This window comes from Ranitomeya variabilis, chromosome 8 (assembly GCF_051348905.1).
Source record: "Ranitomeya variabilis isolate aRanVar5 chromosome 8, aRanVar5.hap1, whole genome shotgun sequence".
In the NCBI taxonomy this organism is placed as follows: domain Eukaryota; kingdom Metazoa; phylum Chordata; class Amphibia; order Anura; family Dendrobatidae; genus Ranitomeya; species Ranitomeya variabilis.
This window is the reverse complement of record NC_135239.1, coordinates 205,298,033-205,748,247: the sequence shown is the minus strand read 5'-3', so window position 1 is coordinate 205,748,247 and position 450,215 is coordinate 205,298,033. Positions and strand designations below refer to the sequence as shown.

General features: G+C 43.6%; 11 protein-coding genes, 2 long non-coding RNA genes and 1 other non-coding gene across 30 annotated transcripts in view; 8 read left to right on the top strand and 6 right to left on the bottom strand.

Annotated features, from left to right (window-relative positions):
• Nucleotides 1–35,550: 35,550 nt before the first annotated feature.
• Nucleotides 35,551–35,623, bottom strand: TRNAF-GAA (transfer RNA phenylalanine (anticodon GAA)). The gene has a single exon. It is a non-coding gene; the product is annotated as a tRNA-Phe (tRNA).
• Nucleotides 35,624–40,404: 4,781 nt separating this feature from the next.
• On the top strand, nt 40,405–76,892 carry NCKIPSD (NCK interacting protein with SH3 domain). The gene is made up of 13 exons (XM_077276481.1): nt 40,405–40,859; nt 57,131–57,243; nt 59,558–59,759; nt 59,835–59,922; nt 60,496–61,070; nt 66,711–66,881; nt 67,329–67,415; nt 67,849–67,987; nt 71,577–71,657; nt 72,049–72,177; nt 73,181–73,273; nt 73,355–73,527; nt 74,219–76,892. Exons 1-13 carry the CDS (start codon nt 40,689–40,691, stop codon nt 74,420–74,422), a joined length of 2,226 nt encoding a protein of 741 aa, XP_077132596.1. The 5' UTR covers nt 40,405–40,688; the 3' UTR covers nt 74,423–76,892.
• Nucleotides 55,385–209,063, bottom strand: LOC143787595 (uncharacterized). Its single transcript, XR_013218409.1, has 7 exons — nt 208,846–209,063; nt 208,572–208,752; nt 205,538–205,709; nt 183,154–183,256; nt 58,101–58,203; nt 56,661–56,774; nt 55,385–55,429 (listed from the first exon to the last, which is right to left on the bottom strand). It is a non-coding gene; the product is annotated as an uncharacterized LOC143787595 (long non-coding RNA).
• Nucleotides 82,391–183,397, top strand: CELSR3 (cadherin EGF LAG seven-pass G-type receptor 3). 3 transcript variants are annotated; one of them, XM_077276479.1, is made up of 36 exons: nt 82,391–86,864; nt 113,096–113,734; nt 132,453–132,675; nt 143,291–143,406; nt 150,425–150,513; nt 150,869–151,026; nt 151,261–151,424; nt 151,938–152,063; nt 152,346–152,515; nt 152,648–152,833; nt 153,276–153,386; nt 153,557–153,725; nt 154,669–154,810; nt 154,892–155,012; nt 155,825–156,008; nt 156,986–157,087; nt 158,060–158,074; nt 158,276–158,370; nt 158,701–158,910; nt 159,223–159,406; nt 160,927–161,076; nt 161,748–161,928; nt 162,214–162,381; nt 162,497–162,623; nt 171,036–171,242; nt 171,679–171,853; nt 171,940–172,052; nt 172,604–172,683; nt 174,437–174,563; nt 175,584–175,703; nt 175,792–175,928; nt 176,602–176,702; nt 177,306–177,479; nt 177,662–177,856; nt 179,830–180,943; nt 182,139–183,397. In XM_077276479.1, the coding sequence occupies exons 1-36, from the start codon at nt 82,565–82,567 to the stop codon at nt 182,164–182,166; spliced, it is 10,701 nt and encodes a 3,566-aa protein (XP_077132594.1). In that variant the 5' UTR covers nt 82,391–82,564; the 3' UTR covers nt 182,167–183,397. The 3 variants fall into 3 exon arrangements, 2 of the variants coding, with proteins under 2 accessions (XP_077132594.1, XP_077132595.1); XM_077276480.1 differs by lacking the exon at nt 158,060–158,074; XR_013218408.1 differs by lacking the exons at nt 174,437–174,563; nt 176,602–176,702; nt 177,306–177,479; ... (1 more) ...; nt 179,830–180,943; nt 182,139–183,397.
• LOC143787594 (solute carrier family 26 member 6-like) lies at nt 203,566–232,797 on the top strand. 2 transcript variants are annotated; one of them, XM_077276485.1, is made up of 18 exons: nt 203,566–203,958; nt 204,766–204,905; nt 205,584–205,694; nt 206,090–206,256; nt 208,530–208,694; nt 212,500–212,652; nt 220,049–220,131; nt 222,165–222,312; nt 222,551–222,664; nt 223,485–223,562; nt 225,995–226,090; nt 226,405–226,511; nt 227,484–227,553; nt 227,862–227,954; nt 228,033–228,149; nt 229,411–229,602; nt 229,713–229,767; nt 231,111–232,797. In XM_077276485.1, the coding sequence occupies exons 1-18, from the start codon at nt 203,816–203,818 to the stop codon at nt 231,260–231,262; spliced, it is 2,184 nt and encodes a 727-aa protein (XP_077132600.1). In that variant the 5' UTR covers nt 203,566–203,815; the 3' UTR covers nt 231,263–232,797. The 2 variants fall into 2 exon arrangements, with proteins under 2 accessions (XP_077132600.1, XP_077132601.1); XM_077276486.1 differs by lacking the exons at nt 203,566–203,958; nt 204,766–204,905 and adding an exon at nt 205,408–205,493.
• A 3,279-nt stretch (nt 232,798–236,076) lies between these two features.
• Nucleotides 236,077–267,400, top strand: LOC143787593 (solute carrier family 26 member 6-like). 2 transcript variants are annotated; one of them, XM_077276482.1, is made up of 20 exons: nt 236,077–236,351; nt 241,238–241,387; nt 242,478–242,617; nt 246,366–246,476; nt 246,914–247,083; nt 248,303–248,467; nt 248,757–248,909; nt 249,060–249,142; nt 249,898–250,045; nt 250,805–250,918; nt 260,408–260,485; nt 262,099–262,194; nt 262,435–262,541; nt 262,760–262,829; nt 263,439–263,531; nt 263,611–263,748; nt 265,755–265,940; nt 266,361–266,415; nt 266,680–266,816; nt 267,172–267,400. In XM_077276482.1, the coding sequence occupies exons 2-20, from the start codon at nt 241,257–241,259 to the stop codon at nt 267,190–267,192; spliced, it is 2,196 nt and encodes a 731-aa protein (XP_077132597.1). In that variant the 5' UTR covers nt 236,077–236,351; nt 241,238–241,256; the 3' UTR covers nt 267,193–267,400. The 2 variants fall into 2 exon arrangements, with proteins under 2 accessions (XP_077132597.1, XP_077132598.1); XM_077276483.1 differs by lacking the exon at nt 236,077–236,351 and adding an exon at nt 239,630–239,803.
• A 2,448-nt stretch (nt 267,401–269,848) lies between these two features.
• Nucleotides 269,849–287,537, top strand: LOC143787587 (solute carrier family 26 member 6-like). The gene is made up of 21 exons (XM_077276475.1): nt 269,849–270,771; nt 271,673–271,864; nt 272,338–272,477; nt 272,574–272,684; nt 272,828–272,994; nt 275,049–275,213; nt 275,348–275,500; nt 276,898–276,980; nt 277,316–277,463; nt 278,205–278,318; nt 278,555–278,632; nt 278,932–279,027; nt 280,931–281,037; nt 282,432–282,501; nt 283,031–283,123; nt 284,907–285,023; nt 285,249–285,317; nt 285,467–285,652; nt 286,324–286,378; nt 286,575–286,711; nt 287,304–287,537. The coding sequence occupies exons 2-21, from the start codon at nt 271,719–271,721 to the stop codon at nt 287,325–287,327; spliced, it is 2,259 nt and encodes a 752-aa protein (XP_077132590.1). The 5' UTR covers nt 269,849–270,771; nt 271,673–271,718; the 3' UTR covers nt 287,328–287,537.
• On the bottom strand, nt 275,415–289,911 carry LOC143787588 (uncharacterized). Of its 3 annotated transcripts, none has more exons than XR_013218406.1 (4): nt 289,829–289,911; nt 285,219–285,296; nt 283,442–283,561; nt 275,415–275,549 (listed from the first exon to the last, which is right to left on the bottom strand). It is a non-coding gene; the product is annotated as an uncharacterized LOC143787588 (long non-coding RNA). The 3 variants fall into 3 exon arrangements; XR_013218405.1 differs by having other exon boundaries at nt 289,782–289,853; XR_013218407.1 differs by lacking the exon at nt 289,829–289,911 and adding an exon at nt 289,652–289,777.
• Nucleotides 289,888–316,597, top strand: WDR6 (WD repeat domain 6). Of its 2 annotated transcripts, none has more exons than XM_077276473.1 (7): nt 289,888–289,991; nt 290,572–290,695; nt 294,049–296,377; nt 296,684–296,779; nt 297,620–297,736; nt 298,956–299,071; nt 315,935–316,595. In XM_077276473.1, the coding sequence occupies exons 2-7, from the start codon at nt 290,605–290,607 to the stop codon at nt 316,366–316,368; spliced, it is 3,183 nt and encodes a 1,060-aa protein (XP_077132588.1). In that variant the 5' UTR covers nt 289,888–289,991; nt 290,572–290,604; the 3' UTR covers nt 316,369–316,595. The 2 variants fall into 2 exon arrangements, with proteins under 2 accessions (XP_077132588.1, XP_077132589.1); XM_077276474.1 differs by lacking the exon at nt 289,888–289,991 and adding an exon at nt 290,004–290,210 and having other exon boundaries at nt 315,935–316,597.
• A 6,183-nt stretch (nt 316,598–322,780) lies between these two features.
• Nucleotides 322,781–327,267, top strand: LOC143788605 (uncharacterized). Its single transcript, XM_077278395.1, has 3 exons — nt 322,781–323,567; nt 324,201–324,309; nt 326,693–327,267. Exons 1-3 carry the CDS (start codon nt 323,349–323,351, stop codon nt 327,202–327,204), a joined length of 840 nt encoding a protein of 279 aa, XP_077134510.1. The 5' UTR covers nt 322,781–323,348; the 3' UTR covers nt 327,205–327,267.
• Nucleotides 327,268–328,933: 1,666 nt separating this feature from the next.
• On the bottom strand, nt 328,934–341,435 carry DALRD3 (DALR anticodon binding domain containing 3). Of its 4 annotated transcripts, none has more exons than XM_077276464.1 (13): nt 341,183–341,435; nt 339,862–340,154; nt 339,493–339,758; nt 339,004–339,062; nt 338,805–338,918; nt 337,823–337,893; nt 336,626–336,684; nt 334,549–334,631; nt 331,329–331,452; nt 331,193–331,251; nt 330,911–331,024; nt 329,566–329,634; nt 328,934–329,474 (listed from the first exon to the last, which is right to left on the bottom strand). In XM_077276464.1, the coding sequence occupies exons 1-13, from the start codon at nt 341,369–341,371 to the stop codon at nt 329,355–329,357; spliced, it is 1,620 nt and encodes a 539-aa protein (XP_077132579.1). In that variant the 5' UTR covers nt 341,372–341,435; the 3' UTR covers nt 328,934–329,354. The 4 variants fall into 4 exon arrangements, with proteins under 4 accessions (XP_077132579.1, XP_077132582.1, XP_077132581.1 ...); XM_077276467.1 differs by having other exon boundaries at nt 337,823–337,890; nt 341,183–341,404; XM_077276466.1 differs by having other exon boundaries at nt 338,805–338,915; nt 341,183–341,404.
• Nucleotides 341,255–408,359, top strand: NDUFAF3 (NADH:ubiquinone oxidoreductase complex assembly factor 3). 2 transcript variants are annotated; one of them, XM_077276471.1, is made up of 6 exons: nt 341,255–341,379; nt 392,456–392,567; nt 392,726–392,918; nt 394,262–394,328; nt 394,757–394,857; nt 405,847–408,359. In XM_077276471.1, the coding sequence occupies exons 1-6, from the start codon at nt 341,370–341,372 to the stop codon at nt 405,925–405,927; spliced, it is 564 nt and encodes a 187-aa protein (XP_077132586.1). In that variant the 5' UTR covers nt 341,255–341,369; the 3' UTR covers nt 405,928–408,359. The 2 variants fall into 2 exon arrangements, with proteins under 2 accessions (XP_077132586.1, XP_077132587.1); XM_077276472.1 differs by lacking the exon at nt 341,255–341,379 and adding an exon at nt 391,762–391,946.
• Nucleotides 406,073–432,741, bottom strand: IMPDH2 (inosine monophosphate dehydrogenase 2). 2 transcript variants are annotated; one of them, XM_077276469.1, is made up of 15 exons: nt 432,586–432,741; nt 428,933–428,981; nt 427,648–427,749; nt 427,479–427,553; nt 427,193–427,399; nt 427,032–427,119; nt 426,605–426,804; nt 426,319–426,409; nt 425,435–425,530; nt 421,490–421,561; nt 411,903–412,046; nt 411,187–411,331; nt 410,973–411,116; nt 409,735–409,818; nt 406,073–406,286 (listed from the first exon to the last, which is right to left on the bottom strand). In XM_077276469.1, exons 1-15 carry the CDS (start codon nt 432,681–432,683, stop codon nt 406,265–406,267), a joined length of 1,617 nt encoding a protein of 538 aa, XP_077132584.1. In that variant the 5' UTR covers nt 432,684–432,741; the 3' UTR covers nt 406,073–406,264. The 2 variants fall into 2 exon arrangements, with proteins under 2 accessions (XP_077132584.1, XP_077132585.1); XM_077276470.1 differs by lacking the exon at nt 421,490–421,561.
• A 6,616-nt stretch (nt 432,742–439,357) lies between these two features.
• QRICH1 (glutamine rich 1) overlaps nt 439,358–450,215 on the bottom strand; it is a 35,109-nt gene continuing 24,251 nt past the window's right edge. For all 5 annotated transcript variants that reach the window (XM_077276460.1, XM_077276457.1, XM_077276458.1 and 2 more), the window contains 7 exons: nt 444,566–444,737; nt 443,959–444,113; nt 443,716–443,830; nt 442,490–442,598; nt 441,497–441,651; nt 441,317–441,416; nt 439,358–440,044 (listed from right to left, as the gene is read on the bottom strand). In XM_077276460.1, the coding sequence (XP_077132575.1) occupies nt 439,852–440,044; nt 441,317–441,416; nt 441,497–441,651; nt 442,490–442,598; nt 443,716–443,830; nt 443,959–444,113; nt 444,566–444,737 (999 nt within the window). In that variant the 3' untranslated portion in view covers nt 439,358–439,851. The remainder of the gene's footprint in view (nt 440,045–441,316; nt 441,417–441,496; nt 441,652–442,489; nt 442,599–443,715; nt 443,831–443,958; nt 444,114–444,565; nt 444,738–450,215) is intronic.

The window sequence follows — 450,215 nt, the reverse complement described above, 5'->3', positions numbered from 1 at the left end:
ACCGATGAGATGCAGTCAGTATGTACACTAAACATTTACATCCAGGGACCTTATAAGAGACATTTTCTCTGAGTCTTTTCTTTCTTTTTGTCTCCATCTTGTCCATACGCCATGATGACTTTTCACATCCACAAGTCTTCTCTCTAGATTCCCTGTTCTCCAGGCTTCTGCAGCACACCCTCAGACAATGCCCTTTAAAAATAACAGTTATTAAAATTTATTTATTTTACTCGTTTATATAGCGCCATTAATGCCACAGCGCTTTACAAACATCCGCACTGTCCCCATTGGGGCTCACAATCCAGAATCCCTATCAGTATGTCTTTGGACTGTGGGAGGAAACCCACACAAACACTGGGAGAACATACAAACTCCTTGCAGATGTTGTCCTTGGTGGGATTTGAACCCAGGACCCCAGCACTGCAATGCTAACCACTGAGCCACCGTGCTGCCCTAAAATGTTCCTGAATAAAAAATGTCTGTCCATATTATGACCCAAAATAAGCCTCCTAGAGTATATGGCTTCCATACTGTCTGCCTTAATGAGCTACACCCACTACACTGCAATCATCAACTATATGAACCATGGCCTATACCATGGGGGATCTGCTGATGACACTGTTATAGGGGTAATGTTCACCAATTCTGTACTAATGTCCCCCATCTGGGGTCCCTTACATGTATATATGGCCCCCTCATCATGGCTGGTATAGGTACCCCACCATTCTAGCTGGTACAGATATCCCCACCCTGACTGGTATAGATGCCCCCCATCCTTGCTGCTATAGATGCCCCCCCATCCTGGCTGGTATAGATGTCCCCCATCCTGACTGGTATAGATGCCCCCGTCCTGGCTGGTATAGATGCCCCCCATCCTGGTTGGTATAGATGCCCCCCATCCTGGCTGGTATAGATGCCCCCCATCCTGGCTGGTATAGATGCCCCCCGTCCTGGCTGGTATAGATGCCCCCCGTCCTGGCTGGTGTAGATGCCCCCCCATCCTTGCTGGAATAGATGCCCCCCCCCGTCCTGGCTGGTATAGATGCCCCCCATCCTGGCTGGTATAGATGCCCCCCGTCCTGGCTGGTATAGATGTCCCCCATCCTGACTGGTATAGATGCCCCCCATCCTGGCTGGTATAGATGCCCCCCATCCTGGCTGGTATAGATGCCCCCCGTCCTGGCTGGTATAGATGCCCCCCGTCCTGGCTGGTGTAGATGCCCCCCCATCCTTGCTGGAATAGATGCCCCTCCCCGTCCTGGCTGGTATAGATGCCCCCATCCTGGCTGGTATAGATTCCCCCCATCCTGGCTGGTATACATGCCCCCCATCCTGGCTGGTATACATGCCCCCCATGCTGGCTGGTATACATGTACCCCATCCTGGCTGGTAAAAGATGCCCCCCATCCTGGCTGGTATAGATGCCCCCCCATCTTGGCTGGTATAGATGCCCCCCATCCTGGCTGGTATAGATGCCCCCCATCCTGGCTGGTATAGATGCCCTCCATCCTGGCTGGTATAGATGCCCCCCATGCTGGCTGATATAGATGCCCCCCATCTTGGCTGGTATAGATGCCCCCCCATCTTGGCTGGTATAGATGCCCCCCCATCTTGGCTGGTATAGATGCCCCCCATGCTGGCTGGTATACATGTACCCCATCCTGGCTGGTAAAAGATGCCCCCCCATCCTGGCTGGTATAGATGCCCCCCCATCTTGGCTGGTATAGATGCCCCCCATCCTGGCTGGTATAGATGCCCCCCATCCTGGCTGGTATAGATGCCCTCCATCCTGGCTGGTATAGATGCCCCCCATGCTGGCTGGTATAGATGCCCCCCATCTTGGCTGGTATAGATGCCCCCCCATCTTGGCTGGTATAGATGCCCCCCCATCTTGGCTGGTATAGATGCCCCCCATCCTGGCTGGTATAGATGCCTCCCATGCTGGCTGGTATACATGTCCCCCCATCCTGGCCGGTAAAAGATGCCCCCCCATCCTGGCTGGTATAGATGCCCCCATCTTGGCTGCTATAGATTCCCCCCATCCTGGCTGGTATAGATGCCCCCCGTCCTGACTGGTATAGATACCCGAAGAAACAGATCAGAGGTTTTCGCACTCCTAGTAATTATAGTTGGTGCTCAAAAGTAATTATACCAGTCCTTGTAAGTCGGTAATGTTTGGCACTCAAGACATAACAATTCATATTGATGAATACAATCAAATTTTAATTCTTGAAATTCACAGCCGATATACACTCACTGGCCACTTTATTAGGTCCACCTGTCCAACTTCTTGTTAACACTTAATTTCTAATCAGCCAATCACATGGCGGCAACTCAGTGCATTTAGGCATGTAGACATGGTCAAGACAATCTCCTGCAGTTCAAACCGAGCATCAGTATGGGGAAGAAAGGTGATTTGAGTGCCTTTGAACGTGGCATGGTTGTTGGTGCCAGAAGGGCTGGTCTGAGTATTTCAGAAACTGCTGATCTACTGGGATTTTCACGCACAACCATCTCTAGGGTTTACAGAGAATGGTCCGAAAAAGAAAAAAAATCCAGTGAGCGGCAGTTCTGTGGGCGGAAATGCCTTGTTGATGCCAGAGGTCAGAGGAGAATGGGCAGACTGGTTCGAGCTGATAGAAAGGCAACAGTGACTCAAATCGCCACCCGTTACAACCAAGGTAGGCCTAAGAGCATCTCTGAACGCACAGTGCGTCGAACTTTGAGGCAGATGGGCTACAGCAGCAGAAAACCACACCGGGTACCACTCCTTTCAGCTAAGAACAGGAAACTGAGGCTACAATTTGTACAAGCTCATCGAAATTGGACAGTAGAAGATTGGAAAAACGTTGCTTGGTCTGATGAGTCTCGATTTCTGCTGCGACATTCGGATGGTAGGGTCAGAATTTGGCGTAAACAACATGAAAGCATGGATCCATCCTGCCTTGTATGGAGCATCTTTGGGATGTGCAGCCGACAAATCTGCGGCAACTGTGTGATGCCATCATGTCAATATGGACCAAAATCTCTGAGGAATGCTTCCAGCACCTTGTTGAATCTATGCCACGAAGAATTGAGGCAGTTCTGAAGGCAAAAGGGGGTCCAACCCGTTACTAGCATGGTGTACCTAATAAAGTGGCCAGTGAGTGTATGACCAGAAGGAAATGTCCAACGTTTCAGCCTTTATTGCCTTTTTCATGGATTTCTATGTATCAAAAAAAAAAAAGCAGAAACATAAAATATACTATTATACATCAACAAAAATTTGTCAAATATTCATTACGGCGATGTGCAAAAAACTACAAAGACCATAATCCATGTTATCCAGTATATTTTGGAGTCAATAATGGCGGCTAAGGCTACTTTCACACTAGCGTCGGGCTCGGCCCGTCGCCGTGCGTCGGGCCGAGGTCCCCGACGCTAGCGTTGTCCCCGCCGCACAACGGGGGCAGCGGATGCATTTTTCCCACGCATCCGCTGCCCCATTGTGAGGTGCGGGGAAGTGCGGGGAGGTGGGGGCGGAGTTCCGGCCGCGCATGCGCGGTCGGAAAAAGCGGACCGTCGGGAGCAAAAAACGTTACATGTAGCGTTTTTTTCTCCCGACGGTCCGCTACCATACGCCCAAGCGTCGCAAAACGGATTCACCATTTGGCAATGCGTCGCAAATGCGTCGCAAATGCGTCGCTAATGTTACTCTATGACGAAAAAACGTATCCAGCAAAAACTTTTGCTGGATGCGGCGTTTCGCAAAAACGACGCATTTGCGACGTATTGCAGTTAACGCTAGTGTGAAAGTAGCCTAATGTGAAATCACCTGGAAGAAAACTAAAAACAAAAAAAAAAAGGAAAGAACGAACACAGGAAATAGGGAAATAATGCCAGAAAATGTTCAAGGAGAAGGTGTTTTCTCCAGCAAAGGCTCCGAGATTAATAATAATGTTAATCTTTATAGTATAAGTGCTTTAATGCGGAAGAACTTGCATAACCCAAGAGAGGAGAGAGGTGAAAGGTATTCATACGGTATATATCAATCCTAGATCAGCGCGGTATATCAGTGATTGACGTCATGGTGAATGTACAGAGAGGTAAGAAACAACAGTCACAAGTCACATCTAAGAATATAAGCGATAAGAAAGGTACAAAATAGAGCTGATCTCATTTTATCTGTAGGAGGGTGAATCGGCGGAGCGCACAAGATCCAGGGCGGTAATGTGTGCGCCGAATGCGGTAGAGGACCTTGTCAGATACCAGGTTCATTATGTGACCTAAAAGGGAATGAAAATAATTTCTGATCATATGAAACCAAGATTTGATTCAGACTAGAAACATAGAAAAATATGGACATCACTGGTGGCTACTTCGTATTCGCTATTCATACCCCTAGGTTCCAGTGTTTGTAACACACAAATGTTGGGGTCCAATTTCTCCTGTTACCCTTGTGAAAATACAAAACTTGGGGCTAAAAAACATTTTTGTGGGGAAAATGTCATTTTATTTTTTTTTATTTTTATTTTTTTCATTTTTATGGCTAAAAGTTATAAACTTCTGTGAAGCACCTAGGGTTTCAATGTGCTCAATACACATCTAGATAAGTTCCCTGAGGAGTCTAGTTTCCAAAATTGGGTCACTTGTGGGGGGTTCACACTGCTTAGGCACATCAGGGGCTCTCCAAATGCGACATGTCATCCGCTAATTATTACAGAAAATTTTACTTTAAAAAAGTCAAATGGCGCTCCTTCCCCTCCAAGCCCTGCTGTGCGCCCAAACAGTAGTTTTCCCCCACATATAGATTATCGGCATGCTCAGGAGAAATTGCACAACAAATTGTATATTGCAATTTCTCCAGTTACCTTTATAAAAAAAAATAATTAATTGGGTCTAAAGGAATTTTTTTGTGAAAATTCTTGGTTAATAAACCTTTTGAATGTGGCTTTGAGCACCTTGAGGGGTGCAGTTTTTAGAATGGTGTCACTTTTGGGTATTTTCTGTCATATCGACCCCTCAAAGTCACTTCAAATGTAATGTGGTCCCTAAAAAATGGTTTTGTAAATTTTGTTTGCAAAAATGAGAAATCGCTGGTCAACTTTTAACCCTTATAACTTCCCAATGGAAAAAAAATGTGTCAAAAATTGTGCTGATGTAAGGCTGGTTTCACACTTGCGTTTTTGTCCGCTGTGTTTTAGCGCTAAAAAACGCATGCGTTTTTTTTTCTATACTTAACATTAAAAACGCATGCGTTTTTATAGAAAAACACAAGAAAACACAAGAAAAAAACAAGAAAACCCTAACCCTAAGAAAAAACAAGAAAACCCTACCCCTAACCCTACCCCTAACCCTAACCCTAACCCTGACAAGCCACCCCCCACCATCAAGGTGATAAAGGGATCCAAACCCTAACCCTAACCCTGACAAGCCACCCCCCACCATCAAGGTGATAAAGGAATACAAACCCTAACCCTACCCCTAACCCTAACCCTGACAAGCCACCCCCCACCATCAAGGTGATAAAGGGATCCAAACCCTAACCCTAACCCTGACAAGCCACCCCCCACCATCAAGGTGATAAAGGGATACAAACCCTAACCCTACCCCTAACCCTAACCCTGACAAGCCACCCCCCACCATCAAGGTGATAAAGGGATCCAAACCCTAACCCTACCCCTAACCCTAACCCTATATGACAGTCAATACTCTACGAGTTTATGTTTTTAGTACTCTATAGCAATACCGTATATCTTGGGGTGTCCACATTGAACAAAGCTTTTTATTAGAAGAATGTCCTGGTCACCAGGTCAACATAATAGCCAATTCCTATGGATCCCTAGGATCCCTAGGGTTAGGGGTAGGGTTAGGGTTAGGGGTAGGGTTAGGGTTAGGATCCCTTTATCACCTTCATGGTGGGGGGTGGTGTTGTGAATTTGCTTTTTGCTCCCTCTAGTGGTTACTAGTTTTTTGACTCTGGTTTTTCTGTCATTCCTTTTATCCGCACCTGGGTCGTTAGTTAGGGGTGTTGCTATATAAGCTCCCTGGACCTTCAGTTCAATGCCTGGCAACGTAGTTATCAGAGCTAGTCTGCTGTGCTCTTGTCTACTGATCCTGGTTCCAGTTATATCAGCTAAGTCTGCCTTTTGCTTTTTGCTATTTGTTTTGGTTTTGTATTTTTGTCCAGCTTGTTCCAAATCTATATCCTGACCTTTGCTGGAAGCTCTAGGGGGCTGGTGTTCTCCCCCCGGACTGTTAGACGGTTCGGGGGTTCTTGAATTTCCAGTGTGGATTTTGATAGGGTTTTTGTTGACCATATAAGTTACCTTTCTTTATTCTGCTATCAGTAAGCGGGCCTCTCTGTGCTAAACCTGATTCATTTCTGTGTTTGTCATTTCCTCTTACCTCACCGTCATTATTTGTGGGGGGCTTCTATCCAGCTTTGGGGTCCCCTTCTCTGGAGGCAAGAAAGGTCTTTGTTTTCCTCTACTAGGGGTAGCTAGATTCTCCGGCTGGCGCGTGTCATCTAGAATCAACGTAGGAATGATCCCCGGCTACTTCTAGTGTTGGCGTTAGGAGTAGATATATGGTCAACCCAGTTACCACTGCCCTATGAGCTGGATTTTTGTATTCTGCAGACTTCCACGTTCCTCTGAGACCCTCGCCATTGGGGTCATAACAGTTTGCCAGGCCAGTATTAAATGTTTAATGCATTGCAGAAGAGGGATTATAAGAAAGAAGATTCTGAGTTTTTTTTTTTCTCCTTCCCCTTTACCTCAGAGTGGCTATGCTTGCTGCAGACATGAATGTCCAGACCTTGATTACAAGTGTGGACCAGCTGGCTACTCGTGTGCAGGGCATACAAGACTATGTTATCAGAAATCCTAGGTCAGAACCTAAAATACCGATTCCTGAACTGTTTTCCGGAGACAGGTTTAAGTTTAGGAATTTCGTGAATAATTGTAAATTGTTTTTGTCCCTGAGACCCTGTTCATCTGGAGATTCTGCTCAGCAAGTAAAAATTGTTATTTCGTTCTTACGGGGCGACCCTCAGGATTGGGCTTTTTCGCTGGCGCCAGGAGATCCGGCATTGGCTGATCTTGATGCGTTTTTTCTGGCGCTCGGTTTACTTTATGAGGAACCCAATCTTGAGATTCAGGCAGAAAAGGCCTTGCTGGCTATGTCTCAGGGGCAGGACGAGGCTGAAGTGTATTGCCAAAAATTTCGGAAATGGTCCGTGCTGACACATTGGAACGAGTGTGCACTGGCCGCTAATTTTAGAAATGGCCTTTCTGAAGCCATTAAGAATGTTATGGTGGGTTTTCCCATTCCCACAGGTCTGAATGATACTATGGCACTGGCTATTCAAATTGACCGGCGGTTGCGGGAGCGCAAAACCGCAAATTCCCTCATGGTGTTGTCTGAACAGACACCTAATTCGGTGCAATGTGATAGAAAAACCGCAAATTCCCTCATGGTGTTGTCTGAACAGACACCTGATTTGATGCAATGTGATAGAATCCTGACTAGAAATGAGCGGAAAATTCATAGACGCCGGAATGGCTTGTGCTACTACTGTGGTGATTCTACACATGTTATCTCAGCATGCTCTAAACGTATAGCTAAGGTTGTTAGTCCTGTCACCGTTGGTAATTTGCAACCTAAATTTATTCTGTCTGTAACTTTGATTTGCTCACTGTCATCTTATCCTGTCATGGCGTTTGTAGATTCAGGTGCTGCCCTGAGTCTCATGGATCTCTCATTTGCTAAGCGCTGTGGTTTTACTCTTGAACCATTAGAAAATCCTATTCCTCTTAGGGGTATTGATGCTACACCATTGGCAGCAAATAAACCGCAGTATTGGACACAGGTTACCATGTGCATGACTCCTGAACACCGCGAGGTGATACGTTTCCTGGTTTTACATAAAATGCATGATTTGGTTGTTTTAGGGCTGCCATGGTTACAGACCCATAATCCAGTCCTGGACTGGAAGGCTATGTCAGTCTCAAGTTGGGGCTGTCGTGGTATTCATGGGGATTCCCTGCCTGTGTCTATTGCTTCTTCTACGCCTTCGGAAGTTCCGGAGTATTTGTCTGATTATCAGGATGTCTTCAGTGAGTCTGAGTCCAGTGCACTGCCTCCTCATAGGGACTGTGACTGTGCTATAGATTTGATCCCAGGCAGTAAGTTTCCTAAGGGAAGACTGTTTAATCTGTCGGTACCTGAACATACCGCTATGCGTTCATATATCAAGGAGTCTCTGGAGAAAGGACATATTCGTCCGTCTTCTTCCCCTCTTGGTGCGGGATTCTTTTTTGTGGCAAAAAAGGACGGATCTTTGAGACCTTGTATTGATTATCGGCTTTTAAATAAGATCACTGTCAAATTTCAGTATCCTTTACCGCTGTTGTCTGACTTGTTTGCCCGGATTAAGGGTGCCAAGTGGTTCACCAAGATAGACCTTCGTGGTGCGTACAACCTTGTGCGCATTAAGCAAGGTGATGAATGGAAAACCGCATTCAATACGCCCGAAGGTCATTTTGAGTACTTGGTGATGCCTTTTGGGCTCTCCAATGCGCCTTCAGTTTTTCAGTCCTTTATGCATGACATTTTCCGGAAGTATCTGGATAAATTTTTGATTGTTTATCTGGATGATATTTTGGTTTTTTCTGATAATTGGGATTCGCATGTGGAGCAGGTCAGGTTGGTCTTTAAAATTTTGCGTGAAAATTCTTTGTTTGTCAAGGGCTCAAAGTGTCTCTTTGGTGTACAGAAGGTTCCCTTTTTGGGGTTCATTTTTTCCCCTTCTGCTGTGGAGATGGACCCAGTCAAGGTCCGAGCTATTCTTGATTGGACTCAGCCCTCGTCAGTTAAGAGTCTTCAGAAGTTCTTGGGCTTCGCTAACTTCTACCGTCGTTTTATCGCTAATTTTTCTAGCATTGTGAAACCTTTGACGGATATGACCAAGAAGGGCTCCGATGTAGCTAACTGGGCTCCTGCTGCCGTGGAGGCTTTCCAGGAGTTGAAACGCCGGTTTACTTCGGCGCCTGTTTTGTGCCAGCCTGACGTCTCACTTCCCTTTCAGGTTGAGGTGGATGCTTCGGAGATTGGGGCAGGGGCCGTTTTGTCGCAGAGAGGCCCTGGTTGCTCTGTTATGAAACCTTGTGCCTTTTTCTCTAGGAAGTTTTCGCCTGCCGAGCGAAATTATGATGTGGGCAATCGGGAGTTGTTGGCCATGAAATGGGCATTTGAGGAGTGGCGTCATTGGCTCGAGGGTGCTAAGCATCGTGTGGTGGTCTTGACTGATCACAAAAATCTGATGTATCTCGAGTCTGCTAAACGCCTTAATCCGAGACAGGCCCGCTGGTCATTGTTTTTCTCCCGCTTTGATTTTGTTGTCTCGTATTTACCAGGTTCAAAGAATGTGAAGGCCGATGCTCTTTCTAGGAGCTTTGTGCCTGATGCTCCTGGAGTCGCTGATCCTGTTGGTATTCTTAAAGATGGAGTTATCTTGTCAGCTATTTCTCCGGATCTGCGACGTGTGTTGCAGAGATTTCAGGCTGATAGGCCTGAGTCTTGTCCACCTGACAGACTGTTTGTCCCGGATAAGTGGACCAGCAGAGTCATTTCCGAGGTTCATTCCTCGGTGTTGGCAGGTCACCCAGGAATTTTTGGCACCAGAGATCTGGTGGCCAGGTCCTTTTGGTGGCCTTCCTTGTCAAGGGATGTGCGGTCATTTGTGCAGTCCTGTGGGACTTGTGCTCGAGCTAAGCCTTGCTGTTCTCGTGCCAGCGGTTTGCTCTTGCCCTTGCCTGTCCCGAAGAGACCTTGGACACATATCTCCATGGATTTCATTTCTGATCTTCCGCTATCTCAGGGCATGTCCGTTATCTGGGTGATATGTGATCGCTTCTCCAAGATGGTCCATTTGGTTCCTTTGCCTAAGCTGCCTTCCTCTTCCGATCTGGTTCCTGTGTTTTTCCAGAACGTGGTTCGTTTGCACGGCATCCCTGAGAATATTGTGTCAGACAGAGGATCCCAGTTCGTTTCCAGGTTCTGGCGATCCTTTTGTAGTAGGATGGGCATTGATTTGTCGTTTTCGTCTGCTTTCCATCCTCAGACTAATGGACAGACGGAGCGAACCAATCAGACTTTGGAGGCTTATTTGAGGTGTTTTGTCTCTGCTGATCAGGACGATTGGGTGACATTCTTGCCGTTGGCTGAGTTTGCCCTTAATAATCGGGCTAGTTCCGCCACCTTGGTTTCGCCTTTTTTCTGCAACTCTGGTTTCCATCCTCGCTTTTCTTCGGGTCATGTGGAGCCTTCTGACTGTCCTGGGGTGGATTCTGTGGTGGATAGGTTGCAGCAGATCTGGAATCATGTGGTGGACAACTTGAAGTTGTCACAGGAGAAGGCTCAGCGCTTTGCCAACCGCCGCCGCGGTGTGGGTCCCCGACTACGCGTTGGGGATTTGGTATGGCTTTCTTCCCGCTTTGTTCCTATGAAGGTCTCCTCTCCCAAATTTAAACCTCGTTTTATTGGGCCTTACAAGATATTGGAAATCCTTAATCCTGTATCTTTTCGTCTGGATCTTCCTGTGTCGTTTGCTATTCACAATGTATTTCATAGGTCCTTGTTGCGGCGGTACATTGTGCCTGTAGTTCCTTCTGCTGAGCCTCCTGCTCCGGTGTTGGTTGAGGGCGAGTTGGAGTACGTGGTGGAGAAGATCTTGGATTCTCGCCTCTCCAGGCGGAGGCTTCAGTACCTGGTCAAGTGGAAGGGCTATGGTCAGGAGGATAATTCCTGGGTGGTGGCCTCTGATGTTCATGCGGCCGATTTAGTTCGTGCCTTTCATGCCGCTCATCCTGATCGCCCTGGTGGTCGTGGTGAGGGTTCGGTGACCCCTCACTAAGGGGGGGGTACTGTTGTGAATTTGCTTTTTGCTCCCTCTAGTGGTTACTAGTTTTTTGACTCTGGTTTTTCTGTCATTCCTTTTATCCGCACCTGGGTCGTTAGTTAGGGGTGTTGCTATATAAGCTCCCTGGACCTTCAGTTCAATGCCTGGCAACGTAGTTATCAGAGCTAGTCTGCTGTGCTCTTGTCTACTGATCCTGGTTCCAGTTATATCAGCTAAGTCTGCCTTTTGCTTTTTGCTATTTGTTTTGGTTTTGTATTTTTGTCCAGCTTGTTCCAAATCTATATCCTGACCTTTGCTGGAAGCTCTAGGGGGCTGGTGTTCTCCCCCCGGACTGTTAGACGGTTCGGGGGTTCTTGAATTTCCAGTGTGGATTTTGATAGGGTTTTTGTTGACCATATAAGTTACCTTTCTTTATTCTGCTATCAGTAAGCGGGCCTCTCTGTGCTAAACCTGATTCATTTCTGTGTTTGTCATTTCCTCTTACCTCACCGTCATTATTTGTGGGGGGCTTCTATCCAGCTTTGGGGTCCCCTTCTCTGGAGGCAAGAAAGGTCTTTGTTTTCCTCTACTAGGGGTAGCTAGATTCTCCGGCTGGCGCGTGTCATCTAGAATCAACGTAGGAATGATCCCCGGCTACTTCTAGTGTTGGCGTTAGGAGTAGATATATGGTCAACCCAGTTACCACTGCCCTATGAGCTGGATTTTTGTATTCTGCAGACTTCCACGTTCCTCTGAGACCCTCGCCATTGGGGTCATAACAGGGTGGCTTGTCAGGGTTAGGGTTAGGGGTAGGGTTAGGGTTAGGGTTTGGATGCCTTTATCACCTTGATGGTGGGGGGTAGCTTGTCAGGGTTAGGGTTAGGGGTAGGGTTAGGGTTTGGATGCCTTTATCACCTTGATGGTGGGGGGTGGCTTGTCAGGGTTAGGGTTAGGGTTTGGATCCCTTTATCACCTTGATGGTGGGGGTGGCTTGTCAGGGTTAGGGGTAGGGTTAGGGTTTGGATGCCTTTATCACCTTGATAGTGGGGGGTGGCTTGTCAGGGTTAGGGGTAGGGTTAGGGTTTGGATCCCTTTATCACCTTGATGGTGGGGGGTGGCTTGTCAGGGGTAGGGTTAGGGTTAGGGTTTGGATGCCTTTATCACCTTGATGGTGGGGGGTGGCTTGTCAGGGTTAGGGGTAGGGGTAGGGTTTGGATCCCTTTATCACCTTGATGGTGGGGGTTGGCTTGTCAGGGTTAGGGTTAGGGTTAGTATCCCTTTATCACCTTGATGGTGGGGGGTGGCTTATCAGTGACCTGGTGACCAGGACATTCATCTAATAAAAAGCTACCCCTAACCCTAACCCTAGGGATCCTAACCCTAACCCTAGCTATTTCTATTTATAGTGGGTTTTCTAGTTGATTTTGATGATTGGCAGCTGTCACACACTTCTCAGCATGCGTTTCAAAAACGCAAACGCATGAAAAAACGCATGTAAATGTGTCAAAACGCCGCGTTTTTTTTTTCAATGCAAAAACGCATGCGTTTAAAAAACGCATCGTTTAAACGCGTTTACATGCGTTTTTTTCACCACCTGCGTTTTTTAAAAAAACGCTGCAGATCAAAACGCAAGTGTGAAACCAGCCTAAAGCAGACATGTGGGAAATATTATTTAATAACTATTTTGTGTGGCATGACTCTGATTTAAGGGCATAAAAATTAAAAGTTTGAAAATGGCAAAAATTTCAAAATTTTCTCAATTTCCATTTTTTTCCACATGTAAACGCAAGTCATATCAAAGTAATTTAAGAAAGTACAATATGCCACAAAAAAAATCTCAGAATCACCGGGATCCGTTGAAATGTTCCACGAGTTACGACCTCATAAAGTGACAGTGGTCAGAATTGAAAATATTGGCTCTGTCAGGAAGGTGAAGCTAGGCTTCGAGGAGAAGGGGGTGAATGAATATTCACTGCTCTCCACTCCCATAGTCCCTCGCCCACCTGTTAGTGCTTCAGTGCATAGAGGGGGCAGGATTATGGGCGTGGAGACCGAGAATATTGATTTACCGTTAGCTGGAGCCCTGCCTCCTCTGACCCTGCTCCTCCTCCTCCTTCAAACCCCATCCCACAGCCACGCAAAATAGGGTGTTGTTTTTTGGCCCCCAAAGTATGCCTCCCTCAGGAAGGAATAAGGTAGTGCCATAGGCGGGTGCCTACCCTGCTTACACCTCCTCCTGGCCCTGCTGCTATAACCTGGGTATGTTCTGTTATATAAATATATGTACAGCTGCTTTACCCTGGGCATCTCCTGTATATAATTATATACGTACAGCTGGTATAACCTGGGCATCTCCTGTATATAATTATATATGTACAGCTGGTATAACCTGGGCATCTCCTGTATATAATTATATATGTACAGCTGGTATAACCTGGATATCTCCTGTATATAATTATATATGCACAGCCGGTATAACCTGGGCATCTCCTGTATATAATTATATACGTACAGCTGGTATAACCTGGGCATCTCCTGTATATAATTATATATGTACAGCTGATATAACCTGGGCATCTCCTGTATATAATTATATACGTACAGCTGGTATAACCTGGGCATCTCCTGTATATAATTATATACGTACAGCTGGTATAACCTGGGCATCTCCTGTATATAATTATATATGTACAGCTGATATAACCTGGGCATCTCCTGTATATAATTATATACGTACAGCTGGTATAACCTGGGCATCTCCTGTATATAATTATATACGTACAGCTGGTATAACCTGGGCATCTCCTGTATATAATTATATATGCACAGCCGGTATAACCTGGACATCTCCTGTATATAATGTTATATGTACAGCCGGTATAACCTGGGCATCTCCTGTATATAATTATATACGTACAGCTGGTATAACCTGGGCATCTCCTGTATATAATTATATATGTACAGCTGGTATAACCTGGGTATCTCCTGTATATAATTATATACGTACAGCTGGTATAACCTGGGCATCTTCTGAATATCATTATATATGTACAGCTGGTATAACCTGGGCATCTCCTGTTTATAATTATATACGTACAGCTGGTATAACCTGGGCTGGGCATCTTCTGTATATAATTATATACCTACAGCTGGTATAGCCTGGGCATCTTCTGTATATCATTATATATGTACAGCTGGTATAACCTGGGCATCGCCTGTATATAATTATATACGTACAGCTGGTATAACCTGGGCATCTCCTGTATATAATTATATATGTACAGCTGATATAACCTGGGCATCTCCTGTATATAATTATATACGTACAGCTGCTATAACCTGGGCATCTCCTGTATATAATTATATATGTACAGCTTGTATAACCTGGGCATCTCCTGTATATAATTATATACGTACAGCTGGTATAACCTGGGCATCTTCTGTATATCATTATATATATATATATATATACAGCTTGTATAACCTGGGCATCTCCTGTATATAATTATATACGTACAGCTGGTATAACCTGGGCATCTCCTGTATATAATTATATACGTACAACTGGTATAACCTGGGCATCATCTGTATATCATTATATATGTACAGCTGGTACAACCTGGGCATCTCCTGTATATAATCATCTATGTACAGCTGCTATAATCTGGGTATGTGTATATATATATATATATATATATATATATATATATATGTATATATATATATATATATATATATATATATATATATATGTATAGCTTACATACTATAAGTGATTCATCTTCTGTTTGTAGTGATATGGGCAATGCTGGTATAACCTGGGCATCATCTTTATATGATTGAAGAAACTCCATTAACATTTATATTATGTTGTATCACTGTTCTGTGTATTTTGCAGAATTACATTTTCAGCTGAACACTCGGGTCCTCATATCACAGAACATGGCCATAAAATACAGTACAAAGTCTCCTAAGTGACTGTACTGTGTACTGACTGTGTGTCAGTGTAATCTGTGTGTGCACAGTGCTAGTGTTGCCAATTAAAGGCTTTCAGATAATATACATTTATAAAAAGTCATTGTTTGATTAAGCTTTTTTTTGTACATAAGCCGATGTTTTCATTTCCCATCACTCAACCCTTGTGAAAACATTCCTAAGAAGCTTTTAATTTGAAAGGTTATTTCCATCTCTAAGATCCTATCTCAATATCTAGTAGGTGTAATAATAATAATATTAGCAAATACCTCCAATTAGAGATGTAGTAAAGTTCTCCTGATAAGCTTTGTAGCTTACCCCATGTGCGGGCATTGCAGTAGCCTAGGTATCCATGGTTATGACCACTAGCAACTAACTGTCACTATATGAGTGGTAGTAACTATGGATACTACTGCAATGGCCTGCACATGACAAAAGAGACATAGTTATCAGAAGAACTATACTACATTTCTAATTGGAGATATTTGCTAATATTCTTACTATTATTACACCTACTACACAGTGGGATAGGATCTTGGAGATACGAATATTTCTTTAAAGTCTTAAATTCTAGGTTGGGTGGTATTCTAACTCTAAGGCACATATGTCAAACTCTGGCTCGAGGGACAAATTTGGCCTCCAGGGTGAGTATATTTAGCCCGTGATGCTGGGCGAGTCCCCTGAGTATATTTACCCACGACACCAGGTGGGTCCCCTGAGTATATTTGCCGGCGACGTCGGGTGGGTCTCCCGCCCAGCATCATACTTTTAACTATATCGGCATCCTAGATACCTTTTTAAATGAAAGCAATGATGGAGGAAGGAGTGTCAGATGACGCTGCCTCTTCCATCATTCCCCATCTGCGTCTAATGTCTCAGCCTAGTGGATGCGATGATGTCATTACCACACACCCGCTGTACCGAGGGTGTGCAGAGGATCTGAAGATACCATGAAGAGACCGGAGCAGCGGGGGATCAGGCAGAGGTGAGTATTATTATTATTTTCTTTTTTTTACATGTGGCCTATTATACAGTATGGAGCTCTAAGTGAGGCAAATTTTAGTCCATGGAGCACTATGTGGGGCCATTATACTGTATAGAGCACTATGTGGGGCCATTATATTGTATGGAGGACTATGTTGGGCTATTATACTGTATGGAGCACTATGTGGGGCCATTATACTGTATGGAGGACTATGTTGGGCTATTATACTGTATGGAGCACTATGTGGGGCCATTATACTGTATGGAGGACTATGTTGGGCTATTATACTGTATGGAGCACTATGTGGGGCCATTATACTGTATGGAGGACTATGTGGGGCTATTATACTGTATGGAGGACTATATGGGACCATTATACTATATGGAGCACTATGTGGGGCCATTATACTGTATGGAGGACTATGTTGAGCCATTATACTGTATGGAGCGCTATGTGGGGCCATTATACTGTATGGAGCACTATGTGGGACCATTATACTGTATGGAGGACTATGTGGGGCCATTATACTGTATGGAGGACTAGATGGGACCATTATACTATATGGAGCACTATGTGGGGCCATTATACTGTATGGAGCGCTATGTGGGTCCATTATTCTGTATGGAGCACTATGTTGGGCCATTATACTGAATGGAGGATTATGTGGGCCATTATACTGTATGGAGGACTATATGGGGCCATTATACTGTATGGAGCACTATGTGGGGCCATTATACTGTATGGAGGACTATGTGGGGCCATTATACTGTATGGAGCGCTATGTGGGGCCATTATACTGTATGGAGGACTATGTTGGGCCATTATACTGTATGGAGCGCTATGTGGGGCCATTATACTGTATGGAGCACTATGTGGGGCCATTATACTGTATGGAGGACTATGTGGGGCCATTATACTGTATGGAGGACTATATGGGACCATTGTACTATATGGAGCACTTTGTGGGGCCATTATACTGTATGGAGGACTATCTGGGTCCATTATTCTGTATGGAGCACTATGTTGGGCCATTATACTGTATGGAGCGCTATGTGGGGCCATTATACTGTATGGAGGACTATGTGGGCCATTATACTGAATGGAGGATTATGTGGGGCTATTATACTGTATAGAGCACTATGTGGGCCATTATACTGTATGGAGCACTTTTGGGGTCCTTTATACTGTATGGAGCACTATGTGGGCTATTATACTGTATGGAAGGCAATGCAGGGCTCCGTTTTACTGTATGGAGTACTATGTGCGGCCTTTTACTGTATGGATCACTTTTTGTGGCCATTATACTGTATGGAGGGCTTTGCAAGGATTACAGTTGGAGAATCCTACTGTTATTTGGTCACCATTCTTTGTTGGGGGTTGAGGGAGCGGGTGTACAGTACGGTCACCATTCCGTGAGTGTGGCTATGGAGGTATTCACTGTGTTTTCCATCATTTGTTATTACATATTTAAATTAGGCCATTGGGCTATATGCCTTTTACTGCTCTTACATAACATATATTATTATAATATTGTATTCTGACATTTGTTAATTAAAAGGTACTTTATTTTGGGGATGACCTTTAAGTTTGTTTCCATATGAAAAAGTTCATCGTTATAGTTCATGATACGGAAAAACTTCCTCAATTGTAGACTTTTAAAAAAAATAAATATCAAGGTTGGTCTGTGACTTTGTCCAAGCTTTTAGTTTTGGCCTGTGTGCTCTAACGGCACGGCGCCAAAACTAAATGTTCTAATTCCATTGGCCCGGAACTCTTCACATGTTTAGTTGTCATCCGTTTGTTCCAGAATTAAAAAAACAAACTAAAAAATAATCGATATGTTACAAGTGGAGCAAAAACAGTTGTACAATTTAGTTTCAGTGTTGCATCTGTTGTGATCCATTCTTAGAGTTATAGAAATGTACAAAACTTAAATGAATCCGTTAACAGATGACCTGAGGGATTAACATAACAACCATACGTTCTAATCCAATTCCGATAAGCTTCAATGTTATAAAACAAAAAAAAAGAAAAAAAAACAGATCCTGCTGCTGCATAGTTTTTGCCCGGACCAAAAAAATTGTGCAGATTGTTTAGTTATCCAGAAAAAAAAGTTTACAGTTTAAAAAAAAAAAGACATTTTAGGACATTCCCATCTCTATTCAAATGAATGGGTCCCAAACATGATGATTTTATTTCTATGATATATATATATATATATATATATATATATATATATATATATATATATATATATATATATATAATGAAAAACAAAAAAACAAAAACACAGCCTAACTTGTGTCTAGGTGCTTGCCTTGGACCTGGAGCAAAAATGTAGCAATTTCATAAAAAATCTATCCATTAAGTCAAAAAGGGTGAAAAGCAAAGTAAAAAAAATTGTAATATAAAGGTTTGTTCATTTCCCTTTTTTTACAATATTGCGCCCTAATGGAGCTGTTATAGGGGTCACATTTGCTGCAATGTCCCGCTACCTATAGCAAAACCCCTAAAGGTTACAGGAATTATTTTGCTCGGCTGCTTCTAAAATGAGTTACAAAACTCTGGTAAATCACCTCTGTACAGAATGAACCGATCTCGGTCCTCGTACTAAGGGTCAGTCCAAAATGAGATGGAATTTGGAAAGGACATTACTGACCAGCAGGTGAACGGCCCCAGATTCTGGTCCTCTGTTAGCACCTCACAAGGACTCCGCATTCTGCTGATCTCTGCTTTGTATTTTTGCTGAGACCTTTTCATTCTTTCAGGCAAAGGTCAAAAGCAAGAATATATTAGTCCAGGATGGAATGTGGAGTTTGACCATTTGGCCTTAAATTCACCCTTCTGGTGGATCCAAGGAGAAGGAGATTGTGTTGTCTGAAGGTCCCAGCTGAATATTGCTGGTTTTAATGGTTGATTCACTTTGGCTTGCAGCTCAGTAAATTAGAATACTTTATAACACCAGTTTGAAAAATGATTTTATAATCTGAAATGTTGTCCTACTGAAATGTATGGTCAGTAAATGCACTCAATACTAGGTCGGGGCTCCTTTTGCATCAATTACTGCATCAATGCGGCGTGGCATGGAGGCGATCAGCTGTGGCGCTGCTGAGGGGTTATGGAAGCCCAGGTTGCTTTGATATCGGCCTTCAGCTCGTCTGCATTGTTGGGTCTGGTGTCTCATCTTCCTCTTGACAATATTCCTTAGATTCTCTATGGGGTTAAGGTCAGGCGAGTTTGCTGCCAATCAAGCCCAGTAATACTGTTGTTTTTACACCAGGTATTGGTACTTTTTGTCAGTGTGGACAGGGGCCAAGTCCTGCTGGAGAATTACATTTACATCTCCAAAAAGCTTGTCGGCAGAGGGAAGCATGACGTGTTCTAAAATGTCCTGGTAGACGGCTGCGCTGATTTTGGTCTTGATAAAACACAGTGGACCTACACCAGCAGATGACATGGCTCCCCAAACCATCACTGATTGTGGAGACTTCACACTAGACCTCCAGCAGCTTGGATTGTGGCCTCTGCACTCTTCCTCCAGACTCTGGGACCTTGATTTCCAAATGAAATGCTAAATTTACTTTAATCTGAACACAACACCTTGGACCACTGTCAACAGTCCAGTTCTTTCCTCCTTGGCCCAGGTAAGACGCTTCTGGCGTTGTCTATTGGTCATGAGCGGCTGACACAAGGAATGTGACACTTGTAGTCCATGTCCTGGATACGTCTGTGTGTGGTGAAGCAATGACTGCAGCAGCAGTCCGCTCCTTGTGAATCTCCCCCAGATTTCTGAATGGCCTTTTCTTAACAATCCTTTCCAGGCTGCAGTTATCCCGGTTGCTTGTGCACCTTTTTCTACCACACTTTTTCCTTCCACTCTCCATTAATCTGCTTGGATCCAGCACTGTGTGAACAGCCGGCTCCTTTACCAATGACATTTTGTGGCTTCCCCTCCTTGTGGAGTGTGTCAGTGAAGCCTTCTGGACATCTGTCAGATCAGCAGTCTTCCCCATGATTGTGGAGCTACTGAAACAGACTAAGGGACCTTTATAAACGCTCAGGAGCCTTTACAGGTGTTTTTTTGTTAATTATTCTAATTTACTGAGATAATGACTTTTGGGTTTTCATTGGCTGTAAGCCATAATCATCAACATTAACAGAAATAAACACGTGATATAGATCACTCTGTGGGTAATGACTCTATAGAATATAAGAGTTTCACTTTTTTGTATTGAAGGACTGAAATAAATTAACTTTGTGATAAAATTCTAATTTTGTGAGAAGCACCTATATATTTTCCTGGAATATTTTTCTAATTAGTAATTGAAGTGAGATTTTCTGTAAATGATTGAAATCTGGATTTATTTTACTGTATATACTGCCATCTAGTGGTGAATTGGTTCATGATCTGATCGCTTACATTTTTGTAATAAATGGGATCGGTTTTTGGTTAATTTTAAGGAAAATGTTTAAAAATATTTACAATATATTTTTGAAATGCCTAAATAAATAGATATTTCTATGGAAATATTATGTCTCAGTGAACGTACGTGTGATTCTCACAAGACTATCCTAAGGACAAGTTCTCAATTTCTTAGTCCTAGACATTAAATTTAAGGCTCGCTACTCCATATCGCCATAAAAATGGAGAAGATGTAGAAAACTAATTGCTTTGCTAAAGTGGTTTTCTCCTGCACATGGTATACCGTCAATGCCCGATGGATCTGGGTCCTAAATCGTTTTGTTGGTCTCCAATCACCAATTTTTGACATTGAGGGTGTCCATAGACTTAATTGGAAAGGTGTCTGCTCCATAGGAGTCTATGTAGTTACAGAAAGAGCAGAGCAGGAAACACAAGTAACCTTAGAGATAGATGGGTAATAAAATCTACACAAGCGATGATGGCCGTGATATTCGTTGTTCCCATGTTCCTGTGATAGAGGGAAAATTTAGAACCCACAGAAGGTTTTATTCCATTTTTTTTAAGGGAAATATATCTTACTGTGTTTCGATCATTTGGAAATTGATCAGATTTAATTATATAAAAGAAAAACACATTTAATGTAATATATTGTTCATTTTGAAGCGTTGATTAAATTACAGATCGCCCACGGGTATTGATCAAGTTGAAGTCAAACAAGGGTCTTCTCAGTAATTTGATGTGATGACACACTGATTAGGGAGGCACAATGTATAATTTGCTGATAGTAGTTGGTAATAGTGAGTCTGTCAATATATAACTGCCAGACATACAGAAATCTCATAACCATTCAGTTATATAATAATATAAGAATAACCAACCAAAAAGACTGACTCTATGTACAAGAATATAACTACTATAATACTGCCCCTATGTACAAGAATATAACTACTATAATACTGCCCCCTATGTACAAGAATATGACTACTATAATACTCCTCCTATGTACAAGAATATAACTACTATAATACTGCCCCTATGTACAAGAATATAACTACTATAATACTGCTCCTATGTACAAGAATATAACTACTATAATACTGCTCCTATGTACAAGAATATAACTACTATAATACTGCTCCTATGTACAAGAATATAACTACTATAATACTGCCCCCTATGTACAAGAATATAACTACTATAATACTGCCCCTATGTACAAGAATATAACTACTATAATACTGCCCCTATGTACAAGAATATAACTACTATAATACTGCCTCTATGTACAAGAATATAACTACTATAATACTGCCCCTATGTACAAGAATATAACTACTATAATACTGCTCCTATGTACAAGAATATAACTACTATAATACTGCCCCCTATGTACAAGAATATGACTACTATAATACTGCTCCTATGTACAAGAATATAACTACTATAATACTGCCCCCTATGTACAAGAATATGACTACTATAATACTGCCCCTATGTACAAGAATATAACTACTATAATACTCCTCCTATGTACAAGAATATAACTACTATAATACTGCCCCTATGTACAAGAATATGACTACTATAATACTGCTCCTATGTACAAGAATATAACTACTATAATACTGCCCCCTATGTACAAGAATATGACTACTATAATACTCCTCCTATGTACAAGAATATAACTACTATAATACTGCCCCTATGTACAAGAATATAACTACTATAATACTGCTCCTATGTACAAGAATATAACTACTATAATACTGCTCCTATGTACAAGAATATAACTACTATAATACTGCCCCTATGTACAAGAATATAACTACTATAATACTGCTCCTATGTACAAGAATATAACTACTATAATACTGCTCCTATGTACAAGAATATAACTACTATAATACTGCCCCTATGTACAAGAATATAACTACTATAATACTGCTCCTATGTACAAGAATATAACTACTATAATACTGCTCCTATGTACAAGAATATAACTACTATAATACTGCCCCTATGTACAAGAATATAACTACTATAATACTGCTCCTATGTACAAGAATATAACTACTATAATACTGCCCCTATGTACAAGAATATAACTACTATAATACTGTCCCCTATGTACAAGAATATAACTACTATAATACTGCCCCATGTACAAGAATATAACTACTACTAGATTGTGGCCCGATTCCAACGCATCGGGTATTCTAGAATATGCATGTCCCCGTAGTATATGGACAATGATGATTCCAGAATTTGCGGCAGACTGTGCCCGTCGCTGATTGGTCGAAGCAACCTTTATGACATCATCGTCGCCATGGCAACCATTATGACATCTACGTCAATACTGTGCCCGTCGCTGATTGGTCGAGGCAACCTTTATGACATCATCGTCGCCATGGCAACCATTATGACATCTACGTCGATACTGTGCCCGTCGCTGATTGGTCGAGGCCTGGCGGCCTCGACCAATCAGAGACGCGGGATTTCCATTATGACATCATCGTCGCCATGCTGTGCCCGTCGCTGATTGGTCAAGGCCTGGCGGCCTCGACTAATCAGAGACGCGGGATTTCCAGGACAGACAGACAGACAGACAGAAAAACCCTTAGACAATTATATATATAGATAATACTGTTCCCTATAAACAAGAATGTAACTACTATAATACTGATCCCTATGTACAAGAATATAACTACTATAATACTGCCCCTATGTACAAGAATATAACTACTATAATACTGTCCCCTATGTACAAGAATATAACTACTATAATACTGTCCCCTATGTACAAGAATATAACTACTATAATACTGCCCCTATGTACAAGAATATAACTACTATAATACTGCCCCTATGTACAAGAATATAACTATTATAATACTGCCCCTATGTATAAGAATATAACTACTATAATACTGCCCCTATGTACAAGAATATAACTACTATAATACTGCTCCTATGTACAAGAATATAACTACTATAATACTGCTCCTATGTACAAGAATATAACTACTATAATACTGCCCCTATGTACAAGAATATAACTACTATAATACTGCTCCTATGTACAAGAATATAACTACTATAATACTGCCCCTATGTACAAGAATGTAACTACTATAATACTGCTCCTATGTACAAGAATATAACTACTATAATACTGCACCTATGTAAAAGAATATAACTACTATAATACTGCTCCTATGTACAAGAATATAACTACTATAATACTGCTACTATGTACAAGAATATAACTACTATAATACTGCCCCCTATGTACAAGAATATAACTACTATAATACGGCCCCTATGTACAAGAATATAACTACTATAATACTGCTCCTATGTAGAAGAATATAACTACTATAATACTGCTCCTATGTACAAGAATATAACTACTATAATACTGCCCCCTATGTACAAAAATATAACTACTATAATACTGCTCCTATGTACAAGAATATAACTACTATAATACTGCCCCTATGTACAAGAATATAACTACTATAATACTGCCCCTATGTACAAGAATATAACTACTATAATACTGCCCCTATGTACAAGAATATAACTACTATAGTACTGCTCCTATGTACAAGAATATAACTACTATAATACTGTCCCCTATGTACAAGAATATAACTACTATAATACTGCCCCTATGTACAAGAATATAACTACTATAATACTGCCCCCATGTACAAGAATATAACTACTATAATACTGCCCCTATGTACAAGAATATAACTACTATAATACTGCTCCTATGTACAAGAATATAACTACTATAATACTGCCCCATGTACAAGAATATAACTACTACTAGATTGTGGCCCGATTCTAACGCATCGGGTATTCTACAATATGCATGTCCCCGTAGTATATGGACAATGATGATTCCAGAATTTGCGGCAGACTGTGCCCTTCGCTGATTGGTCGAAGCAACCTTTATGACATCATCGTTGCCATGGCAACCATTATGACATCTACGTCAATACTGTGCCCGTCGCTGATTGGTCGAGGCAACCTTTATGACATCATCGTCGCCATGGCAGCCATTATGACATCTACGTCGATACTGTGCCCGTCGCTGATTGGTCGAGGCCTGGCGGCCTCGACCAATCAGAGACGCGGGATTTCCATTATGACATCATCGTCGCCATGCTGTGCCCGTCGCTGATTGGTCAAGGCCTGGCGGCCTCGACCAATCAGAGACGCGGGATTTCCAGGACAGACAGACAGACAGACAGACAGAAAAACCCTTAGACAATTATATATATAGATAATACTGTTCCCTATAAACAAGAATGTAACTACTATAATACTGCTCCCTATGTACAAGAATATAACTACTATAATACTGCCCCTATGTACAAGAATATAACTACTATAATACTGTCCCCTATGTACAAGAATATAACTACTATAATACTGTCCCCTATGTACAAGAGTATAACTACTATAATACTGCCCCTATGTACAAGAATATAACTATTATAATACTGTCCCCTATGTACAAGAATATAACTACTATAATACTGCCCCTATGTACAAGAATATAACTACTATAATACTGCCCCTATGTACAATATCTACTATAATACTGCTCCTATGTACAAGAATATAACTACTATAATACTGCCCCTATGTACAAGAATATAACTACTATAATACTGCCCCCTATGTACAAGAATATAACTACTATAATACTGTCCCCTATGTACAAGAATATAACTACTATAATACTGTCCCCTATGTACAAGAGTATAACTACTATAATACTGTCCCCTATGTACAAGAGTATAACTACTATAATACTGCCCCTATGTACAAGAATATAACTACTATAATACTGCTCCTATGTACAAGAATATAACTACTATAATACTGCCCCTATGTACAAGAATATAACTACTATAATACTGTCCCCTATGTACAAGAATATAACTACTATAATACTGTCTCCTATGTACAAGAATATAACTACTATAATACTGTCCCCTATGTACAAGAGTATAACTACTATAATACTGCCCCTATGCACAAGAATATAACTATTATAATACTGTCCCCTATGTACAAGAATATAACTACTATAATACTGCCCCTATGTACAAGAATATAACTACTATAATACTGCTCCTATGTACAAGAATATAACTACTATAATACTGCTCCTATGTACAAGAATATAGCTACTATAATACTGCCCCCTATGTACAAGAGTATAACTACTATAATACTGCCCCTATGTACAAGAATATAACTATTATAATACTGTCCCCTATGTACAAGAATATAACTACTATAATACTGCCCCTATGTACAAGAATATAACTACTATAATACTGCCCCTATGTACAAGAATATAACTACTATAATACTGCTCCTATGTACAAGAATATAGCTACTATAATACTGCCCCCTATGTACAAGAATATAACTACTATAATACTGCCCCTATGTACAATATCTACTATAATACTGCTCCTAGGTACATGAATATAACTACTATAATACTGTTCCCTATGAACAAGAATGTAACTACTATAATACTGCTCCTATGTACAAGAATATAACTACTATAATACTGCCCCTATGTACAAGAATATAACTACTATAATACTGCCCCTATGTACAAGAATATAACTACTATAATACTGCCCCTATGTACAAGAATATAACTACTATAATACTGCCCCTATGTACAAGAATATAACTACTATAATACTGCCCCTATGTACAAGAATATAACTACTATAATACTGCCCCTATGTACAAGAATATAACTACTATAATACTGCCCCTATGTACAAGAATATAACTACTATAATACTGCTCCTATGTACAAGTATATAACTACTATAATACTGCCCCCTATGTACAAGAATATAACTACTATAATACTGCCCCTATGTACAAGAATATAACTACTATAATACTGCTCCTATGTACAAGAATATAACTACTATAATACTGCTTCCATCTACAAGAATATAACTACTATAATACTGCTTCCATCTACAAGAATATAACTACTATAATACTGCTCCTATGTACAAGTATATAACTACTATAATACTGCCCCCTATGTACAAGAATATAACTACTATAATACTGCCCCTATGTACAAGAATATAACTACTATAATACTGCTCCTATGTACAAGAATATAACTACTATAATACTGCCCCTATGTACAAGAATATAACTACTATAATACTGCCCCTATGTACAAGTATATAACTACTATAATACTGCTCCTATGTACAAGTATATAACTACTATAATACTGCTCCATGTACAAGAATATAACTACTATAATACTGCTCCTATGTACAAGAGTATAACTACTATAATACTGCCCCCTATGTACAAGAATATAACTACTATAATACTGCCCCTATGTACAAGAATATAACTACTATAATACTGCCCCTATGTACAAGTATATAACTACTATAATACTGCTCCTATGTACAAGAATATAACTACTATAATACTGCTCCTATGTACAAGAATATAACTACTATAATACTGCCCCCTATGTACAAGAATATAACTACTATAATACTGCCCCTATGTACAAGAATATAACTACTATAATACTGCTCCTATGTACAAGTATATAACTACTATAATACTGCCCCCTATGTACAAGTATATAACTACTATAATACTGCTCCTATGTACAAGAATATAACTACTATAATACTGCTCCTATGTACAAAAATATAACTACTATAATACTGCCCCTATGTACAAGTATATAACTACTATAATACTGCTCCTATGTACAAGAATATAACTACTATAATACTGCTCCTATGTACAAGAATATAACTACTATAATACTGCCCCCTATGTACAAGAATATAACTACTATAATACTGCCCCTATGTACAAGAATATAACTACTATAATACTGCTCCATGTACAAGAATATAACTACTATAATACTGCTCCATGTACAAGAATATAACTACTATAATACTGCTCCTATGTACAAGAATATAACTACTATAATACTGCCCCTATGTACAAGTATATAACTACTATAATACTGCTCCTATGTACAAGAATATAACTACTATAATACTGCTCCTATGTACAAGAATATAACTACTATAATACTGCCCCTATGTACAAGAATATAACTACTATAATACTGCTCCTATGTACAAGTATATAACTACTATAATACTGCCCCCTATGTACAAGTATATAACTACTATAATACTGCTCCATGTACAAGAATATAACTACTATAATACTGCTCCATGTACAAGAATATAACTACTATAATACTGCCCCTATGTACAAGAATATAACTACTATAATACTGCCCCTATGTACAAGTATATAACTACTATAATACTGCTCCTATGTACAAGTATATAACTACTATAATACTGCTCCTATGTACAAGAATATAACTACTTTAATACTGCCCCTATGTATAAGAATATAACTACTATAATACTGCCCCTATGTACAAGAATATAACTACTATAATACTGCTCCTATGTACAAGAATATAACTACTATAATACTGCCCCTATATACAAGAATAGAACGACTATAATACCGCTCCTATGTACAAGAATATAACTACTATAATACTGCCCCTATATACAAGAATAGAACTACTATAATACTGCTCCTATATACAAGAATATAACTACTATAATACTGCCCCTATGTACAAGAATATAACTACTATAATACTGCCCCGATATACAAGAATATAACTACTATAATACTGCTCCGTGTACAAGAATATAGCTACTATAATACTGCCCCATGTACAAGAATATAACTACTATAATACTGCCCCTATATACAAGAATATAACTACTATAATACTGCTCCGTGTACAAGAATATAACTACTATAATACTGCCCCCTATGTACAAGAATATAACTACTATAATACTGCCCCTATGTACAAGTATATAACTACTATAATACTGCTCCTATGTACAAGTATATAACTACTATAATACTGCTCCATGTACAAGAATATAACTACTATAATACTGCTCCTATGTACAAGAATATAACTACTATAATACTGCCCCCTATGTACAAGAATATAACTACTATAATACTGCCCCTATGTACAAGAATATAACTACTATAATACTGCTCCTATGTACAAGTATATAACTACTATAATACTGCCCCCTATGTACAAGTATATAACTATATAATACTGCTCCATGTACAAGAATTTAACTACTATAATACTGCTCCATGTACAAGAATATAACTACTATAATACTGCTCCTATGTACAAAAATATAACTACTATAATACTGCCCCTATGTACAAGTATATAACTACTATAATACTTCTCCTATGTACAAGAATATAACTACTATAATACTGCTCCTATGTACAAGAATATAACTACTATAATACTGCCCCCTATGTACAAGAATATAACTACTATAATACTGCCCCTATGTACAAGAATATAACTACTATAATACTGCTCCTATGTACAAGAATATAACTACTATAATACTGCCCCCTATGTACAAGTATATAACTACTATAATACTGTCCCCTATGTACAAGAGTATAACTACTATAATACTGCTCCATGTACAAGAATATAACTACTATAATACTGCTCCATGTACAAGAATATAACTACTATAATACTGCTCCTATGTACAAGAATATAACTACTATAATACTGCCCCTATGTACAAGTATATAACTACTATAATACTGCTCCTATGTACAAGAATATAACTACTATAATACTGCTCCTATGTACAAGAATATAACTACTATAATACTGCCCCTATGTACAAGAATATAACTACTATAATACTGCTCCTATGTACAAGTATATAACTACTATAATACTGCCCCCTATGTACAAGTATATAACTACTATAATACTGCTCCATGTACAAGAATATAACTACTATAATACTGCTCCATGTACAAGAATATAACTACTATAATACTGCCCCTATGTACAAGAATATAACTACTATAATACTGCCCCTATGTACAAGTATATAACTACTATAATACTGCTCCTATGTACAAGTATATAACTACTATAATACTGCTCCTATGTACAAGAATATAACTACTTTAATACTGCCCCTATGTACAAGAATATAACTACTATAATACTGCCCCTATATACAAGAATATAACTACTATAATACTGCTCCGTGTACAAGAATATAACTACTATAATACTGCCCCCTATGTACAAGAATATAACTACTATAATACTGCCCCTATGTACAAGTATATAACTACTATAATACTGCTCCTATGTACAAGTATATAACTACTATAATACTGCTCCATGTACAAGAATATAACTACTATAATACTGCTCCTATGTACAAGAATATAACTACTATAATACTGCCCCCTATGTACAAGAATATAACTACTATAATACTGCCCCTATGTACAAGAATATAACTACTATAATACTGCTCCTATGTACAAGTATATAACTACTATAATACTGCCCCCTATGTACAAGTATATAACTACTATAATACTGCTCCATGTACAAGAATTTAACTACTATAATACTGCTCCATGTACAAGAATATAACTACTATAATACTGCTCCTATGTACAAAAATATAACTACTATAATACTGCCCCTATGTACAAGTATATAACTACTATAATACTGCTCCTATGTACAAGAATATAACTACTATAATACTGCTCCTATGTACAAGAATATAACTACTATAATACTGCCCCCTATGTACAAGAATATAACTACTATAATACTGCCCCTATGTACAAGAATATAACTACTATAATACTGCTCCTATGTACAAGAATATAACTACTATAATACTGCCCCCTATGTACAAGTATATAACTACTATAATACTGTCCCCTATGTACAAGAGTATAACTACTATAATACTGCTCCATGTACAAGAATATAACTACTATAATACTGCTCCATGTACAAGAATATAACTACTATAATACTGCTCCTATGTACAAGAATATAACTACTATAATACTGCCCCTATGTACAAGTATATAACTACTATAATACTGCTCCTATGTACAAGAATATAACTACTATAATACTGCTCCTATGTACAAGAATATAACTACTATAATACTGCCCCTATGTACAAGAATATAACTACTATAATACTGCTCCTATGTACAAGTATATAACTACTATAATACTGCCCCCTATGTACAAGTATATAACTACTATAATACTGCTCCATGTACAAGAATATAACTACTATAATACTGCTCCATGTACAAGAATATAACTACTATAATACTGCTCCATGTACAAGAATATAACTACTATAATACTGCCCCTATGTACAAGAATATAACTACTATAATACTGCCCCTATGTACAAGTATATAACTACTATAATACTGCTCCTATGTACAAGTATATAACTACTATAATACTGCTCTTATGTACAAGAATATAACTACTTTAATACTGCCCCTATGTACAAGAATATAACTACTATAATACTGCTCCTATGTACAAGAATATAACTACTATAATACTGCTCCTATGTACAAGAATATAACTACTATAATACTGCTCCATGTACAAGAATATAACTACTATAATACTGCCCCTATATACAAGAATAGAACTACTATAATACCGCTCCTATGTACAAGAATATAACTACTATAATACTGCCCCTATATACAAGAATAGAACTACTATAATACTGCTCCTATATACAAGAATATAACTACTATAATACTGTCCCTATGTACAAGAATATAACTACTATAATACTGCCCCGATATACAAGAATATAACTACTATAATACTGCTCCGTGTACAAGAATATAGCTACTATAATACTGCCCCATGTACAAGAATATAACTACTATAATACTGCCCCTATATACAAGAATATAACTACTATAATACTGCTCCGTGTACAAGAATATAACTACTATAATACTGCTCCTATGTACAAGAATATAACTACTATAATACTGTCCCCTATGTACAAGAATATAACTACTATAATACTGCCCCCTATGTACAAGAATATAACTACTATAATACTGCCCCCTATGTACAAGAATATAACTACTATAATACTGCCCCTATGTACAAGAATATAACTACTATAATACTGCCCCTATATGCAAGAATATAACTACTATAATACTGCCCCCTATGTACAAGAATATAACTACTATAATACTGCCCCTATATACAAGAATAGAACTACTATAATACTGACCCTATGTACAAGAATATAACTACTATAATACTGCCCCTATATACAAGAATGTAACTACTATAATACTGCCCCTATGTACAAGAATATAACTACTATAATACTGCTCCTATGTACAAGAATATAACTACTATAATACTGCTCCTATGTACAAGAATATAACTACTATAATACTGCTCCTATGTACAAGAATATAACTACTATAATACTGCCCCTATATACAAGAATAGAACTACTATAATACTGCTCCTATATACAAGAATATAACTACTATAATACTGTCCCTATGTACAAGAATATAACTACTATAATACTGCCCCGATATACAAGAATATAACTACTATAATACTGCTCCGTGTACAAGAATATAGCTACTATAATACTGCCCCATGTACAAGAATATAACTACTATAATACTGCCCCTATATACAAGAATATAACTACTATAATACTGCTCCGTGTACAAGAATATAACTACTATAATACTGCTCCTATGTACAAGAATATAACTACTATAATACTGTCCCCTATGTACAAGAATATAACTACTATAATACTGCCCCCTATGTACAAGAATATAACTACTATAATACTGCCCCTATGTACAAGAATATAACTACTATAATACTGCCCCTATGTACAAGAATATAACTACTATAATACTGCTCCTATGTACAAGAATATAACTACTATAATACTGCTCCTATGTACAAGAATATAACTACTATAATACTGCCCCTATATACAAGAATAGAACTACTATAATACTGACCCTATGTACAAGAATATAACTACTATAATACTGCCCCTATGTACAAGAATATAACTACTATAATACTGCCCCCTATGTACAAGAATATAACTACTATAATACTGCCCTCTATGTACAAGAATATAACTACTATAATACTGCTCCTATGTACAAGAATATAACTACTATAATACTGCCCCTATATACAAGAATATAACTACTATAATACTGCTCCTATGTACAAGAATATAACTACTATAATACTGCCCCTATGTATAAGAATATAACTACTATAATACTGCCCCTATGTACAAGAATATAACTACTATAATACTGCCCCCTATGTACAAGAATATAACTACTATAATACTGCTCCTATGTACAAGAATATAACTACTATAATACTGCTCCTATGTACAAGAATATAACTTCTATAATACTGCCCCTATGTACAAGAATATAACTACTATAATACTGCCCCTATGTACAAGAATATAACTACTATAATACTGCTCCTATGTACAAGAATATAACTACTATAATACTGCCCCTATGTACAAGAATATAACTACTATAATACTGCTCCTATGTACAAGAATATAACTACTATAATACTGCTCCTATATACAAGAATATAACTACTATAATACTGCCCCTATGTACAATAATATACAGTAACTGCTATAATTCTGTCTAAATGTAAAAAAAAAATAATAATTCGGAAATCATTTTCTTGGTTGTTACATTTACTTGGTTATTGGTTGTACATGAGGGGAATATTTTCCTTCCATTCGCTATGTTTTCCCTGGGGACACTTTTATGACAACTTTTATTTCAGTGTTATGGAAAAATGTCGGAGACCAGTACAGTCCTGGTTACAAATGCCGCTAATATCAAGAGAAGAAAGCAGAGACTTGGAAGACGCTGTTGACCAGATGAGGTGATACACAGTAGCAATCAATTACAGCTTTGTTCCTTGCAAGGACCATTGTTCCAATCCTTTCCCAAGTTCCTGTCAAGGACATGGAATCGCCAATGTGAGTCCTTTGCCCGCAGTCCTTTTCCAGTGCCAAGCAGAGATGGAACCGGTGCCAAGGATCAGTCACTTGTGTCCAACTCTCTGGACAACTGTTAATCAGAGAGCGCAGATGGAGATTGTAAATAAGATGAGAGATGATATAAAGCTGGACCATTTATGTGTGTGTAACGCGTAAAGAATTCCTCCGGCTGCCAGTATGTCTGCTCCTGGCACGTAGCGCGGTCTGTAATGCCGTCAAGCAAGAATCTACAGAGGTCACTCACTAGACGCCAGACCTTCCTACATGTCTCAAAGGGGAAATTTCGCCTCCAAGGAAAACCTGCTTAATATATCTCAACACATAACAACATGATAGTGCCACACTCTGTGCCCCAGGACCATGATAGTCACACTCTGTGCCCCATGAACATGATAGTGCCACACTCTGTGCCCCAGGACCATGATAGTGCCACACTCTGTGCCCCATGACCATGATAGAGTCACACTCTGTGCCCCATGAACATGATAGTCACACTCTGTGCCCCATGAACATGATAGTGCCACGCTCTGTGCCCCAGGACCATGATAGTGCCACGCTCTGTGCCCCATGAACATGATAGTGCCACGCTCTGTGCCCCATGAACATGATAGTGCCATGCTCTGTGCCCCATGAACATGATAGTGCCACGCTCTGTGCCCCAGGACCATGATAGTGCCACGCTCTGTGCCCCATGAACATGATAGTGCCACGCTCTGTGCCCCATGAACATGATAGTGCCACGCTCTGTGCCCCAGGACCATGATAGTGCCACGCTCTGTGCCCCAGGACCATGATAGTGCCATGCTCTGTGCCCCATGAACATGATAGTGCCACGCTCTGTGCCCCATGAACATGATAGTGCCACGCTCTGTGCCCCATGAACATGATAGTGCCACGCTCTGTGCCCCAGGACCATGATAGTGCCACGCTCTGTGCCCCAGGACCATGATAGTGCCACGCTCTGTGCCCCATGAACATGATAGTGCCACGCTCTGTGCCCCATGAAAATGATAGTGCCATGCTCTGTGCCCCAGGACCATGATAGTGCCACGCTCTGTGCCCCAGGACCATGATAGTGCCACACTCTGTGCCCCATGAACATGATAGTGCCACGCTCTGTGCCCCATGAACATGATAGTGCCACGCTCTGTGCCCCAGGACCATGATAGTGCCACGCTCTGTGCCCCATGAACATGATAGTGCCACGCTCTGTGCCCCATGAACATGATAGTGCCACGCTCTGTGCCCCATGAACATGATAGTGCCACGCTCTGTGCCCCAGGACCATGATAGTGCCACGCTCTGTGCCCCATGAACATGATAGTGCCACGCTCTGTGCCCCATGAACATGATAGTGCCACGCTCTGTGCCCCAGGACCATGATAGTGCCACTCTGTGCCCCAGGACCATATAGTGCCACGCTCTGTGTCCCATGAACATGATAGTGCCACGCTCTGTGTCCCATGAACATGATAGTGCCACGCTCTGTGCCCCATGAACATGATAGTGCCACGCTCTGTGCCCCATGAACATGATAGAACTGCCATACATTGTGCCCACTGAACATAACATTGTCACACAGGGTACCCTAAAAACAACAGTGATGGCACACAGTGCCCCCTGAAAATGATAGGGCCATATGTTGTACCCTCAGAAGATAATAGTGCCACAAAGTGCCCTTGAAAAAAAAATAGTGCCATATAATATGCTCTACAACTACAATAAAGCCACGTGGCGCCCCTTAAAATAATAGTGTGATATATAATGCCCCCTGAATATGACAGTGCCTCACAGTGCCCCTAAAGATAGAACTGCCATACATTGTGCCCACTGAGCATAACATTGCTACCCAGTGCACCCTAAAAACAACAGCGCCATACATAACGCCCACTTAATATAACTGCCACACAGTGCCCCCTGAAAATGATACTGTAGTGCCATACATTGTACCCTCAGATAATAGTGCCATAGAGTGACCTTGAAAAAAAATAAGGCAACATAAGGTATTCTCCGAGTACAATAACGCCACATGGTGCCCCTGAAAAGAATATTGCCATGCTTAGTGCCCTCTGAATATGTACCAAACATTGTGTTCCTTGAAAACAATTTCTTCAGCTTTTGTAATACAGCTCAAAATAACAATTGTATCAGAGAACTATATGCATTCTTTGTAATTATCTAAATAAAAATATTAATCCATCTCCAATGCCGAAACCCGGGATCGAACCAGGGACCTTTAGATCTTCAGTCTAACGCTCTCCCAACTGAGCTATTTCGGCTGGTGATACAGAGAGGCTGCAACTACCATAGCTGACACTAGGGGCAATGGGACTGGTGGAAGGTTCTGTGTGCTATTGTATCTCATAGGTAAGTATGAATGTATAAAGAATATATAAATATATATTTACCCATCTGATACAGCCGAAAACAGGATCCTCCCCCGGGGTGTCTATAGATAGATATGGTGGTTTTATGTATTCCCTGTATATCAGACGGTCACTACAAGACACTGTCCATATGAGCATTGCTGATACTAATATTACACTATGGAGAGTGTTATTAGTCATAGTGTCTTTCGTTTCCATGGAAACAAGAATTACCAGTTCTAACATTCGGAAACAAATTATAAAACTCATTCTCAGCTCCTCTCCTCGTGAGTCTCTGTGGCGCAATCGGTTAGCGCGTTCGGCTGTTAACCGAAAGGTTGGTGGTTCGAGCCCACCCAGGGACGGTAACTGTTTTCTTTGTAATTTTGAATACTATTTTTTTCATTGGTACTTTGCATTTCTTACAATTATCTAAAGTGTATTCATCCAATAATAAGTTGCTTAATCATATCGAGATGGTGAACATAAAAATGTGAGGTTTATTAGTTTGCTCTGAATATACTTCTGTACACATTTATCCTAATAAGATGTCCATAAATAATTCATCATTGTGATTTATAGAATGTATATAGACTATTATCGTATAATAAGGCTACATTGATCCACGGTTCAATGTAAATGTTGACTGTAATTTTCAAAATAGCCACACGGTGGCGCTGTGACCGCACAAATAATAGATCTGCTGCTGTACAGGAATGTGAGTGTTAGAACAGATGACACATGAAGGAAGGACACGGCTTTCACATTAATTTATTTTCTTTGTACACAAGCAAAATATGTAATATGGTAGGTAATAAAACAATGAAAACTTATAAGTGAATATTTTCTTATATTCTAAGATGAGCCTGCCAATCAACCATGCAGACAGAAGACATATATCAGAAAATAAAATGGATTTCTGCATGTTGGCACTGGCAGTGCCTATGGCACCTGCAGGCCTCAGATCAATTTTGGAACAATGCGGCAGAATACCCCATAGTTTTTACCCCATGTTCTTTTGGTCTAACAGTTTCCTACATGCATGCGATTCTTTGCGAATCACTTTATTAAGAAATCTGTCTAAATTCCTGTACAAGCATTGCTGTAAGTGGCTACAGGCAAGACGTACGAAGTCCAACCTTGTCGCGATAATTTAAACTTGCTTGTTGCAGTTGTAGTACCCTGGGGGGTCGCAATGTGACCCCATTCACTTGTATTGCGCTGCAGTAATGGAGCGGCACTGAGCGAACCTTAGTCGCATGACAGGTGGTGCAGCCAAAGTCGCCACGTAGCCCCAGCCTAAGGGCTCATTTCCACTTGCGAGGAAAACGGACGAGTGCAATCCGATAAAAAATCGGATTGCACTCGGACCAATGTTATTCAATAGGTGTCTTTTCATTTGCGATTTTTTTCTCAGCCGAAATCGGACTGAGAAGAAAATCGCAGCATGCTGCGATTTGGGGCTTGTTTCCATTTGCGAGAAACACGTCCGTGTCTCGCATGTGGAAACCAAGCTCTGGTGCCGGCACTTGGGAGCGGAGCTGTGCAGCCGCATAGCAACACATGGAGCCGCACGCTCCGCTCTGGAGTGCCGGCGCCAGAGCTTGGTTTCCACATGCGAGACACGGACGTGTTTCTCGCAAATGGAAACAAGCCCTTGCTGCGAGTCTCGGACGAGACTCGCCAATGCAAGTCAATGGGTGCGAGAAAAAAAAACGGACGGAATACGGACCATCCGTATTCCGTCCGTTTTTTACGGATACATCACCATTCTGTGGCCTAGAACACTGTCCATGGTCCTGTAAATGACTGTAGAAAAATAGTTGCAGAGAAATAAAACGGATTGCATACAGATGTCATACGGATGTAAAACGGATGGTGCGATTAAAAATCGCATTGCACTCGCATTACACTCGCATGACAATCGCATACGCTACATCCCTTTTTTCGGTCCAGATTACGGACCGATTTGTCTCTCGCCAGTGGAAATGAGCCCTAATAAGCAGAACGCTCAGGAGGAAACAGGAGCTGAGACATCACTGCCATCATCTGTACTCCATGTGTTCTGATATCAATGCAGCTGAAGGCAGAGAAATTGGGGAAAGCCGGGGTATGGAAGCCAGCTACATGCATGAAAATCTCCTAATAAGTGATATGCAGCGTTTCATAAATTTAAAATAAATGAGAATATTTAGTTTCACTTTTCAACTGGCATTTCGTATATCAATGTTAATCTGGGAACACTGGATTAAAATGCATCAGACTGCAAAGGCTCAGCCATATCAATAGATCTGAATCACCTCTGGAAGCCTATGTGTTAGGGAACTTAGAGTCAGACGGACATATGCATTAGGCTGCCGTCACACGATCAGTATTTGGTCAGGATTTTACACCAGTATTTGTAAGCCAAAACCAGGAGTGGAACAATTAGAGGAAAAGTATAATAGAAACATCTGCACCACTTCTGCATTTATCACCCACTCCTGGTTTTGGCTTACAAATACTGATGTAAAATACTGACCACATACTGCTAGTGTGACGGCAGCCTAAATCCGTGGTAATTCCGCAGGAAATCAGCAGTGCAGTTTACCTGCGGATTTACCAAAATCAGTCCGGAAAAATCTGCAGAGTAATCCGCAGTGTGCGCACGTGGCCTAACCCTCATTACCACAGGTCCCATGGAAATGTGGGATACCAATAAAGTGTCAAACTCCGTAATAAAGGGAAAAACCCTAATTCTCACTCTTTTTTATTCCAATACAGCATTGAGATTAAGAATAAAATATAACTTTTAATTATATCATTAAAAACTACCTTTGATACAGAAAAGTGATTAAGTGCATGTGCAAAAATATAAAATACCACTCAGCCACTCTATGTCCAATTGGACCAAGAAATAGGTATCAGTATGCTCCTTATAAAGAACACCCTATTTAAACAAAAGGAGTCAATTCCAATTCTGGTTAACTTCTCAATTGGATACCAGCTCACATAATCACATACCGTGCTATACCAATGCAAGGGTCAACTTTATCAAGCCCTACAACATTTTTCACGGTTGCCATGTGGACATCGGATGCATATATCAAATTCCAACAAATTCAGCAAAGAAAGGAACAATCTCACCCATCAGTAGCTCAGGAGCTGTCCTTTTTCGCCTCAGCAACCGATTTCCATAGGAGTAGGGGATTCAACCTGTTATGCCCTGTAGAGGCTATTATGGCCCTGTCCCCAATTACTCCCGCCCTGACAAGGGCAGTCAATGTTGTAGGGCTTGATAAAGTTGACCCTTGCATTGGTATAGCACGGTATGTGATTATGTGAGCTGGTATCCAATTGAGAAGTTAACCAGAATTGGAATTGACTCCTTTTGTTTAAATAGGGTGTTCTTTATAAGGAGCATACTGATACCTATTTCTTGGTCCAATTGGACATAGAGTGGCTGAGTGGTATTTTATATTTTTGCACATGCACTTAATCACTTTTCTGTATCAAAGGTAGTTTTTAATGATATAATTAAAAGTTATATTTTATTCTTAATCTCAATGCTGTATTGGGATACCAATAAAGTGGCATAAAGAAGGTCATTGTGTCGGCCGTCATGGGAGATCAGTCATTTTACAACACATAGCAATTTTTGAGTGTATTATACAAGTCCTCTATTGGCACTAATGTACAATGTAAAAAACAATAAAAACATTTTTAAAAGACAGAATCGCTATTTTATTTGGTCACTTTGCCTCCTAAAAAGAACAGTACAGAAAGTAGTACGGACTCCAAAATGGTAATACTAAAAACTACCGCTTGTCCTGCATAAAACAAGCCTTGATACAATCTATAGATCGAAACATAAAAAATAAAAAGTTATAGCTTTTGGAAGGAGAAAAGCAAAAATTGAAAGCAAAGAGGGGCGAGAAAGACGTAGAGCCGGATCTGACGAGCAGGGCTGCATCTCCCCAAGAATTTACTCCCATTTCCGGTGTAAGTTATCGTGCGCCTGCCTCATTTGTTTTTAGAAAAATGGTATTAGAAGTAAAAATGGGGTTGGGGTAGTAGCATATTTCTGTACAAGTGGAAGACCCTTGGTAAACGTCGTCCGATGAGTCCGCCTTCAGTCTGGGGGTTCCGGCACTCGGACCCCCACTCATCGCAATGTCTGCGAGTCACAGCCAGGCACCAAGGCTACAGGCCACAGATCGCTACGTGTCACATTGTGGCACAATACAAGCGAGCGCTGCGAAGGCACGCCACAAGTTGACTTTGTTGGCCCTTCCTGTTAGTTTGGGCCCAGTCAGACGTCACATTCTCTGGAATGAGCGCTAGATGTGTTTTCCAGGGATCTGTGATCGTCTGGGACCATTCATGTCTGTGATATTTCACACATCGCGGAAAATGCCAGAGACGCGTCTGATTTTGGTCTGAGGGTCGGATGAAAACCAGCGATGCAAGTCAGCGGGTCTGTGGCGTGTGAATGAAGCCCAACACGGAGGGTGAACATTCGTTTCTCCATTGCTTCTAAAATGAAAACCAAAACGACGTCGCCAATCTTTGTATTGTTTCTACACTTCCTATGCGTCTCCATGGGAACAGACTACAAACAAACCATACGTAGTCTGATACTTCTTCTTTGTCCTCTGCGTTTATTCAACAGGTTAATTTAAAGTTAGAAATGGCAGAAACCCCTGGAGAAGAACGATGTTTTTTACTCCAGGACGAGGCTGAATGTGCCAGTATGGTTTCTAACAAACAATAAAATGACTTTGTCATTAGGACATTGTTATGTTTAAATAAAGTTTCCTTTATAAAAAAAAAAAAATGGAACTGGAAAAATAAACACACAGCTGCAGGCGCGTGCGCAGTGCGGCGTGGCGCGCGCGCTCCGTGCGTCGGCGGGTCACATGACTGACGGGGACTTTCTGCCTTGTCGGGGGCGCGCTCAGTCAGTCAGGGTCCGGCCCGGGGTGAGGACGGTTCCGCCATGTACCGAGCTCTGTACGCGTTTCGCTCTCCGGAGTCCAATTCTCTGCAGTTCGGGGCCGGGGAGAACTTCCTGATACTGGAGCGGTGTAACCAGCACTGGTGGCTGGCCAGCCGCTGCAGCAGCGGGGACACGGGCTACGTGCCGGCCTCCTACCTGGAGAGGATCAAGGTGAGCGGCTCCGGGGGAAGGGTCCTGATAGGTTCTCCTCTGTGTGACGTCATCTGCTCCTGCACCTGTGACGTCATGCCTGCATTCAGAGCGTATGACGTCAGCACGCACTGCAGTGATGTCATGTCCTAGGACTTTTATGGCACTTTCCATTGGAGTTTGTGGAGTTTGATCGATGGGCGGCAAATAAAATAATGTTCTGACGTCCGCCCCGGTGTGTGCTGGTGGCCGGGTGTAAATCCTGCGCACTGCGTGTAACAACCACTGCCGCAGGCGACTGACAGCGCTCACTATCGACATACGAGAGAGACCTGTCAGTCATCGCCGCAGCGCTGGGAAGAGGCGGCGCTGGGAAGAGGCGGCGCTGGGAAGAGGCGGCTGCTCTGGTCTCCTGCTTGGATTTTTACGTTTTTTTTTCTCTGAAGCGAAACATACCTGCTGCAATTGTTCATCCAGGCTGTGATTCCCCTTCCTGCATGTTTCCTCTGCCCCCTGGCGTGAAGCTCCCGGGGGGCTACGCTCTCCTGGCGATGGCTGTGCCCTGGTTCCATTGCTGGTAGCAGAGGTCAGGCGCAGCGGAGCCTGCCGGGTCCAGAGATCCAGGCGCCTGCAGTCGGTGCAGGAAAGAGTTTGTAAGCGCAGGCTCCCTCCTGAGAAACCAGCCACCACTAGTAGACTGCAGAGGTGGCCTGTAACCGAGACAACGGCCAGTAAACCTGTACAAAGTAAACAAGGTTTTGAATATGAAGTAAATTGCAGAGTTGCCCGTTTACCACATTGAAACAAACCCCTTAAATCAACTTTGCAATAAATCTACTGTCTTGTGTATAGACAGACGTTGGGGGAAGCGCTGGATACAGAAAACGGTAAGAGACGTCCTAAACGTTGGGGAAACTCGTCTAGTGATTACATGACATAAGAGTCATTGTGACATCACGTGAAAGTATTGTGGAGATCTACTAAAACGTCGTGGCAGCCAATCAAATTGTGTTTCTCATTTCCGAAAAAGAGATTTAGCCTCCACTTTTGCATCAGTGTTTTATCATACTCCCTTATTGTACCTCAGTTGTGCCAGCGTTGATGCCCTCGGGGGAATTCATCCTTTATTGCTAAAACTCTTTGTTACTGCTCTCTGCTCTGATAAAGTGATGGTATTTCCTTCGGGCTTATGATCAGCGGAGGTTTCATCTGTGGGACCCCCTCTGATCCAGAGATTGAAGAGGCACAGAGGTAGTATTGCTGCACATTAGTTCTTCTGGCCACTCCTGTGCACATGCTCTGTCTGTTCATTTCAAAGGACCGTGCTAATTCCTGGCCCAGTAGGCCTACTGTTTAAAGAAATATTCCCAGCATTGAATTTTATCCCCTCTTTATCGGACAGCCTGGCCCGCCAGCAAATTAGATAATGAAGCAGAGGTTGCACATCCTCAACTTTCACACCATTTATTTTGTACAGAACTGCAGGAAACTGAGCGCTGCGCTCCAGTATTTCTGGCAGTCCCATAGACAATGATTGGGGTGGAGGTTGAGCACGTGCAGCCTCTGCTCTATTCTCAGGATCCAGTGGACCCTCAAAGTTATCCACTATCTCATAGTTGGGGGTTAACTTTCAATTGCGGGAATGCCCCTTAAGTAATGGCATAGCCTAAGGATGATCCATCATATTATAAGAATGGAATGCCCCTTTAAGTAATGGCATACCCTAAGGATAAACCATCATATTATAAAAATGGAATGCCCCTTTAAGTAATGGCATAGCCTAAGGATAAACCATCATATTATAAAAATGGAATGCCCCTTTAAGTAATGGCATAGCCTAAGGATAAACCATCATATTATAAGAATGGAATGCCCCTTTAAGAAATGGCATATCCTAAGGATGAACCATTGCATTATAAGAAGTCACAGCCAGGGCGCAGCAGGCTCCTATTCTGCATGCTGCACTTGTGGCCGGTCCGGGAGGGATACAGTTGATGTCCAGGATGTGCATCAAGGCCGGCAAATAGTCAAATCCAATGTAAAATATGTAATTTAACGCTACAAGAAGTCATTTCCATCCATTATACGCCGTGTATTAATAATCTGATAGCCGCCTTCTGTAAATTAATATAAAATCCTCCGTTATGGAGCGAATGTGACTGGGGAAAATTGAAGCGGAGAACGAACATTACATTATAGCCGAGAATTATGTCCTGCTGAAATGAACCTATTATACTTTGACAACACAGGATTGTTAAATACGATTTTATAGCTCTGATTCGTCACTAATATATTTTAGCAATTCTATATCGCATCCGGTACCGTGCCCCCATCGGCCGTTATATGGCTATTACAGGTCACAGGAGCCATATAACAGCAGAGTGCTGCGGGTTGTGGAGATCTGTGCAGGTCCTGGAGCTCCCGAATGATTTCCAGCATCCTTAAAAATTAATTGCAGATTCTTCTTATATACCCCTCCTGCTTCAGAACCTCTTTAAGAAGTTGTCCAGGGCTTGGATATCGATGATCTAGTCTTAGGTAGGTTATCAGTTTGAAATGGCTGGTGGTCTGACACAAAGCACCCTCGATCAGCCTGGAAGTAAACATGTATGAAGCCAGAACAGCACAGCTCCATGAATCCTGCGCAGCTCGGCTCCCATTCACTTCAATGACAAGGATGGACAAAAGCCTTCTGCCTCTTTCTGCAGTACGTAAGGCAGTTCACCATTAGATATGTGCAGTACGCACTCTCAGCCCAAATTTTGTTCTTTAGAAGGGCAGAGATCTGCAGCCGTTCTGCAGGAGGCCCACCAGGCAAGTGAAAGGCATCTGTTCCAGGTATTGGCTAGCAGCCCGCAGAAGCCGGCCATCCATTTTAGGGGCTCGATGTTTACCTTGCTTGGTGGGGCCACATTTTCTCCCATCTTTGCTATCATGAAATGTGGGCACGCTGGAAAGCTGGCCATGTACATAAGAGAGCCCATTCCTCCTGACCTCCTTGTAAGCGTGCACACATCTCTGGTCCCAAGCGAGCAGCTGTTAGGACACCACTGGCAGCGACTTATCTCCCTGCACAGTAAAGGATCAAGCATAGCGAAACCCAGCATATCTGATCCTCTCCTCCATAACATCTGCCGTTGGGGGGCTAGATCCCACCAATATTAATCCAGTGTGTATAAGTAGCTTAGGAAGAGAAAAATAAAATGCACCATGCTGAATGATAGATGGGATTTAGCACAATTACATGTAATGGATATGAACGGTTTCCGTGTTATTCAAGTCCTCGCACAGCAGATTTATGCTCCGACAGCGTATGTTGTATGTGAAATGCTCCAGTGCCGGCCAGGGACAGGTATAACTGCAGGCTGGACAGGTGGACCGCCGCTGACGTGTGCGCTGATGGGAACAATCCCATTACTGCAAATATCGATCAAAGTTTGCATGGACTCAATACACTGACCCGGAGATGGGACATGCAAGGTTTGGTCCTGCACAGACTCGTGTAGCATGCAAGTCACATCCGCTGTAGACTGGGACCGGAAATATCATCTGTGCCAGAAACCGGACATCAACACCAGCACAATGTGCAGAACAAAGAGAGACTAGCATCCTGTGTAATCTGGTATCTATCCATCCAATGTGTATTTAGAATTGGAGATTTAATATGCAAAATGCACAAAATTCTGTCTCCGTTTTCGCCCATACACTGGTGCACCTGGGTCACAGCTGTCAGGTTTACTAATGGCATACACGACTATTTTGGTGCAAATTATTACTGTGGTGAGTAAGGAAAGCAAATTTATTACATAGCCTCGCACAGTTTCTGCCCTCCTCCCTTCCTCAATGTCTTTTCTTTGAGAGGTTCTGCAGCAGGTGGAGTATATTACAGTCCATATACTGTTTGCTGCTGCAGAGCTTCTTCTCGTAGTGGACGTTCATGCCAATCTGATTGACATAAGCAGCCCTGCAGTCGGCTGACCTAAAAAAGAACCTTGGAAGGGGAATGAGAGGCGAGGAGGGACGCGGAGGGCCGTGTATGTCTGTCATTTCCTGGCCTCCCAGTCACATATTGCATCTCTCCATAGACCCTAATGTCCGATCCTGCCTCTGATTCTGGCTGCCGATCCTGTTCTCCTTAAATAACTTTTACCCATTTCAGATTTGACTCTCATTAAAGCGGCGGGTGCAGATCAGCCCTCCGAAAGGGAATGTTTACTTTTAATTTACGCTGCCATGTTGCATGCATAATTTACAGTGTTATGGTGTTGATATCATGCGGGTCGGGCCCCAGGGGGCCACAGACATGCATTATTAAAATCCAGGAGCCGAGCTCCTCTGCTGCTTTTCTCTGAGGGCTCATTAAGGTTGCTGTGGCATATAGGTGATAGATGCGTGCTCCTTCCCGGCTGTCTTGTGTAAAGCCATTTGCCTATCACAATTTAGGCCAAATTCCACTTTCTGGTTCCTACTTTCTAGTCAATCAGATTCCTGTAGATAACCCCCCACGATAGCCTTATTGGTAAGCACCCAACTTCTCCAGAGTCCTGAATGGCAAATCTTCCTTGTCCTGCCACATTGCTGCAAAAGTAGGCAAATTTACCATTCAAGGGTCAGGGAAAGCTGGAAGTTTGCAGCAAGTTTCGAGGCATGCTGTCTTACTTATGCCCTCTGTACTGGTAAGATGTTACTGCATGGTGACTTTCGTCGCATTGCAACATCGCAAGTAAGAATTACTTACACGATCAGTCGCGGAAAAAATTAAATCCTGGTTGATTTTTTGGTTGCAAATGACTTAACCATACTTAATATATTTGCCCCCTTTTCACATGTAAAGCGCCATGGAATAAATAGCGCTATAAAAAAATGTGTAATAATAATAATAGCCAGCATGGGGATTGTTTTAGGTTCCGCAAAACTCACTTGCTAGGAGTCTGTATGACTTTCTGTGTGCAGTTTGTTTGTTTTTGTAGGGTAACATTCAGCTGCAAATTTGGGGTTTGCAACATCTGATGCAAAGAAAAACATGGACTTTCCATAAGTATATTGTGGTGTGATTTGTAACCCTGTATGTAACCCCTTTCTCATGTACAGCACCATGGAATTAATGGTGCTCTATAAATAAATAATAATAATAATAATTTGCATTAACGTTTATGCTGAAAAAGTAACTTGCAGTTTGCAGCCAAGAATCGATCAGATTTGGATGTTTCCTGGCAGGTACCAGTCCATGAGATCGGTACCTCTCGCCTCCCGATGTGTAGCAACCATTTAATTGAGCCTAACTTGCAGACAAATCGCACCCTAAAATAGTCACGCAACTTAAATGCCGTCGCAGGGACATCGCTTATACTTTTTTGTTAATGTATTTTGCGGCCTGCAGATAAGATTTAGTGGTGGATCCCCTGGGGTAAATTCCCAATAATTGTAGGGTTAATCAGTGCGATCACTGTGGGTGACTTGCGCACCACCTGTCCCGCTGTGCCGCCCGCTGCGCTCCCCAGTTGCCGCTCCCTTTCCCTCTGACCTTTGCGGCGCGGGAGGTTTTCCTACTTTGGAGCACTTGTTCCTTGTGAGTTTTTCTCGCTCAGATTAGTATTCTCTTCTCGTCTAACGCCAGGATAATTGAATCAACCTTCTGAGAATAAAATTAATAGTACAAATTAGATTAAACTACTTTGAGCGCTAATATTAATGGCATTTATTATGTGATTTCCTACGGTTCTGTCTTGGCAGCCGTAATATCGCTGTTTGATTGTTCTCAGTTTTTCACCTTTTTTTTTTTTTTTTTTTAGGAATATTTTTAGCACAGATTGTGGCAGTGCATCACGGCCGGCCTCGTTTGGGGAATTAATGGTGTCTCATTGCTGTCAGGGATGATGTGTGTTATGGTTTTTGTGCAGCTAAAAAGTAGATCCCAACCAGACTGTTCACTTTTTAATTTACCGTGATTTTTTTTTTCTTATAAAGTTGCGCTGCAAAATTGAACAAAGTGTAAATAAACTTTTAGACTGCGTACAGAAGTTGTTTTTTTTGACTATTTACTGAAATTTTAGCAAAAAATTTGCAGCTCGTAATCATTGCCTTAAAGGCAAACCTGTTTGTATGCAAGTTGTAGGATTTAGGCCTATGCGTTGGATTTGTTGTAAAGGGTTTGTTCATTTCGGAGGAGCGCAGTTTGGAGTGATTCACCCCCAAAAGAATCCTGATTACACGATAAACCGTTTAAAAATAAGCTGTGACCTGCACTAAATGTGTACATTTTTCTGTGTAGCGCCACCACAGGGAAAATGGAACATTACATGTTGGGTCCTATAGAGAGAGGTTCGCTTGATGGCTTCTCGACATCCCAAAATATAAAGATTAGTGATGAGTGAATGTGCTGGGATAAGGTGTTATCTGAGCATGCTCGTGTGCTCACCGAGTGTCTTCTGAGAGCTCGGAAAATGTCAAGTCCCTGCAGCTGCATGTGTCACTGCTGTTCGACACTCACAACATATGCAGGGATTGCCTAAGAAAGACAATCCATCACTAATAAATATCCCTTTATCCTATAAATCACATTGCACTTTATTTAGCCCATTATTGACCATAGTAATGCATTGAATGAGGCTAATACCTCGCCGCTCCACCTGCTGGTGGATTGTAATATTACACGCTCATTTGGAAGTAACCTTACAGTGATTTACACTAGGCACCATGTTTTTAATTGCTTGTTGATACCGGCCCAGCTCTGCTCTCTGCGTCTTTAATCCTAAGAATTGATTCGACTTGTCAAAATGTGAAGTGCAGAACGCTTTTCACGCTTCATTCTGCAAATGAAGCTAATTTACAGTGGTGCAAAGTAACGGTGAAAATGGAATGAATTTACAGCGGCAAATGCATTTCTCTGGGATAGTGCGGTTTGTGCTTTCAGCGCTCTCGGAGGGGCTGTCAGTGCGGTTACTGAACACGTGTCGCCCGCGCACTCGCTGCGTGTCTTGATGTTTTTCTGATGTTCTCATAATGGACGGCAGATGTTTGGATTCTGGATGCATTTCTCATGTGCTGCACGGATTATAGAAAGTCATCTGCTGAAATGAAATGGCGCCGTGCTCTGTAGATGCTGGAGAAAAACTTTCTGCATAGAGCCTTAATTATAGGGATTCCTTGAGCTTATCAGACGACGGCACCACCCTCCGTCACTACAGATCATGTGCCTGTATGTGATACTTCGCCTCTAACGTCCCACCATAGTGGTAGGCCACAGTGATTGAGTGCAAATTGGATTGTGGTTTGTTCAATTTTTGGGGTCTATTATTGGTCCACTGGAGGAAATAGATGCTTTACTTGTGTATAAGGACATCGTAGGAAAGGGTCCGTCCAAAAATGGGGCTCGCCCTCTCCAGCACTGAACGTAGTTACAGCAGAGGATAGTTTAGGCTGGGCTCAAATGTCGCATATTTGGTGCGGATTCTGCATGATGCATCACAAATCCACGCATACTTTCCACATCTGTTCTTGCAGAAAAGCACCAATAATTTAAAAAATAAATCTGGGGTTGGTCATACTATTTTGCTGATTTATGGTCGCTGTGTAAATGAGTGGGTTTTCTGCACTGAAAAGGTGCATTTCTGACACAATTTGATGTGCGGAATTTTAAAAGTAGATTTCCGCACCAAAAAAAAAAAAACACAGCATGTGGATGAGATTAAACTAAAACACCTCCAGATTGCAGATCCTGTAAAGGGATTTGTATTTTACGTCCATAAAATCCGCACTAAATACATAATGTGAACTTGGCCTTATCCGGCTGCACAGGAATCAGAGCCTGAGTTTGTGGCGATTGGTCGATCCCTGGGAAGCTTTCTTATGACAGTTCCCCTTTTTTGAAGGGTTTGTCCCAAAAGTGGCATCTTATGGTATCAGGTCGCTGGGGGTCCCATTCATCATGGGTTCCTGGATCTGCGGAGTGAGTGGATGGATCTATGGTGATGGCGGTGCACGGTGCCGTGATTGACATCCTTTCGTATCTTTGCTGTGTTCTTTCTCTTCTAAAAAAAAGAAAAGTAAAAAAAAAAAATCAATAAAGTGATGATGAGCATGGCAGCAGGAACCCGCACTCTCATATAGCGAGATGCCACGCGATTGAATTAAAGAGATTTTCCTGCCCTTTACCTTGGAATTGCATTGAACTAACCTGTCAGGCGGATGGCACCGTCTGTTTTGATGCGACGTGACGGGGGAATAGCTGCCACTATTTTTAGTTCCCGTATACGGTGTAATGTGACATTTTTTCTCTTCTTTTCCCCCCTCTCGCCGTGCACCAGAGGACGATTGCTATTGTAGTCAATTATTGTAACCCTGAAGTGAATGTTGAATTTGCTGTGATATAATGATGTTCAGCTCCTTGACAGGCGGCACGTAACCCGAGCGAAACCCCCAGATGATACGGTGCCGCTAAACAAAGCTAATCATTTAGAGGGAAAGTGCATCCCGGAGCCTCGTGTAATAAATCTGTTGTAGGCCACAGGAAGAAAAATGAAATGTCACATCCTACCTGGTAGTACAAGGGAATTAGGTGACATGGGGGACTCCCAGACAGGAGATGGGGGGTAGCACCAGATGATTGGGGTTACTAGGTTATGGTCCTGCAATAACTGATGCCCCACAGAGAGGAGAGAGATCTGACAAAATCGACCTGTGGAAAAGGCTTAACATCCCAGAAATCTGTAGGTTTCTTTATGTCTAATCCCTATTGCACATATAGGCTAATCCTATAAAGCCGCTCATCAACATTACACGGCCGATATTCACCCAAAAGCATCGGGTGTTTGCAACGGTCAATGCCCCGACACTGTGAGGGCGCACTGACTCCACCATGTTTTACAGGCCGAGTTATGGGGGCAGTGCCCAGCTGGACCGCAGGTGTCCTGACCTGAACCAACAGCCTCCTCTATACCTGTAGGGTTATTAGTTCAGATCAGGAGACCTGCGGTCCAGCTGGGCATTACCCCCATAACACGGACCGCGAAATACGATCATGTCGTAAGAGGTGTCCGACGCAAATACTCCTGCAGATTTCACCTCGAATCTGCGCAATGCACTATAATTTATAGCCATTAATTTAAAGGGATTAACCCTTAAACAACATTTATTACCTACCATAGAAGGGCCCTGCTGGGAGACCCCCCCCCATTCCCCATCTTATCCTATTCTGGTATGCATGCCTCCTCATCCCCATCCTGGTATGCATGGCTCCGTATCCCCATCCTGGTATGCATGGCTCTGTATCCCCATCTTGGTATGCATGGCTCTGTATCCCCATCCTGGTATGCATGGCTCTGTATCCCCATCCTGGTATGCATGGCTCTGTATCCCCATCCTGGTATGCATTGGCTCTGTATCCCCATCCTGGTATGCATGGCTCTGTATCCCCATCCTGGTATGCATGGCTCCGTATCCCCATCCTGGTATGCATGGCTCTTCATCCCCATCCTGGTATGCATGGCTCCGTATCCCCATCCTGGTATGCATGGCTCTTCATCCCCATCCTGGTATGCATGGCTCCGTATCCACATCCTTGTCTGCATGGCTCCTCATCCCCATCCTGGTATGCATGGCTCCGTGTCCCCATCCTGGTATGCATGGCTCCGTATCCACATCCTTGTCTGCATGGCTCCTCATCCCCATCCTTGTCTGCATGGCTCCTCATCCCCATCCTTGTCTGCATGGCTCCTCATCCCCATCCTTGTCTGCATGGCTCCTCATCCCCATCCTTGTCTGCATGGCCCCCATCAGAAAAGCATAAAAAAAAAAACTCTTACTTACCTTCCCTTTGTGCCTTCGCATCATCTTGTTCCTGTGCCAGCAGTCGAGCGATCACGTGTCCCCGCTCATTACGGTAATGAATATTCACCTCTCTCCACACCTATGGGAGTGGAGAGAGGTGAATATTCATCACCTTAATAAGCGGGCACCTGTGATAGTCCGGCGGCTGCGGCTCACACAGGTGCGCTATAAGAGAAATGAATAGTCACTGCCAGTGCAGCGAAAATTCATTTCTCTTTAGCAGCGGGCACCGGCTTTAGCCGCAGCCGCCGGCTCCTGCCTCCTGTGTCCCGCTGCTCCTCCACCGTCTTCTGGGACAATAACGCGTGTATAAGCCGAGGGGGGAGGCGTTTTCAGCACCAAAAAAGTGCTGAAAAACACGAGTATATACGGTAACTACTCACTTCTGCCCGTTCCAACACTGATCTAGTCTCTTCATATATCACAATCCTACCAATGGGCACTAGGGCCGCCACTCTCCTCAGACTGATGGGAGGATGCGTGACCTGATGGGACGGCGCGTGCAGAGGAGAATGGCCATAGTACTAGTGATGAGGGGGCTGAGAGGTGGCGGCACTAATCCTGAGGAGATGGCGCACATGGTCACCGGGAGGGCTCTGCATTCCTCTGGCACGCGTGCCATAGGGTCGCCGCCACCGTTCTATTAGAGTAAAAAAGGATTGGGAAAAAAAAAAAAGGATCCATCGATTGCCGCATTATGGGGGTATTCTTCTGTTATGGTACTGACCACCATACTAATAATTGCCAGTGGCCCCATAATACAGGGCCGCAGGAGCTTCTGTGCCTCCGTAGTGTTTTCTAAACGTGTTTTGAGACGTTGACAGCCCCATTACCATCAGCAGCGCTCCCGTGTGACGCCTATGACCGGCTCATGTCTTATGTAGAAGTGCGAGCAATTTATCATAGCGGCAGATGACTCTCAGCGATGTTTATGGGCTCGGCCATTATTCTTGCAGATGCCAAAAATACAGCCGGTCCGTAAAAAGATGACAGCTGTTCCCATTCAGCTCGCCGTCTCGTCTTGCACGCAAGGTTCTCGTTTAGAGACACTTCCAGTTTGAGTCGATGAGGAACCGTGTGACCAAAGAACTGGCAACACTTCATCTGCTGTGGAACTACAACTCCCACCATGACCTGACTAATAAATTAATTACATTTCGTTCATGGCTTCAGTCAAGATGGGGTGCGGAGTGTACATTAATGAGGAAAAATGAACTTTTTTGAATTTACCAAATGGCTGCTATGAAACAGAGTGAAAAATGTAAAGGGGTCTGAATACTTTCCGTACCCGCTGTATCTGCTCCTGGCTGGCACAGGGCACACATGCAGAATGTATTCTGCCACACGTATAATGAGACCCTTAAAGGGGCTGTCCATTGCAGATCAATACAGTTTAGGATGCAAATACAGTTAAAAAGGGGACATTTCGGTGACCTCCCTGTCGCGGCAGTGACAATCGCGCCCCTAATAATCTCCTGAGATCCTGCCATCCTGCCGCCACATCGGAAGCTCCCTGCACTAATGGTAATTATGAAATCTGTATCTCTGCGGTTTCTCGGGGCAGCGGACACCTCATCTCATTTCAGAGTAGTTGCAGAAATGCATGTAACGGTCCGATGAAGTGAGATGCTAATTAATGTCAGAGATTAATCGCAGAGTTCTGCTCCGCCATGCTTCAGCAGGTTGTTTGCTTCATGTTGGATGGCGCTGTGGGTCAGGGGTAGAGCGTCGGGCGGAGGGAGAGCTTTCCTCGTTTTAGATGCTAATTAGATTACGTGCTTTTTATTAACGGCATCCTCAGCCGCCATCGATCATCTGTGATCGCTTTGATCTTCGTTTGGTTTTTGCTTTTTGCAGCTACTTTACATTTATAGCTTTATATACATACATGAAGGGGGGCTAAAGTGTTTTTCATCAGAATAACCTGTCTCCCGAGATGTTAGTTATGTCATAGGAAATACACATAGTTTTATTAATTATCAGGAGGGAGGTGACAAAAAGAGCAGAAAGGATGGGGGCAGAGAAGAGCACTCGAGGGATAGGGGAGGAGAAGAGAAGAGCAGTCGAGGGATGGAGGAGAAGAGAAGAGCACTCGAGGGATGGAGGAGGAGAAGAGAAGAGCACTCGAGGGATGGAGGAGGAGAAGAGAAGAGCACTCGAGGGATGGGGGAGGAGAAGAGTAGAGCACTCGAGGGATGGAGGAGGAAGATGAGCATTCGAGGGATGGGGAGAAGAGAAGAGCACTTGAGGGATGGAGGAGGAGAAGAGAAGAGCACTTGAGGGATGGAGGAGGAGAAGAGAAGAGCACTCGAGGGATGGAGGAGGAGAGAAGAGCACTCGAGGGATGGAGGAGGAGAAGAGAAGAGCACTCGAGGGATGGGGGAGGAGAAGAGAAGAGCACTCGAGGGATGGAGGAGGAGAAGAGAAGAGCACTCGAGGGATGGAGGAAGAGAAGAGCACTCGAGGGATGGGGAGGAGAAGAGATGAGCACTCGTGGGATGAGGGGGAGAAGGAGAGAAGAGCACTCGAGGAATGGGGAGAAGAGCACTCGAAGGATGGGGAAAAGAAGAGCTGTCGCGGGATGAGGGGGAGAAAGAGAGAAGATCACTCGAGGAATGGGGAGAAGAGCACTTGAGGGATGAGGCGGAGAAGGAGAGAAGAGCACTCAAAGGGGGATAAGTGCAGAGAAAGGCACTCGAGGGACGGAGGAGAAGATTTGAGTGCAGGAAGGATGTAGGAGAAGAGGAGCGCTCGGGGGATGGGGCAGAGCAAAATGCTCCATGATATGCGAAAGAAGAACACTCAAATGATAAAGGCAGAGAGGAGCATTCGAAGGATGGAGATGGAAGATTTGAGCACTGCAGCGATGTCGGGGAAGAGAGGAGCGCTGGGGGAGCGATGTCTGGGAAGAGAGGAGTGCTGGTCGGTGGAGCAATGGGGAAGAGAGGAGAGCTGGTGGAGGAGCAATGTCGGGGAACGGAGGAGTGCTGGTGGGGGAGCGATGTCTGGGAACAGAGGAGCGCTGGTGGTAGGGGAGCGATGTCGGGGAACAGAGGAGCGCTGGTGGTAGGGGAGCGATGTCGGGGAACAGAGGAGCGCTGGTGGGGGAGCGATGTCAGGGAACAGAGGAGCGCTAGTGGGGGAGCAATGGGGAACAGAGGAGCGCTGGTGGGGGAGCAGTGTCGGGGAACAGAGGAGCGATGTCCAGGAAGAGAGGGAGCGCTGGTGGGGGGGGCAATGGGGACAGAGGAGCGCTAGTGGGGGAACAATGGGGAAGAGAGGAGCGCTGGTAGGGGAGCGCTGGTGGGGGAGCGATGGGGAACAGAGGAGTGCTGGTGGGGGAGCGATGTTGGGCAAGAGAGGAGCGCTGGTGGGGGAGCGATGTTGGGCAAGAGAGGAGCGCTGGTGGGGGAGCGATGTCGGGGAAGAGAGGAGCCCTGGTGGGGGAGCGATGTCGGGGAAGAGAGGAGCCCTGGTGGGGTGAGGGGGGAGCGATGTCAGGGAAGTAGACAGTACGTCTGCTTCACTGGGAAAACTAAATCGGCACTGCATATCCTTTATTCTCTGGATCGCTGGGGGTCCCAGAGGTAAAACTCCCACTAATCATAAAGTTATGGCTAACCCTAGCGATTGTAATATCCCTTGAACACAAGCTTTGAATGTACATGAAATGTTAGGAAGGTCCATCTGTGCAGACAATATTAGGATTTGTCTCCTGGGACATCCTCAGGAGATGTGTAATCTTATCTGCCTTTCTGGGGTGGGGGGTGTTGCATTTATTTAGTGGTACTTTTTTGTGCCACAATTAGACACAAGTTCCTCCTGTCTGACTAATCTCTTTATTTATATAGCGCCAACATATTCCTCAGCGTTTTACAGTTTTTGCACACATTATCATCGACAGGGAATTTAGATTGTGAGCCCCTATCAGTATGTCTTTGGAGTGTGGAAGGAAACCGGAGAACCTGGAGGAAACCCACGCAAACACTGAGACAACATGCAAACTCCTTGCAGATGTTGTCCTTGCTTGGATTTGTACCCAGGACTCCGGCGCTGCAAGGCCGCAGTGCTAACCACTGAGCCACCATACAGTGCTAACCACTGCGCCACCCTGCTGCCACGCTTTGGCCCTCAGTGTTTGCTAAACAGCAGCGCGGATATGCAAACACCTGACTCCTGCATTCACCTCTGCTCCCAGATGAGTTATACTTGCAGAGATCGTATAACTGTAGCTGGATGGTGTGCTGCACTTTAAATTAGAGTATTTGTCTCCATAATCGATTTCCTCCCTCTATGATCCCCATTCTGTTTTCAGTTGGCCACTAGTTCCCTTATGTTGATGGCCAGCTTCATTTAAAGCTGCGCTCCTGGCGTCTGTCTTACATGTACAGTGCCTTGCGAAAGTATTCGGCTCCCTGGAACATATCATGCTTCAAACATAAAGATACCAAATGTAAATTTTGTATGTATTGAAATTTCCTTTTTTTGTGCAGAAATCTGTGAACATTTTTGCAATTTTTCATTATTATTTTTTTTTTTTCTTTATTGGCCGTCCCTCCTTTCTCTCCCACACAGATGATGATGTCTGTGTTAGCTCAGTATTAATCTGTCATAGCGAGCACATCTGCGGCTTTTCCTTCATTTCCCCTGTTGCTCCTTTTCCTGTTTTCTCCCCCTGTAAGTGCTGACGGCGAACCTTCCACGGCTGCAGAGAGACTGTGAGACCTGCGTCCTCCTGGTTCTTATCGATCTGTCAGCAGGACCTGCTCGGGGGAAGATGGAGAAGGAATGTGGGAAAAAAAATTATATATATATATATATATATATATATATATATATATATATATATATATATATATATATATATATATATTTATTTATTTATTTTTTCCCATAAGAAAGTGTGCGGCTCTTTTGTTATAGTGAAGGTTCGCTCTCTCAGATTGTGTGCCAGTTTAATAGCAGAAAAGGATGCAAGGATGGGGTCCGTGCCCCTGAGCTGCCGGTAACATTCCGAGGGGATCAGAACAATGGGAACAATCCATTTTACAGGCTGGATCAGAATGCGGAGTCCCTATGTTTCCATTAGGAATCATGCTGTGACTTTTGGGTATAAGACGGCGACTTGTGGCCATGCGACGCATTATTGCATTGTCCCGCTGCCACAGTCGCAAGTTGTGATAGTAAATGGGGCCACACTGATAAGTCAGGGATGGATCTTTGTTGGGTTGAGGTGGCGGATGCTTGCTGGTCGTTGCTTACGATGTGACCGCACGACATTGTGTCATATGGATAGAAGTCTGGGTATTAATCAGCATCTCTGCCTAAAAGTTCTTTAAAAATATATATATATATGTGTATATGTATGTGTGTATATATGTGTGTGTGTATAAGTGTATATATGTGTGTGTATATATGTGTGTATATATATATATATATATATATATATATATATATATATATATAATATATATATAATATATATATATATATATATATATATATATATATATATTTATTATATTATTACTTTTTTTATTCAAGGATGAGCTAAAACAGTCCTACACAATTGGTCTTTTTTGGCAGCACCTTCCCTTTAAAATGTGAGACCCCTGGATACATTTACATCCGTACATGAGACTGATATCCTCTTATATCACCACAGGGCTGTTATAACCTGCAGACGTCCGCACAGCCAGGTGAAATGCCGCTAAATAGGGCATGAGGCTCCGACCGTCCGATTCTCCTGTGTTCTCTGCCTTTGTATATGTTGAACCTTATTTCTCTCCCCATTTATCGCCTATCACCTCTCTGTTGGACCCTGGGACTGAGCGGCCCTGATATTTTTAGCAAGATGGGTTGTTGTGTTTTTTTTTTTTTTTTTGGCATAGCGTCTAAATATATTCACATTTCAGCGACGTCTGCTATCCCCAAAATGTCTGAGCGTATTACTGAGACGGGGACAATGTCGCCGGCTCCCAGCTGCTACATCACCTTAAAGTGGAAGGTAATGAAGTGGCATGATTGCATGTCGTCAGGGTGGAGGGACGTGGGCAGCGCTTACCCGGCCCAGATAACACCGAGGACGAGAAAGACTTAATGAATGACCTGGAAAAAAAAAAAAGGAGCAAAAATAAAATAATTTAGGACCATTTCAACATGAGAAATACTTTATAAGCAACTTGTTACCATGGTTACAGAGGACTTCTGCCCCTTATACTAAGGTTTCCTATGCGGAAGCCAAATCTACATCACCTTTACTATCATAGATGAAGATGAGCCGTACTGCACCAATAATAAATAGTGACCCGTCCTCCGCTGCTCGGCGTGTGTCAGTCTGCACTGTGGATCTGGCATTGTATTCATGCCATCCTGTCTATTCGCCAGGGTATAGCTTATTTAATTATACGTCTGTTATTTATGACTTTATGTAATGTTTTATGTCCGTTTATTGTCTCTTCCAGGTCCAAGAACAAGATGTTGTTCTCCAGTCGATCGATCGAGCCATTGAAGCCATTCACAACGCCGCCATGAAGAATGGGGGTAAATACAACCTGGAGCAGAGAGACGTGCTGCAGTAAGTACTGACACTGCTCGGCCGGTGAGGGGAAGCATCACTGTCACATGTATACAGTGCCGGTCCAATGTCCGGACACACCTGAGCATGCCATGGTTTTCCTTCTTATTGAAATGTGCATGTTGTAAATTCAGACTGAAGGCAGCAAAGCCACGAAGGAAGGAAGGAACAGATAAGGAAGCGAAGAGTAAAGAAACACATGTGAAACAGAGCAGAAGGTGTTACACACTGCCCCTCCATTCTTCACCGGGGGCACCACAGATGTAGGAGATATCCGCTCACGGTTTCTGCGTCTCGCAGACAAAAAGTGGTTGATGCCAAAAATCTCACGTTCTGACTCCTCAGACCACAGTATAGATTCCATTGATCTAATGTCCTTGTGTTGCTCGGTACATACAAGTCTCTTCTTGTTTGCACTCCTTGGTAGCACCTCCTTTGCAGTAATTCGATCATAAAGTCACGCTTCCCGTTGTCTCCTCTGGAAGTTGTGTCTGCTACTTCATGTCCTCATTCACGAAGGCTGTTATCGGAGGAGCTGTCAATTTTCAGTTTCTAAGGCTGGTAACTCTGATGAACTTATCCTCTGCAGCAGAGGTAATTATTGCTCTTCCTTTCCTGGGATGGTCCTCATGTTAGTCAGTTTTACCATAGCAATTGATGGTTTTCATGACTGCACGTGAGGATACCTTCAAGGTTTTAGCAATTTTTCGTATTGACTGACCTGTACAGTAATGATGAGCTGTTGTTTCTATTTACTTAGTGGAGTGTTCCTTGCCATATTCTTACTTACAGCAGTTGTGGAATAAGACTGAATACTATATGGAGCTGTGCACCAACACTGCCCCTGCAATACACACCAGACAATCGCCAACACAAATGAGCTCTTGATTAGCTGTTTTATCTGTATTTCTTTGCTCCTTGTTTCCATACGTAGTCCCTTGTTGTTTTGCTGCCTTCAATCTGAAACCACAAGAATAAGAACAAGAAAACCATTGCATAGTGTGCAAACTTTCAACTTGTAATTTGTGTGTATATAGGTGGCCGTGTGTGTATAATGTATGCATGTGTTACACACATTACCAGTTAACAATTTCAGCTGAGATGATCTGTGTGAGACCGTACATGTTAGCTTAGTGTTGGCTAGACTGGCTTTGCGCTCTTTTTCTACTTGCCGTTCGTGCATTCTCTTTACCCCATTTCTTATGTGCTTTTTTTTTTCTCCCCGGTTGATCAAGACACTATTGTGTTTGTACCTCATTCCTTGAAAGCGCTGCCCCCCATTCTGCACATGTTTTCTTATGTGCCACATAACCCTGCATGCTCTTTATTCCCCCCTATTCCTTCCACGCACTGTTCTTTCCTGCCCATCTCTTCTGCGCGATCTTTCACACCCATCCCTTGAGCACTTTTTTTCCCTCCCCACACATCTGTTTGCTCTCTTCTCTCCTAGCCATCCCCTGCACCCTCTCTTCTCTCCTCGCCAACCCTTGCGCCCTCTGTTCTCTCCTTGCCATCCCTTGCGCCCTCTCTTCTCTCCTCACCATGCCATGCGCCCTCTCTTCTCTCCTCGCCATCCCTTGCGTCCTCTCTTCTCTCCTCACCAAACCTTGCTCCCTCTTCTGTCCTCGCCATCCCTTGTGCCCTCTCTTCCCTCCTCGCCATCCCTTGCGCCCTCTCTTCTCTCCTTGCCATCCCTTGCGCCCTCTCTTCTCTCCTTGCCATCTCTTGCGCCCTCTCTTCTCTCCTCGACATCCCTTGTGCCCTCTCTCCTTGCCATCCCTTGTGCCCTCTCTTCTCTCCTCGACATCCCTTGTGCCCTCTCTCCCCTCCTCTCCATCCCTTGCGCCCTCTCTCCCCTCCTCGCCATCCCTTGCTCGCTCTCTTCCCTCCTCGCCATCCCTTGCTCGCTCTCTTCCCTCCTCACCATCCCTTGCTCGCTCTCTTCCCTCCTCGCCATCCCTTGCGCCCTCTCTTCTTGCCTTACCATCCCTTGCGCCCTCTCTTCTTGCCTTACCATCCCTTGCGCCCTCTCTTCTTGCCTTACCATCCCTTGCGCCCTCTCTTCTTGCCTTACCATCCCTTGCGCCCTCTCAACTTCATCACTTTCTGGATATCATAGGATTACTGTCCTTCAGGTGCACACGTAACCACTTATCGCTGACCAAAAGTTGTGTCAGGTATTACTAAAGTTTTCCACCCTGGACCGGAAAGATGCTAAATGAATTGTGGATGAGCTTTCATATCTTTGCAGTGCTGTGTCTTTTCCTTTCTGTAAGTTATTTGAGTATTTTCTAACTCCCTTTTCTTTATACAGAAAACTTATCCATCATAGGAAAGAAACACAATCCAGGAAAACCCACTCTCCGACCAGGCACTCGAACACCATGTCCACCTGTTCCAGTGACCACCACTTAGACCCAGGGAGGCAACCCAACGGCATGTGCAGGACCGGATTGGATCGGCACATGAGCTTACCCAGCTCCGAGATTCAACCTGAGGACGACGGACAGTATCAGGTACGAGCGATGACACGTGCTTTATACAAGTACCGGCAGATCAGGTGTGTCACTGTCATTTCTGCTGTGTTTTAGATTCCACCCCAGCCTCGACGTGCTGCCCCTCTTACACCGCCCCCTCCTGAAAAACGAAAAAACGCCCAGCTGTCACAGACCGCGAAAAGTGAGTGATCTGATGATTTTCTCTAGTCACCGACTGGTGGCAAAACATGATTGTGATGTGCACAAAACTCTGCAGCGTGCTAACATAGTATCACCGTAACAGAGGCTTACACTAAATGGGTCACCTCTAAAAGGATTAGAAAAACATGGTTTCCGTCTTCTAAAATAGCGCCACCAATTAGCATCAGTCGCAGTATCGCACACAGCGCCTCACCTATGCACAGGTTGTGAATAGTATTGCAGCTCAACCATGTTAAGTCCAGTGGCTCCAAGCTGCAGTACCAGGCACAGCCCATGACGACCATCTTGTATTCCTTGTGCAAACTGAGCGGTAATGCACATACATAACCGATTTTGCTTATAGGAGTGCACAATACCACTTCCATAGATGTAAATTAATTCCCATACTGCTCCGTCACCCCTGGTTTTGCCATCTGCGTGGTCAAACCTTCACTGACCATGCATATATTGCCTGTTCTTTGCATAGGTGTTAAATATTGTTTGCGTGTTAACTCATCTGTTCCTGTACAGTATGTTTTCTGACCATTAATTCCATGTTTTTTGTTTTTTTAAGACGGTGTGGATAAAACCTCAAGATCCATATTAAACATGCCCACCACCAGTATGTCCTCTCTCGAGACCTTGTGCACGACTTCTACAGACTCCTGTCATCTCACCGCAGCCTCCAGTCCCAGTCACACTCCTCCACCGGTCCCCAGCAGAAGTGCACACACCACAGTGTCCCAAAGTCTAGACACCTACGCCTCAGTCCCGGGAGCTCTGGACTCCCACAGTAAACGAACAGCTCCATCACCTCCTGACAAGGGGGGCACTGCTGATATCGAGAGGAACCCCTCAACCAAGAGAACTGCCCCTGCCCCTCCGTGCATGGAGGCCTTCAACACGGTCAACCAGGAGAGCAAAGCAAAATCACCGTCAAAATCCTGGGCGCCGGAAATCGAGAATTCAACTGTAACTGTTCCCAAATCTATTGGTGCTGAGTTAATTGAATTGGTCAGAAAGAACACAAATCTCAGCTACGAACTGTCCCGGGTGGCTATAGGTGTCGTCGTCGGCCACATTCAGACGTCTGTCACATCTACAGGTCCCGTGATGGAGCAGATTCTCATCTCTCTAGTGGAAGGCAAGGTAACGTGTTACCCTGTAAGGCTGTGTGCACACGTTGAGTAAATGGAGGCAGAAATTTCTGCACCCTTTCTGCATCTCTTGGCAGGAAAATGCACATTTTTTTTAATGCGTTTTTTTGCCCTGCATTTTTTGACTGATTAAAGTGTGGTCAATGGTGAAAAACGCACAAAGACTTGACATGCAGCAGATTATTTTCTGCACCAAATCTGCAAATCAAAAATGCCCAACATGTGCATAACATTTCAGGTTTCTCATTCACTTTGCTGGCATCAGGATTGCTTCAGGTTTTGATAGCAAGTCTGCATGGCAAAAATGCACCAAATTTGCAACGTGTGCACAAACCCCTAAGGTGTCGTCTTGTTAACTTTTTGCAAACTCTTTAGAACTTTTCATGCCGAGGTTTAATATTTGTTATTGGGATACTATAAGATTATACTTATTCCAGACCAAACCACTATAAATAATTAAATTCAGACTCCAGTACAGACCCCTAAAGTTAATTTGGATCCCTATTATTACTCAAACCCAAATCTGACCTCTAAAATAAATCCAACGCAGAGCAGACCTGTAAAATAATTCAGATTCCTAAAATTCAGACCACAGAACAGACCCTGAAAAGTAATCAGGTGCCCGAAAATGGTGCACGATCGCTATGTTGTCACCATTGTAGTCTATGGCCCCAGCGGCGCTTCCGTCCGAATCTCGTTTTGTGGGGAGGTTCGGATGCAAACACCGACGGAACCCACAAATGGGCACAAAAGCGCAATGTGAAAGCCTAACGTTTTCTGACACATCATATTTGAGTCCAAAATTAAACCGTTTTGGAAATGTCCAAAAACCCCTACAGTTCTGTTACAATGCGGGTGGTGTCATACTGAAAAAGGATCAGTGGGACAGCAGAGCGGACTTGGTGCCGGACTCCTCTGGACTCTCGTCCAATGTGTATGGTCACCTAAAGGATCACAGGCGTTGTCACCGCTGCACACGATCACCAGGGACAGCAATGGTGGATTCTATCAGTTTCCCTTTTTTTGTTTTCTTTTTAAAATTCTTTTATTAAGTTGTCTGTAACTTTTTGGTTTACAAGCCAATATATTTCACTGTCGATCACCTTCACCAATCATGAACACCCCCTGGGCTGATAATTTGTTCTGCATAATTTATTGACATTGTATTGGAAGCCGTGCATTAATATTGATGATGATTTATTGTAAGCGTTCCATAAATATTGATGCTGACCTGGTTTCCAGTTTGATTGAAGACGAAGGGAAAATGGAAATCCTTAACCATCTAAGCCCTGCACATTGGAAAGCACTACTATATATCCATTGTATGTGGACTTTACTCATCTCCCATAATGGCAACACACACACGCGCACTCTTAAAGTGTACCTGACCACATGCTTAACCCAATCCTCATGCACCATGACTTGTCATCTTATTATTTCAGTGGACAGTTCCTCTTTATGGACATTTTGCCAGCACTATAGGTGTTGGAACTGCCTTCCTCCATTGAGCTGTCCATTGGTCAATGGCCTGCCCCACCCTCACCTCATGCAGAGAGCTATTTTAGTACAAATTTGCATTTACCGTGAAATAATAATTCTGGACTGACTTGTTGTTTTCTGGGGCTTTGGTTTTCTGTTACAGAGCTACACGTCTGTTGTATCCTGTAGTTTCCACTAGAGGGAGCCTGCTGCGTGCAGATTATCCATTGACCTCAATAGCCCTTACAGTAAGCTCCTGAGCTCCCCCTAGTGGTGGCTGCTGGCTGAGTTTTATCATGTTAATCTCTGTACAGAGGATGTGGAGTTTAGCATCGTAGACAACACTTTACAACTGCTATAAAAATGTATTACAAAATAAATTGTTTCGCCTAAAAACGCCACACACATTCTGTAATGCTAAATCCAAGAGGCCGGGAATTTCCACAAGAAGTTAAAAAAATCATCAGAGAGAATCCCTGTGTTCCCTCCTGATCCCTTCAGGCCCCTTTTGTCATTATTACCATATGCACAGGCCCAAAATATTTAGCAACAAGTTCTATTCACCGCAGTTATATTGATGGTGCATGAGATTAGCGGCTGTAAAGTTTTCAGTTTCTCGTCCTATTCAGGAGCAGCCTTATAATTGTCTGGATTCCTCCTCCCGGTCCCTGTAGCATTAGCAGGGAGACATCTATTTTCGGGTATCGGTTGATATTCCCCTTGCCTTCAGCCCACGTGTCACCAGTAACCGGACCCTTAGCGAGCCCCCTTTTCCTCTATGTATGGTATGTGGATGCCACAGTGAGCTCCCCCCTCCTTCCACGTGGCGGCTAATTACCGGTATTATGTAATTGCTCTGCAGGATGCTGTTGTCGCAATAATTACATTTTAATGTTCCCGTAGATTACACGGCCTGTTGGGTCTGTGCCTGACACGATTGATTTTTGTAGGATTTTTGACAGCTCTGGATATTTCCGGCCGCCTCTTATGTAAGAAAACAATCCGAGATCATCCGTCTGATAATTCGTCATCATCACAAGACTAATTAGACAACGACGGGGAGAATACTTGAGACCTCTCAGCTTGTCCTTATTGATAGGAGACGTTCTCCGTTTTCTCATCTACTTGTAGTTTGTGTTTATTGTTGAGGTGTGTAAGCGCGAGCGTCTCCATTTATAGAGGATTTCCCAGGAAAAGAACCTCGTCCCTTTCTGATTCCTGGTTGTATCTGCTTCTAGGAAAGTCCGGAGATGTAAGTCCCATACGACTGCTACTTTTTGTTATTGTTTTTTTTTTTTTGCATTTCTAAAATAGTTGTCCAATCCTCATAGATTGTAATGTGTCACCGCAGGAAATAGGTAAATGCGATGGCGCAATGTAACAATCCCTGTATCAACTTCATGCAGGTGTCCACATTGATGACCGCAAAGTTGCAAAAAGGGCGAAACAAAGTTCTAACTTCCAAATATGTCTCCACTTGCATTGGACTTTATGCAGCTGCTGCCGCTCATTTGCATCGGCAAAAAAGGATGAGACCCTCCACCTATCGATCGGGCCCTCTGCCTATCAGGCCCTCCGTGTATTGGACCCTCCGCGTATTGGACCCTCCGCATATCGATCGGGCCCTCCGCCTATCGAGCCCTTTGCGTATCGGACCCTCCGCCTATAGATCGGGCCCTCCGCCTATCGGGCCCTCCGCCTATTGGGCCCTCCGCCTATCGTCCCCTGATACACACCTTGTGCGTGGCCACCGTTAGCCTCAGTGTAGCCTTCCTGTAGTCCAGGACTTCACTGCAGTCCCGTCTCTGACTTTCCCCACATGGTCATGGACTTCGCAGGAAATAGAAATCTAACGACGCTTATAATTTCATCAAAGCGCCATCGCGCATTTGATTTGTTCCAGAAGCCGCGGGGATGCGGTAAATACATTTCCACTTCCTGTATATTTGATAAAAGCCCAGTAATTGGTAATCCTACCAGCCTGTGTAATCCCACGATTTTATGACATGACTAGCCTACATTTATATCATGCCTATCGAGGCAGGGGTGGGGGTGCACTAATATACGAGGCAGCGATCTCCAGAGATTGCAATTCAATAAATTAGATGAAAGTTTCCTCTGTAATGCGGCCTCCTGCTGATCTCCTGGGGACGTCTTTACATGTTGTACTGCTAGTAACCTGCCTAATTATAGGGATACCGTCTCGGTGAGATCATGAAGGTCGGCACCTGTCAGGTCTAATCCACGACACTGGCACATGGGGACGCTTCCATATCCGTGGGATTTGCCATAATTAATTATGACCATGACATTTTTAGGTCCATATTTCTGTGATGATTCAGAATAAACTGATACAGAGATCCAAATCCTCTACATGAACACGGATGCTAGCGACCTGCAGCCGCCACTAGAGGGAGCTCCCTGTATACTGCTCTCACATTGCAGTTTATAATAACACTCTATGCCATAAGCTTCTTGGCGCCCCCTAGTGGTTTCGCAAGTATCGGTCTAATTTTTAAAGCGTACCTGCCCTGCCGAAAAATCTGAAGAAAAGCATGACTTCTGCCCCCCAAAAAAGGTAAAACTGCTTGCTTTTGTCCAAGAACTGTCCTAATTCTCATACTTTGTAAATTGCCATCCACTAATTTTGAGTGGGTGGTTCCTTTTCATCAACATTAAGCCAGCATTGTAGGTGCTGGAACTTCCTTTTTCTCATTGTTTGTCCTGGACTGAAAGCTCATTTTTCTGTTAAGGGTGTATGTAGTTTGACTGAGAGTAGAGCAAGATCAGAGGGGCAAAGACCCTTCCTCCAATTCCCGTAGAGGGGGTCAAAGACCTTCCCTCATCTTCCCATAGAAGGGGGCAGAGACCGGCCCTCCACTTCCAGTAGAAAATCTTAAAATGCGCTAGTTTGAAGGGGCTCGTGCAGGTCTGATAAATCTGCCTAACTCTGAGGCTATCCAGTCTTAAGTTTGCATCACCGATTACATGGCATAGATTATCACAAGTCGTGAAGTGTCAAAATCTCATGGTAAATATGGTGCAAGTCATCAAAGACAGGTTTTTTGGGGAGTTGCTTGGCGCTAATTAACTTGGTGTGCCCCAATGTCTTTTTTTTTTTTTGAACGATACTGAAAGCCTCATAGCAGCAGCTGTTGTCCTCCTTATTGATGTTTCCATTGAACTTTACCATAGAAAAAAAAAGATAAAACCTTCTATTATTGAAGGATGTAACGGCCAGCGGAGACTCGGGTCAGTCTGACACATCCCTAATGGATACACTAACATTTGGTCAACGATCCCAGGTCAAGTTCCACACAAGGCTGCGGGCAGAGAGTCGAGCGCAGGGTAAGGTTTCCTCCAGAAACTAACTGCCAAATAACCCTGAGAGGGTGAGGAGGGGACATTAAGATCTGCAAGATGCCCATCAAGAGTTAAATGATTGCTTTCCTCCAAATACAGCACCTCCAGTGTCCATGTGTTGTCTCTGATTTTGCAGCTCCGCGCCTTTTAGATCCATGATGGAAATAACTAATGCGTTAATAAATGCAATAACTTGTGGTCTGTTTTAACTCATTTAGAGTTACACAGATTTTTAGAGAAAAATTTCATGGGACACTTACAAAGTAAGAGAAGACTTTCACTAAAAGGGATTTTTATTTGGTGGCCCTTTTCTGGGATAGGCTCTCAATATCAGATTTATTGGGGTACAAAAGTCATTGCCCCCGGCTATCTGCTAAATGGGATGATATGGACACCTTTTGGGTGCATTTTCTTTATTTTAAATGCATGTTTTTTTGGCCCAAAAATATTTGTGCACAGGTTGACTTTTACAGGTTTTTTTTTCCCCTACGCATTGCTCAAGAATGAGACTCAGTCAGTGAGCTTGTTATAATTTATGTCCATGTGAAAATTGTTCATGATTTTTCACGAAAAGTAAATGGTGAACTTGCAGATTCGCAGTTTGGACGGTTTACAAACATGCGACAACTGCTTTAGTAAAACCCAACTGCAAAACTTCTTGGCCAAAAGTGCCAGCATTTCTACATGCATAATGCAATGGATCTCTAATCTGGACGTCGTGATTTTCCCCCACAAATATCAGCTGTAGATTGTTTCCTGTTGTAACATGTGTCTCTTGTCTGATTTGCAGGACTCCAGCACTGGATTACCTTCCGGACAGATCTGTCACGACGAGCAGCGCCTGGAGGTCATCTTTGCAGACTTGGCCAGGCACAAGGATGACGCTCAGCAGCGCAGCTGGGCCCTGTATGAAGACGAAAATGTCATCCTCTGCTACCTGGAGGAACTGCTCCTCATCCTGGTGCGTCCCTGAATACGGGCTTACCTAAACCTTCCATATGTGCAGTCACTGGGTTTTACAAAAGAGGCTATAGCTAATTCTGTGTGTTAATGACCCCAGGGGGCTCAAGTCTTTAGATTGGAGTCTATCCTCATAGTTTTGCATTTTGCTGGATTTGCTGCATTATTTGTTGTTCTAAACGGCATCATGCTATTAATGTCCGTGCTCCCAGAAATGACCTGCAGGTCTTTTGTTGGGGTCTTTGTTTTCCGCTTTGATCATGCAGATCACCATGACTGACAGGTGTCTTCCTATGCACTATATCACTACTTCTCTAGTCACTCTACCTATTCATGTGTTTTTCTTGGGCTCAAATTCATGTAAATTAATTATAACATGTGCAGCGTCTAAAAATATTCCACAGTAATATCCCCAAAGTCGACGTAACGTGCCCCGGTTTTCATCCAGACAGATGCAGATCCCGAGGTGTGCAAGAAGATGTGCAAGAGGAACCAGTTTGAGGCCGTATTGTCCCTGGTGGCTTATTATCAAATGGTAAGTAGTATATTCCCATAATAACTGGCAGCGCTTTCCACAAACTTATTGGTGTGTAAAAGAAAAGCATCTGGCAGCAACCAAAAAAAGAGCAAGATTTTCTGTAAAACCTCCATCTGTTGGATGTGTTATATTAGTTATTTTGTTTTTAGAGTCAGAAATGGTAAATCTACACATTGTCTGATAAAAGGAGGAGGACTTCATGGAGTGTTCCTCTGATCGGCACATCATTCTGTGCAGTCTTATTCTCCTATACTACTGGCCATACATGATGTGACACCGGCAGAGTGGTGGCCACATTTATGTACAGTACTGAAGTCTATCGGAAATGGCCAAGTGTGACCACCATGTAGTCTCCTGACAGATCGGGGGTCCTACATCAGCATGACTGTCATTATTGTTTCTTACCTTTGCATGTGTTTTTTCCCCACAGGAGCATAGAGTGTCGCTGCGCTTGTTACTTCTGAAGTGTTTCGGAGCCATGTGCAATCTGGATGCCTCCATTATTTCTTGTCTTGTTAACTCTCTCCTTCCCATGGAGCTGGCCCGTGACATGCAGACACACACTCAAGGCGAGTTACTTGGAAAAAGTTGTACTGAAGAACTGAAATGAAATTTTTAGCCCCCAAACACCAGCAGCGTCTTATGCCAAGATCATTAATGACCACCGATCAGCGGCAATCATTTATAGACCTGTTTACGCTCAATGTGCGGAGAGCAATCTTTACATTTGACCAGTGCCCATAGATTCATGTTATCATCAACACGTCCTATTTACAAGGGGCAATGTGCTACTGATGGCGATAATTTTTAGACTGGCTTAAAAATAAGCCCCCTGTTTAGATGAGTCTGGAAAGAGTGCACCTAGAAACTCTGGTTCCCTGATTTATTTTCTCTGCTAAGTTAGCTATTAGCTTATGTATTTTTGGATTGTTTCATACACAAGAGTAGGGAGCTGCATATACTGAGAATATTGGGTAGGTCGATGGGTAAGAACAGCTGCTCTCACTGATGTTTTGGAGATTGGACCTCTTTCTCTGCATCAGTTCCCCTTTAATACAGTGAAGTTTTGAGCAGAAGCCGCCATTAATCGTCCTTGCATTAGCACACACTATTATATGACCCCCGTTATACAATGCACTGCCAATACTTTACTGGAAAGTCATTTCTTGGCAATGATAATTCTTCCATTCTGTATTTTATTGCTGCCTATTGATCACACGGTTTCAGAGGGTTTTAATTCCAGCATCGCCCAGAAATCATCTGTATGATTATGCCAGCTCCTGGACTCCTCGCTTGGCAGCGGGACACATAGGAAGAGACTATGAATCAGTATTGACCTTGACTTAATTTCTGCTCAAGACGCTGGCATCATACTTGGTGATAAGAACGGTTGTCGCATCTTGTATACCGAACAAAAATATCAACGCAAAACTTTTTTTGCTCCTATTTTTCATGAGCTGAACTCATAAGATCTAAGACTTTTTCTATGGACACAAAAGGCCTTGTTGTCTCAAATATTGTTCACAAATTTGTCTAAATCTGACAGGGTGGGAGCCGCAGCGCTCTGACCAGTGGTATTAATCTTACCGCCGATGTTTCTCGCTCTATCATGCAGATGATCACGTGAGAAACACCCGGTGTTCGGGGTGCCGAACCTGAACAGTAACACGGACTTTCTGGTGAAGTTCGAGGTCCATGCCTGAACAGTAGGTGTTCGCTTCTGACCCTGAACTTTACTTTTCGGGTTCACCCACCTCTAATTACTGCCAATGTATAACTGCATGTCAGATGTTATATGAGCTATATCTATATCTTCCACTACTGCAGCCATGACGTGACTGCTCTGTGGGACGGAGCTTGAGGTTAAAGATCAGATGGGTTCCTTAGGCTCCGCACCTTGGTGCACTATGCACATATTTTAGATTTGCTGTATATTTGCAAAACCGTATGGTTTCCCATGTGTTTTAGATTTGTTGCACACCCCATTATAAGCCATCCTGTCACGGCGGCATATTTTATATACAGGATCTTTGGATGCATAAAAGTAAAGTGTGATTATCTAATCCCGCTGTGATGGAGGAGCCGCACAATGGCTCTTCCTCCTGGGGGGCCTTTCCCTCTCTGTTTTTTTCACATTCGGTCTTTGTCGTTTTTTCGCGCTCTGTGATCTTTCTCCTTCTGGTTTTATGTTTTTATTATTCTCTAAATGAATGTCACTTTATGTTAAAAGCTTGCAAGTCGCACAAGAAAGGCGAAGAGACAGAAGCGCTCGGTGTGCTCCACGTCGGCGTTCGGATATTTCAGCGCAGTGCACTCCCGGGGCGGAAACTAAGGAGCAGAACCATTTATAAATCATGGCCAGACATTAAAGAACATGGACGGTGTATAAATAAAGGATTGTAAATCCGCCGCTCCTAGTTACAGGCTGCAATCATGAAATGTGAAGGTGTAGAGCAGAAGAGAAAAAAAAACATTCATCCTGTAGTAACGCGGCGTGCAGGTCGTGTATGATAACGGCCTCCATAAATGTAAGACAATTGTATGTATTGTAGGAAAAAGGCTTTACCCTACCGATCCGAAGCTGGATGCACAAAAAAACCCTTATAGATTGATAAATATGTTACTGGTTCAAAAGGAGTTCAGACCCCTAAAAATTGGCATCCCCCACTGTTTCCTGGTGTCAGCACCTTGTCGTTTAACCATGGCAGTCATGGGCTTATCCTCCGTAGGATATGGGGATAGCAACTCTATAGAGCTATGGAAGTCACAAAGCAAGTTTACTACGTACCTGTGGCCATAAAATGAAGACCTCATGAAATCTGATGCTTTTGTTCTGGGGTCAACTGTTTGTTCTACAGACGCCTCCGGAATATTTTTTAATCATTTTGTTGGAGTTGATGCCTGACGTTGCTACCCCCAACCCTCCCACTAAGTCACTATAAGTCTGTGAAGTCACTTCTAAGCTGTGACATCCGCGTGTGAAAGGTCCTGGAGGGTCTGTAGTGAGGCTTCTCCTGTTACAGAAAATGGATTAATCTTGGGTCTTGCAGTTGAGAAAAATCACGTTGTAAACTAACATTTTTCTAAACCTCATTCACTGTGTGAAATATCCTAGAAGGGCAGCAGTGAAGCTTCTCTTAAATGAATAGTTCTCTGATCTTGTAGTGAAGAAAAATCACATTATTAACAAACATGTCTTTATAAACCCTATTGATGACTTGTTGTAGTAAATATATACAGTACTAGATGGTGTCAGAATATGAATGGATCTTGGGTGTTTCAGGGAAGAAAAATCACCTTGAAGCCAATCACGTTTGTTATAAACCCTATAAACAATTTGTTATAGCGGGAAAAAAAGCATTAATAGATGACGTCTTGTTCAGATTCGAAAATGACCTTGAATTTCAGGCACCGTAAGCTCTTTTGGGGCTTAGGAGTTTTGGGCGGACGTCTGCTGCATTGTTGGTTCTAATCCCTTTTACTCCTGGTGAAGCCGCCCGTGCCCGTCCTCGCGACGGGAATATTTGGGCTTCCTGGGATCCGATGTGACTGAAGCCAACTGGTTAAATGTTTAAGATCTTTGAAGTGTGAGCTTTCCACCTTGGGGACGGATTGTCCTGCAGGCTGGCCGCTCGTCATCCACCCCGTCCTGAGACGATAAAGACGGTGTCGGCAGAGCACATGAAAGCGAGCGAAGCCGTAACGGCACCGTCTTCATTGTCTCTGATCCTAACTCCATTCCAGTGTGAATATTCTGACGCTAATCCCTACAATCGACTCCCTATAGTCCGTGCTTTCTGGATCGGGGCCACAATTATGATTCGCAAACACCAGATTCCCAATGAATGTTTTCTTGTTCTGGGTAGAGGAGACCGAGGACGATACAAAGTCATCTGTATGCCATCCGCGCAGCATCGGCCCTCAGCTCCTTTATTCTTGGGGTCAGAGTTGGACCCCCGCTTAGATGAGATGGGGATGCCAGTTTTTAATCTTCAATTAAAGGGGTTTTCCTTCACAACCACTTTACGTTTAGAAATCCCGGAGAGTTGGTCCAATGCTGAAAACTCACAAAGTATTAATCTGTCAACATCATAGATTATCGGGCTCCTCTATAAATACAGAGACATGACTCTAAACCGATGTCTTCATGTCTTACAGAACACCAGAAACTCTGCTACTCCGCATTAGTTCTGTCCATGATCTTCTCCATGGGAGAGCCACTTCCCTACCATCATTACGGTAAGTAGCGTCCATGTGACATCTGTCCGTGTGGATCTTGCCGCTATAATGTGGCGGTTAAATTGTGACCACGCCATAGGGAAGGACACCTCAACGCCTTATATTTACTGGCTGATTTTTTTTTAGTTTGTGGGGGTGGAGGGGGCGATGACTTCATCAGTGGAGTTTGGCTTCTGGCAAGGATTGAGTGGCATGGCTTCGCAGGCAGGATTCCTTCAGGCACATTTACGATCTGGCGGGTTCTCATTTGTTTTCCCTCTAAACACATTCACACATGGACATATGTTCATAGTAGCTGTGCTCACAATCAATGATCCGGGACGGGAATCTCGCCGTACAATGTGCAGCAGCTGGGAAAATAAAAACATTCATATCACTCTCCTTACTGCAGAGCATCTCAACTCCCAGTTTGTCCAGTTCCTGCTAGAAGTGATTGAGGACGGTCTGCCTTCAGACACAACCGAGCAGCTGCCCGACCTGTTCGTCAATGTGCTGCTGGCATTTAACTTACACATAGCAGGTATGTGTGATAATCCAGAATGAGCTCCACTCAAGACGTAAACATTCAGGAGTGACTGCAATTAACCCCAATATTTCACTCCAGACATGTCCTACTCACAGCATGCTAATACTGTAATACTATCCCTATGTACAGGAATAAAACTACTATAATCCTGCTCCTATGTACAAGAATATAACTGCTATAATACTGCCCCTATGTACAAGAATATAACTACTATAATCCTGCTCCTATGTACAAGAATATAACTGCTATAATACTGCTCCTATGTACTAGAATATAACTACTATAATCCTGCTCCTGTGTACAAGAATATAACTGCTATAATACTGCTCCTATGTACAAGAATATAACTGCTATAATACTGCTCCTATGTACAAGAATATAACTGCTATAATACTGCTCCTATGTACAAGAATATAACTGCTATAATACTGCTCCTATGTACAAGAATATAACTGCTATAATACTGCTCCTATGTACAAGAATATAACTGCTATAATACTGCTCCTATGTACAAGAATATAACTACTATAATACTGCCCCTATGTACAAGAATATAACTACTATAATACTGCTCCTATGTACAAGAATGTAACTACTATAATACTACTCTATGTACAACAATATAACTACTATAATACTGCCCCCTATATACAATATAACTACTATAATACTGCCACTATGTACAAGAATATAACTACTATAATACTGCCCCCTCTGTACAAGAATATAACTACTATAATACTGCTCCTATGTACAAGAATATAACTACTATAATACTGCCCCCTCTGTACAAGAATATAACTGCTATAATACTGCTCCTATGTACAAGAATATAACTACTATAATACTGCTCCTATGTACAAGAATATAACTGCTATAATACTGCTCCTATGTACAAGAATATAACTACTATAATACTGCTCTTATGTACAAGAATATAACTACTATAATGCTGCCCCCATCGGATACATAACGTCTTTATTGCCCGTTTTTGTAGTTCCAGCAAGTAATGTGATTATGAAAACTCTGTGTAAACGTCCCAATGTGAAGATCTTTACAGAGAAGCTTCTTCTGCTTCTGAACAGAGGAGGTAGGTGTGTGACTGTCCTCCCTTGTTCCCGGACTTGTAATGAAGGGGTGACTTACTTGTCCTGTCCTCTCTTGTTACCAGATGATCCTGTTTGTCTCTTTAAGCACCAGCCTCAGCCCCCGCACTCTGTGCTGAAGATCCTGCAGGATGTATTCGCCGGCTCAGACACGGCTAACATCTTCTACCACACAGACATGATGGTTATGATCGATATCGTTGTGCGTCAGATCGCGGATCTTTCTCCCGGAGATAAGGTGAGTCTCGTCGACACAAGGAACGCCACCGTTCGTCGTCTTGCAATGAAACCCTTCTGACCACGTGTCTCATAGCTTCTCAAGACTCCTCAATATGGACTTATAGGGGTTGTCCTGCACTGAAATACATATTTTTCTAGGTATGGATGGTTGTAAAACGGTAAACGGAGACCCACTCGCCTTGTAACACCCCTATTGATCCAGCGCAGGCCTCTTTGCTTCTGGAGCTGCCACAGATCTCTGATGTCTGCTCTGTTTTAAAACCAATGGAAAAACCTTCCGTGCCTAGAAAAAAAAATGATTTCCGTGTCGGGTGACCCTATAAAATCCGGCAACAGCTGCTCTTCCTGCTGTAATGCAGACCGGAAGTGGTAGCAGCTGATCGTGGGTGTGGGGGGGTTGGTGTCGGACCCCCACAGATCTGATATGTAGGACTTATCCTAAACATTGGCCATCAGTATCAGTCCTGGTTGCTTTCTGAAGCTCCTTAGTAGGTCAGGCATTGGCTTACTAAGTCGATAGAGAAGAAGCTGTATTCTTCCTTCTAGAGGAGGACTACCTTGATGACTTGCTTGTAAGACCCTCTATGCTAGCTGCATGTCCACACTGAGACCCTCTTGAGAGCGGAGTGGTAAGGCATCCGTAATCTCCCGCCATGTGGTGTAATTACCGATTCCTCCCATCCCTGCAGCTGCGGATGGAGTACCTCTCCCTGATGCACGCCATCATCCGCTCCACTGACTACCTGCAGCACCTGCACCGCCGGCAAGACCTGCACAGCATAATGCAGCGCATTCTCGACGAAGAAGAGGAAGGACCTCACAGTCAGATGGACAAAATGATCATCCAGGAAATCTACAAGGAATTTCCTCAGATCTCCCCCGAGAGCGGGTGAACGATTCCTGGCCGGGAGAAACACGTTTACAAAGCTGCAGAAACTTCAGCTTGACGGTGACTTGTTCACAGCATTGCCGCTGCTCTCCTTACATCCTAGGGGGCGCAGCGTCTGTTGCTGCAGTTGCAAGATGTTTTTGCTACTGAAAGTATGGAAATTAATTTTGCATTAGAGGAAGGTTTTGTTTTCTCGTAAAGCTTTTGAGGTCTAAATCTAATCTCTTCCTTATATAACGACCTGGGGGAACTGTTAACTGGAAGTTTAATGTCTCCTGTCCTTTCTGATCCTGCTGAGTTTATTAAGATTTTTCTATCAAAAGTAACTGGTGACCAGAAATGGTGAATGAGGCAACTGCTTGTTATTATGGGGCGATTCTCCTGGGGTGCCTGGTACCTTCTGCCCCGGATAACAGTGGTTGAAATGATGCAGAAAAGGCAGGAACATCACAGGAGAGAGATGCACTGAGTTATTGGAGGCCTTTATCCCCTCCTTACTGACACTTGGCTATAAAGGAAAACATTTAGTCTGCATAAATGGGAAGTCCACACTAAATGATCATTACTCTGTTGTAGATCCATGTAAGAAGGTCTTTTTATCTCGGACCCCACTGATCTCCAAATTAAAAAGGCTCTGGAGGGAGTTAAAACCCCTTTGTTACAGCTCAGCGGTTTCTGTTATTCGATGCATGGGTCTTATAGTAACAGCAACGTCTCGGCAGTACCAAAGGGGTGTGAAATCTCTATACAGTCTGTTCTTGCTAGAAATGGATGCTTGTCTGAAATGAGTCACTAGTGTTCTTGTGTCTATAGAAGATCACATACTTACCAACTTTTCCAATGCAAAATTCTGGCCCCAACCCTAGGATCGCCCCAAAATGCCCACTTTTGGGTGTGGTTTAGCCAAGCCATGCCCCTTTTGTAGGACTAGCAAGTCTGGGTTGGAACTAAATTCTGGAGGGACCGGATCTCCCTATACTTAATCCCATATAAGCCCATATAGGACGGCCATCTTCCCCGAGACCTGCTGAAACGTCTGCACTTCCACAGGTGACCTTGCAGATCTCCGTAGGAGCAAGGACAATTATGGTAGTCACCTGCTGATGGCAGCACTTGTTGCTAGGTAACAGCCCAGGCCATGCTGGGAGTTGTACTTCCACCACAGATTGCTGGGAGCATCAGAATAGCCGTTCTCTAAAATATAAATGAGCTGGTAAGTCCCTATTGTCCGAAATATTAATATGCAAGTTCTTGGCGTATGTGGTTAGGGCAGTCGTCTCCCGGAGTGGCATATAACTGTGCAGAGATCATTAACCCTATATAACCAGAATTAGTAAAAAAAATATATATATTTTACTAGCATGTGAAATAATGACCGTTGGTGAGCTCGTCGTGCGTCTGTTGCACCTTTCTACTGGATATTGCTAATCTGCAGATTTCTCTATTTTGTTAACCAGATGCTTTACTGACCAGGATGCATGGGTCTGACGGATGATATTTTTCTAATTGAAGCTGCCGCAGATTATTTTATCACGTGCGTTTCGATTGCTATTTTAAACTGGCATGTTTTATAGTCAAAAAATAAATAAATTGCGCCAATGGAAAAACCAAGACCCTTGGTGGCAGCAGCAGGTGGTATCCGCCGTCTCCAGTGTGCGCTGTGCTGTCCTGCCGTCTTTGTCACGTATTTTGTCCTCCTTTATTAGGTCGGATTGATGAGCTGATGTTATTAAGTAATTGCATTGTAAGCAAGTAGTGTTCATTTTGGAGGAATAGCCATCTACAAAAACGAACGGGTCATTAATAACCCGCAGGTATGCTGGAAATACATCGTTCTCGACTACAGCCCTCCCGATGCAAAATCCTTCACAGAATCCAGGCCGACCATATGTAAGGTATCTGCAAATCTACTTAAAGGGTTTGTCCACTACTTTACAATATATTCTGTAGTCATTCACCAGCCGCATCATCGCCGCTCCTCCAATCTCCACACCGTGTTCCCCGCCGGTCTCCTCGCTGCTCCTTCGGTGTTGGGGGGCAGCCTTACATTAAGCAGGAAGAGAGACTGGAACATGATCCAACTTTCCCAAACATTTGGATCGCTCAGTGCACCCCTCCGATCACACAATGGAGACCGGTATGGCCGCTCTGCTGCACCTTGTCTGGTCATTATGCACAAGTCTTGTGTTACGCCGTTGCTGCATTAATATGGAACACACACTGACATTTTTTTTGTTACTTCTTGCTTTGCTACATTTGTTTTCTTGTCTTTGTATCCATTTGTGAGATGCTGTCGTTGTGTGAACATTGTAACTTTCTAATCTGCATTGTACGACTCCGCCAATGTAACCCGCCATTCATATGTACACGGGCACCTGCCCTGCTGCGCCCCACGTACATTGTATTTCTCAGTCTTTCCGTACTTGGAATAACACTTGTGGAATAAATGGAATCAAATAAAATGTATCTCCTCATCTATTGTCTTTTTACTGCTTTGTTAGGTGATCTTACATTCTCTTAAAGGGGCAGCACAGGGAGTGATCTGTTCTTGTCTGAATTAATTGCATCCTGTTTGAGAAGTTTCAGATCCCCTGGTCGTGATTGCAGATCTCCAAGATGGACAAAAGCTTAAAGAAGTTGAGCCACCACTGGGGACAAATTTTTATTTTTTTTTGCTTAAATGCATGGATTTAGGGTTTTAAAATAATTTTTGTAGTTTGTTTTCATAAATTTTTTTGCACCATTTGGGTTTTACTAGCTTTCCTTTACTGAAAATTCGGCTTTGATGTGGTCTGTGGTCGTAAATCTGCTGAGAAGCTGAAAAAAGGACAGAAGAGGGTGACAAGCTTTCCAGTTAGACACTTTAGAAATGAGCTCACTGTTCGATTCTCGGTTAAACCGTTCTTCAGTCAGCAATAGACCGTGCAACAGATTTGTAAAGAAACCCAAGTGCAAAAAATATTTTGGCCAAAAATGCATGCATTTAAGAAGAACAACACATTTTATAAAAGGTGGACCGCCCCTTTTAGTGACTGCACCAGTAGAGTAGTGAGTACAGCTCTGGAGTAAAATGACTCAGTATGGAATAGACAAGGCAACTGTTAGGTGGATTCATAACTGGCTTAGTGATCAGACCCAAAGAGTGGTCGTAAATGGCTGCACATCCAGTTGGAAGAATGTCTCAAGTGGGATACCACAGGGTTCTGTCCTGGGCCCTGTATTGTGCAAAACCTTTATCAATGATTTTGATGAAGGGATTGAGGGTAAGCTGATTAAATTTGCTGATGACACAAAGCTAGGAGGGATAGCTAATACTAGAGAAGAGAGGATTCAAAAAGATATAAATAAACTGGAGCAGTGGGCAACAACTAACAATGTTTTTTAACGGAAAAATGCAAAGTACTACATCTGGGCAATAAAAATTAAAAAAGCATTACAGAATGGGAGGAATAGGGCTAAGCAACAGCACATGTGAAAAAGACTTGGATATACTAATAGATCACAGACTGAACATGAGTCAACAGTGTGATGCAGCAGAAAAAAAGACAAATGCAATTCTGGGATGTATTAACAGAAGCATACAGTCTAGATCACGTGAAGACATTATTGCCCTCTACTCCTCTTTGGTCAGACCTCATCTAGAATACTGTGTCCAGTTTTGGGCTCCACATTTTAAAAAAGACATCAACAAACTGGAGCAAGTTCAGAGCAGAGCGACCAGAAAGGTGACTGGTCTTCAAACCATGTCCTATGAGGATCGGTTACAGGATTTGGGAATGTTTAGCTGCAAAAAAGAAAACTGAGAGGAGACTTAATAGCTGTCTACAAATATCTCAAGGGCTGTCACATTGTAGAAGGATCATCATTATTCTCATTTGCACAAGGAAAGACTAGAAGCAATGGGATGAAACTGAATGGGAGGAGACACAGATTAGATACTAGAAAAAACTTTTTGACAGGGTGATCAAATAGTGGAACAGGCGGCCATGAGAGGTGGTGAGTTCTCCTTCAATGGAAGTCTTCAAACAGAGGCTGGACATACACCTGTCTGGGATAACTTAGGGAATCCTGCTTTGAGCAGGGGGTTGGACCAGATGACCCAGGAGGTCCCTTCCAACTCTTAACATTCTATGATTCTATCAGAATGTAACTCAGGATCAGTAATGTATGTACACAGTGACTGCACCAGCAGAATAGTGAGTGCAGCTCTGGGGTATAATACAGGAGGTAACTCAGGATCAGTAATGTAATGTATGTACACAGTGACTGCACCAGCAGAATAGTGAGTGCAGCTCTGGGGTATAATACAGGATGTAACTCGGGATCAGTAATGTAATGTATGTACACAGTGACTGCACCAGCAGAATAGTGAGTGCAGCTCTGGAGTATAATAATGGATGTAACTCATGATCAGTAATGTAATGTATGTACACAGTGACTGCACCAGCAGAATAGTGAGTGCAGCTCTGGGGTATAATACAGGATGTAACTCAGGATCAGTAATGTAATGTATGTACACAGTGACTGCACCAGCAGAATAGTGAGTGCAGCTCTGGGGTATAATACAGGATGTAACTCAGGATCAGTAATGTATGTACACAGTGACTGCACCAGCAGAATAGTGAGTGCAGCTCTGGGGTATAATACAGGATGTAACTCAGGATCTGTAATGTAACTACACAGTATAATATGGGATGGAACTCCAGATCAGTAGAGGATGGAGTATATTTCCATGGTTTTATATAATAGCTTCAATAAATATCTGCTTATGGAAAAGCTGGATAGTGCTCAAAGTAACAGGAAATGTCTTCCAATGTTCCCAAATTCCTTTTTCTGCACATATTCACAAGATAAAACATCTATCACTGCATATAAACAGATCAGGACTGTAGAAAAACATAGCAGCCATATTGGTTGTCACTTAGTGATAAAAACTTTTGCACTTGGCTTGAAACTTCCAAATTGGACGAGTCTGGCTAATATCAGAATATTGACAAATACTAAATAGCCGCAATTATGGCAGAAATGGAGTCTCCATATTAACAATGCCCGTAAACGTGCATGACCATATCACATAAAAGGAACGGCCGTGGATCCTTTATCGCCCGTCTCGCATATGTCATCCGCTTGCATAAGATTGAAGACGCTGGCAGATCTGTCTGCTATAATGCATGGGCTTGTTCTCCGAGCCAGTACCGGAGGCTGCATGGGCAGAGGGAGCGCGGCAGACAATGACGGATCTTGGCTCAATGAACACATTGATGTGAGGAGTAGAGGGCGGCTCCTCCACATTGTCAGATTGGGGACAATGAGCAGAGCTGGGAACTCTCACTAATGGATTCAGATGCTTCCTATAAGCAGATGAGGCTGGGGCTGTACCATTCCTGGAGAAGAGGGGGGGGGGAATACTGGTCAATACCATTGGAAGCCATCATTGTGACTGGCAAGATGCTGTCTAGGATTTTTTTTTTTTTGTCAATGCCATTAATCACAAGGAAACAGAGAAGAAAAATCCTCCTGAATGTGTGATGGCAGGGGGTGTTATGGCTTAATCCCCAGCTTATAAAGATTTGTTAATATTCAGGTGACAGCCGTAAAGGATTAAAGCCACAATGATGGGATGTAGCAGCATGGCAGTCATCATAGTGAGGCTGCTGCAGGGTATGCTGGGACTTGTAGTCCTGGGTCAAAGCACTGGATCGTGCAAGGGTTAAGTCACAGGAACATTGTAAATGGGTGTTCTGTATAATGAAACAATGTGTCACTGCGCTGAGTAACCAGCCAAGTATAGCGCATTAATCACATCGCTATATGGCACGCAGGATGCCATCATCTTGGATATGATCCACCAGCCGCTTACTGGAAACATCACTGATTAATGAAGGAGAAATAGATCCTAGATGGTTAGATAGGAGGCAGGTAAGATATTACATAGAAAGATACGTAGTGGTGGGATGGATAGTTACGTAGGTGTGAAAAATATATCAGACAGCTAATATATATATACACTCCTGAACATTGAAACTGCAATACTAAGGTTGCTTTCACACTGCGTCCAGACACCCGTTCAGTGGCTCTGTTGAGGCTTACGTCCGAACCTTCCCCACAAAACGGGATTCTGGAGTATGCGAGATGGGGCCATAGCCTATACTGGTGCCGACAGAGTGAACGTGCGCTCTGCCGTGCACCGTTTTCAGGCGTCTGGGTGTCCTTCTCGAGTAAGTGTACCCGCCTGAAAATGATGCACGTTTTGCAGGGGGGACACAAGCCCCGACGGAGCCACTAAACTCATTGTGAAAGCACCATAAGAAGAAAAAGTTATTGAATTCTGGAAAAAAGATGGTGACGTTACCGATCTGCAAATGATGAGAAAAATGGAAACAAAATTCTCAAAACATCTGGATTTATTCAGTATGGAGACTGAGCCTCGTGCAGAAATCCTGGCACTTCCAGCCTCGGCTGCTGTCACAGAGGTTATTAATGATTGTCCGAAGGTTCTGTCGCTGAATGCACTTGTATAAATGATGAGGATCCGCTCTGGCAGCTCCTGTGTAATCACCGACCAATGACCAGCTCAATGGAGACAAGTCTGGAGACGCTGCAGCCATGGGAGCACGTTTAGGCCACACGTGCTCACAGTAGCACCAGCAACATGCAACCTGAGGGTGTTGAGGCTTCCGAGACCCTGGAGAAATGGCCGCACCACTGCTTTCATGACCAAGTAAATGTACCTGGATTGAAGATTAGAGGGATCAGATTGCCGCCCCACACCAAAATCCCGGGAGTAGGCCCGGTGTGACGTCACCTCTTCATGGCATTCCCCTGATGGTCTCCAGACCCATCTCCAACTATCATTGTGTCCATGACACCTGAAGGCCATGTGGACAATGCCATGATGAGGCCTTCATGAGAGTACATCACATCAGCCATTCTCCTGAGATTATGGTGTGGGGTGGCATAATCTGTGGTAGCCGGACCCCTCCATTCCATGTCACTAGGAGCTCGGCGTTCCATTGATTAGGTGATGGGACCAGTGATGCGGCCATTTCTCCAGTGTATCCCAGGATCCATGTGACAGCTCCAGGCCGCCTGTCGCTCGCACTAATGATTTGCCCAAACTCATTCAGTGGCGGAATGTTCCTCGGACGACCACTGATCGCTGCCGACACTGGACGTGCCGGGATTTCTGCACATGGCTCATACTTCAGACTGAATTACTCCAGACGTTCTGAAAACCCTGTTTCCATTATTTCACGATTTGCAGATAATTAACGCATTAAATCCTGCACAGAATGACGGGATCTATTCACATGGGGCAGATTTGGTGCAGAAAGTAAATATCTGTAAATGCGACTGGGACGTTTCTGCAGCTGGCGCCAGGATTTATGCGAACCCCATGCACATGAATAGGGCAGTCACTGACATCTCTGCGCCACGTGTGACTGAAGCCTAATAGGATCCGCAGTGTTATCTCAGGAGCCGTCTGATTAGCACCGTCCCATCGTGTACGGATGTATCAGAGCTCTGTCATTCACAAACACAGTGCACAGGTTCTGCATCAAGTTTGCTCTGTCACCTAGCAACGGGAACCACGGCCATGATCAGATCAGACTGAGGTGATGTTATATATCCCTAAAGCAACCAATCAGAATTCAGCTTTCATGTGTCAACTTGCCCTCGGAAAATTAAACGTAGACTCTGATTGGTCACTCAGGGCAACAAGGCCAGAGTGTGTTCGTGACAGGATTAACTTCATATAACGATACAACATATACACCACTGAGAATATATCGTGAGTGGCTGACATCAGCCTTTCAGTACCGTGGATAGCGACCCCAGCTGCCAATAGTAAACATGGCGCCTGCGTTAATCGTGACTGACTCAGCCGCCGCTTGTGCGCCTGCGCCTCGGGATCTACCAACTCCGTGCTGTAGTAAAGGGGGGGAGGGTAGAGAGCTGGGGTGGAGCGGACCATTAGGGTTGCCGGGAGCCATGTTGGTGTTGAATGAAGGGAGGGTGAGGAGATGCTGCGCCCGGAGAGTCTGGGAAGCACCGAGTAGATGGTAGCTGCCAAGGCAAGGAGACAGACAGGAGGACCGGGGGCGGGGAGCGCTGCTGCCCAGTGAGGAGGACAAGGAGGGAGACTATGGCCGCTCTGCTGCTGGGAACAAGCCTGTGTGTGCATCTCTTCCAGCTGCTTCTCATCCTCTCCAGCCCTTTGTTCACTTGCAGCCTGGAGAAGCATGCAGGCGGCTGGAGGAGCCCCGGGAGCCCCTGCCCTGCTCCGGTCCTGTGCATTGTGGAGCGGGGGGCTTGCACTGCCAGGCTGCGGCTGGGGGAGCTCCGGGGGGCTCTGTGCACGGTGGCAGCCCCTCAGGCCAGAGGCAATGGCAGCTCCCCCTGGCACCCAACCGCTGGACAAATATCGGGGTGCAGCCCTGCAAAGTGCATTCATAGAACTTGGGGGTCACGTCAGCGCGGGGGCTGCAGGTGCAGGATACCCATCCATGCAGCTGGCACTCGCTGTTATCTGCCAAACTCCAGCCCCCTGCCTCCAGCCTGCATCATTATAAGGACCAAAGTGGACCCCCCTCCCTGGCATCGGATTACAAAATCTCACGTGCTACCTATGGATTGTCTGCTCCGACCCCATCATTGCCTTAAAAAAAACCGCAGCAAAGACGCTGTCGCTCGCCACTGCCGTCCGGTACTACTGACGTTCAGCAATAGGACAATGTGTAAGAAGAGTTCGCTACGACACGGCGTGCTCAGGCGGAGTGACAGGTACGTCAGGGCTCTGAAAATTAACAGTAGTTGCCTTTCCAACCGGAACTGTCCACTTGTCTTCCCCGTCCGTTGCTTTTGTAGACACTTTTGGGGGGGCGCAGGAGGTGGGCACCATCAAGACTTGAATGTGGATGTTATGGTAAAAAGCGATGGAAGCGGTCAGGACCTCGGGGACCGGTGTGGTCTGTTTTACTATATGGATGTCCAGGAGGGGCACGGATCTCCCGGGGATTGCCCGCTTCTTGCTCTTTTGGAAGACACCCATGTGCTTGTGCAATTTTCAAACCAGCTTGTCCTCCGGGTCATCCGGCGCTGTCAACGGAGACATCCCCATCTGCGTTTACATAAATCCTCTGATATACAATGGGACTGTTACGCTCTGGAATACTACACTCATCATCCCCAGGCTGCAGTTTCACCAGTGCTTTGTATCGGTGGATTACCTGATGGGGGTCTTTGTGGGGTCCGATTTGCCGGTAACCAGTCCTACGATCTTCGGGATCTGCGGGATTGCTGGAGCGAGCAGCCCGGGGACACCACGTGGAGAGAGGATATTTCAGCACCAGCAGATCAGACAGCTCCCAGGGCACCTGATCCTACACAACCCCCAGCTTTCCTGTCCCCAAAAGAACCCTGCTCCGTTTATTTCCCATTTAACACCACCAAAGGTTGCTTAAAAACTACTTTCCCACTATCCGGCCTTGGGAAGCTTGCAAATATTGACCTGTTCACTCAACGGCAATTATCCGTCAGCAAAGAAATGCAGCCGAATCCATTCCACCTCCCTCATATATCACATCCGCACGATGTCAAGCAGGGGATCAGTGGGAGGAGAAGCGAAAGGGCATCCCTTCCATTAATAAGAGCACGCAGGGCAGCCAACCGGCATCCTCACTTCCCCCAATATAATTATCAGGTTCAGGTGGCCGAAAACCAGCCCCCAGGGACCCCTGTGATAACCATGACAGCACAAGATCCGGATACCGGGGAATCTGGGCGGGTAGTGTACACCATGGACGCCTTGATGAATAGCAAATCTTTAGAGCTCTTCAGTATAGATTCTGTGACGGGTTTAATCTCCACCACTGAGATCCTAGACAGGGAAAACATGGATCTCCATTATTTTCGAGTCACTGCCATAGACCAAGGGAGTCCACGTTTGTCGGCGACCACTATGGTGGCCGTTACTGTCATGGATAAAAATGACCATAGTCCATCGTTTGAGCAGACAGAGTACAGGGAGAGCATTAGGGAGAACGTAGAGGAGGGGTACCCCATATTGCAACTCAGAGCCACCGATATTGACTCCCAAGCCAACGCCAATATTAAGTATAGGTTTGTCAACGAACAGGCCGCCCATTCTGTGTTCGAAATAGATGCCAGGTCCGGTTTAATCACCACCAGCGGGCAGGTAGACCGGGAAAAAAGAGAAAAATACTCCTTAATTGTAGAAGCCAGTGATCAAGGTAAAGACCCAGGTCCCAGGTCGTCTACTGTGAAGGTTGAGATTATTGTATTTGATGAAAATGATAATGTCCCCCAATTTAGCGAGAAACGTTACATCGTACAGATCAGAGAAGATGTCAAACCTCATACTGAGATTCTAAGGGTTACGGCCACCGATCTTGATAAGGATAATAATGCTGTGGTCCACTATAATCTCATTAGTGGCAACAGCAGGGGGCAATTCTCCATCGATAGCTTAAATGGTGCCATACAGGTCATCACCCCCCTAGACTTCGAAACTGAGAGGGAATATAGTTTGAGAGTCCGCGCCCAGGACTCCGGCCGGCCTCCCCTTTCCAACAACACTGGCATGATAAGCGTGCAAATCATAGACATTAATGACCATGCCCCTATATTTGTTAGTACCCCCTTTCAAGTAAATGTGCTAGAAAATGTCCCCTTGGGTCACTCTGTAATTCACATCCAAGCTGTTGATGCCGACTATGGTGAAAATGCCCGTTTGGAATACAAGTTACTTGGGGTCTCATCCAATACCCCATTTGTAATTAACAGCGCCACTGGTTGGATCACCGTGAGTGGGCCACTGGATAGAGAGACTGAAGAACGTTACATGTTTGGGGTCGAGGCCCGCGATCACGGAAACCCTCCTCTTTCTGCTTCCGCCAGTGTCACAATCACAATCCTGGATGTGAATGACAATCGGCCTGAATTTACCCAAAGGGATTATTTTATTCGTCTGAATGAAGATGCCGGTGTGGGCACGAGTGTCCTTACTGTCACTGCCATAGACCGCGATGTAAACAGCATCATCTCCTATCAGATCACCGGTGGGAACACCCGCAACCGCTTTGCCATCACTACTCAAGGTGGAGCAGGATTAATCACTTTGTCATTGCCCCTTGACTACAAACAGGAAAGACGTTACGTACTAACGGTGACGGCGTCTGACCGTATTCTGCACGATAACTGTTACGTCCATGTAAACATCACCGATGCAAACACTCACCGACCGGTCTTTCAGACGGCGCACTACACAGTCGATATCAACGAGGATCGTCCCATTGGAAGCACCGTGGTTATAATCAGCGCTACTGATGATGATGTGGGTGAAAACGCCAGGATCAGTTACTTTTTGGAAGACAATATCCCTCAGTTTCGTATTAATGCAGACAGTGGAGCCATCACGCTCAATGCCCCCTTGGACTATGAGGATCAGATGACTTACAGCCTTGCCGTTTTGGCAAAAGATAATGGAATCCCCCAAAAATCCGACACCACTTATGTTGAAATAATGGTTAATGATGTGAATGATAATGCCCCCCAGTTTCTAAACACGCAATATCACGGGATAGTCTCAGAGGACGCGCCGCCCTTCACGAGTGTCCTTCAGATCTCGGCCACCGATCGAGATTCTCATTCCAATGGGCGGGTGCAATATACTTTCCAAAATGGGGAAGATGGAGATGGAGATTTCACTATTGAACCAACCTCAGGTATTATCCGTACCGTACGGAAGTTGGACCGCGAAACGGTTCCCTTCTACGAATTGACAGCGTATGCTGTGGACAGGGGTATCCCACCACAAAGAAGTCCGGTCCGCATTCAAGTCGCAGTTCAGGACGTCAATGACAATGCCCCTGTCTTTCCAGCGGATGAATTTGAGGTCTTCGTAAAGGAAAACAGCATTGTTGGCTCAGTCGTTGGCAGAATAAAGGCTCGGGATCCTGATGAAGGTCCAAATGCGCAAATCATGTATCAGATTGTAGAAGGTAACATTCCCGAAATTTTCCAAATGGATTTCTTTTCTGGAGAACTCACTGCTCTAATAGATTTAGACTATGAGACAAAACCTGAATATGTCATTGTGGTCCAAGCCACGTCGGCTCCTCTGGTTAGCAGAGCCACGGTGCATATTAAGCTGATCGATCAAAATGACAATTCTCCGGTCCTGAAGAACTTTCAGATACTCTTCAATAATTATGTCTCTAACGACTCCAACACATTTCCCTCTGGTGTCATTGGGAAGATACCGGCCTATGACCCTGATGTGTCCGACAGACTCTTCTACACCTTTGAACGTGGGAATGAGCTCAATCTGTTGATAGTCAATCACTCCAGTGGGGAATTAAAGCTCAGCCGCAAACTGGACAACAACCGTCCCTTGATGGCGTCCATGTTGGTCACGGTATCAGGTAAATCAATATGCTTATAAATGATATTTTTGTTTAATTTTCCCTTTTAGGATTTCTGCGATATGACCATTTGTAAGGTGTTGGGGTCATGAGTGGTCCCCACCAGTAGGCATCTTCTGTGGATCTTGATTTCCTAAATTTACCAGCATTCATAGATAGGTTGAAAAAAGACCTAAAAAGGTCCATCAAGTTCAACGTTAAAGGACCCCAGTTGACACAATATTTTCTTGCATGCTGCCCATCTCCAGCCGGTTACCCTGATTCACCTTCACTTGGAGCTGTCAGTCCTTTTTAGGACCTTTCAATTGTAGCCTTGTGTAAAATGTCTAGAAATATGTTCATTTATTTATTTTAAACTCTGAAAAGAGACAAGAAACCTCATAACCTCATCCATTCACTTTTCTCCCATTTACCTGTAAGACTTGTCAGCCGAGCCTCTATGTCTGCTCCTACAGACAGCTTGATAGGAATTGTCTGGAAATTATGCTAGGAGAAATACGATTTCTGAAATAAGCATTAATATCGATCCACTTCCCATCAGAGGAAGCTAAAATATCACCATTAGGCTCAGGGATTTTAGAACCTTACTAATATTTTATGTAATCAATGTCAATAGGCCTTCAAAAAAATGTCAGCTGACTCTTGCATAGTTTAGGATTGGGCTACACGCTAACTTTTAGTTGCCCTTCAGTTACGGGAAAGTTTCAGCATCAATGGAAACAGACTATTACAAAATTTCAGATTTTGGGTCCTTTTCAAGGTCATTTGTGACCTTGGTTTTTGTAGGAAAAATTTTGAGATTGAGAAATTGTAGCAAGTTTTCTTTGACCAATTGTCACCATGTAGTCCAAACAAGAAAACAGCAGAAAATTGTCCTTGATTCACCCTCTTCTCTGAAAACGTAATTGACAGTGGGGTGAATCTCATAAATTTAGAGGGTTACGATTTATTCTATCCCATTTTTGTGTTTGCCTCCAATGAACAATAAAAAGAGTAATTGCCTGCTATTTGTACACAAATATTTTTAATTATTATTTTATTTTTACACACATACGTCTGGGAGTCGGGGCACCTGTAGATGTGGTTGGTGTAAAGGGTTACCTGGGGCACACAAGACGGCTCTGGATAACATCTGCCATTTTGTCAATAATATTCTAGAATAAATAAATAAATAATCTTTATTTTTATATAGCGCTAACATTCTGCAGCGCTTTACAGGTTGCACACACATTATCGTCACTGTCCCGTTGGGGCTCACAATCTAAATTCCCTATCAGTATGTCTTTGGAATGTGGGAGGAAACCGGAGTACCCGGAGGAAACCCACGCAAACACGGAGAGAACATACAAACTCTTTGCAGATGTTGTCCTTAGTGGGGCTTGAACCCAGGACTAGAAGCAGCCGATGTCTTAATATCCATGGGGCTCAATATCAGTTGATGTGTCTAGTGTTGCATATCATTGCCACATGATTGGTTCACTTCCTATCCTCAGATGACCTCTTCTGTTCTTAATTAATGTGTTGGCAGCCATTGATACAAGTAGTCCCAGAGATTAGTTAGTGGGCAATTTACTGTAAGTAAAGCTGGCCACTTTGGATAGTTGTTGGCCTATTGCTTTTTTGACCAACTGCTATCTATATGGTCCACTTCCCAGTAAGGACACATTTCTCCCCATGGAACAAATGGATTGGGCATGTTGAAATCCGCCTGCCTGATTCTTATTTCTACAACATTTGATGTTGGAGAGCCCCATAAAAATCAGATGGTCGGCCAATCTTTCTACAATCTGCAAGTTGGGACGACACTAACCCTAGGTGTATGGCCAGCTTTAGGCCAGATGAATATCAGGTGCCTGACAACCTATTCCTAAATATCTCCTACTGGTGCCTAACTTTTTGGGCCTATGGAAGTTTTTATATTTTGGCTTCTAACAATGTGATATTCTGTACTGGAGTGGCTTAAGTTGCCCCGAAAGGCTGGTTGATCCCTGGAACAAGGGATCATTTTGAGGAGGGGAATGCCCCGATTGGCACAGGAGCTACACTAGGGGGATATCTTCCTGTTGGCACATCCCAGAAGTGCGTTTAAAGTGTATTTTTTTAGAAGAAGTTGTATACCATGGTCGGTTATCCTGGTGCTGAAGTAGTCTACATATCGTAGGTGCAGGGGTTGCAGTCATCCCTGACCCAGGCACAAGAACACCAATACTATAAAAGACCTGTGATAATTGGGGTCTTGTTGGAGCTTTTGCATTTTGTTCCATGAATTTCAAGGTACGTCCTTGCCCATGGGCATCTCATACCTCTATTGCAATCATGTGGACACATTGGTAGAAGTTTGCCAATAATGGGCACAAGGTAGAACCCATCTTATTTCAGTGTGTTGTTACGAAGCCCAATCCTGTAGGGAGACTCGTACGACCACACAGCTTGAGCTACTGAATAATTAATGAGTTCTCTGAGAACTATCGCTCCAGCCTTAAATATATTCTCACCTAAGACTCATTAAAGAGCAATGATGAAAATAAGTCCCCCGCTTCCCTGTAAGAATGAAGCACACGTTTCTCTTGTTGGGATAATGGCCCTCGCTCTGCCTTGGCTTTCATTTTCATCACTTCTTTCAAGATTAGGGCTCTCCAGGGGTTAATTGTGTCTGCAGGGCATACCGATGAATGCACGGAGCCCACCATCCGGTGACCATGTATGCAGAAAACCTTTTAATGTTCCAGATGCAAATGGTAAATGTGCGTCCAACCTTGTCTGTCGCTGAAACAAAGCGAATGTTTTCACCCAGACAAAATCTTAATCAACAGCCCAAATGTAGGTTAGAACGATGCGAAGCGGCCGGCGGTATCTGTAGAGAAAACCAACTTAGCCATAATTAAACTTTGGCAGCAGCAAGATCTTCATAATAGGAATCTGTGAAACTAATATGGACTAATAAAGGGACCGCGATAAGGATTACTGGAAAAAAAAATGTAGATTTTAAAAATTGCAAAAACTTAAAGGTATAGTGTCAAAATTCAAAGTTATCCTCTGTCGTTTGGATCACTGGGGTTCAGACTGCTGGGACCCCCAGAAATCCCGAGAATGGGGATCTGGTTCCCTAGAAGGGAGTTCTGCAAAGTCCCATCCTGCGCCGGACGGCCGAAGAAATACCGAGTACACCGCTCCAACGATCAGTAAGTTATCGGCTATCTTATAGATGTATCACTATCAGATTCCTGCTGAGGAATTAATGACTACACTGTCAGGGCTTTTATGATGTTCATGACAATTGTCATTAAGCTTAAGAACAGATTGCACATTCCCATCTTAATAATTTTGTAACTATAGAGGCTCCTTAACAGTTTGGCTCTTCAAAGTGGTTTGGTGCTTCACCCAACCTGCAGCACTAGCGGTGTTCAGTCACTTACCGAGATGGGACTATCCCTTTAAGGTGACTATCACTCTCGATATCTCATTCTGCCAGCAGCTATTCCTCTCAACCCCTCGTCAGTTTGGCTGAATCTTTATGTCCTCCCAATTTGGAGAGGAAAATATGTAGATTTTGAGCTAATACTGTGATGATCCGCTTGTCCTCTGACCGCGGCGTACTCGATACACATCTCTGAAGTGTCTCTGGCAGCAGGTCCTGTAAATCCTGCAAGTGGCCCGATGCGGCCTCCATTGATCGGACTTACTTTTTCAGAACATCCACAGATCCGATTGAGGTGCAGGAATTTGGAGAAAAGTCACATTCCTCAGATGATTCCCGACCGACCATTATCATGATGATGAGGCACTGGTATTAGGCGGTATGAAGAGGGTAACTGTACAATGCACAGACAGGTGATACATGTCACTGCAACATGAAGCCAGAAATAGTAGACACCTCTGGTGGTGACTCTTAGGCTACTTTCACACTAGCGTTAACTGCAATACGTCGCAAATGCGTCGTTTTGCCGAAAATACGCATCCAGCAAAAGTTCTTGCTGGATACGTTTTTTCGTCATAGACTAACATTAGCGACGCATTTGCGACGCATTGCCAAACGTCGCGTCCGTTTTGCGACGCTTGGGCGTGTGGTAGCGGACCGTCGGGAGAAAAAAACGTTACATGTAACGTTTTTTGCTCACGACGGTCCGCTTTTTCCGACCGCGCATGCGCGGCCGGAACTCCGCCCCCACCTCCCCGCACTTCCCCGCACCTCACAATGGGGCAGCGGATGCGTTGGAAAAATACATCCGCTGCCCCCGTTGTGCGGCGGAGACCACGCTAGCGTCGGGAATGTCGGCCCGACGCACAGCGACGGGTCTTTCCCGACGCTAGTGTGAAAGTAGCCTTACTCCTTGGAGACAAAGGATTAAGCACATTAAGTATCCACATGCCCAATCCTTTTTTTTTTCTGCTGTCACTTGTCAAAAAAAAATTAGACGAGCTTTGGCCAAAGTTTGCAGGGTAATCGACTTTTGTGTAATGTGTATGGTCACTTTTAAGGCCATCCATACTGCAGTATTATGACCCAGTATATGGATCCCTACTGCCGCACCTGTAGCCTGCTGCGACCTTACACAACATTTCTGTGCAGCTCTGCATGCCATGTGCCATCAGATTCATTATTAGAGATGGGCGAACCCGAACAGTAAAGTTTGGCGTCAGTACCGAATACCTACTGTTCGGGCACGGACACCGAACACGGACTTCATCAGAAAGTCCGTGTTACTGTTCGGGTTCGGCTGCCCGAACACTGGGTGTTTGTCATGCTGTCATATGCATGATAATGCGGCAAACACCGCTTCTGATCGGCGGTGAAATCATCCCCGCCAGTCAGAGAGCCGCAGTTCCCACGCTGTCAAAAGATAGAGACCTATCCATTACTAATCCTATAGTTGTATTGTAAATAAAGTCACAGCCAGAATAAAGTCCTTTATTAGAAATAAAACAAAACACAGTTTTACTTTTTTATTAAAAACAACAAACACAATTCTAGTCACCAAATGCCTATTCCACCGAAGCACTCATTCTCCTGTAATAAAACAAAAATAAAAAACAATATCCCTCACTTATCCATCATTCTGTCCCATGCCGTAATCCATGTCTGGGGAAAAAAAAAAATTTCAACCTGGATGGTGCCAAAATGCGACCGTCCAGGCCGAGAACAACTGGTGAATGAGATGCTGCGAGTGCAGACTCCGTGACCGGCGGTGACATCATCGAGGTTACCTCCAGTCACTGAGGCTCCTTTCCCAGCGGGCTGAACTGCCGTGACCTCGGTGACATCCCCGCTAGCTGAATGCGCACGCTGTCTTTTGACAGCGTGGGAACCGCGGCTCTCTGACGAGCAGGAATGATTTCACCGCCGATCAGCAGCAGTGCTTGCTGCGCTATCATGCACATGACAGCGTGTCAAACACTGGATGTTCGGGCCCCCCATTCAAGTGAATGGCGTTTGGGTCCAGGTACTGTTCTGGTACCCGAACATTTTGTAACTGTTCAGCCGGACCCCAACATCCAGGTGTCCGCCCATCTCTAATTATTATAAAGGTTAACTCCCTTATAAACATTGCTTGTAGGGGGAAAGCCATACCATGCGGAAGCACTATATGGCGGCACACGAAGTGCCTACGGCTCCATCATGTAGACTCCTAGGGAGTGTACATATGCCTTATGGTACAAGCCCCTATAATAATCTGCTCATTGGGGGCTTGCTGCCAGCTTTCCCAGGCGAGTTCTGCTTTCCCCTCACAGAACTGTCTCCTAGCCATCAATATGTCCTAATCTGCCCAGTGAATAAGGATAACCCCAAGAAATTCAAGAGTTTGCTGTAGATCTGGTCTGTCTGAATAGATGTGCCTTATTTTATTTTACCTTTTTGCCTCTTTTGGACATATACGCTTACATGGGATACATCCGTAGGGATCAGTGTGCGTATAACCGGAGATTGATGAACCTTTGGGAAATACCCAAGAACCTGATGGAGCTTTGAGTTTGGCACCACTCCGGTAACTCTCTGCCGATGAGTATTGCACTAATTATTATAATTACCAGAGGATAATATTGGGAATCAGTTGTGTGGACAGTGAACCCCCGGCCTCCTGTAAATCCTCCGGATCAGTAGACTCTGGTGTTTGCACACATCCCGTATAATGAGCTGTACCAGTCAGTAATGGGCTTTTCTGCGATTGTTGTGTCTAATTGTTACAGCTTTTCCTGCTGGTTCTAAACTCATTAGCTCCATCCACATCTTATCTGTTCATTGGCGTCACTTGTCTTGTTCCTCTACTGCCGTGGAAGGATTGTCCCTAAAGAGCAACTAATCATAGCAATCAGATTGGCCTCATATAAAAAAACGACTCGGATCATCAGCCATAGCATTAAAACAGATGCCTAATGCTTGCCCTCTGGCCGCTGAGGACTGGATACACATCACTGACGTGTCCTGTGGTCTCTGGCAGCAGATTCTGTAAATCCTGCATGTTGCACAGTATGGCTTCCATTGATCAGACTCACTTTTCCAGCACATCCACAGATGATCAATTGGATTGAGGTGCGGGAATTTGTAGACAAGTCGTCACGTTGATCTCTTTATCACGTTCCTCAGATCACTCCTGACCGACCATTAATCCTGATGATGAGGCATTGATATTAGAGGTTATTAAGAGGGCACTATACAATGTTTAGGTAGATTACACGTGTCCCTTCGGCATGATGCCAGGACCCATGATTTCCAGCAGAACATTGCCCCATGACACTGCCTCTGCCAGCTTGTCTTCTTCCCATAGTTTATCCTGGTGCTATCTCTTTCTATGTTGTGAAACGTGATTCACCAGAACAGGTTACCTTCTTCCATCACTCCATTTTTGATGCCCACAAGCCATGGTACATGAAGAGGAAAGGGGGCTCCATAGCAAGGATTAAAATGCACCCCCTTTATGATGCCAGGTTTTGTCACCCAGGACATCAGATTGCCAAGTGATGAAGTGATCTCTATCGCTCCAGATAACACATTTCCGTGCCCCCTTTTACTATCCCAGTGGGGGGTCTGCTTTTCCATATCCTTTTCCTCTGCCTCTTCCAATGGTGCTCAGTCTGGCTATCGGGTAAGTGTAACGTCTGCTCCACCCCGAGCGTCACTGGAAGAGGGACGGCGCAGGCGAAAAACCCTGAATCGGGAGAAAAGGGCCACTGGGTCAATTGTTAGTGGCCATGGTAGCCCAGGTGGACCTTTTTTTAGGCATTTTAGAAATAACTTTATTTTTTTCTGATCCCCCAAACTGACAGAATCTTTTTGTGCCTCATGGTAGTGTGTCTCTGGTATATAACATTATACAGTTTCCATGGTGCAATTCGAAGAAGGGTCAGACGTCCAATTGTAGTCAGGAAAGGTCAGTCATCGTAACGCTGGAGACAAAGTCCTCCGGGATGGAAACCATGAGCCAGGCGATTCAGTGAAAGTTTCTCCATCTTATCTGTCATCTATAGATCTGACTATTTATCCATCCTCCATATCCGTGTCATATCTAAGTCTCTTCTGGCTATCATCTCTCTGTCTTCATCTAAGTGTCTTCATGGGTGAGTATAATAGATGGGGGGAGGTTCCTATCCTCCATCATCACATTGGCACAGACCTTTCCTTATAGTAGATACAGTGTTTTCTTACAGATGGTATTACATTAGGCTTCCTCTCTTGTCTGTGTTGCCGGTGGCACGGTGCCACCCAGAAGACAGTCAGTGCATAAAGCACTTGTCAAGTTGTGTAAAACTTCTCACAACTTTTCAAATAGTCTTTTATGTTTTGCTTAACTAAGAGCTGGGACCCTGGAAACCCTCATTCAATGAACTGAATCTAAGCAGACTAAAGGTACCTTCACACGAAACGACATTATAACGATATCGCTAGCAATCCGTGACGTTGCAGCGTCCTCGCTAGCGATATCGTTTCGTTTGACACGCAGCAGCGATCAGGATCCTGCTGTGATGTCGCTGGTCGCTGAATAAAGTCCAGAACTTTATTTGGTCGTCCGATCGCTGTGTATCGTTGTGTTTGAAAGCAAAAGCAACGATACCAGCGATATTTTACACTGGTAACCAGGGTAAACATCGGGTTACTAAGCGCGGCCCTGCGCTTAGTTACCCGATGTTTACCCTGGTTACCAGGGGACCTCGGCATAGTTGATCGCTGGAGAGCGGTCTGTGTGACAGCTCTCCAGCGACCAAACAGCGACGCTGCAGCGATCGACATCGTTGTCGCTATCGCTGCAGCGTCGCTTCGTGTGAAGGTACCTTAAGCCTATCTATAGGAAACAATGGGGCTGCACTGAACTGTGCCAGGTCACAATGGATGCGCTGCTAGGCGTCACAGGGAGAACAATCCAAAACATTCCTATCCGGACCCTCTATAAGACGTTATGGACTTCCCTTCCCCCAGTCAGTGAAGCATAAGGGGATGACACATTAGACAAGGGTCTAATAACAGTGTGAAGGACAGATGCCGTCAGCACTAGGATGGATTCTTCCCTCTGTGCCATTCTTCATTGTTGTGAAATTCAGGGTCATGATGTCCCGCAGTGGAAAAGTGGCTTGTACAAAGCAGGGGGTAGCCAAGTGGGCACCCGGATCATAGTGCAGGAGACTAAAAGGAAGCCTGGCTATGGCTTATATAAAAGAGACCGCTACTCTGGGCAGTGGATCATATATATTACTCTGTATGGGGGATGGGAAGCGACAACCTGTCGTTATTACTTGTCTTATATTATTAAGAAATGCCAACTTGGAGCGGACGTGCAGTATAGATTTTAGGGGCATATGCTAAGTCCCATCTATTATTACATGCTGCCGCCCCATGCATCACCCTCAGCACATCACCTGGCCATACACCTTAGATGTCTGTTGACTGCTATTCTTCCTGAGCTACCCCATACACGTGCACACTCAGCTGGGATGAGCACACATGTGTTCTTAGAGAAAAAGCAGCTGCCAAACATTTCCGATGATGGCATATAGCATTTGTGTGTCTTGTCTGCAATCGTTGGGCCGGAAAAAAAGTACATTGAATTCCATAGGGGCAAAGTAATGTGTGAAATCCATTAAATTTGGATTTTTGCAACAGTTGTGGTCGTGTTAGGTGGCTCCTCGCAATGCAACCCATTGATAGTTATTAGATGCAATGTTGCATGATACATGCTGCCATGTAGCTTTTTGTCTGATACATGGTGTCTCCTTATGTAGCAGCTTTCTGCTGTGACTAATATTGGGGGGTCCCAGGTAAACATTCAGATGCTCTAATCGGGTGTAAGTCTGGGTTCTCCTAAGGTCCCAACCCTTTTCATTATGCACCAGTAGCTCCTGGTCATGGCCGGGATGTTGTTACTACCACTAGTTATACATTTTGCCGGTGGAAATCTCTTACTGATGTGTTTTTATATTTGCAATCCAGTATTGAAGGCCGAGTCTGACAACAACTCAGCACATTGCTGTATGAGACAATGACTGGAAGCCGGCGGTGACGGGGGCGCGGGGTAATAAGTCATGTTGTCTATCATCATTTTTATTAGACTAGTCTGGAGAAGTATTTGCAGGAGATGGATTTCCAGAACTTAATTTGACTCTGCAGGGATGAGAGGGAGGGAAAGGCGCACGCGGCGCTCAAGATATCATCATCACTGAGAAATGGACGATTTTCTGGCTCAGCTTCTCTCATGAAGATTCATGTGTCGGGTCTTCGGATTGATATGTGTTTATTTCAGGAGCAGATAATGAGATATGGAGAACAACAAGTAAAGATATACACGGCTGAGAAATTCAGCTCACAGCAGACCAGGATCAGGAATGTTCTGCAAATGCTACAAAACTTACAAAACCTTCTGCCAGGAGATACAAACTCGTAAAATGGTTAATGTCAGAAATAGTACGAGTGCCGTATTAATCTAAGAACTTCTGGCTGAGCCACTCGTTTCTTTGTAAACGGCTCTTCACCTAAAGTTATTCTTACAGAACCTCACTACCATAAGGCCTTGTGCAGACTGACTTTTCTTCAGGCTTTCAAAAATTACAATTCTATTTTTTTCAAGTAGAAACAGCTTCCGTAAACGCTTCTTTTTGGAGAAGTTTTTCTTTTCCTAAAGTGTTTCTTGCAGCCTTTTGATTGGACAGTGTCTAGTTTGGAGCGTTATCCATCAGGAACCACGTCAAACAAGTGACCTTCATCTTCTTTTTCTTTTTTCCACCAGATGTTTTTCAAAACCTGAAGTTGAAAAAAAAGATGCTAAAAAAAATCCTCAAACGAACAGTAAGGAGGATTAATATTGAAATTAATAGGAAGGAGTCAATCAGGTGTCATTTTAGGCGATTTTTGTTGCATTTTTTTGAGAAAAAAAAAGAAAACTGCGTGTGAATTTAGCCTAACTGGGTATGGCTTCTCAAACATTTGATATCAAACACTATTAAGTTATTAAGCATCTGTTCCCTAACAACTAGACCGTCCTAAAATAAAAATAGCTCTTTTGTTTGGCAGAAGTCACCTTGCGCCATTCCCCATATCAGCCCGCATTATTCATGAGGTTTTAATAAAACTGAAATAGCAAATGGAAAGTAATTGAACTCCACCCAAAAATATACCCGTTTTGCAACGTCTATAACATGATTACAACTGTAGTATGGAAAAGTTATGGGGAAAACAGAAGACTAAGGTCTCCTATCCCAGCCGTCGGTTGGATTCTCAGCGGTCTGACCCCCAGCAGTATAACATACTCGATAGGTAGTCAATAATTATGGTTGGAATATCCCTTTTAGAAATGTATCAGATCGTACTGCTTGCGTAATTAAAAAAATGACTGTCCACAACCCCCATTCACAAGAGGGCGCTCTGGAGCTTACTGTATACTGTTTATTCATTGAAGTCAATAGCAATATTGTAGAAAGCAAACTCTTAAGCTCCCCCTAGTGGTGGCTGCAAACAGAATTAAATGAATAAACGTTATGTTCATGTAGGGAATTTGAAGCGATGTCAGAAAAACCAAGCTCCGGCTGTCCGCAAATCTCATTGTCTTTCTGCCTTTAGCATTCACATGTGAATTAATTCCTATAGACATATTAGATGAAATATGGAGAATTTAGTTGCCCATTTGTATCCAGTAAGTTCGTTACTTACAAAGTCACCCAAAACTTGTATTATTATGACCCAAAGGTTTATTCTAGTCTTCTTAATTGTGATAACATTGTGATATTGGTCCCGTTCTATGCCCAATGCACCATGGTGCAGTATACGTCATGGTGCACTAAGACCCCCCCACCCCCATAAACCCGTCCTCTTCTCACTGATCTTCAGTTTCTACCACAGACGATAAACTTTTCCTAATAATGTAATGATATATTGTGATTCTCCTCCAGCTCCATCTCATAATGATGGATCATAGAGAGATTTTAATGACATTTCTGCGACTGTAATGAGCGCCGAGAACAGAAAGATTTGTGACAAACCACTATTAATATTCCTCGCTCCTGACCTTGTGAATAGTCGTCTCAGGGCCGTCTTCATAATGAGTCTTAGACTCTAGTGATAAACCACGGCAAATTTCATCAGATTATGGAAGAAAAGTTTGAAAGCCAAGTTTGACGAGGATTTAAAGTTTGGGTGATACAAGGGTTTCTATATAGGAGGTCCGCCTAACATTCCGAAATGTTGCTACGTGTGGGGTTGTCCTACACAACGTATCATTTCAGGGTCTGGTTGGGACTATTGTTCCACATTTGAAGTGAACTGGGGGACTTCCGTTTAGGAGCTGCTTTATAATGAGGGGTGTAAAAGGCTGTCGAGAGGGGGCCCAAAATATCCTCCGTTACCCAAATGAAAAGATTAATTAAAGATTATCATTAAAGATGAGAAAAATTGAGGGACCCTGTTGAAGATTTTGCATTGGGCCACAGGCGTTTTAAAGTGTACCTGTCATTTAAGGTAACTTTTCAGAATAAGCTTTTGCTTATTCTTATACCAATTTTCCCCTCGGCAGGCTCTAGCTCTGATTTTCTGTTGTCTTAAAGCTAGTAGATGATGACTAGCTGCTATAATGTCTCTGATACATAGAACACACATATTGGAGAGATTCAGGCGCTCCTGTCTCTATGAAGCATCTGTCCAGAAGCAACATCAGTATGGAGTTCATTGTTCAGCAGTACTGAGCAGTGTACCTGTGAATCAAGTACTGGAGTGAGATGTGCATTTCCTAGAAAGCAGCAACATGGAGGACATTATACAGCAGTACTGAGCAGTGTAGCTGTGAATAAAGCACTGGAGTGAGATGTGCATTTCATAGAAAGCAGCAGCATGGAGGACATTATACAGCAGTACTGAGCAGTGTAGCTGTGAATCAAGCGCTGGGGCAAGATGAGCATGTACTAGAAAGCAGCAACATGGAGGGCATTATACAGCAGTATTGAGCAGGGTAGCAGTGAATCCAGCACTAGGGTGAGATACAACACTTATTAGAAACCAGTGGTGCTGGAGTGTGTGTCTGCCTCTCTCTCACTTTGTTCCTCCTCTCTCTATAGACCTTCAGTAGGTAGCTGCAATCTGATACCTAAGTGAGAGTCCCGTGCTACCCTCCTGCCTGCATTTATCACCCTGCAAGGAAGATGTGCTCATGATGGCTGTGGTCAGTCACTGACGTCATTGACGGTACTAGCATCAGGGATCAGCTACTTGCAGCACTACAGCTCCCAGCATGTTCAGCTATGAGGGCAAGCTGGGTATTGTAGTTTCACAACTACTAAAATTCTGCAGCTGATTCTTGTGACCGCTAAGCCTGCACTGAAAAAATGTAATGTGTGTGTATATATATGTGTATATTAGACTGGTAGGAAAGCAAACAAAGCAAAGCAAATTCCATTTTTTTTGCCACATACATTCCCCCCCTCTGAGGTGTTGCAGAAATGACCCGCCGTCCGGATTGCGTGCCCAGCAATATGAGCAGACGAGGCCTTTGTCAGTTTTAGTCTCAGTGAATTTAAAATCAATGACCCCACAGATTACCCAGCATGGGAAAACGGGCAAAATGGGCCAAATATAATGGCATCTGATTTCTTGCAAAGCCGTCTATCATAATCATACGCACGGCTGCACCAGGTTCTGCGGCTTTTATCGCCAGCGGGTTAGGAGCAGCCTCAGACTTCAGAGCTGTGATTGAGCCTTCATTTAGGAGACCTGCCGGGATAGTCACTTACCTGCCGCTCCTCGGCTCTGCTGAACCGTTACTGACAAGGCGCCGCCACAATGTCTTCTCTCATTTTCCTGCCCCCGGTCTGCAAATCGTTGCATGTCTGATGTATTTGTCACCTCATGTCCAGCATCTTACAAAACAGAATGACTCTTTGGAGAGAAACATTTACAGTACTACTTTTTGTTCTGAGAGACATTAGTTTCAAGCAAAGAGATCAAAAGATATAATTTAACTATTGCAAAAAAAAAACGGGGGTTTTGAAAAAAAGTGAAAGGATAAGATATGAGAAAGTGACAACTAATATTAGAAGAATGGAGTAGGATCACCTGTATGGCAGTAAAGAAGAACTGACATCACCTAACTTGTAACAAATGCAGATTGTGTAGGAAAGTTCTCTTATGTTATGTATAACATTCAGACATGCTGCTACGGCCAATAACGGGGGCTTTATTTAGTCCCTATATACTGTAACATTTCCATGGTAGTAAAATAAAACTGGGACGGCTCCTGGTCAAATATTAGACAAAGGATTCAGCACCACTGGCTACATGTTGTTCAGCAGCAGCTTGGAGGACGTTATACAGCACTGAGCAGTGTGGCTGTCAATCCAGCACTCGAGATAAAGTACTTACTAAAAAACAGCCAAATAGAATCCAATAGATAACTGTAAGCTGATCCCTTACTGAACTGGTATCCAATTTTCATTTGACCAAGATGGATTTGAGGTGATTTTCAGAGTGGATATTAAGTTCAAGACAAGAGGCAAGAGAAGTAGCTCATAAGTGGAGAAAGAAGCAGATTTCTCTCATAAGATATATTACAAAGTTTCATATATTTACTTGTACTGTTGAGTTATGCAAAGAGACCATTTAAGATACCCTGAGTTGGCCAGCTTTCTTTTAAGGATAGTTTTGATGGTACATGAAGCCATTCAAATAAAGAGGAATATCTTACGGGCTTTTCCTCACTTTTATAAAATACATCCCAAAATTAAAGATCTACCACGTAAATTTCCACTGTTGCCATTTGAAGGAGCTGCTTCACTTGACCCAATAAACTCACTTCAGAAAGAAGAAAAAAAAGCTATGGAGTTGCTTCTGCAAACTTGTATATAGTCATTAGAAGTCCTTTGGATTGTAGAGAAGAAGCGTTGTGACCCACTTATTGTAACATGCGAGACTCTCAGGTCTGAGTTGAGGCCTCCAGCATCTCAGGTCCTTAATTAATCCTGAGATACAGCTCATGGCCTGTTCATATATAATGCATACGTTTAGCTAATACGTTATAAATAGATCTTTCTCATGTTCCATCTTCGCCGCCGTTTCTTCATCTTGAGAACCCAATGTTTCTTCTGTAGACTTGAGCTTCTTTCTTTGCATCGAGTGCTCAAAATGCAAACTCCACTTCCCAGCAAACAAACAGGCGCACATCACTGCGAGGGATAGTTTATGCTAAAATCCCTCAGAGATCAATTTTTGCTTTTGGAATACAGGATTTATCCTGCCGATGCTTCCTCCGCCAGACTGTCTCGCCAAGGAGAGAAATGCCCTGTTGGAAGGAAGCTGATGAAATCTCTTTGAAGTCCTGAGTTCGGAAAGACGAATACGGTCTCTGTGAGTATAAGACGTAGGAGGGGAATAATGCAGGAACTCTGGCCCGCAGCCCTGTATTCTAGAGATCCGCGCCTGTCACACTGTGTGAGTTCATGCGGATTAGAAGAACGGCTGAGACACAATATGGCTTATCGAGCAAGACAGTTGGATGGAGATGGTTACGGAAAAACCATTTATGGTTGCACTGAAGTCTTGTGATTACCTTCACTATGCAACGGATAAACCTTGAAGCAGGCTTGGAATATGCATAAGCAACATTCATATTATAGGCTGAGAAACCATATTTCTGGAAGGTTTGCAGGAATTGTCTTGTAATTTGTCCATTGCTTTGGGGACTGCAAGGAAGTCTCTGTCTACTTTAAAGGGGTTGTCCACCTTGAATATTTTTTTTTAGATCATGGTTGTTTACAGCAAAATGTGTATTTTAAGAAGTTGTCCACCGGTAGTGTAAAGCAAATTATGTACATTAACCAATCCTCCAGCAGAGCTGCCAGTGTCCCCGGCGGTTTCCTCTTCCAGAGAGGATGGGTGTGTGAACGCTGTATCTGTATGGTCAGAAGAGGGGGTGCAGAGAATTGCTCTCTATATCCTGTTCTGTTTATATGGACATGTAACCACTGCAGCCAATCAGTGCCAATAGCTGTGACCCACTGGTCACCGCTGTGGCCCTTGATTGAATGCAGCAGGTACATACTCATCTTCACTGAAAAAGGAAGCGCTAAGACCGACGGGGGACCTGAGTAGCTTTAGGAAAAGGGTTACAGTGGATCGATGGATTAATATTTTTTGTTTTGTAATGTGACCATGATGGGTACAGCACACTTAAGTTCTGAATCTTGTAAACTTTCATGGTCTAGAGTTATGGTCCTCACTTGGGTGGAGATCCTACCTTATATTTCCTATCTATGCCCTAAACGGGAAAATGAAAAGTGGGTGACAAAGAGGACTTAATATGGGTCTGTACTGGATAGTATGGAACTGTAGATCAAGAATAGAGAGATGTTCCTTGCTCCTTCTGGAGGAAAACTGCTTTGCATATTTTCCCCTAACATTTCCCATTTTTCCTCAATGAGATGCTGTGCCCATCAGAGCTAATAGCTCTGTGCACAGGCACAAATCTTTCGATTGCAATCACATTTGTAGCAGGAAATCCATTGTGACAATCCACTCCCTTTCCTCAAGATAATGGGCATCAACCACATATCCATTGTCCAATTCTCTGCTACATATACAGTTGTGTGAAAGTGTTCACCCCCTTCCTGATTTCTTATTCTTTTGCATGTTTGTCACACTAAAATGTTTCTGATCACCAAACAAATGTAAATATTAGACAAAGGTAACACAAGTAGTCACAAAATGCAGTTTTTAAATGAAAATAGTTATTAAGGGAAAAAGAAATCCAAACCTACATGGCCCTGTGTGAAAAAGTGATTGCACCCTAATCCTAATAACTAATTGGGCCACCCTTAGCAGCAACTGTAATCAAGCGTGTGCGATAACTGGCAATGAGTCTTTTACAACGCTCTGAAGGAATTGTGGCCACTCATCTTTGCAGAATTGTAGTAATTCAGCCACACTGGAGGCTTCCGAGCATGAATTGCCTTTTTAAGGTCATGTCACAGCATCGCAATCGGATTAAGGCCAGGACTTTGACTAGGCCCCAAAATCTTAATTTAGTTTTTCTTGAGCCATTCAGAGGTGAACTTGCTGATGTGTTTTGGATCATTGTCCTGCTACATAACCCAAGTGCGCTCCAGCTTGAGGTCATGAACAGATGGCCGGACATTCTTCTTCAGGATTTTTTGGTAGACAGCAGAATTCATGGTTCTCTTTACCACAGGAAGTCTTCCAGGTCCTGAAGCAGCAAAACCGCCCCAGACCATCACACTACCACCACCACCATATTTTACTGTAGGTATGATGTTCCTTTTCTTAAATTCTGTGTTATTTCTACGCCAGATATAATGGGACATACACTTTCCAAAAAGTTAAACTTTTGTCTCATCAGTCCACAGAGTGTTCTCCCAAAAGTCTTGGCAATCATCAAGATGTTTTCTGGCAAAACTGAGCCTAGCCTTTATGTTCTTATTGCTCATCAATGGTGTACGTCTTGGAACTCTGCCATGCAGGCCATTTTTGCCCAGTCTCTTTCTTATGGTGGAGTCATAAACACTGACCTTAAGGCTACTTTCACACTAGCGTCGGTACGGGGCCGTCGCGCTGCGTCGGCCCGACGTACCGACGCATACTGTGCAAGCGCCGCACAACGGGGGCAGCGGATGCTGTTTTTCCACGCATCCGCTGCCCCATTGTGAGGTGCGGGGAGGTGGGGGCGGAGTTCCGGCCGCGCATGCGCGGTCGGAAATGGCGGACCGTCGGCACAAAAAAAGTTACATGTAACGTTTTTTGCTGCCGGCGGTCCGCCACAACACGACGCAACCGTCGCACGACGGTTGCAACGTGTGTCAATGCGTCGCTAATATTAGTCTATGGGGAAAAAACACATCCTGCAGACGACTTTGCAGGATGTGTTTTTTCGCCAAAACAACGCATTGGGACATATGCAAAAAAACGTTAGTGTGAAAGTAGCCTAACTGAGGCAAGTGAGGCCTCTGCAGTTCTTTGAATGTTGTCATGAGGTGTATTGTGACCGCTTGGATGAGTCATTGCTGCGCTCTTCAGGTAATTTTGGTTGGTCGGACACTTCTGGGAAGGTTCACCACTGTTCCATATTTTTACAATTTGTGGATAATGGCTCTCACTGTGGTTCGCTGGAGTCCAAAAGCTTGAGCAATGGCTTTATATACTTTTCCAGACTCATAGATCTAATTTACATTGTTTCTCATTTGTCCCAAAATTTCCTTGGATTGCGGCATGATGTCTAGCTTTTGAGGATCTTTTTGTCTACTTCACTTTGTCACGCAGATCCTATTTAAGTGATTTCTTGATTAAGAACAGGTATGGCAGTAATCAGGCCTGCGGGTGGCTAAGGAAATTGACCTCAACTTTACAAAGATGTGATAAACCACAGTTAATTTATGTTTTGGAGGGGGATGGGAGGGCGCAATCACTTTTTCACACAGGGCACTATAGGTTTGGATTTCTTTTACATCATTAAAAAAAACTGCATTTTGTGATTAATTGTGTTATCTTTATCTAATATTTAAATATGTTTGGTAACCTGAAATATTCAGGTGTGACAAACATGCAAAAAAAAAAAAAGGAAATTAGAAAGGGGCAAACACTTTTTTATTCAACTGTAATTGGGGTTTTGAAAACCCCACTCACATGTATTGTACTGTAAGTTGCTGCAGATTTATGGTGCAAAATCTGCAGCAATTTACCCCATGTCTGAACATGTCCTAATGGATCTAAATGCTCAATTATCATATACAGGTTGAAGTAATGTGGGTTTCTGGTGATCTAAAGAAATTTTCCCAAAATTAATTGATTGCGACTGGACTATAAAAGCAATATTATCTTGTGGGCACAGCCCTTTGTACTGTATGGAAAGGGGAAACTTGACCATGAAGACTCCATCCCCTTCTCTCCATATCTGCAGATGCACATGCATGCTCAGTTTGGAGGGTGTTCATATATAGAAGAATTGAAATACACCTTGTTTGATGGTTCTCTCCTTTGACATTGTATCGGGAGAATTGGGAGACCTCCATGCAAATAAGAATGTTTTCTACATCCAACTAAAGTGGCAAGTTCGGTCAACATCATCTTAAGCACAAACCTTGGAATTGATGTAAATGGCCAACTTGACCATGGGGACCCGATTGCCTTTCTCCATTGCGGCCGATACCCATGCATGCTTAGTTTGAATGGGTGTTTATATGTTCTTAATGTGAGGAGGAATTAAAATTCAGCATGTCTGATTCTTCTTTCCCTCTAAAATCCTCAGGAAGGCTGTTGGGAGACCTCGTCTGTCCGATCTGACTAAATTGGCACATTTGGCCGACGTTGCATAAACGTGTTTGGACACTTCAGATATATCAGACTTTGCAGGATTCCTTGTCTTTTGGATGGTGGTCTAGGTGGGCACCAGTAGGATCCATTGTTTTGATTTCACCCACCTGTGTACAAGAGCAGACGATAAACTTCTATTTGGCACTTACGGGTTAAGTGAATTTTTCCTGTCCATTTCCTCGATTCCCGGTGTAAAACGGTAAAGATTTGCCGACCTACTCCTGGCATTGATTAGCATCTGCCTGAGAACCTTTTTCATATTTTCTTCCTAATTTCACAGTCTGATTACAACGTTCGCTTATGACTTTGACAGATGTCATTACTGGGGGAAAAATAAAGAGCTTGGGATGGCTCTTCAAACGCTATAATTATTCCCGATCCCTTTGTTGCGCCATTTCAAAAGTTCTCGGCTTGTCTTTCATGAGCCCCTATCAAACGGGCCGGGCCTTGTGCTCCGGTGGAGATAGACACTCAGACAGACCGCTCATTTTCATGCCGCTCTTTCAAGGCGAGTGCTCGCTTCGGTGGCCCCGGTGTAATAAATTGGAATGACTTTATCTGTCTTTGGACAGGGGGGTAGGCTGCGAACAATCTGCCGAATGCATTAGCCCGCTACTACGTGAGGCCCTGCCTGTGTATTCCAGGCACATAGCAATAGGCGGCGAATGTTACATTATTGCTTCGTCGTACCTGTCCCTTGATGGTTGAGCGGGTACACATGACAGCTTGGATAGACCGCCGCTGACATTTAATGTCATTGCATTGATACATGCATGCTTCAGGGGATGACTGGCAGCTGAAAGGTTAATTAAACATGCACCGATGTCTATTGTATTCGGTGGCGTCTACTATTCAGATCTGTTACGCTGAATTCTGGGCCTCCCCAATGCTCGTTGTGCCTTTGTTACCGTCCGCCATTGTTCGCCGGACCTTTCACTTTTTTCTTTCCCCGCTGGCAGCCGTTTCCTTTGCTGCTGCTTTTTTTGTACGAGGCCTCCCTGTAGCTGGAGTATGGCACCCCCGACGGCTCTGAGGCCGAGTAATTAGGTAGGGGCCATTCAGTGTGTCACAGAGAGGGGCGCATTGTGCCTAAATGGCTGGAGGGCAGGGCAGAAATTTTTCATGTTTTTTTCTTTTTGTCGTTGCCAAAGGCCCAAATATTTCTGATTCTCCATTGTCTGTCCAGAGTCTGGAAATAGAAGCCATTCTCTGGAGCCTTTTCACTATCCATGGGCCGGGATTGTGTCCCCAGAGGTCAGTGCGGCATATATAAGTTGGCCGAAAGAAACGGGGGACTATATAGGGAAGAACAAGGCTGGATTTATCGTATAGGGGGCAGGGAAGGACATTCTCTCTGTGCAGATACTGAGGGGCTATAGTAAACCCCTAATGAATGTAGGTGCTGCTACTTCAGATTAATTATCTAATTTCTTTAAATGATGATCAAAAAGATTCATAGGGCCCTGGTTTAGTGGCCACATCAGTAGTCCGTGGTCGCCAGACGAGAGCCCTGCAAACCTGCTACGAGCCGGGATCTCTGGTGCCTCTTCTGATTAGACCCAGCGCAAGGTCATCGTAGTGCCACACATTTTTCGGAAGAGGCGCCGGGGATGATGGCAGGTAGTAGGTTCTCAGAGTACGGACTACCACTGTGGCCACTACTCCAAAGTCCTGAAAATCTTTGTGCTGAAAAATATGGATGTATTTTTCAATACATTTTCACATCTATCCATGGTTGCATCTGGCACTAAACCTCAGCTCCATAGATTAGTTGTAATTCCAGGCACAACCTGTGGACAGGGGTGGTGCTGTTTTTTTTGGAAGAAAAAAAAAATACAGCCATGTTTGTAAAACCCATTTATGGAGATTCATATGATTAATAGGACATATTAGACACAAAGATTTTGGGAAAGTTGCATGCACAGATGCTGTATGGAAGCGCAGAGTCTCTGCTGCTCCTTAATATGACGCTTTATTTTTCCTTAGAGAAAGTACCAAATACTCAAGTGAAACCCACCGATGGCTGCCATTATAGGGCCACAGGGAGATGGGGCATTGCACAGGGTCAGTCATACTGGAATGAACTAGGAGGATCAGGATGAACAGTCTTATGGGTCTTGATATTTGAACCTGAGAAAATAATTAATTTAATTAGAAAGTAATTCTGTATCTGGGGCTGCAATTGTTGGAGTCTTCTGTGATGTCCCTTTAAATCTCACTCACAGATTTACCCAATATACCAGAAATATCCTTCAGTGGAAATGACTTATTGCCTCTGAAACATTGAACCGCTCTTTATTGGATAGGAAGAATAATGATTGATGTATTTATTATGAGCGGAGAGGTCCGCAGCGACCGTCAATGAGACCCCGGCTGATCAATAACTACATTGCCACAAAGGGGTGGCAGTAAATATTGACGAGCTGCCGGGCGAATCCTAAAGGGCAGAACATTCAGCTTCTCGGCCGGGAGATTAAACAGTTTATTGAGAATCCACATCGAGCTGAAGAGCTCACATAAAAATCATCTTGGCTTCTTCCAGGGACAATCTGTTATCAATCAGATCAAAGGGAAGGAAAACTTTCATTAAGGGCTGTCCCACACGTCCAGATAATTCCGGTACCGGAATAAATCGGTACCAGAGTTATCCGTGTCCGTGTGCCTGGGAACTCACGGAGGCCATACGTGCGGTACACGTGTGCCGCCCGTATGGCGAGTGGGTACCACACGGAGCGTGTGGTACCCACTCTGCATGGTGCTGAAGCTGCGATTCATATCCTCTCTGCAGTAACGTTTGCTGCAGAGAAAATATGAAGAATAGTGTTAAAAATAAAGATTTAGGTGTCCGCCGCCCCCCCACCCCCTGTGCGCCCCCCCGCTGGTCAGAAAATACTTACCCGGGTCCCCCGTCGGCTGTCGCTCCTTCTTGGTCTGGCCGCGGCTTCTCCTGCATGCGGTCACGTGGGCCCGATCATTTACAGTCATGAATATGTGGCTCCACCTCCCATAGGGGCGGAGCTGACTATTCATGATTGTAAATGATCGGCCCCACGTGACCGCATACAGTAGGAGGCGCGGCCAGACCAGGAAGCAGCGAGGGAGCGGGTAAGTATTTTCTGACCAGCGGGGGGGCGCACAGGGGGTGGGGGGGCGGCGGACACATGGATCTTTATTTTTAACACTATTCTTCATATTTTCTCTATAGCAAACGCTGCTACAGGGAAGATATGAATACCGGCTTCAGCACCATGTGGGGGGGACAGCGCTTACTGTAGCGCTGTCTCCTGCACGCACACGGACCCCAGACGGAGAATGTCCGTGTGAGGTGCGTGTTTTACGCGGACCCATTGACTCTATTGGGTCCGTGTAAAACGTGCGCTCCCACGAACACTGACATGTCTCCGTGTTTGGCACACGGAGACACGGTCCGCAAAAAATCAATGACATCTGCACAGATGCATTGATTTTTATGGGTCTACGTGTGTCAGTGTCTCCGGTACGTGAGGAAACTGTCACCTCACGTACCGGAGCCACTGACGTGTGAAACCGGCCTTATATCGACCTGGAGCTTCTAGACGCTCTTAAAGGGCTGACCCACACGTCCAGATAATTCCGGTACCGGAATAAATCGGTACCGGAGTTATCCGTGTCCGTGTGCCTGGGAACTCACGGAGGCCATACGTGCGGCACACGTGTGCCGCCCGTATGGCGAGTGGGTACCACACGGAGCGTGTGGTACCCACTCTGCATGGTGCTGAAGCTGCGATTCATATCATCCCTGCAGCAACGTTTGCTGCAGGGAAAATATGAAGAATAGTGTTTAAAATAAAGATCCATGTGTCCGCCGCCCCCCCACCCCCTGTGCGCCCCCCCGCTGGTCAGAAAATACTCACCCGGATCCCCCTTCGGCAGTCGCTCCTTCCTGGTCTGGCCGCGGCTTACTGTATGCGGTCACGTGGGGCCACTCATTTACACTCATGAATAGGCGGCTCCGCCCCTATTGGAGGTGGAGCCACATATTCATGAGTGTAATCGGCCGCATACAGTAGAGAAGCCGCGGCCAGACCAGGAAGGAGCGACTGCCGACGGGGGATCCGGGTGAGTATTTTCTGACCAGCGGGGGGGCGCACAGGGGGTGGGGGGGCGCACAGGGGGTGGGGGGGCGGCGGACACATGGATCTTTATTTTAAACACTATCATTCATATTTTCTCTGTAGCAAACGCTGCTACAGGGAACATATGAATGGCGGCTTCAGCACCATGTGCGGGGGGACAGCGCTTACTGTAGCGCTGTCTCCGGCACGCCACACGGACCCCAGACGGAGAACGTCCGTGTGAGGTCCGTGTTTTACACGGACCCATTGACTCTATTGGGTCCGTGTAATCCGTGCGCTCCCACGAACACTGACATGTCTCCGTTTTGGGCACACGGAGACACGGTCCGCACAAAATCAATGACATCTGAACAGATGCATTGATTTTTATGGGTCTACGTGTGTCAGTGTCTCCGGTACGGGAGGAAACTGTCACCTCACGTACCGGAGCCACTGACGTGTGAAACCGGCCAAAGGGCAATGCTTCTAAAATGAATCTGGGAATCAATCATTATAACCACAATTGCCACTCTCCCTGTCATTCAGCTTTTCTAGATTCCTGAGCGGTAAGTCCTAATTAGGCACTTACACAAACCGCTTCTATATTACCACATATCTAGTCTAGAAGGGGTCATCACAAAGGGGGCGATTACTGGACAACACCCCTATATAGATATACTATAATGGAGCAAGCTGACTGCAGCCACCACAAGGGGGCGCTTATGAGCTTTTTGCATAATCTAAGTTTATTGCGCCCTCTAGTGGTGGCTGCAGGCAGCTAGAATTTTATAATGTTTTATTTACTGTGAAGGGAATCTGGGGCCCAGAATCAGAAAAAAAAAATCAGCTTGAAATGCAGGATTCAGCTTTATTCCCCTCCTAAGAATATCCAATAATGCCTAACAGATTGGCTAATATAAACCAAGACAAGCAAATATGTTTAGGTACTTATTCTGAATATCACCTTTTGAAATTCCTTTTAAATAATGAATAGCAGGAGTTCTGGTGTATAAATGGTTCCTGCCCGCGATAATGTACAAACTACACAGCGCTATAAATTACACTTGGATTGGTATGACCCACCTGGTGGTCAGAACAGGAATTGCAATCGTAAAAATAATATGAAATATTTCCCATCTTCCAGCTATATTGAATAAATGCATTCACTGTTCAGATAGGGGTTTAAAATGACTGCAATCATGTCCGATTTCTTGCACAAAACAGCATCACCTCTTTCCATGGTTGTGTCTGATATTTTGGCCAATCTTAGTTGAACAAATAGGGATAAACTGCAATACCGCACACAGCCTGTGGACAGGTGTGGCGCTGTTTTTGCAAGAAATCAGTCCTACTTTTCTAATCCTGTACAACCTTTGATATGGCTGGATCCTATTATCACTGCAGAACTGGTCCCTAATAGATCCTTGGATCCGTCCCCACTTTATTTTAACGCCATCCCCAGGTGTAATGGATGGTAACGTGCTCTGCACCCCACATATACGGAGGGAGCAGGGTCTAATCCATTCTCACAAAGTCAGTGGAGTAATGTTACTTAAGAGAAGGCTTTTACTGTGGCTATAAATAATTTATACAGCGCAGCCGAAATAATAACTTTCCTGACTCACCAAATTACCGGAACTGTAAATCACAGAGCCTTTAACCCTCGAGGACACAGGGCATTCACCTCCATTGATGACCTGGTGACTAAATTCCAAAAAGTCCAGGCCACTTGCGAATTTGGCAACACCCAGGAGCTTTGCCCTAAGGGACAATAGCCACTGTGTCTATGGTTATAGTCAGTGGTCGTCCGCCATGGGCGCAGAGAAAGGGGCGAGTATACACGGCCGTAGTAGCCAGTAAGGTTTCCCCTCTTGTTATGGTGGCAACGCCGACACTTTTTGCTAGTGATAACTTGTTATAAATAAGGATTTGTGTCTTTTTGCCGCTTCCCCGAATACATGTGATGTTAGAACTTCTGCCCATAGGGGGCACTTATGGTGGCACCGTATCAGTACCCTTGAGCAGCATGGACCTGTCCGCTTAGCGGGGTCACATACATAACGTTGGCCCGTAGAGCACGTTGGCCCTCATCGGAGTTGATCACAGCTACGATCCCGTTGTCTGCCGCCCCCATGAGCCATACATGTATCCGTGTACTCGGGATATCGCCTCTTTATGTTCTCTCGGCCGCTTCTCGTTTTTCTTCTCTACGTATGAAGGAAAATCAATGGCTTTGAACCTGAAGGGAGTGTGACGGCCTCGGGTGTTTAGCAGGAGAGTAGTTTTCTACTTTCCCGTCTCATGATGAATATGTGAGGAGAGATGACGGATAAATCTTTTCTCAGGCAGTTATTTTTTTTAGCTTTCTTTTATGGCATTTATTACATGTTTGTCGAGAGACTCTTATAAACATGGTCAGAAAAAATGGAGTTCAGCAAATAAAAGAAAGGAAAAAAAAAGACCAAATCGGAGTGAATTTGACATTTTTTAATCACCAGGCAAAAAAAAAAAATGGTTAAAATAAAAAAATATGTGAAAATGTAATATTTTGGTGAATTTTTGCTTCTGTTTTAAGGTTCTACATTTTTAACTCGCATTAACAGCATCAAAGTGATTGATCTAGAATTAAATTAAACTCTATTCGACCCATCTTTTGAGTTAAACACATTTTTGGAAAACGTAGGTGACCCTGGATAAAGTGGTTATAGAAGATAAACAAAAATTGCAGCATTCTTCCAAAAACAGCCCAACACTTGTACACAGGTTGTATCTGGTATTGCAGATCAACCCCATACTATTTAATTGAACTAAGTTGCAATCCCAGACTCAACCTGTAGACAGGTGAGGCGCTGTTTCTGAAAACGGTTGTCCAGAGTTAGAAAGACATGGCTGCTTCCTTCTAGAAACAGCGCCTCTCTTGTCCATGGGTGATATCTGGTGTTACACTTCATTGACATGAAAGCGGCTGAGCTGCAGTACCGGGCATAACCTGTAGACGGATGTGGCGCACTTTTTGAAAAACGAAAATCAGAAATGAGTTCCTAATCCTCATCAATGGCTTACAGTTTAAAGTCTTGCTCCTGTTTGTCCTTAGATAACCTCCAACATATTTAGAAACATGGTTCCATCTTACGAAATCATGGGACTCTCTAAAAAAAAAATCAGGACTGCTGTCAATGTGTCCATGATAACCGCTCACACAAGAGTGAACATAATGGGGAGAAAAGTTAGGGATAATTTTTTTTTTAGTATTCAGGAAAATTGACAAAGTGGAAATAATCCAAAAAGTTAACGTTCTAGATATGAAAATGTAATGATACCGCAACGTTGTCTTCTTCTTGTCTCTTCTGTAGATGGGATCCATAGTGTGACCGCTCAATGTGTCCTGCGCGTCCTCATCATCACAGAAGACATGTTGTCCAACAGTATCACGGTTCGTCTGGAGAACATGTCTCAGGAGCGCTTCCTGTCCCCCTTGTTGACCAGTTTTTTGGAGGGAGTATCCACCGTGTTGGCCACCCCGAAGGAAGACATCTTCATCTTCAACATCCAGAACGACACCGACGTGAAGAGCTCCATACTCAACGTCAGCTTCTCTGCCCTCGTTCCCCAAGGAGACCGCTCACAGTTTTTCAGCTCAGAAGACCTTCAGGAGCAGCTATACATGAAAAGGATGACGCTCACCTCGGCCTCCATGCTGGAGGTCCTGCCGTTCGATGATAACGTCTGTCTACGTGAACCCTGTGAGAACTACATGAAGTGTATATCTGTGCTCAAGTTTGACAGCTCGGCACCGTTCATTGCTTCCGAGTCCATACTTTTCCGTCCAATTCACCCCATCACTGGTTTACGTTGCCGATGTCCTCAAGGTTTCACCGGGGATTATTGTGAAATCGAGATTAACCTTTGTTACTCCAACCCTTGTCAAAATGGAGGCGTCTGTGCCAGAAGAGAAGGAGGCTACACGTGTATATGCCAGGATCGCTTCACAGGTCAGTGTTTGTGGGTCCCTCCAGTGGACTGACGAGAGCTATGAGGTGGTGCGGTGGCATAATGGTGGCGTAATGGGCTAATATTGTGGCACTATGAGCTTAAATGGCAGTGTCAAGATGTACACAGTGGTCGTGTTGGTATTATATCGGAGGCTTGCATGATGCCTCTATAGAGCTATATGTTGGTAAGGTGGCATAATATGATGCCATTGCAAAGCTGTAGTTGATACGTTGTGCTACCACAATGGTGTTCATGGCCAGCATTCAGACATTTTTGACCAATGTGGGGACATCTTTGGCTAATTTGACGACTTTATTGGCTGGAGGCATTTCCAGCCTTTATATTCACCATTGGAGAGCAGAAAAAATTAGAAAAATTAGGTTTATGCTCAGTCTCTCCAGTTGACCTATGTTTGTGAAGGCCTGTATGTCACATTTGAAGAATCGCAAGAGTCAGATGGCCAAAATGCATAGAAAGGTGCCCTTTTTGGGTTACTTTTTTAATTCACATCTATTAAATGTAATGATTAGAGTTGAGCAAAAAGATTCTCATGAGCTTAGTCTAGTGGCCACGTTGGCTTTCTGTGGCCACCAGACCAGAGACTAACAAACCTCCTATCTGCGGCATGCATGCCGTAATGTACTACTCAGAAGAGGCCTCGGAAAAGCTGCAGGAAGTAGGAGGTCTGCAGGGTTCTGGTCCGGTGGCCCCAAACTATCAGCGTGGCCGCTGGACTAGGGTCCTGCAAATCTTTTTAATCCACAGTAGTCATAATACCAATCGGTAAAAGGTCCGCTAAAGTCTATATGGCCATACGTTGAACTAGAAGGTCGGCAAAATCTTGCGATAATGATGGGACCAGCTGAATATCTAATGTATACTGTCTGTTAGACCAAAGCTTGATCTGCAAGAGAATAAAAGGTTGGGCAAATTGAATTTTAGCATGCCCAATCCTTTTGTTCTCCATGGAGATAACCTGCGACCAGAGGTGACTGGTAACTTCCCCGTCAGCGGCCCTACAGCTGCAGCCATGGACTTTTGAAGACCACTCATTGAGCCACTTGACTTGGTCAGACAGAAGCAGAAAGTGTTGTAAAGTGTTTGGAGCCAGTGTCTTCAAGCATCAGCGCTGAATTACCCATCACTATAAATATAATCTAAAAACTGATAGTAAAGTTTTTCTTTTTTGCTTCTTCACATAATACGATGGTTGACTGGTCGAGCGGTGAAATGCTTTACATTCTCTTGAGTCGGGCTCAGCTAACATTATAGATCAGCGCGCCGCGTTCCCTCGGGGGAGCTCTGTGTGGTCGGCTAGCTGACAATGAAGCCAACAGGTGCCGTACGGTGTTTGCCCAGTACGGCTCTGTTTACCATCATGGAGACGGTGCTGAATTCTAAGCAGCGTCCAGGGAATTACGGAAGATGAATGCACGCGGCCAAGTCGTAGAATGAATGCAGGCGCTTGTGCCGCTTCTCCCAGGAAAATAAATGAGAAACGCTTGCAAGATATGCAGAAACCACCTGGAGCCGGGGAGCTATCTCATCACACGCATGATAAACGTCTGAGAAATCTGCTCTCAGTTATGTCGCTTTCACTACCCGGAGGGCTGCCACTCAGCTTTCCCAGAGGCCTGAATGACGTACCTGTTTGCGTTAACGCACACAGGACCCAGCTTAGTTGTCACCCATCTTTCCAATGAAAATATATATATAGGTAAAAATGGAACTTTTTAGTACTTAAAGGGGGTTCCCAGAATATACGTGGACGGCCTAAGATGAGGACCGGCTATTAACGTCTGCTCAGTGGGATCATCCATAATGATAACCAGCTTCTCATGCAAGAGCTACTGTTCGGGAGGTAGGTTTGCATTGCAGGTGTATAGTTTTAGGACACCCCTTCCTGCTCCCCTGTTGCAACGTCATTATCACCAGGCCAATGCTGATCCCCCAGAAAACGAATGTAGGTCGAAAACCGATGCACCCGATCACCTCCTGTGCCGCGAAGCTTACGAGTAGGCTGATATCTGATGCCAGCAATGTTGGATCTAGTGGCCCTTAAAGAACCAAAAGTTATATAACAGGTGCTGTCAGCTGCTCCCCCCAGCTGAGCTGCGTTATAAATACACAGCGCCCCCTGCTGGCAGACCGTGGGCAGTAAATGCTGACTGATGGGCTGCAGCCCTGTATGTAGCTCCTGGTGATAATAGAAACATCTGTATTTTAGTAAAATGGATAAAGAACACGTCCAGAGGAGACATGATTACATTTCCCGCTCTTGTCTTGCAGCCAGCAGTACACAAAGCTAATTTCCAAGAACTCCGCGTTCCCCCTCGAAAAAGTGCATTGTTCTTTATAAATCCCTTCCTCTCCGCCCTTAACCCACATAAACGCTCTCCTTAACCCTTGTTAAGCTGTTGCCCTTCGGTCCCCGGATCTTTCCGTGGTTCCATCGGTATCGCCGGCTCCAGGCGGTACATGGGATTAAAGGAATGTGTTCCTCCTTGCCGAACATTTCCATTTTCGATTCCTAAAGGAATGTCTTGTGCTTGAGAAAGATAAAGGATTATTAATTTAAAACCCCTCGCTTCAGAGGCTGGGAGCACCGGCGGCAGTAATGTGTTTCTGTTTAGACGACTTGCTTGGGCAAATCTTTGTTTAACACTTTAGGTTCCGACAGGAAACTGACGCACGGCATCATGGGTAACTGACCAATATGGCCTAGGCCGAGGGTCTGTCAGACGGGGACCCGTGACGGAGTTCTGGCCATCTGATCTGTGTCCTTCTAATTAAAAGATTAGTAATTACTCCTGATTGGGTTTATAGCTGCATAATCAACGGCGCAATCTTCTTGGCCGCCGAACCCACGTTATAATCGGCTTACAGACAGATATAATGAGGCTGAATAATTGAGCTTAAGATGGCGTCTACCTACGACAGCTCATTACGGAGCTTATGCTATGGACGACGGTAGTACCAACATTGGCAGCTTAGCTCCACTTTACGGTAGTCCTGCCCCAATACCGTCTGGGCACATGTAAACCCCGCACCCTTTAGGCACAGGACACTGCTAATTTTCGAGGAAAATTTGGGACAGTTATAAAACGTACGTCGACACATGAACTTCCTATAGGTCAGTATTTTGGCCCCATAGACTCCCTTAAAAGCAATGCAGTTTGGAGATAATACCGCCATAACGTGACATTCATTGCAGAGTCTATGAAAAGTTAATAGAATATAGGTCCATAGCTTTCTATGTAGTCGATGGTTTCGCCAACAGCTTTCTCTTGAGTCCCCCATACACAGAAACGGTCGGCACGGCTGAGCGCTGCTATGATTTCTATGAGACTTTTAGGAGTGGCTTATGTCTGCGCAGAATAAAAGGATCAACATCCGGGATCATCTGTCAGGGAAAAATTAGACGGACCCCATACAACCCTCTGACATAGGCAGGTTCGGCTGACTTTTATCTAATGTGTATCGGGGCCTTTAGTTGCCCTCTTAAGCCCCCGTCTGTCTCAGGAAACCACCATGAAATGTTCTTGTCGCTTAGGCCTAAAGCTCACCATAAACTTGTCTTTACCCAACAGCCATAAACCCCAACTTGCCCAACTTTCCTATAAATATGGCCGCCGGCTCCATAGGACTTGCTGATAAGCGACCACTCACTTTGCAACTACTCACTTTGCCGCCACTTATCTTCATGGGGTGAACAATCAGATTAGGAAGGTTGATATTTGTTGGACCTTTAAGAGCAGTCACCATTGACGTTGGATTCGATTAAACCATTTTCCACAGCCAGACATCACTATCAGTTAATTGGATCATTGTTAGGGACAATCCTGATTGGTTCGTCAGATATACCGCCATCCCATTATTGAAGACGCTTGGTAATTATAGATGTGCAGTCACCCACTGGCAATCCTCTAATGAGGCAAAGATACATAGATGAGAGATATGGACGGATGGAGTAAGATCCTCGGATCCAGGGTGGTCCCCCTAAGAGGAAGCGACGTTTCTGTGAACGTACAGTGGGGACTACGTGATTTCCATGCAAAAGATGGAAGATGGGGAAGATTTGCTTCTTTCCTGGTGATCTGGAAAGAGGAAGCGTAGTTCTCATTTATCAGACCTGGGGACACCTGGACCCCACCGGCCTTGTGCCAATGGCATCCTCTGCCACATCAGAGGACACCAGTGTTATAAATGGCACGAGGCAGGTGGGGTCCCTGTGACAGATTTTGTATTATGCCCCAAGAGCGAATTACACCTCTGGTCACTCCATAACCTACAGGGTATCGGGGTTCCTATTTATGGCAGTGACATAATCCCTCAAAAAACAAAAATGTAAAGATCTTCTTACCCAACTGGTGCAAAATGGCACCGAGGCCGTTCCCACCTGTCTTTAGCCTATACCTAATGGTGAAGATCAGTACTAACTAGATCTTTCTTCAATCTTCATGTCACCCTTGTTCACAGGTTGCATTTGTCATTGCAGCCTGTATTTTTATTTTTAAGTGATTGGACCTAAGCTGTAGGACCTACAGACAGGTACAGAGCTGATTTGGGAGGAAGACAGACATTTTTCTGATCCTGTGCACAGTGCCTTGTTGGCACTCCCCACCCATGTCTTGTGCCTCATTACTCCTCCTTAATATTATACCAGACCAGGTTTCTAGTTTTGCACATTTTTGGGAAGAGGCTCCTGAGAGTCACCAGCTCTCCTGGGTTCACTTTTGCTGTATGGGTAAAATGAGGGTTTAGGCTGCAGATACCATGTGCCAGGTGCGCCCAACTATCAGGTGGGTGCAGCTTGTCGTCAAGTGAATGGAGAAGGGAGGGAGCGTGCTGACGGTGTGCAATCATAAATCATATTTTGCCTGGCAGACTGTGGCATCCCTTCCTTTATCCCCCACCCCCCAGCCTTTACTGGCACACACGGTGCTGACAGGCCAACATTAATGAAGGTGTCTGCAGCGATTTCCCCGCACATGCATACATTAACCATAACAAAAATGGAAATCAAATCAGAAAAAAAAACTGGGAACATGCACAAAAGCCTCAAAAACAAATCTATTGAATTCTTCCGTAACGTGTAATTATTTGTAAGATAAGCTAAGCCTGCAATAATTAACCCCGGCCATAAGAAACCATCTGCAATCCAGTTAACATTTCATGCTGGTATCTGCTTCACGTTTCCCGATTTTGTGCGCCGCATACAAAAACATCCATAATTCAGGGAGAAATCAACAAAGGAAATCTTATCAATTAAAGCAGAAAATTCAATCAGGAACAATATGAAATGGCGAAACTGCAGACAACTTAGAAGGAAACAGGCCTATAATGCACCAATGTAAACTAGATTTCAGGAGATCAGGTTGCCCACGTTATTTATTTGCCCAGTATATAGAACTGGTCCCATTGTTTGGGGCTATGGTGCCTTGCAGCTAAGTGACACATTCACATTCCTCCTGGGCGGGTCTTTTACTCCGGGGAGGAGCTTCATCTCTCTTAGTAAAATCCAAATAGTCCTCCTATCACAATCAATGCCTTCTCTCTCTCTACACCTTATGACAGAGGCTAGTATTGGGCAGCCACATTGCAGTTGTATAGCAGATATAACACTGGTCATGGATGGATATACAGTTTATACTATTCCCTGTGCAACATCGGCTACTTATGGTTTGTGCCAATTAACATTTCTTTGCTTTTCACCAGTACAGGCTGTGTTTTATAATATCTGGATATTTTCTGACAATACTCTTCTGATTTTATATATAATCCAAATCTGAGATTATATTGTTTATCATTCAATCATCTGTCAATTATTCCAGACACATAGCTGGAAGGAATAAGCAGGAATCCATTAGTGGCAGTAAGGAGAGTTCATCTGTAGAGATAAGAGCTTTAAATTGTAGGAAACCTGTGAACCTGCGAGTCTTGTGAGAAGACTACCCATAGTCATTCACATCCAAGGCAATATAGGGAGGTCATTATCTAACCTAGAACATGTCACTGGGACAGGCCCATTATATCCCACAAATGGCTGTAAAGCAGTGGATCAGAAGAAGCATAGCTGACAGATTTTTTCTACTATAGTGATATAATTTAAATTCTCTAGTATTGACAATATATGCAAGAATATAACTAGTACAAAATATATATATTACAGTTAGGTCCATATATATTTGGACAGAGACAACATTTTTCTAATTTTGGTTATAGACTTTACCACAATGAATTTTTAACAAAACAATTCAGATGCAGTTGAAGTTCAGACTTTTAGCTTTCATGTGAGGGTATCCACATTAAAATTGGATGAAGGGTTTAGGAGTTTCAGCTCCTTAGCCTGTGCCACCCTGTTTTTAAAGGGACCAAAAGTAATTGGACAATTGACTCCAAGGCTATTTCATGGACAGGTGTGGGCAATCCCTTCGTTATGACATTCTCAATTAAGCAGATAAAAGGCCAGGAGTTGATTTGAAGTGTGGTGCTTGCATTTGGAAGATTTTGCTGTGAAGTAAACATGCGGTAAAGGAGCTCTCCATGAAGGTGAAACAAGCCATCCTTAAGCTACGAAAACAGAAAAAAAAACATCCGAGAAATTGCTACAATATTAGGAGTGGCAAAATCTACAGTTTGGTACATCCTGAGAAAGAAAGAAAGCACTGGTGAACTCATCAATGCAAACAGACCTGAGTGCCCACGGAAGACAACAGTGGTGGATGATGGCAGAACAATCTCCATGGTGAAGAGAAACCCCTTCACTAGGGTTGAGCGACCTTTACTTTTATAGGATCGGGTCGGGTTTCACGAAACCCGACTTTTTCAAAAGTCGGGTCGAGTGAAATCGGCCGATCCTATAAAAAAGTCGGGGTCGGGGTCGGCCGAAACTCGAAACCCAATGCAGTGCATTGGGTTTCCAATGGTTCCCAGGGTCTGAAGGAGCGGAAACTCTCCTTCAGGCCCTGGGATCCATATTTAAGTGTAAAATAAAGAATTAAAATAAAAAATATCGCTATACTTACCATCTGATGCGCCCTGGTACTAAGCGGGAACCTTCCTTCCTTAGAATCAGCCTTCCAGGACCTTGCGGTGACGTCGCGGTGACGTCGCGGCTTGTGATTGGTCGCGCGGCCGCCCATGTGACCGCTCGCGCGACCAATCACAAGCCGCGACGTCACCGTGACGTCACCGAAGGTCCTGGAAGGGCTGATTCTTAGGAAGGAAGGCTGCCGGAAAGAAGCAGGGCGTGTCCGAGGGTGAGTATATACCTAATAGGAATATACTCACCCTCGGCTTCGTTCCGGCAGCCTTCCTTCCTAAGAATCAGCCCTTCCAGGACCTTCGGTGACGTCACGGTGACGTCGCGGCTTGTGATTGGTCGCGCGAGCGGTCACATGGGTGGCCGCGCGACCAATCACAAGCCGCGACATCACCGCGACGTCACCGCAAGGTCCTGGAAGGCTGATTCTAAGGAAGGAAGGTTCCCGGTTAGTACCAGGGCCCGTCAGAGGGTAAGTATAGCGATATTTTTTATTTTAATTCTTTATTTTACACTTAAATCTGAATTCCGATACCAATTCCCGATATCTTAAACATATCGGGAATCGGTATCGGAATTCCGATTCCAGATTCAGAAGATCGCCGACTTCATGGCCGACCCCACACAGGGGTCGGGTCGGGTTTCATGAAACCCGACTTTGCCAAAAGTCGGCGACTTCTGAAAATTGCCGACCCGTTTCGCTCAACCCTACCCTTCACAACAGCCAACCAAGTGAACAACACTCTCCAGGAGGTCGGCGTATCAATATCCAAATCTACCATAAAGAGAAGACTGCATGAAAGTAACTACAGAGGGTTCACTGCACGGTGCAAGCCACTCATAAGCATCAAGAATAAAAAGGCTAGACTGGACTTTGCTAAAAAACATCTAAAAAAGCCAGCACAGTTCTGGAAGAACATTCTTTGGACAGATGAAACCAAGATCAACCTCTACCAGAATGATGGAAAGAGAAAAGTATGGCAAAGGCGTGGTCCAGCTCATGATCCAAAGCATACCACATCATCTGTAAACCCGGCGGAGGCAGTGTGATGGCTTGGGCATGCATGGCTGCCAGTGGCACTGGGTCACTAGTGTTTATTGATGATGTGACACAGGACAGAAGCAGCCCAATGAATTCTGAGGTATTCAGAGCCGCCATACTGTGTGCTCAGATCCAGCCAAATGCAGCCAAACTGATTGGTCGTCGGTTCATACTACAGATGGACAATGACCCAAAACATAAAGCCAAAGCAACCCAGGAGTTTATTAAAGCAAAGAAGTGGAATATTCTTGAATGGCCAAGTCAGTCACCTGATCTCAACCCAATTGAGCAGCATTTCACTTGTTAAAGACTAAACTTCAGACAGAAAGGCCCACAAACAAACAGCAACTGAAAACCACCGCAGTGAAGGCCTGGCAGAGCATCAAAAAGGAGGAAACACAGCGTCTGGTGATGTCCATGAGTTCAAGACTTCAGGCAGTCATTGCCAACAAAGGGTTTTCAACCAAGTACTGAAAATGAACATTATATTTAAAATTATTGAATCTGTCCAATTACTTTTGGTCCCTTTAAAAACAGGGTGACACATGTTAAGGAGCTGAAACTCCTAAACCCTTCATCCAATTTTAATGTGGATTCCCTCAAATGAAAGCTGAAAGTCTGAACTTCAACTGCATCTGAATTGTTTTATTTAAAATTCATCGTGGTAATGTCTATAACCAAAATTAGAAAAATGTTGTCTCTGTCCAAATATATATGGACCTAACTGTATATACTGCCCCTATAAACAATAATATAACTACTACAATACTGCCCCCTATGTACAAAAATATAACTACTATAATACAACCCCCTACATGCAAGAATATAACTAATAACTACTGTAATACTGCTCCTGTGTACAAGAATATAACTACTATAATACTGCCCCTATGTACAAGAATATAACTACTATAATACTGCCCCCTATGTACATAAATATAACTACTATAATACCGCCCCTATGTACAAGAATATAACTACTATAATACTGCCCCTATGTACATAAATATAACTACTATAATACTGCCCCTATGTACAAGAATATAACTAATAACTAAAATAATACTGCTCCTATGTACAAGAATATAACTATTATAATACTCCCCTATGTACAAGAATATACCTACTATAATACTGCCCCCTATGTACAAGAATATAACTAATAACTAATATAATACTGCTCCTATGTACAAGAATATAATTACTATAATACTGCTCCCTATGTGCAATAATATAACTACTATAATACTGCTCCTATGTAGAAGAATATAACTACTATAATACTGCCCGTATGTACAAGAATATAACTACTATAATACTGCCCCTATGTACAAGAATATAACTACTATAATACTGCCTCCTACATACAACATTATAACTAATAACTACTATAATACTGCTCCTATGTACAAGAATATAACTACTGTAATACTGCCCCTATGTACAAGAATATAACTACTATAATACTGCCCCTATGTACAAGAATATAACTACTATAATACTGCTCCCTATGTACAATAATATAACTACTATAATACTGCCCTATGTACAAGAATATAACTACTATAATACTTCCCCTATGTACAAGAATATAACTACTATAATACTGCTCCTATGTACAATAATATAACTACTATAATACTGCCCCTATGTACAATAATATAACTACTGTAATACTAACCACTATCTACAAGAATATAACTACTATAATACTGCTCCTATGTACAAGAATATAACTACTATAATACTGCTCCTATGTACAAGAATATAACTACTATAATACTGCTCCAATGTACAAGAATATAACTACTATAATACTGCTCCTATGTACAAGAATATAACTACTATAATACTGCTCCTATGTACAATAATATAACTACTATAATACTGCCCCTATGTACAATAATATAACTACTGTAATACTAACCACTATCTACAAGAATATAACTACTATAATACTGCTCCTATGTACAAGAATATAACTACTATAATACTGCTCCTATGTACAAGAATATAACTACTATAATACTGCTCCTATGTACAAGAATATAACTACTATAATACTGCTCCTATGTACAAGAATATACCTACTATAATACTGCTCCTATGTACAAGAATATAACTACTATAATACTGCTCCAATGTACAAGAATATAACTACTATAATACTGCCCCTATGTACAAGAATATAACTACTGTAATACTGCTTCCTTTGTACAATATAACTCCTATAATACTGCCCCTATGTATAATAATATACTATAATACTGCTTCCTATGTACAATGTAACTACTATAATACTGCCCCTATATACAAGAATATAACTACTATAATACTGTCCTATGTACAACTAGCATAAGTCCACCCTTGCTTTATTTCTGGGAAGGTTTTGTGCTTAGGATGAAGAAATGTTGTGAGTCTGAGAACTCTGTTAATGTATTTCTTAATTCAGGAAAGAGGATCAATACAGGGATTGTGTCTGGATAAGATCAGTCTCTCACTACACAGGTCTTAATTAACTCTCACTTCTCAGGAGGAGGCCTTATTTACCCTTTTATTTCCTGTAAGAAGTCAGGAATATCTTGTCTCCTGAATTTCATGCTGAGCATCTCACCAGCACCAAAAGGGTCAAAGACATCCTCTGTCAAACTGAAGAAACGGTTCTGTCATCCACTTTCATTCTATTCCGAGCAGACCCCCCACTTGAGAATTTACATTTTTGTTAGACTTAATTGGTATTTAATATACTAATCTGTTAATTATTAGTCCCGGGGAACATGCTTATAGGGATAATTCTATCCGCTCAACTCTTTGATGTGCTAAGACAACATACAAACCATTGACTTTTTGTCTAGCCTCAGACACTACAACCTATCCACATCTAAGACATAAAGATCCGAATCCTGGATTGTGTATCCAAGACATGTCTGGTATATATTATATCACTGTCTGTATATACTACCTGCAGGCAGAAATTCTAGGTTTACAGTCAAACACATAAATCCACCTGTCTGTTCAGTTTAGGGGGCAGTATTATAGTAGTTATATTCTTGTACATAGGAGCAGTATTATAGTAGTTATATACTTGTACATAGGGGGCAGTATTATAGTAGTTATATACTTGTACATAGGGGCAGTATTATAGTAGTTATATTCTTGTACATAGGGGGCAGTATTATAGTAGTTATATTCTTGTACATAGGGGGCAGTCTTTTCGGGTTGAGGATGGAGTGAAGCTCAACTCCCAGACCTACTGCCAGTTTCTGGAAGACAACTTCTTCAAGCAGTGGTACAGGAAGAAGTCGGTATCGTTCAAGAAAAACATGATGTTCATGCAGGAAAATGCTCCATCACATGCCTCCAACTACTCCACAGCGTGGCTGGCCAGTAAAGGTCTCAACAAAGAAAAAATAATGACATGGCCCCCTTGTTCACCTGATCTGAACCCCATAGAGAACCTGTGGTTCCTTATAAAATGTGTGATCTACAGGGAGGGAGAACAGTCGACCTCTCGGAGCAGTGTCTGGAGGCTGTGGTGGCTGCTGCACGCAATGTTGGTCGTAAACAGATCAAGCAACTGACAGAATCTATGGATGGAGGCTGCTGAGTGTCATCATAAAGAAAGGGGGCTATATTGGGCACTTATTTATTTTGGTTTTGTTTTTGCATGTCAGAAATGTTTATTTCTAAATTTTGTCGTTATATTGGTTTACCTGGTGAAAATAAACAAGTGAGATGGGAATATATTTGGTTTTTATTAAGTTGCCTAATAATTCTGCACAGTAATAGTTACTTGCACAAACAGATATCCTCCTAAGATAGCCAAATCTAAAAAAAAAAACACTCCAACTTCCAAAAATATTAAGATTTGATATTTATGAGTCTTTTGGGTTGATTGAGAACATAGTTGTTGATCAATAATAAAAATAATCCTCTAAAATACAACTTGCCTAATAATTCTGCACGCAGTGTAGTAGTTATATTCTTGTACATAGTGGGCAGTATTATAGTAGTTATATTCTTGTACATAGGAATAGTATTATAGTAGTTATATTCTTGTACATAGGGGCAGTATTATAGTAGTTATATTCTTGTACATAGGGGACAGTATTATAGTAGTTATATTCTTGTACATAGGAGCAGTATTATAGTAGTTATATTCTTGTACATAGGGGCGGTATTATAGTAGTTATATTCTTGTATATAGGAGCAGTATTATAGTAGTTATATTCTTGTACATATAGGCAGTATTATACTAGTTATATTCTTGTACATAGGAGCAGTATTATAGTAGTTATATTCTTATACATAGGAGCAGTATTATAGTAGTTATATTCTTGTACATAGGAGCAGTATTATAGTAGTTATATTCTTGTACATAGGGGCGGTATTATAGTAGTTATATTCTTGTATATAGGGGCAGTATTATAGTAGTTATATTCTTGTACATATAGGCAGTATTATACTAGTTATATTCTTGTACATAGGAGCAGTATTATAGTAGTTATATTCTTGTACATAGGGGCGGTATTATAGTGGTTATATTCTTGTATATAGGGGCGGTATTATAGTAGTTATATTCTTGTACATATAGGCAGTATTATACTAGTTATATTCTTGTACATAGGAGCAGTATTATAGTAGTTATATTCTTGTACATAGGAGCAGTATTATAGTAGTTATATTCTTGTATATAGGGGGCAGTATTATAGTAGTTATATTCTTGTACATAGGAGCAGTATTATAGTAGTTATATTCTTGTACATAGGAGCAGTATTATAATAGTTATATTTTTGTACACAGGGGCAGTATTATAGTAGTTATATTCTTGTACATAGGAGCAGTATTATAGTAGTTATATTCTTGTATATAGGAGCATTATTATAGTAGTTATATTCTTGTACATAGGGGCATTATTATAGTAGTTATATTCTTGTACATAGGGGCGGTATTATAGCAGTTATATTCTTGTATATAGGAGCAGTATTATAGCAGTTATATTCTATAGGAGCAGTATTATAGTAGTTATATTCTTGTACATAGGGGGCAGTATTATAGTAGTTATATTCTTGTACATAGGGGGCAGTATTATAGTAGTTATATTCTTGTACATAGGGGGCAGTATTATAGTAGTTATATTCTTGTACATAGGGGCAGTATTATAGTAGTTATATTCTTGTACATAGGAGCAGTATTATAGTAGTTATATTCTTGTACATAGGAGCAGTATTATAGTAGTTATTTTCTTGTATATAGGAGCAGTATTATAGTAGTTATATTCTTGTACATAGGGGCAGTATTATAGTAGTTATATTCTTGTACATAGGGGCAGTATTATAGTAGTTATATTCTTGTACATAGGAGCAGTATTATAGTAGTTATATTCTTGTACATAGGAGCAGTATTATAGTAGTTATTTTCTTGTATATAGGAGCAGTATTATAGTAGTTATATTCTTGTACATAGGGGGCAGTATTATAGTAGTTATATTCTTGTACATAGGGGCAGTATTATAGTAGTTATATTCTTGTACATAGGAGCCGTATTATAGTAGTTATATTCTTGTACATAGGAGCAGTATTATAGTAGTTATATTCTTGTACATAGGGGCAGTTTTATAGTAGTTACATTCTTGTACATAGGAGCATTATTATAGCAGTTATATTCTTGTACATAGGGGCAGTATTATAGTAGTTATATTCTTGTACACAGGGGCAGTATTATAGTAGTTATATTCTTGTACATAGGAGCAGTATTATAGTGGTTATATTCTTGTATATAGGAGCAGTATTATAGTAGTTATATTCTTGTACATAGGAGCAGTATTATAGTAGTTATATTCTTGTACATAGGGGCAGTATTATAGTAGTTATATTCTTGTACATAGGAGCAGTATTATAGTAGTTATATTCTTGTACATATAGGCAGTATTATAACGGCTATATTATTCATAAGGGGACGTCTTCTAGTCATATTTGTATAAGGCAGGGGCTTGTTTTCAGCTTTCAGACTTTATTAGACAAACATGTAGAAGAGGATATTGCTAATTTGCATATCCACTAAACAGACTGATTGTCCCCATTGTTGCAGCTGCCTTTATAATATTTAACAAACTGCAGAATTTTATGAGTCTGGAAAATGTAATGTGTTAAATGAAGGCGCAGACAAGCTTGTATGATCCGATGAAAATTAGTTCTTCATTTGCAGCAATAAGACCCTTTCTTAGTGAACCTGTGACTGATCACCGGTATATACTCTTGATTGTTATCATACTCGTCTGACTAATTTTGACTAATGGAACAGATGTAGTAATTTTCTAGAAACACCACGATTGTTGACACATTATCAATATCATTGAGTCCAATGACTCTGCATTGACAGAAGTTCAACCATGTGTTAAGAGTAGAGATGGGTGAAAAAGATTTGCGCTACCCTTCGGTACTCCATGGCAGCTGGACCGGGACAATGTGAACGTCCTTGGCGAGCACTCCTATTCGGGCATCCTTGGTGCCTCTTACAATTATTAAACCCCTTGATGTCATGATGTCACAGTGATAGAGTGGGTAAACTATAGAGCTGGTTCTCATATAACAAGCCCATTCACTTTTAGCTCTGTTCATCCTGATCTAGCTGGTTCATAAAAATCCTTACATGAATATGACACTAACGCAGGCAGATATGTATTATAGAGGGAAACCAGGGAAAGATTCTGTTTACCAACTCGGTTTCATATACCACTCAGGGTGGGTGGAAAGTCAAATGACATCCCCTATGGGCACGGCAGTGGCTGCCATTAGTGGCTTATTTATTTGTTACCTGAGAAAGCGTAATCAGGTTATAGTTTTGTTATTTTAGAGGAAAATTGTTTTGCAATATAGAGGGTGACAAAACGCGTCTCTCTTAATCCTATATTCTAAATTACATTGTGCAAGTTTATGAGTCTGGAAAGCAAAAGGGAACACGGTGGAAATGAATTCCAGTGAATGGCTCACATTTAGAGGAAGCATTATCTCCGTGGGTTAGTAAAAGGCCAATTGCTTATTTCCTGCTAAAATTTACAATTGCTTTTGTCAGGCGCTAGTATGTTCCAAGGTTCTGGCTTCCTGCCCTAGAACCGGCCTTCATGGGTGTTTTTAGCTACAAATTATGGTATTTCCTAATGTAATGAATCTGATGGCAGAAATGTTAACAAAAAATGTCAGTAAAAGCAGCGATGTGACATATTCGGAAAATAACGGAATTTCTTTTGTAGTAACTCCCTAAAATTACACAATGCAATTTTCCTATGTGTGATCAAAAGGACTGTGACAGAGGGGCAAACATCAGGATATCAAATTCTACCGTATTGATTGCACTTGATGGCACAAGTTTGGAATGGTGCCAGCGTGCCACCTTGGCATATCCAGGGTGTTTAGGTACAAGAATAGGCAAATTGAATCCTGAAAGAAAGCCGTCTTGGTATGAATCTCTTCAAGCCCTGATTTCCTGAGGATCATGTGCTTAGTATACACCGCATTCATTCTGAATAGTGATAGCTGCAGTGTAAAGCATGGAGAAGGGATAAAGCAGCAGTCTCACAGGAGATGTATTGGTGAGCAATGTCTTTAGCTGACCATACACCTAAGATTATGATTGCCCAATTATTCATTCATTAATTGTATAGTTCGTATGAATGATTCCAACAGATACATGTCGGACTATACAGGAAGATCATGCAAATACTTAAAGGGGTTGTCAAGGATTAAAAAAGACATGTCCGCTTTCTTTCAGGGACAGTGTTACCTCTGACCATGTTTTTGCATGTTATTGCAGCTCGCTTCTATTTTACTGAGTTAGAAAAATGGACACAACTCATGGTCAGGGGTTTCTGAAAGAAATCAGGATCCAGTCCTTTAAGGAGATGGACCACGAATATGTCTGCTCTGTAGTCCAACTGGGCATTATCTTCTTCTTCAAAGCTGTGATTGGCAGGGCCTGGGACTGCTAGACCAGCTGCCGAGCTGTGATTGGCAGAGTTTGGGAAAAAATGGGTGAAATAACACCCCCCCCCCCCCCCCGAGAAGACTCAGAATCAGAGATTTCACATACTGCTCTCCAAAACCTACAAATGTAAATATCTCTGCAATAGAGGAAACGTAAAGAGAGGCAGTATCAGGGGAGCTCAGGGATTTTTTTTTACAAGGTATTTAACTACATTTTTTTGAGCAAGTGACAGGAAACAGTCTAAAGATGAGGATGATACATTATATCCACAGATACATTGTAGCAAACTAGACAGATGAGACAATGAGTGCTTCTAGCTTGCAAGGATTGCCTAGACTAGATGCAATTACACTATCCACCTCTGCATCTGTAGGTTTTCATCCATGTCCTGTAAATAAAATGGTTTTATCCACTGACTGCAAGCAAAGATCTTGAAAATGGTGAAGAATTTAACCAGTTCAAGACCAGGCCATTGTTCCTGACCCGACACATCTTTGTTTGTTTTTTTCCAAAATGTAACTTTTAATTATATTATTTAAAACCAATTAAGACAAGAACAACAAAATTGAGTACTCTCAATCTCTCAGACAATGACCTCATATAATTCAAAGCAATATAAGACAATTGCTTTGAATTATATGAGGTCATTGTCTGAGAGATTGAGAGTACTCAATTAAGCAATATTACCGCCCAGATATACCTATTAATATTGGGCTTAGTGGGTGTTTTCTACTTTAGTGTTTGTCTGTTTGTTGTTCTTGTCTTAATTGGTTTTAAATAATATAATTAAAAGTTACATTTTAGTCCAATTTATTACCATTACTACCTTGCTGGCAAACATTTTTTGGATTGGTAGAATTTTTTTAAATTATTTGTTTTTTTCCTAAATGAGGTTTAAAGAGCTGTAAATATTTTTTCTCGTTTGGATATGCTAATAGTTTAGCATTCTTTTTTGTTATACGTGTTATTTTCAGACTCTATTTTTTTATTTTTTATATCTATCAATATAGGGCCATATTGGTTGGAAGATAAAGGAAATGCCGATATGTATTTCACATTTTTTTTATTATGATCACAAAGGACCAAAATACATTTTAAAATGTGTTCCTTTTTCTGTCACAATTACCTTTATATATCAGAGATGGGTTTTTTTTTCTGCGTGTGGAGTTAGTATCAGCAATTTGTATTGCGGTCAAGCCTTTGAGGGGTATTTTCAACATTTTAATATATTTTTTTTTAAATCTGGTATTCCCTGTAACTGGGGCAGGTATATTAGCCCCAGTTACAGTAGAAATTCAGCCTTTTGGCTGTATAGCAGTGCCGATCACATTATTAAAGGGTCTGGAGGAGGAACTTGTGTAATTGCACACCGCCCAGACATTTTTTGGTCCATGGGTGGTCCAGAGGTAGGTAAATACAAAGTGGGGGAAGTTCTTATTAGGGGACTTTTAAAAGTTCATAAATCTGGCTAGAACATTCTCAATCAAACCCACATTATAACTTTTGACAAATGCGTGTAAAATTGCAAACAGTCATATTTTTGGTGCAAAAATGCAGAACACTGGCACAAAAGTCTTGATACTTGCCCCTCAAAGTGTACTAGAAAGTTGCAAGAGTTTTCATTGTACAGTGCTGGAACTTTATATACATAGAAGCAGTGAATCCCTTCATGGCGCAGAAACCAATATTGGGGTGAGATGTCAAGTCAAAATAGATCATCATCATCAGCAACACCTGACCTCCTTGCTGATGGTTTCCACATAGTGCATCTGCGAGTTTAGTGAGAAAGTTACATTGGTATCAACTTTATGAAAGAAGTATCATATCAAAGAGAAATATTCCGGAGCTTTTAACTTTCTTTGTTCTCCACGTCCTTAAAGTATGAGCAGGAAACCAAGGTCTCCTTCCTATCTATACCATCTGTCACTGGCATCAAAGACTCAGTATTCTTCCTTCTATGCTACCCTCAAAGGACACATTAACACTCTCCTCACCGTGTACACTGGGCAAGTCTCCGCTGTGCATGCACTGTCTACGTGTCTCCAGCAACTTAGGGGTTAATGGCAAAGCTTCACAGGCTTGAGTCTTGCCAGGAGCTGGAGATACCACCGTATGCCCAAGAAATTGCCTCCTGTGAGGCTCTGTACTGACATCGATGCCAGCGCGATCTGAAGCAGGGAGGAAATCTTATATCTGTGGCCTGTAGAGATTGTATCAATCACTTCCACCTGAGGCGTAAACAAGTGTCTGAACTGTCCTGCCACACTTTATGCTATCATTGAAAATTTTTAGAAAATAATTAACTATTTTTTTTTCTGCAGAGGCAGATGAATAAAATATAAGGAGTCCTATATGGCCATATTGAAGTTCTTACACTTATTTGTGATGGGCAAAGGTCAGATGCCAACCATGTGCCCATCATAGACAATGTGGCGCAATGAATAGGATGATTATATAGATGCACTTGCACATTTAGCCACTAGATGGCAGCACATAAGGGTACAAACACTCCCCATATAATAGCGTATTCACCTCTTTTGAAAGATCCGTGAAGTTTAGCGGTAAGGACTCGGTATAAACCTGGTAAGGATTCGGTATAAACCTGGTAAGGAGGACCTGGTATAAACCTCTCTCTCTTTTCTTACAGGTGACAACTGTGATGTGGACAGCACCTCAGGACGCTGTGTGCCCGGAGTCTGCAGAAATGGGGGGACATGCACTAACTTGGCAGAAGGAGGCTTCACATGCCAGTGTCCATCTGGAGGCTTTGAGAAGCCATTCTGCAAACTGTCAACACGTTCCTTCCCTCCTAAATCGTTTGTCATGTTCCGAGGACTGCGGCAGAGATTTCACATGAGCCTCTCACTGTCGTAAGTGCCCCCGTCCGTCTGTCTGTAGTCTGTCTGCCTGTGGTGAAAACATGTTGCCATAATTATGGTTCAATGAGAGTAAAATAATCAGCTAACATCTGTCTATCTACAAAAACTAACCCGATGTTTACCCTGGTTACCAGTGAAGACATCGCTGGATCGGTGTCACACACACCGATTCAGCGATGTCAGCGGGACCTCAACGACCAAAAAAAGGTCCAGGCCATTCCGACATGACCAGCGATCTCGCAGCAGGGGCCTGATCGCTGGTACGTGTCACACATAGCGAGATCGCTACTGAGATCGCTGTTGCGTCACAAAACTTGTGACTCAGCAGCGATCTCGCTAGCGATCTCGCTATGTGAGACGGGGCCTTAAGACTGAGCAGCACCTACTTTATACACATCAAAGAATCCAACAGCCACTGTCCCATTAGAGAAAGGTCGCCTTATTGTGGCCGGTGGGCTCTCATGAATTGGCCAATTTGTGCGCTAAGTTCCTTGATTTTATAAGTATGTTCTATATAGCAGTAATGCAGTGTAAAGGTCCAGACCAGAGTCCTGCGAAACATCATGGTTGCTGCACCATGCAAATTCATTTTATTAGGAAAAATTACTAACTTTCTGATTGTAATAAACCAACAAAACAAAAACAAGAACAATTTAAGTACCTCAACACAACTCATCTAATAAGTGGTATATAATAAAAACAAACATTTCTCTTAAAATCTGCCAGAAGCTGATGTCTGGCTATGCATCATGTGTGCAGCAGGTTATAACAGCCAGCGGGCTCTACTAAGTACCAAAGGGGATGAATAATTCTGAGACTGCAGGTGTCTGTGCCATTGTGTGCTGGATTTGGAGAAATCACTTGTCGCATTAGTTGTGTTCAGCCATTTACATTGTTCTTGTTTCATTATTTTATTGCAAACAGCAGAAAGTTTGTAAATATTCCTAATAAACAGTTTGCAATGGAAGGGGGTGTTTCAATGTTTGTATTTGTTGAAATTATATCTATTATCTATCTTCCAAGATAGTAAGATAAAGATTGGATTACCCTCATCCTCCTCAGTGTATTTTTACTTTCCCCTCTCTGCTCATTCCCCAGTTAGCTTCTGCTCCATCCCAGATGTTCCTGCCGGCTGCTTTCCATCAAAGCCCAGCACTTTCTCATTATATTACAATTGATTGATGATGATGATGATGATGTCATTAGGTGACGTCCTCCCACCAATCAGATCATTGTGCTGCTATATGCTTGGAGGGTGACCTCATCCGAGACCTTGAGTCAGAGGAGACCTATCTATATTCCGCTGTTCAGAGATGGTCATCATTTACATGCGTCCTATCTATCTATCTATCTATCTATCTATCTATCTATCTATCTATCTATCTATTCTCTATCTATTGTCTATCTATATCTATCATCTATCTATTATCTATCATCTATCTATTCTCTATTATCTATCTACCTATCTATTGATCTATTCTCTATCTATCTATCTATCTATCTATCTATCATCTATCTATCTATTAATCTATCATCTATTATCTATCTATTATCTATCGATCTATTATCTATCTATCATCTATTTATCTATTATCTATCTGTCTGTCCTGCCACTTTGCAGTTCTTCAGTAATGTTACATTTAACTCTTTGTATTCTGAGGATGATGGGTGCGGTAGTTTAGTGGATTAACATCTTTTTATTTACCTCCGTCCTGCTGAAATATTCATGCTTTCGTCCTGCCGGTTATTGTTAGTGAATCATTTTGATAGTGATGATCAGTCAGCGGCTGTTACACTGAGGATTTATCCCTCCTGATGTTGTTACAGTGATTCATTTATTAGTCAGGATATTGATCAGCGCTCAGCCCAGATCTCTCCAGAGCCGACGATCTAACGAGATGTCTTACATAATATCTATCTTAGGAAATGATAAAGTCTTACCATATATTCAATAGAAAACTCCTGGCTTATCTCCCAGTGTGTGCGGAAATGGTAAATAGCAGTTCCAGGCCTATAATCGTTACAAAGCCAATATAGTAATAATCATAATGTCCCATAATTACAGCTATAGTGCTTCACTGTGAGGATCAGCCATAGTAACCCATAATTACAGCTATAGTACTTCAGTGTGAGGACCAGCCATAGTGCCCCCATAATTACAGTTATAGTGCTTCAGTATGTAGATCAGCCACAGTGCCCCCATAATTACAGCTATAGTACTTCAGTGTGAGGACCAGCCATAGTGCCCCCATAATTACAGCTATAGTGCTTCAGTGTGAGGACCAGCCATAGTGCCCCCATAATTACAGCTATAGTGCTTCAGTATGAGGATCAGCCATAGTGCCCCCATAATTACAGCTATAGTACTTCAGTGTGAGGACCAGCCATAGTGCCCCCATAATTACAGCTATAGTGCTTCACTGTGAGGATCAGCCATAGTAACCCATAATTACAGCTATAGTACTTCAGTGTGAGGACCAGCCATAGTGCCCCCATAATTACAGTTATAGTGCTTCAGTATGTAGATCAGCCACAGTGCCCCCATAATTACAGTTATAGTGCTTCAGTATGAGGATCAGCCATAGTGCCCCCATAATTACAGCTATAGTACTTCAGTGTGAGGACCAGCCATAGTGCCCCCATAATTACAGCTATAGTACTTCAGTGTGAGGACCAGCCATAGTGCCCCCATAATTACAGTTATAGTGCTTCAGTGTGAGGATCAGCCATAGTGCCCCCATAATTACAGCTATAGTGCTTCAGTATGAGGATCAGCCATAGTGCCCCCATAATTACAGCTATAGTGCTTCAGTGTGAGGATCAGCCATAGTGCCCCCATAATTACAGCTATAGTGCTTCAGTATGGGGATCAGCCATAGTAACCCATAATTACAGCTATAGTGCTTCAGTATGTAGATCAGCCACAGTGCCCCCATAATTACAGCTATAGTGCTGCAGTATGAGGATCAGCCATAGTGCCCCCATAATTACAGCTATAGTGCTTCAGTATGAGGATCAGCCATAGTGCCCCCATAATTACAGCTATAGTGCTTCAGTGTGAGGATCAGCCATAGTGCCCCCATAATTACAGCTATAGTGCTTCAGTGTGAGGACCAGCCATAGTGCCCCCATAATTACAGTTATAGTGCTTCAGTATGTAGATCAGCCACAGCGCCCCCATAATTACAGCTATAGTGCTTCAGTGTGAGGACCAGCCATAGTGCCCCCATAATTACAGTTATAATGCTTCAGTATGTAGATCAGCCACAGTGCCCCCATAATTACAGCTATAGTGCTTCAGTGTGAGGATCAGCCATAGTGCCCCCATAATTACAGCTATAGTGCTTCAGTATGAGGATCAGCCATAGTGCCCCCATAATTACAGCTATAGTACTTCAGTGTGAGGACCAGCCATAGTGCCCCCATAATTACAGTTATAGTGCTTCAGTATGTAGATCAGCCACAGTGCCCCCATAATTACAGTTATAGTGCTTCAGTATGAGGATCAGCCATAGTGCCCCCATAATTACAGCTATAGTACTTCAGTGTGAGGACCAGCCATAGTGCCCCCATAATTACAGCTATAGTACTTCAGTGTGAGGACCAGCCATAGTGCCCCCATAATTACAGTTATAGTGCTTCAGTGTGAGGATCAGCCATAGTGCCCCCATAATTACAGCTATAGTGCTTCAGTATGAGGATCAGCCATAGTGCCCCCATAATTACAGCTATAGTGCTTCAGTGTGAGGATCAGCCATAGTGCCCCCATAATTACAGCTATAGTGCTTCAGTATGGGGATCAGCCATAGTAACCCATAATTACAGCTATAGTGCTTCAGTATGTAGATCAGCCACAGTGCCCCCATAATTACAGCTATAGTGCTGCAGTATGAGGATCAGCCATAGTGCCCCCATAATTACAGCTATAGTGCTTCAGTATGAGGATCAGCCATAGTGCCCCCATAATTACAGCTATAGTGCTTCAGTGTGAGGATCAGCCATAGTGCCCCCATAATTACAGCTATAGTGCTTCAGTGTGAGGACCAGCCATAGTGCCCCCATAATTACAGCTATAGTGCTTCAGTATGAGGATCAGCCATAGTGCCCCCATAATTACAGCTATAGTACTTCAGTGTGAGGACCAGCCATAGTGCCCCCATAATTACAGTTATAGTGCTTCAGTATGTAGATCAGCCACAGCGCCCCCATAATTACAGCTATAGTGCTTCAGTGTGAGGACCAGCCATAGTGCCCCCATAATTACAGTTATAATGCTTCAGTATGTAGATCAGCCACAGTGCCCCCATAATTACAGCTATAGTGCTTCAGTGTGAGGATCAGCCATAGTGCCCCCATAATTACAGCTATAGTGCTTCAGTATGAGGATCAGCCATAGTGCCCCCATAATTACAGCTATAGTACTTCAGTGTGAGGACCAGCCATAGTGCCCCCATAATTACAGTTATAGTGCTTCAGTATGAATCAGCCATAGTGCCCCCATAACTACAGCTATAGTGCTTCAGTATGAGGATCAGCCATAGTGCCCCCATAATTACAGCTATAGTGCTTCAGTATGGGGATCAGCCATAGTGCCCCCATAATTACAGCTATAGTGCTTCAGTGTGAGGACCAGCCATAGTGCCCCCATAATTACAGCTATAGTGCTTCAGTATGAGGATCAGCCATAGTGCCCCCATAATTACAGCTATAGTACTTCAGTGTGAGGACCAGCCATAGTGCCCCCATAATTACAGCTATAGTGCTTCAGTATGAGGATCAGCCATAGTGCCCCCATAATTACAGCTATAGTACTTCAGTGTGAGGACCAGCCATAGTGCCCCCATAATTACAGTTATAGTGCTGCCTTCAGTATGTAGATCAGCCACAGTGCCCGCATAATTACAGCTATAGTGCTTCAGTGTGAGGATCAGCCATAGTGCCCCCATAATTACAGCTATAGTGCTTCAGTATGAGGATCAGCCATAGTGCCCCCATAATTACAGCTATAGTGCTTCAGTGTGAGGATCAGCCACAGTGCCCCTATAATTACAGCTATAGTGCTTCAGTATGAGGATCAGCCATATTGCCCCCATAATTACAGCTATAGTGCTTCAGTGTGAGGATCAGCCATAATGCCCCCATAATTACAGCTATAGTGCTTCAGTATGGGGATCCGCCATAGTGCCCCCATAATTACAGCTATAGTGCTTCAGTATGTAGATCAGCCACAGTGCCCCCATAATTACAGCTATAGTGCTTCAGTATGAATCAGCCATAATGCCCCCATAATCACAGCTATAGTGCTTCAGTGTGAGGATCAGCCATAATGCCCCCATAATCACAGCTATAGTGCTTCAGTATGAGGATCAGCCATAGTGCCCCCATAATTACAGCTAGAGCACTTCAGTATGGGGATCAACCTTAGTGACCCCATAATTACAGCTATAGTGCTTCAGTATGAGGATCAGCCATAGGGACCCCATAATTACAACTATAGTACTTCAGTATGAGGATCAGCCACAGTGCCCCCATAATTACAGCTATAGTGCTTCAGTATGAGGATCAGCCATAGTGCCCCCATAATTACAGCTATAGTGCTTCAGTATGAGGATCAGCCATAGTGCCCCCCATAATGACGGCTATAATGCTTCAGTATGAGGATCAGCCATAGTGCCCCCATAATGACGGCTATAGTGCTTCAGTATGAGGATCAGCCATAGTGCCCCCATAATGACGGCTATAGTGCTTCAGTATGAGGATCAGCCATAGTGCCCCCATAATGACGGCTATAGTGCTTCAGTATGAGGATCAGCCATAGTGCCTCCATAATTACAGCTATAGTGCTTCAGTATGAGGATCAGCCATAGTGCCCCCCATAATGACGGCTATAGTGCTTCAGTATGAGGATCAGCCATAGTGCCCCCATAATGACGGCTATATGCACAAAAATTCACCAGATTTCGCCTTGACCACCACCATAATCTCAGTTTCCCACATATTTCACCCAAGAGAAGCTTAGGGGAAAATACGAGGTATGGTGCATGGCACTAGATTTTGCGCTCCCTCTGCGCCCCAGACTGGCAGTGCCCCCGGAGTTCTGCAGAGCAGCCACTGATTGCTTCTTGTGGTATGTAAATGCTGGATATTCCAGCTGCTCCAGTCCATAGACGCGGTAATTAGTCTGTTCTATCTTTTATTACTTTTGTCACATTTTATTAGATTTGATTATCTAGGAGGATATTTTATATGAGCTTTTCAGTCTGCAAATTTAATCTCCTGCCCTAAAGAGGTCGCGTTTAATAACATCTCTCCCGGGGGCGTCCTGAGGCCGGTATATTGTAACGGGATAAATTATAGGAGAGCCGTGCAATAAAACAATGACCACTCTGCTCAAACAACAGCATAGGGGAAAGGGACTAACCAAGGCTGGACTCCATCTTCTCCAGGACCCTGTAGTCTTATAAGGTGATGAATTGTGACTGGTGGGCTCCGAACCTTGGGACCCCAACCGACGGGGCTACAGAGCTGAGCTAGTGCTGCACCACTTTACTGAATGAGGTCACAGTTGGGCAGCCGGGGGTGCTGCTGTGCAAAATACGTAGAAGAAGGATATCCCAGAGGTCGGACCCCCGCTGGTCATCATTGCTGGGAATACCCCTCCAAAAATGTTGCTTACTTTGGATAAAAGTTTGATCACAAAGACTTCTGCTCTAGTGATCAGCTCTAATCATCGAAAGAGCCTGACACCAAGTGTTCCATTTCCCTGCAGCGCCACCACTGGGGAGTTGAAATATTACATGTTGTCCATTGAAACGAATGAGCTGTCCATGCCGTGCAGTAAAGTGGCAGGTCCTCCAGAGTGAGAGACGTTCTTTATAGACCTTTACCCCTTTCATACTAGCTCCATGATTGGAATGAATTACACTGCATCTGTTTCCCTTGCCTGGGGAAGGGGATATCATGATGCTTCCTTTAGTCCTCCTGGTAATCACAGAAATGGAACTTATGACAGCTGCTCCATGACAGCTGCTCCATTCTCTCCCATTAACATGGATCAATCCAATCGACAGGACGGAGACTACATTTTCGTGCCATGATAGAATGTGATTTTTCTGCCAACCTATAACCATTAGGTCTTCCATGATGCCAGCCCGTGGATCCGACCACGAGTGCTGCCACGGATCCCTCCTGTCATGTGTCGGTCAGGTATCCGGTATCATCAGCCTCTTCGTGATATTCAAGGTCGTATTCTACATTGTCATTTCTCCTCATAGATATTTATGTGTTAATGACGCTCTTGAACCACTTGACCCTCTTAAGCAAAGGCCATTAAAACCTCCACGCGACCAAGGGAAAGGATCCTGCTCGGTGCGATAATAAGAGCTGAGTGGCTCGGCAGAAGGGAACATTTCAGGCTAAAGGAAAAACATTAATTTCTTGTCAATGTCTAACTGCTTAATCTCCATAGAAGAACATTTCAACTAAAGGTCACAGCTCGTCTCCCCACCAGAGCGCAATCTCCAGAGACTGATTTGGACATCCTCCGCCTTAATACCTTTCCATCTCCTCTGATTTTTCCTGTGGTGAAAATTGTACTGAAATCTTCATAATATCAGAGACTATTGTAAAGTGCACAATCCATAATGTATCAGACTTCATAAATAGGTTTACCAACAAAACATCGCATTGCTGACGGGGGCGCAATTACCGCAGATTGAAATCTTACTAACATCCTTCAGAGCACTAATTAAAATGGTTAGTTATTGAATAAAAAGAATAGAATTAAATAACTTATTAATTGGAGAGAAAAAAATCAAATACATTGCTTATCTTGACTGATCTTGTATTATAGTCCAGAGCTGCTCTCACTATTCTGCTGGTGCAGTCACTGTGTACATACATTACATTACTGATCCTGAGTTACATCCTGTATTATACTCCAGAGCTGCACTCACTATTCTGCTGGTGCAGTCACTGTGTACATACATTACATTACATTACTGATCCTGAGTTACATCCTGTATTATACTCCAGAGCTGCACTCACTATTCTGCTGGTGCAGTCACGGTGTACATACATTACACTACTGATCCTGAGTTACATCCTGTATTATACTCCAGAGCTGCACTCACTATTGTGCTGGTGCAGTCACTGTGTACATACATTACATTACTGATCCTGAGTTACATCCTGTATTATACCTCAGAGCTGAACTCACTATTCTGATGGTGTAGACACTGTGTACATACATTACATTACTGATCCTGAGTTACATCCTGTATTATACTCCAGAGCTGCACTCACTATTCTGCTGGTGCAGTCACTGTGTACATACATTACATTACTGATCCTGAGTTACATCCTGTATTATACCCCAGAGCTGCACTCACTATTCTGCTGGTGCAGTCACTGTGTACATACATTACATTACTGATCCTGAGTTACATCCTGTATTATACTCCAGAGCTGCCCTCACTATTCTGCTGGTGCAGTCACTGTGTACATACATTACATTTCTGATCCTGAGTTAACTCCTGTATTATACCTCAGAGCTGAACTCACTGTTCTGCTGGTGTAGACACTGTGTACATACATTACATTACTGATCCTGAGTTACATCTTGTATTATACCTCAGAGCTGAACTCACTATTCTGCTGGTGTAGACACTGTGTACATACATTACATTACTGATCCTGAGTTACATCCTGTATTATACTCCAGAGCTGCACTCACTATTCTGCTGGTGCAGTCACTGTGTACATACATTACATTACTGATCCTGAGTTACATCCTGTATTATACTCCAGAGCTGCACTCACTATTCTGCTGGTGCAGTCACTGTGTACATACACTACATTACTGATCCTGAGTTACATCCTGTATTATACTCCAGAGCTGCACTCACTATTCTGCTGGTGCAGTCACTGTGTACATACATTACATTTCTGATCCTGAGTTAACTCCTGTATTATACCTCAGAGCTGAACTCACTGTTCTGCTGGTGTAGACACTGTGTACATACATTACATTACTGATCCTGAGTTACATCCTGTATTATACCCCAGAGCTGCACTCACTATTCTGCTGGTGCAGTCACTGTGTACATACATTACATTACTGATCCTGAGTTACATCCTATATTATACTCCAGAGCTGCACTCACTATTCTGCTGGTGCAGTCACTGTGTACATACATTACATTTCTGATCCTGAGTTAACTCCTGTATTATACCTCAGAGCTGAACTCACTATTCTGCTGGTGTAGACACTGTGTACATACATTACATTACTAATCCTGAGTTATCTCCTGTATTATACCCCAGAGCTGCACTCACTATTCTGCTGGTGCAGTCACTGTGTACAGATATTACATTACTGATCCTGAGTTACATCCTGTATTATACTCCAGAGCTGCGCTCACTATTCTGCTGGTGCAGTCACTGTGTACATACATTACATTACTGATCCTGAGTTACCTCCTGTATTATACTCCAGAGCTGCACTCACTATTCTGCTGGTGCAGTCACTGTGTACATACATTACATTACTGATCCTGAGTTACCTCCTGTATTATACTCCAGAGCTGCACTCACTATTCTGCTGGTGCAGTCACTGTGTACATACATTACATTACTGATCCTGAGTTACATCCTGTATTATACCCCAGAGCTGCACTCACTATTCTGCTGGTGCAGTCACTGTGTACATACATTACTGATCCTGAGTTACATCCTGTATTATACTCCAGAGCTGCACTCACTATTCTGCTGGTGCAGTCACTGTGTACATACATTACATTACTGATCCTGAGTTACCTCCTGTATTATACCCCAGAGCTGCACTCACTATTCTGCTGGTGCAGACACTGTGTACATACATTACATTACTGATCCTGAATTACATCCTGTGTTATACCCCAGAGCTGCGATCACTATTCTGCTGGTGCAGTCACTGTGTACATAGATTGTATTACTGATCCTGAGTTACATCCTGTATTATGCTCCAGAGCTGCACTCACTATTCTGCTGGTGCAGTCACTGTGTACATACATTACATTACTGATCCTGAGTTACCTCCTGTATTATACCCCAGAGCTGCACTCACTATTCTGCTGGTGCAGTCACTGTGTACATACATTACATTACTGATCCTGAGTTACCTCCTGTATTATACCCCAGAGCTGCACTCACTATTCTGCTGGTGCAGTCACTGTGTACATACATTACATTACCATTGTCTGGTAGATGTTTCTTTGCAGTAGCCCTCTGAATAGGAAGGTGCAATCTGCTGTGCTTTCCTATACAATTAAATACACGCCATGCAGGCACATACTGGCCAGGCGGAGGCCAAAAGAACACATCTTCAGCCTCTGTCTGGTGAATGGTCTCATCTGGCGCCTAAAGATTCCGATGTATATCAGAAAGGAGGGCAGATGCAGTGTGCTCCCAGCATAACCTGTGTGTACACTCTGATGGCCAACAACCTATTTAAGCAACAGACTCTCCTTATAGCAATGTGCTATAATAGTAACTGATAAAACACAGTAATAGAAATATCTGATCATAATAGATGTATAAATCTGATTTTTCTTCTATTTCTGTTCAGATTTGCTACTAAAGAGAAGAATGGCCTCTTGTTTTACAATGGACGTCTCAACGAGAAGCATGACTTCATTGCAGTGGAGATTAACGACGGACAAGTACAGCTGAAATATTCCACAGGTCTGTGCTGCATGTTACATTTGGTGTGAAGAAGAACAGATTGATAAAATGTTTCTCTCACACTTTGTAAATCCAAATATTACTTATCTAATATTGATCTTCAGTTACATCTTGTTTTATACTCCACAGCTGCACTCACTATTCTGCTGGTGCAGTCACTGTGTACATACATTACATTACTGATCCTGAGTTACATCCTGTATTATACCCCAGAGCTGCACTCACTATTCTGCTGGTGCAGTCACTGTGTACATACATTACATTACTGATCCTGAGTTACATCCTGTATTATACCCCAGAGCTGCACTCACTATTCTGCTGGTGCAGTCACGGTGTACATACATTACTGATCCTGAGTTACATCCTGTAATATCCTCCAGAGCTGCACTCACTATTCTGCTGGTGCAGTCACTGTGTCCATACATTACATTACTGATCCTGAGTTACATCCTGTATTATCCTCCAGAGCTGCACTCACTATTCTGCTGGTGCAGTCACTGTGTACATACATTACATTACTGATCCTGAGTTACATCCTGTATTATACTCCAGAGCTGCACTCACTTTTCTGCTGGTGAAGTCACTGTGTACATACATTACATTACTGATCCTGAGTTACCTCCTGTATTATCCTCCAGAGCTGCACTCACTATTCTGCTGGTGCAGTCACTGTGTACATACATTACATTACTGATCCTGAGTTACATCCTGTATTATACCCCAGAGCTGCACTCACTATTCTGCTAGTGCAGTCTCTGTGTACATACATTACATTACTGATCCTGAGTTACATCCTGTATTATACTCCAGAGCTGCACTCACTATTCTGCTGGTGCAGTCACTGTGTACATACATTACTGATCCTGAGTTACCTCCTGTATTATCCTCCAGAGCTGCACTCACTATTCTGCTGGTTCAGTCACTGTGTACATACATTACATTACTGATCCTGAGTTACATCCTGTATTATACCCCAGAGCTGCACTCACTATTCTGCTAGTGCAGTCACTGTGTACATACATTACATTACTGATCCTGAGTTACATCCTGTATTATACCCCAGAGCTGCACTCACTATTCTGCTAGTGCAGTCACTGTGTACATACAGTGGGGCAAAAAAGTATTTAGTCAGTCAGCAATAGTGCAAGTTCCACCACTTAAAAAGATGAGAGGCGTCTGTAATTTACATCATAGGTAGACCTCAACTATGGGAGACAAACTGAGAAAAAAAAATCCAGAAAATCACATTGTCTGTTTTTTTTATCATTTCTTTTGCATTTTATGGTGGAAAATAAGTATTTGGTCAGAAACAAACAATCAAGATTTCTGGCTCTCACAGACCTGTAACTTCTTCTTTAAGAGTCTCCTCTTTCCTCCACTCATTACCTGTAGTAATGGCACCTGTTTAAACTTGTTATCAGTATAAAAAGACACCTGTGCACACCCTCAAACAGTCTGACTCCAAACTCCACTATGGTGAAGACCAAAGAGCTGTCAAAGGACACCAGAAACAAAATTGTAGCCCTGCACCAGGCTGGGAAGACTGAATCTGCAATAGCCAACCAGCTTGGAGTGAAGAAATCAACAGTGGGAGCAATAATTAGAAAATGGAAGACATACAAGACCACTGATAATCTCCCTCGATCTGGGGCTCCACGCAAAATCCCACCCCGTGGGGTCAGAATGATCACAAGAACGGTGAGCAAAAATCCCAGAACCACGCGGGGGGACCTAGTGAATGAACTGCAGAGAGCTGTAACAAGCTGTAACAAGGCCTACCATAAGTAACACACTACGCCACCATGGACTCAGATCCTGCAGTGCCAGACGTGTCCCACTGCTTAAGCCAGTACATGTCCGGGCCCATCTGAAGTTTGCTAGAGAGCATTTGGATGATCCAGAGGAGTTTTGGGAGAATGTCCTATGTTCTGATGAAACCAAACTGGAACTGTTTGGTAGAAACACAACTTGTCGTGTTTGGAGGAAAAAGAATACTGAGTTGCATCCATCAAACACCATACCTACTGTAAAGCATGGTGGTGGAAACATCATGCTTTGGGGCTGTTTCTCTGCAAAGGGGCCAGGACGACTGATCCGGGTACATGAAAGAATGAATGGGGCCATGTATCGTGAGATTTTGAGTGCAAACCTCCTTCCATCAGCAAGGGCATTGAAGATGAAACGTGGCTGGGTCTTTCAACATGACAATGATCCAAAGCACACCGCCAGGGCAATGAAGGAGTGGCTTCGTAAGAAGCATTTCAAGGTCCTGGAGTGGCCTAGCCAGTCTCCAGATCTCAACCCAATAGAAAACCTTTGGAGGGAGTTGAAAGTCCGTGTTGCCAAGCGAAAAGCCAAAAACATCACTGCTCTAGAGGAGATCTGCATGGAGGAATGGGCCAACATACCAACAACAGTGTGTGGCAACCTTGTGAAGACTTACAGAAAACGTTTGACCTCTGTCATTGCCAACAAAGGATTTATTACAAAGTATTGAGATGAAATTTTGTTTCTGACCAAATACTTATTTTCCACCATAAAATGCAAAAAAATGATAAAAAAAACAGACAATGTGATTTTCTGGATTTTTTTTCTCAGTTTGTCTCCCATAGTTGAGGTCTACCTATGATGTAAATTACAGACGCCTCTCATCTTTTTAAGTGGTGGAACTTGCACTATTGCAGACTGACTAAATACTTTTTTGCCCCACTGTACATTACATTACTGATCCTGAGTTACATCCTGTATTATACCCCAGAGCTGCACTCACTATTCTGCTGGTGCAGTCACTGTGTACATACATTCTATTACTGATCCTGAGTTACATCCTGTATTATACTCCTGAGCTGCACTCACTATTCTGCTGGTGCAGTCACTGTGTACATACATTACATTACTGATCCTGAGTTACATCCTGTATTATACTCCAGAGCTGCACTCACTATTCTGCTAGTGCAGTCACTGTGTACATACATTACTGATCCTGAGTTACATCCTGTATTATACCCCAGAGCTGCACTCACTATTCTGCTGGTGCAGTCACTGTGTACATACATTCTATTACTGATCCTGAGTTACATCCTGTATTATACTCCTGAGCTGCACTCACTATTCTGCTGGTGCAGTCACTGTGTACATACATTACATTACTGATCCTGAGTTACATCCTGTATTATACCCCAGAGCTGCACTCACTATTCTGCTGGTGCAGTCACTGTGTACATACATTACATTACTGATCCTGAGTTACATCCTGTATTATACTCCTGAGCTGCACTCACTATTCTGCTAGTGCAGCCACTGTGTACATACATTACATTACTGATCCTGAGTTACATCCTGTATTATACCCCAGAGCTGCACTCACTATTCTGCTGGTGCAGTCACTGTGTACATACATTACATTACTGATCCTGAGTTACATCCTGTATTATACCCCAGAGCTGCACTCACTATTCTGCTAGTGCAGTCACTGTGTACATACATTACATTACTGATCCTGAGTTACATCCTGTATTATACCCCAGAGCTGCACTCACTATTCTGCTGGTGCAGTCACTGTGTACATACATTCTATTACTGATCCTGAGTTACATCCTGTATTATACTCCTGAGCTGCACTCACTATTCTGCTGGTGCAGTCACTGTGTACATACATTACATTACTGATCCTGAGTTACATCCTGTATTATACTCCAGAGCTGCACTCACTATTCTGCTAGTGCAGTCACTGTGTACATACATTACTGATCCTGAGTTACATCCTGTATTATACCCCAGAGCTGCACTCACTATTCTGCTGGTGCAGTCACTGTGTACATACTTTCTATTACTGATCCTGAGTTACATCCTGTATTATACTCCTGAGCTGCACTCACTATTCTGCTGGTGCAGTCACTGTGTACATACATTACATTACTGATCCTGAGTTACATCCTGCATTATACCCCAGAGCTGCACTCACTATTCTGCTGCTGCAGTCACTGTGTACATACATTACATTACTGATCCTGAGTTACATCCTGTATTATACTCCTGAGCTGCACTCACTATTCTGCTAGTGCAGTCACTGTGTACATACATTACTGATCCTGAGTTACATCCTGTATTATACCCCAGAGGTGCACTCACTATTCTGCTGGTGCAGTCACTGTGTACATACATTACATTACTGATCCGGAGTTACCTCCTTTATTATACCCCAGAGCTGCACTCACTATTCTGCTGGTGCAGTCACTGTGTACATACATTACATTACTGATCCTGAGTTACATCCTGTATTATACTCCAGAGCTGCACTCACTATTCTGCTAGTGCAGTCACTGTGTACATACATTACTGATCCTGAGTTACATCCTGTATTATACCCCAGAGCTGCACACACTATTCTGCTGGTGCAGTCACTGTGTACATACATTCTATTACTGATCCTGAGTTACATCCTGTATTATACTCCTGAGCTGCACTCACTATTCTGCTGGTGCAGTCACTGTGTACATACATTACATTACTGATCCTGAGTAACATCCTGTATTATACCCCAGAGCTGCACTCACTATTCTGCTGGTGCAGTCACTGTGTACATACATTCTATTACTGATCCTGAGTTACATCCTGTATTATACTCCTGAGCTGCACTCACTATTCTGCTGGTGCAGTCACTGTGTACATACATTACTGATCCTGAGTTACATCCTGTATTATACCCCAGAGCTGCACTCACTATTCTGCTGGTGCAGTCACTGTGTACATACATTCTATTACTGATCCTGAGTTACATCCTGTATTATACTCCTGAGCTGCACTCACTATTCTGCTGGTGCAGTCACTGTGTACATACATTACATTACTGATCCTGAGTAACATCCTGTATTATACCCCAGAGCTGCACTCACTATTCTGCTGGTGCAGTCACTGTGTACATACATTCTATTACTGATCCTGAGTTACATCCTGTATTATACTCCTGAGCTGCACTCACTATTCTGCTGGTGCAGTCACTGTGTACATACATTACTGATCCTGAGTTACATCCTGTATTATACCCCAGAGCTGCACTCACTATTCTGCTGGTGCAGTCACTGTGTACATACATTCTATTACTGATCCTGAGTTACATCCTGTATTATACTCCAGAGCTGCACTCACTATTCTGCTGGTGCAGTCACTGTGTACATACATTACTTTACTGATCCTGAGTTATATTCTGTATTATACTCCAGAGCTGCACTCACTATTCTGCTGGTGCAGTCACTGTGTACATACATTACATTACTGATCCTGAGTTACATCCTGTATTATACTCCAGAGCTGCACTCACTATTCTGCTGGTGCAGTCACTGTGTACATACATTACATTACTGATCCTGAGTTACATCCTGTATTATACCCCAGAGCTGCACTCACTATTCTGCTGGTGCAGTCACTGTGTACATACATTACATTACTGATCCTGAGTTACATCCTGTATTATACCCCAGAGCTGCACTCACTATTCTGCTGGTGCAGTCACTGTGTACATACATTACTGATCCTGTACTGATCCTGAGTTACATCCTGTATTATACCCCAGAGCTGCACTCACTATTCTGCTGGTGCAGTCACTGTGTACATACGTTACATTACTGATCCTGAGTTACATCCTGTATTATACCCCAGAGCTGCACTCACTATTCTGCTGGTGCAGTCACTGTGCACATACATTACATTACTGATCCTGAGTTACATCCTGTATTATACCCCAGAGCTGCACTCACTATTCTGCTGGTGCAGTCACTGTGTACATACGTTACATTACTGATCCTGAGTTACATCCTGTATTATACCCCAGAGCTGCACTCACTATTCTGCTGGTGCAGTCACTGTGCACATACATTACATTACTGATCCTGAGTTACATCCTGTATTATATCCCAGAGCTGCACTCACTATTCTTCTGGTGCAGTCACTGTGTACATACATTACATTACTGATCCTGAGTTACATCCTGTATTATACCCCAGAGCTGCACTCACTATTCTGCTGGTGCAGTCACTGTGTACATACATTACATTACTGATCCTGAGTTATATTCTGTATTATCCTCCAGAGCTGCACTCACTATTCTGCTGGTGCAGTCACTGTGTACATACATTACATTACTGATCCTGAGTTACATCCTGTATTATACCCCAGAGCTGCACTCACTATTCTGCTGGTGCAGTCACTGTGTACATACATTACATTACTGATCCTGAGTTACATCCTGTATTATCCTCCAGAGCTGCACTTGGGTTTATAGATGAAGGGTTATCTCAGGGGGATATTCTCGGGGTCTCCTCTGTCCCCTCTCGTCCTTTCCCGTATACACAGTGATGAATACTCCTAGATGCTGTGAATATTTCCTGTTATGAGTCCGATGTCGGATGTAATAATCTCAGTTTGGAAAGCATTCATAATCCCAGCTGTCCCATCCATCCAGCACCAGGCCTGGACACAGACGTGTTGGTGAAACCTGTGGATAAATGGTGCATTAGCAGAGGCTCGGCCCGTCCTGTCTGCATGGCTTGTGGTGCTGGGGGCCACACACTGCAGATTGATGGCCCCTTTACAGGCAGTAACCGATGCTGTAAATCTTCCCACATTGTGACAGAGAAGCCGCGGCCCAGACAGCGAGCAGATTTAGCTTTTTCCTAACCTCTTAATTGCTATTGTATAACTGGCAGAAACGTGCGGTTGTGGATCTGCGGTGTTATAGAGCTGAGGTTGTCATTAATGGACAAGATAGACATCGTCTGCTCTTATTAATTACCCCTGCCTGATGGAAGCTGGAGAAATGGGATGATCAACCTCACGAGCAGGAACATCTGCTACAATATAATGGGGCAGATAGGATCGGGCTCAGACAGCACCGCACCTCACATTCATTTTGTCAGGGTGGTCTGGGGGCAGAATTAAGCAGTCGCCCCTTCCCCACTGATGCAGGACGCTCTATATAACAAGCAGTGGAGTCATTGAACTGTTATTGGCTGATTTATAGGTGAATCCAGCACCCTGGTGGCCCCGTATGTCCCTGGAGGGGTCAGCGATGGCAAATGGCACACGGTCCAGCTCCGCTACTACAACAAGGTAGGAGAAGTCGCTGGCTTCATTATTTTCGCTCTTATTCACCATTTCACTCTTCCGAACCCCATTAAATTCTTAAGTTGCCCTTCTCATAAAAAAAGGCTTATATCTGTCTTTAAAAAAGCTGGGTGAGAACCAATATGGCCGCCGTCTCAGCTCCTTTCCCAGAGTCTTGGATGGTAAATCTACATAGAAATGCAGAAATAGGCAGGCAGGGGTTTGTCATCCGAGGTTCTGGAAGAGTTGAGTGACGTCTCATTTTTTTGGCTGCAGTCGCAACCTTAATGGTAGCCATCGTGACAACAGAATGGGGCATCTCAAAGTGACAGATTTAATGTATTGTGATGATATTTTTTAGCCTAAGACGGGATCTATGGGGGTGGCCCAAGGACCCTCTAAGGAGAAAGTAGCTGTGCTGGCGGTGGATGATTGCGACATTTCTGTGGCCTTGAAGTTCAGCAATGAGATCGCAAATTATACGTGTGCTGCCGAAGGAGTCCAGTCCAGTTCCAAAAAGTAAGATGATCATAATCCCTTGTACCTGCGTCAGTGAATCTCTGGTCAGATGGACAATTGAGTTTGGGGGTTTGGATTGGGAGACGACCTTATATCAGACATGTATGGCATGTCTGATGTCTGATATTGGTCCCCTCCCTTCCTGCTGAGGCGACCACTGTGAATGGGGAGGTGGCTGTGCTTGTGCGTCCCTCTGTATGACTCCAGTTACAAGGAGTTTCTCCTTCCTTGCAGGTCCCTGGATCTCACAGGTCCTCTTCTTCTCGGGGGGGTTCCCAATCTCCCTGAAAACTTCCCGGTGACGCACAGAGAGTTCATAGGATGCATGAAGGATCTGTATATTGATAGCAGAAAGATTGACCTGGCGTCGTACATAGCAAATAATGGAACCTCTGCAGGTAGGACGCACGATTTAGGATGTATCCTCTTATCTTTATGGCCTCTTGTCTGTCATCATCTTAAGATGGTGAACAAAATAAAGTAGATGTTGACTTAAATGGCTACTCCTACCCTATAAAGTGATCCCATGTCACTAGGATCCGCCATCACTTTATAACTGGTGAGAGTCTGATCTCCCAGCTGCAGAGAGGAGGACACGCCACTAAATCCGTCTTTTGAGTCTTAAAATCAGTGTAGGTCACAAAGATCAGACCCCCACAGTCATAAAGTGATGTTGGGTGGGTTGAAATCCCACCGATTTGATTAGGCTGTCCCAATGCCATTGAAGTCTGTGTGATCACATGTCAATTTTAGTGCGAAATGTTGTTGAAATCAAGTTGAAGTACACACGAACGTTCCCTAGCACTGCAAAATAATCTTTCCATGGACTACAACTCCCAGCCATGTTCATTTTTACTATTTTTATTCCATTTCTATTCCAATTCATAATGTTTATGTTTTTCTTTTGTCAGGGTGTAACGCAAAGCAGTTATTTTGTGATCCTAACCCCTGCAAAAATGGAGGCAACTGCACATTAGGTTGGGGCACGTACACTTGTGATTGTCCATTAGGTTTTGGAGGAAAGGACTGCAAGATCGGTGAGTTCATGCATATTGTTTTTATTTTTATGGTGGATTTATTGATATATATATTTATGTATTTTCTTATAAAATTGAGACATTACAATAAAAAATCTAGAAGTCAGGGCTATGATCTTGTGGATGATGGGAGTTGTAACTGTGCATAAACTCTGCATGACTCAGAAAGAAGAGGCGATCTGCTGCCCTCTTGTGGCCATAAACTGGAAATGCAGGTTTTAGATTTAGGCGTGGTTAAGCTTAATATTAAAATATTTTATTTAAAACAATTCCCCTTCTCAGCAATGCATCATCCCTATCATTTCAATGGGAGTGGAATTCTGTCCTGGGACTTTAAAAATGAGGTGAAAATCTCCATCCCGTGGTTTATGGGACTGGCTTTCCGAACCCGCCGTGCTGATGGGTTGCTGCTGCAGGTGCATGCTGGCCAATATACCACCATTCAATGCCAGGTAAGCAGACTGTATATACGTTTCTGATCGTCTTGCATTATACAGGTGATTGATTGCTTTTTATTTGTCCCTTACTAAAGACTATTTTGTATTAGTATTTGCCCCATGTCAAGTATGTTTCTTTCCTTGCAGCTGGTTTCTGGACACGTCTCGTTCTCCGTCGGCCGTGGCTCTAGCAGAGCGTCCATCCTCCTGCTGGACCAGATGCAGGTGAATGACGGGAGGTGGCACGATCTGCAGATGGAGTTACGCGATGTGCGGAGTGGACGTGAAACGCGTTATGTTATCACCATCAACTTGGATTATGGCTTCTACCAGGTATGGCCTTATAGTGTAAAATAACACATTATTGAATTAGCAACCTGTGGCCCTCTAGCTGTTGTGAAACTACAGCTCCCAGCATGCCCTGACAGCCAGCAGCAGGAGTGCCGCAGTTTGCTTGATTTACCATATATTTAGAAAATGGTGAGACATTGAAATGCAAAGAATATTACAAAGTTGCAGACATTTTTGTAAGGAAAGTTTTCAAAGAGTTGTAAAAAAATGTGAAAAATCGTGGCTGCTTTTTTCCAGTAACAGCTCCTCCCGTGTCCACAGGCTGTGTTTGGTATTGCAGCTCAGCTTCATTCTCATCTGTAATACCAGAGACAATTTGTGGACATGGGTGGAGCCGTTTCTTCAAGAAGGCACCCATGATTTTCTACTCCTGGACTAACGCTTTTAGAATTGGGTTTCCAATGTATTTTCTTTCATTTTGTAGGACACTGTGAATGTGGGGAATGAGCTCCATGGACTGAGGGTTAAACACCTTTATGTGGGAGGCGTTTTGTCAGCTCAGGAGGTACAAAATGGCCTGGAAGGCTGCATACAGGTGAGGATATACCTGCCTCTATCATAGAATGCAATTCTCTTTCTGTAAAGAGCACCACGGCTTTTACCTTTTGCATAAACAGATATATGTGGAATTGCCCTTTAAATAACTTTCATGCTGAAAATTACCTATATTGTATATATTTACTGGTGCTTCTTGTTGCACTTTAGGGGCTGCGCCTCGGTGACACACCCAGCGGCATCACTTTTCCCAAGCCATCAAACCTTGTGAATGTTAAGAATGGCTGCAACGTCACCAACGTGTGCGATTCTAACCCCTGCCAGGGGAACAGCTCCTGCGTGGATACGTGGCTGGGCCATGTCTGCATCTGTCACCCTGGTGAGTATTGTGTCAGGGAGGTAAATTCTGCATTTTCCGGTCTTCTTTTTATCTTTATGACATAATCCTATCTGCCTGCAGCTGCCACTAGAGGGAGCTCACTGCAGATCACGTATACAGCTCCCCTAGAACTCCTCAACCTGTGTGTAATGACCACTTTTGCTACTTTTGGCATTTTGAACAGTGGGTGAAGGTCGGGTGGGACATTGCGTGGCCAGTTGTGCGTACGACTCATCATAGTTTACCCCTTTTGTCCTTTTGTGGCAAAAACTAAGAAAGAAATGTATTTTTGTCAGTGGCGCACGGCAGTTGAAAGATACACCAAATTCAGTGAAAATACTCGCTCGCATCTCATAGAAAAATGTTTTGCCCTAAGCCATTCAAAATATATGTAGTGTGGATGCAATAAGATAGTCACCGATCGCCATCTTCCCAGGTTTTCTCCGGCGCTCTGGGCCTCTTATGTCTCACGTTTCGGACGCTGGGAGTTATTTGTATGCCGGAAGTCGCTTTTAGGATTTGTGCACACAGAGTTTTTGAGCGCTCCAAAAACTTAGCGAAAAGACTCGGCGTGCACAAAGCCGTACAATCTAAGGCTATGGAGCCTGGTTCTGATACTTCGTAGCCTTACATGGTGGAATCGACTTCTAGTTGTCCCATAAACCCCAGTGTGGTCCGCAGAGCCGGACACATGAGGCAGGAGAGGACCGGAGCGGTGCTGGACACTGGGGAAGACTGCGATCACTGAGTATTACTACATAACACACTTATTTAGACAGGTTAGTACATAAAATCATTTTGGGGCGTGCGTCTTTAAGACTGGAGTATAAATCGCCCTTTTTAATGATTGCGGCGCTTTGTGTTTATATATTTCCCATTTTACAAATCTCTGGGTGCTGTGAAATATTAGCTGCAGCTAACGGGCTCCTATTTGTCCACGCAGGTTTCTTAGGGGATAATTGTATGGACATCTGTCAACTAAACCCTTGTGAAAATAAAGGAGTGTGCTCTCATCATCCAGACCATCCCATGGGGTACACATGTGAGTGCTCAGGGCACCATTTTGGAAGATATTGTGAGCACAGGTAAGAACTATGAGACTGCAGTGGGGATATGGGTAGCATGAAAACAATATAATCCCCGCTGATTTTTGATTGTCCTTCTAGAATGGATCATCAGTGCCCTAAAGGCTGGTGGGGGAACCGGACCTGCGGACCCTGTAACTGTGATGTCGATAAGGGCTTTGATCCGAACTGCAATAAGACAAATGGGCAATGCCACTGCAAGGTAAATGGGGGCTGCTTAAAAAGGAAAGGGCGTTACATGCAGTGGTTTAATATATGTTGATTGAACAGCGTCACCCCTGGACATAGGTTGTGTCGGTATGGCAGCTGAGTTCCAATGAAGTGAATGCATACACGAGCCTTGGACAAACGTGGGCCTGTTTCTGGAAGAAAACAGAAATGTTTTTCTAATTCTGGACAATCCCTTTAAGGGTATGTGCACACGCTGCGGATTTTGCTGCGGATCCGCAGCGGATTTGACGCTGCGGATCCGCAGCAGTTTTCCATACGGTGTACAGTACAATGTAACCCTATGGAAAACAAAATCCGCAGTGCACACGATGCAGAAAAATCCGCGCGGATTCTCTGCGGAAAAAAAGAAGGAGCATGTCACTTCTTTCTGCGGATTCCGCTGCGGATTTCAACTTGCACCAATAGGAAAGTGCAGTTGAAAACCCGCAGAGGAATCCGCAGAAGAAACCGCACAAAAATCCGCAGTGAAAACCGCAGCGGTTTTGCACTGCGGATTTTGCAAATCCGCTGCGGAAAAATCCGCATCAGAATCCGCATTGTGTGCACATGGCCTAAGTGTTCTGTTACTATCCCTTCTGCTTACAGCACATGGAGCATCTTTCCGTCACTAAGCACAACAAATTCACATGTTCGACTTGCAGATTTGATGCAGATTTCACTTTTTGCAATGCTGCAAGCCCACATGTAAGATGCGGATTTTGCACAGGATTCACTGGAACCAAATCCAGAGCGGAAAAAGATGCTGCAGTTGAATGATCCTTATACTTTACTTTCACCCTGCAGGAATATCATTATCGCCCAAAAGGAAGCGATACATGTTTGCCTTGCGATTGTTACCCCATTGGATCTTCTTCGAGATCTTGTGATCTAGATACCGGCCAATGCTTTTGTAGACCCGGAGTGATCGGACGCCAGTGCAACAGCTGCGACAATCCGTTCGCTGAAGTCTCGCCAAGCGGCTGTGAAGGTGAGATCTCAATGGTGCAAATATAGAGGAGATTCTGAATGAGCCCCCGGAGCGGCCAACCATCCAGGGTCCTCCTCTTCTATCCCCCTAAGAATCTGATAATTGATTTATCCCGAGAAGACATTAAATCAACCCTATATTAAGAATTCTAGATGGAGATGATGCTAGATGAAGATTATGTTTAGGAAGGGGGCTGCGTCAGACTGGATTTTGCTCTAGAAGGTGCCTGCACCATTTGTGAAAGTGCAAACCTTCATTCTCTATTCCTGGACCATGGAGATCTCTTTCCAGATAGGAGTGGGCTGCAGTGCATGACATTATTGGAAGACAGGGACACATAGGAAGCGGTCAGGACAACTTTACTACAGAAAATAGCACTATGGCAGTTTAGTTCCTAGTACAGCAATGAAACTTACGCCTGTCTTGCAGTCATCCAATAACCCATCACTGAGAAATCGAGCTTTAAAGCCACATGCAAATTAGCCTGGAGCATGTCTACGCCCCCAATGCACTTCTAGGCTAATTTGCATGTGGCTTCAAAGTTTGATTTCTCAGTGCTGTCAAATCGCATTACAAGACAGGTATCATTATAATTGCTGTACTACAAGTAGCAAAATAGAAGATCCCCCCCCCTCCTCAGATAATAAACGTACATGGATTACAATGTGCAGAGTTTAATTGTTCTTATAAATGTAAGAACGTGCGACCTTCCTCTATGTTAGCCAGTGACCCTGTATGTAACAGCTCTCACACCAAAGTGTGCCATGGCTGAAATTAAATGGATATTTCTGGAGGTATTTAAGGAGCGGTGCCCATGCCAATACCAGCTGATCACCCGGGGTCCTGCCCAATGGGGATGTCCGACATGGCACCGAGTATGTGAAACGTTATTAATACATATGTAGTCTTGCAGTATAAGGGGGTGAGAGTTGTTTTTTGCAGTCTCGTGTTTTTACTAATCTCTTTCTACTCTGCAGTTATTTATGACGGATGTCCAAAAACATTGACTTCAGGTGTTTGGTGGCCCAGGACCAAGTTTGGCCTCCCTGCTGCTGTTCCCTGTCCCAAAGGCTCCCTAGGTAAGTAATATTATCTGACTGTGCTTGCACGAACGCTACAAGCTGTCATGTCATCTCATCACCCACGAGCCGACTGAAATCCTGCCACCCCAATAAGTATGCGCTCATCAGACAGATTGCTCCAAATCAGCCGCACTCCAAATATTTCTGGAATTATGGCAGGCGCTTAGCAGAGAGTCATTAAACATTGCCGATAGCTGCCCACCTTGTTTATCCCCTGCCTGTCACTCGGCTCGCAGGGAGCTGGAGGGAGGCCTGCTGGCTCCTCACTGCTCAGATCTGAGATCCTTCCACCTAATAACCATATTTACACTCTCCGTACACTATGCCTGTATTTAGTAATGAATATAATATAGATGTATCTAAGGATGTGTGCAATGGGCCGAACGTTATGTTCCGGTATCAGAAAGGAGGGTACATTGTTATTTTCTGATATTTGCAGTCTTTATGCAACAAACACTATTCATTTGGTGCTCCTGACGTTGGCTATTAATAAACGCATGTCCCTTTAGACTAGATATATAATATTTGACATTGTGTAGTACAAGAGCAGTGTATATGGCACCATCGCCAGGGACATAACTAAAGTGGGTCCAGTCCCACAAGAATGCACCAGTGATATAAACCACACATGGTAAGGGCGGCCATTAACAATTTTATGTTGGCGTCCTAAGTCTGTGCTGCTTACTTACCACAAGGTAAGCCCGAATGCCAACATTGAGACACAACCCTCCCAGGATCACCACTATCACAGCAAAGTCTTAAAAGAGACCTCCAGCGAGTTCCCCCAGTCTTTAATATTGTAGGAATACATATCGTGTCCATTTTATTAATCGATCAGATGGTTTTTGTTTTGTTTCTTGCCGTGCTTTTTCTGTACTGTGTGCACTCGGGGTTATAATGTGGTTTTAATGATATTATTCCCTTATTTTATCCTCGGCCACGTGCCCCTTTTTCTTTTGTATCACACAGGTGTGAGGGGCTCAGGTGAGGATTTTGAGTTGACCCTTTGGCCCCTTTCTGTGCTTGCTATATGTGACTCCCCAGTAATAGCTTCTGCATCCAGTTCCTCTGCCTGAGCGGCCGTGCCTGCACCGTGATCCCAGCTGCCTGCCCCAAACTGACTGCCGCTTGCTCTATGTTATTTCCTGCACAATGTCACTTAGATAATATATGTTTTACTAACAGGAGCGGCCATACGACACTGTGACGATGTCAAGGGTTGGGTTGAACCGGACCTGTTTAACTGTACGTCTCCAGCGTACACGGAATTATCTGCGTTGGTAAGAAATGTAAAAAAAATGATACTATTTTATGGTTATGTGTCTACTGTTCTCTGTTATCAGACAAAAGAATAGTGGACTTCTGAATTTGCTAAATGTTGTGATAGTCTATCTGTCCTGTGTATTTACCGTGCCCTTTAAAGGGGTTACCTGTTGCAGTTCAGAGACGTTTACTTCCATATGGGCCGAGGCGTGTGGATGGCACCTGCCAGTCCTGCGTCAGCTCCAGATTACAGCAGATAACCCCTTTAAACTGGATTTGCGGCAACTACGTGATATACACAAGGAATCTGACACCTAAAGACACCAGTCATTTTATTCTCCCCAAAGCTGGACGGTTTAGAGAGAAACGAGACTGAACTGAATACGATAGAGTCCAAGAAACTGTCCCTACGTCTTCGCTCTGTGACCGACCACATGGATCAGTATTTCGGGAACGACGTCTTCATCACCTACCGCTTGCTGTTGCTGCTCATGCAGTTTGAGAACAGGCAGGAAGGGTTTGGGCTAACGGCTACACAGGATGCCCAGTTCACAGAGGTGAGACGGTGTAATCTCTCACCATGCAATGCACAGACATCCAGTGTAAACTAACATGCAAGCATCAGAATTATGAATGCAGCTCTGGATGTGAGTGGAGTATTGAGTATACTGGAATACCACATAGGCACACAGTGTTTTCCAAGGAGGTTTCGGAGCAGAAATTCTCCAAAATTCTGCTTCAAATTTCAAAACTCCTTGGAGTTTCCACTCAAGATTCCTCTACAAAAACTTCATAGTGAAAAAGACTCCGTGTGCACATACCCCTGTGCTGTGTATTGTAATAGCCATTGCGTTTTTGTCTTCTACTAGAACCTTCTCCGGACGGGAAGTTCTGTCCTAAGTCTGAGTAACAAGGAGCATTGGGAAACGCTCCTGCAGAATGAGCGGGGAAGTGCCGGGCTCATGGATCTGTTTCAGGAATATGCCAGCACCCTGGCCAGGAACATGAAGCTTACCTACCTGAACCCAGTGGGCCTTGTGACTCCAAACATTAGTGAGTACTAACAGTGACGACGAACTATAAATAATGCAGTCTGACATATAAAAAAATACAACTGCCCTTTTTTATATTCCCATTGTTCTTCTTTCCCTCCCTCTGATTCCCTGTTGCAGTTATAGAATTAGAGGACCACCTCAGTGATTACTTTGTTAGCAATCGTGTGTGTAGGTGCAGTAATATACTCAGCGGTTGCTGTCTTCTACCTTTTTCAGTGGAGCTCAGGTGCGTTTCGGCATCACGTGACAAATCAGATAGCATTTCTGTCACCTCCTCAATATAAATCTATGAGACTCAGAACAAAGCTAGAGAGCATTGTTCTGCATCTCATAGACTTGCATTGAAAAAAGAAATAAAAAATGACCTCCACTTTACATATCAGTCGCTATGTGATTCGGCAGCTCACAAATTCCGTCACGGGATGCTGGAGGGGAAATAGAAAAAATTACCAAAGTGTTCAAAGTTCTGGGGCTTTTACCTGAACTGAAAGTTATCCCCTGACACTGATCACTGGGGGTCCTGCCGCCCCCCAGCGATTCTAAAGCCCATCTTGAATGGAGCTCAGATACACACTTGACCACTGCTCCGTTCATTGTCTGCAAGTCCCGTAGAGAATGAATAGAGTAGTGGTCGAGCGTTCATCGAGCCTTGTTCTTGGGATGCACAGTCGTTCTCAGGACCCCAACTATCGGACACAGACCCCCAAGCAATCAGGAAGTTGTCTTCAAACTTACAGACAGGGAATAACTTTCAATTCTGGAAATAATCCTTTAATATAGCATTTTATTAAAAAAAAAATATTAAAGAGGTTGCAATGAAAAGCAGACCAAAGGATCACATTGCTGTGACCCCTAGTGATCTACGGTAATTTGTCGGTGAACTTGACGGCTTTTTTATTTCCTGCAGTAATAAAGAAGCATTGCAGACCTCATTGATATCAGTGGCTGTCCATATAATGCACTGATATGCTATTTTTGAATAAAATAACCCCCTTTAATATTAGCAGGATGCACTAGATGAGAGTCGGTGAGGGTGGTCTTCCTGTACAAGTGTTCTTAGAAACTTTTCTCTAACTTCTAAGCATAAACATGAGTAAATGGCGAAAAAAATTGGTATAGATCCTTTGTTGTTGCTGTTAGTGACTTAGCAGTGAGAATCTGTGGCCGTATATCTGACCTTTTACTAACATTTTTGAGAGATGATGTAATTTGAGAAGCAATTCAATAAGAAGGTTCATTAAGTCCACCGCCGAAGGTTCCTGTCCCCAAATCCCTGCTGCCTGAGGAATCTGCCAAGTGGCATGAACGTCAGCACATCTGACACTTTTGTAGCCGCTTTCTTAGAGGAGGAAGAAATGTGAATTAAATGTGATTAGTTCGGTTTGTCGGCCGCTCGCTCCCAGCAACGTTGTCTGGAGATATTGTAGGTTTGCAATTATTGCCAGACATTCATCACAGCCTCAACCAGATTGTGTACAGCAGCTCCTGAGACTCTGCTTCTTCCTTTCCTTGTGACAGTTGTTAATATCGAGCGAGTGGATAATCAGATCCCGCCAAGAAGACATTTTCCCAGGTACCACAGTAGTCTTTTTCGGGGTCAGATTTCCTGGGATCCTCACACTCATGTGGTGCTGCCGGCTTCGGTCCTTAAGCCGCCCAAACCAGCAGGTAATGTGATAATGGAATGAGTTTGTAACTCCATGTATATTCTGTATATGCTATATATGGAATAAATGGCGCTATAATAATAAATAATAATGTAACCAGCATTATTGAATTTCTTTCTCAACCAATCACATTCCTGCTCTCATTTTTAGAGCGGAACTTGAAATTGAAAAAAAGTACTCAGAATCTGTGGATACTATTGGCCAATTCTGATAAATGAGACCATAACCATAAAAAAGATCCAACGACCACATAAATGTTTTGTTTTTGGAAATGCTGAGTGACAACCAATACAAGCGCCATTACAGTTCCCGCATGAGTTGTCATCTAGTTTTCTCAGATTTTGAACTGCAAATCCAACACAATGACAATGACACATCCAAAGATCACACTGTGACGATGCTATATTGTGCCAAACTGAAAATACATGTGGGCATGTTGTGCCCCTGCTACGACTGTGGCAAGAAAGTTGCAACAAATCCAAACCTGCTGGACTCTTTGCCATTTGGATGTTGGCTGTTGCTGCCATTTGCTGGTTGATACGTGACCACATTGATTGGCACGATGTAGTGTCACCATAGTGCAGTATGTAGCCATGCTACATGTGTGACAGCCAAAGACGCCATGTAGCCCCAGAAGAGAACCTATATATAAAGAATATTATTTTTTTTTAGTGCCACCCACAGTTGTGCCATCTCCAACCAGCCCAGAGAGCAACATAACCACAGCTGCACCCCCACCAAAAAGAGTCATCCCAGAACCAGAGCCTGCGCCAACCATACTGGTTCTCATCGTGTACCGCACCATGGGCGACCTACTGCCAGCACGTTACAACACAGAGAGAAGAAGTCTCAGGTGAGCCCCCAATATGGAAAACACTTATGATATTGCTTGTTAACGTCGCCCCCACATTAGCGCCTCATTTAACTCCTTCCTTCCTGGACTGCTCAGCTTTTTAATGGATGTCAGTGCTGCATCTTTAATACTAGACGGCAATATCCTGCATCCTGTTATTAGCAGACGTTGCAAAATTACAACCTCAAGCAGAGCTGAAATGATGGGAGTTCCAGTTTCACTAAACCAGGCAAGTCACGTGATAAAAAGCTTACAAAGTTTTTAATGTCTTTTTTTATTTTTAAGGATCCACAAGAATCCGGTGATAAATACTCCCATCATTAGTGTGTCCGTTCTCAGAGACCAGACCTTTATCCATGGGGATCTGGAGGGAGCGCTGATAATAGACTTTCAACTGCTGGAAACGGTGAACAGAAGCAAACCCGTGTGTGTACAGTGGAATGACACAACCCAGTACGTCCCCTCCGCTGTATACAGCCTACATGTATTATATACTGCATGTATGCATGATGATAGATATTACATTAGAGCCATCCATTTCTTTTACACCTTTGTGTCTTACTTTCAGAGCGGACCATCCAGGGAGCTGGACGGCTAAGGACTGTGAGCTGATCTTCAGGAACACCACTCATGTGCGCTGCCAGTGCTCCCGCTTTGGTAGTTTTGCAGTCCTTATGGATGGTTCCCATCGAGAGGTAAATGTCCTGAATGTTCTTTATTCTGACCTCCCTGATGCTTTCTGCCCTGCATCTAATCCCTATATGATTATAACCTCCCTAAACCCAATAATGAGGAGAGTAATAGGTTTTTCAATGACTTCATAGACTTTAACAATAATCAAATCTTTACCAATCAAAAATTCAGTGTGTTGCAGCAAGGTAATTGTAGAGGTCACAATAATTAAAATATAACCTTTAATAGATCCCACTAAAATACCGTTAGGTATAATTATCCAGTCGGTCTTTAAATAACAAAAACACACAAAAAAAACCCAAAACACAAATCAAAACTGTTTAAAACTTCCACATAACAATCCTCCTATCACAGACGGAGTGGAGTGTCTATAACAATCACTTCCTAGTTATGCTCTATCATGCAAGAAAGGCCCACTGGCCCAATTACACTTGGTGGCTAAAGAGCCCCAACAAAATACCTTTATATAAATATATTAGTAACAGAACGATCTCACCCAGCGTTGCTGTACTTTTGTTTCGTATTCAAGGTATCTAAAGGGTTCCAAAAATGTCCGTGAAATCCGGGGGAGGCTTTCTTTCAGAGATAATCCATACAATACCCCGATTCTTTTAGGACAAATGGAACGCCCTAGTTATAACATCCCCAGGAAAATGGCTCCCGACGCGTTTCCCTTGGCTCCGTTCATCAGGGGAGACAGGCCTTTTAGAATATCGTGGGGGATCAAAGCGCGGCATCCATGGCTCCTCTATTAAGAGCAAACTGGCCTTACCGCGTGTGAATGGGCTGCTTTCAAATAGAACGCCAAATCAAGGATAACACTGTCATATCCGGTGCGTCCCTCAGTGAAGCGCACCGGTGATGCGCACACGTCACAACCACCGCGCCCCAGAAGAAGAGAACCTCATTGGAGCGCTATTCCGAAAATCAAAACATCACATCCAATGCGTCCTATATGGAACGCATGAGTGACCCGCATACGATACACCCTCTGCGCCCAGAGGAAGAAGACCCTCGTTGGGGCGTCACATCCGGTGCGTCCTACCTGGAACGCATTAGTGACCCGCACTGAGTCGCTTAGGTGATCCATGTTACCAGAAGATCACGTGACCTTTTTGTTCTACTAAAGGCAGTCAATCAGTGACAAGTGAGATCCTAAAAGTGGCGTGGAGACAATATGTAATTGAAAGCATACTACAAATACAGTATATTTATGCAAGGGTTTTACAGCCCAAAATCAAAAAAAGAAAGAATTTTCTATGAGGTACTAAAAAAGCCCTCAAATTATACTCTATCCCCAGGGCGGCAGAACACATTAATCAGCCATTTACTTAACCCATACAAGGGGTGGAAAAACTTATATAAAGTCCTACTACTTTCACTCATAAAGGAGGACATATAAAGGGAGGGTTTTTAGCGATCTCTTGGCCTCCGGCAAAAAGACCAATTTGGTAGGTACACGGGCACTAAGCCCTTATTTGAAAGAACCAACATAGTTAGTACAAGATATTTACATATTGTATTACAGAGGATTGGACGTTGGGGAGGAGGTGGGGGATGGAGAGAAAATCCGATTCATAACCTGTCCCTAGATATATTAAGATCAAAAAACCCTACCTAGACAGCGGAGGTTGGCACCCTGGGATAGAGACGAGATTGGCGCCCCCGCTCAGCGGCGTCTATCCCTATTGGCCCTTGATGTCCCTTTATCAATCAATACTGTCTAAGTGCAAGAAACAAGAAAAAAAGGGATTTGATGCAAAGAGGGAAGAGATAGAGAGGTGGCATCTCAGAGACAGGGGATATCTACCAATGCATATCCTAAATACTTGTCCTATTCTTCATCCTACCTTACAATGGAGGTTGGCACCCTAAGGGGGAACGTGAGAGGCGCCCCCATTCCACGGCGGCTGACCCTTCACAAACCCTTTCATATAAAACAATTAAAGGTGAGGGTCTCATTGAGGCCCAAAGGCTGCTGTGTCTTGAGACGAAAAATCCATCTCGTCTCGCATTGTAGAATCCTCCTGTCCCAATTACCATATAAATATCTTGTACTAACTATGTTGGTTCTTTCAAATAAGGGCTTAGTGCCCGTGTACCTACCAAATTGGTCTTTTTGCCGGAGGCCAAGAGATCGCTAAAAACCCTCCCTTTATATGTCCTCCTTTATGAGTGAAAGTAGTAGGACTTTATATAAGTTTTTCCACCCCTTGTATGGGTTAAGTAAATGGCTGATTAATGTGTTCTGCCGCCCTGGGGATAGAGTATAATTTGAGGGCTTTTTTAGTACCTCATAGAAAATTCTTTCTTTTTTTGATTTTGGGCTGTAAAACCCTTACATAAATATACTGTATTTGTAGTATGCTTTCAATTACATATTGTCTCCACGCCACTTTTAGGATCTCACTTGTCACTGATTGACTGCCTTTAGTAGAACAAAAAGGTCACGTGATCTTCTGGTAACATGGATCACCTAAGCGACTCAGTGCGGGTCACTAATGCGTTCCAGGTAGGACGCACCGGATGTGACGCCCCAACGAGGGTCTTCTTCCTCTGGGCGCAGAGGGTGTATCGTATGCGGGTCACTCATGCGTTCCATATAGGACGCATTGGATGTGACGTTTTGATTTTCGGAATAGCGCTCCAATGAGGTTCTCTTCTTCTGGGGCGCGGTGGTTGTGACGTGTGCACATCACCGGTGCGCTTCACTGAGGGACGCACCGGATATGACGGTGTTATCCTTGATTTGGCGTTCTATTTGAAAGCAGCCCATTCACACGCGGTAAGGCCAGTTTGCTCTTAATAGAGGAGCCATGGATGCCGCGCTTTGATCCCCCACGATATTCTAAAAGGCCTGTCTCCCCTGATGAACGGAGCCAAGGGAAACGCGTCGGGAGCCATTTTCCTGGGGATGTTATAACTAGGGCGTTCCATTTGTCCTAAAAGAATCGGGGTATTGTATGGATTATCTCTGAAAGAAAGCCTCCCCCGGATTTCACGGACATTTTTGGAACCCTTTAGATACCTTGAATACGAAACAAAAGTACAGCAACGCTGGGTGAGATCATTCTGTTACTAATATATTTATATAAAGGTATTTTGTTGGGGCTCTTTAGCCACCAAGTGTAATTGGGCCAGTGGGCCTTTTTTGCATGATAGAGCATAACTAGGAAGTGATTGTTATAGACACTCCACTCCGTCTGTGATAGGAGGATTGTTATGTGGAAGTTTTAAACAGTTTTGATTTGTGTTTTGGGTTTTTTTTGTGTGTTTTTGTTATTTAAAGACCGACTGGATAATTATACCTAACGGTATTTTAGTGGGATCTATTAAAGGTTATATTTTAATTATTGTGACCTCTACAATTACCTTGCTGCAACACACTGAATTTTTGATTGGTAAAGATTTGATTATTGTTATTGTTTAAATTAAAGGGGCATGGCTGGTTTTTTGGCCAAAGGCATTAACACCGACACGTGGGCGGCGGAAGCTAAGGAGGTTTTTTCGGACAAAGCTTTTATACAGCCTAAATACACTCCATCATATAGCAATGCCTTCAAAGAATTAACAAAAGTGTATAAGAACCAAATCTCTAGTTGGTGGGAAGTTCAGAGTTTGGAAAACTACTTAAGAGCAGAGATAGTGCCTAGACATTTGAGAATTACTCTACAGCCGGGATTTAGATATAGGGGTTGTAATTTAAGCGAGCGCTGGGAGAAGGAGGCTACAGCGAGTTCCTTGAGGTTTATGAAACTTCTTTTGGAAGAGGAGAAGAAGACTCTCTCTGCCGCGGATAATCTTCTGCAAGAACAGATTGAGGTAACTAAGAAGTTCTCGGCAGAGACAGATTTCTCCTCAAAAGAAACTACACTCCAGAACACAATTGAACGATTTCAATATAACCTCAAGGAACGAAAACATCGGAACTTTATACGTGACTTACAAGAATTTAAAGAGAATAAAGCTTACCAACTGCCTATTAATAGGGGTCACATAAGGAATTTGGAGACGGACGTTTCCTCTACGGACACAGACCTGTCTGACTCTGAGACTCGCGTTAAAACCTCTAGAGGGAGACAGAGGGGAAGAGGTAACCAGAGGGGACGGCCTGGGGATAGAAATTCCCGTTTTTTAGATCAAGGATACTATCTGAGGAGCAAACCCGGCCCAAACAACTGACTATTACAGACCCTACACAGATAATCAACCTCTCCTCACGAACCCTCAGTGATTTAGAGATTCAGGTGTTGAATAGAGGCCTCAATTTTGTACCTACCTCGGATTTCCAGGTTTTCGAAAGCGTTAAGGACCTTAATTTATTTGTGAGAAAATTAAAATGGAGAAAACACTACATTAGAGAGGATAAACGTCTGTGCCAGGAAATGAGAATACCGGATGAGCTTCTGACAGACATCAGACTTCTGTATGGTCTGTCAGATCCAATTCCGGAACAGACAGGACAGGGGCCCTTTACTGGTTTGAAATCTAAGAGTTGTAGGATGCCACCCACACAAGGTGATCAATCCACTTTGGATGTTTTCCTGGAGGTAGTAACCAAGGATCTGGAAACTTTGGGGACACAAAAAATAAGAGGAACAAAATATAATCTATCAAAAATTGAAATGGAAGCCTTACATACCCTAGAACAAGACCAAAGTATTACCATAAAACCCTCGGACAAGGGGGGGAACATGGTGATAATGAACCATGCTGATTACCAAGGCATGTGTGAAACAATTTTGAGGGATAAGAATTCCTATGCAAAACTGTCCAATAATCCAACTTCTATATTTATTGGACAACTGAGACAAATTTTGAATGACGCTCGTATGGCTGCACTCATAGATAAAAATGAATATGATTTTTTGAATTCGGTACACCCTGTCCTGGCAACTTTCTACTGTCTCCCAAAAATTCACAAAGGTGTTATCACCACTAAAGGGGAGACCTATAGTATCAGGGATAGATAGTATTTGTCATCATGTCGGAATCTATTTGGATGAAATCTTGAAACCTTTTGTTACATCCTTACACTCCTACACGAGGGATTCCACCGATCTCCTAAGAAAGCTTGATGGCCTCAATCTCGAACCCGATACAATTTTATGCAGTATCGACGTAGAGGCATTGTATTCATCCATTAATCACGTAGACGGGCTGAGAGCAGCTGAATATTTCCTGAGAGGCAGAGGCCAACAATGTTTGGAGCATAATAACTTTGTACTTAAACTATTGGAATTCTGTCTGACTAAAAACATCTTTTTGTTCAATGGGACCCTCTACCACCAGCTCAGGGGCACCGCGATGGGTAATTCCTGTGCGCCCTCATACGCGAATTTGCTCCTGGGCTGGTGGGAATAAAACATTGTCTTTAGTGACCTTTATGTGGATGAATGTGCAAACATCATATTTTGGTCACGCTATATTGATGATGTGCTGCTAATTTGGAAAGGGGACATCACGGGACTTGTAAACTTTGTGGCCAAACTAAACGTGAACCCATTGGGTTTGACATTTACTTTTGAATACAATAGAGAGGAGTTGTCTTTTTTGGACATTAATATCTTGAAAACCGAAAATGGGGATATCCAAACTAAAATCTATAGAAAGCCTACGGCTACTAATGCTCTTCTGAGATGGGACAGTCACCATCCTGTCCCATTGAAAAAGGGCATCCCAAAGGGACAGTACATAAGAGTCTGCCGAAATTGTTCTTCTGAGGATGACTTTCAGGAACAGGCAGCTGACTTACGACGACGTTTTCTGGATAGGGGCTACCCAGATGGGATTCTACGTAAGGCATATAGAGACACAAAGGAGCTCAGTAGAACCCAGCTGTTAAATCCAAAACAGCAAAGGGATGAAATAGGTGTGAGTCGCTTCATCACAACTTACAATTCTGGAGCCCAGCAGGTCAGATCTATATTGCAGAAGCACTGGCCCATCTTGCAGATGGATGTGGATGTTGGAGAGTTGGTGGGACCCTACCCTCGTATCACCTATCAAAAGGGTAGATCTATAGGAGATAGAGTGGTGCATAGCCATTACCAGCCTCCAAGGAGAGAGACATGGCTCACTAATAGTACTAAGGGGTGCTACAGATCTAGCGGATGTGTGGGATGTCCCGTTATGGACATAGGTCAATCCTTTAGGAGCAATGTGACAGGCCAGGAATACAAGATACAACATTTCATCAACTGTCGCTCCAAAGGAGTAATCTATAAAGCTACTTGCCCATGTGGCCTGGAATATGTGGGCAAGACATCTCGAGAACTTAGGAGACGTGTGGGTGAGCACCTTAGAGATATTGCCCTTAAAAGGGACACACCCCTGGCGAGACACATGGCCAGCGATCATGATGGAGAGATTTCCGACCTGCGATTTATGGGAATTGACAAGATAGAGGCACTTAAAAGAGGTGGTAATTGGGACAGGAGGATTCTACAATGCGAGACGAGATGGATTTTTCGTCTCAAGACACAGCAGCCTTTGGGCCTCAATGAGACCCTCACCTTTAATTGTTTTATATGAAAGGGTTTGTGAAGGGTCAGCCGCCGTGGAATGGGGGCGCCTCTCACGTTCCCCCTTAGGGTGCCAACCTCCATTGTAAGGTAGGATGAAGAATAGGACAAGTATTTAGGATATGCATTGGTAGATATCCCCTGTCTCTGAGATGCCACCTCTCTATCTCTTCCCTCTTTGCATCAAATCCCTTTTTTTCTTGTTTCTTGCACTTAGACAGTATTGATTGATAAAGGGACATCAAGGGCCAATAGGGATAGACGCCGCTGAGCGGGGGCGCCAATCTCGTCTCTATCCCAGGGTGCCAACCTCCGCTGTCTAGGTAGGGTTTTTTGATCTTAATATATCTAGGGACAGGTTATGAATCGGATTTTCTCTCCATCCCCCACCTCCTCCCCAACGTCCAATCCTCTGTAATACAATATGTAAATATCTTGTACTAACTATGTTGGTTCTTTCAAATAAGGGCTTAGTGCCCGTGTACCTACCAAATTGGTCTTTTTGCCGGAGGCCAAGAGATCGCTAAAAACCCTCCCTTTATATGTCCTCCTTTATGAGTGAAAGTAGTAGGACTTTATATAAGTTTTTCCACCCCTTGTATGGGTTAAGTAAATGGCTGATTAATGTGTTCTGCCGCCCTGGGGATAGAGTATAATTTGAGGGCTTTTTTAGTACCTCATAGAAAATTCTTTCTTTTTTTGATTTTGGGCTGTAAAACCCTTGCATAAATATACTGTATTTGTAGTATGCTTTCAATTACATATTGTCTCCACGCCACTTTTAGGATCTCACTTGTCACTGATTGACTGCCTTTAGTAGAACAAAAAGGTCACGTGATCTTCTGGTAACATGGATCACCTAAGCGACTCAGTGCGGGTCACTAATGCGTTCCAGGTAGGACGCACCGGATGTGACGCCCCAACGAGGGTCTTCTTCCTCTGGGCGCAGAGGGTGTATCGTATGCGGGTCACTCATGCGTTCCATATAGGACGCATTGGATGTGACGTTTTGATTTTCGGAATAGCGCTCCAATGAGGTTCTCTTCTTCTGGGGCGCGGTGGTTGTGACGTGTGCGCATCACCGGTGCGCTTCACTGAGGGACGCACCGGATATGACAGTGTTATCCTTGATTTGGCGTTCTATTTGAAAGCAGCCCATTCACACGCGGTAAGGCCAGTTTGCTCTTAATAGAGGAGCCATGGATGCCGCGCTTTGATCCCCCACGATATTCTAAAAGGCCTGTCTCCCCTGATGAACGGAGCCAAGGGAAACGCGTCGGGAGCCATTTTCCTGGGGATGTTATAACTAGGGCGTTCCATTTGTCCTAAAAGAATCGGGGTATTGTATGGATTATCTCTGAAAGAAAGCCTCCCCCGGATTTCACGGACATTTTTGGAACCCTTTAGATACCTTGAATACGAAACAAAAGTACAGCAACGCTGGGTGAGATCGTTCTGTTACTAATATATTTATATAAAGGTATTTTGTTGGGGCTCTTTAGCCACCAAGTGTAATTGGGCCAGTGGGCCTTTCTTGCATGATAGAGCATAACTAGGAAGTGATTGTTATAGACACTCCACTCCGTCTGTGATAGGAGGATTGTTATGTGGAAGTTTTAAACAGTTTTGATTTGTGTTTTGGGTTTTTTTTGTGTGTTTTTGTTATTTAAAGACCGACTGGATAATTATACCTAACGGTATTTTAGTGGGATCTATTAAAGGTTATATTTTAATTATTGTGACCTCTACAATTACCTTGCTGCAACACACCGACTTCATAGACTTGATTATCTATATGATCATTCATCTGGCAGTGTTATATGGACACTTCTCCGTAGCTTGTACATTGCCTCATTGTATAATATGGGTCTCCTTCTTTCAATGTAACAGCAATTGGAGGGAGATCTGGAGACCTTGGCCGTGGTCTCTTACACCTGCGTGTCCATCTCGCTGGCGGCTCTTCTGTCTACATTTGCGATCTTGACGTCTCTGAAGGGGGTGAAATCCAACACGAGGGGGATCCACTCTAATATCGCCGCTGCACTTTTCTTCTCTGAGTTTGTGTTTCTACTGGGCATCAACAGCACAGAAAACGAGGTATGAGAGTGGAACGTGAAGGGGTATTCTGGTAAGAAAATGGATCGGTGGAGGTCAGCACTGATCGGTGGAGCTCAGGAACTGTTCCCCACCTCTGAACACAGCTTTCCTGTTCTGCCCTATAAAGAATGAATGGTGCGGCAGCACACCTACACAACCATCACCCCGATTACACGAGGCACTACATTCTGGTGATCATTTGGGGTCTCAGCAGTTGGACCCTCACCGATTTAGTAGTTATCACCCATCTTGTTCACTCTAGAATAACCCTTTAATCTGTTTTCCCCATTACACATTTGTGGCATTTCCTGTGGATAAATCTTGGATAGGTGGGAGTCTCACCTTTGGGGGATGGGGTGCCCCTAACCCTTGTTCCATCACTTCACAGAAGCGACTGTTGTAAATTAATTCTGGTGTTTCTTTGTCTTTCTCCCAGTTCCTCTGCACCGTGATCGCCATCCTGCTTCATTATTTCTTCTTGTCCACGTTTGCCTGGTTCTTTGTGGACGGACTCCATATTTACCGCATGCAGACAGAAGTCAGGAACGTGAACTACGGGGCCATGCGGTTTTACCACGCCATTGGTTGGGGCGTTCCAGCCATTATTACAGGTACACATCTTATGATGTCAGGCTCACGTTTGTCCATCGAGCCCTAGATTTGTACCACAAATCATAATAAATGTCTTTCCCCGCAGGTTTGGCGGTGGGACTGGACCCTGAAGGTTACGGAAACCCAGATTTCTGCTGGATCTCGATCCATGATAAACTTGTGTGGAGTTTTGCTGGACCAGTCGCTATTGTCATAGTGGTAAATATTCCTCCTTTACGAGTAGCCATTAAAAGATGAGCAGATGTATTTTTTTCCATCTCATTCATTTCATCTCCATGATATAAATTTATGCTGGAAGTTCAACGAACCAGCAGTTACTAAAAAATTGAGGCATCTTGTGCAAAATATTGATGGATATTCTCCAAGTTCACAAACTGATACTTATTTTTCCAAAAGAATGAAGAGTAACAATAATCTATAAAGTTGCTAAAGCTGGGAAAGTGGTCACTGCTTCCCACAAGATCAACACATTCTTCTCCTTAAATACTCAGTACTGCTGTGAACTTTGTTCCTTTCACTACCTGCCTGGGATCTCCCTATAACACTCATCCTTATTCTATCCTCCTGCTCTATCGCATTCAGCCTCGTCTACACTGATATAAGGACATGAAGTGACTGGTCACTGCCTTCTACAAAGTCAGCACCATCTTCTCCTGCTGCTGTGAACTTTCCTATGATCAGATCTGCTATAATCCTCACTTTCTCCACGCTTGAGCGGATCTTACATGCTTTTTTATGATTGGTTTCAGATTAATGGCGTTATGTTCCTCATGGTGGCCAAACTTGCCTGCTCCCCCGGACAGAAGGAAACAAAGAAAAAATCTGTACTGTAAGTGTATCCTGAGCTTCCTTTATATATCGAACTACGGTATATTATGCTCATCTTAAAGAAACAGTCCGGGCAAAGCGGTTATACTGTGCTATGGCTAGTGCAGGGCCTAAAGTGGTGGGGCATGACCGGGATTTTCTCCTTGGTGCCATGCTTCGCCCCTCAGACCCTGCACTGATCATAATGCCTCATTCACACGTCAGTGAGAAGATCGTACGAGAAAATAAGTCTGAGGTTTATTAGCAATTTTTATATGAGAAATTGGATAGTGCATCATTTTTTACCATCAGTAAAGTTTTCTCAAATGAAAAAGGAAAAAATTTTTGGAGGGGGTTTATCTATCAAACTCCGTGACTTGCATTGCCAAATTGGATCCACCCACTGCAGCACAGCACTGCTTCATGTGAATAGGGCCGGCTGTTATATCTTAGGGTACTGTCACACAGTGCAATTTTCGTCGCTACGACGGCACGATCCGTGACGTCGCAGCGTCGTATGATTATTGCTCCAGCGTCGTAGACTGCGGTCACACTTTGCAATCACGGCGCTGGAGCGATGCCGAAGTCCCCGGGTAACCAGGGTAAACATCGGGTAACTAAGCGCAGGGCCGCGCTTAGTAACCCGATGTTTACCCTGGTTACCAGCGTAAACGTTAAAAAAACAAACAGTACATACTCACATTCCGGTGTCTGTCCCCGGCGTCTCAGCTTCTCTCCACTGTGTAAGCACCATAGCCGGAAAGCAGAGCGGTGACGTCACCGCTGTGCTCGCTTTCCGGCCGGCAGGCGCTCACACAGTGCAGAGAAGCTGAGACGCCGGAGGACAGACACCGGAATGTAAGTATGTACTGTTTGTTTTTTTAACGTTTACGCTGGTAACCAGGGTAAACATCGGGTTACTAAGCGCGGCCCTGCGCTTAGTTACCCGATGTTTACCCTGGTTACAAGCGAACACATCGCTGGATCGCTGTCACACACAACGATCCAGCGATGTCAGCGGGTGATCAAGCGATGAAAGAAAGTTCCAAACGATCTGCTATGACGTACGATTCTCAGCAGGGTCCCTGATCGCTGCTGCGTGTCAGACACTGCGATATCGTAACGATATCGCTAGAACGTCACGAATCGTACCGTCGTAGCGATCAAAATTGCACTGTGTGACAGTACCCTTACACAGACACGCTGCTGTGCAGTAAAAAAAAAACTGTGAAGGGCACACAGTGCTGAATCAGCGATGTTTCCTTTCATTCTCAGAATTGGTGGTGTCCTAGAGGCCAGACCCCCATATTCCAGCGACATGCCCTTACTTACCAGAATAGGAAAACTCCTTATAGGAGCTGTACAGAATTTCAGAAATACATCCCTTATAAATGTGACATATTGTAGTGATTGCAGTGGAAACAAATGTTCCTATGAGCCCTCATTCACAATAATCTCACAGTGTAAATGGACCTCAGTGTCCCTTTAATAGCTCATGATGGAGGAAATGATATATTGAATGTGCATCCAGCTTGTATGAAATATATTGTATAATCGTGTGCAATTGCAATCAGCGTGAGCACGCATAGCGTGACGTAAGATGGGGGTGTAATGTGAATATGGCGTCCTCCTCCCTCGGTGCCCCTTTGTACATGTATGCATGCTGCAGATCGTGCCCCTTGTATACGGAATACATGATGAATGTATTGATGTTCTCTTTCCTGGTGTAATCTCCATGTCTGTGCTCTCTGCTGCTTCTTCCTGTCTCCCTGTAGCATGACTATACGGAGCTCCTTCATTCTCCTCCTGTTTATCAGCACTGCCTGGCTATTCGGTCTGCTGGCTGTAAATAACAGCATTCTGGCCTTTCACTACCTCTATGTTCTGCTCTGCAGTCTGCAGGTAAAATCACTTCCTACGGCTCTGGTCAATGGTTCATATCCGGGACAGATCTGTATCTGATCGCGCTCGTGTCTTGTGCGATATAAGGTTTATGTAATAAAGCCGACGCCATGAAATGCAGACCGTGCACAATATGATGGAAACGGCGTCATCTGTAGACGGCGTCATCTCTGTAATTCTGACCAAGTATTTAGAGGGCATCGGGCCGATCTTGTCTGCTCATCTTCGGCCTCATTCGACATTAAAGATTTTCATCAGTGTTTGGTCAGTACATGGATTGTACACTGATGTCGTCCGTGTGCTGCCAGGGGTTTTCATGGACCCATAGACTTATAGGGGAGTCGTGATTTGGATAAAAAATGAACATTTCTTAGCTCAGTCCACAGAAAACAAGGCCGTGTTAACAGCCACATAGACTATAATGGGTACATGTTCTATCAGTGAAAAAAAAAAACAGATTGAACTCAGACATTAAAAAATGGACGTTTGATTGAGGCCTTAATGCCAATCAACTATATGGAGGGGCCAAATATTATAAGAGCTGAGAACCTGCATCTACAACTCAAAGGGAGAAATCAGCAATTAGGAGGCTATAAAAAATGTCAGGATTGATTATAGCAGCCCCAGTAAAGTTGTATGCCACCTACTTTTCATTATGATCCCATTATGCCCCATTGCCTTCATATTCCCCCTCTACATCATATCCGTGTACTCTATGACTCTCTGTGCCGTCATTCTGCCTCCATATCCTCTGTATATACAATAAACCATCATTTTATTACTATGCTTGCATGTGTCCCATGTACAAAGACTGTTTCTCTCCATATATACTGTATACCATCACCGTCTCTTTTATACCCTAACATGTCACCACATGACATTACAGTACCCATTTATCCCAATGTCCGGCATTTCTCCCATTAGTGCATGGTGCCCCATATTCTACCCCTCGATGCTCAATGCCTCTTACTTCCACAGTTGTATTATGCACACACTATGTCATGTCTGATGCCTCCACAGGGTTTGGCGGTGCTGGTCCTTTTCTGCATATTCAATGAAGAAGTCCAAGAGGGTTGGAAAATAGTATGTCTTGGCAAGAAGGGTCAGGGAGAGGAGTCATCCAGACAAGCTCCAATGGGGGTAATGTACTGTGACTGTTTTCTGCTGTATGGTTAGTTGCATCCATCGTGAGATATACTGTGTATAAATCTTATTTCTTTCCTCGCAGGGTCCTAATGCTTACAATAATACGGCCTTATTTGAGGAGAGCGGTCTGATCAGGATCACTTTAGGGGCATCCACAGTGTCGTCGGTCAGCAGCGTGCGCACCGCACGTACCCACTCCAGTCACAGAGCCTATCTGAGGTAGACCGCTGATTTATTGCAGACCCCCGAGCCCTTTTATCTTGAGAAAGATCTGATAATACAGCATTAGATGGATGGACACCCGGTGTGACTGCTGCCACGCTTCCCTTCTTCGCTTTCATTTGAGTCATAGATATTCGGCTTATCGGCCATAGACATTACAGTGAGCCTGTCAGGTGCAACATCCCTGGTAACCAGTCCATCTTAGAGGACCTCGGTCCGTCGTGGGACCGAGGTAAAGGGTTTATACTATTTAACTAAGGCTTTTCTGTACTTTCTGCATTAGTAATTAGGAATTTTTGTTGTACGGTATGGAAACTCTGTTAGGTATTTGTTATGAGTAGGTTTTAGGAAAATATAAGAACCCGTTTTCAAACACCGTTATAAGACGGGGCTTTATATTCAGAAGACTGGAGAGTGGTCTCACACTGGAGGACCTGGCACGTCCAGACATTACGTGGACAGTCCATTCAATTGGTTGAGAGCTGCGTAATTCTTCACCATTCCTGTGGTGGCGCTGCAGGGAAACTGCTATGGTCTCTAGTTTACAGCTAATCAATGAGGTTCCTAGGAGATGGTGCCCTGTTTTCAGTTTATAGTCTGGGAACAACTTTTTGTTCAAGGTGGAGAAACCCTTTAAGTTTTTACGTTGACCTTGTTGATTCTTTTGCAGAGAAAACATGGCAGCTCGACAGGGATCCGCCAAGGACCATAGTCATCACTCTGGTCCTACAGACCTAGACATGGCAATGTTTCATCGAGATGCTGGAGGAGGTAAAGAAATATGTTAAAGGGTTTTTCCAGGACTATACTATTGGTTATCCTTAGAATAGATCATTAAGAGAGTGGATCAAATAGATTCTCAGGACCCTGGTGCAACGATTGTCCATGGCTGCTGAGCTGAAGCCCTGTAAAAACTCCTCGTACCTGCCGGCATTCATTCTGATTAGTTGATGATGCACACATGGCTTTGTGCTGGAGCCCCAGAATTAGGCTCAGAGGGCTCTCGTCCTGTGGTCACGGACTACGACGTGGCTGCTGGACCAGGGTTCTGGAAATGTATTTGATCAACTCTTGTCATGAATATCAGATTCAGGGGTCTGACACCAGGTACCCCCACTAATCAGCTGTTTGCAGCTGCGGACAGATGTAAACAGTGTATGGATCTCTGTACACCGTGTCGTGGCCACTCTCAGGTACTGCAGCCAGGTCTCATTCACTTCAATAGGATGCAGCAACCAAGAACAGCCTACCCTAACCCTACCTACCCTAACAGTACAGGTTCTGCCTTGTGCCATTTACCCTGTGTATATTCGGGTCTTATTGCAAACATTATTGGTGAATAATATTTTCTCCATGTGCGTATTATCTCTTTAGAACAAGATTCCGACTCGGACAGCGACCTGTCATTGGATGAGGAGCGCAGCCTTTCTATCCCATCATCAGAAAGTGAAGAAAATGTCCGTCCCCGAAGCAGGTTCCAGCGGCAGTTCAAGCGAGCAGCTCACAGCGAAAGGCTCCTGACCAACCCATCAAACCACAGCCCTAAAGGTGACGCCACGGCCCCCACATCGTGCGATGTATCAAGGGTCTCAGGGGAGCGAGTGCACTGTATAATAAAGATAATGTCCGTATTGCAAAGGAACTACATCCATAACCCCTTCACATCCCCAGGACTCAGCCTTATCTCCGGTAACAGTACAACACTCATAGACACCTCTCTTTCCTTACAGATATGGATGGCAATGACCTGATGTCCTATTGGCCGGCCCTGGGAGACACAGAGGGGCAGCCAAACTCACTGCAGAAATGGGGGTCTGAAAGGAAACTTGGCATTGATCTCAATAAAGACGCGGCTAACAATAACCAGCCAGACCTGACCAGCGGGGATGAAAACTCCCTCACACACTCCCATAGGCAGAGAAAAGGTGACGACATACCATAATTAGCTTAAAATTGTTACAAATGTCTAGGGTGATATTGCCGTTAAAGGGGCTGTCCTGTCTTGAGTATCCCTTTTCATACACTTTACAGAGGAAACAAATGGGCCTCATATCTTAATCACTGAATTAAGTTTTCTCCTTCATCCCATTGTCCCTGGGACTGTGGAGCAGAAGGCATAAAATTCACTGCTGACCCCATAACTGGCAGAGTCCAGACCTCCTCTGGTACTACCATCAGAACAAACACCGTGCCCCCACCGTGAGCTTCATGGCTGAGCAGCTGCATGAAGCCGTACATCACCAAGCACAATGCCGAGTGTAGGATGGAGTGGTGTAAAGCCGCCACCACTGGACTCTGGAAGAGACGTGTTCTGTGCAGTAATGGGTCACACGTCTGGCATCTGATGGAGGAGTCTGGGTTTGGTGATTCCAGTCACCCCCTGACTGCATTGTGCCCACCATACAGTTGAAGGAGGATAATGCTATGGGCTTGTTATCAGGGGGTCAGCCTTGACCCCTTAGTTACCATTGAAAACATTGTGGACAATTCAGCTTCAGCTTTGTGGGAACAGTTTTTTCTGTTCCCCATGACTGTGCCCAGTGCATAGGGTCTATACAGACAAGATTGGGAGAGTTTGGTGGAAGAAAAATGACTGGCATTACAGATCCCTGACCTCAACCTCATCCAACACCTTAGGGATGACCTAGAACGGAGATTGTGAGCCCAGCGTCCCCTCAACATCAGGGTCTGACCCCACAAATGCTCTTCTGGATGATGGAGCAAAAATTCCCACAACATCTTGTAGAAAGCCTTCCCAGAACATCAGGAGCTGTTATAGACTGGACCGATTCTACAGGGTGGGCCATTTATATGGATACACCTGGGTGGGCCATTTAAAAAGTTGGATCCAAAATGGCCGACTTCAAAATGGCCGCCATGATCACCACCCATCTTGAAAAGTTTCCCCCCTCCCATATACTAATGTGCCACAAACAGGAAGTTGGTATCACCAACCATTCCCATTTTATTTAGGTGTATCCATATACATGGCCCACCCTGTATATTAATGCCTATGGATTTAGAATTTTATAACAGTTACACAAATAACATTCTCAACCAAGGTGTTTAAACCCCTCCCCCCCTCCTGAAAACCTCCCCCACCCCCCTAACAATTGTTATTCAGAATACCATATCATAGATATACGACCAAACAGAATAAGTCAGGCCGGTCAGGTGGAAAGGCACACATCCGATTGGCATTGGTAAACGCAATGTGTAGTGATTCCATAGCAAATGATACACATCTAACGAGATCCTATCGAGGCTGATCGCTGGTTACCGCCAAGCCAGGGACCCCATAATTTATCGAAATATTTACTTTTATCTCTTTTTCCAATGATATGAGGGACTCAACTTGATTAATACACTCTCTGCCTGTCGGGGGGATTGCAGAAATCCAGTTTTTAGCAATCAGTTTTCTAGCCATGTATAGTAATCGAGCTATGGCAAGTTTCCCGGGCTCAACAGTACACAGTTCATCTACATATCCCAGTATGCAGGCGAGAGGATTACTAGTCACCACGCACCCATAGGCTGATTCTATATGGCCCAAAACTACTCCCCAATATGAGTGCAGACATGGGCATGACCATAACATGTGCTATATTCCTGCTTCTTGTTGGGGGAACTAAACTTTTAAAAGTGATTGTATATATTTCTTCTGACTGCTCAAGAGTATGCGCAGAATCGCTGAAGTCTGCTTTATGTGCACTCATGAAGGAGCTCAACACTTCTACTTCTAATGTGAGAAATTCTGTTCATCTGCACATAACACTTACCAGTGTAGGGGGCTACTACATAGACAAGTTTTAAAAGTTTAGCTACATTTTAAGAATTCCAAAATTAATTAAAAAAAAAGTTTTCCTAACCTATTTCCTGTTGTATTTTTCCCACCCAGGAATCTTGAAGAATCGACTTCAGTATCCACAAGGTTTGCCGTCCATGGGTAGGATGACAAATGAACTCTCTTGGTATAAGACCTCCACGTTGGGACACAGGGCTGTGCCGGCAGCCTCGTATGGCAGAATGTATTCTGGAGCTGGCAGTCTGTCTCAGCCAAACAGCAGATACTCTTCTCGAGAGCAGCTTGACATGCTGATGAGAAAGCAGATGTCCAGAGAGCAACTGAGTAGGAATAATTCCCGAGAACTTCTGGAAGCTGTACCCAGTAGACATGGGTCCCGAGAACAACTAGATACCATTCCCAGTCGACATGGTTCAAGAGAACACCTGGAAATTATTTCCAGTCGACAAGGATCTAGAGAACATCTAGAAAGCATATCAAGCCGACATGGTTCTAGAGAACATTTAGACCAGTCTGATGTGAGAAGCGATATAAGGGATAACCTGCCCAGAAGGCATGCTTCTAAGGAACACCTGGAAGAGTTACATAGCAGATACGGGTCAAGAGAGCAACTTGACCCAGGGCCAGTACGGGAGCTGTCTAGAGAATGGGTAAACACCTTGCCAGGTAGGCAAGTTTCTAGAGAGAGAATGGACTCTATATTAAACAGACATCCTTCTAGGGAACAACTAGACCTTCAGTCGAGAAGACAGCCTTCCAGAGAACAACTAGCATCAAGTAGGCAATTGTCAAGGGAACAACTGGACTTTTTATCAAGAAGGTCTAACTCCAGAGACCACCTGGACACAGTGCCTACTTCATGTACAGATAACTTAGAACCTCTTTCTAGAAGGCAGCCGTCTAGAGAAAATTTGGAAACTCTTTCTAAAAGGCTTCCATCTAGGGACAACCTTGAACTTCTGTCTAGAAGACAACCTTCCAGGGAAAATTTAGACACGGTTCCCAGTCGGCATCCATCCACCGAGCAGCTAGATATCTTATCATCCATCCTGGCTTCATTTAATACATCCGTCCTTTCATCCAATAATTCCGCCCAACAAACCGTGAACCCTTCAGTGCAAAACTCCTCAACCCCATCTATGCTGTGTTCTTCTACACCCCATTCTGCCACCTCGCACAGCATATCCGAGATGTCTGCAGATTCTGAGTAAGTCAGATCTATTTATCTGTTGATGAAAATTCACCAGAACGTTCTCTGATAAAATTATACAAACTATTGTAGAACATTCACTTTCTCAGGCTGTACAGATGGCTATCAACGTAACCCATGCAGTGACATTAGCAAATGGCTGGACACCCCAAAAATCGTTAGAGAAGGTTGCTGACCCTTTTCTTAGCTGCTTTTTATTGCACTGGAGATGAGGTGGTTTTGCATATTACAAACACAAGTAGTATTGCATCAGTTCAGTGAGGGCGAGACCCTGCCTATGGGTAGATCAGACAGTTGACCCCCAGCTCACTAATACGTCTGATAATTGGAGCACTGCATCTTTGGGGTACATTATGCATGCACTACTTTTAGATAGACATGAGTGAAAGGGTTTCAGTCTCCAGATTTATCTAATGACTGCTTCCATTCTTCAACGCTAAGGTATTGAAAGTGGTGAAATATTATAAAACAAAGTACAATAGTAAGTTTTAGAACTTTTCATTATACAGTGATTATTAGGACTTGAGCGAGGACATACCTGCTGGGACATGTGCACAATACCTGACAATCATTAGTACAGGACATCTCCATGATACTTGCCGATGGGTCGGTATGAGTAGATGACGTCATCCATGCCGCTCACCTCTCGATGAGTAGGTGAGCGGCAACGGAAAACCCCTGCAGAGGCTACATCCACTTTCTAACAAGTTTTTATGCTTGTAATTGAAAAAAAAAAAAAAAACTATAAAACCTACCGCTCTTTGTAATAGATGTTACAATTAAAATGTCCTATCGTTTTTTTTATTTTTTCTACAGCTGCAAGACAGACTTATGTGTTTCCATAGTAACAGACAACAAGCAAACTGTAGTCTGATTCTGTAGTTTTATTTCTAAGAAGTGTTCGTTAGGAGAAAGTTAGGGATAGAGAGAAGAAAGAAAGACACTGCAAGGCCGTAGGAATATAAGAAACTTTGTTGTCTCTTACCATGAAAACTGCATAGGACCTGTATACACAAAACGAAAGGACATTTTTATTGAAGACTTATTGCAAAGTGGTTACCTTTTAGATATTTGGGGCAAAAATAATGTTGGTTTAAACAATGTATATTTCCATCAAGCCCTTTAATATTAAGGTTCCCGTGTAAATTATGGACTGATACTTACTAGTCCCATTTTTTGTCATCTACTGAAGGTTAGTGAGAAATGATGGTCATTCCTGAAAAAAAAACAAAAAAACATCGGGACCAGAAGATACTATGGGCAGCACCTGGTTACATATTTGCTAGCAGAGGTCTGTAGTCCACTCGCCCGCTGGCCTGAGACCTGTCTGAGCAGAAGGAGGTCGGAAATCTCAGGTAACCATTTACCAACTGCAATGCCGAAGCCAGGAGGAACATCTACAAAAGCACACGACCGCAACGGGAAGGAAGTGTGTCACCGAGCACTGACGCAACCGAACGCTGTATCTATGTATCGTCCGAAACGCTTGCTGCGGGAGGCTCCTTTAAATAGATGGTCATCAGGGGAAGAGAAGTTCACGGAACTGAATGGACATTTTTTTATACATTTTTCTACGTTTGTAATCAGAGCTAAAAAAGGAGAGAAAAAAAAAAACAGAATTTTTATCCTTATTTTTAGGAGTAATTTGTCGATATCATTCCAGTGCAGACGCTGTTATTATGGAGGGTTATTTATAAAGTGGGATGTGAGAAAATAGGATCATGCTTGGACTTTTGAGAAAGTAGCGGAAAGTCTGGCGGATAAGAGGAACCTATGACACAGGGTGAGAGGGGAAAAATAATGTGTATTGTAATATGATTGTATAAAAAGAAACTATAATGAAAATATCTTATGGTCTCTGGAATTCCTTACAAATGGGAAATTCATTGTATACCACTTGCCTTTACAGACTATAGGCGGCCATTATGTGGGTTGCATCAAGTTCGAAAATTACTTGGAAAATTTTAAAGGATATGTTCACTATTTTCTAGTATTCATATAAAGTTCAGTCAGTCAACAGAAGGAAATGTCCATCTTATAATGATCCTCATTTACATCCTGCTTTAGGCTACATTCCCATAATGAGCTCTTGGTGCGTTTTTGACGCTGCCTCGGTTAATGCGGCGTCTTACAGTTCCAGCAAAGTGGATGTGATTTATAGAAATTTCCTGCCCGCTGTGCTTTTATATTACTCAGCGTAAACTGACCTGCGGTGCGAGCTTCAAATCCGCAGCATGGCAATTTCTCTTCCTGGCACGCTGAGTTTTCTATGCAGATTTTCCCCAAAGACTTGCAATAGATGTGGGAAATCTGCAGATACAAAACACACAAGCGTTTGTAATCAAAAACGTATGTACTCCGCACCTAAGTATGTCAGTAAACTTTTGTCAAAGCCAAATACCAGCAAGTATAAAAAAACTAAAGCATGACACACCAAAAAGAGACATAAAATACAGAATCAAAAACTAATGTTAAAAAAAAAAATCAAATACAATAAAAAAAACACAAGTATCAAAATTTACATAATAGGTACAGAAATCAGTCAAAAACTCACCAAAAGCTTTTCATGGCAACGTACCCTTATGCTCCAGAGCTGCACTCACTATTCTGCTGGTGCAGTCAGTGTGTACATACATTACTGATCCTGAGTTACATCCTGTATTATACCCCAGAGCTGCACTCACTATTCTGCTGGTGCAGTCACTGTGTACATACATTACATTACTGATACAGAGTTACATCCTGTATTATACCCCAGAGCTGCACTCACTATTCTGCTGGTGCAGTCACTGTGTACATACATTACATTACTGATCCTGAGTTACATCCTGTATTATACTCCAGAGCTGCACTCACTATTCTGCTGGTGCAGTCACTGTGTACATACATTACATTACTGATCCTGAGTTACATCCTGTATTATACCCCAGAGCTGCACTCACTATTCTGCTGGTGCAGTCACTGTGTACATACATTACATTATTGATCCTGAGTTACATCCTGTATTATACTCCAGAGCTGCACTCACTATTCTGCTGGTGCAGTCACTGTGTACATACATTACATTACTGATCCTGAGTTACATCCTGTATTATACTCCAGAGCTGTACTCGCTATTCTGCTGGTGCAGTCACTGTATACATACATTACTGATCCTGTATTATACTCCAGAGCTGCACTCACTACTCTGCTGGTGCAGTCACTGTGTACATACATTACATTACTGATCTTGTATAATACAGGATGTAACTTGGGATCAGTACAGGATAAGTAATGTAATGTATGTACACAGTGACTGCACCAGCAGAATAGTGAGTGCAGCTCTGGGGTATAATACAGGATGTAACTCAGGATCAGTAATGTAATGTATGTACACAGTGACTGCACCAGCAGTGTAGTGAGTGCTGCTCTGGAGTATAATACAGGATCAGTAATGTAATGTATGTACACAGTGACTGCACCAGCAGAATAGTGAGTGCAGCTCTGGAGTATAATACAGGGTGTAACTCAGAATCAATACAGGATCAGTAATGTTTTTACAAAGTCATTCAATGCAGTATTTGCATAATACTTTTTAGCCTGAAAAGACTTGATGGGAAAATAAACCAAAACTTGATAAATTCCATTATAAGTCAGATCTGTTTGGCGCTCATATGAGTGGCATGGCAGAACATTGTGACTTCCATTATAAAGGAAAGCCACATTGAAATCATGAAGAAAAGTCTAAATTGTTATATAATTTTCAAAGGTGGACATATCCTCTAAAGTTTCGATCCCACCCCCGCACTGCATAGCATCCAAAAAACCTATACTGTTTCTTAGAAATCGGTATAAAGATTATCATCCTCCTGGTTTGTCAACAACAGCATTGGATGGCGTATACGCCATATGTAGGAGCGCACAATGCTGCAGTGTCAGTGAGGACTGGTGACAAGATCTCCATCAGGTGCCTCCTGATTCATTAGAGACCCCTTGTGCCTCGTACCTCTCTAATGATGTGATTACAGGATGTCACTCGTTACTCGCCAGTGTTAGCAGCCCACAGACTGGCCGCATTCTGTGTAGGTAACGTGTTCCCAGAGTCGGATGCAGGGTTACTTGAAACAAACCTTCACTGCAGCTTTAAGAAGTGCGTCTTTGTACAGATATTACTGCCAATTTGCTTCAAATAAAGTTACGTTTTCTTACAGATCGATGTTAAAAGAGCTACTTTTATACAATGCCTCTAATGTCCAACAGCACACAGGTGTGGTTACGTCTCCTGCACGTAAAATGTGAACATGATCAGTAACCTCCTCATTTAGCACTAAGAGCCTCATACATATAGCCAGAAAGGGGTTAAAAGCGCTAACTTTGTGCAGCCCATGACATCTGCCATATTAATACAAGCCGTTATTAATCTCCGTATGTTGTGTAAGAGAGTCGTGGATAACCCATCCTCAATGTTTGTGCCATATTTGCTGTTGATTTATTTTTTGCACTGGTACATGTATAAATGCCATGAGATTACGTGGGTGTGCTTACTTAATTGCAGCATTTATATTATGTGCCCTGCTCTGTTTCAATCATTTTAGTGCAATCTTTTTTTTTTTCTCCTTTGATCTCATGCAACCATTAATAAATCTGTCCCAGCGTTGTTGTTTTTTTTTTTTTTACTTTTAGTTTATTTTCAGTATTTCACAGTTTGCAGTCTCTGCACGTGCACAGCTCTGTGTCCACAATAAGGAAGCTCTCTCCCAGCAGGAAATCACAGCAACATTTTAAGAGTTTTGTTAGAAAAACATCGTTCAGAACATTCGTTCTGTCTGGTATTACAACTCAGTCCCATGGAAGTGAATGGCTCTGAACTCCAATACCATGTACAACCCATGCACAGGTTTGGGGCTCTTTGTGAAAGTATGCAGCTTTTTTTTTAATAATCAGCACTTTACTTTAACTAATTAGCCGTATGTTACCAAACCTTTGGTCTTATTTAGTGCAGATCTTTGCCTACAATTGCAGTACGAAGACATTTTCTGGGCTTAGAGAGGAAATTGTAGTTCTGATTGACGAGGAAAGAGCTTCCAGTCGAACAAAAAGATTTACTGGGACCTGGTCCAGAGGCCACTTCATTAGTCCAAGCCCTGAAAACCTCGTCTTAGCTGCTGGCATCTTTCTGATTAGTGGCCCCAGGTTGACATCTTGTGTGCATTACGCTGCAAGTATTTCTTCTTGTCGAGGCATGCTAATCAGAAGAGGCACCCGACATGCTGACAGGCAGGAGGACGTTTGCAGGGCTCTGATCCGGTGATCAAAGGCTACCTGGGTCCTGCGAATCTTTTTGCTCAACTTTACCAATAATCTAGCAAAAATAAATTACAAATCAGACCAGATGTGTGGATTTCTCAACTATCAGATACAATCATTTTTACATAATTACTATGCAATGGCCAAAAACTACACTCGGGCTACTTGCTGACGATTTCCACATTCACAGAGATTTTTGAAAGGTACAAATAACGCCTATTTGAACAGGCAGAAAATGTTATATATCCAGGATCAAACAAGTAATATACCCGACAAAGTAGCTCAGAATTCAATTAGTGATGGAGGTTTGTAAGCAGCGGCGCACTTTAAACCAAAAATCTACAAGTAAGGAATTTCTTTTTGGATGGCATCACCTGTTTGTCGCCTCTTGTACGGACATCGAGGAAAGCAGATAAGGGAAAATGCAAGCGATTATCCGTTCTGATCACTCCAAATCACTGTTGCCAAAATGTCTGCATGTATCAGTGTTGCAAAGACGATGAAACATATGGGATTGTTGTGTGCCGCACGGCTCCATCGTGTGACTCCCGCAGATGGACATTTTGTATAAAAATTAAAAAAAAAAAAAGAGAAAAAGTAACCCACGTATAAATAAAATTATTCATGCAACTCGGAAAATGGTGCAGTATGCCGGCAAATACGTATGTGTATCGGCATACATCTACGTGTGCGTGTGGTCTTGGCGTGTTTTGTTCTTGGCTCTTTGTTATCTGTTGTTTAAACAGAAAAATGAACAAACCTGTTTATTTTTTCAGAATGTATATAAAGATTGAATCTCAGAAATCTATTTGTTACGCATATTTATACTACGGCCTATTTATTTTACTTACGTGACTCATTTGTAAGCGACTTTTTTGTTTATTTGTGTTTTGATAAATATTTATGCTGTTTATTATCACCAAAAAAAAAATGACTCGAAAACATGTTTGTTACTTTATCAAACAGAAAGGATTGTAATGGAAATGTTTTTATTTTTAAGCAATATTGTTTTTTTTTATAATTTTAAATTGATCTAGGGAAAGGAAAGAGTAGATTTCTGAAAAGTATTATTCCTTTTCATGAGTTCAAAAAATATTTTTCAAACTTTATATGAAATATATACACACAGATTTTGACACCACTTTCTAAACAAAAAAACTAAAGTAAAAATTCTTAAAAAAAAAGATTCATGTTGCCAGAAATAGGGGTAGCATGAATCAAACACTTGATTGCAGACTAGGTTGTCTTACCCTGAAACATTGCAGAATTTTGGAGGAAACGTATTTAGAAACGTTGGCCGGGGACTACGTGTCTTGGCTGATTACTACGAGGCTGAGCCAGGACTAGCTTCGCCTTCAAGGGAAGAAAAAGTCACAAGAATTTGGGTCCTGTGTCTCTCGTTTGAATGGAACGGCGGCCATGCATGTGTGAGGCTGCTTCCTTTACTGTTTAGGATGTTAACAGAGCCAGACAAGTGCAGCGCTCCGCTATCTCCAGCAGTCCTATTGAGATGAATGGAGCGGAGGACACATGCTCAAATCGACCTCCATTCAGATGAGACTCTTCAGAGCTCTATTTTCAGGATCACTGGTGCAACCAGTGGTTGAATCCCTAGTGATCTATAAGGCATATCTGGAATAACTTATTAACTTAGTACAAATGTTTTACAAACATCAAGAGCTGTAGAAAACATATGGGACACATCTGCTCTAGTAGGAAATTTGTCTGTTTTGTTTTTTTGTTTGTTTGTTTTTATTTGTTGGTCGAAAAATGAAACAAAAAAAAAAAAGTTTTCATTTTTTTCTTGTAAAATTGTAAAAGTAAAACTCCAGATTTGAAAATAAAATATTGTAAAATTACTGTGTCTGTGTTTAATCAAATGCTTTTCTATACCACAGTGAAGCCTTAGGCCACTGCCTTAGAGACTTTGGTACCACTTCTTTTTCCAAAGAAAATTAATATTTATTTTCATCTTTGCAATCAATTTCTTTTTTATTCTTTGCATCCAACAAAAAAAGTAACTTCTCCGCGTTGAGCAAAAAACCATTATTAAAAACCTAAATTTTTTTTGTGTATAGCTCAAATGCCATCGTCACAGACTGCAAACTATAGGGGAAATTAACTATTTGTTCTATTTTTGTGGTGTTAAAAAGTAACAAATGATGACCCATGCCATGGAAGGGGCTTAGCTGAAATGCCCTAACAAATATATTATGTTTAAAAGGAAGTTTCCAGAAATGCTATTTACCTGCAGCTATGGGGGCAATCCGCAGGTAAATAGTTTTTAAATCCTGTGTAGTCGGATTACTGTAGCAGCGACTGTAGGGAGAAAATGTAGTTGTATTCGCCTAGCCGCTCACTTCCGGTCATTGGGGACGATACAGTGAGCGCGGCTTTATGATTGACAGCCGGTCTGCAGACATATGCTGTACACACACGCTGTAAACCTGTCAAAGCGCCGGGGATTGATTACAGCAGGCTCATTGCATAGTATTGCTTAAGACTTGGGTATGCATCACTCAAATCTGCCCTCTTAGTGAGAAACAAATGAATAAATAGGCAATTTGGGAAAGGTATTAAGATTTTATTCTCGGGGGATGACACCATCATTAGTGGAAATACAGGAATTTTATAATTTTCCTTCTTTAATGTACAGTTCGCACGCACAATGTGTGCTAGGAGCAGGTGCAGTGGACCCAAAAGGTTTATATCCCCGCTCCATGCTACGGACTGTAGTCCCAGGATATAGGGCTCCAAGATTCATTAACAGGTCCACAGAACAACCACCAACACTCCTATATATACAGTATATTATATATATACACGTCAGCCCCTGACCTTACCCCCGCTGTACTACAGAACGCCACTGACTGTCTGTCTGCAGTCTCTAACATCATGTCCGCTCTCTATCTGAAGCTCAACCTCTCCAAAACTGAACTTCTTCTGCTCCCGCCTTCTACTAACCTCCCTAAATCTGACGTTTCCCTCTCCGTGGGTGGCACCATAATAACACCCCGGCAGCAGGCACGCTGTCTGGGTGTCATGTTTGACTCCGATCTCTCCTTCACTTCCCACATACAATCTCTTGCCCGCTCGTGCCGCTTACACCTAAAGAACATCCCTAGAATCCGCCCTTTTCTCACCATGGAGACAACAAAAACTCTCACTGTCGCCCTAATCCACTCCCGCCTGGACTACTGCAACTCTCTATTAATTGGCCTCCCCCTCACGCGACTTTCCCCTCTCCAGTCTATCCTTAATGCAGCAGCCAGGGTCGTCCATCTGGCTAATCGTTACTCGGACGTGTCCGCTCTTCGCCAGTCATTACACTGGCTGCCCATTCATTACAGGATACAATTCAAAGTACTTGTTCTCACCCACAAAGCTCTCCACAGTGCGGCACCCCCTTACATCTCCTCCCTCATTTCTGTCTATCGGCCTAGCCGACCGCTGCGCTCTGCAAACGACTTTCGACTAACCTCTGCACTAATCCGTACCTCCCACTCCCGACTCCAAGACTTCTCCCGTGCTGCGCCAATCCTCTGGAATGCTCTACCCCAAGATATTAGGACCATCCACAACTTGCATAGCTTTAGGCGCTCACTAAAAACTCATTTGTTCAGAGCGGCCTATCACGTTCCCTAATCAGTCATTTTATGTTTGTGTGTGTGTGTAGCCCATTCACTATCTCATCTACCCCCCACCCCCTGAAGATGGATGGACCATCATTGTAAATACACACCTGTACCTTGTATCTCCCCACCTCATTGTAGATTGTAAGCTCTCACGAGCAGGGTCGTCTTATTTTGCTTTATTGCTGTATTGTTAACATTGTTACCTATGACTGTTGTGTTTGAAACTGTTAAACTGTAAAGCGCTGCGGAATATGTTGGCGCTATATAAATAAAGATTATTATTATTATTATATATTTATATTTATATAGATGTCCAATCCACAGCTACTGCCCAACTAGGAAAAGTCTGCCTTTAAGGAATCCAGAAAAACTGTGTGGTGTGATCAAGGGCTTAGCTAATTGCTCATGTGCCTACATGTAATAATTGAGCTTGGGTTTCCTTTGGACAATAATTAGCACTTATGGGTAAATGTGACTGTAAATGGAGTATATAGGGCTACTGACTTGCATTTATATAGGTGCTGAAACTCAGCACAGAAAAGTGCTGGTGTGTGGAAGAATAACTTTTCTCCTTGGGACACAGCGTAGCAATGTAGCCGTAATGGGGACACTATGGCCTCCATTTTTTATTTTTAGTCCTCAATAAGTGGCTCTGATTGGGACCAGGAGGGATCTGCAGTGATCTCTTGAGATGCGGACGGCAAATATTTAATGTTTTGCAGCACAGCAACAGGAGAAATAAAGCATCGTACAGTGTGGACTGAAATGAATGTGCTGTCGTCAAAATAGATGTTAGGCTCACAAGGTGTGGTGGATCCTCAAAGCCCAAGATCCGAGTAGGCACATGGGCCATGGATGTCGGTACAGCAGGCAGTGGGGGCATACTGGGAGCAGGCAGCAGAAGTACGGGAGACCTCAGACAGACAAGAGTCCTGAAAAAGGTAGCAGAAGTCCTGGAAACCGCAGACAGGCAGCAAAAGTCCTGACAGACCAGGAACAAGGAGCTGAGGTGTTGGAAGCGTTAGGCAAGAGCTGTCCTGGAAGCCGCAGGTGGACACATAGCAGAGGTCTTGGAAGACCGGAAACAGGTAGCGGAGGTTCTGAAAGACCAGGAACAGGTAGCTGTTGTCCTGGAAAACTGCAGACAGATACCAGAGGTCCTGGAAGACTGGAAACAGGTAGTACAGGTCCTGGAATACCAGGAACAGGTAGAAGAGGTTCTGAAAGTCCGGGAACAGGTAGCAGAGGTTCTGAAAGACCGGGAACAGGTAGCAGATGTCCTGGAAAACAGCAGACAGATAGCAGAAGTCCTGTAAGCCAGAGGCTGCAAGTGACATCCTGAAAGCCGCAGGAAGACATGCAGCAGAGGTACTGGGAGACTAGGAACAGGTAGTAGAGGTCCTGGAAGACCAAGAACAGGTAGCAGAGGTACTGGGAGCCACAGACAGGTGCTGAGCAGGTCACGGTGCACAGACAAACGAAGAGCCTTAATACCAAGACCAGGTGTGTGTCTTGGTGGGCCTTATATAGGCCCAGGCAGATGATCACATGGGATCACGATGGGAAATCTGCAAAGTCCGACATGGAGCACATCCACAGTGAGGGGACAGCCCTGATATGGGACAGAAGTGTAAAAAATACACTTTAAAGGGTTTTTTTTTCCATATTTGAAGGTGAGCAACGCAGATGGTATCACTTGTATACCTACCTACCGGGATACATGCCATATCAGCATTCATTAAAATGTGCATGGGTGGCAGGTTGCACCGCTGGCATTGCTCATCTCCAGATGCAGACATGAGTGGCTTTGGTAAAACACTAGGCTACATTCTGACATACTGCTTTACTAATTGGTCTATACTTTGCCTTTGGTCTTTATGACCACCAAAAGATATGTCCTGGATGTTGGCTTGTGGAGGTCTTACAAGCAGAAAAACACTAAAAGATGCATGAGGAGCTACCCCACACTAATGTACATTAATGTAGAGGGACCCAAACGCCCGTCCACCATGCAATAATGTACCAGAACTAGAATGTTGTTGGTTTCCAGTTTTGTATTAGGATTTTGCTCTCATTGTTGGTTTTTGGAGGTCAGGACTATGTGTTCTTTCTATAGAAGGTGTCTTCACGGATCAGCAATTCACAAGTCCCTGGTAACACATTATACAGACAAGAACTTGCTTTAGCCTCTCACTTGCACAGATCTATGCCACCCCTGCCTTATATATAACAGGATAGGTCGGGATTAGGATGGTGATGGGGTTTGTAGCAAAGGAAGACAGATGATACAAGACAAGTAAGTCAATCTTATTTGTTTTAGCATTTTATATTAATATAATTTAATTTTAATTTGAAGAATTTTTTTTTTTTCAAATTAAAAAAAAAAGCCTGACAAAATTACTTATAAGAATAATTTCTTAAAGGGGTATTACTCTTTCTGCAAATAAAAGGTTATTTTTTTTCTAGAATGAAGTCCTACAATTTCCCATTATAGTTTTTGCAGCAAAACCTCAGATTTTTCAACACCTAAGAGTGCTGCCTTGAAACGAGCCATGTACCCGTGTGAGAAATTGTTATTCAATGCCCTAACCTATGGTGGCAAGCTTTACAGAATACTGATTAGTCTTTTTCTTAATTAAACATTTTCAATTACAATTAAATTCAAAAGCTACAGATGCGGTTTTCCTGTTACCAGAGGACAGTGCGGTGTGGAAGCTTGGTTGACAGCTATATATACTAAACAGTAAAATCGCATAACTTACCGTACTGCAGATAAACTGTTTGTTTTCAAGAGAATTAGCAGAATTTTGAATGAAGCTCCTGATAGGACCTGCGTTCATGTAATAAAATTGTATATCTTTCAGCTCTGAAAGACAGGAAAAAGGAACCCCTACAGCATACCCTTCTTATATTATGATGTCCTATTATAATGGCCTCACAGTGCTCCTATGCTCCAACAGTATGATGCCCTCCAAAGTGCCCCCTCATAATTTGTTTCCTCCAAAGTATAACAGCCCCAAAACGCCCCTTATATAGTTTGATGAGCCAACATTGCCCCTCACAAACTATGAAGCCACCACAGTATGATGCCCCCAAAGTGTCCCTGACACATAATGCCTCCACGGGACCACTTCACACCTGCTGCCCCTCACACAGTTTCACTTCACCTAGAATGGGCTAAGTTAAAAATGACCTGCACTACTCTATGCTGCGTGAGGCTCGGCACAGCAGGCACCTTCTATGTGATGTCATTGCGCCGGACGCTGGGTGCCTCAGACCCTGCAGGAGGCATGCATCGGCTGGATGGTGGAACAGGTAACCGATAGCTCCCTGCTCCATCTACCTGCTCCATCATTGTCTTCATCTGTCCTATATATACAGATACAGTAGAAAAAATTATAACACCCCCCCACACACTGGTCCCGCAAAAAAAAAAAAAACCTTATATATGTCTACGTGGACAGAAAAATAAAAGAGTTATGGCTCTGGGAAGAAGCGGAGGAAAAAACGGAAACAAAAAAAACAAGAATGTAAGGGGCGTAAGCGGATGCAAGGCTTCCTGATACCGAAACAGGCCAATTATATAAAAGCTCACTGCAGAATTTATCCAAGAAGAATTACCATTTTACCTAGTAGGGACTGCCTACAAGATGCAACAATATTAACGTCTATTGACATGAGTGTAGCGACCAGATTTGGCAGCTAAATTCCTGTAGAGTGTAAAATTACAGACCCGTACGGGGACTAAAGAACACAACAGCCCCTTATGCGAATGTCCTCAATGAGCATCGTAATCGCTTCATATAAGAAGTGAATGAAGTATTATTACTTCATACAAAGCTGAACAAGTTATGCCAGAACCTATAACTAACGAGCAAGTGAAAACCGGCAAGGTTGGATTATAGTACCGTCAAAAGGGGCAATTGTCCTAGTGCCGCCATCATGTGCAAAGCTAATCTACCGGGTACAATGGTCTATTGAGTCTCGGCACAATAGCACCTTTTTCTCTACATCCTTTATCTACTCTGAAGTTTTTAAAAGGTGGCATTATTTTGAAATAGAAAGGTAGAATATTCCTGCACCGCAAGTTTACCATTACACCTGAAAGTGACCATGGATAAAGCTTGTATTAACATCCAGATTTGCTCACAAGTAGATCGACATTCTTGGTATCGTCTGACAACTTTCTGCTTCCTATAGATGATATGAAGATGCTGCCAGCCGTTCATTTATGCTCCTTTATTCTGAGGTCTGCAGCCTGCACACTGCTTGAGACAGACCCTGCACTACATTTGGAGGGTAGGTAGAGAGCGACAGACCCCGCACTACACATGGAGGATAGGTAGAGAGTGACAGATCCTGCACTACACATGGAGGGAAGGTAGAGAGTGACAGATCCTGCACTATACATGGAGGACAGGTAGAGAGTGACAGCCCCGCACTACACATGGAGGACAGGTAGAGAGTGACAGATCCTGCACTACACATGGAGGGAAGGTAGAGAGTGACAGACCCCGCACTACACATGGAGGACAGGGAGAGAGTGACAGACCCCGCACTACACATGGAGGACAGGTAGAGAGTGACAGATCCTGCACTACACATGGAGAGAGGGTAGAGAGTGACAGACCCCGCACTACACATGGAGGGAAGGTAGAGAGTGACAGACCCCGCACTACACATGGAGGACAGGTAGAGAGTGACAGATCCTGCACTACACATGGAGGGAAGGTAGAGAGTGACAGACCCCACACTACACATGGAGGGAAGGTAGAGAGCGACAGACCCCGCACTACACATGGAGGGAAGGTAGAGAGTGACAGACCCCGCACTACACATGGAGGACAGGTAGAGAGTGACAGACCCCACACTACACATGGAGGGAAGGTAGAGAGCGACAGACCCCACACTACACATGGAGGGAAGGTAGAGAGCGACAGACCCCACACTACACATGGAGGACAGAAATTGAAGAAAAAAAGGGGTAACCAGCGGCAAACAATATTTATAATATAACATCAGGGGAAATTATTTATAAACAATATATTAAATAATGATAACTTCCAGATGAAATTATTTATTGCCCCAATATTGGATCAAGACAGTTATCCTAAACAACAAACAAGCGGGGGGAGGAAATAAATCCAAAAAGATAACCTAATGTCTTTGAATATAATTGCTTTATTAAAGTGCAAGGCAAGGAAGCAATGGTGACAACACAGTCACCCAACAGATAATAAAAACAAGTAACACACACAAGACACCGGGAGAAAGCAGCTGCTGACCCCTATTAAACAGATGTCATTATAACAATCAGCATATCGGGTCAAATAACACAGAGTCAGCAGGGCTATATAGCCATTATCAAAGCGGCCAGCATAGAAAAATCAGAGCGCCCCCTGACGAAGGGTTTCAGAAACGCGCGTTGGGGCGGACACCGGGACTCTGCATCTGCTGCGCACCATACTTTCGAGTGATGTATTAATTAGTTATTTCTATCGCCTAGTATTGCCTCTCCTTGTATTTTCCATCATGGTACATTAGGCTGTATGACTAACTGTGACACTGTTCTCTATGGGACTTGGTGATTTTTCTAGGCTGGCCGCTTTGATAATGGCTATATAGCCCTGCTGGCTCTGTGTTATTTGACCCGATATGCTGATTGTTATAATGACATCTGTTTAATAGGGGTCAGCAGCTGCTTTCTCCCGGTGTCTTGTGTGTGTTACTTGTTTTTATTATCTGTTGGGTGACTGTGTTGTCACCATTGCTTCCTTGCCTTGCACTTTAATAAAGCAATTCTATTCAAAGACATGGAGGACAGGTAGAGAGTGACAGCTCCGCACTACACATGGAGGGACGTTAGTTAAACACACTAGTTATGCCAAGGTATCTTATAAAATATAAATAAATATAGCATAAAATCATATATTATAAAATCAAGATACCCGGGGTCACCAAAATGTGTCAATAATGTAGTATAACACTACAAAGAGCTGAAAAGGATCGTGCTTATAGCATGGTAAGGCCAAGAAACCTTTCACAACAGAGAATATGAATAATTTAAGTATTTATTTATTACAAGGTATACATCAATTTATAAAAATCAATATTAAAAACATCATTTCATATACATGTATGTAATATTAGTGCTCATACCTATTTGGCTGCCATCATATGTATTATATATATATATACATACCCATAAGGACTCAAAATTACTTGTTATAATATTAAATAATAGTGTAAAAAAAACAAAGGAATTTGCAAAAATTATTATGTGTAAGAGTTCCTATTATAGTAAGGTGCAACAATGTGCATATAAGGAAGGGAACAAGGTAAAGTGAAATCAGTGAAAAAAGTGCAGATGCATTAGGTGCAAAAGAGCCCATATATATAAAGTGCTGACAATTGAATCCACATATGAAGTCACTTACTTTTGGATATAGGGGATTGAAAGATGGACCGCCAATAAGGTATGGTGCACCCCGACGCACGTTTCGGACGCACAGCTCCTTCGTCAGGTGGTGTAGATATGTAATCAGTATCTGGGGGGTTTTTATACTGCCATAGTTATGTATGGCGCCGATATCCACAGCTGCAGTACATACGGCGCATGCGCGGCCTGGGTAACCCGGAAATCAGGAGCAGCCGCGTCACATGACCGGACGCACAGGATGTGTACCTGGCGTTGCCAAGGGCACAAGAATGCAGCAGTCCCGATCTCAGGGCCCCGGCAGCGCATGCGCACAACTAGAGATGCGACATGAGCCTACAAAAAGGGGGGATTACATTTTATTCTGCACGGTATATATATAACAGAGAAGGGGCAGAATCTTGTAAGTATTTGAACTAAAAAATATGTATACGTATTCTTCATGATCGTGCGCAATCATAAGTGGACACATATCATGTGATCGCATCACTAATTCTTACATGTTGTTCCGCACGTAGAGTTAGATTTTATGCATACATACATATATTAATTATGTGCTGAAAGACTATATGTACCAATCAATTCAAATATCACTATACAAATGACAGCGCTATCATCAGATCACAAGGATCTTCTACTTTATGCAATATGAATGGCAATATAACAAAAGAATAATATAGAAAAGATGGAAACATATATAAATAACAAAGAGATATTGAATAAAAAATATATATTCTATATATAATATTAATATATTCAACCAGTGAAAAATCATGTCACGTGACCAAAATATTTGCTGCTATAGTACCAAAAACTCAGCCATGAGCCATGAATAAAATGAAAAATGAGAAAATGGGCAATATAAGTGCATATCTGTATAATTAAAGTGAGGGGGGAAGAAACCAAATATTAGAGGGGAAGAAATGGACCATACAATATAATTCCCAACATAATTAGAATCACAGAGCTGCAGACATTCAGATTGCAGGACTGTGCATATGCACTATTAAGGAATGTCTACATATATTTTATGGTCCTATATTTATATTTATAACATATGTGTCTATAATCATTAATTAGGAAAATATAAATGAGAATCATGAAAATTAAATTACAAATGCTTCCATGTCTAAATATCTAATTCCCTTATAGATAAAAAAAATCAAGAAAAAGGGGGACAGTTTCTCTATATCCGACCCGACACTCAAAAGAAATCCGTGATGAAATCCGCACATGGTCCACGTGTTCTCTCAATCCCCTCCACAGCACCGAGTAGCCGAATGATCCAGATCACACAAAAGGACCAACAATCGATCCAGCAGCACACGGACATTCAAACGGTAAGTATTATATGATCATCTATGATAAAGAAACACAATGATTAATATCTATATCACCAGATACTTATTCAGAGATTAAAATAATAAAAAGGATCACAGTTATAGACCATACTAAAATATTTTTCTAAAACCACACATGTAAAAATTACTCAAACAATTACGTACAAGAGAGAAGCATATAAAATTAATATAAAATTAAGGTTGGCTAGCAGATATCACAAAAATGGAGCAAAGCTTAGATTCTCGTTCAAGCTCCATTTGGTTTCAAGTTTGGCCAGGGGTGTACTCATTTTTCCACCCCTCTCATTTAGCTCAATTTTATCAACACCAAAAACTTTTAGGAGAGAAAACTAGCAAATTACTGAGAGACCGGAGAGATCTTGCCAAAGGAAAAGTATACAGGTGGTGTACAATTCCAAATAAGGATGTGACCCGTGAACGAACGATGTCCACAACATCGGATAGAACCAATGGTGATATTTCATGTGCCTCCTCTTCCGTCTCAACGTCTGTTTCAACTAATTCTACCCCAAAACGAAAAAGGGAACCTCGATATATGCCAGCAAAACGGAATTTCAGATACTCTCCTGAGAACTATAGAAACAACAATAAGGTAATTAACCTAAGTTCCCATTGTTTTTCACAATCAGAAATTGACGTGTTAAATAAAGGTCTGATGTTCTGTCCAATAGCTAATTTTGACAAATTTACTGCGGTCAAAGATTTACATCTATTTGCGAGAAAATTGCTTTTTAAACGGCACTTTCACAATGAGGATTTAACTAGACTATTCCCTACAGAGACGGAACAGGAGGCACTGAATACCCTGGAGGAGTTGGCACGAGAGCATAGTGAATCAGAAGAAGGTAAGATTCCAAGTTCAATACAGTTACGCTCACGTAAGTTTCCACCCTTATCCACGTGTCCCACCCTTGAAATTTTTGTACAAACTGTGAGCAAAGAATTTGAGAAAATTCCCAGATATCCTAATATGGAAAATCTGAGTTATAAAGAAAGGAAAAGTCTGGTAAAATTACAGGGGATGAGTGATATTCTAATAAACCCTGCAGATAAGGGTGGAAACATAGTGATTTGGCCGAAAGTGCTTTATGAGGCAGAGGCATTTAGACAATTAAAGGTCCAGGTATGCTATAAAAAGTTGACATTCAACCCACTTGAGAAATTTCATAAGGAACTCATGTTGATTCTTAAAGAGGCCAATGATGGCGGGGTGATAAATAAGGAATTATTTCAGGCATTACAAGTTGATGAGCCTACAATACCGACTCTATATTTGCTGCCCAAAATCCATAAGAACCATACCACACCACCAGGTCGACCAATAATATCGGGATGTGGGAATTTTATGGAGAATATTAATAGATTCATTGATTCTAAATTGCAACCATTGGTCAAGGATTTGCCCTCGTTTGTAAAGGATACAAATGACTTTCTTAAAAAAGTGGATGGACTCCACGTCGACAGTGACACACTATTGGTGTCCTGTGACGTGGAGTCACTATACACGAACATACGGCATAATGATGGATTACGGGCAGTCCAATATGTTCTGGGTTCTTCCCTTGTATCAACTAATATGGGTGAGTTGATTTTGAAGCTTTTACATTTTTCTCTGTCTCATAATTTTTTTTCTCTTCAAGGGGTCCTTCTACCTACAGCTCCAGGGCACCGCTATGGGTGCTTCATTTGCGCCCGCGTATGCCAAATTGTTCCTGGGGCTGTGGGAGAAGGACCTCCTTATCTCTGACCTTATGTCATCAGTGGACCGCATCCCATTATGGGTGCGCTTCATTGATGATATTTTCTTTATTTGGCAGGGGTCTAGAGAGTCACTTGAAGCATTTATGTGCCAACTAAATCAAAACACTTTTAATATACATCTGACATACAAATGTGATCCTAATCACATTGAGTTTTTGGATGTCAATGTAATGAGAGGTAGTGATCATGCTCTTTGTACTGATCTACATCGAAAACCTACATCAGTAAACGCTTTTTTGCATGCTACATCCTCACATCCTGAAACCAAGATAAGGTCTATACCGATTGGCCAATTCTTACACCTAAGGAGGATATGTTCAAGTGAAAAGGATTTTGAAAAGCAGTCACTAGATCTGAAGGAGAGATTTCGTGAGCAGGGATATAGCCGCCGATCTATTAAAAAGGCTTACAATAGGGCAAGACATACTACGCGGCATCAAGCCCTATATTCGACGAAAACACCACAAACAGTACAGCCAATTAGGTATATTACCCAGTTTCACAGTCAGTCCGAACTAATGCGCCAACTGTTGACTAAGGCCTGGCCGATTCTCCAAAGTGATCCAATATTGGCAAAATATATCGGTGAACACCCTAATATTACATATAGGAGATCACGTAATATAGGTGATTCTCTGGTGAAAAGTCATCACGTAGGTGATCCTAGACCTTCTTTTCTAACCAAAATTAAACCAACAGTGGGGTGCAGACCCTGTGGCAAGTGTGGCCTGCCCAAACATCGTGAGATCCCAAACCTTTAATAATGCAAAGGGCACTGTTACGTATAAAATCAAACATTACATTACGTGTACGTCTAGAGCGGTAATCTATTATGCTCAGTGTCCGTGTTCCCTTATATATATAGGGATGACTACCCGCCAACTAAAAATTCGTACACGGGAACACGTTTTGGGGATCCAGGCAGCTAGGGATATTAAGGATGTCAACCTGTTGAAAACATTGCCTAAGCACTTTAAAATATACCATAATTGTGATGCTTCTCTCCTAAAAGTTTTTGGTATTGATAAAATTTAGCTAAATGAGAGGGGTGGAAAAATTAGTACACCCCTGGCCAAACTTGCAACCAAATGGAGCTTGAACGGGAATCTAAGCTTTGCTCCATTTTTGTGATATCTGCTAGCCAACCTTAATTTTATATTAATTTTATATGCTTTTCTCTTGTACGTAATTGTTTGAGTAATTTTTACATGTGTGGTTTTAGAAAAATATTTTAGTATGGTCTATAACTTTTATACTTTTTATTATTTTAATCTCTGAATATGTATCTGGTGATATAGATATTAATCATTGTGTTTCTTTATCATAGATGATCATATAATACTTACTGTTTGAATGTCCGTGTGCTGCTGGATCGATTGTTGGTCCTTTTGTGTGATCTGGATCATTCGGCTACTCGGTGCTGTGGAGGGGATTGAGTGAACACGTGGACCACGTGCGGATTTCATCACGGATTTCTTTTGAGTGTCGGGTCGGATATAGAGAAACTGTCCCCCTTTTTCTTGATTTTTTTTTTATCTATAAGGGAATTGGATATTTAGACATGCAAGCATTTGTAATTAAATTTTCATGATTCTCATTTATATTTTCCTAATTAATGATTATAGACACACGTTATAAATATAAATATAGGACCATAAAATATAAAAAATATGTAGACATTCCTTAATAGTGCATATGCACAGTCCTGCAATCTGAATGTCTGCAGCTCTGTGATTCTAATTATATTGGGAATTATATTGTATGGTCCATTTCTTCCCCTCTAATATTTGGTTTCTTCCCCCCTCACTTTAATTATACAGATATGCACTTATATTGCCCATTTTCTCATTTTTCATTTTATTCATGGCTCATGGCTGAGTTTTTGGTACTATAGCAGCAAATATTTTGGTCACGTGACATGATTTTTCACTGGTTGAATATATTAATATTATATATATATATATATAATATATATTTTTTATTCAATATCTCTTTGTTATTTATATATGTTTCCATCTTTTCTATATTATTCTTTTGTTATATTGCCATTCATATTGCATAAAGTATAAGATCCTTGTGATCTGATGATAGCGCTGTCATTTGTATAGTGATATTTGAATTGATTGGTACATATAGTCTTTCAGCACATAATTAATATATGTAGGTATGCATAAAATCTAACTCTACGTGCGGAACAACATGTAAGACTTAGTGATGCGATCACATGATATGTGTCCACTTATGATTGCGCACGATCATGAAGAATACGTATATATATTTTTTATTTCAAATACTTACAAGATTCTGCCCCTTCTCTGTTATATATATACCGTGCAGAATAAAATGTAATCCCCCCTTTTTGTAGGCTCATGTCGCATCTCTAGTTCTGTGCATGCGCCGCCGGGGCCCTGAGATTGGGGCTGCTGCATTCTTGTGCCCTTGGCAACGCCAGGTACACATCCTGTGCGTCCGGTCATGTGACGCGGCTGCTCCTGATTTCCGGGTTACCCAGGCCGCGCATGCGCCGTATGTATTGCAGCTGTGGATATCGGTGCCATACATAACTATGGCAGTATAAAAAACCCCCAGATACTGATTACATATCTACACCACCTGACGAAGGAGCTGTGCGTCCGAAACGCGCGTCGGGGTGCACCATACCTTATTGGCGGTCCATCTTTCAATCCCCTATATCCAAAAGTAAGTGACTTCATATGTGGTTTCAATTGTCAGCACTTTATATATATGGGCTCTTTTGCACCTAATGCATCTGAACTTTTTTCACTGATTGCACTTTACCTTGTTCCCTTCCTTATATGCACATTGTTGCACCTTACTATAATAGGAACTCTTACACATAATAATTTTTGCAAATTCCTTTGTTTTTTTTACACTATTATTTTATATTATAACAAGTAATTTTGAGTCCTTATGGGTATGTATATATATATATATAATACATATGATGGCAGCCAAATAGGTATGGGCACTAATATTACATACATGTATATGAAATTATGTTTTTAATATTGATTTTTATAAATTGATGTATACCTTGTAATAAATAAATACTTAAATCATCCCTATTCTCTGTTGTGAATGGTTTCTTGGCCTTACCATGCTATAAGCACGATCCTTTTCATGGAGGGAAGGTAGAGAGTGACAGATCCTGCACTACACATGGAGGGAAGGTAGAGAGTGACAGACCCCGCACTACACATGGATGGAAGGTAGAGAGCGACAGACCCCGTACTATACATGGAGGACAGGTAGAGAGTGACAGCCCCGCACTACACATGGATGGAAGGTAGAGAGTGACAGACCCCGCACTACACATGGAGGGAAGGTAGAGAGCGACAGACCCCGTACTATACATGGAGGACAGGTAGAGAGTGACAGACCCCACACTACACATGGAGGACAGGTAGAGAGTGACAGATCCTGCACTACACATGGAGGGAAGGTAGAAAGTGACAGACCCCGCACTACACATGGAGGGTAGGTAGAGAGTGACAGCCCCGCACTACACATGGATGGAAGGTAGAAAGTGACAGACCCCGCACTACACATGGAGGACAAGTACAGAGTGACAGACCCCGCACTACACATGGATGGAAGGTAGAGAGCGACAGACCCCGCACTACACATGGAGGACAGGTACAGAGTGACAGACCCCGCACTACACATGGATGGAAGGTAGAGAGCGACAGACCCCGCACTACATATGGAGGGAAGGTAGAGAGTGACAGACCCCGCACTACACATGGAGGGAAGGTAGAGAGTGACAGACCCCGCACTACACATGGAGGACAGGGAGAGAGTGACAGACCCCGCACTACACATGGAGGACAGGTAGAGAGTGACAGACCCCGCACTACACATGGAGGACAGGTAGAGTGTGACAGACCCCGCACTACACATGGAGGACAGGTAGAGTGTGACAGACCCCGCACTACACATGGAGGACAGGTAGAGTGTGACAGACCCCGCACTACACATGGAGGACAGGTAGAGTGTGACAGACCCCGCACTACACATGGAGGACAGGTAGAAAGTAACAGACCCTACACAACGCATAGAGGGGAGACATTGAGTGTCAGACCCCACATTACACATGGAGGTCAAGTAGAAAGGTTAGACCACTCAATGCACATGGAGGGCAGGTAGAGCTGACAGAATATTGTATAATACTATAATTTAATACAAGTCTGATCAGTATATCTTCTTTCATTAATCACTACCTGGTGCACAAACATATTACTGTTCACCAGCTGAAGATGCTTTTGTGTGTCTTGGCAGGATCTTCTCCAATATATGTGGGACTGAACACTTACGCCATTCATGCAAAGGAGATTATTACAGTGTTAGTAGATTTACTTAATTCTCAGTAATGGAGAACAAGGAGCTGAAGTATCGAGATGTGAGATACTGCATTGAACGTCCTGTGTTTCATGAGCAAGAACTTGGGGAATCGTTGCCCAGGACCACTAATACCATATGGTCCCTCATCAGTGCAGCCAAATGCAAAGTCAAGTAAGTTGGGAGTCTGCCATTACATTTAACAGGAAAACCTGCATTGTTTTATTATTTCTATACTGCTTTTAGTTTTAAAGTGGTTGTTCAGTTTAGAAACCCAATTTTAATTCACCCTATTTCTCAATTACAAGTTATTTGAGTGGGTCCTTTTTTCAGAATCCCCATTTCTTGGCTACAGTAAAGTGCTGGTACCAAAAGCATCTCTCGCTCTGGAAGATCTATCCTGTCCTGCATTACTCAGACAAACCATTGGTAAATGGACAGCGGACACAGTGCAATACTTTATATCTCATGTGGGGGCACTGCAGGGAAATTAAACCCTTAATGTCAGGTTTCCAAGCATATCTATTTGTCCCTGCAGAATGACACCTTGTGACCTGTTTACTATCAAAGAACTCTTCTATTAAGTATTATTGTCCAAAGTGGAGAAACCCTTAAATGTTGACCTTAATTTCCCTTAAGTTAACGTTGGGGTCCTATATTTCAGGACTGGTGGGTCCCACTATACTGTACAACCAATTGCACTTTGCATTGGTTGTCTATAGCAGGAAGGGCAACATAGCAAAATTTTAAATAGGTGCATCATTATAACTCCGTTTTTGGATGGTAGAGCCCATAGCCATTGGCTGTGTGAAAGCACAAGAGTCCAAACACTATATAAAACTATACGGCAACTTCAAATATTCAGATATCAAGTGTGGGTCCTTGGTATAAACTTCCAGGAGCAACTCTGAATATAGGCATATTAATGGACATGTCAACTATTAGTCCCATCATTGACATATGTCATGGTCTACATTATAGATGCTCTCGATCAGCAGCAAAGGCCTTGTTATTCCACTTCTTCCCGATTTTCCACTGGCTTCCTCACTATCCATTCAAGGAATGGTTTCTTGGGGATATTGTGTCTGGGATCAGTGTGGGGATCCTTCAACTTCCACAAGGTAAGTGTATTTGAATATCGGAATAATTTCAAGTTTCCAAGGTTTTATTCTAAGAGGACCAAACGATCCCAAAAGAGGATTAATTGGCCCTCTAGTAGACCCATGATCTAACTATTGCACTTGCTCTGTTGCTCTGTAGAGATGAAGGTGGACTTTCACCAAAATTTCCTCTGGTGGGTCTGTAGTGCCCAAGTCCAATGCCATGCCCTTGCAGCCTCTTTTTTTGCCCATATGATATAGACTCCGCATAGTTGGAACAATGATTTTTCAAACACCACACCGTACAAAATGTTCTATCAAATATGGCACGTTATCTGCCCATTTTCATCCACAATCTTCACCTTCTCCACTATATGAGACAGAAAACAACCCAATCACATGAAGCTTCTTACTGCTGCCCCTATTCCTATATCAGTGGATGGAGCCTATGTCATCTGACAATTGTTCCCTTCTATGGATTTGGTGGCTCTCACAGTTACATTAATCAGGGAAGACATCTAACCCTGTGGTAGCATCTTCCTCTGTCTTATGAAGAACAATCTAACAAAAGGGGGCAACGAGTTATGATGGCATTCGAAAAATGATCAGGTGAATAGAATATGACACACACAGACGGATTGTTATATACTCACAGTTTCGGTTCAGTCCCGAATAATCTGTCCCTTTTGTCTTCTGCAGGTTTGGCATATGCTCTTTTGGCCGGAGTGCCACCTGTTTTTGGATTGTATTCCTCGTTCTTCCCAGTGTTTGTTTACACTTTTTTTGGCACATCTAGACACGTGTCAGTCGGTAAGTCACAGTAAACTGCAAAAGAAATACTTGATAAGGTAAATTAAGTCTGAACCTTAGAAGGAGTTGTTCAATTTGTGGGAACTTTTGTTTTTTTTAATATATGTATTTAGGGCTAAAATTAATACTTTTAATTGGACTTCATTAGAAATGTTGCACGTTTTGCATCCATAGCCTCTGTACTTCACTATTTTGGGCTGCAGAATAGGTTAACTGGGGGGGATCTGTCGGTCAGCCGTTATGATGGTCAGATTAGTCCACAATGTAGAACAGATCAGAATGCAAATTGCTCTTTTCTGCCTATGATCAATCATAGTATGTGCTTTTCCCAGCATATATATACGGCTCGGATGCATCGTCCACAAGATTGTAACAAGTATGTGCTTTCTTTTCAGGCAGTTTTGCAGTGGTTTCCATTATGATTGGCAGCGTCACTGAGTCTCTGGTACCAAATGACAACTTTATGATTGGGATAAATGAAACGGTCATTGATACTGTAGCAAGAGACAAAGACAGAGTGGAGCTGGTGGCTGCAATGACTTTAATGGTGGGGTTATTCCAGGTAAGAGTCTTAGTGGTTTCATATGACCAGTAGTCAGGTCATTGCTGGGAGCCTGTGTACCATACAGGGACGTCAGTTACATTGATAACACAAAAGGGGTTTCTCGTGCTCTGTTAAGGAGTGCATCGCTTCCCAGCCTCCCGGCTTCTTGTTTACCAGGGGTGGTGCGCTCCTGAATGACTGACAGTCCGGACTAGTGGAATAGTTGTGCTACTTGTCCAAACTGCTTGCTTTCTGATGCTGCAAGTAAAAAAAAAAAGTTTTGCCTTTGGAAAAAGGAGCACAGGGCACTGATCGGTCCAGCTTCAGAGCAGCACTAACAAGATGTAAAGCAAAGAGCTTGTAAGTGCTGCTCTCCTTGTCTAAGAGGACGGCCACAGCCCATAGATTGCATAGCTGGCTGATTACCTGGGCAACTAGCAGTAACAAATAAAAAAAATCCCTCCGTTCTTGAGAATGGACAGAATATTTAATGACAAGTAGATTTCAAAGTTGCTTATTTTACTATCACTTTGCAATTTTACCAGTTTAAGATGATTAGAAAACTCCTCTAGGTCCTTCTAACCACATGGACTCACATAACGATCACCTAGGCAGGGAGTCTAGTTGTTAGGCTACGGTCACACTATCAGTATTTGGTCAGTATTTCACATCAGTATTTGCAAGCCAAAACTGAGTGGGTGAAAAAATGCAAAAGTGGTGACGTGTTTCTATTCTAGTTTTCCTCTGATAGTTCCTCACCTGGTTTTGGCTTACAAATACTGACACAAAATACTGACAACATACTGATAGTGTGACTGCAGCCTTACTTTGTAATTCTAAACTAACACAGCCTACTTACTAAAGTGGCTACTTCGTTACATATATATATATATATATATATATATATATATATATATATATATATATATATATATATATATATATATTTTATATTAGGTACACCATGCTAGTAACGGGTTGGACCCCTTTTGCCTTCAGAACTGCCTCAATTCTTCGTGGCATAGATTCAACAAGGTGCTGGAAGCATTCCTCAGAGATTTTGGTCCATATTGACATGATGGCATCACACAGTTGCCGCAGATTTGTCGGCTGCACATCCCAAAGATGCTCCATACAAGGCAGGATGGATCCATGCTTTCATGTTGTTTACGCCAAATTCTGACCCTACCATCCGAATGTCGCAGCAGAAATCGAGACTCATCAGACCAAGCAACGTTTTTCCAATCATCTACTGTCCAATTTCGATGAGCTTGTACAAATTGTAGCCTCAGTTTCCTGTTCTTAGCTGAAAGGAGTGGTACCCGGTGTGGTCTTCTGCTGCTGTAGCCCATCTGCCTCAAAGTTCGACGCACTGTGCGTTCAGAGATGCTCTTAGGCCTACCTTGGTTGTAACGGGTGGCGATTTGAGTCACTGTTGCCTTTCTATCAGCTCGAACCAGTCTGCCCATTCTCCTCTGACCTCTGGCATCAACAAGGCATTTCCGCCCACAGAACTGCCGCTCACTGGATTTTTTTTCTTTTTCGGACCATTCTCTGTAAACCCTAGAGATGGTTGTGCATGAAAATCCCAGTAGATCAGCAGTTTCTGAAATACTCAGACCAGCCCTTCTGGCACCAACAACCATGCCACGTTCAAAGGCACTCAAATCACCTTTCTTCCCCATACTGATGCTCGGTTTGAACTGCAGGAGATTGTCTTGACCATGTCTACATGCCTAAATGCACTGAGTTGCCGCCATGTGATTGGCTGATTAGAAATTAAGTGTTAACAAGAAGTTGGACAGGTGTACCTAATAAAGTGGCCGGTGAGTGTATATATATATATATATATATATATATATATATATATATATATATATATATATATATATATATATATATATATTATATATATATATACACACACACACATACACACACACACATAGGTGCTTCTCAGAAAATTAGAATATCATCAAAAAGTTAATTTATTTCAGTTCAATACAAAAGTGAAACTCCTATAATATATGGAGTCATTACAAAAAATGATCTATTTCACGTGTTTATTTCTGTTAATGTTGATGATTATGGCTTACAGCCAATGAAAACCCAAAAGTCATTATCTCCGTTAACTAGAATACTTTCCCTATTATGGACGGATGGCTCAGCACCTATCATGTGTTTACGTCTGACAGTGGCCATATCCGCAGTGTTCGTAGCCTAATCCAGTCACGTGCTTTATAACCACATCTCGACGTGTCTGTCTGGTGTTTGTTCTCGCTTTTTCGCAGCTTATCCTGGGCCTCGTGCAGTTCGGATTTGTGGCCACTTACCTCTCAGAGCCGCTGGTCCGGGGTTACACTACCGCAGCTACCATTCACGTCACCGTGTCCCAACTGAAGCATATATTCGGCCTTCCTCTGAGTGAACGGTCACATCCTCTGTCACTGATTTATGTAAGTTGTGACGCCGTGGTGTCAGCATTTGTCTAGAATTAATATCAGTTCTGTTTACCTATAAATACAAACACAAATTACTATTCACTCACAGCAAGAAGCTGTACTATACTGGTCTGAGGATAAACTACAGGAAATAGGCCTCATTTACCTCAATCACACCGTTACCCATGGCAACCTATCAAAGCGCACCTTACATTTCTTATACTACTGTGGAAAAATGACAGCTGCTCTATGATTGGTTGTTTATGGCCAGCGAGGTCAATTTTGTTTTGAAGCCCTTAAGACCCATCACAACCAAGCTTTCACTTTTACAGAGTAGTGTAATTAATGAAATCTGGGTTCTGATTGGTTGCCATGTGTAACAAGGCCTGTTTTTTCTTGGCCTTAGGTACTCATCACAGTCCAGCGTCCGTTTTTCCTTAGCGGTTTAAAATATAAAAACTGAGCTCTGATTGGTTGCTATGGGCAGCAAAGTCATTTTTATGTTAGACTGTTTTTGATCAAATTTGGTGCCGACGACACCGTCATGGGAGTCAGGGGCCTACTGAACGCCTCCATGCAGGCTTGGACTGGCCCATAGGAGAATCCTCCAGTGCAGGAGCCGGCCACCACCCTCTTATAGGAACAGTACTTCACACAATACACTTGAATTACTATGTACAGACAAAGGCGGCATCTTATTCATTTACCAATCTACCCAGTCCTTTGTTACAGAAATTTGTGATTGAGGATAATGTCACATTTTCATGTAGGTGAAAAGTGGGGTCCTGGAGTAAGTCACTGGTGGGCCCTTGGCACCCCAGTCTGACGCTGCTTCTATGTCTGCCATGTTTGTACACCTATGAAGCCTAGCCTGTGCTTCATAGGAGAACTGTAATATTACAATATCGCCTTGTATTGTAGAATCAATCACAGATTTAAGTCACATAGGAGCCCAAGTACAATGTATAAAAAACCCAATGTAAAAAAAAAAAATAATCACCGTACTTTTCCCAAAAACTTTACAAAAATCAAGAAAAGTAGAAACAATAAACACAGATTTAAAGTAACCTAGCAGGGCTTAATACAAAATGTAAAAACAAAAAAGTATTAAAAATATACAGTGGGGCAAAAAAGTATTTAGTCAGTCAGCAATAGTGCAAGTTCCACCACTTAAAAAGATGAGAGGCGTCTGTAATTTACATCATAGGTAGACCTCAACTATGGGAGACAAACTGAGAAAAAAAAATCCAGAAAATCATATTGTCTGTTTTTTTTATCATTTTATTTGCATTTTATGGTGGAAAATAAGTATTTGGTCAGAAACAAAATTTCATCTCAATACTTTGTAATATATCCTTTGTTAGCAATGACAGAGGTCAAACGTTTTCTGTAAGTCTTCACAAGGTTGCCACACACTGTTGTTGGTATGTTGGCCCATTCCTCCATGCAGATCTCCTCTAGAGCAGTGATGTTTTTGGCTTTTCGCTTGGCAACATGGACTTTCAACTCCCTCCAAAGGTTTTCTATAGGGTTGAGATCTGGAGACTGGCTAGGCCACTCCAGGACCTTGAAATGCTTCTTACGAAGCCACTCCTTCGTTGCCCTGGTGGTGTGCTTTGGATCATTGTCATGTTGAAAGACCCAGCCACGTTTCAACTTCAATGCCCTTGCTGATGGAAGGAGGGTTGCACTCAAAATCTCATGATACATGGCCCCATTCATTCTTTCATGTACCCGGATCAGTCGTCCTGGCCCCTTTGCAGAGAAACAGCCCCAAAGCATGATGTTTCCACCACCATGCTTTACAGTAGGTATGGTGTTTGATGGATGCAACTCAGTATTCTTTTTCCTCCAAACACGACAAGTTGTGTTTCTACCAAACAGTTCCAGTTTTGTTTCATCAGACCATAGGACATTCTCCCAAAACTCCTCTGGATCATCCAAATGCTCTCTAGCAAACTTCAGACGGGCCCGGACATGTACTGGCTTAAGCAGTGGGACACGTCTGGCACTGCAGGATCTGAGTCCATGGTGGCATAGTGTGTTACTTATGGTAGGCCTTGTTACATTGGTCCCAGCTCTCTGCAGTTCATTCACTAGGTCCCCCCGCGTGGTTCTGGGATTTTTTTCTCACCGTTCTTGTGATCATTCTGACCCCACGGGGTGGGATTTTGCGTGGAGCCCCAGATCGAGGGAGATTATCAGTGGTCTTGAATGTCTTCCATTTTCTAATTATTGCTCCCACTGTTGATTTCTTCACTCCAAGCTGGTTGGCTATTGCAGATTCAGTCTTCCCAGCCTGGTGCAGGGCTACAATTTTGTTTCTGGTGTCCTTTGACAGCTCTTTGGTCTTCACCATAGTGGAGTTTGGAGTCAGACTGTTTGAGGGTGTGCACAGGTGTCTTTTTATACTGATAACAAGTTTAAACAGGTGCCATTACTACAGGTAATGAGTGGAGGAAAGAGGAGACTCTTAAAGAAGAAGTTACAGGTCTGTGAGAGCCAGAAATCTTGATTGTTTGTTTCTGACCAAATACTTATTTTCCACCATAAAATGCAAATAAAATGATAAAAAAACAGACAAGGTGATTTTCTGGATTTTTTTTTCTCAGTTTGTCTCCCATAGTTGAGGTCTACCTATGATGTACGGTAAATTACAGACGCCTCTCATCTTTTTAAGTGGTGGAACTTGCACTATTGCTGACTGACTAAATACTTTTTTGCCCCACTGTATATATAAACAAAATATAGTTCAAATCACTATTTTTTTTCTGGTACATTATTAAAATCTAAAAAATTGTAAACATATTTGATATTGTCATTGCCATGAGCGTTTCTGTACAAACGAATAAAATATTAGAATATTTATCCCATACACCAAAACGTAACAAAAAAAAAAAAGTCAGAATCAATATTTTTTGTTACTTTGCCTCCTAGAAAATGGTAATTATAAAAAATACAGCTTGTAATGCAAAAAAAAACAAACAAAAAACGAGCCATGATAGCCAATGTTATCGACGGTAAAATAAAATGGTTAGAGCACTTGGGAGGCAAGAAATAAAAAAACAAAAGCAAAAAGGGGCTCATAAACCTGGGGCGGGACCCTGGGCCATGTCAGCATAAACTTGTAGCAGCCACATTTTGGGTATGTGCACACATTGCGGATTCTCTGCGGATCCGCAGCATTTTTTGCAGTGCAGAAACGCTGCAGATCCGCAAGTGATTTACAGTACAATGTAAATCGATGAGAAAAAAAAAAATGCTGGGCACACTTTGCGGAAAATCCGCTGCGGAAACGCTGCGGTTTAAAAGAAGTAGCATGTCACTTCTTTTTTGTGAATCTGCAGCGTTTTTGTACCCATTCCATTATAGAAAATCGCAGGGGTAAAAAACGCAGCAAATCCGCAAGAAAACCGCAGCAAAAACGCACAAAAAAACGCTGCGGAACTGCACAAAAAACCGCAGGTGCGTTTTCTGCCAGGAGAGGCAGAATCCGCACCAGAAATTCCTAAGCCTAATCCGCAACGTGTGCACATAGCCTTTATCTTCCTGCAATTTCCAAGGTTCTACTGAATAGGATCAAGAACACCATGGGACCATAGAAAGGGGTTCGGATGTCCAGATTCGGGTCAAAATTTTGGAAGGTGTCTCAATCCTAACTATCTGATCTCTATCGCAGCCCCACCCTATAATGCAGCCCTAATAATATAGGCAATTTATTTAATTTTTCTCATTAAATATAGCGGCTATTATAGCCTGAGAAATCACCTAAGTTAATACAAATAGCATATATTGATACTATTTTTTTTATTTTATTCAGTCTTTAGTTAGTTTGTTTCGCAGAATCCACCAGACGAACATTGGCACGCTTGTTGTGAGCCTCGTTGCCCTGGTTTTCCTTTTTGCTGTAAAAGAAGTTAATCAGAGGCTCCATTCCAAATTATATATGCCTATCCCTATAGAACTGGTGGTGGTAAGTAAATACTTCTCATTAAGGGTCACAACTTTATAGTCAGTTCTTGGCACATTGCAAAAAAGATATTTTCTATGCACATTAAATATTTCACAACTAGGTGGCGCATTAAAACATTGTATGATAGTGTTGATCAAGAGTGGAATTACAAGTAAAGTTAATTAATTATGCAATCCTATAGGCGCTTTCTAAACGCACCATAATATATTAAATTGCATAGAGATCAATTCAATTCCTTTATATATTTTCATTAGTTGAAACCTCCCCACCATACACACAGACTCATACCTGCTTCATGCTTAGTCCCACTGATGACCAAGTTTCATCTACATGGCACTCCATGTGGTCAGGAGTGGTATTGCAGAGAGCAGAGCGACAATTAAAAAAAAAGTGTATATATATATATATATACTAGCTGTACTACCCGGCTTCGCCCGGGTTAATGACTGCTGTTAGCAAAATAGAATGTGTTAACAAAAATTTATTCTGCACACAAAAACCACAAAACAAATAGATAGAAATGTAATTATTAAAAGGCAAAAACTAAGCAAATAGAAGCATTTCACAACATATATTAGCTTTGTTATACTGAGAATGTCTTTGTTGCCTATATTAACCAATCAGAGCTCAGGTTAATTAACTGTAGCAAAATAGAAGCTGAGCTGTGATTGGTTGCTATTGGCAGCCTGATAAATCCCCAGCCAACAGGAAGCCCTCCCCCCTGGCAGTATATATTAGCTCACACATACACATAATAGACAGGTCATGTGACTGACAGCTGCCGTATTTCCTATATGGTACATTTGTTGCTCTTGTAGTTTGCTTATTAATCAGATTTTTATTTTTGAAGGACAATACCAGACTTGTGTGTGTTTTAGGGCGAGTTTTATGTGTCAAGTTGTGTGTGTTGAGTTGCGTGTGGCGACATGCATGTAGCGACTTTTGTGAGATGAGTTTTGTGTGGCGACATGCGTGTAGCAACATTTTGTGTGTTGAGTTGCATGTGACAGGTTAGTGTAGCAAGTTGTGTGCAGCAAGATTTGTGCATGGCGAGTTTTGCGCGTGGCGAGTTTTATGTGTGGTGCATTTTGAGTATGTGCAAGTTTTGTGTGAGGCAACTTTTGCATGTGGTGCAACTTTTGTACATGTGGCAATTTTTCTGTGTGTGCAAGTTTTGCATGAGGTGAGTTTTCCATGAGGTGAGTTTTGCACGTGTGGCGAGTTTTGCGTGAGCCTAGTTTTGCATATGGCGAGTTTTGCATGTAGCGAGTTTTGAGTGGTGACTTTTGTGTTTCGACTTTTATGTGGCGAGGTTGGTGTGTGTGTGTGGTGAAATGTGTGCTGAGGGTGGTATATGTGTTCAAGCACGTGGTAGTGTGTGGCGCATTTTGTGTTTGTGTTCATATCCCCGTGTGTGGTGAGTATCCCATGTCGGGGCCCCACCTTAGCAACTGTACGGTATATACTCTTTGTCGCCATCGCTCTCATTCTTTAAGTCCTCATTGTTCACATCTGGCAGCTGTCAATTTTCCTCCAACACTTTTCCCTTCACTTTTTCCCCATTATGTAGATAGGAGCAAAATTGTTTGGTGAATTGGAACGCGCGGGGTTAAAATTTCACCTCACAACATAGCCTATGACGCTCTCGGGGTCCAGACGTGTGACTGTGCAAAATTTTGTGGCTGTAGCTGCGACGGTACAGATGCCAATCCCGGACATACACACATACATACATACACACATTCAGCTTTATATATTAGATATACCTGTATGTAATCTCCTGTATATAGTATATACCTGTGTGTCATCTCACCTATATATAGTATATATCTGTGTGTCATCTCCTGTATATAGTATATACCTGTATGTCATCTCCTCCTATACATAGCATATACCTGTGTCATCTCCTCCTGTATATACTATATACCTGTAGGTAATCTGCTCCTGTATATAGTATATACCTGTGTGTCATCTCCTCCTGTATATAGTATATACCTGTATGTCATCTCCTCCTGTATGTAGTATGTACCTGTATGTCATCTCCTCCTCTATATAGTATATACCTGTGTGTCATCTCTCCTGTATATAGTATATATCTGTGTGTCATCTCCTCCTGTATATAGTATATACCTGTGTGTCATCTCCCCTGTAAATAGTATATACCTGTGTGTCATCTCCTGTATATAGTATATAGCTGTATGCCATCTCCTCCTGTATTAGCCCTCGTTCACACGTTATTTGGTCAGTATTTTTACCTCAGTATTTGTAAGCTAAAATGGCAGCCTGATAAATCCCCAGCCAACAGTAAGCCCACCCCCTGGCAGTATATATTAGCTCACACATACACATAATAGACTGGTCATGTGACTGACAGCTGCCGGATTCCTATATGGTACATTTGTTGCTCTTGTAGTTTGTCTGCTTATTAATCAGATTTTTATTTTTGAAGGATACCAGACTTGTGTGTGTTTTAGGGCGAGTTTCGTGTGTCAAGTTGTGTGTGTTGAGTTGCGTGTGGCGACATGCATGTAGGGACTTTTGTGAGATGAGTTTTGTGTGGCGACATGCGTGTAGCAACTTTTTGTGTGTCGAGTTGCATGTGACAGGTTAGTGTAGCAAGTTGTGTGCAGCAAGTTTTGCGCATGGCGAGTTTTGCGCGTGGCGAGTTTTATGTGTGGTGCCTTTTGAGTATGTGCAAGTTTTGTGTGAGGCAACTTTTGCATGTGTTGCAACTTTTGTGCATGTGGCAATTTTTCTGCGTGTGGCAATTTTTCTGCGTGTGCAAGTTTTGCGTGTGGCGAGTTTTGCACGTGTGGCGAGTTTTGCATGTGGAGAGTTTTGCGCGTGGCGAGTTTTGAGCGGCGACTTTTGTGTTTCTACTTTTATGTGGCGAGGTTGGTGTATGTGTGGTGAAATGTGCACTGAGGGTGGTATATGTGTTCGAGCACGTGGTAGTGTGTGGCGCATTTTGTGTGTGTGTTCATATCCCCGTGGTGGTGTGATTATCCCATGTTGGGGCCCCACCTTAGCAACTGTACAGTATATACTCTTTGGTGCCATCGCTGTCATTCTTTAAGTCCCCCTTGTTCACATCTGGCAGCTGTTAATTTGCCTCCAACACTTTTCCTTTCATTTTTTCCCCATTATGTAGATAGGGGCAAAATTGTTTGGTGACTTGGAAAGCGCGGGGTTAAAATTTCACCTCACAATATAGCTTTGACGCTCTCAGGGTCCAGACGTGTGACTGTGCAAAATTTTGTGCCTGTAGCTGCGACGCCTCCAACACTTTTCCTTTCACTTTTTCCCCATTATGTAGATAGGGGCAAAATTGTTTGGTGAATTGGAAAGCGCGGGGTTAAAATTTCACCTCACAACATAGCCTATGACGCTCTCGGGGTCCAGACGTGTGACTGTGCAAAATTTTGTGGCTGTAGCTGCTACGGTTCAGATGCCAATCCCGGACATACATACATACATACATACATACACACACACACACATTCAGCTTTATATATTAGATATATATATATATATATATATATATATATATATATATATATATATACACACACACACACACACACACACACACACACATAAATATGCGCACAAAGTGAAGGAAATAATTATTTGTAAGTTTGCCCACTGACAGACATTTACAGTCTATAATTTTAAGGGTAGGTTAATTTTAGCATTGAGAGATAAATAAAATCCAGAGAATAACATTGTATAAAGTTATATAAATTTATTTGCATTTTGCAGTGAGAAATAAGTATTTGATCCCTCTGACAAACAAGACTTAATACTTGGTGGCAAAACCCTTGTTGGCAAGCACAGCAGTTAGATGTGTTTTGTAGTTGATGATGTGGTTTGCGCACATGTCAGGAGGAATGTTTGGTCCACTCCTCTTTGCAGTTCATCTCCAAATCATAATTTTGAGGCTGTCGCTTGGCAACTCAGAGCTTCAACTCCCTCCCTAAGTTTTCTATGGGATTAAGGTCTAGAGACTGGCTAGGCCACTCCATGACCTTAATGTGCTTCTTTTTTGAGCCACTCCTTTGTTGCCTTGGCTGTATGTTTTGGGTCATTGTCTTGCTGGAAGACCCAGCCATGACCCAGTTTTAATATCCTGGTGGAGGGAAGGAGGTTGTCACTCAGGATTTTATGGTACATGGCTCCATCCATTCTCCCATTGATGTGGTGAAGTAGTCCTGTGCCCTTAGCAGAGAAACACCCCCAAAACATAATATTTCCACCTTCATGCTTGACAGTGGGGATGGTGTTCTTTGGGTCATAGGCAGCATTTCTCTTCCTCCAAACACGGCGAGTTTAGTTAATGCCAAAGACCTCAATTTTTGTCTCATCTGACCACAGCACCTTCTCCCAATCACTCACAGAATCATCCAAGTGTTCATTGGCAAACTCCAGACGGGCCTACACATGTTAATTCTAAAGCAAAGGAAAAATATGAACAGCACTGGGGTACTAAATCACCACTTCTCAGACACGGATCCACATAAATCTGAACTCTGCAGTAAAATAACAGCTGGTAATGGTGCTTACACAAATTCAGTACAACTCTGAATGAACAGTATAAGGAAAAAAGTGTAGCACTCACCAGCATGAAGATAAATCCAAAAGTCCTTTATTCACATACGTGCCATGGACAAAGGTTAGATGTGCAGAACATGTGAGACATGCGGGGGAAGTGTCACGGGAGACTAGGGGGGCGAGAGCTAATAACCCGGGCCCCTGCAATTTCCCTCAGACTAGGGAAATACTGACTGACCCTCTACCTGAAGTTTACACTGATGGTGTGCATGTCCAGGCCTCGAACCTCACCCTGCCTCCTGTTTCAACCCTAAGCTGAAAACCTGCGCCCTCCACCCAGTGAATGCAATACACCAATACCCACAGTTAGCACAGACAAGGATAAAGGAAAATATACACCACGCCGCAGTCACTCAGGAATTCACTATAAATGTGGAGGGCAAAATAAATACAAATATAGGAAGGAGTAAATAAGACAAAGGAAAATACACCACCAGCAACGATTCTCCAACAACCAGCTCTCCACTCCAGACCGAGATAACAACGCACAAGACAGAAGCTATAATCGGTGACGCCCAATGATCAGGAGAACTATTTAAAGGCAATGGGCATGGCTCAGCTTCCAATCCGAGGATCAGGTAAATTAACCCCGGAACAGCTAGACAAAATCTAGCCGACGCCAATGAGCAAATAGTGGTCAAAAGCGGAATTACCGCTGTCTGTCGAACGACCTGTTCTGAACAGCGTCCGACATGACAGGAAGGAGGGGACGACAGCCGTTTTGCGATTACTCACTTCTACGGGTCCAGGACCCGTAGAAGCGAGTAATCGCGAAAGGGCAGTCGTCCCCATATTCTGACTGATGATTCTGTGGACAGGAATCTTTCATAAAAGGTGACTATGTAAGACAGCTGTCTTTAATGCAGGTAACGAGTTGATTAGGAGCGTCTGTAGGAGCCAGAACGCTTAATGGTTGGTAGGGGATCAAATACTTATTTCTCACTGCAAAATGCAAATAAATGTATATAATTTGTACAATGTGTCAGGACTCTGAATATTTGTTACCTTTTGTGCATTACTGCCCTCTTCCAAGATGGCGTCTTTGGTCTCATGTGCACTGTGTCTTCCTGCTATAAAACTCCACCCCAGCCTTCAGTCTGTGCTAGAGTATTCTGCCTTGCATCCAGCTCCTGACCTCTGATTACTCCCTGGCTATACACCTGCTCCTGTGAACCTGTGTGGTGATCCTGCTACTCTGCTCTATGTTTCCTGCTGCATATACAAGTTTCCAGTAATCCTCCTTCATCTGCTGCTCGTGTTTACTTTCATCTGCATTTGCTGGACATGTAAGCTGTTTCTGCTTTGCAATAACCTGAGACTATTAACCAGGCCTCCCTGGTTGAGCTAAGATATGATTTGAACTGCCTAATAAGCATATCTATCTGTGCCTGGACTAAGACAAGGATTTATTCGTGTCAAGTATCCTCAAGAATAACTGTGCTTCATAGACTTTCTGCTTGATTGCATTTTTCTCTGAAGACTGCTAAGCTGCGTTTATTATTTGCACCAAGTGTTGTGGACTTGAGTTTCTCTCTGCGCCTGTTTGAATCACCGTGTGATAATATAGACTTTACCACTTATAAAAATGTGTCATGTAGTTGTCTTGTTCCACGCAAAGAGTCTCCTGAGTTATCCCCTATATTTATTACAAAATGTGATTTTCTGGATTTTATTTTTGATTTTCTATCTCTCAATGTTAAAATTAACCGACCCTTAAAATTATAGACTGTTCATGTCTTTGTCAGTGGGCAAACTTACAAAATCAGCAATGGATCAAATAATGATTTCCTTTACTGCCTATATACATAGATGAAAAAAAATATATATACAGTCATGGCCGGAAGTGTTGGCACTCTTGAAATTATTGATATATTTTGAGCGGCATGCGCTCTTTGACAGAGAGCGCATGTCACTCGAAACGCGTCTAAAGATGCCTGTATTTTCTTTTTTGCGAACACACAATTTTAATCTTTGCTTCATGTACCTTGGATAATAAAATGCACTTTTTTGAATTTCATCTGTGAGCTGGAATCTTCTGCTTTCTCCATTGGATGTTGCACCCTGCCCAGGTGCTATTTGTGCTCCAGAAGTGTGGAACTGCAGGTGGTGAGCTGGATTTTCTTCTGTGATTCTCAGTGATTTTCATAATGCCTGCACCTGTTACTTGCCACTAGTGAGTGTGAACAAGCATCACATACTTGAAACAAAGTTGTCTATGCATAATTTTGGAAAGGTGGCAACAACTTTTTGGGGGTTTTGTGTGAAATTATGTCAAATTTGCCTTTTTTTTCCTCAGTTTTTGTGTGTTGTTCCAATACACAGAAAGGGAAATAAACATGTGTATACAAAAGCATGTGTAATTGTAATAATTTTTTTGAGAAATACTTCATTTTCTGGAACAATTTCAAGGGTGCCCACACTTTTGGCAATGACTGTCTGTTGTTAACATCAGGTTCTTGCTTCACACTGCAAGTTAGAGACAATAAGGCCAGAAGTGCTTTCATGACCTCTGCTTCTATGCCTTAAGTTTCATAGACATGGGGAGTTGTGGTTCATGTATTTACTGATACAAAAGTTTATCACAATAATGAATTCTAGGACTGTTAAATGAACAATAGACATATTTTACATGCGCTTGACATTAAGAAAAATAGTTATATTGTACGGGCTAAATCCTGCTCAGATTATATTTAGAGTCCTCTACTTATGTTAGTGTTACATATTATTACATATTATTATATAATATTACATGACCAATATGATTACATCTTCTTTTGTCCACCAGCTCATCATTTCTACTGCAGTGTCATATGGAATGAATCTTACTGAAAATTATGGTGTTGGCATTGTGGGGGATATTCCTACTGGGTTTGTATCTTTGTATTAAAATTAATTCTAGCAATATCCTTCTACATGCCTATTTCAGCGTGTATTTATTAGAGTAGTATTATAGTAGTTATATTCTTATACATAGGGGCAGTATTATAGTGGTTATATTCTTGTACATAGGAGCAGTATTATAGTAGTTATATTCTTGTACATAGTGGCAGTGTTATAGTAGTTATATTCTTGTATATAGGAGCAGTATTATAGTAGTTATATTCTTGTACATAGGGGCAGTATTATAGTAGTTATATTCTTGTACATAGGGGCAGTATTATAGTAGTTATATTCTTGTACATAGGGGCAGTATTATAGTAGTTATATTCTTGTACATAGGGGCAGTATTATAGTAGTTATATTCTTGTACATAGTGGCAGTGTTATAGTAGTTATATTCTTGTATATAGGAGCAGTATTATAGTAGATATATTCTTGTATATAGGAGGCAGTATTATAGTAGCTATATTCTTGTATCTAGGGGCAGTATTATAGTAGTTATATTCTTGTATATAGGGGCAGTATTATAGTAGTTATATTCTTGTACATAGGAGAAGTATTGTAGTTATATTCTTGTACATAGTGGGCAGTATTTTAGTAGTTATATTCCTGTACATAGAGCAGTATTATAGTAGTTATATTCTTGTATATAGGGGCAGTATTATAGTAGTTATATTCTTGTACATAGGAGCAGTATTATAGTAGTTATATTCTTGTACATAGAGAGCAGTATTATAGTAGTTATATTCTTGTACATAGGAGCAGTATTATAGTAGTTATATTCCTGTACATAGGGGCAGTATTATAGTAGTTATATTATTGTACATAGCAGCAGTATTATAGTAGTTATATTCTTGTACATAGGGGCAGTATTATAGTAGTTATATTCTTGTACATAGGAGCAGTATTATAGTAGTTATATTCTTGTACATAGGGGCAGTATTATAGTAGTTATATTCTTGTACATAGGAGCAGTATTATAGTAGTTATATTCTTGTACATAGGAGCAGTATTATAGTAGTTATATTCTTGTACATAGGAGCAGTATTATAGCAGTTATATTCTTGTACATAGTGGCAGTATTATAGTAGTTATATTCTTGTACATAGGGAGCAGTATTATAGTAGTTATATTCTTGTACATAGGAGCAGTATTATAGCAGTTATATTCTTGTACATAGGAGCAGTATTATAGTAGTTATATTCTTGTACATAGGAGCAGTATTATAGTAGTTATATTCCTGTACATGGGAGCAGTTTTATAGTAGTTATACTCTTGTACATAGTGGGCAGTATTATAGTAGTTATATTCTTGTACATAGAGGCAGTATTATAGTAGTTATATTCTTGTACATAGTGGGCAGTATTATAGTAGTTATATTCTTGTACATAGTGGGCAGTATTATAGTAGTTATATTCTTGTACATAGTGGGCAGTATTATAGTAGTTATATTCTTGTACATAGTGGGCAGTATTATAGTAGTTATATTCTTGTACATAGGGGCAGTATTATAGTAGTTATATTCTTGTACATAGGGACAGTATTATAGTAGTTATATTCCTGAACATAGGAGCAGTATTATAGTAGTTATATTCTTGTACATAGGGGCAGTATTATAGTAGTTATATTCCTGAACATAGGAGCAGTATTATAGTAGTTATATTCTTGTACATAGGAGACAGTATTATAGTAGTTATATTCTTGTACATGGGGCAGTATTATAGTAGTTATATTCTTGTACATATGGGCCAGTATTATAGTAGTTATATTCTTGTACATAGGAGCAGTATTATAGTAGTTATATTCTTGTACATATGGGCCAGTATTATAGTACTTATATTCCTGTACATAGGGGCAGTATTATAGTAGTTATATTCTTGTACATAGGGTCAGTATTATAGTAGTTATATTCTTGTATATAGTACCAGCATTATAGTAGTTATATTCTTGTACATAAGGGCAGTTTTATAGTAGTTTTTATTACTTGTCTAGTAGGTGCTATTACATGTATATCTTTTACAGGTTAGTTGCACCAACAGTCCCCGATGCTGATTTTTTTGCAAGTATTGCTGGGAATGCTTTTGCCATTGCTGTGGTCGCATATGCTATGTCTATCTCTCTGGCTAAAATGTTTGCAATGAAGCATAGTTACAAGGTAGATAGTAACCAGGTAACTTTTTTTTTTATATATATATTTGCAAGTTTAGCCTTATATTATAGATATGATAAATTGTTCAGATTGTATTTTCCGCAAACATCACCACACTTGTGAATGAGCTAAGAACGAGGGGTAGCTAGCTGCCTTCCAACATGTAGACAGGACTGTCGTACAAAACAATACAATTTTTAAAAAAACAGCATCCATGATCTGATCTAACACAAGTTGTATATGTCATTTCACTTCTAAGGAACTGATTGCCCTCGGACTAAGTAATATCACTGGCAGTTTCTTCCATTGTTTTGCTGTCACGTCTTCCATGTCCAGAAGCCTTGTGCAGGAGAGTACTGGAGGAAACACACAGGTAATGATTAAAAAAAACAGGACCTAGTCGAAAGTACCATAGGGGCGGCAGATGCAGCCACAATGGGGCCCCGGGCCCTAGAGGCTCTATGTAAATTTGTTCTCATACAGGGATGTGGCATTCACAGGCGAATTGGGGATCGTGACAACATACAGAATAGGATGACATACTGTACATACTATTTGTTTAACATTAACAAAACTTTTTACCACATTTTAATTTAAGGGCAACGCCTCTTATTTATTTGGGAGCATCTTTGGCTGTAGTTGCGGCAAAAGTTGAAATTTACACCTGCTATATAGATTTGTACTATAGTTTGGGTCAGTTTTGGTTAATGATAGCTGTTAGTCCGTGAAAGGCGACGGTCCTACTGTAAGGAGCTCATCCACTTTTCTTGTCAGATTTTTTAAAACGTCTCTAGCTGTTTCTCCCCTTCGTTTTTCAATTTCACACTGAATTCAAGATTTCTGCTTGCGGTCATTTAATGTGTTGGTCACATCCCAGAGCTGATCATACAGTTATATGAAAAAGTTTGGGCACCCCTATTAATCTTAAGCTTAATGTTTTATAAAAATTGTTTTTTTTTGCAACAGCTATTGAAACAGAAATAGCTGTTGCAAAAAAATTTTTTTTATAAAACATTACGCTTAAGATTAATAGGGGTGCCCAAACTTTTTCATATAACTGTATCTTGTTCACCAAGTACAGGGCTGGCTACCGGCGGATACTCTCATATCCTTCAATAGGTCCAGCCAGGACATGATCAGATAATCAATATATTGCAATTTCCTCATTCTAAACTATTTGTCCTCTTTTCCAGATTGCAGGATCCGTATCGTCAATCATTATCTTGGTGATCATTCTCAAGGCGGGCGAACTATTTACATGTCTGCCACAGGTAAGAATTCTCAACCTGACTAGGATCTTGTGTATGGTGGTGTAAGATAGCGTTGTGGTCAGGCAATGATGCTCCATAAATCTCTGGAAGGATTTCTGCAAGATTTGGAGCTGTCTATGAGAATGTTTGCTCCGTAAGAGCATTTGGGAGGTCAGACACTGATGCTGGGGCGAGGAGGGGGTCGCAATCTTCATTATAGGTGTGGAATGGGGCTTATGTCCAGGCTCTGCGTGGCTGGTTATGTTATTCCACCAAACTCCCCCAACCAAGTCTGTATGTATGGACAGTCATGGGGGACAGAAAAGGGCATTGCATAAACTGTTCCCACAAGCTGGAAGCTACTGTTGTCCACAATGTCTTGTGCTGAAGCATTAAGATCTGCCTCCACTGGAAAGAAGGGCCCAAGGCTGACCCCTTATAACAAGCCCATAGCATTAACAAGCCCATAGCATTATCTTCCTCTGACATCTGTACAGTTGGCGCAATTCAGGGGGCAATGTTTTCCTGCCATTCACCAAACAAAGACTCATCCATCAGATGCCAGTGGTGCCAGCTTTACACCACTCCATCCGACGCTCGACATTGTGCTTGGTGATGTATGGCTGCATGCAGCTGCTCGGCCATGAAGCTCCCATTGGGGGCGCAGCGGTTGTGCTGATGTTAATACCAGAGGAAGTCTGGACTCTGCAGTTATGGAGTCAGGAGAAAGGAGGTGACTTTTCTGCTCTCTTCTCCTCAGCACTCGGTTATACATCGAGGACATAGGACTGAAGGAGAAAACTGAAAATCAATTATTTAGGTGTGAGGCCAATTTTTTTTACATGGTCTCCACTTTGTCATTGAGTTACTGAGGTTCCTTACACTTTTTACACCTGTGACTCCTGTTAGGCTACATACCCATGATCAGTCGTTAACAAGATTCAGGGATACCTCCCAGAGAACATAAAGTATTAAGTATTAATACCCTCTTTGATGTATGTATCAAAATCACATATATGTGAATCACTAGGGAGGTCTTTTTTTTTTTCTAAAAAAGGACAGCCGTTAATGCAATAGCACAAAACCAAGAAACCAGAAAAAAACGACCATAAAGTCTGAGATATATTCTAAAATTAGTATCAAAGATTTTTATTAAATACCAGATTAAGAACAATGAAATCACATAAATACATACATGTAGTACCGTAAATGGAAGTGTAACAGATAATTGTATGATGTTATATAAAAAGATGCAACCTGAACCAGTTAATGTCACAGTGAATATATAGTGACGGATGACACCACCCCCTGACGAAGGCAACGTGCCGAAACGCGCGTCGGGTGTTGGGCACCATTCCAGGAGACCAGGTGTACAGTACTTTGCTCTGTAAGTTCTCTTTTATCTTATTATAAACTTTTTTTGGTTGGAAATGTGAATTAAGTACTTTGTCTTACAGTTACGTGATTTCCCTGGTCTGTGAATTAGGTCTATGGTGGTTGGTTGGTTTGTTGCACTATTGCACGTTGAATTGTGATATATATCTTCCCATACTTTTGTGATTTGCTACTGTTTGCACATGCACTTTACAATATGTTTACACTAGTTATTGTATATTGCTTCAAATATTGATACACTTATATGTTTACACTTTTTATATTTTTATGTTTTTACACACTTTCCATACTTAATAACCACATACAAACTTCAGTGTCATCCGTCACCATATATTCACTGTGACATTAACTGGTTCAGGTTGCGTCTTTTTATATAATATCATACAATTATCTGTTACACTTCTATTTACTACATGTATGTATTCATGTGATTTCATTGTTCTTAATCTGGTATTTAATAAAAATCTTTACGATACTAATTTTAGAATATATCTCGGACTTTATGGTCGTTTTTTTCTGGTTTCTTGGTTTTGTGATACCCATGATCAGAAATAGCAGCGTTTTGGATGCAGCGTATTTGGGCTGTGTCTAAAACACTGCATTGTACATTACAAGCACAGTGGATGGCATTTATAGAAATCCCGTGCCCACTGTGCATTCATTTACCGCTGCGTCTACTCACACGGGGTGCGGGTTTACGAACCACAGCATGGTAATTTCGGCAGCGGAGACGCTAGTGTTCGCTGCCTAGTATCCCCCATAGCCATTCATTAGATGCGAACATGCGTGATTAGAAAACGTTTTGAAGGCAGCGAAAATACTCTGTGTCCAAAATGCTGCTACTGCTGATCGTGGGCATATAGCCTAACAGGACTGCGCTGGCATCAGACACGATGGCGAGGGGCTGGATGTTATACTCCGGGGGTAATGGGACTGAATGAAAAACTGGAATTCAATCATTAAGATACTTTTCTCCATATTATATAGTGTCCATGTGTATATCAATCACTCAACTATGTGATATAACTAATCAGCCCGCCTCATTATTGTTTCTTAAGGCAATACTGTCCACCATCGTCATTGCCAACCTGAAAGGCATGTACAAGCAGTTTATGGATATACCCCAGCTATGGCGGACCAACAGGTACGATCTGGTAAGTACAGCACTACTGCACTGATAAATTCCCTCATACTCTGCTAGAGCAAGATCGGTGTGTCAGTTTTCACTGTATTTCTGAAGTTCTATTCAATGTCATACATTCATTGTGAAAGAGTTAACTGCTTTCACGCTAACTGGAAAAGTGATTAAAAAGCTGCCAGAGTGAGGCTAAATATTAGTACTGAGCGCTGCCAAGAACATAGCATTTCGCCTCTGTTATTGCGATCTGCGAGTTTCGGGAATCCCATTGATGTGTGCATTGCCACGATATATAATCGTAATGCAAATGAATGACTTTTTCTGTTCCAGCTTATCTGGCTTGTGACCTTCCTGTCCACCATCTGCCTGAACCTGGACATCGGGCTGGCCGTCTCTGTCGTATTTGGATTGTTCACGGTCACTTTCCGTACTCAGTTGTGAGTTACCGTATATAATTAATCATGAGCTATGAGGCCACGTACCATAAAAGCTGCATTTTTTTGCATAAAATCTGCTGCGTTTAATAATACAATGTGGATGTGATTTCATGAACACTCAAGTCCACTGTGCTTTTAAATATGTAGGATTTTTTTGTGCATTTTCCCCCAACGGACTGGATCTGTGGGAAGCCTAAATAACAAATGCAAAAAATGTTGTTGCATTTTTAGGTTCAGAATCCCAGTGTTTCTGCGTTAAAAAAAGGCATAAAGAAAGCTGTTTCTAATCTGCACCAAAAACACATAAAAAGGGAAAACCGGAAAAACTAAAACAAAAAAAGTAAAAACGCAGCAAAAATGTAACAATTGGAACAGGTTGTTTTTAAGTATTTTAGTGTGAAAAACCGGCTTATAAACTGCGGTGGAAGAAAAGAAGAACATTTTTGTACGTGGGAAAATGGCTTCATTGTAAATATGAAATGACACTTTAGGTAAAGCACCTCGGTGCATGGTTAACACAGAAAATACAGGGAACTATAACTCTAAATGTACTAAGCCAGGGGTCAACAACCTGCCGCACCCCAGCTGTTGGGAAACTATAACTTCCAGCATGCCCTGACAGTCACAGGTTAACTTTAGATTTTAATAGATAGGACATTGGATGAGGGGATACCAAATATGCTTATTTTGTCATTTCCTAAATTTCAGATGGGAAAAAAGGAGGGAGTAGTTATTATTTATTTCTTAATATTATTAAAACTTTTTTCATAATTACTTTTCACTTTATTCTTAAAGGACTTGAACCTGCAGTTATTTGTTCTATATACTGCAATACCATAGTACTGGGTTACATAATAACACAATACAGTGAGCGCCCCCTAGTTGCAGATTCAAGTAACTACCATGGCTTTTAATATTATGATAAATATGCTCAATAATATTGTCTATACCGTTTCTGCTTTGCTGTCACAGGACTCATTACTCCGTTCTTGGACAAGTTGCTGATTCTGACATCTACAGAGATGCAGAAGAAAATACCTTGGTAAATAGAACAGAATTCAAAATGGACCTGTATTCAATTAGTTCTTAATAGTGGTGGCTGAAAGTGGGATTCATGACAGTGTCACGGCACTGCTAGGACCCCATAGTATGTGCACTCTGCACCCACCCTCCACAACATCAGCGCACTCTGACTCTACTGTATAGTATCTATGCAAGGGCCATCTATAAGACTGATTATATATATATATATATATATATATATATATATATATATATATATATATATACACACACACACTTTTTTTATGTAAAGATGTTTGTTGCTTTTTATTTTTTTATTTTTCCAAGGCCAAAGAGATCCCTGGTGTGAAGATTTTCCAATCATGTTCGCCCATTTACTTTGCCAATGCCGAATTGTTTGCAAAATCCTTGAAGGTGAAGGTAAAACTAAAAGCGTATGGGACACTATATGATTTTCAGATCATTTTCATGCTTGAGCTCTATTAAAAACTGTTGTAGATGGGGGTGAACGTGGACAAACTGATAGAGAAGAAGAAGAAAGCCATTCAGAAGAGAAGGAAGGGCCTACAGAAAGTCATCAACCTGGCAAAAATCATCCTAGCAAAAACACAAAAGGTGAGTGGTGACATGGGCGTCCCAGGCAAATTTGGGCCTTACTAATAAAAACTTACAGAAAAACTGGTCTTGCCCATAGCAACTAATTCAAGCTGAGCTTTACTTTCCTAATCTTTTCCTGCTCCATATATTTAATATAATCATGAAGGACTGGGTGTATGGAGCATTCTCCTGAGCTTGAACCTGCTCTACACAAGGCAGGTGCCGGCTGTGTTATACTGGCAGCATCTGCCTCCGACAGCCCCCACATCAACCTCCGTGAGGCGAAAGAAGACAATGATTTTTATTATATACTGCATTGCTAAATTATTGCAGGATGTTAAAATGTAATCAAAAGATCACAGTTTCAAGTCCCCAAAGGAAATTAAAATTAAACAAAAATAGAAAATATATATTTTTTTGAATGAAAAAAAATAAAAAGACGTTTGACTCGCCAATACCCATTTCCCTTATTAAAAAAAAAAAAATAACAAAAATCAGATATTGACATGTCCATAAAATACAATCAAAATATAAAATAATATAACCCTTAGAGGAAACCCCGTAAGTAAAATTAAAATAAAAAAAATAAAAAATCGAAACTCCAGAATTGTGTTTTTTGTTTTGTCTCTCGGCCTCCCACTCCCATCCAAAATAGCAATCTAGAGCTATAAAAACCACCATATGTACTCCAAAATGGTATCAATGAAATCTACACCTCACCAGGCCAAAGAAAAATGTTCACACAGTTCCATCAAGAGAAATATAATGAAGTTAAGGATCTTCGAAAAATGCAACACAAACCAAATTATTGTATTTTACAAAGTTCAGAAATTATTTAAGCAACTAAAATTATATATATATAAAAAAAAAAAACAGAATACACTCATCATGCCACTAGGTCATTTTTACAGCACAGTGAACGGTGCAAAAACAAAGCCACCCCCCCAAAAAAAAACTAAGCAAAAAATAAGCTGTCACATGAGTATGTCCAGGGATGGATTAAAAGGTTATGGCCCTTGGAGGGGGAAAAAAAAAAAAAAAAAAGTCAAAAACCTAAAATTGCATCCTTAAAGGGTTAAACTATTGAGGAAAAATATAAGCTGCACTGTGATTGGTTGATATGAAAAATAAGACCTGATATTCTGTCAGATAGTTTAATTATCCAACATTAGTGGCAGTGGTAGTACGAATTTTTAAGAGGCCACTAATTTTTTTATTCTGGTCCAAAGGGCAAATTTTAGTTCTTTGTCTCATATTGAAATATTTATCTTCCATCCAGGGAAGCGGATTGGAATTCCTGACAACTAGAGACGGGGTGATTGGAAGCTTGAAGACCCTGAGTGAGTCCATCCCCCAGAGTCCGGTCACCCTCCGCTCTTTAGGGCTGGAGAAACTTGATTTTCATTCCCTCATATTGGACTTTTCAGCTGTCAGTTTCATTGACACAGTTGGAACGAAAATGTTGACAAATGTAAGTGAAACCTTTCTTTGTAGACGTCACATTTCTTTCTATTTTTTTTTTTTTTTTCAAATATTGGGCCTAATTGAATGTGCTCATTTTCTCTTATTTGTCATTTTTAGGTTTTCAATGAATTTCGGGAAATTGAAGTCGAAGTATATATTGTAAACTGTCCTGGTAAGTTGTGATAAAATTAGGAAATATTAATGAAAGCACATTTTTTATTTATTAACTTTTTTTAAAAAACTTAATTTAATTAAAGGAGATTTTTAACCACATTCATAAAAATGCTAGTAAATCCAAATTTATGGTCAGAGACCAAAATTAATTAAAAGGTGTTTTTTTTTTTTTCTGAAACATTTTAATTCTGAATCCGCCGCCATGTTGTTTAGGACTGTTAAATCAGATTTGTCAAGAAAGCGGAAATCTGTATGGCAGAGGGTTATTTGTTATTTGCTAAAGATTACATAACATTGATTCGGGAAGCAGATTATAAAATGGTGATAACAGATATCTATAATTATCCAATGCTTTTTATTGTTTCCATTGGTTTAAATAAACAATATAGAAAAATCATCTATCATTTTTGTAGGCTGCTCTTATGCTGGTTTATATGTTTCCGTGGCTACAGAATACAAACAAACCCGATGTAGTCTGATCTTCATGGTCGTGTGTTACTCCAATCCTTCTCTTGTTACCCTAAAGGTGGTATAAGAGGAGGAATAGGAAAAAGAGTACCCTACATAACTCATCAGAAATTCTTGTATGCTCAAAGGTGGGCACATGTCACCAGGAAGGGTCTTTTCATATAAGTCCTTCCTATAAACTCACTTTAATGATGGACATACACCTTTGAAAAAAATTTCCATAAGCCCCTGGTTTCAGTGGGACTGACTTTTCCTTTAGTGTATATTGTATATATTGGGCTGGCCTGACTCTCCCTCAATGGGAGATTTGAGAAATAAAGGATTGGACATGTTAGATTTCAACATGTCTGATCCATTATTTTTCACTGAAGATAAACCACCGCCATAGGAATCTGGCAGCTGCTTTCTCTTCTCTTTCCATTGGGAACACATGAGCTGTGACTCCAATTGCGCCAGGTAAGCTTTTTATCCACCATTTACAACGAATATGTCATCAAAAAAGGTCACTTTGAATGCTGCCGTTTTGCAGATGTCGTATTAAATTTACAGTTATGGGTGCAATCATGGAGATGCATCAGCTCACCTTGATAATGCCACTCGGTTATTCACCTGGGCCAACGCGGTTCACATATCCACAACCCCGTCAGAATCTCCCTGTTGAAAAGTAGAAACTCAAACAGACCATTTGCTGATCCCCTGACTGGCACTTCGGGAGGCGGCAATTCAGTTTATACAATGGAACCTTTCCCGCTGACAGTTTCCCTTTTCATGGAAAAGTTAAACAAAGCACAATGAGGCAATTGTGATGATTGACGGTAAAATTACACATCTTATTTAGTGCCGCTGACATAAGATCTGCTCTTTCTTTCGCAGTCTCTGTGCTACGCCAACTCGAGAACAGCAATTTCTTCAATGAAAACATCACGCAGGCCTCAATTTTCGCTTCAATCCACGACGCTGTGTCCTACGTTTCCAATGGACAAAACAGCGAGTCCAGCTCACTATCAGAAATCACTGCCATTTAGTGGGATTATACTACACAGTCACCAAAGTATGAAGAAGGCTGCAAGTTATATATAGGAGCATTGTGCCATTTATTCTGGAGAGGACTCGTATAAGTGCTCAGGAATTATAAACTGGTCAATGAGATATATTCAGATTGATATTGTTCTGAATGGTCTCAAGTGCGGCCACAACATGTGCATTGAAAAAAAAAGCTAGAGATGAATAAATCTTTTGAAATTCAAATTCACCAGGTTTTTTTTAATTTATTTAATTTGTGGTGAACCTTAAGTACTTCAAATGCCCAGAAAAGACGTATGAAACACTCGGAGGTCTCCTAGGGCTGTATCCAACCCCTTTCATTCGCTTTAACGCAAACACAACCTTAGTAATATCAAAATGACTGTAACTTATAAGGCTATGGGTAAGTATACGGTAACCGTTTTTCACTGTAGAAATTGTTCAGTGTTTTATGGTTTTCCCTTCCTTTCTCCATAGCTAAGCTGTGACGTCCTCTCAGTAACCAGATGCATTGCAAAATGACTTCTGCATTCCCTCCTTCTGCTTTTATTGAGGCTATGAGAGTCCCTCCTGATTGGTGTTGCTACACCATGTGATGTGATAGCTGCGAGGCTGTGTGAGCCATCTCTGGCTGATGCAAGCTTCTATATTGAGTAAAAATTGATATTTTTGGTAATTTCTTTCCATTTCAATTGCAAATTGTTCAAATTCTGTGGGTCCAGCAAAATCCCTAAAAAAATTACATGGATTTAATGTACATCAAATCGATTTTCTAATCTAAAAATAAACCAACTAGGAAAAGGGGAAAACCTGATAATATATCAACAAGATATTTGTTATTGATAGTAGTAATGCATTGTATTTCAAGTGACTCGTTAAATACCTATTGCACGACAAGCCTACGGATTGTGCCAGTGTTTTGGAAATAGAGCCTCCATATATATGTATATATAGTATATTGTTGTATTTTTATCAATATCTTGTCTTCACCTTATCTTGAGGTTATTTTGGAGAACTGGAAATATTCTGTAACATTTGATGTATAATTCCAATGTATTTTATAGCTGTACTGTTGTACATTGTATTCAATTATTTTATACCTTTGACAGTAAATATGTACCGCGAATCCTTATTGCGTAAAAACTAGGAGCGGTTTCTCGTTTTTGTGCAGATTAAAAATAATAATAATAATAATCACTTGCCTTGTACTGTAAATCTCAGATTTGTGAGACTAAATCTGTATCGCAAACCCTGATTGTGTGAATATGCCCTTAAAGTAGTCGCTCTTGGAATGCAACAATGAGAAAAACTAGGTCAAAAAATTGGCAAAGGGGTTAAAAATAATATTTTGGTTTCTTGAACTTGCTTATTTTGACCAAAGCAAGAAAGCACATATGTTAAATAACTGACCTACATCTGTCATGATGATAATTGGTGTCTCCCACTAAGAATAAGTTGGAAATATTGATCCATAAACAAGTCAAAATCTACTTAAAGGCGTATTGCCATCTTATAAAATGAATGAGTTTTCACTCTAGAGAATGGAGGCGGCTGCAGCACCCGATGGAATAACACCAGGTTTAGTAATCAAGTACTATAGTCAGTAAATTTAGAGGTTGGCATTCAGAGGTAAAAAGCAGAACAGAAGCCAACACATTGGAGACCGTCATGATATTGCTGGACTGCATTATAGTCCGTGGGGTCTCTAGGGGGTTCCTCATCTGAAATGTAAAACTGTAAAACTTTGCATATATGTAGCAAGTGTGTACGCATGACTGTACCTTGTAACTGTGCATCCAGTGTGTGTCTACCTACGTATAAGAAGTGAGCGTACGTACATACAGTGTGTGACTTGTGCACACGTATGTAAAGCTGCATTATAAGGAGGTTGCATGCTCTAGGACCAACACTACCCGGGAAGACAATTGGGTTTTCCACCAAAGCCCCTTCTTTTGGACCCAATAATGAAGTTAATGCAAGTAATTAATGACTTATAAAGTGCCATATTATGGGGCTGTCAGATTTTAGGGGTCCTCGCCCGATCTCCACTACAGTCCACCTGATCTGTGACTACGGTATCATCGTACAGGTTACACCGATATCGGTGTCACCCGTGTTTTCAATCAGTGTGTCCTCCATGTGCCATCCGTGTTTTTCCGGAATGGATAATGGAAATGAAATTAAGAAGCTTCTCCTATACTTTCCATGTTAAACATGGACAGCACACGTACATCACACGTACATCACACGTACGGCACAAGGACGGCATGTTTACACAGACTCAGACTTCTCATCTGTGCTGCTGGGAATCTATATATATATAATTGTCTAAGGTCCACTTCCGTCTGTCTGTCTGTTTGTCTGTAACGGAAATCCCGTGTCGCTGATTGATTGGTTGCGGCCGGCTGGGCGCGACCAATCAGCAACAGGCACAGTCCGGCCGCGAATTGGCCCCTCCATACTCCCCTCCAGTCAGCGCCCACATAGCGTTTTAGCAGTCCGATAAATGGACTGTGTTACACTGCGGCATAACGCAGTCCGTTAACGCTGCCATTAACCCTGTAAGTGTGACCAATATTTTACTATTGATGCTGCCTATGCAGCATCAATAGTAAAAACATATAATGTTAAAAAAAATAATAATAAAAAAAATCATTATATTCTCACCTTCCGGCGTCCGCGGCAGCCTTTCCCGCTCCTCGCGACGCTCCGGTCCCAAGAATGCATTGCGGCAATGACCCCACTGGGCACTTCATGCAGGGGCTGCAGATGCAGGCGGCCCCCTTTTTTGAGTGGGGGCCCCAGGCCTCTGCCTGGTCTGCCTGCCCAAAACGCAGGAACTGGTCCCTATTGGGTGGTACTGTGTCCCCTCTAGATGGAAAAACAAACCTATAGTAAATTAATGCCGTGTGTAAGTGCCCTAGGACACAGTGCCCACATTTTGAACCCTAGAAAGTAATAATGCCCTGTGTGTCCCTTTGACAGTCACAGTAACCTGAGTTCCCCTATAACAATAAGTGTCCACTTTACATCTAATAATGTCCCCTCACTGTATAGTACCACCCACACAGTATACTGACCCCTTAGCAGCTCTCTGTTTGATGGCTCCAACACTGTATAATGACCCTCTCACTGTAATCTTCACACTGTATGATGGCCCCCTAGATAGCCTCCATATAGTATAATGCACTCCCCATAGGCCTCCATATAGTATAATGTACTCCCCATAGGCCTCTACAATATAATTCATTCCACATAGGCAAACTCTATATTGTATAATGAACCCCCCCCCCCCAAGGCAGACTCTATAGGATAATGCATCCCCATAGGCAGACTCTATATAGTATAAAAGAAAAGAAGAAATAACTACATTGGCAGGAACTCCACAGTTAAGTGCAGGTTCCCTTATGGAACGGATTGGAGTAGATGCTGGGTGAGGTGACAGTTGTGGCGCAGTTAATAATTATTGGTGTTTAATTTTTCAGTTTGTGTTAGTTCCTGATATTGTGAAGAAGGCACCCCTTTAATTGTGTCAATCGAATAAATAGTTGTTTGTTTAAGTACCACTGTCTCCTCATTGTCCGAACTGTTGCATTTGTGTACCTGTTAACAGTTACACACCGGGGGCAATGGGGCCGGATTTTAGACACACCGCAGAGGCAATGGGGCCGCATGTTACACACACTGGGGGCAATGGGGCCAGATCTTAGATACACCGGGAACAATGGGGCCGGATATTAGACACATCGGGGGCAATGGGGCCGGATGTTAGACACATCGGGGGCAATGGGGCCGGATGTTAGACACACCGCAGAGGCAATGGGGCCAGATGTTACACACACCGGGGGCAATGGGGCCAGATCTTAGATACGCCGGGAACAATGGGGCCGGATGTTAGACACACCGCAGAGGCAATGGGGCCGGATGTTACACACACCGGGGGCAATGGGGCCAGATCTTAGATACACTGGGAACAATGGGGCCGGATATTAGACACATCAGGGGCAATGGGGCCGGATGTTAGACACATCAGGGGCAATGGGGCCGGATGTTAGACACACCGCAGAGGCAATGGGCCGGATGTTACTCATTGAGGGCAATGAGATAGAATGAAAAATCTGAATTAAATTATTTTAGTCCATATAATGGACATAAGAATAATGGGGAGTAGGTTGCAGATCCAGGTTCAGCAACATATATAATGCAAGATAACTACATGTGTGTCGTGCAGTTAGGCAACAAGTTTAACCTTCTTGAATGTGGTTTTGAACACCTTAAGGGGCGCAGTTTTTAGAATGGTGTCATTTTGGGGTATTTTCTGTCATATAGACCCTCTCAAAGCCACTTCACGTGTGATGTGGTCCCTAAAAAGTTATTTTGCAAATCTTGTAGAAAAAAAAATGAGAAATCACGGATCAACTTTCAACCCTTCTAACTTCTTAAAAAATACATATTTTTTTTTTTCCCAAAGTTGTGCTGATATAAAGTAGACATGTGGGAACTATTTCTGTAACATAACTCCGATTTAAGGGCCTAAAGATTAAGAGTTTGAAAATTGCAAAATTTTCAACATTTTTGCCAAATTTCATTTTTTCTTTCCATAAATAAACACAAGTCATATCAAAGAGATCTTACCACTATCGTGAAGTACAATATGTCACGAAAAAAAAAAAAACCTATCTCAGAATCAGTTGAAGCGTTCCAGAGTTATTACCTCACAAAGTTTCAGTGGTTAGAATTGTAAAAATTGGCCTGGTCATTAAGGGGTTAAAATGCTGAACTAAAAGTCCTTCCTGGGCCATTTCTAAAATGAATAAAGTCTGTTCTCATCTGCAGTCAAAAGTAAATGCCCTACAGCACTGAACTGACATTAGGCCACGCCACGCTGCCATGTGCTGAGCTGTAATAGCTGCTAATGGGTTAAACTACCAGGGGAGGGCGAAGAAGGTGTTATATCCTGTGATGACCAGGAAGATGTTGTGTGATTCATCCAGAATATCAGGAAACACATGTGATGATGATAGAAGCTTTCTGGTTGTAACAGCTGAGGAGCTGAGGAGTCTGAGTGCACAGATTCTGTGATTATGAGAGGTAAGGAAATCCTGAGGCCTAGTGCCGGCTGCATGAGGACTGGAGGGATTACACAACGGAACGTGGCATTGTGCATTATGAGCTGAGGGACAGCAGAAGGCCCGGATGTTGTGATTTCACAGGAGCCTCTTCTGTCTGTCTCCTCTCCTGACCCTCTTATAGCCAATGTTCTGTACATGGCAGCTGTCCGTCATGTCAAGGATCCGACAATCTTGTAATTCTATATTTTCTGTTTGCGAAACAAAAAAATGGAAATGTGCATGCAGACGTGAATCTATCAGTACCTGAATTTTGGCCTTCATTGTGGTCTGGATACAATCAGGGGTCAGGGCTAGAGTACACTGTAATGTCATAATACAGAACAAATACAAGTTCTGTACAATGTCATAGTACAGAGACAATATACACAGTGATGTCACAGTAGAGAGACAATACACACAGTGATGTCACAGAGAGAATACACACAGTGATGTCACTGTAGAGAGAATACACACAGTGATGTCACAGTACAGAGAGACAATACACACAGTGATGTCACAGTAGAGAGACAATACACACAGTGATGCCACAGTACAGGGATAATACACACAGTGATGTCACTGTAGAGAGAATACACACCGTGACCGTGATGTCACAGTACAGAGAGAATACACACAGTGATGTCACAGTACAGGGATAATACACACAGTGATGTCACTGTAGAGAGAATACACACAGTGATGTCACAGTAGAGAGACAATACACACAGTGATGCCACTATAGAGAGAATACACACCATGATGTCACAGTACAGAGAGAATATACACAGTGATGTCACAGTGAGAGACAATACACACAGTGATGCCACTGTAGAGCGAATACACACAGTGATGTCACAATACAGAGACAATACACACAGTGATGTCACTGTAGAGAGAATACACACAGTGATGTCACAGTAGAGAGACAATATACACAGTGATGCCACTATAGAGAGAATACACACCGTGATGTCACAGTACAGAGAGAATATACACAGTAATGTCACAGTACAGAGAGAATACACACAGTGATGTCACAGTACAGAGACAATACACACAGTGATGTCACAGTACAGAGACAATACACACAGTGATGCCACTATAGAGAGAATACACAGTGATGTCACAGTACAGAGAGAATACGCAGTGGTGTCACAGTACAGAGAGAATGCACACTGATGTCACAGTACAGAGAGAATGCACACAGTGATGTCACAGTACAGGGATAATACACACAGTGGTGTCACAGTACAGAGAGAATACACACAGTGGTGTCACAGTACAGAGAGAATGCACACTGATGTCAGAGTACAGAGAGAATGCACACTGATGTCACAGTACAGAGAGAATGCACACAGTGATGTCACAGTACAGGGATAATGCACACAGTGATGTCACAGTACAGGGATAATACACACAGTGGTGTCACAGTACAGAGAGAAGGAACACTGATGTCACAGTACAGAGATAATACACAGTGGCAACACATTAATGTATAATTAACAGCAATGTTACTGTTCAAGGATATTAAACACAGTGATGTCAGAGAACAGGGAAAAATTCTCACAGTGACGTCACCGTTTCAGAAATAATAAGAACAGTGACGTCACAGTACACGTGTACCATTCATTTCAGGTGAATTTTCCGAATGAGCTCCAATGTTCATGTACATGAGGAATAACAGTATTTCTGACCAATATATTACTTCTATAATGTATTTGTCACCAATTTTCCCCACTGGAAGGCTCTCTTAATAATTTTCAGTTGTCTTTAGGCTAGTGGGTGGAGACTACCTGATATGAAATCTCACATGTTCAGGAGGAGCAGAAGCATGGAGCACATTATACAGTAACACTGATCAGTGTACCTGTGAATCCAGCTCTGGGGTAAAATAATAAAGCAGCATGGGTCTGTGCCTTTGGGCTCAGACAAACGGCCGTATAACTCATGTGGTGATCGCATCGCACTGCATGAACTGGTCCGTCACCTCTCCTGAAGCAGGGAAACAAAAAAACGCACAGAAGTATGATCTAAAGAAAACTGATGGGCCTACAGGTGCCCTGCCGACTTCCTTCCATTTGCACCTTTTCTCACGCAGGAGAACACTGGGAGCAGACGTTACAGTGACCCTCCGGCGCCTGCGCAGAACAAACGTGAATCCAATGCTCATAGAAGGGCGAAACAGTGAAGAGGAGCGACGTCACTCAGAATGCGAGGACACAGTGATGATGTGGGAGAAAGCTAGGATAAGGAAGCCAAGGAGGCAGCGTTATCTACCGGGCAGCGTACGCCCCATATCCCGGAAGATTTCATTTACATAATGCGATAAAAGATGATTTGTCCACAAGGCAATTGATATGAGGCATGATACTCGTACAGGCATGACTTTTTTCCAGCAGTCTATAACCTGTATGCCCATATTAATACGTCAGATCAACTCAAATGTGGCGACAAATTCCCTTTTAGTGACAACACAACATGTAAAAGCATTAACAATGGGCCCACACATCCAAACAATGCAGACTGCAGCAACATTAACCACTGCTATATACTGGACTGTGCAGATGATGTGCTAACTAATAGAAGTACTCCAATGTTTTATGCTATCTCGTGTGTTTATATGGGATCTACAGGATACGTGATAACTTGCTGATCATCAGTGAGACCCCCACTAACCAGGCCCTGAAATGCCTCATCTGAATGGAGCAATTCTCAGACTTGTGCTTCACCGCTCCGCTCATTCTCTATGGGACTGCTGAAGATAATCGTGTGCAGAGCTCCTTGATTTCCATCAGTCCCATGGAGAATGAATGACGCATGTCCAACAAGACTTTGTGAACCCGCAGCTCAAGTACCCCGACTCCGACTACTTCTGTCAACTAGGCCACGACTATCTCTAAACTGCCCCAAAAGTCTCTTGTACTTTATAACCTCCCTTGCTTTCAGTAGTGAACTGCCATTTTTAAATCCAATAATATTTCCTAATCACATAATATCACAATGGATGGTATCCCCCACCGTACACAATGCACAATAAATAACATTTAGGATTTTTGCACACCTGGAACAACTCTTGCCCCGGGCGCACCTTACGCTATCGCTGGCACAAGCAGCAGTCACGAGTGGGTATTATACTTGGAGCAAACAAATCTGGGAATGCACAAGTAGAAGAAACTGTATAATTAATGGAGATCCACACCCGTCAGACGTTTACTAACCTTCATTTAAATAAGAGGAGTAAAGGGTAAGCGCTGACAGCTCCTTGAAGCCAGCAGCAAACCTACTTGTATTTTATGACTCAACCATTAGGCCAGAGTGATCTGTGCCAGATCAAAGTCCCTGTAAATAGGAGAAAAGTAAAATCTGCGTCGAAAACAGATCATTCATCTACCTGCTGAATTCTTTAGGACGGCACAGATCTCCACTACCTAGGTAGGTAGGATTGTGATGCTGCTTGAAATCCACAGGATATTGTGTCTGTAGCATGGGGGCATGTGCACAAGGAAATGATCCGCTGTGGGAAGTTCCATAGTGAAATCTGCAGCAATAAAATCTGCACCAAATCATATTGATTTTGTTTCAGGTTTGTGGAAATACCAGATTTCACTGCAAATCTACACTGTAAAGTGAGGTGCTGCAAATCTCAAATTTGCAGCATCAGGTACAGCTGTGGGTTTTCTCTGCAGCCCATGAGACTTGGGATAATCTTACACACTCTGCTGGTACGAGAAGGGTATGTTCACACTGGGTTTGTTTTTTCAAGCTGAAGAGTTTGGTAAACCTGCAGTGTTTCTTTGTTTTGTAGCTCCTTATTGTTTTTATCTTTATATTTTTGGCTGTTTTCAGACACCTTTTTCATTGTTTTTTTCCCTGTCAATGTTGTGTGTGTTTGTTTGTTTGTTTGTTTTTTGTTTTGCTTTTTTGTTTAAGGAATCTTTTTGCCATTTTTACATTTTTTTTTCTCTCTTTTACCCATGAAGCAATGGAGAAAACCTTAGCATTTTTTGTGTGTAAATGCTGCCAGAACCCTTAAACTTGGGCGTCCTTTTTAGCCTTCCCATTGACTAGTATAGTAAAGTATTGAGAGCCTTTCTGGTGGAAAAAGCCAGAAAAGTATACATGCTACTTCTTTGGGCTTTGCACAGGCCCCTAGACCTAAATGATGCTGAAATTATGCAACTAATATCACCTGTGATCCGTGTTGCTTTCTGAAGATGTCATGTAAGTATATGGGAGAGTGGGGCTCAAGGGTATGTGCCCACGTTGCGGATTCTGCTGCGGATTTTTCCGCAGCGGATTTGGAAAATCCGCAGTGCAAAACCACTGCTTTCTCGCGGTTTCTTCTGCGGATTCCTCTGCAGGTTTTCAACTGCACTTTCCTATTGGTGCTGGTTGAAAACAGCTGCTGAATCCGCACAAAGAATTGACATGCTGCGGAAAATAATCCGCTGCGTTTCCGTGCAGATTTTTCCGCAGCATGTGCACAGCGGGTTTTTTTTTTCCCATAGGTTTACATGGTACTGTAAACTTTGGGAAAACTGCTGCGGATCCGCAGCGTCAAATCCGCTGCGGATCCGCAGCAAAATCCGCAGCGTGTGCACATACCCTAAACTACACATTAATAAGTGCCTGGTTGTACACAATAGAGGATTCACCAAACCATACTGTAATGTCTCATAGGTCACTTTTTTGTCCAGGGACTTTTTCTGCTGAAATTATTTTGTAGAATTGGTTCAAATAAAATTAAAATCAAATGCAGCTCCATTGGTGACGATGGAGTCCCCATTGTTGGTGCGAAGGCAAGGTTGGGTGTCTGTTCTATTTTATTCACTCTGCTTTTTTTTTTTTTTTTTTACATTTTATTAGTTACTTGTTGCCTTAAGTAATGGCTGAACCTCCCGGCCCTGGTGATCTACATAACAAACCAATCTTCAGCGAGGCTGAGCTGGAACAACTGTCCCCGAGGCCTCAAGATTCCAGACTCCATCTATTAAGCAGAGCGAGAAGTAAATTTAAGTGAGTAAAGAAAAATGCTGTTCAAACATTTTACTTTTTTTTTATTTATTTTTTTTAAATAGGTCCAAATTTCGGTGCTGAATGCTGACTAATTTTTATACAGGCCAGAGTTTATTTTTTTGGGGGTGAGATACAGAGCTCCAAGTCTCCTGCATGTCCACTGTCTAGTGGCCGTTCTAGACTACTGTAGTCTAGCTCTTATTTCTTTCAATAGGAGCTGAGCTGCAGCACCCTACATAGTGTCTGGTGTTTCGGGTCTGTAGAGAGTAGGGCCTGATGATCGCTGGGGATCTCACGTGTCGGATCCACACCAATCTGGTACAGATGACCTATCCTGAGGATAGGTAACCAATATTGTGGTCCTGGAAAACTGCTTTATCTGCCTTATGGAGGGGATTTGGATTTGTGGAGCAGAAAAAAAACAGAACTTCTGTAAATATACATTAAATGGTAATTCCCAAAATTATAAATTATCCCTTATTCCAGCAGTTGGGCCCCCAGCAATCTAAAAAAACGGGGAGGCTCTGGATATCAAAGACCAGCGCGTCCTGACTAAAGCAGGGGTGTGTGTGTGCCCTCCGCCCTATTCCTTATCTATGGGACTTTACTAGAAGAAAGCAGAGTACAGGGCTCTGATATTTCCAGAAGTCCCATAAATAATGAACGAATGAAGGAAAGATGAATGCGGTGGATACCGGGCGCTGCCACTAACAGCGGTTAATCCAAGCGGTAAAAATAAAATACCTCCAATTTATTGCAGCGCGTTTTGGAGTAGAACCTACTCCTTCCTCAGGCATAACAGAAAAGGAAGCGGCTTCTCCCTTATGAAGGGGTCGGGGGAATATTTAAAACATATAAATATGAACGGGGCGTAGGTTGCGTATGCACAACCCTATTCCATTTAGGACAGGCTGGTTCAAGGGATCCAGAACCCACGGGGGATCTCCACAGATCTTTAAAGGAATCAATCATCGTAGAAGGGGCGTACTATGAACATGATAATTATCAGGATATGGATATTATTAAAAGGTTAATGTGTAAATATAGCCTTCTCCTATCATTGCCACATTTAGCTTTTTTTCTTTTACAGATGTTCTGGGACAATCGCAAAATCCCTTCTACTGAAATTTATCCCCATCCTTTATTGGCTGCCACGTTATCCAGTCAAAGAATGGCTTCTCGGGGACATTATCTCAGGGATCAGTGTTGGTATCATTCAACTTCCCCAAGGTAAAACCAGGCCCGGGCCTTGTGTATTAGAAAAAGGAGAACAGACTAGTAATGGGGCTGTTGTCCATAGCAACCAATCACCTCACCACTTTCATTTCTGTAAAATGAAAGGAGTGACCTAATTGGCTGCTTTGTACCCAATGATCCAATCAGAGTTTAGGTTTCACTTCGGAAACTACCGTAATTGGTTGCTAGAGACAACAGGGGCATTCTCTTCAGTGATGTAGGTTACATATATGAGTTACATCATCTTTTAAATCCCTTTCCAGTGACAGATGCCCTAAATGAATATAGACGCCATACCAGTACCAGAACATAGACCTCAGATTGTACACTCTAAATAGTCCCTAAGCCTAAGCCAGACCCCATAAAGGTATACAGACCCTCCAAACAAATAAGACATCAGACGTCTTAAGTAAATATAGAAAAGAGACCAGACCCCCTAAATAAATATAGACCTAAAACTGGACCCCCAAAATGAATACAGACGTGCTCAACAAATTCAGATCTCAGACCAGACACACTAAATGAAAGTAGACATTAGCTCTCAAAACAAATACACTGAACAAAAACATAAATGCAACACTTTTGATTTTGCTCCCATTATTCATGAGCTGAAATGAAACATCTAAGACTTTTTATATGGACACAAAAGGCATTTTTCTCTCAAATAGTATTCATAAATTTCTCTAAATCTGCGTTAGTGAGCTCTTCTCCTAATCTGCGTTAGTGAGCTCTTCTCCTAATCTGCGTTAGTGAGCTCTTCTCCTAATCTGTGTTAGTGAGCTCTTCTCCTAATCTGTGTTAGTGAGCTCTTCTCCTAATCCGTGTTAGTGAGCTCTTCTGTTAATCTGTGTTAGTGAGCTCTTCTCCTAATCCGTGTTAGTGAGCTCTTCTCCTAATCTGTGTTAGTGAGCTCTTCTCCTAATCTGCGTTAGTGAGCTCTTCTCCTAATCTGCGTTAGTGAGCTCTTCTCCTAATCCGTGTTAGTGAGCTCTTCTCCTAATCTGTGTTAGTGCGCTCTTCTCCTAATCTGTGTTAGTGAGCTCTTCTCCTAATCTGTGTTAGTGCGCTCTTCTCCTAATCTGTGTTAGTGAGCTCTTCTCCTAATCTGTGTTAGTGAGCTCTTCTCCTAATCTGTGTTAGTGAGCTCTTCTCCTAATCCGTGTTAGTGAGCTCTTCTGTTAATCTGTGTTAGTGAGCTCTTCTCCTAATCCGTGTTAGTGAGCTCTTCTCCTAATCTGTGTTAGTGAGCTCTTCTCCTAATCTGCGTTAGTGAGCTCTTCTCCTAATCTGCGTTAGTGAGCTCTTCTCCTAATCCGTGTTAGTGAGCTCTTCTCCTAATCTGTGTTAGTGAGCTCTTCTCCTAATCTGTGTTAGTGAGCTCTTCTCCTAATCTGCGTTAGTGAGCTCTTCTCCTAATCTGCGTTAGTGAGCTCTTCTCCTAATCCGTGTTAGTGAGCTCTTCTCCTAATCTGTGTTAGTGAGCTCTTCTCCTAATCTGCGTTAGTGAGCTCTTCTCCTAATCTGCGTTAGTGAGCTCTTCTCCTAATCCGTGTTAGTGAGCTCTTCTCCTAATCTGTGTTAGTGCGCTCTTCTCCTAATCTGTGTTAGTGAGCTCTTCTCCTAATCTGTGTTAGTGAGCTCTTCTCCTAATCTGTGTTAGTGAGCTCTTCTCCTAATCTGTGTTAGTGAGCTCTTCTCCTAATCTGTGTTAGTGAGCTCTTCTCCTAATCTGTGTAATCTGTGTTAGTGAGCTCTTCTCCTAATCTGTGTTAGTGAGCTCTTCTCCTAATCTGTGTTAGTGAGCTCTTCTCATTTACTGAGATCATCAGTCCACCTCCCAGGTGTGGCATATCCAGATGCTGATTAGACATGATTATTGCCCAGGTGTGCCTCAGGACGGCCACAATAAAAGGCTGCTCTAAAATGTGTATTTTATCACCCAGTACATTGCCACAGATGTCGTGAGTTTTGAGGACTCGTGCAAATGGCATGACTGCAGGAATGGCCACCAGAGCCGTTGCCAGTGAATTGAATGTTAATTTCTAAGACATGTCAGAGAGATTGTCAGTACATCCAACCGGCCTCACAACCGTAGACCTCGTGTAACCACTCCCAGCCCGGACGTCAACATCCGGCATCTTCAAAGGGACTCTGTCACCTGAATTTGGTGGACCCTTTGTCCGGTCCGATGGGTGGTGTTTTTTCTTGTTTCATTTACTCCTTCCTTTCCCGCTGACTGCAATAGTGTCTTGAATTGCAGTTGTTTCCCTCTGTAGAACACACGTGCGCAATGCAATCTTGCCTTGCGCACGCGCAGTATGCTTTGCCCAACTGCGGGCAAAGCCGAAAAGCATTAGTGTGCATGCGTCGCCGCACTATGTTCCGCAACACAGCAAAATACTTCCGGGACATAGTGCGCCTGCTCATGCGCACTAATGCTTTACTGCGCGTGCGTTTTCTACGGAGGAAACCTAATCAACTTCAAGACAATATTGCGGCCAGCGGGAAAGGAAGGGGTGAATAAAAGACCACAAAACACCACCCATCGGACCGAAAAAAGGGCCCGCCAAATTCAGGTGACAGGTTCCCTTCAACTTCAAGATTGAAGACCCCGGACAACTGCTGCAACAATCAGTTTGTATAACCAAAGAATTTCTGCACAAACTGTCAGAAACCGTATCCGGGACGCTCATCTGCATGCTCGTCATCCTCCGGGGTCTCCACCTGACTGCACTTCATCATCATAACTGACATGCATGGGCAAATGCTCATAAATCAATGGCATCTGGCACGTTGGAGAGGTGTTGTCTTCACAGATGAATCCCGGCTTTGACTGTAAAGGTCAGATGGATACTGTTGTGAATAGAATGGCTCGTGATGGCTGTGGATTTATGGTAGGTGCAGGTGTATGTTATAGACAACGAACACATGTGCATTTTATGGATGGCATTGTGTATGCACAGAGATACCGTGATGAGATCCTGAGGCCATTGTTGTGCCAGTCATCCACGCCCATCACCTCAATTTTCAGCATGATAATGCGTTATCCCATGGTGCAAGGATCTGTACACAATTCCTGGAGGCTGAAAACATCCCAGTTCTTGCATGGCAGCATACTCACCGGACATGTCACCCATTGATCATGTTTGGGAAGCTCTGGATCGGTGTATATGACAGCGTGTTCAAGTTCCTGCCAATATCCAGCAACTTCGCCCAGTCATTGAAGAGGAGAGGAGCAACAATCCACCAGCCACAATCAACAACCTGATCAACCCTATGGAAGGAGCTGTGCTGCACTGCGTGAGGCAGATGGTGGTCACCAGATACTGACTGGTTTTCTGACCCCCACCCTGGACCCCCACAATACCGTGAAATTGCACATTTTAGAGTGGCCTTTTATTGTGGCAGCCTGAGGCACAGATCCACTAAATTAATAAAGACATCAGAGCTGACCCCCTAAGTACAGAACCCAGAAAAGGCTCCGAAAACTAATACACACCCCACACTAAACCCTCTAAACAAATAGACCCTGGACCGATAGACCTTCTTCTTTTTCCTACTTAGTTTGTTGTCAGGATGGCGTCTGTGGTGATGGCTGCACGAATGATGACAGCTTAGTATTTAGTCTGGGACCGCAGCTCACTGTTTTCTGCGAGCCTCTCGGATATTTCAGGAAACTTGACAAAACTATAGATTATTTTTGCTATTCTTGCTGTTATAGTTGTTGGTTTTATCTGTGTAGGTCTGGCGTATGCTCTTTTGTCCGGAGTTCCCGCAGTATTGGGCCTATATTCATCGTTTTATCCTGTAATCCTATACACTATATTTGGCACATCGCGACACATCTCTCCAGGTAAATCAATGTATAATAAACCATGAATGTATAAATCTTACGGTGGAAATACAATTTATTCCAGCCAATGCCATATTTATCAATGGTCCAGAGAGAATATATGGGGGGGAAGATGTGTCATTGGCTCATAGAATCCTAGAGATTCTAAGAGAAAGCAAGTAGACATATCCCCAAGCACACACTCTGGTGGGCCGGCCGCTCTGTGTGACGAGATAGATAAATGTTTTGCAATTTATTTTGAAAAAGTGTTCGGCTCGACCCAGAAAAAACTGTAAATGAAGCTACTTGCACCAGATGTGTTGTGGAACTACTCTAACCCTACAGCAGAACGGTCATCATTAAATGACGACCGTCCACTTCTTATCCAAGATAAATGAGTATATTGATAAAACTATAAAGTCCATGAAAAGACGAATAAAGCTCTTGTTCCACATTAGGCACTTTTGCTGTTATCTCTGTGATGGTCGGAAGTGTGACCGAGTCATTGGCGCCATCAGATAATTTTATGATACCAGTGAATGAATCAATGGTTCTTGATACTGTTGCCAGAGATGCTGCCAGGATTCAGGTGGCAACAGCCTTAACATTATTGGTTGGAATATTTCAGGTAAGGTCCTTGTGTCTGTATTTTCCATAATTCTAGTGATTTGTAGACTTAAAACAAAAAAAATGTATTTTGACTGCCTGGAAACCCATGAACATGCTGAAATTGAAAGATTTGATGTTTTTTATTAGATGTCTCTATGCAGTAATTTGAGTGCATAATGGTGTCTGGTCATCAGGTCCAACATAAACTTCTATAGCTCTAGACCTTCTGACATCTGTCTTCATTGCCTTGAGATGGAATCTAAATAATAAATCATGTAAAATGGGAACAAAGTGCATATGGCACAAGATCTAAAGGAAGATCAGTTTGATAAGATTATAACTGCCATAATACTGCTCTAATGTACAAGAATAAAACTAATATAATACTGCCCCTATGTACAAGAATATAACTACTATAATACTGCCTCCTATGTACAAGAATATAACTACTATAATACTGCTCCTATGTAAAAGAATATAACTACTATAATACTGCCCCTATGTACAAAAATATAACTACTATAATACTGCTCCTATGTACAAGAATATAACTACTATAATACTACCCCTATATACAAGAATATAACTACAATACTGCTCCTATGTACAAGAATATAACTACTATAATACTGCCCCTATGTACAAAAATATAACTACTATAATACTGCTCCTATGTACAAGAATATAACTACTATAATACTACCCCTATATACAAGAATATAACTACAATACTGCTCCTATGTACAAGAATATAACTACTATAATACTGCTCCTATGTACAAGAATATAACTACTATAATACTGTCCCTATGTACAAGAATATAACTACTATAATACTGCCCCCTATGTACAAGAATATAACTACTATAATACTGCCCCTATGTACAAGAATATAACTACTATAATACTACCCCCTATGTACAAGAATATAACTACTATAATACTGTCCCTATGTACAAGAATATAACTACTATAATACTGCTCCTATGTACAAGAATATAACTACTATAATACTGCCCCCATGTACAAGAATATAGCTACTATAATACTGCTCCTATGTACAAGAATATAACTACTATAATACTGCCCCTATGTACAAGAATATAACTACTATAATACTGCCCCTATGTACAAGAATATAACTACTATAATACTGCCCCTATGTACAAGAATATAACTACTATAATACTGCCCCCATGTACAAGAGAATAATATAGCAAAATATCTTATATTTACAGATCTTGTTGGGACTGGTGCAGTTTGGATTTGTAGTAACCTACCTGTCTGAGCCCCTAGTTCGAGGCTACACCACCGCAGCTGCCATACATGTGACTTTGTCGCAGCTAAAGAGCATCCTCGGTGTGGAGATAAGTCAGCGGAGCCACCCTCTATCTCTGATTTATGTAAGAGTACATTGGACATTATTATTATTATTATTATTTATTCCATGGTGCTGTACATGAGAAAGGGGTTACATACAGGGTTATAAAATGGCATACTTTTTTTTTCTAAAGGAAATATAAAGAAGATCCAAATAGAAAGTTGCTTTTTCTTCTTCCTTATTCAATTTTGAAAAATGAAAGCTATTTTTTATTTTTCTTTCAAATTGATCAAATTTTGTGATAGAAAATGTAGTTTTAGGATTTAGCAATGTGTGTTTTGTCACAAATAAATCTTCCTTTCCCCCCATAGACCATTGTAAATCTCTGTGCCAAAATCCCACAAACCAACGTGGCTTCCCTCCTCATTGCGGTCATTGCCATCATCTTCATGCTCACAGTGAAATTTCTGAACGAGAAATACATGGCGAAGATACGGATACCAATACCTATAGAGCTGATCACAGTGAGGTTCAATCTATTTATTGAGCTAACGTTTTATCTAATATCTATCAATATGTCTAGCTATCCACATACTTCATTTTTGCCTACAGTCCTGATTTTACCAGAACAGTCGATATATTTATATTTATACTGTTATTGTCTCTGTTTCCAGCTAATTGTTGCCACTGGGATATCGTATGGCGTAAATCTGAACACAATGTATGGTGTGAATATTGTAGGAGACATCCCAACTGGGTAAGGACAGGTCATGGCTTTATTCCAAAAACCAGTGACACCCCTGTATACAGGTTATGTTTGTCATTGCAACTCAGCCTCATTCACTTTAGTAGAGCTGAGCCTCAATATCCGTCATAACCCAATGACATACTATTGATCAGTATATTGAATTTACTTATCGATGAGGCAGGGAACATGACTGTGCGGTTGAATTGTTTCCCCTGCGTGATATTGTCACAACTGCTACCTGTGGACACCACTAGAGGGAGCTCACTGCATACAAAATTATATAGGCACTTAGCTCCCCCTAGTGGTGGCTACATGCAACCAGCGGCTCCCCAGGGCTTAATATATTATTACGCAGAAGTATATCTGTACAAGTGGGACCCATCCTCAGTTTTGCTAATGGGGTCCGTAATTTCTACAAGTGAAAACAATGGTGGGACAGACCAAAATTGTACCTGTATCATTCTTTCTTTATCCCGAGAAAAGCATCCACAGAGATATTGATGACCGCTTAGCTCTCTCTATAAAGTTCAGAAGACTATATCCCTGCATGAATCAATGTCTAGTACTAGGTTCTACCAATGTTCAAGCAGCATATTGCTTCCTGTTATCAGCCATTACTCTGTCGCCTCATTGGGGGACACAGGACCATGGGTGTTGCTGTGTCCCCCAATTAGAGGCTAAGAGAAAGAGATTTCACGGTGAGTACACAAAAATCTCCTTTTTTTAATTTTTGTATTTATTTATTTTTTTTACCCTTTTTCCAGGCTAAAAGCTCCTAGTGTACCAAGAATTGACCTGCTTTACAGCGTGATTGGCAATGCTTTTGCTATTGCCGTGGTTGTCTATGCTTTTACTGTTTCTTTGGTTAAGATGTTTGCTGTGAAACATGGCTACAACGTGGACAGTAACCAGGTGAGGTTTTTCCTGAGCGTGCCATAACAGCTCCCTGCGGTGGCCACTAGGGGGAGCTCTCTGCGTGCAGTAAACTGCCCCAGTGATGATGGCAGCAGACGGAGTTATATCATCTACTTTAAAGTGACCCTTTGATTTTTAGTTAATGTTTTTTAGGAGGATCTGGCAACTGCTCAAAATAATTGACTTAAATACTGTGTAAATAATCCCCGAGCTCCCCTGATTCTGCTGTTCTTTTCCTTTTTGCGCTGTGTCGCTCTAATGCAGAGATATTTACATATGTTGCTTTGGAGCACAATATGTGAAATCTTTGCTTGCAGTAAAACTGGGCATGTGTTCAGAGTCTTCTCTGTGGGCGTGCACTTCCAACCTTCCATCTCAGACCCTGCCAATCACAGCTCCACAGTTTCTGAGACTTAAATCAGCTGCTGAGATGTGATTACGTACATGCCCCACCCCCCCCTTCAGAAAATACTCTGAAGAAATGCCTAGTTGGACTGCAAGCAGAGATTTCACATACTGCACTTCAAAAGCAACATATGTGAATATCTCTGCAATGGACTGCCACAGCACAAAGTGTAAAAATCAGAATCCGAGGAGCTCATGGATTTTTACCATGTATTTAACTCAAATTTTTGAGCAAGTGACACAAGTCCGGTTTAAATCAGAGTATTACAATATACAATCCGTCTGAACAAGTAGAAGGAGATCTGTCATACACCATTGATCACAGCTGCGTCTTCTGTGCTTGTATTGCAGGAGCTCATAGCTCTGGGGATAAGTAATTCTGTTGGAAGCTTTTTCCAGTGTTTTACTATTGGCACAGCCATGTCCCGGAGCCTGGTGCAGGAGAACACGGGAGGAAACAGTCAGGTGAGGCTTTCACATTAATGCAATATCAAAGTGCTTATTTTATAATTCAAATGAGCAGTATTATAGCAGTTATATTCTTGCACATAGAGGCAGTATTATAGTAGTTATATTCCTGTACATAGGGGCAGTATTATAGTAGTTATATTCTTGTACATAGGGGCAGTATTATAGTAGTTATATTCTTGTACATAGGAGCAGTATTATAGTAGCTATATTCTTGTACATAGGAGCAGTATTATAGTAGCTATATTCTTGTACATAGGGGCAGTATTATAGTAGTTATATTCTTGTACATAGAGGCAGTATTATAGTAGTTATATTCTTGTACATAGGAGCAGTAGTATAGTAGTTATATTCTTGTACATAGGGGCAGTATTATAGTAGTTATATTCTTGTACATAGGTGGTAGTATTATAGTAGTTATATTCTTGTACATAGGAGCAGTATTATAGTAGTTATATTCTTGTACATAGGGGCAGTATTATAGTAGTTATATTCTTGTACATAGGGAGCAGTAAGTATTATAGTAGTTATGTTCTTGTACATAGAAGCAGTATTATATGTTGTGAATTCCGTTCTCGGGCTCCCTCCTGTGGTCATGAGTGGTACTGTGTGAGTTCTGTTCTTGGGCTCCCTCTGGTGGCCTTTAGCGGTACTGCTGGTCTGTAGCTGGAATCCAGCTACCTCGTTTTCTGCTAGTCTGGCCCCTATTTAACTCCACCTGGACCTTCACTTGTTGCCTGCTGTCGTTGTATTCAGTACTGGTTCTGATCTCTCTGGACTTCCCTTGTGACCTGTCTCCTCCTGGAGAAGCTAAGTCTTGCTAGTTCATGTTTGCTCATTATTTCCTTGAAAATGTTTCTCAGTATATGATGAGTTCAGTCTCGCTTGCTTATATGTAATTTTCTCGCTTGCTGGAAGTTTTGGGGTGCAGAGTTGCGCCCCTCACATCGTGGGTCGGTGTGGGGGTTCTTGTAATCTCTGCGTGGATTATTTTTGTTAGCATTTTATACTGACCGCACAGATTCCTTGCTATCTTCTGACTATTTAGTGTTAGCGGGCCTCATTTGCTAAAACCTGTTTTCACTTCTACGTTTGTGTTTTCCCCTTAACTCACCGTTATTATTTGTGGGGGGCTGTCTAAACTTTGGGGTAATTTCTCTGAGGCAAGTGAGGCTTGTTTTCTCTCTAGGGGTAGCTAGTTTCTCTGGCTGTGAAGAGGCGTCTAGGATTTTAGGAAACGCTCCACGGCTGCCTATAGTGTGTGTTGATAGGATCAGGGTTGCGGTCAGTATAGCTCCCACATCCCCAGAGCTCGTCCTATTTTTGTTTACTTAGCAGGTCCGTTTTGTGATCCTTGCCATCTGGATCATAACAGTACAGCAGGCCCGTAAAGTGTTAATGCATCGCAGAAGAGGGATAAGAGAGGTCCTGAGTTCTTTTTTTTTTTCCTCTGCAGTGTGTTTAGCCTCTCTCCTCCCCTTAATCTCTGGGTGGTTCAGAATTCAGCTGCAGACATGGACATTCAGAGTCTGTCCTCTAGTCTGGATCATCTCACTGCAAGGGTACAAGGCATCCAGGATTATGTAGTTCGCAGTCCTATGTAAGAGCCTAAAATACCAATTCCTGAGTTGTTCTCTGGAGATAGATCTGGGTTTTTGAATTTCAAAAATAATTGCAAATTATTCCTTTCTCTGAGACCTCGTTCCTCTGGTGACCCTGTTCAGCAAGTTAAAATTATTATTTCTTTGTTACGTGGTGACCCTCAAGATTGGGCATTCTCCCTGCCGCCAGGAGATCCTGCATTGCTAAATGTGGATGCGTTTTTTCTGGCGCTTGGATTGCTTTATGAGGAACCTAATCTAGTAGACCAGGCAGAAAAGGTTTTGCTGGCTCTCTCTCAGGGTCAGGATGAAGCAGAGGTTTACTGTCAGAAGTTTAGGAAATGGTCTGTGCTCACTCAGTGGAATGAGTGTGCCCTGGCAGCGATTTTCAGAAAGGGTCTTTCTGAAGCCATTAAGGATGTTATGGTGGGGTTCCCCACGCCTGCGGGTCTGAATGAGTCAAAGTCGTTGGCCATTCAGATTGATCGGCGTTTGCGGGAGCGCAAACCTGTGCACCATCTGGCGGTATTTTCTGAGCAGAAGCCTGAGTCTATGCAATGTGACAGGATTCTGACCAGAATTGAACGGCAAAATCACAGACGTCAGAAGGGGTTGTGCTTTTACTGTGGTGATTCTGCTCATGTTATCTCTGATTGTTCTAAGCGCACAAATAGGTTCGCTAAGTCTGTCACCATTGGTACTGTACAGCCCAAATTCATTTTGTCTGTTACTTTAATTTGCTCCCTGTCATCCTACTCAGTTGTGGCTTTTGTGGATTCGGGTGCTGCCCTGAATTTGATGGATTTGTCATTTGCCAGGCGCTGTGGTTTTATCTTGGAGCCTTTACAATTTCCTATCCCACTAAAGGGAATTGATGCTACGCCATAGGCCAAGAATAAGCCTCAGTACTGGACTCAAGTGACCATGTGCATGACTCCTGCACATCAGGAGGTGATTCGTTTTCTTGTGTTACATAATTTGCATGATGTTGTCGTGTTGGGTCTGCCATGGCTGCAGGCTCATAATCCAGTCCTGGATTGGAAAGCAATGTCTGTGTCAAGTTGGGGTTGCCAGGGGATTCATGGCGATGCTCCTTTGGTGTCAATTGCTTCTTCTACTCCTTCTGAAGTCCCTGAATTTTTGTCGGACTACCAGGATGTATTTGATGAGCCCAAATCCAGTGCCCTACCTCCTCATAGGGATTGTGATTGTGCTATAAATTTGATTCCTGGTAGTAAGTTCCCTAAGGGACGACTTTTTAATTTATCTGTACCAGAACATGCCGCTATGCGGAGTTATATAAAGGAGTCTTTGGAGAAAGGGCATATTCGCCCGTCCTCGTCTCCTTTGGGTGCGGGGTTCTTTTTTGTGGCCAAGAAGGATGGTTCTCTGAGACCCTGTATAGATTATCGCCTTCTAAATAAAATCACGGTCAAATTTCAGTATCCTTTGCCATTGCTGTCCGATCTGTTTGCCCGGATTAGGGGGACTAGTTGGTTCACCAAGATAGATCTTCGAGGAGCTTATAATCTTGTGCGTATAAAACAGGGCGATGAATGGAAAACAGCATTTAATACGCCCGAAGGCCATTTTGAGTACTTGGTGATGCCTTTTGGGCTTTCTAATGCCCCTTCCGTGTTTCAGTCCTTCATGCACGACATCTTCCGAGAGTATCTGGATAGATTTATGATTGTGTACCTGGATGATATTTTGGTCTTTTCTGATGATTGGGAATCTCATGTGAAGCAGGTCATGATGGTATTTCAGGTCCTGCGTGCCAATGCCTTGTTTGTGAAGGGCTCTAAATGTCTCTTCGGAGTCCAGAAGGTTTCCTTTTTGGGCTTTATTTTTTCTCCTTCTACTATTGAGATGGATCCAGTCAAGGTCCAGGCTATTTATGACTGGACTCAACCTACATCAGTGAAGAGTCTTCAGAAGTTCTTGGGTTTTGCTAATTTTTACCGTCGCTTCATCACTAATTTTTCTAGTGTGGTTAAGCCTTTGACGGATTTGACCAAGAAGGGTTCTGATGTGACATATTGGTCTCCTGCGGCCGTGGAGGCCTTTCAGGAGCTGAAACGTTGGTTTTCTTCGGCTCCTGTCTTGCGTCAGCCGGATGTCTCTCTTCCTTTCCAGGTCGAGGTCGATGCTTCTGAGATTGGAGCAGGGGCTGTCTTGTCGCAGAGAAGCTCTGATGGCTCTATGATGAGGCCATGTGCTTTCTTTTCAAGAAAGTTTTCGCCTGCCGAGCAGAATTATGATGTTGGTAATCGGGAGTTGTTGGCAATGAAGTGGGCATTTGAGGAGTGGCGACATTGGCTTAAGGGGGCCAAGCATCGTGTGGTGGTCTTGACGGATCACAAGAATTTGACTTATCTCGAGTCTGCCAAACGGTTAAATCATAGACAGGCTCGATGGTCGCTGTTTTTCTCCCGTTTCGATTTCGTGGTTTCATACCTTCCGGGTTCGAAAAACGTGAAAGCTGATGCCCTTTCTAGGAGTTTTGTGACTGACTCTCCGGGAGTTTCTGAACCGGCTGGTATCCTCAGAGAGGGGGTGATTTTGTCTGCCATCTCCCCTGATTTGCGACGGGTGCTGCAGGAATTTCAGGCCAAGAGACCTGACCGTTGTCCACCAGAGAGACTGTTTGTCCCGGATAGATGGACCAGTAGAGATATTTCCGAGGTTCATTCTTCGGTGTTGGCGGGTCACCCTGGAATTTTTGGTACCAGGGATTTGGTGGCTAGGTCCTTTTGGTGGCCGTCCTTGTCGCGGGATGTGCGTTCCTTTGTGCAGTCCTGTGGGATTTGTGCTCGGGCCAAGCCTTGCTGTTCTCGTGCCAGTGGTTTGCTTTTGCCTTTGCCTGTCCCGAAGAGGCCCTGGACGCATATTTCCATGGATTTTATTTCGGATCTTCCAGTCTCTCAGAGGATGTCTGTCATCTGGGTGGTTTGTGATCATTTTTCTAAAATGGTCAATTCGGTGCCCTTGCCCAAGCTGCCTTCCTCCTCCGATTTGGTGCCGCTGTTTTTTCAGAATGTGGTTCGTTTACATGGTATTCCGGAGAACATTGTGTCTGACAGAGGATCCCAGTTTGTGTCCAGATTTTGGCGGTCCTTTTGTGCTAAGATGGGCATTGATTTGTCGTTTTCGTCGGCCTTACATCCTCAGACGAATGGCCAAACCGAACGAACTAATCAGACCTTGGAAACTTATCTGAGATGTTTTGTTTCTGCTGATCAGGATGATTGGGTGACCTTTTTGCCGTTGGCTGAGTTCGCCCTCAATAATCGGGCTAGTTCTGCTACCTTGGTTTCACCTTTGTTTTGTAATTCTGGTTTTCATCCTCGTTTTTCCTCAGGTCAGGTTGAGCCTTCGGACTGTCCTGGGGTGGATTCTGTGGTGGATATGTTGCAGCAGATTTGGAACCACGTAGTGGACAATTTGACGTTGTCACAAGAGAAGGCTCAGCGCTTTGCTAACCGCCGTCGCTGTGTGGGTCCCCAACTTCGTGTGGGGGATTTGGTATGGTTGTCTTCTCGTTATGTTCCTATGAAGGTTTCCTCTCCTAAGTTCAAGCCTCGTTTCATCGGTCCTTATAAGATTTTAGAAATCCTCAACCCTGTGTCATTTCGTTTGGACCTCCCAGCATTGTTTGCCATTCATAATGTGTTCCATAGGTCATTATTGCGGAGGTATGTGGTGCCTGTGGTTCCTTCTGTTGATCCTCCTGCTCCGGTGTTGGTCGAGGGAGAATTGGAGTATGTGGTGGAGAAGATCTTGGATTCTCGTGTTTCGAGATGGAAGCTTCAGTACTTGGTTAAATGGAAGGGCTATGGTCAGGAGGATAATTCCTGGGTTGTCGCCTCTGATGTCCATGCGGACGATTTGGTTCGTGCCTTTCATTTGGCTCGTCCTGATCGGCCTGGGGGCTCTGGTGAGGGTTCGGTGACCCCTCCTCAAGGGGGGGGTACTGTTGTGAATTCCGTTCTCGGGCTTCCTCCTGTGGTCATGAGTGGTACTGTGTGAGTTCTGTTCTTGGGCTCCCTCTGTTGGCCTTTAGCGGTACTGCTGGTCTGTAGCTGGAATCCAGCTACCTCGTTTTCTGCTAGTCTGGCCCCTATTTAACTCCACCTGGACCTTCACTTGTTGCCTGCTGTCGTTGTATTCAGTACTGGTTCTGATCTCTCTGGACTTCCCTTGTGACCTGTCTCCTCCTGGAGAAGCTAAGTCTTGCTGGTTCATGTTTGCTCATTATTTCCTTGAAAATGTTTCTCAGTATATGATGAGTTCAGTCCAGCTTGCTTATATGTAATTTTCTCGCTTGCTGGAAGTTCTGGGGTGCAGAGTTGCGCCCCTCACATCGTGGGTCGGTGTGGGGGTTCTTGTAATCTCTGCGTGGATTATTTTTGTTAGCATTTTATACTGACCACACAGATTCCTTGCTATCTTCTGACTATTTAGTGTTAGCGGGCCTCATTTGCTAAAACCTGTTTTCACTTCTACGTTTGTGTTTTCCCCTTAACTCACCGTTATTATTTGTGGGGGGCTGTCTAAACTTTGGGGTAATTTCTCTGAGGCAAGTGAGGCTTGTTTTCTCTCTAGGGGTAGCTAGTTTCTCTGGCTGTGAAGAGGCGTCTAGGATTTTAGGAAACGCTCCACGGCTGCCTATAGTGTGTGTTGATAGGATCAGGGTTGCGGTCAGTATAGCTCCCACATCCCCAGAGCTCGTCCTATTTTTGTTTACTTAGCAGGTCCGTTTTGTGATCCTTGCCATCAGGATCATAACAATTATAGTAGTTATATTCTTGTACATAGGGGCAGTATTATAGTAGTTATATTCTTGTACATAGGGGCAGGATTATAGTAGTTATATTCTTGTACATAGGAGCAGTATTATAGTAGTTATATTCTTGTACATAGGGGGCAGTATTATAGTAGTTATATTCTTGTACATAGGGGGCAGTATTATAGTAGTTATATTCTTGTACATAGGGGGCAGGATTATAGTAGTTATATTCTTGTACATAGGGGCAGGATTATAGTAGTTATATTCTTGTACATAGGAGCAGTATTATAGTAGTTATATTCTTGTACATAGGGGCAGTATTATAGTAGTTATATTCTTGTACATAGGGGCAGTATTATAGTAGTTATATTCTTGTACATAGGGGGCAGTATTATAGTAGTTATATTCTTGTACATAGGGGGCAGTATTATAGTAGTTATATTCTTGTACATAGGGGGCAGTATTATAGTAGTTATATTCTTGTACATAAGGGCAGTATTATAGTAGTTATATTCTTGTACATAGGGGCAGTATTATAGTAGTTATATTCTTGTACATAGGGGCAGTATTATAGTAGTTATATTCTTGTACATAGGAGCAGTATTATAGTAGTTATATTCTTGTACATAGGGGCAGTATTATAGTAGTTATATTCTTGTACATAAGGGCAGTATTATAGTAGTTATATTCTTGTACATAGGTGGCAGTATTATAGTAGTTATATTCTTGTACATAGGGGGCAGTATTATAGTAGTTATATTCTTGTACATAAGGGCAGTGTTATAGTAGTTATATTCTTGTACATAGGGGCAGTGTTATAGTAGTTATATTCTTGTACATAAGGGCAGTATTATAGTAGTTATATTCTTGTACATAGGTGGCAGTATTATAGTAGTTATATTCTTGTACATAGGTGGCAGTATTATAGTAGTTATATTCTTGTACATAGGGGGCAGTATTATAGTAGTTATATTCTTGTACATAAGGGCAGTGTTATAGTAGTTTTATTCTTGTACATAGGAGCAGTATTATAGTAGTTATATTCTTGTACATAGGAGCAGTATTATAGTAGTTATATTCTTGTATATAGGGGCAGTATTATAGTTATATTCTTGTACATAGGGGCAGTATTATAGTAGTTATACTCTTGTACATAGGGGGCAGTATTATAGTAGTTATATTCTTGTACATAGGGGGCAGTATTATAGTAGTTATATTCTTGTACATAGGGGCAGTATTATAGTAGTTATATTCTTGTATATAGGGGCAGTATTATAGTTATATTCTTGTACATAGGAGCAGTATTATATTAGTTATATTCTTGTACATAGGAGCAGTATTATAATAGATGGAGAACCACTTTTAAGCTTTTTTTTCCCATAGACTACAACCCCTGGCAAAAATTATGGAATCACCGAACTTAGAGGATGTTCATTCCGTTGTTTAATTTTGAAGAAAAAGAAAAGCAGATCACAGACGTGGCACAAAACTAAAGTCATTTCAAATGGCAACTTTCTGGCTTTAAGAAACACTAAAAGAAATCAAGAACAAAAAATGTGGTAGTCAGTAATGGTTACTTTTTTTAACCAAGCATAGGGGAAAAATTATGGAATCACTCAATTCTGAGGAAAAAATTATGGAATCACCCTGTAAATTTTCATACCCAAAAGTAAGGGTACTGTCACACTCTGCAACTTTCCAACGATCACGACCAGCGATACGACCTGGCCGTGATCGTTGGAAAGTCGTTGTGTGGTCGCTGGGGAGCTGTCACACAGACAGCTCTCCAGCGACCAATGATGCCGAAGGCCCCGGGTAACCAGGGTAAACATCGGGTTACTAAGCGCAGGGCCGCGCTTAGTAACCCGATGTTTACCGTGGTTACCAGCGTAAAAGTAAAAAAAAACAAACAGTACATACTCACATTCCGGTGTCCTTCAGGTCCCTTGCCATCTGCTGGGTGGAAACTGGAGTCAACATCTGTGACCGAACTGTAAGAAACCGCCTAAAGGAAATGGGATATACATACAGAAAAGCTAAACGAAAGCCATCATTAACACCTAAACAGAAAAAAACAAGGTGACAATGGGTTAAGGAAAAGCAATCGTGGATTGTGGATGACTGGATGAAAGTCATATTCAGTGATGAATCGTGAATCTGCATTGGGCAAGGTGACGATGCTGGAACTTTTGTTTGGTGCCGCTCCAGTGAGATTTATAAAGATGACTGCCTGAAGAGAACATGCAATTTTCCACAGTCATTGATGATATGGGGCCGCATGTCAGGTAAAGGCACTGGGGAGACGGCTGTCATTACATCTCCAATAAATGCACAAGTTTATGCTGATATTTTGGACACTTTTCTTATCCCATCAGCTAAAAGGATGTTTGGGGATGATTAAATCATTTTTCAAGATGATAATGCATCCTGCCATAGAGCAAAAACTGTGCAAACATTCCTTGCAAATAGACACATAAGGTCAATGTCATGGCTGCAAATAGTCCGGATCTCAATCCAATTGAAAATCTTTGGTGGAAGTTGAAGTAAATGGTCCATGACAAGGCTCCAACCTGCAAAGCTGATCTGGTCACAGCAATCAGAGAAAGTTGGAGCCAGATTGATGAAGAGTCCTGTGTGACCCTCATAAAGTCCAGGCCTCAGAGACTGCAAGCTCTAATAAAAGCCAGAGGTGGTGCAACAAAATACTAATGATGTGTTGGAGGGTTTTTTGTGTTTGTTTTTCATTATTCCATAATTTTTGCCTTAGAATTGAGTGATTCCATAATTTTTCCTCTATGCTTGGTTAAAAAAAAAGTAACCATTACTAACTACCACATTTTTTTGTTCTAGATTTCTTTTAGTGTTTCTTAAAGCCAGAAAGTTGCCATTTGAAATGACTTTAGTTTTGTGCCATGTCTGTGATCGGCTTTTTTTTTCTACAAAATTAAACAACTGAATGAACATCCTCCAAGGCCGGTGATTCCATCATTTTTGCCAGGGGTTGTATATATAGCAAGGCACATAACATAATACGATATTTGTCATGCCCTCCTGGATCTGACCACCCATATACCCGTTTTCTCTCTCTGTGGTCAGATAGCCGGTGCTGTATCTTCCTTGGTTATCCTCATCATCATTCTTAAGGCTGGCGAGCTGTTTGAGTCCCTGCCAAAAGTGAGTTCAGTTTCGTCATGGTGAGTTTATTAGTAAGGTATTTCTGGCTTCTGTAGTTGAGCTTATTTTTTTTGGACCAGTTGGGTTAGTTAAACCTGCATGAGTGATAGAATGAGGCATTGTACAATGACTGCCAAAGTGAAGCTATTGTTCATGCAAGAATATTGAGCTGTGAAAGTATTGTGTAAATATCACACACCCTAAAAATTAGAGAATATTATTATTGGGTAACATTCTGTTATGTAAAAGTGATATAATAAATCTTCCGACCTTGCGATATAAATGTATAGTGGATACACTTCTATTATTTATTTTGTATTATTCTTCTATTCAGTCCAGTATTACGTGACAATGTATCATAGAGATTTATGAGCTGTTTTACGGGTAAACCAATATTCGTCTGTGCACACGGCATCCATCAGTTTGTGCGTCATCTGATCGTATTTTATAACCAGCCTAAAAAATAAATATTGTTGTCCAAAGCGCATCTACCCGAAAACCATATGCTATCGATAATATGCAAACTGTATTGGCATCAAATCATAATATTATTACTGTTCAAATGGGCCTTTAGCGAAGTGCAGACTACCAAGAGTAAGTATAGGTAGCCAAGCGAGAGTGTGCCCTTCAGGGTTAGCGAGAAGCTGGATATTAATCCTTATGGACACTATAACTGCAGGAATCAAGATATTGGTGAAAAATCCAAATTGCAATTAAATGGCGCTTTTGCTTCTACATTTGAATGCAACATTAGACCAGTTGTATTTTTGGACTTTATCCTGCAAAAGATGGCAAGTCCAGGAGAGGGCGAGCTTATCTTAGGTTAGTGGCCAAGAGGCAGAATTTCAATTAAAAAAAAACAAACTAAGAAACAAAATGAGCAAATACCCTGCAGTAAATAAATAGCAATAGTGAATGAAAAGAACATAGGATAATTAGTTAAAATAATTTTGATTAAAAAAAAAAGTGAAAGCCATCCCACCGCGTCAAGGTGACTCTATTTGGCACAGTCCTAACCTCTAGTATTAAAACCTTAGCATATGTCAACTGACGTAAATGTGAATAAGAGCCGAGCAGGACCGAGACCCCCGACTAATGGACACCAAGTCAGGAGGCGCTAAATAAATGTAATACTTGAGGTTAGGACCATCCCAATAAGGTCACCGTGACACGGTGGGATGGCTTTTATGTTTTTTGATCAAAACTCTGTTAACCAAGTACCCCCTTTTTTTTTTTTTTTTTTGCACTATAGCTAATTATTTACTGCAGGGTAATTTGTTCATTTTGTTCCTATCTTAGAGTTTGTCTGTTTAGTGGCCAGTGTGAACATGCGCCTACACGTTGCATGCAGACTAATTAACATTCCAGATCATCTCTTTAAGGTTTTTGTTTCAGAATTTTAACTAGTAGCCCTTGTTCCTCAATTCTTCATTCATTATTTATTCTATTTCTTTTTATTGAAGTTTTAAATGATATTTTCTTAATTATTTTTTAAGTTCTCAACATGATGTCAGTGAACCTTTGTTTACAACTAGAATTTAAGTGAATGGTCAATCCTCAATTTTAGGCTAAATTCTATATGTATATATATTTTTTGTATTTTTTTTTTACAGGCTATACTGGCATCAGTGGTGGTTGTCAATTTAAAGGGAATTTACAAGCAGTTCATGGATATTCCCGCGTTATGGAGATCAAATAAAATCGACCTGGTAAGAAATATTGTTTGGTAGAACGGAAGGAATATTTGTAACCTCAAAGTTCGGGTGCATTATAAGGGGGGGGGGGGGGGGTACTGATCTCCGTCACATCTCACTTATTTTAGTCACTTATTTTACATAGAACAATAGGTTTTCTTTAGTTGCGCCGCACGTTAGTATTCAGGGCTAAACCCTTTCCCCCTATGTGCCCTGGAGCTGGACATCTTATCCTGCCATGTCCCCACTTTACAGATGGTTTGGTTGGTGACATTTGTAGCTACAATTCTCCTAAATTTGGACCTGGGCCTGGGGGTGTCAGTGGCCTTTTCCCTCTTGACCATCATCTTCAGGACACAATGGTGAGTACAGATCATTGGACCATGAACAGATTTAACAGCGGATGTAGCAGAGTCAATTTTGTCATTACAGCATTTCTTTTTTGTGCCTTGTGATATCGTAGAATGTTTACCTGCAGTCCTATGTAAAACCTTTACGATATGTTGGGAGTATCAGACTGGGTTTATAAATGTTTGGGATCACCTACAAGTGTAATATTTGGGGATCTGCTCCGTTACAGGCCTCACTACTCACTGCTTGGACAAGTTCCCAGTACAGATATTTACCGAGATGTGACCCAGTATAAGCAGGTAAAGTGATATAAAAGCAAAGTCTACCCAAAATATAGGATGCACACAATGCCCCCGATATTTAGGGGTTAAAGCAGCCCAGCCAAACTTCTTCTCACCGGCAGACAGGTTCCTTTTCAGTTAAAGGGATATTCCCATCTTAAAGGGATATCACATGCCATTCCTCTTTGATTGGTCGTTGTCTTCCGGGACCCCCACAGATCCTGACAATAAAGTTGTGAATAAGAGTTGGCGCCCTTCGCTTTTTCTTTTCTGTCCTGAGCAATGGCGCTTTGGTGACCCAAGAGTAACCGCCATATTGATGTAAATGGGGCAACTACTCAGAAAATCTCACCAGGGGGCGCTCTTCAACCTTTCCATTTCCAGAATCTGTGGGAGTCAGTCTAGCAAAGTTGTCAAAGGGGGGGAGATCTGTAATATCTAGGGTAAATTCAAGTAACGCCTCTAATTGTATTATTTTCTTTCACCTGGGGCAAACATTTAATTTTGTGTTCCAGGTGAAGGAAAATACACCAGGGGAACCAGTAAACTGCTGGTGCACCCAGCACGGCTCGCCCTCTGCTGAATATACATGTAATGAGCCTTTTTGGTTTTTTTTTTTTCGCACAGGCTCTTGAGATCCCAGGTGTAAAGATCTTCAGGTCGTCCTGCACTCTGTACTTTGCTAACGCCGAATTATATGCGAATGCTGTTAAAAAGATGGTGGGTACTTAAATCCCTAATACCTCGCCCAACATCTCCTCTGGGTGCGCGATGTGACAGTCGTGTCTCCTTCCTACAGTGCGGCGTGGACGTGGATAAGCTTATAGCGATAAAGAAGAAAGAAGCGAAGAAGAAGAAGCAGCTGCAGGAAAAGGCAGAAAAGGAGGCAAAGAAAGGGTTAAAGGAGAAGGAAAATCACAAAGATGGAAATGTGAAAGTATGTACAATGGAAGGAGAACATAGGGCTTGTTCCCAGCGCCGGCTCAATTTAAGGGGCATTATCATCTTTGGACCACATTTTACAGTTTACATTTAGATTTCCTCTACTCAAAAATTTAAATTCGCTTAGTAAATTAATATTGCCGTACTTATCCTGTAAAAAATGTGTGTCCTACTCCGGAGCTGCGTTCACAGTTCTGCTGGTTGTTGATTCAAACAGTCTTCAATCTTGTCTATAGACACAACCAGAAAAAGCTCGGCTGATAAATCTATATTGTACGAAACGTTTTTATTTTCAGCTCTAGAGTAAAATTCAGGATCAGTAATGTAATGTATGTACACAGTGACTGCACCAGCAGAATAGTGAGTGCAGCTCTGGGGTATAATACAGGATGTAACTCCGGGTCAGTAATGTACTGTATGTACACAGTGACTGCACCAGCAGAATAGTGAGTGCAGCTCTGGAGTATAATACAGGAGGTAAATCAGAATCGGTAATGTAATGTATGTACACAGTGACTGCACCAGCAGAATAGTGAGTGCAGCTCTGGAGTATAATACAGGAGGTAACTCAGGATCAGTAATGTAATGTATGTACACAGTGACTGCACCAGCAGAATAGTGAGTGCAGCTCTGGAGTATAATACAGGATGTATCTCAGGATCAGTAATGTAATGTATGTACACAGTGACTGCACCAGCAGAATAGTGAGTGCAGCTCTGGAGTATAATACAGGAGGTAACTCAGGATCAGTAATGTAATGTATGTACACGGTGACTTCACCAGCAGAATAGTGAGTGCAGCTCTGGGGTATAATACAGGATGTAACTCAGGATCAGTAATGTATGTACACAGTGACTGCACCAGCAGAATAGTGAGTGCAGCTCTGGGGTATAATACAGGATGTAACTCAGGATCAGTAATGTAATGTATGTACACAGTGACTGCACCAGCAGAATAGTGAGTGCAGCTCTGGAGTATAATACAGGAGGTAACTGAGGATCAGTAATGTAATGTATGTACACAGTGACTGCACCAGCAGAATAGTGAGTGCAGCTCTGGAGTATAATACAGGAGGTAACTGAGGATCAGTAATGTAATGTATGTACACAGTGACTGCACCAGCAGAATAGTGAGTGCAGCTCTGGGGTATAATACAGGATGTAACTCAGGATCAGTAATGTATGTACACTGTGACTGCACCAGCAGAATAGTGAGTGCAGCTCTGGAGTATAGTACAGGAGGTAACTCAGGATCAGTAATGTAATGTATGTACACAGTGACTGCACCAGCAGAATAGTGAGTGCAGCTCTGGGGTATAATACAGGATGTAACTCAGGATCAGTAATGTATGTACACAGTGACTGCACCAGCAGAATAGTGAGTGTAGCTCTGGGGTATAATACAGGATGTAACTCAGGATCAGTAATGTATGTACACTGTGACTGCACCAGCAGAATAGTGAGTGCAGCTCTGGAGTATAGTACAGGAGGTAACTCAGGATCAGTAATGTAATGTATGTACACAGTGACTGCACCAGCAGAATAGTGAGTGCAGCTCTGGGGTATAATACAGGATGTAACTCAGGATCAGTAATGTATGTACACAGTGACTGCACCAGCAGAATAGTGAGTGCAGCTCTGGGGTATAATACAGGAGGTAACTCAGGATCAGTAATGTATGTACACAGTGACTGCACCAGCAGAATAGTGAGTGCAGCTCTGGAGTATAAGGATTATCATACTATTAACATTTAATATAATTAGGGATCAGTACAGGATAAGTAATGTATGTTCTCAGGCCATCATCTCATCAACATATGGATATGTGTTGTACTGATCAGTCACATTTTTGCATGTTGCTTATGGGTCCTTGTGAATAAACTCATTGGTCCAGCTACCATTTGCTCACATTTCATGGGTTGTAAATAAACTGCATCCATATGATTTACTCTTGTATTCCTTTTTTAACGTTCATTAATTTTATCCACATTTTACTTTCCAGGGACACGAGCTGGAGTACATCTATCCCCGCAGCCCTACTGTAGGTGCAGCAGAGACCGACCATGTTGTAGTGGAGGAGTCCACGTTAAACAATGTGGGGTCCAACGAATGTCCCTTGCACTCACTCATCCTGGATCTGAGCACTGTCAGCTTTGTGGATACAGTCAGCATTAAGATTTTGAAAAATGTAAGACTTATTTAATAAGTTACACATTATTTTCCTTCCCTTTTTTATATACAGAAAACATGGAGGGATGGAATTATTGGCAGCGTAATTTTTATTCCGTGCTGCAAACACTGGCTACCTGCAGCCTCCACTAGAGGGAGCTCACTGCAGACAGATTTTGGCTAATTTCACATCTGCAATTGGAGCTTCCGTCACATATTCTTCATAGTCACTGGAATAACAGTCGCAGCGTGCGTCACTAAAATACCAGCATTATTGTCAATGATGGGGTCTGTTGGGTTTTCTGCTTCTATAGCGAAAAATTGAAATTCTAGCATTCATATATTTATTACCTATCTGATGATGGATGATATTGGCTTTATGAAAGTGGTGTAATCAATACTATTATCCATATATATAATTTATTTTTCATTTCACCAGATCTTTCGGGATTTTGAAGAAATTGATGTGTCTGTCTATCTGGTGGGATGTCACGGTAAGTGATGACGTCTGCCTAAATAGTCTAATTCATGGCGGCAGACAGGAACCAGCCAGCCTGGAGATCCGGTGGGGGTTATGTATTAGATATTGGGGATGATGGGTGGTGACGTGGTCCATACATAAACCCAGGGACAGATTTGCCCAACATCCATTTGGTGGGCTCATACCTTGGAATTTCAGGTCATTCTGTGCTAATACCTATGGGGCAGCTATACTGGATAGCAACATTTAGAAATTCTAATACATGTGTCTTTCACAGAGAATGTTCTAGAACAGCTGGAACGTGGCAATTTCTTCAGTAAGACAATCACCAAATACCAGCTATTTTCATCTATCCATGACGCAGTCACTTATATATCAATAAATTATTGTAAAAAGCCCGGTAAAGAACGACTTGTAAGCATTTCAATTATTTTTTTCTCCTTTTTTAAAAAGTAATTTGATTTAGCTTTTAAAAAAATAAAAATAAAATAATAAAATAAAATATATATATATATATAATGTGTGTTAATTAAAAAATGGATATTTTCTCCTATCTTACAAGAAATGATAGATATCACTATAATCATCCTGTCAAATTAAATAATGCATTTCAGTATTCAAGGTTTAATCTTTACAGCAAGCTGTAAAGGAAGGTGGTGAATTTGCTTGTTATGCTGACATCTAGTGGCCAATATGAAATCTCTTATTTTCTTATTTTAAACAATAAAAATCCACTAAATTGACCTGTATATTCTTTTTTTTATTACAGCATTTGTCTACGAGGATATGAGTACAGCCATTTTCTACCAGCGCTCACATTGTGCGTTTACACTATAACGCATGGACGATTGGGCTCCATCAAGTGTTAAGAAATAGCTCCCACTAGTGGCCAAATGATTTTATGCACTGTGCTACCCTTTGAAGGCAGCTGGGTAACTGCGTTTTTACTGGAACATTTGATATACATATGAAATGTAATAAATCCTATTTTTCATGACAATATTGCTGTCCTTTCTGATTTTGTTTGGGGGAGCGGCACCAAAACAGGAGGGAGGTGGGGGGGTTCAAGAATTGGTCTTACTTGGTCCATCTGATTGATTTGCTGCTTATATGGTGGGACTTGGGGCTGCATACACCAATACATTGGTACTAGATGTTTGGTTTTCTGAAACAGAGGAACAAAGAAAAATATCTTGGGGCGCCATTAATGACGTTCAAGTGATTAAAAAATATTTGCAGTAATTGTCCTCAAGTTCCCTATTGTCCAGTAATGGGAGAGGAGTTAGAGAGGACACGTCGTTCCCCGAAAATTAGTCCTTTTTTGCTTTGTGTGAAATGCAGCTGTTCTTCTGAATGAGGCGTTATTTTTCTTTCTTTTTCTGCTCTTGTTCATTCTTGAGATATGGACCCTTCTTCCATCTATCCTTGTTAGCCAAGTGGGAGTGGTCATGAGCCCTACTCCTTGTGCATCTACTTAAGGACAACGCCCACTTGTAAAAAAAAATTTAGATTTATATAAATAATAATAATAATTTATAATAATTAATAATAATTTTTTATTTATATAGCGCCAACATATTCCGCAGCACTTTACAATTAAGCGGGGACATGTACAAACAATAAATTCAATACAGGTTAAGACAATTTAAACAGTGACATTAGGAGTGAGGTCCCTGCTCGCAAGCTTACAATCTACAAGGAAATGGGGGGACACAATAGGTGAAAAGTGCTCGTTATTTCAGGTCTGGCAATTATAGTAAATAGGGATTTTCATACAAAGCTGCATGATCCGGTCATCAGCCCGTGTGTTTAAGTGCAATAGTCAAGTATCAAGTGCAGTTATCATGAGCATGGAGGGTGTGGAGACAGATGAATAGTAGGGTGCAGATTTAGAGTAATATTTGGAGGGAGGGAACAGGGCACAGTTAGTTTACTGAGTAGTTGATGTGGTAGGCTTGTTTGAATAGATGGGTTTTTAAAGCGCGCTTGAATAGGTCGGGGCTAGGTATCATATAAGAAAACACCGTGTGCACAGTCACTCTATGGTGCTTAGACTAGGTTCCCAAACCAAGACAAGCGGTGGATACCGTGTCCGAAGGCAGGACCCTTCTCCCTCTAATCGGCACCATTTGGCTTATAGATGCTACGTTCTATGTTCCACAACTTGGAAGAACATGTTCCATTGACACACCATAATTAAGTGTTTACCACCTTCCTCATTAGTGCTATAGAGGATTCCTCTTCTGTTGACTGATGAAAGTCCAGAAAGGACTGAAACGTTTCGAGTGCTACAAATAAATTTGTGTTCAAGTTTACTTAAGTTGAGTGCTAGACTTCCTTTTGGGGCTAGGTATCAGTCTGATCGTCTGGGGAAGTGCATTCCAGAGAGCTGGCGCAGCACGAGAGAAGTCTTGGAGACGGAGGTGCGAGGTTCGGATTACGGGGGATGTTAGCCTTAGGTCATTTGTAGAATGGAGGGCACGTGTAGGGCGATAGACAGAGATGAGAGAGGAGATATAAGGTGGTGCAGAACTGTGGAGAGCTTTGTGGGTGAGAGAGATGAGTTTGTACTGGACCCTGTAGCGAATGGGTAGCCAGTGTAATGATTGGCACAAGATGGAGGCATCGGTGAAGCGGCTGGACAGAAATATGACCCTGGCTGCCGCATTCAAGATGGATTGGAGAGGAGAAAGTTTGGTAAGAGGGAGACCGATCAGAAGAGAGTTGCAGTAGTCGAGACGAGAATGAATAAGAGCGACTGTAAGAGTCTGAGCAGTTTCAACGGTGAGAAAAGGTCGGATTCTGGAGATGTTTTTAAGATGCAGGTGACAAGAGCGAGTGAGTGATCGGATGTAGGGAGTAAAGGAAAGTTCGGTGTCGAGTATGACCCCAAGACAGCGGGCATGCTGCTTGGGAGTTATGGTTGAACCCTCCAGGGTAGTTTCGATGTTGGGTAGAGAGAGGTTAGTGGAAGGGAGAAACACAAGAAGTTCCGTTTTGGAGAGATTTAGTTTCAGGTAGAGGGAGGACATGATGTTAGAGACAGCAGACAAACAATCCTTGGTATTTTGAATTAGGGTAGGGGTGATGTCGGGGGAAGAAGTGTATAATTGGGTGTCATCAGCAGAGATGATACTGGAACCCAAATCTGCTGATTGTTTGTCCAATAGGGGCCGTGTATAGAGAGAAGAGGAGGGGGCCTAGGACTGAGCCTTGCGGAACCCCGATAGTAAGGGGACGAGGAGAGGAAGAGGAGCCGGCAAAGGATACACTGAAGGAGCGGTCAGAGAGGTAGGAGGAGAACCAGGAGAGGGCTGTGTCCTTGAGGCCTATGGAGCGGAGCATAGTGAGAAGGAACTGGTGATCCACAGTATCGAATGCGGCAGAGAGATCCAGGAGAATCAGCAGGGAGCAATGACCTTTGGATTTAGCTGTTATTAGAGACTTTAGTGAGGGCAGTTTCAGTGGAGTGTAAAGAGCGGAAACCAGATTGTAAGGGGTCGAGAAGAGAGTTATCCGAGAGATAGCGGATTAGACGGGAGTGGACCAAGCGTTCCAGGAGTTTAGAGATGAAGGAAAGGTTAGAGACAGGTCTGTAGTTAGCAGTGCAGTTCTGGTCCAGGGATGGCTTTTTAAGTAAAGGGGTTATGATGGCATGTTTAAATGAGGAGGGAAAGATACCTGAAGAAAGAGAGAGGTTAAATAGGGGGAAGAGAAAGCCATATCTCGGAAATGGAGAGGAGCAGAATCAAAAGAAAAGCAACGCCGGATTCAGGAGAACAGCGGCATTTACACCCAGTTAAAAAAAAACAAAAAAACCCTACGTTTCTGACAACTGACAGATCCTTTTACTGCTGTGTATGAAATAACAAGTGTCGCACAATATAATAAATGACGACACCTGACGCTGCGTTTTCTATAGTCGCCCATTGTGCAGGTGGCGGGCGCGGTGCTGTGACGCTGGCGCTTGTGTCAGATTTCTGCTCTCCTGCTTGTAGTCGACACAGTCGTAAATTTGTGACCTGGATGTTTACAATGATCTACATAATAAAAAAGAGATGGAGCAGCCAAAGTGGCCAAACAATAGGGACTTTTGATGAACCCTTCGCTTTTTCGGAGGGTCATGTGACTGGCATCGCCAAGGTCAAAGTGAAATAATTGCTTTCCAAGTGTTGGCGTTTCTGTCTGCGCACTGGGCCACCTTTGTTGTGGTGCAGGAGGTACAGGAAGGCAGAGTAAATACGATTGAGCAATAATAAGGGCGATGTCCTATAAATACAGGGTACGATTTGTAGAAAATCACAGAGACACAGTGCCGGTCATTACTGAACTGCAGCCAGAAAGATCAAGACTTGGATCATATTTGATGGTAAGTAACTTTTTCATCTTGCTGTTACTTGTAGTTCTCGTAACATTGTATTAATCTGTTAAGAGGACAATATGAACTTGCCATATCTCAGCATCCTAGACCCCTGGGGGTGACCTGGGATGCCGTACTTACTGCAGTCACATCAGTGATCTGCAGCCATTGTGCAAGACCACAACTCCCAGTATGCCCAGTCAGTCAGGACATGATGGAGGTAGCAAACCATTGACTTACGGTGCTTTCACATTGCGTTAAGGCGTCTGTTCGGTGGCCCCATCGGGGTTACGCCCGAACCCCCAGCAAAGCGGGACATGTGCTGATGGGGCCATAGACTATAATGGTGAACGTGCGCTCTGCCGTGCATCATTTTCAGGCGTATGCACCTACTGGAGGCCGGAACCCGGATGGAGGCTACTATGTTTGACTGTCCGCCTCCCGTAGACTTACAAGCCTGAGAATGATGCACGGCGGAGCGCACACTCTGTCCGCACCATTATAGTCTATGGTCCTGTCGGTGCATACGTCCTAATCCTGTTTTGCAGGGGGTCCGGCACTGAACGGTTACCAAGATGCAATGTGATCGCACCCTTACATCTGCATTTGTCTATATAGATAGGTTTTGTATTTATGTAGAGATACTTAGAGGCAGTTTATTTATTATTTGTATATAAGATAAATAATTAGAAAAGTGGTGCATGAGTGGCGGATCAGACTGCGTAGAGCTTGTTTGCCTGGTACCATGGAAACATAAAGGTCTGCATGAGAGCTGTACCCGAAAACCAATTCGATTTTTTTTTTCTTAATATAGGCAATAAAAATAATTGGCTGCAAAAAAATCCAGATTTTTCTTGGACAATAATTCTTGACTTGTAAATGCAATAATGAGAAATTCTTTTCTTGACAGTAATGCCGATCTTGGCCGCTCGTTTTCCCAATAGAGATCTATAATAATGACCCAGGAGAAGCAGGGCTTGGTGCACCGGCAATGCCACCCCCCGAGGCAGCAGGCCATGAGTGAGGCCGATCTGGACAGAATAGCTCCAAGGACCAGCGATGCCAGACCGTCCTTCTGGAGAAGATGTAAGAGCCGCATACGGTGAGTGGAGCATTCAGATTTTCCAAGTTGTATCCATTTTTGGGGAAAATGACCCCTGCACAGCCTTGATAGACCTGCATCCCAGGATCCCATATAGCAAGTATGGCCGGATATAGGGAAGGAGGTAATCCGCGCACCTTCCAGGGAGGACACCAGTGTGAAGACCACTTGTATCCACATGGGAACCCTGGTAGACCTTGTTGGGTCAGGGAGTGCAGGAACCCACCATGCTGGTATCCGGGTCAGAAATAGTAGAAGGGTCCATAAGGACTGGGCTCCAGCAGTAACGGCAAAATGTGAAAACATGACGTTTACTGTGCAATTAAAAACAAAAATAATAAAAAAAGAGATTAAGGATCCATAAGCATAACAACCCTTATTGTTAGCCTATTCGCGGGCCTGGGAAGAACCCTCCCGGCGCTGTCATGGTGGTCACTAGGCTTCTCTAATGTTAATATCCCTTCTATTTCCAGATGTTCTCAGACCACGGCAAAGTCCCTGCTGCTAAAATATGTCCCTGTCCTACGGTGGCTTCCGCGGTATCCGATCCGGGACTGGATATTGGGGGACCTCATTTCTGGGATTAGCGTTGGTATAATCCAGTTACCGCAAGGTAATTAATCTCTAAATCCTGATCATAATTGTTATGGCGCCCCCTGCTGTTAATTGCTGTAATTACCATGAGTAACATCTTCATGCTTTATTTCAGGTTTGGCGTACTCGCTCCTGGCTGGCCTGCCCCCCGTCTTTGGCCTCTATACGTCCTTTTATCCGGTCTTTATATACTTCCTTCTCGGGACCTCTAGACATATATCTGTAGGTGGGTTCTGTGCTGTTTATCAGGGGGTGTATATATGTCACGTATAACCCAGCTGCACTTTTATAATGTAATGACTTTAGACTTAGTGGCCCTTTAATTATGACGGAGTGGGTATTATATAATTTTATTTTTATGTCGCTCAGGTTCATTTGCGGTGGTGTGTGTCATGATCGCCAGTGTGACGGAATCTTTGGCGCCCAATGAAAACTTCCTACTTGGAGACAATTCAACAAACATAGACATGGCTGCCCGAGACCTGATGAGAGTGGAGCTCTCTATGGCTCTGGCTTTTCTTGTAGGACTCTTTCAAGTAAGATGTCATTATATAATAACTCTGATAATGTACAGGCTAAATTTCCAATTATACATGTGAACTTAAAGAGTATCTCCTAATGTACTTATTTTCCCCATAAGTCAATACTAAAGATGGAAATGGGAAACTTTGTAACATATCTCATAAAGGCAATCTGCTTCTTTCTCCTCCTGGACTGATCTTTCACTCTCAGTTCATGGATGAAATCTGTATTCTGCAAAGACTATTATTGAGAGAGGAGATGTCAGTTTGTGCTCATAAGATCCTATGCAGAGGAAAGGCGGCGCTAGAGGAAAAACACAGACATTGTGCTGGAAGGTCACCAGAGACGACTGATAAAGTGCAACTGTCCTTTCAGGTGAACTTGCAGAAGTGTATGTGTCTGCCCCTAGCGCCTCCTTCCCACAGCGTAGAATCTTATCAGCAGAAGCTGCCGTCTCCTGTCTCAGCAACAGGAAAATCCATCTTCACTGAATACAGATTTTACCCATGAAGTAAGAGTGGAAAAACCAGTACAGGAGAAGAAAGGAGCAGATATATTACAAAGATTTTATTTTCATGTGCACTTTTGATTTATGAAATAAGATTAATTTGTAATTTTAATGTTTAATTGCTAGACACCAAAATGTTTGTAAATGCAATGCATTACTTATCCTGTACTGATCCTGAGTTATCTCCTGACTTATACTCCAGAGCTGCACTCACTATTCTGCTGGTGCAGTCACTGTGTACTTACATTACATTACTGATCCTGAGTTACATCCTGTATTATACCCCAGAGCTGCACTCACTATTCTGCTGGTGCAGTCACTGTGTACATACATTACATTACTGATCCTGAGTTACATCCTGTATTATACCCCAGAGCTGCACTCGCTATTCTGCTGGTGCAGTCACTGTGTACATACATTACATCACTGATCCTGAGTTACATCCTGTATTATACCCCAGAGCTGCACTCACTATTCTGCTGGTGCAGTCACTGTGTACTTACATTACATTACTGATCCTGAGTTACATCCTGTATTATACCCCAGAGCTGCACTCGCTATTCTGCTGGTGCAGTCACTGTGTACATATATTACATTACTGATTCTGAGTTACATCCTGTATTATACTCCAGAGCTGCACTCGCTATTCTGCTGGTGCAGTCACTGTGTACTTACATTACATTACTGATCCTGAGTTACATCCTGTATTATACCCCAGAGCTGCACTCGCTATTCTGCTGGTGCAGTCACTGTGTACATACATTACATTACTGATCCCGAGTTACCTCCTGTATTATACCCCAGAGCTGCACTCACTATTCTGCTGGTGCAGTCACTGTGTACATACATTACATTACTGATCCTGAGTTACATCATGTATTATACTCCAGAGCTGCACTCGCTATTCTGCTGGTGCAGTCACTGTGTACATACATTACATTACTGATCCTGAGTTACATCCTGTATTATACCCCAGAGCTGCACTCACTATTCTGCTGGTGCAGTCATTGTGTACATACATTACATTACTGATCCGGAGTTACATCCTGTATTATACCCCAGAGCTGCACTCACTATTCTGCTGGTGCAGTCATTGTGTACATACATTACATTACTGATCCTGAGTTACCTCCTGTATTATACCCCAGAGCTGCACTCACTATTCTGCTGGTGCAGTCACTGTGTACATACATTACATTACTGATCCGGAGTTACATCCTGTATTATACCCCAGAGCTGCACTCACTATTCTGCTGGTGCAGTCATTGTGTACATACATTACATTACTGATCCTGAGTTACCTCCTGTATTATACCCCAGAGCTGCACTCACTATTCTGCTGGTGCAGTCACTGTGTACATACATTACATTACTGATTCTGAGTTACATCCTGTATTATACTCCAGAGCTGCGCTCAGTATTCTGCTGGTGCAGTCACTGTGTACATACATTACTGATCCTGGTAATTCAGGAGTACGGGATAAGTAATGTTTGGTGTATTGATGTCTTTTATATCTATAGTTGGTGCTGATCTTTATTAACCCTTTCCTCCATCAATAGATAGCTCTGGGTCTCATTCAGTTTGGATTTGTGGTCACCTACCTCTCGGACCCCCTAATAAGTGGCTACACAACGGCATCGGCTGTCCATGTTCTGGTGTCACAACTGAAATACCTCTTCGGTATTCGATTGAGCCAGAAGACGGAGCCGCTGTCATTAATATATGTAAGTTACATTGTCGGGAGTGATTCTGTTTGATACATCTACTTTGGATAAACCTCTCGACTTGATTGAGTTCAATGAAGACGACCATGATATTGAATCTTTGAGATTTCTCTGTTTTCTTCCCTTGTATTTAGACCATCGTAAAGATCTTCTCGAGAATTACAGAAACCAATATCGGCTCATTGGTCACCAGCATCATCGCCATCGTCGTCCTCCTGCTAATGAAGTTTCTGAATGAGAAGTTTACTTCCAAACTTCTTATTCCAGTTCCCGTTGAACTGATCATGGTAAATCTCATCTGTTAAGTTCTCTAGATCTTCATTTGTTCATGTTTATCTGGTTTTGAGAAAGTAGGGTGACAGGTAATATTTCAAAATAATAATTAGATGGCCCAAAGTGAGAAAAACATGACTGTGTTCTCCCACATGTAGCGTCTTAACTGTCCAAGAGTTACGTCCAGGATTGCAGCTCAGCTCTATTGAAGTAAACAGAGCTTGGTTGCAATACCTGACACAGCCTCTTGACAGGTGTGGCGCTCTCTCAGGAAGAAAGCAGTCAGGATTTAAAAAATATATATACAGTATATTGATGGATTGGCGATAACATTGCACATACTAGGGGTCCCACCACTGGTCAGTAGCTTCTGAGCCAAAAAATGTTTGTGTAGCCTACCATGCCCTTTAACCCTTCCATCATATTATGAACATTTTCCTACAGAAAGAACTGTAGAATGCTTTCTCTTGACAAGGTAATATAATTTTTACATATGTTAATAAAATAGCACTGAGTTTAAGACTGCAATCTTCATTTGTTAATTTAATAATTTTTAGACCTCCTGATATGCAGTTTTCAGCCTGATCCAATTTTCAGATTTTTCTCTTGCGGGAGTGACTCTCCCAGTAATATAGGTTGGATATCTGATGTATGTGTATCTAGGGTGCTGCAGTCTGCATTAACTCATGTCAGCAGCTTCTATCCTTCTATTATTTCCTCTTCATGTACTTTCCTTCTTATCTACAAATGGTTTCTCTGCCCTCTCTGAGATTGTACATGCTTTTTCCCTTTCCCCACTCTTGAGGTCTGTGGGGGAAAGCAGTTAGAGTCAGAATCAGAGCACTAAGTTAGATAAAAGACTTGTAGGCACTCTGCAGCACCAAATCGATAGTTTTCATTAAAAAAATTATATTTAGAAGATTGCGTAAAATGGTCGTCTCATGTTCTTAAATGGATCAAATTGCAAAATGCTTCTAAAATCAAGCAAATTTGCAATTTACTTAATTACAAATCCTGTCTGTTCTACTTTTCTATTTTAAATCTTGTTGCCTGAGTTACCTGCCACCTCTGTAGTCTGAGGGGCCAGTTACCTAGGCAAAGAGAATGCGCTGCTTGCAGCCTCTATGGTTTACAGTCTGCGAGCGCAGCTCTGAAATCTGGCCAGATTATTAGATCCCCTTGCAAAGCTGCCTCTGCTAGCAGCATGGGACGACCATGCCACTGGTCCAAACTATCAATCTTCAGAAGCACACCACCCCCTGGCAATCAGGGAGGCTGAAAAGCAGTGTGCTCCTGAAGACAGAAGATTAGAATATTCCTTTTGACTTTACATTTAGAAAGAAAATAGATAATAAAATGTCTTCGTGAAGGTTAACACATCCTTGTAACTAGTAAATCTTACTATTTTCAGCTCATTGTCTCCACTGGAATATCATATGCTGTTGGGCTACATAACAAATTCGGGATTGAGAATGTTGGGCACATCCCTGTGGGGTGAGTAACTGAAATAATTAAATAATTTAAAAAAAAACTTTTTTTTTAATAAAAAACCCTTTAATTTCTGTCTACCTGCTGCTACCACTAGAGGGAGCTCGCTGTACAAGAATTTATACAGCTCCCATTAAACTTACACGCTCCCTCTAGTGGTGGCTGCAGGTAAACAGGTTTTTATCCTTTACCTGTCTATGTAGGTGAAAAAAGTACTTTTGTTATATTTTGAAATTAAATTGGTGCAGAATTTTGAACTGTAAATAACGGCATATTATTACTATTTGGTCATTGTTAATCACTTTAAATATACCGCACTGAATCACATTATATATTTTTAGATTAAAGATCCCAATGTTACCCGATTTCAGCCTGTTGGGAGATATTGTTGGAAACGCCTTCACCATTGCCGTGGTGGGCTACGCTATAACCATCTCTTTGGGGAAAGTATTTGCCTCCAAGCACGGTTATAAAGTGGACAGTAACCAGGTGAGCCAGTATAGCCAGTTATAACACACCGTAGAAGTCACCTCCTGAGTGATGGGGGCTGAAGAATTATGGGGGGATGCAGCTGCAGGTTGGAGCTGTCTGTCGACAGTGCGAGAATCCTCTAGAAGACAAACCCGGTGGGAGTTGTACATAGATGAAATGTGACGTCTCAGACGTGGATTTGGGGGTCATATATTGGAGGATTACATCAGGGGAGCACATGGAAAACCATAGCTAAGGTTCAAACCGCTTAGATGTAATGGTGACTGATCATCACTGCGTCCTAGGGGTTTAAATGCTGTGATCAGAGCCCATGCTGGGTACGAGAGCCCGTTCCATACACATATAATGGATGTCTGTAAAAGTGGGAGGACAACAGCAAGTGGTGGAGCCATTCTACACCGTCAACCCCCCACTCAACTCATGGCCGTCATAGTGTCCACGTGGTCCACTGGCACTGGACAACGTGATCCTGCAGTTGTTACTTAACCCCATCTAAGTCTTGGGTGATCACGTTATTGCTGATGATCTATGAGCAGCAATTATTCCAGGTCTTTACATATCAGTACCCCAAATTGTGGTACATTTTAGGCTCTGCCTCCATTCAGGTTTCGCCCCTTTCATACAAATTAATGCAAGCTTTGCTCTTCTACAAAGATTGGAGCTTCACGTTATATTTTTGGGGTGACCACACACAAATAACATGGTTTGTCCCCCTGACACCCCTGTGTTTTATTACAGGAGCTCATCGCTATCGGCTTCAGTAACTTCGTTGGCAGCTTTTTCCAGTGTTTTGCCATTAGCGCCTCTGTGTCCAGGTCTCTTGTTCAGGAAAGTTCTGGAGGAAATAGTCAGGTGCGTGATCTACTTGTATCTGTCCCACTCCCTGGGAAAGCTGGGTGACGACAACCAATATGGCTCCACACATTATGCAACTCATAGCAGGTTCTGAGAGATTGACGTTGTCAGCGGATGTTGGGAGTTATCATTGTACTCCACATGATGAGCCGCATGTTGGAGATCAATATTTGTACATCAGCACTGTACGGCCTCATTATATTTCTTCTGCATCTTCTATTTTCTATGTGTAGGTGGCCAGCGCTGTAGCATCTTTTGTCGTCTTCATCATCATATTGCGAGCTGGGGAACTTTTCCAGGACTTGCCGAAGGTAAATGCAGCGCCGGCTTACATCTGTGTTCAAGGAGAATAATGGAAATATGTGGCTAGTGGAGAAACAATTCTCATGTATGGGGTGGGGGCCCACACTGCACTAGGGCCCACCAGTCCGAACCTACAGGTGTCCCCAAAATCCCTTCCACCAGGTGACTTGTCTGTGACATCTGTTAGTAACATAGGGCTTAAATAGCAATTTCCCATTTTTGTGTGATTAGATACAGTATATAGATTGTAGGGATTGGAATGACTCAAATAGCAATCGCCTAATATAACGTTTTTCCTTTATTTTAGGCCATTTTGGCTTCAATCATCATAGTCAATTTAAAGGGGATGTTTAAACAGTTCTCAGAAGTTCGAGTCTTGTGGAAAAGCAACAGAGTTGACCTGGTGAGTGATGAGTCTCCATCGATGGGCAATTCTCACCTCTATAGAAGTCCCTACATACTATTATCACCACTGAAAATTAGTAGCAAAACTTAAAAGGGTTTACTAATAAAAATAATAATAAAAAAAAAATGTCTTTCTTGCAAAAAAAACAGTGCCACATCTGTCCACAGGTTAGCCAAATTCAATTGAATGGAGGTGAACTGCAATACCGCAGATAACCCGAAACAGGTGTGGCGCTGTCCTTACAACAAAGCAGTGTGTGCATCAAACTAAGGCCACGTTCACACGTTTAGTATTTTACATTTGTATTTGTAAGCCAAACTGAGAAGTGGAACAATCGGGAACAGTATAATAGAAATCCGTCACCTTCTGCATTTATCACCCACTCCTGGTTTTGGCTTACAAATACTGATGTAAAATACTGACCAAATACTGATCGTTTGAACGTAGATTAAAGAGGAAATTATGCCAGAACAGCTAATAAAGAGAGAAGCCCGGGGCTGCCGGTGTGTAGGACGCCGGTGGGTAGGATGCTGTTTGCTGTCTGCAGGTAGGATGCCGGTGGGTAGGATGCCGGTGGGTGGGATGCTGTTTGCTGTCTGCAGGTAGGATGCCGGTGGGTAGGATGCCGGTGGGTAGGATGCTGTTTGCTGTCTGCAGGTAGGATGCCGGTGGGTAGGATGCCGGTGGGTAGGATGCTGGTGGGTAGGATGCTGTTTGCTGTCAGCAGGTAGGATGCCGGTGGGTAGGATGCCGGTGGGTAGGATGCTGGTGGGTAGGATGCTGTTTGCTGTCAGCAGGTAGGATGCCGGTGGGTAGGATGCCGGTGGGTAGGATGCCGGTGGGTAGGATGCTGTTTGCTGTCAGCAGGTAGGATGCCGGTGGGTAGGATACTGTTTGCTGTCAGCAGGTAGGATGCCGGTGGGTAGGATGCTGTTTGCTGTCTGCAGGTAGGATGCCGGTGGGTAGGATGCTGTTTGCTGTCAGCAGGTAGGATGCCGGTGGGTAGGATGCTGTTTGCTGTCAGCAGGTAGGATGCCGGTGGGTAGGATGCTGTTTGCTGTCAGCAGGTAGGATGCCGGTGGGTAGGATGCTGTTTGCTGTCTGCAGGTAGGATGCCGGTGGGTAGGATGCTGTTTGCTGTCAGCAGGTAGGATGCCGGTGGGTGGGATACTGTTTGCTGTCAGCAGGTAGGATGCCGGTGGGTAGGATGCCGGTGGGTAGGATGCTGGTGGGTAGGATGCTGTTTGCTGTCAGCAGGTAGGATGCCGGTGGGTAGGATGCCGGTGGGTAGGATGCCGGTGGGTAGGATGCTGTTTGCTGTCAGCAGGTAGGATGCCGGTGGGTAGGATACTGTTTGCTGTCAGCAGGTAGGATGCCGGTGGGTAGGATGCTGTTTGCTGTCTGCAGGTAGGATGCCGGTGGGTAGGATGCTGTTTGCTGTCAGCAGGTAGGATGCCGGTGGGTAGGATGCTGTTTGCTGTCAGCAGGTAGGATGCCGGTGGGTAGGATGCTGTTTGCTGTCAGCAGGTAGGATGCCGGTGGGTAGGATGCTGTTTGCTGTCTGCAGGTAGGATGCCGGTGGGTAGGATGCTGTTTGCTGTCAGCAGGTAGGATGCCGGTGGGTAGGATACTGTTTGCTGTCAGCAGGTAGGATGCCGGTGGGTAGGATGCTGTTTGCTGTCTGCAGGTAGGATGCCGGTGGGTAGGATGCTGTTTGCTGTCAGCAGGGCTTCCTTGCAGCACCCACAGAATACTGACATGGACCTAACACTTGTCATAGTGGAAGGTTTTGTTACAGCTGAATCCAGCCCAGACCGTTCTCGGTGACCCCAGACGTTTGATTTACTCTCATACATTGGTTCCTGTTTGTTCACTTACTGATCTCTTGTATTCTGTTTAGCTGACCTGGTTGGTGACATTTGCTGCCACAATCCTGTTCAATATGGACATTGGTCTGGCCATCTCTGTCGCATTTTCCTTGCTGACTGTTATTTTCAGGACCCAGCTGTGAGTAGTCTATAATAAGCCTCAGTACCCACATGGTGCCTGTATGCTTGCCGTAATACTGTCATAACCGCTGCCTGTGGCCACCACCAGGGGATGTCCTCAGTGCGTGCAGTCATATAGCTTCCAGTCAGTTCTATGCTAGCTGTATAAATAACATGTAATGAGCTCCCCCTAGTGATGGCTGTAAAAATATGTAATGACTCTCCCCCCAGTGTTGGCTGTATAAATAATATGTAATTAAATCCCCCTAGTGGTGGCTGAATAAATATGTAATGACCCCCGCCCAAGTTGTGCCTGTATAAATAATATGTAATGCGCTCCCACTAGTGGTGGCTGTATAAATAATATGTAGTGAGCTCCCCCTAGTGGTGGCTGTATAAATCATATATAATGGGCTTTCTCTTGCGGTGGCAGTATATGCCTGTAAATAGTGAAATGCTTTTTGTGGTTGTATAAACCCATGTGTAGGGAGCTCCCTCTAGTGGTGGCAGCATAAATCTCTATTTAGTGAGATACTTATAGTGGAGGCTATATAAATCCCTGTGCAGTGAGCTTTCCCTAGTTGTAGCTTTATAAATCTGTATACACTAAGCTCCCCTTAGTGGTGGCTGTAGAAATAATATGGAATTAATTCTCTCTCATGGTGGATGTATATATCTGTATGGAATGAGCTCCCCCTCATGGTCGCTGTATAAATCATATGGCGTGAGCTCTCCCTAGTGGTGGCTGCATTTATCTGTATGCGCTGAGCTGTATAAATATGTATAAATTATGTGCAATGAGCTCCCCCTAGTGGTGGCTGTATAAATCTGTTTGTAGTGAGCTCCCCCTAGTGGTGGCTGCATAAATTATATGCAGTGAGCTCCCCCCCTAGTGGAGGCTGTATAAATTATATGCAGTGAGCTCTCTCTAGTGGTGGCTGTATAAATTATATGCAGTGAGCACCCCCTAGTGGTGGCTGCATTTATCTGTATGTACTGAGCTGTATAAATATGTATAAATTATATGCAATGGGTCCTCCCTATTGGTGGCTGTATAAATCTGTATGTAGTGAGCTCCCCCTAGTGGTGGCTGCATAAATTATATGCAGTGAGCTCCCCCTAGTGGTGGCTGTATAAATTATATGCAGTGAGCTCCCCCTAGTGGTGGCTGTATAAATTATATGCAGTGAGCTCCCCCTAGTGGTGGCTGTATAAATTATATGCAGTGAGCTCCCCCTAGTGGTGGCTGTATAAATTATATGCAGTGAGCTCCCCCTAGCTGTGGCTGCAGACAGAATTATACCATGAGAAAACAGAGTTCCCCCTATAGAGATGTATAATAAAATTAAATAAATAAATGCTGGTCGGTCTGTTATTGATCTCTCATCAGAGGTGAAATCTTTGCCATTTCAGATCCAATTATTCGGTCTTGGGCCAAGTATATGACACAAGTGTTTACAGAGATGTGTCGAGATGTCATCAGGTATAAAATACTAACAATACTCTTTGCTTTCCTGCTTACTGACGGTGTCCGCGTACGATCAGATGTTACAGCAAAGGATGACGGATCATAAAGTTCTGTCCTTTTCTACATGGATTTCTGGTGTGCCAGGCTGTAGGGTGTACTAAAGAGATCAGCTTACAAGCGCGGGCTCCTTTGTAGGGCACTGGACCTTGGAAACAAGTTGTAAACTATAGAATTAAAAATCCCTCCATTCAAGAGAACAGGGAGGATTTTTAATGAGCAAAGTTGCTTATTTTTACAAGAATTTTGCAATCTTTGACCAACTTAAGAAGAGACCCCCCCATATAACGCCTTGTAAGTCAATCACACCCACGGTCCACTTACAGCAGCCTCCTAGTACGGAGATCTGTGAACAGGAGCTTGTTAACCCTTTCCTTGCAGCAAAGGGAGATTACAGTCACTGGTAATTAGTGAGGGTTCTTGATTTCATACATATATAGCACAGCCGTCTGTACACTGTTATTATTTATACATTTCCATGTTCCAGGCCAAGGAGATACCAAGGATAAAAATCTTCCACTCGTCCTCCACGGTCTATTATGCCAACGCAGACCAGTATCTAGAGACGCTCTGCCGGAAGGTAAACGTACAGGGACATTTCAAGTTTATGTCCATAAAACGGATCAAAAACTTTTGCAACTTTTTAATAAACTTTTGTTTGAATTTTCCTTTTGTTATATAATACGTATTTGCTGTCAGTGAATGGCAACACTACTTACATCCAGTGAATGGAAACCCTGCCCTGTCCAACTGACGCAGGTGCAGGACTTGTCACGTGGTCAAAAATGGCGCAATACAGCGCTGTGGTTTTATACAAACGGCATGTACAAGCAAAACACCATGAAATAATGTTTTTACACCTCTATAAACCACATGGCCAAAACCTGCGGCATATTACCTGCTTGTGTGAATCGTCCATTGGCAATGATCAGATGAACGTTAGATTGATCGGTTCAGTTGCGTATAATTGGGTGTGTGTAGCTCCATGTCCTCCTCTACACCGTGGGGGCAGCAGCTGCTAAAAATGGATGAGACTAATGCAGGTCCATGTGGAAAATCAGAGTGTAGCACATTGCTGCTTGGTGCCCGGGCACTATATACATTGCTGCTAGGTGCACGGGCACTATATACATTGCTGCTAGGTGCACAGGCGCTATATACATTGCTGCTAAGTGCACGGGCACTATATACATTGCTGCTAGGTGCACGGGCACTATATACATTGCTGCTAAGTGCACGGGCACTATATACATTGCTGCTAGGTGCCCGGGCGCTATATACATTGCTGCTAAGTGCACAGGCACTATATACATTGCTGCAGAGTGCACGAGCACTACTGTATATACATTGCTGCTAAGTGCACGGGTGCTATATACATTGCTGCCGAGTACACGGGCACTATATACATTACTGCCGAGTACACGGGCACTATATACATTGCTGCTAGGTGCATGGGAAGTATATACATTGCTGCTAGGTGCATGGGCACTATATACATTGCTGCTAGGTGCATGGATGCTATATACATTGCTGCTAAGTGCACGGGTGCTATATACATTGCTGTTAGGTGCACAGGTGCTATATACATTGCAGCTAAGTGCACGGGCACTTTATACATTGCTGCTAGGTGCATGGGCACTATATACATTGCTGCTAGGTGCATGGATGCTATATACATTGCTGCTAAGTGCACGGGTGCTATATACATTGCTGTTAGGTGCACAGGTGCTATATACATTGCAGCTAAGTGCACGGGCACTTTATACATTGCTGCTAGGTGCATGGGCACTATATACATTGCTGTTAGGTGCACGGGTGCTATATACATTGCAGCTAAGTGCACGGACACTATATACATTTCTGCTGAGTGCACAGACACTATATACATTGCCGCTAGGTGCACGGGCACTATATACATTGCTGCTAGGTGCACGGGCACTATATACATTGCTGCTAGGTGCACAGGCACCATATACATTGCAGCTAAGTACGCGGGCACTATATACATTGCTGCCAAGTACACGGGCACTATATACATTGCTGCAAAGTGCACAGGCACTATATACATTACTGCCAAGTACACGGGCACTATATACATTGCTGCCAAGTACACGGGCACTATATACATTGCTGCCAAGTACACGGGCACTATATACATTACTGCCAAGTACATGGGCACTATATACATAGCACAGCTGTCTGGCACATGGCTGCTTTGCGCACTGGCACAGTATATAGCAGAACTGGCTGACTGGCACACTACCTCTGTGTATGGACACTGCATATTGTAGCATGTACTAATGAATGGGCTAATGAATAGGTGAGGCACACGGCTGATCTCTGTGTCCATATCTCCTATATAGTGCGGAGTAGATGTGGAAAAGATGATCGAGAAGAAGAGAAAAGCGATAAAGAAAAAAATTAAAAGGACACTTAAAGCAATGAAAAAAGCCAGGAAGGAGAATGCGGCCAGCAAGGAGGTGAGGATGTGACCAGGATCAATGAGATATACAGATATGCCATCACATTGAGAGATGGAATGCCCCTTTGTTGGGTCTTCGGAAGAATCTGACCAATCTACCCATGCAGTGGCACTATTGCTGCATGACAGCTGCGTACAATTCACTAAAAACTGCAAATTTCTATTTTCTGGTGAATATGACGTCTTCTCTTACCATAAACCTGTTACATCGTCTGTCTCGTAGATCACAGGACATGACAACATCGCCTTTGACCGCCTGGATCTTGGAAAACTGGAATATGAGATAGAAAAGGTAACTTTGTTAATTTTGCTTTCATTTACTTTCATTATAATGCAAAGTAAAATGTTGCGCTTTGCACAGCTGCACGCTGGGAGTTGTAGTTTTACAATGATGTAAATGAGGTCAGGAACGCCTAAATCATTGATTGTATCTCCCAATAGCACAAGGAGCAGGATATGACTGAGGGATCCATCATAGTTGTACCGGGCCATGCTTCCAATGACGAGGCCTCCGTAAAGAACACCCTGAAGTCGCTGGGGCTGGAGAAACCCGATTTTGACTCATTAATATTGGATTTATCTTCGGTTAATTTTGTGGACACCGTCTGTGTCAGCGTTTTAAGAAAAGTATGTTTATTGAATTTATTTAAAAAAAAATAAATAAATTGGGTTTTACTATACAGTGAGAGGGGCTGCCGGGGTTGGTGGTGGTCTCTTTTCAACCTCAATGAGAGCAAAGAGTTGTCAGATGAGCTCTCAATCCCTTTCTAACAATATGTAAGACCTGTAAGATCCAGGAGAGTCCTGAAAAAATGTAGCAAATAGAATAAAGTTCTGACAAATATTATTCAGAGTCCAAAATAAATCCTGAAAACTGTATTAATACAGTCCAGAATTGGGATAAGACCTCACAACCTTATCTACATGGCCCAAAGCAGGACCTGACAACCTTATCTACATGGCCCAGGGTAGGACCTGACAACCTTATCTACATGGCCCAGAACAAGACCTGACAACCTGACCTACATGGCCCAGAGCAGGACCTGACAACCTTATTTACATCATCCCGACAACTCTATTCACATAATTCAGTATAAAGATAAAACTGGAAACTTTATTGACACAAGCAGAATCACTGACCACCTAACCCTCAGCCATATTACAGACCCTTAATCCCCACTACTTTGGGAGATGAACAAAGTAGATTTTTGTGAATGATTTAGAAAATCATCTTTCAACTTCCATAAATATACTGTATATATATATATATATATATATTTAATTTTTCTCTTTTTCAGATCTTCAAAAACTTTGCAGAGATTGAAGTGGACGTCTACCTGGCCGGCTGCAATGGTAAAGGCATAATAATAATAATAATAATAGTAATTTAATTTGCACTTTATAAATCTGATGATGTGGTGGTCGTGGGTGGCAGTGATGGAGGGGATGCATTACTGAGAAACTGTACAGATAAGTAATTTGGGGTCTGGAAAAGCCGGGTGGAAATCTTTATGGTTCCTATTTCTAAATTAAATGTTTATTCCACCAGCGACGGTGATGAAGGGATTGGAGGACGGGAACCTATTTAATGAAAATTTCACCAAGTTTCAAATCTTCCCCTCTATCCACGATGCCGTTACTTATCTCACGATGGACCACAATCAGATTTCCATTCATGAAGAAAACGTGAGTGAGGGAAGGGGGCTTCAACTGTCTGTACATAATAATCATTTTATTTATATAGCGCCAACATATTCCGCAGCACTTTACATTATGCTGTATATAACGCCACTCCGGGAAGGGGAGATATTCGGTGCTGTTTGCAGAGTCCTGACACTTTAGAGCTGCTTTATTGTCCCATGGAAGGTGTGCTAATCACAGGGGGAAGCTCTATTTTCCCGCACTAGTAATATTGTGGCTCTGTGCAGCCAAGGACTCATTATTTCGGCATTTGTACACCCATTTGGATGCACCTATAACCCCCAATCACCTCAGTGAAAGGTAACTATGCAGCATGCACTAGGAGCAGTAAAGTAACAGGACCTGACTGCACAGTGTTTGTTGTCTGTTACCTTAACGACACATAGGTCTACATAGGACCTGTATGCACAAAACGGTAGTGATATTGGCCAAATTGCTTCTTTGTTTAAATTCTGAATGTAATGGTTACAAAAGTCTACATACCCTGTTTGTTAGAATCAAGTGCGCTCACCCTGTGGGGTCTAACGATTAATATTATTATTATTATTATTGTTATTAATCACCCTCTTTCTTACAGAGAGCTCCAGATACAAGACTATAATCCATACGCCTGATGAATGAAGCGAGCACTGTGTGTTTTCAGCTTACAATCCACAATGGTTCAGTCTTCTACAGATAATAATTGTTCATTAATACATGTTTGTGATATTGCTGGACAAGACTATTGTGTATATTGGGCATGTATGTATCTGGTCATATGTCATGATGATGAAATGTATAGATCTGTAAATAAAGTCTGTTCTTTCATTCTTACTCCCGGTTACTGTTTTATGTTCTAATTTTCTGATGCTGCAGTTAGAAGATCTGGGGCCTCGCCACCAACATTGCGACTTAACAGGGGCTTCTCTTCCATTATGAGTATTTATGGCTTTTTATTAAGCTTAAAAATATAAGATTGAATTGGTGCCCATCAGAGGCTTTGCTAGCAGGCAGCTCAGGGGGGAGAAACATCTGAGTGGGCCCCTAATCAGTAATCTGCACTCCTATTGTCCTCCTTACAGTATATTACACTCCCATAGTCCCCCATACAGTATACTGCACTCCCCATAGTCCTCCATACAGTATACTACACTTCCCATATATACTGGACTCCCCGTAGTCTTCCACACGGTATACTGTACTCCTCATAGTCCTCCATACAGTATACTGCACTCCCCATAGGCCTCCATACAGTATACTGCACTCCTCATAGGCCTACATACAGTATGCTGCACTCCCCATAGGCCTCCATACAGTATACTGAACTCCCCACAATCCTCCATACAGTATACTGCACTCCCCATAGTCCTCCATACAGTATGCTGCACTCCCCATAGTCCTCCATACAGTATACTGTGCTCCCCATAGGCCTCCATACAGTATACTGCACTCCCCATAGTCCTCCATACAGTATACTGTGCTCCCCATAGTCCTCCATACAGTATACTGCACTCCCCATTGGCCTCCATACAGTATGCTGCACTCCCCGTAGGCCTCCATACACTATACCATGCTCCCCATAGTCCTCTATACAGTATACTGCACTCCCCATAGGCCTCCGTACAGTATACTGCACTCCCCATAGGCCTCCATACAGTATACCATGCTCCCCATAGTCCTCTATACAGTATACTGCACTCCCCATTGGCCTCCATACAGTATACTGCACTCCCCATAGTCCTCCATACAGTATGCTGCATTCTCCATAGTCCTCCATACAGTATACTGCACTACCCATAGTCCTCCATACAGTATACTGCACTCCCCATAGTCCTCCATACAGTATGCTGCATTCTCCATAGTCCTCCATACAGTATACTGCACTCCCCATAGTCCTCCATACAGTATGCTGCATTCTCCATAGTCCTCCATACAGTATACTGCACTCCCCATAGTCCTCCATACAGTATGCTGCATTCTCCATAGTCCTCCATACAGTATACTGAACTCCCCACAGTCCTCCATACAGTATACTGCATCAACGCTGCGCATGCTGATACAGTTAAAGGGGTTGTCCAGTCAAAACCGATAGGTCTGCAGTCACGCTATGTGACTACAGACTTATGAATAACCTCACACAGCTCCATCAATGGAAAGTTACAGGTCATAAAAATATGGCGACAATTTTTTTTTTTTCTACAGAGTTCGAAAAAAAATGTTTAAACCACAAAATTTCTATTTAAAAAGTGCAAATTGCCTCTTCTGAGAAAAAGAGGACTTAAACTCTATAGCGCCACCTATTGGAAGTAGCGATCCTACAAGTCACAATCAACCCTTTAACGAGTCGTGCAATATGACTTAGGATAAAAGCCAAATCAGTATCTCAATTCGCAGACACGGTGTTTCGGGCTGTTGGCCCTCGTCAGTGCGAAGCATGAGAACTGATTTAAAAAGTGTAACATCGCCACGACCAGGAGAATCGATGTGTTTCAGGTCGTTTTACCGCATAAAATGCCATAAAAATATACAAATACAATGGTGGAATCGCCATTTCATCATTTCGCCCCATTTGGATTTTTTTCCCTATTTCCCAGTACATTATATGGTAACGTCACTGGTGTCACTCAAACCACAACTCGTCCCGAACAAAACAAACCTCATGCGGTGACGTGGAGGGAAAAATAAAAATCGAACCGGCTTTTTTGAGAAAAGGATTAAAAAAAAAAAAAAAAAAAAAAACGAAAAGGAAAATGAAACTGAAAATTGCCCCATCAAGAAAGGGTTAAATAAATGATGGCCGTCAATAAAGTTCTATTATAATGCAGCCAGGAAACCCCAGACTTGGGGCACCGCTGTGATCAGTGACTGCAGAGCTTGTCTTCAGAGATCAGGCTGCTGAATCGATCATTTGCCCCCATGCTTTACACTGCAGCACTGACTGCTCACTTTAGTAGCTGTAAACTGCAAATAACTAAACAGTCAGTGGGGACCAATCAGGTATAATACGCCACACAGACAATCAGGGAAGGAGCCTCAATAATCACGGTCACGGGTGATTTCCCACTATTGTACACACATTACAACTAGGGGTCTGCAAGTCACGTGCTCCCAGCGTCTCATCACCTAGCAACCGCTTCTGGGCGTTCTTTCCGGCTCGGTCACCAATCATCCAATCAGCATTCAGCTTACATTCCTGGAGGATGAAGTATTCTGTTTTGTGGTAGGCTGGAAGGATTGAGCGGAAACACGTGCAGACCCGGAAGTGCAGCTGTAGAAAAAACAACGTGTGAGTATGACAAGCCCGGCAGCGGCTCAGTGATGAGAATGTGACAGTGACACCTCGGACCGTAATTGTATCACTGTAGAAGAGAAGCGGAAAGGACGATTAGTAGCAGCACAGAGCAGTGGGCAGCCCATGTCTGTACAAGGCATGCTGTGACTTATGGTTCTCCGTCTGATCTAACTTTCCTAATGGCCACACAATACTCATAAAGTTATAATGAAGGTTTGCATGTTGTGGATGCAGTAGTAGACAATAGCCACAAAACTACAACTCCCAGCAGGACAGGGTTGGAATTGTATTGTTTGCAAAGAGCCTCAAGTTAATGATCAACAGATACATATTATAAATTAATAACAGCATGACGGCTTGTATAAACAGCGCCACCTCTGTACACAGGATGAGTGTGGTATTACAGCTCAGCTCCATTCACTTCCATAGAGCTGAGCTACACAACTCACGGTCTCTGAGCAACGTGAAGAGATGACGCTCACCTGATTATTGCATCTATGAACTGTGCATTGATCCCCTTGATTGTGGCATGCAGGGGATCAATGTTGAGAATTTCTTTCTTTCTTACTTCTAGACTAATGGAGGCATCTGGGGGAGAGCGCTCTGAATGAGGCTTCACGGTAACACCAAGATGGAGTCACAGCTGCTGGTGGCTCCCATTACTACACTGGAATTTGTGGGTCACCATCTCCTGGCTGGTAAGTTCTAGAGGATAATGTTTGCATGATACATGCAGTGTGTATACATACATGAAGCATGGTGGATCAGTGGAGAATAATATATATATACACACACACACACACCACGGTCGATCAGTGGAGAATATGTATATATACACACATATATTATATATACACACACACACACACACACACACACACACACACACACACACACACACACACACACACACACCCCACGGTGGATCAGTGGATATACCGTATATCCCCCAAATTCACATCCAACCAATGAGAACATCTGCAGGGAGTTTGTATGATCTTCCCTTATTTACATGGGGTTTCTTCCCACACTCCAAAGATGAGCCCCAATTGTGACATCGATGATGTCTGTAAAGTGCTGTGGAATTAATGGCGTTGTATGAGTGTGTTAAATAAATTTATATACACACAGGAAAATAAGTATTAGATACACTGGCACTTTTGCAAGTTTTCCCATGTTCAAAGAATGGGGAAGTTTGTAATTCTTATCGGAAGTACATTTCAACTGTGAGAGACAATCTAAAAAAAAAAAACAAAAAAAAAAACAAGCGATCGCATTGTATGATTTTTACAGAATTAATTTGCATGAAATAAGTATTTGATACAATAGAAGAGCAGAAGTTGATATTTGGTGCAGAAACCTTTGTTTGTTATTACAGAAGTCAGACGTTTCCTGTGGTTCTTGACCAGGTTTGCACACACTGCAGCAGGGATTTTGGCCCCCTCCTCCATATAAATCTTCTCCAGATCTTTCAGGTTTCAGGGCTGTCGCTGGGCAACATTGAGTTTCAGCTTCCTCCAAAGATTTCTTATTGGGCTGAGGTAGGGAGACTGGCTAGGCCACTCCAGGACTTTAAAGTGCTTCTTACGAAGCCACTCCTTAGTTGCCCTGGCTGTGTGTTTCAGGTCATTATTTTGCTGGAAGACCCAGCCACAACCCATCTTCAATGGTCTTATTGAGGGGAGGAAGTTGTTGGCCAAAATATCACGATGCATAACCCCATCCATCTTCCCTTCAATACAGTGCAGCCACAAAGTATAAAAGTTTCCCCACCATGCTTCACGGTTGGGACCGTGTTCTTGCGGTTGTACTCCTCCTTCCTCCAAACACGACGAGTGGAGTTAATATGAAAAAGTTCTATTTTGAGATCATCTGACCACATGACCTTCTCCCATGCCTCTTCTGGATCATCCAGTTGGTCATTAGTGAGCCTCAAACAGGCCTGGACATGTGCTGGCGTGAGCAGGGGGGGACCCTGTGTGCCCTTCAGGATTTTAATCCATGGCGGCATAGTGTTACTAACTGTAATATTTGAGACTGTGGTCCCAGCTCTCTTCAGGTCATTGACCAGGTATTCCTGTGTAGTTTTGAGCTGATTCTTGACTTTTCTCACAATTATCCTTACCTCACTAGACAAGATCTTGCATGGAGTTCCAGGCCGAAGAAGATCGACAGTCATCTTGTGTTTCTTCCATTCTCTAATAATTGTTTCTAACAGTTGTTGCCTTTTCTCACCAAGCTGCTAGCCTATTGTCCTGTATCCCATCCCAGCCTTGTGCAGGTCCATAATTCTGTCCATGGACAGCTCTTTGGTCTTGGCTATGGTGGAGAGGTTGGAGTGTGATTGGGTGTGTGGACAGGTGTCTTTTATACAGGTAACGAGTTAAAACAGGTGCAGTTAATACAGGTAATGAGTGAGGGCTAACAGGTCTGTGAGAGCCAGAATTCTTGCTAGTTGGTAGATGATCAAGTACTTATTTCATGCAATAAAATGAAATTTAGTTATGTAAAAATCATACAATGTGATATATATATATATATATATATATATATATATATATATATATATATATATATATATATTTATTTGTGTCTCTCACAGTTGAAGTTTACTTTATGGTAAAAATTACAGACCTCTCCATTCTTTGTAGGTTGGGAGAACTTGCAAAATCAACAGTGTATCAAATACTTATTTTCCCCACCTTATATTAGTTTGACTTTAGCCACATCTTGGCTTTAGGAAGCCTTTGTGACAAATATGGCTGCCAATGAAGCTTCAGCTTTCAAGAGCCCAATGAATGCAATATGTTTTCATCTAAACAGAAATATAACTAATGATTTATTCTGAACATGTAAATGACAATGCAGCATACAAAGCAGCAGTGTGAGCCCATTATACAGTTATACCTGGAGTATGTTAGACACTAGGCTCAAGTACAATAGCACTTTAAATGCACATTTGGTAATTATTAGCAAACATGAACATGTCAAGTCACATAAATAACAAACGCATAAGACAGTGTGCAAAGGTCAATCACAAGTGCTAACATAGTTATGGTGTTATCAAAGTCTCAGAAACTATTACATTTTTCTTCTGAAATGCCCCAGCTTACTGTGTAAGCTTAAATGACGGCCATCTATGTTATCACTCCCCTTTCCCTGAAACATCTTATCACATATCTTTCCCAGAGTCCTAATTTGTAACCATGCAATCCAACTCCATTATTGATGTATAGAGTCCAGTGGATGTTTCTCACGCACCAAAGATCCCTTTGTGCACAAGGTCCAAAGCCGCATCAAAATCCAAAGTATCCGAAACTTCTTATAGGGATAAAATATAACTTCTATTATTCTGTCTTTAAAAGCATATTGCAGTGGTTACAAATGAAGTAGATGGAAAAAGCGATGTTTCGGCCATAATAGGCCTTTTTCAAGCCAAAATTACAAGCCTCAAATAACAGCCATAACATAACTTGTTCTTTTGAAACTTTAAAAATATTTTGGCTTGCAAATGGCCTATTTTGTCCAAAACATCACCTTTTTTTTCCATCTACCTCATTTGTAACCACTGCCAAATGCTTTTAAAGACAGAATAAAAGTTGCATTTTATCCCTATGTGAAGTTTCTGATGCATCGGATACTTTGGATTTTGATCCATTATTGATGTATAACCAGCAGGGCTGTGGAGTCGGAGTCCATTTTTGGTGGAGTTGGAATCGGTACAAAATGGACTGACTCCTAAAATATATAATAAATTGGGTTCAGTAGTTCAGTGCAGGATGTGCTGTAAATTTTTTCATAAAAATTTGATAAAGTTATTAAATGTTCTATTCCTCATCTAAGGATTTCTGCTTTTAGTTGAGATGAATCTGTGCTGCACTTTGTCCTTGCTCAGCAGTGAGGCAGTGCTGTGGAGTCGGAGGTTTGGCTTACCAACTCCACAGTCCTGATAACCAGAGAGGTTTGCTGTTTAGGGGCCTGTGCAAGTCATGATAACAATCATCTAATATAAAACTGTATTACAATAGAGTTGGTGTGTTTTATTTCCTAGGTGAAGGTCCTAATTTGACCGTTTATAGCTTGAGAAACAGCAGTTTGACCCCTTGGAAGCTTAAGGAGACCGTACTCAATGGTTACGTCATACATGGAATAAAGACATTCAGTTCAGAAGACTCAAACTGTGCCATCTTGGGTGTTTTTGGAAGTAAGGGTCTTATTGTCCTGAATTTTTGCAGCAGAGAACAAGGAATAAGCCTGTCCAGAGTCTGTGAGCTCCGAGAGCTGCATGATTGGATCTGGGACATTCAGTGGCTTGGAGATGACTCGCAGTCCACCTCTTATCTCGGCATAGCCTTAGGTCACAACTCTGTAGCTTATTATGACTACAGGAAAGGAAAAGTCCTGAAAGAAATTCACTGTTCGGAAAAATGTATCTTGTATTCTGCTCATTTTGTGGGAAGAACCTGGAAAGAGCTTACGTTGATCTCTGGGACTGTGTTCAACCAGCTTGTCATATGGGGAATGTGTGACCAAACCAATGAAGAGGGGAGAGTAGAACCTCGGAGAAGAATAAGTGGGCACAATGGTGTAATTTTCAGCATTTATTATGAAGCACAAAGGGGCATTTTGGCTTCGGCCTCTGATGACCGCAGCCTCAGGGTGTGGAAAGTGGGCAGCCTTACTAGCTGCGATCCAGAAGTCCAGTGTCTTCTCGTATTGTACGGGCACCAAGCTCGAGTGTGGTCAGTCAGACTCCTCTCAGACAATATAATCAGCATCGGAGAAGACTCGGCTTGTATCGTGTGGAGCTACAGTGGTGATATCATCCATCACTTCAAAGGTCACCGAGGTCGAGGCATAAGAGCTGTCGCCATCCAAGATCAGCTAAGTTTGGTGGCAACTGGTGGAGCAGACTGTGGTATCCGTCTTTGGCAAATTAAAGAAAAATCTTCCCCCTCTTGCAACCTATTAAATTTAAATTTTGATGCCTCCAAATATGTTGGGACCCCCAAAGCAGTCATGTTGGCGGATATCAATTGTCTTACGATCATGACGGACTTGGGTTTTATATACAGATATGATTTCATCAGCAAGCAATGGACCTTGGTACTGGAGGATAGGAACTATAAATCGTACGGTCTCCTAGACGTAGTCAGATTGGGTGATTCCACCTTATGTGCCATCGGTAACATAACCGGCAGTGTTAAGATCTTCTCACTTCCATCTGCTCGGACTTGCCAAGAGTTCAAGCACCACGAAGGTAAAGTGCACAGTCTTACATGGGTTGGCCCATCTCCATCTTTAGACACTTGCAGCCTGTTTTCTTCTGGTCCTAATGGAATAATGGTTTGGCTGGAGGTCACCTGTGTGTCTGGAGATATCACATCTGTCACGGAGAACTGTAGGTTTCTTCTACCCACCTGCAAGCAAAGGTGGCACACCAGCATTGCCCTTGTACCTGAAGAAAGTTTGATCGTCTGTGGAGACCGTAGAGGATCATTAATGCTTTTTCAAGTTTTGCAAAGCACCCACAACCCTCCACAAGGACAAGAAAAAGAGCCGGTCCATGTTCTATTTGGCCTTCATGGAAAATTGGGTGTCACATCGGTGGCGTACCATAATGGCTTTGTGTATAGCAGTGGTCGAGATGGCTTTTGTCGCCAGTTGAAGGTGGAAGGACACCAGCTGGTCCTCCTCCGAAAATTCAAGTCTTGCAAAGGGATGGAGTGGATCCAAAGCGTGTCCTTCGCCCTCGACGGAGATTTACACATCCTTGGTTTCCACTCCACAGACTTTGTGGTGTGGAGCACAAGAACTAATGAGAAGCTGCTTTGCGTTCCTTGCGGTGGAGGACACAGGTCTTGGAGCTACAAGAAGGACCATACAAAGGAAGTTTTTGCCTACATCAAATCTGGGGATGTGTTTGCCCACCATAGTCAACAGGTTGAAAGAATCCAGAATGTAGTGAAGGAACCCTTACATGGCAGAGAACTGACAAGTGTTAAGTATGTCGGGAGTGTTAATAATTGTAGCGAGGATTGTGTTGACATCCTTATCACAAGCAGCGAAGACACCACCGTTAATATCTGGGCCTTCTGTTCCAAACACTTTTATTGCCTTTCAACCATACATGACCATCTCTCCAGTGTGAAAACTTTAGCTTTAGCAGGGACTGAATATAAAGATGGCGTCCTCTCTACTCTCCTGTTCACCGCCGGGGGCCGAGCTCAGATTGAGGTTTATCGGTTGTTGATTCAAGCGAAGGAGATTAATGGCAGCATTTCTTGTCAAGTCATCCACTTAGCTTCCCACCGACTGGACGAACATTGGGATATAATCAAGAATAAACACCGGATGCTGAAGATGGATCCGGAAACCAGGTATTGCTCTTGTAACAGGGGGAATGGTGGGAGCTATTGGTTATACTTACTGTAAATTTAAAGGGATTTTCCAAGATTGAAAGTTATCCCCTATTAATAGGACAAGTAATAACTTACTAAATGCTGTTAAACCTTCCAATTCTAATAATGCAGTAAAGGGCGAGCATGTGCACCTCCTGCTTTATATGACTTCTATGGGACTGATAGCATTTAACACTATACAGCATTTCACTGTTTCCTGCAGTGTATGTGCAGATTGTCCACTATTATTAATATCCCATGTTTTCCTCTTTTCTTTTTTGTCAGATACATGTCAGTCGCAACAGTGGACCAGATTCCAGAAATCATGAAACCTGTGTCCTACGTGTATCTGGCCGCTGCCTGCAGTGATGGATCTGTCAGGTGTGAGCATATGAGCTAAAGTGAATTAATGATGTTCCCATTAATTGATGAGTATTTAAAGGGTTATTTTCATCATTAAAAGTCATCACCTATTAACGGATTGGTAGTTATTTGTGAAGATGGGGGTGCAGCAAGCCTAGAAAAAGGCATGAAAATGGTACAGAGGATTGGAGCGACGGCTGCACGTGGGGCACTCGTTCTTTGTGGAACTGCTAGAGAGTACAACATTAGCAGTCCCATAGACGTTCAGTGGCGCACATGCATGTGCTTTTTTGTATCCTATTCTAGGTATTGGTGGGTGTCATTTTCCAGACCCCATCGATCCTCAGAGTATCATGATGGGTCTCATTTATTTGTGAATGATCCTTAACATGCTTTACCTTCGGCCACCACTAGAGGGAGCTCACTGAAGACACTGAGTTCAATGAAAGCTGTTTAAAGGGTCGGCCACTTTATCATCATATTTCCTAAATGGCCCTAAAGTGTGATGTCTATGCATATACATTGATAACATTCATCTACCAGGATTCCTAGGTAAAGACTATGTAGACGTTGCCCTCCCCGCATTCATAGCTGTCAGCTTGGACGCATTCACTAGATTTGCCCACATGGTCGCTTTTTCGGCTGCATGCTCTCCTTTGCAGAACTGTGACTGACAGATGGGTATCGGCACATACAATGGACACGCTAGGCCGCGGATCTGCACCTGCAAAGAAGAGGACACACATAATAAAGCGGTCCCGTGGCTTTATCTTGTGCCCACCACCATCTTGCTTCCTTTGGACGCAGGGTCTAACGTGATGTCATTTAGGTGACTTGATATTTTTTATGTTTCTGTAGGTTCTTTGTGATGAGCGAGAGCTCTCGGCAGATGTCATTGATAGCAGAGTCCTTTTACCACCAGCGCTGTGTACTGAAAGTAGAGACGTTCGTCCATACTTCTGGCAACGATTCAAGGTAAAATTCCAGAAAAAAATGTTGTATGTCTTACATCAATGACTGTTTTGTTTTTTTACCCTTTCTGGCAGATTAAGGCTTCTTTCACACTAGCGTCGGGCTCAGCCCGTCGCCGTGCGTCGGGCCGAGGTTCCCGACGCTAGCATTGTCTCCGCCGCACAACGGGGGCAGCGGATGCATTTTTCCAGCGCATCCGCTGCCCCATTGTGAGGTGCGGGGCAGTGCGGGGAGGTGGGGTCGGAGTTCCGACCGCGCATGCGCGGTCGGAAAAAGCGGACCGTCGGGAGCAAAAAACGTTACATGTAACGTTTTTTGCTCCCGACGGTCCGCCACAGCACGGCGCAACCGTCGCACGACAGTTGGGACGTGTGTCATTGCGTCGCAAATGCGTCGCTAGTGTTAGTCAATGCAGAAAAAATGCATCCTGCAAGCACTTTTGCAGGATGCATTTTTTCGGTAAAACGACGCATTTGCGACGTAATGCAGTTAACGCTAGTGTGAAAGTAGCCTTAGGCTATGTGCACACGTTGCGGTTTTTGCTGCGGATCCGCAACGTTTTTGACGCTGCGGATCCGCAGCAGTTTTCCATGCGGTGTACAGTACAATGTTAACCTATGGAAAACAAAAAACGCTGTGCACATGCTGCGGAAAAAAACGCGCAGAAACGCTGCGTTTTTTCCACAGCATGTCAATTCTTTGTGCGGAATCCGCAGCGGTTTGGCACCTGCTCCATATTAAAAACCGCAGGTGTCAAAAAACACAGTGGAAACCGCACAAAAAACGCGATAAATCCACAGTACTTTTTGCACTGCGGATTTAATCAAATCCGTTGCGGAAAATTCCGCAATGGAATCCGCAGCGTGTACACATACCCTAAATCCCCGGTGATCAACTGCCAAAGCTGTGGACAGTCAAATATCCAACCCTGCAGCGACCTCTACAGGAGAAATGTAGTATTACATGGCCCCCATTGAAATGAATTAGCGACCATGTGACATATTTGTAGTGCAGTCCTCTAGATTTGGAATTTGGATGTTCCTGACTGTGGCTAATAGATGAGGTTCCAGCATGGGTCATCGTTTATTATGTCCCTATTAGGGCTGTCCTCACTGATGCATGTGGACACCTGAGGATGTCAGGATGCGCATTATCCCCCATTACTTCATGTTGTATCTTTATTATAGCCTGGCACCAGATAGATGTTTTTTCTTTATCTTAGAGTCATGCTATGCAGTGGCGCTACTGATGGTCGCATTGCATTATGGGATGTATCTGGCATGATATCTGGTGCTGACATGATGCTGGATAAGGGGAAAATAGATTGTCCTCTGCAGGGTGAGTCTGTATATCTTGTATGTGTAAGTATGGTGCTTCATTTGTGGCTGCCGCTAGCATTAAAATCTTAATGCTGCAATCTTTACAAATATTCTGTTTATTTGTTTCTTAAATTAAAAACTAAGCCACTTTTTAAATAGTGTTCATTAAAATGTGCCACCATTTTGCTGTTGCAAAGTGTCTGTAACTCCTTTAATCCAGGTTATTGTTCTGCAGAAGTGTTACAAATCCATCAGTCTTCCTGCTCCAAATCAATCAGACCTCCTGACTATTTGTTCTACCCTTATTTCAGGGTTAGCGATAGCAACAGAGAAGGAGGTTGTACATGGATCTGCAGTGGAGAGGGAAGGAAGCATGTACAGTGCCAGGGAGGGTTGAGAAAACGGGCTACAGCTAAAGAGGGAAAGGTGCAGGATAGAAGATGTGTTAACATGCGAATGAAAACATCAGCACCCTGGATACACACACAGCTCACATCCAGCCTTATGTTATTGCGAGAGACACACAGACCTCACAACCAGTCTATATACTTGGTGAGACACATAGACCTCACATCTTGCTTATATTATTGGGAGAAAAATAAAGATCTTGTATCCAGCCTATATTACTAGGGGAGACACACAGAGTTCACATTCAACCTATAGCACTGGGAAGAAAATGCAGACCTTGCTTCCAGCCTACATTACTGGGAGAAACATTCAGCCCAAATCCAGCCTACATTACTGGGTGGACTGCACAGACCTCGCATCCAACCTTTATTACAGAAAGATACACCTAGATCTTGTATCCAGCTTATAATACTGAAAGGGAAATACAGACCTTGAATCCAGCCTATACTACTGGGAGAGACACTCCCAAAATATAAAAAGCTGAAACTTGGATCAGACTATAAACTGCATAACAGGGGGTTCGAGAATGAATGAAGAAATTAATATTGCAAACTTAAAAGTAGCGTCATTTTATTACCTGAAGGTAAATACATAGGTAAAATTCCTTTTTTTTCCCCATGTCATACGTGCCCATAGCTTAAAAGGGGTTGTGAAACATGATATATAAAACAATGTTATAAAATGACAGTCACTGTGAAATATTACTCATTTATTGATGTCTGTCGGCGGGGGGGTTGCATTCTTTTCTGAGGAGGGCAGGTTGTCAGGCACTGGTCTACAGCAATTATTATGGTGCACACTCATTCTCATAGAAGAGGTAGTGAGCGCATTAGTACTCGCATACACTAACCAGGCTCATTATACATTTATTAAGTGCGGACTGATTTCCCCAGAGATCATTTGATCCATGATACAACATAAACAACATATGGCTAAGGTACGACAGACAAAATCCTGGCTGTTTAATTTCTAAGATGGCACTTTCAATAAGGACTGTAGGGTGGTTTAGAAAATAAATCGAGGTGTGACACTGCCAGGTATAAAATACTGCAATACAAAGGTATCACAATATGTTACAGAATCAATCAGAGGATTGCATGTTCAAATCAACAACAAAAAAGGGAAAAAAAATCCTCTCTGCATCCGGAACGTACAGCATAGCATAAATAACAAACATTCTGCATGGTAAATGCCGGTTTAAAAAAAAAAAAAAAAAAAAAGCTCCAACACAACAAAAGAGAATGTGAGTTTGAAATGCCTTGTTGGGATAGGGCTGTGGCACCGCCATTCTGTACATTGTTTTTGAGGCCGCTAGACACCCGAGTACAGCGCTCGGCTACAGTGGGGAACATAAGTATTTGATATTTTGCTGATTTTGCAAGATTTCCCTCCTACAAAGAATGGAGAGATCTGTAGTTTGTATTGTAGGCAAAGTTAAACTGTGAGACTGTAAAACAGAAAATCACATTGTATGATTTGTAAATAATTAAATTACATTTTATTGCATGAAATAAGTATTTGATCACCGTCCAACCAGCACGGATTCTGCTCTCACAGACCTGTTAGTTTTTATTTAATTAAAAAGCCTCCTACCCTGCACTCATTACCTGTATTAATTGCACCTGTCTGACGTCGTTACCTGTATAAAAGACACCTGTCCACACAGTCAATCCCACTACAACCTCTCCACCATGGCCAAGACCAAAGAGCTGTCTAAGGGCACCCGGGATAAAATTGTGGACCTGCACAAGGCTGGGATGGGCTACAGGACAATAGGCAAGCAGCTTGGTGAGAAGACAACAAATGATGGCACAATTATTAGAAAATGGAAGAAACACAAAATGACTGTCAATCTTCCTCGGTCTGGGGCTCCATGCAGGTTCTTGCTTCGTAGGGTAAGGATGATTCTGAGATAGGTCAGGAACCAGCCCAGAACTTCACAGGAGGACCTGGTCAATGACCTGAAGAGAGCTGGGACCACAGTCTCAAATATTACCGCTAGTAACACACTACTACACCATCATGGATTAAAGTCCTGCAGGACACACAAGGTCCCCCTGCTCACCCAGCACATGCCCAGGCCCATTCCATATTTGCCAGTGACCATCTGGATGATAAAGAGGTGGCATAGGAGGAGGTCATGTGGTCCGATGAGGCCAAAATAAAACTTTTTCATATCAACTTCACTCGCCATGTTTGAAGGAAGAAGAAAGATGAGTACAATCCCAAGTTCACCATCCCTACCGAGAAGTATGGTGTTGTGAATTCCGTTCTTGGGCTCCATCCTGTGGTTACGAATGGTGTTTTTGGAAGTTCTTGGGCTCCCTCTGGTGGTTTCGAGTGGAACTTAGCAGCTGCTTTCACTAATCGGTTCCCTGGCCTTGTTACTTAACTGGGCTCTAGTCTGTAGTTTATGCCAGCTGTCAATGTTTTCCTGTTGGATTCAGTCCTTTCCTGGAAGTTCTCTGTTGGCCAGTCCATTTCAGCTTAAGATAAGTTCTGCTAGTTCTTGGGTGTTTCCCTGCTTATGACCTTCTGTCCAAGTTTAAGTTATGTCTCTTTTGTCCAGCTTGTCATTATGAAATATTCCGGCTAGTTGGAAGCTCTGGGGTGCAGATTTGCTCCTCCACACCGTGAGTCGGTGTGGAGGTTATTTTTGTAAACTCTGCGTGGACATTTAGTTTTTTATACTGACCGCACAGTAGCCTTTTCTATCTCTGTCTATTTAGATAGTACTGGCCTCCTTTGCTAAAATCTAGTTTCATTTATGAGTTTGTCATTTCCTCTCCACTCACCGTCAATATTTGTGGGGGGCTATCTTTCCTTTTGGGGTTTCTCTGAGGCGAGATAGTTTTCCGTTTCCATCTTCAGGGGTAGTTAGTTCTTAGGCCGGCGTCACACTAGCGAGTTTTACGGACGTAAGAGCGCAGAAAATACGTCTTTAAAACTCGCCAAACAAACGGCACAATTATTCTCATTGGGGCTGCTCCTATCAGCCGTATATTACGGTTCAGTATTATACGGCTTTCTACGGCCGTACAAAATTGCAGCATGCTGCGTTTGTCAGCGTATTGCGCAAATAATACGCCAATGAAAGTCTATGGGGGGCGAGAAAAATACGGATTCCACACGGACCAGCAGTGTGACTTGCGAGAAATACGCAGCGGTGTTAGTGAAAAGTCGGTAATTCAATTGCCGGCTTTTCATTTCTCCTGCCTAAACCCGACAGGATATGAGACATGATTACATACAGTAAACCATCTCATATCCCCTTTTTTTTTTGCATATTCCACACTACTAATGTTAATAGTGTGTATGTGCAAAATTTGGGTGCTGTAGCTGCTAAAATAAAGGGTTAAATGGAGGAAAAAATTGGCGTGGGCTTCCGTCACGTCCCACGAAGTAATCCATCTGAAGGGGTTAATTATTTTACAGCCATGAGCTGCGCTAATGCACTCGCTCGTGTCTGTAAGCCCCGGGGAATGAAAGGAAATCTGAGTGATCTCTACTTACATTGAGTTGCGGTGAGGCGCCCGGGGCTTACAACCATGAGCGAGTGCATTAGCGCAGCTCTTGGCTGTAAAATAATTAACCCCTTCAGATGGATTACTTCGTGGGACGTGACGGTTCACCAGAGGGTATGTATCTTGTGCGTTTATTATTTTTCCAAGTGAGGGTGTTCTAATGGATTGAGACAACAATAAAATACTAAAACAACCTGTGTGTTTATTTCATTAAAATAATTTTTAATAATGTGTGTGTGTTTTCTCCTACGTATCATTGGGGGACACAGGACGAATGGGTGTTATGCTGCTGCCACCAGGAGGACACTAAGTTAAACACACACAAAAGATTAACTCCTCCCCTGCAGTATACACCCACGGGCTGGAGAATCCGGAGCCAGTTCTTACTTAGTGTCTCAGGAGGCACTTGGGTCCTCAGGACCCCACCAATTTTTAATTTAACGGAGAGAAGGGGGCGACAGGCAAATTTTCAGCTCTGATCTCCCCCGCACCAACAACGGGCAAGTACATGGAGCGTTCCTCCTGTATCCTTTCCCGCGACGATGGATGCCAGCCCTGGCTCACTTTTCAGTGTGGCGACGGTTCCTTAGCGTTCCGATCTCCCTCCCTCCCTCTCAGGCGACCACGGGGACTAATCATCCACCTAAGTTTCCTGGAGCCAGGGCACAGCCGGACAGAATGACATGGCGTCCGTGCAGCCGCCCACTGCATCACCACTGAATATAGCGGACGACGCATGGCGGCAGAAGCTCTCCACCCTCTCCCTACCAAGGTGAAGGTGGATGGAGCATTGGTTCCATCGCACAGGGTAAGTGCGGGGGCCGACGAGCTGACAGGGGGGGGCCCCTTACTCTCTTACTAATGCGGCTCTGCAGCCGCGGGGCAGCGTTATAATTCTGAGGGGGCACGGCGGTCTTTCCGGCGCTCCGTCGGCGCGGTGGCACCTCGGCCCGGTCCGGACTCCAGCGCCCGCCTACATGCACGCCTACGTCCGCCCAAGACACGCCCCCTCCCTGGGCGCTTCTCGCTCCCGAGAAGCGCCCTTCTCACATCTCGGCGGCCATCTTGGACCAGGAAGTGCGCTGGCGGCTTTGCAGCAACGCAGTGCACAGGACATCAGGATCTCCCTGCCAGGCCACCGCAGAACTTTGGTGAGACGCACTCAGTAGGATTGTCTCCCCCCCTGCCAGTACGCTCACTTAATCACAAATATGTCACAGTCTAAGCAAAAACGGACTGGAAAGACCCACTCCGTTATTTTTGCTGTGTGCACCTCCTGCAAGGTATCTCTGCCCCGAGGTCACACTGACCCGCTGTGCACCGCCTGCGAAATGTCGGCGGCTCAGGTTACTCCGGCCTCTGACCCGGAATGTAGCGAGCCTAGTACCCCCGCATGGGCGTCCTCCCTCGCTCGATCTGTGGCATCCTTGGAAAGGACGATGCAGTCTCTCCGTGAGCCGTCCCTTAGCCAGGGCACTTCCACGGATGATACAACGCGGTCTAAGAACCCCTCTCGGCCTAGAGGTCGTACCGTTTCCAGAAGCCCTCACTCATCCAAAAAGAGGTCCAGGGTAATATCTCCGGTCCGGGATCAGCCTTCCGGCTCAGAGAGCGAAGTCTCTCGTCACTCATCCCCGACTCATAGCAGGGAATCCCTCCTGGACGACGCGTCCAACGCGTCCTGTTCCCCAGAGTATCATCACGATCAAGAGACTTTAGATTCTCTCATAGACTCTGTAAGTCAGACGCTACAGTTAGAGGAGGAAACCCCGTCCAAGGCGGTTCATCCCGTATCATTCGGGCGAACCACAAAGGCTCATAAATTTTTTCCTACGCACCCTCAATTCAAGGACATAGTCGATCACCATAGAGTCCGTCCGGATAAACGTTTCTCAGGACAGAAGGCTATGCAATTGAAGTATCCGTTTGCTCAGGACCTAGCTAGGGACTGGTCTCAGTCACCCTCCGTGGACCCGCCAGTGTCGCGGCTAGCCACCAAGGCGGTTCTATCCTCCTCTGAGGGTGCGGCCATCAAGCATCCCACTGATAGACAAATTGAACAGATGGCTCGCTCGGCCTTTGAAGCCTCCTCGGCTTCTCTCTTTCCCTCTTTTGCCGTCACGTGGGTTGCAAAAGCTATGTCCCATTGGGCCGAGTCTTTATCCTCTACAGCACTACGTGCCGACTTACCCCCAGAAATTTCACACCTGGCCACTCAGATCGCTAGAGCGGGGGACTTCGTAGTTTCCGCATCCTTAGACGCGGCCAACTGTGCCTCACAGGCAGCGGCCAATGCTGTCACGATCCGCAGATCCCTTTGGCTCAGGGACTGGAAAGCGGACTCGGGATCCAAAAAATCCCTCACGTCTCTTCCATACCAGGGCGAACGCCTATTTGGGGACAAACTAGACAAAATAATTGCAGACTCCACAGGAGGAAAGAGCAAATTCCTTCCCCAGCAACAAACTTTTCGTCCCTTTCGCAACCAACAGGGCCGAGGCCGATATTTCCGTTTCGGCTCCAATTGGTCCAATCCCTCCTCCGCGCCACCCGGCGTCGGGAGAGGTCAGCGCAAGGACAGAGCCTCCCAGCCGTCTTACAAACCTTCTCCCACTTGGAGAGGCAGACCCAGACAACAGGGATTCCGAGGGTCCAGACCTAACAGGTCTCCACCTCAATGACTCTTGGCAAACGCCGAAGGACACCGACAGAGTAGGCGGCCGCCTACTCTTCTTTCGGGACGCGTGGCTCTCGGTAGTTCCCGACCGATGGGTCCGCGACCTAGTGTCCTCCGGTTACAAGATAGAGTTTGTCTCTCTTCCCCCATCTCGTTTCTTCCAGTCCCCTCCTCCCAGAGCAAGGGTCTGTCAGTACTTCCAGGCCATAAGGTCGCTATGGGAAGACGGGGTCATCATCCCGGTACCTCAGAACGAGAGGTACCAAGGTTTCTATTCCAATCTTTTCATCGTACCAAAAAATGACGGCTCAGTACGTCCAATATTAGACCTCAAGCTTCTCAACAAGTACGTCCGCGTACATCGATTCCGTATGGAGTCCCTCCGCTCGGTAATTGCCTCTCTGGAAGAGGGCGAGTTCCTTGCATCTCTGGATGTTCAGGACGCTTACCTGCACATTCCCATCCTACCGTCTCATCAGCGTTTCCTCCGCTTCGCGGTCCAGGGGCACCATTTCCAGTTTGTCGCCCTACCCTTCGGGCTGGCCACCGCTCCTCGGGTATTCACCAAGGTCATGGCAGCTGCCGTGGCCATTCTCCATGCTCGAGGCATAGTGGTGTTGCCCTACTTGGACGACATTCTCATAAAAGGCTCCTCTTTTCGATCCTGCTCAGAAGCAGTAGACGTCACCATAAATACCTTTTTGCGCCTGGGTTGGAAAATCAACTTCAAGAAATCTTCCCCAGTCCCGGCTCAAACCATATCCTACCTGGGGATGATCCTAGACTCTTCTCAGGGTCTAGTACTCCTACCTCCGGAAAAGGTATCCACGCTACAGAGAGAAGTCCGAAAGCTTACCCAACCTCGCCCTCACTCCCTACGCTTCTCCATGAGGGTACTCGGCAGGATGGTGGCGGCAATGGAGGCAGTGCCTTTTGCTGTATTTCACCTCTGTCCCCTACAGCACGCCCTTCTAGCAGTATGGGACAGGAATCCTGCCTCGCTCGACCGCCGTCTCCTGCTCTCTCGCCCAATCAGGCAGTCCCTCAGGTGGTGGACCAAGAGGTCCTCCCTGACTCGGGGGAAGTCTTTCCTTCCGGTGCACTGGCTGGTTGTCACAACGGACGCCAGTCTCTTCGGCTGGGGTGCTGTGTTCCAGCGCCACTCGACTCAGGGTCGCTGGTCCCCGCAGGAATCCCAGCTGCCCATCAACATCCTAGAGATTCGGGCAATCAGACTGGCACTCCGCCATTTTCATCCGTTTCTTTCCGGCCGCGCGGTCAGAGTCCAGTCCGACAACGCCACTGCGGTAGCCTACATCAACCGCCAAGGGGGCACTCGCAGCAAAGCGGCCATGGTCGAGGTAACGCTCATTCTCCGCTGGGCCGAGACCAACCACTCCATACTCTCAGCAGTTTACATCCCAGGCGTGGAAAACTGGGAAGCGGACTTTCTCAGTCGCCACAGCCTCGATCCCGGAGAGTGGTCTCTTCATCCCGCAATCTTTCACCAGATATGCTCTCGATGGGGGACTCCGGACGTGGATCTAATGGCATCTCGCCTCAATTGCCAGGTTCCCGTCTTCATGGCCAGGTCTCACGACCCCTCAGCCTTCGGAGCCGATGCTCTCGTCCTCTCATGGCAGGGTTTCAGACTCCCATACATCTTTCCCCCAATTCCCCTTCTGGCAAAGGTAATCAGGAAGGTCAGGGCAGAACGGATTTCAGTAATTCTCATCGCTCTGGACTGGCCGCGCAGGACATGGTACGCCGAGATGGTGCAACTGGTCTCAGACGTACCTTGGAGGCTGCCGAGCCGCGCAGACCTCCTGTCTCAAGGGCCCATTTACCACCCGAACTCAGAGGCCCTGTGTTTAACGGCGTGGCCGTTGAGTCCTGGGTACTGAGGCAGAAGGGTCTGCCCCAGACGGTTATATCTACCATGCTCCGCGCACGCAAGTCTTCTTCCATGCGCATCTACCACCGCGCCTGGAAGGTATACTTCGCCTGGTGCAGGGATCGGGGACGTTTCCCCCTCCAATTTTCTATTCCTCACATTTTGGAATTCCTCCAATCAGGCGTAGACTTGGGCCTTGCCCTCAGTTCTCTTAAGGGCCAAATTTCTGCTCTCTCGGTTCTTTTCCAGAGAAGGATTGCAAACAGACTGCAAGTCAAGACTTTCATCCAGGGAGTTTCTCATATGGTTCCGCCTTACAGAATGCCCTTGGAACCATGGGACCTGAATCTGGTCCTCTGTGCTCTTCAAGAGCCCCCTTTTGAGCCCTTGCATGAGGTGTCCTTGCGGCTCTTGTCGTGGAAAGTTGCCTTCCTCGTGGCTGTCACGTCTATTAGACGTGTCTCTGAGCTGGCAGCTCTGTCTTGCCAACCTCCTTTCCTCGTGTTCCACCAGGACAAGGTAGTTCTACGGACATGTCCGTCTTTTCTTCCGAAGGTCGTTTCCTCCTTCCATCTTAATGAGGAGATTGTCCTTCCCTCACTGTGCCCTGCTCCTTCTCACCGCACGGAAAGGGCTCTCCACACTCTGGACTTAGTGAGGGGTCTCAGACGTTATGTCTCCAGAACTGCGTCTCTCCGTAGGTCAGACGCCTTGTTCGTTCTTCCGGAAGGGCCACGGAAGGGACTTCCCGCTTCCAAGGCCTCCATTGCCAAGTGGATTCGTTCCGCCATCCAAGAGTCCTACCGTGTCAAGGGTCACGCCGCACCTCCGGGGATCAAGGCTCATTCTACCCGGTCAGTCGGCGCGTCCTGGGCCATCCGGCACCAGGCATCGGCAGCGCAGGTCTGCAAGGCTGCTACATGGTCCAGCCTGCATACATTCACGAAGCACTACCATGTGCACTCTCAGGCCTCGGCAGACGCGTCCGTCGGTAGGCGAATCCTACAAGCGGCAGTGTCTCATCTGTAGCTCGTAGGCACGCACAGCATTTATAACTTCTTGTTCCCACCCAGGGACTGCTTTGGGACGTCCCATTCGTCCTGTGTCCCCCAATGATACGTAGGAGAAAAGGAGATTTTTGTGTACTCACCGTAAAATCTTTTTCTCCGAGTCAATCATTGGGGGACACAGCACCCTCCCTGTTAGCCTAGTTTGGCTCGGTTATTCTTTTCAGTCGGTGTTTTGACTGTAACATGTTTACTGTTATTATCTGGTTTACTCCTACTGCTTTGTTACCGAACTGGCTCCGGATTCTCCAGCCCGTGGGTGTATACTGCAGGGGAGGAGTTAATCTTTTGTGTGTGTTTAACTTAGTGTCCTCCTGGTGGCAGCAGCATAACACCCATTCGTCCTGTGTCCCCCAATGATTGACTCGGAGAAAAAGATTTTACGGTGAGTACACAAAAATCTCCTTTTTTAACCCTTTCAGACAATTGGATTAATAATGGATAGGTGTCATCATTGACGCCTCTCCATTATTAATCTGGCTTAATGTCACCTTACAATAGCAAGGTGGCATTAACCCTTCATTACCCCATATCCCACCGCTACAGGGAGTGGGAAGAGAGTGGCCAAGTGCCAGAATAGGCGCATCTTCCAGATGTGCCTTTTCTGGGGTGGCTGGGGGCAGATGGTTTTTAGCCACGGGGGGGCCAATAACCATGGACCCTCTCCTGGCTATTAATATCTGCCCTCAGTCACTGGCTTTACCACTCTGGCGGAGAAAATTGCGCGGGAGCCCACACCAATTTTTTCCGCGATTTAACCCTTTATAATACAAGCTACAGCGCACAAATTTTGCACATACACACTACTAACATTAGTAGTGTGGAATATGCAAAAAAAAAAGGGGGATATGAGATAGTTTACTGTATGTAAACCATGTCTCATATCCTGTCGGGTTTGTGCAGGAGAAATGAAAAGCCGGCAATTGAATTACCGGCTTTTCACAGATATCGCGCTGAATGAAATATAAATACAGAATATATATATATATATATATATATATATATATGTGTCTCAATGACATATATATATATATATATATACATACTGTATATATGTTTTCCCGAACATTTGAGCACATAAATCCATTAGATGTCGGTTTTGCAAGCCTGCGAGAAAATCTCGCAGTACGGATGCCATACGGATTACATACGTAGGATGCCATGCGCAAAATACGCTGACACACCCTGACTACGGATCACTATTTTGGGAACATTTCTCCGTGTTACGGCCGTAAAAAACGAACCGTATTGTCTTACGCCGAGTGTGACGCCGGCCTTAGGCTGTGACGAGGCGTCTAGGCAGAGATATGAACGTCCCACGGCTAATTCTAGTGTTGGTGTTAGGAGTAGGGATTGCGGTCAGTAAAGTTACCACCTCCTCAGAGCTTGTACATTATTTATTTTACCCACCAGGTCATTTCAGTGCTGCTCCGTAATCGCCAGGTCATCACAGTGATTGCTGTCGGTGGAGCTGCCACCTCCTCTGAGCTTGTCCATGATTGGTTTTACCCACCAGGTCATCTCAGTGCTGCTCCGTAATCACCAGGTCATAACAGTACAGCTGGCCCACAATGTGTTAAATGCATCTCAAAAGAGGGAAAAGAAAGTTCTGAGTCATTGTTTTTTTTTTTTCCTTGTTGCTTGTTTTGTCCTTTTTTTCCCCTTGATCTTTGGATGGTTCAGGAGCTTGGTGCTGATATGGAGGTTCAGGGTCTGTCTGCGCGTGTTGATCATCTCGCTGCAAGGGTACAGAGTATCCAAGAGTATGTTATTCAAACTCCTGTTTCTGAGCCTAGAATTCCTATCCCTGATTTGTTTTCTGGGGATAGATCTAAGTTTTTGAACTTTAAAAATAATTGCAGATTGTTTTTTGCTCTGAGACCCCGTTCCTCTGGTGACCCCATTCAGCAGGTGAAGATTGTTATTTCTCTGCTCCGGGGAGACCCGCAGGACTGGGCATTCTCCCTTGAGCCAGGGAATCCTGCATTGCTTAATGTAGATTCATTTTTTCAAGCACTGGGACTGCTTTATGACGAACCTAATTCTGTGGATCAGGCAGAAAAAATCTTGCTGGCTCTGTGTCAGGGTCAGGAAGCAGCAGAAATATATTGTCAGAAATTTAGAAAGTGGTCTGTGCTTACAACACGGAATGAGGATGCCCTGGCAGCTATTTTCAGAAAGGGTCTTTCTGAAGCCCTTAAAGATGTTATGGTGGGGTTTCCCATGCCTGCTGGTTTGAATGAATCAATGTCTCTGGCCATTCAGATTGATCGGCGCTTACGTGAACGTAAGGTGGTGCACCATATGGCATATGGCGGTGTCCTCTGGGCAGAGTTCTGAGCCTATGCAATGTGATAGGATTCTGACGAGAGCAGAACGGCAGGAGTTCAGACGTCAGAATGGGCTGTGTTTTTACTGTGGTGACGCTACTCATGCTATCTCTGACTGCCCGAAGCATACTAAGAGGGCTGCTAGGTCGGTTACCATCAGTACTGTACAGCCTAAATTTCTCTTGTCTATTACCCTGATTTGCCCATTGTCGTCCTTTTCTGTAATGGCATTTGTGGATTCTGGCGCTGCCCTGAACTTAATGGACCTAGAATTTGCCAAGCGCTGTGGTTTTTCCTTGGAGCCTTTTCAGAGCCCAATTCCCTTGAGGGGGATTGATGCTACACCGTTGGCCAAGAATAAACCTCAGTACTGGACACAGTTAGCCATGAACATCAGGAAAATATTCTTTTTTTGGTGTTGCATAATTTGCATGATGTGGTTGTGCTGGGGTTTCCATGGTTACAGGTACATAATCCAGTGCTGGATTGGAAATCTATGTCTGTGACTAGTTGGGGTTGTCAGGGGATACATAGTGACATTCCTCTGATGTCAATTTCCTCGTCCCCTTCTTCTGAAGTTCCTGAGTTTTTGTCGGATTTCCAGGATATATTTGAGGAGCCCAAATCCAGTCTCCTGCCTCCACATAGCGACTGTGATTGCGCCATTAATTTGATTCCTGGCTGTAAATTCCCTAAGGGCCGACTTTTCAATCTGTCTGTGCCAGAGCATGCCGCTATGCGGAGTTATGTAAAGGAGTCCCTGGAGAAGGGGCATATTCGCCCGTCTTCGTCACCTTTGGGAGCAGGGTTCTTTTTTGTTGCCAAGAAGGATGGCTCCTTGAGGCCCTGTATAGATTATCGCCTTCTCAATAAGATCACGGTCAAATTCCAGTACCCTTTGCCTTTGCTCTCTGATTTGTTTGCTCGGATTAAAGGGGCTAGCTGGTTTACCAAGATTGACCTTCGAGGGGCATATAATCTTGTCCGCATCAAACAGGGTGATGAATGGAAAACAGCATTTAATACGCCCGAAGGCCATTTTGAATACCTTGTGATGCCTTTCGGGCTCTCTAATGCTCCATCTGTGTTTCAGTCCTTTATGCATGATATTTTCCGGGAGTATCTGGATAAATTTATGATTGTATATTTGGATGATATTTTGTTTTTTTCCGATGATTGGGAGTCTCATGTAAAGCAGGTCAGGATGGTATTTCAGATTCTTCGTGCTAATGCACTGTTTGTGAAGGGGTCTAAGTGCCTTTTTGGAGTTTAGAAGGTTTCTTTTCTGGGGTTCATTTTTTCTCCCTCGGCTATTGAAATGGACCCTGTTAAGGTCCAGGCTATCTATGATTGGACTCAACCCACATCTGTGAAGAGCCTTCAGAAGTTTTTGGGCTTTGCTAATTTTTATCGCCGCTTCATTGCTAATTTTTCTACTGTGGTTAAACCTCTGACCGATTTGACCAAGAAAGGTGCTGATGTGGTGAATTGGTCCTCTGTGGCTGTTGAGGCCTTTCAGGAGCTTAAGCGTCGTTTTACTTCTGCCCCTGTGTTGCGTCAGCCGGATGTTTCTCTCCCTTTTCAGGTTGAGGTTGATGCTTCTGAGATTGGGGCAGGAGCTGTTCTGTCTCAGAGAAGTTCTGATGGCTCTGTGATGAAACCGTGTGCTTTCTTCTCCAGAAAGTTTTCGCCTGCTGAGCGTAATTATTTCGGCAATCGGGAGTTGTTGGCTATGAAGTGGGCATTTGAGGAGTGGCGACGTTGGCTTGAGGGAGCTAAGCACCGTGTTGTGGTCTTGACCGATCATACAAATCTGATTTACCTTGAGTCTGCCAAGCGGTTGAATCCTAGACAGGCTCGGTGGTCTTTGTTTTTCTCCCGTTTTGATTTTGTGGTCTCGTATCTTCTGGGATCTAAGAATGTGAAGGCTGATGCCCTATCTAGGAATTTTTTGCCTGATTCTCCGGGAGTCCTTGAGCCGGCTGGTATTCTCAAGGAGGGGGTGATTCTTTCTGCTATCTCCCCTGATTTGCGGCGGGTGCTTCAGGAGTTTCAGGCTGATAGACCTGACCGCTGTCCTGTGGGGAAATTGTTTGTTCCTGATAGATGGACTAGTAAGGTGATTTCTGAGATTTATTGTTCTGTATTGGCAGGTCATCCTGGGATCTTTGGTACCAGAGATTTGGTTGCCAGATCCTTTTGGTGGCCTTCTTTGTCACGGGATGTGCGTTCCTTCGTGCAGTCCTGTGGGACCTGTGCCCGGGCTAAGCCCTGCTGTTCTCGTGCTAGTGGGTTGCTTTTGCCTTTGCCTATCCCTGAGAGGCCCTGGACGCATATTTACATGGATTTTATTTCTGATCTTCCTGTTTCTCAGAAGATGTCTGTCATCTGGGTGGTTTGTGACCGGTTTTCTAAAATGGTCCACTTGGTACCTTTGCCTAAGTTGCCTTCCTCCTCTGATTTGGTTCCTTTATTTTTTCAGCATGTGGTTCGTTTGCATGGTATTCCGGAGAATATTGTGTCTGACAGAGGTACCCAGTTTGTTTCTAGGTTTTGGCGGACCTTTTGTGTTAGAATGGGCATGAATTTGTCTTTTTCTTCTGCATTTCACCCTCAGACAAATGGACAGACGGAGCGAACCAATCAGACCTTGGAAACCTATTTGAGATGCTTTGTGTCTGCTGATCAGGATGATTGGGTTACCTTCTTGCCGTTGGCCGAGTTTGCCCTTAATAATCAGGATAGTTCGGCTACTTTGGTTTCGCCTTTTTTTTGTAACTTCGGTTTTCATCCTCGTTTTTCTTCAGGGCAGGTTGAGCCTTCGGACTGTCCTGGGGTGGATTCTGTGGTGAACAGGTTGCAGCGGATTTGGACTCATGTGGTGGACAATTTGACATTGTCTCAGGAAAAGGCTCAACGTTTTGCTAACCGCCGTCGGTGCGTTGGTCCCCGGCTTCGGGTTGGGGATTTGGTCTGGTTGTCTTCTCGTCATGTTCCTATGAAGGTCTCTTCACCTAAGTTCAAGCCTCGTTTTATTGGTCCTTATAGGATTTCGGAAATTGTCAATCCGGTGTCTTTTCGGTTGGCCCTTCCAGCTTCTTTTTCCATTCATAATGTGTTCCATAGATCTTTGTTGCGGAGATATGTGGTGCCCATGGTTCCTTCCGTTGACCCTCCTACTCCGGTGTTGGTTGAGGGGGAGTTGGAATATGTGGTGGAGAAGATTTTGGATTCTCGTCTTTCGAGACGGAAACTTCAGTATCTGGTCGAGTGGAAGGGTTATGGCCAGGAGGATAATTCTTGGGTTTTTGCCTCCGATGTCCATGCTGCCGATTTGGTGCGTGCTTTTAATTTGGCTCGTCCCGATCGGCCTGGGGGCTCTGGTGAGGGTTCGGTGACCCCTCCTCAAGGGGGGGGTACTGTTGTGAATTCCGTTCTTGGGCTCCATCCTGTGGTTAGGAATGTTATTTTTGGGAGTTCTGCTCTTGGGCTCCCTCTGGTGGTTTCGAGTGGAACTTAGCAGCTGCTTTCACTAATCGGTTCCCTGGCCTTGTTACTTAACTGGACTCTAGTCTGTAGTTGATGCCAGCTGTCAATGTTTTCCTGTTGGATTCAGTCCTTTCCTGGAAGTTCTCTGTTGGCCAGTCCATTTCAGCTTAAGATAAGTTCTGCTAGTTCTTGGGTGTTTCCCTGCTTATGACCTTCTGTCCAAGTTTAAGTTATGTCTCTTTTGTCCAGCTTGTCATTATGAAATATTCCAGCTAGTTGGAAGCTCTGGGGTGCAGATTTGCTCCTCCACACCGTGAGTCGGTGTGGACATTTAGTTTTTTATACTGACCGCACAGTACCCTTTTCTATCTCTGTCTATTTAGATAGTACTGGCCTCCTTTGCTAAAATCTATTTTCATTTCTGAGTTTGTCATTTCCCTCTCCACTCACCGTCAATATTTGTGGGGGGGCTATCTTTCCTTTTGGGGTTTCTCTGAGGCGAGATAGTTTTCCGTTTCCATCTTCAGGGGTAGTTAGTTCTTAGGCTGTGACGAGGCGTCTAGGCAGAGATAGGAACGTCCCACGGCTAATTCTAGTGTTGGTGTTAGGAGTAGGGATTGCGGTCAGTAAAGTTACCACCTCCTCAGAGCTTGTACATTATTTGTTTTACCCACCAGGTCATTTCAGTGCTGCTCCGTAACCACCAGGTCATCACAGTGATTGCTGTCGGTGGAGCTGCCACCTCCTCTGAGCTTGTCCATGATTGGTTTTACCCACCAGGTCATCTCAGTGCTGCTCCGTAATCACCAGGTCATAACATATGGTGGGGGAAACTTCATATTTTGGGGGTGATTTTCTGCAAATGGGACAGGACAACTGCACCATATTGAAGGGAGGATGGATGTGGTCATGTATCGCGAGATTATGTCCAACAACCTTCTTCCCTCAGTAAGAGCATTGAAGATGGGTCGTGGCTGGGTCTTACAGCATGACAACAACCCGAAACACACAGCCGGGGAACTAAGGAGTGGCTCCGTAAGAAGCATTTCAAGGTCCTGGATTGGCCTAGCCAGTCTCCAGACCTGAACCCTTTGGAGGGAGTTGAAACTCAATGTTGCCCAGCGACAACCCCGAAACCTGAGAGTTCTGGAGAAGATCTGTATGGAGGAGGGGGCCAATATATAAGTTCTGTTTTCTATTGTATCAAATACTTATTTCATGCAATAAAATGCAAATTAATTGTGTAAAATTCCTACAATGTGATTTTCTGGATTTTATTTTTAGATTCTGTCTCTCACAGGTGAAGGTTACCTATGATAACAATTACAGACCTGTCCATTCTTTGTAGGTGGGAAAACTGCAAAATCGGCAGTGTATCAAATACTTGTTTTCCCCACCGTATATATGACCGTCCTATAGTATGCCGGCGGAGAGACGGCACATAATTGGGGTAATTGATAATGAAACCTAACAAAAACCTCTGTTCCTTACAGATTTGGGATGTGTTTGTTTTACCTTCTCCGCTCACCAGTGTGGGATCAACAGTCTCTGTGTCCAGACGACTAAAGATGGACACTATCTGGTCGCCAGCGGCGGAGATGACAATTCTATCCATGTGTGTTGGTTATTATTGAATCACGAAGGTCCCAGAGGACGAGGTGCACAACTTCTCCGGTCAGTCTCTGCCAACTCTGCTCATGCTGCACATGTCACCGGACTGCGCCTCCTCCGAGATGACCTCCTGGTGTCAGTGTCTGTGGATCAGCGGCTGACTCTGTGGAATATTGGGGACACTGATCTTAAACATGTGGCCACCAGATTCTGTCACGTGGCCGACGTTTCAGAATTAGACTTCTGGACACGTGATGAAAGGCATCTCTGTGTTCTCTGCGGGCAAGGCCTGGAGATTGTGAAATGTGAACACTAGATATCGCTGACATATGTACTAAAGAAAGACAGCGTGAGGGAAAAATAAAACAGCTATATTTTTATAAATTTTCTGTAAAGTTTTAATAAAAACAGTTTTCACGAGAAAAGCTATTAACATGAAATATTATTAGCAATCTACATCCAAATTCTGTACAGGGGGTAATGGTATAATAGTTATATTTTTGTACATAGGAGCAATATTATAGTAGTTATATTCTTGTATATAGGAGCAGTATTATAGTAGTTATATTCTTGTACATAGGGGCAGTATTATAGTAGTTATATTCTTGTACATAGGAGCAGTATTATAGTAGTTATATTCTTGTACATAGGAGCAGTATTATAGTAGTTATATTCTTGTACATAGGAGCAGTATTATAGTAGTTATATTCTTGTACATAGGAGCAGTATTATAGTAGTTATATTCTTGTACATAGGAGCAGTATTATAGTAGTTATATTCTTATATATAGGGGCAGTATTATAGTAGTTATATTCTTGTACATAGGGGCAGTATTATAGTAGTTATATTCCTGTACATAGGAGCAGTATTATAGTAGTTATGTTCTTGTACATAGGAGCAGTATTATAGTAGTTATATTCTTGTACATAGGGGCAGTATTATAGTAGTTGTATTCTTGTACTTAGGGGCAGTATTATAGCAGTTTTATTCTTGTACATAGGGGCAGTATTATAGTAGTTATATTCTTGTACATAGGAGCAGTATTATAGTAGTTATATTCTTGTACATAGGAGCAGTATTATAGTAGTTATATTCTTGTACATAGGAGCAGTATTATAGTAGTTATATTCTTGTACATGGGGGGTAGTATTATAGTATTTATATTCTTGTACATGAGGGGCAGTATTATAGTAGTTATTTTATTGTACATAGGGGCAGTATTATAGCAGTTTTATTCTTGTACATAGGAGCAGTATTATAGTAGTTATATTCCTGTACATAGGAGCAGTATTATAGTAGTTGTATTCCTGTACATAGGGCAGTATTATAGTAGTTGTATTCTTGTACATAGGGCAGTATTATAGTAGTTGTATTCTTGTACATAGGGAGCAGTATTATAGTAGTTATATTATTGTACATAGGAGCAGTATTATAGTAGTTATATTCTTGTACATAGGGGCAGTATTATAGTAGTTATATTCTTGTACATAGGAGCAGTATTATAGTAGTTATATTCTTGTACATAGGAGCAGTATTATAGTAGTTATATTCTTGTACATAGGGAGCAGTATTATAGTAGTTATATTCTTGTACATAGGGGCAGTATTATAGTAGTTGTATTCTTGTACATAGGGAGCAGTATTATAGTAGTTATATTATTGTACATAGGAGCAGTATTATAGTAGTTATATTCTTGTACATAGGGGCAGTATTATAGTAGTTATATTCTTGTACATAGGAGCAGTATTATAGTAGTTATATTCTTGTACATAGGAGCAGTATTATAGTAGTTATATTCTTGTACATAGGGGCAGTATTATAGTAGTTATATTCTTGTACATAGGGGCAGTATTATAGTAGTTATATTCTTGTACATAGGAGCGGTATTATAGTAGTTATATTCTTGTACATAGGGGAGCAGTATTATAGTTATATTCTTGTACATAGGAGCAGTATTATAGTAGTTATATTCTTGTACATAGGGGCAGTATTATAGCAGTTATATTCTTGTACATAGGAGCAGTATTATAGTAGTTATATTCTTGTACATAGGAGCAGTATTATAGTAGTTATATTCTTGTACATAGGAGCAGTATTATAGTAGTTATATTCTTGTACATAGGAGCAGTATTATAGTTATATTCTTGTACATAGGGGCAGTATTATAGTAGTTATATTCTTGTACATAGGGGCAGTATTATAGTAGTTATATTCTTGTACATAGGAGCGGTATTATAGTAGTTATATTCTTGTACATAGGGGGGCAGTATTATAGTTATATTCTTGTACATACGGGCAGTATTATAGTAGTTATATTCTTGTACATAGGAGTAGTATTATAGCAGTTCTATTCTTGTACATAGGGGCAGTATTATAGTATTTATATTCTTGTACATGAGGGGCAGTGTTATAGTAGTTATTTTATTGTACATAGGGGCAGTATTATAGCAGTTATATTCTTGTACATAGGGGCAGTATTATAGTAGTTATATTCTTGTACATAGGGGCAGTATTATAGTAGTTATATTCTTGTACATAGGAGGCAGTATTATAGTAGTTATATTCTTGTACATGGGGGTAGTGTTATAGTATTTATATTCTTGTACATGAGGGGCAGTATTATAGTAGTTATTTTACTGTACATAGGGGCAGTATTATAGCAGTTTTATTCTTGTACATAGGAGCAGTATTGTAGTAGTTATATTCTTGTACATAGGGGCAGTATTATAGTAGTTATATTCTTGTACATAGGGGGCAGTATTATAGTAGTTATATTCTTGTACATAGGGGGCAGTATTATAGTAGTTATATTCTTGTACATAGGGGGCAGTATTATAGTAGTTATATTCTTGTACATAGGGGGCAGTATTATAGTAGTTATATTCTTGTACATAGGGGCAGTATTATAGTAGTTATATTCTTGTACATAGGGGGCAGTATTATAGTAGTTATATTCTTGTACATAGGGGGCAGTATTATAGTAGTTATATTCCTGTACATAGGGGCAGTAAGTATTATAGTAGTTATACTCTTGTACATAGGAGCAGTATTATAGTAGTTATATTCTTGTACATAGGAGCAGTATTATAGTAGTTATATTCTTGTACATAGGAGCAGTATTATAGTAGTTATATTCTTGTACATAGGGGCAGTATTATAGTAGTTATATTCTTGTACATAGGGAGCAGCATTATAGTAGTTATATTCTTGTACATAGGGGCAGTATTATAGTAGTTATATTCTTGTACATAGGAGGCAGTATTATAGTAGTTATATTCTTGTACATGGGGGTAGTGTTATAGTATTTATATTCTTGTACATGAGGGGCAGTATTATAGTAGTTATTTTATTGTACATAGGGGCAGTATTATAGCAGTTTTATTCTTGTACATAGGAGCAGTATTGTAGTAGTTATATTCTTGTACATAGGGGCAGTATTATAGTAGTTATATTCTTGTACATAGGAGCAGTATTATAGTAGTTATATTCTTGTACATAGGAGCAGTATTATAGTAGTTATATTCTTGTACATAGGGGGTAGTATTATAGTAGTTATATTCTTGTACATAGGAGCAGTATTATAGTAGTTATATTCTTGTACATAGGAGCAGTATTATAGTAGTTATATTCTTGTACATAGGGAGCAGTATTATAGTAGTTATATTCTTGTATATAGGGGTCAGTATTATAGTAGTTATATTCTTGTACATAGGAGCAGTATTATAGTAGTTATATTCTTGTACATAGGAGCAGTATTATAGTAGTTATATTCTTGTACATAGGAGCAGTATTATAGTAGTTATATTCTTGTATATAGGGGTCAGTATTATAGTAGTTATATTCTTGTACATAGGGGTAGTATTATAGTAGTTATATTCTTGTACATAGGAGGCAGTATTATAGTAGTTATATTCTTGTACATGGGGGTAGTATTATAGTATTTATATTCTTGTACATGAGGGGCAGTATTATAGTAGTTATTTTATTGTACATAGGGGCAGTATTATAGCAGTTTTATTCTTGTACATAGGAGCAGTATTGTAGTAGTTATTCTTGTACATAGGGGCAGTATTATAGTAGTTATATTCTTGTACATAGGAGCAGTATTATAGTAGTTATATTCTTGTACATAGGGAGCAGTATTATAGTAGTTATATTCTTGTACATAGGAGCAGTATTATAGTACCGTATTTTCTGGTGTATAAGACGACTGGGCGTATAAGATGACCCCCAACTTTTCCATATAAAATATGGAATTTGGGATATGCCCGCTGTATAAGACGGGGGTCATCTTATACGCCCAGTCATCTTATACGGCGTGTGGTTCCCAGGGTCTGAAGGAGAGGAGACTCTCCTTCAGGCCCTGGGATCCATATTCATGTAAAAAATAAAGAATAAAAATAAAAAATATGTATATACTCACCCCTCCGAGAAGCCTTGCTGTCACCACTGCAAGCGTCTGCCTCCGTTCCTAAGAATTGCAGAGCATGAAGGACCCTCGATGACGTCACGGTCAGGTGACTGGCCTGTGATTGGTCCGTGACCGCTCATGTGACCAGTCACCTGACCGTGACGTCATCGAAGGTCCTTCACGCTCTGCAATTCTTAGGAACGGAGGCAGACGCTTGCAGTGGTGACAGCCAGGCTTCTCGGAGGGGTGAGTATATACATATTTTTTATTTTTATTCTTTATTTTTTACATGAATATGGATCCCAGGGCCTGAAGGAGAGTCTCCTCTCCTTCAGACCCTGGGAACATCCAGGATCGCTCCCTGCACATGCCGTATCTGGCGTATAAGACGACCCCCGACTTTTGGGACAATTTTTAGGGGTTAAAAAGTCGTCTTATACGCCGGAAAATACGGTAGTTATATTCTTGTACATAGGAGCTGTATTATAGTATTTATATTCTTGTACATGAGGGGCAGTGTTATAGTAGTTATTTTATTGTACATAGGGGCAGTATTATAGCAGTTATATTCTTGTACATAGGGGCAGTATTATAGTAGTTATATTCTTGTACATAGGAGGCAGTATTATAGTAGTTATATTCTTGTACATGGGGGTAGTGTTATAGTATTTATATTCTTGTACATGAGGGGCAGTATTATAGTAGTTATTTTACTGTACATAGGGGCAGTATTATAGCAGTTTTATTCTTGTACATAGGAGCAGTATTGTAGTAGTTATATTCTTGTACATAGGGGCAGTATTATAGTAGTTATATTCTTGTACATAGGGGGCAGTATTATAGTAGTTATATTCTTGTACATAGGGGGCAGTATTATAGTAGTTATATTCCTGTACATAGGGGCAGTAAGTATTATAGTAGTTATACTCTTGTACATAGGAGCAGTATTATAGTAGTTATATTCTTGTACATAGGAGCAGTATTATAGTAGTTATATTCTTGTACATAGGGGCAGTATTATAGTAGTTATATTCTTGTACATAGGGAGCAGCATTATAGTAGTTATATTCTTGTACATAGGGGCAGTATTATAGTAGTTATATTCTTGTACATAGGAGGCAGTATTATAGTAGTTATATTCTTGTACATGGGGGTAGTGTTATAGTATTTATATTCTTGTACATGAGGGGCAGTATTATAGTAGTTATTTTATTGTACATAGGGGCAGTATTATAGCAGTTTTATTCTTGTACATAGGAGCAGTATTGTAGTAGTTATATTCTTGTACATAGGGGCAGTATTATAGTAGTTATATTCTTGTACATAGGAGCAGTATTATAGTAGTTATATTCTTGTACATAGGAGCAGTATTATAGTAGTTGTATTCTTGTACATAGGAGCAGTATTATAGTAGTTATATTCTTGTACATAGGGGCAGTATTATAGCAGTTATATTCTTGTACATAGGAGCAGTATTATAGTAGTTATATTCTTGTACATAGGAGCAGTATTATAGTAGTTATATTCTTGTACATAGGAGCAGTATTATAGTAGTTATATTCCTGTACATAGGAGCAGTATTTTAGTTATATTCTTGTACATAGGGGCAGTATTATAGTAGTTATATTCTTGTACATAGGGGCAGTATTATAGTAGTTATATTCTTGTACATAGGAGCAGTATTATAGTAGTTATATTCTTGTACATAGGGGCAGTATTATAGTAGTTATATTCTTGTACATAGGAGCGGTATTATAGTAGTTATATTCTTGTACATAGGGGGGCAGTATTATAGTTATATTCTTGTACATAGGAGCAGTATTATAGTAGCTATATTCTTGCACATAGGAGCAGTATTATAGTAGTTACATTCTTGTATATAGGAGCAGTATTATAGTAGTTATATTCTTGTACATAGGGGCAGTATTATAGTAGTTATATTCTTGTACATAGGAGTAGTATTATAGCAGTTCTATTCTTGTACATAGGGGCAGTATTATAGTAGTTCTATTCTTGTACATAGGGGGCAGTATTATAGTAGTTATATTCCTGTACATAGGGGCAGTAAGTATTATAGTAGTTATATTCTTGTACATAGGGGCAGTATTATAGTAGTTATATTCTTGTACATAGGAGCAGTATTATAGTAGTTATATTCTTGTACATAGGAGCAGTATTATAGTAGTTATATTCTTGTATATAGGGGCAGTATTATAGTAGTTATATTCTTGTACATAGGAGCAGTATTATAGTAGTTATATTCTTGTACATAGGAGGCAGTATTATAGTAGTTATATTCTTGTACATAGGGGCAGTATTATAGTAGTTATTCTTGTATATAGGGGGCAGTATTATAGCAGTTATATTCTTGTACATAGGAGCAGTATTATAGTAGTTATATTCTTGTATATAGTGCTGCCTTTGGTACTAAAGAAATGTCTGTATTGTCAGAATTCTATAGTACTTTTACATTCTGGGGATTTCATGGAAACAGGTACGTGACCTTTACAGCAGGAGCCCTGAGCTTGTCTTTGTATGTGGACCTGAATCCGATCCTCGGGTTCTCATTGACTGGCTGTTGCTCTCTTGACAGCTTTTATAATGGATACAAATGTGCATTGTCAATGCCAGCCTGAATTATTGAGTATTTGCCACCCATGAAAGGCTGATCTACTCCCAACCCAAGAGTCTTAATGAATAATTCATTTCTGTTGATCTGAGCCCTCAGCAGAATCCTCCATGGTTCACCAGTGACACTTGGACATTGAACTTGGATAGTTGTCCATGCAGAGCATTGGACACTTTTCTCAGCAATGACCCCAAAATGCTGAACTATTTGCTTGCGTCTTCTGAAGACCAAAACAGACCAGAATCCACCTTCTGCAATGCACCAAAATAATATCTCCAAGAAATGGAGGTCCGATAGAGGAAACGCTAAGAGAGTGACAGTGATGGTGCCGGGTCATGAGGCTGAAGGTGGCACACGTGTGGCACCATTGACCCCCAGGCTTTGTCTAAGGACAGCACATTCTCCAGCTTCGTCTCCAAGAAGCCTGGGTGATTGCAAGAACAAAGGAGCTCGGCGGGAGAACTTGCTACAGAAGGTAAATAGATTTTTCATGTGTAATAATATTAATCTTGATTTTTGGTAGTCCCCTCTAATGGAGGAGAGACGGGTGGTGGTGGAGTCGCCCTCTACTATCATGCCGTTTCCTAGTTCTCTTTGTTGGAGGTAATCCTGGATGCACGCTTATCATTGCCCAAGTTAGTCTGGCCCAGATTTCCCTAATATTTGGGGGGGGGGGGAATAGTCTTTTATAGGGTTTTTTTCCGGGTTCTATTTTCATAAATGCACTCACCCTGCCTCCTGGATTCCTGCCTGCCAAGGGGCAGTGCCCTCCTGGTGATTGCCTGTTCAGGGCAGTGGCATGGATGAAGGGCTAGTCCAAACTTCGCTGATGCTGCTAGCAGAGGCAACGTTACCTCTGCTGCATGGGAGTAGTGCTGGGTAACGACACTGGCAGGATCCCGCCATCTATCCAGCTTCAGAGCAGTATTTGCAAACAGCTTGCAAGAGCACGCACCTTGTCTAGAATACCTCGGCAATGAGGTTGTTTGTTGTTACAAGCACTTTGCGAATTTACCCATTAAATAAGATGAGACATCCCCTATAAGACATTGCAATGTGATGAGTTACATGGACCAAGTCACACTCATAGTATTATCTTCTATCCCAGATACCAGCCGATGCCAGATGCCCGGACATTGCATTAAATGAACGTGCGGCTGACAGAGGAAGACTATCTGCTTTGCCGTTAATCAAGAAAGGAGCAGGAAAGGTCACAGGTATGGGCTGTGCAGGCGGCATATGGGTCGGGCGGGCATCTTTGCCTATGACACGCTTCCGTGGGGAGATGTTGGGCTTTTAAATGCAGCTGTTGGGGGCATGGAAATGTAACCAGTCAAGCATGACTTTACGCCACTCTCAAAGGTTTGTCTGGCTCCGACCACAATTGCGCCCTCATTAGGGTGTGCCGGGCACCGCCAGCTGTGATCTTCCATCTGCTGCATAAGAAAAGCACCGGCACTTGCCAATGTCTGTAAATGGCAAGTTCAGATAATGAAGGGGGGTGTCCAGTACAAAGCCTGGCTCCACTGCACTTGGCACGTTATGGTGGGTGTCAGTGTCGCCCCTTGGTGCGATGGTTTACATATTATATGTCAGGGGGCGGTAATCGCGCTGCCCCTCTCATTATAGGGCAATCTACGAAAAATACATGAAAGGTGCCTACGCCCGATGCCAGATTTATAGTCTAATTTACGCACATTAAATCCACGTTTAGCCACCTGCTCTTTTATCACCAGCTGTAATGGTGGAGGCTTCACTGATCTCGTGGCTGCTGCCGGTGTCAGGTATCTGATAGAATACAGAATTCTAAGACTCGGAAATGAATGAAGGCTAAACTAGAAAATATAAGTTAGCGTCCTTATTAATAGTGACGAGTAGAAGAAACTTTATTTTTTCTCACAATACTGCCTAATATAACCCCATTTTTTACAATTACATTTTTTTTGTTACCGTAGGAACAGTTTAGAAGTGCACAGTTTTTCAGGTCTATGACTGGAAATAAACCATTGAGCTATAACTATATTTTTTACCTTGTTATTAAAGGGGATGTCTAGGACATTCATACTGATGGCCCATCCTTAGAATAGGTCAATATGAGATCCATGGGTGTCACACACTTGGCACCCCCACGATAAACTGCAGGTCCTGAAATACAAAGTGTATAGAGCCAGGACACCAGACCGACGTACACGGGGTAGTGGCCGCTCTCAGGTGCTGCAGCTCACTTCCTATTGAAGTGAATGTGATGTAAACTGTAGCACCTGAGAACGAGCACTACATTATGTGTATGGCGTTGTGCTTCTCTGGGGCTGTATACTCTGTATTTCAGTCTGCAGTGAGGGTGCTGGACTCTCACTAATCTCATTTATTTACTACCCTAATTACAGTCCTCAACACTGAAACTGCAACACCAAGAAGGAAATGTTGTGGAATCATCAAAATCCACTGCTGGCAGCACCCATTAAAATTGCCAACAAGTCACGTCCCGGATGTGCTTGTTACGAGACAAACGCTGCAGCCATGGTACCACGTTTAGGCCATGCAGGCTGCTCACAGTAGCACCAGCAACATGTGGCATAGTGTCGTGTTGAGAATCAGCTCCTGGGACTCTGGAGAAATGGCCACACCACTGGTTCCACAATTGATCTATTCTATACTGCCAAGACTAAGGCTTCAGACACAAAACAGTCAGGAGGCATATGCACGGATCTGGATGATTTGTCTAAGTGCCTTCAGCGCAGAACATCCCTCAATCCTTAATAACCTGACAGATAGCAGCCGAGGCCGGAAGTGCCGGGATTTCTGCACGAGTCGCTTTATCATGTGCCGATCAGTAACCTGTCTGTCCATTTTGTGACTTCCATAACCCCACACCTTTTCCTTCTTGGTGTTGTAGTTTCAAAGTTGAGGAGTGTAGAAAAAAAAAAAGCCATCTCCTTTGCCCGTTGCCATTTACCTCCATTACATTTAGGTATCTATCTTTGATCATTTAATCCCCTCCCTGTCTTTAGGGTTTGTTTTTGCATAGAAACTTCACATACATCCTTAGAATATCCTGAATGTTTCAGCATGCTCTTAGAAGTCTCTTATGAAGGCTGCTGCATTAACATGATTCTGTAGTTCAGCATGGTCTTGCTGCTCTGTAACTTTCCAGTTTCTTTTCATCAGCATTCTGCCAGCACCATGGGTGCTGTAAATTCCTTTCCCCTCACTTCCCTTTCATACACTGCTCCTGCCTTTATCAACTGGTTTGCCTGTCCAAAATGAAATGCTTGCCTGTTATACCTGTAGATAGGAACGCAGGAGCAGGGAAAGACCCCCTCTACTTCACGTACACAAATAAAAGATCCATCTCCTCTTCCTGCCACAATAAATACCCCCCACTACCTGTAATCCTGCGGTTACAGACAGATTACGTTCCTGTGGCCGGCGTGGGTGAATTGATTTTTCTAAGGTTATTTTTAAAGAAAGTGATTTAGGTCCTCTGCTGTGCGCCACAGGACAGAGTCCATCTATTATGGGATCTTGTATAATGGCGGATATAAACATACAAATCTGAATGTTTCTTGTTCTTAGACCTAATATTACTCTATTCTCCAGCTGTAAGTGTCCGAGATACTGGCAAGAATACGATCCTCACCCCCATTGTGAAGGCGTCACCAACCAGCCGGAAGCAGAAACCTCAGCCCATCACTGCCAGTGATATGTCACCATGGGTCAGAGCGTCTCCTTCAGAGACCTCGCTGACATGTCTCCTTCACAGCATCCCATCTCCAAAGACGTGCCCTGACAACATGGCTGAGTGCCCGCAAAGCCAGAGGGAGTCTGCCAACAAGGACAACTGGAGCCCCAAAGCAAGCCCCTCTGAAGAGCCACCATACAAAGACAAGGGTAATGGCAGAGCTAAACTCCGGGGCCGAAACGGAGTGACCAAGAGACGGTCCTTTAATAAATTCCATCATCTAAAATTACCTCCGGTCCCTGCAGTCACCGAGCTCAACTTCAGCCGCAACTTCAGCTTTTCATTCTTTGAGTTACCTCAACATCAGGGTCCTCAACACTGGCTCCAGCGGCAGAAATACGTGTATATGGTAATGAGACAACTGCAATAAACCGGCTATAAATGTGTCCTGTGGTGAATTAATGTACAATGTCACTTCATGTAATGGGGCAGTATTATATTCTTGTACATAGGGGCAGTATTATAGTAGTTATATTCTTGTATATAGGGGGCAGTATTATAGTAGTTATATTCTTGTACATAGGGGCAGTATTATAGTAGTTATATTCTTGTATATAGGGAGCAGTATTATAGTAGTTATGTTCTTGTACATAGGAGCAGTATTATAGTAGTTATATTCTTGTACATAGGAGCAGTATTATAGTAGTTATATTCTTGTACATAGGGGCAGTATTATAGTAGTTATATTCTTGTACATAGGGGCAGTATTATAGTAGTTATATTCTTGTATATAGGGAGCAGTATTATAGTAGTTATGTTCTTGTACATAGGAGCAGTATTATAGTAGTTATATTCTTGTACATAGGAGCAGTATTATAGTAGTTATATTATTATACATAGGAGCAGTATTATAGTAGTTATATTCTTGTACATAGGGGCAGTATTATAGTAGTTATATTCTTGTACAGAGGGGCAGTATTATAGTAGTTATATTCTTGTACAGAGGGGCAGTATTATAGTAGTTATATTCTTGTACAGAGGGGCAGTATTATAGTAGTTATATTCTTGTACATAGGAGCAGTATTATAGTAGTTATATTATTATACATAGGAGCAGTATTATAGTAGTTATATTCTTGTACAGAGGGGCAGTATTATAGTAGTTATATTCTTGTACAGAGGGGCAGTATTATAGTAGTTATATTCTTGTACAGAGGAGCAGTATTATAGTAGTTATATTATTATACATAGGAGCAGTATTATAGTAGTTATATTCTTGTACATAGGGGCAGTATTATAGTAGTTATATTCTTGTACAGAGGGGCAGTATTATAGTAGTTATATTCTTGTACATAGGAGCAGTATTATAGTAGTTATATTCTTGTACATAGGAGCAGTATTATAGTAGTTATATTCTTGTACATAGGAGCAGTATTATAGTAGTTATATTATTATACATAGGAGCAGTATTATAGTAGTTATATTCTTGTACATAGGGGCAGTATTATAGTAGTTATATTCTTGTACATATGAGCAGTATTATAGTAGTTATATTCTTGTACATAGGAGCAGTATTATAGTAGTTATATTCCTGTACATAGGGGCAGTATTATAGTAGTTATATGCTTGTACATAGGGAGCAGTATTATAGTAGTTATATTCTTGTATATAGGATCAGTATTATAGTAGTTATATTCTTGTACATAGGGGCAGTATTATAGTAGTTATATTCTTGTACATAGGGGGCAGTATTATAGTAGTTATATTCTTGTACATAGGAGCAGTATTATAGTAGTTATATTCTTGTACATATGGGGCAGTATTATAGTAGTTATATTCTTGTACATAGGGGCAGTATTATAGTAGTTATATTCTTGTACATAGGAGCAGTATTATAGTAGTTATATTCTTGTACATAGGGGCAGTAATATAGTAGTTATATTCTTGTACATAGGAGCAGTATTATAACAGTTATATTCTTGTATATAGGGGCAGTATTGTAGTTATTTTTTTGTACATAGGGAGCAGTATCATAGCAGTTAAATTGTTGAATAACTTTTGATTCCTATTCCTTAGATGTAAGTAGTCCACTATGATGTATACCTCATACATACAGTACATTTATCAGCTACACGAGTAAAGTAAGACCACATCTTTCTTAAATAAAAGCACTTTATTATCTTCGATGTAAAGTGCATTTTATCAGCTTTTGCCATTGTTATTATGGATGATAATTTCCAATAAATGTTAAATCTGGGATATTGACAATATTTACATATTTCTCCCCAATCAGCCATAGTCTCTCACTACGCTTCACATTAGATAGATCTCTGGAATATTTCAGGGTGAGAAGAGTAAGATAAGTATCTGGCAAACTTATTGGACACTGCTTACTTCCATGGGGAAATTGGATGAGTATTATGGCGTCACCCCCGACTCATTTGCTGGTTACAACATTTCTTTTAATGTCTGTCTTATCATTCCTCCTCGTAAGACCACTTGTTCCCCAGGTGTACAGGCTAAAGCCACAACCATAGCGAGTCCATGAATGCATCAGCCCCATGTTGTCTGATCTTCAGTCCTATATCTGGGTTAGTGGTAAAATGTGAAGCGTCTTTAACGCCGAATGCAGAACACTCTGAACGGCTTTCATCAGCTGCAAGCGAGCAAACATCTGACAGAAGAGATGAGGTAGCGGCTCCTGCAAAAAAAAAATCATGAAACTTGTTTTACTGAACTGCAAACTGAAAAAAAAAAGCTATCTGTAGATAAAGCAGTGTGATATCACTCACCCCTAAAATGTGCACCCTGTTGTAGTAACAGCTGAAGTCCATACTGAGGCGGACAAGGAATTTACACACCTGAAATAAAACCAGTAGTCAATGTCTAACAATATCGGCCCTGATAACTGGGATGTTGTGCAGCTGTAAAGATGCTCTGACCCAATTAAGGGCTTATCAGCTATTGCAAAAATATAAACCTTCCATCACACCCTGATGATGCCACAGTCCCAGTAACGAGGCTCGTCCAGACGTCTGTGACGCTCGATCCAAGCATGGACTGTGTGCAGATCTCCCGCTAAATGCCTATGAGGCGGACACACACGGGTCGGGAGACCCACTGACAGTCCATGCTAGGCCCAAATTTCACAAACATCTGCATGAGTCCTTAGGAGGTGACAATGCATGTAGATATCTCCATTCACTTCTATGGAAGTTATTGAAACATGTAATTAATGAGTGATTCCCGAAATTTGGGGATCCAACTTCAGGGCCCTCCAAAGATCTAAATTGCAGGAACCAGACTTTGAGGATGGTGCATTCTTGACCTCCGCTCTATTCACTGTCTATGGGACTTCCAGAAAAAAGCAGATTGCTGTACTCCACTTTCCCAGCAGTCCTAGCTGACCATACGCACCTTAGATCCATTCAAGACAGGGCTCTGCAGAATGCTAATGTGGGATCCACAGCCCCATTCAGGGGGGTCCCACAGGTCAGAGCTGCAGCAACCAGTAATTAATCCCCTATCCTACATATAGGGATAACATACCATTTTGGGGAATTAACCTTTAAGCATGCGCGGCTGTTTCCATAATTGCTATTGCAGTAAAGCATTGCAGACACATCTTCCTCTGCCTGAATCCCTGCAGGGGGCCTCACATTCTGGTGATGGGTGCGGGTACCAGAGGTGGGCATTGCATTTATTATGACATTTACAGTGTATGCTGTAGATGAGAAAAAAAATCCTGAAAAGTGACCGTGCATTTATCATGTATAGTCACTCTGCCTAGTGGCCTCCACTTGCCTCTCGCTCATCTGGCCCTCGTGCTTCCAAGTGACCCGTCACAGTGGGGGCTCGGCGGTGTGAACCACCGCTTCCCTGTGCCGATGACTTTGTACCTATGGCCGCCCCTTGCAGGAGCGCCCGTAAAGGATGGCCTAGCCACTAAAGCATCAAATCTACAGTTACATTAAAGAATATGTTTGAAATTCTTTTGTGAAAGTAATTTAGGTCTTACCATAAGTCCCAGGTACAGCAGAGCCAGATTCATATGACAAATTCAGCCCTACTACATCTCTATGCATTTGTCAGGGTCCTGGTTGCTTTCATAGTAAGCCAGGCCAGTAGATATCTTACCGCCTCGGTGTTGGCTGTGACCCGGATCCCGGGGGAGCTCGCTGACATCTGTGCCGACTGGCGGAGCACCTCTGGGAACATCATGACATAATTAAAGAGAAGGAGCCATTCTCCCTGTGTGATGAAACAGAAGTTGTGTTCCAGCCCTAACAGGCAACCGTCCAAAACAGAACATGATCTTTGCTTTACAACTTCTGCTCCCTATAAATGACTTGTCAGACAAATAATAAACACCAGGGGGCGCCAATTTCTTTGATGGCATATGGAGTAGCGCTCTCTCACCTCTTCCCGTAGACTGGAGTAGTTGAGATCTGCAGCTGGTGGGAACTCTGGATAGGTGCCTGACAAAAGAAGGATATCTTTTATAGCCCGAACAGTCACCCACCTGCTGCCCACAAGTAGCTGACAGATACAGTACCTTGACTGACAGCACCTTTATAGCTGGCAAACATGGTGGCCAGACGGGCGCAGTTATACATCACAAATGCTCCACTTTTTGTTCCCTTGGTTGTGATGTTGGCCTCCTCCAAGTTCAGGGTCACCTTCATGGGAAACGATCAAAAAAAAAATTTAATTGTAATTTATGACTACAGAATGGATAACATGTATTCACATGTAATTGCTGTTTGTTAATGAAAAAACAAATCCCTTCCAAACGAAGGGTATACGTACCATCAAACCAACCTACCACATTAAGTGGAACCTATGTAATAAAGCTATCTCCACTATGGTACTAATATTAAAAATAAATTTTATTAAGCATAATGTTAAAGACACAATAGAATAAAATTACTACATGAAAGAAAGTGCAGAAACCAATAGTAGGGACTATGCTGCCATAGGAGATTGCAGGATAATACAAGCTGAATATAGCATATATTAATGACAGATGCCTATGTTCTGATACGGGAGTTCATGGATGAGAAGCTACCTGGTTCACCAGGACAAAGCTACATACTGAAATATCCTAAATCAGACTCCTCAAAATGCATGGCATGTGTAATTGATAGTAAAAGTATATTACCTTGCTGCTTGTATACTGCAATGGCCCCGGCGTCCCGCTGCCCCGACGCGCGTTTCGCGTTCGCTTCTTCTGGAGGCGTGTGACACGCCTCCAGAAGAAGCGAACGCGAAACGCGCGTCGGGGCAGCGGGACGCCGGGGCCATTGCAGTATACAAGCAGCAAGGTAATATACTTTTACTATCAATTACACATGCCATGCATTTTGAGGAGTCTGATTTAGGATATTTCAGTATGTAGCTTTGTCCTGGTGAACCAGGTAGCTTCTCATCCATGAACTCCCGTATCAGAACATAGGCATCTGTCATTAATATATGCTATATTCAGCTTGTATTATCCTGCAATCTCCTATGGCAGCATAGTCCCTACTATTGGTTTCTGCACTTTCTTTCATGTAGTAATTTTATTCTATTGTGTCTTTAACATTATGCTTAATAAAATTTATTTTTAATATTAGTACCATAGTGGAGATAGCTTTATTACATAGGTTCCACTTAATGTGGTAGAATGGATAACATACCAGACTGGAATTAGGTTTTTCTTTCTGCTTGTCCCACTTATTTCTGTTCACCCCCAAGCATGTACCTAGAAAGTGCTCATGGGTGAGGAATGTCCGCATACACCACTATGGAGGTATTCCTCCGCCATGGACGCACTGTATGTAGCTGTAGTCACCATTTTTGCAGTCCCTAAAGTCCCAAGTGCTGAAATTTAATACAGACCTCATTATGAAGAGCAACCCCTGCTCTCTTTTCATGAAAAAAATTAACACTTTCACAAACCAGATCTATGCGTCTCCATAGATATAGACTACAAACAAATACTGTGTAGTCCGATCCTGATCCATCTTCCCTTTCTTCTCCTGTGTCAAAGCTGTGGCTTTCCAGGGACAACTCCAAGGACAGCAGCAGAATAATAGGCAGAGCAGAACTCTCCACTGGCGTACAGTGCATTGCGAAAGTATTCGGCTCCCTGGAACTTTTCAAGCTTTTCCCACATATCATGCTTCAAACATAAAGATACCAAATGTACATTTTGGGTGAAGAATCAACAACAAGTGGAACACAATTATGAAGTTGAAATAAATTTATTGGTTATTTAAAATTTTTGTGGAAATTCAAAGAATGAAAAATGGGGCGTGCAATATTATTCGGCCCCTTTACTTTCAGTGCAGAAGTTCATTGTGGATCTCTGAATGATCCAATGTTGTCCTAAATGCCTAATGATGATAAATATAATCCACCTGTGTGTAATCAAGTCTCCGTATAAATGCACCTGCTCTGTGATAGTCTCAGGGTTCTGTTTGAAGCACAGAGAGCATCATGAAGACCAAGGAACACAACAGGCAGGTCTGTGATACTGTTGTGGAGAAGTTTAAAGCCGGATTTGGATACAAAACGATTTCCAAAACTTTAAACATCCCAAGGAGCACTGTGCAAGAGATCATATTGAAATGGAAGGAGTATCATACCACTGCAAATCTACCAAGACCCGGCCGTCCCTCTAAACTTTCATCTCAAACAAGGAGAAGACTGATCAGAGATGCAGCCAAGAGGCCCATGATCACTCTGGATGAACTGCAGAGATCTACAGCTGAGGTGGGACAGTCTGTCCATAGGACAACAATCAGTCACACACTGCACAAATCTGGCCTTTATGGAAGAGTGGCAAGAAGAAAGCCATTTCTCAAAGATATCCATAAAAAGTGTCGTTTAAAGTTTGCAACAGGCCACCTGGGAGACACCAAACGTGGAAGAAGGTGCTCTGGTCAGATGAAACCAAAATCGAACTTTTTGACAACAATGCCAAACGATATGTTTGGCGTAAATGCAACACAGCTCATCATCACCCTGAACACACCATCCCCACTGTCAGACATGGTGGTGGCAGCATCATGGTTTGGGCCTGCTTTTCTTCAGCAGGGACAGGGAAGATGGTTAAAATTGATGGGAAGATGGATAGAGCCAAATACAGGACCATTCTTGAAGAAAACCTGTTGGAGTCTGCAAAAGACCTGAGACTGGGACGGAGATTTGTCTTCCAACAAGACAATGATCCCAAACATGAAGCAAAATCTACAATGGAATGGTTCACAAATAAACGTGTCCAGGTGTTAGAATGGCCAAGTCAGAGTCCAGACCTCAATCCAACCGAGAATCTGTGGAAAGAGCAGAAAACTGCTGATCACAAACGATCTCCATCAAACCTCACTGAGCTCGAGCTGTTTGCCAAGGAAGAATGGGCGAGAATTTCAGTCTCTCGATGTACAAAACTGATAGAGACCTACCCCAAGAGACTTGTAATCACAGCAAAAGGCAGCGCAACAAAGTATTAAAGTTACAGGGGACGAATAATCTTGCACGCCCCACGTTTCAGTTTTTGAATTTCCACAAAAATTTAAAACCACCAATAAATTTCGTTCAACTTCACAATTGTGTTCCACGTGTTGTTGATTCTTCACCAAAAATTTACATTTGGTATCTTTATGTTTAAAGCATGATATGTGGGAAAAGGTTGAAAAAGTTCCAGGGGGCCCGAATACTTTTGCAAGGCACTGTAGCTTATTATATATTTACACATGCACACATACATATAATGCTTTCCAGGACTATATTACCTGAGAGCGATGAGGAGTTGCCATTAACTCAAACTTGACTGCAGCTGAGGTCAGAGAGTTGATCATTTCCTCCCAGCTCTCACCTAGACATAAAACAAGGACATGAGCCGTGACATCACACATCGACAGATGACATCATCAGTAAACAGCTCTCTGATTGCTGGACGTTACAAGCCGTCGCCTGCAGAGCTAATGTTGCACAGAAGTCTCTCTATGTAAGATACAGATGTGATAACTAAACGTTCGGCTGCATTCACACATCTACTATATAATTGTCTAAGGGCACTTCCGTCTGTCCTTCTGTCTGTAACGGTTATTCGTTCGCTGATTGGTCTCGGCAGCTGCCTGTCATGGCTGCCGCGACCAATCAGCAACGCGCACAGTCCGGAAGAAAATGGCTGCTCCTTACTCCCCGCACTCACTGCCCGGCGCCCGCATACACCCCTCCGCTCACACAGGGTTAATGGCAGCGGTAACGGACTGCGTTATGCCGCGGGTAACGCACTCCGTTACCGCCGCTATTAACCCTGTGTGACCAAGATTTACTATTGACGCAGCCTATGCAGCGTCAATAGTAAAAGGATCTAATGTTGTAAAAAATTAAAAATCATTATATACTCACCTTCCGATGCCTTGCCCGCTCCTCGCCACCCTCCAGTACCCGCTCTGTGCAAGCAGTAGATTCCGGTACCACTTAGCGCATGGCAGAAGGACCTGCCATGACGTCACGGTCATGTGACCGCGGCGTCATCACAGGCCGTGCGCCTGCGCGAACAGGACCTGCCGTGACGTCACGGTCATGTGACCGCGGCGTCAGCACACCCAAGGACCTCAAGCTGCAGCCTGTACCGCGCAGCACAGGCGACAGAACTACAGTATGGTGAGTATGTACGCACTACAAGGGGACTTCGGATCGGAAGGTGAGTATGTTTATTTTTTTATTTTTTAACCTGTCACTTACATGACTGGGCAATATACTACGTAGCTTGACAATGGGCTACGTCACTGGGCAATATACTACGTGACTGTGCAATATACTACGTGGCTGGGCAATATACTACGTGGCTGGGCAATATACTACGTGGCTGGGCAATATACTACGTGGCTCTGGACAATATACTACGTGACTGGGCAATATACTACCTGGCTGGGCAATATACTACGTGGCTGGGCAATATACTACGTGGCTGGGCAATATACTACGTGGCTCTGGACAATATACTACGTGACTGGGCAATATACTACCTGGCTGGGCAATATACTACGTGGCTGGGTAATATACTACGTGGCTGGGCAATATACTACGTGGCTCTGGACAATATACTACGTGACTGGGCAATATACTACCTGGCTGGGCAATATACTACGTGGCTGGGCAATATACTACGTGGCTGGACAATATACTACGTGGCTCTGGACAATATACTACGTGACTGGGCAATATACTACCTGGCTGGGCAATATACTACGTGGCTGGGCAATATACTACGTGGCTGGGCAATATACTACGTGGCTGGGCAATATACTACGTGGCTGGGCAATATACTACGTGGCTGGGCAATATACTACGTGGCTGGGCAATATACTACGTCGCTGGGCAATATACTACGTCGCTGGGCAATATACTACGTGAGCATACATATACTAGAATACCCGATGCGTTAGAATCGGGCCACCATCTAGTCCATTCTATAAACAGACAGAACAGTGACCCGGAGAGAGTCATTCATCCATACTCGCACCAGTTTTAAACACGGATCCATATTTCCAATCCGTGAGACTCGGAGCGTGTCCTATTCTCATCGGTTTTGTGAATCATACTCGACCACTGAAGTCTATGGCGCTCCGTATAAAACTAATTAACCTTTGTACTACAGTGACGCATCGGTGTCTCATCCGACATAACTGATCCAATGAATAAATGAAAGTTTACACCTTCAGTTTTTAAAAAAGTAATAAAAAAATGGATGGAAGACTGTTGATGCGAGAGATAAACTGTCTGTTTTTGATGGATTTAAGAAAGGAAATATACGTGTGAATGCGGGCTTACAAAGAGGAAAAATGCATCGTTTACAACCTTGAACACTTTCCCCATATTTCATGACTGATGCTTCCAGCATCTGAGATTTCCGCAGCCTGGGGAAAACAATTGGAAAGAATGACCATGAGATACAGCAATTAGTCGCCATGTTAATAATATAGATCTGGAAAAAAAATAGCATTTTAAATAATGTGCAGCACTCCCTTAGCAAGCTGCAGAGCGTCCATCCTTCTGTTCCCCAACGCATATACACTGTGTGGAGAAAAGTATAGGACCACATGTATTGACCACTGAAATCCGTTCTCAACATAAGCACAAATACTGCTCTCCGCCGGGAGCTGCATGCAGCCGTACATCACCAAGCACAATACTGAGCATTGGATGGAGTTGTGTAAAGTCGCCACCACTGGACTCTGGAGGGGACGTGTTCTGTGCATTGACGGATCGCACTTCTCTATCTGGCGTCTGATGGAGGAGTCTGGGTTTGGTGATTCCAGGAGGATGTCACCCCCTGACTGCATTGTGCCCCCTGTACAGATGGCGGAGGGGGATAAAGCTATGGGCTGTTATCAGGGTCAGCCTCAGCCTTAGTTCCAGTAAAGGGAAATCTTATTGCTTCAGCACAAGACATTGTGGACAATTGTAGCCTCCAGCTTTGTGGGAACAGTTCGGGAAGACCCTTTTTTGCTCCCGATGACTGTGCCCACAGACATAGGGGGTTTGGTGGAAGAACATGAGCGACAGCACAGGGCCTTGACTCAGCCCCATCCAACACCTTTGGGATTAATTAGACCAGAGATTGTGAGTCAGGCCTCTCCTCAAAATCAGGGTTTGACCTCATGAATTCTCTTCTGGGTGAAAGAGCAAAAATTCCCACAAACGCCTCCAAAATCTTGTGGAAATCCTTCCCAGAAGAGCGGAGCCGTTCTATATCTGCTGAAGCGTGACTCCATATTAATGTCTATGGATGTAGAACGGAAGCTCAGAAGAGCTCCTGGAGGGGGGGGTTTGGGGTTACACTTTTCTCCATATAGTGTACCTGTGAAAATCTGAACTACTTTTTGCCACCACCAGAGGGCAGACTGTATACATTTTTCTCAGCCATAGATGGATTATCCCCTTATTACAGGACCACCATTACCGGATATACACAGACAGGAGAGGTGAGGTGAGGTAGTAACACTGATCTGTAATGATAGTGTGTCCTCAACACATCACTTTAGAAGAACTTACTGAAAGTACTGAGAGCAGCCGATGCGTGTTGCAGAGTTGAGCGCATTTACAGGACCACATATCAGATGCTTCTGGAAAATAAGCAACAGTAACATCAGATCTATGATACACAGGAGCAACTGAACCCTAATCCCTTTTATTGAGTTTGTCCTAATTTGCTGAGCAGAGCTGCAGTGTAAAGCATGAGGGATGGACAGTACAGTCTGAGACACTAAGGGTTATTTCACACGGCCTCAGGATAACAGTAGACATTGCAGCTGTGCAAACAGCAGTGACTGGTGAACAGCGAGACCCCTACTAGTGCATGCTATCCCTCTCTATGGGAATTCCCTGTATACCAGGTCCTGGTAATATGTGGGAACATCTGTACACATCCTCACAATCCACATTTCCTGGTCTGCTCTACTACAGTATTATACAGGGCTGACTTGACTCAGGAAACTGAGCCCCTGTAATCTCAGAGCAGGATCAGGAGCTGTAACTGCAGGAAGTGTCTCATCCCCAGCTCAAATTAACCCTGTGCCTCCAGAATAGACATTTCTATAGAAGACAGAACACAAGTATTGCTCACGTCTGTAGTTCTTTGCAAGCTGTAGCCGAACTAAAGCTCCCAGCACAACAGCAAGTTTCATTTTTTTCTGTATTTCATCTGGATGGAAAATAAATTACAAAAGGGGCACTTAGGTAGCGCGGAATATAAAACTCTACACAAGAGCCCTCATTGGGTGCTCAGGTGAACCCCACCTTGATAATCTAGACTCTCCATTACTTTCAGCCAATAACTTGTGAGAATCGGGCATCAACATATCACACATAGCAAAATCTTAGATAAAGTTGTGCTGGCACTTATGGGGGCATTGTACCCGGGACTCAAAGTCACTGTGGCTGAATATATGGGGCCTCTTGGGGAGCAAGTGATAAGTCTGCTGCGGCATCCATGTTGTTCATCTTTAGAGGGTAATAATCTTTGATTTGTGAGTACCTGAGTGACATCTCCATTGCTGGGTACTATCAACCTCCAGAGAAGGTCCAGTTTCTGCTGATGGAACTCTTCCTCGCTACTGACGATGTGTAACACCATACCATGGAATGTCTGCTGAAAATGTGCAAAAATCTTAATTATGAGAATATTCAGAATGGTAAGAACAGGGCATCTAGAGGAAGCTTGTATCATTACTTACCATTGCCTCCAAGACTGATCTCTGCAACCTTGCCACATGCTGTAGATCATCTTCATCCACTACATAAGGAAATTATTGTGAGAGGTTTGGCAGACATACTGGGTTCTAAGAGATTATATTATGTGCGTAATATATATTACGTGGCTGGGCAATATATTACGTGACTGGGCAATATACTACGTGGACATGCATATTCTAGAATTCCCGATGCGTTAGAATCGGGCCACCATCTAGTATATATATATATATAACACAATGGTGCTTATTACATTGTTGGTTGTGGTTGCAGTACTCCGTACGACCAGCAGATGTCACAACAACATAAAGTTCAATATGAGCTGAATTAAAAAGGGAGACTCCTACTGGCAGTGCCTGGTACTGCAATCACAGCTAAACAAATTGTTACATTAGGTGATAAAGCAATATGGACCACATTTTAATAAAGCGGTGAAGTCCCCCTTATGAGGCTCTAATCTGATTCTGGTTTACCAGTAAAGAAGTCTAGATTCGGGTCATATCCTCGCAGGCATATGTTGTGCTTCTCTGCCCAGTTTTTGAGTAGCACACAGAGTACACCAGGTGCAGAGTCCACATGTCTATCATCTTGGATATAGTCCCTTAAGAAGTCCTTAAAACTTGAAACAGTATCTTCTAGAGATGCTGCATCGTCTGAACAAGGCCAGGAGATCCCCAGATGACTCAGGAATTCATCCACCTCCTTACAGAGCCTGGCAGGGACCAGGGATACTTGTTTTCTAAAAAATAAATACAAAAATTGCAGGTTATGAGCTCCTGCAGGTGGAAACCCAGTGCTGAATTCAGCTCCAGATGGGAATGGAGTATAAGGGATGAACTGACCCCTTTAAGGTGAGGACTTTGGCCAGGTGATCGGCTACTAGGACAGCTCTCAGGTGGCTCAGCCGCAGCGTGTCCAGGCTCCTACAGCCGTGCAGCGGGGCACAGTTCAGGATCACAATGTCCTGTCCATCATCTACAGAGGGAAGAGGTTGGAGATACGGAGAGAAGTCTTGGAGAACGCGACGGAAAACGGCAGGTCTGTCCAACTGAACGACAAGTCCGGCCTCAGACTGCAGACATGTCTTCACCGGGGCGGCCAGAGACGTCAGCGACTGTACAAGATCCGCAGGCACCTGGAAAATCCAAGAAAAGAAGTAAAGGACAAGTCATTACAAGAACTGCCAGATACACGGCATTGCATGGGATGGGCTTAGATACACAGACTTCGAAGTATCACATTAGATAGGCTTAGATACACTGGTATCATATAGGATAGGCTTAGATACACTGTGCAGCAGTATCATATAGGATAGGCTTAGATACAATGCAGCTGTATCATATAGGATTAGATACAATGGTGCAGCGGTATCATATAGGACAGGCTTAGATACAATGGTGCTGCTGTATCATATAGGATAGGCTTAGATACACTGTGCAGCAGTATCATATAGGATAGGCTTAGATACACTGGTGAAGCGGTATCATATAGGATAGTCTTAGATACAATGGTGCAGCAGTATCATATAGGATAGGCCTAGATACAATGCAGCTGTATCATATAGGATAGGCTTAGATACACTGGTGCAGCGGTATCATATAGGATGGGCTTAGATACACTGGTGCAGCTGTATCACATTAGATAGGCTTAGATACACTGGTGCAGCGGTATCATATAGGATAGGCTTAGATACACTGGTGCAGCGGTATCATATAGGATAGGCTTAGATACACTGGTGCAGCGGTATCATATAGGATAGGCTTAGATACACTGGTGCAGCGGTATCATATAGGATAGGCTTGGATACACTGGTGCAGCGGTATCACATATGCTGGGTTTAGATACACTGGTGCAGCGGTATCACATATGCTGTGTTTAGATACACCGACACACTCCGCAGACGGCACAACACATTACAATAAGGTGGAATCAGGCTGCACGGGGTCACACAATCTGATGGGGTCGCACAATCTGATGGAGTCGCGGGTCTTTCCCCTCCATTGAAGTCAATTTTAAATTCCAAAACGTTTCACGACTTTCAGTGCACAGCGCAGCTCTGATCACACAAATGTCTCCTCATGTGACACAGAAATCTGCATCCACCAGTAACTGATAAACAAGCCGCAGCCGGGAGCCGATGACAGCCATGTGACCTGCACGCACCTCTCCATCCGGGAAGCTTCTCTTCAGCGCTCCCCGGGGCACTAGGAAGTCTCTGCTCCTCAGGTTCTTCTGGCTGCTTTCTTTGAACCATACAGTGGAGGGCGCACAGGAGCCCACCAGCGCGTCACCCAGGATCCGCAGGGCCTCCGATACCCACACTGGTCCGGAACCGCAGGGCTCTGCCTCCATGCCGGAATGTAAGATACCGGAACCCTTCTTTCCTTACCTATTTGTCATACGGAACAAAATATGTGTAGCACCAAAGGCCTGTGGCAGGATGTGACGTCGCTTTTATTTTTTTGCTATCAAATCTGTTGCGTTTACTTTACACACTTTTCTGACTCCACAGTGCGCATGTCAGCGAGAGAGCGTGCAGAGAGGCTGCTTAGGAATTAGTCACCCATGAATGTCTGATTGGAGGGGTTCCACGAAAATTTGACCCCACTAATTGTGAAAATAAGGTGGCGGACCTAGTGAATTCATTCACTATTATTGCTGCTCCTTGTGCTATTGAGAAATTGAATTGGAAACGCTATGTGTGTAGCATGGGGACTTATCCCTGAGATGGGCATACCTCCCAACTTTTGAAGATGGGAAAGAGGGACAAAGTTTGCGGCGCGCGAAGCGCGCCGCGGCAAATTTTAGGCCACGCCTCTGACCACACCCATTCATAATTAGTCACACCCATATCCACGTCCCAAGCACACCCATTTAGCACTGCTGATCACACTGTTTCATATACAATAGTTATAAACAAAAAAATATGGCCACACAGTGCTCCATACTGTATAATGACCACACATGATGCCCCATACTGTATAATGGCCACACATGACGCTCCATACTGTATAATGAACACACATGACGCTCCATACTGTATAATGACCGCACATGATGCTCCATACTGTATAATGACCGCACATGATGCTCCATACTGTATAATGAACACACATGACGCTCCATACTGTATAATGACCGCACATGATGCTCCATACTGTATAATGAACACACATGACGCTCCATACTGTATAATGACCGCACATGATGCTCCATACTGTATACTGACCGCACATGATGCTCCATACTGTATAATGACCGCACATGATGCTCCATACTGTATAATGGCCGCACATGATGCTCCATACTGTATAATGACCGCACATGATGCTCCATACTGTATAATGGCCGCACATGATGCTCCATACTGTATAATGACCACACATGATGCTCCATACTGTATAATGACTGCACATGATGCTTCATACTGTATAATGAACACACATGACGCTCCATACTGTATAATGACCGCATGCATACTGTATAATGGCCGCACATGATGCTCCATACTGTATAATGAACGCACATGATGCTCCATACTGTATAATGACCGCACATGATGCTCCATACTGTATAATGACCGCACATGATGCCCCATATTGTATAATGACCGCACATGATGCTCCATACTGTATACTGGCTGCACATGATGCTCCATATTGTATAATGACCGCACATGATGCTCCATACTGTATACTGGCTGCATATGATGCTCCATACTGTATAATGAACACACATGATGCTCCATACTGTATAATGGCCACACATGATGCTCCATATTGTATAATGACCGCACATGATGCTCCATACTGTATAATGACCGCACATGATGCTCCATACTGTATACTGGCCGCACATGATGCTCCATACTGTATAATGACCGCACATGATGCTCCATACTGTATAATGACCGCACATGATGCTCCATACTGTATACTGGCTGCACATGATGCTCCATACTGTATAATGACTGCACATGATGCTCCATATTGTATAATGACCGCACATGATGCTCCATACTGTATACTGGCTGCACATGATGCTCCATACTGTATAATGAACACACATGATGCTCCATACTGTATAATGGCCACACATGATGCTCCATATTGTATAATGACCGCACATGATGCTCCATACTGTATAATGACCGCACATGATGCTCCATACTGTATACTGGCCGCACATGATGCTCCATACTGTATAATGACCGCACATGATGCTCCATACTGTATAATGACTGCACATGATGCTCCATACTGTATACTGGCTGCACATGATGCTCCATACTGTATAATGACTGCACATGATGCTCCATATTGTATAATGACCGCACATGATGCTCCATACTGTATACTGGCTGCACATGATGCTCCATACTGTATAATGAACACACATGATGCTCCATACTGTATAATGGCCACACATGATGCTCCATATTGTATAATGACCGCACATGATGCTCCATACTGTATACTGGCTGCACATGATGCTCCTTACTGTATAATGACTGCACATGATGCTCCATATTGTATAATGACCACACATGATGCTCCATACTGTATACTGGCTGCACATGATGCTCCATATTGTATAATGACCGCACATGATGCTCCATACTGTATAATGACTGCACATGATGCTCCATACTGTATAATGACCCCACATGATGCTCCATACTGTATTATGGCCACAGTTCTCCATACTGTATAATGACATACAGGCACGTAGCTCACACACACACAGCTCACACACGCACGCAGCTCACACACATGCAGCATCACACACACACAGTATCACACATACACACGCAGCATCACAAACGCAGCTCACAAACACATGCAGCTTTGACACAAATGCATCACACATGCAGCCATCACACACACACGCAGTCATCACACACACACGCAGCCATCACACACACACACGCAGCCATCACACACACACGCAGTCATCACACACACACACGCAGTCATCACACACACGCAGCCATCACACACACGCAGCCATCACACACACACACGCAGCCATCACACACACACGCAGCCATCACACACACACGCAGCCATCACACACACACACACGCAGCCATCACACACATGCAGCCATCACACACACCCAGCCATCACACACACCCAGCCATCACACACACACACACCCAGCCATCACACACACACACACACCCAGCCATCACACACACACACTCAGCCATCACACACACACACACACCCAGCCATCACACACACACACGCAGCCATCACACACACATGCAGCCATCACACACACACACACGCAGCCATCACACACACCAGATACCTCATACACACATGACACACACACAAATGCAGCATCACACATCTCACACACACACACACATCACACACACACACAATCTCCTCTGTGGTGCAGGGGCGGCTGATCTGTCCATGTGCAGCTCTTCAGTTTCTCCGGCTGCTCACAGCTCTGCACTGTCCCGGCACCTCCCCCGTCTCTCCTTCTCTGCCGGGATAGCAGCTAAGAGCAGGAGACGCCAGAGCTCTGTGCACACACCTCAGGTAGTGAGTCGCTGACCTCTCATCTTGATCGCTGCTGGCTCTCTTCCTCAGCGTGGCAGCGCCGCACACACAGGGGGCGGGGGCGGGGGCGGGGGCGGGGGAGGGATCGGTCGGGAGGAGACCCAGCATGTATAAGAAAAAAAAAACAGCCACAAACCTAATCGGGCTCTCTCTACGTCCCGGAAGTGGGCGGGGCTTCACCGGCGGCCGCAAATTCGGGATTTTAAATGCCCGAAGCGGGACAGCGGGACCCCGGTGCCAAAGCGGGACTGTCACGCTGAAATCGGGACGGTTGGGAGGTATGGATGGGGGGATGTGTTCAGCTTCCAGTTATTTTTTAGGCCTGATGTGTTATCCACTTCTTGAACAAGGGCCGCTGCAGGTCTATGTGTCCCAGGGTGAGAGCAGGGCCGGCTCCAGGACTATGTGGCCCTTGGGTGACAGCAGGGTCGGCTCCAGGACTATGTGGCCCTTGGGTGACAGCAGGGCCGGCTCCAGGTCTATGTGGCCCTTGGGTGAGATCAGGGCCGGCTCCAGGTCTATGTGATCCCTGGGTGAGAGCAGGGCCAGCTCCAGGTCTATGTGTCCCAGGGTGAGAGCAGGGCCGGCTACAGGTCTATGTGTCCCAGGGTGAGAGCAGGGCCGGCTACAGGTCTATGTGGCCCTTGGGTGACAGCAGGGCCGCCTCCAGGTCTATGTGGCCCTTGGGTGAGAGCAGGGCCGGCTCCAGATCTATGTGGCCCTTGGGTGACAGCAGGGCCGGCTACAGGTCTATGTGGCCCTTGGGTGACAGCAGGGCCGGCTCCAGGTCTATGTGGCCCTTGGATGAGAGCAGGGCCGGCTCCAGGTCTATGTGGCCCTTGGATGAGAGCAGGGCCGGCTCCAGGTCTATGTGGCCCTTGGGTGAGAGCAGGGCCGGCTCCAGGTCTATGTGGCCCTTGGGTGAGAGCAGGGCCGGCTACAGGTCTATGTGGCCCTTGGATGAGAGCAGGGCCGGCTACAGGTCTATGTGGCCCTTGGGTGAGAGCAGGGCCGGCTACAGGTCTATGTGGCCCTTGGGTGACAGCAGGGCCGGCTCCAGGTCTATGTGGCCCTTGGGTGAGAGTCCCAGTGGGCCCCTCTTTTTGCTTTTTCCTAATCATATAACTTTTCCTTTTTTTAAGTCAATAGTTGCATCAGGATATTTTATTTTTATCATCACCATTTTGGGGTCCGTATGACTTTCTGATCTCATATTTTGGGGAGGCAAAGGGACCTAGTGATCACCACCTACCACCATTGAATTCAAGAACTTTACTGCATAGAAATAAATCTCACCTTCAAAGTGGAGCAGGATCGTTTTGCCACATATCTCCAATTCAGTTTTGTACTTTTAACCTACAGTAGATTCATATCGGTTCCATAGCGCGAGACTATACAAGTTTTTACATTGTTACAGTATAACAAGCACAGGGGCAGATTGTGCCTTTAGTTTGTGCGGCTTTATTTTACAGAGTAGACCCTTTTTTGTAGGGGAAGCCCTGGTGCTTTTATTTTATGAAATTAACTTTATTCCCTAGAATGTAGCCATGCTGCAGTTCCCTGCACAGCCTGTGGCAAGGGTGTCGCTGTATAGAAAATAAAACGAAAATTGACAGAAGTGCGGCGTCCCCTTTATTCTTAAAGAGAATATGTTACCCCCTGGGATATATATGACCTATTAATATGGACTTACAGGTAATAGAAATGTTACACTAGTCCTACCTGTATGCCTCATATTAATGGTCTTGTTATTATATTCTGTCTGTATGCTAATGATTTCTTCCAGGCTCCGGGGCGTGCGGTGCCTGGAATAAATCCCTGCCTCCTGTCTTCATTGTAATACTAACCCCCTCCCATGCACGTCATTTATGGCGCCGGAATCCCGCACCTGCGCCCTGCACTCCCTCAAAAATCTATACCTCTTCCTCCCTTTTATTGGCTCTTTATTCAGTGATCTTCTGCACAGGCGCTGGCGGCTTCCGGTCCAGTGACCTGCGGCATGCACGACGATAATGTCCTCTCCCCTCTTCCTCTCTGCATAGTCATCACTACATACACATGGTTCCTAGCGATGACAATAGCTCATATACGTCCAGGGGGTGACAGATTCCCTTTTAAGATCAGGTTTCCCATATTCCACAATTGCTAGTAAAACAGTTGTCTCTACAGTTTTATGCAATCGGCCATTGCTCGAGACTCCAGAGCAAGTGATTACCAATATTGGAGGGACTTGGTAAATATAGAAAATCCCCATCCCCCTCCAGTGATATATATTCTATTTTTTTTTTTTAAATATAGCACTTTAATTTAGAGAATGTCATGCTGTTTGCTCACACGTTTAATTTAAGAGGTTTTTTTTTTATTATTGTTGGCACCTACCGTATCTTAACGTTTATCACTGTATATCATCTGCTCACATGTGAGGTTATGTGGGGACAGAATGCAAATATGTCTTCACCTTAGGGGCTTATGCACACAGTTGAGAAGTACAAAGATGTAAAGTGTTCATGTACAGCCAAATAGATCACAAGGAAGTCACAGTCTCTCGCGATTTACATTGTACGGTATGAGGCAAAGACACCTGCAACCAAAGATCCATCAGATTTATATTATTGCCGACAGACCCGTCATGGTCTTATGTTTCCTGCCACAATCATTAGTTGCAATGTCACAGTGTAACATTACAATCCTCAAATCTCTTTATAGCTCGAGTCTTAACTGATAATTCCCAAGTTAGTAAGTTATTTATCCCTTATGCATATATTCAAGGATAACTTACCGTTCATCAGATGTGAATGCAATCACTGGAAACCTCCAGCATTTTTGATAATGGGACCATAAAACCTGGGAACCGAACTGTGTCTCGAATAGAGCGGAGGTTCGCATGCTCAGCCGTCCCATCGACAGTGCCATTAACAATGAATGGAGCGGAGTTTGAACACCTCTGCTCCTTTAGGCTATGTGCACACGTATAATGGTCCACTGCAGATTTTTCCGCAGCGGATTTGATAAATCTGCAGGGCAAAACTGCTGCGTTTTTGCTGCAGATTTATTGCGGATTTACCGCGGTTTTTCTGCGGTTTTCACTGCGGTTTTCCATAGGAGCAGCTGTAAAACCGCTGTGGAATCCGCAGAAAGAAGTGACATGATGTAAACCACTGCGTTTCCGCTGGTTTTTTTCCGCAGCATGTGCACAGCGTTTTTTGTTTCCCATAGGTTTAAATTGTAATGTAAACTCATGGGAAACTGCTGCGGACCCACAGCTGCGGATCCGCAGCGTTTTCCGCAGCGTGAGCACATACCCTTATAGTGGGGATGCAGAGCCCAGTCTTCAGAATCATATTCTCGAGAATGCAGCAGGATACCCAGTGATAAGTAAGTTCCCTCCGATCATATGGATAAGGAATAACTTACTATCTTGGAAATTACGCCCTTAATATACAGGATCCCCCTGATCATGGATAATGATGGCTCCTAATAAAAGACAATGTGTTTAACCTTATTCACATCTGCCAGGTAGGTCGTATTGAATTTGTTTTTGCTCCTGGCTGTGAGCAGTGATCTCTCAGCACATGACTGTGATTTAAGGGTACGCTCACACAGAGGTTTTAACACGGGAAACACCAAAAACTTATTTTCAAAGGAATCTGCTGCTGAAAACTGTGGCCTGAACTTTCTACCATGAATTTGCAGTTTGATCTACTCTGGGTCCACAAAAAAATCAAGACTTTTTTTTAATAACACTGTAGTATAGCTGGTGATCTGTTGAGCAGAATAAGCCGGGGGCAAGTAATGGGCCCAATGCAACGGGCCCAATGCAACTGGGGCACTTACTCCGCCATGTGCGCACTGCATGTATGGGGTTGTGCTCAGGGGCTCAGCCTGCTCCATACAGCGCCGGCGCTGCCTGGGTTGTACAGACGGCACCTGAGTCTAACTTTTATGATCAGGGCCAGCCCACATTACATCAGTTTAACCCTTTAGATGGCACTATCAATGGTGACAGCAGCATTTAGGATGTTGGGGTTCTGATGACATTGATATATACCATATTTGTTATGTGTCACTACCCTTTTCCCATAACGTCGATAAAAATAACTTTTTGGTATCACTGCATGCAGAACTGTCCAAACTAATAATATTTATCCTATACAGTGAAATTTGAAACGGGATTTAAAAATTCGAAATGGCAGAATCACTTTTTTTTCAGTTTGACTCCCCCCAAAAAAATCAGAAAGTCATATGGACCCCAAAAGGGTAATGAAAAAAACTATAGGTTGTACTGCAAAAAAACAAACCCTAATACAACTCTACTGACCAGAAATAAAAGAGCCCTAGCTCTAGGAAAACAAGTTTGAAAAATCAAAAGAGAAGAGAGCCCTGCTGGCACTAACATGTACTATATATATATATATATATATATATATATATATATATATATATATATATATATATACAGTTTGTATGTATGTGTGTGTGCGTATGTGTAATATAAATAAATATATATATTTTTTGTTTTCTTTTTGTGTGTATACGTATATATAGTGGCATTTAAAACCTTGAGCAACCCTGGTAAAAATCACTGTTATTGTGAACAGTTAAGCAAATTGAAGATTATTATTATTATTATTATTATTATTTATTGTTATAGCGCCATTTATTCCATGGCGCTTTACAAGTGAGGAGGGGTATACATAATAAAAACAAGTACAATAATCTTGAACAATACAAGTCATAACTGGTACAGGAGGAGTGAGGACCCTGCCCGCGAGGGCTCACAATCTACAAGGGATGGGTGAGGATACAGTAGGTGAGGATAGAGCTGATCGTGCAGCGGTTGGTTGATCGGTGGTTACTGCAGGTTGTAGGCTTGTCGGAAGAGGTGGGTCTTCAGATTCTTTTTGAAGGTGAAATTATCTCTGAAAAGGCTAAAGTTAAAGGTGATACAAAGAAAATATATTTTAGTAAAAAAATATATAGCAGTTTTGTACGTGTTAAATTTCAAAAAGGAATAAAAAATGTCATTTTTTTAATTCTTAAAATTACAAAAAGGAAAATGGACCAGTGCAAAAGTTTGGGCACCCTTAGAGATTTGTTTGCTCAATAACTTTGACCAAGGTGTCAGACCTTAATTAGCCTGTTGGGATTATGGCTTCTTCACTATGATCGTTAGGTGATGCAAATTTCCCAGCTTTATAAAAACCCAGCCTCCTCTAACCTTGTGCCAACAACCAGCAGCCATGGGTTCTTCTAAGCAGCTGCCTAGCACTCTATTACAAATTAACCATAATTCTGCAGCTTTGACGTACAACAGTCATCAATGCAGAAAATCTGAATACAACAAGATGCTAAAACGAACATAGTTATAGTCAATGTACATATAAAGCAGGAGAAGACTGGCAGAAGATAACAAAGTGCTTTCCTCAGTTCAAAATGTAATTAACTAATGGCCGTTAACAGGAACTGTGGAGGCCAAGATAAAGTCCGGAAGACCAAGCAGAATTTCAGAGAGAGCTGCACGTAGGATTGCTAGAGAGACAAATCGGAACCTCCGCTTAGCTGCAAAAGACCTTCAGAAAGATTTTGCAGACTCTGAAGTTGTGGTACATTGTTCTACTGTTCAGAGACACCAGCACAAATATGGTCTTCATGGAAGAGTCATCAGAAGAAAACCTCTCCTGTATCCTCACCATAAAAGTCAGCATCAGAAGTATGCAAAAGAACATCTAAACAAGCCTGATGCATTTTGGAAACAAGTCCTGTGGAACAGGGAGGTTAAAATAGAACTCCTTGGCCACAATGATCAGAGGTATGTGTGGAGAAAAAAAGGACACAGAATATCTCGCCAACCATTAGGCATGGGGGTGGATCAATCATGCTTTTATGTCGTGTTGCAGCCAATGGCACAGGGAAGATTTCACGGGTAGAGGGAAGAATGGATTCAATTAAATTTCAACAAATTATTGATGTAAACATAACACCATATGTAAAAAAGAGGAAGAGGCTGGCTTCTACAAATAGAGAATGATCCTAAACACACGTCACAATCCACAATAGACAACCTCAAAAGGTGCAAGCTGAAGGTTTTACAATGGCCCTCACAGTCCCCTAATCTGAACACCATTGAAAGTCTGTGGCTAGACCTCAAGATAGCAGAGGATGTAAGACTCTAAAGACTCTTGTCTGGCTACAAAAAGCGTTTACAAGCTGTGATACTTGCAAAAGATGGTGCTACTAGGTACTAACCATGCAGTGTGGACAAACTTTCCCAATCGGCTTATTTTTCTTTTTGTAATTTTTAAAATGTAAAAGATTGAAAAAAGAAATGCATTATATATATATATATATATATATATATATATATATATATATATATATATATATATATATCTTTTAGAGATCATTTCATCTTCAACTTGCTTAACTATTCGCAATAACAGTAATTTTGACCAGGGTGCCCAAACTTTTACATGCCACTGTATTCTTTCATCGTCATAGGTATGCACAGATCACTGACATTTAACTTCCCATCCCCCATCATCCCCCTGAAGCTATTTAGGAAAATGATGGATATATTTTACTTTGCAGATTAAAGTCACAACCGAAATTTAGTTCCCATAATTATATTTGTTTGCTCATAGCGTCTGCTGGTTCCTCATGTGATGCAGGTAAAGGGTAAATATATTTATTTAACTGGGAGCAATTGAGAGAAAAGTCACTTGTTAGAAGTTTCCAAACCCCTTCATTATCCATGCGTTATTTACCGATCTATCTGCAGATTATAACTTAACAATAATGAAGCCAAGGTCACATGTGTAAATTACTGCACTCATCAGATGCAGCATGTAAAACAAGGGTGAGCTAGGATCCCTCAGCCTCACCGGGTGGCAGTGCGCTGCGCGTTTTGGAAAAGTGTTCTAATTCCAGCCACAGCTCTTCTCTGGAGAATTCAATGTAACAAATGAGACCCTATGTTTTTACCTGCTAATTGTTAGCCATAATACATAAAGATACAAAATTACACTGTGTGTTGATGAGTTCTAGGTATCCTTCTCCAGGGGGCGCCTAAAGTCTTGGGACCACATCATTCCTAACAGAACCAACTTTGGACTGATGCTGTGAAGAGACACAAAGCCAGTATTCTTGGAAAGATTTGTACTGTGCCTTTTCTATACCTGTGCTGCCATCTTTTATTTTTAGCTATGATAATTTGAATATTCTATTTCCTAATTGTCATAACCACATCAATAAAATAAACTCAGTGTGATAGTATGAAATATCTTTATTTCCAAAATCTGCTACAAACACAAAAAAATGTATCAATAATTTGGCTACATTATGCAATTTATTTATTTTTTTGCCAAAAATTAAAGCAAAAGAATAGTGCCATTTGCTGGCTGAGATTGCATGAAAAAAAAAAAAAACCCATCAGAGCCATGATAATCGTGCGGGTTGTTGATGCCTTCCCTGGATGCAGCGCACAGCCAAGAGGTGATCTGAGAATTTATCATCACGCCAGACCAACTTCTGACTGTCTACAGCAACAGGACTCTGATTTTCAGAAACAGATACATAACTACTACTGTATATCTATACATGAAAATGTTATACTCACGTGTGAAGCATCAGCAGAAAAAAATGTAAAATAGTCCAGAAGAGATGGTTATTACATTGACCCAAAACCAGTCATGTCCTACTCCTATTCCTGTACATAAGGGGCTGTATTATAGTAGTTATATTCTTGTACATAGGAGCAGTATTATAGTAGTTATATTCTTGTACATAGGAGCAGTATTATAGTAGTTATATTCTTGTACATAGGAGCAGTATTATAGTAGTTATATTCTTGTACATAGGAGCAGTATTATAGTAGTTATATTCTTGTACATAGGGGCAGTATTATAGTAGTTATATTCTTGTACATAGGAGCAGTATTATAGTAGTTATATTCTTGTACATAGGGGCAGTATTATAGTAGTTATATTCTTGTACATAGGGGCAGTATTATAGTAGTTATATTCTTGTACATAGGGGCAGTATTATAGTAGTTATATTCTTGTACATAGGGGCAGTATTATAGTAGTTATATTCTTGTACATAGGAGCAGTATTATAGTAGTTATAATCTTGTACATAGGGGCAGTATTATAGTAGTTATATTCTTGTACATAGGGGCAGTATTATAGTAGTTATATTCTTGTACATAGGGGCAGTATTATAGTAGTTATATTCTTGTACATAGGGGCAGTATTATAGTAGTTATATTCTTGTACATAGGGGCAGTATTATAGTAGTTATATTCTTGTACATAGGGGCAGTATTATAGTAGTTATATTCTTGTACATAGGGGCAGTATTATAGTAGTTATATTCTTGTACATAGGAGCAGTATTATAGTAGTTATATTCTTGTACATAGGGGCAGTATTATAGTAGTTATATTCTTGTACATAGAGGCAGTATTATAGTAGTTATATTCTTGTACATAGGGGGCAGTATTATAGTAGTTATATTCTTGTACATAGGGGCAGTATTATAGTGGTTATATTCTTGTACAGAGGAACAGTATTATAGTAGTTATATTTTTGTCCATTGAGTGCAGTATTTAAGCAGTTATATTCTTTTACATAGGGGGCAGTATTATAGTAGTTATATTCTTGTACATAGGGGGCAGTATTCTAGTAGTTATATTCTTGTACATAGGGGGCAGTATTATAGTAGTTATATTCTTGTACATGGGGGCAGTATTATAGTAGTTATATTCTTGTACATGGGGCAGTATTATAGTAGTTATATTGTGCATGGGGCAGTATTATAGTAGTTATATTCCTGTATATAGGGGGCTGTATTACACTTGTTATATTTTTGTCCATTGAGTGCAGTATTTAAGCAGTTATATTCTTTTACATAGCGGGTTTTAACTGTCCTTTATAAATGTGTGAAATAAATAAAATTCTGAAATTAATAAGAGAGATTATATCATATGAAGGCTGCAGTATTTTGCATAGTTTTTACACCATATTGGATTATTAAACACTCAAGCCATGGTCCCTGGAGTGGAAGAGAGCGCTTTGGAGCGACACGATATTCCCGATGGCGAGTCTGTACTTGGGCTCAACGGGAGTGATCGTGTCATTCCAGGGCAAGGTCTCTCTCAAGAGGGAGTCGAAGGTCTTCAGGGGGAGGCTGGATCATATCAGTCACACATTGGTTCTGTCTTTGAGGTTTATTATATGCGGGTACATAAAGTCACGCGAGGCCTTCAATTTGGATTCTAGAAAAAGAAAGAAAACAATCATTGTTATGGATATTTTCAGGAAAAAATGTTGGTTTTCTCTCTCTTCAGCTGGACTCCAACCAAAATGCTGCCATTTTGGTGTCTAGTATAGCAGATGACTAATTTGTTTTGGTTCAAAACAGCTGACATGTGCTAGGAAAGATGTGGGCTCAGCGCCTGAGCCCACATCAAAGGGGGAGACACGACATGCGCTGTACATGTACAGCGCATGTCATGAAGGGGTTAATGGTTGGCAAGATGTTCTATTCTTGAAATGTTGTGCCCTTTTTTTCTCCACACATACCTTTGATTATTGTGGCCAAAGAATTCTATTTTAACCTCATCAGTCCACAGAACTTGTTTCCAAAATGCATCAGGCTTGTTTAGATGTTCTTTTGCAGACTACTGATGCTGACTTTTATGGTGAGGATGCAAGAGAGGTTTTCTTCTGATGACTTTTCCATGAAGGCCATATTTGTGCAGGTGTCTCTGAACAGTAGAATAATGTATCACAACTTCAGAGTCTGCTAAATCTTTCGGAAGGTCTTTTGCAGTCAAGCAAGAGTTCTGATTTGCCTCTCCAGCAATCCTGCGAGCAGCTCTCACTGAAACTTTTCTTGGTCTTCCAGACCTTATTTTGACCTCCACAGTTCTTGGTAACTGCCATTCCTTAATTATATTTCAAACTGAGGATAGGACAACTTGATAGCTTTGTGGGCCTCCATCACCTTCGTTTTCAAAGTGCTAGGCAGCTGCTTAAAAAAAACCATGGCTGCTGCTTTTTGTCACAAGGTTGGAGGAGTGTTGTGAATTCTGCTCTTGGGCTCCCTCCGGTGGTTGTTGGTGGTAATGCAGTTGTCCCTGGGTTGCAATCCTGGGCAGGTGTCCCTGCTGATTGCAGCTCTGACTGGGGTATTTAGGTGTTCAGGATTAATTAGTCATTGCCAGTTGTCCATTGTTCTTGGAGGTTTTGCATCTCTGTCTGGTTCCTCCTGCCCTGCTGCCAAATCAGCAAAGATAAGTGTCTGGTTTTTGTTTCTGCAGCACACATGCTGTGTGCTTTACAATTCAGTGCTATTCATTGTTTTTTTCTTGTCCAGCTTAGACTGTGTTTGGATTTTTTCAGTCAAGTTGGATTCTCAGGAGATGCAGATATACATTCCATGTCTTTAGTTAGATGGTGGAATTTTTGTATTATCTGCTGTGGATATTTTTAGGGTTTTAATACTGACCGCTTAGTATTCTGTCCTATCCTTTTCTATTTAGCTAGTGTGGCCTCTTTTGCTAAATCCTGTTTTCTGCCTGCGTGTGTCTTTCCTCTAATACTCACAGTCAATATTTGTGGGGGGCTGCCTATCCTTTGGGGTTCTGCTCTGAGGCAAGATAGAATTCCCATTTCCATCTATAGGGGTATTTAGTCCTCCGGCTGTGTCGAGGTGTCTAGGATGTGTTAGGTACACCCCACGGCTACTTCTAGTTGCGGTGTCAGTTTAGGGTTTGCGGTCAGTACAGGTTCCACCTTCTCCTGAGAAAGTCTCATGCGGCTCCAAGGTCACCGGATCATAACAGAGGAGGCTGGGTTTTTATAAAGCTGGGAAATTTACATCACCTCGCCTTTCATAACGATGATGGTGAACAAGATATAATCCTAACAGGCTAATTAAGATCTGAAACCTTGGTCAAAGTTATCTGAATATACAAATCTCCAAGGGTAACCAAACTTTTGCATTGGCCCATTTTCTTTTTATAATTTTTAGAATTAAAAAAAAGCCAAATTTTTTTTTTTTGCCTTAAATTCTGAGGAAATGTGTCATCTTTACCTTTAGCCCTTTTAGAGTCATTTAATCTTCAACTTGCGTAACTGTTCACAATAACAGTAATTTTGACCAGGGTTCCCATCTTTTAAATACCACTGTATATGGAGGACTATGGGAAGTGCATTATACTTCTGCTATAGGGCCCCATGATGTTTATGTACGCTCCTGGTGAGTATAATGATTTATTATTTTCTATACATTAAAGAACGGGGACATATACCAGGATGGGGCGAGGATAAGGGACGTGTATCCCAGGATGGAGGATATATAAATATTTCACGATGGGGGCTCTGGTTATAGCTGATACAGAGTGTTACATAGTACAGAGGATCATGTATAAATAACCTATGCAAGCATCTTAAAGAGCACTGGCAAAAACATAGGTCACCCATACTATCCCCTTGCTTACCTAGCCTACTTGAGTTCTTTGTTTAATTTTGGTAATATATATTGTCTTTTTTAGCTTGCAGAGATTACTGTTACTGACAGCACTGTATTAATAATCTCCTAGAATCTTATTAAAAATCTGTAAAATATTCCCCCAACCATCACATACCATTTATAGCACTATTATGTGTAAGAATAGTCTTTGGGACTTGCACCCTATGGACCCAGTATTGTTCTGTACCTTCCCATGGCAGACGTTTCGCAGGCAGTCCTTTTCGGCTCTTCTGTGCAGAACTTTTTCCGTTCTTCGTCCTTGCACAGTGACGAGGGCTCTTCTGTGCCACATTCTTAGTTGATCATTAAAACATAAGAGCTAGAGAAGTTCTGGACGGTGCGTTATTTCAAGATCATTTTGCAAGACTGAAATCGTGCCTCGTTCGCTGGCTGGAAGACATTTTTTTTTGGGGGGGGAAACTACAGATTTGATGAACTTGCAGGAGATCAGCTAACGGATCCCAACTGCAGCTGAACTGTTCACCACAGCTGCTTTTGGGATTCCGTTGTTCAATCTCTCGCTTCTTTTAGGGATTTGAAATACAAGAGAAAGTCCAGAGGGTCCTGAAAAATAGAACAGAAAGTCAGGAAGTTTGTTCCCAGAGATCAGTCAAGAGTGCTCCAATATAATGCAATGTACTCATTACGGTATCTACAGATATACCGAGGAACATGGTCAGTATATCTATTACATGTATGTTCCAAAATTATAAAGACATGGCTACCTTCTTCTAAAAACAACACCACACTTTATTATTAGTTTTCTCCATCATTAAAGCTCAATTTTCTTTTGATAAATTATAGTAGTTATATTTTTGTACATAGGGGCAGTATTATAGTAGTTATATTCTTGTACATAGGAGCAGTATTATAGTAGTTATATTCTTGTATATAGGAGCAGTATTATAGTAGTTATATTCTTGTACATAGGAGCAGTATTATAGTAGTTATATTCTTGTACATAGGAGCAGTATTATAGTAGTTATATTCTTGTACATTGGAGCAGTATTATAGTAGTTATATTCTTGTACATAGGGGCAGTATTATAGTAGTTATATTCTTGTACATAGGAGCAGTATTATAGTAGTTATATTCTTGTACATAGGAGCAGTATTATAGTAGTTATATTCTTGTACATTGGAGCAGTATTATAGTAGTTATATTCTTGTACATAGGGGCAGTATTATAGTAGTTATATTCTTGTACATAGGAGCAGTATTATAGTAGTTATATTCTTGTACATAGGGGGCAGTATTATAGTAGTTATATTCTTGTACATAGGAGCAGTATTATAGAAGTTATATTCTTGTACATAGGGGCAGTATTATAGTAGTTATATTCTTGTACATAGGGGCAGTATTATAGTAGTTATATTCTTGTACATAGGGGCAGTATTATAGTAGTTATATTCTTGTACATAGAGGGCAGTATTATAGTAGTTATATTCTTGTATATAGAGGGCAGTATTATAGCAGTTATATTCTTGTACATAGGGGACAGTATTATAGTAGTTATATTCTTGTACATAGGGGCAGTATTATAGTAGTTATATTCTTGTACATAGGAGCAGTATTATAGTAGTTTTATTCTCGTACATAGGAGCAGTATTATAGTAGTTATATTCTCGTACATAGGAGCAGTATTATAGTAGTTATATTCTTGTACATAGGGGCAGTATTATAGTAGTTATATTCTTGTACATAGGGGGCAGTATTATAGTAGTTATATTCTTGTACATAGGGGCAGTATTATAGTAGTTATATTCTTGTATATAGAGGGCAGTATTATAGCAATTATATACAGTACAGACCAAAAGTTTGGACACACCTTCTCATTTAAAGGGAACCTGTCACCCCGTTTTTTCCGTATGAGATAAAAATACTGTTAAATAGGGCCTGAGCTGTGCATTACAATAGTGTATTTTGTGGACCCCGATTCCCCACCTATGCTGCCGAAATACGTTACCAAAGTAGCCGTTTTCGCCTGTCAATCAGGCTGGTCTGGTCTGATGGGCGTGGTGTCTTCCCCCAGATCTTGCTTATTTTTCCATTGGTGGCGTAGTGGTTTGCGCATGCCCAAGTCCAGAATCCACTGCACAGGGGAGGGAAAAGAGCGCGATCTGCGCTATTCCCCTGGTGATCGTGGGGGCGGCCATCTTCCTGTGGCTGTGCGTGCGCAGATGGAGCGCTCTGCTGCCCGGGGCTTCTGGAAAATGGCCGCGGGATGCCGCGCGTGCGCAGATGGAGATCACGGCGGCCATTTTCCTGAAGCAGAGATGCTTTAAAGATTTTTCTGTATTTTCATGACTATGAAAATTGTACATACACACTGAAGGCATCAAAACTATGAATTAACACGTGGAATTATATACTTAACAAAAAAGTGTGAAACAACTGAACTTATGTCTTATATTCTAGGTTCTTCAAAGTAGCCACCTTTTGCTTTGATGACTGCTTTGCACACTCTTGGCATTCTCTTGATGAGCTTCAAGAGGTAGTCACCGGGAATGGTCTTCCAACAATCTTGAAGGAGTTCCCAGAGATGCTTAGCACTTGTTGGCCCTTTTGCCTTCACTCTGCGGTCCAGCTCACCCCAAACCATCTCGATTGGGTTCAGGTCTGGTGACTGTAGAGGCCAGGTCATCTGCGTAGCACCCCATCACTCTTCTTCTTGGTCAAATAGCCTTACACAGCCTGGAGGTGTGTTTGGGGGTCATTGTCCTGTTGAAAAATAAATGATGGTCCAACTAAACGCAAACCGGATGGAATAGCATGCCGCTGCTGTGGTAGCCATGCTGGTTCACTATGCCTTCAATTTTGAAGACATCGCCAACAGTGTCACCAGCAAAGCCCCCCCCCCACCATCACACCTCCTCCTCCGTGCTTCACGGTGGGAACCAGGCATGTAGAGTCCATCCGTTCACCTTTTCTGCGTCGCACAGACACGGTGGTTGGAACCAAAGATCTCAAATTTGGGCTCATCAGACCAAAGCACAGATTTCCACTGGTCTAATGTCCATTCCTTGTGTTCTTTAGCCCAAACAAGTCTCTTCTGCTTGTTGCCTGTCCTTAGCAGTGGTTTCCTAGCAGCTATTTTACCATGAAGGCCTGCTGCACAAAGTCTCCTCTTAACAGTTGTTGTAGAGATGTGTCTGCTGCTAGAACTCTGTGTGGCATTGACCTGGTCTCTAATCTGAGCTGCTGTTAACCTGCGATTTCTGAGGCTGGTGACTCGGATAAACTTATCCTCAGAAGCAGAGGTGACTCTTGGTCTTTCTTTCCTGGGGCGGTCCTCATGTGAGCCAGTTTCTTTGTAGCGCTTGATGGTTTTTGCCACTGCACTTGGGCTTCACTTTCAAAGTTTTCCCAATTTTTCGGACTGACTGACCTTAATTTCTTAAAGTAATGATGGCCACTCATTATTATTTTCTTAGCTGCTTTTTTCTTGCCATAATACAAATTCTAACAGTCTATTCAGTAGGACTATCAGCTGTGTATCCACCAGACTTCTGCACAACACAACTGATGGTCCCAACACCATTTATAAGGCAAGAAAGATATCCCACCTATTAAACCTGACAGGGCACACCTGTGAAGTGAAGACCATTCCTGGTGACTACCTCTTGTAGCTCATCAAGAGAATGCCAAGAGTGTGCAAAGCAGTCATCAGAGCAAAAGGTGGCTACTTTGAAGAACCTAGAATATAAGACATATTTTCAGTTTTTTGTGAAGTATGGTATATAATTCCACATGTGTTAATTCATAGTTTTGATGCCTTCAGTGTAGATTTACAATTTTCATAGTCATGAAAATACAGAAACATTTTTAAATGAGAAGGTGTGTCCAAACTTTTGGTCTGTACTGTATATCATGTAGTTATATAGACGTGGAGTTGTTGTGACAGTGAGATTTCATCTTTAACTTCTTTGTTAGTGGGGAATTAAAATGTAATTACCGTAATGTAATTAGCTGTAATATACTTTTGTGTGTGGATTTCCATGTGTACGGTTCATGAAAAGTGTCGTGTAGAGGCGTGAAGCAGTTGGCTATGGAGACAAATCAAAGCTCAGCTCTTATCTGCCAGAAGGGAAGTGAGAATGATCTGATTAGTTGCTATAGACGACAGCTCCACATTGTAAAAGAAATGGCAGGAAAACTTCCCAGACCATAAGTGAATATTGTGCACATCCCCCCGCTAATTGCCTCTCAGAGGCGGCAGCTGTTCATGGTGGCGCTAAGGCCATTGGGGAACAATAGGGTTAATATTAGTGGTTGAGCGACCGCCATACTCTTCTTGGATCCTTATTTCTTAGAGCTTCTAATGGGTTCAGTGAAGTGGTTAATAATGCAGAACAAAACCGTCATAAAAGGGGGAAATCGGACACCATCAGCTGGTATAATGAGGGAGGTAATGTGCCCCGTCCCACGTTCTCAGCTTTGTTCCTCACCTGTGGGGTGAAATTACATACAGCAGGACATAACCGGTCCCCCTATAAGCTCAGTAGTCCTCTTCGGTCCTGTTCATTAAAGATTGTGTCCTGCACTTTCTGAGTTACATCCAGTCACCATCAGACCTCCCTCCGTTGGTATCACCAAGCTTTTCTAAAATCCAGAATGGCAAATCTGCCCAATATTGTCCCATATTACTGCATTGGTTATTTAGGACCATAGAAAAGATGGGGGCCACTTAGCCTTAGGCCTCATTGCGTCCGCAGAAAATGTTCACTTGAGGTTTTCATGTTCAGGCCTAATATCAGACTCCTGCTTCCTGTTGGACACATGGATATTTGCCGCATTAGTCAGTAGTATTTGTTTGCATAGAAGCTTTTCCTTAGAATCCTTAAATCTGGGCAAAGGTCATTGTGCAGGGAGGGGGAGGAGGTGAGCTGTGACCATCACTATTGTGAATGGTGGATCCTGTGTTTTCTGATATAAATATATGGGTATATATATATATATATATATATATATATATATATATATATATATATATATATATATATATATATATATATATATATATACTGTATATATATATAAAACTATATATCTCTACTATCAAATTATATATTATATATGGTCTGTGATGATAATGAGACTGCTGAAAAGTCATCTCTACAGAACTGGAAGTATGAGTCTAGTATATTTCACCAGACCAGTGTGAAATTGGCAAGATTCCGTTTTCTGTTACATAGTGCTATGGAAAAATGGAAATATAGATAATCAAGAAGTAAGAAAAAGTAATTTAAAATAAAAATGTGATTTAAGCAAAAAGTAATTCTGTGTTGACACATTTACCTTAACGGGAAAATTTGTTGAACAGTTCACAGAGCTACTAATCCATAACTGCAGATACTCTACTGTATATAGTATAATTATAACAAAGCACCCATAGTAAATAGGATTCAAGCAGGTGACATATTCTGTTCATGCCTTTTTTTTTCCCCTAAAAAATACTTTCTTATAAATAAGCTCTTTTCATGCTAATTATATCAGTTAGTTTGACGTTGTAGAAATGACTGTATTTTGTAATATTTGTGACTCACCGGGTAGGTTGAGCAAGATGGTTTTGCCCAAGCACGTGCAGGAAAAAGAAACAGCAACAACTAAAGTTCAGAGATTTGGATAAAGTTCACTAAAAATTATTTCTATTCCTGTTATGGACCCAGCAGTCAGACATTGCAGTTCTCTGTGCCTGTTGCCACCACTAGAGGGCGCACACAATCTTCTATAAATGCAGTGAGCAGTTCTCTGTGCCTGTTGCCACCACTAGAGGGCGCACACAATCTTCTATAAATGCAGTGAGCAGTTCTCTGTGCCTGTTGCCACCACTAGAGGGCGCACACAGTGTTCTATAAATGCAGTGAGCAGTTCTCTGTGCCTGTTGCCACCACTAGAGGGCGCACACACTGTTCTATAAATGCAGTGAGGAGTTCTCTGTGCCTGTTGCCACCACTAGAGGGCGCACACAATGTTCTATAAATGCAGTGAGCAGTTCTCTGTGCCTGTTGCCACCACTAGAGGGCGCACACACTGTTCTATAAATGCAGTGAGCAGTTCTCTGTGCCTGTTGCCACCACTAGAGGGCGCACACAATGTTCTATAAATGCAGTGAGCAGTTCTCTGTGCCTGTTGCCACCACTAGAGGGCGCACACAATGTTCTATAAATGCAGTGAGCCCCTATAGCCTGAACTTCTAATGTCTTCGCTCTTATTCCTCACAGATCAGCGGCGTCTGTGGTATCTGGAGGCCGATTATCTTTTTATTCTATTAAAATTAAATCTACATTCGACGCAGATTGTTCAGCCAACATTACTTTTATTGCTTGAAGGAACGTTACAGCTGTGGTTGTCATTAGATGGAGTCGCCCTTTAAATCCGTCACTTGCCATAAAGATGTACACTGGTGTAAATTCTGATTCAGCATTGTTTTTTTTTTTTGTTCCTGAGGTATGGCCCCCTCTTCTCTGCAAATTAATCTAGTATTATTATCCAAGTGGGCGTGGCCTTATCTGTGGGAGTTTTATTCAGAAACACACCCAGTTGGCTAAAAATAAAAAGACTAGATTTGCTAACTGGAAAGAGGGGGTCAAATCTCAGGAACAAGAAAAAAAAAACAAACATTGCTGGATTCTGGAGAACAGCGGCGTTTACACCAGGTGAAAAATGCACATATTTCTGGCAAGTGACAGGTCCCCTTTAAATGCCTAAATATTGCTTTGCCTTTGGTCTCTTTGCCTCCTTCTAGGCTGGTGAGTGATCCCTTTATCTGGGTATAATATCATATGAGGAACCTGCATCCACGTATCTGCACAGTTCTATATGAGATTGATTTACAGTATGTGTATATGACACTTTGTGGAAAAATGGAGAAACACCCCAACTTCCTTTTTCCCAGCATACAATTACTAGTCACTTACCGTATAGACAAGTCTACAGGTATCTGGACACTTCAAATACTAAAATAGGGGAAAAGTGGTGAGCGCGGGGGTTGGCCGTCAGACGTGGATGTCGCAGGTTAGACATACAAGCTTTGTGGTTTACTCCATCAAGCCTGTATATATGGCAGTATTATTACGTTTGGGTGTACAGCTTTGTTTTCATCTGTAAACGGTAGTATTATCTGGACACTAGATGACGGTTTTATGTGATTATCGCATGGGACACAATGAGCTCGATGGCTGTACCACTGTATGGCAGGATTATAAGTTCACAGCACTTTGGTTAGAAATGATGGTTCATTTTGTGTGCACTGTATGGCAGTATTATTTGGGAAACCTAATGGGTATAACGGTGTTATATAATATTTTTTTACTCCCGTCCCATATTGAGTCACTAAGGGGCCTTCTCAGCCCTGTGTGAGGCGGAGGTGCGAGTTCTGCAGTTTATCGCTCATCCACATCACATAGCTGGAGGCTTGTGTTCTGTAGACAACATCCCGGGGTCTATATGGAGGAGACATGTGAGCAGGACAAGATGGCGTATGTAAACGGCACAACGATGAGTACTGCAAATAAACCGAGCTGTTGTCACCCAGTGCCCAAACCACAGATTCACTTCAGTGTCGCCGCATCCCCTGGATTGTTGACCTGATTCACTTATCAGTCCGGCAGATTCATGTATTATCTATTAGATATGATAGTCATTAAATGTCCCATTGTAATGTCGAGAAGGAGAAGACACAATGGCCTCGATGTTCACCCTTGGGATCGATGCCTTTTTCAAACCTCTTCACCGCGACAAATTCTTTCAGAATTCTTGAGATGAAAGTTTAACTAAGACGTACTGAAGTGTTCAACCAGAACGTTTCATTAACCCTCCCGTGTTCAGCGGAGGCAAATCATGTCATTAAAATCGCTCTGCACTCCAATTATGGTCCTTTTTCCATAGAGGAAATAACAGGATTTGAGAAAATTTGCATTGCAGTTATATGTCAATATAAATGATTAAAATATAGCTGATTTTTAAGGAACTGTTCCACACCTGCGCAAGGCTTACATCTGCTGTTCTAAGTGAGATGACTGAGGATAAGTTGCAGTACCGCACACAACCTGTTACCTGGGGTGTCACTGTTTTTAGCAATCATGGACTATCCCTTTAAATTCAACAAAAATCTAAGACAAAGACTAACTGCTCTGGAATGAATATTGACCAGTATCTATGAGACCTCTGTGTCCTAAGCTCACTGACAATTTAGTCATTTTTGCTGCTCATAACAATGGACTTTTGTTGTAAAAAAAAGAAACAAAACAATTTGATAGATACAATGCATAGAAAAATAAAGCAGCACTTAAAAAAAAAAAAATGAGGGTGCAAAGCCTCCCTCTGACACATACCAAACCATCCAGATAAAAAAGCAAAACTGTAGACCGTACACCAAAAAAGTTTGTAGATAGATGATGCACCGCTGAGAATGATGATATTTTATGCTGCATGAAAGATGATTTCACCCAGTGAACAAGCGTTTCACTCGTCCATTGTGTGATCAGCCGCCTGTTTACACGTCAAGAGAATCCTGAAACGAGCGTTTTTACCAGCACTCACTCACAATTATCTTTAGTGTAAATGCCCCTTATGACTGGTTTTAATTAGTACTGGATCCTACTGGCCCTTTAAATTTGTTCTTCTTGGCTCAAGAGAGGTTTATATGATAAAAAGGTTAAGGTCTCGTGAAAGAAAGGTCGCCTTGTTGTGGCTGGTGGACACACGAGTTGGCCAGTTTGTGAGTTAAGTACATTAATTTTATAGATATTCTATATAGCAGTAATGCAGTTTGTATATCATGAGAGATAGATATTAGTGATGAGCATGCTTGTGTGCTAGCCGAGTGTCTTTGGCGACCTTGAAAAATATGTTCAAGTCCCCGCACCTAACAAACAGGTAACCCATGCATGTGGTGCAGCTGTCGAACAGCCGGGTGACAGGCAGGAGCGGGTATCCAACATATTTGTCAAGCTCACCGAAGACACTCGAATAACACCTCACTATTCATAGATATGAGTTACAGGCATAATACATGGGCTGATATATAATCCTTGGAACAATTGCTCCCCGTTATGGCTCCGTATAAAGGTGTCCAGAGATACAATAATAAATCATATTTCATTACTGACGGGTAGAACGTTCTCTAGTGTAAACTAAACAGGAGATTTGCTGCCAACAATAGTGGAAAATATATGGAATTAACAATTTTTGAAGTGATTATTTGTTCCCAAACCTCCCGATGCAAATTTGTAGTAAATGAAGACAGATCAACAAATGTGCTCAATAAGGGAAATTTATCTATCTATCTATTCGCTATCGATTATTTATCATCTATCAATCTATTATCTATCTATAATCTATCTATTATGTATCTATTATTTATCATCTATCTATTATCTATCTATCTATTCTATCATCTATCTATCTATTATCTATTCTATCATCTATCTATCTATCTCCTATCTAAGGAGGGGGAGCACTCCATTAACAATGGTGTCTTTCCTATTATTGGAGTTCTGCCTCTGTCTTTTGGTTATACTGTATCTGGAAGTTAGCAGCGTTCATTTTGCAGCCACTACCGGAGTCTGTGCTGCATTTAGTTTTCCGGACAGATTGATAGTTAGATCTGATATTGATACATGGCTACATAGATACATAGGGGAGAGATGACAGCTTTGTAGATTCTGTGGTCGGTATATCGATGATGTGTTTCTTTGTGATTTCCATTCAGAACAGTTCGTTAGTAAGTTCCCTTTTCGTCTGTCAGTATTTTCAGTTTCCCTCCTGGTAATACAGGCCTGCCCTCAGCAGTAGTTTTGAGAAGTACCGGGCATGAAGCTTTGTTCCCCTGCCACACCCCTGTAACTAGCCTGCTTCCTTCTGCCCGCACATGGCACTGCCAGCCATGATGATTCCTTTTTCAAACGGAATCCCGGGCACTGGATAACTTCTCAGTGAAAACACCTGGGTTATCGTTCGCTGGTGACAATGCCGTGGGATTGTCCCTGGGTTTCACCTTACATGATCTTCCCACACAAAACACAACACCTCTCTGCAATTAACCTGGCTTATGGGGGAGGAGAGGGGGCCGCAAAGACCCGGCCTTCTTCTATAGAATTCCCACAGGCTGCAGTATCCCACCCATCAGTCTGTCTATCCATCCAACCAAAGGTCCCATGGAGTAATCACCGCCACACACTATTCCTATACCCCAGCACTGTATTGTAGAACCCCTCCACAAAGGGTTAACAATGATCGGGTCTGCACCTGCCCTTTATTGCAGCTTTGGCTGGTAGATAAGACCTGTCTGTCCCACCTGTTCACCTCCTGCCCCATTGTCTGCACATCTCAGGTGCCACCTTTCTGTGCACAGGGCACTGCCAAAATATACCGCAGGAAAGGGGCCTGGCCCGGTGCCAACATATGGCATGCTGAAACTTGTGGTTCTATAATCATTGAACAGTTCTAATTATTTTGTATGTACCACAAGTTGGGCATTTATTTTGCAAGGTAAAGACCAATCCCCGCCAGACATTTCTGGGGCACTTTTGCTGCATATTTACACCCCTTGACCCCTGATATTGGAATTCACTCTATGTGCAATGTTTGCACATTGTACTCCACATTGGACTCTGACGCCAATTTATGAACCCGGCCTAAAAATGGCAAAATGCAGCAATCAATTACTAAACTGAACCGATCTGCCAATAACGGGCTGGTAAAGTCAGCGTTAGTCTGCAGCGGTTACAACGCTGCACATGGCCGGGCGTGGAAGGGTTAAATGCATTGTGCAATAAAGGAAAAACCGATAATCTCTACTCACCCGTCCGGGGCTCCGTCTGATACCTGTTGGGACGCATTGTGTCTATATATTGCCTGTCGCCCACACCCCTCCTCCCACCCCTCCTGCCCTCTACAAATTTGTCATCGTCCAATCACGCTCATGTCTACTTCCCCTTTTACTCTGTGGTGACAAAAAAAAATCACTTTTTCTTTAAAGGCAGGAAAGTTGGAATGACTTGTAGAAGTGGGTGAGGACTCTGCACACTGGCGGTATAATGGCGGAATTACAATCCCCGTGCCGTTCTCACATCAGTGATGCAGTGTATGTCACTCTCCCCAAAGAGAACTACAACCCCCAGCATGTCCTCACATCCTGGGGGGATCTGTAGTTTTGCAGCAAAGCACCGGCAGCGTGGCCTCTAAGAGTGACCATGAATGATGCTAACCAGTGTCCCTATAAGCAGTGCCAGCGAAAAGTGTCTCCGTACCAGTCAAAGTGTCCCCATAAACAGTGCCAGAAAGAGAGTGCCCACATAATCAGTGCCAGAGAGTGCCCACCTACAGAACAAGACATAAGTAGTGTCCACATAAAGAATGCCAGCTAGAGAATGCCCCTATAATCCGAGCCAGGCAGAGAGTGCCCCCATAATCAGAGCCAGCTAGAGAGTGCCCCCATAATCAGAGCCAGGCAGAGAGTGCCCCCATAATCCTAGCCAGGCAGAGAGTGCCCCCATAATCAGAGCCAGCGAGTGATGTCTTCATAAAGTGTCAGACAGAGAGTGCCCCCATAATCGGTGGCAGAAAGAGAGTGCCCTCCTATAGAACAAGACGGTGTTGTCATACATAGTGTTCACATAAAGAATGCCAGCTAGAGAGTGCCCCCAAAATCAGAGCCAGGCAGAGAGTGCCCCCATAATCAGAGCCAGCGAGTGATGTCTTCATAAAGTGTCAAACAGAGAGTGCCCCCATAATCAGAGCCAGGCAGAGAGTGCCTCCATAATCCGAGCCAGGCAGAGAGTGCCCCCATAATCCGAGCCAGGCAGAGAGTGCCCCCATAATCCGAGCCAGGCAGAGAGTGCCCCCATAATCCGAGCCAGGCAGAGAGTGCCCCCATAATCAGAGCCAGCTAGAGAGTGCCCCCATAATCAGAGCCAGGCAGAGAGTGCCCCCATAATCAGAGCCAGCGAGTGATGTCTTCATAAAGTGTCAGACAGAGAGTGCCCCCATAATCAGTGGCAGAAAGAGAGTGCCCTCCTATAGAACAAGACGGTGTTGTCATACATAGTGTTCACATAAAGAATGCCAGCTAGAGAGTGCCCCCAAAATCAGAGCCAGGCAGAGAGTGCCCCCATAATGAGAGCCAGCGAGTGATGTCTTCATAAAGTGTCAAACAGAGAGTGCCCCCATAATCAGAGCCAGGCAGAGAGTGCCCCCATAATCAGAGCCAGCGAGTGATGTCTTCATAAAGTGTCAGACGGAGAGTGCCCCCATAATCAGTGCCAAAAAGAGCATGCCCTCCTATAGAACAAGACGGTGTTGTCATAAATAGTGTCCAGATAAAGAATGCCAGCTAGAGTGCCCCCATAATCAGAGCCAGCTAGAGAGCGCCCCCATAATCGGAGCCAGCGAGTGATGTCTCCATAAACAGTATCAGGTAGAGTGTGGCCTCATAAACTGTGCCAGGCAGAGAGTGCCCCCATAGTCGGAGCTAGAGAGTGATGTCTCCATAAACAGTATCAGTGTAATGCTGCTGCAGTGCAGTATAGCGCAACCTCCACCAGGGAATGATGGTGAAGGAAGAGAGGGTGCACACACAGCGTAACACCTCTGAGCAGCAGCACAAGTACCACCAAGTGGCGAAAGAGTGGTCAGACGAGCCGAGTCAGAAACCGTCAGGACAAAAAGTACCAGAGGTCAGAGCAATACACGTGAAATATAAGCCAGAAGTCAGAGCCAGACAGGTGCAGATAAAACCAAGAGGTGGAACAGTAAAACAGGTCAGAAGCCAAGCCAGGTCACATACCAAGGGGTCCAAGAACAGGGAGCGAACACTAAGACAAAGTGGGAAGGCAGGAAAGGGAAGTCACGGGAGCAGAGTACACAGGCAGAGGACAAACACAGTATCAAGGGGTCAGCTTCTCTACCCTAGAAGAATGAACTATCACTGACATTGGTCTGCAGGTCACAGCAGACTGAAATAGCCACACAGCACCCACAATGAGGCAGAGAAGGTTAACCCCCGCATGACCAGACCGGGGAGAAAATAACAAGAAACAAACCTCGGCCTGGATCATGACAGGTAGATATACAGAGCCCCAATTTATGGTGTTCAAACATTGACAGACGCCCTGATGGAAACTGACGGACGCCATCAATAATGTGACGAGTCCGACGCTGATGTCACTTTTGTTGTTCTGCACTTCAGTCAGAACAATTACATTAGGAAACGCCGACATGAGCCTTACTGTATGACCGCAGGATGTGCGACTGCTTCACATTACACCCAGCACTGTAACTACGATAATGCATTACTCTGCATTGTAGCTGTATACACAAGACGGGGGGGGGGGGGGAGATTTTATTTTTTTTAATCGGGACTATCTCTAAGGTTGTTTCTTTTGTTGTTTTATATTAATCGGAGCCATACAAATGATTTACAAATGTCACAAAACACCACTTATTAAAGAAAAACTGTGAATCTGTATCCCAAAAGTGGAGTAAAGTTTTTGACACAAGGATGACTTATTAGGATTATCTATTAAAGGATTGTCTCATTATATTCTAGTTATCTATTATGATCTAATAGTCATAGCATTTACAGTGGGGAAAAAAGTATTTAGTCAGCGACCAATTGTGCAAGTTCTCCCATCTTTCATCTCGCTCCAAAGGTTTTCTATGGGGTTGAGATGTGGAGACTGACTAGGCCACTCCAGGACCTTCATATGCCTCTTACGAAGCCACTCCTTCGTTGCCCTGGCGGTGTGCTTTGGATCATTATCATGCTGAAAAACCCATCTACGTTTCATCTTCAATGCCGTTGCTGATGGATTGAGGTTTGCACTCAAAATCTCACGATACATGGCCCCATTCATTCTTTCATGCACACGGATCAGTCATCCTGGTCCCTTTGCAGAAAAACAGCCCCAAAGCATGATGTTGCCACCCCCATGCTTCACAGTAGGTATGGTGTTCTTTGGATGCAACTCAGCATTCTGTCTCCTCCAAACATGACGAGTTTTGTACCAAACAATTCTACTTTGGTTTCATCAGACCATATGACTTTCTCCCAATACTCTTCTGGATAATCCAAATGCTCTCTAGCGAACTTCAGACGGGCCCGGACATGTACTGTCTTAAGCAGTGGGACACGTCTGACACTGCAGGATCTGAGTCCCTGGTGGCGTAGTGTGTTATTGATGGTAGCCTTTGTTACGGTGGTCCCAGCTCTATGCAGGTCATTCACTAGGTCCCCCTGTGTGGTTCTTGGATCTTTGCTCACCGTTCTTGCGATCATTTTTGACCCCATGGGGTGAGATCTTGCGTGGAGCCCCAGATCGAGGGAGATTATCAGTGGTCTTGAATGTCTTCCATTTTCTAATTATTGCTCCCACTGTTGATTTCATCACACCAAGCTGGTTGGCTATTGCAGATTCAGTCTTCCCAGCCTGGTGCAGGGCTACATTTTTGTTTCTGGTGTTTCTTTGGTCTTCACCATAGTGGAGTTTGGAGTCAGACTGTTTCAGGGTGTGCACAGGTGTCTTTTTATACTGATAACAAGTTTAAACAGGAGCCATTACTACAGGTAATGAGTGGAGGACAGAGGAGCCTCTTAAAGAAGTTACAGGTGAGAGCCAGAAATCTTGCATGTTTTTAGGTGACCAAATACATTTTTTCCACCATATTTTTCAAAATAAATCTTGCCAAATCAGACAAGGTGATTTTCTGGTTTTGTTTTCTCATTTTGACTCTCATAGTTCTTGTCAATTACAGGCCTCTCATCTTTATAAGTGGGAGAACTTGCACAATTAGTGGCTGACTAAATACTTTTTTTCCCCCACTGTACATCAATTTCCCCATAACCGGAGCTGATGACGTGAATCAGCCAATCATAACTAGGGAATATTATGTAAGTGAATGTCGCCACCTAGTGGGGGACGTTGTCATTACACGGCGACGCGGTATCAGCCACTTCACGGACTCTGCGGCTCTTCACTCCAACCTTCAGCTATTGCAAAACTTCAGCTCCTAAGCATGCTGGGTGTTGTAGTTCTCCATCCCCCTGTTGGAGACCGCTGCTGGAGTGCAATTATTCATAAGCACCCCTGTATCTGATGAAGGCTATCGCGTCGCAGGCCCTCTGTTGGACTTTAGACCATAGTGTGGAGCACAGATACCATCAAACTGTCACAGATATTTCCGTTTTACTATCTTGGCGGTAACTGTGCCAAACGATCACAGAATGGGGCTGGAGTAAAGGGACGTGATGTGCAATAATATAGTGACCACTTATGGGGGCTGCAATGGCCGCCATATTGGTCCTCCCCCGGCTTTCCTAAAACCCAACTATCCTATTGACTTGCAGGTTTGTGAGATTTTCCCAAAAACGCCTCCACTCCTGCGCACCTGTCTCCTAGTCTTTGTGACTACTTAATTACCTCCAAGGCGATGCCTATTAATCAGGAGAGCGGGCGCAGGCTACAATTACACCCGTCTGTAGAAGAAAACAACAGCAGCCTGTGCAGGATGGCGGTGGCCACTCTGGGAGAGAAGATGTCCCCAAGCTGGTGACACGTCTGATGGGGAGGGCGGATACATCACAGATGGTCCCTGTAACCGACACTCTCATTATCCTCATTCCCAGGAAAACAAAGCAGGAGATTTTCTTAACTACTTCCTCGCCATATCTGGCGCTTATAGTACTGATGGTTAGCCCCTTTAACAAAGTCCTGTCACTTCCCATAAATATGTAATTTTTTTTCTTCCCCCTGGTGTAAATGCCGCTGTTCTCCTGAATCCGGCGTTGTTTTCCATTTCTTCCTGCGCCTCTCCGTTCCTGAGATACGACCCATTTTTCCTTGTATAGAAATTTAGTCTTGTTGAACAAGTGGGTGTGGTCCCCTAGAACACGCCCACAGAGAAATTTTGATGAACACCCACTTGGATAAAATGACCAGATTTATGTAAAAAAGAAAGGGGCTATATCTCAGGAATAGAGCGTCGCAGGAGCAAAAGAAAAACAACGCCGGATTCAGGAGACCAGCGGCATTTATGCCACGGAAAAAATAGATATTTATGGCAAATGAAGTTCACTCTAAAATTATAAATTCCCGGTAAATATTCATCCTCTAAAGATTGTGTCCAGCCGTTTCTAAGTTCTATTTCCTTGTTGGAAACCTGGATGACAACTAATATGACCACTATTAGTGTCACATAGGCTGTCACCAAGGGTTCACTTTCGCATAGAGCGCCACAATAGTCCACAGGTTATTTGCGGTATTGCAACCTAACCCCATTTAGTCCTATGAAGCTGAGCTCCAATACCAGACTCCCTCTATGGACAGAGGTAGCGCTGTATGTAGAAGAAGGAGGCCATGGTTTTTTCATCTTCAGTATGCATGTGACTCTACATCCATTGCTTTGTGGAGCCGTGCGGTTGTTGTAGGTTATATCTTATATTTGTTTATATTTTGCCCTTGGAATCAGGGAATTATAGGATGACCGCCGGATTACTAGTGATTGCCACTAAACCAGGAATCAAAGATGACAATGTCTGCAGGGAAGGTCACTAAACCGTGATCTGAGATGATCACTGGACTTAAATACGTCACAGGAGGCCCTTCTCTCTCACCAAACCAGGAGACCACCAGGGACGGTCACTAGATCACCCGGAATGGCAACTAAACCACTATGAATGCTTGGTCTTTGGGTGGACAAGAACAGAACTTTTTACAGTTTGTTCTCCACAGATTGTCAAGGACATGATGGTCAGTAGATCAGTAGATCACCAGGGTGATGCTGGAAACGCGTTGGTCGTATGGATTTCTTATCAATTTGCTTTACCTACTTTAAACAATTTGGAATAAAGCATTGAAGACATTTTAATATAAATTTGTTGACCGTATTTATCTATGATGAGTTGACTATTTGCCACCTTCACAAATCCCATCTCCTGATGTGGCCACGAACCATCATTGTTGATCACCAAACCAGGAATGATCACCAGGAATGACCACTAGATCTTTAGGGATTGTGAATAAACCGAAATAATAATCGCTGACGTTTCAGTAAATTACTGGACTTGAAGATCTCGCGCAATGACGCTGTCCTTCGGGGAAGATCACCCAACTAGTTGATCCCCAGTAGTGACCACTAGATCTCTAGGGGTGGTGAATAAAACATCAATTTAAATTATTTTCAATGAATCACTGGGTCATCACGGATGATCTTGTAAGATGGACTGGCAGGGATGTCCCCCAAAACTAGATCAACCATGATGGCAACTTGACCACACTGGAGGCTAAACTATGAAAGGGTCACAGCAGTGGATCTCCGGGCTCTTTAACCTGCGCCAATGGGCAACACCTATCCAAATGTCTCTCAAAGTAGGGTAAGGGGGCACAATTGTCTCTTTATTATGCCATCGCCCAGTTTCACAGTCACCGAACACTGAAAAATATTGGAGTTTGTACTGCAGGATCCAAACATTTGGCCAAAACTGAAATCCTGTTTCGTTGTAGATTTAAATTTTCTATAAAATTGATAAAGTGCCACCTTGCTGAGCCGCCACGTACTTAATTACAAGGATAACATGGATATCGGCAGTGCCGCTCCATCTGCCCCGTAATCATCGCTTCACCAGCGTCTAACCTGTCAGCGGGAATGAAGATGGATGATCCTGTGGTCATGGCGTGGACAACGCCTCGTGATACATGAGACGACAATATCGCAAAACCCAAAATGTCAAAGACTTAGGTACTTTCCACATCTTAATGGTCCCATTCCTTACATAGTGGGAAACCAATCTGGTGGGTGGACCAATCATGGATGCGGCCAGGCGTGGCGAGATCCCGACACCTGTCCACTTACCGCTAGTGCCACAACTCCCCCCAGCTTCATCAGCCCGGAGCTTAGAAGGCCATATTTATTAACCCTTTCACACCAACGTGTTTATCATGTCCATTGCTCTTTTCACACCTTTCTTTCCTAATTCCAATGTACCATAGAAGCACCAGGCCCCCGCAGCAACAAATGGACCTCATTGACTATAATGGGGTCTGTCTGGGTTTTGTCATGGTGTCCTCACGAAATACTACAGCGTGTTGCGCGATTTTGTCTGGTATCCGTGGAAAACACACAGAATTTTATTATTTATTTATTATTAGGCCTTGTTCTCGCGATGAGTTTTTATTGCTGCGACTTTGAAGAAAGCAGTAAAATTGTGTTGATTTTAGCGCAGTTTTAGAAAATTGTGGGTGGAAAAAAACCTCCATTGGGAAAGTGTTGTGTGAGCACGGACCTACACAGGCAAAGAAAAGTGGAAAATCCCTTGAAATAAATGGCTTGGTTGACCCTCTCGTGATGCTCTCCATCCACGTATGGAAGTGTGGACTCACTATATGGCGATGGCTGACAGCCGGCCCCCGAGAATAATTATTGTGGTTGATTTAGCTTTGATCACAATAGTTTAACCTCTTAGATACTGCTGTAAATTAAGACTGAGGTTAAGAAAGCAGGAGGGACGGTGGGGTCGATACAGATGCCCATTGCCCCCTTCTTGCTGTGAAGGAATGATCGGATGATGATGATGGGTTATAATGGTAGCTGGAGGCCCAATGAAGACCCCCATATCTGCGGCTGAGCTTCATAGGAGATCGTCACATTACCGATACTTTACATTATTGGCGGACACAGACAGAAAAGGGCCCCAGAGCAAGAACAGTAAAAAGGGCCCTTTGTAGTCCAGTAGCTCATCATAATGAACAATTCCGCGTTTTGGAGGTGGAGTTGGGCCCCATTACCTCTTGGGCCCCTGTGCGGCTTCACAGTTTTCACCAGTTATATGTCCTCCGCTGCTTTATATGTATTGAATAAGCGATCACAGGTTCATATCCCGTAATAGGACTAATTACATGGAGAAACCATTAATAATATTTGTAAAAAGTATAAAAGTTTAAATCATCGCCCTTCTCCCCAATTGTAAATAGTGAGAAAAAAACAAAACGTAAGTATTTCTGCGTAAGTCTTTGCCTGAACTAATAAAATATTATTGTTAATATTTATGCCATACAGTGAGCAGCGAACCATAAAAATACATTGTAATGGTGAGTCCCCCCCCACAAAGAAAGCAATGAATTAAAAGGCGACCAGAAACAGTATGGACCCTAAAACAGTGCTAATAAAAACTACAGCTGGTATCACAAAAAATATCTCCTGATATAATTATGTTGACCTCAAATATATACTTATGGCAGCGGCTGGCATATGTGCAATATCTTTTTTTTATTTAAAAAAAAAATAAAACAGACCTCTAAAACATGAATTTGGTATCGCCATAAATGTACCAACTTATAGAAGAAAGTGACCAGCTCATGTTTACCACAAAGTGAATACTGTAAAAGCAAAATCACATTTATTTTTTTTTACTAATTTTCAGTAAATTATTATTTGATAAAATTAATGGTGTCATCTGGAGCTACAATTAATCCTGAAAAAAAAACCTAAACCTCATATAGAGCTATGGAGTCGGAAAAGTAAAAAGTGATGACTCTTGGAAGAAATAGAGGAAAAAATAAAAGCACAAAAATGAAGAAAAGAAAAAAAAAGGCGCAGTAATGAAGGGGTTAAACGATACAATTCTGACTGTCTGAAGCCTCCACTAAGGGGCGCTCCCACCATGTATTTTATACCCACAACCAGACATGAAAAAACAACAAAAAGGAATAGCTCAATATAAATGTGAAAACTCTTATAGGGTGAGTGTCCACGGTAAGTAAACGTTCAGATGTTCCAGCATAGTGGAGGGGATTTTTTGAAATCCCATGTCCACTATGCGTGGAAACCCGCACGCGGCGGCCCTGCGACTCCAGACATGCTGCGCGTCTTTTCAGATCGCAGCATGTCCGTCCTACCTGCGGCGACGCTGCGTCCCCGCAAGGCATATCACAGGGCCCTATGGGAGGGGTGCGATGATCCCGGATGTGTACTGTACACATCCGGCATCATCGCGTCCCAGAAAGGGGGCGGGGCTTAGCGCCGAGCGGCTTCGCCGTTATGGCGATACCGCCGGCCATCCTGATCGTGGACACGCAGCCTTATTTTCCAAAGAAAATGACCCCAGACGTCTTCAGCACAGCCTGTTCCGTTTCTAACCACAGTGTGGCAGCAGTGAGCGCCGCGACGTCTTCAGCACAGCCTGTTATACTTATAACCACAGGATGGCAGCAGTGAGCGCCGGGACGTCTTCAGCACAGCCTGTTATACTTATAACCACAGGGTGGCAGCAGTGAGCGCCGGGACGTCTTCAGCACAGCCCGTTATACTTATAACCACAGGATGGCAGCAGTGAGCGCCGGGACGTCTTCAGCACAGCTCGTTATACTTATAACCACAGGATGGCAGCAGTGAGCGCCGGGACGTCTTCAGCACAGCCCGTTATACTTATAACCACAAGGTGGCAGCAGTGAGCGCCGGGACGTCTTCAGCACAGCCCGTTATACTTATAACCACAGGATGGCAGCAGTGAGCGCCGGGACATCTTCAGCACAGCCCGTTATACTTATAACCACAGGGTGGCAGCAGTGAGCGCCGGGACACCTTCAGCACAGCCCGTTATACTTATAACCACAGGGTGGCAGCAGTGAGCGCCGGGACGTCTTCAGCACAGCCCGTTATACTTATAACCACAGGGTGGCAGCAGTGAGCGCCGGGACGTCTTCAGCACAGCCTGTTATACTTATAACCACAGGGTGGCAGCAGTGAGCGCCGGGACGTCTTCAGCACAGCCCGTTATACTTATAACCACAGGATGGCAGCAGTGAGCACCGAGACGTCTTCAGCACAGCCCGTTATACTTATAACCACAGGGTGGCAGCAGTGAGCGCCAGGACGTCTTCAGCACAGCCTGTTATACTTATAACCACAGGGTGGCAGCAGTGAGCACCGGGACGTCTTCAGCACAGCCCGTTATACTTATAACCACAGGGTGGCAGCAGTGAGCACCGGGACGTCTTCAGCACAGCCTGTTATACTTATAACCACAGGGTGGCTGCAGTGAGCGCCGGGACGTTTTCAGCACAGCCTGTTATACTTATAACCACAGGGTGGCAGCAGTGAGCACCGGGACGTCTTCAGCACAGCCCGTTATACTTATAACCACAGGATGGCAGCAGTGAGCGCCAGGAGGTCTTCAGCACAGCTTGTTATACTTATAACCACAGGGTGGCAGCAGTGAGCGCCGGGACGTCTTCAGCACAGCTTGTTATACTTATAACCACAGGATGGCAGCAGTGAGCGCCAGGACGTCTTCAGCACAGCCCGTTATACTTATAACCACAGGATGGCAGCAGTGAGCGCCGGGACGTCTTCAGCACAGCCTGTTATACTTATAACCACAGGATGGCAGCAGTGAGCGCCAGGACGTCTTCAGCACAGCCCGTTATACTTATAACCACAGGATGGCAGCAGTGAGCGCCGGGACGTCTTCAGCACAGCCTGTTGTGCTTATAACCACAAGGTGGCAGCAGTGAGCGCCGGGACGTCTTCAGCACAGCCCGTTATACTTATAACCACAGGGTGGCAGCAGTGAGCGCCGGGACGTCTTCAGCACAGCCAGTTATACTTATAACCACAGGGTGGCAGTAGTGAGCGTCGGGACACCTTCAGCACAGCCCGTTATACTTATAACCACAGGGTGGCAGCAGTGAGCGCCGGGACGCCTTCAGCACAGCCCGTTATACTTATAACCACAGGGTGGCAGCAGTGAGCGCCGGGACGTCTTCAGCACAGCCCGTTATACTTATAACCACAGGGTGGCAGCAGTGAGCGCCGGGACGTCTTCAGCACAGCCCGTTATACTTATAACCACAGGATGGCAGCAGTGAGCGCCTGGACGTCTTCAGCACAGCCCGTTATACTTATAACCACAGGATGGCAGCAGTGAGCGCCGGGACGTCTTCAGCACAGCCCGTTATACTTATAACCACAGGATGGCAGCAGTGAGCGCCGGGACGTCTTCAGCACAGCTTGTTATACTTATAACCACAGGATGGCAGCAGTGAGCGCCGGGACGTCTTCTGCACAGCCCGTTATACTTATAACCACAGGGTGGCAGCAGTGAGTGCCGGGACGTCTTCTGCACAGCTTGTTATACTTATAACCACAGGGTGGCAGCAGTGAGTGCCGGGACGTTTTCAGCACAGCCTGTTATACTTATAACCACAGGATGGCAGCAGTGAGCGCCGGCACGTTTTCAGCACAGCCTGTTATACTTATAACCACAGGGTGGCAGCAGTGAGTGCCGGGACGTCTTCAGCACAGCCTGTTATACTTATAACCACAGGGTGGCAGCAGTGAGTGCCGGGACGTCTTCAGCACAGCCTGTTATACTTATAACCACAGGGTGGCAGCAGTGAGCACCGGGACGTCTTCAGCACAGCCTGTTATACTTATAACCACAGGGTGGCAGCAGTGAGCACCGGGACATCTTCAGCACAGCCTGTTATACTTATAACCACAGGATGGCAGCAGTGAGCGCCGGGACGTCTTCAGCACAGCCCGTTATACTTATAACCACAGGATGGTAGCAGTGAGCGCCGGGACGTCTTCAGCACAGCCCGTTATACTTATAACCACAGGGTGGCAGCAGTGAGTGCCGGGACGTCTTCAGCACAGCTTGTTATACTTATAACCACAGGGTGGCAGCAGTGAGTGCCGGGACGTCTTCAGCACAGCCTGTTATACTTATAACCACAGGGTGGCAGCAGTGAGTGCCGGGACGTCTTCAGCACAGCCCGTTATACTTATAACCACAGGATGGCAGCAATGAGCGCCGGGACGTCTTCAGCACAGCCAGTTATACTTATAACCACAGGGTGGCAGTAGTGAGCGTCGGGACAACTTCAGCACAGCCCGTTATACTTATAACCACAGGGTGGCAGTAGTGAGCGTCGGGACACCTTCAGCACAGCCCGTTATACTTATAACCACAGGGTGGCAGCAGTGAGCGCCGGGACGTCTTCAGCACAGCCTGTTATACTTATAACCACAGGGTGGCAGCAGTGAGCGCCGGGACGTCTTCAGCACAGCCCGTTATACTTATAACCACAGGGTGGCAGCAGTGAGAGCCGGGACGTCTTCAGCACAGCCCGTTATACTTATAACCACAGGGTGGCAGCAGTGAGAGCCGGGACGTCTTCAGCACAGCCCGTTATACTTATAACCACAGGGTGGCAGCAGTGAGAGCCGGGAGGTCTTCAGCACAGCTTGTTATACTTATAACCACAGGATGGCAGCAGTGAGCGCCGGGACGTCTTCAGCACAGCTTGTTATACTTATAACCACAGGGTGGCAGCAGTGAGCGCCGGGACGTCTTCAGCACAGCTTGTTATACTTATAACCACAGGGTGGCAGCAGTGAGCGCCGGGACGTCTTCAGCACAGCCCGTTATACTTATAACCACAGGGTGGCAGCAGTGAGCGCCGGGACATCTTCAGCACAGCCTGTTATACTTATAACCACAGGATGGCAGCAGTGAGCGCCGGGACGTCTTCAGCACAGCCCGTTATACTTATAACCACAGGATGGCAGCAGTGAGCGCCGGGACGTCTTCAGCACAGCCCGTTATACTTATAACCACAGGGTGGCAGCAGTGAGTGCCGGGACGTCTTCAGCACAGCTTGTTATACTTATAACCACAGGGTGGCAGCAGTGAGCGCCGGGACGTCTTCAGCACAGCCTGTTATACTTATAACCACAGGGTGGCAGCAGTGAGTGCCGGGACGTCTTCAGCACAGCTTGTTATACTTATAACCACAGGGTGGCAGCAGTGAGCGCCGGGACGTCTTCAGCACAGCCCGTTATACTTATAACCACAGGATGGCAGTAGTGAGCGCCGGGACGTCTTCAGCACAACCAGTTATACTTATAACCACAGGGTGGCAGTAGTGAGCGTCGGGACGTCTTCAGCACAGCCCGTTATACTTATAACCACAGGGTGGCAGCAGTGAGCGCCGGGACGTCTTCAGCACAGCCCGTTATGCTTATAACCACAGGGTGGCAGCAGTGAGTGTCGGGACGTCTTCAGCACAGCCTGTTATACTTATAACCACAGGGTGGCAGCAGTGAGCGCCGGGACGTCTTCAGCACAGCCTGTTATGCTTATAACCACAGGATGGCAGCAGTGAGCGCCGGGACGTCTTCAGCACAGCCTGTTATACGTATAACCACAGGATGGCAGCAGTGAGCGTCGGGACGTCTTCAGCACAGCCCGTTATACTTATAACCACAGGGTGGCAGCAGTGAGCGCCGGGACGTCTTCAGCACAGCCCGTTATGCTTATAACCACAGGGTGGCAGCAGTGAGCGCCGGGACGTCTTCAGCACAGCCTGTTATGCTTATAACCACAGGATGGCAGCAGTGAGCGCCGGGACGTCTTCAGCACAGCCTGTTATACTTATAACCACAGGATGGCAGCAGTGAGCGCCGGGACGTCTTCAGCACAGCCCGTTATACTTATAACCACAGGGTGGCAGCAGTGAGCGCCGGGACGTCTTCAGCACAGCCTGTTATACTTATAACCACAGGATGGCAGCAGTGAGCGCTGGGACGTCTTCAGCACAGCCCGTTATGCTTATAACCACAGGATGGCAGCAGTGAGCGCCGGGACGTCTTCAGCACAGCCCGTTATGCTTATAACCACAGGATGGCAGCAGTGAGCGCCGGGACGTCTTCAGCACAGCCCGTTATGCTTATAACCACAGGGTGGCAGCAGTGAGTGCCGGGACGTCTTCAGCACAGCCCGTTATACTTATAACCACAGGGTGGCAGCAGTGAGAGCCGGGACGTCTTCAGCACAGCCCGTTATACTTATAACCACAGGATGGCAGCAGTGAGCGCCGGGACGTCTTCAGCACAGCCTGTTATACTTATAACCACAGGATGGCAGCAGTGAGCGCCGGGACGTCTTCAGCACAGCCCGTTATACTTATAACCACAGGGTGGCAGCAGTGAGAGCCGGGACGTCTTCAGCACAGCCCGTTATACTTATAACCACAGGGTGGCAGCAGTGAGAGCCGGGACGTCTTCAGCACAGCCCGTTATACTTATAACCACAGGGTGGCAGCAGTGAGAGCCGGGAGGTCTTCAGCACAGCTTGTTATACTTATAACCACAGGATGGCAGCAGTGAGCGCCGGGACGTCTTCAGCACAGCTTGTTATACTTATAACCACAGGGTGGCAGCAGTGAGCGCCGGGACGTCTTCAGCACAGCTTGTTATACTTATAACCACAGGGTGGCAGCAGTGAGCGCCGGGACGTCTTCAGCACAGCCCGTTATACTTATAACCACAGGGTGGCAGCAGTGAGCGCCGGGACGTCTTCAGCACAGCCTGTTATACTTATAACCACAGGGTGGCAGCAGTGAGCGCCAGGACGTCTTCAGCACAGCTTGTTATACTTATAACCACAGGGTGGCAGCAGTGAGCGCCGGGACGTCTTCAGCACAGCCCGTTATACTTATAACCACAGGATGGCAGCAGTGAGCGCCGAGACGTCTTCAGCACAGCTTGTTATACTTATAACCACAGGATGGCAGCAGTGAGCGCCGGCACGTCTTCAGCACAGCTTGTTATACTTATAACCACAGGATGGCAGCAGTGAGCGCCGGCACGTCTTCAGCACAGCTTGTTATACTTATAACCACAGGGTGGCAGCAGTGAGTGCCGGGACGTCTTCAGCACAGCTTGTTATACGTATAACCACAGGGTGGCAGCAGTGAGCGCCAGGACGTCTTCAGCACAGCCCGTTATACTTATAACCACAGGATGGCAGCAGTGAGAGCCGGGACGTCTTCAGTACAGCTTGTTATACTTATAACCACAGGATGGCAGCAGTGAGCGCCGTGACACCTTCAGCACAGCCCGTTATACTTATAACCACAGGATGGCAGCAGTGAGTGCCGGGACGTCTTCAGCACAGCCCGTTATACTTATAACCACAGGGTGGCAGCAGTGAGCGCCGGGACGTCTTCAGCACAGCTTGTTATACTTATAACCACAGGGTGGCAGCAGTGAGCACCGGGACGTCTTCAGCACAGCTCGTTATACTTATAACCACAGGGTGGCAGCAGTGAGCGCCGGGACGTCTTCAGCACAGCCTATTATACTTATAACCACAGGGTGGCAGCAGTGAGCGCCGGGACACCTTCAGCACAGCCTGTTATACTTATAACCACAGGATGGCAGCAGTGAGCGCCGGGTCGTCTTCAGCACAGCTTGTTATACTTATAACCACAGGGTGGCAGCAGTGAGCGCCGGGACGTCTTCAGCACAGCTCGTTATACTTATAACCACAGGATGGCAGCAGTGAGCGCCGGGACGTCTTCAGCACAGCTCGTTATACTTATAACCACAGGGTGGCAGCAGTGAGCGCCGGGACGTCTTCAGCACAGCTCGTTATACTTATAACCACAGGATGGCAGCAGTGAGCGCCGGGACGTCTTCAGCACAGCTCGTTATACTTATAACCACAGGATGGCAGCAGTGAGCGCTGGGACGTCTTCAGCACAGCCCGTTATGCTTATAACCACAGGATGGCAGCAGTGAGCGCCGGGACGTCTTCAGCACAGCCCGTTATGCTTATAACCACAGGGTGGCAGCAGTGAGTGCCGGGACGTCTTCAGCACAGCCCGTTATACTTATAACCACAGGGTGGCAGCAGTGAGTGCCGGGACGTCTTCAGCACAGCCCGTTATACTTATAACCACAGGGTGGCAGCAGTGAGCGCCGGGACGTCTTCAGCACAGCCCGTTATACTTATAACCACAGGGTGGCAGCAGTGAGTGCCGGGACGTCTTCAGCACAGCCCATTATACTTATAACCACAGGATGGCAGCAGTGAGCGCCGGCACGTCTTCAGCACAGCCTGTTATGCTTATAACCACAGGGTGGCAGCAGTGAGTGCCGGGACGTCTTCAGCACAGCCCATTATACTTATAACCACAGGATGGCAGCAGTGAGCGCCGGCACGTCTTCAGCACAGCCCGTTATACTTATAACCACAGGGTGGCAGCAGTGAGTGCCGGGACGTCTTCAGCACAGCCTGTTATACTTATAACCACAGGGTGGCAGCAGTGAGCGCCGGGACGTCTTCAGCACAGCCTGTTATACTTATAACCACAGGGTGGCAGCAGTGAGCGCCGGGACGTCTTCAGCACAGCCTGTTATACTTATACCCACAGGGTGGCAGCAGTGAGTGCCGGGACGTCTTCAGCACAGCCTGTTATACTTATAACCACAGGGTGGCAGCAGTGAGCACCGGGATGTCTTCAGCACAGCCTGTTATACTTATAACCACAGGGTGGCAGCAGTGAGCGCCGGGACGTCTTCAGCACAGCCCGTTATACTTATAACCACAGGGTGGCAGCAGTGAGCGCCGGGACGTCTTCAGCACAGCCTGTTATACTTATAACCACAGGGTGGCAGCAGTGAGCGCCAGGACGTCTTCAGCACAGCTTGTTATACTTATAACCACAGGGTGGCAGCAGTGAGCGCCGGGACGTCTTCAGCACAGCCCGTTATACTTATAACCACAGGATGGCAGCAGTGAGCGCCGAGACGTCTTCAGCACAGCTTGTTATACTTATAACCACAGGATGGCAGCAGTGAGCGCCGGCACGTCTTCAGCACAGCTTGTTATACTTATAACCACAGGATGGCAGCAGTGAGCGCCGGCACGTCTTCAGCACAGCTTGTTATACTTATAACCACAGGGTGGCAGCAGTGAGTGCCGGGACGTCTTCAGCACAGCTTGTTATACGTATAACCACAGGGTGGCAGCAGTGAGCGCCAGGACGTCTTCAGCACAGCCCGTTATACTTATAACCACAGGATGGCAGCAGTGAGAGCCGGGACGTCTTCAGTACAGCTTGTTATACTTATAACCACAGGATGGCAGCAGTGAGCGCCGGCACGTCTTCAGCACAGCTTGTTATACTTATAACCACAGGATGGCAGCAGTGAGCGCCGGCACGTCTTCAGCACAGCTTGTTATACTTATAACCACAGGGTGGCAGCAGTGAGTGCCGGGACGTCTTCAGCACAGCTTGTTATACGTATAACCACAGGGTGGCAGCAGTGAGCGCCAGGACGTCTTCAGCACAGCCCGTTATACTTATAACCACAGGATGGCAGCAGTGAGAGCCGGGACGTCTTCAGTACAGCTTGTTATACTTATAACCACAGGATGGCAGCAGTGAGCGCCGTGACACCTTCAGCACAGCCCGTTATACTTATAACCACAGGATGGCAGCAGTGAGTGCCGGGACGTCTTCAGCACAGCCCGTTATACTTATAACCACAGGGTGGCAGCAGTGAGCGCCGGGACGTCTTCAGCACAGCTTGTTATACTTATAACCACAGGGTGGCAGCAGTGAGCACCGGGACGTCTTCAGCACAGCTCGTTATACTTATAACCACAGGGTGGCAGCAGTGAGCGCCGGGACGTCTTCAGCACAGCCTATTATACTTATAACCACAGGGTGGCAGCAGTGAGCGCCGGGACACCTTCAGCACAGCCTGTTATACTTATAACCACAGGATGGCAGCAGTGAGCGCCGGGTCGTCTTCAGCACAGCTTGTTATACTTATAACCACAGGGTGGCAGCAGTGAGCGCCGGGACGTCTTCAGCACAGCTCGTTATACTTATAACCACAGGATGGCAGCAGTGAGCGCCGGGACGTCTTCAGCACAGCTCGTTATACTTATAACCACAGGGTGGCAGCAGTGAGCGCCGGGACGTCTTCAGCACAGCCTGTTATACTTATAACCACAGGATGGCAGCAGTGAGCGCTGGGACGTCTTCAGCACAGCCCGTTATGCTTATAACCACAGGATGGCAGCAGTGAGCGCCGGGACGTCTTCAGCACAGCCCGTTATGCTTATAACCACAGGGTGGCAGCAGTGAGTGCCGGGACGTCTTCAGCACAGCCCGTTATACTTATAACCACAGGGTGGCAGCAGTGAGTGCCGGGACGTCTTCAGCACAGCCCGTTATACTTATAACCACAGGGTGGCAGCAGTGAGCGCCGGGACGTCTTCAGCACAGCCCGTTATACTTATAACCACAGGGTGGCAGCAGTGAGTGCCGGGACGTCTTCAGCACAGCCCATTATACTTATAACCACAGGGTGGCAGCAGTGAGTGCCGGGACGTCTTCAGCACAGCCCATTATACTTATAACCACAGGATGGCAGCAGTGAGCGCCGGCACGTCTTCAGCACAGCCCGTTATACTTATAACCACAGGGTGGCAGCAGTGAGTGCCGGGACGTCTTCAGCACAGCCTGTTATACTTATAACCACAGGGTGGCAGCAGTGAGCGCCGGGACGTCTTCAGCACAGCCTGTTATACTTATAACCACAGGGTGGCAGCAGTGAGCGCCGGGACGTCTTCAGCACAGCCTGTTATACTTATACCCACAGGGTGGCAGCAGTGAGTGCCGGGACGTCTTCAGCACAGCCTGTTATACTTATAACCACAGGGTGGCAGCAGTGAGCACCGGGATGTCTTCAGCACAGCCTGTTATACTTATAACCACAGGGTGGCAGCAGTGAGCGCCGGGACGTCTTCAGCACAGCTTGTTATACTTATAACCACAGGGTGGCAGCAGTGAGCACCGGGACATCTTCAGCACAGCCTGTTATACTTATAACCACAGGATGGCAGCAGTGAGCGCCGGGACGTCTTCAGCACAGCCCGTTATACTTATAACCACAGGATGGCAGCAGTGAGCGCCGGGACGTCTTCAGCACAGCCCGTTATACTTATAACCACAGGGTGGCAGCAGTGAGTGCCGGGACGTCTTCAGCACAGCTTGTTATACTTATAACCACAGGGTGGCAGCAGTGAGCGCCGGGACGTCTTCAGCACAGCCTGTTATACTTATAACCACAGGGTGGCAGCAGTGAGTGCCGGGACGTCTTCAGCACAGCCCGTTATACTTATAACCACAGGATGGCAGTAGTGAGCGTCGGGACGTCTTCAGCACAACCAGTTATACTTATAACCACAGGGTGGCAGCAGTGAGCGCCGGGACGTCTTCAGCACAGCCCGTTATGCTTATAACCACAGGGTGGCAGCAGTGAGCACCGGGCATCTTCAGCACAGCCTGTTATACTTATAACCACAGGATGGCAGCAGTGAGCGTCGGGACGTCTTCAGCACAGCCCGTTATACTTATAACCACAGGGTGGCAGCAGTGAGCACCGGGCATCTTCAGCACAGCCTGTTATACTTATAACCACAGGATGGCAGCAGTGAGCGCCGGGACGTCTTCAGCACAGCCTGTTATACTTATAACCACAGGGTGGCAGCAGTGAGTGCCGGGACGTCTTCAGCACAGCTTGTTATACTTATAACCACAGGGTGGCAGCAGTGAGCACCGGGACGTCTTCAGCACAGCCTGTTATACTTATAACCACAGGATGGCAGCAGTGAGCGCCGGGACGTCTTCAGCACAGCCCGTTATGCTTATAACCACAGGGTGGCAGCAGTGAGCGCCGGGACGTCTTCAGCACAGCCTGTTATGCTTATAACCACAGGATGGCAGCAGTGAGCGCCGGGACGTCTTCAGCACAGCCTGTTATACTTATAACCACAGGATGGCAGCAGTGAGCGCCGGGACGTCTTCAGCACAGCCTGTTATACTTATAACCACAGGATGGCAGCAGTGAGCGCCAGGACGTCTTCAGCACAGCCTGTTATACTTATAACCACAGGATGGCAGCAGTGAGCGCCGGGACGTCTTCAGCACAGCCTGTTATACTTATAACCACAGGATGGCAGCAGTGAGCGCCGGGACGTCTTCAGCACAGCCTGTTATACTTATAACCACAGGATGGCAGCAGTGAGCACCGGGACGTCTTCAGCACAGCCTGTTATACAGGTCCTTCTCAAAAAATTAGCATATAGTGTTAAATTTCATTATTTACCATAATGTAATGATTACAATTAAACTTTCATATATTATAGATTCATTATCCGCCAACTGAAATTTGTCAGGTCTTTTATTGTTTTAATACTGATGATTTTGGCCTACAACTCCTGATAACCCAAAAAACCTGTCTCAATAAATTAGCATATCAAGAAAAGGTTCTCTAAACCAGAGGTCCCCAACCGCCGGTCCGCGGACCAGGACCGGGCCGTTGGGGTTTTTCAGCCGGTCCGCGGCGCCCCTGTTCAGCGGTCACGTGGGACCGCTCATTAGAGAAATGAATAGGCTGCTCCACCTCCCATAGGGGCGGAGCCGCATAATTCATTTCTCTAATCAGCGGTGCCGGTGACCGCTGATAGAGGAAGAGGCTGCGGCACCGAAGACCAGCTGTCCGGGGGAAGGAGCGGGACGCCGGGAGCAGGTAAGTATGACATATTCACCTATCCTCGTTCCACACGCCGGGCGCTGTCTCCATCTTCCCGGCGTCTCTCTCTCCGCACTGACTGCAGGCAGAGGGCGCGATGACGCATATAGTGTGCGCGCCGCCCTCTGCCTGATCAGTCAGTGCAGGGAGACGCCGGGAAGATGGCGCCGAGAAGCTGCAAGCAAGACAGGTGAGTATGTGTTTTATTATTTTTATTGCAGCAGCAGCACAGCTATGGGGCAATAATGAATGGTGCAGAGCACTACATGGCACAGCTATGGGGCAATAATGGTGCAGAGCACTGTATGGCACAGCTATAGGGCAATAATGGTGCAGAGCACTGTATGGCACAGCTATAGGGCAATAATGGTGCAGAGCACTATATGGCACAGCTATGGGGCAATAATGGTGCAGAGCACTGTATGGCACAGCTATGGGGCAATAATGGTGCAGAGCACTATACGGCACAGCTATGGGGCAGTAATGGTGCAGAGCACTGTATGGCACAGCTATGGGGCAATAATGGTGCAGAGCACTGTATGGCACAGCTATGGGGCAATAATGGTGCAGAGCACTATATGGCACAGCTATGGGGCAATAATGGTGCAGAGCACTATACGGCACAGCTATGGGGCAATAATGGTGCAGAGCACTGTATGGCACAGCTATGGGGCAATTATGAACGGTGCAGAGCACTATATGGCACAGCTATGGGGCAATAATGGTGCAGAGCACTGTATGGCACAGCTATGGGGCAATTATGAACGGTGCAGAGCACTGTATGGCACAGCTATGGGGCAATAATAAACGGTGCAGAGCACTGTATGGCACAGCTATGGGGCAATAATAAACAGTGCAGAGCACTGTATGGCACAGCTATGGGGCAATAATAAACGGTGCAGAGCACTGTATGGCACAGCTATGGGGCAATAATGGTGCAGAGCACTGTATGGCACAGCTATGGGGCAATAATGGTGCAGAGCACCAGGGAAACAAGCATGGTGCTCCCACTCATTCTGAACCTATGGTAAGTTGAATCACATTCTCATTATAAATGTCATAATTATATGATAAGTATGCACTAAGCTCCATCCCTCCATAACCCCACCCCCATATGACCAAAGCCCCGCCCCTGCCCCACCCCCACCGGGCCATGGAAAACTGGTCTTGCTTCAAGCCGGTCCCTGGTGCAAAAAAGGTTGGGGACCTCTGCTCTAAACGACCTATTACCCTAATCTTCTGAATCAACTAATTAACTCTAAACACATGCAAAAGATACCTGAGGCTTTTAAAAACTCCCTGCCTGGTTCATTACTCAAAACCCCCATCATGGGTAAGACTAGCGACCTGACAGATGTCAAGAAGGCCATCATTGACACCCTCAAGCAAGAGGGTAAGACCCAGAAAGAAATTTCTCAACAAATAGGCTGTTCCCAGAGTGCTGTATCAAGGCACCTCAATGGTAAGTCTGTTGGAAGGAAACAATGTGGCAGAAAACGCTGTACAACGAGAAGAGGTGACCGGACCCTGAGGAAGATTGTGGAGAAGGACCGATTCCAGACCTTGGGGAACCTGAGGAAGCAGTGGACTGAGTCTGGTGTGGAAACATCCAGAGCCACCGTGCACAGGCGTGTGCAGGAAATGGGCTACAGGTGCCGCATTCCCCAGGTAAAGCCACTTTTGAACCATACACAGCGGCAGAAGCGCCTGACCTGGGCTACAGAGAAGCAGCACTGGACTGTTGCTAAGTGGTCCCAAGTACTTTTTTCTGATGAAAGCAAATTTTGCATGTCATTCGGAAATCAAGGTGCCAGAGTCTGGAGGAAGACTGGGAAGAAGGAAATGCCAAAATGCCTGAAGTCCAGTGTCAAGTACCCACAGTCAGTGATGGTGTGGGGTGCCATGTCAGCTGCTGGTGTTGGTCCACTGTGTTTCATCAAGGGCAGGGTCAATGCAGCTAGCTATCAGGAGATTTTGGAGCACTTCATGCTTCCATCGGCTGAAATGCTTTATGGAGATGAAGATTTCATTTTTCAGCACGACCTGGCACCTGCTCACAGTGCCAAAACCACTGGTAAATGGTTTACTGACCATGGTATTACTGTGCTCAATTGGCCTGCCAACTCTCCTGACCTGAACCCCATAGAGAATCTGTGGGATATTGTGAAGAGAAAGTTGAGAGACGCAAGACCCAACACTCTGGATGAGCTTAAGGCCGCTATTGAAGCATCCTGGGCCTCCATAACATCTCAGCAGTGTCACAGGCTGATTGCCTCCATGCCACGCCGCATTGAAGCAGTCATTTCTGCCAAAGGATTCCCGACCAAGTATTGAGTGCATAACTGAACATTATTATTTGATGGTTTTTTGGTTTGTTATTAAAAAACACTTTTATTTGATTGGACGGGTGAAATATGCTAATTTATTGAGACAGGTTTTTTGGGTTATCAGGAGTTGTATGCCAAAATCATCAGTATTAAAACAATAAAAGACCTGACAAATTTCAGTTGGTGGATAATGAATCTATAGTATATGAAAGTTTAATTGTAATCATTACATTATGGTAAATAATGAAATTTAACACTATATGCTAATTTTTTGAGAAGGACCTGTACTTATAACCACAGGGTGGCAGTAGTGAGCGCCGGGACGTCTTCAGCACAGCCTGTTATACTTATAACCACAGGGTGGCAGCAGTGAGCGCCGGGACGTCTTCAGCACAGCCCGTTATACTTATAACCACAGGATGGCAGCAGTGAGCGCCGGGACGTCTTCAGCACAGCCTGTTATACTTATAACCACAGGATGGCAGCAGTGAGTGCCGGGACGTCTTCAGCACAGCCTGTTATACTTATAACCACAGGGTGGCAGCAGTGAGCGCCGGGACGTCTTCAGCACAGCCTGTTATACTTATAACCACAGGGTGGCAGCAGTGAGCGCCGGGACGTCTTCAGCACAGCCCGTTATACTTATAACCACAGGGTGGCAGCAGTGAGCGCCGGGACATCTTCAGCACAGCCTGTTATACTTATAACCACAGGATGGCAGCAGTGAGCACCGGGACGTCTTCAGCACAGCTTGTTATACTTCTAACCACAGGGTGGCAGCAGTGAGCACCGGGACGTCTTCAGCACAGCCCGTTATACTTATAACCACAGGGTGGCAGCAGTGAGCGCCGGGACATCTTCAGCACAGCCCGTTATACTTATAACCACAGGATGGCAGCAGTGAGCACCGGGACGTCTTCAGCACAGCTTGTTATACTTCTAACCACAGGGTGGCAGTAGTGAGCGCCGGGACATCTTCAGCACAGCCCGTTATACTTATAACCACAGGGTGGCAGCAGTGAGCGCCGGGACATCTTCAGCACAGCCCGTTATACTTATAACCACAGGATGGCAGCAGTGAGCACCGGGACGTCTTCAGCACAGCCTGTTATACTTATAACCACAGGATGGCAGCAGTGAGCACCGGGACGTCTTCAGCACAGCTTGTTATACTTATAACCACAGGATGGCAGCAGTGAGCACCGGGACGTCTTCAGCACAGCTTGTTATACTTATAACCACAGGGTGGCAGCAGTGAGCGCCGGGACATCTTCAGCACAGCCTGTTATACTTATAACCACAGGATGGCAGCAGTGAGCGCCGGGACATCTTCAGCACAGCCCGTTATACTTATAACCACAGGGTGGCAGCAGTGAGCGCCGGGACGTCTTCAGCACAGCCCGTTATACTTATAACCACAGGATGGCAGCAGTGAGTGTCGGGACGTCTTCAGCACAGCCTGTTATACTTATAACCACAGGGTGGCAGCAGTGAGCACCGGGCATCTTCAGCACAGCCTGTTATACTTATAACCACAGGGTGGCAGCAGTGAGAGCCGGGACGTCTTCAGCACAGCCTGTTATACTTATAACCACAGGGTGGCAGCAGTGAGCGCCGGGACGTCTTCAGCACAGCCCGTTATACTTATAACCACAGGGTGGCAGCAGTGAGCACCGGGCATCTTCAGCACAGCCTGTTATACTTATAACCACAGGGTGGCAGCAGTGAGCGCCGGGACGTCTTCAGCACAGCTTGTTATACTTATAACCACAGGGTGGCAGCAGTGAGCGCCGGGACGTCTTCAGCACAGCACGTTATACTTATAACCACAGGGTGGCAGCAGTGAGCGCCGGGACGTCTCCAGCCCCGTGCTTCCTAGGTATAACCACGGGGTGGCAGCACTGAGCTCTGGGAGGTCTTCAGCACAGTTTATGCTCGTCTAACCACATGGAGGCAGTAGCGTGCGGCGGCAGAGGATGCGGGGAGCGTCTGCACTGCTGCTCTCTATGATCTGTGTCCTGTTCTGCCGGCCATGTTGTGTGTACAAGGACACGCTCTGTGCCGGTTTCTTGTCATGGTCCTGCTGCTTCTATAGGTAGGAGGACAACTCCCATCAGACAGGTTTCCTCTGCTCTCCTAGGTTGTGCATGTGTTCTGCAGTCTGGGTGACTCCTACCACAGTTTTGCAGTGTTTTGTCTTTTGGCTGTGTGTATGCATTGATGCTGCGCCGCAGGGTCTCACGAGTCCGGAGGGGGGAGGGGGGACTGGACCCGGATTAGTAGTGAGGGTCCCAGGTATCCCCCCATCCCAAGGTTATGTCTGGTATTGCAGTTTAGCTCATTCTCTCTGCTCACAGTGAGCTGCAGTACCAGACACGGCCTATGTATGAGAGTGGCGCTGTTCTTCAGTGAGGATATTTATGTTTAGGATCCAGACAGCGCCTCTTTTAAAGCTAGAAAATATCAATGCGAAAAGCTTCGCCGCTACGTACTATTCCTCCGCTGGGATATAAGGAGCTGCCTATAAATCTACTTCAGCTTCTCATTGCTGCCAGTGACATGGAGGGATACGGGGGCCAATCGTATTCTTCTGTATTTTTCCAGTGTTGTGTCCAGTGGACCCTATGGCGCCTCTAATTTCGTTAGGTCTTCCCCTGCTGCGCCTGTCGGCTCCGCGGTTGGTGAAGTATCGGCCGTCCATCGCTGCGCACGCATGGTAAGTACATCAAGTTCCCCCACATTCACCGCTCGTCTCTGCTGCCTAAATAATCGAAATCTGCCGACATTGAAAATGTCCTTCTCTGTCGCCCCATCTGCCCCCATCATTGGATTACTGGGTGCTTATGGATTAAATGAATGTTATTTTTTTCGTAGGCAACAGAGTAGATCCCACCGACTGTCACCAGCTGGAGACGAACTCTACGAGAAGACCACAGTGACGCGTATCGAAAGAGACTCCGCAGAGATGATGCTCATTGAGAGTTACAGCTCCGTTGGCTTCATCATCAATGGAGACCAAGTAGTGGGGCCCTGTGCCGTCCTGCCCCGGAGCATCCTGCAGTGGAACGTGAGTGATGGGACCGTGGGTGCTGCAACGTCGTGTCTGACTCATGATAGGATGACACGTTCTGTTCCTTAGAGATTAGTTTTGAGACTCCTTATCATCACATGCGGGTTTATAATGAAAGGTAAAACCTCTATATACAGTAGATACCACAGGATCCACCATTCACAATAGGTGATGTCACAGCTCACCTCCTCCTGTACAATGACTGATAACACCTCTATATACAGTAGATAACATAGGATCCACCATTCACAATAGGTGATGTCACAGCTCACCTCCTCCTGTACAATGACTGATAACACCTCTATATACAGTAGATAACATAGGATCCACCATTCACAATAGATGATGTCACAGCTCACCTCCTCCTCCTGTACAATGACTGATAACACCTCTATATACAGTAGATAACACAGGATCCACCATTCACAATAGGTGATATCACAGCTCACCACCTCCTCCTCCTGTACAATGACTGATAACACCTCTATATACAGTAGATAACACAGGATCCACCATTCACAATAGGTGATGTCACAGCTCACCTCCTCCTCCTGTACAATGACTGATAACACCTCTATATACAGTAGATAACACAGGATCCACCATTCACAATAGGTGATGTCACAGCTCACCTCCTCCTCCTCTACAATGAGTGATAACACCTCTATATACAGTAGATAACACAGGATCCACTATTCACAATAGGTGATGTCACAGATCACCTCCTCCTCCTGTACAATGACTGATAACACCTCTATATACAGTAGATAACACAGGATCCACCATTCACAATAGATGATGTCACAGCTCACCTCCTCCCCCTCTTGTACAATGACTGATAACACCTCTATATACAGTAGATAACACAGAATCCACCATTCACAATAGGTGATGTCACAGTTCACCTCCTCCTCCTCCTGTACAATGACTGATAACACCTCTATATACAGTAGATAACACAGGATCCACCATTCACAATAGGTGATGTCACAGCTCACCTCCTCCTCCTGTACAATGACTGATAACACCTCTATATACAGTAGATAACACAGGATCCATCATTCACAATAGGTGATGTCACAGCTCACCTCCTCCTCCTGTACAATGAGTGATAACACCTCTGTATACAGTAGATAACACAGGATCCACCATTCGCTGGGGCTGCTGTGAAACAGTCTGAATGCTGCTAACAGTCGCTCAGCCAGGGTGGCCGCCCCAAAGCGTCATTATTTTAATATTTGGAGGTTCAGATAGATTTTTTTTTTCCTTAAGAAAAAAAAAAAATCCAGAGAAGCGATGCGGTGTTCTGTGTTGATGGGCTGGATCTTTTCTCTGTCTAGGTGGCTTCCTATAAGGACGTCTCATTGGAGAGTTTATCCTTGTTTCATCTCCTGGTTCCCAAAATAGGTAAGGGCAGTCTTTATTTTAAACAGCGCCACTCCATGGGCTCCACAAGGTATTGCAGCTCGGCTCCGTTATAAATGGCCATTACATTCTTACTTCTCTTAATCCCCTATAATCTCTCCCACCTTCCATCTCCTCTGTGCATGAATATATTGTAAAATTCCTTTTCTCCGGCATTCAATAGTCGGGAAGTTACAATTGTTTCCCAATTGTTCCTGGAAGTAAAGCGAGAGAGAAAATGGATTCCCTGAAGTCTGTGCAAAGACGACCAATCCGGAGCCTCGATGGTTAATACTCTTCCAGTGACCATTTCATAATCCAGAAAGCGCATGTAAATCTGGCCGGACAATGCCGGACTAAAGGAATTTTGCTCTTCTATTCCTCCACCTCTGTGTACTGTGATATCTAACGCTCTTCATCCTCTGTGGCAGAAATCCTGGTGCTGGGCACCGGAGACCGGGTGCAGAGATTAGACCCCGCCATCTCCAGGTTTATGCGACAGAAAGGAGTGGCCCTAGAAGTCCAAGACACGGTAAGTAATAAGAAGGTGGTGATAATTATGGGGATGCTAAGGAATACAATAACTATTACTATAAGCTGTAGGCTTTTAAGAATAGCGCCACCCCTGACCTTTAATGGTGACTGGTATTGCAACTCCGCTCCATACAAGTAGATTGCAGACACAAACCGTGATCAGGCGCGGCGTCAATCGTTTTCCTCCTTCTGGACGATCCCTTTAATATGAATCGGGGAACCTAAGTGTCCGCGCCGCAATACGGCAGCGGGAATGTGTCCATCTGGCATCAAGGAAAGTTTCCCGCTCCAGTTTTGAGCCTGTGACACTGTGCATCATTGCTTCACCCCGGCTTGTTCTGGAGTGACGCCTCCAGGTATATTATCTGCACTGCGAGGTGACTTTGCCCATGTAACACAATGGATTGAAAGCTGCACAACAATTGGGGCTCAGGCCGCCGTCCGAGCAAATCTGTCCGATCTCAGACCGCGATGCACGGACTGGCTGAGGCTCATAAAATTGGGGTCCGCAGGGCCACGGCCAGTCTGGAAATTACATTATCGGACCGATTTGCACAGACGTCCGTGTGAGCCCCGAGTATGAAAATTCCAAATATATTCCAACTCAATGAAGATAAAATCATTAAAAATGCATTATAATATTTTGGACTATGACGTTTCAATATTATGGTAGATTTCAGCAGGAATTTGTTTTGTATTTTCATACTAAGCTGGACCCCCGCTGTCCTCCAAGGCACCAACATCGCTTTACTGGAGGTGAACTGGTTGCTTTTGTTTTTCTTTATTGTAAATTCACGAAAAGCATTTCCAGCCCAATTACTGTACATGTGGAAAACAAACCCCTCAGAGCGGTGTTAATCAGGGCATAGGATACACAGGAGGTGCGGGCATGAGTTAATCTGGTCCTATTTACAGAACAGACAAGTGCATACAAATATAGTGTTTCCCTGAAAATAATCCCTAGCCTGATTTTACAGGCATAATACTGTGTGTGGGGGGTCTGAAGGCTCCATTATACTGTGAGGGTTGGGGATACATTATACCGTGTGTGAGGGAGGAGGCTGCATTATACTGGGTGTGGGGGTTTGGGGGCTGCATTATACTGTGTGTGGAGGAGTTCAGGGGTTGCATTATACGTGTGTGGGGGATGGGAGCTGCATTATACGTGTGGAGGGGGGTTGTGGGCTGCATTATACTCTGGGTGTAGGGGGGCTGTTGGCTCCATTATACTGTGTGTGTGTGTGTGTGTGTGTGGGGGGGGGGGGTTGGGGGCTCCATTATACTGTTGTGTGTGGGGGGTTGGCTCAGTTATACTGTGTGTGTGGGGGGGGTTAAAGGCTGCATTATACTGTGTCTAGGTTGGGGGGCTCCATTATACTGAGTGTGTGAGCGAGAGGAGGCTGCATTATACTGTGTGTGTGGGGCTGCCTTATACATGTGTGGGGGGTTTGTGGGCTGCATTATACGTGTGTGGGGGAATGGGGGCTGCATTATATGTGAGTAGGGGATTGGGGGCTGCATTATACGTGTGGGGTGGGATTGGGAGCTGCATTATACTGTGTGGTTGGGGGTTCCATTGTACTGTGTGTGTGTGTGGGGGTTGTGGACTGCATTATACTCTGGGTGTGGGGGGTTGTTGGCTCCAATATACTGTGTGTGGGGTGGGATTGGGAGCTGCATTATACTGTGTGTGTGGGGGGCTCCATTATACTGTGTTTGTGTGTGGTTGGGGGCTCCATTGTACTGTGTGTGTGGGGGGGTTGAGGGCTGCATTATACTGTGTGTGTGTGTGGGTTGGGGGCTGCATTACACTGTGTGGGAGGTCGGGGGTTGCATTATACTGTGTGTGGGGAGGGTTGGGGGCTCCATTATCCTGTGTATGTGGAGGTGGGTGGGGGCTGCATTATACTATGTATGGGGGCTGGTAGCTGCATTATACTGTGTGTGGGGGGGCTGCATGATACTGTGTATGTGGTGGGTTGGGGGCTGAATTATACTGTATGTGTAGGGGGGAAGAGGGCTGCATTACACTGTGGGGGGTTGGGGGCTGCATTATACTGTGTAATGCAGCCCCCAACCCTCCCACACACACAGTATAATGCAGCCCCAACTCCCCACACAGTGTAATGCAGCACCCAACCCCCCACACACAGTGTAATGCACCCCCAACCCTCCCTCACAGTGTAATGCAGTCCCCAACCCTCCCACACACTCTGTGTGTGGGAGGGTTGGGGGCTGCATTACACTGTGTGTGGGGTTGGAGGCTGCATTATACTGTGTGGGGGTTGGGGGCTTAGTTATAGTGTGTGGGGGGTTGGGGGCTGCATCATACTGTGGGGGGGGGGTTTGGGGGCTGCATTATACTGTGGGGGTTGGGCGCTGCATTATACTGTGTGGGGGGTTGGGGGCTGCATTATACTGTGGGGGTTGGGGGCATAATTATAGTGTGTGTGGGGGGTTGGGGGCTGCATCATACTGTGTGGGGGGTTTGGGGGCTGCATTATACTGTGGGGGTTGGGCGCTGCATTATACTGTGTGGGGGGTTGGGGCTGCATTATATTGTGGGGGGGTTGGAGGCTGCATTATACTGTGTGTGTGGGGGACTGCATTATACTGTGTATGTGGGAGGGTTGGGAGCTGCATTATACTGTGTGTGTGGGGGAGATTGGGGGCTGCATTACACTGTGTGTAGGGAGTTGGGGGCTGCATTATTCTGTGTGTGGAGCTGGGGGCTGCATTCTGTGTGGGGAGGGTTGGGGCTGCATTATGCTGTGTGTGGGGCTGTTGGGGGCTGCATTATACTTTGTGCGGGGGGGGGGGGGTTGGCAGCTGCATTATAGTGTGTGTGTGAGGGGAGTTGGGGACTGCATTATACTATGTGAGGGAGGGTTGGGAGCTGCATTATACTGTGTGTGTGTGTGGGATTGGGGGCTGCATTACACTGTGGGGAGTTGGGGGCTGCATTATTCTGTGTGGGGGGAGTTGGGGGCTGCATTATTCGGTGTGTTGGGGGTTGGGAGCTGCATTATACAGTGTGTGTGGGGGGGGGTTGGGGGCTGCATTATACTGTGGGGGGTGTTGGGGGCTGCATTATAATGTGTGTGTTTGGGGGTTTGCGGGCTGAATTAAACTGTAAAAACACAAAAATTCAGCTTGGTTTGAGTTGGTATACATGCAATACATAAATGCATGTTCACATTGGTCATAAAACATACAAAACCTACAAGAAACCAAATGAGCAAAAACCCTGCTGTAGCTAAATAAGTAAAAGCAAAAGTGCTTGTAAATAACAGAGTTCTTAGTAATACTGTTTTTGATCAAAAATAGCATAAAAGCCATCCCACCACGACAAGGTGACTGATCGGAACTATCCCACGCTGTCTAATATTAAAAACCTTACCATGTGTCAATTTTGACGTCAGTGTGTGACTAAGGGCAGACAAACGGATCGTGTGTGTGTGTTGGTGGCTGCATTATACTGTGGGGGTTTGGGGACTGCATTATACGGTGTTTGGAGTCTGCATTATACTGCTTGGGAGTTTTGGGGCTGCAATAAACTGTGGGTTTGGGGGCTACATAATACTGTGTGTGTGAGGTGGGTTTGGGAGCTGCATTATACTATTTGTGTGTGGGGGGTTGGGGCTCTATTATACTGTGTGTGTGAGGGGGGTTAAAGAGCTGCATTGTTCTGTGTGTTGGGGTTGTGGGCTGGATTATACTGTGTGTTTGGGTTGGAGGCTGCATTATACTGTGTTTAGGGGAGTTGAGGCCTGCATTATACTGTGTGTGTGGGGGGTTGAGGCCTGCATTATACTGTGTCGGTGGGGGTTGGAGGCTGCGTTATACTGCCTGTGGGGGGTTTGGGGGCTGCTTTATATTGTGTGTGTGAGGGGGTCGTGGGGACTGCATTATAGTGTGTGTGTGGGGATTGGGGGCTGCATTAATTTGTGTGTGGAGGAGATGGGGGTGCATTATACTGTGAATGGGGGTTTGGGGGCTGCATTATACCGTGTGAGGGGTTGGGGGCTGCGTTATGCTGTGTGGGGAGTTGGGGGCTGCGTTATGCTGTGTGGGGAGTTAGGGGCTGCGTTATACTGTGGGTGGGGGTTGGAGGCTGCATTATACTGTGTGGGTTGTTTGGGGGCTGTGTTATGATCCTTAGTGGTTGAGGATCACAAATTACTCCAGCTAAGTAACAAACATAGGACAAGCTCTAGGGAGGTGGCAAGCTGGACTGACCGCAAATCTGAACCTAACCACACTAGAAGTAGCCGGTGAACGTGCCTGAATTCCTAGATGTCTCGAGCCAGCCTAAGGAACTAACTACCCCTAGAGAGAAAGAAAGACCTCTCTTGCCTCCAGAGAAATAATCCCCAAAGATATAGAAGCCCCCAACAAATAATAACGGTGAGGTAAGAGGAAGGCACATACACAGGGGTGAAAGCAGATTCAGCAAATGAGGCCCACTAATACTAGATAGCAGAAAATAGAAAAGGGAATCTATGCGGTCAGTAAAAAACCCTTACAAAATATCCACTCTGAGATTTCAAGAACCCCCACACCAACTAACGGTGTGGGGGGAGAAACTCAGTCCCCTAGAGCAACCAGCAAGCGAAGAAATCACATTTTAGCGAGCTGGACTAAAAACATAATGAACACTGATAATCAAAAAATGATCAAACAAAAACTTAGCTTGTCTTGGAGAGACTGGGAGCAAGGTAGACACACGGAATCTGAAGAGCACTGAATACATTGATAGCAGGCAAGGAACTGAGTATCCAGGTGGGCTAAATAGAAAACCAAGGATAACGAACCAGCTGATAAAGCCAACCTGCAGAAGGACAACACTACACAGTACCGCTTGTGACCACTAGAGGGAGCCCAGAAATAGAGTTCACAACAGGGCTGCATTATACTGTGTTGGGGGCTGCATTATACTGTTAGGGGTTGGGCCTGCATTATACTGTGTGTGGGGGTTGCATTATACTGTGTGAGGGGGATGGAGTCTGCATTATACTGTGAGTGGGGGATGGGGGCTGCATTATACTGTCTATGAGGGGGTTTGGGGGCAGCATATTGTGTGTGTGTGAGGGGTCGTGGGGGCTGCATTATTCTGAGTGTGTGTGGGGTTTGGGGCTGCATTATACTGTGTGGGGGGTTGGGGGCTGCATTATACTGTGTGGGGGGTTGGGGGCTGCATTATACGTGTGTGTGAGCGGGGAGTGGCAGCTGCATTATAATTGTGTGGGGGTTTTGGGGACTGCATTATACTGTGTATGGGGGTTTGGGGCTGCATTATACAGTGGGGGGTTGGAAGCTACGTTATACTGTGTGTGTGGGGCTGCATTATACTGTGTGTGTGGGGAGTTTGGGGACTGCATTACACTGGGGGGATTGGGGGCTGCATTATACAGTGTGTAGGGGGTTAGGGGCAGGATTGTTCTGTGTGTTGGGGGCTGCATTGTACTGTGGCTGGGTTGGTGCCTGCATTATACTGTGGGGGGTTTGGGGGCTGCATTATACTATGTGTGCGCTGGAAGGGTTTGGGGACTGCATTATACTATGTGTTTGGGGGCTGCATTATACTGTGTGTGAGGGTTGCATTATACTCTGGGGGTTTGGGGGCTGCATGATACCGTCTGTGAGGGGGTTTGGGAGCTTCATTATACTGTGTGTGAGTGAGGGGGTGTGGAGGTTGCATTATACTGAGTGAGGGGCGCGTGGAGGCTGCATTCTGTGTGTGGGGGGGTTGAGGCTGCATTATACTGTGGGGGGTTTGTGGCTGCATTATACTGTGTGGGGATTGGGGACTGCATTATACTGTGTGGGTTGTTTGGGGGCTGCATTATACTGTCTGGGGGGGTTTGGGGCTGCATTATATTGTGCGTGTTTGAGGGATTCGTGGGGGCTGCATTATACTGTGTGTTTGGGGGCTGTATTATATTGTGTGTAGAGAGGTTTGGGGGCTGCATTATACTGTCTGGGGGGGTTTGGGGCTGCATTATATTGTGCGTGTATGAGGGGTTCGTGGGGTCTGCATTATACTGTGTGTGGGGGGTTTGGGGACTGGATTATACTGTGTGGGGATTGGGGACTGCATTATACTGTGTTCGTGGGGTTGGAGATGCATTATACTGAGTGTGGGGGGATGGGGGCTGCATTATACTGTCTGTGGGGGGGTTTGGGGCTGCATTATATTGTGCGTGTATGAGGGGCTCGTGGGGGCTGCATTATACTGTGTTTGGGGGCCTGTATTATACTGTGTGTAGAGGGGTTTGGGGGCTGCCTTATACTGGTTCTGTGTGAGGGGGTGTGGGGACTGCATTATACTGTGTCTGTAAGGGGGGTTTGGGAGCTACATTATACTGTGAGCGATGGGAATTGGGGGCTGTATTATACTGTGTGGGGGAATTGGGGGCTGCATTATACTTTGTGTGGTGGGGGTTTGGGGCCTCCATTATACTGTGTGGGGGAGGATTGGGAGATGCATTATACTGTGTGTGGGGGTTTGGGGGCTGCATTATACCGTGTGTGTGGGGGTTTGGGGCCTGCATTATACTGTGTGTGGGGGTTTGGGGCCTGCATTATACTGTGTGTGGGGGTTTGGGGCTGCATTTTACTGTGTGTGAGAGGGCATGGGGGCTGCATTATACTGTTTGTGGGGGGATTGGGGCTGCATTATACTGTGTGTGGGGCGGGATTGCATTATACTGTGTGGGGGGGGCTGCATTATACTGTGGGGGAGGGGGTTGGGGGCTGCGTTATACTGTGGGGGGTGAGGCTTGGGGCTGCATTATACTGTGTTGGGGAGGGGGGTTGGGGTCTGCATTATACTGTGTTAGGGGTTTGGAGGTTGCATTATACTGTGTGTGTTAGGGGTTTGGGAGCTGCATTATACTCTGAGCGATGGGGATTGGGGCTGTATTATACTGTGTGGGGGGTTGGAAGCTGCATTGTACTGTGGGGGGTTTGGGGACTGCATTATACTGTGTGTGGGGGTGGAACCTGCATTATACTGTGTGGGGGAGGATTGGGAGATGCATTATACTGTGTGTGGGGGGTTTGGGGGCTGCATTATACTGTGTAGGGGGTTTGGGGGCTGCATTATACTGTGTAGGGGGTTGGAAGCTGCATTATACTCTGTGGGGGGGTTGGGGACTGTATTACACTGTGGGGGGTTGGAAGCTGCATTATACTGTGTGGGGACTACATTATACTGTGTGTAGAGGGGTTTGGGGCCTCCATTATACTGTGTGTGGGGGTTTGGGGCTGCATTTTACTGTGTGAGGGGGCATGGGGGCTGCATTATACTGTTTGTGGGGGGTTTGGAGCTGCATTATACTGTGTGGGGGCGGGATTGCATTATACTGTGTGTGTGTGGGGCTGCATTATACTGTGGGGGAGGGGGTTGGGGGCTGCATTATACTGTGGTGGAGGATTGGGGGATGCATTATACTGTGTGTGGGGGGGTTGAGGGCTGCATTTTACTGTGTGAGGGGGCATGGGGACTGCATTATACTGTTTGTGGGGGTTTGGGGCTGCATTATACTGGGGGTGGGATTACAGTATACTGTGTGTGCGGGGCTGCATTATACTATGGGGGAGGGGGTTGGGGGCTGCATTATACTGTGTGTGGGGGAGGATTGGGGGATGCATTATACTGTGTGTGTGGGGGGGTTGGGGGCTGCATTATACTGTTTGTGGGGGGTTTGGGGCTGCATTATACTGTGTGTGTGTGTGTGGGGCTGCATTATACTGTGGGGGAGGGGGTTGGGGGCTGCATTATACTGTGTTTAGGGGGTTGGAAGCTGCATTATACTCTGGGGGTGGGCACTGTATTACACTGTGGGGGGTTGGAGGCTGCATTATACTGTGTAGAGGGTTTTGGGGGCTGCATTATACTGTGGTTGGGGAGGTTTAGGTCTGCATTATACTGTGTGTGGTGGGGGCTTGGGGCCTCCATTATACTGTGTGTGGGGGTTTGGGGCTGCATTATACTGTTTGTGGGGGCGGGATTGCATTATACTGTGTGTGTGGGGGGCTGCATTATACTGTGTGGGGGAGGGGGTTGGGGGCTGCATTATAGTTTGTGTGGGGGAGGGGGTCGGGGGCTGCATTATACTGTGTGTGGGGGAGGGGGTTGTATTATACTGTGTTTGTGTGAGGGGTAGGGGGCTTCATTATACTGTGTGGGAAGAGGCTGCATTATACTGTGTGTGGTGGGGGCTTGGGGCCTCCATTATACTGTGTGTGGGGGTTTGGGGCTGCATTATACTGTTTGTGGGGGCGGGATTGCATTATACTGTGTGTGTGGGGGGCTGCATTATACTGTGTGGGGGAGGGGGTCGGGGGCTGCATTATAGTTTGTGTGGGGGAGGGGGTCGGGGGCTGCATTATACTGTGTGTGGGGGAGGGGGTTGTATTATACTGTGTTTGTGTGAGGGGTAGGGGGCTTCATTATACTGTGTGGGAAGAGGCTGCATTATACTGTGTGTGGTGGGGGCTTGGGGCCTCCATTATACTGTGTGTGGGGGTTTGGGGCCTGCATTATACTGTGTGTGGGGGTTTGGGGCTTGCATTATACTGTGTGTGGGGGTTTGGGGCTGCATTATACTGTTTGTGGGGGCGGGGCTGCATTATACTGTGTGTGGGAGGGGGTCGGGGGCTGCATTATACTGTGTGTGGGGGAGGGGGTTGTATTATACTGTGTTTGTGTGAGGGGTAGGGGGCTTCATTATACTGTGTGGAAAGAGGCTGCATTATACTGTGTGTGTGAGGAAGGTTTGAGGGCTGCGTTATAGTGTGTGTAGGCTGCATTATACTATGTGAGGGGTTGAGGGCTGTATTATACTGTTTGTGTGTGGGGGAGGGGTTGCATTATACTGTGTGGGTGTAGCCTGCATTATACTGTGTGAGAGGGGTTGGGGCTGCATTATAATCTTTATTTTTATAGGGCGCAACATATTCAGCAGCACTTTACAGTTTGAACACATTAGCGCTGTCCCCAATGGGGCTTACAATCTAAATTCCCTATCAGCATGTCTTTGGAATGTGGGAGGAAACCGGAGTACCTGGCGGAAACCCACGCAAACACGGGGAGAACATACAAACTCCTTGCAGATGTTGTCCTTCGTGGGATTTGAACCCACAACTCCAGCGCTGCAAGGCTGCCCCACATACTGTGTGAAGGGTTGGGGGTCTACATTATACTGTGTGGGGAGTTGGGGGCTGCATTATAGTGTGTGTGTGTAGGTTGCATTGTACTGTGGGTGGGGGAGTTGGAAGTTGCATTATACTGTGTGTTGGGCAGGGGAGGCTGCATTATACTGTGTGTGGGGAGGTATGTATACTCTCTGAAGGGGCTGCATTATACTCTGTTGAAGACTATGAGTTGCATTATACTATATGATAAAGGATTATGGGGTGCATTATACAATGTGGAGGACTATGGGGAGTATATTAAAGTATATGGAGTACTATGAGGCACATTATACTATATGGAGGCCTATGGGGAGCGTATCATACTTTAAAGGGAACCTGTCGCCCCCCCCAGTCGTTTCAAAACGCCACACAGCTGTCACTCACATCTTCTTGGCGCCGCCTCCTCCTCACCGCTGTTTTGAAAATAGACGGCACCTGCGCTCTTTTCCCCTGCCTGGTGCAGGCGCAGTGAGCGCTGCCCGTCTTTCCTCATATGCAGTCCAGCTGACTGCGCGGCCGCCCTGCTTGTGATTCCCAGCCCCGCAGTGACTTATGATTTATTCACATTGCAGGGCTGGGATTCACAGACAGGGCAGCCGCGCAGGCGCAGTCAGCTGGACTGCATATGAGGAAAGACGGGCAGCGCTCACTGCGCCTGCACCAGGCAGGGGATAAGAGCGCAGGCGCCGGCTATTTTCAAAACAGTGGTGAGGAGGCGGCGCCCAGAAGATGTGAGTGACAGCTGTGTGGCGTCTAAAGCAGGGGGGGAAACGCCGGCCTCCTTGACTGAAGACCAAGTATTTCTGACAAATTAAAAAAGGGATTATTTCTCTAGTTACAGCACCCAGAACTAAGAGCCACCTCGTCAGAATGCAGCATTACTGCTGCACAAGGTGGCTCTTTTAGTTTGAAACGACTGGGGGGGGGGGGGGGTGTGACAGGCTCCCTTTAATACATGCCCCATAGTTCTCCATATAGTATATGGGGTGCATTATACTATGTGGAGGACTATGGGGTATATTATACTAAACAAGCAAAATTCTGCCTATTCATCGAATAATTGGATTACGCCGGAACAAAAATCATTGTTCTCAGCAGCGCATCTTCCGGTGTAAGCTGCTGATAACATGATACTGTATGTGGACAGATTGATCTATTAGTGATCGTTATGTGCCCGTCTTGTCTGAACTTAAGGCCTCATTCAGATATCCGTATTCCATCTGTTTTTTTTTCTGGACACAACACATACCCATCATAATCTGAGGCTAGTCACGTCTGTTATATTTCCAGCCGCACGGATGAAAAGCGCCAATATAAATCTATGGCTCCTTGAGAAACACTGACAGCATGTAGAGGGCACCTGTCTGCTGTGTGTGTAACATTGCAGAAGCTTTGTCATTTATTTATCCATACATGAAAAATACTGCTCAAATACAGATGCAAATCACTGACAGTACCATTTTTTTTTTGTGTTTGTACGTTGCAGCCAATGCTATTCTCGATCTGCTCGCCTGTTCTTATGTTGTGGCAACAATTCTGGGGCCAAGTTCAGACAAGCGCTGACATTTTCAGACATGTGCAGGAACCGTATACGGTGTACATGCATTCCTCTGTTCTGGGAATTGGACCAGACTAGCACATGCTGTAATGTTAGGTTTTTCTGCTCAGACATGACGTCCATGTGTACGAGCACAAACCGAATATATTTGAGTGACTGTACCTTTGTGTTCTGCATCCAGCCTCCTGCTTTGATCGTCTTTTTACCATTTGTTTTTTCTTCCCCCAGGCCAATGCTTGTGCCACATTTAACTTTCTGACCAGCGAGCGACGAGTGACCGCAGCCGCCCTCATCCCAGTCTCTGCTTAAATTTCCTATCTGGATGTGGAGCAGAGGGCGCCCCCTCCAGGTCAAGGCTTATACGAACGGATAAAGGTTTATAGATCTTCCATCGTCATAGTTCTAAATCTTTTTGTTCCGTAATCCCATTACTGGCTCAATAGAGAAGCGCACAAGATTTTAAATTTTTATTGCAAAAACTTTGGAGGCAGTGATGAACAATGAACAGTATATCCCAAATACCCAGAGTCCTTTTTGTGAAGACTGGTCAATGGGAGACAAGGCAGCTGCTGGCGTGAGGATCTCCATGCTGACGTCATGCAATGCAGGCTACATTCAGTGCTGTGGACGGTGGTGACAGACGATGTTAGAAGAGTCTCTTCTCGTATCTGTAAAAGAATTGAATAGTAACATCACCGTATTGCTGAAGGCTCACAACAAGGCCGGCAGGCCAAATGCAGATCTGTATCCCTGGGTAATGGAAACAGGGACATACGGATTCTTTCCTGCCCTGCAGTAGATGTGCCAGTACCAGTTTTTCAGTCTTCAAAGTTTGCTATACTAGGAAATACCCCCTAATCTGGTCACCCATTAAGGAGAAAAAGTGGTCCATCAGTGTGGGAGTTAAACATTTACATGATCCTCGCCAATCCTGAAAATAAAAGGGATCTAGTGCTGATTACCACTGTTCCTCTTGCAATGGCTTTCTGCCGACCATCGTACAGGGATTAGGGCTCACAGCGGCCATCTGGGAATGCAATACTGCGGCCCCTCAGGACAGGCAAGAGTCCCAGGAATCAGACTGCCTCCGAACAGAAGGTGATAATGGCATATCCTAGCTCTATACCATCACTTCACAGTATGGGAATATCAAATGCAATCAAGTCCAATTCTACTTTTTTTGTTCTGTAAGTTGGCAGTGTAAGGAACTAAGCAAGTACAGGTGCGTCTCACAAAATTAGAAAATCATCAAAAAGTGATCTATTTTTCAAGTGTTTTTCTGTTAATGATTATGGCTTACAGCCAATGAAAACCCAAAAGTCATTATCTCAGTAAATTAGCATACTTTCTAACACCAGCTTGAAAAATGATTTTAAAATCTGAAATGATGGCCTACTGAAATGTATGTTCAGTAAATGCACTCAATACTTGGTCAGGCTCCTTTTGCATCCATTACTGCATCAATGCGGCGTGGCCTGGAGGCGATCAGCCTGTGAGGGGTTATGGAAGCCCAGGTTACTTTGATAGCAGCCTTCAGCTCGTCTGCATTGTTGGGTCCAGTCTTCCTCTTGACAATACTCCATCGATTTTCTATAGGGTTAAGGTCAGGCGAGTTTGCTGCCAATCAAACCCAGTGATACTGTTGTTTGTACACCAGGTATTGGTAGCAGTGTGGACAGGTGCCAAGTCCTGCTGGAGAATGACATTTCCATCTCCTAAATCTTGTCGGCAGAGGGAAGCATGAAGGGCTCTACAATGTCCTGGTAGACGGCTGCGCTGACTTTGGTCTTGATAAAACACAGTGGACCTACACCAGCAGATGACATGGCTCCCCAAACCATCACTGATGGTGGAGACTTCACACCAGACCTCCAGCAGCTTGGATTGTGGCCTCCACTCTTCCTCCAGACTCTGGGACCTTGATTTCCAAATGAAATGCAACATTTACTTTCATCTGAAAACACCTTGGACCCCTGACAACAGTCCGGTTCTTTCCTCTTTGGCCCAGGTAAGATGCTTCTGGCGTTGTCTATTGGTCATGAGTGGCTGACACAAGGAATGTGACACTTGTAGCCCATGTCCTGGACACGTCTGTGTGTGGTGAAGCAATGACTCCAGCAGCAGTCCACTCCTTGTGAATCTCCCTCACATTTTTGAAAGGTCTTTTCTTAACAATCCTTTCAAGGCTGCGGTTCTCCCGGTTGCTTGTGCACCTTTTTCTACCACACTTTTTCCTTCCACTCCACTTTCCATTAACCTGCTTGGATACAGCACTGTGTGAACAGCCAGCTTCTTTAGCAATGGTCTTTTGTGGCTTCCCCTCCTTCTGGACATCAAGTCAGCAGTCTTCCTCATGATTGTGGAGCCAATGGCAACAGACTAAGGGACCTGTTTAACCACTTAGGAGCCTCTGCAGGTGTTTGTTAATTTACTGAGATAATGACTTTTGGGCTTTCATTGGCTGTAAGCCATAATCAACAGTAACAGAAATAAACACTTGAAATAGATCACTCTGTGTAATGACTATATGAGTTTCACTTTTTGTATTGAACTGAAATAAATTAACTTTTTCATGATGTTCTAATTTTGTGAGAAGCACCTATATCTCTGCCTGACATATATAGTGTAATAGTCTCTTGTCCACAGGTAACACACATTACACCTTATACTACAGCCAAGGCAAATCTCACTGCCTTGTGAATTACTTTACTATAGGCAATAAATATATTTGTACAAACCGGTGTAATAGTGTTGTCGGATTACTTTACAGTTAGTGATTAGAAAAAGTGCGAGTAAAGTTGAGCTCGGTCTGTTCACTCTAGATTTTTTGCACATTTAACCTGAAATGTTCCTATTCAGCCCATAGTTATCTTTTCAACAGGAACTAATTGGAGGCAGCTTCTGCACAATTAATGGAGCAGTATAATTTAGCTTCGTATCCAAACACTAGAGATTAACCCCATTCTGACCTCGGACGGGATAGTACGTCCGAGGTCAGATCTCCCCTGCTTTGATGTGGGCTCCGGCGGTGAGCCTGCATCAAAGCCGGGACATGTAAGCTGTTTTGAACAGCTGACATGTGCCCGCAATAGCGGCAGGTGAAATTGCGATTCACCCGCCACTATTAACTAGTTAAATGCCGCTGTCAAACGCAGACAGCGGCATTTAACTAGCGCTTCCGGCCATTGGGCCGGAAATGAGCGCATCGCCGACCCCTGTCACATGATCGGGGGTCAGCGATGCGTCTGCATGGTAACCATAGAGATCCTTGAGACCTCTATGGTTGCTGATGCCGGACTGCTATGAGCGCCACCCTGTGGTCGGCGCTCATAGCAATGCAGGAATTCAGCTACATAGGAGCGATCTGATGATTGCTACCATGTAGCTGAGCTGATCGAGGTGTGCCAGCTTCTAGCCTCCCATGGAGGCTATTGAAGCATGGCAAAAGTGAAAAAAAATAAAAAAAAAGTTTAAATCGCCCCATTCAAAATAATAATAATAAAAAATCAAACCTACACATATTTAGTATCACTGAGTTTAGAATCGCCCTATCAATAAAAAAAAAAAAGGATTAACCTAATCGCTAAATGGCGTACCGAGAAAAAAAATTAGAAAAGCCAGAATTACGTTTTTTTGGTCGTCACTAGATTGCATTAAAATGTAATAACGGTCGATCAAAAGAACGTATCTGCACAAAAGTGGTATAAATAAAAACGTCAGCTTGGAGTGCAAAAAATAAGCCCTCACATGGCCATATTGACGGAAAAATAAAAAAGTTATGGCTCTGGGAAGGAGGGGAGCGAAAAACGAACACGGGGAAAAAAGGAAAATCCCAAGGTCATGAAGGGGTTAATATCTGATCGGCCAGAGCTTCTCTATTGCTGACCTATGCGTAAAAGGATAGGAGTGAAGTGCATCGCAGGACCATGGTCTGTGGCCACTGGCTGAGAGCCCTGGGAACGGCCTCATACCGGCCACAATCAGCGGCGTCTTTTGATTAGCAAGTGCACCAGACCAGAATGACCAGGTACGAGAGTGTTTACTGTGTTAAGGAAAGTTGCAAAAGTGTACAGAAAAGGATCTCCAACCCAGCCGTGCACACAGCATATGACTTACGAGTGAAGACCATGGACGCCTCCCTCCACCTGTGCAGACATGGTTCTCTTCTCAAACTTCAACTCACCAGAATACATCATCGCCCTAAAGCAAAGCAGAAGTGGTCAATTTACATGACACCCTACTAGTGATGAGGATAAAGGGGTTATCTGAGCATGCTCTTGTCCTAATAAACATTTTTTTATTTTAAGAACGCCGAAAATACTCTTGAGTTGCCACCACTGCATGTTCGACAGCCACAATTGATTGAGGACTCAATCAAGTATTTTTGCCGTGCTAGGAAAAAATGCTCAAGACACAAGCATGCTCAGATAACACCTTATCCAAGCACGCTCGCTCATCACTGCACCCGACACAATGCGTCCATGTGCTCTTCAGGCTTTTACGTCATTTGCACATGGAGATTACATGAAATAGGTTTTACTCAGACACGAAAAAAAAAAATGATATTCCCAAGATTTGAGCCACGTGCTGTGGACAAAGGCTGCAGCTGATATTCAGAGGCACAAAGGCTTAATATGCTGCAGGCTTTAAAGTCAATGTCATGCAAATTACAAATGCTTGTAAAAATCATCAGCCGTTTTTGAAACTGCAGAAGTTCAGTGACCGATGGTTGCAGTGTCCACATACCCTTAATATTTAGCGCTATGGCAGATTCCCGCCCCTTATTAACCCCTTTGGACTTACAGAAGATGCTAGTCTCAGATGCCCACGCAGTTCTGCAGAGGAGCAGATTAGTGGGTGCACTTGTGCCCACGTCAGGTTTCCTATAAGGGTACGTACACGACGTTTTTCAGGTGGGTCTTGGAGCAAAACATATTCCTTTCTATGTAACAACCACTTGCTGTTCATATGTTCCAGTCTCTTCAGCGTCTTAGGATTTCAGGATCCCAATGATGCCAAGTTTTCAGCTCTATCCTTTATAATACTGGTCATTGGAAGGGCAGATGAGACGCTGAGCATCTCGAGCAGTTTGCCAGAATTTATGCTTGCCATTTCTTCATGGCTGACAGATGTTGCCAATAAAACGACGCATAAAAACACTCAAAAATACCACTGGTGGTCAAAAATGGTGAAAAAGTGCCCATGAAACAAAGGCTAACAAAAAAACAAACCCACAAACGCCAGCATTTCCTAAAGTCGCCCACTTAGAAGATGTCGTGTGCTCGTACCCTCGGATGTGTCGTATGTCCAGGACCCTATAATGTCCAGGACGTCATACGCAGCCGATCACTGACCTGACAAGCGTTAAGCTCTTGGCTCCTATATCCTGGCAGGAGTGCTGGATTCCAGCAATCAAATATGGGATGAACTTGTGAATGGATCCTTTGTCCTGTACAGCGCCAGATACACCTTGGGCCACCTTAATCTTATCCGCCTCACTGAAATAAGAAGCATCTGTGAGATCCAGGACCCTATAATGCAATCACAGAGATTGGACACAAAAGTCACCTGAAATATCTCTTCTGGCTGCTCACGTTCTTATCCATGGCGTCCAGAGAGCCCATACCGCGGTATTTCTTTAGCCGTATACCGTCCGAGAAGAAATATTCACCCGGTGCTTCTGTAGTTGCGGCCAAGAGTGACCCCATCATCACTGCAAATGGATTGAAACCGAAGCAGATTATCGTCCTGGAAATGCACCAACATCATCAACTCCCAACGTGTCCATTATGGACGGAGCGTAATCCTGTGCCCGTCGCCACCCACTGCCGATGTCAGCTGACAAGTATCGTGTGCGAAGAGTAGCGACAACTGCTGTAAGCACAAGTCTGGATTACACGTGGTTGTCAGGTCTTTTCTTGGCTGATAAGTGACCTGTCCTACAGGCTGTACCCGATAAGATTTGCCCAGAAATTAAGGCCGACAGTAGAAAAACAATCGGTTTCAGTTGTAAGAGAGTTTAAGGGGGTTATCAAATATTATAGAAACTTGGCTGCGTTCTGTACTAAACAGCGGCTCCTATCCAGGTGAATGGAGCGGAGCTGCAGTCCCATACACAAGCCTCGATTGGGGGGGGTGCAATTTCTGAAAGAAAGCGGCCACGTTTTTCCAATCCCGGACATCGCTCCAATACACATATTCATAAGGGGGGTCATGTTTGCCAGCAGGTATTTTGCACACAGACTTACTGATCCTAATAAAGTGCCATGTAGACGACCATTTACCTGTGGACGCCCCAAGGGCCAGAGCCTTTGCAATGTGCCCGACTGTCTGAATCCCACCGTCTGCAATGACAGGCACCCCGAACCTTCTGGCATATTCAGACACTTTGTACACGGCTGTGGCCTGAGGTCTCCCACATGCCAGAACTGCAGGAACAACACAAAATGGATGAGCAGGAGAATAGGAAAGGATTCTTTACAATTACAGCAGTGACTTATCCAAGCGGTAGTCTGACTGCCATTGGGGGGAATATTCTGAGGCCGAGGGGTTTTACCTGTGGCTTCAAAATAAGAAATGGTCAATCAAGTAATGGTGCCTATGCCGTGCCACAACACCCCTAACCACAGAGCATCCCTGTTCTTAAAGGGAGGCTCAACCCAAACAGGCAGTATAAACTCAGCACATCGCCTTATAGGACATGTCCCCTCCATAAATATCACAGACGGGCTAACTAGGCTGCTCGGCGCCTCTTTGGTGAGGACAAGAGGCTGCGGGCACCGTTCCCCCACTAATTCTGTAGGTCGCTAACAGCATTGGCTCCAGGCAAGTCCGCGCCAGCAATCACCAGTAAGGGAGCTGGGAACATGCTCCACCAGTGGGTGGGTCGGTGCACGTAGTCTCATGGCCACACCCAGGGTGCACCGGTATATTGATTTGCATATATGGTTACGTTTTGTATAGCTGCCTGATCTGCGGACCCTGCAATAAAGGTGGGATTTTTAAGGGGACTTTATCCCCCCCAAGGCTGTGGGCTTAGCATATACTGACAGTTTAGTCTGACAGACTCCCTTTAAAGGGGTATTCTCATCTCAAAGAGATCGCATATCGCTAGCACCTGCCACCACTATGGTTGATGGGAGTCAAATATGAGAAAACAATTTCCTGTACCCCGGTCCGGCAGCCACTTAGCTGGGCGAGCAGAGACCTCATAGGGGCCGAGTAATCGCAAGAGGCGCTCTGGTCCAGAAGCTCCAGAACACCAAAGTGGGTCCCGGACCATGGCAGCGGTCTAAGTGCTGGCTGACAAAGTGGAAACGCTCCTGTTTGGCAGGACTCTTGTTTCCCGGGACTCTTGTTTCCCGGTGAGTTTTTTGCAGTCTTTTGATAGGATGGTGCCCAGTTCCTAGTGATGAAGTGGCTCCTAATGGAATCCACTGTAAACAAGTGACATGTATTCTGTGTTTTCAAAATCTGAAGGGGGAAAGGAGACGTCAAAAAAGGACAGGACGGACAACCAGTAAAGTGTTTTTACAATAGGAATGAATAGGCCGAGTCTTTCAAAGTGTGGTTTTTTTTTTTTTTTTTAGCAGATCTGCTCCCAATAAGTCACAAAAAAAGTGTGTGACTCGCTCTAAAATATGCACGGCAGGAAGAGGGGAGTAGAACGAAAATAAAACTATTGAAAAGACCATAGCACTAATTCAGCACCACAGACCTCCTTACACCATGAAGCACCGGGAAGTGAAGGGGGCTTATAGGGCTAATGACTCGTGACCAGTGCCGGACCCAGTAGTTACCGCGACTGACGTACCGACCACGAGTCTCCAGCCCTCAACTCCACAGTCACACGTATGCCCATGAGGCTGTTAATTTGGGCTCAGGAGACTCATTATCAGTCCGTGCCCCCCGTGCAGTGGACAGTAGACTGTACGTGGACTGATGTGTGAAGGTGGCCCCATTCTCGGGAGCGGTCGTGTCCCAGATGTCGACCCCCAACCAATCAAAGTGCTGCTATATTCTAGCGGTACGAGATGGGAATACAACTCCTGGCATTTTTAATTCAGCGGATTGTTGGAGGAGAATAGGCATCTTTGCATACAATAGTTTTTGGTGCCATGATCAAGAACAAAACTGGTGTTAGAATGAGGAGACATGAAAACATGCAGGATTAGTAACCCAGGTGCAGAGGTAGATGACAATTCTCTGGGATTTTCGTGCTCCTGCAAATGCAAACAAGGCAGAGATCCATGTCCTGTTATTCAAGTGACGTAAAATAAATACCACGAGGTCTTACTGACATCACGGCAATATTCGCCCTCCCTAACAGCAGCCGTGGGGATATTACACGTCACATGGAAGAAATCCAGAGTCCTAATGCCAGGAAACTAGTGGGGTGCAAACAACTTCCCAAAAAGCAGGGTTCAGAGGTGAGATAAGCAGAATGGATTCCTTCTTACTCGTCATCTTCCTCCTGATTTCATCAATGAAGGGAGGAATATAAACAACGCAGAGAAGGGTAGGAATTAAAGAAAGGAAAGGACTGAGCACTGCCAAGCCTCGCTGCCCCAATGAACATGTATGGATACCTTTGTATCCAGTTTTAAATTGTAAAGTTGAGCCACATCAATTTATTTACAATTTACTGATCCCGAGTTACATCCTGTATTATCCCCAGAGCTGCACTCACTATTCTGCTGGTGCAGTCACTGTGTACATATATTACATTAATGATCCTGAGTTACCTCCTCTATTATACCCCAGAGCTGCACTCACTATTCTGCTGGTGCAGTCACTCTGTACATACGGCACTTTGCAGAATGATCTACATGATAGCAGATCAGTTTAGCTCTTAGTCATCTGCTTTTACAAATGGTTTCAAGGTGGATATACACTCACCGGCCACTTTATTAGGTACACCTGTCCAACTTCTTGTTAACACTTAATTTCTAATCAGCCAATCACATGGCGGCAACTCAGTGCATTTAGGCATGTAGACATGGTCAAGACAATCTCCTGCAGTTCAAACCGAGCATCAGTATGGGGAAGAAAGGTGATTTGAGTGCCTTTGAACGTGGCATGGTTGTTGGTGCCAGAAGGGCTGGTCTGAGTATTTCAGAAACTGCTGATCTACTGGGATTTTCACGCACAACCATCTCTAGGGTTTACAGAGAATGGTCCGAAAAAGAAAAAAAATCCAGTGAGCGGCAGTTCTGTGGGCGGAAATGCCTTGTTGATGCCAGAGGTCAGAGGAGAATGGGCAGACTGGTTCGAGCTGATAGAAAGGCAACAGTGACTCAAATCGCCACCCGTTACAACCAAGGTAGGCCTAAGAGCATCTCTGAACGCACAGTGCGTCGAACTTTGAGGCAGATGGGCTACAGCAGCAGAAGACCGCACCGGGTACCACTCCTTTCAGCTAAGAACAGGAAACTGAGGCTACAATTTGCACAAGCTCATCGAAATTGGACAGTAGAAGATTGGAAAAACGTTGCTTGGTCTGATGAGTCTCGATTTCTGCTGCGACATTCGGATGGTAGGGTCAGAATTTGGCGTAAACAACATGAAAGCATGGATCCATCCTGCCTTGTATGGAGCATCTTTGGGATGTGCAGCCGACAAATCTGCGGCAACTGTGTGATGCCATCATGTCAATATGGACCAAAATCTCTGAGGAATGCTTCCAGCACCTTGTTGAATCTATGCCACGAAGAATTGAGGCAGTTCTGAAGGCAAAAGGGGGTCCAACCCGTTACTAGTATGGTGTACCTAATAAAGTGGCCGGTGAGTGTACGCTCTAAGCTAAATACTTGAGTTAAGGTACCGTCACACTAAACGATATCGCTAGCGATCCGTGACGTTGCAGCGTCCTGGCTAGCGATATTATTATTATTATTATTATTATTATTTATTGTTATAGCGCCATTTATTCCATGGCGCTTTACAAGTGAGGAGGGGTATACATAATAAAAACAAGTACAATAGTCTTGAACAATACAAGTTATAACTGGTACAGGAGGAGTGAGGACCCTGCCCGCGAGGGCTCACAATCTACAAGGGATGGGTGAGAATACAGTAGGTGAGGATAGAGCTGATCGTGCAGCGGTTGGTTGATCGGTGGTTACTGCAGGTTGTAGGCTTGTCGGAAGAGGTGGGTCTTCAGATTCTTTTTGAAGGTTTCGATGGTGGGCGAGAGTCTGATGTGTTGTGGTAGAGGGTTCCAGAGTAGGGGTGATACGCGAGAGAAATCTTGTATACGATTGTGGGAAGAGGAGATAAGAGGGGAGTAGAGAAGGAGATCTTGTGAGGATCGGAGGTTGCGTGTAGGAAAGTACCGGGAGATGAGGTCACAGATGTAAGGAGGAGACAGGTTGTGGATGGCTTTGTACGTCATGGTTAGGGTTTTGTACTGGAGTCTCTGGGCAATGGGGAGCCAGTGAAGGGATTGACAGAGGGGAGAGGCCGGAGAATAGCGGGGGGACAGGTGGATTAGTCGGGCAGCAGAGTTTAGAATAGATTGGAGGGGTGCGAGAGTGTTTGAGGGCAGGCCACAGAGCAGGAGGTTGCAGTAGTCAAGACGAGAGATGATGAGGGCATGGACTAGGGTTTTTGCAGATTCTTGGTTGAGGAATGAACGGATTCGTGCAATATTTTTGAGTTGAAGTCGGCAGGAAGTGGAAAGGGCTTGGATATGTGGTTTGAAGGAGAGATCAGCGTCCAGGATAACCCCGAGGCAGCGAGCTTGTGGGACTGGGGAGAGTGGGCAGCCATTTACTGTAATGGATAGGTTCGTTGGGGGGGTCACGTGAGATGGGGGAAAGATGATGAATTCTGTTTTGTCCATGTTAAGTTTCAGAAATTTAGCGGAGAAGAAGGATGAAATAGTGGACAGACATTGAGGGATTCTGGTTAGTAGGGAGGTGATATCTGGTCCAGAGATGTAGATCTGTGTGTCATCAGCATAGAGGTGATACTGAAAGCCATGAGATTCTATGAGCTGTCCCAGGCCAAAGGTGTAAATGGAGAAGAGCAGGGGCCCAAGGACTGAACCTTGTGGGACTCCGACAGAGAGGGGGCGAGGTGAGGAGGTGGTGTGTGAGTGGGAGACGCTGAATGTCCGGTCTGTTAGGTATGATGAGATCCAGGATAGGGCCAAGTCTGTGATGCCAAGGGATGAGAGGGTCTGTAATAATAGGGAATGGTCCACTGTGTCAAAGGCAGCCGACAGGTCGAGGAGGAGGAGAACAGAGTAGTGTCGCTTGCTCTTGGCGGTTAAAAGGTCAGTGGTGACCTTAGTTAGGGCAGTTTCAGTGGAATGGTGTGGCCGGAAGCCAGATTGTAAGCGGTCAAAGAGGGAGCAAGAAGAGAGATGGGAGGACAGTTCAAGGTAGACGTGTTGTTCCAGTAGTTTTGAGGCATAGGGGAGAAGTGATATAGGGCGATAGCTAGATACAGAGGATGGGTCAAGAGAGGGCTTTTTGAGGATAGGTGTGATGGAGGCATGTTTAAAGCTTGAGGGGAAAACACCATTTGTTAGTGATAGGTTGAAGAGATGGGTTAGGGTTGGGATGAAGATTGTGGTGAGGTTTGGGATGAGGTGGGTTGGGAGCGGGTCAAGTGCACAGGTGGTGAGATGCGATCTTGAGAGTAGAGTGGCGAGTTGATCTTCTGTAATGGTGGAGTAGTTGGTTTTGGAGGTGGAGGGTAGGGAAGTTGGGAGGAAGGGCTCTGGGGCTTGTTGACCAAAACTGTCTCTGATGTTATCAATCTTCTGCTTGAAGAATGAGGCAAAGTCTTCAGCAGAGATATCGTTGTGTTTGACACGCAGCAGCGATCAGGATCCTGCTGTGATATCGCTGGTCGTTGGTTAAAGTTCAGAACTTTATTTGGTCGTCAGACCGGCGTGTATCGTCGTATTTGACACCAAAAGCAACGATGCCAGCGATGTTTTACAATGGTAACCAGGGTAAATATCGGGTTACTAAGCGCAGGGCCGCGCTTAGTAACCCGATGTTTACCCTGGTTACCAGTGTAAAATGTAAAAAAAACAAACAGTACATACTCACCTTCACGTCCCCTGCCGTCCGCTTCCTGCACTGACTGAGTGCCGGCCGTTAAGTAAAAGCAGAGCGCAGCGGTGACGTCACCGCTCTGCTGTTAGGGCCGGCACTCAGTCAGTGCAGGAAGTGGACGGCAGGGGACGTGAAGGTGAGTATGTACTGTTTGTTTTTTTTACATTTTACACTGGTAAACAGGGTAAACATCGGGTTACTAAGCGCGGCCCTGCGCTTAGCAACCCGATGTTTACCCTGGTTACCCGGGGACCTCGGCATCGTTGGTCGCTGGAGAGCTGTCTGTGTGACAGCTCTCCAGCGATCAAACAGCGACGCTGCAGCGATCGGCATCGTTGTCTGTATCGCTGCAGCGTCACTTAGTGTGAAGGTACCTTAATATGAAACAGACTTGTTACTAGTGACAGGCATCGTATCCAAGTCATCTTAAGCAAACAAGTTATTTGAACAGAATCGGTCATGTCCTTTGTAGCATGTAAACTGTGTCCAGTGCGGGGTAATGATACAATGTGCATCACTAACTTTTTTTTTTTTTTTTTTAAATTAAAAATGGCATCTAAACATGTGCAAAAAGCACTTTATATAGTTAGATCCAGCACTGTTGAGTCAGAGTTAGTGGCCATTTTGGTGGAGTCGGTATAAAATGGACTGATTCAGACTCCTAAAATATATAATAAACTAGATGGTGGCCCGATTCTAATGCATCGGGTATTCTAGAATGTGCATGTCCACGTAGTATATTGCCCAGCCACGTAGTATATTGCCCAGTAACACAAAATAAAAAATAAACATATACTCACCTTCCGAAGTGCCGTTTAAGTCCTGGCGCCTGTGTACGGTGCACGCGGCAGCTTCCGGTCCCAGGGTTGGTATGAGCGCAAGACCTGTGATGACGTCGCGGTCACATGACCGTGACTTCATGGCAGATCTTTCTCGCATAGCATCCTTGGCACCGGAACCTGCCGCTTGCACTGCTGAGGACACCGCGCCACGTCGGAGGGTGAGAATAACCTTTTTTTTTATTATTATTAATTTGTAACCGATCTTTTTACTATTGATGCCGCATAGGCAGCATCAATAATAAAAAAAATTGGTCACAGGGTTAATAGCTGCATTAATGGAGTGCGTTACACCGCAGTCCATTAACGCTGGCATTAACCCTGTGTGAGCGCTGACTGCAGGGGAGTATGGAGTGGGCACTGACTGCGGGGAACCATGTTGCCCCCGGACTGTGCCCGTCGCTGATTGGTCGTGGCAATGGTCGTGGGCGTTTTGGCACGACCAATCAGCGACTTGGATTCCATGACAGACAGAGGCCGCGACCAATGAATATCCGTGACAGACAGAAGGACAGACAGAAAGATGGAAGCGCCTCTTAGACAATTATATAGTAGATTGGATACAATGTTAGGCCGGTTTCACACATCAGTGATTCCGGTACGTGAGGTGACAGTTTCCTCACGTACCGGAGACACTGACACACGTAGACCCATAAAAATCAATGCATCTGTGCAGATGTCATTGATTTTTTGCGGACCGTGTCTCCGTGTGCCAAACACGGAGACATGTCAGTGTTCGTGGGAGCGCACGTTTTACACGGACCCAATAGAGTCAATGGGTCCGTGTAAAACACGGACCTCACACGGACATTCTCCGTCTGGGGTCCGTGTGCGTGCAGGAGACAGCGCTACAGTAAGCGCTGTCCCCCCCACATGGTGCTGAAGCCGGTATTCATATCTTCCCTGTAGCAGCGTTTGCTATAGAGAAAATATGAAGAATAGTGTTAAAAATAAAGATCCATGTGTCCGCCGCCCCCCCACCCCCTGTGCGCCCCCCCACTGGTCAGAAAATACTCACCCGCTCCCTCGCTGCTTCCTGGTATGGCCGCGCCTCCTACTGTATGCGGTCACGTGGGGCCGATCATTTACAATCATGAATAGTCGGCTCCGCCCCTATGGGAGGTGGAGCCACATATTCATGACTGTAAATGATCGGCCCCACGTGACCGCATGCAGGAGAAGCCGCGGCCAGACCAGGAAGCAGCGAGGGAGGCGGGTAAGTATTTTCTGACCAGCGGGGGGGCGCACAGGGGGTGGGGGGGCGGCGGACACCTAAATCTTTATTTTTAACACTATTCTTCATATTTTCTCTACAGCAAACGTTGCTGCAGGGAAGATATGAATCGCAGCTTCAGCACCATGCAGAGTGGGTACCACACGCTCCGTGTGGTACCCACTCGCCATACGGGCGGCAAATGTGTGCCGCACGTATGGCCTCCGTGAGTTCCCAGGCACACGGACACGGATAACTCCGGTACCGATTTATTCCGGTACCGGAATTATCTGGACGTGTGGGACAGCCCTTACAATGCAGGATGTGCGGTAAAGGCTTTCATAAGAATTTGGGAAAGTTATAAAGTGTCTGTTCTGTTCCTGATCTAAGGTTCCCGGCTTTTAGCGGAGATGAATCTGTGCTGCACTTTATGCACATGCTCAGTAGTGACCGCTGCTGCGGAGTCAGATTGAGGAGTCGGAGGTTTGGCTTACTGCCTCCACAGCCCTGTGATCATGCCTGCTCATTTAGTCATGGGGGTGCGCTTCATTTAATTCAGTCCCAGTTGTCACTGTCCATACAATTTGAATGACATTCCCGGTGGTTCGCCCAACCAAATCCGCTGTGAAAAATCCCAGGCTTGCGCAGTGTTGATCAAGGAGCCGCACATGGGCCGTGACAAGTGGCTCAGTGCGCACGCACACATGGCTCCCTGATCGACGGTATACAAGCGTGGGATTTTTCACAGCGGATTTGTGTGACGTCGGTGCAATCCTCGGAACATCCTTCAAATTGCGTTGGCAGCGACAACCATGACTGAACCCAATGAAGAGCACCACTATGACTAAATGAGCAGGTACGATCTAAATACATAAAGTGCTTTTTCAACATGATTAGACACTGTTTTAATGGAAAAAAAAAAAAAAGTTTTAGGGTAAGTTCACACAGGGCGTTTTTTCTGCAGCAAAACTTGATTTCTTGGCAGGAAAGAAGCTGCAGCAAAGATGCAGGTTTAGGTGTGTTTTTGGTGCGTTTGTGTCTTTGTCCATGCTATTGTCCATTTTCTACAGAAAAAAAAACACTGAAAATAATGATACCTGCATTTTTGCAGCGTTTTTTCAAAACCCATTCAAGACATCGGGTGAAAAACGTTGCAAAAACTCTGAAAGAAGTGACATGCTCTATGTCCAAAAAAGCAGCAAAGCACAAAATCCTGAGGACACAAAAAACAATGTGTGTGCATGAGATTTCTGAAATGTCATAGGCTTTGCTGGTACTGTAAAAAGCAGCTGAAAATTAGAATAAAAAACGCCCAGTGTGAACTTACCCTTAGTGATGCACATTGTATCACCATCAACGCACTGGGGACAGTTTACATACTAAAAAGGACATGACCGGTTCCCTATAACTTTGGGGTATATCGACAGAACAGATAAAGGGGACAAGCAGCTTGGGAGTGATCACCCCTTTTTTGATGGAGAACCCCTTCATAGCAGAGAATTGAGAAGCAAGCAACACAAACAGATTTAAGGAAACTGGGGTACATTTTTTCCCCCCTTCATAATTAGGTATTATGGAGAATAATAATTACCTATAAAATATTAGGAACCCTGCTTTCTCCAAACAAATCCACCCTCAAAACATTCATCTAGTTCCCCAAAGCCACAAAACCCCAAGTGCATCTACAACTACCAAGCAGTCGAGCAGGACGCTGCCGCGGGCTCAGGCCAGACACACCTGTGACTTACTATAGGAGCCTGTCACACTAGAGGGGCATTTGGGGCTGTGAGACTTTAGGTCTGGAGGAATCGATGGAGCAGCTAGATAGAGAAGATAAATAAAGTGAATTCATTCAGCGGCAGAGACCGGGAGGCCGCAGCACAGCAACATTTGTCCCCGTCCTCCCGCGTAAGGCCATGTTCACACTTTGCGGGTTTTACCGCGGATCCGCAGCGATTTTGATGCTGCGGGTCAGCAGCAGTTTCCATAGCGTTTACAGTTACATGTAAACCCTATGGAAACCGCTGTGCACATGCTGCGGGAAAAACCGCGCAGAAACGCAGCGGTTTACAACCCGCAGCATGTCACTTCTTTGTGCAGAATCGCTGCGATTCTGCACCCATAGGAATGCATTGAACCGCTTACTTCCCGCATGGGGCTGTGCCCACGATGCGGGAAGTAAGCGGATCATGTGCAGATGGTACCCGGGGTGGAGGAGAGGAGACTCTCCTCCAGGCCCTGGGAACCACAAATAGTGTAAAAAAAAAAAGAATTAAAATAAAAAATAATGCTATACTCACCTCTCAGCGCTGCACGCGGCCGTCCGGTCTCAGGGTTGCTGTGCGAGCAGGACCTGTGGTGACGTCGCAGTCACATGACCGTGACGTCACGAAGGTCCTTCTCGCACAGCATCTTTGGAACCGGACCACCGCGTGCAGCGCCGAGGAGATCGAGACGTCAGAGGGTGAGTATAACCAATTTTTATTATTTTTAACATTACTATTGATGCTGCATATTGCTGCATATGCAGCATCAATAGTATAGGAGTAAACCCGCAGCGGAAACCGCAAAACAAACCGCGATAAATCTGCAGGGATAACCGCAGCGGTTTTGCCCTGCAGATTTATCAATTCCGCTGCGGGAGAACCCGCAGAGCACGCCGCAAAGTGTGCACATAGCCTAACAGTTTGGCGCAGCAGGCGGCACGTTCACACACAGTAACAGTTTCATCCAGTACAAAAGCGAAACGCTCAGTCCCACGATGAGACGTTCATGCACAAAACAAGCGAAGGTCTATGGTCAACTGTTTCTTTAGATGATATTTTTATGCATTAATCGCTTGTTTACTTCTTGAAGACTCATCAATAATCCTGCCCAGACCACCAGCCCCCTACCCTACATCAAGGGGTGCACTGGGGGTAAAAGAAGAGTGACATCACACCAGCCTGTATCACTGTGACATCACTAGTCCTCCCCAGATATTCCCTCCCTGCACTGACCAGGTGGATTTATATGGTGAAGGCTAGTTATGCTAAAGGAAGGAGGGAATATTTGGGAAGGACTAGTGATGTCACAGCGAGGAGGCAGATTTATATGGTGAGCTTAATGATGTAACAGTGAGAAGGCGAAGCGACATCACATCCTCACAAGCCCTCTCCATGTAAGGCCGCCTCACTGTGACATCACAAGCCCTCTCCATATAAGGCCGCCTCACTGTGACATCACAAGCCCTCTCCATATAAGGCCGCCTCACTGTGACATCACAAGCCCTCTCCATATAAGGTCGCCTCACGGTGACATCACAAGCCTCCTCCATATAAGGCCGCCTCACTGTGACATCACAAGCCTCCTCCATATAAAACTGCCTCACTGACATCACAAGCCTCCTCCATATAAGGCCGCCTCACTGTGACATCACAAGCCCTCTCCATATAAGGTCGCCTCACGGTGACATCACAAGCCTCCTCCATATAAGGCCGCCTCACTGTGACATCACAAGCCTCCTCCATATAAAACTGCCTCACTGACATCACAAGCCTCCTCCATATAAGGCTGCCTCACTGTGACATCACAAGCCCTCTCCATATAAGGCCGCCTCACGGTGACATCACAAGCCTCCTCCATATAAGGCCGCCTCACTGTGACATCACAAGCCTCCTCCATATAAAACTGCCTCACTGACATCACAAGCCTCCTCCATATAAGGCTGCCTCACTGTGACATCACAAGCCTCCTCCATATAAGGCTGCCTCACTGTGACATCACAAGCCTCCTCCATATAAGGCCGCCTCACTGTGACATCACAAGCCTCCTCCATATAAGGCCGTCTCACTGACATCACAAGCCTCCTCCATATAAAACTGCCTCACTGACATCACAAGCCTCCTCCATATAAGGCTGCCTCACTGTGACATCACAAGCCTCCTCCATATAAGGCTGCCTCACTGTGACATCACAAGCCTCCTCCATATAAGGCCGCCTCACTGTGACATCACAAGCCTCCTCCATATAAGGCCGCCTCACTGTGACATCACAAGCCCTCTCCATATAAGGCCGCCTCACTGTGACATCACAAGCCCTCTCCATATAAGGCCGCCTCACTGTGACATCACAAGCCCTCTCCATATAAGGCCGCCTCACGGTGACATCACAAGCCTCCTCCATATAAGGCCGCCTCACGATGACATCACAAGCCTCCTCCATATAAAACTGCCTCACTGACATCACAAGCCTCCTCCATATAAGGCTGCCTCACTGTGACATCACAAGCCCTCTCCATATAAGGCCGCCTCACTGTGACATCACAAGCCCTCTCCATATAAGGCCGCCTCACTGTGACATCACAAGCCCTCTCCATATAAGGCCGCCTCACGGTGACATCACAAGCCTCCTCCATATAAGGCTGCCTCACTGTGACATCACAAGCCTCCTCCATATAAGGCTGCCTCACTGTGACATCACAAGCCCTCTCCATATAAGGCCGCCTCACTGTGACATCACAAGCCCTCTCCATATAAGGCCGCCTCACTGTGACATCACAAGCCCTCTCCATATAAGGCCGCCTCACGGTGACATCACAAGCCTCCTCCATATAAGGCCGCCTCACGATGACATCACAAGCCTCCTCCATATAAAACTGCCTCACTGACATCACAAGCCTCCTCCATATAAGGCTGCCTCACTGTGACATCACAAGCCCTCTCCATATAAGGCCGCCTCACTGTGACATCACAAGCCCTCTCCATATAAGGCCGCCTCACTGTGACATCACAAGCCCTCTCCATATAAGGCCGCCTCACGGTGACATCACAAGCCTCCTCCATATAAGGCTGCCTCACTGTGACATCACAAGCCTCCTCCATATAAGGCTGCCTCACTGTGACATCACAAGCCTCCTCCATATAAGGCCGCCTCACGGTGACATCACAAGCCTCCTCCATATAAGGCCGCCTCACTGTGACATCACAAGCCTCCTCCATATAAGGCCGCCTCACGGTGACATCACAAGCCTCCTCCATATAAGGCCGCCTCACTGTGACATCACAAGCCTCCTCCATATAAGGCCGCCTCACTGTGACATCACAAGCCTCCTCCATATAAGGCCGCCTCACGGTGATATCACAAGCCCTCTCCATATAAGGCCGCCTCACTGACATCACAAGCCTCCTCCATATAAGGCTGCCTCACTGACATCACAAGCCTCCTCCATATAAGGCTGCCTCACTGTGACATCACAAGCCTCCTCCATATAAGGCTGCCTCACCACTGCATCTGTTGTTCTCTACAGATTTTATCTGGCTACTTGTGAGATTGAGATGATCTCATGTAGTACTTCCTGTGAAGACGCCTTTACCACTAAATGTAATTCAATGCGAAGAGACGGAGGAAAAAAACAAAAAACAAAAAAAAAACCACTACACACAAAAACACCACGCAATTAATCATAATCTAAATGTTAGGTGCAGTATGATACCACCTGAAGATTTAGGAATCGTCGTGAATAATACTTTGTATGAATGCAGAATCCATCCAAGCACGAGGTGTGGAACGGATCTGCACTCATATCGTCATCTGCCCTTTTTTCTCAAAGCCCATCAAACCCTTTTGCCCACGGCACATAAGTACGCCAACAAGGGATCTAAATTGCCAGAGATGCACACATTTCAGCAATTGGATGTTTGTTTGTTTTTTACCTTCCTGTGTAATGCAAATAGATCCGCTTCCCATTCCCACCCTCAATGCGTCAGCACCGGCATCAATCAAGTTCTTGGCCTGTGCGGCGGTGACCACTGGAAATAGAAGAGAACACTGTAAAGTTATATCCATTCCATTAGGAAAAAAATAAAATCGTGCTGCAGTGTCATCCCATGCTCTGCCATAAGGGGGCAGATTTCTGCTGCACAATATTGGTTGGGGTCTCATTAACTGCTACGACTGGTTTTTGTTTTCTTCTTTGCATGTGACTTAAAAGGAAAGTATTAGGAAAGGGGGTTATAAAGATAGCTCTGAGCTGGCGCTATGGGACAGACACTTGTCACTGACTGTCAAACTGCTTCAGCTCCAAATTCCGCATGTCGGCTTACTGGACTGGTCACTGGCTATTTATATAAGCCACAGACACATCCCAGCCACCCAGAAAAGTCCAACGTCCACACGGATTTACAGAGGAAGTAGGAGAGGTGAGGGGGTTAGGGGCTTTCTCCAGGGGCACTTCCCAAATTCAAGACATCACACAGGAGGATTTAGCAGACATGCTGCAAGGATTTACCTGCCAGATCTTATGTGCCAGTTTTACAGCATTATCTATATGTTGCCGTATTGGCAAATACCACCTGGCACACTCCAAGTGCCGGATGGGACCCAACAAGTGAGGTCACAATCCATCAAGAACCCGGAAAAGGAGTGAAAAAGTTATGTGGCTATACTATATAGGAGAAAGCTGGGAAGGGGCACTCATTTTTTGGGCATCTTGCATAATGTTTAAGATTATTACCTGTCCCTGTAAAATGATCCACCTAATCAGGCTTTAGAGGTCTACACAGCAAAAGTGAAAATCAAGAATAAAAAAAAAAGTTACCATTTCCAGCGATCACCTGGACTTCGGGAAACTTCTCTTTTATGTACTTGATCATATTGATCTGAAATATGGAGTTTCCTTGAGAAGAATCCTAAAAGAAAAAGTATAGTAAAAATATATATATATATATATATACACATACATATATATATATATATACATACACACACACACATCCTGATGGCTCTGCTTTTACTGTTTGGCCACATGTTATAGTCAACCACTGACTATGAACAATGAGGAAACAAAATAATAATAATAATAATATTATAACAAACCCGCTCACCAAGACCACAGTGTCTACTCCGGATTGCACAAGAAGATCCAGGCGATATTTATCATCCTCGTGGGTCCCTATGGCCGCGCCACAGAGCAGCTGCTTCTTGGAATCCTTGGAAGCCAGAGGGTAATCCCTGTTCTTTTTCAAGTCTGTCCGTGCGATGATGGCCACAAGTTCATCGCTCTGATTAACGATCGGCAATTTGCCTGAAATGAAGCATTGAACACAACTGATGCAAAGACTTAATACAAGGATTAGAAAAATACAGCTACTTTCATCCGAAAACCATGCCAGCCGCCCACAGGTGGTGACCGGTAGATTGAAGTGCTAAGAAATGAATGGGGCCGAGCTGCAGCACCGCACACAACCTCTAAACTGTTTATGGACAAATTAGACATTTTTTAAGATTGTTTAGCCCTTTTGGCCCACTTACCTTTTTTACTTCTCTGAAGAATTCCGTTTGCTTCTTTTAGTGTAACACCAGCCGGAGCAACAACGAGATCTTCTCGCTTGGTCATGATCTAATTACAATATATAATTAGTACATGTGCCCCCAACCACTTAAACTAAAAAATTACTGTAGCCAGCACTCACCTCGCTCAGGGGCACGTCGTGCTCCTCAGATTTAAGGAAGTCGATATCTCGGGATGATATAATTCCCACCAGTTTACTCCCCATCTTCCCATTGTCAGTGATGGGAATCCCACAGAAGCCGTGACGAGCCTTTGCCTCGAACACGTCTCGTACCCGGTGCGAGGGGCTCAGCACCACAGGGTCCGTGATGAAGCCTTGCTCGTACTTCTGAAGAGGGAGAAGAGAGACTTCATTACCGAGACATTCCTTATTCTTAGGGGAAACCTATAGAAGATGGAGCCCTTACTTTTACTTTGCGAACTTCATTAGCTTGGAACTCGGGCGTGCAGTTGTGATGTATGAAGCCGATGCCGCCAGTCAGCTAAACACCATGTAAAGAGTATTACATTCAAACAAATTATATATACAAAAAAAAATAAATAAAAAAGATCAGTAAAATGTGAAATTTTTCCTACTGCCATAGCAATCGCCATGTTGGCTTCAGTTACGGTATCCATTGGGGATGAAACTAGTGGGGTTTTCAGGGTTATTTTCTTAGTAAGGGCAGAGGTGAGGTCCTGAAGGCAAAACAAAAAAAAGAAACAAACAGTAAGGCTGTGCGCACACGTAGGAAAAGGGGTGCAGAATTTTCTGCACAAAATTCGCATCTGCTGGCAGAATCCGCAGCCGCGGTTTTTATGCGGATTTTGTGCGGTTTTTATGCGGATTTTCTGCGGTTGTTGCCACTGCGGATTTTTAACATGGAGGGGTGCAGAAACGCTGCAGATCCGCACAAAAGAAGTAACATGCACTTCTTTGAAATCCGCAGCAATTCCGCACTGATTTTTCCGCACAGCATTTTTTATTCCCATTGAAGAACATTGTACTGTACATCACAGTCCAGATCTGCAGCGTTTCTGCGCGGAAAAATCCACTGCGGATCCGCAGCAAATCTGCATCGTGTGCACATAGCCTAATACTTTAATGGCATCAAATCCACTGATTTCATTTACAATAAGTCCAAAGATCATTATCTGGCTTTCTACATTCACCAATATGATAAGCTCACTATACAGATTTATACAGCCACCACTAGGGGGAGCTCACTGCATAGATTTATTCAGCCACCACTAGGGGGAGTTCACTGAAAACAGAATTATACAGCCACCACTAGGGGGAGCTCACTGCATAGATTTATACAGCCACCACTAGGGGGAGCTCACTGAAAACAGAATTATACAGCCATCACTACATACAGATTCAGACTAGGGCTATATGGTGACTTTGGCGCTGCTGCCATATTGTGGCCCTATAGAAGTAAATGGGCTCACATTGAGATACCTACGCTACAAAAGAAAATAAGTCAGATTGTTGGAATTTTTGCGACTTGTCGCAGTTGCGTAGGTGTTTGAATACAACCCCATCAACTTCTATAGCACCACAATGTAGCAGTGGCACCAAACAACCTTCGATCACTCAACAGCTGTTGTGGCCAAAGTCACCATGTAGCTTTTATTAAATGTTCTAATAACCCAAAATGCAGTGTGCTCCCCCTAGTGGCGGCTACAGGAAGACAGAATTTACTCAGAGACCAAATAATTAGGGATTTGGAGCACTACATGCAAAAAGTTGGTTCAGACCCCCATTCTCCAGAAAAGTAACCAGAGAAATAATGCAGAGAACTTCTGAATAAATTGCGCTCTAGTTGTAACAGGTCAGATACCCATGTCTTTAATGCACTGATTTAGCACCATTTCTCACCACTTGGTCTGATGTGAAGTCTATGTACCCGGGAAGAATAAGAAAGTCACTGTTAAGAAAAAAAAAAATACATAAAAATTACTAATTTGTTTGCCAGTGATAAAATACCTAGTGCTTTTGTTGTACAGAGTTAGAAGAACATGGCCACTTCCCCCCTTTAGAACAGCACATCGGTGTACAGGAGAGGTCAGATACTGCAGATCACTGTATAGAAGCGATTGGGCTGAGCTGTAATACCAGATTCAATCTGTAGACAAATGTGGCGCTGTTTTGGGAGAAAGCAGCCATGTTTAGAGATCAGATTGATGATCACTTCAAGGGCTCGATCACACTGGTGCTATCTGATGCATTGGACAACACTCGGCCCAATGTTATACTATGGGGCGGTGCAGACCTGGGATTATAGTCTCATGCAGATACGGCAGGCTCTGATATTCGTATAAGTCTATGGGTGCGTGCGAGACATGGAGCTGCACTCGGATGTCATCGATGTGCGCTCTCCACCTTATCCATACGCAGGAGAACCGGATCACACTCAGAAGACGCTCATCACAAGCTCCGAGTCCAGTTCCATTATCAGTCAGCTCAACTCTCACACGAGAGAATCTACGGCAGTGTGAATGAAAACATGGCCGATTTCCAATAGAAACAGCGCCACTCTATTTCAAAGGCTGTATGTGGTACTGCAGCTCAGCAAATTTACCATAATGCTAAGAAAGCAGCGTTACACCCAGTGTCAGTGGAGCGACTAGCAGCAGCCTGGTCCAGCGGCCATGTTGGCAGTCAGCACCGCAGTCACCACCTCCGTGCTGGAATACCTGCACGCCGTCATTGTTGCTGGGTGAGGCAGCCATGACATGGTGTTCGGCCTAATAATTAGAAATGGCGCCAGAGATGCAGTAAGGTAGGAAGCAGTTCGCAGGAATCGTATGGCGGCCACAGATCACTGACATAGCCGCTGGACCGGACACCTGTGAATCCGTTTGTTCATCACAACATCATTCACAAATCTAGGAAGACGAATAACCACTTCTGAGGGATATGTAATGGCGGCCATATTAGTGCATGATCATCAGAGCTGGGTACAAATGTGTGCACATATAGCTTACCGTTTTTGTTACCTGTAGCAACCAATCACAGTGCAGCTTTCATATTTCCAGAGTGATTTAATAAATGCAAGCAGGGTTTTGATTGGTTGTTACGGGCGTCCCTTAAATCTAGTAGTAAATTTTCTTTGCTGCCCATAGCAACCAATCGGATCTCAGCTTACATTTTTACATAACACTTTGGGAAATGAACACTGAATCTGATTGGTTGCCTTAGTACAAAGCTTCACCCATGTGTTTTACTGTACAGCACATTTTAAGTGAGGCTTTTGGTAAAATATTCTGTAGGCCCCGTACAGAAAATACGGTGACCGACCTGCGCCTCATGATATATTACAGTATAAGTGCAGCACTTGCCTGACATACCACCGCACCACCCCTTTAACTAGGCGGCAATATCCCTCAGGAAAAAAAAGCACAAGGGCCACTCACTGGGCCGTTATATTTAGGATGTGTGACAGGACGGTAACACGAAACACGCAAGGCCTCACGTTCCCGAGATAAACACAGGATGGACGACGTCTGATAGGAGGGGCCCCGATACGAGGGCCCGGGCAAGTGATGGCCCCCATGGAACATCCCAAGTAATGGTGCACGTGAACGCTCAGATACATCGCACAGCTTCATCCGAAACAGTCATAGGCCACCGCTCCTGAAATACTCTGCGCTGCTGGAAAACCAAAAGCCCCCATTACATTCTCCTCACACAATAACACTGCCCCCCGTTATCTGAGGATATGAGACGGTCAGCACCTTCCATTAGAGCAGCACTCACATCCTGAAATCCTCTGCGCTGCTGGGGATCTGAAGCCGACCATATTCTTTCAGCTTTACATGATCACCCTATTTAAACAAGCAATGGCTCCCATCCACCTTCCGGGTCTCCCCCATTTCCTTGGGGAGCAGCGGGACCCTCGCTCCTGTCAGTATCTGCTGATTTATGGGATTATTGTTATCTGTAATGTCCCCACTAAAACGTAAGGTGCTGCGGAATATGTCGGCGCTATAGAAAGCCAATTATTTTTGTTCCATAAATCAGGTTACCTGCAGCTTTGATCTGATCACCGCCTATTAGAGCCGCAGAAGTCGCTCTGAAATACTCTGTGCTGCTAACACACAGCAACTCCCAGGGAAAGCTGGGTGACCGTCCCGTGTGAGCCAAGGCCTGGCATCATCCTACAGCATCTGCACAAGTATGGGCCACACTGGCAGAATGAGCCGTCCATGGTCAGCGACCGATCTGACCCGCACCGCTCCACGAAAACGGACACGTGAAGAAAAGCTGGAGAAAGGGCCGATGTGACGTCACTCGGCCCCCAATGTGTAGGGTTTGTACAGCAGCCCCCGACCTGGGCAGAGACCACATGCAATACCTCAGCTGCCCTGATGGCACGGACATGGCAGAGGGGGCACTCTTGTACGGTTTTAAAAAAATGGCAGTACTTGTGGAAGTTTCTAGAAATTTCTTTCAAAGTCTTAGGAGGTATGCTGGTTCTTGTAGTGCCTTCAAATCTACGGGGCATGTGGGCGCCTGCACAGTACCTGGCACACCTTACACAACTGCCACCACTACTAGTTTTCGCATGCACCAAGGTGGTCGTGTGAGGTCCTGGCAGAGGGTGGGTGGTACAGCGTGACCAGAAGGACATGGGGGCATTTGTGTATTCCCAGAGAGGCTGCCAGAGCATGATGGGACTTGTAGTGCAGCTACGGAAGACGTGAGGGCATTCTTGGCACTAGAACAAGATCAGAGGATGGCAGAGAATTATGAGACCTGTACGATTATAAGGACATTGAGGGTACTGTGGGCATAAGGAGATTAGTGAGGCATGGCATGATGGGACTTGTAGTACTACTAAGGAGGTTGTGAGGGTAGGCTATGCCCCATCGTCTTATCACAGAGGCGGACAGATCATGCTGGGCATAATAGTGCTACACAGCGGGTTGTGGGGGTATAATGGGCACTATCATTATCTGCGAGTCTGGCAGGGCATGCTGGGATTTATAGTGCTTGTGAAGGCACTATAGTACCATCATAGAGGCTGGCAGGACATGCTGGGCGATGTAGTACCGTCACAGAGGCTGGCAGGACATGCTGGGTGATGCAGTACTGCCAGAGGCTGGCAGGACATGCTGGGTGATGTAGAACCACTACAGAGGCTGGCAGGACATGCTGGGCATTGTAGTACCACCACAGAGGCTGGCAGACCATGCTGGACGTTGTAGTACCACCACAGAGACTGGCAGGACATGCTGGGTGATGTAGTACCACTACAAAGGCTGGCAGGACATGCTGGGTGATGTAGTACCACCACAGAGACTGGCAGACCATGCTGGACGTTGTAGTACCACCACAGAGGCTGGTAGGACATGTTGGGAGCTGTATCACCACAACAGAGGCTGGTAGGACATGTTGGGAGCTGTATCACCACAACAGAGGCTGGCAGGACATGCTGGGCGTTGTAGTACCACCACAGAGGACGATGACACACTAATCAGCCGCTGACATTGGCGAGGTCACCCCAGGACACTGCCACCCATACTTACTTATAGGTGAGCCCATCCCCTGCCCCAAAGAGCTGCTGGGCAGTGAGTCCGTCGTCCGGGACGTAGGAGGTGCCCCCGCTGATCAGGTAGTCCGCCATGCTGCCCGCCCTGCGCCTTCCACACAAGAGGCCAAAAAGCACAGGAGCCGCCAGTTTATATAGCGCGCTCCCGAGCGCCACCCACTGGTGACTTCACCACCCTGCGACAGCACGTGCATCCAGCACTGACACAATGTAACAAATCAGTGTCCTGTGTGATCACAGCCCGAGCACCGGCTCCTCACAGCCAGAGAACCGGACACCTTACACCCCGCCGCCCTCACATTTCATGAATCCAGTCCCTGCTGCAAAGGAGAAAGGGAAAACACAAAGTAAGACAAAGCCCTCTAAATACAAGTCCTCAACGTTCAGTGCCTGTTCCAGGGAAAGCTGCGTGTCCACCAGTATGGCTGCCATTACCTCCCTTCTCTCCTTTTCTGCTATAGCAAATTGTCATTTTAGTTTTTGGAATTGTCATAACTTCTGTTTCCATCCACAAGTTTTTTTTTGTAGGAAGAGTTGCATTTTTGTAGGACACCACACATTTTACCATGTACTGTACTGAAGAACAAGGAAAAAATATTCCGAGTTGAGTGAAATGGTGAAAACCCCACAATTCCACCATTACTGTATTTCCGTTTTTTGTTTCCAGAATTCATCATTGTGGGCTTTTCATGTTGGGTTAGAAATAAAGCTGCTTTGTTTGTGATACTTCCGGGTATTTGACAAAACTCGTATAGACATTATTGCATTTTTGACGCGTTTCCGCTTGTGCGTTTTTTACCTGCAGATTTCCCACATCTAATGCAAGTCTATGGGGAAGATCTGCACAGAAAACTCAGCGTGCCAGCAAGAGAAATTGCCATGCTGAGGGTATGAAACTCGCACCACAGGTCAGTTTATGCTGAATAATATAAAAGCACAGCGGGCAGGAGATTTCTATAAATCACATCCACTTCGCTGGAACTGTAAGGGTATGTTCCCACGGTCAGGAAACGCTGCGGGTTGGGCGCTGCATACATCTGCAGTGTCCAGATGTTACAGCAGAGTGGATGGAATTTGAAGAAATCCCACCTCCACTATGCGTGCACCAGCGCCCGCGGCTTCCCTGCGGAGACGGACATGCGGCGCGTCTTTCCAGACCACAGTATGTCAATTTATCTTGTGGAGGCGCTCAGTCTCCTCAAGATAAATATTCCCATACAATGTATTGGGCGCGGTGATTCCACACGGTTCAATGAACACATGCGGAATCACCGGTGTTCAAAAGCCGGAGCGGACATGTGCTGCTTCCAAAGCGCTGCCGCTTCCTGACCGTGGGAACATACCCTGCAAAAGCTCATTGTGGGAACGTAGCCTAAGGGTATGTTTCCACGGTACGGTTTGCCGGCGGGATCGCCGCAGCGGCGAAGCCACTCGGCGCTAAGCCCCGCCCCCTTTCTGGGACGCGATGATGCCGGATGTGTACAGTACACATCCGGGATCATCGCACCCCTCGCCATAGGGCCCTGTGATATGCCTTGCGGGGACGCTGCGTCCCCGCAAGGTGTACGGACATGCTGCGTTCTGAAAAGACGCGCAGCATGTCCGGAGTCGCAGGGCCGCCGCGTGCGGGTTTCCACGCATAGTGGAGACGGGATTTCATAAAATCCCCTCCACTATGCTGGAACATCTGGACGCTGCTTGTTTGACGCTGCAGCGTCAAACAAGCAGCGTTTACGTACCGTGGAAACATACCCTAATGGATGCAAATTCTAGGGCATGTTCAGTTCTATAAGGCTGCATTCATAGTCAGCGGTTTGCATTTTATAGCCTTTTTTATTAGGGCTACTACGGCCAGACAGGATAATGTTCCAAGTGAGTTTTGTAAAATGTCATCTAGGCTGCTGGTGCTTTATTATTCTGAGGATTTACGGTACCTTTTTTTTTTTTTTTGCAATATCCTTTAACCAATATTGGATTTTTATAGCACTTTTTCCTTCACATTCTGTGCGAGCGCCTCTAAATTTATTGCACCTTGCATAGAAAACTGCAGCAGCTAACATAACACACATCTGTGCAAGTAGCTAAAATCACCTTGAGGTTTTAGATTGTGTTTAGTGATTTTTTTCCTATTTTAAAACACATCTACATACACTCCTGCACTTTCAGTTGTTACGGAGCCTCACAATTGTAGAGATGACTTCACAGCAATCATCTGTGTCAATCTCCCATAGAAGTCAATGAACATCCCTATACTGTTTCCTATACTCCACGTGTCTGCTGTATAGCACATCTATGATGTTAATGGAAACTCAAGCAAGATAACCATCCCCAAAACATGTGCAAACAAAAAATATATATCAGTATAAAAAAAAAACATAACTTGAAGTCCGGCAATTCACCTTATTTCAGCGTTGCCCAGCTTTTCTTACCGTGACAGCCGTATTCAATGTAAAGAAAGCGTAGAAGCCATAAGATTTTTATTTTTCAGTCCATACGGCCGTGTAAGGGCTCGTTGTTTTTTTTTCCTCAAGACGAGCTGTAATTTTTAATGGTTTTAGAATATCACGTACTGGAAAATGGGAAAAAAATTCCATGTGCCGTGAAATTGCAAAAAAAACCAAAACCATGCAATGCTACGATTTTTTTTTTACCATGTTCACTAAATGCTAAAACTGACCTGCCATTATGATTCTGCAGGTCAGTACGAGTTCGCAAACATGTATAGGTTCTTTTTTTTTTTTATTGAAGTGGTGAAAAATATCTAACGTTTATTAAAAAAAAAAAAGTCACCATTTTCCAAGACAGTAGCATCTACATTTTTCAGGATGTGGGGCTTATTTTTTACGAGCCCAGCTGACATTTTTATCAACACCAATTAGGCCGGCCTCACACTGGGCGTAAGACAATACGCCACGTATTATACGTCCGTACTACGGCCGTAATACGGAGAAATGTTCCCAAAATATTGATCCGTAGTCAGGGTGTGTCAGCGTATTTTGCGCATGGCATCCTCCGTATGTAATCCGTATGGCATCCGTACTGCGATATTTTCGCGCAGGCTTGCAAAACTGACATCTAATGGATTTATGTGCTCAAATGTTCGGGAAAACACATATATATATATACACACATATACATACACATATATATATATATATATATACACACATATACACATATATATATATATATATATATATATATATATACACATATATATATATATATACACATATACACATATATATACATACACATACACATATATACATATATACATACATATATACATACACATACATATATATACATACATATATATATACATATATATATATATATATACACACATACACATATATATATATATATATATATACACACACACACACATACATATATACATATACATACATATATATATATACACATATATACATATATATACATACATACATACATACATACATACATACATACATACATACATATATATATATATATATTCTGTATTTAGATTTCATTCAGCGCGATATGTGTTAAAAGCCGGTAATTCAATTGCCGGCTTCTCATTTCTCCTGCACAAACCCGACAGGATATGAGACATGGTTTTCATACAGTAAACCATCTCATATCCCCTTTTTTTTGCATATTCCACACTACTAATGTTAGTAGTGTGTATGTGCAAAATTTCAGCGCTGTAGCTGCTGAAATAAAGGGTTAAATTGCGGAAAAAATTGGCGTGGGCTCCCGCGCAATTTTCTCCGCCAGAATGGTAAAGCCAGTGACTGAGGGCAGATATTAATAGCCTAGAGAGGGTCCATGGTTATTGGCCCCCCCCGTGGCTACAAACATCTGCCCCCAGCCACCCCAGAAAAGGCACATCTGGAAGATGCGCCTATTCTGGCACTTGGCCACTCTCTTCCCACTCCCTGTAGAGGTGGGATATGGGGTAATGAAGGGTTAATGCCACCTTGCTATTGGAAGGTGACATTAAGCCAGATTAATAATGGAGAGGCGTCAATTATGACACCTATCCATTATTAATCCAATTGTTTGAAAGGGTTAAAAAAACACACACATGATTTAAAAGTATTTTAATGAAATAAACACAGCGGTTGTTGTAATAATTTATTGTTCTCTCAATCCATCAGGAACACCCTCGCTTGGAAAAATAATAAACGCACAAGATACATACCTTCTGGTGAACAGTCTCGTCCCACGAAGTAATCCATCTGAAGGGGTTAACTAATATTACAGGCAGGAGCCCTGCTAAATGCAGCTGTGCTCCATGCCTGTAATCCCCAGCGAATGAATGAAATGTAGGTCATTGACCTACATTTCCTTCAGTCGCGGTGAGGCGCCCTCTGGTGGATGTTCTCATGAACTGCAGCCTGGGAACTTTTTCCCACGCTCCAGGTCATATGAGGACATCCAGCAGGGGGCGCATCACCGCAACTGAAGGAAATGTAGGTCAATGACCTACATTTCATTCATTCGCCGGGGATTACAAGCACGGAGCACAGCTGCATTTAGCAGGGCTCCTGCCTGTAATATTAGTTAACCCCTTCAGATGGATTACTTCGTGGGACGAGACGGTTCACCAGAAGGTATGTATCTTGTGCGTTTATTATTTTTCCAAGCGAGGGTGTTCCTGATGGATTGAGAGAACAATAAATTATTACAACAACCGCTGTGTTTATTTCATTAAAATACTTTTAAATCATGTGTGTGTGTGTTTTTTTAACCCTTTCAAACAATTGGATTAATAATGGATAGGTGTCATAATTGACGCCTCTCCATTATTAATCTGGCTTAATGTCACCTTCCAATAGCAAGGTGGCATTAACCCTTCATTACCCCATATCCCACCGCTACAGGGAGTGGGAAGAGAGTGGCCAAGTGCCAGAACAGGCGCATCTTCCAGATGTGCCTTTTCTGGGGTGGCTGGGGGCAGATGTTTGTAGCCACGGGGGGGCCAATAACCATGGACCCTCTCCTGGCTATTAATATCTGCCCTCAGTCACTGGCTTTACCATTCTGGCGGAGAAAATTGCGCGGGAGCCCACGCCAATTTTTTCCGCCATTTAACCCTTTATTTCAGCAGCTACAGCGCTGAAATTTTGCACATACACACTACTAACATTAGTAGTGTGGAATATGCAAAAAAAAAAAGGGGATATGAGATGGTTTACTGTATGTAAACCATGTCTCATATCCTGTCGGGTTTGTGCAGGAGAAATGAAAAGCCGGCAATTGAATTACCGACTTTTCACTAACACCGCTGCGTATTTCTCGCAAGTCACACTGTTGGTCAGTGTGGAATCCGTATTTTTCTCGCCCCCATAGACTTTCATTGGCGATTTTTTTGCGCAATACGGTGACAAACGCAGCATGCTGCGATTTTGTACGGCCGTAGAAAGCCGTATAATACTGAACCGTAATATACGGCTAATAGGAGCAGCCCCATTGAGAATAATTGTGCAGTTTATTTTGCGAGTTTTATGGACGTAGTTTATGCGCTCATACGTCCGTAAAACTCGCTAGTGTGAGGCCGGCCTTACGGGTGGATACAATGTTTTGATCACCTGTTACTGTAATGTTGCAGAAGAAAAAAAAAAAAGGGTCATTCTGGCGGTTTGATTTTTTTTTTCCCCATTACACTTAATCCCGATCAGATTCTTTTTATATTTTGATAGATCGGGCGTTTCTGAATGTGGCGATACCAAATATGTCTATTTTTTTTTAATTGTTTTATTTTGAACGGGGCAAAAGAGGGGTGATTGGAATTTATATTTTTAAAACCATTTTTTAAAAACTTTTTCCATAGGAGATTTGAAGCTGCGATCTTCTGAAGCCCTGCTAAGTGTAGCAGAACATCCGCAGATTGTGTTTCCACCGGCTGCTAAGGGCACATGACAGCTGATTAAATCAGCTGTCATGTGCTGGAAAAGATGCAGGCTGTGCCTGAGCACACATCAGAGGGGGTGACAGGATTTACATGGCCATTCTGTTCATCCTTTAGTGAGAAATGAGCATTTGAATTGATATGCAAATGAGACTAAAGAGCCATTAGTACATCTGAAGCCTCCGTCACACCAGCTCTATTCCCCACCCAGCACCGCATCCTTCTCCTATTTGACAGGCAGCTTCTAGGCGGTGTGTCTTCAGGAAAACGAGCCATAAGTGAAGCATAAGGAGGCAGTGTTGGGCAGGGAATAGAGCTGGAGTGACAAAGGCTTCAGTTCTACTAATAGCTCTTCAGCTTCATTTGCTTATCAATTCAAATGCAGATTTCTCGGTAAAGGAGGACTGGACCGGCCGTGTAAAGGAAAGGGACAATAGTGCACGTTTAGATAGTTTGGAGGTTAAAATATTGGTGACATTCCCTTTAAGGGCTCCTTCTCACTTGCGAGAAATACATCCGAGTCTCGCAGGTTAAAACCCTGTTCTTGCGCCAGCACTCCAGAGCAGAGCGTGCAGCCGCACAGCAATACATGGAGCTGCACGCTCCGCTCGGGAGTGCCGGCGCCAGAGCAGGGTTTTAACCTGCGAGACTCAAACGTATTTCTCGCAAGTGAGAAGGAGCCCTTAGTGTATGGCTAGCTTTATAACCCCCTCCACAATACCAAAAAGTGCAGCCCTGAGAATAAAACACATGGCTCGGTTGCATGTTAAAAAGACATGCTTCACATTCTTAATAAAACAAAGAAGATTAGGAACAAATGAGAAATCTGGATATATCTGGAGCAGATACACAATATTATATTACAAGAAATGTACAGGAGGCTCATATGCCAGCAGTTTAAGGCCAAGATACCTGGGCCGGAGGAGAAGTCGATATATGTTGGCTTACGTGGATTTTTTTTTTTATACATTACACAATATAAAATTGTTAAACATTTTGCTTTTCTTCAGAATACAAGTCCTTATAGGCAAGAAAATAGCCGACTGCTTCCACAAAAGTCCATCATGTAAACCCTTGAAATGCAGGAAGACAAAAATGTATCTGTCTACAAGTTTTTGTGTCACCTCCATTCGTCAAGAATTTGGTACTCGTAGATTTAACAATTGTGTATAGTTTGCTACAATGCAGGGGGTTTCTTATACTTTATTTTAAACATGGAAGCCTAAAAGGGCTTCATTACTACACCAATAGAAAAAAAGTAGGCATCGTCTTTAGTGTAAAAGTCTGTACATTTTATTTCACCATCACATTCCCTCCGCGGCTGGAACCGGTTGTTTAGTGCATGTTGGTGGCGCCGGCAACCACAATGGCTTCCTGGATTTCACGGACAATAAGGATTCGGGTCAACATCTGTTCCATCTGCTCTCGACTGATCGGCTGGGTTGAGTACCAGATTGGACTGTTTGGAGCCACCACCGGCTCTGGCGTCAAGTAAAACGTGTCATTTCGACCTTTCACGCTCTGTGGGCTGAAAATGAAATAAGACTGAGGATTAGCAAGGATGCTGGATAAGATTTAGGGTATGTCCCAGCATAGGAAATGAAGGTACTTGGTGCACAAACTGGCTGCATGAAGCCATCACGCTCAGGTGGGGAGAGTCGCTGTCCAGTCCGTGCATTGTTGTCTGATTTATACATCCGTCTGACAACGCTCTAATGCAGTCTTTAACTGATGCAGGATAATACCGGCCTTTTAAACTTGTAGGCTTTTAACCTGGGAGAGGCATGTCTGACAAATATTAGGTTTAGGGTGCTATCAGAAAGAGGTCGCCTTATCCTGGCTGGTGGGCTCCCATGCATTGGCCAATTTGTGCGTCAAGAACCTTCTTTTTCAAAATCTATAGGAGTTAAAGAGTGCAGACATAAAGAAGAGTACAGATTCAACAGAAAGACCATGCTTTTTTTTAATCAAATCTGTACTCTGTTTGTTGTGGTCGCTCAGGCATGAGTTGTACGATCTCTTGTGCCTTTAGCTGCACGGTATTTAGTGTTGTGTGGGGGTCTCATGACGCAGATCTCCACTAATCTGCCAGCATTTATTCCCAATGAAGACGAAAACGCCCCACCTACTAATTCCATGTCAGTACGGTTCTGCCAATATCAAACATGTATAGGAGATATATATATATATATATATATATATATATATATTTTTTTTATTTTTTTTTTTAAGTGGTTATATATATTTTTTTTTTTAACATTTGTGGAACAAAAAAAATTAGTTTTGGGTCACAATTTTTCAAGATGCGCTACTTTATTTTTTAGTTTATAGAGCTTCGAGATGGTTTGTTTTTTTGCAAGTTGAGCTGACATTCTGATTGATAGCTTGGGGCACATACAATTGATTATTTTATCATCACATATGCTTGGGAAAATGGCAACTGAAAATCGTCAACTCTGGAGTTTCAATTTTTTGGGGAAATCCACAATATGGGATAAATATTTTATTAACTCAGGCAATAACACATGCAGCAATATCAAATATTTATTTTTTATTTTATTTTGCACATTGCACCATTTACAATTTAAAACTTTTATAAGTTTCTAAAGCTCCAAAAAGGCGAAAAAAAATATTGGGCAGCCAAATATATGGAAATGAGTCCTTAATCTCTCTAAATTTCTATTTAGATGGAAAATAGACAAACTGCAAGCAAATTGGTTTGATTCCCTTTGCATTTTATTGTAGTTGGTTTCTCCACAATTAAACCCCCAAATTGAGAATCCATTTATGTTTTCCATACCATTTGAAGAGGTAGAAATCATAAAGTTTAATGGGGCATCGTAGAGGATTTTCAGGATTCTCTATTTGCTCGGCGTACATGTCATCTGAAACTGGAAAACCTGAAACGAGAGCGAGTCCTGTATAATCGATAATGGACGTAAGACACAGACAACTCGTAGTCACAAGCTAAGAGATTTACCCTTCTGTTGCCCTGTTTGGTGGATTCCAAAGGCCTTAAGGTATCGGATGCTGGTGCTTTTATCTTTTGGGTTTGATGGATTCTTTTTAGTTTGTCTCAGGACCTTGGAGAAAGCCAATCTCATGTGCTGGTCAACAGTTTTCAACAAAAAATACCTGGTAAGGGAGAGAAAAAGAGAAAAAACAAATTAATAAATTATACCAGAAATGTAATCTAGTCCAGGACACAGGCAGCTGGAAGATGCAGCAAAATTTATTGAGACATGCACACATTAAGTCTTGATAAATTTCCCCCTCAGTGGACAGGTCTCCACCAATCCATTAACTATATCAACTGCTAACGACCTAAATCAAAGGGAGGGTGAGGTCCTCTTCAGCCATGCCAGTCTGTCTTGACAGCAGTGATGAAAGGGTTAAAGGGAACCCGTCGGCTGATTCATACTGTCCAAGCCATAGACAGCATGAATAAGATACTGGCTTCATTACTGCAGACATGTATGCTTTACTTTTAAATGCTGTCACAGCTCAGAGAAAAAAAGACTTCAAAGCGACGGTCGGGACTGAGGTGACTAGTATGAGGAATCACAGATGTTCCCATTAGCTTCTCCCTGCCCCATTCACCGAAATGTACAGTTCCCTCCATATTTGTGTGTAATGTTCCAATCCCAGCTGTTAGAGCAGGGGCTAATCGGTCACACAGCTGGACACTGGCCAGTGTGTAATACCCATGCTTCACTTATTCTACAGCGCTGTAAAAGCATGGCATTGTAGAAAGGGACCCTAAACAGCAGTGACTGTAAGGGTAAATGTCAGAGCTTCCCACAGACCAACGGCCTTGTAGTAGTCTGCTGTGCGTTGTATGGACACCTCTACTAGATGGTAGAATATACAGTAGGCATCTACTGATGCCACATTAGTGTGCTGTGAATACCGGTCCCCCACAACGGCGCCACACTTATACGCATACGTGGCACTCCCTTTATGGATTACTTACTTTGTATTAAAAAACATAAGTGTAGTTAGTAATGTAGAAGGAGAGTGGGCACCCAGCTGCTTGCACTCCCAAAGCATCTCCTCTGTCACATGGCTGGGAATGACGAAACCTAGAATAAAGAGAAATAAAATTAAGAATTAGTCAAAATTAAATCACACAAAATAAATATGCAAAAATAATAAACTAATGCAGAGATTAAAGAAGTCACAAATTCTTCACTGACATTTTACAAAATGCAGATAAGACATCCAGATGATCAAGATAATTTAACACAGCAGACGTCACACCAATACACACACGCACCTTCCCACCTGACCATTTGTAGTTTTCCATTTTCCCTCCCCTTCCTTTGTTTATTTTGATAACATAAGGTCTAATTTTTTTTTGGAGGACGAATTATAGTTTTGAATGACAATTTACTTTACCATACTACCATTCAATGTACCTACTCACAAAAAAATTCCCAAGTAAGGTAAAATGGTAAAAAAAAAATTATATATAATTTAAAAGAGAAGTGTTAGGACTTATTTTGCAAGTGATGAGCTAATGTTTTTACGGATCATTTTGGGGTACATACACTGAAACGGCTTTTGATCATGTACATTTTAAAATGATGTATAAATATTGGTGCCCCTTGGATGTGACAGAAAAGACAGATGACAATATGGGTGAAAATGTCCAAGTTTTCATAAGTTCATCTGACCCGTTTTACGGACACTAACAGCAATTTTTTTTATTTTTCAACTTAAAAAAGGGGTGGGGGTGGGAAAGAGGGGCAATTTAAGCTTTTAAAACCTTTTTATTTTTTCCTTCATCTTCACTTTTTTAGTCTCTTCAACTTGCAATTGTTTGATAGCTTGTACAATATGCTGTGATACTGCAGAATACAATTACAATATCCTATGAAGCTCAGCCTGTGGCTGGGCTTCATGGAAATACAAAGATTGCATTGACAGTGGTTATGGGGGACGGGTGTCTTCAGTTCTATGGCTGCATAGAGTTTTATGAAAAGATTAAGCAGTCATAAAATATGTGAGACACTTCAAAAGGATCTGGGAAGAGCAATGTCAATCAGGGAGAAGAGGGCGGCGGGTACAGGATGCTGGAGTGGGACAAGGCCCCACAAGTACGGTAAGCAATTCACCCTCAGAGCAGCTGTGGTTATAGATCCATGCACAAAATCCTATGTGGAACACTAACCAATTACAAAATATGGAATAGCTTACCAAGGGTTGTAATTCTTGGCTGAAATGTTTTCAGAACTTGGTGAAGCCATTCTGTAAACTTTATATAGTAAGGATCTGAAAATATATCATCTACTCTTCCATTTTCACAAAGGTACTGGAAAGAAAGATTACAAACATGTTAAAAAAAAAACCACACACACAACAAGGTACTGAATTTGCACCATACTCCCCTTAGGTTGTGCCACAAAACAGACCGTAACCAACAAGTAAGATTTTACTCACCTTCTGAATACAAAGGAAAATATAGTAGAGCACGTCTGGGTCATAAGGTTCATCTTCGCCGTTGCGAGCTTCCTTTGTCATGAGACATAATCCATAATTCAGCTCTGCAACTGCTGAAGATATGAGATCCTCCTGAAACCTCAAGAGCTGGCGTCCTGGAAGGAGACATATAATGAGACCATTGTATTGTCGTACCCGGTCAGGCAGCGAGACCAGAACTCGTCTTACTACTTGGCACTATTTCATTACATCGGCGCTTGTCTGATCCTGTAATTCCTGGGGGGGTCACTCATGATTTTGGCTACTGCACCTAATCCTTCCCCTCTCCCAAACACATGGTCTGTAATTAAACGGGTCCACACCACTTACACTTAACTAGCCCTAGAATACATAAAGGAAACTGAAGCAAAAAACATGCATTCTGTAACATGCTATGAAATATTTTTCACAAAGTCACATTTTATGGCCACAGTCTGGTTTTGAAGGTCTATGCTGCGAGTTGTAAGCCCAAGATGAATGGAACAAAATATTTCACCTAACCATATTTCTTATTTCAGCGCAAAACTAGAAGCATCCTCCCTAGGGTTTAAGGACAATTTGTACATACGTCCTATGGGTGCCAGTCTGTTTTGGGAGTCTTTTTCCAGTTCGGCGTTCTTTGTCTGAGCCCAGCTCCTCCATACTTCTAATCCTTCTTCTGGTTTCAGTATATTTGGCAGCATCATTTCGGGGGAGGGCTGTGGGGGTGGCTCAACCTCCGCGACTTGAATGGTTTGGGACTGAGGGGAAAAAAAAAAAAAAAAAAATACACACCATTACATTTGTGTAATACACAGCAAGCATCTGCCCATTGACAGCAGCGATTAGAGTATAATACACAGCAATCATCTGCTCGTAACAGCAGCAATCAGAGTATTACACAACCAGTATCTGCCCGAAACAGCAGCGATTAGAGCATAATACACAGCCAGTGTCTGCACATAAGAAAAAAATTGAAGAGAAATACACAACCAGCATCTGCCCAAAACAGCAGCGATTGACACAGATCGCAATCAATACTTTTTAACTATTTGTATGCTCAGGTCAATCTAACAGCAGCTTTAAAATATTGCAATAAACAATTCTTACGCTCCCTAGCAATGCGACTAATGGGATACCATTCAGCTAAAAAAAAAAAAACCATAGGACAGAAAAAAAGTGAAAAAAACTAATTGCCCAGTCCTAAAGTGGTCACCAGTACAACTATATGGGATCCTGATTTTTTGCAGGACATGTTGTAGTTTCTACATGTCACAGTTTGGGGTGCTATTTCAGTGATTACTTTTTTGTCACACAAAAGAAGCCTGATACCAAATACATTGGTTGTGTTAGGTTACTGGATATCAGTCTTTTTCAAGTGCGTTTTGTTTGAGGCTAAGTGCACACGTTGTGGAATTGCCGCGGAAATTTATACGGCAAATCCGCAACTCCTGCCGCGGGTATATCGCATGCAGAATTGGCATGCATATTCCCGCTAAACACTAGCGTTTTTCAAGCATAATTAGCTTGCAGAATGGTAGCGTTTTCCAAGCGATCGCTTGGAAAACTGATTGACAGGTTGGTCACACTTGTCAAACATAGTGTTTGACAAGTGTGACCATCTTTTACTATTGATGCTGCCTATGCAGCATCAATAGTAAAAAGGTCTAATGTTAAAAATAATAATAATAAAATAAAATGGTTATTCTCACCTTCCGACGGCCCCCGATCTCCTCAGCGGTGCACGCGGCGGCTGGGATGCTGTGTTCGAAGGACCTGGGATGACGTCACGGTCACATGACTGCGACGTCATCCCAGGTCCTTCACACACAGCATCCCTGGGAACGGAAGCCGCCGCGTGCACCGCTGAGAGGCGGGAGGACTCCGGGGGCCATTAGAAGGTGAGTATATCACTATTTTTTAAATTTTATTTATTTTTATTTTTTTTAACAATTATATGGTTCCCAGGGCCTGGATGAGAGTCTCCTCTACTCCACCCTGGGTACCATCCGCACCTGATCCGCTTACTTCCCACATGGTGGACATAGCCACATGCGGGAAGCGGATCAATGCATTCCTATGTGTGCGGAATCCCCGCGATTCCGCAAATTAATGAACATGCTGCATTTTTTTCCGGAATGCGTTTACGCTCAAGAAAAAAACGCAGCATGTGCATACAAAATGTGGATTGCATTCTTTTAATATGAGCGTTTTTTTCGCGGTTTTATAGCGAAAAAAACGCGTAAAATCCGGAATGTGTGCACACAGCCTTAGGGTTGCATTTTAGTTATTTTTTTTTTTTTAATCACAAGAAAGGGACTCATTTACCAGGACAGTGCTGGGCACATTCATCTCATCACAGACTGTCTGCAGTGTGACCACAGCCAGCACATTTCCCCCATTCTGTCACCTTGCAAACTGTCATATTAGTGATCCTTCATCCAGATACTATTTGCTCTGCACATGAAAAAGGTACTTAAATGACCACCGAACGAGTTATTATAGCGTCAATCGTTGCAACTTCTTGGCCTGTATAGATCCAGTTCAATATTTAGAGGGCCACTGTCTCCCCCTCCAGCCATTATAAACTAAAAGAGCCACCTTGTGCAGCAGTAATGCTGCATTCTAACAAGGTGGCTCTTTTAGTTTTTGGTTCAAGTATTCCCCAAATAAAGCGCTTTGAAACTTAGCCAAAATACCTGTCTTTAGCCAGGGAGGCGGGTCCTCACTCCCCAGCTTCAACCGCTACTCTGCCGTCACTCCAATCTTCAGTGGCTTTCGGCACCGCCCCTCCGCGCTTTTTTCTCTTCAAAACCGATGCCTGCGCTGTGTGTAAGCTCTGGCCGTGTGACGTCCCAGCCAGGCTTGCAGACTGCGCCTGTGCGGGCATTGCGGCCACCCACCTTGGGAATCCCAGCCCCGCAGTGTGTTATGCATTATGCACAGTGCGGGGCTAGGATTCCTGGGCATGCGCACTGCGTGTGTCAGCCTGTCACCCAGGTCCCCCACCTTACAGCGTCTGTATACTGTACTGTATACTGTACTGTATACTGTATGAGGAGGCACGATCAGCCGAATACAGTATACAGATGCTGTAAGGTGGGGGACCTGGGTGACAGGCTGACACACGCAGTGCACATGCCCAGGAGAATCCTAGCCCCGCACTGTGCATAATGCATAACACACTGCGGGGCTGGGATTCCTAAGGTGGGTGGCCGCAATGCCCGCACAGGCGCAGTCTGCAAGCCTGGCTGGGACGTCACACGGCCAGAGCTTACACACAGCGCAGGCGCCGGTTTTGAAGAGAAAAAGCGCGGAGGGGTCGGCGCCGAAAGCCACTGAAGATTGGAGTGACGGCAGAGTAGCGGTTGAAGCTGGGGAGTGAGGACCCGCCTCCCTGGCTAAAGACAGGTATTTTGGCTAAGTTTCAAAGTGCTTTATTTTGGGAATACTTGAACCAAAAACTAAGAGAGCCACCTTGTTAGAATGCAGCATTACTGCTGCACAAGGTGGCTCTTTTAGTTTATAACGGCTGGAGGGGGGTGACAGTGGCCCTTTAATCATGGTGCAGAAAGGGGTTCAAATTTTAGCCTTTCCACATTTCACTTTTGGAAGCATTATAAAGTGTTCAGAACTGTAAAATCAAGGCATTACGACAGGGGTGGACAAATCACCATAGATAAAGGCCAAGTGGATGCTTTCTATAGCCCTGCAATAGCACTTATTATGACTCTGCCTAGGCTGGAAAGGAAATGATGTGCCATACATATCAGATCAGGACATGTAATATTACTATAGAAGTGGGATAAGCGGCGGCCTCGCACACACAAGGCCGATCATCTTTTCAGAACACCATTAATTCCAGTGTGCCGTACCCTTGTTTCCCCGGCACAGATCTGTATGAACTTATACCAGCAAACATTTAAGTAGACTTATTTCATTCTGGATTTCCAGGGCCTGGCGTCAGTCATGTCCTCTACAGTAATTGTGTGGGTGCGCTAGTGCGATCAGAACAGTCAAAAAAATGATTCATAGATCATAATTAGACATTGCACACACCATCCCTTAAGGCAAGGCTTTCTGCGAATGATTGTATTATACAGATATCATTATGGGAATATTACAAGATTGCTGGGTTGGCCCAGCAGACACCTGTAACATATTTACTCACAAACTTCCATGTGATCATTTTCTATTCGACTTCATCTATATAATTTAGTCATTAAAAAAGAAAACAAAAAACAAAACAAAAAAAACAAAACAGGCTTTGGATCACACGTCAAACTCTGGACCGCACGGTGATCATAAAGGTTGGCGCACGACTTTGTCCAAGTTTTTTTTATTTTGGCCCGTCTGTATTTGAGTTTCACATCCCTGTTTTAGATGATTAAACAGCTGCGACATCACTAGGGGCATGTATTGACACAAATATACATTACATGCGGAAACGATCAAACATTTTAATTACTGAAATCGAGATTTTCATTCAGTCCACTGTCCCCGTTGTATAACATCTGCCCCCCGCTATGCCCTCTGCCTTTATTAACATGTGACAGAACGGCCGGTGGTGCAGAACTCAGACACCAGCGTGGTCCTGTAATAGGAGCCATCGGGGTCACAAGTCAGATTATGACATTTCTTCCTAAATATTCCCACCACCTTTGAGTGATATTATTGAGAACAGGGTTGCCAACTTGACTTATTTTTTTCTGGACAGCTTATAAAAAAAAAAATTAAAAAAAAATTTGCAGACAAAATATTTTCTACAGACACATTGGAAAACCATCATGTATCACTTATAATAAGGATTTATGTCCACAGCCCGTAACTAGGATATGAAGAGATCATCTGCGTTCACTGCAAACTGTATAATGATAATTTCAGTAAAAAATAATTGTGTAAGTTTCTTCAGCTTCAAAAATTTACAGACAGGGCAAAATACTGACCTATTTTTATGGACGGTCTTTTAATTTAATTTCTGGATGGCTGACAACTCTTATTGAGAACTGGAAGGAATCGCAGCAACTCAGCCATGAAGTGGAGACCCCTTAACGTTTCAGAGTAGGGGGCTCAGTGCGGAGGAGGGTAGAAGAGTCACCAATGCTCTGCTGACCCCATAACTGCAGAGTCCAGACCTCCTCTGGTATCAGCACAAACATTGCGCCCCCTCCAGGAGCTCCATGACAGAGCAGCTCATGCAGTCGTACATCACTAGACAGAGCAGCTCCATGCAGTCGTACATCACCAGACAATGCCAAGCGTAGAATGGAGTGGTGTAAAGCCGCCACCACTGAACTCTGGAGGGGACGTGTTCTGTGCAGTGATGGATCGCACTTTCTAACTGGCGTCTGACGGAGGAGTCTGGATTTGGTGACTCTAGGAAACAGTCACCCGCCTGACTGCATTGTGCCCGCTGTACAGATGGTGGAGGAGGGATAATGCCATAGGGTTGTTGTTGTTTAGGGTAGGTGCACACAATCAGGAATTGGCAGCACTTTAGACACAGCGCGTGTCCACTGTGTCAAAGCGCTGCCGGCTATTGAACACAGGTGAATCCACATGTGTTCATTGAACCATGCAAATTCACTGAGTCCAATACATTGTACGGGTGAAATTTCTCTTGCGGAGGCTCACGCTCTGCAAAATAAATAGCCATGCTGCGGTCTGGAGAGACGCGCTGCATGTCTGTCTCTGCAGGTGAGACGTGGGAGTCACTTGACTGATAGTGGGCATGGGATTTTTAGAAATCCCATCCACTATGCTTTAACATCTGGAAGCTGCAGGTTGGACTCTGCACAAGTACGCAGCGTCCAAACCTCAGTGTTTACTGATCGTATGCACATACTGTCAAGCCTCTGGTTAAAAAAAAATAAATACGGGAAGTAAATAAATTAAGAGGAATTTCACAATTCAGCACAAGACACTAAACATACTCCCAAATGAACAAAAGAATGGCTTCGTCAGAAGATAAAAGTTTTGGAATGTTCCAGCCGGATCCCAGACCTGAATCCAAGTGAAAATCTGTGGGTGATCTTTATTTTAAACATGAAAAAAAAAAAAAAAAAAAAAAAAAAAAAAAAAGGATTTTTCATATCTTCTCTCCAGCAAACGCTGCTGGAGAGAAGATATGAATGGCGGCTTCAGCACCACGTTGGGGGGACAGCGCTTACTGTAGCGCTGTCTCCTGCACGGCACACGGACTGCACACGGACAGCATCCGTGTGCGGTACGTGTTTCAC

What these genes read in the sequence shown, in the direction of transcription:
- NCKIPSD (XM_077276481.1), top strand. Translation starts at nt 40,689, where the DNA reads ATGTACCGAGCTCTGTACGCGTTTCGCTCTCCGGAGTCCAATTCTCTG. An exon ending in CCTACCTGGAGAGGATCAAG is followed by an intron (nt 40,860 to 57,130) that starts GTGAGCGGCTCC and finishes TGTCTCTTCCAG; the next exon opens with GTCCAAGAACAAGATGTTGT. An exon ending in TGGTGGCTTATTATCAAATG is followed by an intron (nt 67,416 to 67,848) that starts GTAAGTAGTATA and finishes TTTTCCCCACAG; the next exon opens with GAGCATAGAGTGTCGCTGCG.
- CELSR3 (XM_077276479.1), top strand. Translation starts at nt 82,565, where the DNA reads ATGGCCGCTCTGCTGCTGGGAACAAGCCTGTGTGTGCATCTCTTCCAG. An exon ending in ATACCACCATTCAATGCCAG is followed by an intron (nt 152,516 to 152,647) that starts GTAAGCAGACTG and finishes CTTTCCTTGCAG; the next exon opens with CTGGTTTCTGGACACGTCTC. An exon ending in CTCCCATAGGCAGAGAAAAG is followed by an intron (nt 177,857 to 179,829) that starts GTGACGACATAC and finishes TTTCCCACCCAG; the next exon opens with GAATCTTGAAGAATCGACTT.
- LOC143787594 (XM_077276485.1), top strand. Translation starts at nt 203,816, where the DNA reads ATGGAGAACAAGGAGCTGAAGTATCGAGATGTGAGATACTGCATTGAA. An exon ending in GATCCTTCAACTTCCACAAG is followed by an intron (nt 204,906 to 205,583) that starts GTAAGTGTATTT and finishes TGTCTTCTGCAG; the next exon opens with GTTTGGCATATGCTCTTTTG. An exon ending in ATGCAGAAGAAAATACCTTG is followed by an intron (nt 227,554 to 227,861) that starts GTAAATAGAACA and finishes TATTTTTCCAAG; the next exon opens with GCCAAAGAGATCCCTGGTGT.
- LOC143787593 (XM_077276482.1), top strand. Translation starts at nt 241,257, where the DNA reads ATGGCTGAACCTCCCGGCCCTGGTGATCTACATAACAAACCAATCTTC. An exon ending in TATTGGTTGGAATATTTCAG is followed by an intron (nt 247,084 to 248,302) that starts GTAAGGTCCTTG and finishes TTATATTTACAG; the next exon opens with ATCTTGTTGGGACTGGTGCA. An exon ending in ACAAAGATGGAAATGTGAAA is followed by an intron (nt 263,749 to 265,754) that starts GTATGTACAATG and finishes TTTACTTTCCAG; the next exon opens with GGACACGAGCTGGAGTACAT.
- LOC143787587 (XM_077276475.1), top strand. Translation starts at nt 271,719, where the DNA reads ATGACCCAGGAGAAGCAGGGCTTGGTGCACCGGCAATGCCACCCCCCG. An exon ending in GTTATTTTCAGGACCCAGCT is followed by an intron (nt 281,038 to 282,431) that starts GTGAGTAGTCTA and finishes TTGCCATTTCAG; the next exon opens with ATCCAATTATTCGGTCTTGG. An exon ending in TGGAATATGAGATAGAAAAG is followed by an intron (nt 285,318 to 285,466) that starts GTAACTTTGTTA and finishes ATCTCCCAATAG; the next exon opens with CACAAGGAGCAGGATATGAC.
- WDR6 (XM_077276474.1), top strand. Translation starts at nt 290,605, where the DNA reads ATGAGGCTTCACGGTAACACCAAGATGGAGTCACAGCTGCTGGTGGCT. An exon ending in ACTTCTGGCAACGATTCAAG is followed by an intron (nt 297,737 to 298,955) that starts GTAAAATTCCAG and finishes TCTTTATCTTAG; the next exon opens with AGTCATGCTATGCAGTGGCG. An exon ending in AATAGATTGTCCTCTGCAGG is followed by an intron (nt 299,072 to 315,934) that starts GTGAGTCTGTAT and finishes TGTTCCTTACAG; the next exon opens with ATTTGGGATGTGTTTGTTTT.
- LOC143788605 (XM_077278395.1), top strand. Translation starts at nt 323,349, where the DNA reads ATGCACCAAAATAATATCTCCAAGAAATGGAGGTCCGATAGAGGAAAC. An exon ending in GGGAGAACTTGCTACAGAAG is followed by an intron (nt 323,568 to 324,200) that starts GTAAATAGATTT and finishes CTTCTATCCCAG; the next exon opens with ATACCAGCCGATGCCAGATG. An exon ending in AGGAGCAGGAAAGGTCACAG is followed by an intron (nt 324,310 to 326,692) that starts GTATGGGCTGTG and finishes TCTATTCTCCAG; the next exon opens with CTGTAAGTGTCCGAGATACT.
- NDUFAF3 (XM_077276471.1), top strand. An exon ending in TCCATCGCTGCGCACGCATG is followed by an intron (nt 392,568 to 392,725) that starts GTAAGTACATCA and finishes TTTTTTTCGTAG; the next exon opens with GCAACAGAGTAGATCCCACC. An exon ending in CCCTAGAAGTCCAAGACACG is followed by an intron (nt 394,858 to 405,846) that starts GTAAGTAATAAG and finishes TTCTTCCCCCAG; the next exon opens with GCCAATGCTTGTGCCACATT.
- DALRD3 (XM_077276464.1), bottom strand. Translation starts at nt 341,371, where the DNA reads ATGGAGGCAGAGCCCTGCGGTTCCGGACCAGTGTGGGTATCGGAGGCC. An exon ending in GGCTGCTCTCAGTACTTTCA is followed by an intron (nt 336,685 to 337,822) that starts GTAAGTTCTTCT and finishes TGTTTTCCCCAG; the next exon opens with GCTGCGGAAATCTCAGATGC. An exon ending in ACTCCAGTCTACGGGAAGAG is followed by an intron (nt 331,025 to 331,192) that starts GTGAGAGAGCGC and finishes TTCATCACACAG; the next exon opens with GGAGAATGGCTCCTTCTCTT.
- IMPDH2 (XM_077276469.1), bottom strand. Translation starts at nt 432,683, where the DNA reads ATGGCGGACTACCTGATCAGCGGGGGCACCTCCTACGTCCCGGACGAC. An exon ending in GGGGATGGGCTCACCTATAA is followed by an intron (nt 428,982 to 432,585) that starts GTAAGTATGGGT and finishes TTTTCTTAACAG; the next exon opens with TGACTTTCTTATTCTTCCCG. An exon ending in CCAGGTGATCGCTGGAAATG is followed by an intron (nt 425,531 to 426,318) that starts GTAACTTTTTTT and finishes TTCTATTTCCAG; the next exon opens with TGGTCACCGCCGCACAGGCC.